Here is a 544,803-nt window from a genome sequence, read left to right on the forward strand (position 1 = left end):
GAAGGGACTTGCCTGAGAGTGAAGACCTAACGGAAAGCTCGACACAGGGCGTAAGGCTAGACGGAGGCGGGGCAGAGCCTGGAGGCCGGGGCGGGACTTCCGCCTTGGTCCAGCTGTGCGGTTGAGCTACCCTACTAAATCCCGAAAGCCAAATGGGTTTCTTTTTTTGAGTGGTTGCGGGAGGGCTGGAAGGTGTGGTCTTCTTCACGTACAGAGAGAGCTCACTTCGTCCTCCTTCAAGGAACAGTTCTGAGACACGATGTATTTGTAAGGGGAGTTTTCCACCTGCCCAGAGAAGGGTCATCTACCTGAGGGTGTGCATTTGTGATGGAGAGAGGTACATCTGTCCTGTTCCGAGCACCACCCAGGCTATGATGCAGTAGTTGCACAAACTGGTTATATAGTTCCTTCTCTCGACCTTTTCAGGACTCTCGGCCTTGGCTTTGTCACCTTTCTTTGGTGAAAGACATCAAGGGCGGGATTCCCCTTCCCTTCCCACATTGACTTCTGAGCAACCACAGCTTCTTCAGAAGTTTCATTCCCAGTTAGAAACTAGCTAAAGTACTTTCAGAAAACAGACCCCTGAGCATTTTACTAAATAGGAAAATGTTCAGTCCAGGAATTCATTGGCTGGGCCCTCTTTTTCTCAAATACCACCCCAGCCTCGTTCAAGCTTCTTGGACTTGAGATTAAACCATCATGAAAACCCCACAGCAGTGACCTTTAACACTCACTTCCTCCCTACATTCAGGAAATGTAAGTCATGACTGGTAGTCCCTCCAGTGTTTCCAGGACAGCAATCCTCTGGGTTCTGGTCAGCGTGCAGCTTCAGTTCACTGCATAGGTGGACGCATTGGCTGCCAGAGTGTCTTGAGTAGGAAGCCCTGTGACTCTGAGGCCAACGGCAGTGACATAGCCCTATTGCTGTGCATGTGGTACCACCTCACACCTCTTCTCTTGTCTTGGCCTCAGACTCTGCCTACTTTCTTGGCCCTGCTTCCTCCCCTCCTGTCTCTTCTCCTCCTTGACACCCATTGCTGATCCATTCTCCAGCCTGCAGCCAGCCCCGTCCTCCTGGGCGGGTCACTGCTCTTTCTGCTTTCACCCCTGCTATCCCATGAGCACTCTTTTCTTGCTTCCAGCCCTAGAGATGCTGACAGTCCTCTTGTTGCCTGTCACCCTGACCCTCTGCTCCCTGGTAGAACTTCAGCTATAAAAGACCTAATGTCAGTAAGCTGTCCCGGAGTACAGAAAGGGAGGTGGGGAGAAGGCAGGGAACCTGTGAGGGACAACCAGGCCAGAAGGAAGCAGGCCACAGGGGCCCTGCGTCCCAGAACTGTGGGAGGCACCAGGACGGGCAGAGAGCAGCCAGCAGAGGCTGTGGAAGGTGTCCACACAGTTCTTCTTTGCCTTTCATTTCCTCTGCACTGGGCTGCTTTCCATGTGCCTTATAGACTTGATGTAGGAACAGGGAAGAAAGCTCAGGGAACAGTCCCCAAGCCTGGATCCTCAGGCTGGTGGAAAAGCTATTCACAGTGTGAAATCTCCGTTCCTCCAGCCAAGATCCTTCGTGTGGCCATGGATGGGCAGACCACGCTCAGCCCATATTCCCACGCTTTACTGTTCCAGGTTGTCATTTTCCTGATTTCTTTTGCTCTTTGGTAGCATCTTTATAAGTGCATGCATGCCAAAACCAGCCAGAAACCAGTCACCTGTCTAAACCGTCAAGCAAGGAGTTAGGAGGTGGGTCCAGCCACATGAGGAGCCCATACTGGACAAGTTAAGTTTTGGAAGAAGGAAAAGTTCTAAAGATGGACAGGGAGATGGCTGCACAGTTTACACGTGTCTGATGCCAGTTAACTAACTGGTGATGACGGTGCTGATATGGGAACCACACGGAGGTTCCTCAAAACATTACAAGTTTAACCACGTCATCTAGCAGTCCTACTACTGGTGTGTATCCAGAGAAAGTGAGGTTTGTATAGCAGATACCTGCACCCCATGTTCACTGCAGCACTGTTCACAATGGCTGGGATATAGAACCCACTTATAAGCACGGGAATAAAGAAAATGTAGGATGCAGCAGCATTCTATGCAGCCTTGACACTGAAGAAAATCGTACTGCGTGTAATACACATGCATGCCTGCAGCTTTGGTCCGTCCTGCTGTGGCCTCCCATGAACTTAGCAATGTAGTAAAAGGATAGAGACTTGGATCATGTGTCCAGCTGCCCTCCCACCTGCCCCAGTCCCCCCTGCTGAGGATGCTGCGCCGCCTGTTGGCCATCTCCGCTCATCTGTCACTCATGTATAGGCTCAACTCTGGGGTTGTCCTCTGGAGCCAGCTCTCATTGTCCCCCTACCCATAACCCCCCAAGCACCCCCCAGACTATGCCTATCACTGAAGGTCACATAGGCAAGGCAGCTGTGCAATGCTGCCCCACAAAGCCACATCCATCCTCCGAACATAGAGATCTTATCTGTCAAAGTGCTTCAGAACACTCCCAGTACCTGCGACAGCTCGGCCATACAGGCAAGCGTAAGGCTCGCGAAGCTGTAACCAGCTGGTCAGCAGCTGTGATTGCCACTCGTGCTCCTGGAAGAGGCCAGATGGGGAGGAGGGACAAAAGCTGGGGCCTTAGCACTATAAAGTAGGGAGCAGGTTTGAAAGCAGGTACAGAGGCCACCCCATGAAAAGATAGCTAAAGGCTTACTGGGGACTCGGTGACTTTAAAAGTAGAGAGAAAACATGAGGAACTTAGAAAAGAGTAGCTAAGAACCCCAAGTCCAGCTGAGGTGCATCCCTTGCCAGATTCCCCCCCCCCTCTCTCTCTCACACACACACACACACCTTGCCAGATTTCCCCCATCTCACACACACACACACATACACACACACACACCTGCCATGTAGTTGATTGAACCCCCGGCCCTTTCCCAAAATGCTGGCTCAAGAGCTCGGGCCCCCTGCTCTTGAAAGCTCGCCATTGGATCACCCCTCTTCCATAGTCTGTAGACACCACCAGCTGCACCGTGTTACAAAATTCATGAGGAGTAAACAGATGAAATATATTAAATGAAGCATTATGTTTTTCACCAGAACACACGAAAGAAATTAAATGGGACATACTGTTACTAAATAGAGCCTGTGTTAATTAGGAAGACTGTTACCAAATAGAAGATGCATCAATTAATAGACCATATTGTTGCTGAGCAGAACACAGAATCATTAACTACAGCAGACTGCTCCTGCGTGAAGCTTCTTATTTCTTTGGGTCTCAGAAGCTGAAGAATGGGAGACGGGGCTCCTGCAGGTATAGGCCTGGGGCAATTTCACAAAGCAGAACAGGGCTTGGCTGCACAGGCGGATGTCCACACACGTGAGAACAGCAGCATCCTGTGCAGATCCCACTTTGAAATGCTCTTAAGGGACCCATCCATGCTATCAATACCACACTGGAAAGTGGCCAGGATGGCTGGCCATGGCAGCCTACAACTGTAAACATGGGACCTCCAGGCAGACGCCAGAGGATCAGCAGTTGAAGGCATTCTCTATAATGAGTCCAAGGCCAGCCTGGGCTATGTGAAAAAGCAAGGTGAAGTAAATCAGAAAGCACCTCAAAAAGACAGCCATACATGAGAGCTTTAGCTTCTGCTCTCTGGTCAATCCTAACCAGTCCTGATGATGGTGGTCCTGTGAGAGCTTTGAGGTAGAGTAGCTGCACCTCGCTGTGCTGGCAGCATGGGAGGGCTGCATGCATAAGTTCCCTGGAAATGAGGGAATTTACAGGAACAGTATCTTATTGCTGCTGTTGTGTTTGGGAATACCAAGTTAACTTCAAAGATAGGAACACTTTCCTGGAATATGCAGGATTCTGGGTCCATCCCTAACAACACAAAACAGCAGCAAAAGCCAGCAACAAAAATACTTGGTTTCCTAGTGACATCCTAATGTGAGCTACCGACCACAACCTGCTGTCCCATGAAATCTGAGGTGGCAGCTTTGTCTAGAAGCATGTCTAGCCTCCAGAAGTGCCTTCTCACCGAGCTTTGTGTCCAGTGGGGTAGGGGCAGGACTGGAATATGTATTTGGCTACAAGTTAGAAAGGATTCATTGTGTCCCCCAAAACGTATGTGTTGGACCCTTTATCACAAAGGAACAAGGTTGGCAAGTGTTGCCTAATGAGAAGTGAATGGGATCAAAGGCTAAGCCATGTAGAAGACACAAGCTGAGGCCTATGGTGGCCTCCAACTCAGATTCCAGAGATGTCTTTTGGAGCCCCAGCAGAGACTTGTCAATGGTAGTACTCCTGTAGACATAACCCACTCTACCCTCATGGAGTCTTAAGGGATGTAGGACTTTAAAGTCACCAGCTGCATCCTAGCCTGGAGAGTTGTAGTGGGGGAAGCAGTCATGGGTGGAGCTGCCCAGAGCCAACCTCATAGTGGGTGCTCAGGAGTTAGGACTTGGGAATGATTCTCTAGCGTCAAGATTACCATCCTCCCTCTTGCTTCTGGACTTGCTTAGATACCTGTGAATGAAGGGTGCTTGGAGAACCTGGAAGCTGGGTCAGCTTTGATATGTTAGTTACCTCAGCTGTTTGCCCCAGGTTTGGAACTTAACAGACTAGCACAGCAAGACACACACACACACACACACATCCAGGGATCTAATAGTGACACTTATATCTTGTAGTAATCAGTAGATGTCTAATTGGACTTAAGGCCCATCAATAAAAACAAATCTAGCCAACTATCTATGGATGGCAAGGCTGTGGACCCTATAAGAGAACTTACTACTGTCTCTTGCCTAAGCCAGTATAATTTCTAACTGTGTTCTAATACTTAAAGTATAGCTCTCACTCCTCATTACTGAAACTCCCTTTTGCAGATTAAAACTATTACAGAAATCCACAACTGGTGAAACACAGAGAACAATTGACCTTGGGTGCCTAACCCCAAACAATAAAGCACAATACAACCCCTACACGTAAGCCTCAGGCAATACTGCAGAAGGGGGCAGAAAGATTATAAGTCAAAGGACCGGGAAACCTGCTGTGAAATCATGTCTTTTATGTATGACAGAGAAGCTGCACCCATGAGATGTCAACAATACGGTCACCTGAACAAGACCTGTACAGTGGCAACAACAGTTGACATACCAGTGTGAATGTAGGAAATCACACAAGGCCCTCTTCCTCAATAAGGGAAGGTAGGAAGAGTTGGAAAGAGGGGGAGGGGATGAAATGGTGTAATAAAGTGCTTGTGACATTTTCAAAAGTTTAAAATTTTAAAAAAGATTCTTTATAGACTCTAGGCTGTCCTTCTCTGTCTGTTTTCTTCTCCTCTTTGTTTTTGTAGACAGTTGTAAACAATCTATTTGTTTCTGGTCTTGGAGGGGGGATAAACCTCTTTGGAAGAGACTAAAGACTCAGTAGAAGATAGGGACTGCAAACAGACCGAGATGAACTTTGTCCTTTTGTCTCTTTACGGCTTCAAACTGCTAAAGTGGAAGATAAAATGAGCCCCGAGTTTAAACAGGGATTTAGGCATGGCCAATGGTTGTCCCTCTTCAGATCAGCAGTTAGAAGAAAGTTAAAAGAGGCATGCAGTTCCTCAGGAAGGGATGAAAAGGTTGACTCCAATTAGCAATAACCTTCCTTAGGATGGAGGTCCCGAACCCCAAGACAGCACCCCAATATTCTCTGTAAGGAGAGCAGACTAATCCACTAGTCTAGACTTGAAGCTATAAACCAGATGGCTCACAGTGGTGCTCCCTGAACCCCTCCACCCTCTTATCAGAGATTCCTTAGGGTCAAAACGGCTCAGTGCAGTCAACCTTGAAGATGATTTCTGGGCTTGTATTTGGCAGAGGAGAGTAGGGATTTGTTTGCCTTTGAATGGGAAGATCCAGAGTCTGGAAGAAAATAACAGAATAGATAACCACACCCCTTGGGGTTTCACCAAAGTCTCTTACCACTCTCACACCACTGGGACTAAAGAGCAACTTATCAAAAACTGTATTGTGGGTCTCTCCTCCACATTTTTCCTCTTAGGATACAAGGTATTCATGCCTACATCCTGATCCCCCAAACCAAGAAAGGGCTTAAAACACTTGAGACTTGTGGGGTGCTGCAGACTCTGCATTGATGCCTACACTATCAAACCAAAGTCTCACCCACAGATCCTGGACTAGGAACCCCAGCCTCTGCTGGAGGAGGCAAAGGAAACTGAGCCCATAGAATTAAGCAGGACTTAGTGCCTGCCCCAGCACCAGCCTTGCCCCCTCTGGAAGAGCCTTTTCATCTTTTTGTAAGTGGAGACAAAGCTAGTGTGCTTGGAGCACTCTCTCGGGTCGTGGGAAAAGACAACCACAGCCGACTTGTCGGAGTTGTCAGACCCAGTGTCACACGGATGGCTGGAACGTATTCAATCAGCAGCCCCATGAAAGGAAGCTGAAAAGAAGCCTCTGCAGCTGTTTCATTGTGTGCATTGCTCTCTGAGTAAGATGCCCACCGCAGACGGCTGGGAGGTGGCTGGGAGACATTGATGATTCCATCCGAGTCACTAACAACCCTGCAGAATTCCTGAGCACAGGGACCCATAGAACATTCTTGTTTAAATTTGACTGATTTGTTGGTCCTAATGGGAGCAAGATCCCTTTCTTCAGGAAGCCAAACTATGGATAGATGGGGTTCTTCTGTGTAACTCGAGGGAAAGACATCATAGGTATTCTGAGATCAACAGAATTAAATTTAAAAAATACTGAATGACAAAGAACTGGCCTCCCCAGACAGTTGAGTTATATGCTTTAAACCAGGCCCTTATAAATGAGGAGGTGTGGTACTGACTCCAGCTATGCATTTTGGTATTTTTCCTGGTGTGTGCCCTGGAAACTAGAGTTACAGATGTTTGTCAGTTAAGACACCAGTGCTGGAAACCAAATCTGGGTCTTCAGTGGGAGCTCCTATCTACTGAGCCATTGCTCCAGTCCCCAAATAGATATGTGTAGTAGTTCATACTTGGGGGGAAATCTGAACATAAGTAGGGGTAACTAACAGAAAAGAAAAGAAATTGATACACAAGAAACTAATTGCTGAGGTACTGGAACACTTCCAGCTCCCTGACATCAAAGGGGACGCAGGTTAGAGACCTGGGGAGAGACACTAGCCGATAGAATGGCAAGAGAAGCTGGAATAGAATTCAAACTTTGTACACACCCCTTTATTCTCATCTTCCCCAAACCATAACCACTTAAAATGTTCAGGGGGTGGAGCTAGAGAAATGGCTCAGTGGTTAAGAGCACTGGCTGCTTGTCTAGAGGCCCAGGTTCAATTCCCATGCACCCACATGGCAGCTCACAACTATCTGTAACTCCAGTTCCAGGAGACCTGACACCATCACACAGATACACATGTGTGTGAAACACCAATGCACACAAAATAAAAATAAAATCATTTTCTAAACTAAAAAAATATTTCAGGAGTGGGAGGAGAATAACAACCGACATAAGGGTTATTAAAATAGTAGAAGGCAAGTGGGATCTACCTAATGGGAGAGAAATAGTATCCATATCAGTAATAAGGTCTCAGTTATATGAAAGAAGTCACAGAATCCCCAGACAGTGTGCGCAGCTATTCTAGGGACTTATGCATGTATGTATGCATGTATAAAATGTATATGTATGTGTAATATATACGTAATATATATTTGGATTTATGCTCTAGTGCTCTAGTGAAATAGTCATCATTAGTTGTGTGGCCTCTTGTAGAATTCATAATCAGAAGCTTCGCAAACAGCTTGCAGGGGAAAGAAATTCTGGGCTCGGGCCATTCTGAAGTATCCAGGTATACTTTACTGAGATGCCTAAGATAGGTGATTCCAATCCTCCCTCCACCTGCTGATTAATGGATACTGTGAATCACCTCACTAATTGGTAGACACGTGCCCCCTCCCCAGTGCTATAGCCAACTATGTAATAATAACAGTCAGCGTTTGGTCCTGAGCTAACACAAAACAGAAACTTAGGTACTGTCTTAGTTAAGGTTACTGTTGCTGTAATAAAATGCCATAACCAAAGAAACTTGGGAAGGACAAGGTTTATTTGGCTTACACTTTCATATCACTGTTCATTGTTGAAGGAAGTCAGGACATGAAGTCAAACAGGGTAAGATCCTGGAGGAAGGAGCTGATGCAGAGGCCATGGTGGGGTGCCACTTACTAACTTGCTCCCTCTGCTTTAATCTAGGGTTACCATATGCTTGGGTAGCCTCACTCCTCAGGTATGATTGGAAGAGTATGAATAAGATTCCTTAAACGACCAAGTACTGTGCCAACCCTAGAGACTAAACTTTCTTGGACCAAATGCTTGCTAAGAATTTACACAGCTACTCATGAAGTGAGCTACCAAACCAGGGAAGGGACAGTGGCATCCCCACCATGGACACTAAGGACCATGTTGTCAAAAGCTATGTGCTGGGTCTCCCCTCTGGGCTTTCTCTTAGGCTCCAAGGCTCCTTGTCTAGAGCTGCCCACTAGACTTCCCACTACATCCCTTCCAACGCAGGGACTGAATGAGCTAGAAAGCAAAGAAAGGCTGAGAGACGGCTCGCTGTCAGAGTACTTATTTTTCTTACAAAGGACCAGGATTTAGTTCCCAGCACCCACATCAGTTGGCTTACAACTGCTTTTGAATTCAGTTCCAAAGCATCTCTCTTCTGGGCTCCATAGGCTCCCACATACATGTGCTGTACACTAATTCACATGTGTACATAAATAAAAAAATAAACACATCCTCTTAATTTATTTGTTTTAAGTCTGGAAGGAAAACAAGTTGGAACCATATACTATTCACCACCAGAAGCACGGTTCAGATAGCTGGAAGAAGCTGGCACTTTACACCTAAATAAAGATGGCTGCTAACAACAGTGCCCAAGCAGAATGGACAGACTTACCTCAAAAAGACCTTTAAACTAGACTAAGAAAAGTCTGCTTTTTAACCTTTTCCTTATAGAGAAGGCAATGTAATCAGAACATCAAACTTCATTAACTGTTCAGTGAGATACATATCTATCCTTGCCCTACAAAAACTCAGAGAAACAGAAATTATGTTCTGGGAAGGACAAATGCATGGGTCCTAGTTCTCCTCCACATCCAAGTTTAAATGACATGTGGTAAAGACCTCCAAACCAGGAAGAAGTCATTCCCCCCAGGGACACATTCCCACCCCTCCTTCTGGTACTGTTCTTAGAGCCTTCCGAGACAAGATCCAAATAACAAGGGAAGATGCTCCGAGCAACAGTAAGGACCTGCAGTGCAGCCTCAAGCTCAGTCCAGGAGCTGCCCACCAATAGAATATCTGAGCTAAGCATGTGGATGCCATATCTGGGAAGGGGAGACCTCAAGGGCACTTTGTATTACCTTGGTTACTAGACCTAGAGATTCTTAGGGATGACATGAAGATACATGTAGCAGAAAGTAAAGATTTAAGACAGACTAGAGGTTAAAACTGGGTATGGGGAGATGACTGTAGGGCTGAAGTGGACCAAATATTCTGTCCACACATTGAGTAAGAGTTGTTCTGCCTGCACAGGAGGGAGGCTGAAAACCCAAGAGGTCCTAATCCTGCTTATATGGACTCAGATGCCCTATAAACAGACTGTGTGATGTTCCTCTTCCATGGGGAGATGGTCTGGAGGATAAGTCTATATCCTTTCTGTTCCTGGTCACCAAGGGACCCAGTTATCTGATCCCCCAGTAGGAACAAATTACACCTCCTGCCTGCAAAGGTGGAGGGAGGATTGGAATGCCAGGGAAATGTGTCAGGAGGTCAGGCCCACAGAACATGCAGCACCACTGTATCCTGAGCATGGCCAAGGCAGGCACCTGCTGATGTTGTGCTGACCATTACTTGACATTTTACCAGCCAACTGAAGTGGGACCAGTGCTTTGGTCCAGGTGTCTCTCCCCTTCCTAGTGTGTATCTCCCTCACCCTAGAGTCAACCTTAATCATCTCACCCAACTAGAGACCTTTTAACTCCGATGAGTCTACATACATTGACTTCACTGGAATGCTGAGAGCAGTCCCTGTTGGATATAAGGCTAGGAAGCAGATGGCAGCAGGACTTGAATCCGTGCTATCCTGAAGGTCTGAGCACCTGGTTTCCCAGGCCTAGTTTAGCCCTGACAACATTCCTGAGAACCCCCTCAGTCTGACAAACTAGATGATTGACTATGGGCTCATGAGTGACCAGGAGTCCATGCTGGACAGGGACAGCATCTTTTACGTCTGAGCACTCCATATTCACAGGTGTCTCCTTTTGATAGCAGACCTCATTAGCTCCTGAAATGAAGCTGGGACGGCGTGACTGTGACAATCAAAGCCCAACCATACTGGCCAGCTGTATTTTTAGGACTCCCTTTACTTTAAGCTGAGGGTTGACAGGAGATAGACAAATCCATGCCCTGTGTCCTCAGGGACAAGAAAACCCAGAAGCCTATTCCCTCCCATATCCCAGGAGGGGGCCCAGAGCCTTCCCAAAGAAACCAATGGTCCCTGCACAGGGACGCAGTCCTGGCCAGGCTGACTGTTTGAAAAAGGTTGTATAGAGAGGGTTTGGGATGAAAGAGAGATGAGCACCTGCCTGCCTTACCTTCAGGCAGAGGACCAGTCTTGTGGAAAATGGGAAATCATGGCTGGAGTCCCAGGCAGTGTCCCCCTCACCTGTGGCCCATCACCTGGCAAAGCATCTTCCACAGGAACTCCTATAGGTACCTGATAGCAAGTGAGAGCATATGTCCTTGGAGCCTAGAATCTTCCAGGTGTGAAAGAGGTACCAAAACGGGATCACTGAAGACTTAAAAGGAGTGAGGGCTGCCTCTCCCAAAGGGATCTGAGGGCTCAAGCCTTAACTTTGTCTCTTTCTGCCCCAGAACCCCATTCTTTCCTTGATCTGTGTTCTTGGCAAGGACAAGCAAGAGACCAGGTGGATTTAGTATCACCTAGGGCCTCAATCTCCTACACTTCAGACCCTTACACCCTCTTGCAGATGAGAGAGTTATTTAGCCCAGGGAGTGAACTTCAACCTCATGAGGAACCCCTCACAGCCCTCACCTTGTCTCTGCCCCACAGATGCTCTATGGTGGCCCCATGGCTATGATGGCTATTGGTTTACTGCATTGTTGCATTTATAGGTGACTGGGCTAAAAGGAGGTAAGGCCTGGTTAGAGGAAGTAGGTTCCTGGTGGTGTGTGCCTTAGAAGGACATGCCTCCTGCCCCTCCCTTCTCTCTTTTTGTTCTGTGGTTGCCATGAGGTAAGGTGAGAAACCTCCTCTATCACATCTGTCCTTTCGCCACAATGTTCCACCTCAAAAGCAATGGGGCCAGCCAGTCCCAAAATGGCGACCTCCGGACCCATGAACCAAATAAGTCTTTCCTTTAAAATGTCTAAGCAAAAACAAAAACAAACAAACAAAAACAATATTAAATCTATATTCATCTAATGAACCAATGGCAAAATACTGGAACTAATGCCTTACTGTGGGGTCAGCTGGCCAGATGAGTGGATGCAGGACCCACTGAAATCAGCAGCAATTGGACTTTGCTTCCCCAAGTAACTTCTTCTGAATTCATTTTGGCAAACCCAGTAATTATGCTGTTAGAGTCCCACATTTCCCTCATAATCTGTGCTTCATTTTCCATTTTGAGATGCTTTTCCTGGTTGAGGCAGATGCAACGACACCATCAATTAAATTGTTCAAGCAAATGTTTATAGCTGGGAAAGAGACTCATTTTGTATATTGTGGTCAGACCCCGTCATGAGGTTGCCGATGACATGGTTATCACAAAAATATCACTGCCTATGCACACTCTCATAGAAACCATTATGACATATAGCACAATACCTCACTACTGCATATAACATCCACACAGTGTGCCTAAAATAGTGTGCCTGAAATTGTCCTTCAGATGTGCCGGTGATGAGATTCTGTTTTATAGCCGAGAATGGCCTTGAACTGCTCCTCCTGCTCCGGTCTCCTGGTGTGACAGGTATGTCTGTACAACACCCTGCTTTGCCTTTGAGACATTAAAGGTAGATTTATTTATTTATGTTCTGCCTGCGTGGATATCTATGTGCCACGCGTATGCAGCATCAGTGGAGGCAGGAAGAGGAAAATGGAGGTGCAGATGAGGGTGAACCACTGTGTCAGCACTGGGAACTGAACTGGGGTCCTCTGCAAAGCAGACAGTGCTCTTAACCACTGAGCCATCTCTCCGGTCCCTGAAATACTCTTCTAAGAAAGGAGAACATTAATTTACTAGAGTCTCTCTCCAGCTGAACTTGCCATCATTAAAAACAGCAGAGAGAGGTCTGTGCATAAGCCTTGGCGACCATTTTGATGTGAGTCATCTCCCTCAAAAGAATGCAGGCATTTCCACTTCCTTACCTATGTCGCATGAAGGTTTTTCCCAAGACAGAGAAGCGATTCTCTGTCCAATTAAAAAGGCGCTTTACATTTGTCACCCTTGTTCTTTCTCCTTTGCCTTTTTGAGGAAGCCCTGGCTAGTGCTATCAACAGCAATCCGCACATCAAGTGATGGAAACTGAGGGGCTGAAATAGAACTCCATGCTCTTTGGAAGCCAAGACTTCTCTCTTGGAAGAAGCCGTGCGGCTGCATCCCCTCCCCCTGCTGTGCATCTCGACCCTGTCTAATCGCTCTCACAGCTCTGGGTTACCGTTCCTGCTGTGGGTCTGGGAATGGTGAGAAAGGCAGAGGGCGCGTGTTGACTAGAGATGTCCCACCTTTGTGGCACACGCAGAACACTTCAACTGCCATGCAGAGTCACTGTAATCCCAGGGCCACATATCCACACAACAAAGTCAAACTCTGCAGGGGAGCCGGCGTACCAAAGGCTCTCAGGTGCCATCTTAGTTTTGACCTGGGTACCTGAGGCCATGAAGTCAAGATCCCGCCCCCTGACGACCCTTCCGTTACTGTTTATCTTTACTTATGAGTATGGCAAGTTTATCTGCAGCACATGAGTGCAGGTGCCTGAGAAACCCAGTGGTGTCTGAGCCTTCGGAACTGGAGTTACAGGTGGTTTTGAGCTCCCCTGTAAGTGCTGGAAACTGAATCCAGGTTTCTCTGCAAGAGCAGTAAGTACTCTTAACCACTGAGCTATCTCTTCAGCCATGTTTATTTGGTTTTTAGAATGTAATTGAATCCTTTTGAATACAAAGACTTCACTGCTCACATGGTCCAGGTCACAGCAGGAAGGTGCTTAGTCAGCCAGAGGTCAAGCCTCTGAGACAATCACAGGTAAAAATGAGAGGACCTCATTTTCAGTGTACAGTGTGGAGCAGACAGGGGGGTGGAAGGAACCTCTTCCCCTGAAGGCCCAAAGAGCAGATTCACAGGACTTCCTACCTGAGAAGGAGCCTAAGGAGCAGGGCCAGGCCCTCTTCTGCCGCTTCAGCAGCCTGGGCTGATGACTCCAGGGCAGAGTGGAGGAGCAGAGCAGCGTGGCCTGGGGAACCTGTGCCATGCCGACTGGCTGAAGAGGAAGCTAGTCCACACAGCCAGTGTCCTCAGCTACCCAGGCCCATGTGCTGTCAGGAAGAGGCAAAGCCAGGCATGGAGAAGACATTTGGAGATCGCAAATCTCTACATCCTCTGGGGTCCCGGGGCAATGCATGTCAAGTCCAAAGTAAAGCAAACATTCCGAAAGCAGCAGCCACAGCACCATGACGAGCCCACCAGAAAAAGGACTGCTTCTGTGGAACACGAGGCGAAGCCAACAACAGAGCCACGTCGGCCTCTGGCTCACTCACTTCCAGCATCTGCCATAGAACAAAAAGTCAGAAAACACACAAAGAAGTGGCAACCCTGGCTTGCCCATCGAGGAACAGCATTCTGCAACCCAGAACATTCCATGGCCTTGCTTCCTCTTCTGAGGCATCGTGAATATCATCTGACTCAGATCTGATCGCATTACAGCACTCTGGAGATTCCGCTGGTGTCTCTGAGGCTGGTTAGAAGGTCCAATGTGACACTCATTGAATCAAGATGCTTCCAGCACAGAAACAAAACTTACCAACTATCATTGTGGGATGTGTTGGCCATGTGGAGTCCGCACAGTCCAGCAGTGGACGTCAGTGGGCATGTGACACACAGGAGGGCTATGTCAACAAATTTCCAGATGGAGATGAACACAACACATGAAAAGATGGTATGGGAGAAGATAAACAGAAACTCAACAGCAACAAAAATCCAAAGCCTGGAAACCACCAGTGTCTGAAATGCCAATGTGTGCAGGTGGCTGGATGTGATGTGCGCTCATGAGGCTGAGGCAGGCAGGTCTCAAGTTCAAGACCAGGTTGGGCTATAAAGGGAGGCCCTATTTTGAAAAAACCTTAATTCAAAATTAAAATGTATTGGCAAAGTTTCTATGTACTGCAAAAGAAAAGTTTCAGTAAATCTGAACTGTTTTAAGGGAAACTCCACAGTCTTCTGTGCATAGCCCGCCAGGAGAGAGAGATCTTCCAACCCTGCTTTCACTTTTGAACTCAGAGGAGTAAGGACATAGGCTTACAGGCCCACAGGATGAACAAACTCCAGCCAGAGACAACAATACCAACTAGCACTAGAGATAACCAGATGGCGAAAGGCAAGCACAAGAATCTTACCAACAGATACCAAGGCTGCATGGCAATGTCAGAACCCAGTTCCCCCACCACAGCAAGTCCTGGATACCTCAACACACTGGAAAAGCAAGAGTTGGATTTAAAATCGTATCTCATGATGCTGATAGAGGGCTTCAAGAAAGACTTAAGTAACTCCCTTAAAGAAATACAGAAGAAAATCGGTCAACAGGTAAAAGCCCTTAAAGAGGAAACACAAAAAAATCCCTTAAGTACAGGAGATCATGGGTCAACAGGCAGAAGCCCTTAAAGAAGAAACACAAAAATCCCTTAAAGAATTACAGGAAAACACAAATAACCAAGTGAAGGAACTGAACAAAACCATCCAGGATCTAAAAGTAGAAGTAGAAACAATAAAGAAATCACAAAGTGAGACATCTCTGGAGATAGAAAACCTTGGAAAGAATTCAGGAGTCATAGATGCAAGCATCAACAACAGAATACAAGAGATATAAGAAAGAACCTCAGGTGCTGAAAATACCATAGAAAACATTGACTGGGGCTGGAAAGATGGCTCAGTGGGTAAGAGCACCAACTGCTCTTCCGAAAGTCATGAGTTCAAATCCCAGCAACCACATGGTGGCTCACAACCATCCATAAAGAGATCTGACACCCTCTTCTGGTGTCTGAAGCCAGCTAGAGTGTACTTACATATAATAAATAAATAAATCTTAAATAAAAGAAAACATTGACTCAACAGTCAAAGAAAATGCAAAATTCATAAAGCTGGTAACCCAAAACATCCAGGAACTCCAGGACACAATGAGAAGACCAAACCTAAAGATTATAGGTATAGATGAGAGCAAGGATTTACATCTTAAAGGCCCAGTATATAACTTCAACAAAATTGTAGAAGAAAACTTTCCTAACCTAGAGAAAGAGATACCCATGAACATACAAGAAGCCTTCAGAACTCCAAACAGACTAGACCAGAACAGAAAGTCCTCCCAGCACATAATAATCAAAACACCAAATTCATTAAACAAAGAAAGAATATTAAAAGCAGTAAGGGAAATAAAGGCAGACCTATCAGAATTACACCAGACTTCTCACCAGAGACCATGAAAGCTAGAAGATCCTGGGCAGACCTCATACAGACCCTAAGAGAACACAAATGCCAGCCCAGGCTACTATACCCAGCAAAGCTCTCAATCACCATAAATGGAGAAACCAAGATATTCCATGATAAAACCAAATTTACACAATATCTATCCATAAATCCAGTCCTACAAAGGATAATTGATGGAAAATGCCAACACAAGGAGGGAAACTACACCCTAGAAAAAGCAAGAAAGTAATCTTCTTCCAACAAACCCAAAAGAAGATACCCACACAAATATAAAAATAGCATCAAAAATAACAGGAAGCAATAATTACTATTCCTTAATATCTCTTAACAACAATGGATTCAACTCCCCAATAAAAAGACATAAACTAATGAAGTATTTCTCATGTAAATCTTCAATTTTACCAGAAACTGTTTATAATTCCCCTTTTAATTAATTTAGTAATTTTTTATGTCTACCATTTTATCTGCATTATTTTTCATGATAATCTTCAATTTTATTATGTCTTTCTATATACTTCTATTTTATCAGAAATGTTTTCAATGTAAATCTTTGATTTTATCACAAATGTTTCTAATTCCACCTTTGATTAATTTAGAGTTTTTATATCTACCATTTTATATGTAAAATTTTCCATGAAATAGTCAATTTTAACATGTTTGTCTATTTATTTCTTGAATTTTAGCAGAAATATTTTCCATGTAAATATTCAGTGTTATCTGAAAATGTTTATAATTCCACCTTTAATCAACTTAGAATTGTCTTTATTCTTTATGCCTATCATTTTATCTGTATAATTTCCATGATAATCTTTAATTTTAACATTCAATTTCATCAGAAATATTTTCCATGTAAATCTTCAAGCTTATCAGAAAATGTTTATAATTCCACTTCCAATCAACTCAGGAATACTTTTATGCCTACCATTATTATATCTATATAAACTTTTCCATGACCTTCAATTCTAACATGTTTTTCTACATTTTTCTACAATTTTATCAGAAATATTTTCCACATAAATCTTCAATTCTATCATAAAATGTTTCTATTCCATATTTCAATTAATTTAGCAATGTTTTATATGTCTACCACTTTACTCTTTAATTTTCCATGAAAATTGTCAATTTTAACATGTTTATCTACAATATTTTCCATGTAAATCTTTAATTTTATCATAAAGTGTTTTTACTTCCCTTTTCAATAAAAAACAAAGAGTAAAAAATAAGCTAGGTATGGTGGTTACATATGCTTTTAAGCCCAGCACTTGGGAAGTAGAGGCAAGGAGATCTCTGTGAGTTTGAGGCCAGGCTGGTCTATAAAGTGAATCCAGGACAGCCAGGGCTCTGTTACATAGAGAAAAACCATGTCTTGAAAAACAAAACAAAACAAGAAAGTAAGGAGTAACTTGCAATGAGTACCTGGGACCTGAACGCAGGGACAAGTGGTCACACACGGCACCAGAATCCCAACAGGGAGGGAAAAAATGAATAATTATGATCAACTCTTTCCAAATTTGAACTCCCCCCGCCAAAGTCCCTAGATCCCAAAGCTTGATTAAACCCAAACAGTCTAAATACAAAGAAAATGCAAACAGGCAGAAATAACTAAAAAAAAAAAAAAAAAGAACCAAACTCTCAGATGCATCCAGAGAAAAGAAACACACTCAGAAACAAAAGACGCTGAGCAGAAAGAGAACGTTCTTGACTTAGTGAAAGCATCCTAGAAATGGGGAAGGCAGCGGGAAGACATGTTCTTCTCTTTTCCTTTCTGTGGTGTTAGACCTTGAACCCAGGGCCTCTGCCATGCCAGGTAAGTGCCTTCCAAGTGCTCGGGTTACCGTGTGCATCACTACACATGGCTAGAATGTGCATTATTTTCAAGTGCACATAAAACGTTTGCCGAGTGAGGACAGAGACTGGATCGTAACATCAGTCATACTCACTTTAAAAGGACAGAAGTCACGTGGCATGGGTTTTTTTTACATTAGAAATCAATAATCATATCCCCAAAACAGCATGAAAAAGAAAAGTAGCAAACATGTAACTATTCCAAAGGAGGAATCACAGAGAAATTAGAAATATATCTTAAGTAAATGATACAATATGTTAAAGTTCATCATATGTAACTAAAGTCCTTATGTAGGCAATGTTATAATGTAAACCTTTGCTTATATGGGCCTGGAGAGATGGCTCAGTGGTTAAGAGCGCTGGCAGAGGATCTGGGCTTGGTGTCCATCATCCATACTGTGGTTCACAACTGTCTCTAACTCCAGGCCGGGGGAATCCTAAGCCCTCTTCTGGTCTCTACAGGTACTGCATGCATGTGATAGCCATAGTTTCAGGTCAGATACTCATACACACAAAATTTTTTAAGAAATTTAATTTAATGGTTTATATGAGAAAAGATAGTTTGAAATGAATTGCATAAAATTTAAAAAATCAGTGTAGTAGTTAATATGCATAATCCCATCAATCAGATGCTGAGGCAGGAGGATCACTAAAAGTTCTTGGCCAGCCTAGGCTACTATGTAAAAAAACTGAAGAAGAGAAAGGGGGAAGGAGAGGTCACAAGGAAAGGAGCAAAGGATGAGAAGCAGAGGAGAAGGACGGGGGGTGGGGGTGGGGGGAGAAGGGGGAGTGGGGAGGACGAGTGGGGAGGACAAGTACAGTGACCAACACAGAGATCGACCAACACAGAGATCGACCAACACAGAGACCACAGAGTCTAGGGGTGAGAGACTGGAAGGCTGAAGTTTATGCAACCTGTTAAAACACAGCACTCGGAAGCTCAGGCAGAGGCTCTCACGCGAGTGGGGTTAGCCTGGACTACAGAACAAGGTTCCGGCAAAGAGTGGGGTTAGGGGAAGAGGGACAGAGAGAAGGGAAGAAGAGAGGCAGGGAGGAAGGGAGGGAGGGAGGGAGGGAGGGAGGAGAGAAAAGAGAGCGAGTTTTTTCACCAAGTGTCTCTGTGGAGTCAAAGACAACTCAAACTTTCTGAGGACAGAAATTGGCAAGGTGATTTAAAAGCTATCTAGACATACAAAAGATACAAAATAGCAAGCCCTGATTTTCAGGAAAGAAAGGTTGACTGCTTTTGCCATGCAACCTCAAGTCTCCATGAAGCTGTAGCGACAAGGTCCAGGGCACATGCCCTGGGGGAGAAAGGCCCTCACGGCAGCCAAAGCCAATAGAGGAAGGAAACGGTCTTCAACAAATAGTTCTAGGAGGACAGGACAGTACTACAGGAAAATAACTCATGTCCAGTTCATCACACACGGCAATGAATGCAAGGCGGATCCGAGACCTGGACGCAATTGCAGCTTCTGGGACCGGATGAGGGAACATAGTTCCACGGCCTCAGTGAAGGTTTTGAAGAACACAGGAAGCTTTCTCCATGAAAGAAAAGCAAATGAGGTCATTCTGATTGTATCAAAAGTAAACTCTTCTGCTCAGCCAGAGACTGGTTACTTCCGCTTCCGATCAGGATGGAGTCACGGATCCAAGCTTCAGCATCCTCTGCCTGCACTGTGAGTCCTGGGGCCCAGGACAGTCCAGGCACTAAGGCATGGCTGTGGCGAGAGTGTGGTCCAGAGAGCACTATCCGGGGCCAGCGACGTTGAGTTAAACATTGAAGCCTGGCTCCAAGCTGTATCTTTGGGTCATACACGTGGGTGTGAAGTCCCAAACACAGGTCCATTTCTGCAGGCTCCTTTCCCACCCTGCAGGGTAGCTGCTGAGGGTTTAACCAGGCTAGCCCCCCAGACCCCTGACAGGTGAGGGTTTAACCAGGCTAGCCCCCCACACCCTCGACAGCTGAGGGTTTAACCAGGCTAGCCCCCACCTCCCCACACACACACCAGGGTCTTCCCAGGTACTCAGCCCCTCCTTGCTTGCCTCCTGTCCAGGGCCCTGGCTCCAGCTGCTCTGCCCGGCTGAGCGTTACTATTTTTGGCTGAAACCTAAGCAGCTGCCCATTAAAATTCCATTAGTTTTGAAGGCTGGAGCTGCAGTTGATATTTCTAATTATTGTGAAATTAAAATTGTCTCTGTAATTTAATGATAATTGCCCGAGATGCCAGCTGGTGCCCCAGGGAGCTAGCTGCCCTGTTCCTAAGCAGAACTTGGAAAGTCTCTTCAAAGTTCTTTGAATAAGGAAACAGGAAGGGGAGGAGGGGAGCCGACACACAGTTGGAATTTAAATTTCTGGCATCAATAGGCTGTGGTGAACCCAGGTCTCTGAGGAGGCAGCTTGGCCCTGAGTAGGTGGGCTGTAGTGAGAGGTTGACACCAGCCTTCTCCCCGCACTGAGGACAGGATTGACTAAGGTGGCGGGGGCAGGGGGAGGGCTTGATATATTACAATAAATGTGACATTATAGGGAAGGTTCTAGAAGCTTATAGAAGCACTTTCTGGGGCAGGCCTTGCATTTAATGGACGGTTTTAATTTTGTTTGTTTTGTTGTGGTAATGGTGGGGATGTTGTTGTTGTTGTTGTTGTTTAGTGTAGTGAGTCTCCATGGAATGTAACCAGTTCTGCTTGATTTACTGGCCTCCCTTCCAGCCATGCCTGGATAACTTACAGGAGGATGGGCTAAGGGGGCCGTGCTCCGCCCTAAAGATTCCTAGGGTCTCCTTCATCCTGGCTTCCCTTATCCCACCTTGGAGCTCTCTGAAGGCTTGCCATGTGCAGACATATGTGGTCTTTGCTGGAGACCTTGCATGCCTCCTGCATGCCCCCTGCATGCTCCTGCATGCCTCTTGCATGCCCCCTGCATGCCTCCCTGTCCCCTGCATGCTCTGCATGCCTCCCTGTCCCCTGCATGCTCTGCATGCCTCCTGCATGCCCCCTGCATGCTCCTGCATGCCTCTTGCATGCCCCCTGCATGCCTCCCTGTCCCCTACATGCTCTGCATGCCTCCCTGTCACCTGCATGCTCTGCATGCCTCCTGCATGCCCCCTGCATGTCCCTGCATACCCCCTGCATGTCCCAGCATACCCCCTGCATGCCTCCCTGTCCTCTGCATGCCCCCTGCATGCCTCCCTGTCCCCTGCTGGCCATTGCCCTCACTCCTGCTCTGCAGTGTTGAGTCTGGGAAGCTAAGCTCCTCTCTTGAGAGGCTCCTCATGCCCTCCCTCTCTCTGCTGCCAGGCCATGGCTTCCTTCTGCTGTCCTCGCAGGGGCCATGATGCTGTCCTGATGAGTGAACATCCAGTCCTCACCTGTCAGGTCAGAGGCCATGTTCCACGGGTTCCCAGGGCCCCATGCCCTAGATGCTACCCAGCCAGTGATGCTCTCTGTTAACTGTCCCTCGCTCCAGGTTCTGACTAGGCCTGTTTTCCCTCACAGGCAGAGGCAGAGCACACCTATCCTGTGGAGAAGCCTTACCCATCAGTCTCACTTGCAGAATGACCCTTCAGCACAAGGCCATCTCCCCTAGTGAGCTTTACTGAGTGGCTGAAGGCTCTGTACAGGGCCATCTCTGCTCTTCCCTCATTCTGTGGGTAGGTATCAGGCACCTGAGACTGGTCACCACCCTTCTCCCAAGACAGCTCTGCAGTAGGTGGTGTAAGACCCCAAAAATTGAGGGTGCCCCAGCACCCCATGACCCGGAAGGCGATACCCAAATCACTCGCGAGAAACCGTCTCGATGCAATAACATGAGGATTTCTTTATTCCAGAATTCTGGGTTCCACAGCCGTATACCACACAGGGTTAGAGGACTGTGGATCACGAGTGCCAAATTGCGACAGCTTTTATAAGTTTATGACAAAGCCAGCGAATCACAAACCAATCATTTCTTAGCACGGAGAGTCCGAGAAATGCGAGCCAATCGATTTGTACCACTCCATAGTTTTTAGGCCAATCAGTTTAAATTATCGGAGCCCGGAGCCCGTGCTCAGTGGATCAATTAGTTTCCTATTTTCTTGAATGTCTATAGCTGCGTGAACTCCTGCATAGGGGTAATGGCGTAAGCAGTTTACAGAAGGATCACCTATTCAATGCCTTTCTGCTAGCTCTAAACAAAGGGTGGGCTCTGGAATGTGACCTTTTACCTAGTTTCTAACAAAGCGAGATAGCATTTTAAACTTCTGACTTCTTGGGGTCATTAGAGTTAGGCTGTATTATTTTCTATTCTTTCGGTGGGGCCTCCCCACGTGGCTCCCTATTCAATTGTTCTTGTCCCTTAAGCCAATTCTGTGCTTAGTTTAGTTGTAACTGCTATTTTTTTCAATTCCACTTCCTGTTAAAACTATGTTCGCAGATATGAGAACAATACTGATCTGGTTTGGATTCATTTCTCATTTGCATAAAAAAAGCTAAGCCCGGTCCAGTACCCTCGAGCTTTCCTCCTTAAAGCGCCTTTGGAATGCTCTAAAGCCAGGAGCTGGACACCCCACCTCACTCTTTTTGGTGAAGAAATGAGTGGACATTTGGAAAGATGGCTCAGCAGATTAAAGGCAGTTGCTGCCAAGCTGGACGACCTGCGTTCAATTCCTAGAACCCACATGGTAGAGGGAGATAATTGATTTTTGCAAGTTGTCCTCTGATCTCTCTGTGTTCTTGCCAAGGCCACCAACACACACACACACACACACACACACACACACACACACACTCCCCCCCTCTCTCTCAACAGTTTTTAAGAATACAGAAAAGTAACAGAAAAAAATACCTTTTGTCCCTTTTTAAAAAGGCTGTTTCATATATTTTGCAGCAACTTCCTCATATATCTTGCTTGTCACCAGAAACTTTGAGGGACATGTGACTGGATTTAGCTAGGAACATTGCTCCCCAAAATAAAGTAACAAAGAGTGAATACTGACAATGTCAGAAGGCGCTGTGGGCAGGGTCTTTGGATGATGAGAATAACTTGGGCAGACTAGACACAAATTGTATGGAGTTAGAGAAATAAACCACGAGCCATTCTGACCTCCATGAGGGCAGGGTACAGGCCCCACCCCTGAGCCTGGTGCCAGGCCAGGACCTAGCACATCCCAAGCCCTTCAGGAAGGGCCTCCTGGGTCAGTTCTAGTTCTGTATTCCTGTTACCACCAGGGGAAGTGAGCCCACTGCAGCGTCACAGGTAGGCAAGCACCCACTGGGGGAGCACATGTAGCAAATGGCGTTACGGGAACTGGACCTCGGGCCTCTGTGGGACAAGATTGGGAGGTGAAGTCCAAGGAGAACCAAGCCATCGCAGAATTGGAGCAGCCCTGGGTGGCAATCTCCAGGGACAGCTGGACACCAGGCATGTCCTGTTGTGTGGAGCTTCTGATGGGTCCAAAGTAGAGATTGTGGGAAACGTGGTTTCCAGTGTGTGGGGCATTCTTCAGCTACCGTAAAACAAGAACCCCCCAGGAACTCTCAGGGCCTGTGTCTGCTCAGAAGTGCACATGGAAGAAGCAGGGCCAGGATGGGGTCACTACAGCAGGGCTACCCAGGCTCCTCCCACCAAGTTCCCAGAAGCTTCAGTTCTTGCCTTATCTCAAAGAAGTCTATCTTACACAGAACCCTTTGTCCAACCCATGTCACCTGGCTGCTTAAAGTTCTGTCATACTTGATCTGTTTTTTACTTTATTACCAAATTACTTTCCAAGTCACCCTGCTCATAAATCTCTGAGACCCAAGGTTCTACCTCTTTCCAAAACACCTTCTAGAATGTTCCTATTCCTAACATTTAAGCCTTGTTCACCTGTAACTTTGTGTTAGGTTATGATTTCAGCACAGCCTCATATCTTGCCATTTATATCTGGGCCACTGCTTAGCACTATCAGGGTCACTTCTGCCAAGCCTGTGAGTGTCAACAGGGCTTAGAGCTGGGCCTCCTCCTCCATCTATTCCCTACAGACTATGGCAGAGCCTTGGCAACTACTCCCAGTGGGAGGCACCACCAAAGCTTCCATCTTGGTGAGATGGCTACCTCTGGTCTTGATTCCACCTTCTCCACAAGCTGGGCTCTATTGGAATTTGCATCTGGATTTCCTTCCTCATCCTCCCTTGACGACAGCCTGTGCCTGTGCTGGGCTTCTTTCCTGTGTTCCAGTGAGTCTTCATTGGCTCATTTATTCAAGGAACTTGAAAGACTTGAAAGTCCTTCTTCTTTTTCTTCTTCTTCCTCCTCCTCCTCCTCCTCCTCCTCCTCCTCCTCCTCCTCTTCTTCTTCTTCTTCTTCTTCTTCTTCTTCTTCTTCTTCTTCTTCTTCTTCTTCTTCTTCTTCTTCTTCTTCTTCTTCTTCTTCTTCTTCTTCTTCGTCCTCCTCCTCCTCCAGCTCCTCCTCCTCCCTCCTCCTCATCCTCCTCGTCCTCCTCCACCTCCTCCGCCTCCTCTGCTTCCTCTGCCTCCTCCTCGTCTTCGTCCTCCTCCTCCTCTCCTTCTTTTAGGAAGGGTGTCACTATGTAGCTATGGCTAGCTTGGAACTTACTATGTAGACCATGGTAGCCTCAAACTCAAGAGACTTGTTTGTGTCTGTTTTCCCAGTGTAGGGATAAAAGACCTGTGTCACCACGAACAGCACAACTTTGTAATTTGTTGATGCTATTATAAATGGGATGGATTTACCTACCCAGTACTGCTATGGTTATTACTAATATAAAAAGGGGGAATTTTATATATTCCCCCTTATTAATTCTCAGAGTTAAAAAAATTCTTTCAGGGGCTGGAAAGATGGCTCAGCGGTTAAAAGCACCAACTGCTCTTCTAGAGGTCCTCAGTTCAATTCCCAGCAACTACATGGTAGCTCACAGCCATCTGTAATGGGATCAAATGCCCTCTTCAGCTGTGTCTGAAGAGAGTGACAGTGTACTCATATATATATATGTAGATATATATGTATATATATACATATATATATATAAAATAAATAAATCTTAAAAAAATTCTTTCAGGCTTTCTGTTTTGCAGTCACGAGAGACTAGAGATGATCATAGAATTTCCTTTTCTGGTACTTCCGAGCATTGTTGCAGCAACCTTCTTAAGGAAGTCATGCTTGGTTATAGTGTCTGGCATTTATTAATATTTTATTCAGCACCTTTCTCTTCTTCCTTTCATGTGTTATATACATGTTCCCTTTCTTTCTCTTTCCTTTTTTTTTTAAACAAGTTCTTGCTCTGCTGTCTTAAATCCACAGAAAGCTTCCTGCTTAAGCCCCCTGAGTGCTAGGATTACAGGTGTGAGCCACCCATTCTGCTCCAGCATCCCTGACAAGGCACTAGGATGACTGACAGACTGTCTAAGACTTAACCTTGAGATGATGAAATGGAAAGCGTAATGCAGGGCTTTTGTCATACATGTTGTTGGGATGACCAAGGAAAGGCCTGTGTGCAGCTGTGTGTACTGTTTTAAAATACAACTTATAAAGATACCCTGAAAGAATACTGGCAGGCCAGGGCACTGGTAGGTATATTCCTGAGAAATATACCTACCAGTGCCATTTCCTTAAGAGAAACAGTGGCAACATTTGTTATTGGTAGTAAAATTCATACATTTCTGTAAGAGTCAGACTTTGGAAATACTTGATCCCACCTCGATGAGCTTTGAAACTCCCTACCTTAGGCCTTCCTGCTGAGACTGCCAGTGAGTGGGCAAAGGTGGCTAGCTATCTGGCATCCGATCGATGACATGTTGTAACACTAGGAACAGTTGTATCACTATGGGTACAATATTTTCCAAAAATGCTTCCAAATGCCTGCTTGGGACCCAAACACACAGAAGGATTAAGAGCCATTGAGGCATAAGATGAGTTGCGAGGGAAATTTGGGGCTGTGGTGGAAGTGGCCTAATGCATGAGCATTTACCTAGCATGCAGGAGACCCTGGACTCAGCTTCCACCCCAGAAAAACAAAAATTCCATCTCCCTCCTTTTCAAGTTTGAGATAGGACAGAGCTGGAACAGCCACATTGATTTGTTCTTTGAATGTCTTTTCTTTCCAGGTAACTATTTCTGTGAGACTGGACTTCTGGACAGAATCCTGCACTTAACCAGAAACTCCCAGCTGCAGAGCACACAGACGCCTGAGGGACCCTAGCTGGTTCCCTTGAGCCGGAGATTCATACAAATATAAACAATGCCACTTTTCTTGCCAAAACCTTGTTTGGAAAATACATTTTTCATACAATTGGTCTTGATAATAACATGTAATAGGTTTATTGTTTTGAAATAAGTAACATTTTCATGTCTAAAGTTTAACTTTTTAATAAGACATTCTATAGGTTCTGGTGCTGCTCTCTGGAACTCTTCAAAGTTCTCTAGGATCCTTGACCACTTTTCTGAGTCGTAGGGATCCCTGAAATGATGTTCTAGACTCTCCCATGCTCCAGCGACATGCTGAGTTCCCTGCTGTGGCGCTGTGTGAGCCTTGGAGCTCCTGCTTAGCAAGGAACATCTCCTCAGATGGATCCTTGAGGCTGTGACAATGCCCTTAGCTAGTGGTGAGGTCCTGTCCTTGAGGCTCTTGCCAGTTTCTGAGTCCCTCACACTTCCCTTTACTGTTATAAGCCTCCGTGAGCAAGGCAACTTATAGAAGGAACAGTTTACTTTGGCTTATGGTTCCAGAGGCATAAGAGACTGTCGCCACCATAGCATGAAAGTGTGGCAGTGGGCAGGCATGGTGGCAGGGACACCTGGGGGCTCTCATCTTAAACCACAAGCAAAAAGCAGACAGAGCTCACTAGGAAAAACACAAGTCTTATTCCCAAAACCTGCTTTCGGTGGCATTCCTTCTCCAACAAGTCATACCCCTAAGCCTTGAAAACAGCACCACCACCTGGAGACTGAGCATTCGGATTGTGTGAGACTGTGGGTGACATTTCTCATTAGCAGCATCACAGGCTCCCGCCGTGCGCCCCAACTCTGCCAGCAACTGAGCAAGCCTTCCCACCTTTGGCCTCATTCTTTGTTTCATATGACTTTAAATGTAATTTTTGTCATTTCGCAACAAAATCTACAGTTCTTTCAGAAACATACTGGCGTCACATGCATACAACGAGCAGGCTTTCTCTGGAGGCTCTCTGGTACACCCGGCCGCCCACACCTGCGTGCTGTCTTGCATCTTTCAATGACACAGCATATCTTCTCAATGGCCTCTGTCTTTCTGGGTGAATCCACTCCTGCGCAGTCTACTACTCTGGTCTCAGTTGAGTGGACTCATTTCTTATTCTCAGTTTTAATACTTTTAAGTTGAAACACTTGAGGTCTTGTGTGTTTGGCCTTCTAGATCATCAAAAGTGCTGTCGGAAAATAAAGGTAACTGTCATGTCTTCATTCTGTCCCTTCGTTTTCTTTGTTTGCTGACCAGTGTCTGGTTCTAGTTGTCAGAGGATCGGGTGGTAATGGTGAAAACACTTGAGGCATTTAGTTTTCTGTGTTCATGTTTGGCTGAACCTGATCAGATATTTTAGTGTTTACTAACAGAGTTCTTTTACTCCTCGAATGACCCAGTAGCTAAAGAAGAAACCAGGAAGTCCACAAGGACACACCAGGTGGTTAACAGCTTAGTCCCACTGAGCGTTGAGGGGTCAAAAAAGCAACCTCAGACCACTCAGACCTTGGCTGCTTCCAAATACAGAGAGCAAAGATGCTGGCACCTGAGCACTAAAACAGCAGTGTGCCTTGATTCTGGAAAGCTGAGGTCTAGACATGAAGACATTGGCTCTATCCTGAACTTCATTCTGTCCCCTCCTGGGGAACTTCAGGACACAGGTGGCCAGTGCTTACTTTCAGTGGCCTCTCAGACACCACTGCTGTTCCTTCTGGATGGCTGGAAATCCCTCTTGAGGCTCAAGAACCTCATGGCAGCCCAGCCTCAGTGGCCCACGATGAGGACAGGCAGGTGCATGCCAGCAGGTCACTGTCCACGGTGGGGTCCCCAAGCACCCGAGGCTGCAGATGAAGGCAGGAGCAGGCAGGAGGCCAGGCTCCTTGTCTTGGTTCTCAAGCACTACAAGTCCCTGAACTCCCCATCTTCCTGGAGCCATCCAACCGTTTTTCAGGAGAGGGCTGTAGTTATTTGTACTGTGCCCCAAAACCACCTATTTGATCTCTGCCAGGTTAAGGACACAGGGACAACACATGGACAGCTGGCTCTTTGCATAATGTACACCACAGATATGGACAGGTGCTCCATCAGCACCACTAAATGAATGTTTCCCACTGCCTGTGGCTGCCAGCAAGATGCAGAGTCCACAGGACATGGACTCAGGAGCCCTATGTGGGGGCAGAGGACCTGAGGGCTCAGAGGACCTGAGAGCTCAGAGGACCCGAGGGCTCAGAGGACCTGAGCAAGGCAGCTCATGCCTGCTACTCCGTCTCAGTCGTGCAAAACATGCAACCCTTCCCGTAGGCGGCCAGGGGTAGGCCTCCACACCATCTGATGACACAGACTCGCAGCCTCTCTCTCATGTCTGGCTGACCATTACCAAAGAGTCAACAGAGTTGGCACCCTCACATCTGGATGATCAGCAGCTGCTTGGTAAAGCCTCACTATCACCCTTGACGTTGGAAGTATATTCTAAGTCTCGGGGCAAACTGCCACATGAAAACATCTAATCAGACAGGCCTGCTTTCAGTCTCCTCTGTGGCCTCAGTTAAAGAGCCAAGGCCTAGCCAATGAGACTATGGATATTCAGTGAGGGGGTCCTGGGAAGAGCCTTTCATATAGTAGGACAACAGACAGTGTTCAGCTTTCTGCCTAGTCCCAACAAGCTGAGAGAAGACACAAACTTCTTCCAGAAGTGCATGGCTCTGGGTGATCTGGCTGCTGGCTGGCCGCTGGCATCGGGTGCTCTAAGTGTTGTTGGCAATGGCTGTTCCTGTATGGGGTTCTGCTCTTCCTATCTCCACCTGCATCTGGTTCCTTCTGTCGCAGGCCCAACGTTTCCCTTGAGTACTCACTCTCACTGGCTACCATTTCTCTGATGACTGAACTCAAGCTCCATAAAGCAGGACCTGTGCCTCACTTAGCACACCACTGCTATCACCAGGATTCAGATCAACAGGCCAGGAGCACAAGGAGCATGAGCCGGCTGGATCCTGTGCCAGTGTGAAGCTCTGAACAGTCACTAAGGGGTGACTGGGTGGAGTTAGTACTGTGATAACTGGGTACTTAGGGTAGCTGCTACAGACTCTGTGGAGGAAAGACCCCCCCCACACACACACACAATTTGCCTCTGACCTATAGCGTTTGCTTTCGTCTACCGAAGACGATCATCCAAGCCAACACTTCCCCTTCCCCTTCACACCAGAGAGAGGAAAGCTGGCTTCCAGGCAATAATGGAAAAAGTGTGTTTAATATCAAAAGCTGTTTCAAGTATCAGACAGGGACTATACTAGAGAGTGGCTTCTGGGACTTCCTCACTACCTGTCGTCCTGGAGTCCCTGGCATTAATGCAGGAGATGGGGGTCCCAAGGTCTCCCAGTGCTACTGGAGTCCTAGAAAGCCCTTCAGAGAAGCACAGAGGCCAGGCCGGAAGCCTGCCTGGGTGGGCGGGCCTCTGAGCCTGGGTGGGCGGGCCTCGAGCCAGGACTGCGTGACGCCTGGTAACCTCGCCATGGCCTAGACGTTGGACTTGGCGATGATCTTCTCCAGCAGGCTCATCATTCGCTCCTGGAGCTGCAGGCTCTGAACCTGCAGGATGTTCTGCTGGTCCAACACGCGGCGCACCTCCCGGCACGTCTCCTCCATGGCGCGGCTCAGCCTGCGCTGCTCCTCCAGCATGGCCTCCAGCAGCCGCAGCTTCTTTTTCTGTAGGTGACAGCTCCGCACCTTGCGTTTCTTCACAGGGCGTTCCTCTGACCTGTCAGGGAGAGACAAGTTGGTCGCAGGGACCGGAACATGGGAGCCCCCAGACCTTCCCAAACACCCCACTGGACAAACAGGTACACTGAGGCTCCTGGGGCCATATCCGGTCTTAGCTCATAGAGGTGAGGAGGGGTCAGAGCTCACAGCAGGGGATAGCTGGTGCTGGCAAGTGGGAGGAGCAGGCAGTGCCAAACCCATCCACATCCCAGAGTATGGCCTCTGTAGGTACATGATGGCAGCACCCCAAGCCCACTGAGCTGGTGAGGGTGCTCGCAGGTGAAGAGCTTACTTCAGGGAGCAGCAAAGAGAAAGATGCTGGCACAGTGTGGTACTTGGTACTCTTAAGGGAAGTGAACTCTGTAGCCCCCACTGGCCTGTAACAGATGAAGAAATGGGTTCAGAATGAAGGTCTACCCTGAGCCCTCTATGTCCAAGTATGTATGCCTTTGGCAATGGGGAGGAGGGCTCAGCCAGGCCACCTGGGCTCCTGCCCAGGAGATGCCCAGTGGGTGCTCTCTGCTCCTCTAAAAGCCCTTGCTGGACAACAGGAAGCTGCTAAAGCCTCCCAGACCCTAAGGCCTAGTCAGGCAACTGCCAGTGTCTGGCCTGGGCTCTGTTCTGAGCCAAGCAGAAGATCAGCTAGTCTTGGGGACAGAGCCCCAGGCAGCTATGCCTGGGAACTGGGCTTGGTAAGCCATGGGAACAATTGGCCATAAATCTCAGGCGTCTCTGCTAGTTTGGTCTGGCTTTAGTAGAGACAGATTTTTGTGTGGGCCCTTCAGTGAGAAATTCCCTCTAGAGAAGGGCTTTTGGGGTAAATTCAGTAGATGTCCCCAGCCCTAGGGACACTGAGTTCTGGGACCTCCATGGAGACACCTTTCCTACCTTAGCTGTTGTCAAATAGGCTTACAAGTCCATAACTCAAAGCCATATTTACTAGTTTCTTTGACTGCCTGACTCCTCTTTTACCTTGGAAACCCATCCTACATATCCCTTAGAAGTGCCTGCTCTGGACTCCATGGTGTAAAGCTATGGAGTGTCTCCTACTTGTCCCCCAACTCAGAGGCTCTGTGAGTACCTGGCAGGCACAGCCCTGGAGTGTGATGCCACAGAAGACAGATAATACAGAACCATTCACTGCTCAAGAGTGAACGACATCTCCACGTTGTGAGGACCTGTTGCTGAGGCGGGGACCCAAGAAAGGACCCATGTTGGGATTTGGCAAGCAGGGAAGGCCTGGGGCCTGGTCCTGTGTCTTTTCTCCTTGAGGAATACTGATTTATCCCCATTTTATGGTGGGATCAGGGGTCAGAGAGGTCAAAGAACTTTCCATGCAGGTAAGAGGTGATGGAGCCTTGGACAAGCCCCACCTAGCCATTGGCACCAGAGCTCTCGGCCCGTGCAGCTGGTCAGGGCAGAGGAGACCAGAGCGTGTTGCTGTGCCACTGCCAGCCCCTTGCTCTGAGCACTGGAGCTTTGGTCCCATTTGGGAATAGGGCAGGGGACAAAGACAGTGCTGGGTCAGGAGAGGGAGAGCGAATACACACTACCTGAACTTAAGGGACAGTAAGCTGGAGGAGCTGTCGGAGCGATCGTCCTCGAAGCGGCCTTCATAGGAGCACTGGGTATACGGTAAGTACAGAGGGGTGGACTTAGCAGACGGTGACAGGGAAGCCTCGGTCTGGGATGTGGAGGGCCCCGGTTGCTGGCCGTCCGGCAGTTTGCCCTCACAGGACTCAGGGACCTTGGCCAGAATCCTATCAATGGCTAGGTAATAGGGCCAGTCCGGCGGGACGGACTCGCTATCTGTCATGCATTTTAATTTCCTGAAACGAGAGACACAAGAGCCAAGGTAAGAAACAGCAGGTGAAGCCTGTCCTGCCTGACCCCTGGGCAGAGTGACACTCAAGGGGTCTCGGCCCTCAGAGAGAGCCATGCTAACACAGGCGGGAGCCACTCGCAGCCAGCAAGGTCTTGGCAAACTCAGCCAGGTGCTAGGGCCCCTGTGACACTAGACAGAAGGTAGAGGCTTTGAGACCTGTACAGCCTTTGGGTATCAGAAAGGAAACCCAAGCATGAACAAGGGTACCCATAGGTGCTGGGCGCTTGGGGCTGGTTCCTGTGGTCTCTGTTATTCTATGGGTTCTAAACTCACTGCAATGCTTTTTCTGTAAGTTAACCTTCAGTGATGAGACTGTGTGAGATACTAACACAGCAGCAGTTGTAGTCTACAAAGATGCTTCCAGGAGAGGGGACAGCAGTGCCACAGGAAAACAATATTCACAGTTCTGAGCCTATATCTTGCATACACTATGATCTTGGACAGGTTCATTAACCTCTCTGAGCCTTCCCGTTTTACATTAGTAAAATGGGGATGAAAAAGCAAATCCTTCTTCACAAAGCTAAAGGGAAGATTCAATAAAATAATGTCTGGTAAACAGGGGTCCGGGCTTCAACATTATTGTTAGCGGAACCTACCAGGAAGATGTTATCAATGTAATGCTGCTACCATCCAAGCCTTGAGCTAAACCTGATCCAGCTCTCAAACTCATGGCCTGCCCGGAGACCGTGGGGCTGATTGGCCAGTGCCATCTCACACTGCCCACACCCACCCTCTCCTAGTACCAAAGCTGACGGTCTGCTCAGTGTGGTCAGTGCCCTCAGGACCCTATGCCCTGTCTTTCCAACAGATAGGTCCTGTCTCACGGAGAGGACTATCACATCCCTGTCCTCCATCATCCCCTGAGAAGGGAGGCCTGGGGAGACTGGACACAGGCTTGTTGAACAGGTTTGGTCCGCAGAGAAAGAGACAACATAGGTGCATTTCGGCCCTCGGGGCCACCTTGGGCCCACATGGGTTATTTGCAAGGGTTGGCCCTGGTCTCACTGGTCTTGAAGATGGAGAGCTGGCTGAATGGTCCCCCAGCACAGGTACAGCCAGTAATAAGGGGCTTCTGCCCGGGACAGGCTGTGGTTAACCAAAGCAGAGGCAGGCCACACAGAACAGGGCAGAATGCTCTGCATCGATAGTAGGCACCATCAAGCCACCTGGGGACACACCGAAGATGAAGTTTATTACCATTAGTGCCACGTCAGCCTTCTACACAGGCTCCTCCTCTCTAGGGAGCCTGTTTTCTCTGCTCCACTTAAGCCAGCCTGCTCCTTGGAGATATGGGGAAAGTCTGTCTCCAGTGTGGGGGCCTCATGTGGTATTCCAACAAATAAGATTCTATGGAACCCAGCTACCTGCTCATATTTCCTTTAAGTCAGAACCTTAATATATAAACAACTCTTATAAAAAAGAAAAGACTGCTGTGAAGTCAGGGACAGATGGATAAAGAACTGGTCAGCTATGAGGAGCCATGACCTGCATGTGCTTTGTAAATTGTGAAGTGCTATGACTCCTACCCCTAGACTGCAGTGGCTGGCCTTCCCATGCACTCTCCTGGCTCACAACCACCTCTAGGAGTGGAGACAGAATCCCTCCCCTAGGACTCTGAGGGAGGCTTTCAAGATAAATAATGAATAATACAGCTAGACAAAGGGAAGTTAAGGAAAACAACCAGTGTTGCCTCATCCCCCCCCCCAGCAGCCCCTTCTTCACCAAGCACTGGAATAGGACTATGGGATGAGTAAGGCGGGCAGGCCGTTGGCAAGGCAGCTACCTTCGTGTGTTCGTGTCCCCGCAGGCAACAGACTTGGTCTCGACTCTCCTTATAGGACAGAGGCTTTCATTATGACTCTGATGCCAGCCTGTCTATGCAGCTGTGGAGCTGTGGGCTTCTGCTCACAGGCTCAGCTGTGGGCCAGCACTAGGGGTCAGAAATGAGCAATGGACAAGACAGGCTTGAGGTCCTCTCACTTCTTCCAGGGCCCTCATAAGCCAAACCAGCAGTTAGAGTTTCAGGGTCTCACAGTCTGTCCAAGGTCTTGTTAGGCCATATCACCTAGCGACATAGGATTCATAGGCCAAGTAGGGGTCCCCTCCCTTTCTTGGGGCATCTCTTTACTGGTGAGGGTATAAGAGCTCCTTTCTTCCATGGATTCTGGTTGGGGACCTCAGATATGCCTGCAAGGCAGGGTCTGAACCAGCCTCCCCAGCTGCCTAACTTACCTACCAGATGAAGCACTAGTAACCCGGGAGCCCCAGAGAGCACCTCCTATCATGGGATCTGACCAGGATCTTGGGCAGCCCCAGGCCCAGACTGTCTAGTCTGCCTTTTGGAGAAGTACTCTTTCCTGTCCTCCCTCTACACTCTCCAACTTCTACTGTAACACTCCTCTCATAAGAGCCGCATGCTCACAACCTTCACTTTATATTTTGACCTTCATCCCACCCTCTTCTTTCTCATGCCTCCCAAGTCCACAATCTCCAGCCCATCCATGATCCCTGCCCTGCACCTGACTCTCCAGAGAGGTCAAACCCAGCACAGCTGCTCTTTCCTGGATGCCAGAGATGCTCCAGGCTGTGAACTCAGTAGCAGTTCCCTCCCTGGACTCTCCTTTGGCTGCAAGCTAGGACGGTCAAACTGAGAAGTAGCAAAGTCAGAGACACAGATGGGGAGTCCCCAGCCTAGAGGTGTGTGCTGTCTGGGAGCCCCCTAAAATCCCATCTTACCACTCTGAGGCTGGGCTCACCTCGCTCCCATGGCCCAGAGTCCTGGGGTCAGCCAGGCCTGGGTGTCCTTTGCACTCTGGCTTCAGCCTCCATGCATGAAACAGGGAACCCCACACCCCGCCCAACCTGGGTTCTTGTGGTTGGTGGGGCAGGCAGAACTAGGCCCAATGGGTTCCCTGTGGTCCCAGCTGAGAATGCAGGGACCTAAGATCTGATCTACTTGTCTACTGCTGGGGAGTCATGACAGGTAGGAGGCGGGTCTAATGTCAGCCTTAGAACCATCCTCATGATGGTGCCCCTCCAGCCCGAGTCCCAGGAAGTTAAGCTGAGGACACTCCCAGCCTTGCTACTTGAGAGTTCATGATCAGTTATTTGCTTGTGGGCCTCAGTTTCCCCATCTTCCCAATGGGAGGCTGCACAAATGGTTTTGGAAGACGATCTTGCCAAGTGGAGCTCTGACCTACAGGTGTGACCATCTAGCCCAGAGGCCACACACCCTCCCAGCCTCAGAGCACACAGTGGGACAAGAGGGGGACAACCTGCCTGGCCCCTCCCACAACCATCCCACGTGCTCACCTGTACTGGAAGGTCATGTTGGTGATTTTGATTTTGATTTCCTCGCCTAGCCGGCGCTCCCCAGTCATCTCAAAGAGCTTGCTAGCCATCTTCTCATACACCTTGGCATTGCGCTTGGTCTGCTTGAGCTCATCAAAGAACTCCTCCCAGACCAGCATGAGGCCGCGCATCTCCGCATCTGTCCAGTTGCGGGCCCGCCGGTGCTTCTCGGTCTGAGGAGACACAAGGTAGCCAGGCCCTTCGGCTGCTGCCATGCTGGAGGCACCTGCAGGGTTAAGGATGGCACTCAGGCAGGGCCTCAGGCCTGGCCAGCGCACCATGGGCGAGAGGCAGTGCACTTGTTCACTCGCTAGCTCGAAGCAGCTCCACGCTCAAAATGGGGCCTACATCTGACAGGCAGGAATTTAGTTAAAAGCTTTTAAACGGGAAACGTCATTTTGATGTCATGTTTCCATAGCAACAGAGCAACTGCATAAGCTACAACAACAGAAACCTTTTAACTGAAAGCACAGGAATCAGGGCCGCACTGACGGGCCATCAATATTGCAGTGAGAGGCTGTACCCAAACCCACTGTGGCTCCCAGCCCTCCTCCCACCCTGCTGGCCCTCTAGGGCCCAGAAGAGACTTGCTTTCGCTGTGCCTGACACATGGGCCATCCAGGGAGTAGTCCTACCTCAGCCCCACCTGATTCACACAGGTTAGAGTCCAGGATGGGCAGTATGCAGAGACATAAGGTGCAGGGTCACAAGGACAGATAGAGGCCCCACTACTGCCTTGATGACTGTTAGTGTGGTGAGGTCCTTACTGAGAGGTCACCCTCTTCTCAGAGGCCCGGCAAGCTTTACTGAAGCTGGTTCTCATGGGGCCCTGCCTCCTCCTCACCAACTCTGTTTCTCTTGACACCCTGGGTGTCAGGTTGTGTGGGTGCTGGGAAGCCAGGCAAGTCAGAGCTAGACCTTGCCTAGCCGTGCAGGCCAGAAGGATACAGACGCTGACCTTCATCATGGGGAGAAGCAAGAGCATTGCCCTGATGGGAGAGGCAAACTGAGCTGAGTGGAGGAGGCCCACCAGGGAAACGTGGCCGCAGTCAGAGGGCAACGTCAGTGTCCTGAGCAGGGCACATTTCAGGGCTGGTCTTCAAGAGACACAGCAGTGTGGGGTGGGGACAGGCAAAACATCAGGAGGAGGGGTTAATATGCCCCCAGGGCTAGGCAGGGCCCTCAGGCTGAGGAGCCAGCTGAGCAGGAGTGTAGAATGTGGAATCTGCAGGGGGAAAAGTTACCACAGGGCATCAACAGTTAACATCTGGAAGGTAAGTCTAAATGAGACTACATGGACCTAAGACACTCATGCTAGACTGGCTATGGTGGACACACAGTCTAGACTGATCCTAGAATCTCTGGGCCCAGTATATTCTATTGGTAGTCATGCCTGGACCCCAATCAACTAGACTGGTCAGCAGAACAACAGTGATCATTGGTTTTCCTCCTCCCTGACCAAAGACAGGAAGAACTTAGCTTGGAGAAGCCTGGGCTTCTTCTGTCTGCTGTAAGGAGCACAGTCATCAACTTATTGGATGGGGGGAGTGACCTGAGTTCCAATCCAAAATCAGAAATGAAAAGGCAGCAGAGGGCAGCCCCTGGAGGTCTTGCTGTCGCTTCATAGGTTCAGGTCAATGCCAGGCTTCCTCTCTGAAACCTGGGAGTCACTTACGGACTTCTACTGCTGAGCTAGCAGATAGATACCCATGATTGCTCCATTTCTCCTAAAAGAGTACTCAGAAGGTTTGCAAAAACTCCTCTTACTGCCAAAGTCAGATACTGACATGCCAGGCCTACTACAGGCCTGCTGGTTCGTGGCTGCCCCCTAGTGCTGAGCATGGAACCTGGTCTGGTTTTCAGTTCAGTGCCTAGAAAGTCCCTCCTTCCTCCAGGAAGCCCCCTGTTCTTTAGGCTCAAAAGATTGATCCTTGAGGAGCAGGACAACTAGGAACCTGCCCTATTGCCTCCATAGACAGCATCTCCAGCTAACAGGGAAAGCCAAGCCACGCATAACCTGGGCCCTGAGAACTCAGCATGTACATACTAGGCTGGCCTGAGTACTGGGATTAAAAGTACACTGTCATTATGCTTAGCTTCAAGCTGCTAGCTTTTGAGTCCAGTTCTGTGTAACATTAGCAATGGATTCCAGTCTCAGTGTCTGCATCTCTGTATTAAAATAACAAGATCTAGCTAAATGACTATAAATGATTCAGCAAAATATTGGCCAACAAGCCATAACCTCCTCCTTAGGGATATGGGGAGGTCCTAGGTCCCCATCTGCCATCTCTTAGTCCTTTCCACAAATTTCCATAGAGCTTCTGGAGAGTTCAAAGCCAGGCCAGTGGCTAGCTGTTGGCTAATGGCTATCATTGTCATTATTCAAGGTCCTATAGTTAGATGGCTACAGAAGAGACATTTATAACAACTGCTTGCCCAAGTTCCTAGAGTTGAGAGCCATCAAAGCCAGTCTGGCAGGAGTTACTTGATAACCACACAACACTTTGGTTGACACCTAAATGGGAGTAAGATAGACTCCCACATCCTCTTCTCAGGGACGTGGGCATCTGAAGCCCCAGGTACAAAGTAGCCTCTGGGGGACACCTCCTAGAGCAGAGTCCTTGCCTGGCTTCCACAGATGTTTGTCCAAGCCTCAGCTGCCCGTACCTAGGGTAGGACATACTTCTCTATTCAGGGTAGAGTTCCATACCTTGACACAGCTGCATGGCCTGCTAGGACCCTCAGTTGTCACAGGATGAGGAGGCAGGAGGCTTAGGACTAGGCCCCCAGTAGAACCTGAAGGGAAAGGGGGCAGGTCAGCTTTAGAAAGTGTCTCTCAAAGGCCAGGCACACTGAATGGGGTCAAAACTGATCCTGTTGTGAGACCTTCTTAGGTTCCCTGGGTCTGGTTTTCCCTCTAAATAACAGGTCTGGGGCTAATCTGAAACTTGTATTTATGGAAACTGTTCAGGCTGCAAGAAACCAGGCCTGACCAGGGCGATTGCAGCCAAGCTCAACCTATGTGGACAGAGGCCAGAGTAGAAAATGGCCAGTTTTAGTGGGATGCCAGGTAACATTTGAGAGAAATGAGCCCGTACTGGTGGGAGGAATTTAGGGGTTGAAGACTTGACAAAGGTCTGGAAATATATGAAATGTGTGCACATGTGATAGTGGCCAAGTACAGCCTTGACTAAGAGGTAGTAGGACCTGGGTCTAGGAAGCCTTGGGGCACTAAGGTGTTTGAACTGCTCTGGGTGGTTAGTAAAGTATGGCCTACCTCTGTGGTGGGTAGTGAAAGGGGTTATGACCTACCTTAGAATTGGCTTGTCACAGCAATTCCTAGGGCCTTGAAGCCTAGCCTGGGATAGAGGCCTAGGCAGCTAGGTAGTTTAGCTTGCACGCTGGACATTGCTATCACATGTCAATAAGGAGTCCAGACTCTTAACCTTTGACTCTCTGCTTTTGTAGACCGCCCTTCCCACCCCAACTATGTCCCAAATGCCCAACCCAAACTTGAAGTGAAGCAGGCATCCCTTTCAGGACCACAACATGGAGGAAGAGGAGACTCAGGCTTTTAGGGCCAAAGATGTGTGTGGATTCCAGGAAGGTCTCAGTGATCCTCAAGTACCTGGGTCCACCTCTGCTCATGAGCCTTCCCTGGGCTACCCAAGTAGGTCTTCCTGATTTGGCTGAGCTCTGTCACCTTGTATGGAGTGAGACTCACACCATAGGAAGCCTGGGCACAGCTCCAGGGCACTTGGACCCTGTCCACTCAAAGTGGCCACGAATGTCACGCATACCATGACTACCCATTCCCTTATCCAGCACAATCAGGTTCCTTCAGAATGCTTTTTGGAAACACTGGAGACAAACACCACAATGAGGCTGAGAGGTACCTCAAGTCGTGTGCCCCTACATTCCTCAGGCAGGAAGGTAGGACTTGCTGTGGAGGGGTGTGCTCTGCTGTAGTGGCTAGGAGTAATGTGCTGACATCACCCCAGGGAGGCTTACCTTATCCTTTCTGGAATACCACCCATGCCTGTTATGTCAAAGGTCTGCTTATCCACCAGGAGGGCAGGGACACTTCATTTCCCTGAAGTGACCTAAGGTCAAGTGTCGATGAAGATCTCAAGGACAACATCACCATAGTCCTAGAGAGGACTGCTGAGGTAGACTTAGGGAGTTGAAGCATTGACACCCATGCCACGATCAAATGCTTGAGTTACTGAGCAAGGACCTAAACCTGGAGGGGCACAGACCAGGCCCTTCCTTCCATACAGAAAAAAAGGTCCTGTGCCATGCCCTAGAAGGGATAGTGGCATGCACTGGGCTCCATAAGGCTGGCTCCGAGAGTTATCTTGGCACTAATTTCAGCGTCTGGTGGGCTGAAGGACCAGGTAGACAACTCCTGCCTCACAAGTGAAACTTGACAGGCCTTCAGAAAGTGTTTCTCAGTCTTGTTCCTGTAGGTTGGTGGATAAAGTACCTGCACTTGAGGCTTAGTCCAGTGTCAGAGACAAAGTAAAAGGAGTTGTAACCTACAAAGGACAGGGTAGGTGTTGCAGACACAGCAGCCAGCCTAGGACGAAGGTGGAAAGATCAGTTATGTTGAAGGGTAGAGGGGGATCCATGTGGACCAGGAGCATGACCAGAAAGGCAGAAGGGCAGTGGAGAGCATGTGAAGACTCCAAGGACTAACTGTGTCCTGTGTGACGACAGAGCCTCACCACCCCTTTAGGACCCTGGAGTAATGTGTGGAAGCTGAAACAATACAGGCTTAAAATGCCAATAACCATGAGAACTTGGCACACTGTATCTCCCAGACAGGGAGACCACTTCAACAGGGTCTGTGAATACTCCTAGGCCTGGTCTCACTTCCAGGCACACAGGCTCATTCCATAGCTAGTATTGTCAGACCTGTGTCAAGATGGCTGCTGCTGGTACCCTTGCCCCATGGGAGATAAGCAGGATGCTCTTCTCAAATGCTAGAAAGGAGGTTTTCATAAGCAAGCCTCAAACCGCAACAACAGGTGGTTTAATTGCTTCTTTAATTCAAATGTACAATATCTGCAATTTAAAAATTTTAAATATACATTTCATGTCAGTCCTTCCTTTTGGAAATGGACAGCCAGGTCTAGGCTGGGCTCCGGGGCACACCCATCATAGCCCTCCTAGTTCCCAGTGGAGCCCATGGCATACAGCAGCAAGGCCTGGACAAGAGCCCCCTAGAATGCAGCAAAATCTCTGCAGATAGGGTCTCTGCCACCTGTTTATTATCTTATACCCAGCTTGTGCAGAGGGTGTTTCCAGAGACACTTGAGGGGAGCAGTTCCTTCGATGGCGCTAAGTATGACAAGCACACATGGAGAATGGCCTTGAACCCTGCCATCATCTTGAGTTGTCATACTGCTCAGCACTGGTCCTTCTTTCCTGGAGGCCCCAGACCCACTGAGGAGCCCCCACCCAGCTTCAGCAGCTCAGTGTCTTCTACTGCCACATACCAATCCCTGGAGGACAGCTTCATGCCCATCCTGGTAGCAGCCATGATCCTAGTGCTCAGTGTTGAGGGAGGGAGCGAGACTGTGTGGGGAAGGATGCTCACGGGTGGCAAGAGGAGGTTAATTCTGCAGCCCCACAACAGGAGGCAGGACTCCCTGCCAGGCGGCTGTGAGCCAAGCTATTGCTGTATAAGACCTGTCCCATGAGCTGGAAGCAGAGGCGCTTCACTCACAGGCAGGTACTTCCTGCCAGGGAAGGCGCCTGCTAGGGTTGCTCCCTTCCCTGGCACTGCATTCTACAGGGCAGGGGGTGGTCCCACTCCAGTTCTTCCCTCCTGAAGGGTACATGGTGCATGTGCAGACAAAAGGAGAGGATAACAAAGGGCACTTGGCAGTGGTAAAGTCACCTCCATGTCAAGGGGGATGGAGGGAGGGAGGGAGGGAGGGAGGGAGGGAGGCACATTTTGGAGAAGAAACATGCTGAAGTGCATTGCCAATAGTTCTACCCTGGTTTATTAAAATCTTTCCTGATAGTACCAGCAGAAAAACAAAAACAATATCCTACCTCCTATCCCCAAAACCTCACAGTCAAAATAATCTTTTTTTTTTTTTTTAAATAAAGTTTGGAAATCCTTAGATTTTTTTTTTTTTTTTGAGGAATTTGATAAAAAGTTTTGGTCCCTCCTGTAGTTAGACAGGTGGGGCAATGTTTCCAGTGGGACTTTAATGAGCTATAGACTTAAAAATTGAGACCCATTCTCAGATGCTAGACTCACAAAGCTGACTGTATGTGGCAGTTGCAAGAAAAGTCTGCTTTCAGAAAAAATGGACAGGAATTTTTAGAGGTCTTGCGTATGTCTTTGAGAAGTGTGTGTGTGTGTGTGTGTGTGTGTACGTACACGCAATGCATACCTGCCGGTGCCTAGGTGCATCTCTAGGTTGTGGCACCCATGAGCAGACAGCAGCCTGTGGCAGAGGCTGCTCTTGCCTCATACTAAGAATCGTTTTTGATCACACTGAACAAGAGGCCAACTAAACTTGAGGTTGAGCTCACTGATACAATCCCCAGGTGAACGGCTCTAGATTTTATATTCAGTTTCCTTATGACCATCTACCACGAGGATAAATTGGGCTCGTCTCGTCTCAGAGCTGCTGGAACTACCTCAGAGTGTGGTGGCAGCCCTGTGAGAACTTCCACGTGGTCCCCAAGCACTTTAGGAGGGAAATATAAGGTAACAAGTAGAAGCCCTAAGTCAGCAAAGGGGCACCGGTGTCTTTCTTTCATTAAAATTCTGTAGCTTCCCTCAAGGTTCTCTTGAAAGACTTAATCCATGCCCACTGTTCCTGTTACCATGACTCCAGTATGGACTGGGCTGGCTTGGGGTGGCCTTTGCCAGGGCAGAGAGGAGAAGAATCAGGCCGAGTGTGAGGCTCCCCACAACCTGTGCTTGGTAGGGAACTTTGCATCCCAGCGGCCTTTTACTCATCTTGATGGGAAGACAAAAGGACATTCAAGGGTCTCAAGAAAGCAAGACGTGGACTGAAGCAGTTAATTCATCATAGGCTGCAAGCTCTTCCCTCCTGTGTAGCCTAGACACAGCTCCAAATTACTCCTCTCCCCTACTCTACAGCGGAGAAATACAGACATGACTTAGCGGAGCAGCAGAGAACCTGCCATGTCATACAGTCAAACAGCATACAAAGTCCCCAAACCAAGCCAGGAAATGAAGGCAGCCCATGTCCAGGGCTCATTTTATTTTATTATTATTTTTTTCTTTTCTTTTTTTTTTTTCTTCTTTTTTTTTTTTTTTTTTTTGATTTTTGTTTTTTTAAGATAGGGTTTCTCTGTGTAGTCCTGGCTGTCCTGGAACTCACTCTGTAGACCAGGCTGGCCTCGAACTCAGAAATCCACCTGCCTCTGCCTCCCAAGTGTTAGGATTAAAGGCGTGCGCCACCACTGCCCGGCCTGGGCTCATTTTCATTAACATGACCTGGCTACTCTGGGCTTTGGCCTTGGGAAGAAGAGGTGGCTCTGACCAACATGAGAAGCTGTCTCAGGCTGCAGGCTGACCTGATTTTGAACCTTCCCTTTGGTGTCTCATCTTGCCCAGCTGAGTCCTCCCTGGGCTCTGATAGGCATAGGTCTATACTCTACCGGGCTGACAAAAGTCAAGATGGGAAGGGGCAAAAGAGGCTCTGGGTCCACTCTTAACTGTTGCCAGGACACTAAGCTTTCCCTTGACCAAGAGAAACTGAGACAAACCAACCAACCATAGCTCAGACACCTTTGGGGTAATCAGGTCAGCATTCCTTGGGTCCCAACCATGCAGAAGATACAAAGGGACAGATGGCATCCACAATTGCCAGCCGGTGTGTGGGCAGGCTACAGCATGGGTCAGTCACGACCAGGGACGAGCTTACTGGAACAGCCATGCTGTGTCCAACAGATGCTGTCTCTGCCTAGGCTGAGACACTAGGAGAGTGCATCACCACTGTGAGGACACAGCTTGGCAGTCATGCCTGGGGCGGGGGGAGTTGCCACAGGGCAAGCCTCTTATAACTATAATAGTGGAAGCCAGTCTCAGTTCCTCAGTTGGGCCACAGGCAGTCAACACCAACACTCTCTCTGTGTTGGTTTAATGGAATGCATAAGAAAAAGGAGCTGTGTAAGTGCAAGTGCCACAGGGTGTTGGGAGGGCTACAAGAGGGACCTGCCCGACTAGACTGAGGAGCTACAGGAGAGGGAGTGGAGGCCACAAGGCCCATCCACTTCCATAAACTTTGTCACATGCAGCACAGGCCTTGCCAAGTCACACACTTTACACGGGCATAGGGAGAGTTACATTAAAATTAATCTCTTTACTGATATAATTAAATTTTAACTCCTGAGAAGAAAACAGAGAAAGGGAAAATGATGCTGGACACCTGGCAGCCCCAGTTCCCAGCCCCAACACACCGTTCATTTTGTGTCCAGACACTGGTGTGGCAGGTCCGCCTGCTGGGTAAATGTAGTGGGGAGCTCTCCAGCCCGGTGGGACGGAGGGCTCAGAACCATCTGGCAAGAGCTAGGACTTCTGTTCCACAAACCAGGGCAGCTGCGACCTGGCGACCATGGCCAGGGGAACATTAAGAAAAAGACAAACACCTGGTCAACCTGGCACTGCCACCAACTGCAGCAAGGCCAGGACCCAGGACTCAGGCTCAACCCCAACATAGTGCATGTTCCCTGCATAGCCCTCATTGCAAAGCACTCTTGCCACTGCCTGGCTGTCCACTTGACACAAGTGGAAGCCTGCACAACCAAGGCAGCCCCAGCAGAAGCTTGGCGCAGGCTCCTGGAGGCTCAGGCCCCAGCAGCTGCCTTCTCTCAGACTCTGTCAGTTCCACAGGCCCTATTCAGCAGGTGGTGACCTTGTGAACATTTTGCAAACAAGCAAGCAGCCTGTGGTAAGGACTTCCTGGTGCCGCCACCACCTCAAACACAGACTGGAAAGCCCTGCGGTCGAATTCCTCCTCTATTTGGTGTCTGTAGAAGTCTGTGGCGACCAGGCAGAAAAGGTTCACATCCACCTGCTCCAGTCTGCCCATCCTGCTGATGACGTGTGGGAGGCTGGTAGAGGAGTTAAGGAGGACCGATGGCAAGGGCGGGAAGACAGCCTCCCCGAGCGGGTCCCTTCCAAGTCTACCAAGAGGCCCGGGAAGACTGAGGGCAACCAGAACAGAGGGCAGCCTAGGCCACATTAGCAGCAGCAGCAGCCGCCTGCAATCCTCTCCCAGCCGCAGCTTGCTATCTACCCAGGAGGACAGGGATGGGTAGGCAGAGAAGCCCAGGAAGTGGGAGCCCTGTGGTGCAGACAGGGTGCTGGTTACCTGGACCAGTGCACTTACCTGGGCTGTGCTCCCCACACAGTGTTAGTGGCTGGTATTCCTGCTCACACTGCTCCAGTGCAGGGAGGGCAGAGCTAGCTAGCACCCTGCCTGCAAGGCTTTCCCAGTACTTAGGGTGAGGCTGTACCGTCACCACGACAGCTCTGCTGCTCAGTAACTCTCGTGGTCTATTGTGGAGGAGGCTGCCAAAAGAGGAGCTCCTGGCATCACTGCTAGGGCGGGAACTGCAGCTTTACTTACGGCGTTCCCCAGGAGGGTGACCACAGCGTAAGGATGAGAGCTAATGAGAAGCAGCACTGAGAAAACCTCAGCGGCATAGAGCGTGCCAGATGATGGGGCAGCCGCAGGGCCAGCGGCTGGCTGGCCTGAGCTGCCCTGCCTCCCTTTGGGCTCCCCTCTTCTCCCTCAGCAGTAGAACTGCCTCAAACCCTGGCTGCAAAATGGCTAGACCTGTTTCCTGTCCCTGTCAACATTTCAGGGAAGGGTAAGCATCACCTTGATACCTGTGGGGTTCTTTAGAGTTTAGGTTTCATAACATTCCGTGAAACCTGAACTGGATGCTAAGAGAAGAAGGAAAGGCTGGTGGAGACTGAAACCTGGCCAGAGCCCCATGGAAGGATACATCGCCGAAACCCATGGGCTGGTAGATGCGCTGACAAGGAAGCAGGAGAGACTCCACATGGCCATGGCGACTGGAGTTCTTTGTGTGAAGTTGGACAGGGACAGCATGACCCAGTCCCGGACCATGGATGACTGCCCAGCACTATGCAGAGTCTGAAAAACCTGGGGAGGAGAGAGCCCTGAGCTCAGGGTCAGGCTGTGGGGTTGGGTGAAGGGACTGGAGCCACAGCTGCTACTCATCTTAAAGAGTGAGTCTAGCCCTGATGACAGGCATACTGGAAGTGTGAGATTGGCTCCCCTGTCATCTCCCACAAGGCAAGCACACCCTCACCTTGTATACTACGGTGGCCATGAACTGTGGGTATGGTTGCTGGTTGGACAGGAACTCTCCAATGACTTTGTTCATGACATCTTGAGGTGGAAAGAAGTCATCTAGGAACTGAGGCAGGATCCTTGCCACCACCCTGGCTTCACAGGGAAATCCCTTGCGGATCCTGGAATGAGAGGAGCTGATCTGAGCCTCACCCTGGCTCTTGGCCTCTCAACCCTACCCACAGAGCCAACGTGCACCAAGGCTCAGAGAGGCCCTTGACCCTCAGGGATGATCCAAGCAGGGCTCAGACCACAACTAGGGTATGAGTTTTAAAAGCCAAAGATGATACCCAGGCTGTCCTTTTGCTGCCCTGATTGATCTGATCACAGGGTGATCTTTCCTACTCTGGGGAAAATAATGCAGTCGTGGGAAAGCCCTGTAAAGGAATAGCAGCAATAGGGTGGGGTAGTGACATTATACAACAGACTTTCTACATCAAAATGTTCCAAAACTTTTCACTGTTGCATACCCTAGTATCCAGAGTACTACTGTCAATCAGGAGCTCTTCTTCCCTTGGAACATGGACCTCCCCATCTATGTTCCTATTGATTCTTCTCTCAACATCCAATACTTCACCCTTAGCAGCATCCTTAAAGACTGCTGACCTATGACTATTTCACTAATGTCACATAACTGTGGTATACAGCTAAAAAGTACACAAATGACTCTTAGCCATGTCTCCTTCCTGTGGATATGGCCCGAGCCCCACCACAGCACTTGGCTATACTCCAGGAGAGTCTATTTCCTCAGCAGTGGCTTGTGGGATCCACCAGGGCAGTGGTTTGGTTGTACACCTGCATAGGTCCAGTTGTCCCTGAGTCTGGCTTGCAGGTGGTGCTCTGTGAATATGCATGCATTGGGAAAATGGCTGCAAAGATGCACTTTAAAGTTCAAGAGAAAGAACAAATACACATAGAAGGAACTGTTCTGGCTGTGGCTCTAAGGTTAGAGGTGGGGTTTCACTGCATCTCTTACCTATCAAAGAGAACAGACACTCGCTCCATAGCTACGATCACAGACTCGCTGTCAGGTGTAGCAGGGCTGGGGTCAGAAGCTCTGCCTGGACTGGCTTTTTCCTTTCCTGAAACAGAAACACTAAGTAGGCTACAGGACGGAAGCCCAAGAGTCCTAAATCTGCACTCAGTGGCTCATACAGGACTTTACTAGATAGGCAGAGATCCTTCAAAAGCAGATGATTACAGTCCCTAGCAAGGCAGGACCCAGCCCAACTTTCTTCCAACTCTCAGGGACACAGTGGCCAGAGGCAGCCCTGAGGCCACACTAAGACTGCCCACCGGGAGGCTTGGCTTGAGGCTCTGGGTGAGTCTATGCCCTGTACAACTCACTTACCTGTGTACATGCAGGTGAGCATCAGGCCCAGGGCTGCCATGGCCCGGTGTGGGCTTTGTACATTCACTCTGTCCACACTTAGCTTGACCAAGGACTCTGTGTCTAGCCGAGAGAGCTGCTCAGACAGCAGGAGCCGCTCCAAACCCCGGAGGGCACAGTGGTAAATGATGGAGGGGGTGGATTCCTCACTTCCAGACAGCATTACTCCACACATCTGGACAAGAAGAAAGGCTTATTCTTATCTTCTCCAGAAGTACAATGACCCACTGGTGCAGTCTATAAGGTAACCCGCCTACGTTCAATAGAGCCCAGCTGGAGCCCTCTCACCTGTATTACAGATGCTGAAAATTCTGGTCCCACATCCAGAGGGTAGTTTTCCATCAGGTAGAATGCAGTGGCACACATCACCAGCACATGCTGCTGGCTGTGAATGTTCACGCAGCTAAGAATGGGAAACAGTAATCATACCCAGTCACATACAGCAGCCCCCGCCTGTCTGCAGGGGGACAGTTTTAAAGCATTATCCATCCACATCTATCGCGTACAGAGCCCCGGGTCAGGTCAGCTTCTCCAAGCCTTTTCACCTGGCTGGCCTAGTGATCACCCTGACTCCAGAGCTGCATGGCCTCAGCTGAGCATGCCATCTGTACCTGTCCCTAGGCCACTTCACTCTCACTGCACATTCTTCATGTTCTTCCTCAGGGTGTCTGTTTGCTCCATGGAATATACTAACTTGTAATACTCTACCTCATGGGATCTCCAGTTGGTGCCTGTTTGCCCAATAGCAACAGTAGGGCCCTGGCTGGAATACAAGTTAGACCAATGCCACTATAAACAAAGGAGCCACATTCTACCCTTTCAGATCTGTTCAAATGACACTGTCACTCCTAGGAACTGGCCGTGGTTTTGTATTGGACTCTCTGCACAAAACATTGAGCAAGGCCTATGTGATTATCTGACTTGGAATTGTAAGCTCCTCCTACCTGTCCCCAGTCCTCTGTGCCCTCTTTATTCCTTAGCACAGACTGTGCTTTCACAGAACCTGCCCAAATCTGCTCCAGGCCAGGATGTGTGATCACAGGAGCAGTGGGTGGCTGTTTGCCCACCCTGTACACAGTAGGTTACTGTTCAGCCAAGGACTACAAGGAAGGAAGGGCCACAAACCACTATTTGTTTCAGTTCAACTTGCCACTGCCTGTTGGGCCCCCAAAATGCACTTCTACTCATCTGTCAGATGCCACCTTCTCTCAGTAGCTATGTCTGCCAGCCTAAGACCTCACCATCTCTAACTTTACTCTCCACCTCTCAATCTACAATCCTGTCACAGAACACTTGGCTTTTCCTCCAAGTCCCTTCGCATCCCTAACCCATGCCCCTGAGTGCCTAGCTATGCTCCATCATGTCACAACACCTCCTTCTGCTTCTAAGATAGAGCTGTGATGGACTCAACTTATTTTCAAAAGAACCAGCAACAAATCCAGGTACAGCTGCATGGGAGCTGTCTTCAGGAGGAGGTGGGGGATCGGAGCAGGGAAAAGGGCCTCACAGGAAACAGGTGCTGATCAGAAACTAAAAAGGAGGCTGGCCTGGCAGCAGGGACAAGGTTGCTGTCCACAGCAGTATGCTAAGTGCCAGCGGAGAGAAATGCGAGGCAGGACTTTTCCTCTTGTTAGAGAAATCCAAGACAACATCTGATGTAGATTTGTGTCCTGTGTCTCATAGCTACTATTTCCTAAATGGGTACTCTCCTGGGTTTCCTGCCTGCCACTTACCAGGACCTGGCATAGACTTTGTTATGTTTTTTGGGACAGGATTTCATCTGTAGCCCTGGCTGGTTTGAAGCTTACGCCAATTTTCCTGCCTTAGTTTCTCAAAGGCTGTGTTATAAGCATTTGTTACCATGTCTGTTCTGGCATACACTTTGAAAGTTGAATAGGAGACTTTTATTTTGTTTTTTATTTTTTATGTTTTTGTTAAGCCTGTAGCCCACCCAGCCAGGCCCACTCACTGGGCTATTCCTTTGAGGTTGGAAAGCAGATAGTCACTAACAACTGGAATGAGCTGCTTTGCAGTGTCATCCAAGAGGTCACACTCCAACACATAGAGGATGCCATGCAGGGCTCCAATCTGGCTGGGCAGGTGGCTGCTCCTGAGTGTGGTCTCCAGCAGGCGGCTCACTGGCTCTGCCACTGTTTTGTCCTGGATACAAGCAGAGACATGAGCTGGTGGGGGCAGGCTGATGGCTGACCGCCAACGGCCTGCTTCCCTGAGGTTGAAAGAGCACATAGCAGAGTCCTGAAATTCACCCAGGAGAGGTTGGTACCCAGTGCCGACCCTATCTAAACCTGAGGATGAGAGAGGGTTTCCCTTATGAAGAAAATGTGATTTGTGCCCATCTTACTTTCCCTTTTGGAGTGTGGTATGTCCTGGGCAGGGGGTGTCCTGTAACCTGCTACCTCTGACATCCGTGGATTCTGAGTTCTGCTGGCCCCTGTAGGATCATCGTGGATATGTTGTCTGCTCCTTGTTAGGGACAGTACTCACACCTGGATTTCCAGGCTTTACCCAGGAACCTTCTCCCGCAACTGATTTTCGCCTCACATCTCTTCACTGTAATAAGCCTTGGTCTGGATCCTCCAATCAAAAGCTTGTTGGTAGTTGTGAAGCTGCTGACATTAATTTGTGCTAACCTGGACTGACATGGTATCTATCACTTCCACTAGGTATTCTACATGTGGGAGCACACACCTTGACACAGGACTCCTTAAGCACTGAAGACTGCTGTTGTGTTATACAGTCCATGGGCAGCAATTCATTGTCTGACTGTGCCCTACCCCCAGGAAAGGCTGGCTGAGGACTCACTTGGTCTCATGATGTAAGAGACCTTCCAGGCATCTAGCCTTCTAGGGGAGTCTGAATCTGACGGTGTCAGGCTAAAGAGGGTTAACAGTCTTTGCCAACTGTTTTCTTCTCATCCCCCTTCCCAGGCTATCCCCATAGAGCTGTGAGTCCTTCCTAAGGAAAGTATAACCATGGCTCTGACTATGCTTCTGCAGGCAAAACAGCAGGATATGTTGTTGAAGACTGCAGATCTAACAACGGGCAAAGAAAAGGTGACAGTCTGATTCATGCCGTGAACACTGTCCTCTGGACATGACATGGTCATGCCATCTTGAAATCAGAGGGGCTAGGATTACCTGTATTCTGCCAGACTCTCACAAGCACAGGCTTCTAATGTTCCCTCATCACAGGGTAGCCAAGGACTGACCCCCAAACCTCAACGTGCTGCACACCATCTTGCCCCTGCTGCACTTGGCCTTGGAAAAGGTTAAGTGAAGGAGGGGACTGTGATTCCATTTACGTGGCTTTGGGGTATCATTGCCCATGCCATGGTAGGATTTTTTAGTATGTAGTGTTGAGGTTCCTCAGCTCCAGTAAGGAAGCCTTCACTCCTGTCCTGTGAGGAAAGCCAATCCACACAGATTCACTGCTGGACTTGGATCATCAGTGAGCGCCTCTTGTTCGGGTTTCCCCAGGAGAAGCACTGCAGCCCTGGCTGTAGCGGCACAAGACAGGCTGAGAGCCTCTCAGAAGGAAAACGCCTTTAAGCACAGCTGCTGTGTACACAGAGCTGGGAACTGGAGCCTTTTGCTGTTCTGCCTTGGGGTCATTTCTTAAAAATGACCATTATTTGCCTGATGCATTTGATTTACATTTTGCCTGAGGAACTTGGGCTTGAGCACAAAACCACAGTTACAAGGAAAGTTAAGCCACTGAAGCCACCCCAAGAAGGAAAATAGACCTCCCACAAGGATACAGTCCTGACAGCACCCAGAGGATGCCTGCTTTGAAGAGTGTGCTCACACAGGGGGTCTAAGTGCTCATTGTTCCTGTTCTCTGGATGGTGCTTTGGCCACCCATGCTGTATACCTGTTCTAGCCTCTAGGTTCAGTGACAACAGATCTATAGCAGAGCAGTAAGAGCTTTGTGACACTACAGGCTTAGACAGGTATGTAAGAGGCACCATCAGACACTTGTGACTGCAGTGATAATAGCACTGTCTTACTAAGAAGAGAGGACATAGCACATGTGACCATGGTGAATGGGCCCTAGCAGGCTCTTCCACACCACTCCTGCCAGCAGTCCTAACTACTTCACGCATGGCAGCCACTCACGCAGCTAGGGAACAAGTAAGCTTCCTTATTAAGATTACTCTTATTTTTATATGTGGTATGCCTGTATGTATCCACATGATAAATATGCATGTGTATTATAGGAACCTGTAGAGGCCAAAAGAGGGTGTTGGCTATGAGCTGACAATGTGGGTGCTAAGAAAGAACTCAGATAGCCGGGTGGTGGTGATGCACGCCTTTAATCCCAGCACTTGGGAGGCAGAGGCAGGTGGATTTCTGAGTTCGAGGCCAGCCTGGTCTACAGAATGAGTTCCAGGACAGCCAGGGCTACACAAAGAAACCTGTCTCGGAAAAAAGAAAAAAAAAAAAAAGAGCTCAGATATTCTATAGGAGAACCAAGTGCTCTTAACCATTGAGCCATCTTTCCAGCACCTGAATAGTTTCTTCTGTTATCACAAAATTGGATCCCAGGAAAGAGGGAGTAATATGATAATTTTCAACATTTAATGATAACGTTTTAACATAATTTAAAAACATGATAATAATTTAATAGGAAGTAACAGGACAAAAGTGCCAATTGTCTAGAGTCCCTCCCCTTTCCTGAGTGTTGATGTCCTCCAATATTCTCCACCAAGAGGCAGAACCCATAGGTAATTATTTTCACCTGTATGTCTGACATATGTTCTGAGAAGCACCTAATAATATGTACATAGGAAAGACAACCAAGTAGTACTAGCTAAGTTCTGATAAATCAGCAGCAGAATAATGGGAAATGCTGATGAACTGGAGAAGCCATGAGGTGCACATCGGGCATTCCCAGAGCACCTTAATTTTGGGCTTCCCAGTCCTGAGACCCATAAGCAGTTCATATCTGTTGTTTATAAATTACCCTGTCTAAGGTGTTGTTTTGAAAGCAGCACAATTGGACCAAGACAATCATGATGTGAAAGATAAAAATCTATATTTCCCAAAGTGGAAGTGCAAGGCTACTGTGACAAAAAGGTCACCAGGGAAGACTATAGGCTGAGCAGTACAGTGGGATCTAGACCCTACCAGAGAAATGGAGTGGGGCTGCCAAGTGACAGACTGGTAGAAGAAGCAAGACCCAGTTGCACTTTCTGTGCTGTCCTAGTGTCACCACACCTTTTGTCGTGCAGAGGCACTCACTGTAACAACATACAATGTGCCAAGGGGGACAAGTGCTCCAGCCATGCTCACCACCACAGTCTCTGTGGGAACAGTACCAACAGTCTCTGAAGTCTTTCAGCTGACCAGAGCCGTGGTCCACATGTGCCGTGGCGCTTGGCTTGGGACAGGTCTCTGAACTATGCGGATGCAAGCAGCACATCTGACCAAAGCAACTTCAATGGGGGCGCTCTGCACTACTGTCACTCACCATTCCAAGGACAGCAGCTGCCTTACAGGTGGCAGGCACCAGGTACTGAATGAGGATCTCATCTTCTGAAGGGTGCACTCTCCGTAGTTCTGTCAGTGTCAGATACATCATTTCAAACTGGGTACGTTCGGTGAATAAATCTGACACCACAAGAAGCTGGAGACATGGAGAATCAGAACAAGAATTACACCTGGAGGAATGCAAGAAAGGCAGCCTAAAATGTGAGCCCCTGTGTAAGTTCTGGGAACAGATCCAGGTCCTTCAGAAAAGCAGCTGGTGCTTTCTTAACTACCACTCTCTGCAGCTCCCACTACCACTTTTCAGAAGACCAAGTCAGTATTTTAGAGCCTTTCAATCCAGCCCTGTTACTACTGAAAGACACCACTCACGACCCTTTGTTTGGGCTGTCGGGAACAGAAGAGGACAGAAGTACAATGAGACTACTTATCTGACACCGCTCTTCTGAACCAGTACTTCTTAGAGAAAGTATTGGTTCAGAAGAGTAAGTTCAGGGGTACACAGCTGTTTGTCTCTACTCTGGAAGAGACAGATAAGGTTGGTCTCTGGAAGGCATACCACACACTGGTGTTACATTTGAGAGCATTTACCTGCCCCGGATCTGAAAAAAAAAATGTTTTGTCACCAACTTTAAAAACTCTGTCCCTCCATACCTGGGAGGCCTGCAGGAATTCTTTTACAGGTTCTGAGACATTAGAGATGAGGTATGTATGTGTCTATGTGTATGTGTTTATTTGTATATATTTGTGTGTGTGTGTGTGTGTGTATGTGTGTGGCACATGTGTGTATTTATGTATATGGTATCTGGTGCATATATGTGCTGTGAAGTTTGTGTGATGTGTCTATGGCAGGTATTTAGTACATGTGTGTGTGCAAGCATATGTATATGTGTGTGTGTGTGTGTGTGTGTGTGTGTGTGGTGTGCAGATGCCTCTGGGTGAGGGGAAAGCAAACTTACAGAGCGAACCACTTCACTGATCAGGATGACGGGGGTCCTCCTGGCTGCACTGGATGGCAGGATCCAGCGGCTGTACAATTCAAGCAGAAACTGCGAACAGGAGTGAATGTCAACCCCAGCACGGTGTTTTCTGCAGAATGTGAAACATGGATATTTTCCCCATACACAGATGAGAGGTTAGCCTCAAGGAGGGCCCCAAATAAGTGATTGAGAAGAAATTTCAAATTTCTTATTAAAAAAATAAAGCCAGTAAACCTGGAATTGACTGGAGACACAGGTGGTGACGCTGGTGCAGGGACATCAGTTTCTTCCTCCTCCTCCTCGTCCCATTCCTCCTCTCTCAGGGGTGTGATGTTGTTCCCCAGCCACACAGAGTGTATGGATACCTGTCATCGAAGCAGACACCAGAGATAGGGACAGAGGTAAAGGCCTCAGGTTCTTCTTGGGTAGGTACGATCCGGTCCTCCTGGTCTGAGCACATATGGCTGCTGTAACGATCCATTCAGACCCCTATGTTACTGTGAGTGGAACCCCTGGGTAGTAAGTCAAAGGTTCTAAACTGTTGGCAGAAAAACTCTGACCTCAGGTTCAAAGCCTGAATGAGTGTCTGGAGAGGGTATGAAGTAAAAGCAACACCGAAGGGTGATACTATTGCTCCTAAGTGACAGTTGACCACACCCTGAAGAGAGGGGCCCATACATGGATTTTATAAACCTGGTCCCACTCATTTGTGTTTTCCAATTATAGAACCTGCTTCTCTGGGCTGCTTGGTTACAGAAATTTCTCCAAGGATGCAGGAGATGTGTTTGTTTTAGGAAGGTGTAAAGGGCAGCCAAGAGCCTCACGCTCCCAAATGGAATTGCAGATGAAGTGGTCTTTGCATTCTCAGGATGAATAGTGACCTTCCTTTTCACTGCTCCTCTACAAATCCTCCTGCATTTTCCCTTCTGATCTCACATATCTTCAGTGAGGGCAAGCTGTGAGCTGTGCGAGTAAATTCTAGGTGCCAGTGTTCTCCACACCCAGCCCCTTCTTCCATCTTTTTCCCTAACATGGAGTGGCAGCGCAGTTCAGTAGTTTTTAATAGCTGGCAGGTATCGCAGGCAGGGCAGGGCTAGATACTTTGGCCCCACACAGTCCTACTATATTCAGGTTGCAGACATTGCAGCTGGCCTCAAGTACTGAAGGAAACAGAAAGATGAGTGCAACACAGCCACAAGGGACAATGTGACCACAGGGACATGGAACCTAGAACAAGATCGTGTGCCCAGGAGCCAAGCATCTGACTCATCACCTCGTCTTCAGAAACACTGCATCAAAAGCACATCCCATTCTAACCATCACTGTGACTTATCTTAGGGTGGAACTTTCTCTGTAAAGGCAGGAAGGCACAGAAGAGTTTGTCTAGAAAGGTGGCAGGTACCATAGCTCCCTGAGCCCTGCAGTCCACAGCTGTCAGCTATCCCTGTTGTTCTGAGTAAAGTGGACAGTTCACTGCCAGCTGCCCGCTGAGCTGTTCACTCAGCTGCCCTCTCAGTAGGCAGCCAAGAGGCTTTCGGCAGTGCCTGACAGCTCCCAGCTGACGCCACTCTCTCCCCTCTCTGACCTTTCATGCTTCTTGGTTCACTCCTGTCTCACATGTTTTATAAACAGCTGTATGTTTATATGCAAAATCTATTAAAATCACATCATCCCACTGTTTTAAAAATATCTGTGTACTTATATGCAAAATATATTAAAATCTAGAATAAAGTACGTGAATACAAACTTTTCTCTGAATGGGTATGTGGCTCAAGCTTAGAGTGGTCACAGTCTCAGCCTATAGTCCTTACAGAGGGCGTGGATAGTAAAATGACCTGCCTGGCCCAGCTTGTAGCTCATGTTGCCTGGCTCCCGCTCTGAGTTGATCTGCAGCAGCAGCTTGTCATGGCTGATGAGAGCACCTGTAAAAGATCAGCACAGCACTGCATGAGACCCTGCGCCTGCCTGGACAGACGTTTGCCCAATCTAAGTGTCCTCACCATGGGCCGGATACTCCAGCTACACAGAGGCAGTAGGTCTTGGAGTCCTGTCCCTTTGAACCTGTTGAGCTGTCAGGCCTGGTGGGCAAACTAGACGATCTCTTCTTCGATGGCTGCCTCGAGCCCACTCCTCTGGATCTCAACACTGCCCCCGAGCTGTACTCTGAGCTGCTAGGCCATCTAACCACATCCCTCTCAAGATGCCCACAGCAAGCATGCCATTTCTCACCCATCCTACCGGCCCAGACAGGCTCTGCAAACCCCAGGACTATTTAAGTCTCAGTGCTCTGTCTAATTCAATGCTGCCAAAACCATTTTGAGATATATGACACACTGCTTTTACATACACAAACTTTCCCAAATAAAGTCTTCAATGTACTTAAATTTACAACAACAAACAATTCCTAAACCAATTTAGTAGTTATGAGACTGAAGCAGTTTGTTTGACAGTAACAAAGTGGGGACAGCAAAGGGAAGGGAAGGCAGGCAAAGGGAATGGTAAGGAGGTTTGGGGGAGGTGGCTCATTCAATATATATTATGTGCTTGTATGAAAATGTCCTTATGAAACACAAAACTTTGTATAATTAATGCATAATGGAAAGAAAATTTTCTTCATTTAAGTGAGGTGATATACCCTGGTGCTCATGGTGGTCTAGATGAAACATGAGACTTGTGAAGAGGGCAATATACTTAGCACGCAACCTCCTTGTTAAGCCACAACAAGAATGCCAGCCATACCTGTAGTAGCTGGTAACAGAGAAGGGACAGGATCCCACGCCTGGTGAGAATGGTGAGTGGCAGTATTCTCTCTTTGGGAAACCATCTCTTGGATTTCTTGTTCTACAATCCCTCTGATCATGCTCAACTTTCTTCCAAATCTAAAATTCAGAACAAGAAAAAAACACATTTGCTTCCTTCAAACATCACAGAAGTGGAAACCACCAGGTTTCACTTGCCTGAAGCAGCTGGTGTAACAAAAAAATGAACCCTTCAACAGGTGCTCGTTCTTGACCCACAAGCCTGGGCCAGAACACCCAGTGAAGCCCATAGCATTTCTGACTAAATTCTCAGTTGTCACTGTTGACAAATTCACTTTTGGATCTATATCTCAGGGAAAGGCCTCAGATACAAAACACAACAGTACTGAAAGAACCAGTAGGAATTGTTACATCAATTCTTATAACAAAGGAGAGGGCTGGGGAAGTGGGCTATGGGCTACCTCACCATCCTCCGTAGTGGCCCACACAGGAACTCAGGCAAACCTGGTATCGAGAGCCTTCAGTGGCTTGTTCCGGGGCTGTTGCTCCAAGCAGCTTACAGCTGGGTTGCCAGCCACAGGCACAGTCATTGCACTGAGCACTAGAGAGGTGATGGCCTGCACAGCCAGGACATGGATCTGGGTCCTTTCTGTGTCTTCCTAGAGGAATAGTCCACACATTGACAACATGATAAGAAGATACCAACTACTCATCCTGCCTCTATTTCACATAGTGCCTGTAGGCCACATGGCCTCATACAGGAAAATCACATCACCTAAGAGCTATGGCTTCCCACAGTTTGCTGGGCACTGGTTATACCTATATACCTGAGCCTTGGAGTAAACCTGAAGTATCTAAATGTTTGGCACAGAACTCTAAATAGAAATGTACCTTGAATATAGAAAATAAAAAAACAAAAACAAAACAAAAAACAAAAAAACAGAAAAAAGAAATGTACCTTGGAGAAGATTGCTCTTAAATTCTGTCATCATTTTAGAACCTGCCTATAGCAGCCTGGCAGTTACAGATTAGTTTGAAGATAATATTGCTGACTTGTGACCTATATAGATTGACCCTTTTATCTGTCATTTCCACAGTTTTCTACAATCTCTTAGAATCAAGGGCTTATATCCCAGTACTTTTAACACCCAGAACCTCCCTCATTTTACGAAGATATGGTGGTCATTCATGTCATATTAGCATGGTGAACATTAACACTAAGCTAACAAAGCAAAGCCTCTAAGATAGTTAAAATAATACAACAAAACCAAACAAATAAGTACATGTGCATGGCCTGGATTCATTGCCTTTTTTGCTTTAGCTCAATGACATTCCTTCAGCTCGTGATAAGTGAATAGAACGTAACAGTAGTGCAAGAGCCAGCTCACTGGTCATTGGAGTGGACTGGATCATAGTGAGAGACACACAACCCAGCTACTGGAAGCTCAGTCTGCAGGCCTCTCAGGGGGCTTGTCTTTACTCTGCACCATCAGTTGGCATATGATCAGTCTGTTTTCCCATTTCAAAACAGAGTCACCAGCTGTGCTACAGGATTCCAGTTAACCACCCCCTAGTTATGGAAGTCTCACCTCTGGTGGGCTTTCTTCCTGTTCCATCACCAGGGGCTGAGTCACCAGGACACCAAGGAGGGTGGCCCAAGTTTCTTCGAACTGGGTACGACTGGTCCACCCTGGGAATCAATCATCACATTAGTTTCCTAACTGCCCAAACTCAGGAGGAGACACTGATAATATAATTCCATCAGTACTGCTCCTAGGGCACCAACTTCATTGCAAGCCTACAGCATAAGGGATGCCATTCTCTCCTTTATCACAAAGGACACAAGGGGACATGGAAATCAGTTATGTTATCAAGGCCAAGAGGCACAGGCCAAGTTCAGCAGCTCAGATTGCCCTTCAGTCCTCTGCTGAAGTACAGGGACCAGGAGGTCTACAAAGGCATCACTTAAGCTGGTCAGGCTATTCCTGCTCATGAAACATATTAAAAGTCTCACCTTAAGTCTGACTATGAGACTTCAGAGCAGACCATAGAGCCATATAGATACTAATTCTGTCTCTATATAAAGCTGGTGAGATGCCTGACAATCTGAGTTCAATTCCCAGGGACGACATGGAAGGAAAGAACCAATTCCTGTCAGTTATCCTCCTCTGCCCTCCACGTGCATGCTGGACTATGGGATGTTCATGTGAGTCCTGCCTCCACAAAGTAAATAAATGTAAACACTGAAAGCTACCCAGAAGACAGATTTAAAAAAAAAAAGCATGGTATTGTGGTAGGAAACAGCAAAGGCAGTCTAGGAGGCCATTCAGAGTAAAGTCCAACAAACAGCTGCACAAATGTTCCCACCAAGACCCGAGGAGGTCTACAGCTCTCCTTGTAAGGCCGGGCCAAGTAAAGAGGACCAGAAAAGTAGAGCATCAAGCGCTAGGACCTCCTGGGACATGGGGTAAGACTCAGATTCAAGTGAATACTGACACTAGGAGACAACCCAACTGACAATTGCCCAAGGAAGGCACAAGTAGGCAGGAGCAAAGGCATGGGCTAAGCTAGTTACGTCAACTTGACACAAGCTAGAATCATCTAGGAAGAGGAACTCTCAGTTGAAAAATGCCTCTAAATATTGGCCTGTAAGTAAGTTTGAAGGGAGTTTTCTTAATTAGTGATTGATGTGGTAGGGCCCAGCCCATATTGGTGGAACCATCCCTGGGGTGATAGTCCTGAGTGCTTTGAGAAGCAGGCTGAGCAAGCCTTGGTGAGCAAACTGGTAAGCGGCACTCCTCCATGACCTCTGCTCCTGTTTCTGCCTCTAGGTTCCTGTCCTGTGTTCCTGCCCTGGCTTTCTTCAGTGATATACATATAAGCTACAAAGAGAAATAAACCTTTTTCTCCTCAAGTTGCTTTTGGTCATGGTGCTTATCACAGCAACATAAAAGTAACTAAGATAGGAAGTAAAAATGTTCATGGAAGGAGCCTGATTCCTACTCAGGAGTTACTGTGGATAGTGATAAACTGTTCAATTTATAGATTTAGGAAGTTGAGGCAGGTTGCTGAGATCTGAATAAGAAAATCTGAGAAGCCCTAGGGCCTAACTTAGACCAGGCAGAGGGTCTGTTGCCCAGGTTCTTTTAGGAAACACCCCAGAAGGAAAAGGCTATGAGGATTATAACCACAAAACTAAAGCACTTTGGCTTCCATCGGCTCACAGATATGCATACCTGGTAACTAGGTGATAAACTATTGGGAAGGGTTAGGAGGTATGGCCTTGCTAGAGGATGTATGTCACTGTGACTGGGCTTTGAGGTTTGAAAAGCCCACACCAGGCCCTATCTCTCCGTCTCTGTCTCCCTCTCTCTGCTGCTGCCTGTGGATCAGCTACTGCTCCAGCACCATGCCCGCCTGCTTGCTTTCTTTCTTTCTTTCTTTCTTTCTTTCTTTCTTTCTTTCTTTCTTTCTTTCTTTCTTTCTTTCTTTCTAACTTACTTTCTTTCTTTCTAACTTTCTTTCTAACTTTCTTTCTTTCTTTCTTTCTTTCTAACTTTCTTTCTTTCTAACTTTTTCTTTCTTTCTTCCTTCCTTCCTTCCTTCCTTCCTTCCTTCCTTCCTTCCTTCCTTCCTTTCTTTCTTTCTTTCTTTCTTTCTTTTTTGGTTTTTTTGATTTGTTTTTTTTCGAGACGGGGTTTCTCTGTGTAGTCCTGACTGTCCTGGAACTCACTCTGTAGACCAGGCTGGCCTCGAACTCAGAAATCCGCCTGCCTCTGCCTCCCAGAGTGCTTGGATTACAGGCGTGCGCCACCAGCGCCCGGCTCCAGCCTGCTTTCTGCCATGACAATAATGAACTAACTTGCTGAAACAAGTGAGTAAGCCACCAACTAAATGTTTTCTTTCATAAGAGTTGCCTTGGTCATAGTGTCTCTTCACAGAACAGAATAGTGATTAAGACATCGTCAACCAGAAAATGGGCAAAAAGAAAGAGGAGGAGGAATCATCATCATCATCATCATCATCATCATCAACAACAACAATTTAGACTATGCTTCAGGAAGCAGAAGAGTCCTGACAGGAGAACTACTCATGCTATTGCTTACTGAGAGACTAAGCGTATTTTTCATGTTCACGTCTGTAGCAAACACATAAAATAGACACAATCTCTATTCTATGGACCACAGCACTGAAGATTCTACCCTATAAGCAAAGAGATGAGCAGGGCTGTCTGACCAAATCTACCTTCCCTCATTCTATCACTCTGCCCCTGTGACACCTAGCTGGCCATGTTTTCCCAAGCTGCTCGTTCTACATATAAAAAAAATGATCCAAGTGAGAACACAAGGTCAAAGTGGCAAACAGGAAGACATGAGGACAGCACTTCTACTACTTAGTCTGTGGTTGTGGTCCTGGAGCCTGAAGCTTGGACTTCCTTGGTGCTGGGACAAGCACTACAATGAGCCACATTTCCAGCCCACCTGTATGGTTTAGTTTGAATGTATTATAATATGAAGACAGAACTGGCATCCTCTGACAGTGGTGTGCAACCCCCCCACATTACACTCGTCCCTTTGCACCTAGGACTACTTTTCACCATAATTCTATATGTACTGTAAAATGTGTGAAGAAGGGTTGCATCATCATCACCCCAGAACCTTTTCAGTTGGCCAGTGGGATGGCCGTACCCTGAAGCTTCAGGTCTGAGGTGGCATAAGGGACTGGAGGACTATGGGATACCTAAGGTGTTGATACGGTAGATGAACGCCTTGAGAATCTCCTTCTCCTGGAGGAACTCCACGGGAATCTCAGGAAACACTGTGCCAAACTCCCCTCCAGGCTTGGGCGACCACCCGAGTTTCCACACCTGAGAAGATGAAGAGAGTACCAGGTGGCTGGAGATGCCACAAAGAGAACAAGAGACCCCACCTCCCCTTTTCTCTTAGCTGGTCTCCCTGAGGAGCCAGCTGCCCACCCTTTACTACTCAGTCTTTTGCAGAGCCTCTGCCTTTCCACAGAGGTTCCCATCCTTTTGTCTAGAACCTTCAATGCCAAGCTTGACTCGCCCCACACTACCCTGCCTTCCCAAGGCCAGCCCACCACCTTCTGTTACACCCCTCAGGCTGTGTGTACACAAGCCGTATTCCCTGCAGGAAATGCTGGTGCCCACAAACATCAAGTGTATTACAAAAAAGGCAAACACTAATGAAATTTAACCTCATGTATAAATATGCACTAGCAAGCAGGCACAAGGACAACCCCACTGTTCATTTCTATCAATGCTGAGAGGCTGACTTCTGCCATTCAATATGTGGCTAAGCACCAGGTACAAAGGGAGCCCTGAGGTACATACACCCTACACTGTTCCAGTAGCAGGACCATCTAGCCAGCTCAGGTATGTGCCTCGGTAAAGCAATAAGGACCTAATGGAACCTCCCCAGATTGCTACGATGCAACCAACCTTCTGTAAATTTCTTTACCACCCACAGTCTCTGGGGCATGCCCAGGGGAGGCTCTGCAGTGTTTGCTACAACTGCATTCCTGACCAGGGCACTCAAGAGAGCAGATTAAGAGCTCTTGATGGAGATTTACCTACAGCACACAGCCTATGTAGGCAGGTTCCTCAAGAGCCTTCCATGACCCCTATATCACCTTCTTGTACAGTCTTAACAAGGAAGGCTCCTGCCCAGGGCTGAGCCTCATGCAGCAATGTTAGATGATCTCTTGGCTTTCTATTGCTCTCTTCTCAATGTCCACACCGCTCTGTTCTAAAAGCACTTCTAGCACAGCTGGGCCACAGCATTCAGAACGGGCCCCTGCAACTCTAAGGTCCAATGAATGTCATGTTCCAGATGTAAACTTTTCCAGGACCTTACATGTGAGCACACACATGTTGCAGCTATGGCCCAGCAGTAGGCACATGCCCTATCTATGCGGAAAAAGGTGCCTTTCTGTTGGGTCTGCTCTGGCTCTGTGCTATGGTTCAAACCGGCTGCGGGCCAGCTCTGCTTTCCTGATGAAGTCTTTGGTAGGAAAGGATTTGTCTGGTATACTATTTCAGCAGACTGAGGTCAGCTTTGCTGCTGTTAACCCTTTTTCCATGCTAAGCTATCACTGTGAACTGGAACAAAACCCAAGAACCAGCCTATTAAAGCTGATTTGTGAAGAAAATTTCAAGAGAAGACCCACAATAGTGGTTGTCCCTAAATATATGAAGCAACCTTTCTTTCTCTCTCTCTAAGACAGAGTCTCACAATGTGGCTCTGGCTGTCCTAGAACTGTGTAGACCATGCTGGCCTAGAACTCAGAGATCTGCCTCTGTATGTACCACTATGCCCAGCTATGTATAAATCTCTTCACAGGTGACACTTTTGAAAAACTAATTGAAGAGGTGTAATTTCTGGCTTACTATTAATTAGTTTAGATCACTTCAGAATCACATGCAACATGAATTATCAGTGGAAATGAAGTTTAGTACTTCAGCCAATTTTTTGAAATGCAGTATTTTTACTAATACCCACTACACAGAATGCCTGGGGGACAACACAGTGTTACAACCATGTGAAAGCCTGGAGCTGCCACAGGGAGTGTCACAACAATGAAGATGATGTGAAAAGCTGGACACGTAGGTCTAACTTTTGGGAGGTAGAGAGGAGGACCCCAAGTCTGAGGCCTGGTTACATATCAAATTGAGCAAGACCCAGCTTACCAGAGGAGGCACCCGAGTGTAGCTGTTAACTATGGGGAGGCGGGCCAGACTGATAACAATGTTCTTCAGCACAGCTGTGAGAAATGAAGGTAAGGTGCTGTTCCTTTTGTGGCCCAAGGCCAGAACTGACTGCAGGGATTCCACCATGTCTGCCACCATCTCGCAGGCCGAAGTGACGTGACTGAGGTCTACACAGGCAATGGTGATAAAGAGAGCAGCTCGTAAGAACACCCTGCCACCCTTCCTCTGCATACCCACAGAGAGCTCCAGCCTATGAGCACTGTCCAAAATCTGACTCAAATTTTGGATTGCTCACTTAAGGCCTGAGGTTTTACTTCCTTAGTATGCATCCAAACCCTGCAATTCTTTCCATTTTTACTGGGAATACAGCAATAGTTTTGAACTTGAGTTTCAGCCCTAAATGGGAATTCTAGCAGTGACGTGAGAAAGAAAACACAAGAACCACGTATCTGCCCTGTCAGAGTTTTGAGGGCAGGGACTGTTCATATTCACTGAGTCTTGATACAGCACAGGGATTTAAGAACCACTTGTTAGTTGGTGAAAGTTTAAATAAACAGATAGTTACCCTTGTCCATGAGATTCAACAATTTAGGCACTTCCTGGTTCAGAAAGCGGATCCTTATAGAACTTATGGAATCTAGCCCCAGGCTAAAAGAAATGGCGTGTGTCAGAGTAACTGCAAGTAGTATCAGCTTAGATGAGAGACATGGCTCAGTGGTTAAGATCACTGTCTGCTCTTTCAGAGGACCTGGGCTCAATTCCAAGCACCCACATGGTACCTCATAACAATCTATAACTCCATTCCCATAGCATCTAGCACTTTCTTCTGGACTCCTTGGGCACTGTATGCATGTGGTGCAGACATACAGACAGGCAAAACACTCTCACGTATAAAATTTTTTTAAAAAGTACTAACCTATGGACATGACGTAAAAATTTAAAAAACAAAATGTGAGCTGCTTCTTCTGACCAGAACTTCATTAACTGATCTCAAGTCACAGAGGATAAGCAAAATTCTGCTGAATTAAGTCATCCCCTGCCACTGGGCCCACTGGCCCGTTCACAAGACGGTGAACATTTATTCCACTGTTTTCCATGGCCTGATTTCCTTACCTGCGTCTTATCCTCATAACAGAAGCACAGAATAACCTGAGTTGCTGCTCAGTTAGGAAAAGATCAAACTGTGAGGTGAAGTGAACTCCTGGAACTGAAGGGGCTCCAGTCTGAAACCAAGTGAGAGCCCAGGCTATACTAAAATGGTACTGCTCATGGGCCTCTGTACAACTATATAATCTCAGGGCAGGAATTGAAAGACTACAGACAGGGAAGCCCTATCCTTTAAGATAGTTTCTCTCATTATATAGCTCAGGCAGACTCAAAGTCATGATCCTCCTGCTTTGGCCTCCTTAGTGCTGCAACTCCAGGCCTCCAGGCCTGTGTCATAATACTGGGCTGTGACTGGACGGCTTTATACTTGTGATTACAAAGGCATGCTTCTGGAGAAACAGAGCAGGGCCAAGGCTCCTGGAAATCCAAGTAAAGATAATGTTCAATGCTACCTGCCTTCTCCCCTGTGGAAGAAGTACTGTAGCTATAGTATTTGAGCCTCTGAGATCAAGGAACTCAAAAGACTCCTAATCCTGAAGGTTAGGAGTCAAGGACTCAGTAGGCCATAATGTCTTTTGCCTTGCCACAACTGTCACAGTAAGACAGCTATGGTGGTTTCAGTATGCTTAGCCCAGGAGTAGCACTATTAGGAGGTGTGGCCTTATTGGAGGAAGTATGTCACTGTGGGAGTGGGCTTTGAGACCCTCCTCCTAGTTGCCCATGATATAGTCTCTTCTGGTTGTAGTTGGCCCAAGACGAAGAACTCCCAGTTCCCCCAGCATCATGTCTGCTGGCACACCGCCATGCTTACTGCCATGATGATAATGGACTGAACCTCTGAATCTAAATGTTGTCCTTTATAAGATTTGCCTTGGTCATGATGTCTCTTCACAGTAATGAAAACCCTAAGACAACAGCTACACTACACTCATAAAGAAGATCAGAAAAAGACATTTTATGTTTCTGAATCTAGATGGTCTTTTTGAAGTAACGTCAACATCTATTACTTAGGAGGTTGAGGCATGAGAGTGCCTTCACTGCCAGCCTGGGCTTCAGAGTAAGACCGTGTGGCAAAGCAAACAAGTCAACAAACGTCACTAAAGAGATGTCTGAATTAGTCACTAAGGTTACAGTATATTATATAGCATCTGCACTAATATCAAATTCCTTAAAATTTTGAGTTACTCATTCAGAATTTAATAAATACTTGCCAGTCACTTACAACAGACTAAGTAGTAACCCTAAAACATATTCACCCTAAAGTAGCAGTCATGTGCTAAGTGCTGAGACTTAGATGGGGGTGGGGAAGTAGTGCTTTCCAGGGAAGGGGTGCAAATTCAGGTTGTGCAGAAGGATGTAGGATGAGTCAGACCAGCTGACTGAGGAAAGGGGATCTTTACTAGAAAAACACAACTCACAAAACCAGAAACATGTATGCAGCCATGGTCAAAAAATCCTCCTGACCCTTAAAGTCTAGATGAGCCCCATAGGACAGCAAGAGAAATATGTTTCCCAGAGTCCACTTCATGAGTTTCTTTTGTCAATGAGTTTGAAGGCCCTGAAGAAACAAAGAAGGGAAAAAAAATGGTCCTAAGACTTACTTTGCATATCTGAGTCTACTTCCTCCTTTCTGACAGCTCTTGGAGTATATGACCTGCTTTCAGGACCGAGAAGCTGGTCTCCAGGTTGTACTGCAACTGAAATTACAGCAGAACATACACGTTAACCCTTCTTAGTACTTAAGTCTTCATACCTGGAAAGCCTCGTAAAAACGTATGATGACAGCTATGTCAATTGAAGGCTAGATTTCTAGAAGCAATTTCCGTAAAACTGAAAAGCACTGGATAACAGCAGATGCAGGCACCAGTGCTTTGGCTGGTCATGAACACAAAGGCTTGTGCTTCCACATTCAGGCTTCTAAATGCACTGTCTGCCATCTCCACCCTGAGAGTTTTTATCAGACTATTCACAACTCAATACTGCTAAAAGCGTCACTTTGACTAAGAAGCTTAGCTTTTTAAAATTAATCCATGAATCTTTGTTTCCAAGTTGACTACAATGCACAGATGAAAACAATTTAAACAATGAAAGATCAAAACACCACTCTATAATGTTTAATTTGAAAACATAAAACTTCAAAACATCCTCTAACATGTAAACTATAATGTCCAATTTTTAAAAATTTTTAACTAATGACCCTTGTTGAGGACACTGTTCCTTGAAAAGAATGAATCCCTTTTATTTTACAACATATTAGCATTACAATGCAGTATGCAAGCACACACTTCAACTCTAACAGAAGTCATCAATTGAATGTAATCTTATTAATCTTATAATCATCTAGGACTAAGAACATCAAATAGTCAACTAAGACTAAAGATCAAAGGGATAAAACTTAAAAAGTATTTTTTAAGAGCTAGAACTCCAAACTCCTAACAAAATAACTAGAAAAGCAAATCCAAGTTAAGCTCTAGTGTAATGTCAAGGTCTGGGGGTGGACAAATGGGCCTTCTGAAGGCAGCGTCTACAATCTATCCATTCTACCCCAAGACCTATAAGACAGGAAGGGAAAAATATTCCTGACTGACATGTATTGCTGATTACCAGTTGAGCTGCAGACAAGAAAGTCATTACTAGACAAAGACTTACTGGCTTCCAGGATGAATCGTACACAGTGGATGAGGGAGCAGGCACGAGTCACGTACTCTGGGGAGGACAGCACCCCCCAAAGGCCAGGCACCTGCAGTGCCAGGCAGCAGCAGTCTAGGCCGGCCTGGAGGTCCAGACTCAGTGGGATCTGCTCATGTATCAAATGCCACGACAGGGCCTAAAGGGAAGCACCGTGTTAGAATGCTCCCCCAGGACTCTGCGTCTCAGGGACCTCTAGGGAAGCAGGACCAATCAAAGCTATGGAAGACCAAGGACAGATGGAGAGGGCAGGAGATCAGACAATCCTTGCAGAAGAATGGCCCCGACCCATATTTCTAGGTTGTCATTCCCAGCTTTCTTAATATTCAGTCCTGACCCACCTATACCCCAAAGTTCCAGCCTTCCCTCTGCCAGAATGACCAACCACCCAAGATGTCTTTTTCCTTTAGAACCATGGGTGCCCATGGAAACTTGATCTGAGCCACATACACAGCCTCCAGTCAGGGGCTTTTCTCAAGGGCTCCTGTAACATTGGGCTTTAAAAAAAAAAAAAAAAAAAAAAAAAAGAAAAGAAATAGGATCTGCTTGTTTTGTCAGCCACAAAACTGAGTTTGGGAGTATGATATATGACAAGTGACTTCTAGCAAGTCCCTGAACCTACCTCTCTGAGCTTCTTTCCCCATGTGTGAAATGGGAACAGTTCACCCTACACAGTCGTTATAGGAGAGAAGTGCCATGACACAGCCTGTGCAGCTCAGAGTATGACTAGGAGCTGCCACCCAGTACTTTACATATACATTTGCTTTCCTGTCTTCCCCACTGGGCTCAGACAAGCTCAAAGGCTACCTAACTTAGCCTGGTTTACCTGGTGCCTTTGCACCATACACCCCAGGATACTGACTTTCTTCTCTTGGTGTAAGTGCCAGCCCTTGTTCGGGACTGGCAGCACAGCTCTGGTGAGCACAGGTGAGGCTTTTCCCAGCATGCACACTGTAACAAAACTACAGAGCATGCAGAAACATATTCTGAGGGGCCAAGTGTTCCTGGGCGAAATGTCCATGCCCCATTTAAAGCCTAACACAGTCTAGATTTTATTTAGGCTTCACAGTAGGTTTATAGTATAGGGATAAAAGGATGTCTTAGAGACCTCCTTGTTTCCCAGTGGTGAGGGTGAGGCACCCAGTGCCCTCAGGTGAATCAGACTTTGCCAATAGGCATTCCCTTCCTACCTGCTTATTCAATAGGATCTAGCTATACACTCAGGCTATCTTTACAGACCAGGAACCCACAATTCTGCCTCCGCCTCCAAAGTAGCTGGGCTAATGCGTGCGCTATCATACTCCATACTGTTGGTTTTCAAGGACTTCCCTCTTAGTGCTACTCACATATCCTGCCCTCAAGGAGAAACTTCATTTCAGAGCTGCTCTTACCTCAAGTGTCATGACCACAAACTTCACCGTGTCTGCCTCCTTCCCAGGAGGGAGGTGCAAATGAGCAGGCACTTTGGAGAGCACCACCAGGTATTGTGCCAGGGCGCGGGCAAGTATGGTCAGAGACTGGTAAGACATGGGGTCACCTGCAACATGAGACTGGCATGAGTGACTTTGACTGTGAGCACAGGCCCTGCCCCTTCAGAAGCCTTCACACAACCATGTGAATTTGAGGTTTTCGAGACCAAGAGAGCACATCTGCACAAGCTCACTCATGTGTGCTACATAAAGTCTGGGCCTTGTTTGCCCTGCGTCTAACCCACTGTTCCTGAAGGGCTTAGAACCTGACTTTCTATGTCCAGGTCAAGCTACAAAAAGAAAGATGTTTAGAGCTAGGGACTTAGTGCAGTTTGTCAGATGTCTTTGTCAGCCTTTCCAGTGTTTTAGATCAACAGCCCTGACTGTGTATGCGTGAAGGAAAGCACTGTGCTGAATCGGTAATACTTTTAAAAACTATGACAACTTGGGGCTGGAGAGATGGCTCAGTAGTTGAGAGCATGGACTGTTCTTCCAGAGGACCTAAGTTAAATCTCCAGCTGCCACATAGTATGCTCACAGCCACCTGTAATTCCAGTCCCATGGGATTTGATGCCATTTTCTGGCTCCATGGGTACCGCATGCATGTGGTGAAGACATACATGCAGACAAAACTCCTATACACATAAAATTAAATAACTAAAACACTAAGATAACCTTGAGCTGAGAGGACAGGTTGGTGGATAAGTGCTTCCTGTGCAAGCATGAGAACATGAGTTTGGAATCCAAGCACTCCTGTAAAACCTAGCTGTGGGTGTACCCTTGTAACCTCAGCACTGGGGGCTGAGACAGGAGGATCCCAGAGGCTTGTTGGTCAGCTGATCTAGCAGAGCTGGCATCTCTAGGTTCAGTGTGTGACCCGGTGTCCCTCTGGCTTGTACATTCTGCTACTGTCATTTCTATCACCTCATAAAGAAAGACAGAGTGACAGAGACAGACAGACAGACAAACATCTAAGGGAACTGAATTTAATTACCAAACAGATCATTCAACTTGCTCCAGTAGGCCGTGGGCTCTGTAGGCAAGAAAGGCTGGAAGACTTGATGGACAGCAGGAAGCTGCTGAACAACACTGCTCACCCGGTCCAGAGTCACCCCACGGGCTGCTTCAAAAAGGGGACTCTTTTGGCCATTAGTGATCTCACTCGTGCCAAGACTTAAACAGGGAGCCAAAAGGCTTAGATTGAACTCCTGGGTCAGAAGATCACATGCAAGACAAACAGCAACAACGACAGTAAGCTTTTCTTCAGGCTAGAACACACACAGATAATGCAACAAGCATTTGTCTCTGAGATAGTACAGACCAAAGAACTGGAAAGAATGCTTCTGAGAATATTCTAGAGACAGACACTCAAGCCCCTTATTTTTTGCCATGGGAGATTTTCTGTGCAACACTGGGACTCTGACAGTAAAGTCATCACCAGATGAGCCCTTGGGCATTGTATGTGCAGAGCTATCAGTCAAAATAAATCTTTTCCTCTTATGATGTAACTTGTTCCAAGTAACTTACAATAATAAAAGTGGGAAAATACACTCTAGAAAAAATCTTAATTAGACTAAAATAAAGTTAAAAAGCAGATAAAAATAAGTTGAAATCTCTATTTTAAAAAGTATATCCTATGTTATACATATTACTAAATGTATCAACAACTCCATTTAACATGCTTAATAAATATTTCTGGTCTCTGTCATATTTGAATGTTAAAGTAATATTTTTAATTTTTATGATCTTATATTTCTTTGAAATAATTTTAGGATGACAAATCTTATTGATGTAAGCAGTGTACCAAGTTTAATATCTAAGAAACCAGTGAGATGCCAAGCAATGCTACAGCCTGAGAAGGCTCATAAAGCTTCTTATATTAGACATAAATCTGCTTGCAAAAATCAACATTTCACATGATAAAAACTTTTAATTTTATTTTTTCATTTTTTGATTTGGAGATAGAGCCTTACTATGTAGCCCTGGCTGGCCTACAACTTACTAAGTCAACTAGACAGGCCACAGAGATCCTCAAGTCTCTGACTCACAGAGGAATTAAGGGCATGAACCACCATGCCTGGCCTCAAATGACAATTTTTATTATGTTTTGTCAAATTTTTTAAGCCATTTAAGGATTTAGAAAGAGAGAATGACAATTTTTTTCAAGTAGAACATAAGCTTTAATATTAAACACTGTGTTTCATTATTACCCCCAAATCAAATATTTCTATAGTCATGGCTGGAACATGCAAGCTGTTAATAGCCCACTTAATGATTTGGAAAATTTACTTTAGATATCTTCCTGTGTGAGAATCCCCCTCTTCCCACAACACACACAGCTCCTACTAACCGGCAGTTCCTGCTTCTCCATAACCGTTTGGCATGTACCAAGGTGCAATGAGGAACCTGTCTTCACTGGGCAACAAAAAATTCCACCAAGGTAGTGAACTTAGGATGCTTGGCAAAGGAGACAAGGGCAGGGATGCTTTTAAGGCCTGGACCAGCTCTGAAGTATTCTTTCTGATATTTGAGGGGTAAGTGGAGGAGAATTCCTCTATATCTAGATGATACAGGGTATCTGACTACATGAGATAATTCCTCTATATCTAGAGAGGAAGGGGTACCTCACTACATGAGAAAATATCTCTTTAACTACAGGGACAAGGTGCCTTACAAAATGAAGGGTGTAATGGTTAATACTGATGTCAATTTAGCAAGATCTAGAATTACTTAGGAGACAGGCCTCTTAGCCTCTTGATAAGGTTGAGGTAGGAAGACCCACTTTAATTGTGGGCAGGGATCCTGCACTGAACACAAAGGACAAAGCAAGCTCAGCACCAGCAGTCATCTCTCTCTGCTGTCTGATTATGGGCACAATGTGACCCAACACCTCAAGCTTACGTGATGTTTTCCCTGCCATGAAGGACTGTACCCTTGACCTGTAAGCCAAAACAAACCCTTCCTCCTCTAAACTGCTTTTTGTCAGTGTTTTATCACAGCAATGAGAAAAGTAATTAATACAGGGGGCTATTAGAGATCAATTTTCAGAAGACAATAAACACACAATACTTCCTTGTAGTCAGGAAATGAATGATCTATAGCCTATAGACTATAGCCTATAGCTTTCTACAAATGCATGAAAGATCAAGTTAAAACAACTTTCTTCCTTTAGGGTTCTAGTTTGTTTGAAACAGCATCCTATTCACATCTCATGTGCTGGCTAGTCTGGGTTATAGCTTTCACATGCCATTCTTTTGTTAGAGCCTCCCATGTGCTTTGCCTAATGATGGCCCTTGCCTGGACTCAGGTTTCCCATATATTAATTACAAAAGGTGAGACAAATTGTGCTGGTTAGTTTTATCAACTTGGCACAAGCTAAAGTCATCTAAGAGGAGAAAACCTCAGATAAGAAAATGCCACCAAATGCCTGTGGGCATTTTTTAAATTAGTGATAGATGGCAGAGGATCTAGCCCATGGTGAGTGGTGCCATTCCTGGGCTGGTGGTTCTGGGTTCTATAAAAAAGTAGGCTGACCAACCATGGAGAACAACCCATAAGCAGTACCCCTCTATGGCCTCTGCATCAGCTCCTGCCTCCAGGGTCTGACCCTGTTAAGTTCCTCTCACTTCCCTCAATGATGGTGTTAAGCCACATAAGCCCTTTCTTCTCCAACTTGCTTTTTGGTCATGGTGTTTCATCGCAGCAACAGAAAACTTAACTAAGACACAAATCTAACTTTCTGACAAGCAGAGCTGAGGGTTCTCTGGTCTCAATGGATTGCTGCCTACCGAGCTCATCATGAAGTCATTCATATCTTCAGCAGGGATACGATTCACCAGCTCTGCCCCTTCCAGCAGTGCAGAATCTGATCTGGTCCAGCACTGGGATCTGACAAGCTGGAGGTACCAGTCCTAAGAAGAAAAGAAAGCTGAATGGGACTGGGTAGACACTGTGGATTCTCCTCTGGGCTGCGACAGTCGCACCGATGGCTGTCTGACGGACATCAGACACACCCTGGGCTTACATTTTCTAGATAGCTAATCCTCCCTCTGCTGTTCTGTGCCTGAACACCCTCTTCTTCTTTTCCACCTGTGGAGCTTCCAGCGGTCCTTGCAAACTCAGCCAAGTTCTCAGTGTACACAACTTTTGATCTACCTACACCCTAGATGATGTATCATCTATACTATACTGGCGTGTCTGCTTCCCTCATCTTCCCCAGCAGCCAAAACCAAAGAGGTGCCTCACACAGAGCTGAGCGTGAGCCTGGGCAGACGTGTGTTTTCTGTCTTGGGCTGCAGGCTTCTAAAATCTCATCTCCTCGCTAATAAGGCAAAGGCCCTAACAGTCTCTAACTCTCAAGTGTGAATGAGGAAGAGTACAGATGACAATGCATTACACCTGGTGGCAGTAGGTGCATCAATTTACAGGAGGTAGAAGGTTCAGGTGGGGAGGCAGGCCATGTTTGTCAGCATGTGCTGGGTGGACAATGTCTGTAGTCATAGGCCCTGGGCCACAGCCAACTTTTCCTGACTGGCCAACTAGTGCCTGACTCGCCCCCACACTCCTTTACAACAGTCTCACATCCCCACTCCTGTTCTCAGCCAGACCTCATGGCCTCCATCCTGCACTCTAGTCCCAGGCAGGGAATCTGATGACTTGAGCTGAGTGTCAGGGTCCATGTGTGCTAACAGCCACCACTATCCGCACTGTAGACAGAGACGGTCATCATCACCACAGGGTCTCCGGCCATCACACTTAGACATACAGGACACTTACTTTGTCTGGACTCACTGTTTCCAGAGATGTGTGCCCATCCCCATCCAGTGGGTGGGAAGTGACTGGGGGCAAGGGGCTAAGTGAGCCCTGCACGGTGGAGAGTCGGAATCTGTCCAGCAGTGAATAGAGCCTTTGGTGTCTGAAATACAATGCCAGAGAGTACTTTATTCTTTAGTTTGAAATCTCAATTTTTGCACAGATGAGTTCTAGAAACATATAATACCAATGAGCAGGAGCTTCTTAAAACAAGGCAACAGCTCATTGCTCTCTCTCATCGCACTCTCACCTCTCTGCACCTTGGGCTCTCCTCCCCTCCCCCCTCTCTCCACTTTGTCACAGCCGGCCTCCACTTCTCTCCTCTCCTCTCCTCTCTTCTCTCTCTCTCTCTCTCTCTCTGCCTCTCTAACTCCCATTCTCTGCCCTGAATAAACTCGATTCTATACCAATAAAATAAAATAAAATAAAATAAAGAATAAAAAAAACAAGGCAACATGTTTTGGACTTTTCCCTTCAACATTCTAAAGTCATGATGCACATTTAGGCCCTAGATACTTCAATTACCACAATTTATATCTCATTGATATTTTCTAGAAGTTGCATTTATGCTCAACATTTCATTAAGCAATGCACTATATAACAGCTAACAAAGCTATTCTATTCTACTCTTTTTCTTGGCAGCATTAGAGATTGAGTCCAGGGACTTGTGCATGCCAGACAAGCACTCTGCCACTGAAGTGCATATTCCTAGCCATCGTATGTATAATATATGCAAGCAGACAAATTCTTCTTAGATCCAAGTGCACAAATCCCATTTAATCCCCCATAATGACACCATTCATTCCATTAGGAATGGTCACTTTACAGAAAATCATTTCATCTGGCCAAAAGTATTTATGTCATAATCTTCCTCATCTTGGTCTATGACTACATCTACAATCAAACACAATGACAATTCACTCTGTTACTATACAAAGCTAATGTGATACTTCATATGTCAAATGACAACATCATGTGGCTCTGCAGTTTGAAAAAAAAAATCATCCAGATGATTCCCTGTTCCACCATCAAAAATTCCTCCAAAGATTAAAGTTATGAGAGAATCACCTTCTCTGATGTTCCCTACCACCATCAGCAATGGAAAAGAGGTGAAAGCTTTTCTTAATTTAACTTGTAGTCAAGGAACTACGCTTACACTATAGATGGAAATGTTTCTAATAAAGGCTTCTAAAAGACTTTCAAATAATTAGTCAAAAGAATAGCTATGAAGAGATGTCACTTAACAAGGCACAAATATAATGTGCACATGCTAAGAGCCAGGTAGTGCTCTCATGTTTACTGACTCTGAACCAGCAATTAGGTTCTAGCTTTATTCCCACTCATTATGGGTCCAGGAGCAGAGGCAGCAAATGCATTTCGTATCCCTTCAACAGTCGGAAAGTTCAGGAGTCCCTCATGTGTGCACTGCTGCAGTAAACTCACTGTACACTAATTCCTTTGTCTACCTATTTGTTCCTGTATCCACGTGTTAATACTCGGGTTGCCCAAATGCCAGTACCCATGTTACAGTCTTACCTTTGTGCAAGCCCACTGTTCTGAAGGTGTTCTTGGATTCTGTTTAGTTCCTCCTCTGGCAATTGGGCCATGCTGCTCTACACAGACAAGAACACATCAGGACTTTTGTGATATACAACCTCGCACCCACTTAAAAAGGATAAGCTACTATGCACAGTATACCTAACAAGAGCCGTTCATCAAACACACAAATAACAAACACTGCACACATGCTCTTTATCAGTGGCCAATCAAGACCAGGTCAACAGACCAAATGTTTTGACTGACTAAGTTTTGATATAAATCACCATTTTCAGTACCTGTAAATTTGCAGCCAAAAGCATTTCTACCCGGCGACAGGCCAGGGTGTCGACCATGCGAGCCAGCGCACGGAATGGGGTACCCAGGAGTCTGTCCACATATAGCGAGAGCACAGCACCAGACTGGCTGAGATGGATGCCTTCCAAGCACTGAAGTGTTTTCTTCAGAGTGGTTGGCTAATGTTAAAAAGGAACAAAATTTATTATTCCTCAGACTGGTAACTGGTACTGACAAAATCCCAGTACTCCATTTTTAAGTTGGAGAAAGCAAACTAGCAGGTTAAAGACTTACGGTTGAAAGATTTTCACAGCGAGACTGAATTGCCTGGATAAAAAGACCACTAGCTGCAGAATTACGATGAATGGCGCTGATAAAGTCTTGTACTGGAGGCTCATGGGACAAATTGATCAGATCTTGAATGTGGTTCACAATGAGCCATGTTAAGTGTTCTGAGTCATGGAGATTCTGACACTAGAAAAGATATAATAAAAGATATATTTCAAGTAGACAAGAAGGCTACAAAGTGTAAGAAAAAACACACTCTAAATACAAATTTTGCCTTGGTGAAGACAAGTGACTGAGTATGATTAAATGAGAGAAAGGAAGGGAACTTAGTTTTAGAGCCTCACACCTCTGATCATAGGTGGTAGAGGCCACAGAAAGCCAAGAACCAAGGGCAGCGTCCAGCTCCTAGAGACACTAGCAAATGCCTTAACGTCAGAGAACTGGCTCCTTGGACAAGTCAAGAGGAGCAAGGTGAGCAGTGTGGTGTAGCCCTTCCTAGCGGCCGGCGGGCCTGAAGTTTGCATGCACGGGAACAAAGGAAGGCTCCGAGTTGGAATGGAACTTGCCACCAGGTTGCAGGCCAGCTTAGCATGGGCTGCTCTACTTACTCTGTCTGTAATACTTAGGGGAGAAAATAGACACTAAGTGTCACAGATTTGATAGAGTTCCTGAATCAAAAAAACACAGCTGCCCAATATATAGGAAAATGTCACTTAATTTTTTTTTTAAAAGAAAATAAATAACAACTAAGTTAAAAATACATGTGACCTGCTAGGAGGTGGTGAGGCACACCTTTAATCATAGCACTTGAGAAGCAGAGATAGGCAGATCTCTTTAAGTTCCAGAATACGAGGGTAGCCTGGTCTACAGAGTTCCAAGACAGTCAAGGCTACAAAGAGAAACCCTATCTTGAAAAAACAAAAACTGACCGACCAACCAACCAACCAACCAACCAAAATATGTAGCCTTTCTATATGTAGGATTAGTTTATAATCCTAGAAGCCAGAACCTGATCATATCTTTGACATCTGGTTAATGATAATATTTTTCACTTGCAATCATTTGATAGGATTAAATTATAAAATTATTTTTTATTATTCTTTTGTGAAAAACACGACTATACCACATTTCTAAAAAATGGAACAAAACATAAAAATGATTTCCATATTGGGACTACCAAGCAGAGAACGACTGAGCACACAGCAGTCAGCCCCAGCTCTCAGGAGCCTGAGGTGGGAGGATTATGAACACGGAGCCTGCTCTGCACAGTGTACCCTGGCTCAGAAACAGATGGACAGTGAGCATTAGAAAAGCTATACCATAAAACTGCCTCTGCTCACAGCTGGCTCAAGTCTACTGTTTTCTTTGCATCAGATTTTTAAAAACCATAATGTTCCATGATAGCAATGTATGTGGGATACCAAGTTTGTTAGAAAGAAAAAAAAAAAGTAAAAAAGAAAAAAAAAAGTATCAAATCCAGATTAAAATGTAACAGTAACTTACTTTAGACCAATATGATTGTTTTCATAAATCAAACAGGCGATGCTAATTTTCTATTTAAAAATCCAATGATGAACACTTAAATGTCTTACCTCCAAAATAAACAGGAAAAAATTACTCCAAACTTATCTTTGTTAAAATCATGTACAGTTTATTGGGAATGGTAGCACACATCTTTAATCCCAGCAGTCAGGAGTCAGGAGGGGGAATCACTGTGAGTTTGAGACCAGTCAGGTCTCCACTGTGAGTTTCAAGTCAGCCTTGTCTACACAGTGTGACAAGAACTGCCCAGCTATGTGCCAGGCACCAAGTTCCTGGAAAGGTGATAAACCAGTGGTGTCTGAGTTAAAGCTTTTCAAGGTCAACTTAGAAATTTTGACAAGAATGAGCCCAGACTGCTCTAATTAAACTCCAGAGTAAACACTGCTACCTCTCCTCAGCTCCGATATATCTGTGGCATAGTGAACAATCTGGTTGCCTAGCAGGTGCATATAAGCAGCATCTATGCCACCATCTACCATGAGAGCCCTCATGGGCATTTATCACACTTACGACATAATCACAGAAGAGAATAAGGGCCCCTCTTCGCACTATTTCTCTATTGCACATTCCAAGCTGAACTGCAGAGCCAGAATCCTCCTCTTCACCAGACATCTGGGGGTTAAGTGACTTCGTGCAGGACAAACTGTGTCTCCTACAAGGCATGAAGATACAATGAGGGAATGTCTGGGATAGCAGCAAACTTAGACACACAATACTGAGCAAGGTTATGCTTGATTTTCCTTTTCAAACCCACGAGTCATTCCAGATATTGCTATATCAGACTGGTGGTGTGTGTTTATGCACCTCAGACTTCTGTTCCTAGAAAACATTAAAGGACACAAGAGAGTTTAGAAGCCAGATAATTACAGAGCTTGATTAAAGTGGAAAACCTACTATTTAAAGCTGCAATCCCAAATAGCATGTCCATTCCAGAATTCATACTGACCATGTTTGATAATGGAGCAGTTGTTTTAATATGTCTCATGTTCTACCACCACTGTCAAGGGAGAAGCCTCATTTCACACTTTCCTACTAGTTTTCAAAAATACTACCGAGCAAGTTGTGGTTGTGGAATTACTATACAAAGTGCTTCTTCTCTATTACAGTGGTTACTGCACTTCATAGTCCTTTCTCATTTTATCTTCTTTCTAAATATAACCCTGGAGACTCTTGATTATAGCCAAATATTTAAAAGACAATGTCTGACCTAGTTCCAATCTTTTGCTCAGTCTCAGTAAGGACAGAGGTCACAGAAGAGTAAGCACACTTGAAATCTGTTGACCAATCCTGTAAGTCCTCAGTACTAAAAGATAACCGGTAAAACATGTGCTACAGGCTAAAGTCCTGTTACAGCTGTGGATCATTTCTGCTTCCTAGCTAGTAGACAGATGAGTAGCCTAGTGCATCTATAGTGGGACCCGCTCAGTAAGTGCAGGAGCTGACCATAGATCACCACCACAGGAATAAACTTTAAACACATGGCGGTCATCAACAAACGGATAAAGAGTACATTTCCACTGACTTCTGCTCTGGGCACAGAGAATGCACGGAGGTTCTTATGTACAAGGGAAGGGATGGTGATTAAGGGACAAGAGGGAGCTTCCTGGAATAATGATACTGTTTGTATCTGACAACAGATAGTACAAAAGGCATTTTACCAGGCATCCTCTGTTAGGAAACTTACACAGAACACCTGCCCTTTTATAGCCGGAGCTTTGTAGCTTACACTCACAGCCACATGTACAGCAGAGAACTACTCAAGTACAATAGGTGAAATTTGCAATTAAATAACTAGCAGGAGACACTGTTAGGGGTTGAATGTGAAATGGTACTGACTGGAATATAACAGCAACCATAGAAAGAAGAGACAGATACTAATCAAACCATCGCACAAATGATGTTCAATTATGATCTTGCCACTGAGGAATAGACGCTACCTAAGAGCAGATCTTGACATCTAAGCAAATGAGGAAACGCATGGGAGGCTCCTCTGAAGGATACTGCACTAAAAATCAAAAGTGATAGATAGGCTTCTCATTTTACTACACTGTGGATGGTGAGAAGTGGTAATTTTGGAGCTGGAGAGGTGGCTCCAGAGTTAAGAGCACTGGACCCAGAGGACATGGGTCCAATTCTAAGCACCCACATGGTGGCTCACTACTATTTGTCACTCCAGTTCCAGGGGATCTCAGCCACATACAGACACATGCACAGGCAAAACACCAACCAATGCACATAATAAAGAAGGAAGGAAAGTAGAAAGGAAGGAAAAAAAAAAGAAACTGTAATTTCAACTTTGAAAGACTACCAATAAAACAATGTTTGTGTCCAAATCCCACATTCACCAACTCAAGGAAGCCTCTTCTGTATACTCAGATCTGTGGCCCTTTTGCATTAATGTTACTACTATTTCTATCACTAGAGATCCCATCTTGAATTGGCAGGACGGCTCGGCAGTAAAAGCACTTGTTGCACAAGCCTGGCAACCTGAATTCAATCCCTGGGTTCCACAGTGGAAGGAGAGGACCAACTCCTGAAAGTTACCCTCTGACCTCTACATGTGGCTAAGGCATTCACACAGACACAGACAGACAAGATAGACAGAGAGACAGACACGAATAAACATGAAAAGACACTATGATCCCATTTCTCACAGCTCTAACTCCCCTATAGTGAGGTTACTCCTAAGAGCTCCTCCAACTGTTGACTTCCACCATCTTTCCACCTTTTATTGAAGATGTCAAACAGAGAGCTGAAGAAACAATTCAATGAACAGTCCCTAACTTTTGCCTACATTCAACGATTAATATTGGTTATCTTTGAATTCATGAACACCCTTTGCACATGCAAACTAGATCCATACCACATATTCTACCTGGACACACATTACACACTCACATGAAACAGTCTGAGTACTTGCACATACACACATTTCTTTGGCAGCAACAAGGATGAGTCTAGAGCACAGTTCACTATAAGCTCTGCAGCAGATGTGTCTCCTAAACATGTTCACAGCTACAAAGCCATCACACCAAGCTCATCCTCATATTTATGACTACCTGATAATAATCATTCTATCAGTCTTATATTCCAGATCCAGAGCACAATCAAGGATTCTTTCGTCTTTAACCACAGATGCTTCGGTGTGTCCAGCGAGCATCTTGGTAGAAGACCCATCAGCTAAAATCAAAACCCATTTCCTCTTGAACAAACCATAGCATGTCCTTTAATCTTATCACTATGATGTGCCAACGGGGTGGGCAGACGTTGCTGAGAACCATGGCTTGGAGCAGGCGGGAGCCATTCTTACCTTCTCGTGCCTTCTTGGTTCATCCACAGTTAACTCAGGCTCCACACCCCGTATCTTACCCAATACAACTCAGCCTTGGGAACCTACTACAAGTTCTCAGGCCCCAATTATTTTTGTTTTTTAAGCCTTTAAACAAATTATTTGTGTGCTTGTGCACCAGTGTGCCTGCAGATGTCAGAGGACAACACATGGGAACTGATTCTATTTTAACCATGTGAGTCTTAGGGTTGGAACTCAAGCCTCAGGCTTAGCAGGAAGTACCTTTACACACTGAGCCTCCTTGCTAAGGTCAGAGCTGCCAGGTTTTTTGTTTGTTTATTTGTTTGTTTGAGACAAGTTCACACTGTGTAGCACTGGCAGGCCTGGAACTTGGTATGTAGATCAGGCTGGTCTTGAATTCACTGAGGTCTACCTGCTTCTGCCTCCTGAAGGCTGAGATTAAAGATATACTCCACCATACCCAGCTCTGAGCTTCAATTTATAGCGACCACCTTTATCAAAGAAACTTTATAGCAAATGGAGATAATCATAGAAACCCACAACTGGACAAAATTAGAGATCAATGGATTATAGGGGAGTCAAGCCCAATGGCTACATCTACATCACAGTTCCTGCATATGTGGCTGAGGGAACAATATGAAAGAGGAGGGAGAAAGATTGTAAGGGCCAGGATACCAGAAAGTTGGCTGTGAAGCAGCCTAGGAGAGAAATAGATAACAAACAAGACCACAATAAAGGCAGTAGCTATGGATATATTAATATGGATAGAGGAAAATTTTTTAGGTCTCATCCCTAGACAAAAAAAAAAAAAAAAAAGGTAATAATTTTGGAAAGGAGTATTAACCTCTCTCAGGGATGAGCCTGCTTATTGGTTGTCTAATATAGAGTAACCAACCATGAATCCATAGAATCACAAGTAACAAAATCAGACACAGCAAGCTGAATTTGTATATACTTATACATACACACATATATACATATATATATGTTTATGTAACAAATATAATAAAAGAAGAAAAAGCTTCAGTGTGAGAAGGGGGGTCTAGAGGAGGTTTTGGAGGGTAGTTAGAAGCGGGGAAGTGATGTAACTCTATTTCAATTAAAAACATTTTTATAAAATTTTTTTAAAAAACAGGAAAAATAGAAAAGAGAGAAACAGAAGAAAGGAAGAAACACTGGTGGTGCTGTGACGCCTCCGGTGCTCAGAGCATGCGTGGAACAACAGCACTGGCAGCATAGGGGCTTGGAATACATGCAAATTCCTAGCTCCTACGAAGCTTCCTGGACGGAAATGTTTTAAGCACCTTCAAGGCTGATTTACTTGTACATATAATAATCAGAGAGCTATGTAACTGACTTCCTGTCCACTAGCTCTTATAATGATCAGTTAATGTGTCAGGCCTAAGAGATCCTCTAAGCATTTCAAATGATGTTGTGGGTACCTCCCCAAGTGATCACGTGTGGGTGCAAGAAGTAACATTTCTATTTCCTTTGCAGATGCTATTATTAAAAAAAACACATACCAGATGGGCAATAAATGCCCCACACAGGGATGTAGAAGTTTGGTCTGGATGGGAGGCCCTGGTCTGCCTGCACCAAGCTAAGGAGCTAACTTCACCTATACTTTTCCTTAAGAAAACTTTCTCCAAAGGTTCATAAACTGTCCAGAAACCACACTGAGGACGGACTCAAAAGGGCTCACAGCTCTTACTTCCAAACATGCTCAGATATCTGACTGAGTAAGTTAGTGAATTAGTACCTGCGTGCTGAGGTTTAAGCCTAAAAACCCTTTGCAAAAAAGAGGGCCACCCACAACCAGAAACAGTCTATCTGAATAATAAAAATAAATTAATAAAATACTTCCAATCAGTTTCGAAATTTGCTAAATAATTACTTCATTATCTAAGAATACCCAGAACACTTTTAATCATAACAAAGTTAAGACATTGCAACATGTCTGGCTATAGAACCAATGAAAGCCGTAGGACGTGGCAGGAGGGATAGGGCCCGGCAAGCACAGCCCAAACGACGGGACAGTGTCAAAGAGCTTGTCAAAGAAAATCACAGTGAAAAAGTTTAGTCTGAATGCCTGTAGCCAGACCACATTTCCCTACAAAACAGTGCCCATGAAAAAAAGATTAATATGCAGGCGGAATTTTACAAAGCTTTATAAAGAATGGAAAATAAGAATGCTCTCATAGCAGCTATGCCTCGGGCCCAATACTGGGCTAGTGCCTGGCCCTGGGAAGCTGAGCACCTACTTGGGTGTCTGCTGCACCTCTGCCCACCATCGGTGGTCAGTGTGGTTGATGAGCAGTAGGATCTGGCACCAAAGCAGGACCAGGGCTGGGTGCGTGGGCACCATGGCTCGCACCCGTGCATTCAGGCTATCTAGAGTATAGAAGCTGCCTTCACAGCCGTCACTGGTGAGGATTCTAGTGGCAGCTGCCGTCATTCTCCGGAACATTCCTAGAACCAAACACAAATAAGAAAAACAGATTACGGGGAATGCTGCTACTGTTCAACCTGGCCCAGTACCAGGTGACCAGCACGATTCATTGTCCTTTTCCATACTTTTACAGCACTTCACACTTAGAAAATTGTGACCTTTGTGTGTGTGCATGTGTGCACCTGGGTACATACATGCTGAAGTTAAAGGTTGATATAGAGTCAATATTACTTCTCCATCTTATTTTTTGAGACAAAGTCTCTTGCACTGAACCTGGAGCTGGAGCTCACTGATTAGACTGACGGGCTGCCAAGGAGTGCTGTGGAGTTTGATATCTCGTCTGCTAGGAGCACAGAAGCTGTGCCTGGGTTTTTACACAGGGGCTGGTAATCTAAACTCAGGCCTCACACTTCGTACTGCAAGCAATTCTCTGATTAAGGCTTTTGCCCAGCCCCAAACTCTAACTTTACTAAGCAGAAACAGACACAACTTACTTAATAGGTCAGCTCACCTCTCTATACCTCTGCTGAATGCCACATTCTTTAGGAGCCCAAAACAGCTGCCGTGGAAACCAAGGCACAGGTGGCCAGAAAGAGCAGGCCAACAGGGGGAAAGGATTCAGGCCACCGTTGGGAGAACAAAGAATTGAGCCACAGGCAGCAGACAGAAACACAAGAGGCTACATGAGCAAACAGGATAACTGTCAAGAGACCTAAAATACATCTTTATAAATGTATAGCTGATTTACTTCAACCCAATCTTGAGACCAAGCAAATACCCAAATAGTAGTTCTGCCACCTAAACAAGACATAGACATTTATATATAACCTATCAATGCAAGGGTTATCAAAACCTGTATGTCTAACCATGGAAGGTTCTTCCAGAAGGATGTATGCATGCTGAATCAAAAGCGGTACCACTGACCACATGAAGCCATTTAAGTTGAAGTTAAATGAAATTACAAGGTACCCAAGATATGTTATCTACATTTTAGCTACCCAGTCACACGGCAGCCAAAGGCCACTGCTTTGGTGCAAACACTTTGCATGCCAATTTCACTGCAAGTTTTGCTGGACAACACTGATACAACACACAGTAAAAATAAGCCCTTGAGCCTTTTCCCCCTTGAAGTTTCTGCAAAAGGAAGCAAGAGAAGCTAGAGCAACTGGAGAGTAAGTGTGGAGACCACATGGCGGTGCTCCAGTGAGCAGGATACAACAGACATCTACCATCCAAAGAAGGCGAGAGAAAGCTCTTCTGCTATCAGATCCAAACCAATCAATGGAAAATATTAAAATGACCAACAAAATAAAAACGTGCTATTTACAAACAGGCATACTTTCTTGACTTTCAATTGGCTCAGTGGGTAAAAACACTCAGTGGACAAGCCTGATCCCCAAAACCCATGTAAAATGTCAGATGTGGGGGCGGGCATTTAATTTGTATGGCAAGATGGAAGGAAGAGACAGGATTGGTGAAAAGCCCTTGTTGGCAGTGCAATCACAGAAACAGAAGAACCTGCCTCAAAACAAGGTGGAAAGAAAAGAGATTCCTGAGGAGTTGCCCCCCTGGCATGTGCATGACTTTTCTGCCTCTCTTTCTCTCATATGCACACAACAAATAACTACATGAATCTTTAGATAAAAAACAATACCTTAAAAAGAATCAATATTAGGATGAACTATAGTTTGAAACTAACATCCATTATCAAAATTAAACTCTGGCACATTACTATGACAAGGGTGCCAGCATATACGGGAGGCAGTCCACATAATGCCTTTCTCTCTGGCTCACCTGGACAGCTTGCTTTCCTCTTTACTCTGTTTTCAACTCTATTTCTCTAATCTGTTCTTCAAACTCCAAAGGTTGGTTCTGCTGACTGCTTCAGACGAGCTTACCAGGCACCCTCAGAAATATTTATCAATGAACTTCCTGGGACAGTGGTTGTGTACTGCTGTACCACCCTCCCCACTGACTGTGAGGCTCTACAAAGGCCCAAAGCACATCTGCTTGTCTCAACCCAGTACGTACATCAGGGCCCACTATAGCGACAGGTCAGAATATAAGTCCTGTTGAATGAAGGCTAAGGACAGTAACTACCTTTTACTCCAAGATACGTACATGAAATGCATAGAAATCCAAATCTAGAGAACATCTTCTGCCTGGAGAAACTGCCACAGCTTCCACTTCCTGGCACTTCTGGTTCTAGAAGTTGCCTCTAGTGTTCTAACAGTTTCTCTGGCAGCAAACTATCGGCTTGTCACTTGTTTCTCTTCCTTTCTGCCCAGGAGGCAACACACCCCATCAGGGAAGAGAAGCTGGCATGTAGCTGTCTACATGGGTTAAGGGAGGCCAATCAGCATACTTCAGAGGCTCGGACCACGGTGGCTAGAAGCCCTTCTTCTGCCACATAACATGAGTCCACCAGAGAGCAAGGCCAAGATAGAAGCTACAGCTGGAATGTGGAAGTACCCTATGAAGACTATAGGATGAAGCCACCAGATCACACTCCAACCTATACCAATTAAACAAGCAGGTTAAAAAAAATTCTATAGCCAGAAGCTGGAAAGAACCCAGGTGTTCTTTCCAATGGAGGAATGGATACAGAATTCCATTGTATTCATGGTGTAAATATACCACACCAGAATACCATGGTGTGGTATATTTACACCATGGAATACTACTCAGCAATTAAAAACAATGAATTCATGAATTTTTTAGGCAAATGGTTGGAACTGGAAAATATCATTCTAAGTGAGGTAACCCAATCACAAAAAAATACACATGGAATGCAATCACTGATAAGTGGATATTAACTAGCCCAGAGCTCTGAATACTCAAGGCAATTAGCATATCAAATGATTCCCATGAAGAAGGAAGGAGAGAGTGCCCTGGTCCTGGAAAGGCTTGATCCAGCATTGTAGGGGAGTACCAGGACAAGGAAATGGGAGGAGTGTGATTGGGGAATGGGTGGAGAGAAGAGGGCTTATGGGACAAATGGGGAGGGGGGAACCGGGAAAGGGGAAAGCATTTGGAATGTAAACAAAGAATATAGAAAATAAAAAAAAATAATAAAAAAATTCTTTTTTAAAGACAGGTCTTCATGTAGGTCAGTCCTGCCTGAAACTCTCTATGTAGCTGAGGATAAGTCTGAACTTCTGATTCTCTGACCTCCACCAGGCAAGTTCTGAAATTACATGTATGTGCCATCACTCTTAGGTTAGGTAGAGATCAAAACCAGGGTTTTGTACATGCCTGGCAATCACTGTTTCTTATTTTACTTTTTTAGGCTCAAAAATATCCCTTTCATAGACACATTTGACTCTATACCCTATATATACGCCATATTTGGCTTATCAACCAACTGACCAACAGATGCCAGTTTCTTCTTCTTAGCAATGTAACGAATGCTATTATGAAGACTAGTGTACAGCTATCTTCCAAACACTCTGCTCCCCATTCTTTCAGGTATCTGCCTATCAATGTAACTGCTGGACCATATGGTGTCAGATTCATTCCTACACGGCCCATGGAGTATGGAGAACAGTTTCTATGGGGAGAGGGCACTGCTGGAGACAGGGAGCACAAAATGCTATCCAGTCTAACTGGATTCACGTACCGGATTTGAATATGTGGATCAGGCACATAAGCAGTGTGCCCAGTTCTTGGCAGTAGAACGTATGCTGCTGCTCACTCATGTCCACCTTGAGCTGTTTTGTAACGATGTCTTCTAGAAGAATACCGACCAGCTGTAAAAGAAACCTTCCCAGAAAGGGACACAGAACAGCATATTGGGTCATTATCTGTGAGCTTGTGTGAGCACAAGCGTGAAATAAAGACAATTAGTTTGTGTAAAGTAAGAAAACACAAGGACAGTACACTAAACCAAGTGAAAGTGAAATGTTTCAGAGTATCACTGTGGACTAAGTCTCTGTTCTCTCTCTATCACCTTCTTTAAGTGTGAAACGGTAATCATACCACTTTCAAAGGTCCATCAAGGCAAAATGACAAGTGGTATTTTTTTTTAAGCTTTATCAGGGGCAGGAGTGTTACATAAATATAAGATGGTAATCCACCATAGAAACTTAGGGCAACATTAGTTTCAGCCACTCCTTCAACCTAATGGAGGGAAGCAAGGGGCTGCCAGTTGAACCTGCGAACACAAAGGCAATGTGTTTGTTTACAAGATACTGCAGGTGTTACCCCTGAAAATGTGTGAGGCCCTAAGGAGCACATCTGCAGCACAGCCCTAACTCAGTGAAAACTCTAGGAGTGGAGGATACTTCTCCATGTAAAGCATTAACAAGTGTCTCAGCAGCCACCCCAGTCACTGCCCTCAGGCACTGCCACACCGTGTGGGAGGGAGCACAGCAGTGGACCCTGCAGGTATCTGGTCGGTGCTATTCACCTTGGTTCTTCAAGTAGCACCTGGTGAAAATAAGGGCAGGGCAGCTTCCCAGTGGCTCACCCTGGGCTTTGAACCACCCTACAGGTAATCCACCCCTTACTACAAGGCATGCTGGGCGGGCCACCCCTCCTGGATCATGGTGAGCTATTCTTGTCAAGTCTGTCACAAGGACAGAGGTAGAATGAGACAGACCTTAGGAAAGACATGAAAAAAGGCTATTGGTGAGGCAGATAAGAATAAAAATCAGGGTTCAAAAGAACTTGCCGCTCTGGCTGAGAATCTGGGTTCAGTTCCCAGAACCCACAGAATGGCTTCCACTGTCTGAAACTACAATTCCAGAGATTCAGTGCCTCCTTCTGGCCTCCATGGTCGTGAGACACGCCCTCAGTATACTTACTTACAGGTAGGCAAAACACTCATACTCATACACAATTAATAAAAAGAAACAAATCTTAAAACAACAACAACAACAACAAAAAAAAAAAACCCTAGGTGAGTTAGCTCAGATTTGCAAAAGACCAGCAACTATAGTTGGCTACTGCTGCGACAACAACATGAGACCAGCTAAAAGACACGGACAAAAAAAGACACGGACAGTTTACAGGTTCAGACAGAAAACATACCTTGAGAATGTATCTTCTGGCAAATTCTTTATTTGTTTCCCTTCACTGCGTTCTCCCAGTGTTGAATTACTGCCTCCATCCCTTAACCTGTTAATTACTGGACAGGAGATTAAATATGGAGAGAAGGAGAGCTCCTGAATACGAGAAAGAACTATATCTTCAGTTGACTGTGAAATGAGAACCCTCAGAATGGCTAGGATTCCAGATATCCACAGCTGCACAGTGCTTACAGATGCCTAAAAAGGAAAGAAAGAAAGAAATTGCATATGCTAAAGCTAAGGAAAGATGATTAAATTTTCCCTAGTTGTCAATTCTATGAAAGAAAATCACCCCAATTTATGTCTTCACCAGAAAGTCCCTACAGCATTGGTTCCAAGTGGTCCCAGAGAAGCAGGATCAGACTCAGTTGGAGATTTGGTAAAATGCAAATTCTTAAGTTCTACCTCACCAGCTGTGGTAGATCTGGGCTGGAACCTATCCTCCAGTGCATCTGAAGTGTATGGTGAGACTCACCATTGTGCTTGGAGTGACGAACATACTCCGCAGAAGCATGTCCACAGGACGTAGGGAGGAAGGAGCCAAAATCTCAAACAAGGTATTTAACACTCCAAGGGCTTCATGAGAGTCAATGTGCATCTGTGGAATCAAGCATCACAAACATGTCTATGCAATCCCATGGGAATGGCATGCCATTATTGTACCTCGGGGCACACAATTACCATCATGCCAATCATATCCTCTCAGTTACAAGTTAAAAGCATTTTGCTTTCAGCAGTGATCTTACTTCCAAAACAGTGCATCTGCTGCATTTTCTTCTCGGCAGTAACCTTAGCAAAGCTTCAGGACGTTGTGTCTCCATGCCTGCCTTCCTGTCCTTCCTTTTCCTGTGACGAGCTTCTGATATCCAATTGTCATGCTACAATTTCAGGGACTTGCTCCGCTCTCTGCTCTGCCTGAAGGACTCTCTTGCAGATCTGCTATAATCACCCCGTTCCTTAATGTCACCTCCTACAAAAGGCTTTCTCATTTTGTCACTGAAATGACAATGAATGCATTCTCCACCCTACACTACCCTCTTCCTCTGCCATCAAAACTACTACCCTGATATTGTATATGCTATAATAATGTATTTATTTCTTTGTTATCTGCTTTATTATCCACTGTCTGTCTCAATGAAAGCTTCATTCTAAGGTGGGAGAACATTGCTTCTCAATACATTTTGTTCAGGTAAATATTTCCTATCATTCACCGCAATACTGCCTAGCACATGAAGACAGTAACTACAGACAGGTTATGCCTACAAGTGTTTATGAAATGCTGAGAAACATGGCTCCCTTGTGCTTTCTACAGAACCTATTTCAAGGCACTGCCTTGTCATCTGTTAGGAGATTCATTCAAGGCATGGCCAGAGATCCATCTGGCAGCTGCTCAGGCTTTCTGGTAGGATTGTCTATAGCCAGGCTGTTTGAATTCCATCTTCTGTTGAAACAGTGCTTTGGTGAGAGCCACACAGGTTCCTGTGTTCAGAGGCCCACATGGTCCAGGAGCCAGGACTGTTTGTTTCCACAGATATGGTACAGCTGGACTACTGCATTTTCTTAATTAACTAGTAAGGTCATCAGATTACAGAAATTCTGACTAAGTGATTTATACTTGCTAGGTTACTTTGTAAGTGGTAAGAAAAACAAATAAACATAAAGAAAGCTAAGGATCAAATAAAATATCTGACTTGCCAGAATACAGGAGTCAGAATAATAAAATAAAGGTCAAGTCAGAACTGGACCAACCAACTACAGACCCATCAACCTCAAGCTCTGTGAGGATGGAAAACCTCAATAACCTCTCTGACCCTTTGTTCACTCATTTGTAAACTGAGAAGGTAATTTCAACCTCAAAGGGTAATGGGAATAAAAGAAGCCGCTTTCCCCACAACCAGCACCAAGACCAACTTTCAAAGCAAGAACCTGTCAGGATATAATGATCATGACCAACCTTCATAAGCATCTCAGCCATTCTGAAATAAGTCACACTACATGAGGGCAAGCTAGGGCCTTGACGACAAACCTGCTGCTTGGCTAACATGGGCAGGATGACGTCTGCGACCTGCCGAGACAGCCGCTTCCACTTGTCCTCATTCTCCTTGTGGCACTGCTGCAGGACAAGGATGAACATCTCCAGCACCTGCAAGAATGTTTGGGTAGGATCAGAATGCTTCCTGGCCCAGGGTGCCTCTCTTTCGCATGTCCCCCCAGACCCCGCTTAGCTGGTAACTGTAAGGTTCAAAGAGAGAGAATCCCCAGGGAAGACGAGGAAAGCACACAACCTTTACCCTGTGACAGGGAACGTGATGCGAACAAGCCACAGAAGAGACACACAGTAACCTCCAAGGGGATGAGTGAGCTGCGCCGGGCTCAGGAAGACTAGTGAGTATTATTTCTATGGTATTTTAACATTTCATAAAGAAGGGATTAAGTGAAAATCAAACTTACATTAATCTGTAGAACTCAAAGACACCCTTGACTAAACACTTGGTGGGATAATCTAATTGTCCCATGTACTTTAAATCCCTCTCAGGGCTCTTTGCAAAGGCATTTTATTTTTGAGTGGCCCTTGCTTTCAACAGTCATACAAAGCTGAATGTGAGTTTACTGGTGGTCATTTTGGTTCTGGCAAAGGCTTGTAACAGAGACATCTGGCCCGCTGCCCATTTTGTAGATAACATTATAGTGGCTCACAGCCATACCATAGCCTGTACCCACTTTTGTGCTACAACAAACCAGGAAGCCCACAAAAGCCAAACTGTTTTCATCTCAAAAATCCAAACCCAAAACAAACCAAAACAAAAAGATGCACACAGCTCAGGGACAATATACAATATAAGCTAACCCAATGACTATCCCTAAAGCGGCCTTGCTTCAAGTCCCATGTACAGTACCTATGCCACACAACACCCGTGTCTCCCTTTATTTCTTGGGCACTCGAGGATCTCCATGTGCATACCGAGACCCTGCTCAACATGCACAACATGCACAGAGACTATTCCCAAGGCACTACCAGCCCCATATGCTTAGCAAAATCTTGCCCTTACTCTCAAACTACTTTATGCCCTGGCTTAACTAAGCATTAAATATTTAACTATTACAAAGATTGAGCAAAACATAAATGAAACAGAGAAAGTACTGTTTCTTTGAAAAAGGCTTGTTTTATGAAGTTTCAGAAACAGGCAACTGAAAGGAACTAACAAAATAAGAGAGGAATAAATAAAAGTACAAGTTTTAAAAGGACTCTATTTCCACACATGGGCTGACTCAAAGCATTTAAAATTCACGCTTCTGTTTAAGGGACACAAAACTAAATGAGGACAAACAAAAAGAACACGACTGGCCAGGTGTGTTGGTGTACGCCTTCTCAGCACTCTGGAGGCAAAGGCAGGCAAATCTCTGTGAGTTAGAGGATAGCCAGGTCTACAAGGCAAGCCTAGGATAGCTAGGACTCTGTTACACAGAGAAATCCTGTCTCAAAACAACACTATCACCACAAACCAAAACAAAGAACAAGACTATGTCAAGGCAGAGGTAAGAAACCTATTTACTTATTTCAGATTTGACATTTTTACAATTTTTAAAATGTTACTGGTTTAGATTAATACTGTCAATTACTTGATCCTTGAGGCACGTTTGAGAATAAATAAGCTCTATCACATTTAGTATCTTGACTGAAATTGTAACAGCCAGCCACATGTCTGCTAGCCTTCTGGGGTTGTCCAGCTCCTACCCTAGTGCATGTTCTCCCCTCACTGCCATTTCCGCAGTCGCAGAGAATCCAGTGCTCCTGAGACTTCTCCACACAGGACCCCACGGCAAGGCAAGTCTCTCCCTGTCAGTGACATAATCATCACAATACCTTCCTCTTACCTGGTGGTACTGGATGAGTCGTAACAGCATGGAGACCACCACCTCCTTCTGGGTTTCCAGCTCTTTCCCTGCGTCAGCTTTATTTGTTCCTCTTAATACAAAGAGGTCATGGACAATGGGCTGCAGAGCAGGTATAGCTATGGGCATAGAGTGAGCAAATAAGACCACATGTGAAAATGACTCATGAGAGGCAGCTATCAGGACTCCAAAGAATTTGTAAAAAAAATGAAGGAAACCTCCACGGGTACTTGGCTTACAGAAAGGGCTGACCGGGATTGTTAACGTGTATTTGAAACCTCAATCATGCCATAGTCCTTTCCCTCCACATTGACAGCTTGTATAGGCTTCTAACAGCAATGTAAAACCATGGTTTCTATTTCTAAGGCAGTGCCATTTCTGACAAAAAGTGGATGAAATAAAAATCAATTTGAAAATAAGAAAACATTCCAAATAATTAAAATAGTAACCTCCCTAGTCTAAGCATAATCTACTTGATTTACTTTAAAAGACTATAAATATCATGGCTACCGAATACATTTAAGTCAGAGTCTTAAATTACTAAACGATTTTAAGTTAAAAATTGACTCATTAGATCAAGATTTTTCTTCAGGTTTTACTCATACTGGTCCAAAATAGGAGTCAAACTAAATTAATTGGTTTAACAGTATGACATAGGAAAGAACTGTAAAAGAAATGGCTTTAATTGGCACGAAGCACACTAATCCCTGCTGACATACATATATTCTGATGTTTGATAGCACAAACAAACACCCTAACCCTCAGTGACATATTCACAAATACTTAGTGATATGAATACACACATATGTGCAAACACACATTCTGAGCCTCAATGATACTCTCCCCCCCAAACTCTGACCCTCACATGTACACACACATACACACTCACTCACTCTCTGGTGCTCTGTGGTAAGGACACATACATATTCTGACCCTCGTGCTACACAATATACGTGTATTTCCTTGCTTGCTGAACTTCTTTCAGACGATCAAGTATCCCAGTATGAAGTAAACTGACTGACTGCCACTCTCAGCCCAATGACTCTATATGTCTAGGAAACTTAGGTCTATGCCACACACACATACACACACACACACACACACACAGATACACACTCACACACACACAGATACACACACTTATTTTTATTTTATTTTATGGGCATGGTGCTTTACCTGGTATATGTCTGTGTATTACATATATGCAGTGCACTCAGAAGCCAGAAAAAGGTGTCTGATATCCTGGAACTGAAGTTATAGTTGGTTATGAGCCACCATCTGGGTGTTTGGAACTAAACCCAAGAATAGCCAGTGTTCTTAACTGCTGAGCCATCTCTCTGGCCCCTATTTTTTAAAAAATATTTATTTATTTTATGTATATAAGTACACAGTATCTGTTTTCAGACACACCAGAAGAGGGCATCATATCCCATTACAGATGGTTGTGAGCCACCATGTAATTGCTGGGAATTGAACTCAGGACCTCTGGAAAAGCAGTCAGTAATCTTGACCACTAAGCCATCTCTCTACCAGCCCCAAATTTTTACTTTATTATTTATATGTGTATGGGTGTTTTGCCTGCATGCTTGTCTGTGCACTACATGTATGCAATATCCTCACAAGTCAGAGGGGATCTGATCCTCTAGAACTGGACAGTTGTAAGTCACCTTGTGTGTGCTTGAAACTGAACCCAGGTCCTCTGGAAGAGCCCAGTGCTCTTAACCAGTGAGCTATCACTCCTGCTTTAGGTCAGTGTATTTGACATTTGCATTTTTAACTAAATCATCCACCAACTGCTAAGCATTTCACAATCTGTGCTCTGATAAAGCATGAACAGAAGTGGAGCTGACAGTTTAACTTATAAAGATTGAGAGACAGCCCTCTCTCTATGTTCTGCTCAGTCTATGTTCTCCCGAGGATGTATGTAGCAGGCGGGATTTCTCTGCCATTCTCACTTGTGAGGTCTGCAAAGCTCCTGGCATGCATCCCTACCAAAGGTCACAGTCTCTAAAACAGTGGCTCTCAACTGGTGGGCCAAGACCTCCCTTGGGGAGGTTATCCAAGGGCCTTTTCACAGGAGTCCCATATCAGATACCCTGTATATTAGATATTTATATTACAATTCATAACAGCAAAATTACAGTTATGAAGTAACAACAAAAATAATTTTATGGTTGGGGGTGGTTATCACAACATGAAAAACTTTATTAAATGGCTACAGTAGCACTATGATGATTGAGAAACACTGTTCCAGACTCTTGGGAAAGAAGCAGGGAGAACCCAACAGGGAAAGGCTAGAAAGCCAGTGCTAAAAATTTAAAGAAAAAAAAAATCACAACATATTCTTTTTGGTCATTGCTGCTTCTGTACAAGCTGGGATCTGGCTCAACAGCCCAGGCTGGCTACGACTCATGGTCCTCATGTGTCCACATCATGAATGCCATTAACAGAGGCATACAATATCATGTTTAGCTACTGGACATTTCCTAAAATACACACTGCACCTCCTTTTACAGGCTAAAGGTGGATAGCTGAGTGACTGTTTGTTAAGGTCTTATTTAAGCTTTGCTAAAATAATCAGGCAGCCATGGCATGAACCTGAGGAAGTGCTGGGGTAAAGAACCAATGTGCAGTCAGGCCACAGTGGCATACTCAGGAGGCAGAAGCAGGCAGATCTCTGTGAGAGCAAGGCTGACTGGTCTACAGATCAAGTTCCAGGACAGAACTACAGAGAAACCTGTCTCAAAAAACCAAAACCAAAACCAAAACCAAAACCAAAACCAAAACCAAAACCAAAACCAAAACAAATGAAGAGCCAATGTGTAAAGAGAACTTTACTTCCCCTATAGTTCTAACTCATTAGTTTTTTACTTACATGTTGTATGCTTACAAACTACAGATAAAGAATTCAAACTATAGTTTATTAAACATTGAATAGCTTCTCTTCTAAAATATAATGTGGCAAAACAAAATCCCAAAGAAAATGTTCAACTATAATGCCAAAACTATTGGAAAAGAAGTCAGAATTCAGAGCTGGGTTTTGTGGCATACAGCTTTAATCCCAGGATTCAGATGCAGAGGCAGATGGATCTCTATGAGTTTGAGGCCAGCCTGGCCTACAAAGTGATTTACAAAGTGATTTCTGTTTCATAGAAAAACCCTGTCTCAAACAAACAAAAACAAAACAAAATAAAACAAAGCAAAGAGGAACGAAATCAGAATCTGGGCAGGAATTCAGGTCACTGCCGAGCCAATCGCTTTGGGCAGCATGCATGAGGCTCTGGGTTCAGTCCCTGCATTCTATAAACCAGGAGCGGTAATCACGCCTGTGATCCAGCACTCAGCAGGTAGGAGGAGCACCAGGAGTTCTAGGTTATCCCTGGTTTCACAGTGAATTTAAGTCAGCCTGGGCTAGATCAGAACTTGTCTCAAAAGAAAAAAAAAAAAAGCTAGGCAGGGGTAGAGCACATCTTTAATCCCAGAATTCAGGAGGCAGAAGCAGGAGGATCTCTGTGGGTTCTAGGATAGCCTGGTCTATAGAGCTAGTTCCAGGACAGCCAGAGATACACTTGAAAGTCTGCCTTGAAAAACAACAAACAAAAAACAAAACACAACATAAAAAATCAAAATTTGTTGTGACAAGATAGATTTAAAATGTTGTGAGTCTAGGGGTGTGTTCGGAGGTAAAGTGCTTGACACTCGTGAGGGCCCAGATCTGAGCCTATGCCCTCTCTAAAAAAAGACCAAGGCAAATATAAAGGGCAAAATTAAATTTTTCTTCATAAATAGAGACATTTTATCATAATCCATCTATAACTTAATGATGTCACTATTTGTTAGAGTTTCTACAAGTAGTTTACAAATTTTATGAGTAAGCAATGTGTTTTTTTCTTCTTAAACATCTCTACCCTATGTGCATGCATGCACGAGCCCCCATACACACACACAGCACTTGCAGAAAAGTGGATGGAGGGAGGACAGAGGACAACAAGCACAGATGTAGCCCATTACCATGTGTAACAGCCTTCCTTCCACTGGCCATGATGCCATCACACAGCTGGATGATTTTAGGAATTCCAATGATCTGCTTTGAATGGTAGCGCTCATAAGACAGTAACACCAGGAAAAAAAATATATTTGGAATAATTGCCTCTGATTCCCTAGAAACAAAGACACCCATTTAGACATTTCTTTTTTAAAAATAAGATATGTAATCTGCATACACAGCATAAACAAGCCAAGAGTCAAGCTCAGGAGAAAGTGCTAAGTTAAAGCAGCTCTGCAAGCTCGATGATCCCACCGCACCCTTGGTCTTCCTGCCTCTGCCACGTGGGCAGCCTGATGGTCAGGATGCTAAGGCCGCACCATAAGACAGGATGCCAGCAGGTCAGATCTTTCTAGCTCTTCATTTTCCTTTCCTCTCTTGAAAAAATTCATACACCGAGAAGAAAATGTTCCTTGGTCAAAACTACGGAGTCAAGGTGCCACATCAGAACAGGGGCTGGGTCTCTAGAGGCCAGGGACAGTCACAAAACTCTCCATTGCTGTACTTTACAAACTACTTGTTAAGAACTGTAATTTTCAAAAATTGTAAATTTGTTATATATATATACTACAAGATTATTAAAACTTTAATGTCTAACAAGAAAAACTACAGATAATGCAACTAAAAAATCACAATCACTCCCTTTACTAAACCATGATCTAAAATTGATCTAAAGTTAGGGTAAGATGGCACTTAGTGACGTATTACCATCATCACACACTCTGAATGTAAAATGAAAACACACCAATGATTAGATGTACAACTGTTTCTAAGCAAATCTTCAGAAAGGTTTTCTGCAGTGGTCAGAGGAGTGCAGGTGGCAACATGTAATCTGACTCCATCGCACACCAGCAGCACGTGAGGCACCATCACCGTAAGGACCTAGGATTGCATGTGTGCACATAACAAGAACAACAGCTCAAGGAACTAAACATCATACCTGAACTGGCCCACTTCAATGTACTCAAACTGCTTCAGCACAAACCCGATGAACACCTAGTGTGGAGAAAGAAAAGCTGCTGTCAGTCACAGGCTGGCAATGTAAAAGTCTGGTATCATTTCTTGAACAGGTCTGTGAACTATTCACAAGCACCTACACAGAAAATTAGCTTGTTTATAATCATGTTTTCAAAGCTACTTTGAAGTCAGGTAAGTGGAGAGTTCCTTCAGGCATGCCTTTAGGAACATACTGGTGAAGGCAGACAGGTAGACATAGGCCTGAAATCCCAGCACAAGAGAAACTAAGGCAGGCAGATTGAAGTCTGAGGCCAGCCTGGGCTACATTAGGACTCTGTCTCACAAAACAAAATGGCTAATACAGAGACGAGTCTCTTCTGGGAAAATAAGTAATAAGTTCCAGGAACCATCAGCTCTTATTTGTCATCCCATCTGGAAGACTGTGTCCAGAGAGTGGTGAACCAACAGCAGCAGTCCTAGTGCCTGGATACTGTCCGTGGCACACAGAGGAGCCAGGAGGAAGGCCAGCTCTAGGAACAAGGACAGTACCTGGAGTGATAAGCACGGCTACTTCATTCCCACTTGCTGTGAATTTCATCACCCTGACAGAAACTCCCACACAGGAACTACAGAGTTTATGCTGCTTTGGGGATCTGGAGCATGCAATCACTTAGCAGGTAGTAAGTAAAATAGTATCTAAACGGAGTTAATACCCATTTTCTGCATTTATACCTCTAAGGCATCACTAATGAAAGTCACTGAATTAAGCAGAAGGTTAGAGTGCTCATAGTAAGAAAAACAGACTATCCACCAGTGGTTGGGTCAGAAAGCTTGGCTGGTATGAGGTTCAGAGGTACATGTAGTCATGGGCTCAGCACACAAGAAAATGGAAGTTGTGAGTCTTTTCTATGTTAAGTAACAGGTAAAATATCTTATGACGAACAAAAAGATTAGCTTTCTGTTTTAAAGGAAACACTGGATAGAATAGAATGACTAGAGAAGCTATCTGGTAAGACAGCCAAGTCAAGTTTACCTAACATATGTACTGTCAAGTTTTTTGTTTGCTTTGTTTTTTTTATGTCTATGACAGATAGCCTAAATAGAAACTATAATTTCTGTGTTGGAGAGTAGGAAGTAGGAAACTAAGTAGAGAGGTAGGTCTTATAGGTGTCCTAAGATGCATCCATCAGTGTTCTGGCGGCCTTAATCCTACCCTCTTGGTATAGCCCCAGCCCTGCTTCCTCTACAGTCCACAACTGGATCAGGGTATGGAAATGAAGGAAGCACACTGTGGTGGTTTGAATAAGAAATCTCCTTCCTATGCTCTCGTCCTTAAATACATGGCCGCCAGCTGACAATGCTGTTTGGAAGGCTGTGGAACTTCAGGAGGTAAAGGCTGGCTTGAGGACTGTGTGTCCTGGGAACAGGGCGGGAATCCTGTATAGCCTCGCCCTCCTTCCAGCTCGCTCTCTTTGCTTCCTGTCTGTGGATGGGGAGCTTTCCACTTCCTGCTCCGGCTCTGCAGCTATGCCTCCCTGCCACAGTGGACTTTTTATTTTAAATTTTATATGTTAATGTCTTGCCTGCATGTATGCCCAAGTGATACATGCCTGTGGTGCCTGCAGAAGCCATAAGGTGCCAGGTTCCCCAGAAATCAAATTTGGGTTGAGAAAAGCAGCAAGTGCTCTTAGCTGCTGAATCATGTCTCTGGTCCCCATGAAGAACTAATTTCTCTAGAACCATAAGGCAAAATGAGTTTTCTTCCATATGTTTCTTTTGTATCTTATATCAAGGCAATAAAAAGTAATTCACAACTTGCTACAAGGACTGAGGTGTTGTAAAGAACCTTACTATATTGTTTTATTGGAGGAAAGTGAGAAACTTTGGAACTTTTTATAAAAGTTTTATATGCTTTAAGCAGCAGTTGAGGTAGAAGCCTAGGAGACGGTGCTGAGAATGCCTGGCTCCTGAGGCTTCAGAAAGAAACAAGATCTCTATTACCAAACAGGCTAGAGACCATTCCTGTGATATTTTAGCAAAGAATCTGGTTCCTTTTGACGAAGTCCTGAAAACTTGCCTGAGGCTATAAGTAAAAAATAGTAGCCGAATTTCTTTGGTGAAGGAAATTTCAGACAGCATAACACTGAGTCTGTAGATTGGTTATTACTAATAACTTAAACAGGTCTACAGTGAAAAAGAACAATTAGGGAAGAAAGAGATAAAAAAAATGTAGAGTTTCGAGAGAAAAGGAGCACTAGAAGTTTAATGGTCGGGCATGAGCTAAGAGAGAAGGGTAGTTGGCAGAGACAAGTGCTGTTAACCAGAGGCTTCCAGATCTGCACTGTAATGACAGGAAAGGTACCCTGAGGGAAACACTCCACCCAGCTAAGTTTCCAATTTGTGAAGCCAAAATGCCTAAGGGGATGCTTGGTCTAAGAAAGCAACTGCTTCAACCCAAGAAGGCTGTCACTAGTGCGGTCAAAGGTCCATACTAAAGCTGTTCGTTGGCCAGCACTTGAGTTTTTCACATAGAACTGGCTTTAGAAGAACAAAAAATGCAATAGTGAGAGCGTCATAGAGTCTTCTGTGGTTTCAGAGAGTTGCCAAGGCCAGGCAACAAGGGGCAGAGGAGTCTTTGCAAGAATGCCCCCAGGGGCCATAGCAGAAAGCTAAAGCCTGGGGTTGTGATGGAGACACCAAGTGCTGCAGATGTCAGAGCCAAGCTATCTGATAAGAGCTACATATAGGGAGTGAAAGCAGCCTCAGACGAAGAACGCTGTAGCAGCAAAGCTCAAGGGGCTGGGCCATCTGAGTGCTTAAAAACTAATGGAGGATGTGGGACTTCAGCTTGTGATCTTTGTGCTAATTCTGAGATTTGCCAGTGAAAAAGCAGTTCCAAAAATTTGAGCCAAATTTGAAGCAAGCTTTAAATACTGACCAAAATAGATTTTGGTCAGGGATTCCCAGCTGAGTGGTGATGAGACATGAGACACGTTTTGTAGGGGCTATTTAAGGGCAAACACAAAGGCCATCCATTCCCCATGACCCCCAATGTGGCTTTGTTATTTGTAATACTACAACTTCCAGTATTCCAGGAAGCTACCTAGTCCTTGGGTAGGTGGGGCTTACAGGTTAACTTCCGGTCTTACAGTTTACCCTGCTAGGTTTCAATCTTACTTAGATCCAGTATTTCCTCACTATAACCCATTCTTCCCTTTTGGAATGGAAATGTATATTCTATATCATAGCATATTAGAAGCATGCAATTTGCTTTTTGATTTTACAAATCCAAAGGCATTACAACTGAGAAATCTCAAATGGACTTTGTGCTTTCAGACTGTAAGACTAGGTATGCTTTTGAAGTTGAACTACATTTTGCATTATGATATGACCATGAGCCTAAGAGGCCAAGGAGTCTCCCCAACTGGCTGGTCCTTGTAACTCACACAGAAAGAGTAGCCCAGGATCAGAGCACAAAAATGATGGTCAGTTTTAAACAACCTAAAGACAATTTCTTCTGAGAGAAGGCATGGATATAAGATGTCCTCAGGAATAGAATTTGTATTACAAGCATGACTACTGGAATTTTATGACCACAGGAATTGCAAGAGGAAAGCAAGGTGAGTTTGAGGAAAGGGCTTCTGAATCAAGTTACACAGCCCCCAGAATGGTATAAAAGCGATTGGGCCTGCTGATTTCCTCAGTGCTTGAAAGTATAGTCTATGAATGATATCTTGACGTTTTATTGTTATTTTTCTTATAAACCACTGAGTCCAATTAGTGTTGCCTATGTGATACTACTCCCCTGCAAAGAGAAATGACAGCCCCTCCCCAACATCAGCCACAGTGGGATGCTGACTGGTTTGATCTCGTGCAGGTGACCATAACTGTTGTGATTTTGAAACTGTGACAGCTCTGTCATGCCCAGAAGACAGCATTTCTGCACTTCACAGTGCTCCTCCCTACCCTCTAGCTCTCACCTTTTCTGCCCCCTCTTCTGCAGTGCGGGGAGAAGAGGCCTGAAGGCCCATTTAGGGATGCGCACTCAATAACCACTTATTTGATCACTGTTCACTGAGAAAAGAAGCTTCTCTGATCAAAGTGATCACTTTGCTCTTTTTCTCTATTTTATTTATTTATTTTTGGTTTATTGAGACAAGATTTCACTGTGTAGCTCTGGGTATCCTGGAATTCATTCTGTAGACCAGGCTAGACTTGAACTCCAAGATCTGCCTGCCTCTGCCTCCAGAGTGCTGGGAATAAAGGTGTGCACTACCACTGCTTGGCTGATGATCACCTGTTTTGAAGATGTCTGAATTTTGCATAATGACCTGGCCCACCGGAATAAATCTTAAATTATATCCTACAAGTTAAAAACATTATTTTAAAGTTATGAGTAGGTATACAGATGTAGAAAATTTGTGGAAATTTCTGAAGCCTAACCCCACTGGAGCATGGTATAGTCTTGGGCACTGTCTTTTCAGGGTAATTTGTATTCAGTTAGGAACAGGTATAGTGACTACAAGGACAAGAGACAAACCTGATCTGAATCCAGTAGACAGTAATTGACCCGTAGCTGAACCAGCTGTGCCAGCAAATCCAAAACCTGCTTCTGCAATTGTACAGATGTTGTCGTGGTATACTGCTTCAATGCTTTTATAACAAGAGGCTCAAAGAGCCTAATGTGATTATGAATAGCATTCTATAGGAAAAAGTGAAAGAAATCACAGTTGCAATTAGAAGCTTCTGGCAACTACTCTAGAAAGCCTGAGCTCCATTTTCACCCTTGTGACATTATCCACATGTCATCTCTCACTGAGGTGCCATTCACCTTATCTGCTCGGTTCTTTGTGACGCTTGTAAGGTTCGTCTTCAGTTGGGCAGACACTTTCTGGAGTACATCAAACCACCTGCCAAGTGGCCCAAAGCAGAAACAACAACATTTTTGAAAAGACAGCAAAGCAGGTTCTATGACACACACATAAGAGCACACTACCGAGATAAATCCAAGAAAAGGAGTATTTTCTGTGATTCCAACACTGTCTGATCATCTAGAAAAGAAAAGTAAGAATGCTGCCAACATTACTACACTGAGTAGTATCCCAAATAGTTGATAATTATGGTAAAGTACATGCCTACCATATAAAGCCCTGAAAGGAAGGAGAAAGGGAGGGAGGGGCTTCCATATTCCAGGTATCAGAAAGATTAACATAAATTCATATAGAAATAAAAAATAATACACCCTTCACTATTTTATGCCCTTCAGTACTTCTAAACACTAGCACCACTGTGTGCCATTTTGAAGGTGGTCTCCTGGGTCACAGAACAAAGAAGCACCGCTGACACTATTCGCACTGCCACTCATAAACACTAGCAAGTACCAAATAGTTCCAACAGGTAAGGACACTTTTAAGGTAGGGCAAGACTTGGAACTTAGAACCTATGCTTCACAGGCAGCTTGGGTTCCTCCTCTCTAGCCTGTCACCTCTGGATAGACGACCACACCATAGCTCAGCCAGTGGCTTTCAAGGAAGGGCTACACATAACTCATCTCTGCATCATCAATGACAAATCTGTACCATAAATATTACCCTGAGGCATCATGCTCCTGCTCAGCCTGCACCATGTTCCTCAGGCTAGCATCAGCCAAAGCCTGTGTGAAGTGCGTGTATGGCGCCATGAAGCAGTAGTGATACAAGCCGGGCCTCACACTGGAAGAGCCAAGGCGCTGTGCTCGGCACTGAGACTTGCTGGGGTTGGAAGATAAGCCATCAAACTGTGAGGCTAAGTTTGTTCCAAAGAGAGTCTTCAATAGCTAAAATGAAAGAATCGAAACGTCAAGACTTCACTTAGAATAGATCTAATGTAGATGAGCAGCACAGGCCTTTCTATAACGCCAGCTGGTGGACAGGGGTTAGGATGGACAGGGGTTAGGATGGACAGGATGAAAGTAGGCAATCTGCAAATTCCAGGAGAGCCTGGGCAGCTCAGGTTACCATAGATGATAGAATAATTTATTTAAATTGACAAAATTGAATGGATGAACATTAATATATATCATACCTTATAGTTTATATAACTGTTACAATTATGTTCAATATATATCTGAGAGAAAAGACCTTTTTAATGAACAAAAAGGAGGCAATGTTGTGGGTTTGGTCTAATGCTGCTTGTATTATGCTAATCATGTTCCTCAAAAACCTGTTTGCAGTGTCCCCACGCATAGGATACTGAGAGACCCTGCCCACAGTTGGTTCTAAGGTCCAGGGCAGCAAAGATAGAATATAGATTTTAGTAAGTAATGACTTGGGGATATCAAAGGGTAGATTAGCCACGTGGAGGATAGGAAGTGGTCCAGTCCTTGAGCTGCTTAAAACATAAAAATATAAAGGCTGCATATATGTGAATTTCATCCAGGAACCCAGCACACTGGGCGGGTAGCGAAGAGTACTACCATGGCCACCACGATTGACTGAGTAGCATTAACTGGGAACTGCTACAGAGATCATATTTCAAAATTTAAAAAGACTCAGTGATAGAGTGTTTTCCTGGAATGCATAAGCCAGGTCCAACCCTCAGTACCACTAATGAAAGAAAAAAGGGAAAAAACAAATCAAAAGTAAACATCCTCCGGGACTATCCTTTCCCAGCAGCATACCCAGCAGAACATGTGATAGAAGGCTTTGTTGTGAATCCCTAAGAGTTAGCACCCCAGAAGATCCCACCATGTGGTGTGCCGCTGTGCCCGGGATCCTCTGTGGTTCTAAGTGAAACTAGCCCTTTAGACACAAGCCCCCAGGGATGGGGCAGCAAAGGCAAAGCAGTGAGGACCAGAGCTGCTTTCTGATGCCCTCTGCCCCCTCACAGTCCCAATCACAGAGCAAGCAGGAGTGATAGCTAGGAGCACCGAACTCTTCCTAGCACCACACTACAGCATCAGCTTCTAAAAAGGAACTAGGTTTTGTCACTTGGCCCAGAGGAGTTAACTCAAATCCCAAAAGACAGGAAGTGACACGCACCTGCTGAACACAGACAGTCGCCATCATTGGTTCTCGACTAAAGCAGGATTTCAGGTATCCAAGGACCTCTTCCACACACTGTGAGAGGAAGAGTGCAACATCAGTGACTCACAGGTGACCCACTATTGTCGCCACTCAGAAACAGACAGTGTCCATATAAACTGTATAATGTCAGAGAAATTCAGAGTAATATTTTCAATCAATCATCTTAATAATCACGAGAACGCCTGTATCTACAATTGTGTAAAAACTGCTTTCTGGTACAATTACACAATCAATCTGTCCCCCAATCATTCAGTAAATAATCAAGTATCTATATCTATACCTGTTTTCAGGGCAGGGATTATGGAGTGTGCAAAGGAGTCAAAAGCCTGCATTTGTGGATCCCTAAATGTGATCTGCTGAACAGAATGCTCAAGGCGCTGTGAGAGCCACTGCCCATGTGCCTCACCGCAGTCGGTACAGAATACTGAGTGTGCTGTAGAAATGATACTAGGAGCTGCAAATACAGAGAAAGAATGTAATTCCTGTCCTTCCAGGAACTCCAGGGTTACAGGGAACCAGGTCACTACCACAAGCATCACTACACAATGTAATATTGAGATTTCCATTTCTGTATTGACCCTCTCCTGCCTGAAATAATAAAAAATGTATTTTAAAGATTCCAGCTTTGATATCCTAGTTCTCAGATGCTGAACATCAGGCCACAGATATCAGCGATCCTGAAAAGTGAAATACAAACAAGGTCCCAGGATGGCTCTAGATGAGGACCTTAAGAGCATTCCCAGGCTGTGGCACAAGGGGACAGAAGCCAAGCTGTGCGGGCACCATGAGCCCAAAGATCCCAAGAAAATGAGTCATTCAGAGACCCCTGGAGATTGGAGGAGGGTGTTCCTTTAGTACTTCAAAGATAATTCTAAGGGAGCTAACAAAGTCAAGGCCTGAGAAGTAATCATCAGAAGAACTGAAGGAACAGTGGGCACTCGCACAAAGCTGGACCTGCTGGCTTCCAGAACAGCAGAAAAAATGGGAGTGTCTGATTTAGGGAAAGACTCAGCCTTAAAGAAATAGGTAGAGAGTAATAGAGGAACTAGAATAAAGGTGAAGCGTGATGGAGGGCTCCATTACTCTTCTGGCCTCCATGTGGAAAGGTGCCCATGTCCCAAACACATGCACATGTGCACGCGCGCGCGCACACACACACACACACACACACACACACGTACATGCACACACGAATAAATAATAAACAAATAACTTCTTAAGTTAAATAAATATAGAAGATTTAAAGAGAAATAAATCAAACTTCTAGTGATAAAGACTATAATGTTAATGATAAAAGATGTAACAGATGGGATTTTATAATATAGCACATGTGGGGATAGAAAAGCTTAGAGGACCTAAGGACTGCAACCAAAACTACAAAAGGAAAAGTAGATAGTAATTAAAAACAAACAGACCAAAAGGAGGGGCTGGAAGACAGTGAAACGCAGATGCTGTCGGCTGAGAACTTGAGCTGGGTTCCTAGCACCTACATTAATTGACTCACAACTACCTACAAGAGCTTCAGAAGCTCTGGTGCACCTCTTCTGAATTCTGCCAACACCTGAACTCACATGCACATACATACATACAGACACAGACACACACACACACACTTAAAAATGGTAAAAAAAATTAATCTAGAAAAATCACACCCAAATCCTTAAAAGAGCAACAGTAAAGTAACCAAGTATGGGTTTTAGAGGGTAATTAAGAGATAGGGTGAGGGAACAGGTGGGAAAGATCTAAGGAGACAGCCCCGACGTTTCTAATCTATGGGAAACTATAAAGGCCCAGAACCAAGAAACTCAACAAACCTGAATACAAGAAACACAACTGAAAGGAAAATCACATCAAGCTAAATCATAGTAAAATCACTCAAAATAGTATGAAGTCTTGGGAGAAGTCAGAGAAAAACACAATACAGAACAGTAAGGAGATGTGTAGGAAAATATGTATTATATATAATCTAAGCAAAACTTGCACATAATACATTCAATTATGTATAAAAATTGGTGTGGAATGAGAAGATGTACTGGACAGTGGGAAATGAAGGCATTTTGTCAATGTCACGTGGTGACACAGCCTAATCATACCTGGAGCAAAGCTCTAAGGTCTGTGAGACACTCATCAATTCTCCCCAGTCATCTGGTTTTGATATGGCTGTCTTTTAGCTCCTACCACAGCTTCCCCAGTTTCAGCCTCTGAGGGCCACGTACACTTATACCTAGCTTACCAGGTGTGAACACTATACCCAACTTTCAAACTGATTTTTGAAAAGAACATATGTTTATTGAACAACTGTGCTGAATGTTAATAGTTCAAGCACTGCTGCATGCAATGAAGGGACAAAAATGTAAAATAGTGTGTTGTCTGATACTATCGGTCAAACAAACAGATAAACAAGGAAGAAAAGCAGGATTCAGTCTGTATTGGATTTGTGCAGACTTCTTTCCTTACCATTAGTCCCTAAATAATACAGAATAACAACTACTGGAACTGTAACAAATGCATGATGCTGTAAATCATTTCAAGGTAACTGAGTCTTATAAGTGGATGTGGGTAGGCTTTCAAAATTTGATACCATTTCATACAAGGAACGTCAACATGAATGCATTTTGACATCTGTGGTTGGCAGGTCCTGGGACTGTATGTCACTTAAAGATACAAGTTGAAGATGGCTGTCTCACTCACTGTGGAGTAAACTAGAAACAAGATGTATGGTTGAAGAGTGAGCAAAGTCTTTAGCAATGGCAGCACTAAGTGTGAGCACATGGGCTGGGAGGAAGACTTATTCTACTCAGAACTACAAATATGAATGGGCTTAGATCTGCTTTCTGAGCTATGGAAGGAGCTGGTCAGTCACCCTTGTTAATTTGGTTTTGTCTCTTTCAATTTAATAAACTTGAGGGAGAGACAAAGGATCCTATAAGCACATTTTCAACATGTTCCAGACTGAATAAAAAACTGAGGTAGTAAGACCCGACACACTGGTAACAGACCTAACAGAAGTGCCCTGGCACCCGGCAGTACTAGGACACAAATGGGATGCAGTTTCTCCTGCTTGCAGCATGTGACTAGGAATCATCTGAGGTACTCTGACCCAGGTTCAAGGAAAAGGGAGCACACACAAACCTTTCCAATGTCCTGCAGTGTCGCCAGCTCTAGAATCTGAGAAAGGACGTCCAAGGCAGAGCGCAGGAACCCCCCAAACTTTTCAGTGCTGTTCTGAAGATCTAAGGTAACCTTGGCAAGGTGGAAGGAGAGAGCACACAGTTACTGGCACCACCAAAGTCTGGTTATCTACAACAAAGACACAAATGCCGTCTGCTGCGGGGAAATGCTTAAGCAGTACTGACCTAGACTCTCACCGCCCCAGGGGCATGTGGCCACTTGTCAATTTAAGATGTAGTCAAATTAGTTTTAGGATGATTAAGATTCTGAAAGCCACAGCTTAACTGAAGTCTGTAACAATTCTGCTGTTTCTACAGATTCAGATGAGGGACTAACAGTGCAAAGAACCAGTCCAGAACACATTACAACAGAAGACACTCTGCCCCTGACCTTGAACCTAACCACCCATGACAAAGAGAACACAGGACAAATGCAGGGAAAGGACACTGAACAGAAAACGAGTCTCGATAGTTTACTGATGAACCACTGCACTTTCTAGCTACCCCTGAGGACTATGGAAGTCATGTATGTCCTACTGTGGCAGTATCCCACCTTCTTCTCAAGGCATTTTGGCCATCCCCACGTGTGGGTGACAAAAATGTTCCACTTGCCATGATCACCTAAGGTTAAACCAAGCCTGCCTCCCTCCCTCCCTCCCTCCCTCCCTTCCATATCTCTAGAGTTGCCTTTAACAATCTAACATAGTGCCAATGCAAAATCTGAGCTCTAAATCTTTACTAAAGTATAGACCTTCTTTTATCTTAGGCTTTATAAGAGCACTGTGTAAACTTTTGTATCTCAGGATTTTTAATTTCAATAAGTTTGGCTTTAAAAGGTTGTAAAATTCCAAATAAGAGAAAAGTTAGCTTAAAATTTGTAACAAAAAGGGTTAATAATTAAGTCTATGTACAGATAATCTTAATGTGCTATAGTATACCATGTATGTAATTTGGATTCAACTCTTGCTTAGGGCAAGGCAAAGGGCATGTGCAGAAGGGCTCACCTTACCACTATCTTGGTTGGTGACTTCATCAGGGTGAAAGTATACCATGTGACCTTAGCTAAGATGATTAGTGGTATCCCTCTGCCTCTCACTGTATTCCACTCTTTTGGACTAAGGAGGCAACACCAGGCTTCCAAGATGGTTTGTCTTAAAACTGGGTCATCCAAAAACCTGTGATATTTTATTATCTTTGTTAAGCTTTAGCTATTTGGAGAAACTAAGTAATATAAAAAGCTGATATATTACAAAAGTACACTATAAGAGGCCAGTCTGTGTGGAATGTATTTATGGTTTAAAGTTTACTTGATACTTTAAAAAAAAATTATATATATATTTTTAAGCTTAAACATATCAGGGATAAAATTATAAAACCCTAATCTTATAGAGTTGGCTTATTGTATTGTAGAATTATTGTAGAATTAGCTTAATAGAATTAGATTAATGGTCAGTCATCTTATAAATAATCAAATTACTTAATGTGCCCAGAACTATGATTGTAGTCACATAAGTACAAATTCATTCATTCACAGGGATACAGAGTTGGAGGGAGAAACCAACTTTTGTTTTGTTACACGGACAGGGTTTCTCTATGAAGTCCTAGCTGTTTCGCAACTCACACTATAGACCAGGCTGTATGAACTAAGATCTTCCTATTTCTGCCTCCTAAGTGCTGGGATTAAAGATGTGTGCCATCACCACACAGCTTGAGCTACTTCTATCTCCTATCACGTAAATATTCTGTATATGTTGTCAAGATTAAGCCTGAAAAAAGGTAACTCAAAATAAGCTTAAAGTAAACTTAAAGTGTTTAAATTAATACAGAATAATATTCAAAATCAAGTATCTAAAATTAATAATGAAAACTGAATGCTTAAGTAAAATGGGTTAAATTTACAATGCACTGGCAGGACACACCTAGGTTCAAGAAATTCCTTATTAGTCTCTGTTCACCTGGAGCCAATCCTTCAGTCTCCTATGAAGCACAGCAACACAATATGGCCTGCAGCCTTTCTTGCCCCTATCCATGGCTCCTATGGCTCCTACGGACCATCTTCTCCTGGCTTCCCTCCCTCAATCCATCGCTGAATCCAAGCCCCTAACTTGGGCAACACTCCTGCTCATCTACGTCATGCTTGCCAGAAAGCCAGGCGGGGCGCCCAGACCTCGGTCTCCTCCCGAGCACTGCAACAGACCACCAGCGGCAGCCCTCCTTCCCACTGCCACCATCTCTCATGGGTCCCATGGCCCATTCCCTCCTGGCCTCCTGCTACTCCTCACTGCATCCCAGCCTCCAACAGCATCAGGCATACTCTGGGAACACACCAGCTAAACACGCCAGGGAAACAAGCAAACTGCGGCATTCATATTCTGAAAACCAAGAAAGGAAACAGAAATCAAGGAACAAACCACCCAACCAACAAAGACAAACCCAGAAATCAGCACCTAGACCTATAATCACACCAAGCCCAGACACCTGGATGCCAGTGTTAAAAACACAATCAATAACAGCCAGAACAATAAATCCCTGCTAGAGTTCACCTATCCTACCACCATAGGCCCTGAATATTCCAACACAGCTGAAGCTCAAGAAAGAGACCTTAAAACCAACTATATGATAGAGATCCTTAAAGAGAAAACAAGTCACTTAAAGAAAGCCAGAAAAACACAGAGGGAAAAAAATCCTTTAAAGAAAGCCAAGAAAGTAGAAAACAACAACCATAACAAAACCATTGAAGGAAATGAATAAAATGTTCAGGACCTAAAAATAGAAACAGAAGCGATAAAGAAAACAAAAACTGAGGGAATTCTAGAAATGAAAAATTTAGGAATTCAAACAGGAACTACAGGACAAGCTTCACCAACAGAATATGAGAAACGGAAGAAAGAAGCTCAGACATTGAAGATATGACAGAAGAAATGGATACATCGGTCAAAGAAAATGTTAAATCTAAAAATTTCCTGATGCAAAACATGCAGGAAATCTGGGATGCTATGAAAAGACCAAATCTAAGGATAATAAGAATAGAGAAAGGAGAAGAAACCCAGCTCCAAGGCTCAGAAAATATTTTCAATAAAATCATAGAAGAAAAAAATTCTAACATCAAGAAAGAGATGCCTTTTTTTATGTCTACCATTTTATCTATATAATTTTCCTTGAAATAGTCAATTTTAACATGTTTTTCTATATATTTCTTGAATTTTATCAGAAATATTTCCATGTAAATCTGTAATATTACCAGAAAATGTTTATAATTCCACTTTCAATCAACTTAGGAATACTTTTATGCCTACCATTATTATATCTACATAAAATTTTCTATGATAATCTTCAATTTTAACATGTTTCTCTACATTTTTCTACAATTTTATCAGAAATATTTTCCATGTAAATCTTCAATTCTATTATAAAATGTTTCTACTTCCATTTTCAAATAATTTAGCAATGTTTTTTATGTCTACCACTTTTACTCTCTTAATTTTCCATGAAAAGCGTCAATTCTAACATGTTTTTCTATATATCTCTATTTTATCAGAAATATTTCCATGTAAATCCTCAATTTTATTATAAAACGTTTTTACTTCCTTTTCAATAAAAGAACACACTTAAAAAAAAAAGAAGAAAAGAAAAAAGAAAGAAGCATACTCACTACCAAAAGATTGGCCCAGAAAAGAAAGAAAAGAAAGTCTTCTGGCCACATAAAAATCAAAACACTAGACATACAGAACAAAGAAAATATTAAAAGTTACAAGGGAAAAAGGCCAAGTAATCTACAAAGGCAGACCTATCAGAATTACATGTGACTTCTCGATGAAGACCCTAAAAGCCAGAAAAGCCTGAACAATAGTGTACAGACTAGTATACCCAGCCAAACTTTCAATTACCATAGATGGAGAAGATAAGATGTTCTGTGATAAAACCAAATTTAAGGAGTATGTATCTACAAATCCAGCACTGCAGAAGATGCTAGAAAAAAAACTTCAACATAAGGAGATTAACTACACCCATGAAAACACATGAAATAATCTCACACCAGCAAAAACAGAACAGATGCACACACTACCACCACCACCACCACCACCATGACCACCACCACCACCACCACCATAATAAAAAGAAATAACATGAATCAGTAATCAATGGTTATTGATATCTCTCAATTCCCCAATAATGGAAACAAATTTCCAAACAAATGCACCTATGAAATAATCTTGTGTAGCCATTTTAATATCTAACAAAATAGACTTCAAACCAAACCTAATCAAAAAAAGAGAGGGGAAGGACACTACATACTCATCAAAGAAAAAATTTACCAAGATGACATTTCAGTACTTTTTTTTTAAGAATTAATTATTTTATGTATATGAGTATACTGTCTTCAGACACACCAGAAGAGGGCATCCCATTACAGATGATTGTGAGCCACCATGTGATTGCGTAGAATTGAACTCAGTCAGGAGTCCCACCTATGCCCCAAAGACATGACCACTCAATTTTGTAAAAGAAACATTACTGAAACTTAAATCACACATTGACCCTCACATATTGATAGGGGAAAATTTCAATACCCCACTTTCACAAATGGACAGGACATCCAGACAAAAAGGAAACAGAGAAATGTTGGAGCTAACAGATATATGAAATCAAATGGACCTAACAGATACTTACAGAACATTTCATCCAAACACAAAAGAATGCACCTTCTTCTCAAGCCCTTTCTCTAAATGGACACATACTTGGATGCAAAGCAAGTCTTCCATATAAACAAGAAATAATTGAAATAACTTCTTTTATCCCATCAAAGCAACATGGATTAAAGCTGGATATCAATAACAAACACAACAGAAAGCTTACAAAGTCAAGGAACTAAGCAACAATAAATAATAGCCTGTATTATTAATATTTGCACATTATTCAACATAATTGTATAACATATTCGTCATACTTGGCAGCAATGACCATCACTTAGACACTTTCTGTTCAGATTCAATCCTGGGACGCTGACTCTGACTTCTTTTCCAAAGCTTCTGAGTGCTCAGTCCTCATGCAGGAGTCTGGTATAAGCCACTGGCTAACAAAAGGTACTTCATCCTACTACATAACTCTGGTACATGGTCCAGCCAGTTGTGCAATTGTATTTAACCTCATGTTAAATTTATAATTTAACCTTATATTGTTTCATGTTAGTCTTTATGTAAAAGTTTTCTTCATGTAACTTTAGTCTCTTAATTTCCTCACAAAGTTGTGCAGTTATTATCTCCTGACTTATGTCCTGGACCTTTGCCAACTATTACATTTTATTGTGGCCTCTTGGATGGACCCTCTTCCGAGACACTCTAACTGCTGCCCCTCACAGGTCAGCTTTGAGGTAGTTACAAAGATCTATACCCCTAAGCCCATAAAGGCAGTCTGGGTCACCTCTGAAAGGGAACCAACGAGCATGGGCCATCTACCTTATCTGTCTTCTTGCCACTCTAGACATTTGGTTGGGAAGACCTCAGACCTAAAACAGCTTCTTTGGATCTATTAACCTCTCTGTCTCATCAGCTCTGATGAGCTTAAATATCCTTTAGGACCTGCTTGACTCCGTGACTGCTGCAGAACTTCAAAATTAGAAAAGACTAGATCCAACACTGAAGTGAGACTTGTGTTCTCTTCCATGAACAAGCAGTTTCCAGGCCAATGAATCTTAACTTCTTTGAAAAATCTTCAGCTACAAGCCTATTCCTACGTGTGGGCTTCTGGCTCCCTCCCGCCTTGGCTCCTCCCCGGAATCACTCCATTTCCCTTATTACATTCATGTTTATGTTTTGACCTGACTTTTAAATGTTTGACTCACTGAACTTCACATTACACCTAAACTAAATATTTGAAGTAAGCTTTCTCAAGAGCTCTATCCTACAACAGCCACATCTATGTATGCTCCTGATCGATCTATAAAAAGATCTATTAGATTCTGAGGAAAGCTGGCTTTGTCTCTTTTACCGCATGCCAGGTTTAACTCTTTAGTGAGAGTCCTTTATTTCTTATTCCCTCCTTTGCTATTCTGCTCCCTCTACTTCTGCTAATGGACGCAGTCACCGCCACCCCGAATCAACTCTATCCTCACTGTCTGTCACCAGTCTACTGTGTCTTTTCCACCTCTGCTTCTCCCTACTCTTCAGCATTCCTGGAACTCTTTCAGTTCTACTCTGTAACCATGTCAATTGCTTACAGCCTGCTGAGAATTATTTTCCAAGTCTTTTCACTCAGGAATATAAGACCACAGTGCCTGATCCATCTCAGCTAATCAAGTTAAGACTCTCCCCTCTTCACTGGACCAAAAACTACTGCCTCTAACGAAGACCCTCTTCAGCAGAAAACAGCTGTAACTGCCCTGCTCTGAATTTTTTATATCCTTTTAAGAGTTAAGAATGATGGTTTGCCACTTAAAGACTACACTTCCCAGCTTCCCTTGCAGACTATTTCTGGCCCATAAGGGGCAGCACCCTATCTTCTATACACATTTTAGGCATCCACATGTAGGTGACAAAATACTCCCCTTCCATGAATGAACACGGTTCTGCCTATGGTCAGACAGAGCCTCTATTTCTTTCCATCCTCTGTCTCTCTGCAGCTGCTTTTATATAATCTAAGAGGTCTAAGCCTGGGGTGCCCTGGGATTAACCTCAGTATGTCAGGAACAGGAAGGGACACCAGCAGTGCGACCTGATATCCTAAAGCCCAGAATAATGCACTGATGCTATATGTGGGATCAAAGGTCTAGTGAGGAATGGCTTCACTTCATTCACACTTCTTTCCCCAGTGTGGTGGTTTGAATATGCTTGGCTCAGGGAGTGGCACTATTAGGAGGTGTGGCCTTATTGGAGAAAGTGGATTGTTGGGGGGGGGGGGTGGGGAGTTGAGACCTTGTCCTAGCTGACTGGAAGACAGTTTTCTCCTGTCTGCCTTTGAATGAAGGTGTAGAACTCTCAGCATTTCCAGCCCCACATCTGCCTGGATGCTGTAATGCCTATATGCCTTGATGATATGGACTGAACCTCTGAACCTGTAAGCCAACCCCAATTAAATGTTGTCCTTTATAAGAGTTGCCTTGGTCATGGTGACTGCAGTAAAACCCTAAGACACCCAGACAACAGGGAACAAAAAATAGAAAGGGAAATAGAAGGAAGCAGGAGAGGAGTGAAAGCGGCTCAGAGTTAAGAGTGAAGGAAAGATAAGGTGAAAAGACACAGTAGGGCAGAACAGCTACTCAAAACACACAAACTTAAGAGTTAAAGAAGTAGAACCAGAGAGCAAAGGAGCAGAAATCTGAGATATTGGAGAGGTCAAATTTAAAAGCAAATACTTGAGGTTTCAGAACAAAGAGGGCCAAGAGGGGGACATGTGCTAGAAGCATGGGAAAGCCCCAGGACAGAGGAAGAAAGCACAAACAGGCAGAGCACTGCATGCACCCTTCTCTACATGGGCTGACAGAACACATAAGCAGAAGCTCTCAACTTCATCACTAGCTCTCAGTAAAAGAGCTACACACCTGGGAAACATTAGGCAATGCCAGAGTTATGGGAGTAATCTATTAAGTTCCTTTAAAACTTCTTTTAACTCTCATAGATTTCTGAGGCAAGGAAAGGAGCGTTAACAAACAGAAAGGTCCTGTAATCAAAAAGGCCATCTCAGTCTAACATGCACTTAGATGAGATCTGCCTGTGGATGACACAGTGGATATGATCCTAAAGGGAAATAATCTCCATGGGTTTTAGAATTAGACAGGCAATTCAAATTTTCATATGTAAAAATAGATAATACCCAGAAAGTTCTAAAGAAAAATAGGAAATATATCAGGAAACCACAATAATTTTAAAATGTGCTTCTACAGGGCATGGTGGCTCATGCCTTTAGTCCCAGTGCTTGGAAAGCAGAGGTAGGTGGATCACTGTGAGTTTGAGGCACTGAGGTTTGAGGCCAGTTTTAGTCAAGCTAGGGCTTCGGTCTCAAAAATAATTAATTCATTAGTTAAATAAAAAAAATTAATATGTCTTATTAAATGAGTGAACAGTTTCAAAACTGTAACTGAACATAACAAAATGTAACAAAAACATAAATGAAACTATACAATCATGAGATCTTAACATCTGATAAAGATCTATATATTTGATAATTGATTATTCAAATCAATAAGGGTAAATCTACAAATCATTCTTTAATGCTGGGATAACTATAGGAAAAAATGAATGTAAACCCAGACACCATCACTCAAAGGCCAATACAAAGCTGAATTAAGGCCATCTGGCAAGAGTCCCTACATGGACAGAAAACCCTAGCTGACAAGGGCGCCAAGGTTCTAGGTCTATAGTGAACATCTGCTTTCCCCCTTGAACCTACAAGTTTGGTTTGTGTTAGGCAGTTGTGTAAGGCTGACAGAGGGAGAAGGCACAGGAGACCTGCTTGGCTCGGATGTGTGTCTTCAGGATGTGGCAATGAACCTTACCTATGAACAGAACTATGTACTGAGCCCCAGGAGTCCTTGAGACATGTCTGTCTAAATCCAAGGTATTCTTGGCGAGTCAATAAACAACACCCAGAGATAAATATTTGTAAAGCTATCATAAACCAAGCTAGAAGACAAGTGAGAAGCAAAATTTAAATCCTATGTTACAGGGCTTCTTTCTATGTAAGCATGAACATAGGTACATGGAAATTCATGTTCAGAAATAAGCAGGGAGCAGTACCTTATAGTTGGCGTGAGTGGCTTTCAGGACATCATGCAGTTTGAGGTAGGAAGGGAGATGGTAGAAACTCCCCAGTGAAGATGATTTACTTGCTGTGACAGGTCCTGAGGTGTCTGATTGTCGAGAGGCTTAGAAAAAAACAAGACAAAACAAAACCCCAAAATTAAACTTATAAATCTAAGGAAAAAACTTTCGAAGTTTAACAGCAATTACTACAATGGTGACTTTTCAGAATGGTCTAACAGAAACATTCAAGCCTTCCCCTGACTTTTGAAGGATGTGCTATCGGAGGTAGAAAGGCATTGAGTAAAATCCTAAGAGCCTGAAAGCGAAAGAATGGAAAGAAGTGGCGGGCAGAAGGGCATCAACTGATGGAGTCATCTGTGGTCTCAGACCTCTGCTGACCAAATGTCTGAAGGCAACATCAGGACCCTTTGGTCTAAGTAAGTCTCCTGGGGTACATGGGGCTGACCCTGAGACAAGTTCTGGGCCCTTTCAGGAACACAGGTACATGAAAATTAGTTTACTGTGGATATGTCTTGAAAACTGTAAATGGAGTATACTACACTAAAGTGAGTGCCGAGCAGAGCAGTCTCTGCTCTTCACCCTTATCTAAATTTCTAAGGATTTCTCACTTGGAGGGCTTGGTTTGAGAAGTCATCAGTTACATTTTCAAGACTATAGCTTTTAAACAGACAAACAAACCTTCCTGCACTACTCTAGCCAATCTTTAGAGCGTCTTTTAAGATTTCATAGTTAGTCCAAGAATACAGAACATTCATTCACAGAATACCTTTAAGAGACCTATTGTATATTTCTGCTACAAGGTTAATAACATTCCAAATACATGAAAATCACAAGGGAAGATTTAAAGCTTTCTCACCAAAAAAAAAAAAAAAAATAAAAAAAAAAATAAAAAAATTCAAGTACTAAGCTAAGGCATCCATGTGGCTTACAAACAAGTACTTTACAGCATGTGTCTGCAAAGCCTGCTGTGAGTGAACATGCACAGAAGAAAGGTAGTCACAGGACATGGGGTCACTCTGCCTCCCATCCCAAAGGGCATAGACAGGACTCTGTTACTTTGACTATGACTCCTGACATCTCCCCAAGAACAGAAGCCTCTCCAAACATCTGTGTGATGTTTAGACTCCTGCAAATCAGATGACTATCTCCACTGTGTCTTTTTGTCTCTGTCCTCTTTGTTTTATGTAAGTTCTCACTTCACAAACCAAACTGGCCTCAAACTCTCTATCCACTCACCTCCTGAGTGGTTAAAGATACATCTTCCCTGGCTTCCACTGTGTTGTTACCTCTCCCAAACAGATTCCCCATTTGCCTTATCAGAACTCTTCCCGTACCATCATCGTTTGTTGTGCTTGTTCTTGACTGCCACCACCCACATCTATTCCTAGCCATCTTTGCCTACAGGTTTCTTCCCTGCAAGATGAGGAGAAGGAAGTAAGCACAGAAACGCAGGCTCCTTGCTATAGCTTTACTCTGTAAAGTGATAGTTTATCACAGACACTTATGAAGCACCCAGAGAACTCTTCCCTGGTTGTACTGCAGTGAACCAGCTTGCCTACTTATGGTGTTTACACTTCTGCACCACAGGCAGCTCTCTGCTCTCTAGAGATCGCTTCCTACCTGCACTGGCCTCACCGCCTTTCTTGGGACTCATTGGCGTAGCTGCTTGTTCTGCTGGTTCTTTCTCCTTCCCTTTCCGTCGAATAGGACTTAGAGAAGGGGGGTTTGTCAGAGAAGGCAAAGCTGCCTAAAATAAAAAACAAAAATATAATGGGATAAAACTAATACAGGAACCAAAACCTAAAACTGCTAACATACAGTTCTACTATGTACTGCAAAGTACTAGCCCAGGCAACTCATGGCTTGTGACCTCCTATTACAGAGATAATTCTACTTTCACCCACATAACTGGACGTGGCAGGTATGGCTCTGATCTTCCTCACACCAGCACTGAGAATGGGTTGGAGAAGGTTGGGCCTCCTGGGAGTTAAACAGACCTAAAGCCACTGGCACCCCCACCTATGTCCACTCTAAGAGAAGACAATCGGGACATTTTATGTAAACCATCACATGAGTAAGCACAGTGAAACATGTAAATTTTCATTTTTAAGTAAGGAAGCGGTGTTCTGAATTAAGCCACTTGCTCAATGTCACAGCTAAAACCCAACAAGTCAATATCCCAGATGTGACCCCAAGAATACCTGGGACAATTAGGCTACTACACACAAAGAAGAAGGGTGGCACAGGAGAACAGGTACAACATGGTAAGAGGCAGGCACATTAGGTCTTTGCTGTGCAGATCACTCCCTTCAGCATAATGAGGTCATGGTGACAGGGCCCTCATAAATAGGACCACTGCTCCTATGAAAAGAGCCTCCAGGGTTCCCTTTCCCTATCCTCCGTGAGAAAGAAGGCCAGACATCACCAGGGCTCAAATCTGTCAGTGCCTTCATCTCAGAATTCTCAGCTTTTAGAACTGTGAGAATAAGTAGTCGCCGAGGCTCTGTAATGATGGTAACCCAACCCAGATGGGTCACTTCGCGCCTTAGACCCTCATCTATAAAGATGAGCAGCATATCAGGAGACGGGAAGGCTGCCTGGGGGGGGGGTATACAACAGGGGCATGGAAGGATTTTAGAGTCACAATTACAGGGTTGACTGTAGCCATGTCCACACAACTCTGTGGCATAATTTAAAAAAAAAAAAAAAAAAGAACAACAAAAACCATGTGGTGACTCACACTGTAATCCCAGTATTAGGGAGGCTGAGCTGAGACAATCTCCGTGAGTCAGAGCCAGTCTGGGGTACACAGCAAGGTTCAGGCCAGCTGGCCCAGACTCAAAATTAAATTGTATACTTCAATTTTGTGGAATGTGAATTACCTCGATAATATGATTCCCAAATATAGGCCAGTGCAGATACACCAGTTTATACCAGAATCCAGAAAAGAGAAGGTATGCATTAATGAAAATGTACACTAAGACCAAAGGGATGCTTGTACACATGGCTATGAAGGTATACTTAGGATTTTTTTTTTCTGAGACAGGGTTTCTCTGTGTAGCCCTGGATGTCCTGGAACTCACTCTGGCCTCAAACTCAGAAATCCGTCTGCCTCTGCCTCCCAAGTGCTGGAATTAAAGGCATGTACCACTACACCTCATGTAAATTTTTAAACAAAGTATTTAATAAGGAAAAATAAGGAATAGTGAGCTGAAATAAAACTATGGCATCTCCCGTTTCTATCATGACAAGTACAAAGTGTAAGAAGAGAAGCAGGCACAGAGGGAAGGAGAGAAGGTCAGGCTCCAGCTGAGGCATTTGACACATTTGAGTCAGCCTCACAGAGCATCACCAGGATAGCAGGCACACAGAACTAAGGCTCCACAGACTTGAAGCCCCCAACAGACATGGGCACATCAGCAGCCTGATTCCCCAGCTGCCTGTTCAATAACCCATTTAGTCTGTTTAGTTAAGTCACACAGACACATTTCAAAAACCCAAGTGCCTCATGTGGTCAGTGACTACTGTCGTGGCTGGTATGGACATGGAAAATTCCCACTACGGCAGAAAGTCCCAGAGAATAGAAAGAGAGTAGATAATCCACAGGACAGCACCTTTAACAGTGGACAGGAAAAACTGAACCAGACAGTGCAAGATGTTGGAAGAAACACAGGAAGCCAAATCACTCGGGGTAAAAAGTAGCCCAGAGGATAGGAAGGCTGTCAAAGTACCCAGAAAACTGAAATGGCTGCCACAGTAGAAGTACTCTGAAAGGTGCCATCAGAAACCAGACAGACTAGACTTGAAGAATGGATGGCTCAAGAAAGGGAACGGGGTCCTGCCAAAGAGGGCCAAAGACCTCAACACGCAAGTCCACGCCTGAGCAGATGGAGGCGCTTTGTGGGTAGGATGATTCTTCAAGGGCTTTAAAGGAACCTGGGAACCTGGTTGACACCAAAAAAGAAAACAAAATAACTACATCGTTATGTTAAATAAGTGTCTGAATAAGCTAATTTCTTTACTTATAGCAAGAAATAGAGAAGGAACAGACATCTAACGTGGGTGTTCACAAGTCCAGTCATTAGGCAGATGATAATGGCTGCCTCTAAGGAACAAGTTACCTTGATGGCTGGTCCAGGAGTCACATCATCCAAGACATGAGCACAGATATTGATCACCTTCAGCAGGTGGGAGAAAAGCTGCTCTACCATGGGCACCAGAGTCCGATCCCCCAGAGCAGGCCAGATTTCCTCCTGTCTGGTGGCTGCTGAGGTGGCTTCTTCTTCAGAGGTCCATGAACTTCTCAGAGACTTGGGGGCACTCGCTGCAACACAGGCACACACATTACTCTACCTCCAATATGTGAAGTGGGAAATGGTTGTGGCCCAAGTTTCTCACTGATCTGTGCTAACACATAGATGAACTGGACATCTGAACAGATGCCTCAAACTTGCATAAAAGTGGCCTCAATCTTCCACAAAGTCACCACCATCCTCCAGCTATGGGTGTGTTCCTCACAAGGGAGGTGCAGCTGGAGACCAGGCCTGGAGACGATTCCTCCATTATGCTTTTTACCTCCTTTCTCAACTCCTTAAAGTACACTCATGACTCAGTCTTGTCCCATAAACACCTAAGCCTCCCTACAAATTCCAGCTCAAACTCAAATCAGGCCTGGAGAGCTCCATAAACATATCAATGAGAAACAGAACAAGTCTGGCACCCTATCCCCAAGTAGATTCAATGATTTCTGACTTGGCTGGCTGTATTCTCCATTCTTACTCTTGTCCTCAGGTGATATCCATAGTAACATATTCAATATTACATGATTTTTCAGTTCTCCAAATCCTTACATATGCAATACCCCAGCTGGTGTATCCTTTTTTATTAACCTATAAATCTGGACAAATAAGAACGTATGCAGCTGCTCTGCTGCTCCAGTGCTTGTCTGTCTGTACCGCCTGCTACTCTACAACCCCTTGAAGAACACAACTCTGCCTGGCACATGGCACCCAGAAAACAAAACTCAAGTGAGTTTATCCACAGTAAAATGGAAGAAAAATAAGTCACATCCATACACTGCCAAAGGTTCACTAAATTAAACCTCTTGTAATTTACACACACACACACACACACACACAAACTAAAAATACTCAGCACATAACTACTCCCTTCATACACATTCACATAAAGAGACAATATCTTAAATCTGGATTAAGAAAACCAGCTGTCTCCCAAAATAACAATTGTGTTCTTAGAATCTGAGTGCCCCTCACCAGCAAAGCAGAACTCAGCCTCAGAGCCTATCGCTGCCAGTACCTGCTAGTAAGTTTCCAGCCAAAATCAAGGCATCCTGATGGGCTGAGAGATCCAGTGGGAACCAAGCTGATGAAAGCAAGGTGAGAATCATGGAGGCCATCCCAACAGTGCAGCTCTTCCTGGACTCATCAGAGGTGCTCAGTGGGGGCACTCTGAAAGCAGACATTTCCAAACTCAAACACGAAGTTCCAAGCATACGGTCTTGCTCTTCAATGCCCCCATGAGCCACCCATTTTACCTTTTACCCTGTTTGTTGATGTGGTTTGGATTACTTAAGTCTCACTTTCACTTATGTAGTCCCCATGGCCTGGAACACACGATGCAGCCTATGCTGTATTGTAAAATGTGGCAAACCTCCTACCTCTGCTTACCAAGTTCTGAGGTTACAGGTGTGAGCCACTATCATTTTAAAACTACTAACCAACTAACACTCTTCCTGTAAATCACGACTTCACAAAAGTCACTTGGGAAATGAAATCACACAGTAGAGTTCCATGAGAAGACTGATTATTCTGATGAAGTTCGAACTTGTTTCCCTTTCTGACTTAGCAGACTATACTCCAATGTCAAAGTTGCTCAAAAAGTGCAGGACCTGTGACTAGAACCTGTAACTGTTCAGTTACAGGTTCTCAAGGAAAGAACAGAACAATCACTCCAGATGACAAAGTATGTGACTATTAATTGGCGATAAATTCATACTCAGAAGAAATCTTTAGATTTCCTTCCAGATGTGAAGGGAACCCCCAAAGTTTCTCAGTCGTCAGCACAAGTGAAGGCTTGCTCATTAGTGCTGAGAAAAGTAAATTATATCCAGATGGCAGCAGGCCCTTTACCGGGGAAATTATTTTTGTAAGGGAACATAATAGAAGCACACTATTTCCTAGAGCACACTCACAGCTCATCAAAATTCTGGATGCTACTGGACTTTCATTAATAAATAATTTTAGAAAGAATTAAACTAATGAGAATGTTTGTACCTGCATATGAAAATTCCTTAATGAGCTCACAGATGATACCCTCAGACCCCTAAAGATGCTTACAAGCACCTGACATTCATAAGAGTCACAATTGTTTCAGTGTCCCCAACAGTTCCTTCACCAATTTCACACATTTCACATGGCAGAGACAAGGGATCCAAGGTATATTTTTCAAAAAAAAAAGGCAAAGAGACCCAACCTAAAAGGAAAAGGAGAAGACAGGAGGGGAGAGAAGGGGAGAAAGGGGAAAGGGGGTGGAGTGGAAGAGAGACCCTGCAGCTATGCTTGTCCTGGGTGGGTAGCTGACTGGCACACTGAGGAATGCACATACCCACAGTGCCATCCTAAACTCCAAGTGCAAACTGGAAATGCGGCTGAGAGAAGACACAAGGCTTCACAGCATCCAAACTGCAGAAGAAAGGAATGGAAAAATCAGACCCACACACCACCAAAGCTTACTGAATTATACACACAAAAAAACAAATTAAAGAAAAACTGAGAGCTGTAAGTAACAACAGGGTAGTCACCCTACCACTAGACCCTGCATGTTTCACACAGCAGAGCTGGACATGGTCAGTAAAATGAGAGCCCACAGACAGGTAATCAGCACCTCCTGCTAGGAACTCTAATTGTCCAGGGAGACTCAAAGTCTCCCTAGAAGTTTCTCTCTACCTCCCTCAAGACATAAGCTCAAAATGATTAAAATAACCCTCCAGATCAGACCATGCTTTGACATGTGCAGATCACAATTAAAATGAGTCTCATATCTTGAACAAATTTAAATTTGAAAGGCATTTAGTTACAAAGACAGCTGAAATCTCAACTGTGTGATTCTCAACAAAGTCCAAGTAATTCCATTGAACAAATAAGAAAGAAATTCCATTGAACAAATAAAAGTCTGTCGAGGACCCATTACATAATAATTCTGCATAATATTCCTCTTTCTGATTTTAAAAGTTACATGTGATTATTTTAGAAAATTTAAGAATACTTGAAAATTGTAAGAAAATCAAAGTCACAATCCTAAAAATCATTCTATTCTGCTTGTCCTTTTTCTGAGTTTGTAAAGACTGTACACATATGAATATTACTTTTCTAACCTAGAATCAAACTACATTTCCCAGATGATTTTATTCTATCTCTGTCATTCAACATTAAAACTTAGGTTACATGTCTCTATATCATTAAAATTCTCCAAAGCAACACATCAACATGTATCTAACATATTACTATATGTTATTTGGTATTTTATTGTAATTGAAATATAATCATTCTTAGATTCTTATATATTAGTTCTTTTCCAATTTTAATGTGATTAACAAAATGTAGTTGGCATTTCTGGTCTACTCCTTTAGTATACATTACAAAGTCAGAGTCAATTATTCTAGAGGCATTCTCAATTCAAATTATGAGGTTTTTAAATTTATAGTTAAATTATATTTATGCCACGTGCATAAATAAAGAGTTCAGAGGAATTGTGGGCTCTGTTCTCTCCCTTCAAATGTATGGGTGTCCTAGGGATCCAATTCAGGTCATTAGGCTAAAAACCAAATATCTTTACCTGCTGCCCCATCTGGATAGCCTGTTTTAGATAATTTTTATTTTGTTTTATGAGATAGGATTTCTCTGTGTAGCCCTGGCTGTCCTGGAAATCATTATGTAGACCAGGCTGGCCTCAAACTCTGAGATCTACCTGTCTCTGCCTTCCAAGTGCTCAGATTAAAGGCATGAGCCAACATCACCTAGCCCAATTTAGAACTTTTATTTGATGACTTTCTAGATTGGATCAATTATTTACAATGAGTGTGTGTTACTTTGGAGTCTGTTGAAAGAAGTACACTTCCTTATAAAACACCTCAAGAGAGAGACCTCAAACAGGCCCTTCCCATTGTAAAAGACATGCAAGGCAATCATATTAAGCCCAAGAGAGGAAACTTACGGTGAGTGCCCGTGTTGTTGATGTAATGAGTTCATGAGAAACTGCAGCAACAACTCTTGAGAGGTTGTTTTCCATGGTGACATCTGTTATACTTGGCAGTAAGCTATAGCCTCTATAGATTCTAGTAAGAAAAATACAGAGGCTCTGATAGCATATATTTTTCATGATCAAATGACATTTGAAAATTTATGACTAAGATCCAGAAGAAAGTAAAGCAGCCTTGACTTAAGAGTAAAGAGGCTGAGAGTGAGGCTGGGTCTGGCTCAGCAGGGGAAAGCTTGCTTAGCAAAAGGCCTTCCTGAAGGGACTAGAATACTCATCATTTAAAAAAAAAAAAAATGAAAGAAGAAGAAAAGAAACGCCTGACTTCTCCTTCACTAGATGCCCCCACACATTATTTATGGTGTGCTGCTGGTTGATTTTTTTTCCCTTAAGTTAAAGATGAGAGTCATTTAGGAGTAATAACTTTAAAGTTTGATGAGTTGAGTTCCCAATTCAGGAAAAAAAAAAATCAAATTACCATGTGAGCTTGGAAGTCATTTGGTTGAGTTGTGTGTTTGTTGTTTCAAATCATGAAAATAGACAGGTATCCTGCAAATCCAGTCTTAAGAATTTAAAAGATAGGTGTCCCAAGGGCAGGCTTCACTATTCTTACTGGAATCTTCCCATGGACCCTGTACATTCACTGGAACCTTCTTGCTCTGCCAATCTACTTGCTAGGTAGGAGAGTTATGTGGCGAATGGACCCTGCCCATGTGCTAGCAATATAGGCTTGAGAATCAAGACTACACACACAGCAGTCTGACCCTTGGCATCAGCCCACCTACTCATTAGCTAAATTCACTAAAGGAGTGAAACTTCTCCATGGAGAGGTTTTAAGATGGCATCTGAAATTCACAAACGAAAATGCAATTATCAGATGAGGAACTTAAAGAACCTACTGCAAGACTGAGGACATTACTGTTATATGACTGAGAAGAGACTTAACCACAGGGGGGTGTGGCAAACTATGATATCAGATAAATATCCTGTTAATGAACAAAGGCCTCTGCTTTTAGGGGCTGCATGTGGTTTTAGGAAAGAGACCAGGAGAGCGGGTACCACTCTCGAGAGCGAGGCACACTTTGCTCACAAAGCGTGGTGCTGTGGGCAGTGTATCTGGTTATGGTGCTGTGGGCAGTGTACCTGGTTATGGTGCTGTGGGCAGTGTATCTGGTTATGGTGCTGTGGGCAGTGTATCTGGTTATGGTGCTGTGGGCAGTGTATCTGGTTATGGTGCTGTGGGCAGTGTATCTGGTTATGGTGCTGTGGGCAGTGTACCTGGTTATGGTGCTGTGGGCAGTGTACCTGGTTATGGTGCTGTGGGCAGTGTACCTGGTTATGGTGCTGTGGGCAGTGTACCTGGTTATGGTGCTGTGGGCAGTGTATCTGGTTATGGTGCTGTGGGCAGTGTACCTGGTTATGGTGCTGTGGGCAGTGTACCTGGTTATGGTGCTGTGGGCAGTGTATCTGGTTATGGTGCTGTGGGCAGTGTATCTGGTTATGGTGCTGTGGGCAGTGTACCTGGTTATGGTGCTATGAGCAGTGTACCTGGTTATAGTTCTGTGGGCAGTGTATCTGGTTATAGTTCTGTGGGCAGTGTATCTGGTTATGGTGCTGTGGGCAGTGTACCTGGATATGGTGCTGTGGGCAGTGTACCTGGTTATGGTGCTGTGGGCAGTGTACCTGGTTATGGTGCTGTGGGCAGTGTACCTGGTTATGGTGCTGTGGGCAGTGTACCTGGTTATGGTGCTATGGGCAGTGTATCTGGTTATAGTTCTGTGGGCAGTGTACCTGGTTATGGTGCTGTGGGCAGTGTACCTGGTTATGGTGCTGTGGGCAGTGTACCTGGTTATGGTGCTGTGGGCAGTGTACCTGGTTATGGTGCTGTGCAGTGTACCTGGTTATGGTGCTGACGGAGAAGTGCGAGGGCGGCTGGGTCTCATGCATAAGAAGCTTCAGGTAAACACTGCTTTGATCTCTTGCTACAGCCACGACTGGATCAGCCTGTCCTTGGTCACACTTATAAAACAGCTTTGGGACAAGCCTGCGGTGAAAGAAAAACTGATCTACTCAGAAGGCACGTGAAATTCACCCATCACCACACTTTTCCCCAGAGAGAGAACCCAACCTATGCCCTTGACAGCCTTCAGAGCTGTGCACAGCAATTACATCCAGGAGGTAGAAAGAAGCAGAAGCCTCTTTCATTCTTAGTGCTCATCTCTCAACTACACAGTTGACAATGAAAGCACATTAGTTTTACAATAAAAGGCTAGTGATTTGTTTCTTCAAATTATCACTTGAGTAAGTTTTTTAAATAATTAAATGGGATTCCTTTTGCCTCTCCCATTGTCTTACTATATCTTTCAACCAAAGAGTAAAGAGATAAATACTGGGAAAGCACCTTGTTAATGATGTTGCTGCAACATGTCGAACCCTGGGGTCTTCATCTCCAAGCAAATAAATGACCACATTATTGAGTACTCGTTCTTGTAGTTTTAGAAACTTTAGAGACAGAAAATAAAAATAAGTTTAATTTCTATAATGTTGTTTTTGTTGTTTTATTTGGGGGAGTTTGGATTTTTTGAAATACAGTTTCATTATGTGGTTTTGGCTAGTCTGAAACTCACTATTTAAGGTTGGCATGTACTGAACTCACCAAGATCTGCCTGCCTCTGTCTCCCAAGTGCTGGAATTAAAGGCATGGCCACCATATCTAGTTAGTTAAGGAAGGCACTTTGGAAAGCTAGTCAGGATGAACTCAAGATGACTTATTTTAAATCCATTCCATATACTGACAAACTTCATGACATAAAGTGATAAATATATAGCACAACAGACATTCAGCAGGACTTTACACCACTGGGAAGACCCTGCTAAGACAGTGTCCAGAAGATAGGGCCCACAGTCTCACAACATGAACTGCTTACCCCTGTATAATGATGAGCCCCTCGGTGTAAACTTTCTGCTTTTGCCTCCAAAAAACTCACCAGCCTAACAAAAGAGCACAATCAACAGAGACGTCATTCATTTAGCAGACACAGTGCTGGCCTGTAGCCCTCAAACAGCTCAACATGAAAGCAGTCTCTCAGAGGCAGCGCAAATGTCTTCTATAAATTCTTGACTAAACAAGTAAGCACTGGATAAACTGTTTTTCATCAAAATACAAACCTACTATTTCAAGAGTAAGAGTTCCATGAACGAGATTAAACACAGAGAGGACAAGCATGATGAAACTCCCACCCAAATGACTGGCTGTGTGCCCCATTCCACAGTCCTGATTGCAAGGACAGAATAATCCTTCTTTCAGAGATAGTCTGAAGATGAGACACAATAATCCACAGGGCCTACAGTGGCTTTAAAAATCAAACGGGCTGGAGAGATGGCCCCATGGTTAAGAGCACTGGTTGCTCTTCCAGAGGAGCAGGGTTTGATTCCCAGAAACTACAGACTGCTTGCAACTGTCTATAACAAATTCCAAGGGTTGCAACTCCCTTTTTTGGCTTCCGTGGGCACTACATGCATATGATACACACACATACATGCAGGAAAAAACAAAAACAAAAACCAAACAAACAAGCAAAGAACAGGAACCACACACACACAAATATGAATAATAAAGGAACATTTCCTTTCTAAAAGAAACTTAAAAGAAACTGCTAACTAAAACTTACTCTGAGGAAATAAAAGATACAATATGCTAGGTTTTGAAATTTTTGGGTTTTGGGTGGGGGCATTTAGTGTTAAAAAATGTATTTAGAATTATCCAGCTGGACTCAGTTTAGATAATCTCAATTATATTTGCAGCATCCAAAGTGTCATAATCAGGAAGTAGTCAAACATGCTGTCTTCTCTCCATCAGGCTGAGGCGGGTGCTGACTTTGGCCACATAAGTGTCACAGAGTTATCTATAGCCTGCGAGGTCCTATTCTTGTCGGTCTTGACACTTTCAACCTTTATTTCTCCGAGGAGGGTCCTGGAGGGTATGTGGCCTGCCCAAGGGGACGTGGGTGATACTAGAACACCTTCCTTACTGCCTCCAGGACCTTCACCATCTTCACTTTGGCTTCAGTTTTGGGAGGGGCAAGTTTTCTACTTCACTTTCAGCACCATCCTGGCAAAAAGCCACCTTTGTCTGTGAGACAGGGACTCTCCCTACTAAGCTAGGCACAGTGGTGGCCCAGCAAGGCCCATGGACCCAGCCCCTCCATTTCTCCAGCACTGTGGTGACCACCACGCTGCTTACACATGGTGCTGCTATCAAACTGAAGGTTTTTTTTGGTTTTTTTTTTAATATTTATTTATTTATTATATATATGTAAGTACACTGTAGGTGTCAGATCTCTTTATGGATGGTTGTGAGCCACCATGTGGATGCTGGGATTCGAACTCATGACCTTTGGAAGAGCAGTCAGTGCTCTTACCCGCTGAGCTATCTCTCCAGCCCCAAACTGAAGTTTTATTTGTGTGGCCATCACCCATCTCCCCAGTCCTCAAGTTATTTTTTTAAACGGTAACAAAATACCATTCAACTATCTCCCTTAAATCAGAATAAAGTACATTAAAAACGAAAAAAAAAAAACAACAACAACAACAAAAAAAAAAAACAAGCAGAGTTGATAGCCTGTTTAAAAAGTTTGAAACAAGGTTTCTCAAAATAAGCAAACAAATAAACAAACAACTCAGTGGAGCTAGAGAGATAGCTCAGCACTTAGAAACCCTTTCCTGTCTTCCAGAGAACTGGAGTGTGGCCCTCAGCAGCTGTGTTGGGAGGCTTCCACCGTCTAACTCTGCTCTAGGGATATGACGCCTCTGGCCTTCTCAGGCACTTGCATGTGCACAAACCCACATGCCCAATATAGGCATATCTGACATAATTAAAAATAAGAAAACTAATTCTTTTTACTCCTGCCATCTAGAAAAACAGGACAACCAGAAAATTTTATCTTATTTAAAATATCAAAATCTCCAAGTTCAGAATTCAATAAAAACTATCCCCTGTTCTCTAATTAGACCACAGATGATCCGAACAGGTAGTACACACAACAGCCATGCCAACTGCAACAAGCTCAGGACTTTTAATTTTTAATTTGAACTTCTGAATCGGGACTTGGCTCCCTTACCTGAAGTCAATCTCTGCAAGAGTTTCCAGCAGTTCAGTCCTCACCAGCCAGTAGGAGCTGTTCTTCAGAGGCAGCAAATCAATAAGCAGTTGTAATCCCAAGTCACTGTAGCTGCTGCTGCAAAGACTCAGGACACAGTGCTGAAACCCCAGCCCACAGCAGAAGGCATCAGGTCAGACACCTCACCTTACAAAAGGACTCTTATGCATGCTCCTGTTTTGTGCTAGTCTATCTTTAAGAAGCAACAAGAAGCAATACAGATTCCCAGAAGTATTCAAGATACATCTTTATCTTACTATGCTGAGTTTAAAAGTAAATGTGACCATTACCCAGAACTTTTGTTTCTTTCTGCCTGTGATTACTCCCCTTGACTCTTGAGCCTCAATCTCAGGAACACTACCAATTGGTTTAGGGGAAGATGACACTACATAATCCTACCACATGTGAAAAGAAGTCTTAGGCCCAGCATAAGGAGAAGAGACCCATATCAAAGAGTATCTCAGATGTGAGTAGACTTTTTTGATGGACAAGGAAGGAACCAAAGTGGATCTTATATTGCTATAGCACCTACAGCCTCAGAGCTTGAAGGCATTAACTATCCTGTAGTTATCCTATACATGGATGACACATGTACACATCCCAACACAGCACCTGTGCTGTCAGCAGGCCTCCTTGGATCAAAAGATACAACTGACTGAAACTTAACTTAAAAAAAAAAAATGGTGCTTGGGCTGAAAAGATGGCTCACTGGTTAAAAGTGCCTACTTACTGCTCTTTTGAGGGACCTGAGGTAGGTTCCCAGCATTCACATCAGGTGGCTCACAGCCACCAGAATTCCAGTTACCGGGGATCCAGTGCCCTCTTCTGGCACCTGTTGCTATTGCCCTCACAAAAATAAACTAACTCTCTCTCTCTCTCTCTCTCTCTCTCTCTCTCTCTCTCTCTCTCTCTCTCTCTCTCTTCTCTCTTCTCTCTCTCTCTCATACACACACACACACACACACACCATTAAAAATATAAACTCGGTAAAAAAAATTAGAACTAGAAAAACATTACTTTGAGGTCATTAAATTTTTTAAAAAAGATGACAGTCCCTTCCTGAGACTTAATCACTGTTTTTGTTTTGATTTTCTCTAGTTAAGTTTTCTGCTACTGAATGAAGCTGAGTGGTAAATCCATAGAAAGAACTGTTTACAACTTATGGAATGTGAACATTGAGCTCCAAATTTCACAGTATCAATGGTAAGCTCAGAAGAGTTTATGTGAAACATTATACTCACCCTCACAGCTGTGCAAGCCAACTTGCAAGTAACAGAAGATTCATCCTTCAAAGTTTTCTGCAGTAAAGGGATGCAGTCCACCAGAGAAAATGTATTTCCTAACCATAAAAATGAGCAAGAAATATCTCATCTCTATAGGAACATGAACATGGGAACAGAGTTCAGAAAAGACACCAGGACCAACTGTCCTGTTACCTGTCAGAGTTCTGATGTTGCCCAGCCAGTCACCAACACGGAGGCGGGACCTGCTGAGGATGGAGTAGACAAGGGTCCCACAGAGAATGGCAGTAGCTCCTCGGACCTGTGGGTCTCCATGATCAATGTAGTTCAAGATGTCAGAGACATACTGTTCCTCTGTGGACATAAATGGCCCAGTCTGTACCTTCTCCACAATCAAATGTATACTACAAATGAAGCTTCATTCTCAGAAAAGGAGGAAGAGGGAACATTTTACATGTGCAAAGGACCTGACTATAATTTCCTAAGTAGTAAAAGATGTTTGGGGTTTAAAGTTTCTAGAATCCTCACATTGAAATTATCTCAATATGTCAGAATTTCTAAATTGTGATTCCAGGCTGTCAAATTAAAATCAAACTTCCAAGATTTCTTTTGAAAATAAAGATTAGAAACAACCAATCTAGTATATATTTGTTAACTTTAAACTCAATAACGCAGATTTGCCTTGTCACTCAAAGAAAGAAAGATACTTTCTACTCCACAACAACAGCAGGCAGGGTGTGGTGCTGTACTGACCAGGCCTACCCTGAATATGGATGTGGCCCAGAGCAATTTTACAATGCAACTTATGATTTAAGAAGAAATAAAGTATGTGTATAAATAACTTTTACATTTCCAGATTTCTGCTTTATGACTTATGTGGTCATGTATGTGTAAACTACACATAAGGGGAGGCATGAGACTAACATGACAATATGCATATCTGGAGAGCTCTAACAGCTGAAACATACAAGCTAACTAGAAACACTCACTACTCTAAGACAAAAGAAGGCAAGACTAGGAGATAGTTTAAGCACAAATTAACTGGTGAATTGTCAACATACCGGTACTTTCCATGGTATTAAGAGGTACTTTGTACAGTTTGCTGAAGAAGGATTCTGGATGAAGGGCCACAGCTGCACCAATACAGCTGAGGGCCAGGGCCTTCACACTGACTCTTACATCTCTGTCTGGAACCAGTGCTGCAAAGGAACCACCCAGGCCCCTTTAGCCTTTTCCAAGAACAAAACTCAGCCCTCTCAATCCCTCCTTCTGTCAGCAGAAATGGAAAGTAAACTTGACCCAGTAACCCAGCAAACTGACTTCTGAACCCATGAGCGTCCCCTCAACAATGCATCTACTCTGCTGTGCTTACCTTTCTTTTCACCAGTTAGCAAAAAGGAAGCAGATAAAAGACGGACACAATGTACCAGAGGAGCAGAATCACCATCAGTAGACTGTCCTATGTCACCTTTGATTCGGCATGGCTAGAACAGAGAAGTGAACATTTGATTCACTAGTTCAGTCACAAAAATAATCCACATCAGGGTGCTAGAGACAGAGATGCCTATACTTGGCCCCTCAGTGGCTGATCTCAAACAGAATACAACTGGAACTCTGAAGCACAGGGCCAAAGGGTGTGTGACAAGAGACAAGACTAGTATGGCCCGTTGGACGGGAAGATGCTAAAACACAGCCTTCAGGAAGTGCTGTTCATATCTGCAAGTCACAAGTGTCTGTGACTATGACACAAAAACTGCCAAGTCTACATAGTGAGACCCTGTCTGAAAAGATACTCCAACACACACACAAACCAAAAGACACTAGGCAAGTTCAAGGGTCGGAAGGAGACAGAAGAGCACTCTTCAAAGAAGTCATTTTGATGATACAATTAAATGACACATGTATGCCTGACTTTAAGGAATTTAAGTTAACTGTAAATTTACATGTAATGTGTGTGTAAAGCAAACAGAGAAAGAGAGATGTTTTAATCAGTTGAGTGAGCAAAAGTAAGAACTGCTGCAAAGCTTTGCACAAGCCTCAGAGAATACAGGATATCAGGCAGGGCAGAGCTCAGCACAGGGCGCATCTGTGGAGGGAGGAGTCTCTGGAGGCAGAACTAATGCTTCTATGGAAAGACTCAGTGAAACAGTATTCGGCAAAACCAGAACGGGGAAGTGGGAAGGGGTGGGAGGGAGGACAGGGGAAGAGAAGGGGGCTTACGGGACTATCGGGGAGTGGGGGGGGCTAGAAAAGGGGAAATCATTTGAAATGTAAATAAATTATATCGAATAAAAAAAAAAAAGAATTTGGGTATCCCTGGAGAGGCAAAAAGGACCGAGGTCTGGGAGTATCCAGTGTTTCTAGGGTAAAGAAGTAAGTCCAAAGCTAGGAACAAATGAAATAGCAAAAGCCAGGGAAATCCCAACCCTGCACACACAAGCTGCTCCTTCCATGAAGCTCACCTTGCTTTCTGGGTCACTGGCTTCAGCAACCTCATCTCTTGATACAAACTTATCTACACTGCTGTCCGAGGGCTGCCTGCTATGGCCCATTCTTTCCAACAAGTGTGCCTGTTGAAGAGCTTTAAAAATAGAAATCATAATTAAGTGACAAGTCCAATTAAAATATGCATATATTTACACAGAGATAATATATAAATACCAATTTAAATCAAGTCCGATTATACCTAAATTGCCATTATCAATTTGAATTGAAATTCAATTCAATTTGAATTGAAATGAAAATTAATACCATTTTCAATTAAAAAAAAATAATGATACCAAAAGGTTTCCTCTTGAAATAAAGATTAAAAAAATGTCTTGCTAGGTAGTGGTGCTTCATGCCTTTAATCCCAGCATCTGGATGGCAGAGGCATGCGGATCTCCCAAATTCAGGGCTAGCTTGGTCTATAGAATAAGTTCCAGGATAGCTAAAGCTACACAGAGAAACTGTCTGGAGAAACAAAAACAAACAAGAAAAGATGAAGATGTCTAGGCTGAAGACATTGCCATCATATAAAGTGAACTTACCCAGAGAAGAGTTTCTGAAAACATCTGAAACATCACCAGAAAGAACACCTGTGGCTTCCTCCTCAGTTTCCTCCTGGAGCTGTCCTATCTGCATGCCTAAATACTGGCTGTCGGCACCATCTAACACCTGTACAGACAAAGGGGGACTGTCAGGCAAAAGCCCTTCAACATGGAGGAAAAGCCACAAACAGAGCTGAGCACGGAGAATGCAAAGACCATGTTGCATCAGTGACACGCACAGAAGGCAAAGGGCAGCTACCTATTTGACGGTTCTAGGTAAACGCATGTAGAAAGGCAACAAGCAAGAGCGCTTCACTACCATGCTAAGAAAAGCTCTGCTGTGGAGTGTCACCTGGGCAGGGAGGTTATTTACGGCAGGCCTGCACAAGATAGACAGGTAACATTCTGGGGACAGGCTTGTGGAACCTGCTCCTTCCTTAGGATATGTAAGTGGTGAACGATCACTGGGATAAACATACCTTTCCATGGTATAGATGCTTATAAGCTGCCCATGCCCTGGTAGATAGCCCGTAGCTTGTACTCCTTTTCAGTAGTGCCAAATAAACTAACTGGTTTGTCAAACTAGACTCAGGTGGAATTATTACTTTGGTCTGTCACTGGTATCCTATCTGTGGTAATCAGACATTTGTTCGTCTCCCCCAGGAAAAGGTCATACCAAGCTTTTATAGCTCTAGAAAACCTAAAGAAATTTTTGTCTGTAAACATTTTTGATATTAAAAAAATATCTTTAAAAATAGACATAATGTTGGAAAGAGAGGTAGAAAGTAGATCTGGGAGTAGTTAGGCAGAAAGATGAGGGGTAAACCTTAAAATACATGCATGCAATTCTCAATGAGTTAATATTTTTAAAACAATCTTGTCTTCATTGTACAGTAAGTTAGAAACAAAGACAAGGTTTCCAGATAAGAATCTAACAATAGGTTATCTGTACTAAACTTATAAATACTCCACAGATCCAGACAGATTCTGTGGTAAAAGGTTGCTGGAAAGAACAGCAAGGTGAAACCAGAGAGCTCAAGGATGGGACTGCAGCCCAAACTTCGTAAGGCATCTAAGAGAGCCATTTATTAGCTTCTTCTCTATGTAATCTAACAACCTCTTTTGTTTGTTTGGTTGGTTGGTTATTTGTTAGTTTATTTGTTTGGCTGTTTTGGTTTGGTTTGAGACAGGGTTTATCTGTCTTGGCATTCAATTTGTAGACCAGGGCAGCCCAGATCTCAGAGACACAACTTGCTCTGCCTGAGTGTTCAGATTAAAAGTGTGTACCACCATGCCCGACTGACCTAAGATCATTTAACCCTTAAGAAATCCTGTAGAATGTACAAACAGAACCCTAGTTTCCATTAGTTGGGGTCTCTTGTTGTGATCTTCCTACTCTATTCTGACTGTCTTCCCCACCTATCTGAGACACCCACCAATGCATTTGAAAAGCATCTTGATTTATGCATTTCTTGCTTCTCTCCTCCTCCTCCTCCTCCTCCTCCTCCTCCTCCTCCTTCTTCTTCTTCTTCTTCTTTTTTTTTTTTTTTGTTATAAAAACTTCACCATGTTGTCACCACACTGGAACACATAAACTATAATAACCTGAACCTATGATCTTGGGCCACAGTTTTTTGGCTTCAGGAAAAATTTACTCTTATCCCCTATCAGGTGAGAGATGCATTTCTGTATCAACAATTCCATATTGAAAAATGTTTTGTATCCATCTGAAACCTCTTGTGTAATTTACCTGAAAAACTGAGCAATAGAGGCTAAGGATAGGGCTCAGTGGACAAAATGCTCACTGTATAAGCATGCCAGGCAGAACACTGTCCAACTGCCATCCAAGCTCTAGGGATTGAGAGGAAGTAGATAAAGTTTGTTGACCAGCCTAGCCAAAAAGGTAATCTCTAAGTTCAGTATGAGATGCTGTCTCAAAAAATAAGGTGCACTGGGTCTGGGGAGAAAGCCTGGTGGGTAATAGCGCTTGTTCTGCAAACATGAGGACCTAAACCCAAAACTCCAGAACTCAAGTAAAAGTCTAGGAATACCCGCACAATGAACCTCAGCGCTTGGGTCAGAATTGAGCAGATAGGTAGGTCCTATAACCTCACTGGCCAGCCAGCATAAAAAACTGTGAGCTTCTAGTTCACTGAGAGACCCTACCTCAAGGCAATAAGGGAAAAAGTGATAGAGAAAGATACCCAAAATGCTGTTCTGCCCCTACGTGCACATACACAGGGATCAGACGCACACTGCTTTGTATACAGTACATTCACACAACATACTTACACAATTGTTCTGCATCATGAAAAACATATTCCAAAATTTCCAATAAAAGACAATCTATACAATCAAAAGCAACTAAAATTAGATTTCCTATACTGTCTTTCCTTCAGTGGGTTTACCCAGCCTCTCCAAACACAGACTAGCGCTGAGCAAGTCAACTGATGCATTTCAATGTCATAAGGAACACCTGTTGGCTACTTGGAAAGGTAGAATCAGGTTAGAGATTTGCAGTCATATTTTGTGTGTAAATGTGTGAGAGTAAGACAGAAAGAGGGAAGGAGAAAGACAGAGACAGGATGAGGGAGGGAGGGAAGGAAGGAGGAAGAAAGGGTGAGAATATATGTGTGATGTTTTGAATAGGTATGGCCCCCATGGACCCATGTGTTTGAATGATAGGTTCATGGGGAGTGGCACTATAAGGAGGTGTGGTATTGCTGGAGGAAGTGTGTCACTCTGGGAAAAAGCTTTGAGGTCTCCTATATTTAAGCTTTGTCCCAAGTGGAAAGAGTCTCTTTCCGATGCCTATAAATCAATATGTAGAACTCTCAGATCCTCCAGCATCATGTCTGCCTGCATGCAGCCATGCTTCCCACCATGATGATAATGGACTGAACCTCTGAAAGGGTAAGCCAGTCACAATTATATGTTTCCTTCTCAAGAGTTGCCCTGGTCATGGTGTCTCTTCACAACAATAAAACCTGAACTATGGGGTGGGGTGGGGTGGGGTGGGGTGGGGAGGTAACACAAGCAAACAGTAGGTATACACATATTTATAAGCATGGGTGTGGAGGTGAGAAGTCAAGGTCAGGTGTTTGCCTCAGTTGTTCTCTCCGTTATGTTTGAACCAAGGTCTCCGGTGAACCTGGAGCTCACCCATTTGGGATAGACTAGCTAGGCAGCAAGGCCTTGTCTCTACCTTCCCAGAGCTAGGATTTCAAAAGTATGGGACCACAAAGACCAGCTTTTGACATGGTATTGTGGATCCAAATTCATGCTTGTGTAGAAGCAACTTATTGGAGCCATCTCCCCAGCCCCTGCAGACACAACAGATACTCATTTCTGACCTGAATTCAGTGTATGGCATCCATTCCAGTATCTCATTTATATTTCAGAAATACTGGGTGCAATATAAAATTTAGAAGCAAGCCAAAATATCCTACTAGATTCTTAATAAAATATATTCTAGGCTGGGCACAGTAGCTCACACCTTTAATTCCAGTACTTCGGAGGGAGATGCAGGGGGAATCTCATTGAGTTCAATCAGCCTGGTCTACAAAGCAGGTTGAGGACACCCAGGGCAATTATACAAAGAAATCCTGTCTCAAAAAAACCTATATATAGGTTCTATATAGAATATATGTGTGTGTGTGTGTATGTGTGTGTGTGTAATGTGTGTGTATGTATAAAATGTATTATGTAATATATATTCTATATAGAATATATTCTACAGTACGCATATATCAATATATATGCATTTTCTACAGTAGCTAAGCATTTAATTATATACACTTAAAGTTGGATATAAAACTATTCTAAGTTTATAACCAAAAGAACTGAAAGCAGAGTCTTAGAGATATTTTGTAGGCCCATGTTCACAGTGACATTATTCATAATTGCTAAAATGCAAGGGTAACCTACATGTTTACTAATAGATGGGAGGATAAGCAAAATGTAGTCTATCCATACAATGGCACATTATTCAGCCCTTAAAAAAAGGAAAAGTCTCACACAAGCTACCTGGAGGCATTATGTTAAATAAGCCAGCCATAGAAGAATAAGTACTTCAAGATAAACATACTACTGGAGGACCTACAATCATTACACTTGTACTACAGGAAACAGACCACTGGTTCCCAGAGGAGGGCATAGCCTTTACACAGATCAAGGTTTCAGAAAGTGAAGACATGATGGAGGTGTATGGTCGTGATGAATATACCACTGAACTATAGGTATGCTCTATGAGATAATTTTGTTGTTATTTTACTACACTAAGAAGAGAAAGAGGAAGAGGAGAAGAAAATGGCTATTCAGAATGCAGGCCAAGTGTGGTTCATGCCTACATTCCCAACAGTCCAAAGATAAAGAAGGCAGATCTCAAATTTAAGGTCATCCTGGGCTAAGATTCTGTTTCAGAAATATAAAACAAAAACAAAGTGATGAGCAAGTTAAAAAAAAAACAAAACAAAAAATACTCCACAATTCAGTACACACTTGCACCAAACATTCTGATTACACAGTCTTTGAAGTGATTCCTGTCCATGAACTCAGACATCACAGGGACAGAAATATGTGCTACTTTAAAATGGAATGTGGTATAAATACACCGAGAGGTCAAAAAGTGCTAAAAATAATACAGAGTACTAATATCACCACCCACATTAAGACCACAGATACTTTCAAAAGCAAATCCTTGAAAAATTGAAAGTAGTTATTCAAACAGGCCTAATCAGGTATTAAAAATATGTCATATGTACAAGGTGCATATAAGTAACCTCACATTAATCTCCATGGCTCAATACAAAAGATACTAGGCAATTTCTTCAGTGAAGGCATCCAAGAAGAAAGGCCAAGTTCTTTGTTAAGCATCTGAGCTGGGAGCCTCTTACAATTATGTGTAGTAATACAGAAAAATGAGTAAGAGAGTCCAAGTGTGAGCATCGAAGACTAAGATCAGAAGACAAAAGAACCAGGGCGCTCTCTGCCTACTCACAGTTTCAGAGCTGTCAGAAGGAGTCACAGCGGAATCAGGTCCTTCAGTGGTGGTCTGAGAGCTGTCACTGATGGGTGACGAGGCCTGGGTCCCATCGTTCAGGTCCATGGCAGGGTCAGATGGGACAGCACTGAACTGGCTGGAGCTGTGGCTCAACATGTCCTCCTCATCCCCATCAGTAGCTGTACTGGTCAGGTCACAGCCAGACAAATCCACAGAGTCTGCTTGAAGTGTGTGCTGGGACCTAGGCTGCTCAGTGATGATGTCGTGACCAACAGAACTAGGAGTGGAAACACCCGAAGAAGCAGCAAGCTCTCCACCAATCTCACTCTTCACAGAGGCTAAAAACACAGAGAAACTCAGTTGTCAAATGGCCAGAGGAAACAGTAGCTAAGGAATCAAATTGTGCAAAATAACAAAAAGTTCACTGTGCTGAAGGTTAACTATTAAACAGCTTGGAGCATAGTGAAGAAACAGTAAAGCAGCACAGTTCAGCTGAACAGGCAAATTCTTCATGGCTGGGAATATTTTCAAATGTGTTCCCACACAAGACCCAAGTTGAAGCTCTTAATGCATCCCTAAAGCCACACACAGAATGTGTGTAAGTCAGAAGCAGCTGGACAGGACATAAACAGATGCCCAGGAATTCTCAATAAGCAACAGAACACTAGTGAACACACGCCCTTTAGGATGAGCTTGCCTTCTTCCAAGTCCTGTTCATCTCCACTCCAATCCTAGCCTCCTCTAGGATAAACACACTCCATCTTTTCCTAGTTTAATTTTGAAATTCCCTCTTACAAACACTATGTGAGATCAAAATCACTTCAGTGCCATTCTTTATTAGTAAAATCCAATATGTAACATTTATTCATCCTTAAACGTTTGGAAGAACTTGCAAAAATAAAAAAGTGGTTCACTTACAGTGGAGAAAATGAAAGGTGATGAGGGTTGGGAACAGTGAGACTGTACTAATAAAAGTGAGCTTTCAGAATACTGACAGGATGGTTTGTTTTATAAAATGAAACATTAAATATAAAAACAAAATCACTTCAAAACCATGAACAAGGTATGAGCAGTGGCTCCTGATGAAGGCAACTGGGTCACAGGCACTTGAGTTTTACACAAGACTAGGCAGCCCAAAATTTTTGTCCTGTTGATTTGTTTATCTTGTAAACAGGGGGAAAGTCCACTGACATTATTCAGGTTTTCATTCCCAAGGATCTTTGTCTTATTTTTATTTACCTAACAGTAAACATAACCAAAGCTGTTGGCATTTTATCTATTTATTAGTGTCTTAAAATAATACCCGTGTTTTATAGAGAACAAATATAATCTTACCTAACCACTTGCAAGCAAAAAATATATTCAAGTTAAATTACCCAGACAGTTCTTCAACCCACTGTCCTGATCATAGACAATTTAATTCATGAGACAACTCAATCTATCATCTGCTACCAAAGATATGCTCAAAGATAATAAATCAATTTTTGAATAACCTAAAGCAAGAAAAGCACATAGCTAAATACATTTAGAGTGAACGTTATAAAAGCAGCGGAATTATGAAAGCCTTTTTGTGAGCAAGCCACGCTTGCGCCCCCCCCCCCCACACACACACACAATGCTGTGTGCAGGCTGAGGTGCTGAAAAGGGCACAGATGGCAGATAGTAACTAGAGGCCGACAATGGCAGCTCCTGGCTGCCAGCACCACCGCCTACCTGCAAAGGCTGAGCTGCTGACATCTGACCTGGACTCTGAATCATCTTCCAAGGCTTCTTCCTCTCCTAGGAGCACTTTGCCTAGTAAATAATACAGCAACATTCTTTTTTAATTTTGCTAAAAATAATAGGTTTTTTTTTTTTTTAGATCAAATAAATAGTCAGACATGATGGAGCGCACTTTTACTCCCAGCACTCAGGAGATAGAAAGCATGCCAATCTCTACAAGTTTGAGGTCAGCCACATCTACACAGTGAATTTTAGTCCAAACCAAAGCTACATAGTGACTATCTCAAAAAGCCAAAGTCAAATAAACATATATTCTGAATTGAAAATCACATGCGTATTTAATTTACCGTAATATGACTTATCTATCAGGTATTAAATATTACAATGCTACAGAATGGAAAAAAGAGTAACTTTTAGAATACTGTAAAACCAGTAAGAGGCAGAAGTAATTACTACGGAACTATACCACAAAATAACTTTTTATTGATTTAGATTACTATTGCAGTTAAATAATTTACTATCACTTAATAAATGAATGAGTAGCTTATGAATGAAAAGGTCCAATTCTATCAGTCAGGCCTTGGGATATCCATGTGCTATTGGAATATCCATGGCAAATACGAAGTTGCATATCAAACTCCTACATGTAAATAAGTCACTTTCATTTTATTATCTTTTTAGGTCTACACTATAGTTAAGAATCTTTCTGTTGCTTATGTTGCCTCTCACCATCTGGTTATCTGTGGTGTTAGCTGGTCTTGCTGTCTCTGACTGTGGCTTGTCCTTCCCAGGAGGGGCAAGCACTCCTGGGAGACTAGCCCTCTCTAGGAAGAATTTGGGTATGGAGAGCTATGGCACAGGGTCGGCTCTGGGGTACAGATGGAAACCAGAAGGATCCTGTCCCCAGCAGTTCCTTGGTTCCTGGAGGGTTCTGAGGATTCCAGGAGGGTCCCTCTGAACAGCAGTGGTGCTTTAACCTGCACTCACAGGCTTGTCGGCCCTCCTGGGAGGCTAGCTCTCTCACGGTACTATTTGGGTATGGGCCTCTATGGCAAAGGATCAGCTCTGGACCAAATAGAAACCGGAGGGTTCCTGTCCCACGCTGCTCCTTGGTTCTGGGTCCTGAAGGTTTCGGGTGGGTTCTTCTGAGCAGAAGTAGTGGTTTTACCTGCACTCACAGGCTTGTACACAGGCTAGCTCTCTTCTGGTGCTATTTGGGTAGAGAGCCCTGTGGCAGAGGATGCTGAATTTGAATCTTAATAAAGCAATTTCTACCTTCCAATTAGGTTCTGGAAAAAGTTCTCCCAGGGTAGATTCCATGAAGACAAAAGAGGGCTGTCAACAGAGAAGGAGGCTCTGGCCTCTCTGACTTTTGCTGAGGCTTATGTGCCCCACAACTCTGTTTTTATCTATTTTATGTCTGGCAGATTACACTTGTCTCAGTTAGGGCTTCTATGGCTGTGATAAAACTCCATGACCAAAAGTAACTTAGGGAAAAACTGAGTGGAAGGAACCGGGAGGCGTACACTGAAGCAGAGAACTTGGGGGAATGGTGCTTACTGGCCTGCTCAGTTAGTGCTTGCTCAGTTAGCTTTCTTATAGCACCTAGAACCACTAGCCCAGAGGTGACGGTGCCCAAAGGAAGTTGGGCCTTTCTATACCATCAATCAAGAAAACGTATCACAGGTTTGTCCACAGGCCTGTCTAATGAGGACATTTTTTCAACTAAGGTTCTCTTTTCCAAAACGACTCTACCTTATATCAAGATGACATAATAGCCAGCACAACACTAGGAAAAAAGAATCTTTGTTGTAACAAAAAAAGTTTTAAAATTACCAGTCTAAATAAAAAATCATAAGGAATTTCAGGAAATAATAGAGATAAGAACTCATCTCAATAATATCACCTTTGTTCCCCATCTCTGTACAAAGTGACTGTGGAATGTTATCAGAGTGATTTTACCAAGTGCCCACTGGGCTCTCCTAGATCAAGAATAAATATTTCTTAGAATTTTTCTCGCCTTTGAACATTTGCAGTGCTTTCTAAAACCAGCATTTCTCTTACTACAACGGATCAAAGGTTCGGCTTTCTGTTAAGAGGCAAGGTCTTCTCAATTGCCCAAGACATCTGTCTCAGCCTCAAGGTAACATCTAGCTCCCAAATTCTTCAAATAAATGTTCTTGTGATTCAATGGAGACTAGAATATTGTTCCTGGGGAGAACTTATTCAAAAGTGAGGTGTACTGTCATCCCAGCAAATGATACAGGCAGGGAGATTCAGCTCAAGGTCAGCTCACACAACACAGTGAGGCCCTGTCTCAAAACTTAAAAAAAGGAAAACCACACACACCCTCATTTAATATGGCAATAATTCTGTAAGTTTTAAATGCTCAAATTATGACACAGAAAACAAATTCGTCTTTTAAGATTTTAAAAATAAAGCTGACAGAACTTCTTTTCCAGGAAAATTCATAATGTAAAATAAACTGCAGCTGCTGCAAATGACCAGATGTGTGAAACTATCAGGTCACATCAGAAACGCTGGGATAAATATAGGTCAGAAAACACACATGCAAGAAGTTAAATATGACTGATAAACTACACATGAACGAAATGAAGAACCAAACAAAATGAACTATTTAATATTCCTAATAATAAAATTCATTAGGAAGGGAAGTTAGGGTTGGAGCGAGCACTGGCTGCTCTTCCAGAGGTCCTGAGTTGAATTCCCAGCAACCACATTGTAGCTCACAACCATCTGTAATGGGATCTGATGCCCTCTTCTGGTGTGTCTGAAGACAGCTACAGTGCACGCATATAAATAAAATAAATAAATGTTAAAAAAAAAGAAGAAGAAGAAAAAGAACAGAAGTCACTTTTCTAAAGTATAGTAGTGCACTCTCTAAAATGGTGCTGAGCCCGCTGCTGCTTTAAGATTTCAGTGGGTAACAGCGATTTTATATATCATTGTTCTTCAGCAGTCACAAGGCAGGGAAACAACTGCAAGAGTCTATAGCCTGCACATTTAAAATATTTGTTCTCTGGTCCCTTATAAAAAATTTGCTGACCTTAGACCTCAAACACTAGAAAATATGATAAACAACTGTGATATAAACAATTTTTAAAAAGCAGAAACGTCGGGTTCCAGCAGTATTTACACACTCTCTTGAGAGGAAATATAAGCAGGATCTAATTAATGCATTAATTACAAACACAGACACAGCAGTTCGATTCAACACAAGACTCAGATTTTGAGATAATCACCTTTTTGCTTTCTTGAGAGAACAGGGCTGCATGAGGAACCCCCTCCAGCTGTAAATCACAGAAAGCAACAAAAGAAAGTAAGGTAACAAGCTGCTAAAATCTGCAAGAAATCAAAAAATCCTCAAAAAGCTTCACTCAAATCCTGCAATGGGGATGTGGACTTCCATAGGACATGTTTAACACCTACAGTGTCACACTTTAAAGGTGAAAATTACACTCATGTTCAAATACAGTTTTACAGATATGACTAAAATGTCAAAAAAGCTCATATAAATTGCCCTTTAAAAGCCAAAATAAAACTCTAAGATCTCACATTGTATGGACAAGCAGAGGCCATACACAAGTTTTCATTAGAGACAGACAGTTCCTAGGGTGCATGGCATACTTGCCACAAAAATAAACATTCTTTAATGACAAGGACAGCAAAAACATTTTCTGCTCATAGTTCAGGCAATCTTTTAAGTGCACAAGGCCACAAGGACATTTTCCAGGCAGACTGGCTCTACTCTGCAGCCACAGTAAGTCTGGCTCCTTGGTGTATTTACTTGGTGAGCCACAATAAGTCAGGGTCAGCAGAATTTGTCCACGTCTTCTAAAGGCCAGGTCCCTTCTAAAGGCTGGCAGGTCTAGATTCCCACCTGCCCCACCACCCATGACTAGCTCATGTCAGACAGGGCAGGCTGCCACTGCCTAATCTATGGCTCAAACTCTTTGAGGATCAAGAAGAACAGAGACTAGGTTAAGGAGGTATCTTCGAGGGTCAGGAATGGAAAGGGTTCTGTAAAGTCAGGATCCAAGTTGAAGAAGAATACTAAATCCCCCCACAAAAGGCATAAAAACCTATTCATCCCTGACAATCAAACATGAGAGTCCTGAAAATTGCCTAATATTTCTATTTCATTGCATCCAAAATGGAGGTGACAAGCCAGAAAGTCAGGAGACCAGGCTTTAAAGGTGTGACTTCATTCTGTCATCTAGCTTTCTAAACTGTAGATTTATTTGCAAAAGCAGAAAGATACCTACATTGTGAGCTTGAGCAAGGAATTCAGGCACGGATAGCTCAGCACCGCACAGCCCCATAGAGCAACAGAAGGAAGCAACACTTAATGCACGGCCATTAGAAGACCTTGGAGAACGCACCTAAAAGTTCCACAATGCTCCCGCTGCGGCCTCGGCCCCGGGCTTCCTCTTGAACCAGGGTGAGCTGCCCAAGACCTCCTGGTGTGGTCAGCGCTTGCAGTAGCTCAGGTGGAGGGGTACGGAAGAGTTGCTGCAGGAGCTCCAGCGCCCCTGTCACCACATTGTGGTCTTGGTGCTGCGTGTGATGCAAGGTCAATTCGTAAACCTAGGAGTAGAAACAGAGGTCTTCAGTCATGTTTAAAATGCATCCCAGGGCTGGAGAGATGGCTCAGCGGTTAAGAGTGCTGGCTGCTCTTCCAGAGGTCCTGAGTTCAATTCCCAGCACCCACATGGTGGCTCACAACCATCTACAATAGGATCTGATGCCCTATTCTGGCACACAGGGGTACATGTAGACAGAGCACAATCAAATCTTAAAATGCTTAAAAACTAAAACAAAATTAATAAATACATAACCATGTCAGATTTCACTTTTGTTTTCACTGCCCTTTGTCAGCAAAATTGTGCCTTAATTTTTCCCTGTAAAGAACTGCTGCTTCTACAGGTAGGGTCTGTGCTATTTTCTGAATTCCCATAATTTCTTTCATTTATATTAACTCCTTGGAAATACATAAAGCACTTCCTCGAGAATACCAGTAAGCAAACTCAGGATCTTCATTTCCCAAAACTGATGAATAGAAAAGAAAAGAATCCCAAAAGACACTGCTGTGAAGTCAAGTGGGGACATCCAACCATCAGAAACAAGGCTCTGAGAAGCCACACATGTTAATGATGTCAGTCAAAATCTTTTGGTGTTTTTAATACTATTACATACTATAGAAACAATGAGTTTGTTAGTTTTTTCTTTAAAGTTACCAGGGGAAAAAAGCCCACAAGTTTAAATCATGATTTTAGATAACACATAATTTACAATATAAATATATCCTGAATAATTTCAACCATATTTATAAAATCACTATGTAAATTAATACTTCACAGGCACTCTATATTTTTACTTTACAAAGTTTGCCAACCGTAACATTGGTTTGCAAGATAAAAGCAAAAAACAAACAAATGCAGGCCTAGAGAGATGGCTCAGCTGTTAAGAGCATTGGCTGCTTTTACAAAGGACCCTGGATCAATTTCCAGCACCCACATGGCAGTTTACAACTGTCTGTAAATCAAGTTCCAGTCAATCCAACTCCCTCAAAGAGACACGTGTGCAGGCCAAACACCAATGCACAATTAAAAAAAAAAAAGCACACATTTTCTTTTCTCAAGGCTGGTGTAGAATAAAAAGATGAAGAGAGAAAGTCTCCACTAAGCGGCCTTAAGGCTGAGCGTTAGCTCTTCCCATGCCTGCATGCACATGCATACCCGTAATCCTGACAGGAACTGCCGGCACAGCCACACCTGGCTTTATACTTGCTCTCCACTCCCCATTTTGGTTTGTTGAGATCTAGTCTCATCATGTAGCTATGGATATCTTGGAGCTCCTACATAGGCCAGGAATTTGTTGAACTTGTACTTTTCTCTTGACATCCCAAGCACTGGGGTTACAGGCATACAATGCTATACCCGGGTTCTGTGCCTGCTTCTGTGGATGAAGTCCCATTGGAATATGGCCACATTTATGGGCTATTTGTGGCTTTCAAACTACAACACTTGGGGGGGGGGGGTGTTCAGTGAAGACAGCTGGACATGCAGAGCTAACACACAGACTCTCTGGCCCTCTGTGAAAAATATGTGTGGTCCCTGCTTTAGGCAAGCAAACAACTCATACATGTCTGTGGAGACACATCTCCTGACTCCTCAGGAGCAAGGCAAGTGTACCATCACCCAGCTCACTTCTTTCTGTCCCAACGCTTCCGGAAACATGCTGCTTCCAAGGAGGAAACATGCTGCTTCCAAGGAGGAAACATGCTGCTCCCAAGGAGGAAACATGCTGCTCCCAAGGAGGAAACTTGCTGCTCCCAAGGAGGAAACATGCTGCTCCCAAGGAGGAAACATGCTGCTCCCAAGGAGGAAACTTCCTGCTCCCAAGGAGGAAACTTCCTGCTCCCAAGGAGGAAACATGCTGCTCCCAAGGAGGAAACTTCCTGCTCCCAAGGAGCACACGTTCCACACTTACCACTATTCACCCTTACCTGAACAAGCTGCTCTGCAGAAGGACAGACTTCCATTTCTTTCCGTGTAACCCCAAAGCTGCCTTTTAGACTTGTGTCCTTGACCTGCTGCTGGAGCAAGGGCACTAGACACCTCAATGTGAGCAACACACCGAGGATCAGGAGAGTGGGGTGTTCTTCTTCCACGGGAACCAGCAGACCTGCACAGGCAACCAAAGGAGCTCAACAGCCAAACCACTGCTCAGAGACCAACAGTCCACGCTGGTGAAAAAGGGAGACCTACAGGAATGCCCTGTTGCAAGCCTAGCAGTAAAAGGGAAGGGTGACATAAGTGAGGCTATGAAACACAGGCTGTGTATACCCACATCAGGAGCAGCCTTGAGCATAAACTTGCCAGGACCTTATAGGGAGTGGAACTGTATTTGGAATTCAGATACTTGTAACAAATGTCCACATGCTCACTCCAGCAAGATTTGCTTATGTTGATATTTTAACAGCAGAGAGAGACAAAGAGAAACAGAGAGACAGAGACAGAGACAGAGAGACAGAGAGAAACAGAGAGAGAGAGAGAGAGAGAGAGAGAGAGAGAGAGAGAGAATGTCACTTTCCCTAGAGTACCCACGGGGTCCTGAAGCATAGCCTCAGGCCTCTGAAGAGAAGGACAGGAAGGAGGATGAGGTTATGTACCAGCTGGGTGTCCTAGGGACACAGCTGCAGCTGAAAGGTCTCTGAGACCACTTATGGGCTGGCAGCATCACCTACAGAATTCACATTTATTAGTCAGCAGTTGCAAATGATCTAGTCCTGATGCCAAGGGTTGGTATAGTTTAAAAGTTTGAGCAGATGCTAAGGCTGGGCCAGCGAGCCCTTTCTCTTACCTAGGAGCACATTCAGAAGCCAGTTGTAGAAGTACTGTGTCCTTCTAGAATGCTGGCAGATGCTCACTGCTGAGCCAGCTGCTGTCCGCCGCACAGTGGGAGAGCTTGACTTCAAATTTGCTATGAAAGCTTTCAATAAAGCCTGAAAACAAAGTCAAGAAGATGAAAACGGAAGCTCCTGTGGAGCTTAGAATACATTTCACAGAATGCCAAATCCTGTAAGACATAAACTGTGACAAGCTGACACGTTTTTCATACATGGAACAAAAAAAAAAATCAATAGTCAGCAAGTATTTATTGGCAGTATATTTACTTCCTTAATAATTGCATTAGGAAGACTGTGTGATAGGTCAAATGGTAAATGAATTTGTAGCCAAGGTTGATGGCCTAAGTACAATCCCCAGAACCCACATAAATAAGAAATGCATACACACACACACACACACACACGTACACGTGCACACACACACGCACGCATACGCACACATACACATACATGCACACGCACATCAGGAACTTGCTCACTGTGAATAACAGTCTCAGTGTCTATAAGCCACTCATGGTATTCAAGAACAGTGATAGTAATAACGCTTTATATAAAATAAAGTTAAAAAACATTTGACAATAATAAGCACTAGACAAATACAGTGATAATCTGGTCTAAAAATTTCCTGCAGAAGTGCTGCTGCTATACTAAAATATCCTCTTTGGACTAGTGCCTCTGTGAGTGGAAGGCTGCAGCTTGTAGGCATGACAGTGCACCACGAACCACCTTCTAAGAAATCACATATAAGATATTCCTAGTAACCTCCAGAAAAAGCCCATAATGTTCTTCTTGACTGCTCCACCTTCTGCTTCCATTTATTTAACCTTGTTTCTCTTGTTTCTTTCATTTGCCTATGTCCCTCCTTTATCTCACTCACTATTTCTACACATAGTCTACATAACTGTTAACTTCATCGCACATTCCATAGTAGAACTGCCATTGTCAGTTTCATGGCCACTGGTGATACATTCAATGGTGGCTGCAATTGATTTTAAGTATATCTCTATATCTTATATAGTATGCTGATGATGATACAGCATGCTCGCGCTCATACACACACACACACACACACACACACCACAAATTCAACCAGAAGTGATATCCAGACCAATAGATGTTCTAATAACAACACTCACTCATAGAAGAATTGCGAAAAGGGAGACTCAGCTTTACTCCTTCCCGTTTACCCTCTCAGCCCTCCCTCTAACCCATCCCATTCCTTCATGTCAGCCTGTTTACCTAGAAACACTTTATGTGAGACCCCCAGTGACCACACCAGGCTAAGACTTGGGTAGGCAATTTTCATCCTACTTCCTGTCTTCCATGACTCCAGTCTCACCCCCAGCCTTGTGGCAGCCTGCTTGCAAGAGTCCTCCTACTCTGACTCCATTCTATGGAGAATCTACTACTCCATAAGACCCAGGAACCCCAACCCTTTAATCCCCATCTCTCCAGACACAATCTTTGTCCACTGCAGCCACCTTACAGGAGTCCCTCTTTACACCACAGATCTACCTCCTAAAGGATCCTGCTTTTGGTGTGGACAGGATCCTCCAGCTCTGCACTACAAACAGAGATTGAATTCTCCTGAGGATAAAGTGATCTGTGTACTGAAGGCATTTTTAGGAATGCCAAATCCCAGCTGTTTCTTTCTCAAACCTTTGAGGAGCAAACCTAGACAGAAAGACAACAGCCAGAAAGAGATAGTCTCCAGGATGACAGAACTGACAAACTCAGGAATCACTGGCCATATTATACAGGATGGGGGATCATAACTGCCGGGGGAAATAAACCATCTATTAAGCAATCTAACTAGTAAGAAATGGCACTGCTATTTGAGACTTCAGAAAAAAACAATAATTATTAAGTTTAGAAAACAAAAAGGCGTTCAAAAATCATATATAAGCGGCCATCACTATTGACTTGTACATATTAAAGTACATGTTCAATACAGACAGGACTATTGCAAAAGATACAATGGTTAGAGATGAACTCATGTGTTCTACTGTTAAAAAACAAATGTAAAATTTAAAGATCCAAATCCAGGAAAGTACGCATTATTATGTTTGCTCTGGAACAGAATCAAGGTAAGTAGGATAGGGTGGCACTCTGTTTCTAGAGCCCAGCAATGACATGGGCAGAAGAATGACTAGATCTCTCTCTTTAAAAAAAAAAAAATTGTTTTATTTATTATGTATAAGTACACTGTAGCTGTCTTCAGATATGCCAGAAGAGGGCATCAGATTTCAATAGGGATGTGGTTGCTGGGATTTGAACTCAGGACCTTCAGAAGAGCAGTTAGTGCTCTTAACCGCTAATCCTGATTAGATTTCCTAAATGTCAAAAGTTCATGACGGAAGTAGTTAGTAACTATGAAGAAAGAAAGAAAGAAAGAAAGAAAGAAAGAAAGAAAGAAAGAAAGAAAGAAAGAAAGAAAGAAAGAAAGAAAGAAGAGAGAGAGAGAGAGAGAGAGAGAGAGAGAGAGAGAGAGAGAGAGAGAAAGAAAGAAAGGAAAGAAAGGAAAGAAAGGAAAGAAAGGAAAGAAAGAAAGAAAGAAAGAAAGAAAGAAAGAAAGAAAGAAAGAAAGAAAGAAAGAAAGAGGGAGGGAGGGAGGGAAAGAGAGAGGGAGGGAGGGAAAGAAGGAAAGAAAGGAGGGGGAGGAAGGAGGAAGGAAGGAAGGAAGGAAGGAAGGAAGGAAGGAAGGAAGGAAGGTAGGTAGGTATTACCTTACTCAAATGGCATCTATATGACGGAAAGATCCAAGCCCAACCACTATGTGTGTGTACCTGTCCTGTCTCTGGCTCTGACAGCAGTTTTCGCAGAGACTCCCAACAGTATTGCAGTGCTTGTTTCTGCAACCATCAGGAGCTTCCACCACTCCAAGGAGGGAGGAAGACCAAGGACAGCGGCGGCGGCAGCAGCAGCAGCAACAGCTCCCTCAACAATCAAGACAATTGAGTTACACTAAACTCCTAGACAAATCACTTCCCTTCTGAATTCCAAACTTTATGAAAGCATCTTTTTAAGCAACACCTTAATATTAACAGGAAACAACTATAGCTCAGAGGAAAACAACATGTGAAGTTAAAAAAAACACTTAAAAACCCAGCTGAGGGGGACAACCACAGGAGAATCACTTGGGCTTCATAACTTCTAGTCTAGACAAAAGAAAAAGTAAACACCTGAGAGCACAGGTGAGACCACCACTTCTACTCAAATACCTGGCCCAGAGGAACCTGCCCAGAGCCATCAGGACATCAGAACACAGGAACTGAGGAGCAACCTGGGACAGGATCCTTCCAGATATCATCTGCGCCTGAGCTGACCCTGTGTGTGCCACAGCTTCCCATACCCAAAACCTGCAGTGAGAGAGCTGGTCTTCCAGAAATGCTGAGGTGAGACCACCACTTCTGTTCAAATTCCTGGCACAAGAGGGAGCCACCCAGAGCTATGAGGACACATGAACTAAGAAAGGGACAGGATCCTTCTGGTTTCCATCTGTACCCCAGAGCTGACCCTGTGCCATAGCTTTCCATACCCAAATTCTTCCCAGAGAGGGCTGGTCTCCCAGGAGTGCTGACACACAGGCTTACAGGAGGGACAAGCCACAGTCAGAGACAGCAAGACCAGCTAACACCACAGATAACCAGATGGCAAGAGGCAACGGCAAGAACATAAGCAACAGAAACCAAGGCTATTTGACATCATTGGAACCCAATTCTCCTACCACACCAAGCCCTAGATACCCCAACACACCTGAAAAGCAAGACTCTGATTTACAATCACTTCTCATGATTTACAATCACTTCTCATGATAATGATAGAGGATGTTAAGAAGAATATAAATGGCCGAACATGGTGGCGCACGCCTGTAATCCCAGCATTTGGGAGGCAGAGGCAGGCGGATTTCTGAGTTTGAGGCCAGACTGGTCTACAGAGTGAGTTCCAGGACAGCCTGGACCACACAGAGAAACCCAGTCCTGAAAAACCAACTGGTCTACAGAGTGAGTTCCAGGACAGCCAGGACCACACAGTGAAACCCTGTCTTGAAAAACCAACTGGTCTACAGAGTGAGTTCCAGGACAGCCAGGACCACACAGAGAAACCCAGTCCTGAAAAACCAACTGGTCTACAGAGTGAGTTCTAGGACAGCCAGGACCACCCAGCGAAACCCTATCTTGAAAAACCTATATATGTGTATGTGTATGTGTGTGTGTGTGTGTGTGTGTGTGTGTGTGTGTGTGTGTATATATATATATCCTTTAAAGAAATACAAGAGAACTCAGGTAAACAGGGAGAAGCCCTTAAAGAGGAAACACAAAAATCCCTTAAAGAATTACAGGAAAACACAAATAAACAGGTGAAGGAATTGAACAAAACCATCCAGGATCTAAAAATGGAAACAGAAATAATAAAGAAATCACAAAGGGAGACAAGCCTGGAGATAGAAAACCTATGAAAGAGATCAGGAGTCATAGATGAAAGCATCACAGAATACAAGAGAGAATCTCAGGTGCAGAAGATACCATAGGAAAAATTGACACAAGTCAAAGAAACTGCAAAATGCGAAAAGCTCCTAGCCCAAAACACCCGGGAACTCCAGGATACAATGAGAAGATCAAACCTAAGGATAAGGAACATGGAAGAGAGTGAAAATTTCCAACTTAAAGAGCCAGTAAATTTCTTCAACAAAATTATAGAAGAAAACTTCCTTAACCTAAAGAAAGAGATGCCCATGAACATACAGGAAGCCTACAGAATGCCAAATAGAGTGGACCAGAACAGAAATTCCTCCCATCACATAATAGTTAAAACACCAAATGAACAAAACAAGGAAAGAATATTAAAAGCAGTAAGGGGAAAAAGGTCAAGCAACATATAAAGGCAGACCTATCAGAATTACACCAGACTTCTCAACAGAGACTATGAAAGCTAAAAGATACTGGGCAGATCTCATACAGATCCTAAAAGAACATAAATACCAACATAAATACCATAAGCTACTATACCCAGCAAAACTCAATTACCATAGATGGAGAAACCAAGATATTCCATGACAAAACCAAATTTACACAGTATCTTTCTACAAATACACCCTACAAAGGATAATAGATGAAAAACTCCAACACGAGGAGGGAAACTACACCCCAGAAAAAGCAAGAAAGTAATCTTTCAACAAACCCAAAAGAAGATAGACACATAAACATAATTCCACCTCTAAAAATAAAAACAGGAAGCAACAATCACTATTCCTTATTATCTCTTAAGATCAATAGCATCAATTCCCCAATAAAAAGACATAGGCTAACAGACTGAATAAGTAAACAGGACCCAGCATTTTGCTGCATACAGGAAACGCACCTCAGTGACAAAGGCAGATATTACCTCAGAGTAAAAAGTTGGAAAACAATTTTCCAAGCAAATGGTCCCACGAAATAAGCAGGAGTAGCCATTCTAATATCGAATAAAATCGACTTTCAATCTAAAGTTATCAAAAAAAAAAATAGGAAGGACACGTCATACTCATCAAAGGAAAAATCTACCAAAACTCTCAATTCTGAACACCTATGCTATTTCACAAGATTCGCAGGCAAATGGATCTAGAAAACACCATCCTGAGTGAGGTGACTCCGTCACACAAGAACACACAGGCTGTTTACTCACTGGCAAGTGGATATTAGGCAGAGAGCATGGAATACCCACGATACAACTCACAGGCCACATAAAGGTCAAGAGGAAGGAAGGCCAAAGAGTGGATGCTTCAGTCCGTCTTACAAAGGGAAACAATATAATCAAGGGAATTAGAGGGTGGAAGGGACCTGGGAGGAAGGGGTGTAGGGAGAGGGTCAGAATCAGGTATGGGAGGAGATGGAGGAGATAGAGGACAGGGAACTAGGGGGTAGCAACCAGAAAGTCTCAGATGCCAGGAAAGCAAGAGCCTCCCAGGACCCCACAGTGATGACATTAGCTAAAATGCCCCACAAAGGGGAGGGAGAACCTGTCGAGACCATATCCAGAGGTTAGGCATGGCCCCCCAGTTGAGGAATGGGGCCATCCACCCATCTCCAAAATTTTAACCCAGAATTGTTTCTGCCTAAAGGAAATACAGGGACAAAGAGTGGAGCAGAGACTGAAGGAAGGGCCATCCAGAGACTGCCCCACCTGGGGATCCATCTCACATACAGACACCAAACCTAGACACTATTGCTAATGCCAAGAAGTGCTTACTGACAGGAGCCGGATACAGCTGTCTGCTGAGAGGCTCTGCCAGATCCTGACCAATACAGAAGCAGAGGTTTGCAGCCAACCATCAGACTGAGCACAGGGATTCCAATTGAGGAGTTAGGGGAAGAACTGAAGGAACTCAAAGGGCCTTATCTGGTATCAATGGGAGGAGAGACCCTTAGTCCTGTGAAGACTCAATGCCCTAGTGTAGAGGAATACTAGAGTGGTGAGGCAGGAGTGAGTGGGTGGGGGAGCACCCTCATAGAAGCAAGGGGTCATGGGATGGGGGGTTATAGAGGGGAAACTGGGAAAGCAGATAACATTTGAAATGCAAACAAAATGTCTAATTTAAAAAAAAAAATGTCTGTCTCAGGTTCAGGGAAACTCAACCTCAAAAAGAACAGGCAGAGAGTGATAGAGGACACCTGGCCCCTTCTCCTAGCCTCCATGCACACATAGGCTCATGCACACACACACATGAACATACACTTAAAGAAACAATAAGAAAAGGGAGAAGCTGGAGAGTTGGCTCAGGGGTTGAGAGAACTAGCTGCTCTTCCAGAAGACCCAAATTCAATGTGCAGCACCCACATGGTGGCTCACAATCATCTATAACTTTAGTTCCAGGATATCCAACACTTTTCTTGCTTCTGAGAACACTAGGCATGTACACCGTATACTGACAAAACACCTATACACATAAAATAATATATTAAAAATAAAACTTTTTAAAAAAGATAAAAACAGCCAAGAATTTTGCAGTCTGCAAATTATGTACTAAGTCTTGCTTTCTGGGCACTATAAACCAAAGGGGAGTCCTGGTGGCTTTAGGGCACCCACACCCACAAGACCCATCAGATCTTCTTCACTCTTCCCTATGAAGTCTCTTCCCTCATCTGGCTCAAGTAGCTAATTGAGTATACCTAAACCCATCCACTCTGAGGAAATGCCTTTGAATTTGTATCTATAAACTATCTCCCTTGACTATTTACCCCATGAAAGGAAAGCAGATGTGAAAAGAAACTCTAAAGATGTCTCTAAGTGAAGCCAACAAGACTCCAGAAGCAATCTCAAATGGCGTTCTCCCCAGAGGTACTAAGCCCCACTAGACTCATGCCAAGTGGCAACAACCATACCTTAATTTCATTGTCATTTGCGAAATTGCCAAAAGAAGCCATAATTTTAGGAACAGCTGCAGCCAAGGTCTCCTGAACTGATTCCTCTGGTCTTTTGCTTGTTCGGGTCAGGCATGGAAGAAGATTCACCAGGTAAGGCCTGTATGTGTAAGAGGAATATTCATCATTCTTCAGGTCTCCTCTGTTAAGAAACATAAGCTCATGGTTCCCTGTCAGGGAAAACCCAGTTTAATAGGTGAATTGGTCCTCAATGGAAACCACAATGCTCAACTACAAGTACAGCAGACACAAATGCTGATGAAGTTCAACTGTCTTTCATCTCTCCCATGAATTACAAAGAATATTAAGAAGTTAGGTGTAGGGACAAGCAAGATGTCTTCGTGGGTAAAGAAGGCACCTGCTGATAAGCCTGAAGACCCAAGTTTGATTGATCTCTGGGACCCACATAGAGGAAGGAGAGAATTAACTATAAGTTATCCTCACCCATATGGTGTGGCACACACACATAAAGACACACAGACAAATAAAATATAACTTAAAAGGCTGGGTTTAAATATTATTTGCTGAGTGTTGGTATTAGCTCTTCTTTGAAGGTCTGGTAGAATTCTGCACTAAAGCCATCTGGCCCTGGATTTTTGTTTTGTTTTGTTTTAGTTTTTTTTTTTTTTTTTGGGGGGGGGTTGAGGTTTTTTTAATGACTTCTTTTATTTCCTTAGGGGATATGAGACTGTTGAGATAGTTTACATGCTCTTGATTTAACTTTAGTACATGGTACATGTCTACAAAATCATCCATTTCATCTAAATAGTTTTGTTGAGTATAGGCTTTTGGAGTAGGATCTGATGATTTCCTCAGTTTCCCTTTTCATTTCTGATTTTGTTAATTTGGATACTGTCTCTGTGCCCTTTAGTTAGTTTGGCTTGGGGTTTATCTATCTTGTTGATTTTCACGGAGATCCAGCTTTTGGTTTTGTTGATTCTTTTATCATTCTCTTTGTTTCTTTTTGGTTGATTTTGGCCCGGAGTTTGACTATTTTCTGCTGTCTACTCCTTTTGGATATGTTTGCTTCTTTCTGTTCTAGAACTTTCAGGTGTACTGTAAGTTGCTAAGGTAGGATCTCTCCAATTTCTTTACGAGGGCACTTGGTGCTATAAATATTCTTCTTAGCACTGCTTTCATTGTGCCCCATAAGTCTGGGTATACTGTGTCATCATTTTCACTGAATTCTAGGAAGTCTTTAACTTCTTTCTTTCCTAACCAAGTTATCATTGAGTAGAGAGCTGTTCAGTTGCCATGGGTATGTGGGGTTTCTGTTGTTTCTATTGTTATTGAAGTCTGGCCTCAGTCTGTGATGATCTGATAGGATGCATGGGATTATTCAATGTTCTTGTATCTATTGAGGCTTGTTTTGTGACAGATGATATAATCAATTTTGGAGAAGGTACCATGAGGTGCTAAGAAGAAGGCACATTCTTTTGTGCTAGGGTAAAATGTTCTATATATGTATCTGCTAAATCCATTTGATTCATAACCTCTATTAGTTTCACTATGTCTCTGTTTAGTTTCTGTTTCAATGACCTGCCCATTGGTGAGAATGGGGTGTTGAAGTCTCCCACTACTGTTGTGTGGGCTTCAATGTGTACTTTGAGCTTTAGTAACATTTCTTTGATGAATGTGGATGCCCTTGCATTTGGGCATGGATGTTCAGAATTGACACTTTCTCTTGGTGGATTTTTCCTTTGATGAATATGAAGTGTCTTTTCTCTTCTCAGTTGATAACTTTTAGTTAAAAGTCTATTTTAGCCGGGCGGTAGTGGCGCACACCTGTAATCCCAGCACTCTGGGAGGCAGAGGCATGTGGATTTCTGAGTTCGAGGCCAGCCTGGTCTACAGAGTGAGTTCCAGGACAGCCAGAGCTATACAGAGAAACCCTGTCTCGGGGAAAAAAAAAAAAAAAGTCTATTTTATTGGATATTAGGACAGCAACTCCAGCTTGTTTCTTGGGACCATTTTCTTGGAAGACTATGTTCCAGCTTTTTACTCTGAGGTAGTGTCTGTCTTTGTCACTGAGGTATATTTCCTATATGCAGCAAAATGCTGGATCCTGCTTGCATATCCAGTCTGTTAGCTTATGTCTTTTTATTGGGGATTTGAGTCTGTGAATATTGAGAGAAATTAAAGACAGATGATTGTTAGCTCCTGTTATATTTATTGTTGTAGGTGGCATTATGTACATGGCTTCTCTCCTTTTGGCTTTGTTGTGAGATGATTAATTTCTTCTTTTTTCTTTGGTGTAGGTACCTTCCTTCTGTTGGAGTTTCCCTCCTAGAATCCTCTGTAGGGCTGGATCGGTAGATAGATATTGTTTAAATTTTGTTTTGTTATAGAATATTTTAGTTTCTCCTTCTATGATTATTGAGAGTTTTGCAGAGTTTAGTAGTCTGTGTTGGAATTTGTGTTCTCCTAGGATCTACTTGACCTCTGCCCAGGCTCTTCTAGCATTTAGGGTCTCTGTTGAGAAGTCTGGTATAATTCTCTGCCTTTATATGTTACTTGGACTTTTTCCCTTACAGCTTTTAATATTCTTTCTTTGTTCTGTGCATTTAGCGTTTTGATTATTATATGCTGAGAGGATTTTCTTTTCTGGTCCAATCTAAGATCAAAACCTCAGGTGACAGCATATATTGGCAAGGATATGGAGAAAGAGAAACACTACTCCATTGCTGGTAGGATTGAAAACTCCTACAACCACTCTGGAAATCAATGTGGAGGTTCCTCAGAAAATTGGAAATAGATCTATCTAAAGACCCAGCTATACCACTCTTGGGAATATACCCAAAAGATGCCTCACCATGCCACAGGGGCACATGCTTCACTATGCTCACAGTAGCCTTATCTGTGATCTACAGAAGCTAGAACAACCCATATGTTCCACAAGAGAAGAATGGATACAGAAAATCTACCCAATGAAATACTATTTAGCTATTAAAAACAACAACATCATGAATTTTGCAGGCAAATGGAACAGGAAAATATCATCCTGAGTGAGGTAACTCAGATCCAAAAGGACATGCATGGTATATATTCACTAATAAGTGGATACTGGCCAAAAAAATTACAGAATACCTAGAATACAACCACAAAACTAAAGAAGGTTAACAAGCAGACGGGCCCAAGTGAGGATGCTTCAGTTCCACCTGGGAGAGAGAAGAAAAAAAAAAAAAAATCACAGGAGACGGAGGGAGGGACCTGAGGGGGGAAGGGGGAAGGGAAAAGGGGAACATGATCAGGTATGGGGGGGGGGGGGGCAGACGCCCTGAGGGCCAGCAGAATGAATGGAAATATGCAACCCTCTAGAAAGTACCACAGACCTGGGAGGTGAGAGACTCCAAAGCCTGACACTTACTGATATTATGGTGTACTTACAGACAGGAGCCTACCATGGTGGTCCTCTGAGAGGCCCAATAAACAGCTATCTAAGACAGATGCAGATACTTATACCCACCCACTAGACTAAAGTCGGAGACCCCTGCAGCTGAATTAGGGAAAGGCTGAAAAGAAGCTGAGGAGGAGAATGACCCCATAGGAAGACCAGCAGTCTCAACTAACCTGGACCCCTCATCTCTCTCAGACACTGAGCCACCACGCAGGCAGCATACTTGAGCTGGTCTGAGGCTCCCCAACACATATACAGAAGAGGACTGCCTGGTCTGCCTCACTAAGAGAAGTCACACCTATCCCTAAAGAGACTTGAGGCCCCAGGGAGTGGGGAGGCCTGAGGGGTTTGAGGCTGTAGGGGTGTGGGATGTGGGGGTATGGGTGGGAGACAGGAGAGGAGGAATGGGTTGAGAAACTGTGGGAGGACTGGACTGTAAAAAAAAAGATTAAAGATAAAGATTTTTAAAAAATGGGTCACATATTATAGCAATTAATAAAATATAATTTAAATAGAAAGCAATAGATTAAAAAATACTACTTTAAAACCAAAAACTGGAGGGAACAAAGAAGATAGCTTATACAGCAAGCACAGGATATGAATTCGATCCCTACCATCCACATAAGAACCCAGACATAGTGGTGCTCACTTGTAATCCCAGCACTAGCAAATCAGAAACAAGTGATCTCTGAGGTTAAGGGCCAGCCAGCCGAGTCAGATCAGCAGACTCCAGGACAGTGAAGACTGTATCTCAAAAAACAAGCTGGACAGCTCCTGAGGAACTAAGCCCAGTAATGACACCTCTGACCTCTCTACATACAGGTATTGACACATATCCTTATACAGTAACATTTGAAAAACAAAATAAAGTGTGGACATTGTTTTATTGAAAAAGCAGTGTTAAAGCTACTGTGGGCTAGCTGTTTCCTCCACACCTGGCAGGAAACAGGGTGGCTGTGGTGCCTTATACGGAGACCGTGGAGCCACAGGCAGGTGCAGAGGTCTATAGGATGGTTAGTCTGGGACCATTCCCTTTGGGAGAGAAGAAGAGAATGTCATGAGACCCCCCAAGATGCCAGTCATCACTCCTTTGTAGCACAGGGACACAACCTTAGAAGGACTGAGGTATAGAAAAGGCAAACTGACTGGAGGTAGAGCTTCAAAGCCATAGCTGCTTAGGACTTGTCCATGCCTTTGTATATAAGCCAAATAAATCTATTAATTTGGCAAGCCAGACATGATGGAACTTTGGTTTGGAAATCCAGCTTCTTTTAATTAGAAATCAGTACAAGTTTCTTTTGGGCTCCCCAAGAAAGCAGCACAATCTCTAGGGGTAAAAAAGTAGACAATTTAAATGGGGCCTTCAAACAGCAACCCATTCTTTACCTTAGAGAGAAAAACATGTGTAGAGTAAGACTGAGAAAAAGAGACAGCTGACACTGGGATGTCTGCTCTAGTGGGGCCAAGGCCCTCTTATATAGCAAGGAGGCCTACAGATACTACAATCATCTTTGTTAGGCAGACATCTGCTACAACTCAGAAGATAAGGCGGCTAGAATGTCTACATACAGAGGTGATTATTTTTCTGAGACATCAAGCTATCTTAAGGAAATAAAACCTATTTGTTTGAAGAACTAACATTGGACCAATGAGTCAATGTAGTATTTCTGAAGTGATGAGAGAGAGGGCCAGCACAGACTAAACTGTCTCTTGCCTTGAGTGAGAAATCTAGATTTTATCTAAACCACAACAGGGAATAATTAAGAGGGTTTAAGGAAGAGCCTGACAGGACAGTCACACTTTTGAACAGCTATTTTGTTTGATGTGTTGTTAACCTGGGATGTATTACCTCAATAATATGACAATTTTCAAAGTAAGGCCACTTTAGCTGGAAATGTGGAATTGTGGTAAAGTGCACACTTAAGCATGCCTAGTCTTAGCACCAAGGCCAACACAAAAACAAATACACCAGCATGGTGAAAGGAAAGGTTCTATAAAAAGAAACTTCCTTAGCGATTTCATCTCTGTGGCCACATAAAGCTCTTACTGAAACTCAATTTAAATCAAACACATCTTTGTTCTTTTAAGTGTGAAGATTTAGAGCACTCTACTACATTTCTTATAGGTAGAGTCAAGGGTCTTAGGACATAAGCAGTACATTTTACAAGCTGAGGAGAAAAGGAAAGAATTGATAGAACTCTAGTCCTGTTTCGTTACTCAAGCCACAAAGCCAGACGGGCGGGCTGACAATGGGACTCAGTGGTAAAGCATTGCCTAGCATGCAGGAGCCCTAGGATTCAATGCGTAGCACCACAGGAGTCAGGGACGATCAACAGGTTCAAATTTTATGCACAGTTCATTTACTTCTCCAACCCAAGTGCTACACAAATGCTTATTTTTCAATAATTGCTATACTAGCTGCTAATGGGATCTGGGACAACTGTCAGTCATCCGGTAAGTATTCCTTAATCGACACATTGAGTGCTCACTATATTTGTGTTGGAAATGAAGCACAGAATAGGATGGTGAGACCATGTTACTCTGGAAACATATCCCACAAGTCTCTTTGGGGAATGATGGGACAAGAAAGAAGCACATTAATAGAGGATATGAGAGTATTCCTAATAGCGATGGGTCTTTGGAAAGAAATATAAGAAAGAAATGGTGACAGTAACCAGATGGGGTACAGATAAGCAACTTAGAGTGGACAAGAATGATCTCTCAAGGGCAGACATATGCACTGGGACAAACAAGACAGGCAGGACTAGCTATTTACCAAACCAATCTTAAAAATAGTACAGAGATACAACTTACCTGCACTTCTGAGGTCGAACCAGGTGAGCCAGCTCAGCAAACCTCCAGAGGGCAGCGCGCAGACTTCGAGGAGCACCATTCTATGTGGGGTTAACAAGTGATGCGTTATATTTAAGACTCACATGCACTTTCTACAGCTAGCTCTATGGTATTGGGGCTGCTTGCATCCTCTCTTGGAGAGTTAAACAGCTCTGTTAATTTAATCAGAGAGAATCCAAATGGACAGTGTGAAATAGATGGTAACTACTTCAAAGATTTTTAAGGTCCAGAGGGCTTCAATTATAAAGATACAGTTTTGTTTTGTTTTTAAAGAGAGACAGACAGACAGACAGACAGAAAGAGAGAGAGAGAGAAGAAAGAAAGAAAGAGAGAGAGAGAGAGAGAGAGAGAGAGAGAGAGAGAGAGAGAGAGAAGGAAGGAAGGAAGGAAGGAAGGAAGGAAGGAAGGAAGGAAGGAAGGAAGGAAGGAAGGAGTTAGTTGCGGGGAGCCAGAGCTCGAGCTAAGAGCACTTGCTGCTCTTGCAAAGAACCTCAATAGGCACTGCACATACATGGGCAGAGATACATGTGCAGGCAAAACTCACACCCACATAATAAAACAAACAAATATTTTAAACAACTAAGTTGGTGTTTTAAATTTCTATTTCAATTAACAAAAAAGGAGTACATTTTTTAAAGAAAACTGAACTCCACTTCACCAAATGGCACTTCCTTCTAACAGTGTTACTTAATAACTTGCAAGATAAAAATCTCATAGGGTACGCAACAGTAAAACAATATCATAGTCTCAATAATTCAGAGAAAGACCCACCTTTTTAATTTCCTTATAGAGTTCTAACTGTAGTCGTGGAAGATTAGAATCCATCAAAGCCTGCAAAGAAATAGACTTGTTACAAAAGATATATCCTACCTAGAGTTCTAAATTCTACCCATAAAGCTGAAGGGTAACCAAAATTTCAAATTTTAAGGAAAAGTAACATAACAGTAACTAAATAAGAAGCCATATGTTAAGAAAAAAGTAAATAGATATAAAAATTACAGAATATTCTAAATATATGTCTTTACTAGGATAAAAACAGAAGATAACATTTATAACCGGGGGCTGGTGGTACATGCCTGTAATCCCAACACTTGGGAGGCAGAGGCAGGTGGATTTCTGACTTGGAGGCCAGCCTGGTCTACAGAGTGAGTTCCAGGACAGCCAGGGCTACACAGAGAAACCCTGTCTCAAAAAAAACAAAACAAACAAAAATACAAAAAAAGAAGATAACATTTGTTAATAATCAAATACTATATAATATCAAATTAAAATTGGTCCTAAGGCTTTCAAAGTAAACATTCATCTCCACTAACTCACCTGGCTAGCTCAGGTGACAGCCTCTAAGTAAGCAGGATATGGGGCTATACTTGTAGGATCTGAGCCCCTCTCTCTGACAGGGAACATGTAACAGAGAATCATCTTTTTTTAGTTCTAAACTTTCAAAATGGCGATACTCACAGCCCCCACTCCCTGACCCACCCAGGGCTCAGTCAGCTAGTCTTACAGTCCTCAGAGCTTATTTCTTGACCTTCCCTGAACACTTTGGGGCTAACTCAGAAATAAGGTATGATGGTTTGACTGAAAATGGCGTATAAGCCACAGGCCCATAGGGAATATCACTATTAGGAGGTGTGGACTTGTTAAAGGAAGTGTATCACTGGGATGGGCTTTGAGGTTTCAGATGTTCAAGACAGGGCCAATGTCAGCCTTTCTTCCTGTTGCCAGTGCAGATACAGAACTCAGTGCTCCTTCTCCAGCAGCATGTCGGCCTGCATGCTGCTATGCTTCCCACCATGATGACGGACTAAACCTCTGAACTGTGGCCCAGCCCCAACTATGTGTTTTCCTTTACAAGAGTTGCTGAAGTCATGGTTCCTATTTTATTGCCTATTAGCCATAAAATCCTAACTAAAACATAAGGTCCACGTATCTGACTTCAAGCCACTATCAAAGCTGATGACATAAAGCCCATGTTAGAGAAAAACACCCTATTCTTGTCCCTAAGAACTTTCTCTTCTAAAATGGCAAGTCAAAATATGAAAGAAAGTGACCCAGCTCTCCTTTTCAGTCACATGCAGCACCTGATATCTAGAGACCAAGGAGAGATGGTTAGTTCTGTCAACCTGACATAACCTAGATTAACTGGGAATAGTCTCCATAAGATACTGTCTAGATCAGGTTGCCCTGTGGGAATACTTGTGAGGGACTATTTCAATTGCCTTAATTGATGTGGAATGATCAAGGCTGAAAATGAGTAACACCAAGACCCAAGACAGATTAAAAGTAGAGAAAGTTAGCTGAGCAATAAACACACACACACATTTTTTCTCTGCCCTTGACTGTGGCTGTGACCAGCTGCTTTGAGTTCTAGTTGATCTGAAGTTCTAAGTCAAATTCTTTCTCCCTTCGGTTTTTGCCAGGATATTTTATCACAGCAACAGAGATGAAACTAGGACACAGGGATCACTGGACCATGAATGTCAAAGATAAAACAGAGGTGCACTTAGGAAAATTGATGCAGGAGTATAACATTCCACCAACTTTAAAAAATATCATTTTATGTGTGCCTGACTGTATGTATGTGTACAGTATGGATGTACAGTAACAAGAAGAGGTCCCCCCGAAATTTGGTTTACAAGTGGTTATATGCTTTCTTCCTGTTTCTTTGTCGTTTCTAGTCGACGGCACAGATTCCAGCTTTTACAGCCTAGCCCCGAGTCAGGCCAGTCTCATTCTTTCTCTACTGTGTATAGCTGCTTTCATGTTTCTGTCTTTTCAACTGCTGCAGTGTTGGGGGTAAGCCAGTAGGGTAGAGCAGGATCCAGTTAGGTGCATTCATGTGATAGAGGAAAAGCCAGGCAGGGTGGAGAATGGGATGGTTCAGGCCAAATGCAGAGATAGACAGCCAAAACCCAGAACATAAAGCTGCAAGCTACAACAGTGCTCTATGGCCTCAAACATGCACCAAGCCAACCTGACCGCAGCAGCTTCAGTAATAAGCCACCGCAGCAGAGAGGTGTGAAAAGAAACGCTGCTTGCATGTGAAGTAACAAGGATATGGGCAATTTAGAGTTACTTCTCTCTGCTCTTCCTAACACCCACCTGCCAAAGAGGGAACCTAGAATAGCTCTGCTTTTTGTGTGTTTTGCTTTTTAATCTCCAAAACCCCAAAAACCAAGAACTGAAATGTCAAAGACTGCCTCCTGATCCTGAATAATGACAGCAAGGGTGTCTGGACTTGGGAATAAAAAACTGAAATAAGGGCCGGGCGGTGGTGGCGCACGCCTGTAATCCCAGCACTCTGGGAGGCAGAGGTAGGCGGATTTCTGAGTTCGAGGTCAGCCTGGTCTACCAAGTGAATTCCAGGACAGCCAGGGCTACACAGAGAAATCCTGTCTCGAAAAAAACAAATCCAAAAAACCAGAAAAACAAAACAAAAACAAAACAAAAAAACAAAAACAAAAACAAAAAACAAAAAACAAACAAACAAACAAAAACTGAAATAGGAAATATGTGAGCCATGTGAGGGTCACTAACAAACCAAGTGTATAAATTCAGCGAAACCCATCCAGCCATTAGGCCAACATGAGTCACAAATACAACAACCCTATACTGGATGGTTTTTTTCTACTTGTCACAGCTGGAGTTCTTTGGAAGGAAGAACCTCAAATGAAGGGAAATGCAGTGCTACCCCTGGGTAGGTGGTGTTGGGTTGGAAAAGAAAGCAGGCTGAGCAAGCCAGTAAACACTGTTCCTCCATGGCTTCTGCTTGAGTTCCTGTGCTGGATTTCCTTTGGTCATGGTGTTTATCACATCAACAGAAAGCAAACTAAGATAGGCATCATGTGCAGGTGCTTAGGAAGCGACAGGAGCAATGTCCAGAAGACTGCCGCATCTCAACCATTCTTTAGCCTCAACAGAGATCGATGGAAACCTGAGCACCAGAGAAGCCAGCTTCTGACCACAGAGCAAGCTAACCAACAGGCCATGGACTGGTCATGGGGGAAGAATTCCTTAGGCAAGGCGATTCCACAGATCCATTAACAGAAAGTGGAAAGTAACAGTGAACTGACATACCAGGCTGTGCCATGAACCTGGGCAAAAGAAAGAATTCTATTAGCAACAGGAATGTCTCACCATACAAACACATCAACATGCTCACATATGAGCCAAAGAGACAGCTTCTATTTATAACTGTGAAAACTTAGGTTCACAAAAATTAGGTATATTCCCACCAAGTTGTTCAGTTACTAGGTGAAAGAAATCGTTCTGCCTGGGCCTGGAGAACCACAGAGAAAACTGCAGCAGGTCCTCTGAAACCATGTTCTGTAGCAGACAAGTCATCCTGAGAAAAGTGGACTTCCTTTGAAAGGAAAAGAGAGGATAACTGCATGGCCAGTTTATAAAACATGGCACTTTATAAAGAAGGACCCAGGAAGGAAGTGAAAGGGCTATTCTGCTTTAACACTGAGAGAGGGAAATGACCGTTGTTAGGCAAGAGTTTCTGGTTCATCCAAAAGGTAGGATTATGAGAAAAATACCCTTCAAGAAGAGCGAAGAGATAGTGTCGCAAACAGTGATCTAATCTTCAGGACTGAGACTCAAATCAAGAAGGAGAGGGGCAGAAGGAATATGAAGGCCCAAAGAAAAAGGATCTGTTCACGGGAACAGAAACGGGAGATATGCGTTCTCCTTACTTATCTTTTTTTTTTGGTTTTTTTTTTTTTTTTTTTTTTGGATTTGGTTTTTTCAGGAGCACACCCGAACCATGACTGTCATTGTGGGCACTTACTTTGATGACTTTGTTGAGGCACTCATCAGCCACCATTCTGACGTCTGACTCCGCATCATCACTGCACAGCAAAAACAGTTCCATAGCGATGCCCAAGAGTTTCTGAAATTCTGGAGAATTTCTATGTGAAAAAGAGAGAGAGAGAAAGGCTGCCGTCACCATGGGGGAGCTGAGAGAACTGATGACAAAATGCAAAGAGCAAGCTTTATGGAATTTTAGAATAAGAAAGAACATTTCATAAAAATTAAGGATATCTGCATAAAGGTGGACTGTGGCGAACAGCATATTGGTACTGATCCCCTCTTCTTTTTAAGACTTCATTTAAACACCTTTAAAAGATACTGTCTAGGATTCTGAAATCTCAGGTAATCACCTGCTTTGTAGAAAGGTTGCGTTTACTTTTAGATAGTATCCTTGAAGTCCTGAAAAACCAGCAAGCCGGCACACTTCATTTCTTTTTAATCTTACTTTCAATGTGCTTCAAGGCCCAAGTACACTTCTCTAGATTATTCCACAGGATCACAGGCTTTTCTGTTGCAAGAAACAGAATACTAGTACCACAAAAGCTGGATCTGGGTACTATTTGTGAAGTATTTTAGTGAGTTTAGTTGAGAGCACCTGTTTTCTATGTCATGCTACAACAAGCCCACCCATTAAAAGAAGAGGCTGGCGAGCTATGTGAGTGGAACTCTAAGCAGACTGTTGTACTAGAATCTTATTCTAAAGGACTCTGATCTATACGGTCACCTTCTCTTTCATCTCTAAAAAGAAAAAAAGTTCTAGCACGTGATTTTAATCCCAACACCAGATAGGCAGAGGCAGGGGGGATCTTTATGAGTTCTAGGCAAGGTAGACCTACATAATGAAACTCTGTCTCAAAAGGAGTTGAAAGACATCCATAATCCTAAGAGAAGGAAAAGCGATCAATAATGCTCAATGCATACAGAGCAAAAAGACATGGCATTCAGCAATGCCATAGACTTTATAGGTAAGGAATACAGTAATAAACTAGGATGTAAGGAGCAAAGTCTGATGCTAGAGACTTTCCCTCAGACATCAGTCTTAGCAGTGCCAAAACAGGTTAATGGCAGATCTAAGCATGAGCTCAGGATTCCTTCTAGTAGCATCAATATAGAAAGAGGTAAGGTTAATTATTCAACAAACCTATCCAAAATATAATTTCTACATGTAGTCAGTAAATAACTTAACAACAGGCCTGCCTGATAATCTGATTTCAATATTCAGAACATATATCATGAAAAGAGAGAAACAACACATGAAAGTTGGTCTCTGACTTACACACAAGTACTGTCAATACACACCCATTGACATAACACTCACAAAAATCAACCAATCAGCATAAAACAAAGAAGAAAGAAAGAAAGAGAAAAAGACAAAAGAAAGAGAGAAAAAAGAAAAAGAAAATGAAAGAGAAAAAGAAAAAGAAAGAGAAAGAGAAAAAGAAAAAGGAAAAGAACAGACTGTGCTGTATAGTAAGCTCTTTCAGAGTCAGGAAATCTGAGGAATGCTTGTTATGACTCAAGAAGTGGATGGGCATGGTAGCACATGCCTTTAATCTCAGTACTCAGGGGGAGAAAGTAGGAAATCTCTGTGAGTTCAAGGCCAAATTGATCTACATAGTAAATTTAAGGACTGACAGGGCTAAAGAAACTCCATTTCAGAAAACAAACAAACAAACAGAAAAACTCAGGAAGTAAACAACTCAGAAGTCTTAGGAACTCCCCGAAATTTATCAGGTTTATAATGACCCTCTGTGCCCAAGTGTGCTGGCTAGTTTTATGTCAGCTTGACACAAGCTAGAATCATTTTAGAAAAGGAAATTTCAACAGATAAAATGCCCTTGCCAGTTTGGTCTATAGTGGTTTTTTTAAATTAATGATTGATGTGGGAGGACCTAATTTGTTGTGGGTGATGCCAAGCCTGGGCTGGTGGTTCTGGGAGCTATAAGGAGGCAGAGCAAAACATGAGAGGGCTCCAGTAAGCAGCACTCCTCCATTATCTCTGTTATCAGTTCCTTCCCTGACTTCCTTCAGTGATGGACTGTGTGGTAGAAGTATAAGGAGAAATAAACCCTTCCCTCCCCAAGTTGCTTTTATTCACAACAATAGAAATCCTGATAAGACACCTGGGTAGTAAGTAGTAGTAAGTATAAGGAGTAAGGACTGTTGCGGGAGGGAGACTGCTGAAATGTTAAAGTCTAAGTTGTACAGAGAGTTCCAGGGTTCTAGCTTTAGTGAGCTGTCTCCCATGCCAGGGTGGGATTTTGGTGATACACTGCCTTTTAAGTCATCCATGATCGTATACATTAATAATAACCTATATGTAACCACTCACCCATACCACTATAAGTAACCCTTATGCATTCACTGATTCACCAAGCTGGATTTTAGAGGCATCAATACTTTGGTCTGTTATTGCTTCCCTATGGGTTGAGTAAACATTTGTTCATATCTCCCCAAAAACAGTACCATGGAACAGCTGTTGCATTCATGAGATATATATCTGTAACCTCAGCACTCAAGCAGCACGGGCAAGAGGATCACTAGTTCTGGATCAGTACATAATCTTGTCTTGGGGGGCGGGAGGGGGTTAGAGTTGACATACTCGAGTGTAGTCATAAGACAAAGAGACAGGGAGAGAGAGAAAGAGAGACAGAGACAGAGAGACAGAGAGAGACAGACAAACAGACAGGTCTCATGATTATCCATCTGCCAGCATAGATGCTATTTCCACTGCTCTTCAATCCTTTGGATAGATCCAGATTCTATCTGATATCATTTTCTATCTGCTTGAAACACTTCCTTTAAAATGTCTTAAACTCATTGCTTGTCAGACAGAAGGTACTCCTCAGTGGTATGTCTGAAAACCTCTTTAGTTCACCTTTTCATTTGACGTGCGGTTTTTACTGAGGAGAGAATGAATGCCTTGCAGCTGGCACTTCCCTGGATTTGGCAGGCATTTCCTATGAGAAGTAGGCTATTTCCTTATTTTAGTTCAAGCTCAGCCTTTTTCCTGTCTTATTTCTTCTTCCCATACCCTCAACCTTTTGCTTCTTAGACATAAAAAAATAGTTAAACTGTTGTAATGTTTCTTACACTTTTTTAGTGTTTCTGTAAGCTAACCTAGTTTAATTTCTGGGCCAATATTAACTAATTGTTCTTGTTACAATTGTAACTCCTACACTTTGTTGCATTTCTGATTGATTTTTACTGTGGTCAGATTTTGTTTTTAAGACAGTATTTCTCTCTGTCTCTATTGTGGCTCCAAGTGACAAAAATTCTGATGATTTTGGTTGCCAACATGAATGGTGACAATGTCCTATTTATTTCATCACTGCTATGGCTGCTATAGCAAAATACCACAGACTGGCTGGCTTGAAGCACAACATAATCTCTCTCCCAGCTCTGGTAACTGAAGTCCATGCTGGCACACAAGACAAGTGGAAGACTGGAAGAGAAGAGAACAGAGGTGCCATGTTTCCCTTCCCACACCTTATCCTCTGAGTCTTTACCATCTGGCTGTTCCTGAGCTATACTCTTTGTAGCAAGCCAGAAAATGTTAGTATTTTCCTGAGTTCCACAAGCCACCCTAACACACCACAAACTCCTCAACCTTAAAGATGAATGTCATACAAATCTCAGATTAGTCACTCAGTGGCCTCCCACAAGCCGATGACTGGTACATGAAGAACAATCCATGAGACAAAGCTGTATAACTTTGTGGGATGTGACATTAATTCCAAGAAAACACTGAATTAACCTACTAAAATGCAGTTTCAGAATGGGGACTAGCTCTTCAACATATAGACTGGGTTGGGGAGATTCACATTTAGTCCATAACAACTAATAAAGATGAACTTTTAATATAGGAAACATGAAATAAACATTGAGCCCAACCTGATTCCTCTTCTTTCCTTTTTGTTTGAGAAAAAGTCATGTTTTTATAAAGCTGGGGTTAGTCTCTAAGTCATGAGCCTCCTGCCTCTGCCTGAATAGTAGCCCAGTCAAATTTCTTTCTTGAAATACGTGTGTGTGTGTGTGTGTGTGTGTGTGTGTGTGTGTGTGTGTGTGTTACATATTTTCTTATTAGGATAATATTCCACTCTTTAACGATCCATCCTACAAACTATTAAGTCTTTCATTTATATAAATTGCCAATACCTTCCCCAAGCTGAATTTACTTTGTTTTGATTATGGGGGAATTTTGACATTTAAGCTATATTCTAAAGCTGAGTATCCTAGTTAGTTTTCTGTCCAAGGTGATATAAGCTAAACTCATCTTTGAGGAAACTTCAATTGGGAATGCCTCCATACAATGGACTTTAGGCAGACGAGCCAATAGGGCATTTTCCTAAATAATGACTGGTTGGGGAGGGCCAGGCCCATTGTGCATGGGAACACCCCTGGGCTGTGGTCCTGGCTTCAGTAAGAAAGCAGGCCAATCAAGCCATGAAGAAAAGCCGTGCACTTCTGTATGAGATCCTGCCCTGATTTCCATCAGTGATGGACTTTTACACGCATGTGTAAGTGAAAGTTGCTTCTGATCGTCGTATTTCATCTCAGCAATAGAAACTTAAGAGATCAGGTCTATAATCTAACTTTCAGGAGGTAGAAGCAAGAGGAGCAGGAATTCATGGTCAACTCTTGCTATACAGTGAGTTTGATACCAGGCTAAATGAGACCTTGTCTCAAACAAACAAACAAACAAACAGTAGGAGGCTCAGTAGATAAGCGCACTTGCTAGTCTTGCAGAGAGGACCTAGGTTTGTTTCCAAGCACCCACACAGCAACTTACAACCATCTTTAATTCCAGTTCCAGGGACTCCCTTATGTGCCTTCTTATGGTCTCTGTGGGTGCCAGGCACCCATATAGGGAGCAAATATATAAATGTGGACAAGACACTCATTTATTTCAAAATAAATCTAAAAAGAATACAAATTAAATTACCAGCATATCATTCAATTGTCACATGACTAAAATTCTCATATATAAGATGACAAAAAGAAAACATTATCCATACAAGAACCCAGATACCTTTATAACACAGCTACAAATGTGGTAAAATATCCTTATTTTAAATGGATTTTTCTTTATGCAAGGTTTTGCTGTGTGTCCCAGGCTAATCCCAAATTAAAAATCTTCCTGTCTCAGCCTGCCAGATACTAAGATTACAAGCATGTACCATACTACACTTAGCCTAAATGTACTTTTAAGAGATAGCTAGAGGTACAAAGAACATGCTAATACATTAAAAGTGAAAACAGAAAATATAGATATAAATATAGATATAGTTTAGATTTGGGGGGTGGGGGGATTCAAGGCAGAGTTTCTCTGTATAAACTCTAGACATCCTGGAACTCACTCTGTGTACCAGGATGGCCTTGAGAGTCACCTGCTTCTGCCTCCCAAGTGCTGGAATTAAGGGAATGCACTACCACAACCCAGCAACCAGTCTGTATTTCTTTTGTTGTTGTTTTTGGTTTTCTGTTGTTTTTTTGGGTTTTTTTTGTTTTTTTTTTTGTTTTTTTTTTTTTTTTTTGCGAGACAAGGTTTCTTTGTGTAGGTCCTGGAACTAGCTCTGTAGTCCAAGCTAGCCCTGAACTCACAAAGATCTGCCTGCCTCTGCCTCCTGAATGCCAGGTTACAGGTATATCCACCACCACCCCACTCAGTAATTACCAGAGAGATCTTTTAAACAAAGAAAGAAAAACAACAACAAAAATAACCAAAAACAAAAAGAAAAGAGGCTGGAGAGATGGCTCAGCACTGGATATCCAACCATCTATAATGGGATCTGATGCCCTCTTCTGTCATGGAGGAATGCATGCAAGTAGAGTATTCATATACATAAATATATCAAAAATTTTTTTAAAAAAGCCAATTACCTGAGAGACTGTGCCACAATGTTTTCACATATTGTTAGGCAATGATTCACACGGTCCTTCTTGGTGGCTGAGAGTTCCTTCTTTCTACAAAAAAAACAAAAGGAAAAGAAATGAGAATCCTCTGAGGAAACTACTTCATTAGTTTCTATATTTCATTCATTCCTAAGTATGCCTTGGCTGCTACTAGCGAATCATAAACTCCGTGCTGGGAAGAAGGCAGCATGAAGAAGGGATAATGATAGATGCGGTCAACCAAGAGCGTCCTCACAGGACACTCAGAAAAATCAGAGATGTGAAAAAGCAGCTTATTTCTTTCCTAAAAGGGACTTTTCCTGACAAGTCACATAGACTGCTGATCACCCACCAAAATTTGTCTATCAACAAGCACATAGCTTGCTCCCATAGATGGACCGGGAATGTAAGTGATATACAGAATTCCAATTGTATCTTCATGTCCTAGCTATCTTCCTCCAATCAGAACAAACATGTCCAACACTCAAGTGTCAATCATATAAATAGAGGCAATAAGAAGAGTGCGAAACAGCAAGGCAGCACCTTGACCCCTACATGGTCTTCAAAGCACAGGCTCCCCACACCACCCATCCTCAGAGGAAGCTCACTGCAGCAATGCGAGAATTGAAATCTAGCAAATGCTCTTCATTCACCTGCTGAAAGATTAACAAAATACAATGGCCAAACCATGGAAGCTTACCTAAGAAAAGGAAGTAACTACTAACAGGAAACAGGGACAAATCATAATGCACACACTTGAGGAAAGAACTTAGTAAGACTCGGATGACCAACACAGGACCATTCTATTTTTAGAACATTATGGAACAAGCAAAACTGTAAAAGTTAAAATATGACCAGTAATGCCAGGGGTGAGAAGATGACAGGAAAGAAACATAGGGAGCTTTGAGTAGCGACAGAACCAATCTAAATTCTGATTATGGGGAAGGCAAGACAGCTCAGATGGCATAAAAGCCTGAGAACTTAATATGATCCCTGGTGCCCACAATAGAAAAAACTCTAATGTTGTCCTCTGACCTCCACACACGTTCCTTTGCACATAGGACATGCAAACACACACTCATACACTTCTTGACATGTGCATGCATGCCTTATAATAATAATAAATTAAATTTATGAATCCTGATTATGGTAGTCATGGGGATGGCATTAGTCAAATCTCAGAATTATATACCAAAAAGAACATTTCCTCACAATGTAAAGAAAATACTATGAAAATAAAATGCTTTCTTCTCTAAATCACTTGTAATAAACCTCTGTTGCAGCAGCTTAGATTTTTCCCTACTTTAAAATAGCCATTAGGATGCTTGGACAACACTAAGCGCCTTAAACATTTTAGGAAGCAAACTAAATCACCAACCCATTATCCTTTGGTTTGCACAGGAAAAATCTCTCCCAGATTTTAAATGAACTAAACTTACACATGTCTTAAGGGGGTCATGTTACACCAGTGCTAAGTAGTGACAAAAAGAAGGCTGACTGATGCTGGTGAGATGACTCAGCAGTTAAGCACACCCGCTGCTCTTCCAGAGGTCCTGAGTTCAATTCCCTTCAATTCCCAGCAACCACAGGATGGCTCATGGCCATCAACAAGGACATCTGTTGTCCTCTTCTGGCATGCTTGTGTGCATGCCACAAAGCACTCATGCATTCATTAAATAATAAAGAAATAAATGGAAACAAAGTAAGAAGGCTGACAACACTGAACTCAGTGAACTATAGTTATTATAGAAACATTCATTATCTGAGATTTTCAGTGACCTCAGATCCAAACACTAAATATCCAAACAGACCAAGTCCCTTTGCTCTGGTCAACTTTCCTCAGTTGTAACTGATGGGAGGGACTCGGCTGACTCCGACGGCATGGTAAGGAGGTACTTCTGACAGGTCCACCATGACCAGTGATGTGTGGCTGCCCAGAGAAGCAGGCCTGGGCCTCACCCACTTTCAAGAAGAAAGACTACCATGCCTGTTGGGAGGGAGTGGGGGATTGTCGTAAAGTGATTCCCAACATCCATTCAGGCTTTGACAAGTTTATGAGGCATGTGTTGACAGAAGCAGCATGTCAACCTGTCAACTTTTCTGTAGTTAAAAATTACTTTATGGGGTTGTATCACCTAGGAGAATCATGGAGGAAGTGGTTACTAAAAAAGAGTTTAAGGGGAAAAAATCAGGCCCGAAAAGATAACGTAGTAGTTAAAACATTTGCTGTACAAACAAAAGAGCCAAATCCAGAACCCCAAACCCATTTAAATGCAAAGTGACAATGGCAGCAGCCACTTGTTATCCCAGCACTGAAAGGTGCAGATGGGACCTGAGTCCTTGAGCTAGCTGGCTATCAATCGGAAGCCTGAGTTTGACTAAAAAACCCTGCCTCAAAGAACAAAGTAGAAAAAGATAAGGAAGTTTCCTGATGTCGATCTTAGGCCCCTATACTCTAAAATACACCTGTACACACATGGATGCCTCCATACAAACACCACACACACACACACATTAAAAAAAAGATTTAATAAAACAACAGCTCCACACCAGATTCCATGTCTGACCAACTAGCTAGGCCTGTGGAGCATTTATCTTACTTCTTTGAAGTGATATGAATGAGTTGGAAAAAGTTCTTGGGTGTTCTTTCTCACTCTCCCTCCTTCATGAGATAGCCCCAAAGGATAAAGGGAGCAGCAAACAATATGATACCACCTCTCATGGCCTGCCACCTTGGACTGACTTAGTCAAGTTTACCAAACTATAACTTAAAGACAACACCGATCTTAACAATGAAATGAAAACTCATAATTCTGTTTGAGGCACTGGGCACCTTGGGGGAAGCTCTTATTTACCAATGGCCCGTCTCCAGGTCCTGCTGGCACTTCTCCAGACAGGGTTCCTTAGATTATATCCCCAGAAGTGAGGGTGAAGGAACTACATTACTAGCACTCAGCACCCACCACTGTATAGCATTCTACAAGAGCTCATCAAATAAAGTATATTCCCAATATGGAAGAATCTATTAATTATCAGCACTCGTTTCTTGGGTGAATCTTTGGAGACTTGGAAGATAAACAACAATGATCCTTAACTTTACACATGTATGTCTAAAATCAAGAGATCAAAGAAAGGTAGAAATAATAAAGCTTTATCTAAAACATCCTGAACTCAAATTCTTTGGTCCGGTAAGAAAATTGCTTGAATAGATGGGGGAGTGGAGAGGGACAAAGCAAGGAAGGAGAGGCAGAAAACAGGCAGAAAGGAAAGGACCAATGGGATGGCTAATCTTAACTGACATCATCTGGAATCAACTAAAACCCAAGCATTGGGCATCCCTGTGAGGGACTTTCTTGATTGGATTACTGGAGGTGGAAAGACCTGGGTCACACCTTCTGGTGGCAGCTCACATCAATGGACATGAAAGGAATATTTTGCCATTTGCCCTCATACCCTCACTCTCCATAGCTAATTCATCTATCACAGCAGTTATGGACCATCCCAATGCTGAGATCCTTTAATAAAGTTCCTCAAGTCATAATGAACCCCAACCACAAAATTATTTTCATTGTACAGTACTTCACAACTGCAATTTTTGCTACTGTTATGAATCACAATGTAAATATCTGTGTTTTCTTAGGCGACCCATGTGAAAGGGCCATTGGGCACCCAAAAGGGTCATGACCCACATGCTGAGAACTGATTTATGTTACTGAGTGATTCCTTCACTGGTGTTAGAACCTGCTTTTTCAGAACTCCAACACAGACTAAAGACCCCACAGCTCTCTAGGAATCTTCCAGGACTCGAGCACCAGACTGGAACTGCTGAGACATTCAATCTGAACAACTGCTGGATTCTTGGCCTTTCTGTCAGAGGAAACTCACTGTTGCACTACCCAGACCACAACTCGTAAACCAATATAAAAAAAAAAGCCCCTTTTAAAAATATATATGTGTGTGTATATATGTACATATACATATATACACATTTTATATACCGTGAGTGTATGTGTGTGAGAGAGAGAGAAAGAGAGAGAGAGAGAGAGAGAGAGAGAGAGAGAGAGAGAGTAGTTTGAATGAGAATGGCCCCATACACTCATGCTTGAATGTTTGGTTCTATTTAATGGATCTATTTGGAAAAAAAATAAGAAGTGTGGTCATCAGGCCTAGTCTGTGTCTGTCTGTCTCTCTCTGTGTGTCTCTATCTCTATGTCTGTGTCTCTGTCTCTCTCTCTGCCTGCCTGCCTGCCTGCCTGCCTACAAACTGCTACTCAGATGTGAGTTCTCAGCTACTTCTCAGCACCACAGCTGCTTGACTCTACAATCCTGCCATGATAATGGACTAAACCTCTGAAGCCCCAATTAAATGCTTCGGTTTATAAGTTGCCTTGGTCATCGTGTTTCATCACAAAAGAACAATTATACACGTACATATGCATCTTTTCAGTTCTGTTCCTTTAGAGAACCCTGACAAATACAAACAAAGCAACTCTCCAAAGTTGTCCCCTAGCTTCCACATGTCCACAGCAGGAACACTCACATACACTCACTCAAGCGAGCACACACACATACAAACATGGCATACAAAGGTCACTTGTTCACAGATGCACATCACCAAGATGTCACTGTCAAAAACAAAATAAACTATCACAGTCAACCAAAGAAAAGACAAATCTCAAGTTTTCTCTTTTACCTCATCCCAAACTATTTCCCAACAAACTAAACCCTTTTCAGGGAATGTCTGACTCTTTCTAACATCATACAGTTTGCTAGTATATAAAGTTCCCAATAGTTGCTAGTTTGACTTAAAATTCCAGTTATTAAGTGCCTGCTTCCTGTGAAAAGCAAGCTATCTACTTGCTATTACAATAGTGATATTGTTCCTCTTTTCTTATATCCATCCTGCATCTGTACTCGGGCCCTACAGTCTAAGAGCAGCACAACTCTTCTATCAGAATCCATCTCTCATGATGCCAGTTTTAAAATTCAGGCCAGAATATCCAAGACCTTATGTTGCAGGATATTTGATCACACCATGACCCCCGAAATTGTGTTATTTACAAACAGAGAAAGAAAAAGAAAAAAAAAAAAAACTTGTTTCTAGCTGTGGTATGGCTAAGCCCTCAGCATACACCTAAGCCACTCTGGCTGGAATACAAACACACCCCTAGTATGCACCTTTAATCTCAATCAATGAGGCTAAAAGTATTTTGTAGAAGAAGTCTAATTGAGTGGCAGACAAAGTGATGAATCAGAGAAAAATTTGCTAGAATAGGATCTGCACAACTCTCAGCAGAAGAAAAAGGAAAGGGAAGCTACTTGAGGGGGAGGGCAGAGGGAGGAAGGAGGCAGTTTTACCTGTACAATGATAGAGAGACAGATTATAGAGAGAGGACAAGCTAGACACCAGTGAAGACAGAAAAAAACACAGAGAATGAATGAGAAGATTAGAACAGATTGCCAAAGTTAGTTATGAGGCCAAGCAGAACAATTCAGGAGAGGCTAAGAGAGAGAAGCTGGATTCAATCAGTCAGCTTGGACAGGAGTTTGAGCCACAACAGCTGAGGTGAATCAGCAAGCCAAAGATCAGAAAGAACAAGAAAGGGTGAGCTTATGGGGCAGTAAGTCTCAGAAGTTGAAAATATTCTAGGCATAAATTAGATTGTACAGAGATTAGCACTTTTGAAGACTAAGTCTAGGTTAATGGACAGAGGCAGTAAGCCTCGGAAAAAATTACTCCAGGAGAATAAAAGATAGTTTTACAGCCTTATAACAAGTATTTCCTCTTAGCATACCAAATACTCTTATTTAAAGTATGAGAGTCAGAAGGCACCCTCAGAACAGAGATGACACTAACCAGGAATATCAGAATATAAAAATCCTTCTAGTATACTCTGCAGGTCAGAAGCCAGGACACTATCACAGAGTGCTTGCTGCTAATCCAAAGAACCCAAGTTCAGTTACCAGGTGAATCCTATATCAGGTGGCTCACAACCACCTGCAACTCCAGAAACCAGGGATTCAATAACTCTTCAGGGCACATGCACTCATGTGCATAGACTTCCACACAGATATATACATACATACATGCATGCATATATACATACATACATACACACACACCTAATTTAAAATAAAAATCTTTTTTAACAGTGTGATTCCACATTAAGAGAAGAGGGTAGACTGGACCACTCAAGGAATTTGAAAACATTCCTCCTCCCCCTCCTCTTCCTCAAACATGAAACACACACTCCATGTTGGGGGCAGACTGAGGTCTAGAAGCTGCCCTGCATAGGAAGCACAGCAGACTGGAGCAGAAATGCATAGCTGCTGATTCTCCAACAGAGCTGCTCTCTGAGTTCTGTCAAGTCCTATCCTTACATGAGAGTGTTAACTGCACACTTAGACCACTTTCAGAAAGGGTTGGTGTTTTTGTTTTGTTTGAAGACAGATAGGTAGTCCTGGCTGTCCAGGAACTCAGTAGACCAGGCTAGCCTCAGACTCACAGAGATCTACCTGCCTCTGCCTCCCAAGTGCTGGGATTAAAGACATGTGCCACCACCACCTGAGTAGAAAGATTTTTTTTTGTTATGTGTATGAGTACACTGTAGTTGTCTTCAGACATACCAGAAGAGGGCATCAGATCCCATTACAGATGGTTGTGAGCCTCAATGTGGTTCCTGGGATTCAAACTCAGGACCTCTGGAAAAGCAAGTCAGTGTTCTTAACCACTGAGCCATCTCTCCAACACCAGAAAGATTTTTTTTTAAAGGTTAAATCACCACCTTATTTGGAATTACAGGATATACTTTCTCAAGAAGTGATAATACTGAAAACCTACACTTAAATGCACACAACATACACAAAATTATGCAGCAACACTTAGACTATCAAAATTCATGGTCTTTGAAGCAACAAAACCCTTCAGTCTTCCAAGAGCAAAGGACTACAATGTGACAATACTGTCTACGTGGGAGACAGAAGAAGCCATCTAGGAAAGACACAAGAATCAGTATGAAGGACAAAGGTTCTTCAAATACAAAGACAGACTGGAGCATAATGTACTGTACAATGAAAAGTATTATTAGCAAAAGATGGTTCTTATTTTAAGATAACTAGAGTCAAACATGGTGAACATCTTCAATCCTAGAATGCAGAGAGTAGAGACAGGAGAATCACAGCATGCTCATGGCCAGCATGGGCTACAACACAAAACTCTGTTTTAAATAGATAAACAACCCCAGAACAAAATGAGAAATAATTATGCCAAAAGATCCTACCATGCTTGTGGTGGTGGCACACACCTTTAATCCCAGCACTTGGGAGGCAGAGGCAGGCAGATCTCTGTGAGTTCTAGGCCAGCTTGCTCTACAGAGGTTGTTCCAGGATGGCAAGGGCAACAAAGGAGACCCACCCACTGCAACCACAGACGGTACTGGCAGGGAAAAAAGTCCAGAGACCCTGCCTGCCACACTGCAGAGAGGGTTGTGGGAGGACATTGCTGCCATGTCACATGGGTAGCTGTAGACACCTAGAGGTCTACTTGCCACCATGCCAAACAGCACAAGCCGAGGAGGTCACCCAGAGCACACCAGCGTCATGGCCTGCCTGCAAAAGGAGTCTCTATAATGTACAAGTATGTGGTGGACAGAGGGAAGGGAAAGGGAAGCAGAACAGTCTGAGCATTATGAAGAGAGAAGGAACTGAGACATGAGGGTGAGAGGAATAGCCTGTGGTGAGTAGCCAGCCCTACCACTTGAAGCCACGGTGAAGTCCCAGCCTGTGCTGCCACTGAGGGCCATGTCTGGGTCCATGGCCATGCAGTGGCAGGGATGGAAACCACAGGGATGTCCCTGGTCTGTGCAGCCACCTGGGACCATTCATCTGTGCAGAGCTGGCTTTGGCACACCGCTCACCAGCAAAAGTACTCAGGAAAGTAGTACTGGATTTCACTCATCTGGGCAGTAGAGTAGAGCTGGCCCTGGGGGCGGGGGCACAGGTGACCTAGCCTTGAGGGTGAGATGGAGGGAGAGCTGGACTGGCCACTCATCTACCATGGGGTGGTGTGTGTGTCTTAAGGGGGGAAGGGTTTCTCCTCCTTCCTCACTAGTAGTAGGGAGAGCTGACCCTGCTTCCTGCCGATGGGTGGCCTAGCCAGAGCAGTGCTGGAGAGCAGCCCTGGTGATGCAGATGCAGGAGAGCAAGTAGGCTGAGCAGCACAATTACCACCCAGGCCTAGATCCAGGGCTTTAAGTTGGCCCACCCCAAAATCTACATCATCTGTGAACCATAGGACTACATAAGCGAACCGGTCCCGCTGATCCAGAGCTGCAGGAACTTGACACAGAGCAACAACTGAATAAACAGGAGGAAGCCTGGAGAAGATCCAATATTGATCGTGTGACAGAAGCCAGAGACTTCGAACCAGACCAGGGACTCACTGCAATCTTCATTTGTACATGAAAATGTGCAGACAGAGGGGTACACTGTGGAACACACTGTGACACACTACAGCTTCCACGACAAGATGTTTTCTATGCTTTATTTTGTGTGTGTGTGTGTGTTTTCTTTTCTTTGGAGGGGAAGGATGCAAGAGCAGGGGGGGAGACGGGACAGGGGTACATGACACGAAACTCACAAAGAATCAATAAAAAGTTTTTTTAAAAAACCTATGTAATGTGAATTCATTTAATAATATAAACTTAATAACAATAAAAGGGTGGAGATACACACAGAACATGGCGGACACTGCTTGAGAAAAGAAGTATCCACATTAGAAGAACAAAGTCTATTTTACACCACACACAAAAACAAGCCAACTTCAATGGGAAAGGCAAATCAATACACTATTTATGCAACAGGATCAGGAAATGTCTCATAATCTCAAGTTGATGAAAAATTTATCAAAAAAGAAATAAAAGCACTTACCATAATGGGAAAGTATGACAAATTGGACATCACCAAATGAGGAACTGCTCATTAAAAAGCACCATTTTGTGAGGAAAAAGATAGGCCAAGATAGGAGGTATGCTCACAGCAGCATTTGTCAAAGCTTAATAACCCAAACATGCACTAATTAGATGAGAAAAACAGGGCATATTCATTAAAAGAGACAAACTAACTAAATGGGTTTCTACCAACACTGACGAAAAGGAGCTTTGACAGTGTGAGCTATGACTAGGAGATGCTGAGCGATTCTAGTCATGCAATATTCAAAACTGAATAGGCACTGTGGTGAAGGTCACTGGTTAAATGTGTGTAAAATTTGCTCAAAGCCAAGTTTAATCTCTGTCATAATTCCTGTCTCCAAAAGTAAGAAACTCCAATAATATTGTTTAGAGGTGTACACTCCCACAGCACTGACGGAACAGGACCGTGAGGCCCCAGAGCTAGTTTCTGACTGTCAGTGGTAACTAAGCTTTACAGTTATACATGCACATTTTAATACACTGTGTGTGTGCTGTGGTACTCACATGGAGATCAAAAGACAACTTGTGGAAACTGGTCCTCTCTTTCTACATGAGTCTCAGAGATCAAACTCGGAATGTTAGCAAACACTTTCACTATCTTACTAGCTCACACAGTTTTGGTTTGGTTTGGTTTTGGCTTTTTGACTATAGGGTCTGATTGTGTAGCCTTAGCTGTCCTGTAACTCACCATGTAGTCCAGGCTGGCCTCAAACTTACAGAGATCCTGAGTGCTGGAATTAAATATGTGGGCCACCATGCCTGGCCTACCCACAATATTTTTTTAATTAAAAGAGAACAAAATTTTAAAACATGAAACTGGTAAGTAGAAAAAAAAATATTTAACTTGAAAAACAAAAGTAGGAAGTATGAAAAGTGCTATATGTTTAATCAAGTTCAGATTATAACTCTAACTATGCATTTAACAAGTACTTCCTGGGAACTTGCCATGAACCTGATAAGTCTGGATTTAGTGACTAAAAAACAAACAATTCCCATCCAGCTCCTACCAGTGTAGGAGTCACATGCAAAGAACTAACATATCAGTCATGCTAGCAAAATGAGAAAGGGACAGGCGCACACATCACCTCCTCAGCCATCACAATTATCCCCACTTTAAGTATGAAAGTGTACACCACAAAAGGTATAAACCTAGTCAAAAGCCCATGACTCAGGAAAAGGAGGTTACAGGTCCTAAAGGGGGATCTTACTACTGTTGTTTTGCTAAGTAGACATGTTGTTAGACAACCTTCTAAATATGTTTGGGAGCCAGATGTGGTGGTACATGTTTTTAATTCCAGCACTTGGGAGGCAGAAGCAGGTGAACCTGAGTTTAAGGCCAGCCTGGTCTACAGAGTAAGTTCCGGGATGGCCAGGCTACAGAAAAACCCAGTCACAAAAACCAACCAACCAAATAAACAAACAAGAGTAAATATTTACATTTATACCTATAGACTAGTGCTATTGTCAACCTTGGCCAAAGAAACCTCCTTCTGCAGTAGGCAGCATTCAAAGACCCATAGTATACTGAGAATAAGTGACTGATGAACTGTCAGACTAATGTGACATCTAAATTGACCCCCACACCCAAGGTTCAGGGAAGGGAAGGGGTAGAGAGAATCTGAGTCAGGTTTTAGAGAGTTCTATGAAATTCTGTCTTCCAGACATGACATGGCTGCTGTATTCAGGAACTCACTGCAGTTATGGTTACCACTCAAGAACTGGGTAGAAGATACACCTTTAATCCCTACACTGGGAGGCAGAAGCATTCATTTCTATGTGTTTGAGGCTAGCCTGGTCTACAGAGCTAGTAGTTCCAGGAGAGTCAAGGCTACACAGAGAAAGCCTGCCTCAGGAAAAAAAAAAAAAAATAGGCCTACACAAGAGCAGTCAACATTCCATTCCAGCGGGCAGCACTAACCGGATTCAGTGGGTCATTTAAAGAAAGAAAGAAAGAAAGAAAGAAAGAAAGAAAGAAAGAAAGAAAGAAAGAAAGAAAGAAAGAAAGAAAGAAAGAAAGAAAGAAAGAAAGAAAGAAAGAAAGAAAGAAAAAAAGAAAGAAAGAAAGAAAAAGACATGAAGGTGGGAGGAGGACATGTTGGGGTATATATGGGAGGGGGATAGTGGGGACCCTGCATGAGATCAAGATACACTGTATACATGCATGAAACTGTCAAGGAATAAATAAAACATTTTTTTTAAAAAACCAAAGAATGTTTCATGACTTGAAAATGTTAAGAAATTTCAATTTTATGCACCCATTCTCTTATATATTCTATGACTGCTTTCACGATACAGTGGCAGAGCTGTGATAGTATTATGGCCATGGAGCCTTAAACATTTACTATCTGGCCATGAAAGTTCACAATATTGATGGACTAGAATACAAGTGTCGAATAGACTCAGAAGGCTTCTTTGTAGAAACTGACAGAATGATCCTACAACTCATACAGAAATGCAAGGAACCCAGAATAACTAAAGCAATACTGAAAAAGACAAGGTTGGGGGCGTACTTCATGATTTGAGATCATGATTCAAACTAGTAGTTAAGACTGTACAGTGCTGGCAAAGAACAATGATCAATAATCATAGAACACAGATCAATGACAAAAATGGAAGTAGAAACATTTACATATGGATAAGTAATAATTTTCAACAAAGATGTCAATACAGTTCAAAGACAAAAGAACATTCTCTTTAACCAAAGTGCTAAATTCCACATGCAAAAGAAAAGAGTCAGACCTCTACCTTAAGCACGAACTTAAAATGAGTCAGACTTACATACAACGCCAGTTCTTAGAAAAAGAGGGAGTAAATAAATCTTTGTGATTTTGGATAAAACTGTGGTTTCTTAAGTATCTAACATACTGCAGCTAAAGACAAAATTGGACTTCATCAAAACTTAAATGTCTATGCTTTGAAGAACATAATTAAGAAAGTGAGTCAAGCCTAAATCCCGAGTTTAAATCTTCAGCATTCATTGTAAAAATGGTGTGGTTATTCATGTCTGCAACTTCACTACGGTGAAAAGGGACCGGGCAGATCCCAGTGTCTGCTGACCAGCCGGCTTACTAGAAATCCGTACCTTTAGGTTCAGTCAGAGAAGGGGAGAGCAACAGAGGAAGCCACTCAGTATTCTCTTTTGGCCTCTGCACACCCCTACACACATACATACACTCCACACCATCCAAGAATTTCCGATGCGTCCCCCACTCACTGTGATGGGCCATACCAATGGACCCAGTACTTGGGAATCTGCCATGAAGATAAAAGCAAGTTTGTTTGTTTTTTTTTAAAAAAAAAAAACCCAAATCTTTATTGTATAGAAATACCTACCTACCTACCTACCTACATACCTACCTACATATATATATATATATCCCTCGAGATGCTATTCTCTCATTTCCCCATCTTTCTCCTCCTCTTCAATGCCTCTGATATAGAGGACATCATTACACCTTATTAGAACTTCACCCAGATGTCCTTACAATGCCCCATCTATGTATTATTCTGTATTTGCAAGCTGCATGTTCATGTAGCCATCAACGGAGAACAGGTAGCCCTTGTACTCCATGTCCCACTTAAGTTTCACCATCACCGGCTTTCCTGTCAGTCCAGTGAGAAAAGGCTTGGGATTGAGGGGTAAACTCATCTCAAACACTCATGAGCGCTACACCCCAGGACCCGCTGACCCTGCCGCTGCCCACCCCTCGTGACTGGAGCAGCCAACACCAAACCGACCACCAGCGCTGAAAGAAATGGCCGCCCAAAAGCAAGTTTTGAAGCCAACTTAGACTACACAATATACCAGGCCAGTCGGAAGTACATAGCAAACTTCTATCTCAAAAGTAAACCAAAAAAGAAAATGAAAAGACAATCCAAGCCTGGCAGTGGTGGCACATACATTTAATACCAGCACTTGGGAGGCAGATCTCTTGAGTTCCAGGTCAGCCTGATCTACACAGTGATTTCCAGGACAGCCAGGGCTACATCGAGAGACCCATCTCAACAAAACAAAACAAAACAAACAACAAAGACAAGGCAGTCCACAGAAAGGCTTTTTAACTTGTATCTCATAAGGGAATAGTATGCAGAACACAAAACAAAATTTAAAAAATGTGCAAGAATGAAGACTTGGAGTCTGTGTTCTTGATCTAATTGTTGAACTTCCTACACTTATTTTGTCTGAGAATAAACCCTCACACCTTTGCCTGTTTTCTGTGGCTTCCGTTGCCAGGTTTTCCATTTGGAGTTCAAGGCATGATAACACCAATGAAGCCTCCCTCTATCTTTTGCTCCTCCCCCACTACAACTCTTACCCTCACACATTTCACCCAGCAAAAACATGACCACATCACTAATCCCCACACAGGAAAGCCTTTGACAACTTTCCCTTGCAGGAATACTCCCTTCCATACACCCTCCTGGTAGATTTCTGACTCTTCAGATGTTTATTCAGGAAAAAAAAAAAAAGCCTTCAACTAAGCAGATATTACTATGACATGGTAAGCCCTGGAATTTTCTAATCCACTTCCCTACTTTACTGTACCTCATCACTTAACTTAAAAAACAAACCATTTTGCTTACTTAGTCTATGTCCCTCCCAAGAATTTTAGCTTCATGAGGCATAACTTTGTTCCCTGCTAAAACCTGCAACTAATGCTAGGCACACAGGAGATGATCAGCAAATATTGACGGATGACTATGATCAGGAAGACTAATGAGGACTATCAAGCGTGAATGTCAACGGCCCAGGCCTATCGGACCCACCACAGCCAGCTGAGCAGAGAACAAGTTCTCAGTTACTTCAACAGAAGCCCACGCATGGCTGTGACACTGGTTCTATGGAACACAAGGAGAGTCACAAAAATAGAACAGATTCATTCTAAAACTGTTTTGGCTGGTCTCACTTTGAAAAAAGAACTTTTAACTGAAGCAAGTGGACAAAATGCCAAAATCGAAGCTTCCAAGCAGTGAGTTTGTTACTTATTATTAATGAACACTTGGTTTTTCAACAGCAAAGTACATAGAAATATGAGATAGACGCTAATGGAGCTGATTTTGGAAAACATTATAGTTAGTGATGTACAGTGTAGTAACAAGTTTTTTTTTTATTATTAAAAAAAAAGCTTTTAAAAGCTTTTGTTGCAAAATACTTTTGGTTGTAAATAATTTAAAAATCTATCCTAACATATGCCCAAATTTTATCTGGAAGGACAATTGAAGAGTAACAGAGCTTGCTCCTGGGTACAGAGTTAGGAAAATGAGGAGAGAGATGTTTTCATTATTTAACCTCTTTTATCTTTGGGACTGTATCATGTTAATAAATTACTTATACAAAAACAAACTAATTTGTGTTTGAACAGACACAGAACAATTTCCCCTCCGTAAAACACACACAGAGGTTTACAGAAGATATGGAGAATATGTAAACTTCCACAAGTCCTACCATGGTAATAATATAAATAACTACAAGTACTTGAAGCATGGTACTATATGCCTTTAATCCCAGCACAGAGGAGGCAGAGGCAGGAGGATGGATCTCTGTGAGTTCAGGTCATCAAGAGTTACACAGTGGAACTGTCTCAAAGAAAAAAAAATTACTTATCTAGAGATAATTTTTCTATTCACACTTTTCACCTTATAGAATAAAAATTTATCCCTATATTTTGTTCTATCAAATAAGCCAATATTTCTCCCCAAATCTTTACTTTTTAAAAATAAACTCTCAAAACAGGGAAAGGATGCTATCAGAAACACAAAAACAAGAATAATTACTAACAATGAGCTGGGAATATAGCTCAGTGATATCACCAGAACACTTATTTTCTAAATGAGTTTTAATGACGACATTCTTTAGTAGGTTGTTTCCTGAAAGTTCTCCTTATTTACTTATACAAATCCGGATTAGGAATGAAATGCCCAGAGTTGAAAGGGTGGAGCTTCTAGACAACACAGGGCTGAACACTCAGCATGGACTTCCAGGAAATGTTCTGAGCATCTCTTTTCTCTTAGAGCATTGTGACTCATGGTCTCTCTTCTGTTTCAATATTCTCTCCAGTCACAAGCAGCGAGCTTCTATAAGACGTTAGCTAAGAACTAAACAGGCACTTTTACTGGCACACGAAATATCTTCAGAATCTGAGTGGCCCATGTTCTAAAACAAGCCTGACTGCAACACTAGTAAAATTCATTTCCCGGTGTAAACTGCACACCACCAATGTATCCGTTTTACATAGAACAGAAAATAGATAGGCAATAAGTATCAGTCGACTCTTTCATATATATGCACACATGTTTTATTAATAACCACACCTAAGTAACTCACCATGTAGTTGACAAATACAACTCATCCAACTGCCTGCAGACACACAGACGCACACCTCTCTGGTGATGCTTAAGACCTTGTTAACTACACTGCACCACGAACTAAATGAAACGCCAGGAGAGTACGAAGTGCCTCAAGTCAGAGGCTGCTTCAAGTGCCGCTTGGAAAAAGAATATCCCATTGGATGCGTTCACACTCCCCCGCCCTCATCACTCCCGCCGAGACCTCCTAAAAGCATTATGTCATCCACTCTCCGCACATCTCTCACTCTGTCCTGCATCCCAGCTCCCAGAACAGATGAGGAGGTACCCCAAGAGACCTCTGCCTCTCCAAGTTCTCTTCATAACAGTCATGTGCGCCACCGCCCCAGTTTCTCCCGAAGAGAGAAACAAGTTCCCTAACTTTGCAAACTGGGAACGGCGAAGGCACTGGAGTCGGGACGGCCCTCAGCGAGTCCCTTGCTGGCCTGACCAGGCTCTGTCTCCTCTGAGGAAGGCCAAAGACCCTGAAAGGCAAAGACCGGGAAGGCCTGGCCTCAGGGAGGTACGGCGACCCTCTGGACAGGGGACCGCGTTGGCCATGCCCAGCACGCAGGCCAGGAGCGCGGGGCGCGGGCCCCGGGCGGGAGCTGCGGCGCCCGGACTCACGGTCGGTGCAGCGGTTCCTCGGCCGGACCTGGCAGCGGCGGTGGCGGCGGAGGCTGCCCCTGAGGCGGCGGCTGAGGGGGTTGAGGAGGCGGCGGCGGCGGTGGCGGCGGCGCCTGCGGTGGAGGCTGCTGCTGCTGCTGCTGCTGTTGCTGTTGCTGGAACGACTTGAGCGACTCGAAAGCCTTCATCAGCTTTTCTAGGGTTGCCATGACGGTCTCCTGCCCGACCGGACAGACCCTGAAGGCTTGGAGCCTTCTCGCACTTTGCGGCGCCACTTAGCAGCAAGGCAATGAATGGGGCTCTGCGCGGTAGGCAGAAGCGGAACCAAAGCACCCAGCCATCTTGGGCCCGTCCCGGCAACCCTCGCGGCGAGTCCGTCCCGTGACGTCATGCCGGCGGAGGCGAGGCCACGCCAGACCCGCCGAATTGACAGGCGGATGTGTCGTTGTCTTTCCCAGTGTCTGGACGAGGGCCTACCTGGCCCCCGTTAGTTTAAGACTCTCCGCCCTGCCGACGCGGCCCCGCCCCTTCCCAGCAAAAGCTGGCCCCTCTTAGTGGAGAGGGCGGAACAAGAAGATAAGGTGGGCGGGGCGGGCTGCTAGACGAGGGGCGGAGCCGAGCCGAGTGTAGGCTTTAGGGCCGCTGCCCTGCACCAGCGGTAGAAAAAGAGATGAAGAAGTGGGCAGAGTTGGAGACACCGGAAGGAAGAAAAGGTTATAAAGGGGAAGGACAGCAAAGAAATTTCCCTGCATAAAGCCACCCTACACCGGGAGTTACCGGGAAGGTGGTTGTGGAGCTGGGAACCCGAAACCCAAAGAGGCTCTCTCTTCCACAAGCCAGGCGGTTGCCTGAGTTTCAGTCCTGAGCTCAGCGCGCCAGGAGCTCCCTGCAATTAGAAGGAAACCAAAGTGACCCGTATTCAGGACCAAAGAACCCTCATGATCCGTTGACTCCGAGGCACCAGAAGGGTCTGCAGTAGAGAAGGCTAAGAAAGGGTTTTAGGTAGGCGGCGGCAGTTGCTGTACAAAGAAAAGCTGTGGTTCGATCAACTTTGGCCCGTCACTCTACAGTGAGACTGCTCTGGCCATTAGTCAGGACCTACAAGGGGTCTCATTGCCACCAGCGCTGAGTTCCTTGTATCTAGAGTCTCCATCTCCCAAAAGTGAGCAATTAAAGCAGGAAGCTGAAAATTGTGTGGATAAGCCCAGGCTGCACCTGCAGTCTGCCCAGCAAAAAGTGTTGGCTTTCAGCCGGGCATGGTGGTGCATGCCTTTAATCACAGCACTTGTAGAATGCTTTGAGTAGCATGCACAAAGCTCTGGGTTCAATCCCTGCACTTTATAAAACTAGGAATGGTACTCATGCAGCACTCGGCAGGTAGGAGATTTTCCTTGGTTTTCATTGTGAATTCAAGTCAGCATGGACTATATCAGAACTTGTCTCAAAAGGGAAAGGAAGAAAAGCCAAGTAGTGGTAGAGCATACCTTTACTCTCAGCAGTCAGAAGGCAGAGGCAGGTGATCTCTGAGTTCTAGGCTAACCTGTTCTACAAAGTGAGTTCCTGGACAGTGAGAGCTACACAGAAACCCTGTCTCAAAAAACAAAACCGTGCTGGCTTCAGGAAAATCTGTCTGGAGATGATCCATGCAGTGAGAAACCTGATGAAGCTTCAGGCTACCCATAAGACTCAAATGCCCTAGTCCATGACCATAAGGCACTCCATTTTCTCAAAATGGTCACGTGTACAGAAACCAAAACTGTTACTATAGGGTTATAAGCCACCCCTGTTACTTGGAAGGACAGCAGAGAAACAGCCTTTAGATTCTATGTCCCTCCTGTTACTAATGCCACTATTGGTGCACAGAGCCAGTGCTTGCTCTCACATGAGGCAGCCTCTAACAGCTGACCAGGGCTGGTAGTTGCTAGTAGGTAGCCTTGGAAGAAGGCCCAGTGAGCCCCACCTCTTAGCATTCTCTAAGTTATGACTTCCCTGCTCCCAAGTATGGGTAGCTAGTAACTGACTTCTAACTAATACAAGGCAAAGATGTCACACTGTTAGGTTACAAATATAACTTCAGTCTGGCCAACTACCAACTTCTCAGCTTATATACACTGATGAAGAACAATTGGTAAGACTTAACAAAGAACTACCCATGGCCAACTGTCAGGACTGATACTGGTGGTCCATCAGCCCACATATGAAGTAAACCTTGCCAATACCACTAAAGCTCTAAAGTGACTCTTTTGAAGCCAAGCTTTCAGAGAAGGCACTGGTACCTAATTGCTCACTGTGAGAAGTGGTAACAGAGGACCTATGTGAGCTGGGCCCAGATTCTGGAACCACAGAAACTGGATAGTTATAAATATATTTTGCTAGGTGACTATATGCTGGCAATTTGTTTGGCAACAACAGGTATATTAGCTGGCTTACACTGCTGTATCAGGGTACCACTGCCTGGGAGCTATCAATAGTTGTTTATATTCTCAAAGTCCTTCAAACTAAAAATACAAAATCAAGGTGTTGGTAGAGCATCTTCCACTTGAGGCCTCACATCATCCTCCCTCTGTGTCTGTGTCCTAAGTTTTGTGAAAACATAAGTAACTGAATTAAGATCTAGTAGCTTCATTTCTGATAAAGACGTCCAGGACTTAGTGGTGCATGCCTGTAATCACGGCAGTAGTGAGGCTGAGATGGGAGGATTTAAAGTTCAAGGGCAGCTTTAGCTACCTAGTGAGCTCCAAGCCAGCCTGGCTACCCAGACAGACCCATCAGAAAGAGAAAGAAACAAGGCTGCCATCTTCTCTCCAAACACAGACCAGTCTGATATCCTAAGGAGTTTGTGTTTCAGTATATAAATTAGTAGGTGAAAACAGATACAATACAATAAAACCAAATTGCATTCTAGCAGTTACTCTGACCTGACCTTATTCAGAAATACAACCTGGATTTGTTTGTTTTGTTTTAAAATCTGGGCAATTTGCCATTTAGCTAAGATACCTCAGGTAACTATAAACACCTGACTAAGTAAGTCCTGGCCAGTGAGATATAAGCAAAAGTAGTATTACAAAGGAAAGGGTGCATCTACTTTCTTCCTGGTGCTTATAATGAGAACATGTTGCTTGGCAGTACAGCAGCCATTTTAGGTCAGTGTAAAACTCACATCCTGGGATGATGGAGCTAGAAGGAGCTAGAGCTATTGTTCTAGCTGCCTGCTCATTTCTGGATTTCTTTCTCTTGTGACAGAGCAAAACATTCCCATTTTGTCTAAGTCCTAGTTGTACTATTAGATACATCTACACTAAATTTTAACAAATTCTGGGGAATCAATGTGTCACTGAAACCACCATATGGCAATATAAGTCTAGCCTTTCCAGGAAGAAAGACATCTGCCTAGAACGCCATACAAGCCTGACAGAGTGTCTGATGAGAAAGCCTTGTAAAAAGAGCTGTCAAGCTAGATGTAAGGTGAACGATATTAATCTTAACCCTTGAGAGAGAGAGGTAGGCAGATCTCTGTGACTTTGAGGCCAGCTGGACTGCATAGAGAGACTATGTCTCGAAATTTAACTGGGACTGGAGAGATGGTTCAGCCATTAAGAACACTGACTGCCCTAGCCAGAGCAATTAGACAACAAAAGGACGTTAAAGGAATACAAATTAGAAGGGAAGAAGCCAAAGTATCATTATTTGCAGATGATATGATCATATACTTAAGCGACCCCAAAAATTCCACCAGAGAACTCCTAAAGCTGATAAACAACTTCAGCAAAGTGGCAGGATATAAAATTAACTCACCCAAATCAGTAGCCTTCCTCTACTTAAGTGATAAACAGGCTGAGAAAGAAATTAGGGAAATGACACCCTTCACAATAGTCACAAATATATTACATACCTTGGTGTAACCAAGCAAGTGAAAGATTTGTATGACAAGAACTTCAAGACTCTGAAGAAAGAAATCGTAGAAGATCTAAGAAGATGGAAGGCTCTCCCATGCTCATGGATTGGAAGGATTAATATAGTAAAAATGGTCATCTTGCCCAAAGCAGTCTACAGATTCAATGCAATCCCCATCAAAATTCCAAATTAATTCTTCATAGAGCTAGAAAAAGCAATCTGCAAATTCATTTGGAATAACAAAAAACCCAGGAAAGCAAAAACTATTCTCCAAAACATAAGATCTACTGGAGGAATCACCATCCCTGACCTCAAGTTGTACTATAGAGCAATAGTAATAAAAAAAAATACATGGTATTGGTACAGTGACAGGCAGGTAGATCAGTGGAATAAAATTGAAGACCCAGAAATGAACCCACACACCTATAGTCACTTGATCTTTGACAAAGGAGCTAAAACCATCCAGTGGGAAAAGGCAGCATCTTCAACAAATGGTGCTGGTTCAACTGGAGGTCAGCATGCAGAAGAATGCAAATTGATCCATTCTTATCTCCCTGTACAAAACTCAAGTACAAGTGGATTAAAGACTTCCACATCAAACCAGATACACTGAATATAATAGAAGACAAAGTATAGGAAAGTCTCAAGACCTAGGCAGAGGGGAAGAGTTCCTGAACAGAACACCAATGGCTTATCCTCTAAGAATCGTCAAATAGGACCTCATAAAATTGCAAAGTTTCTGTAAGGCAAAGGACACTGTCAATAGGCAAAATGACAACAGACTGGGAAAAGATCTTTACCAATCTCACATCTGATAGAGGGCTAATATCCAATATAGACAAAGAACTCAAGAAGGGACACTCCAGAAAAATAAATAACCCTATTAAAAGTTGGGGAGCATTGCTAAACAGAGAATTCTCGACTGAGGAAACTCGAATGGCTGACAAGCACCTAAAGAAATATTCAACATCTTTAGTCATCAAGGAAATGCAAATCAAAACAACCCTGAGATTCTACCTCACACCAGTCAGAATGACTAAGATCAAAAACTTAGGTGACAGCTGATGCTGGCGAGGATGTGGAAGAAGAGGAACACTCTTCCATTGCTGGTGAGATTGTAAGCTGGTACAACCACTCTGTAAATCAGTTTGGTGGTTTCTCAGAAAACTGGACATAGTACTACAGAAGGACCTGGCTATACTACTCCTGGGCATATACCCAGAAGATTCTCCAACATGTAATAAGGACACATGCTCCACTATGTTCATAGCAGCCTTATTTTTTTTAAGAAAAGATTGATTTATTTATATAAGTACATTGTAACTGTCTTCAGACACTTTTTCTTCTCTCTCCAGCCCTGCTCCATCTGACCCAAAGATTTATTTATTTATTATATGTAAGTACACTGTAGCTGTCTTCAGACACTCCACAAGAGGGCATCAGATCTCATTAGGATGGTTGTGAGCCACCATGTTGTTGCTGGTATTTGAACTCAGGACCTTCAGAAGAGTAGTCAGTGTTCGTAACCGCTGAGCCACCTCTCCAGTCCAAACAGCCTTCTTTATAATAGTCAGAAGCTGGAAACAACCCAGATGTCCCTCAACAGAGGAATGGATACAAACAATGTGGTACATTTACACAATGGAATACTACTCAGCTATTAAAAACAATGACTTCATGAAATTCCCAGGCAAATGGATGGAACTGAAAATATCATCTGAGTGAGGTAACTCAAGTCACAAAAGAACACACACTGTATGTACTCATGAATAAGTGGATTATTAGCCCAAAAGTTCAGAATACCCAAGATTCAATTCACAGACCATATGAAGCCTAAGAAGGAAAACCAAAATGTGGATTCTTCATTGCTTCTTAAGAAGGGTGAACAAATTACTCGCAGGAGGAAATATGGAGACAAAGTGTGGAGCAGAGACTGAAGGAAAGGCCATCTAGAGACTCCCCCACATGGGAATCCATCCCATATACAGCCACCAAACCTGGACGCTATTGTGGGTTCCGGGAAGTGCTTGCTGGCTTGAGCCTGATATGGCTGTCTCCTGAGAGGCTCTGCCACAGCCTGACAAATTCAGAGGTGATGATCACAGCCAACCATTGGGCTGAGCATGGGGTCCCCGATGGAGGAGTTGGAGAAGGGACTAAAGGAGCTGTGGGGGTTTGCTGTCCCCCACAAAGGGACAACAGGGTCAACAGGCCAGAACCCCTGGAGCTCCCGGGGTCTGGCCTGTTGACCACCAACCAAACCCATGGCGCTGGCTGTATATGTGGCACAGGATGGCCTTGTTGGACATCAGTGGGTGGCAAGTCCTTTGGGCCCGAGGGTGTTCGATGCCCCAGTGTAGGGGAATGCCATGATGGGAAGACAGGAGTAGGTGGGTGGGGGAGCACCCTCATAGAAGTAGGGGGAGGGGGGATGGGATAGGGAGTTTCCAAAGGGGAGACCTGGAAAGGGGAAAACATTTGAAATGTAAATAAAGAAAAAATCCAATAAAAATAAAAGGAGCACTCATAATTCAGCAAAGAACATAAGTTGAAGGAAAACTGAACAGGGTTCTGAAAAGCATTGGGACAGATATATAGAAAAGACTTTGAAAACTGCTCAAATGTACATCTACGCTTGGGAGTTTCAGGGCACATAGTGGTATTCTCAAGGTTCTTCTTTAATCCAGCTTCAGTAAAAAGACAATACAAATATTAATGTAAAAAATACATGAAAACACATTATAAACAGTGTTACAGACTGTTTATTACAATTTATGGAAAGGACAAGACACTTAATATGTGAAAGATTCCTTCTTAACACCAGGGTCTTGCTTTGTGGTCTGCACAGTGAATGATCAGTGTTCTGGTGGCTCCCTCTCCTCACTGGGGACAAGGTTCAGGCAGCCCTGCAATAAACAGCACAATGGCCAGCCTCAGCTATGTCTCTATTGCCAAGATGGCATTGCTTGCTTGAGTAGCCATGAATTCTATAAGCATGGATTCAACCAACCCCCCCAAAAAAAGTCAAAAAAAATTTTAAGTCAAATGACAATAAATCGTATAAGTTCAAAAGCATGCTATGATAACTATTTGTATATGGTATTGTGTATTTATGCAATCTAGAGGTAATTTAAAGTAATCAGAAATTCTGTGGCTTGTTGGCTTGTATGTTAATACTGCCCATTTATAAAAGAGACTTGAGCACTCTTACATTTTGGCATCTTGAAACCAATCTCCAAAGATACCTAGGAACAAATGATATGTTTTCAAAACTAGGAGGATACTAATTATGAGGCCAACAAAAACTTTAAATATACTTTTTTTATTTACTTCAAGAAATGGAATTCTAAATGTATTCCCAGCTACTCAGGAAACAGAGCCAAGATCTTAAATGTTAAGACTAGCACTGTCAACTTAGTGAACCCATTTAAAAAACATTTTTAAAATAAAAGGTGGGGAGTGTGGGTGTGTAGCTCATTGTTACAGTACTTATCAGGTATACAAATGTCCTAACTTCTATCCCTGTACTGTTAAAAATAACATTTAAAGGCACACGCTTAATTTACATGCAGAGGTCCTGCCTCATGATGAGTTTTGCTGCTTCATTACTGTTGCATGCTAAATCAAATTCAATAGTTTAGTGAGTGCAGAATATAAATGAGACTCGTTGGCTCCTTCACCAACAGGGAGCATGGTAAGAAGGTGCTTCGTACAGTACAACTCTATTCTGTTAGTGGTAAGATCTTCATACAGTACAACTCTGTTCTGTTAGTGGTAAGATCTTCATACAGTACAACTCTGTTCTGTTAGTGCTAAGATCTTCGTACAGTACAACTCTATTCTGTTAGTGGTAAGATCTTCATACAGTACAACTCTATTCTGTTAGTGGTAAGATCTTCATACAGTACAACTCTATTCTGTTAGTGGTAAGATCTTCGTACAGTACAACTCTATTCTGTTAGTGGTAAGATCTTCATACAGTACAACTCTGTTCTGTTAGTGGTAAGATCTTCGTACAGTACAACTCTATTCTGTTAGTGGTAAGATCTTCATACAGTATAACTCTATTCTGTTAGTGGTAAGATCTTCATACAGTACAACTCTATTCTGTTAGTGGGAAGATCTTCGTACAGTACAACTCTATTCTGTTAGTGGTAAGATCTTCGTACAGTACAACTCTATTCTGTTAGTGATAAGATCTTCAGTGGGTGCCCTTATGGGCTCTGAGTAAGGAGGAACACCCAATAGGACTTAACTGTGTGCAGAAATAGACTCATTTGGTCATAACAATATCACTTTGGGATATTTTTAACTACTGAAGACTTGTTTCTCTGTATTGAAAAAAAATACAAATTAGGATGCTATTAAAAAATCTTAGTAAATTCGTCAAGAAATGATAGGTACAAGAAAAAAAGAAAAAGGAAAAAAGAAAGATTTGAAAGGTTAAAAAGGAAACCAAGGCACTCATAGGACCTTTTGCTTGGTGAAGTTATTTCCTAACCTTATCAAGTGTGTTGCCACTTACTTTTAATCCCAGCACTCAGGAGGCTGAGGTAGGAGGACAGGGACTTCCCTGGCTATAGAGCAAAAGTAATGTTACTATAGAAACTCTCTCTAAACAATTTCCACTTTTAGAAGGGAACCTACTTTTCCTGGGTACTTGGACATGAGAGAGCAGCAGTGGGAATCTGAACACGGAGAACTAAGCAAGCATTGTTTATGCTGACCTTTAAGCAAAGTCAAAATGCTTTGTCACTAATAATGGAAGCAGCTTCAGTGCTAAGAGTCACTGCTTTGTGGATCAGAACAACCTCTCCACCAACAGCAAGCAGCATGGCGAAGACTCTTCTGGGCAAGCTAGAAATAGAATTGTGTTGCTTTTAAACTATATAAAACCAGTGTGTGTGTGGTGTATTGTGTGTCCATTCTTCTGTCTTTGTGGGTCTGTCTCCTTCTCCTCTTCCTCCTCTTCTTCTCTTCTTCACTTCTGATAAGGACTCACTATGTAGTGAGCGGGCCTCAAACTTACAGTAATTCTTTTACCTTTAATCCTAGCATTCAGGAGGCAGAGGCAAGTGGATCTCTGAGCTAAAGGCCAGCCTGGTCTGTAAAATGAGTTCCAGGACAGCCAAGGCTACACAGAGAAACCCTGTCTTGGAGCCCCTGCCCCCCAGTGGTATTTTCCTTAGAAAATATGTTCCTTTTGATCCATATACATACATATTGGGAGGGGAATGTAAATATACATATGCGCACCCCTGCTTCTCAGAACCCAAGCCCTTGCTTCTACTATGCAAATGTTCTACCCTAAACAACAGCCCCAGCCACAACAGTTTACTTTTGCAAAAGATTTTTTTTACCGCTCTTCTGAAGAGTCTATGGAATAAGTTTCTCTTTGGTCTGAGAATGGAGGAACACATCTTGTATTTTTCAAGTGATGACAAATCTTCATCTTCATGTTCATTGAGGTCCTTGAAACATCCAGATTCAATCATCTGTATGCATAGAAGACAGGACAAAGCATCTCTGGAGACACTATAAGAGGTTCTATGATCTCCTAGTGTTATCAGGTCTCACCTGACCTCAATGTGGGGAACCTTATAACTCCCAGACCTTCTCTGGTTCCATGTTCCTAGACTCCTAGTTTCTGACCCCTCAGAATAAATAAAGTGGCCTCTTGTTCATCTTTCTTGAAGTGTACCTCCCAAAAAGCTAATTCTAGCTAGCCCTGCTTATAGAGCAGCACTCCAGGTGGCAAGCAGTTCCCAAGATCACCTTTTGCTCACCTCCTGTAACTAGGACCAGAGTGGCTGCCATGCCTCTGGCATGGTCTTGGCTTACCTGTGATCTTGTCCTCATAGTCAAGTCCTTTACATAAATTTACTTTGCACATACATGTACACACACACACACACACACACACACACACCATTGTTAAAACTAGCATAAACCTATTCTGCAAGAAAGAGTAATACCTCATTCTGCCAGGGGATGGTGACAGACCCCGTGGCAAATTGGGTGTAGAAGGTCTCATCATTGGTGTCCAGGTTGACTCCTTTCACCACAGAGAACTGCCCAATATCCAAGATATCCTTACAATAAATGGCCTGAGGCTGGGAACCAAGAACAGAGAGAGGCATCAGCCCAGGAGACACCTTGAATATTCTTTTCTTGTTTTGTTTGGTTATGTTTTTCTTCTGGAATTTTGAGACAGATAGGCAGAGATAGGCAGCCTAGGCTGTCCTTGAACTCACAATCTGGCTACCTTAACCATCCCCAGTATGGTATCTAGCTTATAAGGCTGTTTTGAATTTTCATATGCTGAGGATTAGACATAGGACCTGCATATGTTGAGCAAGCACCCTACCACTTAACTACATTCCCAATCCTAAAGCAACTCTGAGCTCCCCTAATTTAAAAGAAGAAGTCCACACATACTCCTCCCTACCTGTTCATTGCCAAAGCCCTCTTTTCAAAGTAATTTTCTAATTTACACCATGCATATTCCATGACACAGCAGTTCCTGTGTCACTTTTCTCTAGGAACTTTTTAAAAACTATTTATGTATGTGACTACACTGTCACTTTCTTCAGACACACCAGAAGAGAGCATCAGATGGTGGTGAGCCATCATGTAGTTGCTGGAAATTGAACTCAGGACCTCTGGAAAAGCAGTCACTGCTTTTAACTACTAAGCCATCTCTCCAACCCTCTTGGGGGAACTTTTAGTGTCACAGATCCTGTTGTGTCTTTGTTCCAGTCCTCCATACACATGTGTTCATATACACCTTATAAGGTTCTCTTTCCTTCTTTGCAGCAAAAAAATAGATTGCAAAGACTAAAGCTATAGAAGGGTGGTGTGGTTACTTCTATGGGAGACACAGAGAGCTGTGAACAGGCATAGAGACCACTGGCTATGGGTTCCCCTAGTTTTTACCCTGCTTCAGGTAATATAATACCAGCATCAATCTGGCTGGTTTTGTGTGTCAACTAGACACAAACTGGAGTTATCACAGAAAAAGGAGATTCAATTGAGGAAATGCCTCCATGAGATCCAGCTGTAGGGTATTTTCTCAATTAGTGATAAGGGGTTGGAAGGCCCATTGTGGTTGGTGCCATCCCTGGGCTGATAGTCTTGGGTTCTATAAGAAAGCAAGCTGAACAAGCCAGGGGAAGCAAGCCAGTAAACAACATCCCTCCATGGCCTCTGTATCAGCTCCAGCTTCCTGACCTGCTTGAGTTCCGGTCCTGACTTCCATTGGTGATGAACAGCAATGTGGACGTGTAAGCCGAATAAACCCTTTCCTCCCCAACTTGCTTCTTGGTCATGATGTTCATGCAGGAATAGAAACCCTAAGTCAGCATTCTACCTGCAAAGTACCTTCTTAGCATTTGGATGAAAAGTAGAAGCAACATTCTTGCTAGCAGTTTCTCCTCTAGGATGAGGGCCCAGGCTTGCAGCCTCCACCTTGGCACTGTTCTTATCAGCAAAGTGTCCAGAGTTGGCTAAAGTGCCTCCAAATGAGGTAATTTGTTTAAGACATGGACACAGAGTCTAGGATGGCAGTGTGTCCCCCCTCTCTCCTGAGAAACCAACTCAGCCTGTTTTCCCTGCATTTCACCCAAGCAGCCCCATCTCCACACCTGACAGCCACATAAAGTCCACAGTACGCATGCAACACTTTCCCAGATGGCCAGTCAGTTTGTCTTCCTGCATGCCTCTCCAAGCAGAGGCACTCTCTTACTTATTTACCTGTCTCCCGCTTTGCCTTCAGCCTGGAGCTATGCTGGAGAGAGGGCACATGCCCTCAATATGCCAACTAGAAATCAGTTCCACAAAAGTAGTTACCACTAGACAAATATTATGGACATTAAGAAAGCACATCAATTCTAAAGAAGTCTCAATAAAAATATATTAACATAGATCTATCTTAATTCCATCCTACAAGGAAAACTTCTCATCTTCCCATTTTTAGAATGTGTCTATAGCAGACTACTAAGGGTAGAGTCCAGTTATCTTCACTTAATCATCTTTTCATCAGTGGTTCACTTATTAGATGTTATATTTACTAATATATTTATTATATCCTATATTATGTACCAAGCACAGACAAGTGCCAGGCCATGTGCTTTTGGAGTCATGACATTTTTATGCCAATAGCTTAATCATGACAAAGCAGATATTGCCAGCTCAAGTCTCAACAGCGTGTGAGAAGTAGTGAGGGCTGCACATTCCAGACTTTAAAGCACAGTCCAGTATAAGGAATGAGCATGTGGATGGAGGTAAAATCAGCACTGAGGTCATAACAGGAACACTGGCACACAGAGGGCCTTAAAAGACATACCAAGGAGGTCTGAAATGGCACTGAGAATTGGGAGAAAGACAGGGAGTTCGGCTACTTTAGCGGTGATAGACTGCACACACCAGGCCTGGAAGCCAGAGAACTAAGGGTCTGCCTGAGGATAAAGGAGTGGTAGGATGGAGGAGAAGGAGGAGGGAGGGAGGGAGTGAGGGAGCACAGGAAAAGAAGAGAGGGAAAAGAAGGAAGAAGAAAAAGAGGAAGAAGAGGGAGAAGGGAAGAAATAGGAGGGAGGAAGAAGGGGGAAAGGAAGGAGGAAGAAAGGAGGAGGAAGGAAGAGGAAGAAGTAGGAGGAGGAGGAGAAGGAAAGAAAGAAAGAAAGAAAGAAAGAAAGAAAGAAAGAAAGAAAGAAAGAAAGAAAGAAAGAAAGAAAGAAAGAAAGAAAGAAAGGAAAGAAGCACAAATAACAGACTCAGATTTCATAGAGCAGAACCCATCTGTATCAAGTGTATTTTAACCAAAGACTGTTATGCTGGGTAAACACTGGGTAACATACTTACATCAGGAATGAAAGGTGGATCTAACATATTTGCTTCCAGCCTGCTGAAGTTAATATCCTTGAATATTGGGTGCTGCTTTACAGCAGAGGCTCCATCACCCTGGCAGCCCAGCCGTTTACTTGGATCCTTGATGAGTAACTACACAAGAGAGAGACAATCAACTGAAGCTATTAGGATAAAAATGTAATCAACACTGTCTTCTTTAACAACCCAGGTGGTGGTGGTGGCACCTGGTCTTCCAGGACAGTTAGGGATACACAGAGAAACTCTACCTTGAAAAGCCAAAAACAAAACAAAACAAAACAAATCACCAAAACAAAACAAAAATTCCCAACATCCAAAGTAGTATGGGTGGCAGAAAGGACATATATCCAAGTTAACCACTGTAGCTCCTAAGTATCAAGCACACTGTGCAAATTCAGACTTAACTAAGTAGATTATGGTTTCACAGAGTAAAACTCAAGTCTTGCCTTTACTAATCAAGAGATGGAAACTTGAAGAGCATGCCTCCTGGTGACCCCTTTAATCTCAGCACTTGGGCAAAGGCAGGTGGACCTCTTGAAGACCACCTGATTGATCCACATAGTGAGCTCCAGGCCAGTCAGAGCTATATAGCACCTGTCTCAAGGGAAATATGCCATGTGAGTAAGTCAACCCTCAAGTAAAAATGTTATAAAAATTATGAGATAATTACTTAGGAAATTGAGTTGTAAATTCAGAACCTTTCTTTCTTTCTTTCTTTCTTTCTTTCTTTCTTTTTTTTGGGGGGGTTTGTTTTTGTTTTTTTGTTTTGTTTTGTTTTTTGGTTTTGTTTTTTGTTTTTTCAAGACAGGGTTTCTCTATGTGGTCCTGGATGTCCTGGAACTCACTCTGTAGACCAGTCTGGCCTCAACTCAGAAATCCGCCTGCCTCTGCCCTCCCAAGTGCTGGGATTACAGGCATATACCACCATACCTGGATAGGACCATTATTTCAATGCTGTTGAATTTATAAAAAGAAATCAGAGTACTAAGGACCCCCAAGTCAAAAATTGAGCAAGCCTCCTTCTATAAACTGTCTATATTTAACTCTCTGTCTCTCTCCTGTCTCTAACATCATCTCTACTCCCCCCCAACTTTTGGTTTTATTTATGTATTTGTGTGAGTGTGGGTACATGCTACAGTGCGTGTGTGGAGATCAGGGATCAATTTTCTGAATCAGGAGTTCATTCTTGCATGCCATCTTTTTAAGGCAACAACTACTGCTGTGTTGTATGTTCCAGGCTAGCTGGCCTCATAAACTTCCAGATTCTAACCCTAGGAGTACAGGGATTACAGATCTGTGCCACCACATCTGGCTTTTGGTATACATTCTAGAGATAAAAGGTAGGTTATCGGACTTATGCGACAAGTATTTTAACCTACTGAATAATCTCCTGGGCCACTGAGTTTTTTCAAGACAGGGTCTAGTAGCCTAGGCTGATCTTGAAATCTTCATATGCATATCTGTACCTCCAGACTGCTGAGATTAGAGCCATGTGCTACTACACACCCAAAAATCTCTTTCAAACATTTTTTTGGGGTGGGGGGGAGGTAGGATAAGTCAGGATTTCACAATGTAGTTCTAGCTATCCTGGAACTTGCTCTGTAGATCTAGATGCCCATGAACTCACAGAGATCTGCCTGCCTCTTTCTCCCAAGGATTTGGATCAAAGGTGTGTGCCACCACTGCCTGACTAAAAGTATTCTTTACATATTTATAACTGTCACAAACTCAAATATGCCTTTCTTCATACTTACTATCAATCAAAAAAGATTGGCCCAAGTTCTTGTCCCCTCTCCACAAGTGGGCAAGTTACCCATGTATATACTAAGATGCTTTCCTACAATCCATTTGTGGGGAAACTTAACCCCTTGTTTAAGAGCCAGTTGGTTCTCTTCACAGTAGTTACTGAGCATGATGGTTGATTTCAGCTGTTAAATGGGCACAATCTAGAATCACTGGGAAAGGGAGGCTTTAAAAAAAACATTTTTTAAGATTTATTTATTTTATGTATATACAAGTATACTGTCACTGTCTTCGGACACACCAGAAAAGGGCATTAGATCCAATTACAGATGGTTGTGAGCCACCATGTGGTTGCTGGGAATTAACTGATGACCTTCAGAAGAGCGGCCAGTGCTCTTAACCACTAAGCCATCTCTTCAGCCCTTAAGATTTATTTATTTCATATATGTGAGTACACTGTTGCTGTCTTCAGACACACCAAAATAAGGCATTGGATCCCATTACAGATGGATGTGAGCCACCATGTGGTTACTGGGAATTGAACTCAGGACCTCTTAAAGAGCAGTCAGTGCTCTTAACCACTGAGCCATCTCTCCAGCTGGAAAGGGAGTCTTAAAGAGACTTGCCCAGATGAGGTTTACTTGTGGGCATTTATTAATTTTTAATTTTTAACTCTCATACATTATGACCCCACCCAAAAAAGAGAGCAGGCCTTCCAGGGTTATCAGACAAACATAGCATAACAAATTATATTATTATATTACTAGGCATAAACCCTCCTATCAAGGCTGGATGAGGCAAACCAGTAGGAGAAAAAGGGAATTCTTGTGAGGGGTTTCTTTTTTTTGTTTTGTTTTGTTTTTTTGTTTTTGTTTTTTGGAGACAGGGTTTCTCTGTATAGCTTTGGCTGTCCTGGAACTCACTCTGTAGACCAGGATGGCCTTGAACTCAGAAATCCGCCTGCCTCTGCCTCCCAGAGTGCTGGGATTACAGGCATGCGCCACCACCGCCTGGCATGAGGGGTTTCTTAACTGAGTTAACCAACTCAATAAACCCTTATTGAAAGAGAATTTGTAAAAATTCATCAAAGGACAGCAAAAGAAAAAAATGCCTATAGGCACCGTTTTAAGGTAAGCAAGTGACAAATTTTAGTGTACAGGCAGCCAGCAGGTGGTGAGAAAAGAACGCAGCCCTAAGGGCAGATGGCACCCAATTGCTACTGGCTTGTTCTATGATTGTATGTTAGGACCTGCTCTCTGGCATCACGTGTCTCATGGATGGTGAAGGTGCTAATACAATAATCTAATATGTAAGGTAGGTGTCAATCTGGCCCATGCTGCCCTTGGAGTTAAATTATCTGTAATGATTTAAAGAAAATTAATTTGGCAGAGGCAATCTTCCCATTTTAAAACATAATAGAATTAAATGTTTTATATTTAATTTCACATAAAATGAGTCAATGAACCAGACAGAGCAGCTGTTTTGTGAAAACAGAGTAATTTTGGCCATATTCTTCCTTTCAATAACAGCACTACAGAAGGGGAGTCATGAATTTTCCCCGGGCTTTGCATAGTCATGTCCCAAGTTTGGCCTGAGAACTTTGATGGACTCTGCTTGTCTGCCTAAGATGGAATTCTAGACAAGAGCACCAGGAAAGTGGTTGGTTACTGAGAGGCCTGGCTGAGTTCACCTCAGCCAGGTCTTGGTGTTGAATGAGGACTTTTAAGTTGGGAAGGGGTGGCTATCCTGCTTCTGAAGACTGCCTTCCTACTTGACTACTGCCTTCTGATCCAAAGAGATGAAGTGAATTAAACATTTCCCTGCCTCCGTGGAACCTGACCCACCATTCTGCAGATGGACTTGGCATCCTCTGAAAACCTCTCCGAGTACTCCTCAGTTTCATTCTTCACTCTTCTTTCCATTTCCTCCCGGTTGAGTTTTTCTTTATATTTTTTGAAAGGAGAATGTCCCGCAATCATTTCATATATCAGACAGCCAAGTCCCCACCAATCAGGACTAAATGTATACTTTTCATGATTGAGAATTTCTGGAGCTACATAACAAATATAGGAAATTTTAAATTAAATTTTGATTTTAAATATTTTCATAATTAATTCCAAGTAATACATTAATTTAATATTTGTTCCAATATGATCTAACAACCTTAAAAACATGCTAAGTTTAAAAAACATCACAGCCAGGCATGTGATGCATGCTTCTAATCCCAGTACTGGGGAGCCAGAGGCAGGTGGATGTCTGCTGAGTTTGAGGCCAGATCAATCAATAGAGTTAGTTCCAGGGCATGTGAGGCTACGCAAAGAAACTCTTATCTTGACCTACCCACCCACCAAAATAAAGAAAATAATAAAGAGCCAAAGATCATATGATTATACTTATATGGATCATATGATTATATAAAATATGCAGAATATACAAATTCAGAGAGACTGAAAATAAATTCATGGTTGAAAGTCCTGGGAATAGAAGTGATAAATAGGAAGTAGTTGCTAACAGGTCATTAAAACATGAAGTGAAGAACATTCTGAAATTAGATAGAGTAATGGGAATTGTGTTGATGGATTCACAGCTTTGTAAATGGACTAATATCCACTGAATGATATACTTCAGATAGTTGGGTCCTTTGATGTGGAAAGGATAATTGAAGCTGTGTCTGTATATCTATACTAAATAAACTTGTTTGATACAGGGTGGATAAAATGGTACTGGAGAGAAAGCTTGCCTCTTGGGGTGTTCCCATCACTCAAATGTTCCCATGGGTGCATCAAGTGCAGTGTCATCTGTTCCCAAGTCAGAAGAAACCCCAGAAACCTACAAGGGGAGAAATGTCAGGCTCTGAAAGACCCACCATACCCTTCATCTTTAGAATAATATGAATTTGATTAATTTCCCAGAGATCAGATGGGTAAAGCTTGTATGCCCACATGCATGAACACTAGCTACATGAGGAGACTTGTGGCCTTACCTGACTGCCACACAACCACATAAACTCAGGACTCTCTATAGACACCACTCCTCGTTTATAGAAAGAGCACGGCAGAAGTCTGGAGGTGTTGGCACATGCCTTTAATCCCCGCACTAGGAAGGCAGAGGCAGATCTCTGAGTTTGAGGCCAGTCTGATCCACATAGTGCATTCCAATACAGGCAGGGCTAGGCAGAAAAACCCTGGCTCAAAAAACAAGACAAGAAAGGAAGGAAGGAAGGAAGGAAGGAAGGAAGGAAGGAAGGAAGGAAGGAAGGAAGGAAGGAAGGAACGGGAAAGAAAGGGAAGGAGGAATGGAGGACAGGAGAAAAGGAGGGAGGAGGAAAGAAAGAAGAGGGCTACAGACTAAGAGATTCCTCAGTCCCTGTATCACTGGTTATCAACCTTTGGGTCTCAGCCCTAGTACAGTTGAAATACTCTTCCACATGGGTCACCTAAGACCATCAGAAAACATGTATATTTACTTTGTGATTCATCACAGTAGCAAAATTATAGTCGTGAAGTAGCAAAAAAAAAAAAAAAAAATTTATGGTTGAGGGTCACCACAACATGAGGAACTGTATTAAAGGGTAGCCAGCATTAGGAAGGTTGAGAACCACTACTCTAGATCCTCAACACCATTTACTAAGAGACTGGGTTAAATTTTAACATTAGGATGACATTTGAAAGTAACGGCATTCATGTTAGGACACAGAGTTGTCATTCTAACTCATAGGCTAAGCACTCATGGGCTCAAAGGTTGTTGCACAGGCAACTCAGATGTTGGGATATTTTTCTAGCCTCTGTTTCCCCAATTATTTTGTAAACAATTTGTAAATTAAAGTATCTTAATTTGGAGAACTAAAGGACTACACATTTTTTATAGTTCCAACTGTAGTTTTACCTATGGTTCAGATTTCTCTGTTAAAATGTAGCTATATTATAGCTGCTTTAAAAAGATGTCCCAACTCTCTGTCCCCCCAGGCCCAATACCCCAATCTTAATCCCAGCTCTGCAGCCTCCCTCCCATGTGGGTCCCATAGATCTTCCCCTTTAACCTCCCTACCCCTACTTATTTCTTTGTCCCAGCCCCAAACCCCAGAAGACACCCCCTGGCACCCGAAGGCCACTCCTGCCAGGGAAACAAGTAGGTTGACAGTGGATGCACACTTCTCCTGCTCCTCCTACTCCAATCCCTGCCCCACCCCAGGCTCAGCCCCAACTCTGTAGCAGAAAACCTACTGCAATCTCCCTTTCTTCTCTGGCTCTACACAAAACAGATTACAAACATCTCCTCCAGCCTTATTTCTCCCAACTTATCTCATTATCCTAGCCTCTAACCCCAGCAGGCATACACTGGGAACAAACCGGCTGAGTAGGCCAGGGAAACAGATGAAGAAAAAATTTCCTACCAGGCAGTACACAGTTACTATACTCTCCTAAAGTCCAGGGAAGAAGAAACCAAAGAAAAACACCCATCCAGAAGAGACCAAAACAGATATCATCATCAAGACCTATAGTCATCTTAATCTCAGACACCTAGGTTTCAGTATAAAAATGCACTCAATAACAGCCAGGCCAATATGTCTCAACTGAAGCCCAGGAACCCTACTACTGCAACATAGCTGATGCCTCCCCAAAAATGACCTTAAAATCAACGATGAAGATGATGCAATCCTTACAGAGTAAATGGATAAATCCCTTAAAGAAAGCCAAGAAAAAAGTTAAAGAAAATACATAAAACTGTTCAAGGCCTGAAAATGAGAATAAAGAAAACAAAACTGGGGGAATTCCAGAAATAAAAAGTTTAGGAATTCAAATAGGAACTACAGGGCAAGCTTCACCAAGAGAATATGAGAGATAGAAGAGAGAATTTCATGTGTTAAAGATATGATAGAAGAAATAGATACATCAATTAAAGAAATGTTAACTGGACACAAAACATCTATGAAATCTGGGAAGCTGTGAAAAGAGCAAATTTAAGGATACCAAGAATAGAAGGGGAAGAAACCCAATTCAAAGGCCCAGAAAATATTTTCAACAAAATCATAGAAGAAAAAAATTCTAACCTAAAGAAAGAGATGCCTATAAAGGTACAAAAACATACAGAACACCAAATAGATTGGGCATGAAAAGAAAGTTCTCTGACCATATAATAATCAAAATACTAAACATACAGAGAAAAAGGAAAAGGAAAAGGCCAAGTAACAAAGGCATATCTATTAAGATTACATTTGCTTTCTCAAAGGAGACCCTAAAAGCCAGAAAAAGAAGTACTGCAGTCTCTGAGACCACAGATGCCAGACCAGACTACTATACCCAGCAAAACTCTCAATCAACATGGATGGAGAAAATAAGATATTCCATCATAGCTGGGCAGCGATGGCACACACCTTTAAATCTTAGCCCTTGGGAGGCACAGGCAGGCGGATTTCTGAATTCAAGGCCAGCTTGGTCTACAGAGTAAATTTCAGGACAGCCAGGGCTATACAAAGAAACCCTGTCTCAAATAAACAAACAAACAAAAAAGATATTCCATGATAAACACAAATTTTAACAATATTTATCTACAAATGCAGTCCTACAGAGGGTGATAGAAGGAAAACTCAGCCACAACCATCAAAACAAAGGAACTAAATAATCCCAGACCACTAAAATTCAAGGAAGGGAAACACATGTGTACACATGTGTATACACATACACCAAAACCACCTTCATTACCACCTCATTTGATATCTCTCAATATCAAGGATCTTAAATCCCCCAGTAAAAAAGAATACAGACTAGGCTGGAGAGGTGTCTCAGTGGTTAAGAGCACCAACTGCTCTTCCAATGGTCCTGAGTTCAAATTCCAGCAACCACATGGTGGCTCACAACCATCCGTAATGAGATCTGATGCCTTCTACCGAAGTGTCTGAAGACAGTTATAGTGTACTTACATGTAATAAATAATCTTTTTTTAAAAAAGGCAAAAAAAAAAAAAAAGAACACAGACTAACAGAATGAATGGGAAAACAGGACCCATTCTTTTACTGCACCCACGAAAAACACCTCAACATCAAAGACAGGCATAAGAGTAAAGGACTAGAAAAATATATTCCAACCAAATGGACCTAAGAAACAGCTTGTGTAGCCATTTTAATATCTAACAAAACAGACTTTAAACCAAAACTAATCAAAAGAGATTGGGAAGGACACTTAGTATTCATCAAAGAAAAAAAATCCACCAAGATGACATTTCAATTCTTAATACAAAGGGTACCCACTTTTGTAATAGAAATACTACTTAAATCATATATTGGTCATCACATACTAACAGTGGGAAATTTTAGTACCACACTCTTAGCAATTGATAGGTCATCTACAAAAAAACTAAACAGAGAAATGCTGGAGCTAAAAGACATTATAGACCAAATAGGCCTAACAGATATTTACAGAACATTTTACCCAAACACAAAAGAATATATCTTCCTCTCTGGACCTCATGGAACTTTCTCCAAAATTGGCTACATACTTGGACACAAAAAAAGTCTCAACAAACACAAAAAAAAATGAAAATAACTTCCTGCATCCTATCAGGCCATTATAGATTAACGATGGACATCAATAACTGAAAAAATAGAAAGCTTACAAACTCACAGAAACTGAACAATTCTCTACTGAATGAAAAATGAATCAAGACAGAAATAAAGAAATGAAAGACTTTCTAGATTTGAATGAAAATGAATACATATCATACCCAAGCTTATAGGACACAATAAAAGTAGTTCTAAGAAGAAAGTTCATAGACCTAAGTACCTACAGTAAACAAACAAACAAAAAAACTGGAGAGGGCCAGGAGCATGCCTTTAGTCCCAGCACTTGGGAGGCAGAGGCAGGCAGATGTCTGAGTTCGAGGCTAGCCTGGTCTACAGAGTGAGTTCCAGGACAGCCAGGACTACACAGAGAAACCCTGTCTCGGGGGAAAAAAAAAAACTGGAGAGGTCTAATACTAGTAACTTAATAGCACATCTGAAAGCTCTAGAAGAGTGGTTTTCAATCTGTGTGTCTATATCCTGTATATCAGATATTTATCAGTCATAACAGCAAAACTGCAGTTTATAAAGTAGGAACAAAATAATTTTATGGTTAGGGGGGTCCCTACAACATGAACTGTATTAAAGGGTAGAAACATTAGATAGGTTAAGAACCACTGCTCTAGAACAAAAAGAAATTACAACCAAAAGGAATAGGTAGCTGAAATTGATAAAATAGAAACAAAAAATATATAAAGAATTAATAAAACAAACAATTTGTTCATTGAATCAATAAGACTGACAAACCTTTATCCAATTTAACTAAAAGGAGAGAGAATTCAAATTAACAAAATCAGAAAAGAGTGTCATAACAACAGACACCAAGGAAATCAAAAAAACTATACAAACATACTTTAAAGGCATATACTCTACAAAATTGGAAAAATCTAAAAGAAAGAGATAATTTTCTCGATAGGCACGACTTACCTAAGTTAAATCAAGATCAGATAAACCATTTAAAACAGACCTATAACACCATAGTGAAATAGAAGCAGTCGTTAAAAATTTCCCACTCCCAAAAAAGCCCAAGGCCTGATGGTTTTAGTACAGACTTCTACTAGACTTTCAAAAACATTTAACAATACTCCTGAAATTATTCCACAAAATAGAAACAGAAGGAACATTGTCCAATTCATTCTATGAACTTCAGTTACCCTGATACTCAAACTACACAAAGACCCAACAACAACAAAAAAATAACAGAACAATTTTCCTTATGAACATAAATGCAAAAATATAGACTCTAAGAAGACATAGAAAAACATAATACACCATAATCAAGTAGGTTCCATCCCAAAGATGCAGAGACGGTTCAATATATGAAAGTCAATAAATATAATCCACTATCTAAACAAACCAAAACTAAAAAAAAAACAAAAAACAAAAAAAAAAAAACACAAAAAAACATGGTTCTCTCATTACATGCAAAAAAGGGGGAAGACCTTTGATAAAATCCAAGGTTGGGTTGCTGTTTGCTTTTCTCTTTTGTTACCTTACAGAATACTTTCCGACGTCATAGACATTACAAAATGGGATCAAAGGTTCTCTCTTTTTCAATAAGTTGTGTGGGTATTGTCTTCAGCAATGAGCCCTTGTTGTCAGTTTGTGGAGAGCAACCGATTGTCTTGATAACAGTCTGGGTTGTTTGGGATTTTCCATGGGACCTTTTCAACTAACAACTCAATTGGATGATACCCAATCCCAGCACTGGAAGCTTCATTTAGTGATAAGACACGACCATTAAGAGTTCTGACTCCAGCCAGGCGGTGGTGGCACAGTCTGTAATCCCAGCAATCTGGGAGGCAGAGGCAGGCAGATTTCTGAGTTCGAGGCTAGCCTGGTCTACAGAGTGAGCTCCAGGACAGCCAGGGCTATACAGAGAAACCCTGTCTCGAAAAAACCAAATCCAAACTAACAAAAAAACAAAACAAAACAAAACAAAAAATAAAACAAGAGTTCTGACTCCCTCATTATTTGGAAACTTCATTTGGATTGCCTTCATATAGTTAGTAGTCACTGCAATAGATTCCCATATTGCTCCCCAAACAGAAAGAGACAAACAAAGTATATCTGGATGGGAGAGGAGTGGGGAGAAACTGGGAGTAGAGGGAGGGGAACTATATTCAACAGTATTCGATTATACTGTATGAGAAAAGAATCTGTTTAGTAAAAGTGGGGCGAGAAGCCAAAGGTGGTGGCACACACCTTTAAACCCACTCAGAAGGCAGAGACAGACTCTTGAGTTCGAGGCCAGCCTGGTCTACAGAGTGAGTTCCAGGACAGCCAGGGCTACACAGAGAAACCCTATTTCAAAACAACAACAACAACAAAGTCAGGGCAGAGGTGTCTATTAGATGAGTGTGGTAGTGCACACCTTTAATCCCATATATCACTATGCCCAGCTTCTCCAGACCCCCCAAAAAACTTGTTTTTTTTTTAATTAAATTTATAGTTAATCATTGTTTTCAGACAGGAAGAATGTTAATTGCTGTGTTAGTATGTAAAGTATCACAGTGATAATTAGCTTTATTAAGTGCTATTTTAGGGGCTGGCAAGATGGTTCAATGGATAAAAGTGCTTGCGCTAAAACCTGACTACTTTTGAGTTTTGTGAAAGCAGAGAACTGACTCACTTGAATTGTCATCTGACTTTCACATGTGCTCCCTGGCATGCTCATATGTAGACATATATGTACACAGTAATAAATAAATGTAATAGAAATATTTTTTTTAAAAAATTGTTGGTTTTTTTTGTTTGGTTTTTTGTTTTTGTTTTTTGTTTTTTGTTTTTTTTTTTGTTTTTTTTTTTTTTTTGGTTTTTCAAGACAGGGTTTCTCTGTGTAGCCCTGGCTGTCCTGGAACTCACTCTGAAGACCAGGCTAACCTTGAACTCAGAAATCCTCCTGCTTCTGCCTCCCAAGTGCTGGGATTAAAGGCGTGAGCCACCACTGCCCGGCTTAAAAATGTTTTAATGTAGCATTATTGTTACTGATTAATGAGATTCATACTATTAAAGGAAATGAAAAGCTAAGTTTTAGCCCAGCCTCGGTGCCACACACCTTTAATCCCAGAACTTGGGAGGCAGACGCAGGTGGATTTCTGAGGCCAGCCTGGTCTACAGAATGAGTTCCAGGACAGCCAGGGCTTGAGCTACACAGAGAAACCCAGTATTAAAAAAAAAAAAAAAGCTAAGCACCCAAGAGGAAAGGATAAAGTCCACCAAACTCATCTTTCACTTACCCATGTAGCCAACAGTACCAACTCTTCCTCGAACCATCTCCCCTTCTGGGACTTCCATAGCTAGACCAAGATCTGAAATTCGGATGTGTCCTGTGCATGTTCCCACACAATGTACAGATCATGGGGAAAATTAATATTTTAGTGACAATTTATAACTGCGAGGCAAAGTCCATCTAAAAATATTGATCAGAGCTGGGAATATATCTCAGTAACAGAACCATTGTATGTGATATATAAGCTATCCCCAGTGCTAAAACCACATAAAAGTATATATATAATTAATATCTAAAAATTACATTTAACATTTACATATGTAATATACTCTTATACAGCACACTGAGTTTCACTAACAGCAAGAAATCAAATTTATACCTAAAGACACCCTTTAACAGTAAATAACAACCAGATAAAAACAGAGGAACCATATTTATTATTTCCTTATAACTACCAGTTAAGATACTTCACTTAGAGAACTGTACTATACAAATGTTTTATGTATCGGAAGGCATAAATGTTGGCTATAGACCTATGAAAGTAACCAATTACAGAAAATGTTCTTCAAAGCACACCTGTCATAGGATTTAGACTTACCCTAACAACACACCTAGTAAACTACTCAATGCATTACAATATAATTTGCTCTCTTCCCTTCAATGCCAACTCTAGATACCAGTGCAGCATATCCCAGCACAAATCACAAACTTAAGAGTTGGAAACAGTCAAGTTACTTCTTAATTATTCCATAAATGAAGTTCTAAGCACCTTTCTTCTTCATGGGGTCAGTACATAAGTTAGGTAACAAACAGAAAACGGTGGCAGAAGTAAACCTAACAGCTAAATACCGATAATGTCCCACATGTGCCTTCAGTGATGAGCCACAGAAGATGAGCCTAGTCTTTCCAGGAATCGCTCTGGTTCATGCTCTCTACTTCACAGACAGATCCTTTTAGCCACTGAGAATCACTAATCATAAGCTCCTTCTCAAACCGCTAACCTACTCAGTGTAAATACAACCAGCATCCTAGCAATCGTGCTCATTCTCAGATCCAGAGATACCAATGTCAGAGGCACCCATGATGCGGACAAGGAGCTGTCGCATAATGGCTAGTCCCCATAACCACCACCGGGTCCCCATAACTGCATTCTACACCCCCACTCTGTGACAAGTCAAATATAAGGGAACAGCACAGACGGCAACATGCCAAATTTACAGGGCTAAGGAATAGAGAAAAAATAAATATGGATCAATATAAAAAAAACAGGAGGGCAAATACTGGGTTTATTTTCACCTACTTCAAAACATTAATATATGGCGTCCCTACTCTTATGTACGTACAGGTGGTGGCAATGTCAAGTGTTTTGTGTGTGTGTTTTTTAAAGAACACATCCCAAAGAGTTTCTTCTAGTTATTGTTTCCAGTCTGTGTTATTAACTGACTACCTCCACATTAGCTTTGAAGTACAAGTGTCCCTCTGACAAGTCTACACTTTGGCATGAAAGTTTCTCTTACCATGATCATCAAGGAGGATATTCTCTGGCTTTAGGTCTCTACAAGGAAAGAAACAACAAAAAGCTGTTATTCAGAAATCAGTTCCTGAGCACTGAAAACAAACAGCCAGAGATATCTTAATGGCAAAAAGAAGTAGCTAGAAGGGCAGAAAGTAAAACCACCCTCTGTGAGCAATCCAAGCTGTTACAGGCTTTAGCCATAACTACAGACAGGTCAATAATTCTACAAAAAATTCTACATTGCCTATAAAAAACAAAGGAATTCATCTCAGCAAGCAGCATTCATATGTTGAATGTAAAATGAACTGCTTTACATAGTCTTGCTTTGCATAGTCAAGCTGAAGACATTTCAGTGATTCTGTATATAAACCCAGAGTAATGAAAGCAATTAGACCTTAATGAACTTCACTCATTCTATCTTATTGTTAAGGTACTTTAAAATGTATTACATTTCAAAAAGACTTTCAAAGGATTTATATTTAATTATGATTTCACATTTGAGGATAATCTAGATTCCCTACGTACCTCTCCCAATATGTGGACACATCCCTAGAGCATATGAAAAGGACAGTCTAAGCCAGAGTGCAAGACAATACCCTAGAAATAATGCCACAGCAGCAAGATGTAGCAGTAGGTAGCTGGTCCCTGTCAAGGTACCATCTGCTCAGGAGGCTCGCAGATGTCACTGCTGTCGGGGCAGAAAGGCCAGGGTAAAGAGTGAGTAGGGAAATCATGTGGCCTGGCAGGAGCTCCTGGCAGGGGTTGGTTTCCAATGGGCATATAAGCATTCATTCTCTAGGTACAAGAATAATGAACCTTTTTGAATTTTCCCTCTGTCCATTTGGTAGTTAAAAACCTTATTAAACATTATTAAAACTAAACTATTCTTGATATGGAACCTTCACAGCCTCCTTGATTTTCTATCCTTTCTGCCACCCTTCCATCCCAAATGTCTAGGCCTCCACTCAAACCCCTCTGTTCAAATGTAGCCTGCCATCAGTATGACTCTGGTTATGATGAAAATCTTAAGCCTACCCTGAGTCCTATTGACTTGGATGTACATTTCTTCCTGGTCCTTGATGATCTGCTGGTTCATTAAAGTAAAAGAAACTAGCCCTCTGCCTATTGTTCTATATAATCAGTTATACAATCAACTGAAAATACTATCACTCTGACAGAAGAAACACTGTGGGTATTTCTCAAAATAAATGTGCTGGTTAGTTTTTGCCAACTAGACACAAACCAGTCACTCGGCGAGATGAAGCCTCAATTGAGAAGCTGCTTCCAGATTAGCCTATAAAGTATCTTCTTTTTCAAGAAAAAAATTTTGCTTTTTCATTTGCTTTTTCAAGACAGAATTTCTCTATGTAGCCCTGGCTATCTTGGAATTTACTCTGTTGGAGCAGGCTGGCCTCAAACTCACAGAGATTTGCCTGTCTCTACCTCCCAAATTCTGGAATTAAAGGTATATACTACCACTGCCTTCGTGTAAGGCGTCTTCCTAATTGCTAAATGATATAGGAGGATCCAGATCACTATGGATGGTGCCATCCCTGAAAAGTAGGCCTAGCTTATATAAGGTGTGATCTGAACAAGCTAGGAAAAGTGAGCCAATAAACATTTCTCTATAGTCTCTACTTTAGTTCCTGCTTCAGTTCCTGCCCTGATTTCAGTCAGCGATGGACTGTGACATGGAAGTGTAAGCCAAATCTTTTCCTTGGTCAAAATGTTTTATTACAGTGACAAAAACTAAACTAGAACAAACAATAATTGTTGTAATAACATATACTGGACACTAAAAACATCTGAAATCTAAAATGTTTGCAACTCTGACATACTATGGTGCATGCTTGAGATAAGGAATGCCCAATCCAAAGCAGTAGCAGTAGCCATCTATCACTGAATACCATGTATGCCATGACTGTGAACTGTATATGCTGTCTCTAGCCATTTACACGATTCTCCATTGTAAGTGCAGACTAGGTGTCCTAGGGTTTCCATCACTGTGAAGAGACACTATGACCAAGGAAACCCTTATAAAGAACAACACTGAATTGGGGCTGGTTTACAGGTTCTAAGGTTCAGTCCATTATCAACATGGCAGGAAGCATGGCAATCAATGTCCACATGGCACTGGAGGAGCCAAGAATTCTACATTTTGATCCAAAGGACAACAGAAGACTCTTCCAGGCAGATAGGAGGAGAGCCTCAAAGCCCACCCTCCACGGTGACACACTTACTCCAACAAGGCCACACCTAATAGTTCAAGTCTCTGGGCCAGGCATATTCAAACCATCACATTCCACTCCCTGACTCCCATAGGCTTGTTCAAATACAACAGTTTATGGAGGGTATAACTAGCCATAGCATAATGCAAGATGTATTTAGTCCAACTTCAAAAGTCCCACAGTGTAACAGCCTCAACAATGTTAAAAGTACAAGTTCAAAGTCTCTTTTGAGATTCATGCAATTTCTTAACTGCAATTCCCCTATAAAAATCAAAATCAAAAAACATGTCTCCAACATCAAAGGATATACATTACCATTTCAAAACAACATAGTAAGGAAACCCTAGACAAAAGCAAGCTGGACAAACTTCAAACTCTGCATCTCCTTGTCTGATTTGCAACTCCTGTCTGCTTTGTTGACTGCAACCCAATTCTTTCGCTTTAGATGGTTCCAATCCCTGTTAGCAGTTTTCCTCAACAAATATCCCATGCTCTTGATATCTCTAATATCTTGGGGTATCCAAGGTAACTTCAAATTCACACCTTCTTATTACAATGTCTGGGATCCATACATGGTCTACTGGGCTCCTCCACAAGGCTTGGGTCTCTTCTCTAGCACTCTAGGCTCTGGTTGAGCCCACTCTACTGCTGCTATTTTTTGTGATCATCACATGGTACTGACATCTCCAGATTCACTGGAGTTTTCTGCTGCAACTAGGCTTCACCAATTACTTCTCAAAGGCTCTCTTCATGGTGCCAAACCTCAAATTCTTTCCATGACCCCTTCAGTCCTGGGCTGTCAACTGCAAATGATGCTTCTATGGCCTCTCATAGTGCCAAGCCTCAGCTGCTCTCTATGACCCCTTCACACCTTCAAAACCAGTACCCCCTGGGTGACCCTTACATATTACCAAGTACAGCTGCTGCAGGAGGTACAACCTTGGGTATCTCTGGAACAAAGCTTCTTTGTGCTTTCAGAAAACATGTTCCAGAAGATTTCACCCCAGTGATGTTGGTCTCTTCTTAAATACCACTAACTTCTTAGCTCCAGCTAACCAGCATCAATTGTCCCAGTAATCCCTTCTATTCTTGACACTAAAACAAGAGCCACATGGCCAAAGATGCCAAGTTCTGCTGCTTGCTAGAGCTGGAACACGGCCCCCTTGTTCTATTACATTATCACCAGCTTTCTATTTTCCAACTCCTTCACTGCCTAAGCTTAGCTGTGCTGGAACTTACTCCATGGACTGCCTTGAACTCAGAGATCTGCATGGGTCTGTTTCCTGAAAGTTGGGATTAAGAGCATGTCTCACTGTCTTAGGATTTTACTGCTGTGAATAGACACCATGACCAATGCAAGTTTTATAAACGACAACATTTAACTGGGGCTGGCTTACAGGTTCAGAGGTTCAGTCCATTGTCATCAAGGCAAGAGCACAGCAGCATCCAGGCAGGCATGGTGCAGGAGATGCTGAAGGTTCTACATCTTTATCCAAAGGAAGCCAGGAACAGACTGGGCATGCTCAGGCATCTAGGAGGAAGACCTACAAGTCCATCCCCACAGTGGCATACTTCCTCCAACAAGGCCACACTTTCTAACAGTGCCACTCCCAGGGACAAGCATATACAAACCATCACACCATACCTGGACTTAAGCTTTTCTTCACTTAGAACTTATTCTGTCCTAGGCTGGCCTTGAACCCAGAGTTCTGCCTTGCCTTTGTCTCCTGGGATTAAAGAGGTGTACCACTGGTCTTTTGGCTGTCATTTGCACCAGGGAGCCAGGTGGCTCCACAGCCTTCTATGCACAGACCCTGCCAAAAGAGAGTTGGTCTCCCAAGAGTACAGACACAGGCTTACAGGCCCACAGGGAGGGACAAGCTCGAGTCAGAGACAGCAAGACCAACTAACACCAGAGATAACCAAATGACAAAAGGTAAGCACAAGAAACCTACCACCAGAAACCAAGGCTACATGGCAACATCAGAACCCAGTTCTCCCACCACAGCAAGTCCCAGATACCACAACACACCAAAAAAGCAAGAGTTCTATTTAAAATCGCATCTCATGATGCTGATAGAGGACTTCAAGAAGGACATAAATAACTCCCTTAAAGAAACACAGAAGAGCCAGGTGGTGGTGGCACATGCCTGTGATCTCAGCACTCTGGGAGGCAGAGGCAAGTGGATTTCTGAGTTCGAAGCCAGCCTGGTCTACAGAGTGAGTTCCAGAACAGCCAGGGATATACAGAGAAACCCTGTCTCGAAAAAAACAAATCCAAAAAACCAAAAAAACCAAAAAAACCAAAAAAACCCAAAAACCCAAAAACCCAAGAAAGAAAGAAAGAAAGAAAGAAAGAAAGAAAGAAAGAAAGAAAGAAAGAAAGAAAGAAAGAAAGAAAGAAAGAAAGAAAGAAAGAAAGAAAGAAAGACAGACAGGGGAGCATGCATCAACAGGTAAAGGCCCACAAAGAGGAAACACACACATACACACACACAAAAAAAAATCCCTTAAAGAAATACAAGAGAACATGGGTCAACAGATAGAAGCACTTAAAGAAGAAACACAAAAATCCCTTAAAGAATTACAGGAAAACACAAACAAATGAAGGAACTGAACAAAACCATGCAGGATCTAAAAGTGGAAGTAGAAACAATAAAGAAATCACAAAGTGAGACATCTCTGAAGATAGAAAACCTTGGAAAGAATTCCAGAGTCATATATACAAGCATCAACAACAGAATACAAGAGATAGAAGAAAGAACTCAGGTACTGAAGATATCATTGAAAACATTGACTCAGCAGTCAAAGAAAATGCAAAATGCAAAAAGCTTCTAACCCAAAACACCCAGGAAATCCAAGACACAATGAGAAAATAAAACCTAAGGATTATAGGTATAGAAGAGAGCAAAGATTTACAACTTAAAGGGCCAGTAAATATCTTCAACAAAATTATAGAAGAAAATTTCCCTAACCAAAAGAAAGAGATACTCATGAACATTCTAGAAGCCTACAGAACTCCAAACAGACTGGACCAGAAAAGAAACTCCTCCTTTCACATAATAATCAAAACACCAAATGCACTAAACAAAGAAAGATTATCAAAAGCAGTAAGGGGAAAAGGGCAAGTAACTTATAAAGGCAGACCTATCAGAATCACACCAGACTTCTCACCTGAGACGATGAAACCTAGAAGATCCTGAGCAGATCTCATACAGACCCTAAGAGAACACAAATGCCAGCCTTGACTACTATACCCAGGAAAACTCTCAATCACCATAGATTGAGAAACCAAGATATTCCATGATAAAGTCAAATTTACACAATACCTTCTCACAAATGCAGCCCTACAAAGGATAATAGATGGAAAATGCCAACACAAGGAGGGAAACTACACCCTAGAAAAAGCAAGAAAGTTATCTTCCAACAAACCCAAAAGAAGGTAACCACACAAACATAAAAATAACATCAAAAATAACAGGAAGCAGCAATCACTATTCCTTAATATCTCTTAACATCAATGGACTCAATTCCCCAATAAAAAGACATAGACTAACAGAAATATTTTTCATGTAAATCTTCAATTTTAGCAGAAAATGTTTGTAACTTCTCTTTCAACTAATTTAGTAATTTTTTATGTCTACCATTTTATCTGTATTATTTTTATGGTAATCTTCAATTTTAACATGTTTTTCTATATATTTTGCCTATTTTATCAGAAATAGGCAAAATATTTTTCATGTAAATCTCTAATTTTATCACAAAATTATTTAATTCCACCTTCAATTAATTTAGAAAGGTTTTTTATGTCTACCATTTTATCTGTATAATTTTCCATGAAACAGTCAATTTTAACATGTTTTTCTATATATTTCTTGAATTTTATCAGAAATATTTTCAATGTAAATCTTCAATTTTACCTGAAAATATTTATAATTCCATTTTCAATCAACTTAGAAATACTTTTATGCCCACCATTATATCTATATAAAATTTTCCATGATAATCTTCAATTTTAACATGTTTTTCTATATTTTTCTATGATTTTATCAGAAATATTTCCATATAAATCTTCAATTTTATCATAAAATGTTTCTATTTCCTTTTTCAATTAATTTAGCAATGTTTTGTTTGTTTGTTTGTTTTTGTTTTTTGGATTTGGTTTTTTCGAGACTGGATTTCTCTGTATAGCCCTGGCTGTCCTGGAACTCACTCTGTAGACCAGGCTGGCCTCAAACTCAGAAATCCGCCTGCCTCTGTCTCCCAGAGTGCTGGGATTACAGGCGTGCGCCGCCACTACCCGGTTAGCAATATTTCTGTTTTTTGTTTGTTTGTTTGTTTGTTTGTTTGTTTGATTTGGTTTGGTTTTTTCGAGACAAGGTTTCTCTGTATAGCCCTGGTTGTCCTGGAACTCACTCTGTAGACCAGGCTGGCCTCGAACTCAGAAATCCACCTGCCTCTGCCTCTGCCTCCCAGAGTGCTGGGATTACAGGCATGCGCCACCACTGCCCAGCTAGCAATGTTTTTATATCTACCATTTTACCCTTTAATTTCCCGTGAAAATGGTCAATTTTAACATGGTTTTCTATATATCTTCTAGTTTATCAGAAATATTTTCCATGTGAATCTTCAATTCTATCATAAACTGTTTTTACTTCCTTTTTCAATAAAAGAACATGTTTTTCAAAAAAAAAAAAAGGAGGTTAAAATACAATGGAAAAAAATCATTAAGTGTGAACCTGTTCGTAGATAATTAAAAGCAGAAATATGCATAAAAAAAGACGTGTACCACTATTCATGGGCCTACGCTTTTCATAGCCACTATGCCTCAAGATCTGGATCCAAAGCCTATCTATGTCTTCCAGCCTCAAAATCTGGATCACAGGTATGTCCTCCTTTTCTGTATTATAGTTCATTCTAGATTAAAAATTCAAATTATTTCTTGTTCAACAGCAAATACATAAACAGTAAGCTTAGGGGGCATAATCTTGCCACAAAGTCACCACTCCCTTAAATATTTTTATCTCCTTGAACACAGTATTCAGTTCTATTTGACTTCTTGGTGCCCCTTTATTACTTGAACCATATATTTTGTCTTTTAAAGCTTGCTATGCCTTATCAAAATGTTCTTCATGAGACTAAACAGAGTCTAAACTGGACTGTTTTGGAACTTCCTTGGTCAATGAATTAATTTGAGTCTCTTCAGTTTAGCCTCAGACAGACTCTTTAGACAAGGTCAAAAGCAGCCACATTCTTCTCCAAAATATTACAAAAAAAAAAAAAAAAAAAAAAAAAAAACCAAAAAAACAAAAAAAAAAACAAAACAAAACCAAAAAAACATTCTCTAGGCCACATACTAACATTCTGCTCCTCTGAAACATCTTGGGCCAAGTCTTCACATCACCAAAGAACCAATGTTCTTCATAGCCCTACTAGATGGTCCATTAAGCCCCACTTAAAGCATTCCATGGCTATCCAAATCCAAAGTCCCCAAGTCCTCAGGCCTATCAGAGGAATACCCCATTCCTGGTACCAACTTTTGTCTGGAGTCTCAGGAATGTTACAATTCATCATATACCACACCAGCTTACTTTTCTGGTTTCATACTCCTCTTCCTGCTAAAGATAGTACTTCTGCATCTGAACCCCATTTTTCAACCTGTTACAGAGTCTTGACTGATCATGAGATAGCAGAACTGCAGGTACTCTTCAGAGAGAATGCTTTGAACTAGCATGGACCACCTATTAATTCTCATATTAGGCCTGCCTGCCATCCCAGGATGGTTTGTTTGTACATGGTTTTCTCCTTTTTCATTGATGCCTCTGGAGAATAAGTCATCAGGCTTTTCTACTAAGCATCAGTAGACAAAGGCCACACGAAAGAGGAAAACTGATTTGCTGCACCCACAGTGTGAACAATTCTGGGAACACTTCAAAATGACACTAAGTGAAGAGCCAGAGGTTGGCACAACTCAGAACAACTCATTAGCCTCAATGTTTAGACCAGGATCTTAAACCAAACAAGTTAAGCTTATCAAGCCCTAGCTGTAATCTGTCTGAGGGAATAGAGACACTACTGCAGAAAAATGCATCTCAATGAGCAGGCTCAGATCACTAGAAGCTTGTCCCTAGTAGTCCAAGCAGCACTGCATAGGTAGCACCATCACAAGAAGAAACAACTCATTAACAGTAACAATTATTTCTTCAGCAAAATAACAAGATGTCTGCCGAACTATCCAAATATGAGCCCCACACAGGTGTCTTATCCAATGAATTCTAACAACATTTTTTAAAAATACTTTAAGAGAGCTCTTCTTCTCTCCTACTACATGATCTTCTTTCCAGGAGTCCATCTGCTTCCTCTTCTGCAGATGTCAGTAGATCTTTACTTTGTTAATGCTCATCACCAGAAAATTATTTTGCTGCCCGCATAACGAGCCTTCTAGACACCAGCATGAACAGGGAAGAACTGTTCTCCTGGTTGGAGTAAGAAGGGAAAGCAAAGACAAAGGCACTAATTGGCTAATTGCTACAAAGAGTTCTTTAAGATTTATTTTTTATTTCTATTTTTGATTTATGTATATACATGCTTCTGTGTGCTGAAGCCATAGGTCTTTGTGAACAGCCTGATGTAGGTGCTGGGATCTGAACTCTGGTCTTCTGTAAGAGCAGCAAACGCTCAACTGCTAAGTCATTTCTGCAGCCCCTACTGCCATAAGTGTTAAATGATCTTGACTAAGAAACTTGGTCCCAGTAACTTTAAAGAAAGTTGGTATTATTCTGAGTCCATTTTCGAAAATGTTGAGTTGCCTCTGAAACCAACTCAAAAATGGGTTTACTTCTTAGTACAGGTTAAGTATCCCTTATTTAAAATATTTGAGACTAAGAGTGCTCTTCGATTGCAAATTTTTGAAATACTTTAGATACACAGATGAGATACTCTGGGAACGGTGTAGATGTAAGCAGTCTTTTATGTTTCTTATACATGTTCTACACACAACCTGAAGGCAATCTGTACACCATTCTTAGTGTACTGCACTTGACTGTGGTACTGAAGACTAAGACTAGGGCCTCATACATGCTGGACAAGCACTGTTCCAGTGAGTCACATCTTCAACCTTGTGCCTGCACTGATTGGGGCTCAGCACATGAGGTCTAGTATGCAATTTTCCACTTATGATAGCAGTGCTCTAAAAGTTTTAAGAGCTAGAAAGATGACTCAGTAAATAAAATGCTTACCACATAAGCCTGAAGACTGAAATTCAGACATTCAGAAGTAACATCAAAGGTACAAAGAAATCACAGCAGCCTGTAATCCCAGAACTCAAGAGGCAGATACCAATGTCTTTCCCTAGGGCAAAACTCTTAGCTAGACTAGCTGGAACTGGTGAGTTCCAAATTCACCAAAACCCTGCTACAATAAAGTTGAGAGTGCTCAAAAGAGAAAGATAATGTCAAATTTTGGCCTCCAAATGCATGTGTACACACGTTCATGTACCCACACATACATGTGCATTCACACACACACAAACAAGCACCAGGCAGTAGTGGTGCACTCCTGTCATCCCAGCACTCGGGAGGCAGAGGTGAATTTCTGAATTCGAGGACAGCCTGGTCTACAAAGTGAGTTCCAGGACAACCAGGGCTACACAGAGAAACCCTGTCTTAAAAAATCAAAACCAACCAAACAAACAAAACATATAACAAAAAGTTATATGTAACTGTGAGAGAGAGAGAGAAAGACAGAGAGAAAGAGAGAGTTGGATTTAAGATCATTTCAAGGTTCAGATATTTGAATTAGAGATGTTCAAATCATATTGTATATAGAGAATTACATAGTAAGAGGCAGAAATTCTAACCTAAAAGAATATAGTTCAGAGCAATTCTTATAAACATTTTAAAAAAGTGCCATTGTTTCCTTAGCAAGTTTCAGGAAGCATTAAAAAGTCTATAGTTTATTGTTTAAACTACTCACTATGAATTCTAACATGTATCTTCATTCAATGTCACTGCCCTGCTCCTCTTGTTATAGTTTGTTCATAACTAGCATGGTTTTGTTATTTACAATGGGCTGCCTCCTAACTATAGTGACACTTAGAAACAAAAATAAAAGCACACAGATACCATTGGATCACCTCTATGAGGTCAAGTTTTGGCTAGAATTCAGACTGAATAATTCCTCTTTGGTCATCACCATTAACAGATGTAGTCTATACATCCATGTGGCCAGGCATCTTTGACTTACAGAAGCAAGCCACAGTGGGTGCACACAGTTCTCAAGAAGTCCAAAACTTCCACAGCTCCAGTAACATGCTAGAGACATGCAGAAAACAAGACTATAGACATTATAAAAAGCCATCCACTATCCCTAAAGCAATAAATTGACTCCTGTATCCCAGAACTAAGAAGCTTTGATTTCAAAAATGCTGCTTCTTAAAAAACCTAAAATCTTAGAAATCAGTCAAATCACTCTGAATAAAAAAAACCCAAACAAACAAACAAACAAACAAACCACACAATCAGTATGCTCACCAAGTCACCTTCCCAGCATGTACATGGATACAAAGAAACACTCAACAAGCAACTTGGTTCTTTCTTAGACACCAATAAGCTGATCCTAATTTTCTATGGCTCCGAGGAAGTTTGAAGCCCTGCAGGAGGAACAATAATATATACCAACCAGTACCCCCAGAGCTCCCAGGGACTAAACCACCAACCAAAGAATACACAGGGAGGGACCCATGGCTATATGTAACAGAAGATGGCTATTTCAGACATCAATGAAAGGAGAGGCCATTGGTCCTGTGAAGGCTCAATTCCTCAGAATAGGGGAATACAAGTCAGAAAATTGGGGTGGGGGAAACAGGGGAAGGGAGGAAGGGATGGGGGTTTTCGGAGGGATAAGGAGGAAAGGGAATACCATTTGAAATGTAAATAAAGCAAATATCTAATAAAATTTTCTATAAAAATACAGAAGACCTGTCGGGATGGCACAAAAGAAGATAAAAAAAGAACAGACTTAAAGGTTTATATTTCCAGATTTTAAAACTTTTTTAAAAAGCAATATAATTAATTCAGTGGGAATTTGACCCCGAGTCAGACAAGTAGCCCAATGGAATGAAGAGATTTGAAATTTGAGAAATAAACCCTCCCTCCATCTACTGATTCTAGACAAAAGTGCCACATTCTTTCAATTGGAAAATAAAAGTACTTTTTAAAACTGGTGTTGAGGTATATATTAGCAAATCCTTATCCCAACCTACACTATCTACAAATTAGCACACCTTAAAAATACAAAACTCTTGCAAGAAAATAGAAGTAATAATTTGTTAGGTATGGTACCAAATATGATAAATAAAAAGGAAAATTTGTTAACTCAATTGTTCAAATTTTTTGTACTTCAAAAGGCAACATTAAGAAAATAAAAATCTAAACCAAAAGAATTGGGAAATGGCTCAATTAGTAAAACACTTGCATCAGAACCTCAATTTGTAATCCCATCAATGTCAAGATAGGAGACAGACAGACAGATCCCTGGAGCTTGCTGGCCAGTCAGCCTAGCCTACTTGGTGAAGCTCCAGGCTAGTGACAGACCATCTCAAACAGAAAGAGGAGGCAGCTAAGAAACAATACCTGACACCATATTACCACTTCCAAATACATAAATAAGCACAAGAGTGGATGTATGTGTGTCTATGTGGATGGAGATAAACGAGAGAATAAAGGAAAGAAAAAGAAGGTGGACAACAATAGGAGCAATGTTTTTAATTATATAAAGAACATGATTCTAGAATATATAAAAATGCAAAACAATAAAACATATAGCTCTATTTTAAAATATGTAAACTATTTGTTTACAAAATTTGCCTAAGAATATATAAAATGGCCAGCAAAAGTCTAAGAATAGCCAGGCAGTAGTGGTACACGCCTTTAATCCCAGCACTTGGGAAGCAGAGGCAGGCGGATTTCTGAGTTCGAGGCCAGCCTGGTCTACAGAGTGGGTTCAGGACAGCCAGGGATACACAAAGAAACCCTGTCTCAGAAAAAAAAAAATCTAAGAACATAGCATGCACATATCTGTAAGTATAAATCCCCAGTACCACCAGCATCACTAAAAAACAAAAAACAAAAGCAAAATAAGCCAATTCTAGGCTTTTTGCCACTGTGACAAATACTAGAGAAACAGTTTAAAAGAAAAAGATGGTTCCCTGGGGTCTAACTTCTTGAGTTCTTTGTATATATTGGATATTAGCCCTCTATCAGATGTAGGGTTGGTGAATATCCTTTCCCAATTTGATGGTTGCCGTTTTGTCCTTTTAACAATGTCCTTTGCCTTATAGAAACTGTAATTTTATGAGGTCCCATTTGTCAATTCTTGATCTTAGAGCATAAGTTATTGGTGTTCTGTTCAGGAACTTTTCCCCTGTGCCCATGTCCACAAGGGTCTTCCCCAGTTTCTTTTCTATTAGTTTCAGTGTGTCTGGTTTTACATGGAGGTCCTTGATCCACTTGGAGTGTAGTTTAGTACATGGAGATAAGAATGGATCAATTCGCATTCTTCTGCATGCTGACCTCCAATTGAACCAGCACCATTTGTTGAAAAGGCTATCTTTTTTCCACTGGATGTTTTCAGCTCCTTTGTCGAAGATCAAGTGACCATAGGTGTGTGGATTCATTTCTGGATCTTCAATTCTATTCCATTGGTCCACTTGTCTGTCACTGTGCCAATACCATGCAGTTTTTAACACTATTGCTCTGTAGTATTGCTTGAAGTCTGGGATACTGATTTCCCCCAGAATTTCTTTTGTTGTTGAGAATAGTTTAAGCTATCCTGGGTTTTTTGTTATTCCAGATGAATTTGAGAATTGCTTTTTCTAACTCTGTGAAGAACTGAGTTGGGATTTTGATGGGGATTGCGTTGAATCTGTGGATTGCTTTTGGCAAGATGGCCATTTTTAACTATATTAATCCTGCCAATCCATGAGCATGGTAGATTTTTCCATTTTCTGAGGTCTTCTTCGATTTCCTTCTTCAGAGACCTGAAGTTCTTGTCGTATAGATCTTTCACTTGTTATGTTAGAGTCACACCAAGATACTTTATATTGTTTGTGGCTATTGTGAAGGGTGTCATTTCCCTAACTTCTTTCTCAGCCTGTTTATCCTTTGAGTATAGGAATGCAACTGATTTGCTTGAGTTAATTTTATAACCAGCCACTTTGCTGAAGTTGTTTATCAGCTGTAGGAGTTCTCTGGTGGAGGTTTTCGGGTCACTTAAGTAGACTATCATGTCATCTACAAATAGTGATAATTTGACTTCTTCCTTTCCAATTTGTATCCCCTTGACCTCCTTATGTTGTCTAATTGCTCTAGCTAGAACTTCAAGTACTATATTGAAAAGATATGGAGAGAGAGGGCAGCCTTGTGTAGTCCTTGATTTTAGTGGGATTGCTTCATTCTTCTCCATTTAGTTTGAAGTTGGCTACCGGTTTGCTGTATATTGCTTTTACTATGTTTAGGTACGGGCCTTGAATTCCTGTTCTTTCCAAGATTTTTAGCATGAAAGGATGCTGAATTTTGTCAAATGCTTTTTCTGCATCTAATGAGATGATCATGTGGTTTTTTTCTTTGAGTTTGTTTCTGTAGTGGATAGCATTGATGGATTTCCTTATACTGAACCATCCCTGCATCCCTGGGATGAAGCCTACTTGATCATGGTGGATGATCGTTTTGATGTGTTCTTGGATTCGGTTGGCAAGAATTTTATTAAGTATTTTTGCATCAATATTCATAAGGGTAATTGGCCTGAAGTTCTCTTTCTTTGTTGGATCTTTGTGTGGTTTTAGTATCAGCATAATTGTGGCTTCATAGAACGAGTTGGATAGAGTTCCTTCTATTAAAAAATGGGGTACAGATCTAAACAAAGAATTTTCACCTGAAGAAATTTGGATGGCCAAGAGGCATCTTAAGAAGTGCTCAACATCATTAGTCATTAGGGAAATGCAAATCATAACAACCCTGAGATTTCACCTTACACCAGTCAGAATGGCTAAGGTCAAAAACTCAGGAGACAGCAGGTGTTGGCGAGGATGTGGAGAAAGAGGAACACTCCTCCACTGCTGGTGGGGCTGTAAGATGGTACAACCACTTTGGAAATCAGTCTGGCGGTTCCTCAGAAAACTGGACATGACACTTCCGGAGGACCCTGCTATACCTCTCCTGGGCATATACCCAAAGGATTCCCCGGCATGCAATAAAGACACATGCTCCATTATGTTCATAGCAGCCTTATTTATAATAGCCAGAAGCTGGAAAGAACCCAGATGTCCCTCAAAGGAGGAATGGATACAGAAAATGTGGTATATTTATACAATGGAATACTACTCAGCAATTAGAAACAATGAATTCACAAAATTTTTAGGCAAATGGTTTGATCTGGAAAATATCATCCTAAGTGAGGTAACCCAATCACAAAAGAATACACATGGAATGCATTCTCTGATAAGTGGATATTAATTAGCCCAGAAGCTCTGAATACCCAAGGCACAAATAACATAACAAATGACTCCCATGAAGAAGTATGGAAAGGGTCCTGATCCTGGAAAGGATTGATCTAGCATTGGATAGAAATATAAGGACAGAGAAAAAGGAGGGAGGTGATTGGAGAATGGATGAAGAGAAGAAGGTTTATGGGACATATGGGGAGGGGGGAACTGGGAAAGGGGAAATCATTTGGAATGTAAACAAAGAATATAGAAAATAAAAATATTTAAAAAAAAGAAAAAGATGTCTTTTGTCTCAGAGTCATAGAAACTGGCTGGCTTCATTGCTGTTAGAACTTTGATGAGAAAGATCATCATGATGGGAGGACTGTATGACAACAGAGGCTGTTCACCTCATGGTAGATAGGAAGCAGAGAACTGGACAGGAAGAACCCAGAGACAAGACATATCCTTCAGTCCTTCAAGAGCATACCTGTAGAGACATACGACGTAACATTGGACAACAGAATGTGTAGTAAGAGTGTGGGAGTGAAGAATGGAACTAGACAAGTATACCTATTTGATTTGTAATTTTTTGTTTTATTTTAAATGAAAGTTGACTTTCTAAATCAAAAAAATGTTTTTGCCAGTTAATGGTGATGTATGCCTTTATTTCAGCACTTGGGAGGCAAAGGCAAGGATATCTCTGTGGGTTCAAGGTCAGTCTGTTCTACAGAGAGAGTTCCAGGGTAGCCAGGGCTACACAGAGAAACCCTGTCTTAAAAACTAGAAAGAGGGGGAGAGGGAGAGGGAGAGGGAGTGGGAGAGAGGGAGAGAGAGAAAGACAGAGAGAGACAGAGTCAGACAGAGAGAGACAGAGAGTTAGTTCTCTCAAGACTTTTCCAATACATACATTTGATTTTATTCACTTGCTTTTTGTTTTCCATCAAATATTTTAAACAGTGTGTTTGTTACAAAGCAGAGGTATAGAACCAACCATGACAGCCCATGGATCATACAAGCAAGCCTTTGTTGCCAGGATCCTGTTTTGCACTTGTGGGCCTGGGAAGCTCATTGTTTGTGCCTATCAAATATTACAACAGTCTCACTGGCTGACAGCAGTCCTGAACCATCCTGAGCCAGGCACCTTTGTTGACTTCTTGTTTGAACAAACACAAGAGGGCTCTGGAGAAAAGAAAAAGACAGAATACTCCAGTAAAATGTGAGATAAGAGGGCCTTGTGACACTATGGCTTCTTCTAATGTCTTCACCTTAAATAAGATATAAATCAAGAAACACAACATAGGATTTAGCAGGCCCTCGATGACTTCTGCCTGTCTCTCCCAAGCACATGGGCTCCAGTGGACTGTTATGCTGGCTTTCTCCAGGATGCTCACAGAAGCACATCCATCCAGGTGAAGCTTTCTCCTCCCATTTCCCAGACTCATTAAAAGTGGGACTCCTGAAAGACTCTCAAGAGGTGACCCTATGCAAATGTATGGGGAAAAAAACACCTTGGCCAACACTGTGCCAAAGTACCTGTTGGAAGCCAGGTCTCCTGGCACTACGCTCCCTCCCTTAGCCTCTCAATTTTAACTACAAAGAACTAATTGAAGCCCAGCCATGTTCCTCACACATTCTTCCATTTTTCTGAAGAATGCTTAAAATTCATACTTTTAAAACTACATTGTCTCTCTAGCTCATAGTTTTAATAAAGTTCATCTCTAGTGGCTCTACACACTTTTAATCCCAGCAGAAATAGAGGCAGGAAGATATCTATGATTTTGAACAAGGCAATCAAAGCTACATAGTGAGACCCTATCTCAAACAAAACAAATCTCTTCTAGCATATGGCTTAATATAAATTGACAGGTACCAAATTCTAAAAACAGGAAATGAGACACTAAAAATAAAACACATTTTCTTTGAGGCATACCAGTGTTTAAACAAAAGAGAGGGCCATTTTTAGAAGCTGAAAGTCATTCATTCATAAAACACTTAAAGCACTACTAAAGGTAAGCACTGTGAATACAGAGGGAGGGAGAAATGGACCAGCTTCTGGAAATAACCCAATCACACCTTCTCTATAGTGCTGCCTAAATGCCAGTACAAGATTAAGAAAATGAGGTTCTTCCAGACAACCTAGGAATTCACCTTGAAGTTGAAGGCAAGCAGGTCAGGACAGTAATTTTCCCCTTGCTCACTGGCTAAAGGTCAGGCTCTGTCAGCTCCTCTGCAGTGCTAGTTGTCTACTCTGTGGGAAACAATCTGTTATAAAATATGTAAGGTAGCGAAAAAATAAAGGTCTATCATTATAGAATAAGAGTAGGGACTCTTGAAAAGCTCACAGTCTAGTGTGACCAACTCTAGGTTGAGAGTTGCCTGTCAGAGCACTACAGGGATGCTGCAGGAACAGCACTCAGGCTGTCAGGAAGAGGATGTGGTGGTTTGAACAAGAATGGCTCCCATAGGCTCATATATTTGAATGCTTAGTCACCAGGAAGTAGAACTATTTGATAGAAGAATTGGGAGATATGGTTTTGTTGGAGAAAGTGTGTCAACTGCGGTGGGCTGTGAGATTTCAAAGGCCCATGCCAAGCCTAGACTCTCTCTGCCTCTCTGCCTACAGATCAGAATGTAGTTCTCAGCTACTGTTCCAGTGCCAACCTACATGATTGGCCTCTGAAATTGTCAGCAAGGCCCTAATTGAGTGCTTTCCTTTATTAGTTGCCTTGATCATTATGTTTCTTCACAGTCATAAAACAGTAACTAAGACAGAAGTAGCATTCCTGGAATAACTCATGAAAGACTAGCAGAGGTCCTCATATCAACAGGAAGAGGGGTTGCAGTGAAGAAAGCATCCATAGAGGAGTATACTGCCAAAACAGAGTTATAAAGACTTCTTAAATGTCTTGGAAATCACAAATGTATTTGTATAACAAGGGCTGAATCAATATGAATTATCAGGAAACAAGGCTGGAGAAGTTAGTAAGAAACTATTATCATAAAGGGTCTGACCTGGTGAATAAGAGTCCCATACCAGAGGAAGACACAGTGGGGTCATATCTGCATTCAAACATGCCTTGCCAGGATCTTCTGGAAAATGCACTGGGGCAGCACAGCAGCATGGAGACCAACTCAAGCTTCTCTCAGTTGGCTAACAAGAGAAAGACATGGACTAAGCTGTTCACCATGGACAACAGTCTGATGAAAATATTCCAGAGTGAAGTGATGAGCAACTGAGAAGGGAAGATAAGAGCAAGAGAGCCACAGGCCACTCTGCAATTTATTTTTAAAAAGCACAAGGAATTCTCTTTAGAAGGCTAGGGTGATGGCTCAGTGGGTAAACACATTTGCTGTACATGAGGTCCTGAGTTTGAACTTAACACCAAACCCAGGTGATATAGTGTGCATCTATAAACCCAGTGTTCCTATGGTGAGATGAAAGGCAGAGATAAGAGATGCCCAGAAGCCTACAGGCCAGCTATCCTGATATACATTGCAGCAAACAAGAGACCCGATCTCACACAAGCTGAAAGGAGGGAATGGACACCCAAAGCTGTCCTTTACCCTTCATGCATGTGCTTCTGACAATATGCACACATGTACAAATACATTCACACACACAAACAGATATTTGTTTTAAAGGAAAGAAATTCTCATTAAGGATTGGTTGGCAGGTAAATTTCTGAAAGAGAAAAGTGCCCAGGGAAACTGATCAAATGAGATTCATTGCATAAAATTTCCAATATCTGAGGAACCACCACACTGATTTGCAGAGTAGTTGTACCAGCTTGCAGTCTCACCAGCAATGGAGGAGTGTTCCTTTCTCCACATCCTCACCAGCATCTGCTGTTACCCGAGTTTTTGATCTTAGCCATTCTGAATGGTGTGTGGTGGAATCTCAGGGTTGTTTTGATTTGCATTTCCCTGATGACTAAGGATGTTGAACATTTCTTTAGGTGCCTCTCAGCCATTCAGTATTCCTCAGTTGAGAATTCTTTGTTTAATTCTGTACCCCATTTTTAATAGGGTTATTTGTTTCTTTGGAGTCTCCCTTCTTGAGTTCTTTGTATATATTGGATATTAGCTCTCTATCGGATGTGGTACTGAGGACCCAGCTCTACCACTCCTGGGTATATACCCAGAATATGCTCCAACATGTAATAAGGACACATGCTCCACTATGCTCATAGCAGCCTTATCTATAATAGCCAGAATCTGGAAAGAACCCAGATGTCCTTCAACAGAGGAATGGATACAAAAAACATAGTACATTTACACAATGGAGTACCACTCAGCTATTAAAAACAATGAATTCATGAAATTATTAGGCAAATGGTTGAAACTAGAAAATATCATCCTGAGTGAAGTAGCCCAATCATAAAAGAACACACATGGTATACACTCACTGATAAGTGGATATTGGCCCAGAAGCTCGGAATACTCAAGATACCTTTCACAGACCACGTGAAGCTCAAGAAGAAGGAAGACCAAAATGTGGATACTTTGGTCCTTCTTAGAAGGGGGAACAAAATACCCATGGAAGGAGATACAGAGACAAAGTGTGGAGCAGAGACTGAGGGAAAGGCCAGAGACTGTCCCACCTGGAGATCTATCCCATATACAGTCACCAAATCCAGACACTATTGTGGATGCCAACGAGCGCTTGCTGATAGGACCCTGATATAGCTGTCCCCTGAGAGGTTCTGCCAGTACCTGACAAATACAGAGGTAGATGTTCTCATTCAGCCATTGAACTGAGCACAGGGTCCCCCAATGGAGGAGCTAGAGAAAAGACCCAAGGAGCTAAAGGAGCTTGCAGCCCCATAATAGGAACAACAATATGAACCAACCAGTAGCCCCAGAACTCCCACGGACTAAGCCACCAACCAAAGAGTACACACAGAGGAACACATGGTTCTAGCTACATATGTAGCAGGAAGATGGCCTTGTTGGACATCAATGGGATGTGAGGCCCTTAATCCTGTGAAAGCTAGATGTCCCAGTGTAGGAGAATGCCAGGACAGGGAAGTGGGAGTGGGTGGGTTGGTGATGGGGGGGGAGGGGATAGGGGGTTTTTGGAGGGGAGACAAGGAAAGGAGATAACATTTGAAATGTAAATAAAGAAAATATCTAATAAAATTTTTTTAAAAAATCCCAAAATCTAAGAAAGATGAATTATTTTCAAAGTTTAATATACTAATTGTTTAAGCTAATTCTAATCACAAAACTTAATTTTATTCTATTATTTAGTTTTTTTGAGATAGGGTATCTCTGTGTGACTCTGACTGTCCTAGAACTCACTCTGTAGACCAGGCTGGCCTGGAACTCACAGAGATCTACCTGCCTCTGAATCTCAAGTGCTAAGATTAAAGGCATGTGCTATCACTGGCTTAATTTGATTTTTTCTTAACGAATTCCAGGTTGAAAAGAAAACATTTTTAGTACATTTGTTTCTCTCATTGTCTCAGAACATTATAAATGTTTTTATCAGACCTGTCAAGTCTCTCAGAATTCTGGATGCAGGCTTTCTCATGCTCACACTATTTGATTGGCTTTAGGGGAAAAGTTCTCCTTCAAAAAGACAATTTCTTAGAAGAGTAAAGATAAACTAAGAAGGAAGCCAGGGTATATTTCTAACTGGCTATGTCCTACAGTTAAAGGGACAATTCACCTCAGAGTGCCACCCAAGGCCTCCCTGTTGTCTCTTTCCCATCCTATGACAGCAAGTATGAGCTGGAGGAAACTCCCAGTGGAAGCCAGGACTTAGGTGAACAGGCTTTAATACAGGTTGCACCATTCTTACCTGTATACAATTCTTTCCCTCTGTAAATCTTCCAAGCCACAGCACAGCTCTGCAGCATAGAACACAGCTCTCCGCTCCTCAAAGCCAGGATTGCCCAGGTTGTAAATGTGGTACTTCAAATCCCCTCCATTCATAATGGTTAGCACCAAACACAAAGCATCCTTGGTTTCATAAGTGTAGGCTAAACTAACCTAAAAACAGCATCATAAAAAAAAAACTGCTTGTTCACTGCTGACTTATTCTATTTGCTAACAACAATCCAAATTATCCTTTAGGTTTATAATTAAAACACCAAAACACTATGTGCTTCAGAGAATTTCACACCACACACATCATATGCCTCTGGACCTTTACTTAGCAAAGATCTCATGTAGTTCTGCATGGAAATTGAATAGTTGGATATTGATTTCTCCACACTATGGTCTGACTGTATGACACTAAGAACTTCTAGAGTACCTGCATTCAGTAGTGCTGGCAAGATCCTGCTGTTGCAAGCTCCTCCAACATTTGGTGGTATTGATCCTTTTGGTTTGCACCAGGATGGTTAAGGTATAATAGTTTCAGATTGAGGAGTTTTGCTGTTGTTCTTTTACTTTTATGATGCTGAACCATATCTCCAAATCCTTGGTTTTATAAAACTGGGTCTCAATATGTAGCCTAAGTTGGTTTCCAACTTACTATACAGCTAAGGCTAGCTTTGAACTGTAATCCTTGTTTTAATTTGTAATAAATACTCTCATACTTTTTCATATATTTATTAGTCAGTTGTAGTCTTTTTGTGAAATATCTTTGTGCGTTTTGTCTTGTTTTGCTTTTGAAGAAATGAGTTTTTCCCAGGCTGGCTCTGAGCTCCTAGGATCAAGAGATCCTCCTACCTCAGTTTTCTGAGTAGTTGGTATTACAGGTGCAACTGGTGAAAAATAATATTACTTCTCCACTTCTTTCTCTTCCTATTAGCTGGACTTAGTATTTAATATCTGTCAGGCAGGTACTCTACCACAGAGCTACATTCCCAAAACCTGACAGGATTTGCTCACCTTTCTATTGTCTTGTTGGACAGTTCAAACACAGACGTACACATGCACACATGAACTCAACCTGCTGGGACTTGATCATGATTATTACTTAATTCATTTAATCTTATATCAACTGAGAAGAATTAGCATCTTCACAACAGTGAGCCCTCTGTTCCCCTCTGTTTAGGCACTCTTTAATTTCTTACAATAGCATCTTACTGTACAGAGACCCTGCACATTTTGTAAGAGTTTTGCCTAAACTGTGATGGCTCCTGGTGCTATTATAAATCTTATCAATATGCTTTCCAGGCTGGAGACATGGTTCACTAGATAACAGTGCTTGCTGCATTGGCATGAGGACCTAAGTTCTGATCCTAAGCTTAAAAAAAAAAACAAAAACAAAACAAAAACCAAGCTGGGCCTGGCCATGAATACCTGCAATCCCAGTCCTGGGGTAGAGGGGAGAAATGAAGATTGATCAGGCTTGGTAGCCAGGTAGCCCAGCTGGAAACAAACAAACCAGCAAATTGCAGGTTCAGTTAGAGACTGTTTCAAGAAAATAAAGTGAAGGGTAATAAAGTCGGATACAACTTCTTCCTCTGGCCTCTGGAAGCATGTGCATAGGCATGAACTTGGTGTGTACTCACAAATGCAGACAGACACACACATACCTCCTAATACTTGTGGCTGACTCACTCACTTCTGATCATTTACTTAAACCCTAGTTTAATTATCTAGAAAGTCTAGGACTGTTTCCACATGGAGTTATAGTGTTCAAAAATAAAGAGACTCTTTTAACTCCTTTACTTCTTGCTCTAGCTTTAATCCTAATCCTAATGTAACCCTAACTTCTTTCCTTGATTTTGTTGCACTGGTTAGAATTTAACCAGTTAAGTAAAGATAGTAAGAGTGTGTGTAATAGTCATGGGGGCAGAGTTCCAATAGTTCTACATGATGTATTAAATGTACTAGAAAGTGAAGCTAGCTTGCTTAGAACTTCTAATATTTTGGTTGTAAGCTTAGCCTTTAATATCTGAGCCATCTTTCCAGCCTTCTTAGAACTCCTAATCATGAATGGGGCCTGGATTTAATTAAAGTGTTTCTTTGTAGAGGGTTGAGAATGAGAAGGGTGGGATGAAGCATCCACAACATCCCTGCTGTCTAGTTTTCAACATCAGTTGACATAAGTTGGACCAGAGTTAGATTGCATGTCATTTCTCATTCATGCTTTAAGAAACAAAAACCTTTACTCTCTCCCCTCCTGTAAATGAGTATCAAGCCAATATACATTTAATGCATATTAAAATAACCTTGAGAACTATTCATCATGCCAGCCTTTATCTAGGTACCAGGACCCAGTAGGGAACAAGACACCAACAGGTTCTGATTTCCTATTCTGTAAATACTACTCTGATGCACAGAGTGACTAATGCAGAAAAAGAAGAGAGTGATATTCAAGGATGAGCAGAAGTGGTGGCCATATTCCAGATAGAGGGCACATCCAGCTCCCAGGCCTAATGGGACATCCTACGAAGCAGCGTGGTAGATGATGTAGGAGCCTAGTGGCTCAGTGCCTGAGAGGCTGGAACAAAATCTGATTTCATTCTCAGTGTAAAGATGATCAGAGAACAGCTTGAGTAGGAATGTCTAGACTAATTTAACTCCACAGATTATTGTTTCATGGAGAACAGACTGCAATGCTCAAGTGCAGACAGGGGTAGGAACTCTGCTGTTGAATAGATGAGGTGACAGTGGGAAGATCCAGGACTTAAGGGTAGGTCTGAACCTGCCAATGATTCATTATAAACAGGATAAAAACCAGAATGACAGATAAAATGAAATAAGTCCAGATTTTTTGAAAGAAGCAAAAAATACAAAACTACATTGTGTCATGAGCCATAACTACTTATATTCCTCTCATAAAGCTAAATTTGAGGTTTCTATGCTTCAAGATAATACGTGTTTGAACAGCTCTAAAATGAGGGTCACTTTACTCCATGTGAAACTGTCATAGCACACACACAGAGTCATGCTACTACATATAGACGCTGGCTGTGAAGATGCACTGTCTCCACAAAGCAGCTAACCCTGACACCAACAAAGAAATGACTTGAAGGAAATAAATTGTAACACACAAAAAAAATCATTGTATAATCATTATGCATCCTCTCTCTTAACCAGTCTTCATACTTCAACAGATGCTCCAATGAATACTTAAATAGGAGTGCGAAAGCTCCATTACATAGCACACAGTCTACAACCTGGGATCAATCCTCTGTCACACCAGTCCACTCCATCTTCAGTTCTTACCTGTAATTTGAAAGATCCAACAAGTGGAGAATGATAGTTGAGGGTCCAGTGGCAAACACTTGAGGAGCAGAAAAAGAAAGAAAGAGAGAAAGGGGGGGAGAGGGAGAGGGAGAGGGGGGGAGAGAGAGAGAGAGAGAGAGAGAGAGAGAGAGAGAGAGAGAGAGAGAGAGAGGGAGAGAGAGAGAGAAAGAAAGAAAGAAAGAAAGAAAGAAAGAAAGAAAGAAAGAAAGAAAGAAAGAAAGAAAGAAAGAAAGAAAGAAAAGAAAGAAAGAGAGAGGAAATTAAAGGACGGAAAAGTGACTGAGACCAGAAAGGAGGCCCACTTTAGAAGGACTAGAAAAAGAATCTTTAAATACAAAGTGATCATAATGATGGGCCAGAGCTGATCAACAAGAGGCAGCTGATCATGAGCTTGGCTATCACAAAGGGAAGAAAAAGCACTCAGCAGGAATCATCAAGGTGTGACAGCATGGTATGGTGGACAGCATAAAACTGTTAACAACTCACAAATCAACAGCAGGATCAGCACTGCCATATCCTACCAAGACTAAATAAGAAGGACATCATTACAAAGTGAAATAATTTTCAGCAGGGGACAACAAAACTCCACAAAAACTCAATGAAGAAAAATGACCCAACCCCTAAGTCCATAACTTGAATCGGAGTTTATAACAGAACTACTGGCCAAAATGCTATGACCCAAACGATATACACAGAAAGACTGTGATGGTTAAGCTGGGTCATCATGACAGGATTTAGAATCATCTAGGAGACAAACCTGTGCTTGGGAGGGTGTTTCCAGAAAGGTTTAACTGAGCAGGGAAAACCTACACAGAACAGTAGAGTCGCCACCCCATGGCTCGTGGTCTCATATTGAATAAAAGGAGAGGACAAGATGACATCAAAAGTCATACATCTGTTTCCTGTCTGCAGATGCAAAGTGACCCACCATGTTACACTGGTTATCATGTCTTGTCTGACATAATAGTCTGTTATCCTTTCTCAAACTTTGAGTTAATATAAACCCTTCCTACTTAAGTTGCTTTAGATATTCATTTTATCACAGCAATAAGAAAGATAACATATGATGACTAAAATAAGATACTTACTACAAATCTACTATGCAATTTTTCTAAGATTCTTTTTTCATTCAGAGCCATGGCTTCACCTTTCCTCTTCTTTATTCGTTTTTTTTCTAGTTTTTTGCAGGCATACATTTTTCCTGTAGCTCGTACTTGACAGGCACAAACCTAGTTTAAAGGTGGAAAAAGATTTATATATAACTGACATTTTTTCTCTATGATAAACTTCCTTGGTAAAGTCTAGATAGCACATGTGATAAGCCAAGGCCATCTAGGTATTGATAACGAGAAGTTTCTAGCTGGATCTTCCTTAGACTCCAAGTTTCTTGTCACTAGTAACTGCTGGGAATGAAGAGAATGAAACTGTTGTATCAAGATGCAAAAGGAACTTGTTTTTCTTTGTGATCATGCTGAGTCTATTTATGTCCTGATATGTCTTTATATTCTTATAAAAGCAAAATTTTAGAATATAAAATTTGAACTTCTCTGGGTTTTTTTGGTTTTGGTTTTGTTTTTTTTTTTTCCTAAAAAGTTCAAGGTTGGGTATGACAGCTCCATGTACTTACAGAAGCTAAAGCAGGTCCATCACTCTCCTGCCAAAGATGAGGGCAAGATGGCAACCCAAGATCACACAACTAGAAATGACAAGTGGGACTTGGGCTTGGGCTTGCTCAGCTGTTGAGTACATGTTCTTCTCACAACTCTGTGCAACTCTGGAACCAGTCATATACCCAAATGCTTTCCACCATGCTTCCCTTAGGAAGCTGTACATTGACTTAATAGCACTTAAAGCACAAGTAAGAGAATTACTGTTGGCAAAATAAGTAAATTACATCTACCTTCCAAGCTCACTGGGCAGGTAGGTGTTAGTGCTAGGAACTGAGGCTGACAGGGAACTATAACTAACCCTGCACTTACTCAGTAAGGCTCCTGTCATATAAATTATTTAACCCAAACCCGGGGTTTCTACTCCACTTGAGACCATTTAGTTCCCAGATAAAAGGCACATCCAACCTTTATATTTACAATAAACCTTAATCAGCACTAGAGCTGGGCCAATATCTACCTTCTAAGCTATTAGAATCAACTTTCCTATGAGTAATCCCAAATTATTTATTGTTACTTACCGTGTTTCATGTGGGCTGCTCTGAACTCCGATTGGCCAGCCCTCGGGTCCACGTTTCCATGGCTCCCCCCTAACCATGGCAGCTTCTCCTTCCTCTTTCACCTCCTTCTCCTCATGGTTCTCCTCTGATCCCAAGCCTGGGAATCTGAAACCCGACCTAGGTCTCTTCTACTCAGCTGTTAGCTGTCAGTATCTTTATTTACCAATCAGAAATAAATTGGAGGCAGGGTCACATGTCTACATTCAGACTCCAGGTCTTGGGTATCCACACTTAACATTACAGTAGACAGCAAGACCAAACCTCAACAGGCTCCCTCTGACAGACACTCAGAGTAGAAATACACCACACATAGTTCTCCAGCCTTGCCTTAGAGCCTAAAATAACCACAAAAAGTCTAGAAAGAGCTGCCACAGCTAATTTATCCATCTAATCTTTTGTTTGAAAACTCAAGTAAACAAATATAATATATATCATCTTTTACAATGATTAAAATGTTCATGTGATCCTACTGAATCAATCTTAAATCATATATGTGATTATAATTAGAATTTCTTTTCTTTTAAACATGAGTCCCAGTTCCCTAAAACTTTTCCTCTGTTTCTTGACAAAATCTAAAGCTTTGTACATGGAGATCAAGAACAACAGCATGGGGCCAGGCATGGTGGTGCACGCCTGTAATCCCAGCCCTTGGGAGGCAGAGGCAGGCAGATTTCTGAGTTCAAGGCCAGCCTGGTCTACAGAGTGAGTTCCAGGACAGCCAGGACCACACAGAGAAGCCCTGTCTCGAACCTCCCCCCCACCCCCCGCCCCCAAAAAAACAAAAACAGACAAACAAAAAAAAACAACAGCATGAGCTGAAGAGAGTAAAGACTCTGGTCTAGGACACATTCCACAGAGACTTCTTACAGACCATTCCCAGGAAGGGCTTAAAACAGTGTTGTGTGAAATAGCCAAATGCTAATCTATAAATTGTGCAAGTCTCCAGCTATGTAAGGGGTACACCTCCAATAGGAAGTGATCACAGTTCTGGCCCACTTTCTTTACCTCAATATGTAAATGGCTTCGAGAGCTCACTTGAGCACAGTAACTCTGACGCTGTTTTCCTAATTTTGAGGCAATGCTGGTAGATTCTGCTTTTATTTATTTTTTTTAATTTTTTTTATTCGATATAATTTATTTACATTTCAAATGATTTCCCCTTTTCTAGCCCCCCACTTCCCGGAAGTCCCGTAAGCCCCCTTCTCTTCCCCTGTCCTCCCACCCACCCCTTCCCACTTACCCGTTCTGGTTTTGCCGAATACTGCTTCACTGAGTCTTTCCAGAACAAGGGGCCACTCCTCCTTTCTTCTTGTACCTCATTTGATGTGTGGATTATGTTTTGGGTATTCCAGTTTTCTAGGTTAATATCCACTTATTAGTGAGTGCATACCATGATTCACCTTTTGAGTCTGGGTTACCTCACTTAGTATGATGTTCTCTAGCTCCATCCATTTGCCTAAGAATTTCATGAATTCATTGTTTCTAATGGCTGAATAGTACTCTATTGTGTAGATATACCACATTTTTTTGCACCCACTCTTCTGCTGAGGGATACCTGGGTTCTTTCCAGCATCTGGCAATTATAAATAGGGCTGCTATGAACATAGTAGAGCATGTATCCTTATTACATGGTGGGGAATCCTCTGGGTATATGCCCAGGAGTGGTATATAGCAGGATCTTCTGGAAGTGAGGTGCCCAGTTTTCAGAGGAACCGCCAGACTGATTTCCAGAGTGGTTGTACCAATTTGCAACCCCACCAGCAGTGGAGGAGTGTTCCTCTTTCTCCACACCCTCTCCAACACCTGCTGTCTCCTGAATTTTTAATCTTAGCCATTCTGACTGGTGTAAGATGAAATCTCAGGGTTGTTTTGATTTGCATTTCCCTAATGACTAATGAAGTTGAGCATTTTTTAAGATGCTTCTCCGCCATCCGAAGTTCTTCAGGTGAGAATTCTTTGTTTAACTCTGTACCCCATTTTTTAATAGGGTTGTTCGGTTTTCTGAAGTCTAACTTCTTGAGTTCTTTATATATATTGGATATTAGCCCTCTATCTGATATAGGATTGGTGAAGATCTTTTCCCAATTTGTTGGTTGCCGATTTGTCCTCTTGATGGTGTCCTTTGCCTTACAGAAACTTTGTAATTTTATGAGGTCCCATTTGTCAATTCTTGATCTTAGAGCATACGCTATTGGTGTTCTGTTCAGAAACTTTCTCCCTGTACCGATGTCCTCAAGGGTCTTCCCCAGTTTCTTTTCTATTAGCTTCAGAGTGTCTGGCTTTATGTGGAGGTCCTTGATCCATTTGGATTTGAGCTTAGTACAAGGAGACAAGGATGGATCAATTCGCATTCTTCTGCATGCTGACCTCCAGTTGAACCAGCACCATTTGTTGAAAAGTCTATCTTTTTTCCATTGGATGTTTTCAACCTCTTTGTCGAGGATCAAGTGGCCATAGGTGTGTGGGTTCATTTCTGGATCTTTAATCCTGTTCCATTGATCCTCCTGCCTGTCACTGTACCAATACCATGCAGTTTTTAACACTATTGCTCTGTAGTATTGCTTGAGGTCAGGGATACTGATTCCCCCAGACTTTCTTTTGTTGCTGAGAATAGTTTTAGCTATCCTGGGTTTTTTGTTGTTCCAGATGAATTTGATAATTGCTCTTTCTAACTCTGTGAAGAATTGAGTTGGGATTTTGATGGGTATTGCATTGAATCTGTATAGTGCTTTTGGCAAAATGGCCATTTTAACTATATTGATCCTACCGATCCATGAGCATGGGAGGTTTTCCCATTTTTTGAGGTCTTCTTCCATTTCCTTCTTCAGAGTCTTGAAGTTCTTGTCATACAGATCTTTCACATGTTTGGTAAGAGTCACCCCAAGATACTTTATACTGTTTATGGCTATTGTGAAGGGGGGTCATTTCCCTAATTTCTTTCTCAGCCTGTTTATCCTTTGAGTATAGGAAGGGCACTGATTTGCTTGAGTTGATTTTATAGCCTGCCACTTTGCTGAAGTTGTTTATCAGCTGTAGGAGCTCTCTAGTGGAGTTTTTTGGGTCACTTAGGTAGACTATCATGTTGTCTGCAAATAATGATAGTTTGACTTCTTCCTTTCCAATTTGTATCCCTTTGACCTCCTTATGTTGTCGAATTGCCCGAGCTAGTACCTCAAGTACAATATTGAAAAGATAAGGAGAAAGGGGGCAGCTTTGTCTGGTCCCTGATTTCAGTGGGATTGCTTCAAGTTTCTCTCCATTTATTTTGATGCTGGCTACCGGTTTGCTGTATATTGCTTTTACTATGTTTAGGTATGGGCCTTGAATTCCTGTTCTCTCCAAGACTTTAAGCATAAAAGGATGCTGAATTTTGTCAAATGCTTTTTCAGCATCCAATGAAATGAGCATGTGGTTTTTTTCTTTGAGTTTGTTTATGTAGTGGATTGCATTGATGGATTTCCGTATATTGAACCAACCCTGCATCCCTGGGATAAAGCCTACTTGATCATGGTGGATGATCGTTTTGATGTGTTCTTGGATTCGGTTGGCAAGAATTTTATTGAGTATTTTTGCATCGATGTTCATAAGGGAAATTGGTCTGAAGTTCTCTTTCTTTGTTGGATCTTTGTGTGGCTTTGGTATCAGCGTAATTGTGGCTTCGTAGAAGGAATTGGGTAGTGTTCCTTCTGTTTCTATTTTGTGGAATAGTTTGAAGAGTATTGCTCCTGCTACCCAGAGATTGGGTCCCAGTCCTGAGGCCTCTGGCGGGAGTCCTCAGATCAATTCTGCTTTTATTTTAAAGTAGAATTCAAGAGCATGTATGATTTAATACACATCTGGGCAGTGTAACCTGACTCTGTTTTTAAAGAGTGTTAGTTCCTAATGGCATGCCTGTCTCATGTAGACTTGGAAATCCATAGATTGAATATGATCACTCCAGATAATTAGTGGGACAATTGACATCTCTTTTAAAATGATCACAACAGAACTGTGTGATATTCTCTAGCTGCTACAAATGATCTCTACCCAGGACAACCATTGTATTTAAACCATATCCCTCAAATCTGTGTGATACTTCCGTAGGATTTTCTAAATTCATACATTTTAAAATACTCTTTAAAGGTGTTGGGGATACTCAAGGCCTTACATATGTGAGGCAAGGGCTGTACTATGTTCTGTATCCCTAGATCCCCTAGATCCAAACACTTTTTTTTCTCAGACAGGATCTCACTATGTAATCCAGGATAGTCTAGAACTTGCTATCTTCATAACTCAGCTTCCCAATTACAGGCATACACCATCATAAGAGGACCTGAACACCTTTTAATGCGGGTATAAGGTATATCTATAGCTATACTGATTAGTTTTTAGTCATCAATTTGACACAACCTAGAGCTTAGAATAGGAAATTTCAATTGAGGAAGAGCCTCCATCAGATTGCTCTGGAGCATATCTGTGGGCTATTTTCTTGGTTTTTAATTACAGAGGAGGGTCCAGCCACCCTGGGCAGGTGGGCCTGGGTTGTATAAGAAAACTGGTTTAGCATGACCCAGAGGAAGGAAGCCAGTAAGCAACAATCATCCATGACGCTGCTTCAATTTCTTGCTTGAATTCATGCTGTGGCCTTCCTTGATGACAGTTGGAAACATCAAAGTATAAGACAAACAAATCCTTTCCTCCATGAGGCCCTTTTGGTCAGAGTGTTTTATCACAGCATTAGAAAGTAAACTAAGACAATGTCAAAACACAGTAAAGTTAAATAAGCATATTGGACAATGTCACCTGGTTAGATACAATGGCATGTATTTATTGTGGTCCCAGCTTGATGAGGCACTAGGCGTTCTAGAGCCCAGAACCTAACATAGATAAGCTAGTGAGACTTCATCTCTTTAAAAATAAGTAGTACTCTATGCAACATAAACTTTGGAGAATAACAGAAATTTCACAAATGTTTCAATCTAGATAAACTGCCTAACTTGAATATCAACCATGAAAACATAGCTTCTGTCAGACTGGAAAGTATAAGGTGAAGTCACAAAGTAAGAAGTTTGTTATGTTGTTGTTTTAAAGCTTAAAGCAAACTACAATTTGTTCAAAAATCCACCTTCATTTGCCTTTAAACTATTCTCAAAATGCGTAATAAGGAGATAAGAGCCTGGCGGTGGTGGCGCACGCCTGTAATCCCAGCACTCTGGGAGGCAGAGGCAGGCAGATTTCTGAGTTCAAGGCTAGCCTCCTCTATAGAGTGAGTTCCAGGACAGCCAGGGCTATACAGAGAAACCCTGTCTCAAAAACACCAAATCCTAAAAAATAAAAAAATAAAAAATAAAAATATAAAAAAAGGAGATAAGAGTATTGGCAAAGTTGATACATTACCTGAACTCACTGTGTGGATGGCCAGCTACCTCTCTAACAGAATTACAGACGTAACTAGCACAGGTTACTCACCTCTCCAAATCCGCCTTTTCCTAGAACTCTATATTGTCTGAATGTGCTCTTGGTTACTGGACGCCTAACCAATTAAAAAAAAAAGTTTCAGGTGTCATATTGCACTGTTATTATAAAATTAGAAAAGCCGACCTACAGCTGGGGTTAACCCTTTGGTGTTGGCCCATATTGTCTAAAACAGAGTGCCTATGCTCAGGACTCACAGCTTTCATCTTTTCATTCAAAGAAATAAGCACATTTAAAATTCATTAAAGACACTGACACAAATACAGAACAGCTCAATTATCCTATATAATTTAAAATAAGTATGCAAGCAGCCCATTCTAGGAAATATAAATGTTTACAGTTCATGGAACAATCTTCTTTTTCAAGAAAAATCTTTGGCATACTTTACAACCCATCAAAAAGCTGCTGAAGAAAACTATATAAACATAGCACACTTTTCTTTATGCAAAGTACCTCAAAATGTAACCTCTCAAAAAGAAGTGTGGGGGAAAAGCAGCGGGAAGAGAGTGGCACACACCTTTAATCCCAGTACTCAGGATGCAAAGGCAAAGAGATCTATTTAAGGTTAGCCTGGTCTACACAGCAAGTTTGAGACCAACCAGACTATATAATGAAACCTCATCTCAAAATAGGAGTGAGAAGTCAGATGTCAATTATTAGTGGTAATTTATAATAATACTCATTTTAGAAATAGTAATCACAATTGTACTGATAGCAACTGACACTTTTATGGCACCCCTTTTGTGCACCAAACCCTGGACTAAGCACTGTACATGCATCTCTCAGCAAGAGTCAAGCAGTGTAGGGTCTTGTAGGTGTCTGAATAAAAATGGCCCTCACAGGCTCATAGGAGTGGCATTATTGAGCAGTGTGGTTTTGCTGGAGTAGGTGTGTTCCTACTGGAGAAAATGTCTCACTGGGGGTGGGCTTTGGGTTTTCAGAAGCCCAAGGCAGACTTAGTGTCATTCTGTCTTCCTGTTGCCTGCTGATATGTATGTAGAACTGTCAGCTACCTCTCTGATACTAAGTCTGCTTGTGTGTCACTATGACAATAATGGGCTAAATCTCTGAAATGTAAGCCAACCCCAATTAAATGTTTTCATTTATAAGAGATACCATGGTGATGGTGTCTCTTGGAATCAATAGAAAACCGAACTAAGACAGAGGTGTAAGTACCTCTGCACAGAAAAAGAATCTATAGCTCACAGTGGTTAAGTCACTTCCCTAATGCCACACAGCTAGCAAGAATTTGAACAGAGGCTTAGACTGTGAAGTTTCAATTACTGCATTGTATTACTATAAAGTCAAAATGTTTTATTTTCTAACCATGGACCAGGAACATTAACTATTATTTCAAAAAGAAAGAATGGAGTCTACTGAATCAGAAGAAATCATATAATATTCTGCCTATTAAAGATTTCTATGTAAAATAATATGTACAATTAAGATTTCCAGTAGTATTGTAATAGGTAGAAAAGTTAACATCAAATAGTATGCATTGTGAAAAGTTACTACTTTTAGTTACTATTAAATTAAAACCTACCTTTCTAGCCATTTCCATTGTAAAAATCGATTATAGTAGGTACTCTCTTGGTATTCTTCAAATGGTGTTTCACTCAAATACTTATAAACAGTTCTAGAAAAGATTTTACACAATTATATATTTATCATGTAGCAATATGACAGCTATGTCATAGTTAAGAAACATTCAGTGAGAAAGTTGACTCTTACACACAATTCAATATGCAGAATTTGCTATTATAGAAGCCCATAAATTCCAATGTTATCAGTGAACATATAAAAATTTTTAAAAGAAATGGAATCCCTTTACTTTCTAAAAGTCAGAAGTTTTTATGTATATGGACATAAAATGAATAACAACTCACTAATGGGGCTAGAAAAATTGTTCAGTCAACAGAGTGCCTTTGTTTTAGACACGAGGACCTAAGTTTGGGTCCTCAGAACCCACATAAAATGCCAGCCTTGATTGTGTATACCTGAAATCCCAACCCTTGGGAGGTAGAGACAAGAGGATCATGAATTCATGGATATCTTTGACATAGTTAGATCAAGGTTAGTGTAGGCTACCTGAGAACCTCTCTCAAAAGCTAAATGTTGCCGCCTTAGCTTAGGAGTATATTTAGGGGAGTGAAGACCAAAAGATACTGAGGGATTTGTTGACCAGTCAGTCTAGACAAAAAATCCAGGTCCATATTCAAGGAGAGACTCTGTATCAAAAAAACTTAGATGGAGTACAACTGAAGCAAACAATTTTAACCTTTGGCATCCATGGGTACACATACATACAAGTACCTACATCTACTCACACATACACACACACACAAGAATATAGGAACAGAAAGATAATAGTTTAAACAGCACGTGAGGTGTGTGCACATGTACATTTCATGAAAAAGTCAAACTTTACCAACAAAACACTATAGTTTTTAAATGGATAGTAATAGTTCTATGGTAGGCAATAATGTATGTTACACCATCTTTTTAAATGTACACCTAATAAATGATTTGATGCTACTGATGCTATATATCTGTGTATCTGTATCATATGTGTGTACAATGTGTGCATGTGTATGTAGTACATTGATGCAAACCCCTGGAATACACTTGTCTTCACCCCCATTACACCCCCACCCCACCCTTGATGCTGGGGTTATAGCACAAGTAGTCATATTGGGCTTTTATATGAATATAGGAAAGTTGAATTCAGGTCCTCTTGCTTTAACAGCAAACTGTCTTACCAACTGAGCAATCTCCCGATACTACATATGTCTTGGAGAAACTGCATGAAATTAAACCTGTCCCTTGGATCTTATTTATAACTCTATTACAAGAGTAATACAATTCTTACTTGGGGAACTGGGGATATGGTTCAGTGCTTACAAAATGTGTGACACTCTGGGTTCAATTCCTAATACCACAAAAACATAACAAGGGCAGCTACACTACTTGTAAGAGAACAGGGTAGACAGAGGGCAAGTCACAAGCTATACAGACATCCTTTGCGGGTAGACAGATCTGAAGCCTTCTGAAGGGGAGGTATGGATTGAAGCATTATAAAAGTTACCCAGATAGTGCAAACTAGGAAGTACTCAAGCAAAGACAAAGTCCAAATGGAAAAATACTGTGGTATCTTTGTGGAATTGGTAGTAGGAACTGAAATGAGTTTGGAAATTCTCCCACTATTTCCACTGAGTTTTAGAATCTCAGCTAGTCTCAGATTTTCTGTTTTATTTTATTCTATTTTTTTTAAATAATGTAATTCATATGTCCTTACTTTTTTAAAAAAATCTTTTATGTATGTGTGTGTGTATGTATTTAAACTCTAGATTTTATTCCCCTCATATGTGTATGTATGAAATACGCGCGCGCGCGCACGCACACACACACACACACACACACACACACACACACACACACGCACATATATTGTATGGGGGAAGGAGTAGAAAAGAAAGTAGCCCCTATACTGGGCCCTAATCAGTGGCAGCTTCTTGCTCCATAGGGTTAAGGAAGACTTTGAGGAAATAAAAGTTGTTTGGAGAAATCCAGGTGTACTTACTTTGTATGCTGTGACTGGAAGAAGAGAGGAAGGGAAGTGAGAAGGACCCTCACACCCTCCATCTTGCCTCAGACTATGTCCTGGAACTCTGGGGTAGAAAAAGCACCACTTTCATTCCTGCTTCCTGGAATCATTTACTGTCATGTAGTGATACAGGACCACAAGCAAGACAAGCGACACGCCCAGCATGTTGGCAAAGATGGCAAGCTGCACATCTGTGATCATCCTGAACAGCTCCACCCAACTCCAACACTACTGCCGCACAAACTCCAGGTAGGCGACCTGAGCCGGAACTTCTTAGTGCTAGCTGGGGAACAATGTGGCCGTACTGATTTATTTTAAACTCAGATTTTATTCCCCTCCCAGTCCATCCTCTGACTGTTTCACATCCCATACCTCCTCCCTGCCTCCCTGTCTCCATGAGGATGTCTCCACCCCCTACCTCTCACCCCCACCACAGACCTGTAAACTTCCTGGGACCTCCAGTCTCTTGAAGGTTAGGTGCATCTTCTCTGACTACCCCAGACCTGACAGTCCTCTGCTGTATATGTATTGGGGGCCTCATATCAGCTGATGTATGCCGCCTAGTTGGTGGTCCAGTGTCTGAGAGACCTCAGGGGGTCCAGGTTAATTGAGACTGCTGGTCCTCTACAGGGTCACCCTCCTCCTCAGTTTCTTCCAGCTTTCCCCTAATTCAACCACAGGGGTCAGCAGCTTCTGTGTCCATTGGTTGGGTGCAAATATCTGCATCTGACTCTTTCAGCTGCTTGTTGGGTCTTTCAGAGGGAAGTCATGATAGGTTCCTTTTTGTGAGTGCTCCCTAGCCACAGTAATAGTGTCAGGTCTTGGGGCCTCCCTTTGAGCTGGATCCCACTTTGGGTCTGTTGCAGGACCTTCTTTTCCTCAGGCTCCTCTCCGTTTCTATAACTGCAGCTCTTTCAGACAGTTATGGGTTCTGACAGTAGGATGGCAACTCCATCCCTCACTTGATGCCCTGCCTTTCTGCTGGAGGTAGAATCTACAAGTTCCCTCTCCCCCATGTAGGGCATTTCATCTAAGGTCCCTCCCTTTGAGTCCTGAGAGTCTCTCACCTCCCAAGTCTCTGGTAGATTCTGGAGGGTCTCCCTAACCTCCTACCTCCCAAGGTTGCCTGTTTCCATTCTTTCTGCTGGCCCTCACCCAATACCAGATCATGTTTTCCTCTCTCCCCCATCCCTTTTCCTTCCCAGGTCCCTCCCTCTCTCCCCTCTTGTGGCTGCTTTCTTCCCCCTCCTAAGAGGGACTGAGGCATCCTCACTTGGGCACTTCAGCTTGTTGACATTTTTTAATTCTGTAGACTGTATCTTGGGTATTCTGTACTGTTTTGTTTGTTTGATTATTTGTTTTTGATTAATATCCACTTATTAGTGAGTACATACAATGAATGTCCTTTTGGACATTCCGAGTTACCTCACTCAGAATATTTTCTAGTTCCATCCATTTGCCTGCAAACTCAAGATGTTCTCATTCTTAATAGCTGAGTAGTATTCCATTGTGTATATGAACCACATTTTCTGTATCCGTTCTTCTGTAATGGAACATCTGGGTGGTTTTCAGCTTCTGACTGTCACAAACAAGGCTGCTATGAACATAGTGGAACATGTGCTCCTATGCCATGGTGGGGCATCTTTTGGGTATATTCCCAAGAATGGTATTGCTGGCTCTTTGGTTAGATCTATTTCCCATTTTCTGAGGAACCTCCAGATTGATTTCCAGAGTGGTTGTACCAGTTTTCAATCCCACCAGCAATGGAGGACAGTTACTCTTTCTCCACTTCCTCGCCAACATGTGTAGTCACCTGAGGTTTTGATTTTAGCCATTCTGATTGGTGTAAGGTGGAATCTTAGGGTGATTTTGATTTGTATTTCTCTGATCATTAAGGATTTTGAACATTTCTTTAGATGTTTCTCAGCCATTCAAGATTCCTCGGTTTATGAATTCTTGGTTTAGTTCTATATCCCATTTTTTTGATTGGGTTGTTTGGGGTTTTTTTTGTTTTTTTGTTTGTTTGTTTGTTCTGTTTGTTTGTTTGCTTGGTTTTTTTTGGGTTTTTTTTTTTTTTTTTTTTTGGTGGTCAGCTTGAGTTCTTTATATATTTTGGATATTGGTCCTCTATTGGATGTGGGGTTAATGAAGATTTTTTTTCCAATCTGTAGGTTGCCAATTTGTCTTATTGGCTATGTCTTTTGCCTAACAGAAGCTTTCCAGTTTCATGAGGTCACTTTTTTTTTTTTTTTTTTTTGTTTGTTTGTTTTTTGAGACAGGGCTTCTCTGTGTAGCCCTGGCTGTCCTGGAACTCACTCTGTAGACCAGGCTGGCCTCGGACTCAGAAATCCACCTGCCTCTGCCTCCCAAGTGCTGGGATTAAAGGCGTGTGCCACCACTACCTGGCTCATTTATCAGTTCTTGATCATAAATCATGCTCCACTGGAGTTCTGTTTAGAAAATGTCCCCCTGTGCCAATGAGTTCAAGGCTCTTTCCCACTCTCTCTTCTATTAGATTCAGTGTATCTGGTTTTATGTTGAGGTCCTTGGTCCACTTGAACATGAGCTTTGTGCAAAGTGAAACTACGGGTCTACTTTCATTTTTCTACATACAGACAGTTAGACAAGCACCATTTGTTGAAGATGCTTTCTTTTTTCCATTGTGTATGCTTGGCTTCTTTGTCAAAGATAAAGTAAAATGGTTTTATTTCTGGGTCTTCAATTATATTCCATTGATCAACATTATCTATCTCTGTACCAATACCATGCAGTTTTTATCACTATTGCCCCATAGTAAAAAATGTATTTATTTCATGTGAGTACACACCAGAGGATGGCATCGGATCCCCATTACAGATGGTTGTCTTGCTGGGAATTGAACTCAGGACCTCTGGAAGAGCAGTCATTGCTCTTAACTGCTGAGCCATCTCTCCAGCCCTCATTGGCCTTGATAATGAAAACCCCTATGGTTACTGTAGCCTACACAAGAATGTATACTTGTCAGTATGTATTTAGCACTCAAACATGGTATACTTTTCTGAAACTTCCTTTATTAGAAAAGAGGAGGATCCCCCAGACATAGGAGATATAATACTATTATTTTTCTCAAAGGTAGTATGGAGCCTGGTGGTGGTGGCGCATGCCTGTAATCCCAGCACTCTGGGAGGCAGAGGTAGGTGGATTTCTGAGTTCGAGGCCAGCCTGGTCTACAGAGTGAGTTCCAGGACAGCCAGAGCTATACAGCCTGTTTCGGGGGGCAGGGGGGGGGGGAATCCAAATCAAAGGTAGTATGGAATGACTGGACAGTAGTGGTATACACCTTAATTTCAGCACTCAGAAGGCAGAAGATGGATCTCTTATGGACTCTTTGAGTCCAGCCTGGTCTACAAAGTGAGTTCCAGGTCAGCCAGAGTTATACACAGAAACCCTGTACAAAAAAAAGTAGTAGAATATCTGTGTCTTATTTACTAAAAAATATAATCCACAAAACAAAAGCCTGTCATTTTCAGAATGAGGAAGGGATATAAATGGTGTCCTCACATTTTCAGTCTGAATACTCCTCAGAACGTTCTCTAGATCAGCCCTTGCTTTCCAATAGGGCAGGAAGAACTGTTGCATCTCTAGGGAGCTATCCCCAGATATCACCCATCTCATGCCTGGAATCTTTGCAAAAATGCACAAACCACCTGATGTGTGTCCTTGGGGAATATGTCCATGTGAGAAGATTGGCTGATCTGTCCTCAACATGACTCCTATAAGTAAGAAGCATCAGGAAAGAGTCACAGGATAGTAGAGAGGTCAAGATTGCCAGAATATCTACTTGGGCAAGTCCTGCCTTAGCCATCCAGAAATATAGGGCCTGAGGTAAGTTAGCCAACTTCTACGGCCTCTGTTTCTCATTTGGTAAATCATACCTAGAAGGGACAAATGAAATATCTGCAAAGTATCTAATTTGCAGTTGTCACTACTACTGCATGTCTCTTTATACATGTATGACATGAAGAGTTCATGATTCATCCTGAGTAGAGGAATTCAAAAGACAATAAAGTCCAGGCACCTCCTTATGTCTCTAAAATAACGCAAAAGGAAAAGTTTTTTATGCTTAACCACAATGTCCTAGGACAATAGTAAACAGAGATACAAGACCATGTCTGTCTGTCTTCCATACTAGAGAAGAAACCAAGCAGAACCAATAACTTTTTTGAACAAGAAGTTCAAGAAGGGGTTGGGGACTTATTCCGTGGTAGAATAATTGCCTAGCAAGTGAAAGGCCCTTGGTTTGGTCCTCAGCTATAGGTGGAGAGGAGACAAACCAAAAGAAGAAAAAAGAAAGGAGTAAGGAGAAAGGGAAACAAGACGAAATTAGGAGGAAGAGGAGAAGGATGCTACTCCAGACATGTGCAAACACACACACACACACACACACACACACACACACACAAATATTTTTATTATTTCTTTTATTTTTGAGATTATAATTACATTATTTTTTACATTATTTCTCTCTTTCCTTTCTTCCCCCATCCTAAACAAACCTTCTCATCTTTGATGTTTTTCAAAAAAATATTTATGCTTATATATATTTATATATTAAACACATAAGTACAATCTGCTCAGTCTATGTACCATTACTTATATGTATATTTTCACAGCTGACCACTTCGTATTGGTAATCTCTTCCACATGAAAGACTGTTTTTCCCATTCTAAGCATTCCTTAATTGGCTATAGTTCTTGGTATAGGGTTGAAGCCTGTGGCTTTCCTCTGTCCACATTAGCATGTCTATTGTTGTTGCCTTTGTTCATAAATATTTTTAAAGGAAGTTCAATTCACTAGAATACCAGGAATATGAATATTGAGTGAGAACAAGCAAAAGATGATAAAAATTAAAAATCTTGCTGGGAATAGTGGCACACACTTTTGATCTAAGCACTCAGTAGGCAGAACCAGATGAATCTCTATGATCATCTAGACCAAGGCTAGCAGTGAGTTCCATGCCCGCCGGAATTACACTTTAAGACTTTGTCTCAAAAAAAATTGTTGTACACAGAAAAATCTGTTCTAATATCATGCCTGGTTAGAAAAGCAGCAGCAGAAACCATTCATTCATCTGTGGACATAGGATTGTTGACTGAGTTTCTCACTGAAGGGAATAGCATCCAAGCCATTTATTTCCTTAGCATGCACAGTGCCTATACCTCAAGAGACAACCTGAGTAGATGGGGAACCTTGACTTTTTTTTTTTACTTTTATTCTTCTCTCATACATTCAGACAGCAGTTTCCCCTCGCTCCACTCCTCTCAATCCCTTCCAAAATTTACCTTTTCCCCATATCAACTCTTCCTCTGACCCCCACCCTACCCAAAAAAGAGAAAAAAGAACAAGTCTCTTGGGGATATGTATTAAACATGGCCTAACAAGATTAAAAACTGGGCACAAGCTCTTACATCATGGCTGGACATGGGAACCCAGTCTCAATTGCAAGCAAGAGTCAGAGACTGTCCCCATTCCCATATTGGGAGACTCACAAGAACACTAAGCTGCACAACTATAAGGTTTATGTAGAGAACTAGCTCAGACCATACAGGGTCTTGTTACTTTGGTTCCTGTGAGTCCTGTGAGTTCTGCTTAGTTGATTATGTAGCCCATGTTGTTCTCGTGGTGTCCTCAAACCATCTGGCTCCTACAATCCTTTCTCCCCCTATTCTGCAGTGTTGACTGTGGGTCTCTGCATCTGCTCCCATAAGTTACTGTATGATGCCTCTCTGATGACAATTGGGCTACCACCAATCTGTAAGTATAGGAGCATATCATTTTCACTGCCCCCTCCCACCAGTCATGTTGGTTCTATCCTGGATCTCTTAAACTTGTTTCCACAGCTACTGAAAATAGTCCATCCTTCTGAACTGACTACCCTTTTCTCATTTCTGCCCCCAACTTATGGCCTGTCTCTAGCACTAGGGTATAACTTCTTGAGATTAACAGTACTTTCCAACACATGCAGTTTAGTGTATCTTCCCTCTGCCAACCCAGTTCTAATGAAGGTGATTTAAAGCATAAATCACCTTCTGGGTAAACCTACCCAAGGACTCCAGGCTGCTGCTTTCTAATTGACTCTGAAACTGTGTCTTCAAAAGACCATTCCATCTTTCTGTCAGGCCAGCTGCTTCAGGATGGTGGGGAACATGGTAAGACCAATGGATTCCACGATTGTGGGCTCACTGTCTCACTTCTCTGGCAAGTGAAGTGAGTTCCTTGATCAGAAGCAATACTGTATACATAGTGGTGGATAAGGCAGTCTGTAAAACCACAGACTGTAGTTTTCACAGAACCAATACATGGTGGAAAAGCAAATCCATAACCAGAATAAATATCTATCCAAGTAAGGACAAATTGTCATTTTCACAGGGGAAGTGTCCAATGTAGTCAACCTGTAACCAGATCCCTCACCAATAAATCACCCTGGGGGATTGTGTCACATCTCTGGTAGATTTGTCACTGAGCAGCAGCTGTACCCAGGTCAGATTTGGTGAATGGAAGCCCATTTTGTTAAGTCCATGCATAGTCTCCATCTCTGCCACTGTGGCCACTTTGTTTTTGAGCAATGACAGGTATGGCTGGGGAAAAGAGTCTGGCTGTCCACAGAATATGCCATCTTATCTATTTGATTACTGAACCCTTCCTCAGCTTAAGCAACCTTTAGATGAGCATTTACATGGGACAAGCATATCTTTACATCCTTTGCCCATTTGGAGGAAGCGACATACTTCTTTCCCAAATGTCTTTCACAGCAATTTTCAAGTCATGTCAAAAATTTCCAAGTCCCTGACCATCTAGTCAATCCACTGGCTACAGCCCATCAGTTAGTGAACATCACTTATATGGCCATTTCTCCTTTCAAACAAAATGTATGAGCATATATATTACCCAAAGTTCTGCCCACTGGGAAGATTTCCCTTTGCCAATACCTTTCAGGGTTGTCCCACAAAGGGGTTTAATCCTGTAGCTGTCTAGGTAGTGCCTGCATAATATGGAGAACCATCAGTAAACCAGGTCTTAGTCTTCCCTCTCAGTCAACTTGCCATAGGGCACACCACATGAGGCTAAAGGTGCATGTTTGGGAGCAGACAACATTATAATGGGACTACAAACCACAAGCATTTGGGCAACTTCATCATGTAATGTGCTTGTGCCTTCAGGACCTGCCTGGGTCCAACATATACTACTTCCAATTGATAATCAATTCTAACCTAGTGGTGGTATCACATGCCTTTACTCCCAGTACTCAGGAGGCAAAGGCAGGAAGATCTCTGAATCTAAGTCAGCATGGTCTACAGAATGAGTTCTAATATAGCCAGGGCTACACAGAGAAACCCTGGGAGTTGGAGTAGTGGTGAGGATAATAGAACACTATTGTGTACATCCAACTTTATAGACTAGGGATCAGATAAACTCAACTCACATTGGAAGACTCTTCCACATACTTTCCTTCCCTCCAAGCTCCTGCTAAACTGCAGCCAGAGCCAGTTTTTTTATTGTTTTCTGTTTTTATTTTTTTATTTTTGTTCTGTATTGTTGTGTTTTATTGTTATTTGCTCTTTTGGAGACAGGGTCTTTTTAAAGATTTATTCATTTTTATGTGTATTTTGCCAGGTCCCCTGGAATTGGAATTACAAACAGTTGTGAGCTACCATGTAGGTGCTGGGAATTAAACCCTAGTCCTCTGAAAGAACAGTCAGTGCTCTTAACCAGTGAGCCACCTCTCCAGCCCCCAGAAACAGGGACTTGATATGTAGTCAAAGTCTGCCTCAAACCATGAACCTTCTGCCACTGCTGCCTGTATGCAGGAGGCACAGGCATGTCACACCACATCTGACCAGAGAAATCTTTGAAAACCACAATGAAAATGTCATTTCAGTATTCTCTGAGCTCAAGACAAAGCTTTTCCACATTTCTCTGGCCTTAGTTTCCTTTCTGTGAGATAAGTGACTGTCCACACAACTACACAAAATACCACCTCCTTATTACCAGATTACCTTGGAAACAACTTCCTTCCTATTTTCATAAGGAAGCTGAACTTAGTCAAAATGTTCTACTTAAGAACTTCCCTATCCATATCCAGAGGAAAATACTTTGAAATGCTTAGGTCTAGAAAATATTTTTAGACTCTTCTCAAGCTAGACACAAACATCTAAAAAGCAGAGGAAAGACGGCCCAGAGTTAGGATAGGAATGCTATGATACTCAGCTTGGCACCATGACCCTGTTCAGTACAGCCTTTACGTACATGTGATGATTAATCTTCACTTAACACTTTTTACAAAACATTAGTGAAGGGGATCATTATAATTGGAAAACTATGCAGATAAGAGCTCAACTTGTATAAAATGAACAAAACAAAACACAACAAACTTCCTGTCATCCTTTGTCTTGGGATTACCAACAGATAATATATATACAAGCCATATGTAGAAAAAGATACATGCTTTTACCATTCTAGAACTTCAGAAGTAGGGGTAGGAGGTTCAGAAATTTAAGGTCAACTTTAGCTTACTGAATTAATCTGAAGCCTGCCTAGGTTATATCACACCTGTCTCAACAAACTCAAACACCCATAATACATGCGAGGCTGAGCACCAAACACTTACCTAGCACATTCTTCGAAAACATTTTGAGAGGGAGAATTCTGCTTCAGATTCCATTTACACTCTTGGATAATACCTGAAGGTATCTGTGGTAAGGGGACTTCTGATTTCTGAATAATGCACAAACCAAATATATATCAATTAGTATTTTCAAAGTTTACCAATCATACAAAGAACCTAATGCCTACTATATATTTTTAAAGTATATGAAATAATAAGTCAAAGTATCACCTAGTACCAAACTCAAAACATGTATAGAACAGAAAACAGTATCTCCTTGATCTCTTTGAGATCCTGTTTTAGCCAAAAATAAGAATAGCAAGGCTGGGGATATGGCTGATAAGTAGAGTATTTGTCTAGAATATAAACAGGCTTAGTTCTCAGCACTGAACAAGCCTAGCATGAAAAACATCCCATGTCTATGAATGGATGGCTAGATAGATATAAAAAAGGAAAAATACTATTATTGTTGTTATTATTCTGTTGTTATTATATGGGTGTTTTGCTTGCATGTATGGGTACCACGTGTGTGTAATGCAAACAGAAGAAGGCATCAGACCCCCTCAATGGAGTTATAGACAGTTGAGCCATCATGTGGGTGCTAAGAGTTGAACCCAGGTCCTCTAGAAGAGAACTAGTGCTCTTAAGCACTGAGCCACTAATCAAGCCAAAGAAAAGGCTTATAAAAAGATATTCCTAGGCCAAGGACATAGTTCAATGGTGTAATATTTGCCTTGAGTTCAATCCCTAGCATTGCAAAATTAATTAATTTTTTAAAATTACAAAATTGACTCATTCTAATTCTACAACATGGATAATCATTTAAAAAAAAATATACTGAATAAAATAAACCAGTCCCAAAAGAATTAGCTTCACCTATGGATATATATGTGGGCAGTAAATCTGAAAATGTTAGAAAGTAGAAGAGTAATTGGTATGTATGGGAGAGAAAGGAGATTAGACTGCTGTCAATGCATTCTTGTTGCAAGATAAAAACATTCTAGAGATTGTTTACATAACAGTATAAACATATTTAACTACTAAACTATACAATTAGAAACAGATACCACACTCTGGTCACAGCACATGGAGAACTCAAGTTGGTGCTGACCAGGAAGCTTTCACCTGACTGATTCACTTTCACAGTACCCGAAGGTGCTATGTAAGTTTCTAGGGAAGAATAGTCATCAACAGCATCGTGAGGTATGTTCATTGGTGGCACAAATGTTTGGAGATAACAAACCACTTCTGATTGGATTTAAGGCCAACTCCATGGGAGGAAACTCATACCTACTACTGTAAATCTCACCCAAAATACATGATCAGGGAGTTCATAGGCCCCAGGGGTAAATATACTATTATTTTGTTAAATGGACATAGTATCAGACTGCACCTCAAATTTGTATCTCTATACCGATAGCCCAGTAAAGCTCTTAGTCAACCCCAGAGAATTTTCTTTGTGCAGCAGTTGGTGGTTAATGCAGAAAAATCACAATTGTTCAAAATATAAAGAATAAATGTCTATAGAATCCTCAGCGACAATGAGACATCATGTTCCTTACCCCTAAGATTCAGCTATTCTCTTTGGAAGAGGGGAACAGAAAGATTATAAGAGCTACAGGTTAAAAAGGACTGGATCAAAATGCTTTCTTCTAGACAATGACAACTACTTTCGTGAACTCATAGAAGCTGTGGTTATCTGCACAAACCTTCACAGGATCAAGTCAGTAAACAATCCAGCATGGAGGGGAAGAGGCTCACAAGTTCCCACCCCTAAATAAGGAGCTATTGACAGTTGATAGCTTCTGAGGGAAAAAGACCCAGTTTTCATTAATGGTGTGGCCTCTGATAAGTCAATCACGCTTGATATGGTACATGTAGTGGATTATTTTTTTTAGAAGAAGACATGAAGTTAGGAAGAGGTAGAATGTAAGAGCTGGACATGGGAGGAATTAGAGGGAAGAACAGGAAGTAAATCAAAATACACTGTATGCATGAATGAAATTCTCAAATAATTAATGAAAATTTTCTGGGCATGGTGCCACACATCTTTATTCGCAAAAAGCGGAGGTTGGAGGATCTCTGTTAGTTCAAGGGCAGCCTAGATTACAGAGTGAGTTCTAGGGCTGTCAGGGATATTTATGTACAGACCCCTGTCTCACAAAGCAAAACAAAGAAATGATTAATGTAAATTTCATCTTATATATTTGAAATAACAGCTAAAACCTTTAAAACACACAGCTATCTGTTCAGAAACACAGTACTTTATCCTCATACAAACAGGAGAGAGAGAGAGAGAGAGAGAGAGAGAGAGAGAGAGAGTATGTGTGTATTTGTATGTGTATAGCTTTGGTGAGCAGGTACTGACTAAACATTCTATTTGTTAATTTTCCCACTGCAAGCACCATTACCACTAACACCTCTAGCTATCTTGTTCCCATAGAATGGGTTCTTAAAGACAAATTTACTATGTGGGGCAGTGATGGTATATCCTAGCACTTGAGAAGCAGAGACAGATGGATCTCTATGTTTGAGGCCAGCCTGGACCACAAACCGAATTCCAGGACAGCAAGGACTACTCAGAGAAAGCCTGTCTCAAAAAAAAAAAAAACAACAACAACAACAACAAAATAGAATATTAGATCAATGGGCACGTGCATTTAAAAAGTTAAACAATTTTTTTTAATTTACTGTGTTTGGATGTTTGGCCAGCACATATCTGTGCACCAGAGATAAGGAGAGGAAGAGGAGGAAGAGGAGGGGGAGGAGGAGGAAGAGGGGGAGGAGGAAGAGGAAGAGGAGGAAGAAGAGGAGGAAGAGGAGGAGGAGGAGGAGGAGGAGGAGGAGGAGGAGGAGGAGGAGAGAGAAGAAGAAGAAGAAGAAGAAGAAGAAGAAGAAGAAGAAGAAGAAGAAGAAGAAGAAGAAGAAGAAGAAGAAGAAGAACAAGAACAAGAACAAGAACAAGAAGAACAAGAAGAAAAACCATACCTCTTTGAAGAATCTACTGAAGACAGATAGTCCAAATTCTCTTTGTTCCTCTTCAATGGTAACTTCGTACTCTGCCTGATAGGAGAGAATAAGAAAAAGGCAAACGTTTGTGATGCTACTCACAGCAGTATTTCATAATGCTTTAAATTATCTGACATATGAACTCATATGGCACCCTCAGAACCAGAAAGCAGTTCTATGGATTAAATTTAAATAGTTCTCTGAAAAAGTAAGAACAATACTGGGATTAAAATGCCAATGAGGGCAGGTGAGTTAAACTCCAATGTCAATTTGACTAGATTTAGACCCACCACTGAAATATATCTTCAGATGTTCTATGAAAATGTTTTTAGAAAGGAAAAACCAAGCAGGAAAGACCTACCCTAAATGTGGATGGTATCATCCCACAAACTGGAATCCCAGGCTGCATAACAAAGAGAAAGCAGGGCTAAAGAGATGGTTCAGCAGCTAAGCACATTTACTGCTCTTTCTGAGGACCCAGGTTCAGTTCCCAGAACCCACATAGTAGCTAACAATAACTTATAACTCCAGTTCCAAAGGAACCATCTTCTGGCCACCAAGGGCATCAGACATACATATGGCGTACATCCACGCAAGCATGCAGGTACTCATATTTAAAATAAATGTTTTTAAAGTTTTTAAAGGTGAAAGCAAGGTGAAGAGCAGTACTCATCTCTTGCTGCTTTTCGTTTTTTGTTTTTGTTTTTTTGTTTGTTTGTTTGTTTTGTTTTTTTGGATTTGGTTTTTTCGAGACAGGGTTTCTCTGTGTAGTCCTGGCTGTCCTGGAACTCATTCTGTAGATCAGGCTGGCTGTGAACTCAGAAATCCACCTGCCTCTGCCTCCCAGAGTGCTGGGATTACAGGCGTGCGCCACCACTGCCTGGCTTTCTTGCTGCTTTTCATATACAAAAATTACTCACCAAGAACCAGGAAGGTTGTGCATGCCTGTAACCCCAGCAATCAGGAGCTGGTGGCAGGACTGCTACAAGTTCAAGGCCAGACCAGGCTACATTGTGAGAGCCCTGACCTATAAAGTCAGGTCCAGGCTAGTATGAACTACAATGTGAGACCCTATCTCAAAAATAGAAGGAAGGAGAGAAGGAGGGAAATATAACATCAAGCCAACTACCGACTCTGTCAGGCTCAGTTTTTAATATTCAAAAGTGTAAAGTTGCATGGCACAGTCCTGAGATGGATCACTCACCACTGCATCCAAGAATTCAATGCACCTCTTTAGATCTGGTTTTGTATCACAGAACTGTCTAAAAAGAAGTCTTCCAATTGGCTGTTTGTCGCAAAGACTGTTAAAATCCTTTTCTGAGTAAAAGGGAGAAACACGCATAGCAGTTACTACCCACTAAGTGCTGTTCTAAATCTATAGTGTTCTCACTCAATAAAATGAAAGTGAGACATTGTATTATTTCTAAACAATTGTTCTGTTTACTAATTTATATTGAGTTATCACACATTTAAAAGACACAAGCAGGGGCTGTGAGTTGGCAAAGGGCTTACTACACAAGCATGAGGATCTAGTTTTATATACCCAGCACCCATATAAAAACCTTGGCATGATGGGACTGACTGTTCCTGTAGTCCCAGGGCTGAAGAGGTTAAAAACAGACAGATTCCAGGGGTTCACTAGCCAGATAGTCTAGCTGAATTGTCAAGCTCTAAACTCAGTGAGAGACTCTGTCTAAAAAATCTAAAGTGGAGATTGATCAAGGAAGATACTGAATATTGCTGTTTAACTCCCACATGCACATATACAAACATGTACAGACACATACACACACAAATATACATACATACATGCATACATACATACATACACACATGCATACATACATGCACACATGCATACACACATACATACATACACACATGCATACATACATACAGGAATGCATACATACATATATACACACATGCATACATACATACACACATGCATACCTACAGGAATGCATACATACATATATACACACATGCATACATACATACACACATGCATACATACAGGAATGCATACATACATGCATACATACATTCACACATGCATGTATACATACATACATATATACATACATACATACATACATACATACATACATACATACATACATAAAACAAAATAGGCAGAACTGATTGTGGTGGCACATACTTATAATCTCACCATCCTGGAGGCTGAGGCAGGAGGACTATACATTCAAGGCCCGCTTGGGTTACATGATAAGATCCTCTCCCAAAATAAAAAACCAACCAAACAACCAATCAACTAACTAACAGGCAGAGCCAAAGACACCGAGAACTTGTAAATAGAGTATTCTTCTCCAAAATGATATAATTATGATTATTGGTATTTGTTCTTTTTATATTTTATGATTTTTAACTTCCCCTTTTATAGTTATTTGCTTGTTTTTTCTTTTCCATAGAAAATGTCTTATCCCTACCTCTCCTTACCTTAGTGATACTATTCTGAGAATAAGGCTCTAATATTCCAGCATTGTGTCAAGAAAAATATAAAAAACAAAAGCATTATGTCTAGAACAAGTCAACCTTCAGCAAGAAAGCCATGTTCAGCAGCAGAGAAAGGCAAATAAGAATAAAGTCTAATAAAATGTAACAATGAAATTCATTACTATGTTTTAATTTTGTTTGTTTGTTCTGAGACAAGGTCTCACTATGTAGTCCTGGCTGACCTGCAACTTCCTAGTAGCCTAGGCTGGTTTCAAACTGACTTTGCCTCTACCTCCTGAATGTTAGAAATAAAGACAGGGTCTTCTGTATTGGCCATTACTTTGTACACTAATTAAAAACAAAAGAATGGGGGGAGGAACGGAATGCAGGGAAGGGAAGAGGGATGGGCAGGGACAGGAGGAAAGCCAGCTGCTCTCCTAGCAGTAGCTATGCTGGTTGTTTTTTGTCAACTGGATACAAATCTTCCTAGACATATCTAGAAACAGGAAACTTTTTCGTTCAGGTTTATTTTATGTTTATGAATGTTTGGAATTTTGAAGAGAGCATGGAATCCCCTGAAACTGGACTTACAGATGAACGTTTGTGAGCCGGGCTGGAGAGGTGGCTTAGAGATTAAGAGCTCTCGCTAGCTGCCTGCTCTTCCAGAGGTCCTGACTTCAATTCCCAGCAACCACATGGTGACTCACAACCATCTGTAATGGGATCTGATGCCCTCTTCTGGTGTCTGAAGACAGCTTCAGTGTACTTATATAAATGCAATACAAAAAAGTTTATGAGCTACTGTGTGGGTGCTGGGAATTTAATCAGGCTCTTAATTACTGAACCATCATCTCTCCAGTCCCAAAAAGATAGAATCTTAATTGAAAAATGTCTCATAAAATTGGTCCATGGATAAATCTGTAGGCCATATTCTTTTCTGTTTGTTTGTTTGTTGTTTTTCAAGACAGGGTTTCTCTGTATAGCACTGGCCGTCCTGGAACTCATTCTGTAAACAAGGCTGGCCTCGAATTCAGAAATCCACCTGCCTTTAAAGCAAATACAGAACTGAAGCAGTAGTAACATCTAAGTAATGATGCAATGTCAGACACCCTCCAGACATAAGGAAACACTACTTACTCACCGATGGAGGATCTTAATTCAGTGCACATGCTGACTGAGGGCAACTTCAGGAGCGCTTTCCATTTTTTACTACGACCAGTCTTTTTGCTAAATCCTGAAAATTTTGAAAAAAATAAGGATTTAGATTTCAAATTGTGTTTTGGTTTTGCTTTTAAGACAAGATCTCACTATGTAATCCAGATAGACCTTGAATTCTGGATCCTTCTGCATTAACTTCATGTTAGGGTCAGTGACACAGCTATGTCATTACACCTAGCCAAAAAAAGGCAGGTGGGGAAATTCTTTCTTTACTAAAATATTATTGATATGATATTTACATTTCATAATAAATATTATCCTACTGTTAATACTACTTTGAGTACATAAAATACATATGTTTATAATAATTTGTCTCAAATAGATATCAGCTTAGTGAAATATAAAATTCCAGTCTCCATTTACAAATTTGTAAACTAGATCCAACATGACACACTATACACTGCTACTTATAAACATTGGTTCAGCATTATTAAAATTATTAAAATATATTTATATACCTACCGTATGTCAAACACCTTCAAAGCACTGGGAATGCAATGGCCAACTAAAAAGCAAAACAAAACAAAAAGGGTTGGGTAGGAGAGAGCTCAGCAGTTAAAAATGCATACTTCCATGAAACTGGGTGCTAAGAACCAAATCTAGGTTCTCTTGCAAGAGAAACAAAGGTTCTTAACTGCTGAACCATCTTTCCAGCGCACACACCCCCATATGCTAAGGTAGAGAATATTATAAGCCTCACAATATAAGTAATTAGATACTAGTATGGTTAACAGCATGAAACAAAATTGAAGGGAAAAGGTGGAAGATGCTATTGTAACTAGGTAGCATTTAAGGAGACCTCCCTATAAGGAGGATCACATGCAGAACATGGGGTAAGAACCTCTAGAAGACTGAGGAAGCGGCTATGCTGGTTAGTTTTTTGACACAAACTAAAGTTATGTGAGAGGAAGGAACTTCAATTTTAAAAAATGCCTCCATAAGGTCAACCTGTAGGCAAGCCTGTAGGGCATTTTCTTAATTAGTAATTGATGGAGGAGGGTCCAGCCCATTGTGGGTGGGGCCACCCCTGGTCATGGTATTTCATCATAGCAATACTAAATGTAACTTGAAAAGAAGTTGATACTAGGATAGTGAGGTACTGCTGTGACAGACCTGACCATGCTGTTTTGGTGAGAATTGTGGAAGGAACTTGGGACTTTGGGCTAGAAAAGCCATTGAGTGTTAAGAGCTCCATGAGCTGTTGTTCTATAGGAGCTTGGAAGATAAGAATGTTGACTAAGATCATTAAGACTTAGATCATAAGGACTAAGATCAAGAATTGACAAATGGGATCTCATAAAATTACAAAGTTTCTGTAAGGCAAAGGACACTGTCAATAGGACAAAACAGCAACCAACAAATTGGGAAAAGATCTTTACCAATCCTACATCCGACAGAGGGCTAATATCCAATATATACAAAGAACTCAAGAAGTTAGACTCCAGAAAGCCAAATAACTCTATTAAAAATGGGGTACAGAGCTAAACAAAGAATTTTCACCTCAGGAATATCGAATGGCTGAGAAGCACCTAAAGAAATGTTAAACATCCTTAGTCGGCAGGGAAATGCAAATCAAAACAACCCTGAGATTTCACCTCATACCAGTCAGAATGGCTAAGATCCAAAACTCAGGAGACAGCAGGTGCTGTCAAGGATGTGGAGAAAGGAACACTCCTCCACTGCAGGTGGGATTGCAAGCTGGTAAAACCACTCTGGAAAACAGTCTGGTGGTTCCTGAAAACTGGGTATGATACTACCAGAGGAACCTGTTATACCACTCCTGGGCATATACCCAGAGGATTCCCCAGCATGTAATAAGGACACATGCTCCACCATGTTCATAGCAGCCCTATTTATAATAGCCAGAAGCTGGAAAGAACCCAGATGTCCCTCAGTGGAGGAATAGATTCAGAAAATGTGGTATATTTACAGTATAGAATACTACTCAGCTATTAAAAACAATGAATTCATGAAATTCTTAGGCAAGTGGGTGGAGCTGGAAAATATCATCCTAAGTGAGGTAACTCAATCACAAAAGAACACACATGGTATGCACTCACTGATAAGTGGATATTAGCCCAGAAACTTAGAATACCTAAGACACAATTCACATTATCAAATGATGCCCAAGAAGGAGGAAGGAGAGGTCCCTGGTCATGGAAAGGCTCCATGCAGCAGTACAGGAGAATACCAGGACAGGGAATTGGGCGGGGATTGATTGGGGAACAGGGGGAGGGAAGAGGGCTTACTGGACTTTTGGGGAGGGGGGAACCAGGAAAGGGGAAATCATTTGAAATGTAAATAAAGAATATATCTAAAAAAAAAAAGAGAGGAGTAAAGGCTTGAAGGCACAGCTTATGAAGTTTTGGAGGAAAATTTCTAAAGTGAAGACTCTAGCAGACCATTTGTCTGAAGCATCTGCGGTGGCTGGTCAGCTGAAGCTGAAGAATTACTGTAATTAACAAGAGACCCGAATCACTAAAGTAAAACCTTTGCTTTGCTAGGACAGTGGATGTTGGTCAGCTGGGGCTAAAGAGTCAGCTATAATTAAGAGAACAGCATCTCTGAAGTAAAGTCTTATGAGAAATGTTTCTTCAGGGTCAGCACAGACAAGCTGAGTTCCAGAAGTAGCAGCCGACCTTGGTAGTGTAAGGCTCACCCAGGTGGTTCTGGTTTTGAAGGTGTGGAATGGTCAGAGAGTACATGAGGCTTAGTGTGGTAGGGCTGGAGTCCTTGAAGGCGGCCCTGGGGAGGCTGTGGTGAAAGTGCAGCTCAGCTGCAGCAAGAGCCCCAAGCAGTTTTGGAGATGCCATGGGATGGCCAGCAAGAACACCAGCAGCAGTAGAGTAGAGCCAGCCAGAGCCTCAAAGACAGGGGCAGAGGGCAAGGCCAGAGACTTACCCAAGCCCTTTGGAGGAGCCCAGGATGAGTGGATCCCACACGTTAGACATTGAATTGCTTACACAGTTAAAATTTGGTTTTTGCTTTGATTTATTCTGACATGCCCTGGTTCTTCCCTTTTGAAGAAAGTAGTTAACTTATCTTTTGGGGAGCCAACAACTGAGAGACATTACATTTTAAAAGTCTTTAGAACTTTAAGAGACTAAGTATTTTTTAAATGTTTGAACTTTTTAAGGTTGTAGGACATTTTAAGTTTGTAAAGTGTTTCATGTTGTGATATCTTTATTAATGTGTGGTCTTGGGGATGAACAAAAAAAAAGAAGAAGAAAAATGGCTGCTTATGAGCGATATGTGCTGGGCAGTGGTCTGGAAAGCCTTTAATCCCAGTACTCAGGAGGCAGAGGCAGGTGAAGATCTGAGTTTGAGGCCAGCCTGGTCTACAAAGCAAACTCCAGAATATCCAGGACTACATAAAGAAACCCTGCCTCAACCCCCCTCTTACCTCCCCCCATAAAAGAAAAGCAGATTGAGCAAGCCACAAGGAACCAGTAACAGCAGTCCTCCACGGCTCTTCGTCAGATCCTATGTCCAGATTCCTGCCCTGTCTGACTTCCTGCACTAACTTCTCTCAGTGATGGACTGCCGGGAAGTGTACGCTGAAATCCTTTCCTCCCCAAGTTGCTTTGTTCAGGATGGTTCATCACAGCAATAGTAACTCTAAGTAGGACAAAGGCCCTCATGATGAAACCAGGATGGGAAAAAGAGCTAACCTGCAATGTTTTCAAAGGATCTGTTAAAACTTTTCTTAAATCAGAGAAATTAAATCTTTAATCTCAAACATTGCAAGACAAAACTCAACTGTTGTCCAATAGTGTAAAATAGCTTTAAGTGTCAATTAAGACTCAGAAAAGTGGGAGGAAGATGTCTACATTTCCTTGAGCTCTAGTGCGCTCTGTCTGCAATACAGTGATTTGAAACACTATGAGATATATTAAAGGTAGCTCTGCTCCAGAAGACGGGGCAGGTATAGGCCCAAGGGCTTTTTCAGTCATCTTGTGCTCCTCACATTTATATTATAAATCCTGAGACTAGAAGCTCTGAATTCAGCAGCCCACTGCCCACAGCACCTTATGTTAACATGTTAAAAACACTCATTACTTTCGCTCACAAATTCAGCCTTAAAAAATAAATTTAACATTTAATAAGCACTTGCCAATGCCAGAAACTATGCATGGTACTGCTTCAGCAGCAGCCACAACCCTAATGTCAAAAAGCCCCTTGCTGGGTGGTGGTGGCACACACCTGTAATCCCAGCACTCTGAGAGGCAGAGGCAGGTGAATTTCTGAGTTTGAGGCCAGCCTGGTCTACAGAGTGAGTTCCAGGACAGCCAGGGCTACACAGAGAAACCCTGTCTCAAAAAAAAAAAAAAAAAAAAGCCCCACCACACAGACTAGACCCACTGTCCAGCATAGATAGCATTGGTCTGACCTTCACAGTATGCCCAAGGCGGACAAAGTTGCCGCTGGGTGTAAGTCCACTGCCTGTTTTGGTGTTCACGGACAAGTAACCTCTGAGATCTCAGGCCTCTGGCTTCCAGAAAGATGGCTACTGTGGAATTTAAATAGGCTTACTCATCTAACTAGATGCCAGGCCTATGGATAGGGCTCAGTATTCCTTGCCTCCTTTTTTAAGGCATGTTTTTACCACATCTCTGGAAAATTCTCCATCTATTTCCTAAAGAAGTGAGGGAACAAGTTTAGGTGGCAGGCTTTGCTTGTCTCTCTCCCATCTCCATTTCTCTATGATGCTGGGGATTTAATCAGAGCCTTGCACAGGTTAGTCAAATGTTCTCCCTCTGATACACCCAGCTTCTAGTTTGTTGTTTTTAATTTCTATTCCTGTTAGCCAAGCTAGGTTCAGTCAGCGAAGAGTTAAGAACCAAGCCCTGGAATTTGTGTTCTTTGACTTCCAGTGTGTGAGTGTGTGGTGTGTGTGTGTGTGTGTGTGTATGTGTGTGCGTGTGACCCATCTGTCTTGCTTTCCACAGCTGGTATTATAAGCATCATGCCCCGGCTTTTTACATGAATGCTGGTGATTGAACCCATGTTCTTGTGGGTTTTAAAAATATCTAAATATTTAATTTAGTATTTAATATCTACAGCATTATAATAAAACCTGATGTAATATTCCATATTCTCAGACACTGTAACCAGATGTGAAGGTAGAAAGGGAAGAAAAACGTAAAATTGATCAAATTTTATTTCCATTAAGAATCCCCTTCAGGGTCCAACTGGAATTGGGAGTGAGAGACAAGATGAACAGTCAAACGTCCTACTGAAAGAGAAACAAGTGCATTCTTCTGAGTCTTTCCTTAAGAGAAAATCAAGACCTGGTTCTCTTCCCACTCATTCTTATTTTTTTCTATTCAAAATAGTATTATTTTGAATAATAGTATTAATTCAAAAATATTGGCAGAGTGATGCCTTTCTTCGTTTGTGTCTTTGATTATAACTCGAGTGTCCACGACTCCATAGTTCGCAGTCTAGGCAGCCTAGACGGCATCGTCCTTAGGAGCCTCCTGCTTCGAGCCTCCTCTTACTGCCCTTTGCTCACTGGGGTTTCAAGGACCTTGGTTTGGTATCTAATTCCGGACACTACTCACTACAATTTAAGAAATTCCTTACCATGTTTCTTGTTAGGGTTTCCAGTATTGAAAATGGTTATGTTTTCCAATTAAGAGTCTTTTTCCTGATTTACTTGGGATACAAGTGATTTACTCGGGACATAAATGGACTTGTAATGGAGCTAACAACAAAGTTTAAAAGGAACAAACAAAAATAAAGGTTAAAAACATTTCTCTGTTACTCATTAGTTTTTCTTAAAGAATAAACTTCACATTCTGTGAGGTGAACACATTGAAGCTGCTTAATAGCATCTACTTCCCAGGCACCTTAGCCTGGGTAATCAGGAAACCCTAACAAGTGTGCAATGCATACCTTTCCATACTTCCAGATTAGCGGCGCTGAGAATGGGATGGAACTCGGTCACCCCTCAGTGCATGTTAGGCTAGCGCTACTGTTTCAAAACACAAGCAAAGTTAGCCCAGGATCACTTGCTGCCACCCGCTAAGCGGCAGCTCCAACTCAGAATTGGTTCCAGTAGAATGAAAACTCCCTTATTAGACAACGTAAAGGTCCCACGGAGATCAGGATTCTCTCAAAGGTTGGCGCTCCTAGGAGGCGCTACCTTCACGGACACGGGGAGCCGGGGCGCACCCACCTTGACGAGCCTTCAGCAACAAAGTGTTGGCCATGAAGTTCTCGAGTTCCATAATCCCCTGCCTGCGCCGTCGGTGCCGCGATTTCGGGCGTCGAACTTTTCGGAAACCAGGCGATGGAGACAGGGAAGGCTGCAGGGGAGGAGATGAGAAAGCCACAGCAGCAGCCTCCGGGCATCCCTTGTCCTTTGCGGGACGCGGCTTTCGGATGCTGCCTCTCCGCTTCAGCGACCGCTTCTGTCGCTTCTTGCTCCGCCTCCTCGGGCGTCGCCACCACTGCCACCAAGGGTGCCGCCGTCGTCGCTGTCGCCGTCGCCGTCGCCGCGAAAGTAGGTCAGGGGAAGGTTCGCTACGGGCTCCAGCTCTGTTGCTGTCCCGGCGAGGGGTTTCCGCTATCGGCGCCGGCGCGCGGCTGCTCGAGCTCCTCCTGGTATCATCTTCCAGGCCCAGGGCGCGTAACTCTCTCCTCAGCGCCGGGTTCTGGGCGGCACTCAACCTTGGCCGCGCCCTACCCCACTGAAGAGCTTGCTAACTCGAGAGCCGTCTCCGGCGGCGACGGCTACAGCAGCCGCCGCCGCCGCAGCCGCCAGTTAACTCGCAAGGCAGCTGGGCCCCGGCTAACGGTTTTCCTCCAGAGGGAGCCCGAGAGCTCCCCTCGGGGCTGCGTCTGAGGAGACTGTGCAGCTCTCGGGACACTACAGATCCCATAAGGCCCAGCGCCAGGAAGTATGGAAGTGTGGCCTCCTGGGAGTTGTAGTCTTTAACCCAGTAAACTAAAGCGCCTGTTTAGTGTCATCCAGGATTTGTGTACTTCTCGCGAAGTACAGGAAGCTGACGCACTCATCGCGAGACGATGCTGGGCGTGGTTTCCATCTGCATTCGACGCACGAGTTTCTGGAGCTGCTTGGCAGCAGACACTGTCGTCTAAAGTGTAGCCGAGTGAATGTCATGGGGAAAGCGAAGCGGGCTGGGGCGCGGAGGCAGGTCCACAAAGCGCCCGCAGGGGCGTTCGGAGGCCCGGCGAAGACTAACCCAAACCCATTTGAAGTTAAAGTCAACCGGCAGAAGTTCCAGATCCTTGGCAGGAAGACACGCCACGATGTGGGCCTGCCCGGAGTGTCCCGCGCCCGGGCCATCAGGAAGGTAAGCGGGTAGGCACTACCAGGATCCGCGTACTGTGCCCAATGGCCAGGCAAAGCAATCTGGGGAGAAAAAGATTTATTTGGCTTACACTTCTCTATTCCCGTCATTGAGGAAATTAAAAGCAGGAGCTCAAACGAGGCAGGAACCTAGAGGCAGGAGCTGTTGCAGAAGTCATGGAGGAATGCTGCTTACTGGCTCTCTTCCCATGGCTTGCTCAGCTTGCTTTCTTAAAGAACCTAGGACCGCCATCCACAAAGTCTGTCTGGGCCCCCCGCGGTCAGTCACTAATTAGGAATCTGCTCTTTAGGCTTGCTTGCGGCCCGATGGAAGTATTTTTTTCCTATTGAAATTCTCTTCTTTCTGATGACTATATTTTATGTCAAGTTTGCCTTAAACTAGCCAGCAAAAATGTCAGGACTGAGGCATAACACTGCCTCCCTTTTTCTTGATATTGAATACTCTTCCTCTGGAAACTCTTTCTCCTTTGGATCTTCCAAGTATACATTCTTCTTGACTCCTCTTGGAGCCTTTAGGACCTAAGACTTATGCAGACTTACTCACTTCTGAGTTCTGAGCTGCCCTGTACCCACTGCTCTCTGTATGCTTTTACCATGACAGTATTTGACCCATGGATAAGGTTCACAGAGCATGCTCTTTGGATGTTTGGAAAATGTCCTTCCTCTGAATTTCAAGAGCTTGTCCCTTGGGAAGTCACTGGGATAGTACGTTTGGGGATAACCTCCTAGCTTCTACCCTTGTTCTTATGGCCCCATCTCATGAGTATACTGGACCTTCCTTTCAAATTAAGTTCAACAAATGGCATTTTGTATGTAACTGCGGATCTTCATTTGGAATTTTGTTTTGTTTTTCGAGATGGTTTCTCTGTGTAGCCCTGGCTGTCCTGGAACTCACTCTGTAGACCAGGCTGGCCTTGAACTCAGAAATCCCCCTGCCTCTGCCTCCCAAGTGCTGGGATTACAGGCGTGCGCCACCACCGTCCGGCTACTGGTGATATTTGTAAAGGAAGTTGTTTCAAGAAATACTAAAAAAGAACACTAGCACATTCCCGGGCTAGTGCTGACAAGGCAATGGTTATCTGCAGAGCTCATGCTGGGCCACAGGGCTCTTGCTAGCCCGCCAATGGACCTGCGAACTCTCCGGGAGTTAGGCCCATGCTCTGGTGATCTGCCAGCCTGCCCACTTTCCAGCCCCTGCTCAGCCAACTCTCTGGTAGGGGTCCCTCGAGCTTCCACACAACGCCTACACATCCCCACCATCTGCCAGCTCACCTCATTTACCTGGTAGAAGCATGACTCTTAATGTTTAGTTAACCTACTAGATTTATGTATATTTAAAATCAATTGATAATGATTAAAAGATTTATTCCAATATTTCTAACCAGCCGGGTGGTGGTGGCACACGCCTGTAATCCCAGCACTCTGGGAGGCAGAGGTAGGCGGATTTCTGAGTTCCAGGACAGCCTGGTCTACAGAGTGAGTTCCAGGACAGCCAGGGCTATACAGAGAAACCCTGTCTCGAAAAAAACCAAATCCAAAAAAAACCCCCAAAAAACCAATATTTCTAACCTTATAAAAACTTAGGTAATAAGACTTAGCCTTTGCCATTCACAGCTACTAATCCGTACTATATTACAAAGGATCCAGTTTACATGAGATCTTTAAATTGAAGGAAATTTCTTTTAAATTGGGTAAAATATCCAACCTACAAGGAGCTAACACTGTCGTGTATGTGGTCCAATGTATGCATTATAAAAAATACAAATGACTAATAATTCACCAGTATACACTATAGGCCAAGGATGGCAGAGGGGATATTAGAAAATAGAATAATGTGGCATCTAATAGAGCCACATCTGCTATTTCTAGTTAAGCCTTGAGTTTCATGCGGTATACCTTGCCACTTGTACTGGTTATGAGCATTAAATAAGTGGCAAACTGTGTTCTCAACTTCACAGCCCCTTCTGTGGCCTCTTGAGTGAAGATTATTGCACTTTTGTGTAAGAATCATTGATGTGTGATGTGTTTTCCAGCGAACCCAGACTTTACTAAAGGAATACAAAGAAAGGAACAAGTCCAACGTGTTCACAGACAGACGCTTTGGGGAGTATAATAGCAACATCAGTCCAGAGGAAAAGATGATGAAGAGGTTTGCTCTGGAGCAACAGGTATGGAAAAACCAGCAGGGAAGTCTTTGCTATAAACTTTACACAAGGCGAGCCAAGGAAAAGGGTGTTCCTCCTTGTTCATGTTCACCTCCAAGCTGGTTGCCTGCCATGGACGGGGGTCATGTCTCAAGTGGTGTGCCTCATCTGGGTAGACAAAGAGAAGGTATTTTCAAGACATACTAGGAATAGTGGATAAATGCCTTAACGAGAACAGATAGCATGCAGCGCTGGTACTGGGCTGCTTGCCCTTCAGCTTTATCGGGAGGAGAACAAGGGAGTGGGGAACCATTGCTAGGGGGAGGACTGAGTAGGAGCTTAGTTTAGCATAGTTGACTTATGTAAGAATTTTCTCTACAAGTTCTGCGTATTTTTCAACCATCTTTCAAATGATCCAGAATAATTTCCAGACTGATTATATTGTACTGTTATATTTCACATACAGTGGAAAATAACTAATTTTCTAGGAAATAAACATAATAATTTTAAGTAACTGACTGTAGCCCTTTTGTCAAGCGATATCATGAGAAAAAGAACATCTACAACCTCAATGAAGATGAAGAGTTGACTCATTATGGACAGTCCTTGGCTGACATTGAAAAGCACAATGACATTGTGGATAGTGACAGTGATACCGAAGACCGGGGGGCATTGTCCGGTAAGTTGGGGTGCTGCCACAGTAGCATAGCCTCGAGCAGGAGATGGTGTGTTTCTTGTTAGACTTTCTCCTGAAAATGGTATTTTAACCTTTTGATGAACTGCATAGGTCAGGGTTTTTGCTTCATTCTTTTTCTGTGTGTCTGTCTTGGAGCTATAGGTTGGTATGTGTGACCAGTGCCTTTAGGGACTGAGACAGCTCTGTTAATACCATTCTCTAAATTAACTATCACAGGAGCCAACTTTACCTCTAAACACAGAGAAAGATAGAACTGCACAGGAACCCACCTCACTGACTTAGCAAGAGCTCTTCATAGCCTAGCTTCCTAAACGTTCATAAATTCTGACCTAATAGATGTAGCCATGGCATTCGAGTTGGACTGTTACGTCAGCTTTGTACAAAAACTGATATTTAGCCCTTGCCTGTGGGTAACATGAAGCAGATTGAATGTTGACCTTACTTAACATTAATATATGACTACATCAAATAGACCAAATTTACAAGGAGATTCAGGAATCATCCATTCATTCATTAATAGTTTATGAGACAGGCAACGTTCTTAGTTCTGGGAAAATGTGAGAGAACAAAATACCAAGAGCGTAAATTGACTGGTGATATCAGATGGCAGACTCAGATGGTAAACAGCCATACCATTAAATTGTTTTATCTGTGATTGGTGAAAGGGCTATGCATTGGGAACTGTGTCCCAGGAGAAGGTTGGGAACGCCATTAGGTAGGCATTGCCAGGCTCACTGAAAAGGCATTTGTACAAAGACTTACCACCTTAGGAGCCAGGAGGCTCGCCATGGGAGGAACAGTGCATGTGGGGGGTCTGGAGTGGGAGCTGCTGGAAGGCTGGGGGCTTGGCAGTGGGAAGCCGTAGCGGACGGTCAACAGCAACACATGGGCAAGGGCAACCACTGAGCTGTTTATGTCGAGACATTCCATTGTCTGATGGGATATCCTGACAGGATTTACTAGTAATGTGGATATGAGTCAGGGAGAACAGGGAATGGAATGACTGTATAGGTGTTGGCCTAATCCACTGAGAAGATTGGATTGCAATCACTGAAGTGAGGAGAACTTTCATATAGATTTAGAGGAGTCTGTGGAGAGACGTCCATGGTCAGCTGGAGAGATAGGAACCAGAGGCCGCCAAATGAGCAAGAACACGCAGCAAAGGTGGCCTGGGTTGGGAGGTGCTCGGTGAGTGAGTGCAGCATGAGCGTCCCGAAGGCCAGCGGCGGGGCCAGTGGGACGGCTCTGTGGGATTGATGGCCGTGCTCCTCAAGCCTGGTAATGTGAGATCAGACAACTGCACAGAGTTCTCCTCTGACCTCCACCTGTGTGCTGTAACATGTAATCCCGCTCCCCACCCCAGTCATACACTAATAATTACAATTTTTTAAAAACATCAACACAGAAGAGTCTCAGGATGGCACTGTGGGGACAAGAGCAGGAGGGTCCCTGGATCTGGTAGGCGGTTGGCTTGAGTTCAGGTTCAGTGAGAGGGCCTGTGCAAAGGCAATAGGAGCACAGTGGAACAGGACGCCCGGTGGCTGCGGGTCTCCATTCAGACGCGTAACCAAAACAGAAAGAGCGAGAGAATCTGTTGAGGATGCCCTGGGCGTGTTGACTGGAAGCCAGGTAGAGACCTTTCTGCAGAGTGGGGGATGAAGAAAACGAGGCGCTGGTTTGTAAGTTGTGAAACGCTACAGGGGAGCCAGGGCGGTGCTGGACAGGGCAGAGCCAGCAGAGACTGAAGATGAAGGAGACACTGGAAGCTTTTCTGTGAGACCAAAAGAAGAAAGGGTGGGGTGAAACTGAGCTTTGTCTTAGCAGGGAGGCAACAGAGACATGATGTAATAAAGTCAGAGAAGCTGATGGGCAGGTGAGGGGGGGATGCTTATGCCATCGCCTGAGAACCTGAGTTTGATCCCCAAAACCTACATAAAGGCAGAGTAAGAGAACTGGCACTCCACAGTTGTCCCCTGACAGCTACTTGAAGAAACGTCGACAGAGTTCTACGGACCCATGGCTGCAGAGCTGGAGCCTGGGCTTCACGAAACCTTCTGTTCTGTTTCCAGCTGAACTGACTGCCTCCCACTTTGGTGGTGGGGTCCACAAGAATACCTCTCAGAAGGACAGTGAGGATGGAGACAAGCCAAAGACGCGGAAAGAGCTGATTGAAGAGCTCATTGCAAGATCAAAGCAAGAGAAGGTGGGCCGCTTCCCATTCTTAATGCGGACAGCACCAAAACGGGGCAGACTCCCTTCCCTGACATTCCTGTCTGCACTTGATATAGAACTATTCATTTTGAAAAGGATAGTCTAGTTCTCCATTAAGCTTACACCTCTAATGTTTTGTTGGCTTTAATATTTAAACAATATGGCTAATTAAACTTGAAGTGTACTGCTCAGAGTTTAGATATGTAGTAGCAGGAAGTTATTTCTGTTTGACTTATTCTTGCTTCTGGTCCTTTATTTCATGTCGACGAGTTTGTATGAGGTGGGTCATTGTGTGTGTTCTTAGCCTTGATTCCAGGCCACCGTGAAAGTTTAATAATGGTGTGTGGTTTGTATTTGCTGGATTTTTTCCCCAGAGGGAAAGACAGGCTCAGAGAGAAGATGCCCTTGAGCTCACGGAGAAGCTAGACAAAGACTGGAAAGAAATCCAGATTCTCCTGTCACGCAAACCTAAGAAGTCAGAAAACAAAGAGAAAAAGGAAAAACCCCAGGTGGGTAACCCTCCCTTCACAAGAAGCTGCAGTGAGCTCTCTTGACTTTGACATTTTAACATATTTGGTTCTCAACTGTTCGAGCAGGTTTTAGTATGTGTGCAGACTTGGGTCCACTGAGCCATTTTGCTGGCCTTACAAATGCTCCTCTTGTTTTGTTTTGATTGGATTTTAGACAGAGTCTCCCCATGTAGCCTTGGCTGGCCTAGAACTCTGTAGACCAGACCTGCCTCAATTTCACAGAAGTCTGCCTATTTCTTCCTCCTGCTGGGATAAAGGACTGTGGTGCTGTGCCCAACTTTCAGTTAGTTTATCTCATGTTTGTTACAGGGTAGAAGTGACCAAAAGTTACCTTTTTCTCTACCTTAAGTGTACTACAGTGTTTCTTAGGTGAGAAGTTCTTTAGGGTAGAAACATGGGAAAGCTGAACTTCTATACTCGTGTGTAGTGTGTTACAGTCCTTATATTCATGTGTAGTGTGTTTAATGCTTGGTTTCCTTTCCTCTTGACAGTGATGCTTTTTAAATTTCTCCTAAACTGTTGAATATGGTGCATTTGTGTAGTAGCAAGAATCTACTAAGGAAATAGGATTTTACTAGATTGTGTTGCAGCATGGCCTCGTATGTGTCTCTCTAAGCCGGCCATATCATTGCTGGGACTCATGTAGTTTCCTATGTTGCAGGCTTAATACTCAGATGAGTGGTGTGCCTCTTTTCTTTTGAGATAGGTTTCATCAAGAGTGACCTTGGCCTCCTGCCACCACCTCCCAGATGCTGGGATCCCAGGTGTGCTGTTATGCCCAGCAGTTGATAAGTTTTAAGAATTTTTGCCTCCCAAGTGCTAGGATTAAAGATGTACGCCACCACAATTTGAGGCCAGTCTGCTCTACAGATTGAGTTCCAGGACAACACAGAGAAACCCTGGCTCAAATATAATACATAATAACATAAATATATGTTGTATGTAGTATATAAATTATATAATGTGAGCATATAAAATAATAATTTTTATGAACAGAAATGCCCATTTGCCCACAGGTCTTACCTACTTTTCAGTTTTTAAACCAATTAAACCAGCTTGCTTTGATTTATTTCTTAGGGTGGGGGGATAATATGCGCACGCATGTGGCTACTTGTGAGGCCAGGGGTGGGCAGCACCTCTGGACCTGGAGCTGTGGAACATAGGATGAAGGCAGGGACTCTGGTGCTCTGCTGGGGCAGCAAGTTCTCGTAATTGTTGAGCCATCTCACTAGCCCCAGGAACAGTTGTCTGTGTAGAAACAAAAAAACTTGGGTGTGGGTTGTCCCCTTCCTTATGTACAATGTCTGGTCACTAATGGAATGTTCTTTACCTTTTGTAAACAATTCTGAAAAACCTTTTTTTCCCCTTAGCCCGATGCGTATGACCTGATGGTTCGTGAGCTTGGCTTTGAAATGAAGGCACAGCCCTCTAACAGGATGAAAACAGAAGAGGAACTAGCAAAGGAGGAGCAAGAGAGGCTCAGGAAGCTGGAGGTGCGGGGACTGGGAACTGAGTGGCCAACACAGCTGGACACGCGAGAGGCTGAGCTCGCCCACGGAGGGCTGAGTGCGCAGACTGTCTTTTATAAGCTTTTCTGCTCTATCTTAGAAGATGGGCCGGATTGTGCTGTGTTTAAATTTTATGTTGGTACAGACATAAATGTCTTTTTCATTTGTAAGAATGATCATATGAAGTAAAATACAAACAGTATATGAGGCCTTACTTTGTAACAGTCTCCCACAAACAACTGCTGGCACCAGAGTGGGTATGTCACCTTGTAAACCGTTGCCTGTGCATTCAGGGTCTTAGTTTATTGTGTTTAAGCAGATACTGTGTGGCTGGCTGCTTTAGTATGCTGCCATGGGAGTCTTTGGTGCCTCTGCGTTGGTAGAGATTTGATGAACACAGCTTGTGACTTCTCTTTCCTTGATGCCTTAGGCGGAAAGACTTCAAAGAATGCTTGGAAAAGATGAACGTGAAAATAAAAAGAAACCAAAACATACATCAGCAGATGATTTAAATGATGGCTTCATACTGGATAAAGATGACAGGCGTTTGCTTTCTTACAAGGTAAGGCGTCCCCTGCCCCCTTTAAAAACCACATTTTCTAGTATTCATTCACTATAGCTGGAATACTGAAACCTATAAGCAATTTCTGTCACATCTCATATATTTAGAGCATGGCAGCTGTCAGGTTTTAAAGAGAAGATGGCAGTGATGCTGTCCTTCTTCTAGAGAAGGAACTGGAGCATAACCACACAGACGAGGCGTCTCTCGCTGGTCCTCAGTTGTTGGCATCTACCATTCCCAGTGTAGTCTTTAAACTGGTGATCTATTTGGATTGGTATACAATTGACAGAGCTAATTCATGGTTAATAATTGTTACCAATAACAATTATTTGATTTGGGGGCGTGGAGGATAGGCTCCTGCTGTGTAGCCCAAGAGAGGCTGGAACTCACTGTGCTACCTTCTAAGTTCTAGGACTAGAGAGATTGCCACCATGAATATTTATGAATGAAGTGATTAGTTCCTGGTGCCATTTGTTTATTATGTGGTGCTGGGGACTGAAGCCGGGCCTCATTTGTTCGGGATGCATTCTGTGCTACTAAATTATATCCTTGGTACTAGTGTACTTTTTAGTCAAGAACTTTTATAAAATACCAGTGATTTTTAGACTGTATTAGCTAGAGCTCAGGGAAGGAAAATAGGCCTACTGTTTTGTGAAGGGTCTGATATAAAACTGGGTGTTAAAAATGCCAAAAAAAACCCTGGTGGTGGTGATAAAAACGCCTTTAATTGTAGCACCTTTTTTGGGGGGGGGGATTTGGTTTTTTCAAGACAGGATTTCTCTGTATAGCCCTGGCTGTCCTGGAACTCATTCTGTAGACCAGGCTGGCCTTGAACTCAGAAATCTGAGTTCCGACTGAACTCAGAACTGCCTCTGCCTCCCAGAGTGCTAGGATTACAGGCATGCGCTACCACCACCCAGCTTAATTGTAGCACTTGGAAGGCAGAGGTTGCTGGATCTCTGAGTCTGAGGCCTAGTTCCAGGGCAGCCAGAAATCCTGGCTATACACAGAAATCCTGTCTCAAAACAAAAATACCAAAAAAGCCACTACCCTGTACAGGTCCAGCCCCGAGGTCCTATTGTCTCCTCTGTTTCCTAGCCCCACCCCACCCCCAGGCCCTCACTGGATACCATCAGCATTTCACTTTTATAAGCTCTGGCAAAACCCAAACTTTTTCCAATATCCCAGCTCAAGGTTCTCTGAGCTGTAACTCCACTAGATATTTAAGGGGTTGGTGCCACCTTTTGCTGAGCCTTGGTAAAGGCCTTATTGATGCAAGAGAAGGTGACCGTGTGGGTAGGCCAGGAAGTCCAGGGGCGAGAGGAGACCCAAGCATGTATGTTCCTTAATAATCCCCATGAGAGGGACTGAACCCTGCTAACCCCTCCTGAGAGCAGGCTTTCCTGACTTCAAGACCTTCCTCTAGGCCTCTCTCAGTGCCCCGGCCCCTCTCACAGCTCCACAGAGGACCAAGCTTCAAATGCTCAGGGAACTAACCAAAGCACCACAGGAAAGCTTCAGTTCCTGTGGTGTTCCCATATCAGGGGAGTGGACAAGGCAGCCCAAGGAGATGAGAAAGAAAAATACCACATTGCCTTGGTATGCTGGTGCTGCTGCAGAATGTTCTAACCGTGGTCACCATGGTCTTCTAGGATGGGAAGATGAACATTGAAGATGTCCAGGAAGAGCAAAGCAAGGAAGCAGATGGCCAAGAGAGTGAGCAGGAAGAGGGGGAAGATGAAGAGAGCCACGAGGACCCAGAAGAGAGTGAGGATGCAGACAGCCACTCAGACCTGGAATCTAATGCAGAGAGTGAGGAGGAAAACGAGACACCGCAGACAGAGCCGCGCCAGACTCCTGCGGGGAGGTTGCCGGGGGATGACCGGAAAGCTCCAGAGGCTGCTGGAGCCGAGCTGCCCTATGTCTTTGCAGGTGACATAGTCTTTCCTGTTTTCAGGCTGGGATTCAGTCCCAGCCTTGGCGGGGTTTGTTGTTTTCTAAATAAGGGCCACAGTGTATACTTGTGAGTCTCCCTCCCTGGAGATGCAATTGTGAGTGCATGGTCACATTCCCACTTGTGAAATCTCTGCTGTGTGCCTGTTGTCATCCTTGGTATCTGTGGGTCTTCCTATTAGCATGACTTCCATTGATTCCATGGCCACAGAGTTCTGTGGCTACACAGATGAAGCAGGCACCTTTCTGCAGCAGGATGTAGATTGGATTCCTGGCCATCTGTACAAAGGCTTTACTCCCGGACACTCCAGCCACAACAAATACCTTTTATCAAATGTAGTGTTCTTTGATCTGAAACATAGAGAAAAGCTCTCCAGTGATAGCAGGCAGCCCTGACTTGTTCTGTGACTGAAGGTTAGGTCCAGAAAAGGTAAGTAATGAGCAAAGCTGACTTCCATGCAGAAGACTTGATCTGCGGGTCTCAGGAAATGGATTTGTTTCATGCATGTGCGTCAATCCTGGCTGACATCTGTACTGAAACCAGCATTGCCACAGAGATGCCTCATGGTTTGTGGATCTTCAGGCAAATTACTATTTGATGAAATTCATAGGTCATCTTTCCTTTGGTGCTGTCCTCAGGTATATGATTCTTAAGTATAGTCATTTAAGAAATGTCAGACTCCCTGGATAAGAGTAGATATGTATGAGGATAAACAAACACCTTATATATCATTTAAGTTAAATAATTTTTCATAAAGTGGAGGAGCCTACACTACAGTGCCTACACTGTAAGTGGCCATGTGGATTGTTGTCCTGTTGAAGGTTAACTGTGAATATGTTTTGTGTTTTTGATAGCTCCTGAATCCTTTGAGGAACTGAGGGTTTTATTATCAGGAAGATCAACGGAAGAACAGCTTTTGGTGGTGGAGAGAATTCAGAAGTGCAACCATCCAAGTCTTGCAGTAGGAAACAAAGCAAAACTGGAAGTACGCTGGGATGGAGGTGTTGGTATTGGAGTATCAGCATAGTCCCGGCTCTGTGGATGCTAGACTTGTCGGGAGGTGCACAGTGCCAAGTGTCTTGGGGTTGGCTCAGGGCCTGTCTTCCCATTCGTTACCGCTGTGGTGACACCGGAACGTGCTTAATGAGGAGCAGAGAGCCCCACGTGGCATCAAGCTTCTCTCTGCCTCAGAGAAGCCCTGTTCCCCTCGTGTCACATGTCAAGAAACTGAGACTCACAGCCCATCAGGTGGCTCCATTCCTTACAGGGATTATCCTATCCTTGTCTAGACCATGCAAGACTGCAGCTTTCTTCTTTGTTGTTGGTGGTGGTGGTGGTGATGTATCTTCCATTTTGTTTGTGATAAAGGATTTCACTGTATCTTTGGATGCCCTGGAACTCTATAGGCCAGACTGGCCTCAAACTCTCAGTGATCTCCCTGCCTCTGCTTTCTGAGTGCTGGGATTATAGGTGTGCACCACCACACCCAGCTTTGTTTTGTTTTTGAGATGGTCTCATACTTTGTGACCCAGAGGGCTTCAAACTTTTGTCTGTCTTGGCTTCTGAGTACTGAGGTAATTGGCATGAGCTACCTCCCATGCCTCAATCATTGCTTGGTTTTTATAAATTATACACAGCTGCCATTCCATAAAGACCATGTCTGTTTCTCCTGAAGTCCTTGGTCCCGCTGAGCTCTGACCAGCATGCAGGTGTTCTGGGAGTTGTAGGTTGTGGTTTCACATTTGGTATTGGCACTAAGTGATTTCCCAATCTGTGTCCCTGCAGAAATTGTTTGGCTTCCTTTTGCAATACATAGGAGATTTGGCCACAGACAGCACACCAGACCTCAAGACCATCGATAAGTTGGTTGTGTAAGTAAAAATGTTTGTAGAGGAATAGATGGCTGAATTGGATAGTTTTATAATATCTAATGTTATAATCCACATGTGGTATCATTGTGGCAGTCAGTGGCAGTATGGCCTTAGAGGGCAGGTGACTGCCCTCAGGGAAATGGAGACCACACAGCCATGGCCATAACTTGCTCACAACATTCCCCTCTGACATATGCTACCCGTGCAGGAATGAGATAATCTTAGATTACCAATAAGTTGACTCCAAAACAAAGCTAGTAAGCCTTTCAGTTTATAGCATTAGTACATTACTTTGTATTTGTTTCATTTAGGACACCCCTCTGGGTGGGTTTAGAGGCATTTGGGCCTTGTCTCCCTGGAACTACACAGGAGGTGCTTTGCTTGTCCACTTGTCTTGCCCAAGGGTGGCTATAGAAGCTTTGGCCTTTAGCACAGTTATAACCTGTGACCCCTGTGGTGGTTTCGTGCTCCCTGTATGGTAGCTGGAAGATCAAAAGAAACAGATCTCTGTCAGGAGCTTTGTAGTGGCATGTGGGATAAGGGAAAGTCTGCACCTGGAGGGGGCACTCCCCAGCCACTTTGTACTGCGTAACTAGCCTATGTGCCACCTGCATGTACACAAAGATGCACAAGCACAGTGTTGGTGAGGAGGAGTAAGCTCATGTGAAGTGCTACGGATGAAGTGCTGAAGAGGCACTTTTCTTACTGATGGCTACCCTTTCTGGTGGTCCAGGTGACATTTTGTTTTTTGGTTTTGTTTGTTTTTTGTTTCAAGACAGGGTTTCTCTGTGTAGCCCTGGCTGCCCTGGAACTCACTCTGTAGACCAGGCTTGTATGTGGTAAGCAGAGACAGGTTGACACTTAGAATATGTTCCCAACAGTATTTTTACCTCACATATCCTGCCACCACTCAAACACTATGACCAGAATTTTAGAAAGTGGCAAAAACAGTATAATTATAAAATGCTCCTTGAAATGTCACCTGGGCTAGGCGGTGGTGGAGCACGCCTTTAATCCCAGCACTTGGGAGGCCGAGGCAGGCAGATCTTTGAGTTCAAGGACAGCCTGATCTACAGACTGAGTTCCAGGGCAGCCAGGGCTACACAGAGAAACCTTGTCTTGAAACAAAAAACAAACAAACAAACAAAAACAAAAAACAAAATGTCACCTGGACCACCAAAAAGGGTAGCCATCAGTAAGAAAAGTGCCTCTTCAGACTGGCCTCATTTCAGCAACAGAGTGCTGCCTTCTGTGCAGGAAACAGGGTTCAGTACCCAGCAACCAGAAAGCAAAAACATATGTCCATTTGCAGGCTACCTGCTCTTCCTTGCTGAGTCAGCGACTGCGCGGGATCATAGTTCTGAGATTTGTTGTTTTGGTTATTTGCTTTTGTTACCTAAAGTAATCTCTTATGCTTTTGTTTAACAGGCACTTATACAATCTTTGCCAGATGTTCCCTGAATCTGCAAGTGACTCCATAAGATTTGTTCTCCGAGATGCCATGCACGAGATGGAGGAAATGATTGAGACCAAAGGCCGGGCAGTGTTTCCAGGCTTGGATGTGGTAAGCAGAGACAGGGCTCATCAGATCATTTCTTTGCATCCACTGGGAACCAAGTGCATTTTATCAGCTGTACAGAATGGTTGGCATTGTGTACTATGCTCGTGGCTTAGAGAAGTTCGCTGTCCCTTAGGTGTCCAGCCTGTGAGCCCATGTGTCCCACATTTCCCATGAATGTGGCTGGATACATTTGTAGATGACGTGTCATGTTGAAAGGTGACAGCGTGAACACCCCTCCTAGATCTTCCAGAATGATCTGAGAGAACTGCAACAGGATATGAGGGGAGCATAGAGTCTTTGTTCTTTTCTTTTGTTTAATTTGATGTTCTAGGGTTTTTTGGGGTTTTTTTTTTTGGTTTTTTTTACTTACACACTTTATATCTTGCTCACTGCCTCCCATAATCCCCCCCTCCCCTTCCCCGAGTGCAGGGGGGCTCCCCTGGGTATCTCCCCCACACCCTGGCACTTCATGTCTCTGGGATCCCAGATGCTTCCTCTCCCACTGAGGCCAGACGAGATGGTCCAGCTAGAACATCTCCCATGTACAGGTAGCAGCTTTTAGGATAGCCAGCACTCCATTTGTTTGGGCTCACACGAAGGCCAAGATGCACATCTGCTACGTATGTGTGGGAGGCCTGGGTCCAGCCCGTGAGGGTACGTTCTTAATGATTGATATATAGGAGAATTCTGGCTTGATAGGGCTGTATCAAATCTTAATGGTAGAGATGGAGTTTAAGACAAACAAAACCACTTTCTGCAGAATGATTCCAGCCCTGGGAATGAATTTCTCAACATTCTCTCAAATGTTGAGAAATATTTAAGTCTCCGAGATTTTAACAGTTGTGTCCTACTCTCATGCTTCATCTTTGACTGAATTAGCACCTTTGAAGAACACTGAGAAGTGCTCGCTACTTCATTTTCTTGTTTGTGTTGAAATGAGTCAGCAGTGACTCACAGGTGCTGATTTTTTTTTTTTTTTTTTTTTTTGGTTTTTTGGATTTGTTTTTTTGAGATAGGGAGTCTCTGTATAGCCCTGGCTGTCCTGGAACTCTGTAGACCAGGCTGGCCTCGAACTCAGAAATCTGCCTTCCTCTGCCTCCCAGAGTGCTGGGATTACAGGCGTGCGCCACCACCGCCGGCTCACTGAAGCTTTTGTTACTGTTTTTTATATGCATGCTGAAAGCTGGCTGGCCTGAGGCAGCTAATGAGTAAGGTGTGTCTTCTTGACCCTCCCAGCTCACACTTGTCTACTTGAGCCAGGGCTGTTGAGTGCTACTGTAGACATTAATTTGGGGTGGGAGGGTCTTAATTAAGTCCCAAGTCCTTTCCAGCCACATGGCCATGTGTGGGCTCCTCATCCTTTCTCAGCAGCTCCTTTGTTGGGGGTGGAGGCGCTAATTATACTTAGACCTGCTCAGATACCTCAGGTAAGCTGAGTGTCCATGGTGCACTAAACTGCACATGCCCCTGCGGCGCTGGGACACGGCTGCCAGTACAGTAGTAACTACATAGCTCATACTGTGGTTCTGTTGCTGCTACACTAAGGAGCTGTGCTGTCTAGAAGCTTGCCAGGCCATGGAGCTAGCAAGGCTCCCTTCTCCTCACCTTAAATTGGGGTGGGGAATCTCATCATTCTACAGCGATAAAGAGTCCCTGCCTGACCAGAAGGAAGTGAGTTCTATTAGTATCTGCCTGCTAGTTCCTAAGTATGCTTGATCAAATCTGTAAAGCTCTGGGTGCACTGGAGGGTTTCCTGGGGCCTTTGGCTATTCCTGCTTTCACATAAGCTTGGAGGACTACAGGTACTGGCTGCTGAGACATGGCTATACCCTACTTAGCAGACACAGGATATCACTTGGTGTCCAGTGAGGCAAGCACATCCCTAGCTTTGTTACCATGAAGCCCCAGTTCTTCAGGCTAGAGGTGAGGTTGAAGACCATTCCAAGCTCAGGGTAAAACAAATGCATACTTCTGGACATTCCAAATGAGCCAGCTATGTGTAGGAAGGCATGGGAGTGCTGCTGTGTCCTGGGAGGTGTTGAGGGAGGCCCTGACCTAGAGTGAGTCGTGGTGGCTTGTCAATGCCTGCCATATCTCACCAGAACTTTTAAGACCAGTTGTGCTATGGGATCTCTTAAACATCACGTTCCCTTTAATTTGTATTGTAATACTTCCTTTCTAGCTCATTTATTTGAAAATCACTGGGCTGTTATTTCCAACCTCTGATTTCTGGCATCCAGTTGTGACCCCTGCCCTGATCTGTATGAGCCAGATGCTTACTAAGGTGGGTTCCATCTTCAAAGGTGGGTGGAGTCATCACATCTCAGGACTATATTAAACAAGAGTGTACTTTCACATCCCAACAGCCTGGTGACACAAGGGTCACATGAATCCAGCGGTTCAAACTTGAACAGTATAGAAAGCCTGTCTCAAAATAACAAAATAAGTACATAGTTATTGACCATTAAGATTTGGCATAAAATTGGTCATCTTAAAGGGCTTATGAGAACCTGTGAGGATCAGAAGTTCCAAGGTCAGACTGCAGCCTTGGCCCAGTCCCAGAGCTCCCTGTATGAGCCGCTCCAGATAGAGTCGGAGTGGAGAGAGCTGGGGTGGGAGGTTTGACTCAGCAGTATGAAATTATACAGAGTGTGACTCGAAAGCATGCCCCATGCTTGCGTAGCCTTCCTAATCAGTAAGCCTCTTTTTTAGCGTGTAGGGCTTCCCGTGATACTCAGTGGGGTGCAAGTTGTCTGCCCAGTGTAGTGTTCTAGAACATGGTTCCAGAGCAGTAACTGTTTCTGTGGTTCCTTCCTAGTGTCCAGTCATGTCCCTACAAGATGTGATCAAGGGTCTCTTTGTGTGCTGCTTGTTCCTGGAGTATGTGTCTCTGTCTCGGAGGTTCATCCCTGAGCTTTTAAATTTTCTACTTGGGATTCTTTATATAGCAACTCCAAACACGAAGAGCCAAGGTGAGTTGATTATGGAGACTTGTAAATATGCATTAGTTTGCCAGGCAGTGATGGCACACGCCTTTCATCCCAGCACTTGGGAGGCAGAGGCAGGAGGATTTCTGAGTTCGAGGCTAGCCTTGTCTACAGAGTGAGTTTCAGGACAGCCAGGGCTACACAGAAAAAACGTGTCTCAAAAAAACCCAAAAAATAATAATTATTATATATATTATATATATATATATATAATATTATATACATATATTATTATATATATATATATACACACACACACATATATATATTAGTTTTTGTTTTTTACATATGCATTCTGAAAAGTTGAGAGAACATTGAAAAACCTCTGAAGTCTGTAATCCTGGAAAGAACAGTCTGTCTCGGAATCAGTGTGTGCATGCCTACACAGTGCATACTCACCTCACACATAGATCTTCATCTCTCCATGTAAAGTATTGCAGCACATGTTAGGTGTTGGGATTTTCAGTATTTGGGACTAAATACATTATGAAAATGAATCTTACCTTCCTCTTTCACACTTTAGGGAGGAAGGGTAATCAGGATTGAGGCCGATCCTTATTATCCTTTTTATTATTAAGATACAGCCTCAACCAGATGTGGAGGTGCATGCCTTTAGTCCCAATCCCAGAACTTGGGAGACAGAAGCAGGTGGATCACTGGGTCCAAGGCTAACCTTGTCTACAGAGCAAGTTCTCGGGCAGCCAGAGAAATCCTATGTAATAATAGCAACAATAATAATACAGTGCCTTTTTCCTAGTTTGGTCTCAAATCCCTAAACTCAAATGATTTCCTGCCTCTGCCTCCCGCGTAGCTGAAACTACAGGTGTGCACCACCACTCCTGCTCTTCACTGCATATGGGCAGCACTGCTCAGGGCAGTGTCTGTAAGCTGAGCCTCGAGGGAGGAGAGCTAGAGGGAGACAGAGTACGGGAGATTCCAAGTCTTAACTGGTTTCTTTCCCTGGTCACTGCTGTCTGTTCCTGTGGCTGCCATTTCCATTCATAAGACTGAAACAGCGCAGCTCGAGTTGCATGTAATGTCGCTAAGCGCCCTGCAGTCAGGCGCCCTCAACTGAAGCTAGGCAGTGGCTCAGTTCAGTCCTCCATGCCCCATCCCTTGGGCTTCTCGTCACATGATGTCCCTGCACAGAGCCCCCTTTGTGGTACTGCTCGAGGAACACTGGCTGACCCTGGGAATCAGGCCTGGCCTAAGAACAAGCCATCTAGCTTGACCTGTCACAGATGGTGCAGGTCCCTGGAGAGGATCCTGCAGCAGAAAGAGCATGGACTAGAGTGCAGTCAAGACGGGCCTGTGGCCTAGTAAGAGACTGAAACAAGCGGGCCATCCACTGCCCCCACGGCGTACCCAGCAACGTCCCCTTCACTACGCCTGAACTCTGCCCCAGCCCGCTCCTCTCCCCATCAGTAACCAACGCCTCCAGACCTTTGCTAATGTCCTTTCTGTTCTTACTCATCCTCGGCCTGCTCAGACCCCTGAGGACCTCTGCTACCCCTCTCCAGCGTTCTGGCAGCTCTTCATTCTGTTTTACTTCTGGAATCTGTTTTTGCTTTCTTTATATCTAGTTGATTTATCTGTAAGGGTGCTGGCATGACAGCCCTACAAGAGGATACGGCTGCCTTGCCCATGCCCTAAGTGCTTAAACCATGTGTGTAACACGAAGAAGGCCATGGGGACGTGTTGCTAGCAGGCTTCTAAGTTAAGTTAGGCGCCCTGCCTGCCTTCCCCATCCCCTCTGGAGCTTTCCTCACAGGAATCTACTTATTTATTTACTTGTTTGTTTGTTTTGGTTTTGGTTTTTCAAGACAGTTTCTCTCTGTGAACCCTAGCTGTCCTGAAACTCAGTCTAAGCCAGGTTAGCCTTGAACTCAGAGACCTACCTGCCTTCCCCTCCTGAATGCTGGCATTAAAGGTCTGAGCCACCACCACTCAGCACAGGTGTCCTTTCTGTGCTTACTTGGATAGTTGGAATGAGTTCACTGGTATCTAACAAGACCCGGCAGCATGGCGCACAGACAACTTTTAAAGGCTGAGCTACTGCAGAGCAGGCCCTCGGAGCCCATACTACCCGGGTCCTTTCTGACCTGTCATGCTTGGGATTCAGGTTCCAATCTGGTGCACCCTTTTAGAGCACTTGGGAAGAACTCGGAATTGCTCGTGGTCTCTGACAAAGCAGATGTGGCCTCCTGGCAGAGGGGGACCCTCCCCTTGCACTGGGCAAGTAGACGGAGCAGCCTGACAGCATCTGAAGCGAATCACACCAGGTATGTGTGACAGCCAGGGACATCTAGAATAAATATCCTAACATGTGCAGCATTGTTTTCAAAGTATACTTATTTGATTGGAAACTGAAACTGAGTCCCCATTTTAAAGTATTGTTGTTTTCTTGTGCCTCCTACTGCTCTGTATAGATAGTATTTCCTAGACTACTGTAATGAACCATTTAGCCTTTCTGCTGATGTGATTCCACTTAGATTTTTCTGAGCTGTGGGTGAGATGTCTTGTTGGCTTATGAGTAACTACTGAAATAGGGTGAGCTGAGTCCCTTCCATCGTCCTTTGCCCTTGCAGGCTGTCCTGTGTAGCCTCGTGTCTGAGCCTGCTGAAGCACTGCGTGCTCACGTACAGCGCACTGCCGTCCTTCCAAGCCATCGTCAGGCCCCATCAAGCCCTCCTGGCAGAGCATCTTGCAGACTGTAGCCTCCCCCAAGAACTTCAGGTGAGGCTTACCGGTAATCAGGCGCCTTGCCTGTCCCAGACTGTTCAGGACCCAGCACCAGCTTAGTGGTTGAAGTTACAGCTTAAAAGATATTACTGGGAACCATCTATAGTGTCATAAGCACAAAGGGAAAGTAAAATGACACTAAGAGCTTCCTAGCCCCACTCCTGTTCCAGGCCATCCAAAGCACCTTACCCTACAGTTTCTGAGGGCGACCTCTCCATCCTGTAAAGTCACAGGAAGCCCTGAGGGACCCCCCTCACTTGGTCCTTGGAGCCCCCATGAGTCTGAACAGGGCTTTGATGCTATTGCATGTGTAGTGGTCAGCAGCTCTTCCATGCCTGCACCTGCTCCCCATCCCGACTGCATGTCCTACCCTGTCCCTCCTCACTCCCTCGTGCCCCTGTTCCTCACTGGTCTCCTGTCCTCGGCCTTCAGCCGCTCCCACCCCCATCATCAGTTACACACACACCAGCCCAGCTTCCTTGGAGAAAAAGGCATGTTGTTTCCTCTGTACCCCATCTCCATTCACAATAAAGCCAGAGGCTCCAGCGACCGTACAGGCCAGGGTGACCTTCCCTTGGCCTCACCGCCTGCACTCTGCGCTGCTCGCCGGCTTTTCCTCAGTTTTGGTGAGCTTCTCACAGTTGCTCTTCCCCGGCCCTGCCGGGGTTCTGTGTGCTGTTTGCCCGTGGGACTGACCTTTCCTGTACACATTAGAACCCGCCTCTGTGCCACTTGAAGGCAGCCCCTGGCTTTCCAGACTGCTGAGTCCCCCAGGCCTGGAGCAAGCCATCCCTTGACTAGTTGAGGAGTTTCTAGCCCTCCTCAAACTGCGTCTCTATGGACATGACTGGTTTGTCCCTTCTTTTTAAAGGGATCTCTGGTCCTACAGATTTAGGCTGGTCAGTTAGGGTTATGGCGTTTGTAGTTTCTGAGTTCTCACATATTTAGATGGACCAAGACTACACAGTGGGTGCAGGGAGGCAAGCAAATTGCGATCCCCACATCTGTGTGAAGGCAAGGGACGGACGAGACCAACAGCAGTGAGCTGGCTTCTACAAACTTCCTGTCAGGGATATCTGGAAGCCAAGGCCTTAGAGAGTGGTAGCAGACATCCTGTTCTGCCCGCCAGCCTTGTGTTGCTGACAGCTGCCTCCACACACTGCAGGTCCCCTCGGCAGGGAAGGTAGTCCTGTGAACTTCAGTCAGAATTGGGCTGACAGTGTCATGCCAGTGCGTCCGAGCAGAAAGGCCGTATGCTGCTCTCTGGAGACCAGTTCTCACTTACAGCTCTCTCACTAGGTGTGTGTGTGTGTGTGTGTGTGTGTGTGTGTGTGTTGGGGGGGGGGATTATGCATTAGCACGTGTCTGGAGGTCAGAGGAAATGCCTTCGAAATTTAGTTTCCAGAGACTGAACTCAGGCTTGGTGGCAGGAGGCCTAGGGGTCCTGATTGCATGCTATTCCCTATTTAGAGGATGGCAGTGCAGCCAGGCAGTTATACCAGTGGGACAGTGACAGCCAGTGGGTATAGCATAGGCAGCGGGCCTCTTGGAGGCCTCTTCACCGTGTCTTTACATGTTCCTCAGGAGCTGTCTCGAAGCATACTGTCAGAAATGGAAAGCCAGAAGCAGCGCTGCCAGCCGCTGATCTGTGAGAAGAGCAAGCCTGTCCCACTGAAGCAGTTCACCCCCCGGCTAGTCAAAGTGTGAGTGTGGGGGCCCTGAGGTGGTCCGTGGGCTGGAGCGGACGCTGCACCTGGGACTCAGCAGTCAGCTCACCTCTGTAGCCTTTCTGATTCTATTAGGCTTGAGTTTGGACGGAAACAAGGCAGCAGTAAGGAAGAACAGGAAAGGAAAAGACTAATTCACAAACACAAGCGGGAATTTAAAGGCGCCGTCCGGGAGATCCGAAAAGACAATCAGTTCCTGGCCAGGATGCAGCTCTCAGAAATCATGGAACGGTGAGGAGGAGCTGTGTGTGGGACTAGGGCACCACTATGGTGTGACACCACACTCACAGGCTGCTGGTTTCTCTCAGCACCAGGGAGCACGGTGACTGATATTTGGCAGCCTTTGCAGGCTTTTGGTAGAGCCAAAAAAAAAAAACCATGTGTGGTTCTGAATTGTTAGTGTTCAAACAGAGAGGTAAAATACCCTGAAAACTGATACAAAATTAACACTTGTTTTTGTTTTTGTTTTTAGGGATGCAGAAAGAAAGCGCAAAGTAAAACAGCTATTTAATAGCCTGGCCACACAGGAAGGTGAATGGAAGGCTCTTAAGAGGAAAAAGTTCAAAAAATAAATTGTTTTATAAATATAGCAAGGGTGTGTTGTGTGTTGTGATAAAGGGTTCTTGAGGGGCATTGTGGAGTGTGGGGTCCCATCTCCACTGCTGTGCTCAGCATCTGTTTTGTTTTTTTTTAAATAAATGGCCTCCAATGATAGAGTGAGCTCAGAAACATGCTGTGCTTGTACTGTGAGAGTTCTGCACTGTTAGATGATAGCCACTCCTCAGAACTACATTTTAGGCAGTTGTCCATAAACCCGACAAGCTATCCTAGTTTGAGTAAGTACACTATGTAATGTTTCTACAGTGAAGTCACCTTCCCAAACCCTTCTCAGATCACTTATCACACAGAAAAGAACGTGACTGAATCCTTATGTCCAGTGGGTCCATGTCACCTGCTATGGCTTGTGAGGTATGAAAGCTGTGAGGTGTGGCTTGTCTAAGGGTTGGTGGTGCTGATTAGGAGTTTGGTTTTGGATGTAGTGAAGCCATTGGTGGAGCATAAGATGTAGGGCACTGGGGCTCAGAATGAGCTGGTCAAGAACAACCCTGGAGGGGCATAAGGCCCCCCAGCTTGGCTTACAGGGCTACAGCTGCCAAAAGTACTCACCACTTCTCCCTAGGAGTCTTCAGGGACAGAGGCTGCATGTCCCCACACCTAGAGTGGCCCAGGGCCTGACACATGCACCAGCTAGGCTGGTTGGCGCCTGGCTCGGCTCCTCCAGGTGTAAGTTAGCCACAGGGCTCTGCCCTCTACATACCCCACTGCAGCAAGAAGCAGGGTGGCCAGATCTGATACTGTTCAATCTATGAGGAGGGACATGCCAAGAAAAAGCATTTAGAGCCTCCAGATTTTGTCATCAGATATGTGACATCAGAAGGGAAACAATGCAGCTAGAAGAAATCACCTAAGAGTGCATCCGGGTGTGTCCTCTGGGAAAGAGCCAATGTGGACTATGGCTTGAAGAGGTACAAAACAGCACGACTGTTTGTTTTGGGTTTTCAAGACAGGGTCTCACATGCACTGCTCTGACTGTTCTCAAACTTTTGAGGATGACTTTGAGTCCTGTTCTTTCTGTCTCCACTGCCGAGTGCTGGTACTGGAGGTATGCATCGCCATGCCCAACTCCAGCATGATTTAAGTAAGCTAAAGTCGGAGGATGAGGAATTCAAGGTCAACCGTGGCTACATGAGACCCCGATTTAAAAGAAAGATACATAAGTACCAACGATACTGAACCGGCAGGCAGGCTGCCTAACAGATACACTTAGCTCTTCAGAACTTCACTGCTGGTTTCTAATGTGTCTGGAAGGCTGCAAGCCTCCAAGCTCAGTTCCCGCCACCGCCGCCCTCCCGGAAGAGGAGGTGCCTGTTCCGAAGCCTCCGGGGTGTGGCTCCTATCCAGGGAGCTTCCCTGTCCATCCAGCCGTTTGTCCCTGCCGAGAGCCGCGGCACACGTGCACAGGCCCCAGGTGTGTGGGTAAGAAGCAAAGGTTTGGATATCTTGTGGAGGCCAGAGTGGCGCACGGACAGGTGTTCTGGGCGCCTGCGACAACCCCGCCAGGGTTTCCTGTCTTCTCCCCGTTACCCGCCTCACAACAGGGGGCGCCCTGACCACTGCGGCCCTGAGCTTACTGCTGCCCTAGGTTGGTAAGGGAGTCGGGCCTTGAAGGGTGTGCCAGGACCGCATTGGGAGCACTTTCGTTATGTCTGGCAAGAACTGCAAATTCAATTTTCAACTGGAAGGTAAACGGGGGGCGGAGGCGGCGTCACCACACCCTCCTTCCCCCTGCAGGGTCGGAGCTTCCACCATGGGATGGGCAGGGGATGCAGGCTGTACGCCTCGTCCGCCTATACGGCCTCGGCCCGCCTCCGAGCGCCGCGTGATCGTCGTGCTCTTCCTCGGCCTGCTACTCGACCTCCTGGCGTTCACGCTCTTGCTGCCCTTGCTGCCTGGGCTTCTGGAGAGTTACAGCCGCGAACAAGTGAGCCCCTCCCCCAAGGCGGGGGGCGCCCCTCTGCCCAGCCCATCACAGATTTATCCAGCTGGAGCTGCTTTCCTTGTTACCCAGGACCCCCTCTATGGCTCCTGGCAGCGTGGGGTAGACTGGTTTGCCACAGCCATCGGGATGCCAGCGGAAAAGAGGTACAACAGCGTCCTGTTCGGAGGTATGTCGCCGTGTGTCATGCTGGGGCCCACAGCCTGTTCTTGGAGAGCTAGTTCCGCCACGGCTCTTGGTCAACCATCCTCCCTGGGTTCCTGCCTCCTTTAACTGAAAAGTCTGGGTTTTGGAGTGGGGGGAAGGGGGTTGTTGTTTTGACTTTTTATTTTTTAACTGAGGCCACCTGAGCTTCAGTCGAAGGCCTGTGAGTACAGGGCTGAGTGTGGTCTACACTCTAGGACTGATCCTCTGTCTCAGGTCTCATCGGCTCAGCCTTCTCCCTCCTGCAGTTCTTCTCTGCACCACTCACAGGAGCTGCCTCTGATTACCTGGGGAGGCGCCCCGTGATGATGTTGACCCTGGTAAGGCTCTGGACCCAGCTGTCATCAGGTAGAGGGGAGAATGTAGCTGTGGGGTTCCCCTGCCAACAGTGGGCTCCCGTCCCTTCTAGAGGGACCGCCTGGCCCCTGGTGTTACACCGAGCTAAATGCACCTAAGGAAGAAGGCACAGGGACACAGTGGCCTGGGTCTGACGGTTGCTGTGTTTGCCTGCCTTACTCTGGGTGCTTCCTGGCCTCTAGTGACCGATCCTGCCACTTGGCCCCCACCCATTGGCAGACAGGTTTGGCCATCTCCTATGCGGTGTGGGCTACCTCTCGAAGCTTTACAGCCTTCTTGGCCTCCAGAGTGATAGGAGGCATCAGCAAAGGGAACGTTAACCTCTCCACAGCCATTGTCGCTGACCTGGGCTCACCTTCAACCCGCAGTCACGGCATGGTGAGTGAACGGGCCCAGGGACCGGAGACTGACGTCTGCCTTCAGACCCCATGCCTAGCTCAGGTTATCTTTTCCCTAGGCAGTCATCGGGGTAGCCTTCTCCCTGGCCTTTACTCTGGGTCCCATGCTCGGGGCATTCCTGTCTGTGGAAATGGTGCCCTGGATCAGCCTACTCTTTGCAGTCTCCGACATGTTGTTCATCTTCTGCTTCTTGCCAGAGACACTGCCCCAGGAAAAGCGGGTAGGCCCAGGCCCCGGCAGGGGTGAAGGGGTTCCCTTTCTTATTTGTACCAGTGTCGGGGAGGCTGGCCTGCCCTCAGGCTGCTGCATCACAGCACCTCTTGGGTTTCCTGCATCTTGGCCTCTGCTGCCTCCCAGGCCCTGGTCCTCAAGCGGCCAGGCAGGCTGTGCCCTCCCAGCTCCTGGCCAGCCCTCACTTCCTCCCACAGGCGTCGTCTGTCACCCTGGGCTTCCACACGGCTGCCAACCTGCTCAGCCCCCTGGCCCTGCTTCGGTTTGCAGCTGTAGCTCACAGTCAGGATCCGCCTGCTGAGGACCGTAAGGAGGCTACGCCCTGACGGAGCTCTCAAGCCTTGACTCCCCAGTGTGAACAGGGGTCAACCTGTGGGCTGTGTTGTCTTGCAGAACTCAGAAACTTACACCGCCTGGGTCTTGTCTACTTCCTCTACCTGTTCCTGTTCTCGGGCCTGGAGTACACACTCAGCTTCCTTGCACACCAGCGCTTCCAGTTCAGCAGGTAGGTCTCCATCTTAGACTCTGAGACCCAGGTCCAGGAAGCCCTTGTGGTCCCCCTCCCAGCACTCTGGCTGGCCTTGCCCATCCCCCAGGCAGTTGGTGGCCTAGGGGCTGGGTGCTCACCCTCCACCTCCTAGCCTGCAGCAGGGCAAGATGTTTTTCTTCATCGGCCTCACCATGGCCACCATACAGGGCACCTACGCCCGGCGGCTCAGCCCTGGCAAGGAAGCTGCAGCTGTGAAACGGGTAAGGGACTTAACCCTGCAAGGGGACAGGTGGTGCTCGAGACTCCTGGCACGCTGTAAACCCAGTCCTGAGATCTCTGTTTTCCTAGGCAATGCTGCTGCTGCTGCCAGCCTTCCTCTTAATTGGCTGGGGGCACTCGCTGCCTGTGTTGGGCGTGGGACTGATGCTCTATTCCTTCGGTGAGTGGCCTCCGCCAGGGCCCGTGTAGATATCCTCGCGCCTCTCCTGGGCTAACTAACAGGTGCCTCCCAATACTCTCTCACCAGCTGCTGCTGTTGTGGTGCCTGGTCTGTCCACCATGGTCTCCAGTTATGGTGAGAGCCCAATCCCAAAGTCTACCCGGCAGAGGAGAAAGCCCACAGGCGTCTGACAAGTCTCCCCCTTCAGGTTCTCCGGGACAAAAAGGCACAATCATGGGCATACTTCGGAGCCTAGGTGCCCTAGGTAGGGCTGTGGGGCCCGTGGTGGCTGCCTCGGGTAAGTGCTGCAGGCTAGCCCTGCCGATTTGCCGGGTCCTTCCTACAGCCTCCCCCAGTTGCCCGCTCTGTGCAGGCCTGGCGGCTGAGGGGAGTGGGGCGTGGGGGGCAAGAACGGGGCTGTGAAAGCCTGGGTGGGCACCTCTTTCTCCACAGTGTACTGGCTGACTGGAGCCCGGGTCTGCTTCACCGTGTGCTCCGCCCTCTTTCTGCTCCCCTTCTTACTCCTGCGGAAGCTGAGGCATCAGGCAGAGCCTTGCAAGGAGGAGTAGCTGAGCTGCCCCACCCAAACCCAGCTGTCAAGTGGGCTGCCAAGGGGACCCTGGGCCGACCACTCACTCCACTCCTAGGCCACCCCTTCCTCAGGCCCAGGGAGGCTCGCCATGCTCCCCCTCCTCTTCTCTCAGGATGGCAACCCAGCAGGAAGCCTGGGCAACCACACCCTTTTCTTACTCCAAAGCCTTATAGGCTTCTGATTTCTCTTTTTAATTTCTCATTCTTCTGAATGACCAAATAAAGCAGCTATTTTGTACCAAGTGCCTTTCTGTCTTATTATTCTTTGACAATTTCATACTAAATGTTACATGATAATGGCTAACTTTTTTTTTAATGTGAGTACACTGTCAGTCCCTCAGACACAGTGGAATCGGACATGGGATCCCATTACAGATGATTGTGAACCATGGCGTGGTTGCTGGGATTTGAACTCAGGACGTCTCAGAGTAGTCAGTGCTCTCAATCTCTAGCCCTAGCCCTAACTTCTAGTGGGAGGAGTGAGGTGAGCAAGCCCCTCCCCATCGGTGATGGACCGCTGCCAGAGCCAAGCTTCCTGACAGGCAGGTCTGCACCAGAAAGGGCAGCAGCTGTAGTATGAGGTCCAAGTGCCCAGGAGGTCGTAGCTATTGGCGACATCTGACCAAGGATTAAAAGCTTGGGTTGGAGAGATGGCTCAGGGTTAAGAGCACTGGCTGCTGCTGTTCCAGAGAACCTGAGTTCGATTCCCAGAATCTACATGGCAGCTCACAAAGTCTGTAACTCGAGGTCCAGAGGATCAGGTACCTTCACATAGACATATGTGCAGGAAAAATATAAGTACAAATGAAAAATAAGCCTTAAAAAGGCAGGTGGTTGTGGCATACATGTTTGACCACAGCATTCAGGAGGCAGGAGGAGTTCTGTGAGTTCAAGGCCAGCCTGGTCTATAGAGTTCCAGGACTGCCAGGGCTACACAGTGAAACCCTGTTTCAAAAAACAAAACTTAAATAAGGGACTGGAGAGATGGCTCAGAGGTTAAGAGCACTGACTGCTCTTCTGAAAGTCCTGAGTTCAAATCCCAGCTACCACATGGTGGCTCACAACCATCCTTAATGAGATCTGATGCCCTCTTCTGGTGTGTCTGAAAACAGCTACAGTGTACTTACATAAAATAAATAAATCTTAAAAAAAAAAAAAAAAAAAAAAAAAAAAGAAAGAAAGAAAAAATGGCTGGGCAGTGGTGGCGCATACCTGTAATCCCAGCACTTGGGAGGCACAGGCAGGTGGATTTCTGAGTTGAAGGCCAGCGTGGTCTACAGAGTGAGTTCCTGGACAGCCAGGGCTACACAGAGAAACCCTACCTCGGGGGGGGGGGGGGGGGGGGGGGCTCTCAGGTATGGGGGGGGAGGGGAGGCTCTCAGGTGTCCTAGCAGACAAGGAGGGCACTGCCACCAAGCCTAATGACCCGAAGTTGATCCCCAGAACCCATACCGTAAAGAACACACTGCTCATGTTTTCCTGACATCCATGCACACAACATAGAACAGACATACACACAGCTAAATAAATTAAGGGCACAAAGGCACAAAAACCCTAAACTGCTTCCCAACCATAGACGACAAGGAAACTGCTTAAAGACTTTTATTTGTGAGTAAAACCTGTTACAATGAGGAGAGGACACACAGGCCCTGTCCTCCAAGTCTGTCCATATATGCAACGATATTTCATGTGTAATACAAAGAATTAGACTACAAAAGTGAGAAGAGTCATTGCATATGTGGGATAAAGGAAGGGCCAGAAGGAAGGACGAGGAAGAGTCCGGATGTGGGAACTCGGGACCAGGTGAGAGCTCAGGCCACCGTGGTGACCAGTGAGACCAGCAGTGCAGCAGGCCGTGGGGTCCTGCTTGGTGGCACCTGCTCTACAGAGGCTCGACCCCAGCAGGGGTATGAGGGCTCCCGCAGACTTCCTCACTCCTAGCCAGGCTGGCAGTGGCAGCTCCTGAGCAAGGCCCCTTAGGATTCCACCTGACACTCAGCGCTTCCCACTAAGCAGATTCAAGCCCTTTTCCAGGGATGAAAGTTAAGTAAAAATTCATAAAGAATGGATCAAGGAGTTCATGGGCTCTATGGATGATGCAAGACATTAGATGGCACGTCCGAGACTGGCTTCTACCATGGTTACCCCTTATCAAAACCAGGGCAACGTCAGACTCAGTTAAGGTCCTGTTCCTTCCAAACCTCCCCACACAAGTCAAGAGTGTACTGCCGCAGTCTATCTCAGGCTCTACAACAAAAACTAATGCAAAGAGTGGCCGGTTCAAATTCACAGTTAAAATGTAGGTTAAATCACAAACCTGCTGAAAGAAAGTTCTAGAAAGGACTCTTCCCCCTCCTGGTATCTCTTCCCTAGGATGGGAATCCAAGACCCCATAAGATCAACTATGAGCGCCTGAATGTGGTTTTGGTCATGGGGTCACCAGTTAGACCATGCATAGCGTTGTGCTGGGTAGACACAGGGTTGCTCACTGCTAGGGCAGTAGGCATAACCCGTTTCTTTAAGGCAGCCACAGTGCCCTGGACCACTAATGAACATGAGAGTGTTTTCTCATGTGTTACCTCATGGCTGGGGTATGTGGATACCTGTGTATGAGGATAACTAACATCACCAAGCAGAGGATGCCAGCAAAAGCCGAGTCCAAATCAGCCCCCCGAGACTCCACAGGGTGCAGGGAAACAGCAGACGATTCGAACTCACGACAGAAAGGCGAGTGAGAGGCAAGGCTGGGGGGGGGGGGGGAACGCTGTAACCAGAGCTGGCAGAAGCCCCAATGCCTTCCAGCCAGGACCAGGAGTCAGTGCCCCTCCTGCAGGGGGCACAACTCACGGGTGCAGACGAAGCCCAGGTCCCCACAGAACCAAGGCCTGTAGGGAGGCTAAGCACACACTGGGCTAGCACTGGTGCAGGGGCTGACCATACATGGGAGGGGCTGTAGAACATGGAGGTCTTGGCTTTTTGCATTCCATGACAGGAGAGGACAGAACACAGGACAGGAGGGAACCCTGGCAGAGCCAGGCCTATAGACATGACAGTACGCAGGGTGGGCCTTCAGGAGTCACTCTTCTTCTTGCTCTTCTTCAGGAAGGACGGGGTGCGGAACTTCTTCTTCTTTTTGGATGGGGACTTGCCTGGAGACCCATCGCTGCCAGGGTCCATGGGAGACCCCTCCTCAGCGGCCGGGGAGGCTACCTCTTCAGCTCCTGGAGCTGAGGCTGAGGCTGGCTCAGGGTCAGCCTCAGCAAGGGGCTGAGTGGGGTCTGGGGCAGCATGGGCCTCCTCCTCCACTGGCGGGAAGGCAAGTGCTTCTGAAGGCTCATCAGGGGAGAGGTCAGGGAGCGTCGGCTTGAAAGTGGCGGCATCACTGTCATCCCTGGATGTCGGCTCCTGGGGAAGGTCTGATGGGTGACCATGAGAGAACTGAGTTAAAATTTGGACAGAGCAGCTGGAAATAAGAACACAGGCCAGAGCTGCCAACACTGGGATTCTAGGTATTTTCTAGGTATTCCCTACAGCAAACACTTGACACATGGGCTACACTACTTTACAGCTAGATGTAGCGCATTATGAAATGTAGACTCAATCTCAGAGGGGTTCTGGTACCTTCTCATGAAGGACAGACAGACAGGAGCCAGAGCTATAGCCTGCCACTTCTGCAAAAAGACCACATCAGGACATATTACTCTTACTGGACAATGAAGAGAGGTTTGCTGGTGTATTAGTGTCCTGGAATTAAGTCTAAATTCAGTTCTACAACATTGGGTCTCCCCCACGGCAGCCAGTAGAAAACCAAGAGTCAACTATGAGATTCCTTAATGCAATAATGTCAAACTATGGCTGCTATGAAATGAACTGTAGGATAGGCTGCCTTCACAATTCAGATAGCTAAACATAAAGAACAAATGTAACAGAGTGAAGGCAGGTTTCCATCTAGGGCACAACACATTTCTAACTGACCAGGGGACACCAGTATTGTAGATATTTAGTCTATAACATTATAAGCAATTGGCATGTTAGGCAACACCAAACCATTTAGTACTTAAAAATCAAGCCAAAGATGAGGCTGGAGAGCAGCTGCGCTAAGCAGGGGTTAGGAGTAGCCTGGGCACTGAAGGCGCCGAGCCTCGCACCTGAGTGCTCAAGTTCAGGAGGCTGAGATGCCCCTAGAGAGCACCCTGAGGGCTATCCTCTGACCCAGGGTAACTGGTAGAGAAGACTGCAGACGCACAGGCTCCACACGCCTTAGCACCAGGGCTCTCTGCCAAGCTCACTGCAGACCAGCTATCACTCCAGCCCATTAAATTGTCAATCCCAACTTAAGCACAGGTTCAAACAACCCTCCATAAATACCAGTTAGCAGAACCCAGTTTGCACCAACTCCTGACCCTTTATGGCAAAAGCACCCCACTAAGCAATCAAGAAATATGCTTAGAAGTTAAAGAGTTTTCTGAGGCCCAGAGTATGTTGGGCAGCACTGTGAAAGGGGCCAGGAGCATCCTGGGACGCTGACACCACCCTTCAGCATTCTAGTGACTAAGTAGGTCACTGAGACTGGTCATATTAATGAGGTCTTCTGTTTTTATTTGGATATACAGAAAACATAAGCAACAGAGAAGCGGGAAAGCAAGGCACAGCGCAAGCACCTGGTCAGAGCAGAGGCAGGCGCGGGTACTTACTAGGGTAACAGGTACTCTTTAGCACATCCGGCTCCTGCTGTAAGGCGGCCACAAGAAAGAAAGCACAAGTAGAGAATCTATGCATTCAATCACAGCCATTGGGTTACATAAGAAGAAAGGCCAAGCCACTCTTATAGACCGCAGACTGAGGTGGGAGGAGCCAGGAGACACAGACGTACATGGGAGACTAAGGGACAAACATGTCACGTGTTGGACCACACAGCACATACATGCGGTGGCCTGAGAGGCAGAGGGGGCACAGACAGCACTCTCACAGGACTGATTAGTGCAGCAGACCCAGAGTCCTGCAGCCCCGCACAGCTTAGGGTACCGAGGTGTCAGTGGACTCTGGTCAATGCTGAGTGTGCAGGCAAAGGGTAAAACTGACAGGACAAGATAGTGGGCAACATTCCTAAGTGTGCCCTCCCCCACTCACAACAGCTCAAACTATGTTGACTCAGGTTGCCCCAGACAGAGCAGGTACTGGACAAACAGCTGGTTTCCAGACCTTTGTGGAAATGCACACTTCTCCATCCATGTTCATGGAATGATGCCATTCCACTGCCAGTGCACAGCCCATGCAACCCTTCGCACCAGGGCAGCCACAGGACTCAGCACAGGACTCACCTTCTTCAAGCTTGACGGGAGTACTGGGAGGAGTGTTGGGGACGGCTGACTGGTCTGGAGGACTCTTCTCTTTCTGCTCTCTTGTCTCATCCAGGTTCTCTACAGATGTAAATACAGTGAGTCTATGGTGTGGAGACAGAACACGGAGCTATTCCCTTCCTTAGCAGCACAGCAGCTCGCCTGCCCGCCTGCCAGCCCCTGTCAGGCTGCAGAGATACTCAGGATGCATTTCAGAAAGCAAGGCAGCCTGCAGCCTGGTGTCTGCTCTCTTAACCACACAACTGAAGTACTGACTGAATTTCAAAGAACTACCAGCTGTGGCCTCAACCAGAAACTACCCTACTTCATCCTCCTATAGGCATGAGTCACAGCAACCACACTGGCTAATTTCTACCCTTAGTACAAAGACAGCCTTCAGGGCAGAAAGACGGCTTAGCAGGTAAAAGCAACTGACACAAAGCCCGACAGCCTGAACTACAACCTGGGAACATACATATCCCACACAGTCCTCTGACCACCCACCATGGCACGTGTATACCTACATTCATACAACACAAGTAAAATGATTCTAATTATTCATAAAGATTCTTCCAGTCAGGGCTGTCATGTGACTGACTGCTGACCGTGTCCTCTATGAGTGAGAAGCCCGTCTAGATACAAACAACACCTGCACTGGCCAACCCGGAAGTCACACTAGCATTTCTTAGGGTTTTATTTTCTTATATAAAATGTTTCCCACAAATAATCGGTTCTGTGTGCTCACACATGTAAATGCAGAGCACCTGCAGAGGTGAGAGGACAGCCCAGCTGCAGGCCTCACCTTCCAGTCTCGGAGACAGGCTCGCATCTTTGTTGTGTGCTGCTGCCTACCCCAAGCAAGCCAGCCCCTAGCTTCAGGAGAGTCTGTTTCTCTTGGGACTACGGACGCATGTGCTACTGTGTCAGGAGATCCAAACTCACCAGGTTTGTGCAGCAGGCCTGAGCGCTGGGACACCCCTAACACTGCGGTAATTCAGACTTACAACTCCAGCGTTGCTTTAATTTTCTAAAGTGAACTAGACTGACAAAGACCAAAGGAAAATATAGGAAACTGGAACCCCAGATCCAGAAAACCGCATGTTTACTTCTCATTTAATGAAAATATATATCAATTATTATCAATTTTTCTCAATCTCCACCTTTCATATAAAAATCCTCCCTCAGTAGAAGGTTCCCTAAGATGACCATGTCTGTGAGTGAGAACCCCCCCTGGCTACACGCTGTCAACCAGGAAGTCACACTAGAATTATTTAGGATTTTAGTTTATTATATAAAACATTTCCCACCAATAATCTCTTATGTGTGCTTATTTGAACACTAACCACTCTCCCAAGCTTGTCAGGGTCTCTGACACAAATTCAACTCTGATAGTGAGCAGCTTCCTGGCCGTCCAGGACAAAAGCTACTGCTGCCCTCCTGAGAAACAATGGGGACAGCTCCTCACCACAGACCTAGCTTTACCTCCTCCAGCAGGCTCCACCTCTCTGCTGAGAGCTGTGCCAACAGCAAGCAAGAGGAAGGTGTGTGTGTGTGTGTGTGTGTGTGTGTGTGGTGTGGTGTGTGTGTGTGTGTGTGTGTGTGTGTGTGTGTGTGTGTGTGTGTGTGTGTGTGTGTGTGTGTGGTGTGGTGTGTGTGTGTGTGTGTGTGGTGTGGTGTGGGGTATGTGTGTGTGTGTGTGTGTGTGTTGTGTGTGTGGTGTGGTGTGTGTGGTGTGTGTGTGTGTGTGTGTGTGTGTGGTGTGGTGTGTGTGTGTGTGTGGTGTGGTGTGGGGTATGTGTGTGTGTGTGTGTGTGTGTGTGTGGTGTGTGGTATGTGGTATGTGTGTGTGTGTATGTGGTATGTGTGTGTGTGGTGTGTGCGGTGTGTGTGTGTGTGTGTGTGTCCCCTATGGCACTCCCACTGCTGCCTGCATACACTAAATAACTGAGGAACTACTTTTCACATAACTCACATTTCTTCAGCAACTACGCAATGCAGTACTTAATCTAAAACAAGACCAAATAAGGTTAAGCTGGATCAAGAGAGACTGTCATCAATGGGTGGTCCACCCTCTGCACTAAGTTAGAACTGCCTGCAAAGCTGTGCCTGGGAGGACAGCTAAGGAGCACCCTTGGTAGATGTAGCTCAGCTCATGGCTCTAAGGACATTGTCCTGAATGTTCATGAGCATGGCATCTCTGCCCAGGCTCCTAGTACCAGGAAATGGTTCCCGGTGTATGATGAGTAGAAAACTCAGGGAGAGGGTAACTTGGCCCCACATTAAAGCTGTCCCACAGCCTAGAGGCCTGCTTCTGTTAGTTCTCAAATGCTGGGTCTGTTTTTCCAAGTTTGGAGGTACTTGTTCTATCAAGTTCTGACACTTAGCTCTATCTGTTTTCATTTGTTGTACAACTGTTCTGTAACTTTTGACAAAATCATGACCAAAGTTGTCCAAAGAGTTGGAAAAAGGGCCATGGCAGCAGGCAGCACTATTCTTGACATGGTGTGGAACATGTCAGAACAGCCAGTACACTAACAAACACATGCCCTGTGACCACCCCTGGGTAGGGGCATTCCCAACCTTCTAATCCACAGCCAAAGGCCAAAGGACATGGGTATGGAGGGAAAGACTGCCTGCGAGGCCCAAGCTATGAGAACCATAATGAGGACTTCCATCTGCACGTACACCGTAGATAGTCCAACCAAAAGCCTCAACTCTGGGACAAGAAGCCTCAGCCCCTGGCCCAATCCCAGACTGCATGTACACCCTGCTCCTGGAGTGCTCACTCCTCCCAGCTACAGGCTCTCTTCTTGAGCAACAGGGAACCAGCCCATTACCCAGGAACCTAAGGATGAGCTCAGATGTCTGTATGCACAGCATCTGAATGGTGTCTGCCCTGCACCTTGAATCAATGAATCTGGAGGCCTCTTCTCAGGGAAACGTTGGTAGAAATACTGCCTAAATAAAAGTAAGTACTGTGTAAACATAATATTTAAGAGGTCTTTCTCAGTAGCTAATCCAAATTGATAGCGTCAAATGGACAGAAACGACCAGCCCCGCACATAACTCAAGTGGAGCAATAGTCTTAGAGGCAAGTCTTCAGACTCGCTCTTCATTGCAGCTCCTGGAAGGGCAGAGGCCAATCTCTAGCAGAACCCCTCTGCCCTGTTTTCTGATGGTACACACTCGTCTGGGACACACCACTGCAGAGTGTGCCTGGCACAAGTTCATCTTGACAAGCATCATTCCCAGCGTGTTGAACCTTGTAATTCTTTCCTTGCAGCGCAAAGATTAGAGTAGATCTGTGAGGGTGGGTGCATTGCTCAGACCTCAACCAAACAAGACTTGGGCTTCATGCACAAGACTTTTCTCACACAGAGAAGATTCTAGACACTTTCTCCTGCTTTCTGGGACGGTCCTAAATCCAGATCTCAGGAGCACTCACCTTCAGAGCCCTTCTGCTTCCGTTCCACCTCTCGTCGGTATTCCTCTAGTTCACGGTCTGTCAGCGTGTTGAAAGGGTTGGGACCCGTGGTGCTCACAATTACGTGGGGCTGGTATTCCTTCTCAATGATGGCTTTGGAGGCCGTCACCAGCTCCCCCTGCAGACCAAAGAGATTTGGTATGCCAGAGCCTGGCCTGGTGGAACCGCCCTCCTCCCGGGAACACATCAGGCAGGGGGGAGGGAGGGGCTTTTCGGGAGCACACAGACATAAGACTGTACCACTTGGCCCAGTGGGGCCTCCTTCTTCCTGAGCAGACAGCAACAGAGGGTGGAAAGGTCTTTTTCAGGAGTGCATAGACATTTCAGGACTACACTGCTGGGGCCCATGGCCAAGGCAGATTTCAAAAGCAGAGGCACCAACTGAGGTGCAGGCAGAGTCAGGAGCTCATATACCCTGGAGGAGCAGCCGCCTCTGCCCGCTGCAGACAGGAATGGCGAAGGACTGCCTTGGCACTACACTAAGTAATCCATTCCATGTGACCTCAGAAAATGTCACTCTACAACAATCAGGGCAGAGCATATGGAGATTTCCTTACGCTCTTTTGCTGTGTTTTGGTTTTGGGAGACTGGGTCTCACTATGTAGATCTGGCTGTCCTGGAGCTTACTTTATAGACCAGGCTAGCCTCAAGCTCACAGAGATCTGCCTACCTCTGCCTCCTGCGTGCTGGAATTAAAGGCTTGCACCACCATGCCTGGCCTAAGATTGAAGCTCATCAAGTGTTCTGCCCTCTGACTGACTAGTTTACAACCTGTTCCTGGACTTCAGCATTCAGAAGTAACAAAAGATCCCCAAACAGCAGGTTTGCCTGATACACCTGGAAACTGAGAATGTACGACACCGGAAGCGAGCAAAGCACTGAGGCAGCTCCCGACCGCCAGCATGACCACTGGAAAGGCCGCAGAGGAGCCAGAGGCAGCCTGCCCATCCCACAGCAGGGCAACAAAGTGGCCCTCAAGTACTTGAGAACACAACCCAGAAAACACAAACATGCACACAATTAAATGACAGCTTATGCAACAGGGAACCCCCAAATCATTCGATGGTAGGCCTGGAGCCTCAGATCGCACTCTGGCAAGAGGTGAACACCAGAAGTAATCAGGGTCAGCAGACTGGTTCCTAGGGACAGTCAACCCACACCAGCAACTACTCTTCAGGCACTGGCTGGAGAAGCTGATGTGTCTGGGTTGACCAAGAGACAAAAGTATTTAGAGTACTCCACGTGTAAATGGTGACAAAGACCCGCCCAGCCCCAAGGCCCTGGGAACGAAGGGCAAGCACGCTGAACAGACAGCTTTGTTGAAGAGCCTGGAGACTTGGAAGAAGGGGCCCTCCCTCTGGTCTGGCCTAAAAATGAGTGACTTTTCTTTTATGAGTGGTTCAGCCACTGCAAGGCAGAAAAGAATCTGAATTGTCACTTGCTAATGCTGGTTGGAACGAGTCCCTTCCTGTTCAAAAACCATACTCAGGCTTAATAGCCACAAAAAGATCCAATTAGCAAGAGCCTCCAGGCAACCGCATTCTGTAAACAAACACAGCAGTGTGCAGGTCACCATCACACACAACAAAATGACAGGGGTATCAGCAGTGAGAAGCATGTCCAAGTTCATGTGATCAAAGGACAGCAGGCAGTCCCTGTCACTGAGTCCACAAAGCCTCTACTCCACATCCTAGAGGAAACAAAGTCCCCAGGCTGCATCAGCTGGTCCTCAAAAGCACATAGCAGACTGTCCACCAGCCAAGGTGTTGAGAAGACCAAATGTAAACACATGTCAGGCAAGCAGCCTCACCCGAGTCAGAGCTCAGAGAGTAGAGCGCTCAGGACCAGGAGGGCAAGACAAGAAAGCCTGCTATCATCGCACTCCTGGCTGCCCACAGGAACTCTAAGCAATACAGAGACCCAGTAGCTATTTCTATACCTGAAACAAAAACTGTGTGCAGACTTGGGTTAGGGACCAGCCCTTTCAGAACAGCAGGTGTTCGTCTGTAAAGAGTTGAGGATTTTAGGCTCTTCACTCGCCCACTTCCACTCCTAGATGTGCTTTCTTTTTCTAATAAGCTATTTCTGTTCCATCTTAACTTAAAAAGCATAACTTTCTCCGTCTCCCCTCCTTGCAGCTGCCAAGATTTTCACCTAATGTGTATTTAAAAAAAAAGAAGAAACTCTTAATTAAATTGCCCATGAGAGAGAGAGAGAGAGAGAAAGAGAGAGAGAAGAGAGAGAGAGGAGCGAGAGAGAGGGGGAGAGAGAGAGAGGAGAGAGAAAGAGGAGAGAGAGAGAGGAGAGAGAGAGGGAGAGAGAGGGAGAGAGAGGGAGAGAGAGAGAGAGAGAGAGAGAGAGAGAGAGGGAGAGAGAGAGAGAGAGAGAGAGAGAGAGAGAGAGAGAGAGAGAGAGAGAGAGAGAGAGAATGACACAAACACTCAGATCTGACTTTCACAGTGCTGGGCCACGAACACACTGGTACTCAGCAGGTCAGGGCTCCAGGAGCTAGGCCTATTCCCCTTGGCATTTCTGCCACACAGCATGAAGAGCAAGCCAGAGTTAAGTACCTGAAGACACAGAAAAGCTCACAATACACAGACTGAACTGCAGATTCCTTCCCAGGGAAGATGTCAACATACCCTTAATACCCTTGTCTCCACTACTTAATGCACTTGCAGTAAAATCCAGAAGGTGGCCCAGATTTTAGAGCTTCCACATTGGGATGTGCAAAGCTCCAGTGGAAAGGCTCCAGGGTCTCCTCCACCACAGGAATGCAATCCCAGCACTGAGCGAGCAGCCACCAGCAAAGAGGGAGAGTCCAAGGCTAAGCAATTTCTTCTCAAAACCCACAAATTCCCAAGTCTCAAAACTCTGTTTCTAAGGTCCTCAAGAGATGCAAGTGTCCCTGTGCCTGCCTCACTGGGAGGGAGTGCTTCAGACACAGGCCATTCTGCACTGAACCAAGCAAACCTTTCCTTTCAAAAGTTGCTTTTCTCAGATATTTTGTTGTAGCAAAAAGAGAAGTAACTAATGAGGAGACATATTTGTAAGACGCTGGAGCAATAACTTTCATATAAGCTAGCTGTGTAGTTGCGTCCGCCTCTCTGTCGTAAGAGCCCTGTGTTACATCCACATCTCAAGATGCTTCCCAACACTGAGATAGCTAGGACTGGCCTACTGGGTACACACGTGAACCTGTGCACACTGTGCAGACATGCCCTAAGTACCCAGGCAGCCTGCCCACATCTGAATAAGGCTAGCAACAGGAAATGGAGCTGCCACTGGATGAAGAACCAGCCCAAAATGTACCCTCTAATGGAGCTGACTACCCTGATGCTTTCTAAATCACCAGCAAGTCAAAACCTATGAAATGCACAAGACCCCAAAACAGTGCAGCAACTTTGACTGTGACTCTGCTGCAGCCCACGAAGCAGGACGATCAGGCCACAGACTAGCATATGGGGCATGCAGAGCATAGACAACTCCACAGACAGCAGATAAAGACTCTTAAGTTAGAGAATCACATGACAGATGGCCAAAAGTAGGAACAGGAAAGGCAATCCAGAGGGTAAAGAGCATCCCTTCCCCAGTTCTCTGACAAATTCCTTCAAGAGGTAGGTAGAAGTGAATATAAAAGTGGAAAGACAAGATGCAGTTAATACATAAATATGTAAAACAATGTTACAAGGAGTGACTTCCGACAGGAAATGAGGAACTCAATATATATCTAATTCTATCTGGTGATCAGAACAGCTTTAAACCAATACCTGAATTCCACAGCAAGTGTGTAGAGTGAAGTGAGCCTAGAAACACCCAGCTCAAGCTCTGAACCCTGCATTAGCCACTTTGTTTTATGGGTTTTATTTACTTATCTTGTTTTTTGAGAAAGGGCCTCTCTGCGAGCCCTGGATTGCTGGCTGTGCCGCTGCGCCTTACTCTTTGTTGAGTCAAATCTCCCTCTATAAGCCAGAGTGGCCTTGAACCCTCTGCTCAGACCTCAGCCAGATTTTATTATTTAGTTCTCATACTTCTGAACGGTGATCTTTTAACTGGCTTCCAACTACTACAACCAAAGCTGAACAAGTGAGGCAGGGTCACAATAAAAGCGGCCGCTGCCAACAAAGCCCAGACTTGCCCACTTGCAACTGGCAGCCTACAACAGTTAACTCTGAAAGCCAAAGGCAAGCACTAAGTTCACACTGGAAACTTCAGAAAGTGAGCCATTTCAAGTAACAACTTAGAATGCTGAAAATTGTTTTAAAAAACGACAACGGTGAAAGCACACCTCTCTACAATCTCAGAGAACTAAGACAGAGCAGTAGAGGGGAGCTACTGGGAGAGGGAGGGGGAAGAGCACTGCGAACCAAAAGGAAGGTGAGGACAGGGCAGTGAGTACCTTTCTAAAAGAGACAGACTTAGCGGGACTAAAGGTCTGCTCGAGCCCTTCGATAGTTTCCGTACAGTCAGAGAGGGGTGCGTCCTGCAACAGTAAACTGAGTCATCAGAGCACACCAGGCCCAACCTTAAAAATATCAACCAAGAAGACAGAATAAAGCCAGCTAAGAGCATGCAGCAGGGGCAGTTGTCAATGGAACGGTTGATGACAGTGGTACGTGCAGTCATTGGATATGAAACCAGGACCAAAGCTGGCCAATTTAAAAAAATAAAAAATTTTTAAAAAAAATTTAAAAAAAGCAGCAACAATCATCTACTCCTGCAGTGAGACTGAAAGCATCTTGATTTCAGAGATAACCACTTACACGATTAGTGTCAGTGTGCCACTCTATGTAAGTCGTTTTACAGAAATTCGTGTAAATGTGGACGGACCACATTTACAAGCTCACACCCACCCACTCTGCATCCCAAGCAGCACTCTGTTGCAGACACGAGTACGCCAAACAAAGGTCCAGAGCCCTCCCGCCTCCTGGCATTTCCTCAGTGCCCAGAGGACCCCAGGGGACCCCGATTCAAAGCAGTGGCCTATGAGCCCTAAAGTATGCATGCACTGTAAGGAGCAGGGCTAGATGGGTGGATACACCCTCAGCATGCTTATACCTGGTCTGCAACTCATGTAAAGTGTCTGCATTATCAGGACTTTAAACAAAGACACCCACTGGCCTAGAATACTCACCTCACAACATCATTCTGGTCTTAGTCACCGCCCACTAACGTCAGAGACACTGTGTTCTCTTACCTGAACGAGGCTTCTGTCCATCATCACACCACACAGAACCTGGGACTGAGGACCCGCCGTCTTAATGTCCTGTAAGTTCTGCTCTCGAATCTGAAGATAGGAAGAAAAATGGCACATGAACATCCCAGAGGACGGAAGCTGGAAACTTCCAGTCCTGCTGTTTACACACTTAAGACCGTGGCCATGTGCAAGCTGTCTAGGCCCATGATGCCCAGATGGCCAGGACCCACCCACTTTAGGGTACCGACCTAACTGCACAGAGGGTGATAAGCTACAGGCATAATGGACGGACTACCCTTGACCACTCATGGCTCTTTCGAGGGAAATCTGCCACGCACTCCACTTTCAGTAACATTGTGAATACATGTGGATCTCACGGTCTAACACATCAAACACAGCTCACAGATCTCTGAATGAACCCTGAAAGGCAAAGGCTGCTGTCTGTTCCTATCAAGATCAGGCTCTGCAGTTTCCACATTTTAGAACTGCTATTTGAGAAGCTTAAGAAACAGTGGAACCCCAAACTATGAGCAGAAGCACCAATATGAAAAGATAACTGTGCTAGAGTGTGCACACACCCAACCCTATAGCATATAGCACCCCCCCCAAAGCTATACCCACACCCCACCAAGTACAGACAGCAATACACACCTTGTTCCGCATCTCCTGGACCTCTTTGGGGTTAGTGTTCAATGGAACAAACAGGTTAGGGACAGCAGAGGTGGAAGTTCTATGTCCATCCTCTTTAGTCCACTGGAATATCAAGAATATGTGAAAAGTCAGGATAATGACAACAGTAAATGACACCACAGCATCCAATCTGTCCAAATGACCTCACGTCTGATCATGCACTGAACATCACAGGACGGAACCAATGACCACATTTCCTGGGTCACCCAGTAGAGTGTGATGTGGCCACTTAAAAAAAAGTGACGGGACTCAAAGCCATGACTGACAGAAAAGGGCCATTCAGAGAGCTCACTCAAAGTCTGGAGCGAATAGGCTGGCTACCCAGTGGCCCATGGTCAACTCATGGGCCTGCCAGAGCAGCCCCCAGAGACCATTGGTTCACCGCCCTGAGAGTCACCCAACACCAAAGCCAACTGGAAGCGTGGGATGACAGTCATGAGAAGCAATGTGATGCTCCTACCCCAGGGTAGGCAAAGTCTGCACTGTGAGGCAAGAGTGGGCATCACCAAAGTTCTACATTAAAATAAATGAGAGCATCAGAATGTACCAAGTATAGACTATTCCAACCCAAGACAAGTACTGTATTAGCACCAATACAGTAACTACCTAGTACAAGATTTTGGTGATGTCAAGTATTTTATATAACTTAATACTTTCAAGTGTTACAAAATATCCCGAACAAACTTAAAGCACTTCATGAGTCTTCAGAGGCTGCTTTAGATATCAGTGCGCACTGTCCACATGCTGCATTTTTCATTATTATTATGTTTGGCACTCCAATAAGATATGAGCTTTCTAGCCAATTCTAATACTTAAGCATGAGCAGGCACTGAACAGTAAAACAAGCCATCTGGCAGGGGTTATGCCTTCAGGATAGATTTGAGAGGCAATAAAAAAAGCCATAAACCATAAGAATTTAAAGGAAGCAACAAAACCATCAAATGCTTAGCTGCTGCAAGGAAGTGTGGGATGGGCATGGAGCCGTGGGTACTCACTGATGCTTCTTCTGAGACAAAAATAACTCCAGCATTTTAGTAAAAATAATTTTAGTAAAAACATTAAAACAGCCACTCAGAAGCTTGAACACATTTGAAAATAGCAATTATTGTAAATGACAATATACCAACCTGGGCACACTGCACAGAACTTGTGTTACTCCAGAACACTAAGAAGTATACTCATATGCTGACCAGGCCTTCGAGGCACACACTGACTGAATGCCTCAGGTAACCTGACTTTTCAAGCTGAGCTCCAGTGCTTGAAGCTGCTGCAGGTGCACGGTGCAAAGACTCCAGACCATGCAGCGTGCTCACAGCACCAGCAAACAGGGGCTTTGTTTGTAAGGTATACTCCATTTTACAAGTAAATCAAGTAAAGAAAGGGAGGGCAGGATGAGAGAAGAGGAAAATCCCACACCCGAGCCCTGAGGCCAGCTACAGCCATGCAGGCTCCTGACCGACCTCATGATGCAGCTGCTCAGAAGCATGGAGGCTTCTCGCCACACCAGAACCACCTGGAGAAGACAAACCTTTTTTCTCTTTTAAATATTTAAGGGGAAGCACATTTACAAGGAGACCACTCTCCTGCCTGCTTGCCCATCATGCACAGTCCCTTCACGAGGGACCATGGCAATGGGCTTTTGCTCCAGCTCAGCTCAGTATCTGGGCAGACTGTCCTAGCTAGCCTGTCCAAAATCATGGCCCGTCCATCCTCAGAGGAATGTCGCAGCACCGGGCATCAAGCACTTCTCAGAGCACACGAGAACCCTGAGCAGCAATCGTATGTAGCCCAGCACCCCTGGCTGAGTCTTGTCGCTGGTGCCTGTAGATGGCCTGCGCTGCACTTGGGTCATGCCACACCCAGCAGGAGTCCGAGACTCACCACCATGGCCGTCTACTCATGCAACAGTCCATGCAGAGGGCAGCTGGCATAAGCATTCGGAGGCTGTGGGATAGAGGACAGGCAATAATGCTGAGCAAGGACAGAGGTCAGTGAAGAGCTGGCCAGAAAACCGCAAGAAGAAAACTGCGTAAGAAGATACCAGAGATAAAGCAGTTTTGGTAACACAGCAAATGCACTCGGTCAAGTTTGCAACACTAAAGAATAAGGTTTATGCCGTGAGTGTTTTTTCAGAAATGAACTGTAAGTTTTCTCAGACAGACACTGAGTTAAAGGCAAGCTCCTGCTGTTAGGTTAATAATGTAAGTTCTTTAGTACTTTTACTATGTGTAGAGTTGGGTTAGCTGAAATTACTAAAGAGGTACTTTATATCTTAAGCAGTTTCAAGCAGACAGTATTAACTGGGATTTTAGCTAAGACATAAAGTAGATTTTGGCTCAGGAAGAAGCAAGTCACACAGGCGGTGCTCATTAATGAGGTCAGAAAGTTCCCAAAGCCTCCGAAGCCCCAGCTGCCCAACTTGCTCTACGTCATCTAACTATGAACAGTAAGGTAGGCACAGACCAAGCAGTTGGTAATACAGCTTGGCACGCAGACACCGGACGAGAGAGACTGCAGCAAGGGTTTCACGTGATCGTGTGTAATGTTCGTCCACACCTTAGTCTTCGACTTGGGACTGCTTCCGTTCTGCCCCTCCTCAGAAGCGTCATCACCCCGGCCAGAGTTCAGCCATCTTGTCTTCTCTCGCTGCTGCTTCTGAAAACTGTGTCTGAGAGGCGAGCAAGTGCCCGAATCGCCATCACTGGCAAAGGAGTGGCCCGTGACACTGGCAGGGACTTCCACATCGCTGTGCTTTTTAGATCTCTCTCTCAGAGCAGGGTATCGATAGGGGTAGCCAGTTCTGTAGCCCTGTGATTTAAAGAGGGAAAAGCAGTCCGTACTCCAGATCTCAAAACAAAATTTCACTTTGGGTATACGGTACGAGACCATCTCAAAAATAAACAAACAAATAGAGTGGCACCCAAAGGTGTTGGCTTCCACAAGCACACACAAGCACACACAGCCCAAAAAATTTCAAGAACTGGTTCTCAGGTATTTGAGCACATTTGAATTCAGTCTTCAACTTGAGCTTGTGATGATCATCTGCTACACTTCAAAAGCTGTGCCCTACACAACTCACACTTCTGCTGCACCAACTTCCTTGCTAACATCCTCAGAGATAGTCGGGGACATCCTCATTTCACCCATCCAACACTAAGCAGCCAATAGTGGACGCAAACAGATTGACAGAAGACTCTGGGTCCCCATCTCTTGTAACTCTCTCACCTTGTGGCATGGGTGGAACTTACAAACTTGCTTCTAGGCCTTGGCATTCGTTACAGAGGACAAGCATGGATTACACAAAAACAGTAGTGCCTATTTTTTTTTTTTTTTTGTATTTTTCGAGACAGGGTTTCTCTATGTAGCCCTGGCTGTCCTGGAACTCACTCTATAGACCAGGCTGGCTTCGAACTCAGAAATCCGCCTGCCTCTGCCTCCCAGAGTGCTGGGATTACAGGCGTGCGCCACCACCGCCCAGCCAGTAGTGCCTATTTTATGGGTCTCTGTCACACTGCTAGCTCTGTACTGCTAGCTACCATGAATACTGCAGCTACAAAGGAACATTCTCTGGAAGTGGATCATCCCCAGCTGAACTTCCTGACTGCAGCCATCAGACTTCATTGGTGTCTGGGGTGCTGACCCAAGGAAATAATGAAGTGCTGTTTCAAATCATTAAACTTAATCTATTTTGCTACATAACATAGGGGGCCCCAAGATGGCTCAGCAGATGAAGACACTTGCTAATAAACATGACATCTGAGTTCAATCCCTGGAGCCCATGTGGTAGAAGGAGAAAACTGTCTCCTGCAGGCTGCCCTTTGACTTTCACATATATGCCACAGCATATACGATGCCCCACTCAAAATCCAGTTATTTTAAAAAGCACATCATGGGTCAGACAAATGTTTCCTAACTTATCCAATGGTGGGACTATGCCGGCCATATCCACCCATCCTGAGGCTGCACCCTGTGACAGAGGTACTCTAGAAATATTCCCACAAGCAGCAGAGTAGAGGGCTGCTTTGGAAGGCTGAGGTGGTGTCATGAGCATCAGCTGTCAACTTGGAGACATCTCCTAATTGTTAGCTGATATTAGGAGGGCCCAGCTGGCTGTGGGAGGTGCCGTGTCGAGGCAGTTGTAGAAGAAGGGTCGCTGATGGATTCTGCTCTAGCTATTGCTTGGAGTTGCTGGATGTCCTGTGCTGACTTCCCACAATGATAAGTTGTCCAAGCTGCATTCTTAGCTCCCACTAGGTCCAAAGACAAAATTCTATTTAAAGATACATCAAGGGGCTAGAGACATTGCTCAGTAGTTAAGAACACTTACACCTTTTACAGGACCCAAGTTTAGTAACCAGCACCCAAGGTGGGAGGGTCACCACAGCCTGTAACTCCAGCTCCAGCGGATCTATCATCCTCTTGTGGACTCTGTGGGCACTACACTCACACACAAACTCCCAAACAAACACACACATAATTTAAAATAAATTCTTAGAAAGGAAAAAAAGAATAAACTTAGAATGTGTCTCAGTTCGAATGATTGGCTAGCATGTACAGAGCCCTGAGTTTCAGCCCTAGCACCGCATAAAACCAGACATGGTGCCATACACCCTTTAATGCCAGTGCTTGAAAACTACAGACAGTAGGTTCAGGAGTTCAGTCATCCACAGCCACACGGCAAATTTGGAGACATCCTCCTGGCTTCATGAGACTTCATCTAAATCAATCAATCAATCAATCAATAAATAAATAAGTTTATTTTTAAAAAAAATTGTTATGTCATATTTTATTATGATTTAGCCTACAAACATAAACTGGTAATTCTTCAAGACTTTTTAGTATGACACAGCATTCAGATACACATGAAGACAACCATTTTGACTGCTATGAAAAACATTTGAGCTTTAGAACAATAAGCAACATTCTCACCAGATTATCGAGCATCCGCATAAGAGCTTCGAATTCTTGTTCCCCAATCTGCCACTTGGGAGGTGACCCAGAGCCTTCCCCCGCTGGAGTCCCTGGAGAACGGGATTTGGCTTTGTACTTCCCAGGATCCAGCAGAACTACATTGTCTGGTCCCCCAGCACTCGCCAGAGTTCGAACCTTTTCAAAACCAGCAAACAATATGACTTGGATCCACAAAGATCAAGACAGCCAGATGACACAGAGAATACGTAACAATACAGCTCTCCACAGGAAGCAGTAAAACATGTGGTGCACTTCCAGGGATTATAAAGTCATTTTCAGAGATTTTCTTAACAATGACAACATATGGACAGCAGTAAGGAATGGGAACGTTTGCTTATTACCTGACAGATGTCAGGGCTGGATGGCGGGGCAGCAGGAGCGGGAGGCCAAGCAGAGCAGTATGAGGCATACTGACTGACACTGACAAGCAAAACACTTGTAGGTTTCTACTCTAGACTTTCAAAAGGATACTGAAGGGCGAGTGCAGTAATATTTAGAGAATATGCATAAAGCTATAGCACACACCAATACTCCAAAAGTGATACGTGCATGTGTGTATGAAAAATTAGAAATGAAAACTCCAGAAATCTTTCTAAGTTCCAAATAATGAGCTTGCCATGGCTAAAGGATTGCTCAAAGCTTCACTCATGGAAAACAAGTATTAGAAAATCCACACGAACCCCAGAGACATCCAAATAAACCATTAGCTAAATGGAATGGCCTACCTGGATCTCACACGCAACCACAAGGTTATGGATGTAATAGAAGGCCTCCTCCACACTCTCTCCGACTGACACAAGCCCGTGATTCCGGAGAATGAGAACCTGAGGGAAGCAAGGGAGCTCTGTGGAACAAGGCGCCAAGGCTCACCCTTCTAGGCTCTACAACTGAAAATACTACAAGATGCTACTGACCTTGCTTTTAGGGCCCAGATTTTTCTGAATCAAAATTTTTTCCTCTTCATCAACCAGAATGCCGTGATAGTCATGATAAGCAACATCTCCAAGGGAAAGTGCCTCCGGGGAAATAGGCAAGAGTCCACACTTCATTGCAGAGACCTGGACAGCAAGTGGTCACCATAACAAAGAAAAGCCACAGTTAAGCAGCAACTCAAGACCCACGAATGCGTTCCTCACAGAGATAAAATGACACTGATGCATGTTTAGCTTCATTTTCTTGTTGGGAATAAATGAACCCATAAACTTAGATTTCATCTTCACTTCCAGGGCCCCTGACAGCAGCTGGGAGAACTTGGGAGAGAAAGCATGACTGGGGTTTTCCAGAGGTTACAGATGCTGTGCCAGTCAGCGGTCATCATGGCTTAGGGAGAGGACCACAACAGGCCCTCTGAGGACCGTGTCTCAAGGGGAAAAGTTTCAAGTGCTAAGGTTTTGTTCATGTTTTATTTTAGGCTGTAGGTAAGAGAAAAATATCTGAAAGTTTCATAAAAAGTAATTTATAACAAATGGACAATTACATACTTATAATTCCTCTATATTTATTTAAGTAAATTAAGTGTTGTTGGAATCGTTTGGTTTTGGTCTGGAGTTCACTATGTAGACCAGGCTGGTCTTGAGCTCACAAAGATCTGCCTGCCTCCTCCTTGAGTACTGGGATTAAAGGTGTGTGCCACTATGCCCAGAAATATAGTAAAGTTTTTAAGTAAAAAAATTTTTTAAAAGTTTTAAAGTAAAGTTGAGTCTCAAATAAAACATTCTGAGTAGCCAGACATGGTGGGTTAGGCCTGTCTGTCAGCCCAGCTCCTCACAGACTAGGACAGAATGATCACAAGTTCAAAAAGCAGCCTGGGCTACAGAGTAAAACTGACTCAAAAAATAAAGTACAAAGGACAAGCTCAGCATACAGCACGGGGCTCATTTGCATAAGGCCCGAGCTTCAATCCTCAGCACTACAAACAAACAAACATTTACCCAGCTTTTGTGTGCCTAAAACTCCCTCACATCTATTGCAGAATGTGCTGACTTTTAGCATTCACTTAAGCCAAGATGGTAGTTGAAGCCTTTAGTCCTAGCACTCTGGTGGCCAGAGCAGGTGACTCTGTGAGCTCAGGGCTATCCTGGTTATGCCTTACCTATAACTCATTCTGAGTTATAGAGTTCAAGGGTATCCAAGGCTACACAGTGGGACCCTGTCTCAAAAAACAAGATAAGGAAAAAAATAAAAATAAAAGAAACATATTCAGGGCTTGAGAGATGGCTCAGGAGGTTAAGAGCACTGACTGCTCTTCCAGAGGTCCTGAGTTCAAATCCCAGCAACCACATGGTGGCTCACAATCATCTGTAATGAGATGCCCTCTTTTGGTGTGTCTGAAAACAGCTACAGTGTACTCACGTAACAAAAAATAAATATTAAAAAAAGAAACATATTCAGTTGCATAAGTACAGATTTGTACTTCTCACCCTGAGAGGCTGAGGCAGGACAATCATCACATGTTCAAAGACAACTTAGACTACATTAGGAGACCTTGTCCTAGAAGGTTGAGGCAAAAGAATTGCTACAAGTAGCTATACAGTTCCAGGTCAGCCAGGACTGCATAGTAATGGTCTATCTTTGGAATGGGAGGGAGGGAGGGAGAGAGGGAGGGAGGCAGGCAGGCAGGCAAGGAAGAGGGGAAAGCAAGTCAAACTAGAGGCTGAGGGTATAGCTCAGGGTTAGAATTATGTAGGCTTCGTTCTATCCCAGAAAGAGGATTTTAAAATAGAAAAGCCAAACAGTTGAGAAGCCTTTTGAGAAGTCCCGTATGTAAGTGTGTCTGCTGTCTATGAGAGTAGAGGTGGGTGAACCAGAAGACAACACCAAGAGTCCTGGTCCACTGCTCTTCACCGCATTCCCTTGAGACCATGCCTTTCACTAAACCTAGAGCTGAGCTGGTAGCCATGAAGCCCAGTGGTCTTCCTGGTCCGCCTGTCAGAGATGAGGTTACAAGCACGCATGCAACCACATACAGTTTGTCTGTGGATCCTAGGTATCTGAATTAAAGTTCTTTTGCTTGAGAAGTAAACCCTCTGCTGAGCCATCTCACCAGGTTCAAACATACGTGTGTGTGCGTGTATATATAAAATTATGACTTATTAACTTCCTACAACAAGCAAAGGCAAGTCAGAGCTTTCAAACCTGTGAAGAAAGCTGGGCATACATGGCACATGCCTTTAGTCCCAGCTTCTGTGAGGCAGAGGCAGATGGATCTCTGTGAATATAAAGCCAACCTGGTCTACACAGTGAGTTCCAGGACAGCCAAAGATACATAGTTGAGACCCTGTTTTGAAAAAATAAAAACAAAACCAAAGAAACAAACAAAATGAGACGTACAAAGCTCCCCGCGTGGCACACTCACCGCAGCCCCTGCCGGGGTGTGAATGTGCACAATACACTTGGCGTCTGGTCGTGCAGCATAAATTGCAGAATGCAAAGTGAAGCCAGCCTGATTTACTCCTAGGTTAGTACTTCCACGATCTACTATATCTCCTTGTAGATTGACCTTAACCTGCAAATAAAGAAGCAAACCTTTAAATATCAAGAAGAATTCAAAGTACCCTTACTAGAAAACACTGAAGGCTAAGAAAAACTGTCTATAACTTCTTTTAAAGGTTCCTCCTCAACTAACCACACTTGCATATGTTCAGTTAGGCTCTGCAACTGGACGTGAGGGCACTTAAAGATCTACTAGAAGTGTTATAAACCCAATGGATGCCAAAGAGAAGGGTATTCTCACCAAGCTGGATGCGGTCACTTCACTGTAGAGAAGTCCAAAAGGTACGATGAGGAAGTGTTCCTGCTCAGAGTTCACTCTGGTCTACGGGAAAACGCCTGAGTCAGCACGGAAGTAATTTTACAGAGGTAAAATTACCTGTGTCACTTACAGGACACAAACTCACAGGTGAATGACTAGGTAGGAACTAAAGCTTACAGTCTACCACAAAGCTAGGATGATCCGTACAGCAATTTAACTTATCATATACATACTGGTCACAATGAAAACAAGCCAAACAACCCAGTTCTATATTCAACCTCTGCCAGGTCATTGTAAGGTCATTCTGATGCAACCAGTCTAATGGGAAAATGGTGCCAAACCTCAGAAGAAGAATAATGAAACAAACATCTTTTAAAAAAAAAAGTTTTTCAAGGAGCTAGAAAAATGGCTCAAACATTAAAAGCACTTGGTGCTCTTGCAGAGGACCTGGTTCTGCTTGCCAGAGTTCTTATCAGGTAGTTCCCAACAACCTCTAACTCCAGTTCCAGGAGATCCAACCCCAGTTTGGACTCTGTGAATACCTGCATATATATGGTAAACACACAGACAAGAAAGCACATACACATAAACATAAAATAGATAAAAGTTTCCAATTAGATTTTGTTAATACACAAACCTGGAGGACAATGGGAAGATGGTAATATTCACAAATGAGCACAATCTTTCCTCAATGTTTGATATAGTTTAGATATAGTTTAGAAAGTCCCGATACCAAAATATCATCACCCTCTGGCTACTCTGCATCGTCCACAGTGTTTATCTCTCTCTCTCTACAATTCCTTCAGCACAGAAAGGCACAATATACCCAGCGTATATCAAAACAGCAGGAATATAGCAGTAAAAAAGAAGAGACCTTCCCCCAGTAAAATAAATAAATAAATAAATAATAAAGAAATACATACATACATACATACATACATAAGATCTCATTTTGATAAGAAACTGTTTTGGGGGCCTAGAGAGATAGTTCAGTGGTTAAGAGCACTGATTGCTCTTCCAAAGATCCTGAGTTCAAATCCCAGCAACCACATGGTAGCTCAAAACCATCTCTAAAGAGATCTAATGCCCTCTTCTAGTGCATCTGAAGAGAGCTACAGTGTACTTAGATATAGTAATAAATAAATCTTTAGGGCCAGAGCGAGCATGGCCGACCGGAGTGAACAGAGGCACAGAATTCAAATTCCCAGCAACCACATGATGGCTCACAACCATCAGTACAGCTACAGGGTACTCACATGGCTTTTTTTTTTTTTTTTTTTTTTTTTTTTGGATAGACTTAAGTGCTTTTCTACAGGGCTGAAGCATGCCTGTGATCTCAGCACTTGGGAAGCTAAAATAGAATGATCCTGAGTCCTCACGGATTAGACATAAGCATGGTGCACACATGCTGTGTTAGCAAACCCCACAGCACTAGCTAAGCTTAGGTACAGTATTTATAGAGGGAGTAAAAGGGAAAGGAAGAAGGGCGAGAAAAGACAGTGAGAAGACTTAATTTCCTGCTTACTAAGATGTGGACAATTTTTCATATAATAGTTCTTATTTCTGTAAAGATAAAGTATTTTCTTGTATTTTGTTCATTTTATATTGATTTATCCATTTTTTTTCTTTTTTTCCCTGAGGCCAGCCTGGCCTATATAGCAAATTCCAAGTCAGCCAGAGCTATAGACAACCTTTTCTCAAAAAATAACAATATACAATTCTAATTGTAAGCTTAACATAGTAAATGTTTTAATAGAAAACACCTAGCCAGGCGGTGGTGATGCACGCCCGTAATCCCAGCACTCTGGGAGGCAGAGGCAGGCGGATTTCTAAGTTTGAGGCCAGCCAGGTCTACAGAGTGAGTTCCAGGACAGCCAGGGCTATACAGAGAAACCCTGTCTCGAAAAAACCAAATCCAGAAAACACTTAAAATATCCAATTCTTAGTCTAAAGCAAAAGGTGTTACAGAATTCAGACATCAAATGAAAGGAGGGCATTTCTGAGCAGATGTCTTCAGCGGTGGTCTTGTCTACCTCCCCTGCTCCTCTGTAATGAGGATGGGCAGCCCCAAGCACACCCCAGCACGCAGGAGGAAGGGTGGACTTGCTACAGAGATGGATACTACATCCCTGATATCCAATGCACTGGCCAGACCTTCACCTCAGAGCTCAGCATTCCATGGACTCTAGACTGGAGCTGAGACGATCGCCAGTGACGACGTTGACTAAGACATGTGCAAAGACTTGACACAGGACAGAAAGGTCTGCGCACCAGCTAAGAATCACCAAGAGAGGCTCCTCAGCCCAGTATCCAGCTGGGCCGCTGGCTTGCCCTTTCCCTTCCCCAAGGCTTCTCTAAATCTGATACCACGTTAAAGACCTAAGTCCCTCTGTCCTCTTCAAGCCTCTGACACCTGCCAGTACTAGAAAATCCCCTGAGCAGAAAATCCCTGACCCTCTTCCAGAGTAAGGACAAAATGACTCTTAGCAATTGTTTTTGCACTAATACTGCTAATATCTCTCCCCTGTTAAGTATCTACATAATATCTGGATGGTATGATGGTATCCAACGATAAAACAAATAGATATCATAAACCTTAATAACAAAACCAAAAATACTCTAAAATTTAAAAAGTCAAAAGAGTAGGATGGTTTCTTCTTTTATTAAAGATTCCCTGATTTCAGTTTATAAAGTAAAATAAAATATTTTTGGTAACTTGAATTTTTTAACTCTGTATTAATAACCAAATATCACTTATAGCCAGAACAGTAAACATTTAACTAGCATTTTAATTTTGTCAATGCCAAGCAAAAAAATTTTTTTCGAGACACGGTTTCTCTGTATAACCCTGGCTATCCTGGAACTCATTCTGTAAACCAGGCTGGCCTCGAACTCAGAAATCCTCCCACTTCTGCCTCCCTAGTGCTGGTGCGCCACCACTGCCCAACAGTGCCAAACAAATTACAGGGAAGAGGGGAAAGACTCATTAATTTAAGTCAAAGTCACTAAAATAGCATTCACAAGAGGGTGAGTTATACATGGCACCTTTAAAACATACAAATAAGCTGCCGTCAGAGCCCGGCCCCACACTTCCTATTCCTATTACAGCTGTAACATCTTCCTAGAACCTATTAGCATTAAACCTGAGCTTTCTGGCCAGTCCAGTCAGCTGGAAAGGCCAGCAGATGGTCAGTGGCAAATAAACTAAACTAACTGGTCCTACTGCTCAGCTACCAAGGTTTCTACTGAGGTCTTTTTCACAATTTCCTAAAGTAATTTCAGTTCGTCCTGGTGGCATACCTACACAGTGCCAGACACTGCTCCTGGTCCCAGGCCCACAAGAGGGGGCACAGAGCAGCTCTGCTTACACAGCTGGTACTCCTGTGACAACTATGCCATAAGACTGCACAGTTGGGTGTCAGTCACTGCTACATGGAACACAAGACTGCATTCTAACAGTAACGGCGTGAGTGGACAGAAGGAGGCAACCTGGCATCTGCAGTAAGGATTACACCACACTGCTAACGAGGGAAGCACTAGAGTGTAACTTCAGGTTTCACATCCCCAGAGCCCAGGACGGAGCTGGACTAGGCACTCCTCACAAGCTCACTCGTGGAAACCTCCACTCGTACATGAAGAAAGGCTTAAGCAGGCTAAGCAGTTGCTGACATCTGTTGCCGCAAAGCAAACAGCAGCACCAGTGTGATTGTGATGCCATGATTCCAAATCTCTCTTTAGGCCTCTGTAACACCTACAGAAGGTATGCTTGTTGCAATAGGCAGGTATAATGGTAATTTTAAAAAATTCAGGATTGTCAAGTTGGAGTCAATCTGGGTCACAAACTGAGTTAAAACCAGCCTCAAAAAATAGTGAAAGTGCAGGCTGAGAGGCACCCAGCACTGAGTGCTGTTTTCTCTTCCAAAGAGATCCAAGTTCAGTACCAGCACCCACAGTGGCTTACAACGCCCTAACACTCGAGTTTCAAGGGACCCAACACAATCCTCCAGCCTCATTGAGCATCTGCACACACACAGGAAGACAGACAGACACACACACACACAAAACTTTTGAAAACAGTGAAGCTTTAGCTCTTCTGTTTATACATGTTTATATTATGTTTATATTTACATGGTGGCACACGCCTGTAATCCCAACACTCTGAGAGGCAGAGGCAAGCAGATTTCTGAGTTCGAGGCCAGCCTGGTCTACAGAGTGAGTTCCAGGACAGCCAGGGCTATACAGAGAAACCCTGTCTCGAAAAAACCAAATCCAAAAAAAAAAAAAAAAAAAAAAAAGGAGACAGGGTCACATGTAGCTCACATTAGCATTCATAGCATTCAAACAATCAAGAATGATCATGAATTTCATTTTTTTACATTCATTCATTCATTCATTGGTGCAATGTAGGCATTTGCCACAGCACCTGTGTGAGGGCTAGAGAACACTTGGAGGGATCCTTCCTTCCTTCCTTCCTTCCTTTTCACCATGTGGGTTCCAGGGACTGAATTCAGGCAACATAAACCCAGCAAAGCACATTACTGAAATGATGTGTCATGAAAGCAAGCTAGACAAAGGAGAAAGTGAAGAAAGGACTGATCAGTTAGGAAAAGGGGGGCACCGTGCACAAGGCAGAGTTCATGCAGGTCCCTCACACAACCTGAGCCGGAACAATTGAGTCAGTCCAGAGAAAGCAGACAGCCAGTAACATTGGTACAAAAACGAAGGGAGGACAGAGGCCCTGATAATGCTGGGAAGGGAACAAAACTGGAGAAACTGAAAAACCACACACAGGCAGAGAAGGCTTTGACCAGAGTCAGGAAGACAGCATTATTATTCTTAGATTTGTAAGTCATGAGTGAATTTTAGGAATGGCTTCTAATTTGGTAAACACATTAATTAGGTTAGAAAGATGTTTTAAAAAACTACTCTCATAACTTTTAACCCACGCATGCCAATTCTTGTGTTCTGCAGCAAGGAATGCAAATTGAGGGTGTTCTAAGATCTATTAACTATGTAAGATAAGCCAGTGCTACACACTTAAGCCACAGAGTCCTCACCCAGCCAGCCGCCTCTCTGGACTAAGCCGCAGCACTCAGTCATGAGTCTGGAGTACTCACTGTTATATGATTGTAGATAAGCTGAGACCACCCAAAGAGATCTGCTAGTCTGTAAAACGCTGCCAGTTTACACCGCAGTAACTTCTCCCCCTTGTCATATGCAATAGAATCAGATCCTCTAAGGTCATTCACAGGAGTAACCATACCAAGACCTAAAATAAAGAAAAACAAAAGTCAAACATTTTTATACATTTTATTGGTAATTTTTTTGTCCATATTAGACCATAAAATTTCAGAAATTTCAATGACAGAAAGACAATGTTCTCTCTGGCATTAATATATAGTTCAAAAATAGATTTAAAATGTAGTGAAATTTGTGAGATGCAGTAAAGAATAGATTAGAAGAAAATGTAGAGCCTCTGGCTGGGGGCTGTCTCGGGTGCTGCGTGTCAGGAGAAGCCTAAAGACTAGACTGTAGGAAAAACCAAAGCCATATTTTGAAAAGCTGTCTTACAGGTATTTCATCAGTGTGTAAGACATGAATCTGAAAGAGCCAGCAGTTTGGTTCTTGAAAGATCTCTGAATAGTGTTCAGTTACTTCAGTGAGTAGGTCAGGAACAAGTCATGAGGCAGGGACAAAGACAAACCCAGTAATGGTATTTCCTCTAACAATAAATGAGTTGTGGTGATGAGGGACAGTGAAGTCTACCACATGGGTAACATCTATCACAAGACAACATAGCAGAGAGTATGAGTGTTCTGATCAGGCTTCGGATATGTGGTATATCAATCAGTAGGTACATGGAAAGTGGGGCTCGAGGATCTGTGTAAGGAAAGGTGGACTGTGGTGAATACATGGATAAAAATGAGGCAGCAACAGCAATCATAGCTGGTGACATAGTTCGGAGTAATCGGGTAAAAGAAAATGCATAGAGCAGATGATTCTTCCTTGATCACTGTTTGGTACTTCCCAAATCATGCACAGTCTGTAGTCTTATTTCCCAGGTGATGATGGCATATGCTTTTAAGTCCAGCACTTGAGAAGCAGAAGCAGGCGGATCTCTGCTCTACAAATGAAGTCCCAGGACAGCAGAACTACACAGAGAAACTCTGTCTCACCCCTACCCGCCCTCCCAAAAACCAAACCCCTCATTCTGTATATTGTCCAGTGCGTACTCACATACTCATGTGGCTCACATGAGAAAGCTCAGAGCCTTGTCTGGAAGGTTACAGAGCACGGACAGAGCCAAGAACTACTCACTCATGTTCAGGGCAGCCATTCCTCCTTGTGGAGCTGCTGGGTAGACGTTTGGTACACTTGCTGTCATGAAATCTGCAATCTGCTGCAATGCCAACAGGCCTGTGGGGTTCTTCCCCTTCTTAAACTGCTCTTGTATCATGGACTCCAGCTCTTCACAAAAGGCCTACAACGCATATTAAAATGTCACACACTTTCTATTGGGAGTGCTATTATTTTATTAGAGTGAGTGTAGAACTATCAAATAAATGTTTTCACCCAGTGCTAGAGCAACAAACAGTGGTCTGAACATTTCACTTCTGAGAATATGAACTGATATATTCCTTTTTATAAGTAATTTAACAAAATAAAAGCTTAAAACTTAGAACAGGATTCAACTAATGGAAATCTATTTTAAGGAAATATAAGGAATACATGTAAATACTTAGTCATAGGTAATTAATCTCAGCATCACATTTTAAAAAGTAGGCCACATTTTAGAAATTAAAAAACAGATTCAACATGCTGAGAATTCTACAGATGCATTTAACAGGAAAATCTTAAAATCAATTGAGGCATAAAACTGTTGATATATTTTTGAGTAAAAAGTTAATATAGTCAGTTTTTATAAGAATTAAAATCTCAACTATAAAAAGATTAAAAGTATATCAAATGATAATTACAATTCTCGGGAGCAAGATTATTGATAACTTTTATATTCTACTATGGGCTTTTTTGTATTTTCTTTAAAATAGGAAATTGTTTTGTTAAAGTAGAAAGAACTGCAGGGCGATGCACAACTGTCATCCTCTGAAGGGAGCGGCTCAAGGTCAGCCTAAGCTACACAGCAACACAACACTGACAGTCAGAAGCAGCCTCACTACAGGAAACCCTACATAAAGCAACTTTCTTCATGTAGAAGAAGAAAAATAGGCATAAGATAGAAGTCCTAACATCTGGGAGGCTGAAGCAGGAGGATTGCAAGTTCAAGGCCACCTTGAGCTACATAGTGAGACTCTGTCAATTAAAGCATTAAAAAAAGAAAAGAAAAAAACCTTCTTTTATTAAATAATCCTAAATATTATTTAGGCAAAAATATATGGTAGATTGATAATGATTTTCACATTAAGTCATTAGTATAATAGGACAGATGTTTCTATGTTGTTGTGGTTTTGGTATTTTGGAATAGAGTCTAACAGCTACCTAGACATAGGTAGCTGGAATTCTCTATGTAGACCAGACCTTGAATCCTCCTGCTTTAGTTTTCGAATACTGAGATTATAGGTATATACTACCACACCTAGTTGAGGTATTTTTAACTTTCCTGATCACATAGCTTAAAAGAAATAAATCTTTTTTTCCAAATAATTATAAATGATATCTCAGATGAAAACATGAATTCACTGGATGATCCATCTAACTCTAAGTACTCAGTGATTCCAAATTAAACTTACTTGTAGCTTTTGTTGCTTAACATGAAAACCTAATGAAAGAATTTGCCAAAGAGCAGTCTAGTACACCTGTCACCCAGACAAGTGTGACAGCAAATGTGTGACTGCCAGTCGGTTGGAGTGTTGTTGGTCAAGAGCCTCTGCAAAGCCAAGGCCTACCACCTCACGACAGTCAGTGTCCGTAGCTCTGTCATCAGTCAGTGAAGGAGGGAAAGCAAGGATGAGAGCAGTGACTCAGCAAAGCAGAGCTACGATCTTGTCTGTTCTCAATCGTAACGCATGGGGATACATGTAAAAACACACAAATGCATGGGGATACATGTAAAAACACGCAAATGCATGGGGATACATGTAAAAACACACACAAAGACTAAACAAACTGCCTCCCACTGCACATCACGGGGCACTGGCCATCACGCCACAACCTCAAACCCAGCCTGGGCTACATAAAGGAACTACTTTAAAACAAAAGCTGAACACAGTAGCATGCTTATGCTTCAGTTTAAAGGGAGTCCTGTCCTCATGAAGCCTCAGTCTGAAAAGGCAAACAATCCATTGCCATGCTTTCCAAATATACATACATATTTATGGGAATCCAATTTAAATGCACTACCATTAGACCTGTTAGGCACTGAAGACTCTGACAGGTCAGACAATCCATACCTTCAAGGAACAAAGATGCAGGAAGGAAAGAGCAGGTTACAAGGGTCTCCCACACTGTCAGCGCTTCAGGTAGCATTTATGTACAATATGGATGGGTCGGCTTGGAGCTGGCTTAGCGATGAGTGAGGGCCTCGAGATACCTACATGGTTGCCTGGGTTTTCCCTCCAGCCGGCACTCACTGCCCAAGGCTCCTGTGTAGGAGCTGCTGTGTAACAAGCCCTGAGGGCTCAACATCGACACTCTAACCTTCCTCAGGAGACCTTTCTCCGGTGCTCTCCATTCCCCTCTGCCTCTCACTTCTGCAGCCACGCTCTAGACCTATTGAAATCCACAAACAGACTCTCCCACCAGCCCCATCCCGTATCCACATCACCCTTTCCTCCACCCCACTGGGATTCTAACATTCCCCACCACTCCTCCTCACCTTCTTGACAGCCCTGTGTCCTTCATTAAGCTCAGATCCACAGTAATCATTTTTCTAATTCTACCATTTCAAGTGGCAAACCCTAATGAGCTCAAATACTACTTTTCTTCCCTTCTACTAATGTTTCACAAAGGTAAAAGAAGGCATGAAGGCCAGCCCACACCAACACGATACCCTGTCTGCAAGTTCATGGCCTCTGACTTCAAGTTCCCCTTCACATTAACCTGACTAACTTGATTTTTCCTTCCCCTTTTTTATTTGGTGAGGGCTAATAGCAAACATCATCCAAAAGAGACCAGATGGGCAAGGTACTAAGATAAGAAGTCGTGCTGGGCAGGGGTGATGCACGCCTTTAATCCCAGCACACAGAAGGCAGAGGCAGATGGATTGCTCTGAGTTTCAGCCAGCCTGGTTTATAGAACAAGTTCCAGGACAGTGAGGGCTACACAGAGGAAGCAGGCCTGTCTCAGTCTGTGGGATGTCCCTGCACATCAACACGTCCCGCATCAGCTCTCTGTACTGGGTACAACTACTGCTGTCCAACTGCCCGCCACCAGCATCTTCACTTCTTCCTCAGCCACCTGCTCGTCCAGTATGCCAGCATTCCACACCTGACAAACCGTTCCCTTCCTTGTCAGATCCAAAGGCCTTCTACGGAATCCTCACAGGACCCTGGACCTTGCTCTTGTCTGCAGGAAATGTTGAAATGGGCAGGAAATGTTCATCACCACTGGGGTTCCCCAGGCCGTGAGCACCTCAGCATTAGCAGGATTCTGGCCCAGGATGCTCATCACAGACCCACATTGGCTGTAAGGAATCATCTACTCAGTCAAACAGCTCAAAGGACACCTGCAGGCTCGAAGGATACCTACAGGACCTTCTCCTACAGTAATGTCTCTCAGCTTTCTTTAAGACAAGGCCTCCCTGTGCATCCCTGGGTAGCTCGAACTCACAGAGATCTGTCGGACTTTGAATACTAAAATTAAAGGGATTAGTAACCATGTTGGGTGGGGGAGGAGGAGAACTGTTCTCTTCTCCTCTCCCTCTGTCCCCTCTTCCCTCTCCTTACTTTTTCTAAGCTTTTTGTATTCATTGAGAAGTGCAGACCTGCCTTTATCACATTCATGATATTCTGTCTCAGGATATCAGAGCCAAGTAAACCAGGAATAAATTCCCTTTCTCTTGTAAGACCTTTTGCCAGGTACTTAGTCATGGTAACTGGAAAGGTAATACAGTAACATTCCTACACTGCCTCGGCTCCTGGACATGCCCAGCTCCTCACCAGTGCTGTGGGACTACTCTAGCCACTAATACTCCAGAGGAACAGACCTACACGATCTCAGTACAGACTTTTCTCACAACACAAGCCTATGTTTAAAACAAAACCAAAAAAACTTTAGAGACTATGGTAGTTCCAGATGTAAAAGAAAAAAAAGTTAAAAAGCCAGAACAGAAAGCCCTCAGTTTCACTCACTGTTAACCCTAATATTATTAGTTACTGAACTAGTGACTTTTCTGTTACTGTGATAAAACACCATGACCAAAGGGAATTATAGAAGAGTTTATTTTGCTTATAGTTCCAGAAATTCATCATGGTAGGGAGGCACGCAGCCAGCAGGCATGGGAGCAGGAAGCTGAAATCCAACATCTTCAGCCGCGAGCAGGAAGCAGAGAACTGACTGGAAGTGGTACAATTATAGTACTGTACGCCCACTCCTGCTCACAGTGGTGTTCCTCCTCCAGAAAGGCTCTACCTCCTAAAGGTCCTACACCTCCCCAATCAAAGCCACAGCTGGAGGTCAAGTATCTGAATACCTGAGTTGTGGGGAACGTTCTCATTCAAACCACCAGTTACCAAAGCACTGTGGTCGAATGAAGGCGGCACCAGGCTGTAGTGCTTTGCTGTCCTCTCTACTGTCCCTCCTTGTTCTGTTCTAGAGCTCACTGCATTTGGACCAGCAAGACTCCAGTGCTCTCAACACCGTGTGAGGAAGCATCTTCCTCCCTGCCCCTTACCCCCTCAGAGCCTGGCACGGCCCTGCGCACACGAGGTGTGCAGAGCTCAGTCCCCCTCTACCTCCCGCACACTTAGCTCCCTGTGTTTCCTTCCAGCTCCTCCTTCTCACTTCCTCTATCCCACCATCATTCCACTTTCTAAGTCAATCTCCAACAAGTCTCTCTCTCTCCACGCTTAACCTAATTACGGTTCTTACTCTCTTCCGTTTGGAAGATGGCTACCATGTACTGAAGTCAGAATCCCTTCCTTAAATTTCAATTCTGTCTGTTTCCTGTCAGCAATCTCCAGTACCTCCATACTTAGAGAACAATTCAAGTTCCTATTTCAATCTATACAGCCCTCCAGAATCCATTCTAACTGTCCTCCCTCCGCCACCTTGGAGACACCAGCTATACTAACTTCTGCCTCCTCAAGCCTCCTCAAGCACACCCCTACCTCAAGAAATCACCTAAGCCCACTTCTCAAGCTGGAATGTTCCTGTTCTTGATACCTACATGGCCAGGTCCTTCAGGCTCCAGAGTGAAGTTAACAAGCCCTCCCCAGAGAGGCCTTCTGACAGAGCCACACTCAGTTCAGCACTCCGCTGCTTTTAGCCCTGCACATGACTGTGTTTAATCATTTACTGCCTTCAACTGGAATGTCTACATGTGACCTTTATATTCATCAAGTTCTGCACAGATCTGAGCACTTTCTCATTATACCTTAATAACAATGCAGTCGAATCCAAACTACTAAAGTCCTGCCTCAAAGTCTTGCTTACTGCTAAGTCCTCAGTTCAAATCCATATGCCCTCACAGCATATAAGACAGCATGATTGTTTAAAAGTCAACGACACCTTCCAAAAATATTAACAGGACAAAGTAAAACTAGATTAGAAGGACGGAAGGGGAAAGACTACAGCATCATAATCAAGTGTCACCTAGGAGACACTCGGTAGGTACGACTGTGGCCCACAGTGCTGACTGTAACAAATCAGGTGCTATTTATTAGCTTAGCTATGACCAAGAACAAGTGAAGGCCATAATGAGTGTCCCTTATTCAAAACATTTAGGGTTGGAATAAGAATTATTTCAGATTTTGGAGTATTTGCACATGCTTTATCAGTTGATCATACAAACATCTCAAATGTTCTCAAATCCAAATGTTTTAACCAATATGGTAATGCTTAAAATATTTGTCTTGGATTTTTTAAATAGGGATGCTTGACCTGTATTTTGAAGAAAATTGAATTTTACATTGTTACAGTGTACAATTACAATTTACAAGTGTTTATAAAAAACCACTTTGGACCAACAGTAAAGATAGTTCAAGGTAGAAATTAATATCTATCCTTTATAATTCTACAATCTTCTAATTACGTCTGCTAACACAAACCAAACAGATTTTTTCAACAAGTTTCTATAAGCCTAAACACTAGGCCGGGCAGTGGTGGCACACGCCTGTAATCCCAGCACTCTGGGAGGCAGAGGCAGGTGGATTTCTGAGTTCGAGGCCAGCCTGGTCTACAAAGTGAGTTCCAGGATAGCCAGGGCTATACAGAGAAACCCTGTCTAGAGAAAAACAAAAAACAAAAAACAAAACAAAAAAAAAATCCCAAAAAAAACAAACAAAACAAAAAAGCATGAACACTGATGTGCTGTGTAATGAGAACTGACTATGCCATCCAAACAACAGGCCCGGGAGTGCCGGAATCACAAGGAAGCTGGCCAAATATATTGTGAATAAACTTTTTCTTACAGGACTCTGTAGAATCATAGACACCCTCTTCTTCTGCTCCATCATATTGAAGTCCTGACGAAGGTCTGGTGCCATGTTCCTCTCCCGCAAATATTCTGGATTGTTCTCATCGACTCTGTCAAAGTACCTCTCCTTGTGAGGGGCTGTGGTTGGAGGTGGTGAGGTCACCACTGCGGCCCGCGTGTCACCATTCATTGCACAGATTCCCTAGGGTCCTACAGAATGAAAATAAAAGACATGTTTGTGTTCAAATCAATGCCCATCAGGATTTCATTATGAGGACATCAACCTCTGAAATACATGCTTCTGTGTATTTCAGACATGCTGGCTCCTTTATGGTTCAGAAGCACTTGACTGTCAATCATTCCTTCCCTCCACTAATCAATGCTGTATTTTGTTCTAGCCATTGTTTATTAGAGCATAGAAGAACAATCTAACAATGCTATTATGCATGTCCTCTGACAAACCCAAAAGGAGTAAGAAATTTAAACTTGACTATAATTAATACTTAGATTTATCCTACATTGACAGGCAAACTTTGGAAATGTTAAAGCAAAACCTTTTTTGTTTGTTTGTTTGCTTTGTTTTGTTTTATTTTGTTTGTGTGTGTCTGTAGACCAGGTTTGCTCTGGAGTACTGGGATTCAAAGTATATCACCACATCACTCCAGCACCAATCATTTTTAAAGCTAAGAAAACATCTGACCATAGTAGTTTATGTGTATAATCCCAGCACTATTTTCCCCGAGACAAGGTTCCTCCATGTAGCCCTGGCTGCCCTAGAATTCACACTGTAGACCAGGTTAGTCTCAAACTCACACAGATCCACCTGCCTCTGGCCCCCAAGTGTGCTTGAGATATACAAGAGGAGGATCAGGAATTCAAAGATATCACAGGCTATCTAGTGAGTTCCAAGCCAGTCTAGACTACATGAGACCCCGTCTCCAAATATACAAAAAAATTAATTCATCTGGAAAAACATGAGGGCTGAGATTCAAACCAAAGCAATGTAGCTCAGGCTTTCTTTGGTTCCTAACCTCTCAGAACTGCACCATACATGACAAAGATGACAAGTGCAGCCGTGGCAAACCAGGAGATACAGGTAACAATGCCCTTTGAGAGAGAGAGACAGGAAGCTGAGGCTTGAGGCAGCTCAGCAGGTAGAGAGAACTTGTGGTTCTTCCCATGTTCCCAAGATTTGTTCCTAAGACCCACACTGGGCAGCTAAAAACCAGTTACTAGTGTCAGCACCCTCTTCTGCTTCTCAGGGATGCAAGCACATTCACACAACCACAAACAAGTTTTAAAAGAGAAAGATGGGAGGTCATGGCTGTGCAGACTGGCCTTTAACCCCCACAGACTTAAAGCTCTTGTACTGACCTTCGTAATGCCCGTCATACGAGTGAGTGTGCACACATGCAGAGCCACACATGAAGCACACATGGAAGAAAACTTATTTTTTTTAAATAGCTCTTTTTTTTTATGTATATGAGTACACTGTAGCTGTCTTCGGACACACCAGAAAAGGATAGCAGATCCCATTACAGATAGTTTTTTGAGCCACCATGTGATTGCTAGGAATTGAACTCAGGACCTCTGAAAGAGAAGTCAGCGCTCTTAACCGCTGAGCCATCTCTCCAGCCCCAAGAAGAAAACTTCTAAAGACAACTTTCTCTATCAAAGGCTCCAGATCACCAATATTTCAGATCTTTTACAGCAATCACCTTTACCTGCTGAGCCATTTTGTGGACCCTACCTTTTTGTTTTTTAAAGACTAGGTCTCACTCTATAATTCAGAGTGATTTCAAACTCACAGCAATCCTGCTACCTCTGCCTCCTGAGTGCTGGAATTAAAGGTATGCACCAATACCACCCCCCAGCAAAAGTAGGTGTAATTTTAAAGTCAAACAAAAAAAATTTTTTTTGTTCTGAAAAAAAAAATATTATGTTCTGTGGCTTTTTCAAAACACTAAGAATCTCTCTTCCTCCTGTTAGATGCTTTCGGGGATTTAAAAAAAAAAAATCCCTGGGCCTCCAAGGCCTCACCTGCACTGGGTCAGAGCACTCTGCTCTCCCCTCCTCCAGCGTCTCAGTCAACATCTTCCTTAGAGACAAGTCCTAGTGGGTGTCATTACTTAGATGAGGTCATACTGAGCAGGTGGCCCTAATTCAGCATGATTAGTGTCTCTATGTAAAGAGGAAACTTGTACACAGACACACCACATGTAGCATGCCATGGAAAGAAAACGGCAGAAGCCGGGGTGATGCGAAGGAACACTAGCAACTTCTAGCAATCAAGAGCTGCAGGAGGCCTGGTGAATTCCTTCCCAGTCTGAGAATCATCAGTCCCACGCACCTTGATCCTCCAGCCCCCAGCACTGTGAGGCGGTTCATTGCCGTGGGCCAGGCCCCTGGTTACAGTACTTTGCTATACACCCCATAAGTTGTAGAGAGGGATTACCAGCAGTGGAAGTTTTTGTCACCTGGTGAGGGGCTCTAAAGAAAAGAGATGACATAGTAAGGGAGTGGGCTGTCAAGCATCCAGTAGGTGCTCAATGCAATTTGGGTTTTTTTTTTTTGGGGGGGGGGGTATTTGGTTTTTTTCTAAACAGGGTTTCTCTGTGTAGCCCTGGCTGTCCTGGAACTCACTCTGTAGACCAGGCTGGCCTCGAACTCAGAAATCCGCCGGCCTCTGCCTCCCAGAGTGCTGGGATTACAGGCGTGCGCCACCACCGCCTGGCTGTTTTGGTTTTTTGAAGCAGGGTCTTGCTATGTACCTCAGGCTGGCCTCAAACTCACCATCTTTCCATCACCACATCCCAAGTACCAAGATTACAGTACTGTGCTACTACACATAACCCTCCATGAGATATTCATGAATTAAATGGACTCTTCTCTCCCTTCTAAACATATCAGGCCTCAATCAATCCCAAGCGTCAATTCAAATATTCCCTGCACTGTGTAGCCTGGCTCAAGGCTTCCTGAAGCCAAAGCACATTATTCTTCCTTCCCTTGCAGCAACTTCTAAGCAGGGCCAGAGCCTCTGTAAAAAATGCTTGCTGCCTAACAGTCTATGGCCTAGGAAAGAGCAGAGGAAATGCATTTCTAGCTCATTTTTTAAATGAACACTAGGAAAGCATTTCATATACACCAAGGCCTCCATTCCCCCCCTTTATACCTCCACCCCCCCCCCCAGACAAGGCATACTGCATACGCCACCACCGCCCAGCTCACCAAGGCCTCAATTAAGACTTTGTTCTTGGCCAGGCAGTGGTGGCTCACACTTTTAATCCCAGCAAAGGCAAGTGGATCTCTGGATTCAAGTCAGCCTGGTCTACTGAGTAAGAGCCAGGACAGCCAGGGCCACACAGAAAAACCCTGTCTCAAGAAAAGAAAAGCAAAACAAGACTTTGTTCTTTAGTGAATGATGCAAGCAACTACGTTTTTTATTTATTTTTTTTTTTTGAGATTTATTTATTTTGGCCAGAAGGTGGTGGCACACATCTTTAATCCCAGCACTTGGAAGGCAGAGGTAGTCAAATCTCTAAAATTCAAGGCCAGCCTGGTCTACAAAGAAAGTTCCAGGACAACCAAGGCTACACAGAGAAACCCTACCTCAAAAAAACAAATTTCCTTTATGTGTCTGTGTTTGTCTGCATGTATATGCGTGCACCTGGTGTGTGCCTGATGCCCATGGAGGTCAGCAGAGGCTCCAGAGCCACTGGGACTGGAGTTGCAAAGCACGACGTGGGTGCTGGGGACCAAAGCTGGGCCCTGTGCTCTTACCCAGTAAGCCATTTTTCTGGCCCACAACAAACTTTTCTTGAAAAGGGGCTCTATGAGGGCTCCTCTGTATTCAAAATACAGCTGCATCTCAGGACATATCAACTGGAAGGTGGGGCCTCTGATGGGTTGGATGGCAAGATTCTAAACAAAATTGGATGAGCTAGGACTGACACTACCCAGGCAAAGGGCTGGAACAGTGTAACGTGGTGAGAACCCACAGAACCTTAGGTGGCACAGCTCAGGAGACCTGGGCAAATTAATGCTCTGAAACACAAAACATGGAAAGGTTTGCTGAAAGGGATGCTGCCAATGAATAAAAGGGAATCTCTCTTATCTACTGAAGTGAGCAAGCCCAAATTGATATTTATATTCCTTGTCTAACAATGTAAATCTCCGTTTCCAGAGGGGGGGGGAGAGGGAGGGAGGGGAGAGGAGGGGAGGGAGAGGGAAGAAACGCTCACTACAGGTTCTCAAAAGCCTCAGGCTGCTAGGGACCAGAGTTCAATAAAGCCACTTATTAAAATCTCTAGATATTCCCTTTCTGATGAAAACTGCTCAGTTAACACTAACTAAATTAACACGGCTGCCTATGCACCACACCCTGATAAATTCTCCATGTAAGAACTCCTGCCCTGTACAAGGCTGGCAGATAGGTGTGTCTACACTCAGGTGGTCTGGCTGAGCTCTGTCCTCCCAACAATGTGCACTGCTCGTGGGACTATTTCAAGAAAGCTCAAGTGAGAAAAAGATCTCAAAAACACAAATTAAAAATAAAAGTACTACATTCAGGAACTGATTACATGTGCAGGCCCGCGTGCTTCCTTATGATAAATGAATTCACGCTTCCCAGCTTAAATTTTCTACATTTCATTTTTTTGTATATAATTATATTGCTCTGTTGTTTTAACTATAGCATCAACCAATTCTTCAATGTGTTACTGAGATACAGTTACTCCCTTGCAATTGAAAATGTAGTTAGTGGGAAAAACAAAAACTGTGACACCAGACTCGGTGTGGAAGTGAGCACTCCCCGCCCCTCACCATCAGCCCTCTGGGCTGACAGACTCAGCCCTCAGGTCAGAATGATGCTAAAATCCCGTACATGGGGTAAGAGTAAGACATCAACCCCCAAACTCCAAACCCAATTTTCCTTAAACCCAGCAAAGAATAAAAGGAGAAACGCATGGGATCCCAAAGAGTGACCTGCGCACAAATTCTACAGGTCCAGCACCAGAAACTGCATGTTAAACCCAGCAGCCCTGTAAGGCAGCTCTATTTACAGATGGAAAAAAACACCCGGAGGTTTTTTATGTGTATGAATGTTTGTCTGCATGTGTGTCTATGCACCATGTATGTACCTAGTGCTCTTGGAGTCCAGAAGAGACCACTGGCTGCCCTGGCGTTAGATGACTGTGAGCCACCATGTGGATATTGGGAATCAAAGGTCCTGCTGAATCATCTTCCCAGGCCTGTCACACACTGAGCTCTGTCAGAGGACTCAGTAACAAATCACTGAACCCAGAGCCTGACTCAAAACCACTAATTCCAAATGCCATGCTTGTCTTCTGTACTGAAGCCCAGGCGTCAGCTTCAAACTCAGGAAGTGCAAGCACACGCTACAGAGCTCTCTGCCAGGTCAGGATCATCTCTCCACTTCCTGGTACACGACAGACCAAAGAAATAACTATTCTTCTTCTTCTTCTTTTTTTCTTTTTTGGTTTTTCGAAAGAGGGTTTCTTTGTGTAACCTTGACTATCCTGCAACACACTTTATAGACCAGGCTGGCCTCAAACTCAATACCTGCCTCTGCCTCTGCCTCTCGGATGCTAAAATTAGAGGCATAAGCCACTACTGACTGCTAGAAGGTAGCTATTCAATGAGAGTTAAGAAAGTACAAGAATTATTTCACATCACTAATTTTTACCAAATTTTCTTCAAAAAAAAAAAAAAAAGCCAGGTAGAGGTGGTGCACTTTGGAGACAGAGGCAGCCAGACCTCTCTGAGTTTGAGGCAAGCCTTGTCAACAGAGCAAGTTCCAGGATAGCCAAAGATACACACAGAAACCCTGTCTCAAAAAAACCAAAATATACAGTTAATTAATTAATTCAGGCAGGAACAGGTAGTACTGCGTTTCTTTAATCCCAGCAATCAGCAGACAGAGGCAGGCAGATCTTTGTGTTCAAGGCCAGTCTGGTCTACATACAGTAGTGTTCCAGGACAGCCAGAAGTACATAAAGGGTCTGTTCATGTATAAAAACGAAAATTCCCACTGACGTTGATAGCCATTATCTTCATATTCCCATGAGCACATATCAACTCAAATGTTTTAAAGCAAAAGTTTTTAAGAAATTCCACTCACTCCAGTGACTGAGACAAAAGGATCAAGAGTTCAAGGCCAACCTGAATCACATAGTTAAAAAAAAAAATAAGTAAAATAACAACAACAACAACAATAATAAGGAAGGAGGGAGGGAAAGAAACAGAAAAGGTAATTCCACAAAGAAGACAGCTGTCCATATTCTAGAAGAATATGGAGTTTAATGAGCCTCTTCACCGTCACTGTCTATGGTTCATAGTCTGAGCCGAGCACCATGACGGGTCCCAGGCAGGCAAAGGCTGAGACACCAGGCATGGTGAGGCACTCCCGTAACCTCAGCACTCGGGGAGTAGAAGCAAGATGACGGGGAGCTCAAGGCCAGACACCATTCAAGGAGTTCCCCACAGAGCTGAGCACTGGAGAGGAGTCCTGCAGGAAGGAGCACTGAATGTCCTTGCTTCCCAGCACGCTGGGAGGCCCACTGCTGCCAGCTGCAGATCCAGGGAACCACATGCCTGCCTCTGGCACCGCACGGAACCATATACAGAGACACATACACATAATTTTTTTTAAAATATTAGAAGAAAAATAAAAAACCTGAACTCAACATTATATTGCAACAGTGCCAACAGCCTTTGCTATTTTTGCTTCTTCAGTAGATTTACGGTTCAACTACTGTAATTAGGGGTGGGGGTAAGATAGGGCTTCTCAGTGTAGCCCTGGCTGTCCTGGAACTCTCTCTATAGACCAAACTGGCCTTCAACTCACAGAGATCCACCTGTGTGCTAGAGCTGGGATTAAAGACCTGTGCCACCACCACCTGGGTTTTTTGGGGGGGGAAGGGTCGTTTTTGTTTTTTTTATAAGTACAGTTTGTGAGGCTACATCCCGTTTGCCAGGGAGAACTGAGATCACAGGTAGCCCTGGAGCTGAGGAACAGCTTTAATCTTCGGCAAAATCTGTGAGTCCACAGTTTCCTGATCAGCCTTTTACTGCTCTGCAACCTCATATTTCTCCTGGGATCTCACCCTCCTGATACCTGGGTTTGCTCAGCTGCTGCTTCTTGAAGTCAGTCAGGTATTTGGCGATTTTAACCTCGCTGATAACAACTTTTGTAGAAGTGGAGATGACAAACTTCTGGTGTGTTCTGCTCAGAGGAACTCTGTTGACGGAAAGTGGTCCAGTCACAGGCGGCAAGTCACTGCCCAGCTGCTTCAGGAACACCACTCTGTTGCCCCGGTGGCCCCCAGTGAGGATGATCAGAACAGTCCTGGAGTGCCGCTGGGGCGCAGCCTTCTCACTTCTGGCTGAAGGGCTTTCCGCCATGGCTCAGCAACTTCCGAGGCACATACTGGGTAGGACAATACCTAGGCATTTTTCAAAGCTTCACCACCCGGGTCCCTATCAACTGTTTTTGTGACAGTAACAAGTACCTTCTTTCTCTTATTCTTTTCAACCTGGGTCTTTCTGGAATACATAGCAGATCGGGATTACCTGCCAATTCCTCTACCAGGACAGGGTTTTGGCTGCAATGGGGCTCCCCTTCCTGGGTTTTTTAACCTTAGGGTTACACTTTTTGTCTGCACCGGCGGCCTGGGGACCAGAGGCAGCAGCATCACCGCCAGCCTTATTGGCGGCAGATTTCTTCTCCTTTGTCTCAGGCTTCTTTGCCTTTTCACCCGCCATCTTGCAAGATGGGAAAGCTATTTTTTTTTTAATTCGGTATATTTTTTATTTACATTTCAAATGATTTCCCCTTTCCTAGCCCCCCCACTCCCAAAAAGTCCCGTAAGCCCCCTTCTCTCCCCCTGTCCTCCCACCCACCCCTTCCCACTTCCCCGTTCTGGTTTTGCTGAATACTGCTTCATTGAGTCTTTCCAGAACAAAGGGCCACTCTTCCTTTCTTCTTGTACCTCATTTGATGTGTAGATTATGTTTTGGGTAATCCAGGTTTCTAGGTTAATATCCACTTATTAGTGAGTGCATACCATGATTCATCTTTTGAGTCTGTGTTACCTCACTTAGTATGATGTTCTCTAGGTCCATCCATTTACCTAAGAATTTCATGATTCACTGTTTCTAATGGCTGAATAGTACTCCATTGTGTAGATATACCACATTTTTTGCATCCACTCTTCTGTTGAGGGATACCTGGGTTCTTTCCAGCATCTGGCAATTATAAATAGGGCTGGAAAGCTATTTTTTTAAAGACAGGTTTTCATCATCCAGCTCTGGTTGGCCTGCAACTCACTGTGTAAATCAAGCTGGCCTCAAACTCAGAGATCTGTTTGCCACTCTCTCCAAAGTGCCCATCCTACCACACCAGGCTTTTTCAACTACTGTAATAGTTTTACATTTGCTGAAATTATAAAATCTTTCAAAATTTACTGTTTCTTGAAACAAAATTTGCCCTGCCTTGTTCCCTCCCCTTTTGGTGCTGGGAATCCAGCACCACAGGTCTTCAAGGGCAATAAGACAATTCGCGCTGCTGAACTGTACCCCAGACCCAAGTTCTTTCTGAAGGGCATCCCATGAGGAAAGGCTGCTAAGTAATAATTTGATCTGTCCTTTTAATTATTTTTTCTGAGGGGAGGGCTAAGTGGGGAAGTCTGGCAAGAATACAGGTAAGGAAGAGCTCCCCCTCCCCACAGAATCAATGGTCTGAGTGTTCCTAGCAGTGAAGTAATTAGTTGTGAAGATTAAGACAAAAGAAAGCTCTGAAGTAAAAGCTAGGACTTGAAGGACTGAGATCAGCATAAAACTGAATGTTGGGATAATGGGTCACTATTCTGCACACCAAAGGCTGAGTGTGCTGCCGGGTAGGCTCTGAAGCCAGAGGGCAGAGCCAGGGTTCCTCTTTTGATCTTGGCAGGAAGCATTTAAATTACAAACAGAAGCTTAAGTGAAACTGTGTAAGTATGCTCTTTGAAAAGACATAGGCTATTAGAGGTTTAAGTCTTTGTACTACCAAGTAACTATAAATGTACAGGTGTCCTCACAAAATAAGGATGTATACTGTTAAACGAAAAAAGTAAGATACAGAAAATGGTAAGCAGACAGTTTATGTGAGGGGTAAGCAGAAACTCATTTATATTTGCATAAATAAATGAGAAAATTCACAAGAAATAGAAAATGGTGGAGGAGTAATGAGCTGGCACATGGGGACAGTTATATCCGGATTATATATACATCTTAAAGCTAAGTCATAAAAGTAATTTAAAATAAAATACCACTTAGACAATAAACTGAGCATCACTGTGGGTGTGCAAGGAACAGAGACTCTGCTGTGTTGACAGCAGCAGCAGCAGAATGTGGGGAGAGCCACAGGACTTTACAGAGTTATCTCTTCTACCTTTACGTGAGGTCCAGGGATCCAAGCCGTCACCATCCACACACTGCACGCACTTTCCCTGCTAAGCCACCGTGCCATTCCCACTTGGGTCAGGCTTTTGCATTCTACACAGGCACTAAAAATATATTCTGTGACTGAGGTGTTTTAGCAGGACGGCCTTAGCCTGATTTCACAGAAATAAAATACAGCTTGTAAGAGACTGCGGGCAGTGGTATGCGCCTTTAATTCCAGTGCTCGGGAGGCAGAAGCAGGCTATCATCAAGTTTGAGGCCAGGCTGGTCTATAGAGCAAATTCCAGGATAGTCAGGGCCACATAATGAAACCCTGTCTCAAAAAACAAAAAGCAAAATAAACAAACAAAAACTGTGTCTTATCCTAAACTAAATATACTACATTAGGCAAATTTTCAAATTAAGTTGAGAATATACCAAACAAAATATGGCCCTTCCTGGTGGTGTCTGTTCAAAATGTCCCCATTTGTATTAATGAGTTCTCTCTCTAAATCTACACCGCTTGATTAAAACTATTTGAGTTTGTTTTGGTTTTCTGACATTGTTTGTTTGTTTAGAGATAGCCTCACACTGTAGCCATGGCTGTCCTGGGTCTTGCTATGTAGAGATGAACTGCATCCACTACCTGAGTGCTGAGGTGAAAGGAGTGTGCCACAAAAGTCCTGCCTAAAACTTGAGCATTTTCTGAATCTATATTAGCCTTGCCAAAAGCATGGAGTTCAGGCCAACAAGACTGTTTCGTGAAAGAATAGCACACAGGATACACCTCCATTCGGATTATGGTGATCTGAGTGGAAATGACCTCCACAGGTTCTTATTTGAATACCTGGTCCCTGGTTGTTGGAACTGCCTGGGAAAGATTAGGACTTGGACCTTGTTGAAGGAAGGCATGTTTCTGGGGAGAGCTAGACCTGAATGTCTACTGCCGTGCTCCCTACCATGAAGGCCGAAGGCCATGTTTTCTCTCTCTCTCTCTCTCTCTCCCTCTCTCTCTCTCTCTCTCTCTCTCTCTCTCTCTCTCTCTGTTTTTTTTTTTTTTTTTTTTTGGATTTGGTTTTTTCAAGACAGGGTTTCTCTGTGTAGCCCTGGCTGTCCTGGAACTCACTCTGTAGACCAGGCTGGCCTCGAACTCAGAAATCTGCCTGCCTCTGCCTTCCAAGTGCTGGGATTACAGGCGTGCGCCACCACCACCTGGCTCTCTCTCTTTTTTAAAAAAAAAATTATTTATTATAAGTACACTGTAGCTGTCTTCAGAAGAGGTCATCAGATCCCATTACAGATGGTTATGAGCCACCATGTGGTTGCTGGGATTTGAACTCAGGACCTTCAGAAGAACAGTCAGTGCTCTTAACTGCTGAGCCATCTCTCCAGCCCCAAGGCCATGATTTCTAACCCTCTGAAATCCCAAACTCCCAAATTAAATGTTTTATAAATTGTCTTAGTAATGGTGTTTTGTGACAGCAATAAAAAAGTAATGAAGACTCTGGTGTCAGGAGTACAAGGCAGGGTTTCAGCCAAGGTGAGGGCATTTACCACAGCGGGCGTTGAAGGTCACAGGTATGAGCACAGTCCATCTTCCTGATCAGGACAGGTGGGCTACATTCACACACTCCTAAGCCTAACAGTGAGCTTGCATCGCCTAGTCCATAGGAGGTGCTAGATAAAAATCATACAATAAGGCTAAACTGAAGCATTAGCAAACAGCAGGCCAGGAGGCATGAGTGCCCCGTGGCTCAGTGCTGTAAGGATCTCAGAAGACTGCTATGCTGGGTATTTCCCAAAATTATCTATTGGAGACAATCTTCAACAGTGCTGGGAGGTGCAGCTTAAGGTAGGTTCTTAGGCTGCAAGGACTCCTCATTTGTGAATTGCAGGAGTGTGTTCAGGCATGAAAAACAAATGTTTCTCTTTTCTCTATGCCCACTCTTCAACAGCCTTTCAACAAGGGATGATGAAAGATAGCCCTCACCAGATGCCAACGCCTTCTTCCCAGACCAGCAGCCAGTAAATTTTGGTTCACTGTAAACGTAACCCAGGGGTGTGATGGAAGTGCTTACCCAGCATGCAAAATGTCCTAGGGTTGATCCTCAGCATGGGGAGCAGAAAAAAGGTTTTCAGTTACACAAGATACTAATTAAATCTGTCTCTTCACTTTAAAAGTAAAAAACTGAACTGACATGGTAGCACATACCTGTAACTCCACCACTTGGGAGACAGAGTGCCCAAGTTTGAGACCAATCTGATCTATATAGTGACTTCCAGGCCAGAAAGCCAGGGTTTCACAGTAAGACTCAGTCTAAAATAAACAAACAATAGGGTCAAGAGGTGGTGGTGCATGCCTTTAATCCCAGCTGAGTTTGAGGACAGCCTGGTCTACAAAGAGAGTTCCAGGACAATCAGGGCTACACACACAGAGAAACCCTGTCTCAAAAAAACAAAGCAAGTAAACAAAAAACTCACCAAAATGGTGCCACTACACAGACATAATCCACCTCTGGAAGGTTCTACAATCAGGTCACAGAAGAAACAAATCCTGTGCCACTTCTTACATGTGACTTAAGTAGAACCAAAAGCAAAGCCAGTTTTCTCACAGACATATCTACTCAGTTATCAAACATTTGCTAAGGAACTGTATGGCACCACTATGAACCAGGCTCTGCCCAGCTGTGCAGGTGTTTGGGCAACAGGACTGAGCAAGACAAAACACTTCTGCGTTCACTGAATATACCTGAAGGACTGGGAGTGGGGGATGGAGGAACAGCAACTACGTGCACAAGGCTTAGGATTCAGTCTCCAAAACAGGGAGTGCATCTCTCAGAAAGGAAGCCAGGCAGATAGATGATCAGGGAGTAACTCACAGAAATTCAGAAACTGAATGCAGGGGGATGGCAAGGTCCAAGAACGGGTGATCATTCAGAAAAGTCTCACAGACTTGGGTGACTGGGGCCATGGCCAGGTGGCCTGTGTTCAGAACAGCCCCTAGGCAGACAAACCATAGAACCATGAGGACTAATTTGTTCCAGAGAATGAGAATGTACTAGTCAAGTACATCATCACTTTTGAGATGTACATCTCCTTTACACTGTGGTAAAAGAGCAAATGAGCTAAGAAAGAGTTAAGCATCTTGTTTCCTTCTGCACAGAGAATCAGTGCCAGAGAGTAGGAGTGCTAGGGTTAAAACAGCAAGGTGCCCCCAGTGCTGGAGACAGATAAGAGAACTTGCAGCTACAGGATGAGGCAAGCAAACTTACCAGGGGAGAGGAAGAAAGCAGCTCTCAAAAACCAACCAAGCTGTCTTTCCCATAAGCCCCTCTTTAAAGGGGCAGGCAAAGCACTGCTGCCTTCTGCCCTAGGAAACCTCAACGTGGTGAACAGCCACCTTGGCACATGCTCTTGCATTTAAGACTGTACTATGAATGAGGATGGCTTCTAAGAAAGCCTTTGCTTATTCCAGAAAGAGACCACCTTGGGCTACAAACTCTTACTGCAGGCTCTGCCTTGGGTATATAAGCACCTAGAACACTATCACAGCGGGGATCAGGGAATTGTGGAGGAGACAGCTCCCCGACACGATTAGAATTCACATCTCCTTCAGGGATGTGAATCCCAGCACCACAAAAGATGGAGGTAGCAGTTCCTAAAGCTCTGAACCTCTGAGACCTACTTATAATTCCTCCTCTACCCACTCACTTGTTAACTCCTCCCCTTCATCCTCCAAGATCACCTCATACAACCTCCTATCAGAGCCTGACCCTCCCCCACCCCACCCCTACCTCACAGCCTCCTTCCTGCCTTCCAGCGACCTCTCCCCCCACCCCATTCCTTCCAGCGACCTCTCCCCCCACCCCATTCCAACCTTGGCCTCCTTTCTGTCTTCCCTCCAACCTTTTCCCCTACCCACCCCTACCTCACAGCCTCCTTTCTGCCTTCCCTCCAACCTCTCCCCCACCCCACCCCTATCTCACAGCCTCCTTTCTGCCTTCCCTCCAACCTCTCCCCCACCCCACCACTACCTCACAGCCTCCTTTCTGCCTTCCCTCCGACCTCTCCCCCACCCCACCACTACCTCACAGCCTCCTTTCTGCCTTCCCTCTGACCTCTCCCCTCACCCACCCCTACCTCACAGCCTCCTTTCTGCCTTCCCTCTGACCTCTCCCCCACCCCACCACTACCTCACAGCCTCCTTTCTGCCTTCCCTCTGACCTCTCCCCTCACCCACCCCTACCTCACAGCCTCCTTTCTGCCTTCCCTCTGACCTCTCCCCCCACCCACCCCTACCTCACAGCCTCCTTTCTGCCTTCCCTCCGACCTCTCCCCCTACCCACCCCTACCTCACAGCCTCCTTTCTGCCTTCCCTCTGACCTCTCCCCCACCCCACCCCTACCTCACAGCCTCCTTTCTGCCTTCCCTCCGACCTCTCCCCCACCCCACCACTACCTCACAGCCTCCTTTCTGCCTTCCCTCTGACCTCTCCCCTCACCCACCCCTACCTCACATCCTCCTTTCTGCCTTCCCTCCGACCTCTCCCCCACCCCACCCCTACCTCACAGCCTCCTTTCTGCCTTCCCACCGCCCTCTCCAGCCACTCTAAGTGCTGCTTGCCTTGCTGTCTCCCCCCGACCCCCAGCCCCGGAGCTCTCCTTGCTCTTCCGTAACAACACTGTCAGCCCCATCTCTATTTGTACTTCTCTGGTTCTCTATTCTGGCCATCTATCAAATTCACCCAGAGAAGCCAGGCATGGTTATGCATATCTGTATCCCAGTACTCTGAAGGCTCAGGCAGGAGGATCACTGAGTTCAAGGACAGCCTGAGATTGGGATATATAGTAATCCCAAGAACTATACTGCATGAGACTATTTCAAAAAATTAAAATATCATGTTTTTAAAGAACCAGAGAGGGAGCTGGAGACATTGCTTAGTGGTTAAGAGCACTGGCTGCTCTTCCAGAAGTTCTGAGTTCAATTCCCAGTAAACATCTGTAAGGGTAATCATCTGATGCCCAAAAGAAAAGATCTGGTGTGTCTGAAGACAGCAATAGTGTTCTCACATATGTAAAATAAATAAATAAAAAACCAGAAAGATGGGCTGTGTGCTGGGCAGTCTTATGTCAACTTGACCCAAGCAAGTTATCTGAGAGAAGAAAACCTCAGTTAAGAAAAAGCAGCATCCACAAGACTGGATTCCAGACCAGCCTGTGGGGCATGTTCTTAGTTATGGATGACTAAGCCCATTGAGTGGTGCAAGCCTTGAGATGGTGTTAGCATTCTGTCCAAACTCCACCCCACAATTAACTGGCAACAGCCAGGTAGTAGGCCTGGCCCAGTAAAAAAGGGGCTGCTTGCCCCTCCTCTCTCTCTCTTACTCTTGCTTCTGCTTGTTTCTGTCTCACCCTCTTGGGCTCTCCTCCCCTCCCCCCTCTCTCCATGTGGTCATGGCAGCCTCTTCTTCTCTACTCTCTCCCTCTCTGCCTTTCTCGGCCTCTACTACCCTCTAAACTCCCCTCCCCATGCCCTGAATCAACTCTCTTCTATTCTATGCCCTCACGTGGGTGGTCCCTCAGGGGAAGAGAGGCCTTGGCAAGGGCCCGCTGGAACACCCTCTCCCCCACACCTCACCACACCCCCAGAGAACATATCTTTTACCTCTCTATCTTTTGATAAACACATCACCTGGTGCCAAGACTCGATCTAGAAACTCTGCAGGTTTATATCCAGATCCACGCCCACTAGCCCCAAACCAGTAAGCCCCCACCCATTCCCACTGGTCAGAGTGACCATCTGCATGGTCGCAGGGGGAGTTTGAGTGAGGATGGGAGACATTCAGTCTTTCACTGGCAGAACTTCCACAGGGGGCCACTGCGCAATACTGCCTGAGGAGCTGACTGGCCCAGCCCCTCAGCCACCAGAGTGCCTGGCTCATAGGAGATTGCCAGTGGGAGGGAGCAGGGAAGACGTGCTAGCTGCCCCAGACCCACTTCAGATCTAGACATCCAGGGATGGACACCTCGTATCCGAACCTTAGCAGCCGCTGAACTCCTTATTTGAAAAACTAACCTGAGGGTGGCCCATAACCCTGCTCTCTTCTCATAACCTGTCACAGCTCCTAACTTACAAAGGCTTACAGACTACCTCCCTCCAGGGTTGGTTCTTTCTCTTCAGGTAGCACAGAAGACCCCACTAGCCGCTGTGAGACTCAGACCTCTACCACAGGAGCTACTGCCACCCAGCCTCTGTCATGTGGGTTATGCAGTCAGATGGGCCCACACCACCACTCAGTTCCACTTTTTCTGCTACCAGACTGCGGAAGCTCACAAACACACACCAGCATATTAATTGGTAGTTTCTCCGGTCAGTGGGAGGGACCCTAAATGCCCACATAGGACCTGGCCAGCTTCTTTTGGGCTAACAGGTTGGCCTTTCACCTCCTGGCTGACCTACGGATTAAGACTTAGACCCTTGGGTGACTCCCCTTCTCACATGACGACCTGTCTTTCTAGCTTGGCTGTACACTGACCCATGGCTGAGCTCTTCTCGGGACGCCGGTAGGAGTAGTTGAGTAAGATCCCCACCACCCAATGGGCACTAAATTGTCTTCGAACGTATGGAATCTTCACACATACTGCCAGCAGTCTGGTAAATGAGAAAAGGCCCAAATACTTACCTATCCATGCTCCCACACCCCTGGCCTCTTCTCACCGCCTGTGTGCTCGGTTTATGTCACAGACCTGAACTTGCCTGGACAAACGCGTTTTCTGTCACCATGATCTTATGCCACTGCTGCCAGCTTTCTTATTCTAGCCCTAGCCAAATGTTTCTTTTCTCTACTTACATACTTTTACATACTTACAAACTTACATACATACTTACAAAAACAAACTTTTCTCTACTTACACAACCTGTCAAAGTTACCTAAGGTTCTCTTCCTATCCTGTCTTATAGATTTTTACTTTCACTATTAAATTCTATTCAGTTATAACCAATCTATATTGCCCTCAGTCCTGTCAGAAGTTTGTTAATTATTAAGTCTACGACAGACAGAATTCCCAAATCCTTTAACAGTTTAAAAAAAAAAACACAAGATCTCAAAAGATGTGGACACAGCTACAGGATACTGCCTGGATTGTGAGATGATAGAGGAATGCAGTGCACAAAACTGGATACTCTTGAGTCAAATGATTTATATTGTCTAAACCAAGGTAAGTCATTTCTCATGGCACGTGTATACTCCACAGAGAAAAGGCCTTGTGTCTTCTGTGCTTGAAAGCCAGACTGACTGCCCAAGTTGCCATGGAGACCATGGAGACCACAGGAACTGTTGACTAATGGACTGTCATTTTTTTAAATAACTGGTAGATTATTGTTTACTCTTTCTCAGACTTCTGACTACATTGACAGCTAGAAAAAACACTTTCACAGATGTAAACTGTTATCTCCTTACCTAAACTCGGTTTCCATTAATCAAATGCTTCATATTTCCTCTTCTTGCTATGCCACTGTCATAACATATCTGAGTTCCTATAAATCTGCCTAATTTAAAAAAAGAAAAAAACTTCCACTATATAATCCAACTTTTTAATCTTGTTCCTTCTGCTCCACAAAAGACTCATCTTAAAGACTGTTCATGTTGCTAACTCATGTTATCTTTTTTATAAATGTATAAGCTACAGAAAATCCACTCAGATCTACTTCTCATGAACCAAATAGACTCCATCCAAATAAGTACATCTGCCTAAAGTCGCCACTTACTACCTGTTCTCAAGGGTGGGATTCCTATAGGTTTCAAATGTACGTTTTAGAACATCTTTACTTTCGTCGAAACGTACTCAGTCTTATCCTCTACCTATAACAATGTGTTCCAACATCTTGTCAAGTCCTGGCGCTTAACACATCCAGAACAGCTCCAGAGAAGCAATCTTCAGATGCTCCAACCTCCTCTCAGACACAGACACTTCTACTGGGCATGTTCCTTCTGACCCATCCTCAGATGGCTCCGCAGACCCTGGAGAGCAAGAAACAGCCAGCTCTCCTGAGACTGACAAACATGCCCCCATGACAAACCTATCCTTCCAGGTTCCCTAGAGACACATTGCCCCAGTGCCAGCAGGAAGCAGTCAGATATTATGACAACCCTATTCCTGCTTCGCCATCACCTCTTTCTAAATTTTTCTTTTTTAATTAAACCAAAATGGGGGAATCAGATTGGGTTCTATAAGAAAGCAAGCTGAGGGGCTGGAGAGATGGCTCAGCAGTTAAGAGCACTGACTGCTCTTCTAAAGGTCCTGAGTTCAAATCCCAGCAACCACATAGTGGCTCACAACCATCTGTTTTGTTTTTGGTTTTTTGGTTTTTCGGATTTGGTTTTTTTTTTGAGACAGGGTTTCTCTGTGTAGCCCTGGCTGTCCTGGAACTCACTCTGTAGACCAGGCTGGCCTCGAACTCAGAAATCCACCTGCCTCTGCCTCCCAAGTGCTGGGATTGCAGGCGTGCGCCACCACACCCAGCTTACAATAGCTGTCTTAAACTGGGTTGTAATGGTTGAGGACTGTAATCCCATCATTTGGAAGACACAGAAGGATAAAGACTTTAAGACCATCTCTAGAAACAACACAAGACATTGACTCAAAAAAAAAAAATTCTTTAGGCAGGGATGGGGGGGGGTGAGGATGTCAAAAGCTTAGTGGTAAAGCAAAACCCTAAATTCAACCTCTAGCAGCCACCGTGTAAGGGGTGAGTTAACTATTAATAACAAGTCAAAAATGCGCTATCTCCCTAACTGGAATGCAAGTCCCTACACTTGTATGTCTGACCTTCTGCCTTACTCATAGGACAATCACTAACAGGGCCTTAGTAAGTACACAGTAAAGGACATGTACACTTCCTGGTCTAGCGGTCTGGACTGGCAATGGCAAGCACATTCTGGATTCTAGGAGCGTCTGACTGAGGAAAGTCACTGTTTCGATTCTTTCAATCACAACCTGACCCATAATTCAAAAGGCACTGGGGCAAGATGGTCATAAACTAACAAACAGGTTCCAAATTTCAGTTTACCATCTAAACAGGAATTCCAGACAAGTAGACAAATCTGTATATGAAACTAGGCTTCGTGTATCTTTGTAACGGGGTTTTATGTTTCAAAGAGTTACGTCAATCCCCAAAGCAAGTATGTACAACAAAAGCAGCTTTATCTGTCTCTAGCTGACTAGATTTGTAGACAAGAGCATGTGTAACTCCCAGAGGGAAAGAAATAAGAAAAGGACACTTCTAGACCTAACAGGTACAACTAAGTACACAGAGTACTACAGTGAATCCACAAAACTTCAGGAGACCAGCTAAGTCAGAAAGCTAGGGCTGACCACACACATTACCATAAAGAAGTCTAAACAGAGCCACATACAATATAAACACAGGATATACCTGCATATTCCCATTATATAATGTGCAATTAATAGTCAATATAGTTGAATATATATATAGGGATGATTTGATAATTACTGGAGTATGAAAATATTACATAATAAGTGACCTTAAACCCAAATGAGGTGGAATCTGGGAGGCTAAGGTAGGAAGATTCAAACAGTTCTAGGCCTGCTTTGGTTACAGACAAAGATCCTACCTCAAAAATAAAATAAATCTTTAAATGACCTTATTTAGGGCATAGCCAGTAACTTGTTGTTAAGATAGCATATAGAAAACTGGACTACAGGGGGTAGTTAAGACAGCTCAGTCAGTAAAGTGCTTGTCATACAAGCATGAGGTCCTGAGTTTGGGTGCCCGGCACCCATTTAAAAGCCAGGAGCAGGGCACATCTGTAACAGCAGCTGTGAGTGAAAAAGGGGGATCCCTGGGACTCGATGTCTGAATTGGTGAGCTCTAGGTTGAGAGAACCTTTCTCAAAAAATAAGGCAGAAAGCAACTGAGGAAGACATTTGTCTTCGATCCCTTGGACTTTTGACTCCACTTCTGTGTGTAAATGAAACACCAGCAGCCCATCAAGAAGGGCAAACCTTCAGATACTGGAAACATCTGTTACAGAAGAATGTTCCAAAAAAGAAAGCTGGTGGGGTTAAGTATAAAGCCACTTTCTTTCTGGATCACACATGCTGAGAGGGAGCAGGGAGTATAACCCAAGTTTTCCTGCTTGGGAGACTGGCAGGATTAGCTCTCATTAGTAATGTTGAGGTTGATCTTCCTTATCGACCTAACTGGGTTTAGAATCACCTATTACACTCTGTGTATCGATGAGGGCATCAGAGGTGGCTAACTAAGGAGGGATGGCCAAATGTAAATGTATCTTTATAATTTTGTAAAAAAGTTACAAGGCCCTAAACTCAATCTTTCATTTTTTTCTACTTTTTTTAATCTCTTGAGATCTTGATGTATTTATGCCTATAAATTTAAAAATAATTAGCTGAAGACCCTGGGTTCAATCCCCAGTCCCCCCCCCAAAAAAAAGAAAAGAAAGAAAGAAAAGGAAAAAAGAAAGAAAGAAAATGAAGCCAGGTGTGGTGACATACATTTTTAATCCCAGGATTAAGGGGACAAAAGCAGGCATATCTCTTTAAAATCAAGAACAGCTTGATTTACAAATCAAGTCCCAGACTAGGCACGGACACACAGTGAGACCCTGTCAAAGAAGACAGAAATAGAGAGAAAAAGAACTAGGTACAGAATGTCTCCTTAAAAGTTCTTGGTCATGGAGGCCCCAGAGACCCTGTAAAAAACAGCCTACTGTCCACACTCTTGGTTGCCCACGGGAATCACATGGTAAGATGGTATTGCTGAAGATACACTTTGGTTACAAGATATAAAAGAAATCAAGCTGGAAAAGGCCTGAAACCTTCCCCCCACCTCCACAACCTTTCACAGTGCCAAGATAATATGCTGGCTGTTGGAAAAGTCAAGACATCAATGGTATGCCTTCAATCAACCCTGCCAGCTACAATACCAACCTGCCAGTAAAATGTACCCACTGGTACAACACTGTGGCATGAATGCTATGCCCCCATAACCAATGGCTTTTGGATTGGATATGAGGCCTGAGCCACAGAAAGAAACTTACGAACTGTAAGACCATTCACAAGCCCAGGGATTGAGAGGTACAGGTCCAAGGGAGGAACCTATTACTGTTTTTTGTTAAACATGTTGTCAGACTGCCTCCAAATATTTATACTTATACATTTAAAGCTGCCCTCTGTGTTGGCCAGAAGAGCTTTCAGCAGTGAATACAAAGGCTTGCTGCGGTCCAAGAGCTAAAAGTAAGTGTGCTGAGTGAGTGCTCAGTCCTACGCAGGACATCCGGTATCAACTCCACTTATGGGAACACTGCAGAGGCAGAAAGAATGTAACAGCCAGTGGGCTGAGGCAAGGTGCTGGGAAATGCTGTCACTGGGAGGAGGCACAGTGAACTCACTGCAGCTGTGGTAATCTCCGAGAGATCAAGCCAACAAGATCAGTCAGCATTCTCACCAGCAGGACTCCATATGTTATTTCCAAAAACTGAGAGAAATGAAGAGAAGGGAAGTTTTGGAGGTGCCTGGAGAGAGTGGGAGGAAGGGATCTGTGGTTTCTTAAAGGAGTGGGAGAAGAAACTGGGGGTGCATATGATCAAGATGTACTATTTACTTGTATGAAATTGTCAAAGAAAAAAGTTTTAAAATCAAAAGGACCAGGTTGGTGGCACATGCCTTTAACCTCAGCATGCATGAGGCCAGGGCAGGTCTCTATGAGCTCAAAGCCAGCCTGAATGTTCCATGCTACACAGTAAAACTCTCATAAAGAAAATTTGAAAACAAAGCAAACTGGGTGTAGGGGTGCATGCATTTAATCCTGGCAATCTTTTGGCAGGCAGGTGCAGCACTGAGTTTGAGGCCAGCCTGGTCTACAGAGCAAGTTCCAGGATAGCCAGGGCTACAAGAGAAACTGGGTTTTGTTTGTTTAGTTTGTTTTTTGGTTGTTTTTTTTTCTTTTTTGGGGGGGGAGGGGTCAACAACCACTAGCCCAGAGTATCACCTATAATTTCACTTTTCCATTAACTAGTTCACTATTTTGTTTATTCACATTGGTAACTATTCTTTTTGTTGTCACAGTGGAGAAGAGCCTACAGCCTCACATATGTGGAACTGCACCCACTCTCTCAGTCTTACCTTTCTGTACTGTTTTCTGAAACAGGTTCTCCTAGACTCACCCAGTCCACCCTAGCTTTAAATCCCCCCTCTGCAGACCAGGCAGCTTTTAAAGTTTGATCCTCCTGCTTTTGCCTATGGCTCTAGAGTAGCTGAGATCACAGCCTACACCACCACGCCCAACTTTTGTACACCTTTTTCACTGGGATATCTTCTACTTTTAAAAAGAAAGTTGCTGGGTCAGCAAGATGACTCAACAGATGGCTCAAGCACTTGCCACAAAAGCCAAGTGACCAGAGTTTGATCCCCCAAATCCAAATCCACGTAAAGACAGAAGAGAACCAACTCCATAAAGATAGCCTCTGACCGCCGGGGCGGTGGTGGCGCACGCCTGTAATCCCAGCACTTGGGAGGCAGAGGCAGCTGGATTTCTGAGTTCAAGGCCAGTCTGGCCTACAGAGTGAGTTCCAAGACACCCAGGACTATACAGAGAAACCTTGTCTCGAAAAACCAAAAAAAAAAAAAAAAAGATAGCTTCTGACCCCTACAAGTATACATACCCACCTCCACATAATAATAATAGTAAGTATGTTTTTAAAAGAAAAATATTGCCAGGCAGGGTTTCTGCACATGTGTGTAATCCCATTGTTAGGAGACTGAAGCAGAATGGTCAGACTGAGATTAGCCTGGGCAACCTAGTAAGTTTTGAAAACAAAACAAACTGGGTGTGGTGGTGCATGCATTTAATCCTGGCAATCTTTTGGCAGGCAAGTGCAGCACTGAGTTTGAGGCCAGCCTGGTCTACAGAGCAAGTTCCCAGGATAGCCAGGGCTACAAGAGAAACTGGGTTTTGAAACTGGTTTCAAGCTAATGTTAACAACACAGTAAAACAACAAAAACAAAAAAGAAAACTACCACTCCATTATAGGCACACATTAAATAAAATGTTCTGCCAAAGTTTTAAGGCATTATTTCTGATACACATTTTATCTGCCTTTTCTCTATTGCCTCCAATTCTAAACCTTCCCCTTTAAGCCACAAACTTATTTTGATGAATATGTACACCAATTACATAACTGCCAATGCTCCCTCCTTCCCACAGGGGTGACTTGATTTCTTCTCACCCCTCCAGCAGGGTGCCCTTAACTGCTTCACTTCTACAACTGTCCAACCGTGGAAAGCTTATCATCTTTTGAAACAGTTTCTTCATTTGCAATAAACATAGCCTGTGCTACAACTGCTGGGGTTATTAGAACTAGCACTGTAGCTGGACATGGTGGCTCATGTCTATAATGCCAGCACAAGAAGGACAGCCTTGGCTCCAAACTAAAATGGTGTTTCAAAACAGACAGAAAGACAGACAAAAGCACACAAAGGCTTCCTCCTCTTTCCCTGGGTGATGTCGACTCTTATCTTGGACTGCATGATAGAAGGGTTATCATCAGGCAGATGTGACTGATGAGTCATCGATTGGCCTTCTCTCCTTCAACACAACTGCACCCCCAGGCATTTGTCAAAAAGACAGTCCTTTAGCACAGTCATGGAGGATTCCCTGGCAACTTAGCTGCTCTGGAGAGGCGGTTGGCTTCCTGCTGAGAAGTCCAACACAGTCACCGTCTGCTCTGCTCAAGACACACTTCTAGGGTGTCTCCCACTTCAAACTGCCTCCACCCTGCCCTGCCTTGGGGCTCTCTGCCAGTAGAAAGACCATTACCAGATGTGATTTCTCAAGCCTGAACCAGAACTGTAAGCTGAATCTCTTCTTTAAAATGAAATAGTAGTATTAACAAGAAGAGCAACAACAACAGTAAGTATAAAATATCTAGCAGTGTCTGGAGCAAATACTGCATAACCTAGGACTGGTAAGTGTTTCACTATTCTACCACTGTTAAGAAAGAATGTACTAGTAGCACGCTAAAAATTTCACCCGTGGGTTAAGGATTTATTCAGTGTTCTTGTGTTCAACTCCCAGCGCCAAATGCCAGTCTTAAAATGCCAGGTGTGAAGGAGAAGGCAGGAAGACCAAGAAGTCAAGGTCATCCTTGCGTATATTGCAAATTTGAGGCCAAACTAAGCGATCTGAAACTGTCTTAAAAATATTTCAAGTTCCAGGACAGCCAGGGCTATACAGAGAAACCCTGTCTCGAGAAAAAAGAAATCCAAAAAATATTTTAAGTTGTTGCTGCTATTGTTTGTGGAGAGACAGTGCCAGGGACTGAACCCAAGACTTTTCACACACTGGGTAAGCACTGTGGCTGCCTGAGCTGTAGGCCCAGCCCTCACCCTCAGAAACAGCATTTTACTACCCACCTGTGCCATTTCTGCTTTCTGTATTTTAAGGTAAACCGATTCTGTCTGAATCAACACATGTAGCACCAAGATTCCATAAGAGTCTCACTTCAGTTCTAAGCCAGCCTGGTCTGCAGAGTGAGTTCCAGGACAGCCAGGGGCTATACAGAGAAATCCTGTCTCAGGAGAAAAAAAAAGTCTCACTTGAACTCAACCCCTCAATGAACAACATTCAAAGGTGTGGCTCTAAAAACAACAATGAGTGAGTCAACTAGAAATAAGACATTTGGGGGCTGGAAAGATGGCTCAGGGGTTTAGAGCACTGACTGCTCTTCTGAAGGTCCTGAGTTCAAATCCCAGCAACCACATGGTGGCTCACAACCATCTGATGGAATCTGATGTCTTCTTCTGGGGTGTCTGAAGAGAGTGACAGTGTATGCACATGCATAAAATAAATCAATAAATCTTTAAAAAAAAGAAATAAGACATTTATCTATAAATGAGCAAATTTGTGTGAACTCTAATGCATCCTAGCTTGTTTATATTTCCAAAATCTGTCATCACTGATACAGAAAAGAATTCTACTGCTGTTGAGGGAAGGAAAAGAATATGATCAAAATATAGTGTATAAAAATTAAATAAAATGTTTTTAAGAGTCAATTTAATTTTTTTTAAAGGTTTATTTATTTATGAGTATACTATAGCTGTCTTCAGATACACCAGAAGAGGGCATCGGATCCCATCACAGATGGTCGTGAGCCACCATGTCATTGCTGGGAATTGAACTCAGGACCTCTGGAAGAGCAGTTAGTGTTCTTAACTATTGAGCCATCCCTCCAGTCTCAATTTAAACCTTTTTAAAAATTCCATTACCACCGGGTAATGGTGGTGGACACCTTTAATCCCAGCACTTGGGAGGCAGAGGCAGGTGGATTTCTGAGTTTGAGGCCAGCCTGGTCTACAGAGTGAGTTCCAGGATAGCCAGGGATACACAGAGAAACCCTGTCTCAGAAAAAAACAAAACAACAACAACAACAAAAATTCCATTGCCACACCAATTGGGATTTTCAAATGTGTTAGATACATATCTAGCATTTAGGCCATGGAGTTAGACCACCTGAGTTCAGATCTCAGTTCACTTAGTTACTTTTCTATAGCTCTGATAAAACAGCAGACCAAGGCAATTTATACAAGAAAGCATCTTATGATTTTAGAGGGTTAGAGTCCATTATAGTAGTGCAAAGGCATGGCAGCAAAAACAGCTGAGGGCTTACAGCTCCAGCAAGCAGAAGGGGGAGGCTTTTGAAACCTCAAGCCTGCCCCAGGGGCACACCTTCTCCAACAGGACCACATCTCCTACTTCTTCCCTGACAACACCAACTGAGAACCACGTGTTCAAATATGAAGCCTACAAAGGCCGTTCTCATTGAAACCACAAACTACTAGTTATATAACCTTAGGCCCATCTCTGCAGGCCTGCATTTCTTCATCTGCAAAATGAGCACAGTGTTACTGTGTGAACTGAATAAGTAACATTAGTGTCAAGGAGGGTGATACAAGGGAACTAAAGTACTTGCATGGCACATATGAGTTTGAGTCTCTGGAGATCATGTGAAAGCCAGGCTCAGTGGTACTGACCTGTAACTACAGCACTGAGAGGAGACAAAGACAGCAAGCACTATGGGACCACTGGCGGGCTAGGCTAGGCAAAACCAGCTAACTAGCCAAAAACCAGTTAAGTTCTAGGTGCAGTGAGAAACATCTCAGGGAAAAAAAAAAAAGAGGGTGCAGGGGGAACAATAAAGGAACACTACTATCACTGAAAGTATACACACAAATACAGGTACACACACCCACATAAAGTAAGTAGTTAAGCGTAATGATAACATGTCTCTTTCCTTTTACTGTATCTAGAAAAATGTTTATGCTTAGTAGCATTTCCCCTTCTAGTTAACAACCTCAAGCATTCACCTTCCAGATATACTCATCACTGCCATACTTATGGTTGTTTCCAGGATTTACTGTTTACATAGTGCTCCAGCTGAGCGTGCCTCTAATCCCAGCACTCAGTGGGCAGAAGCAGGACAATCTCTAATTTAGAGGCCAACCAGGGCTGCACAGTGAGACTGAGCCTAGACACAAAACACAACCCAGCACTCCCATTAACATTTTAGTCCTTGTGTTTTGTTTTTGGGAGTTTTTGGGGGGAAGGTGTTTTTTGAGAATGAGTTTCTGTGTATGTATCCCTGGGGTTGTAGAACTCTCTCTATAGAACAGGGTGGCCTTGAATTCAAAGATCTGCCTCTGCCTCCCAAGTCCTGCACTTAGCTTCTTGTCCTCCTCCTCCTCCACAGCTAAGCCATCCCTCCAGTCCCCTAATGATAATTTTTTTCTATTTTTTTAAATTTATTGATATATCTATTTACATTTCAAATGATTTCCCCTTTTCTGGACCCCCACTCCCCAAAAGTCCCATCAGTCCCCTTCCCTCCCCCTGTTTTCCCACCCAACCCTTCCCACTTCCCTGTTCTGATTTTGCTCTATACTGCTTCACTGAGTCTTTTCAGAACAAGGGGCCACTCCTCCGTTCTTCTTGTACCATGATAATTTTTTTTAAAGATGACTTTTGTTTTTGAGATAATCTGACTACGTAGCATTAGCTGGCCTTGAATTTACTGTGTAGATAGACAAGGCTGGCTCCAAGAGAGATCTGTTTGCCTCTGTGTCCCAAGTGCTAAGATGAAACACATGAGCCACCACCCCTGGCCTAAGATTGTGTGTGTGTGTGTGTGTGTGTGTGTGTGTGTGTGTGTGTGTAAAATGTGTACAAGTGCCTAAGGACAGTGTGGTAACTCCTGGTACTGGATTTAATGTGATTCACCCATTGTCCAGACTAATTTTATGTCAACTTGACATAGGCTGGAGTCATTTGGGAAAAAGAAAGCACAATTGAGACAATGCCCGGCCTCCAGACGAGCCTGTGGGCAGGCCAAGTGCATTTTTTCCTGGTAGAAGACTAGTATGGAGCACTTTGTACCAGTGCTTACCTCTAGGTTCCTACCTTGCTGGAGCTCCTGCCCTGACTTCTGATAGACTGTGAAGTGGAGGTGTAAGCAAAATAAGCCTTTCCCTCTCCAAGCTGCTCATGGTCATGGTGTTTTATCATGGCATTATAAACTCTGATGAAGGTGCTGGAAACCCAACCCAGGCCCTCTAGAAGAGCAAACACTCTAGCTGGGCGGTAGTGGCACACATCTCAGAGTTTGAGGCAGCCTGGTCTACAGACAAGTTTCAGGACAGCCAGGGCTACATGGAGAAACTCTGTCTAGAAACCAACCAACCAATCAATCAAACAAACAAACAAAAAGCAAGTGTTCTTCATCGCTGAGTCACCAGCTCTCCAGCCCCAGGAACCCATCTTAGTTTTGTCCCACAGATTTGCTTTATGTCAACGTTTTGCCTCCGTGTATGTATACTACATGGATGCCTGGTTCGTGGGAAGGTTCAGAAGAGGGTTCTGCATCCTCTGGGACAGGAGTTAGATGATTGTGAGCCACCATGTGGGTGATAGGACCTGATGCTAGATCTTCTGCAAGAACATAAAGTGCTTTCCTTAACTACTTAGCCACCTCTACAGCCCCAGAATCTTTTTTAAAAACACAAGATGGCTGGCCTATAGACTCCAGTCCTATATTCAAGATACAGTTTTTCCATGATAAGCAGTACAGAGTCCCATGAAGCCAGATCTGAACATGCCCAACACTTCTAAGCTCCAAGTATCAATAACAATGGGTTTTCTTTTCCTTTACCCATGAGGGGAACAAGTTATCAGTACATTCCAGGTTACTCATATCAACTGGTTTAAAATGTACTTCTGAAAAAATAAAGATCAAACTGAACTAAATCCGTTTCCTTTTATTCTCCACATGATTCCTAACTGCGGAAAGTCAGAACAAACATTAACTATTAAACAGTTCTGTTAAAAGTTTAAAGTCATGCTAAGTTCCTATTTTAAGAAACATGATTCTGACCAAAGTCAAAAGGCATTGGGATATTTAATCTGTTAAGTAGCCGCATCTTATGTAAGATTCAATTACTATTGTGGTTGTTGGTTTGTTTCATTTTTGCTGGGAAAAGAATATCAAACAGTCCAGGCTGGCCTCAAATTCGGTTTATCGTGAAGGATGGCCTGGCCCTCTTTCGTTCCTCCCAGATGCTGGGATTACAAATGTGTGTTGCCGGACTTCGCTTATCTGGTGCTGCATGTTAGGTAAGCACTCTATTAACTAAGGCACCACTCAGCCCTGTTGGCTTGGTTTTAGTTCTAACAATGATTAAAGCAGTTTCAGGTATAATCACTTTTGTGTATGTAGTTTATTCAACATTAATATGCATATACAGGACAAACTTAAATTCCTTTTTTTGGAATTTCCAATCTTTCTAGATGTTTAGAAGTACATGTACATTAAAAGTAGAATTAACACATTTTATAGATATCCAGCTAGCAATTGTTGGAACTGAATGCATAAATAATGACATGTTTAATGCTACTCTCTCAAATGCGAATGTGTTTATATGGAAGAGTTTATTCAACATGGGGGAGAGGAAGGAAAAAAGTGAAATCAGTACAAACAGCCTCATGCGGTAAAATCCCTAGGTACTTCTCTTAGGGTTTCTATTGCTGTAAGAAAACACAAACTCAACTTGGGGAGGAAGGGGTTTATTTTGCCTTACAGCTTATAGTCCATTATCCAGAGGAAGTTAGGGCAGGAACTCAAGGCAGGAACTCTGGAGGAAACTGGAGGAGCTGACTGATGCAGAGGCCATGGAGGAGCGCTGCTTACAGGCCTGCTCTAATGGCTGCTCAGCCTGTTCTCCTGTAGCACCCAGGCCACCTGCCCAGCAAGGGCACCACCTCCACGGTGAGCCCCCACCAATCATCCATCAAAAGTGCACCACAGGCTTGCCCCCTAGACAATCTGGTAGAAAGTTTTTCTCAATTTGAGGTTCCTTCTCAAATTACTCTCGCCTATGTCAAATTAACATTAAAACCTAGCCAGCACAGTACGTTTGAAGCATTTCAGTATTTAATTTCCTGATTCAACATGATTATATGAAATGAATGGTTGGGGGGGGGCCCAAAAAGCAACAAAACGAAACAATAGTATCAGATAATACCAAGAGTTAATTGAAAATATGAATAGTTTGTATAAAACAGGTCTTAGAACACTATCCCAGCTTGCCAAGTGATTTTAGATTTACTTCATTTGCTGATTCTCACTAACCTACACACACATTAGTAAACTAACCACACCACCTGCACCTCTGCAAACCACATCTAAACCCTGAAAAGCTGTTTTGAATGTCAACACCATTCACACTTCCTCAAAAAACAACCTTACTATTAGGGTGTGGTGTCAATCCTCAAGGTAATTCTAGAACCAAGGGCAGAAAATTTCAGTTCCAGACCATTCTGGGCTACAGAGTAAGATACTGTCTTGCAGGGGGACCATGCACAACATATACACAACTTTACCCATCCTCAGAATTAAAGAAACACATCGATTTTTTAGAATTAAAATGTGATTTACACATCACTGACTTTAATTAAAGACTGCAATTTTTAGAATCCCACCCTCATAAAATTCACAGCCCCCACCCCCCGACCTGAAACATCCTTTCCTCTCTGGAGCCTGTTGAATCTACCCATGACTCCCAGCTTGTTTGCAAAGGAGATACAGTGGATCCGTATCTAGTTCCTATCTCGATTGAGATTTCAATCCATTTTTGACAAACACAAGACCTCTCTGAAATTACTGAGCAGTGATGCTTACAGCTTTTAGCTCTGTTCTTGGTCTTTGGGGTTTAACAATGTTGGGCCTAAAATCGTGGTCAAAGCAACAGCAGTTTCAGGTGAGCCAAAATATTTATTTTTAAGATGGGTGTTCATAAAATAAACACAACTCAACTAGCAAATACCTTGAACCAGGAACTGAATTACAAAAACGGAGTGTTTTAGGGAGAGGTCTGAACGAAAAAAACAAGAGAGCAAAGGCAAGTCCCATCTCCAGGAAGTTCCACGACCACCTCATTACTACTGTCCGTGGACAGAGCTGGCTTTCTTCTCTTGGGACAGAAGGTGTCAGTTTTTAAAAGAGCCAACAAACGGAACCCAGATGCACCTTTCCACAATCTCTGCAGTGACCTGCGCATGGGGCCACCACTAACACAATGCTGACCCAGGAGGACCCCCGAGGCCCACCGGCCAGCTCAAAACGGAGCAGCCACTTCCACAGAGAGCCCCACGTCAGTCCGGGCCATCCTGGGAAGCGACGATGCAGTGTCCTCGCCCCCGCACTCGGAGGCAAGCACCTAGACCCCGGGCGCCCTGCTCCGCGGCGACCTCGCCGCGCCCTCCTCAGCACAGCAGAGGAGCCCCAGAGGCCCCGGGCCCTGCCCAGCCCTGCCCAGCCCTGCCCTGCCCGCCCAGCACCGACGCCCCGGCCCTACGCCAGCTGCGGGCCCGGAGACCTCGCCGCGCTCCCGGGCCTCACCTCCGAGGAGAATCGGGAATAGCGCACGGCTTCTCGGGTCCGAGTGCGGCCGCTGCCTCGCCTGCGGCTCGCGCTGGGCTCCGCCCCCTGGCTGCCGCGCACCCCTGCCGCCTGCTGCAGCCCTCGTCCTCTCCCGCCCTCAACCCTCACCCTTCCACTCGCCCCCGCCGCCCAGCTGGGTGCGGCCTGCGGCGCTGCGACCCAACAATGAGCAGCCCCATTGGTCTGAACGCCTACCCCGTCCAGCATTCCTCTTTATTATTGGTCAATCTTAAGCAAGGGGCAGGCCCGGAGAAGGGCGGGTCCTGAGAGGTGGAGAGAAGGGTGGACTCCGGCCTCTCCGGCTGAGAGCCGCATCACCGCGGAATTAGCTTTGGCCGCTGCAGCCTACGGGACGGCGGGTTGGTGCACCAGCTTGCAGGGACGCTAGTTCCCCCTCTGAGACTGCAAACGGACCTGGTCTAGGAGCACTGCAGGCGAGAAAATCATTAGGCAGTTTGGAGCCTGAGCTGTCAATCAGGGTGGAGTCGGGACTGCGACTTCTGTGTGTGCTCAGATAAAGCTCCACGGACAGGAAAGGCCCGCCGGATGAGGATGGATTAACAAACACCAAAGCCTCTTCAGTCAGGGACTGAGGCTAGGTGAGGCCTTGGCAGAACCAGTCCACCTAGCAGCGGCCTGGTAAACTAATCCAGGGAACCAAATCAGTACTGTCTCCCCCGTCATCTGACTCCTAAAAGATCCAAAGGAAACAAAAGGGTCCAGCTCCTTGGTTCCTTCAAACCATTGAAGGTTGAAGCCAAGAGCCTGGCAAGTGACAGAGGTGTGGCATCCAAGCCTCTCCTCACAGCAGGAGCTCTGACTTTGACGCCATAAGGGTCAGAGAGGTTGTAGATTCCAGTCCCTATCCACTGTCCTAAGATCATTTGCCCTACACGTTGATTGTTCACAGGTTACTTTTCTGACAAAGGTTCATGTCTCTTTCATCACTTCAGTTTCCTTAGCACCCAGCAACAAGTCTGACCGGTAAGAGATGCCAGTGAAGGCTTGCTGAAGGGAAAGGGAAGGAGAGAGGGGTGATATTGAAACCTGCCCATACATACAGATATAAAAATGAAATATAAATCAGACATGTATAGATGAAAACTCCACAGTGTCTGAGATGGCAAAACGCTCCATGGGATTAGGAGACAATGAGCCAAAGAGGCTATTTCTTAACTTGAAGACACAGGGCAAATGCACAGCTTGAAGAAACCGGGAAAGACTGAACAGCACACCAGGGAGCTGTAGGAATTCATAGGTTTAATGTATGTGCCACTGGAGTCCCAGAAAATGGAGGTGGGGTTGGAAGGGCAGGAATAATTTGAAGATTCAAAGTCAGAAATTCAAGGAGCTCAGGTAGAAGAGGCTGGCTCAGTGGGCAAGGGTGCTTGTTGCTCAAGCAGGAGGGCCTGAGTTCCAACCCCAGCACTTGTGAAAAGCAGGGCATGACTGTGCACCCCAGTAATAGTCTCCACCGCTATTGAGGGTGGAGACGGGCATTACTGGGGCCTGCTGGCTGCCACACTACCTCTAGGTTCAGTGAGACACCCTGCCTCAAGGGAAAAAAAGGCAGAGACTGATACAGAAAAACACCTGAGGTCCTGACCTGGCTTCTGCACATTTGTACACATACATGCCCATACTCCACATACATATATTGCATTCACACACATACACAAAAGGAAAAAGGAAACCATTAAGTCACTTCTAAATGCTACTGAGCCCTGAAGTGGGTTCAACCAGAACCAGAGATACTGACCCAGACCCCATGTCCCTCACTACTATAATCTGTGGCTCCCAGTCCATATGATATGTACTACATATGAGGAGTCGGCATGTCACAACCTTGTGGGTATTCATCAGAGAAGACTGCTTGCACATGGGTTTAAGCCAATACAAAGCCTTTAATGGCTGGCTGGAGACTCTACTGGGTGCTCTGTATCTCATGTAGCACTGAGCCTTTTTTAAGGTGCTTTTAAGCTGTGTTGACATACTTCAGTTAACAAGAACAGTTAGCCAGAAGCAGAACTACAGAAGCCAAAAGGCAAGGTTAGTTAGTACATTGAGAGACTTTCCCAGACCTACAGACGCTGATGGATTGGGTCTTTGTTTTCGTTTTATCAGGTGGTGTCATCTGCTCACTGAGTTTTAAAGCCTGAATAGAATTTCCATCATGGAGTCAGTTGTGTTAAGGTCTTAGGGTCTACTAAGGTCTGAGACGCTGTTACAGCAATGACAGCTGAAGAAAAAGACGTTTGTCTTAGTTTGTTAGTGTGACCTGAAAGGAGCCAGCACTGCTGTGCACCCACTGGGCAGCTACACTGGAACATAATAGTGAGATATTATCCCAGAGGCAAAGTTTCAAGCCGTGAACTTGGCCATTCCCACTGTGTGGAAAGGAATGTGGGTTGGACTCAGGGGCAGCAGTAAATGGCCCAGCCTGAAAGTGGCTGTCTAGAAGCTAGAAGACAGATTGGTCTGAGAAGAGGCATGTGGTTGGGCTTATGGGAATTGACAAAAAGGATGAAGATCTTCCAGTTTATGTGTTTCTTTGTAGACAGGGTTTCACTATGTAGCTCTGGCTGTCCTGGAACTCACTATGTATACCACACTGGCCTTTGAACTCACAGAGATCTGCCTGCCTTTGCCTCCCAAATCCTGGGATTAAAGGCATGTGCCACCATACCCAACCAGACCAGATGAAGATCTGTGCATTACACATCGACCACCATGTATATGGCTGGAGCCCTTGGAGGTCAGAAGGCAGCACTGGACCCCTAGAATCAGAGTTACACGTTGTTGTGAGCCACCATGTGGGTTTTGGGAACTGGACCTGGGTCCTCTGCGAGTGCAAAAATTGCTTGTCACCTCTGAGCCAAGATTTACTTTTTATTATTTTTACTTATGTGTATGTATTTGTATCCATTTGTGTACATACTGGTGCCAGTGGAAGCCAGAAGAGACCGTCGGATCATCTGGAGCTGGAGTTAAGGTAGTGGGTGCTGGAAAAAGAACTTAGATCCTATAGAAGCGCAGCAAGAGTTCTTAACTGCTGAGCCATCTCTCAGGCCCTGGAGGCACTCCTTTTAACGGAAGCTGACCCATGTATTAATGCTACCAGAATTCCAACCTGTAAGCATCAAAAACTATAACTGAACTCCTTGGCAAACCAACCAACCCTTGGGGACAAAATGATTACACTGGAGTCCTTCTTCCTAGAAGGCAAAGCTAACAAGGATTACTACACATTTGGGTATGTGTCTGCTTTTTTCTTCCTTCAGTACTTTAGCAAGTACTATAATTCAAAATTTACAAAATGGGGGCAGTTAAGTGAATATAGTGCCCTTGCAGAGGACCAAATTTGATTCCTAGAACCCATATCAGACAGTTTAGAACTGCCTATAAGTCCATCAACAGGAGATCCAACATACTCTGGTGTACTCCATGGACACCTGCACTCCAACGTGCACAGAGCCACATGCAGATACACATACTTTAAAAATAAAAGAATTCTTCCTGGGTGTGGTGGCACATGCCTTCAATCCCAGAGCTCTGGGGGCAAAGGTAGGCAAGATCTCTCTAAGTTTGAAGCTGGCCTTGTCTACATAGAGGCCAGGCAAATCTACACAGTGAGACTCCATCTAAAAAAAAAAAAGAAAAAAGAAAGAAAGAGGGAAAGAAAGGAAGGAAGGAAGAAAAGAAAGAAAGAAAGAAAGAAAGAGAAAGAAAGAAAGAAAGAAAGAAAGAAAGAAAGAAAGAAAGAAAGAAAAAAGAAAGAAAAAAGAAAGAAAAAAAGAAAGAAAAAACTAAAAATTAAAATCTTTGGGCTGGAGAGATGGCTCAGCAGTTAAAAAAATTAAAATCTTTGAAATAACTTGCAAAATGTCTGATTTGCTGATATGGAACCATGATACACCTGCCTGGTAACAAGTCTTTATGCAAAGGTATTGTGGCGATAGGCACACGACACTCACTGTTCGTGCCACATACTGCACCATCTAGAAGTCATTTCACTGGTGTGATAGAATAACTGCATCAAGATTCAGATGCAGCACAGACCTGAAGACAAAATGTGTTTGTCCAGTAAGTCATGCACTTTGGACCAAAAACTGTTTCCCACTTGGGAAATTCTGCTCCATTAAGTTTCTTAGGTCTAGAGGTCCTGATTACCAAAGAGGTCATGTCTACTAGGGGACCTAGTAAAGTTGAATGCCACCTAATCACTTAGAACCCATGTAATCACTGAAAAGAGTAACCAAATTGGCTGGAACAACTGTGTAGCCTGGCGATCCTAGAACCTGCTCTGTAGACCAGACTGGCCTCAAACTCAGAGATCCACCTACCTCTACCGCCTGAGTGTTGGGATTAAAGGCTTGCACCATACACCTGGCTGGCACTTTTTGTTTCCTTAATGTACATTTAATTACTGTATATGCATACACACACATGGTCTGGCCTGGGTGTGGAGGTCATAGAGCAACTTGTAAAAGTCAGTTTCCCTTCCCATGTGGGTTCCAGGGATCAAATTCTGTTCATCAGGCTTGGCAGCAATTGCCTTTACCTGAGACAGTGCATCAGCCCCTCATTCTTGTAAATAGGGCTAACAGCTATGTAATATATACAATGTATACTAGCAAGATTGTCTGCCACATGAACATTCCCCACCCCCAGCACCATGCATTAAACACAGGCTTCACCCGTGCTAAGCAAGTACTCCTCTACCACTACGCAGCTGGGGGAGGCAGCCAGCTGTTGCTACGCTATGGGAATTAACTATAAACAGGCAAATTGAGCAACACGCTCAAGGAGAGCAGAGGAATGAACTGATGAGAAGAAACAAAGTGCCACTCCAAAAAAGGAACACAGGATGGGGGAGAAGGAAGAGATATTGGATATTACTTATGGCTGCAGGAGGACTTGAGTTCAAATCTCCAGAGCCCATGGAAAGGAAGGCACAGCAGCATGCAACTGTAATCCCAGTGTTCCTGCAGCAAAGCTGGAAGCAGAGAGAGGAAAATCTCCTGAAGGTCTTGATCCAGTACCTGTGGCAGCAAACAAGAGACCTTTCCTCAGGCTAGAGAGATGGGTTAGCAGTTAAGAGCATTGTTGCTATTGCAGGCGAATCTGGGTCAATAACGAGGCACACAGATCCTCTGGGATCTCAAAACCTCTTTTGGTCAGACCAAAAAGGCTATACACATAAAATAAATCAAGAGAGACCAAGACAGAGTCAGAGACCTTGAAAGGAAGCAAGGACCAACACCCAAGATTGACCTTTGACTTCACACATAAACGCACACAGATCACACACACACACACACACACACACACACACACACACACACGGAATAATATGTCATAAAGGATATGAATTAAGGTCAAGTGAGGACTTTGTATCTCTGGGAAGAAGAAGAGTATTATCTCTACAATTAGATAAGAGATATTCTAACTAGGAAAAGGGGGAAATAGAATGACTTTTTAAAAATTGTTCAGGCTGGGGGCTGGAGAGATGGCTCAGCGGTTAAGAGCACTGACTGCCTCTAGAGATCCTGAGTTCAATTCCTAGCAACCACATGGTGACTCACATCTGTACTGGGATCCAATGCCCTCTTCTGGTGTGTCTGAAGACAGCTACAGTGTACTCCCATAAATAAGACTTTCTCAAAAACGTGTTCAGTCTAAAGAATAGAAAAAGAAGAGCCAGGTTTGGTGGTGCATTCCTGTAATCCCAGTACTTGTAAGGCACAGGGAAGAGAAACACCAACAAGTTGAAGGCCAGGTTTGTCTGCATAGTAAGTCAGAGACCAGCCTGGAGTTATATAGCAACACCCTGTCTCTAAAACTAAAAACATTGGCTAGAGAGGCATCTCAATGGTAAGAGTATGACTGCTCTTCCAGAGGACCCACATTTGATTTCAGCAACTACATGGTGGCTCACAGCCATTTAAAATCTAGTTCCAGGGGATCCAGTGCAGTTTGTGCTCTGTGAGCACCAAGCATACATACATTGGACACACATGCATGCAGGCAAAACATTCACACATGATAAAATAAAAGAAGCCCCCAGACTGGCAAAAACAAAATTTCTGACAGCCCCAAGCACTGGCAAGGGTACAGAGCCAAGGGGTTCTCTCAACTGCATTCTTAAGCAGCATTCTTGAAAAGCAGGAAAGACCCTAGAGAACTGATGCATCATGGGTAAGATGGCTGCTGGCAGCACTATCTGTAATTGTCCCCAAATGGAAACTATCAGTCATCCATCTACAGTGAACTGGCTCTGTCAGCAGCGATACAGTCATACAATGGAACTGTTTCAACAACGGACTCGAACAAAGTTAACTATGTGTGGCAATACAAGCAAATCTGATACTGAGCCAAAGGACTGAGATGCCAAAGATTGCATCTGTGTGATTCTGTTGCTACAAAACACAAAAACAGGAAAGCGCTGGGATGGGTGAAGAACTGGGATTCACCAAAGCCAGGGCTGAGGAGGGAAGGGCAGGGAGAGGAGGCTGTGACAAGGCGTGTCTGAGGGTGAGGTACTGCTCCTCGGCCGTCATAGACACCCTTTGCAGTTTGCCACACTGCACATTTATATTTACATTTCTGTGTGTTTTATTTCACAGGAAATGAAGAAGGGAAGGAGTTGCCTGAGCTCAGAGCAGCTCAGGACATGTGAAGGATACAGCGTCAGGCAATGCAAGGACAACTCCCAGTTGAGGAAGCTGAGAGCCTGTGTAGAAGGGTAGATGAGTCAGAGGTTTGCCCTGCCTCTCCAGTCTCCCTGCCGCTGCCCCTTCTCCAAGAAAAGGAGGCTTCCTTAAGGACTCCATAGTCAGGCAGTCTTAACTAGATGGAGGGAACAGAAGATGCAGGTAGAGGCTTGTGGGATGCGTCCAAGGGATTCAGTGAGGATCCGATCTATGTTGTTCTCTTTCCCTGTTCCCAGACACATGGATTTGGGCCTAGATCTACTCAGTAGGCCCTGGCATTGTCTACGAATTCTCCCCAGGCTTTGCGTCAAAGCCTCTTCTCCATTACGTTGGCCTGTATTAGGGATGAAGCTGTATCTGGGGGGTCCAGTTGATAAGGTACACACTCAGAAACATGACCCAGAGTGGAAGCAACTGGCACTTGTGTAAGTCCCTAGCTACTGGACTGGGGCTATATAGCTCAGTGGTAGAGCCCTTACCTCTAACATTAGCAAGACTCTAAGGTTCCATCTCTAGTTGTGTAAACAATAAATGAAAAACTCTTTTACCAACAAAAATCTAAAAAGGAAGGGAAACTATCTTAGAGAACAAAGGCTCTCCACACTTTCAGATCAGGAAATATAAAATTGTGTTTCTCCCTGCTACCCCCTTTCCTCAGACTCCAAACTGAAGCCTTTTATGACTCATCATGGCAGACAAGTTGGGGAGCCCTCTCTGGGCTTCAGTTTCTCTCACTGTAGAAAGAAGGGTTTTAGTTTACCTCTAGGTCAGGACCTGGAGCTTCTGTTGTGCATCCCCAAACCCTGCCTCACACACTGGGATCCAGAAGGCAAATTTGCTGTCCCAGAGTGAAGGCTCTTGGGGTGGATGAGGGTACCTGGGAGCGATGAGGTAAGCGGACCTGACCAGATACCCACAGTGATTAGTGGTGGCTAGAGAAGTGTCAGGAAGCCAGGCAGGAGTTTCCATTCAGAGCAGTGGGCAGTGATGGGTTCATATGACAGTAGGTAGCAAAGCTGAGGCGCAGACTCAGGCTTCTTGGGTCTCTCACTGAGAAATAGGTCTACTTCTCCAGCTCAGCAACAAATGCCCAGGTGTTCAATACATAGTAACCAGCACACTGTGGATTCCTCTTTCATGCTGCAGGACCAAGGACAGGACTCTACCATCACCCCTGTACACAGTCTTACAAATAAGACCCTGGACTTGGGTCAGTTCAAACAGGTGCCAGCTGGTCCAAAGCATAAGAGATAAGAACAAGGCTGTATGAATCCCCTAGGTCAACCTTGGACACCCACATTTAGTCAGCTTGAAGGATCCATCACATGGCTCTGACCCAAAGAATCCGCAAATCTTCTAGTCCTGGGCCTGAAACACATTAGCCACGGAGCTGGTCTCCAGAGCAGGCGCTCTGCAGCACAGTGCCCACTCAGCAGGACTCCTAGGCATGGGATCATCCACTTCTGTTCTATATTCTACAGAAACGGATGCTGGGGCCATTTCCATGACCCCAGCCCCTGGTTTAGTCTAGAAAGGAAGGAAAACAATGGTTGCCCCTTGAGGGATTGTTCAAAATATCAAAAGTTCCATAGACCCTAAACTTGACCCTGATCCCTCCTCCTGGTAGGCTGCAAAGAAACATCCGCAGAGATGGACTCTGGTTCCTGGAAGCAGATGGCCATGGGAATCCAATGTCTGTCATTCACTGCACCCCATGATGCCTGGGGACATAGCCTCCCACATCCACAAATTTGAACCTTCCAAAATACAGGTGTTGGGGGTGGAGCATCCCAAACAAAAGCTCCTCCTACTAGACAGCAGTCCCTGGCTACTGAGCATAAGTCCAGTTCTTGCTCCAGGTTCTATGTAAACACCTCTCCTTGAGGGCTGGAAAGATGGCTCTGCAGTTAAAGACCCTGATTTAATTCCCAGCATCCACATGGCAGCTCACAACCATTCATAACTCCAGTCCCAGGAAATCTGACACCCTCTTCTGTATGCCCTGGGCACTGGGTGCATACATATGATACACAGACATACATGCAGTCAAGACACTCATACACATAAAAATAATAAAATTAAAAAACGACCTTCTTCTCCAACATAAAGTGCAATGAAGCCAGATGGTGCCAAGGTCTCTGGCTGCCCTGACCTCCAAATGCATTTATTTTCACAGAAAAAGTCCAGTCTAGACGGCTGTGCCAGGGGTGTGGCCCAGACCTATTAGGATCACCCCAACTACATGGGGGTACGTGGCTGCCACTATCCCCACCCAGCCTTGGCCCGTCCCACTTCACTCTGGCCAGGATTTCTGTAAGAAGTCTTACTGGAAACTCCCCGTGAACCCCCGCCCCCACTGGATCCCAAGGTCCTGGCTCCTTCATGCGGCTTCCCAGAACACAGCATTTCCAGCAGCTCCTCATACTCACGGACCTGCTCTAGACTAAGCTTGGCCAAGCTGGACGAGGGGCTGCTCACAGCCAGCAAACAACTCCAGTACCAGGCCAGTCACACAGCTGCTCAATTATTGCTAACTGGGACTTTCAAGTTCAGGCTCCAGCCAAGATTGACAGATCCTGGTGGATCCTGATCTATTATTTAGCCATCTCTCCCAGTTAGTTCACTCAGCACTGGAACACTAAAGACCACCCATTAGGGCTGCTCTCAGTAGCTCTCTACCTGGACATTGGTGGTGCTCAGTAGAGCCCCCTGTGTGCCAATCAAACCCTAGTCATTGAGACAAAGGTCATCTTGATTTATTAAGAGGCAATGGTCCCTCCTTGAGCATTCCTGTGTTTTAGCATTCCTATGGGTCCCAGGACAAGGCTTAGGCTCCATTCAACTAACCCAGCCTTGCGCAGTCCCAGCCCACTGCAGAATGAGTATGCTATAGGGACCTGATCTTGTGCCATCAAAGCCCAGGCAGCACTCAGTCACCAGACCTGGGTCCTTGAGAGGTGGGTCATGGAGCGGCTGGATAGGCCAAGTCATCCAGCCAGTCCTTGAGCAGTTGTGGCCTGCTCCAGCCTGGAACCCAGCCTGCTCACTGAGGCCAGGTGCCACGTCGATGAGGTCTGCCGTCAAGGCCGCTCCTGTTCATCTTCCCATGTAACCAGTCTCCATCTGTGAGGCAGGGCTGTGGCTGCTTCCACCCAACAGCTGTGTGAAATGGATGTCACCTGGGCCCAGTGTAGCCATATGGGTGCCGCAGCAACAGGCTCTGATGACTGGGAAGCACGTGGGTGTGGTAGTGCTCCACCATGCTGCCTACACTTGCAAACAGAACCTCACCTTCCAGGTAGAACTTAGAGTCCTGTGGGAAGAAAGAAAGCAGGCTCAGCAGGGACTGAGTAGCCCACTGTCTCAAGGCTATATCCCCCTCACCTCTTCCCTCAGCTTCTCAAAGGGGAAGGCCAGTGGTAACGATGACACTAATAGTCAGGTTTGCCCCCAGCTGCCCATGTTCCCTCCCTGTCCGTTCACACACATCAGGTCTGTGTTCTCGAGGTCTCCTGTCAGTACCCTCTCATTAGCCTCAATGTGAGAACTGCTCTCAGGGCGAGGTCTGGGAAGGGTCAAGGGTGGCTACCCAGGACTTCTAGAGTAAGCTAATGACAAAGCAAGGTTAAGAGAGGAAGAAGGCTGAGACCATGAAGAAGAGACGGAGGGCAAAGGACAGGGGAGGGCTGATGTTATGAAGGGCCCAGTCCAGTTTCCCGCTGCCAGATCCTGTCACAGGGGGACTCACCTGGCTCTTGGTAAGCCTTGAAGCCAGTGCCCCTACCCCACCCTCAGAGCAGGGCCCAGTTTCCCACCTTCTCAAAGATGCGATAATTCCTCACTTTGTTAGAAGATTCATCCCACACGACCAAGACCTACAAGGAGGGAAATAATGGGGCAGGGGGCTTAGAGGAGGCGGGAGGTCTGGCCAGCAAAGCCTGAAGAGTAAGAAGCAATTATGGGCTAGATGTTGTAGTCCTCAGGGGTAACGTAAGCTATGGTCCAGCTGTATCACCTGTACAGAGATAGCTCTTCACCCTGGGGGTCACCCCTCTGCCCTTAGCAAGTCCCTGGTGCTAAGTAGTGGGAACCATCTCTCACATGAGTATGGCAGGTGCGGTGTTGCTTAATGGATACTCATCCTCTTGCTACTTCCTCTGCCCCCACATGTCCTCCCTTTCCCTCCGCACAAACCCCATCCTAATTCACCCTATGACTCCATGGAAGGCAGCCATATTCACTCCCAATTTACAGAAATCACTGAGTTCCAACAACAGAGAGAGAATGTGCAGCCGGGCAAGGACCCCAAAGTAAGAATTCAGTTAAGGTGCCAAATAAGAGGACAGAAGGCTCTGGTGGCACAGGTATCCTTTAGCAACTGTCTTACCTTCCCTGACTTGGTTGAGGAGTTCCGAATGCAATATAGCCCATCCTGGGGCTCTCCACGGGGGTCCGTAGCTTTGAACAACCTAAAATAAAACAGGGAAGTCAGCGGGCTCGTACCTGCTAGCCCCACTCTACTCCCGGGCTCTCTGACCGCTGCTCTTGGCTTTCAGTTGTAATAGAGGATAATAGAGGATATAAAGCTGGAGGGGCTTATGAGAATAAAAAACCAATTCAGACCACTGCTGTCATGTCCTCCTGTGCTAAGGCCCCAGCGCTTGCCCAGCACCAGTGAACAAGGAGACAAGGGACCTCACACTGTCCCAGCAAGTACAAGCAGCACTTGGCACTAACCTTTCCACCTCGCAGGACTCTGTGGTGTTGACAAACACTGAGTTAGGCAGCGGCACCTGAAAGAGGCCAATGGTGTCACTGTCAAAGTACGAGTGACCCTCCACATGTCACATGTCACTGCTCCCCTAACTGGCTGCCACCTGCATCAGGATACAGGGCTTCGCAGTGTCCCGCCCCGCCCCCCAGCCCAGATCTGGAGCCCTTTGTGCAGGAGAGCCAGTGAGTGCCCCCCCCTACAGCTCCCCCATGTCTGTGCACTTGCTGGCTGTGTGGCCAGGACCCCCCACTCAGTCTTGCCTTCTCATAGTCCTCATCTGAGTCCTCCTCACCAGTGTCAGCCTGTGAGGGCTGACGGGCCTTTTCAAAGGAGAAGCCTCTGAAACTCTGTCCATCAGGGGGCGATCGCCTGGGGCAATAAAGAGAGAGACAAGAATCTTAGCACTCTCAGACGTGGACAGGTCACCCCTCCCTCCCCTCCACACACGACCCATGGGAATCTTGGTGTCAGCTTTCTCTGCCCCTTGTGGCAGTAACTGCTCAGGACAGCAAAGCTCTGAGACTCTTGCTCAATGGAGGCAAGAGAGTTATCTTAGCCCTGACAGCAGAACTACAAAATCAGGGCTGCCATTAATACTGATAAGCAGGGGCCACCTGAACTCAGGTATTATCATATAGTGGACAAATGCACTGGGCACTGCCTGGGCCCAAGATCTACTATTGGGTGTCTGTGAGACTCTGGCAAAATCACAGGTCTCTTAAAGCTACAGGACGTGGACAGACTGGGGGAGGCTGAATAATGCAATCTGACTACAAAGGACACCAATATAAGAACCCAGCCCACTGCACAAGTAGCAGGCAGTCCCCTTGAGACTAGTCTCCAAGCCTTTGGGGAGAATTGAAGGAACCCACACATGCTCTGAGATACAAATCTGTATCAGGGTGAATAAGGCTAGATATCACCCGCACCACTGAATCAGCCAGGGGCAGGGGAGACTGGAGGGGTAAAGACATCCTTCCAACCTTGTACCTAATGCTTCTCAGAATGTAAGGGACACTGGTAGAGAGCAGACTGGGTTGAAGGAACCTATTGGCTGGCAGGCAGAGGCACCACCCAAGCCAGACTCACTGGAGGTGGGGAAGAGGTGTGTTCTCTGGTCTAGGCAGCACTGCAGGCCGAACGGTGGCCTCAGGCATGGGCATCTTCTGCACAGGAGGCCTGGGGGCCACAGGCGGCACAGGTGCAGACTTGGCTGCCTCCCTTGGGGAAGCCTCTTCAGCTATCTTCAGGAACTTGGGTTTATTAGCAGGCACAGGTGGGGGCACAGGTGGGGGCTCAGACGTGGGTGGCCCTCGGGAAGACAGGTGGAATGACTTGAGTTTGTCACAGTTCCTGGAGTTGGCAATGGCCATGGTGGTAGAGTTGGAGACAGAGCTGGTCCCATGGCCAGGGGTCCAGGGTTCTGGGCCGGGGTTCACACTGTCTCGGAAGCAAGGATGTTTCCGGAGGTTGGGCACAGTGGGTACACTGCTCATCGGGGGATCGCTCATCCTTCGAGGGGTAGCAGGCACCCTGAGGCCAGGCTCTCCTCTCCTCAGGCCCAATGGGTCCTTCTTAGCGTCCTCAGGGGCAGGGGCAGTGTCTGGAAGGCCTCGCTTGGGAGGTGGGGGAGGCAGTAAAGGGCTTGGGCTTTTGGAGTTGAAAGAGTGTGCGCGGGGCAAGTCAGAGGAGGCTGGCTTCCGAGGAACAGGCACAGGGGGTGGTGGGTAGGCTGGTGGATACGTCAGGGCATCTGCAGAACAAAAAACAACAGCCAGTTGGCATCCCATAGACAGAAGCTAGACCACCACCATCCTAAACTAGCAACAGGCAGCAGGAGCCAACCAGGTATGGGCTTCTCGTGGCCACACCTTCAGCGGCCAGCAGCAGCTCATTCAGCACAGGCATCCGTCACACCTCACCCCTGCCCTACCTAACACCCAATATCTAGCCCACCACCCAGCTTCCCCTGGGCCCGAGCCACCCGGGCTCTCAGGCCCTTCCCATCCATACCCCTGAAGACAGTCCAGGAAAGGTTTCTACAGCCTAGATGCTACATGAAGCACTTTCAAGCTTCCCACAGGTAGGAGGAAACAGAGTTAGGATGCCCAGGCCTTCTCCTGAGCAAGAGGAAGGGCGAATTCTGCACAACACAGGTGAACAGGATCGGCCAGAACCCCTGGGATGAAGATGGAGGCTGTGCTGACAACGAGCAAAGGGCATGGGGTGGCGTCCAGCCCAGATGTCACGTGGAGCACCAGGACGATAGTCTGGGACAAGTGGGAATGGCACGAAAGGAATGAGACCTGAGGCCTGGGTGACCCTCAGTCACAGGGAGGGTGGGGATGTCCCTCAGGAGGTAAACGCAGCAGACAGAAGAGCAAGAAGGGCCAGAACGCCAGGCACCCGAAGGAGTGAGGCCAGGGAGGAGTCGGGGAGGTCTAGAGGGCAGGAGGAAGAGTGGCGGAGACTGTCCAGCGAAGGCTGAAGGTGCCCTGAATGTGCCTACACACAGCTCAAGGACAGAGACTTCTTCCCTTTCCTACTCCTTGGAGCTGGGTAATCAAGGTGAGGACTGAGGTAGGAAGTGTGAGAGTAGGAAATAAAAGCCAACAGTCTGGTGGCTGAAGGAGCATTAGCAGAGCTGGCCTGAAGGCAGGGAACAAGGATGCCAACACCTACAGCTAGTCAGACGGAAGGAGGAAGGCTAGGTCAGTGGACAACGTAAAATAGAAATGGGCGATAGGCCCAAGGCATCATGACAGAGGAGACACAGCTGGAGTGTTCTGAGTGGAGGAAGCAGAGAAAGCACAAGGCCTAAGGAGGGGAAGGACGGAGACATGGCCCGCCTTCCCTGTCACTCACACAACCTGGCCTACAGCTATGATCCACAGAGAACTTGTTGCCCTGGGCAATGGGCCTGCCTCAGGCCAGCTCACCTCCCAGTGTCCTTTGTTCCCTGTCAGCCCCCAGGACCACCCCCCTATCCTGACCCTCCATCCACACAAGGTTAACTGGGAGGCTGCAGGAGCAAGTAAGTCAAGTCAACCAGCCCCGAATCTCTGAATACTCAGATCACAGCAAGGAAACCCTGTCCACCAGAGCAAGGCCCACAGCCTGCTAGGTGTGGTGCTACATGTTTTTAATTCTGTACTAAGGAGGCAGAGACAGGCAGATCTGAGTCTGAAGACAGCCTAGTCAGGAAAGATTCAGGACAGCCACTGCTACAGAGAGAACCAACCAAACAATAAAGACCCACCAGCCTAGGAGAAGCTCTATTCTTGGTCCTGGGCTCTGGTCTCTACTCACCAAGGAGACCCCAGGACCAGCTAGCCACACTACATACCTTCAAGCTTCATAGGCCCCGGAGAATCAGGCTCCAAGTACGAGTCATCTTCATCTTCATGTTCGTAATCTACATGTAGTGAGTGGGCAGGGGTGAGACACAACACAGCCCAGGCCCCCGTGTGCAGACCGGGTGGCATGGCCCGCTGCACTTGGCTCCATTCATGAGAACAGGGTACCCAGGAGGTAGGGTTGAGGACGACTGAGACCTGAACTCACACTGCTAGAGGTCAGGGGCAGAGAAACTGCAACGCTCTGCCAGAGGACAGGGCAGAGAGCAAAGCCAAACATGCCATTTCTCTCCTTCTGGGCAGCCCAAGCGGGTTCCCTGTCAGCAGTCAGGAGGACATATGGCAGGCACAGGTGGAGAGATGGCCTTACCTTCATTGTCTGTGGGGTATGAAGACAGGCTGATATCTATAGGTCGCTCGACTGCACCGTAGAAACTGTCTGTGTCTGAGCTAGAGTCGCTGCAACCAAGAACAAGGAATAAGCAATGAAAACTAGACTAGATGTCCCCTCATAACCACGCAAGAACACGCCCAGCACCACCGCCACACAGATATGAACATACACAGACACGAGGATTATCCCTCACATATGTATAGGCAAAAGGACACGAAGGTCATAAAGACATTTCGACACGTATATACATGGACAAACATAGGGACTGGAGGCTTGGGACCAGCTACGGTGCCACCTCCTTGCCCCCACTGCAGTTTTAGGCACCCTGACTGGCTTGATGCGTCAGAACTGTCCACATGTCCATGTACTGTCCAACCCGATGGCCAGGAGCTCTGGAGTCTGTTCAGAATCTCAGGGCAGGTCCTTGAGAGTGCCCAGCCCTCTCTGGCTTGCAGTTTCACTGACTCCAACAGGATTGACTTATGTTCCCTAGAGAGCCACTGCTGTTTGCTGGGCCATCTCATGGGTGAGGATGCTGAGACCAGTCCTCCCCCAGGGTCAAAGTAGACACCAGGGAGCTAAGAATCCACCGCCCTGAGCTGTAAATGCTGGGTCTCCACAGCAGGGGAAGGAAAAGGCATATAGGAGTTCCACACAGGAGTTACAAATAAGCACAACGGACTGAGACAGAGACAGAGCTGGAAGACAGACAAGACCAGAGATGTTGCATGCACACTTGTACATGGTTGCACATGGTTACGGTAAGCACGTGTGCTTCCGCACACATGAAGCTTGCCTGGCATCTCCAGAAAAACCTTTATGGACGTGACTATAAGTCTAGTCTCCAGGGACTAGAAGGGAGCCCTAAGAGCCGAGAAGCCCTTGGGACCACCACCCACGCGTCATGTCCCTTGGCATACCTGGTGTCTAGAGGTAGTTCTTTCTTCTCATGGAAGTGGCCAATTTCCCTCCGTAACAAGGCCATCCAGCTCTGTGGGTCAGGAACAGCTATAGTAAGTATGATGTTGCCCGGAACAGTCCCACTCCACCCTCTTCCCACCACTGTCTAGCCCTATGTAGTAGCCACCAAGGTCCAAGGAGAGGAACCTAGCTAGGTCCAGCATAGATCGTGTGGCTCAGACATGAAATCGCCCTCCTGGGGCTGCAGCTGCCCCTCAGCCATTTCAATTTCTGGCATATTCCCATGGAGTGTGCAGGCACCGGGCTGTGGGCCTAATCCGCCTGGCTGCCCATACATCTCGACCAAGTCTTTCTCTTCAGAATCCTAGCCTCCTGTCTAGAGCTCATGGAAGGTCAGAGCCTGGTGGTCAGTGTGGCACTTCAGGCAAGTCCTGCCCGGCTCCTGGGGCCCTGCTACCTGCCAATCACCTTGCGCTCATCCTCAGAGGAGGCTGAGAAGAACCATGTGCGGTGCTTCTTGCTGATGTGAATGATCTTGAACGGGAAGACATTGTTGGATGTGGTCTCCTCAGCTGCCCGCATCACTCTGAGAGCACATTGACAAAAGTCACCAGCTTGTCCACTCAAGAGATGGGCTTATCAACCCCTATGGCTGGACTTTTGCTACTTAATGGGTTCTTCTTTTCCCACCCTTTATCCCCCCCAGTTTCACCCACTATCACTAGATAGGAGAGAAAGGACTGTAGAAGGAAGGGGTGGGGAATAGGTCTGAATCTAATTTCTTTCTCCTTGAGCACGACTACTAACAAACTACAACCAACCTCCCTACCCCCAACCCTGAACAACCAACAACCATGAACTGCACCTCTCAGGGACTTAGCATTGATACACCCTCCGAAAAATTCCCAGAATTCCAAACATTACGCATTGCAGAAATTATCTGCCACTGGCAAAACCATGCCTCTGCCAGAGCACGAGGCAAATCATAATCAGCTGCTACAAAGCATCCCCAGATCCCCATGCCTGGGATTAAGAAAAAAACATAGTCTTACAACATATCTGTGCTGTTTGTTTGTTTTGTTTTGTTTTGTTTTTTGGTTTGGTTTTTTTGTTTTGTTTTGTTTTTTTGTTTTTCAAGACAGGGTTTCTCTGTGTAGCCCTTGCTGTCCTGGAACTCACTCTGTAGACCAGGCTGGCCTTGAACTCAGAAATCTGCCTGCCTCTGCCTCCCAAGTGTTGGGATTAAAGGTGTGCGCCATCACTGCCCGGCTATTTTTTTTTTTTTAAAGAAACCAAAATTCCAGGATTCTCACTACACAGCCCACCCCTGAATTGATTCCAGCCCTCAGCATCATGCCTTGCCTGGGGAATACGGGCAGATCTGGAGAGTCTCTGCCTGCTTATGCTCTCAGTAGAATACCTAGATGCTTTAGGGAGTTAGCAGAGTATGAGCTCAGGAAGGTGCTGGGTCTGCAAGGACTTCCCAGGAGAACACAGTACAGGGCTACAACGCTGCAAGGCAGTGAGCCTGGATACCCTACAGCCCTCAAGGCCACAAGAAGGACTCAAGATGACCAATAGGCCAACATGCAGGTCCCATTACTCCCTTGAGGGGAAGTTCATGGATTCTGGCTGGCTGGAGCCCAGCCCATAATGTCGTAGGGAACTGAACTAGAGCCTGGGAAGACTCTAGAGCCAGGAAGTCCAGGAAGAGCCTGAGTTTGGGACAGCCTGCGATGGATGGACCCTGGGCTCCCTGGAAAGGAGGTGTGCTAAGTGAAGAGCTTGATCAGAGGCTGAACAAAGAGTTTACAAGATGGTAACTGAATGGGAACCCTGCAAAATAAGCCACCCAGGCCCTTGGTACCTGGACTCCCAAGAAGCTCCTAATAAAGGCCTCACTCCACACATACTGTCCCACCCACCCCCTGCCCTCAGCAAAAGACGGGGTAGGTAGAATAACATCCAGCAGGCAGATGAAGGCCATCTCAGACAGCCAGGGATTGGCTGTGTGGTGTAGGGTTGAGAGGGAAAGCAATCGGCACGGCCGGGAGATTGGTGAACAGCCAGGATGGACACTCACCTGTTGTAGCCACTCAGTGAGAAGGCGCCCTGTGGGGAGGCAGACGTGCTGCTCTTGAAGTAGTAGATGCAGCGCTTGTGGATGATCACAAAGCGGAGGGGCCCTGGGGACAATTCAGCAGCAGAGGTGAGCCACAGAGCCACCAGACAGCTCTACTCTGTGGCGCTCTCCCGAGGCCCTGGGCCACTTGGAAGCAGACCCCGGAGACTGCAGAAGGTAGAGCACGGAGCCGAGCTGGTACGCTGCCCCTTCCTTGGACTTTTTTGGGGTCAAATATAAACAAGTTCACTGGCGCACTGGCAAGTTTTGGGGCCCAGGGAAGACCTGGCCACCTAAAGAAAAGGCCTCAAAGGGACAGTAAGAAAGAGCGGAGCCTGGACCAGAGGCCTAAGGAGTCCGTGGCAGCCTTGCTTGGAGCGATAGGGCTATTGGGGAGGTGAAGAACTGACAGGGCAAAGAGAGCAGAGCTTAGGCACCCAGAGCCGTCTGTGAGAGCCAGCGAGGTGGAGCTGTTCGCAGGCTCTACTGTTTCTGCCCAGAACAGCCCCTCCTAACCCTGGGAAAGGTAATTTGTGGTTCTTCCTTGCAGGCTGCCTATACACTGATATGCACACAGGGTCCAACAGTCCACTAGAGATCTCAGCTAAGCAACACAGGGGCAGGAAGTCCCCAGCAGAGGGCATTGCAGAGGTAAAAGCATGTCTGTGGCTGATCAGAGATCTGGACGTGGCTCTAGTGCTCTGTCTCCAGCATCCTGACACTCAGCTGGCTCCTGGCCTGGCACAAGGGATTGTCCTGGGCCACACGACTCACCAACTCGCCCACAACTCACATACAAGGCAAGAACAGCACTGAGGGTCACCCTGAGGTCCTCCAGCCTTGGCTGCAAACTGAAGCACTCATGACTAGCTGGTCAGTACCATACACAGCAAGTGTCCATCCTCACTTTGCCTAGCTATACTGTGTTGGATCCTGTGACAAGGTCCAGCATAAGGAACTTGTCAGGTTTACCAGGTGTGCCAGCTGCCAGAAAAGGAAATCTCAGGAGAGCCATTAGAGCAGTGGAGAAGCAGATTAATGTCCTCCCTTTGGAATTCCGTGACCCAGTGACTCACATTTGAGCAGCTGCAGCTGGGTGCCGCCCTTCTTATGCAGGTAACCAGCCTTGGCCACACCACCAGGCATGGTCAGCAAATTCTGGGCACCGATGGCCTTCATGGGGACAGGCCAATGCATTTCCTCAGCCGCCATGAAGCTGCAATTGAAACAAAAGAAACAGGACTCAGCTGTGGTGGGCAGCAGGGAATAGCTTGGCAGGGGCTCCTGGGAAGGCATCATGGAGGGTCAGGTCGGTGGAGGAGGACTCTAAGTCCCCAGGCTTCTGAGTGGGACACTGGGGGTGACAGTGCTACACAGTCAGTCCCCAACTCTCTTGGCCACACAGGTGACTCCAGAATGCTGAGCACAGTCCTTTTACCATCGTGAGTTCACTGAGTTCATGGCCCCAGAAAGGCTGGGGTGGTAACGACTGAACTCAGAAAACCCTAACCTGGGTACATCAGGCCTTATGCCATAGCTACCCAAGGTTCCAATGCCAGGGCAGCTCAAAGGTGCTTGTCTTAGGTGGGAAGTCAGGGGTGGCTTCCTGGAGCGAGGCGGCTCGCCCCGCTGGAAATGGCTGTTCAGTATCACTGAGGAGGCAATGGACACCTTCTCTACCAGGTCTGACCTTCTGTGGCAAGAAAGTAAGGTCCTGAGATGTCCACCCTTCCTCAGAAGCAGCAGCTTCTTCTTCTTCTTCTTCTTCTTCTTCTTCTTCTTCTTCTTCTTCTTCTTCTTCTTCTTCTTCTTCCCTCTACCCAACACACTCCCACCTCCCTCCCCCCCTTTGTTGGGGGCCTCTATTGAGCCTTTACCTGACCAAAGACCACTCCTCCCACTGATGCCCAACAAGGCCTTCCTCTGCCACATTTTTGGCTGGAGCCATGTGTATGTATCCCTTAGTTGATGATTCAGTCCCTGGGAGTCTTGGGGTGTCTGAGTGTCCGAAGTCATTGTTCTTCCCATGGGGTTGTAAACCCCTTCAGCTCCTCCGGACCACACTCCATCCATTGGGGACCCTAAGCCCAGTCCAATAGTTGGTTGCTAGTTTCTGCCTCGGTATTTGCAGGGCTCTGGCAGAGCCCCTCTGGAGACAGCCATGGCATGCTCCTTTTGATACATGCTTCTTGTCATAGTGTCGGGGTTTGCTGACTGTTTATAGGATGAATCCCCAGGTAGGGCTGTCTCTGGGTGGCCTCAATAACTTCTATCCCTCCCCTTGAAACCCTGAAATCAGATAGTAGGCAAAGAGCAAACCAAGAGCCCCCGCTTCCCAGGTTTAATGATTTGGGTTCCTACCTAGTTTAGCTTTTGGAGGAGCTCCCGCCTCAGTTGTTAGAGCTATAAATTAGGAGGACAGGGCGGACTCACACACCCTTGTCATCAGTGCCACAGGACTATTTGACAAGTTTGCTAGTATCCACATTATCAGCCCAGGGAGACTCAGAGGCCCCTTCCTGTGACGGACCCCGAGTGCCAGTCACAACTGCCCCCTAACCTGGCTTTATTCTGTTGGTGCCCCCACTCACCCCATCAGGTCCCTCTTCGGACCCCTGAGGAGCTGCAAGAGGGTACAAGGTCAGTGGCCTGCTCCCAACAAGGTGGGACCGTGCAGCCAGATCCAGAAAGGCAGGCTGCTGGGATTCCTATTACTACAGTGCCAACCCCGCAAAACACATACAGAAAACCCTCCAGGCCCGGGGTGGCCCAAGCCTGAAAGCTCAGCATGAGGCGGGGGAAATCTACTGCATCAGAAAATGAAAGGAAAAAGGATGGAAATCAATCAAGCTCTTGTCAACGGCCAGGCTCACTCCACCAAATATGTGTTAGAGAATTCAGTTCCGTTGGCTACCCCAACACACACACACACCCTAGACACACCACACACACACACACACACACACACACACACACACACACACGCCACGGGGTGGGAGAGAGAGAGAGAGAGAGAGAGAGAGAGAGAGAGAGAGAGAGAGAGAGAGAGAGAGAGAGAGAGATCCATTAATACTAAAATGCACTTGATTCATGGTCTCGGCCAGCAGGAGCAAAGTCAGGACCATTGGTCCTCGAACCACAAGCGGAGGTTTGGAACAATGGCGCGACCACACCCCCTGCGCAGGGCTAAGAGGGAACACGGGTCGGAGCACAGCAGTGGAGTGCGAGGAGGCTGCCCACTCTCAAGACCATGGGGGACGGGGTGGGGAGGAGTGCTAGTCGATGGACAGACTGAGCGCCAGGCTCGGAGCCCCTGGCCAGCCAACTCTGGCTGGCCCACGCTCGCCTTTGTTCTGGGTAGACGCCGGATAGCGCCTGGGGCTCCAGGGACGTGCGGTCCCCGGTCGTGGTGCAGAGGCCGGGGGCCCAGGTCTGAGAAATGGGAGTCTGAAGTGAGTGTGGATGCTCAAACCCAGGGCTGGGGCCCCAGATCCCAAGCCCCAGGATCAGTACTCACGGTGTCCACGCGGCAGGCGCAGCTGGCTTCCGGGGGGCGGCCAGCGCCCGCCTCCCCTGTGCGCAGCGACATAGTCCCGAGCTGGGCCCACCGGCCGCAGCCTCGTCCCTGGACCCGGAATCTCGCCATCCCCAGCTCCGCGGCCGCGACCCAGAGCCCGCCATAGCTCGCTAGCCCCAGGCCGGAGCGGCCCCTGGCTCCTCCCCTCGCTGGCGGCGGAGTAGGGCTAGGGGCCAGGTGAGGAAGCGGACCCGCCCCTCCGCACGTCAGCTTCTCCACCCACTGCACTGAGGATGGAGGGCTACAAGAAGTGGAAACTTAAAAACTTGTGCCTAAGAGCCATCTAGACAAACAAGGAAGCCACCGATGCGAATGAGGAAGTCACGCTCATATTCCCAACACCTGAGAATCCCGAAGTGCACGCCTGTGGCTCTCCATCCAGTTTGCACCTTGGATATGAACTCCTATGACACCCCGTTTCCCCTGCTAATACCCCATCATGTCACTTGCCAATGCCCACTCCATGGGTCTCCCTCGGGACAGAATTCCTCCAAGGAGTCAGGGGCCCAGCCTTTGGCAGCTCTCTTGGGCCCCTTTGGGTACCAGTCCCAGAAGAGTGTTCCTGGTTGACTAAGGCTGGTAAAGCCCCGCTGACCTCCTAGGCATCCTCCTCCATCTCCCATCATCCCGCAGGCTGCCCCAGGATGAACTACCTGTGACCGAAGGCAGCACACTCGGCCCTCAGAGGCAGCTCTGGTATATTCCTCAAGCTTCATTCCCACCTAGCTGGCCATTCTAGGCTCTTCTCCCTGGTGTTCGAACCTCTATGTTAGGCAAGCTCTCGGGCCCCTTCGCGCTATGTGTAGCCTTGAAGTTCCTGCAGTTTTCTCACTCCAAGAGTCCGGCTGCCTGCTGCATTGGTTTCTGGAGGAGCGTCTTACCCAGAACACTAAGCAACCTCCTTCTTCTAGCCACCCTGAACGACAGACACCACCCCACCCCCACCCCATCCCACCGCCCTGCCCTCCACGGCCTCTGAGCAGGCCACACCTCTCCCTGTCCCCACCAATTTCCCTTCCTCACCTTCCAGCCAACACACCATCCCATCACATCTTTATTCTAAATGCCATGGACACAATCCTGCCTGGGGGGAGGGGCGTTAAGAGGGTCTCACTCTGTAGCCGCAGCTTTCCTCTACCTTGGGATCCTCCTGCCTCAGCCTCCCAAGTACTGGCTGCTGTATAGTCTCACACCTGGCAACGCTCTAGCACTTCCTAATGCAGCCCCATGCCTACTTTTGACCTTTTTTATGTGCTTTGCTCTGCCCCCACCTTCTGGGTTGCTGTGCACAGACTCTACTAACCCAAGCCCATAAGAATTCACCCTAGTCCAGGTTGTTTCCACTGCCTGCTGTTGCAACTAAAGTAATTTAGCCATTAAATATTAGATTCCAAAAACACTAACCATATACAGACTTGCCAAGAAAATATAAGAGCAAAGTCACAAGGCCAGTATCATCCCAATGCCCAAACCCAGATAAAGCTATCACAGGCATGAGAGCTACAGAACAATAAGTCTCTGAGGTTTTTGTTTGTTTGTTTGTGTTTCTCTTTTATGACAGAATCTTACACAGCTTGGGCTGGCCTTGAACTAGCTAGATAGCCGAGGATGGCCTTGAACTTCTGATTTCCCTGCCTCTATAACCTAAGTGCTAGGATGATCATGTCTAGCTTAAGCAGCGTTGAGGATTGAAACTAGACAGGAGTCTACCAACTGAGCTAATCCCCAGCCCCAAATCCCCTTCTGGCACATTCTCCACAAGATGCTAGCAAACTGAATCCAACACCACATTAAAATATTCTACAACATGAACAAGGGAGATTTATCCCAATAACCCAAGGTTGCTTTAATAGTTGAATACAATTAATATAACACACCATATTGATAAAGAACAAAACCACATGATCATCTTTAAACATATAGAAAAAGAACTTGCTGTTATCTAAATCTTCATAATTAAAAAAAACTAGAAACGGGGGTGGAGAGATGGCTCAGCAGTTAAGAGCACTGGCTGCTCTTCCAGAGGTCTTGAGTTAAATTCCCAGCAACCACATTGTGCCTCACAACCATCTGTAATGAGATCTGATGCCTACTACTGGTGTGTCGGAGGACAGCTACAGTGTACTCACATACCTAAAATAACTAACTAAATCTGAAAGAAAGAGAGAGAGAGAGGAAGAGATGAAGGGAAGGAAGGAAGGAAGGGAGGGAGGGAGGGAGGGAGAGAGGGAGGAAGGAAGGAAGGAGGAAGGAAGGAAGGAAGGAAGGAAGGAAGGAAGGAAGGAAGGAAGGAAGGAAGGAAAAGATGGCCTGGCCATGAATGCCAGAACTTTCCATGAAACCCAGACACCACACATCATCTGGGGATCCTCTATGTAATCCCAGGCCCTGCCAAGTCTCTGGTTTAAAGGGGAAAGTGCTGTGTAAATATACAACACATCAGGCTATTGGGAGTTTCAGGGTAGGGCGCAAATCACTTGCAGCCACGTGAAGAGCCCTGGGTTGGCATATCCCTCCCCAGCAGCTTCTGGACTTGGAGAAGCTGAGGGCTGCTGCCACTGCATTCTCCAGTCTGTGAAAAGGGTCACAGCTCATGGCTCCTGTGGGGACAGTGACTTGACAGGTGGAATCCAGGGTCTAGGGTCCAGAGTGCACTGAGGCAGGGGAGTGGGATGGGCAGAGGGAGAGGGAAGGAGATGGATAGAAGAGGAAGGGAAGGGAAGGAGGGAGGGAGGGAAGGAGGGAGGGAGAGAGGGAGAGAGGGAGGGAGGGAGTGAAGAAGGAAGGAAGGAAGGAAGGAAGGAAGGAAGGAAGGAAGGAAGGAAGGAAGGAAGGAAGGAAGAAAAGAAACAGAAGGGAACTCTAAACCTAACAAAGAACATCTAAGAAAAACCTACAGTTATTACAGTCAATTAAAACACTGAACATTTTCAGTTTCCTGAAATGCAGGAACAAGGCAAGGAGGTCTGATCCCATTGCTTCTTTTCAACATTGTACTGAAAATGTGGTCAAGGCAACTATATAATGAAAAGAAATTGAATGTCAGACTAGACAGGCAGATCAGTGGTTCGGAGCCAGACTGTTTTTTCAGAGGATTCAGCACCCACAAGGAAGCTCACATCTGTCTGCAGCTCCAGCTGTAGGGGATTCAATGCCCTCTTCTGGCCTCCACAAGCACTACATACATTTGGTGCACAGACACAAGTAAATCAAGTGTCCCGATAAGGAAAAAAAAAAAAAAAAGATAAGAAACAAACAAACAAACAAAAGAACAAAAACCTAAGCAACGATTAGATGGCTTTAGATGGCTTTATGTGACATAAATTCCAGAGAAGTTAGAAATTATCAGGACTAATAAGTGGGTTTTTTAAGGTAGAAGGATGTGTGGAACAAATGAGACTCAGCATTTCCCCTTCCCAGTAGTTACCCATGACTGGTAGAAGGTCCTATGTCCCCAGCCTGGGGCTAGTGACACAGCCTTCCGTCCACCTGACACTGGCCATCATAGGTTACCATTATCCCCCAAACTTAGCTTTTAGGCCCAGCACAGAGTGGGAATCTAGGGTGCCCCAAGTAAAACAGACCATTGCTCCTGGTGGGTAGCTGGACTGAGGATTGGCGAAGGGAGCTGACACAGAGCCTTGCTCAGATATGTCTGGAGCTGCTGCAAGGGAAGATGTCGCCTACCTCCTCCTGGCTCCACGCTTGGGTGGGGATGAGTACAGGAGTAACACAGTTTCAGACCCCATCTTGTTTCAACTCAGTGGCCAGCAGAAGGCCTTGCTACCACCCTACCGTGGGCAGAATGAAAACTCGAAGCAGCCAGTGAACAACCTTGTTGGAGAGGGTGTCGTGAGAGCCAAGTGACGCTCTACTTCATCTCTCCCAGGAATGCTCACACTTCAGAACTGGAATCACAACCCCTCTCCAGATCAGCCCGGCCTGACACCAGGTGACCTGATCAGGAACCCAGAGCCAATCCAGGCTGTGAGCAGAAATGTGCCACCTGAGAATGACTACCATGCTGTGATAGATAGAGCTCCTGGAGAGTTTTAGCCCAGCCTACAGACTCCAGCGCCACCTGTGCCTGGGATCGCTGGAGAGAAACTAAAGAACTCCTGGCTTGCCTGTGGACAGAATGAAGACTCTAGCCACTCACTGACCGGGCTAGCCACCCCAGTACCCACAGCAGCAGCCCAGCCACAGGGACCTAACAGCACAATTAGCTCATCCATACCAGGGAACTGACACTCCATGGGGATGCTCCGCCCCCTTCTCTGCAGGAACAGCGGCCTCGGTGGGCCAAGCCTGTGTGAGGCACACTTATTCTTAACTGTGATCAAGCCGGACTGTTCTTTGTGAATATGCGGGGCAAGGCAGGGGTGGGGGTCCCAACCCAAGGAAAAGGAAACCAGGTGCCACTGGAGCACTTGCGCACACACATGTCCTCATGTATGCACATGTACACATGGTCTCATACTTAACCCTCATATTACACATACACATGCACATATACTCATTGTGGTGGTTTGAATGAGAATGGCCCCCAAATGCTCATATATTTGAATGCTTGGTCCCCAGTTGGTGGAACTGTTTGAGAAGGATCAAGGGGTGTGGCTTTGTTCTAGGAGGTGTGCCACCTGGTGTGGGCTTTGAAATTTCAAAAGCCCCATGCATTCCCAATTAGCCTTCTCTGCCTTGTGCTTTTAGATCAGATGTGAGCTCTCCGCTACCGCTTCAGTGCCATGCCTGTCTACCGGCTACTGTGCTTCCTGTGTGATGGTCACAGATGCTAACCCTCTGGAACTGTGGGCCCCAGATTAAGCACTTTCTTTCATGAGTCGGCCGGATCGTGGTTTCTGTCCCGGCAACTGGTTAGTAACTAAGACATTTTTGTTCTCATAGGAACTGAACCACACATCAGGACACAATCACACATGCATACATATTTATGTGCTCAGGCACATACATGCTTTTGAAGCTGTAGAGATGGTTCTGCAATTAAAAGTGAGTGCTGCCCTTCAGAGGACCCAGCACTCACATCAGTAGCACACAAATGCCTATAACTCAAGACCCAAGGGATCTGATACGGTTTTCCTCTACATTCTGTGGGTAGATTCACTCATGAGCATGTATCATCACATACATACACATAATTAAAAATAATATTCTTTAAAAAGCATAAATTCTGTGTTCATACTCACACATACTTACACATGTGCATGCTCACACATGTGTGCTAATAGACACATTCATACCACACATATATGCAAATCACCTAGATATTCACACTCATATATACACAAAGACACACTTACAGTCTAACACCCTTCATGAGTGGTCTCGAAGCTGGTCTAGCCCGGCCCACTACCTGACTGCTCATCAACCTTGAGAGGGTGCATAACTCAGTGCTTTACTTTGCAATTTACAGGCCAGGACACTGAGGCTCAGAAGGGCTTGGGATGTGTACTGGGCCAGACTCTTCAGGGACCAACCCACATCATCACAACACCCTGACATGCCAACCAGGACCATCCCCACATCACCAATGAAGATATCCAGGGTCAAAGGAGCCAAAGACTCATCCAAAGCCGCATGCCCAGTATTCACCCAGTAAGTCAGAGCGCTCTGCCCCTCCTCACCCAGTCCCCTGCCTCACCCCTGGGGCTGCCCAGCTCACACTGCCTCACAAGCTCTTCCTTCTTAGTTTCTTTCTTCCTTCCTCTTCCCAGAACCTTTGTCTGTTACAGAATCAAAACCAAAACTCTAGAAAGGCCCAATGACCAGCCATTCCAGATAACTCGGCAGTCTGGGGAGGGGGGCAGCCACAGGGTCTGCAGCGCTGTCAGCTTCACAAGGACAGCCTCCTACCATCAGGTTTCGGAGACCTTGGGATTATTCACTTTATGTCAGGATCCTGAGCACAGCACTCTCATACAGGCAGTCAGGACATCTCAAATCCTCTCAAGTGCACATGCATACACACACACACACACACACACACACACACAGAACCTGACACCAAGACCACCCCAGACAGGGCTTACAGTAGGAAGGATTCACAGGCCTGGCCTTCTACTCTGGCAAGCTGTCGTCCACCTCCCCACAGCAGCTGTTGGGTGACATATAGTGGAGCCTTAAGAGTGTTTTAACGGCCGGTTTCCTCTCTGGGCTCCATTTGGACCATTCAGATATGGAGCTAAGTTGACAGAAGCCAATCTCCTTGGAGTTTATTACTTCTCACAGGACTGAGTCCCAATCAGTCCCTACCCCTACCCTGGTAAGGGCTATGGTCTTCCCTTCCCCCTCCCCCACCCCAAGTCCTATAGTGGCTAGGCCAGTGCCACCTCCAGAACCCCAAATCCAGCTGTTCGACTTACCTCATGGCACTGACCCAACACATGGTACAACTTCCTGTGACCTGCTGGGGACAGGTGTCCTTGAATCCAGACAGGCTATTCAGCCCAGGGGCTATGGGGAGGGACTGCAACCTGAACCTGCATCCCCCAAGCATGAGATCCTCAAGACCCCTGGCTGCTCCCAGCCCTGCCTAGCCTGCAGAGCAACTCAGTAGGCCTCACTGGGAGGGGAAGCTGGGGCCAACAGGGTTTCCTCCCTGTTTGGGACTTCCTGTTATTGGGCAGTCCCAAGGAGAAAGCATTTTCTGACTTCCCCACAGCAAGGTCCTAAAAGCCACCTGGGGCCGGCCAGCTGCTGGGTTTGGGCCCCTGAGTTTACTCAATTGTGGGGTTTGTGTCACCTCTCTACCTCAGCTCAGCTAACATCTGGCTTTCTTGAAAGCAGCCTTTCTGTCCACACAGCCTCAGTGGACAAGCACACCGCTGTTGTTCCAGGGTCCCTGCCCAGTGGCTCACTCAGAGTAAGGCCCTCCCAGGCCTTTCTGCTCCTACAAGTCCAGCTTCTCACCTGCTCTATCCTGGAAACCACTAAGTGGGGAAGCAGGAGTGCCGACCCCAGCCACTGAGTACCCCTGCTTCTCCTTGTCTGAGCCCCAGTCCCAGGACAGGAAGAGGTGGATGGAGAGGGGGATGGTTTCTGAGATTGACAAGCAACTTCATGGCAGGACTGAGTTCAGAGACTACAGAGTTCCCAAGAGTTGTAGAGTCTTCACTTTGCCTAAGAGGCTTTATGAGAGCACCCTCCTCCCCAGTTCCATGGATTCACCTCTCTGTGGCTCTGATGCCAGTGGCCCGGAATACCAACCCCACGACTGGTTGTGCAAGTACCTAACCATTCACAGACACAGGCCTGTGTATCAACCACTCAGAAGGGCAGCTTGCTGATGCAGGAACTCCTGTCTTCTCGGCTCTGTAGCCAAGATCTCCAGGCCATCAAGGCGGCCAGTGGGCTAAAGAGAGTGGGCTATGTACTAGAGAATAGGGAGCGTCAGCTTTGCCATCCAGGCCTCCTTAGGGTGGGCACAGATTCCCCAGCCTCCCTAAGCCACCAGGCTCTACCTGGCAAGTCCCTGCCTGCTGAGGAACGCTGGGGGCAAGGCGTGAATGGGATGTGGGACCTTTCCGGCAGGGGCAGGGCCGAGCTAAGGGAGCAGGTAAGCAGCCCTGAAGCATGCAGCAGTGAGTACTTCCCAGAGGGCACAGGGTATCCAGGAGCTGTGAGCTACGGAGGATACGTGAGGCTCAGGGAGGTTTCCTGGAAGAGAGCCCTAGGTCTGATTTCTAGAACAGAAACAGGCTGAAGGAGTCACACTGGGAAGGGCTCAGGGTGAACAGCATGGGGGAGCTCAGAGGACTCCTCAAGCCATGAGAAGCCAGGATATGGGGAGACTGGGGACAGAGATTATTGAATCCCAACAGTAGATGAACCAGGAGCCAGCCTACTCTCTAAAGTTATGTTACCCTTTACCAGACAAATGGAAGGCTAGATACAGCCTACGGCAGAGGCATGCACCAAACCTATACCCAGTTCTCGTTCCCACACTCCTAAATGCAAAAGAAGTCAAATAAAGCCATGCCCACCCTGACCACCCCAGCCAGGTCTCCATCCCAGGCTCTGACCTGTAAGTCTATAGGGGAGTCAGCACCCCAACTAAGTGCGCTCTGCAAGAGGCAGGCCAGTGTTGGACCCTCCCCCAGTCCCAGCCTCTAAGGTGTCCTGAGCTATGGGGCCTCTGCAGGCCTCAATTTCTCCAAGTGCTTTCTCCCAGGTCATAAACAACACTACCAGTCATGTTCTTGAAAACAGAAGACATTTAAGGCCCCTCCGTGAGGGTCACTCCACCACCTTCACCTTGTGCTATAATGTGAGGTAACACCAGAATCCAAGCAGGAGGACACACATGTGTGGCTGGGGGGAACCTGTACTTACCAGAATTGGGAAGCCTTGGACAATCCTCCTCCCCTGGACTGCTGCCTTAAGTTTCCAAACTTGGGGACCCCCAATCAGACCAGACTCAAAGCACTTACCAGAGAAGGTAAGAGATAGCCAGCAAAACTAAGCAGGGGCCCAGGGTTAGTCAGAATTAAAACAACAAAGAACTTGCCTTCACTCAGGTCCTGGCTGGCGTGCCTCAGTCTGCCCAGACAAGCACCTCACACTATCCAAAGGGCACATGTGCTAGCCCTGCCCTGGCACCTCAAGCCTGAGCAGAGGCTGGCAGTGCTGACATGACCCACAGCTTGGGATCAGTGATATTGGATTGGAACCCTCTTCCAGCACCCAGGATCCTGTATCCGCTCTGGTATCTGTTGACCACCTGTCTGCACAGCTCAGGCACTGAGTGTACCAAGGGCAAGAAGAAGAACATGCCAGGCTTGGGATGGGTGCTAAGCCCTGGGAAGGGTGGGAGTGCCACCAATGGGTAACCTCAACCTCTCAAAATAAGGTGTTTTATATCAGCCACTCCTACAGGACCTACGTTCATTTCCCTGCCAGTCTAAGGTCCACCCATCCGATTCCCCCCCACCCCCATCACCCCCCAACCTGGAGCCCTCTCCACTTTCTGAGCCCCATTCTGCCACTGCACAATGAGGAAGTGCTTTGAGGGTCATGTCAGCACTTTTGTTGTTTTCAGCTAAGATACAGGACTCCATTAGTGTTGCCCCAGGAAGTGGACCTGAATGGAGCCTCACCCAAGTTCACCAAGATGGGATCCCCCAGCTGCCTTCTATTTTGATTTGACCTACTCCCTGACACGCCCTATCAATGAAAGGCTAGCTCTGCAATGCCATATCTCAAAGGAGTGACCCTAAGCTGGCTTCCCTGGATGCCACGTCCCCGTGGGAGCCTCTCGTGGCTCTCATGCATGGGGTACCATACCTGATTCAAATCCACCAAAACTGTTGGTGTTGATCTCGCCCTCAAACCTGTTCTTCTTTGGCTCAATTAAGCAAAAGGTTAAACCAGCTCTTTGGCTGAGGGGATGTGGCGACACCACTGCTTCCTGCTCCAGGGCCTGGCCATTCCCAACACCTACATTTTGAAACTGAAAGCCACTTCCTTTGAGGATAGAACTACCTAGAACCTTGCCCTTTCTCTAGAATCACTTCAGCAGCTCAGCCCTCCCCACAAATGTCACCAAATGTGACACCAGCACTCTTTATTGACCTGCATTCCACCAAATCCCCAGGAGCCCAAGGGATGGATGATGAACAGCTAGAAGGTGGGTTTGGGCCATGCACAGGTCAGTCTCTAGTATGGCTATAACCAGGACATTCCTGAGTCTAGAACTAAACTAGTGAACGCGAGAAGAGTCTGTCATAGATTTGATGTCCACATTGGCTGTAGCCAAGGCTCCCTGATGCTCTAGGATATTGACTGGGTGAGACTAAGCCAGGGTGTAGGTTGCTACCACAAAGCACAGCACCAAGGAAGTTCATGATATCTTCCTGGGATGTCTGACCAGGGCCTTCCTTTCCCAGATCCAGTATCATCATTGTTCCTAATAAGTGTGCCTGGGCTGGGTGGTGGCATGTCTCCTGTGCTGAGGGCAAGCTGGGGACCATGAGCTCCAGGGCTCCAGGAGACCCCCACACTTGGTGCAGAGTCTGCACTAGCCAGGAGGGGGCAGCACACGGACTTCAAGGAGGATGCCCGGAAGACACCAGTCCCAATATGGTAAAGGGTGGGTGGGGCTGGAGAGAATGAGGCAGGCAAAATCTCCGGGAAATGCATGCTGGCTTGGAGTGAAGGCTGCTGCGGGCTGCTCTCCTGCCCCAAACCACAAGCCAGCAGAGGCGGTTCAGGATTCACACTTCAGTTCATCACAAACACTGACAAATTTCCATCTTTTAATTGCTTGAGAGAGAAAAAAAAAACTTTCTAGAGTGCTGACGTATTAGACCAGGTCCACCCCCAAGTTCCTGGCACCTCACCCACAGCTGCAGTCTTTCACGGTCCTGCCCGGCTTGACTCAGAGGAATCCACTACTTCCCCACCCAGGGCAGGTAGCCTGGGGATTCCAATGATCCAGGCCTCAGTACTAAACGTTTGGAGCTGCCCCCTAAGACTGGCACTCCATCCTAAGTTCCTCATCTAATGAGCATCTCTCCACACCCGAGTGACCTCTGAACAGTCTGGTTCACGGTTAGACAACAGATTCACTGGGCTCATGCCTGGCTTCCCCATGCCCAGACTTGTTGTAACTCACGCTCAGCCTCGGTTTCTTCATCTGAGGAATAGATCCCACAGCCCCCGTGTGGGCCATCCAGTGAGGTGATTGGCTTACTCCAGGACACTAGGCCTCCACGGGCAAAACCTTTCTCAGTCACACTGAAAATGGAGGAAGTGTCAGAGAATGCTTTGGAAATTGTCTTGACATCAGGCAACGCGTCCTCGTTAAACTCCCATAGGTCTGGGAAGGTTCTCCACCATTCCCACAACCTTTGGCTGAACTGCATTCCCACAGTCTCTGAATTTCATCCAAACTCAGCAGAATGCATTCTAGTTCCACACAGTGGAATTAATTCTACCTTCCCCGCTTTCCAAGGCCCCATGTGCAGAGCACTGTCCCTGCTGAAGGACACTTTCCAGCCCCTCACAGAGTCTGGCTCCCTTTGTATTCCTCCCTTCATACATCATCTGTTACCTGGATTCTCCCCCAGCATCAGCTCCTGGGTACAGGGACCTCTCTAAGTCCATCCCCTGCATGTCCTGATATGTGTCTGCAGTGTCCAGTATGACACAAGCAACAGATTCTTCTTATAGGCTTTGTCTATATCCCAATAGCTGGTCCCCCAATATCCCAAGGCACACAGTTCATGGTGCTCTCTTGCCAAAAGAAACCATCTTGACAGTGGTTCTCAACTGTGAGCTGCAACTCTGTTTGGGGAATCTAATGACCCTTTTACAGTGGTCACCCGTCAGCTATCCTGCATATAAGATAATTATATTATGATTCATAACAATAACAAAATTATAGTTATGAAGTTGCAATAAAAATTATTTATGGTTGGAGGTCACCAGAACACGAGGAACTGTATTTAAGGGTCTCTGCATTAGGAAGGTTGAGAACCACTAGACACATGTACCCACCTTCTTCATCCTGAGGGGGAAAGGGGGTTCTGTTTACATGAAGGATGTCCTTGAAGCTATGCTCTCTGGAGCAGGCACTGAGCCTTCCCAGGGTGAGCTTTTCCTCACAGTATCTGCATTGATGAAGCAAGGACAGCAAGCTTCCGGGCAGCATACACTCACCCTTGGCCCCTGAGCATCTCCTGACCCTCTGAAGTCCATAGGAATATAGTCAGGGGCAAAATCTACTAATAACTGTGGAACACTGTCTTCTCTGAGGTCAGAGGTGAGCCCTGGTTGGATAAAGAGCGCAGCCAAGGGCAGGGCCTTCCCAGGTCCAGCCTGCTTTACCTCTCCAGCGCCCAGCAGTTGAGAAGACAGAGCTCCCATCCACTAGTCCCTCCTGGAGACACCTCCATTATAGATACATGATGCAGCTAAGACATGGAGACCAGGAATCTGAGAGGATCCTGCCTACAGCTGGACCAGGGAAACCAAGGAATCTTTCTGTGTGCCAAGGCTACTAACTTAGTAGCTCACAGTCACCTGTGCCAAAGTTAATATTCTGTCCTTTCCATGGAGTCACTGAGATAGCCTCACAGCCCCAGGGTCCTGGAAAGCATTTCCTATGAAGCTTGATTCAGAGCAGCGTAGGGGTCCATCCCTGGAGAGACAGTTGTATTCCCCCAAAGGCAGAAGGCCCACCCTCCATGAGGACAGCAGTGCTGGGTCCCAGTCTCTGTAGACAAGGGCTCCAGGTAGGAGGCTAGGTGCCAGATGCACATATCAAAAAACTCTGGCAAAGAAGCAGAACCCTAGGCCTCAGTTTGCTCCTCAAAAACTGGGAAGTCCAAGGAGCCATTGGGGCTCAGGACAGAGGGACGGGCACCTGCTTCATCACAGTCCTCAGTGACATGGACAAGTGATAGTGAAGAGCTAAAGGAGCCATCGCTACCACTCAGCGGTACTCTGGCGCCCAAGAACTAGGGGCAAAGGGAGACAGTCAGAGATTTGCTCTCTATGGGCAGATTCCACAGCTTGGACCCCAGGATCCAAGCTGCCATCAGCTTCTATCTGGGGCTGCCTATTAATAATCTGTGGAAGTGGCCACCTCTGACTCACATCCTTGTGACATTCATCCCACCAGACATAGTAACACACCAGCCAGCGTTGGGAAGCAATGTTTCATGTGAGCTGGCCAAACCAGAGGATTACACAGACAGCGCCTCAGATAGAGGAAAGCTTTTGCGAAGGCCTTGGCGTCAGGACAGGAGAAGGTGCACACACCTTTAGATGTGCCAGACAGAAGTGCTTCGGGGCACGGTACTCAGCTGAAGCGCCAGGGTCTAAGCACCTGGGCCTGGGCACCAAGCAGGCCTATGCTCCAGTCCCAACTTTGTCCCCTCACCCTGAGGCAGGCCACTTTTCTTCCAGAGAATGGTATTCTAAAGACCAAACCAAATGACTCACAAAGACTTTGTCACAGGCACTGGGCCTACTATTGGTGCCAGAGTCCTTGGGGTGAGGGCACCCTGCTGAGCTTGGATTCCCAGCACAAGGACACGGAGACACGGAGGGAACACACTGGGCATATTGTGTGTGGACATGAAGTTCGTGCTGGTGGGGGTAGGGCGGAGATGAAGTGAGGAAGGCAGTCAGAGATCCAGTCGCATTACTCTGCGCCAGAGCCATGGGCAGAGGTCAGGGGTCAGCCTTGGCACACTGAATAAGCACCTGAAGTGTCCTAGTGCTGGCCCAGGGCCACGGTGCCAGGCCTTCGTCTGCTGTCTGCTGGGGTCCCAGGGTACTCTAGAGACACCAGCCCTGATCCCTGCGGTTGTTGGTGGTCTTGGCTGTTCCAGTCTCTATGACTCAACACTTAGGGATTTTTCACATCACGTTGGCTTCCTCGAACCACACAAACTGAGCTTCCTGGATCTGCCCAGCCTGGGCCCTTTCTGGTACTTTACCCCAGTGAGCCCCAGGGTCCAGAGTCACCCAGTCTGGTCTTCATTCTTAGCCCCTCTGGTTTCCTATGGATATTCTGACCGCTGCCCACCCTGCCACAGGTAAGGCCCATTCAGGCTGAGTCAGCTGACCTGCCCCCTCTGCCCACCCTCCATGTTACCCTCAGGTCTGGTTTTAATCCATTGGCTCTCTCCCCTTTCCTACCCCCCAAATATTTACTATTTTTAAGCTGGTTCAAATTGTTGTTTAATTTTTATTCTCTGGGTTGATTTTATCCCTTAGACTTTTGGATTTTGCCACCTTTTATTCCTTAAGGTTTTGTTATTTGTTCTCAGCAGTAGCGTGGTTACATGCACACGTGCACACACTGAGCGAGTGTTCTACCACTCAGGTACAGGCTATGTTACCCAGACGGTCCTGAACTTGAGACAATAGTCTAAATCTCTGCAGCATACTTAATAATTTTTTAGGTCTCCTTTTAGGCAACACTTTGCCCTTTCATTGGGTTCCTCTTGGGGTCAATCACAGGCCATCAAAGGTAGGACAGGTGGGGGTCTGGCCTTCTGCTAGGGCTTCAGTAGTTAAGAGGCCATGGAGAGCTGCTGTAGCCAGGTCTAGGACTCAGGTTGGACAGCAAGGGAGAGAAAAAGACAGAGCAGGGGGACGGAACTAGAGGACACACAGGAAGAACCGTGGAGAGTGGCCAAAGGCAGGAAGGAGATGCAGGCCAGACCCCTGGCTTGCGGAACTGAGAACTGGTTGTTCCTCCTCAGCTGGGAACCCAGGGCCTCAAAGGCCTGGTGGCGGACACCATGACTCACGGCCTATTGCTGGCTCCTGTCCTCATCCTTTAGCATGGTCGCACAGAGTGCCCGGCTGGCCTGAGCATTCCCGGGCATCCTAACACTACCCCATTGTCTGGAGGCCCAGTGAGGACAAGGGTCTGGCCATGGCCCTGTGGACATACAAGAGGTCCAGGCCCCGCCTTCTTTCAGAAGTTTGGTCTTCGACAGCCGGAAGAGGCCAGTCAGGGGGAAGGGGAGAATCTTCTCTCTAGCCATCCAATGGCCCAACCCTGTTTCCTTTCCAGGGCCAGGCCTCCTTATACCTTGCCTCCTGGTTTGAGACAGCTGGCCTCAGCCACAGTGCAAGGCAGCTTTTAAAGGTAACTGGACTCAGGTTCAAGGTCTTTATCCAATACTATGACATCCTGGACCCCTCCCACACTGTTCCCTGATCACCTTATGCCATTAGTACCACAAACTTACTCCTGGCCTTCCAGTCAGGTGCCCCATGGTCAGGTCCTAGGACAATATCTCGAAGGCCCTCAGGCAGCAGGGGCAGGGAGGCTTCTGAAGATGGCAGGCCTCTAGTGGCAGTATATGTCCCATTGTTACCTGAGTCTAGTTCTCCAAGTCCAGCCCTTCTTCAGAGGCCTTGACCACCACAGCCTCAAATCTATGTTAGCCCCAAATCCAGTGCTCTTCTATCGGCACAGACTCCCTGTTCCTACACCTAGTGTGGCAGTGACTGGCCCTGTTACCCACACCTTGCCTGGCCTTGTTACCCATGCCTTGGGAACTCCCACAGGTAATGTGGCTTCTGGTGGTCAGCAGAGCCCAGGTCTACTCTTCTATGAGTCAGCCTCTCTTCCTGGCTACAGATTGCCCAACAGAGGCTGTAGCACAGTTCCGTCAGCACTGCAGACACAGCCTTAGGATAACAAGACTGGCTCCTCTCTCTGGAAATACAGCTGTCATCATCAGGAAAGAGAACCCCAGTAGAGAGACATGGGTTGTATGGAGAGAGGGCTATGCTGAGCCGGAACCACTAGACCCCTAGAAAGTTTCCAGCTTTCTTCCCTATCTGTGAGTTCCTTTGTAGAGTGTTACCTCTTCCTAGTTACTTGACCCTGACCTCTCTCTAGGCCTCCATAAGTCTGTCTTTTTAGACCTACTCCTCATCGATTTCTTCAGGGGATACTGCTGCAGGGTGGAGGTACTGAGATGGTCTCCAGACCTCAAAGAGAGCTTTTATTTTTATTTTATTTAATCTTCTGAGACAGAATCTTACTGGGTAATCTCAGCTAACCTTCAACTTGCTATGTAAATCAGATTGGTCTCAGGCTTGTGGTCATCTGCCGACTTCTCCCTTGCAAGTGCTAGAACTAGAGGTATGTGCCATCATGCCCAGCTCAGAGTGATCCTTAAAAACAAACCAAAGGACAGTAAGGCACTTACCACACAAGCAGGAAGACGTGACTTCCAATCCCCAGTCAACCACATAAACCAGGTAAGGCAGCGTACATCCGCAATTCCAGTACTGGAGGGTGGACAGAGACAGGAGGATTAGTGAGCCCTGTTAACCAGCCAATTTACACAAATTGGCAAGTTCCAGGATCGGTGGGAGACCCTACCTCAAAAATACAGTGGAAAACAATTGAGAAAGATACACAACATCAACCTTGGTCTTCTACGTGTATGCATAGTGTGTGGACATGAAAGAGATGTTCCGGTCGGTCGGTCAGTTGGTTGGTTGGTTTTTTGAAACCAGGTTTTTCTGAGAAGCCCTGGTTGTTCTGAAACTCACTCGGTAGACCAAGCTAACCTCAAACTCATAGATCTGCCTGCCTTTGCCTCCCAAGTGCTGGGATTAATGGCATGCACCACCACTGCCTGACATATGTGCACATGAATTCCCCCATACAAAAACATATGCACATATAATCAAACACACATACACACACACAAACCACAGGACACAACCTCTGTGCTCACAGGACCCACGATGGCCATGACCATTCTTTTCTCCTTGCCTCTGACCAGCACAGCAGTCTTTTCCTGACCCCACTCCACAGGGTACCTTGTATACCATTCTTGGATATCTTGAGTAGGCTGAGGCCTATGAATCTCTTCCTGTCTCTCCAGCCTCCAGCCCCCAAACAGCTGCTCCCTTGATACCCAGTGAGAAGAACCCTGATTGTGGAAGGGGTGTCTGCGGCAGAGCCCAGAGGTGGGGGTAGGGGAATGTCCTTTCTCAACCCTCTTCCTTCCTGGGCAACTTCCTGTCTCCAGAGTGGGCACAGCCACCATTAACCACAGCACTTCACCCTCCTGGTCACATTTTTGAGAAAATAGGAAGGCTGATATCAGAGACTGAACTTTCCTGAAACGGAGCAGTGAGCTGGGGAAGTCAGTGTTGACCTCTGTACCTACTTTACGTTCAGTGGACCCAACAGCAGACTCCATAGCCCACAAAACCAGGGCCAGGCCCCACCTTCCTGAGCAACTATAGCCTTGGGTCTGAAAGGGACGGGGCTCAGTCCTAGAGAAGCCCGGAAGGCAGGTTGTTCTAGAGGGCTCCTGCCCTACGGTTCCATCCTGGAGCAGAAGTCCCAACCCTGGCATGTGCTAGGCTCAAAAGCTGGACTGGGGTTCCCTGGAGCAGTTTACTCAGGCTCCTGACAGAACTGGACAGACACACAATAGGAAGTCTGGGCAGGGATTCACAGGGAAGGGAGGCCAACACAAAGACCTGAGACAAGTGGGTGCAGGTCAGAGACAGTGGCGACTCCAACTCCGGGCTGGGGCCTAACTCGGAGTGCCATTAGCTCTGGTCAGTAGGGAACTCTAGAGAGCCTGAGTCAACTATGGAGGTCCTCAGGCCCTGCATAGGTCCAGTTTCCACTGAGTTACCACTATATATCCCAATGCTAGCAGTCAGCTAAGTTCCCCTTCATCACATACCTTCTATGTGTATGTGTTGAGGCTAGACCTTCCATGTCTGTCCTATACAGAGGTGGTGGAAAATGTCCAGCTCACACACCTACAGGAGCCAGCTGCACCCAGCCCCAGGCCACCATTTCTGTGCACCTAGAGGCCTCTGACAACAGAACATATCGGCATCACGGGGCTTGGCCCTTTCTTGCTCTGCCACGGTCAGACCCATGTAGCGGCCACTGGTCTGCCTGCCAGGACCAGGCCTCCACACCATTTGCCTAGTTGTCAGGAGGAAAAGGTCAGTGCCAACCACTTAACTCTTCCAGAAAGGAGCTCCCCTCCCTGGATTCAAACAGAAGAAGCCCTCGAGGCCAGTGCTGTTTCTGCTGTGCGTTCCCCTGCTCAGGGCCTCACTGTATGTCCCTGGGGCGTCCTTACCTCTGCCAACTCAGGACGCCAGGCTAGCTTTTCCAGATGCCAACCTATCCCACTCCCCTAATGCTTGTAAATCTCTACTTCTGCTGGGACCTCTTACAGGTGCCAGCTCTTGGGGCTCAACACCTAAGAACCTTCTGGAAGGCAGCTTAGGGGAGACCAAGTGGACCCCAATGTTGGCCTCAGTGTGGATCTTTTCCTCTTTCTTTCTTTCTCTCTCTTTCTCTCTTTCTTTCTTTCTTTCTTTCTTCCTTCCTTCCTTTCTTTCTTTCTCTTTCCTTCCTTCCTTCCTTCTTTCTTTCTAAGGGAAGAACATGAACACAGTACCCTACTACCATAAATGATGCAGTCAAGTTCCCCCTCCCATTTGAGGAAGCTGCAAGTATCAGCTCATCAGAAAGATAAACCTTGCCCTGGGAAAACCACCTTTATGACCAGGGTATCTCCCCACTAGGTAAGTGTCAGTGTCCATCTCTCAGCAGGAGCAGTACAGAGAAAAGCACTATTTCAGTTGAGGGCAGGGCCACATATGGCAACTATTTTCCCTACCAGAAAAGAATTCCCTGTCTTCCTACCTGTCCTGCTTGCTGAAGCCAGTGAGACCAGGCTCAGGAGAGGCTGGGTCCCTGCTGCTGAGTGGCAGATGGGAGGGGCTGTGACAGAAACCTAGAGAGCTTCATGAGAGGCCCCAGCACAGCAACCCACTACTGTCTGAATGGAAACTGCCAACCCAGGCAGCACAGTTCCAGGGTAACGGGGCGTGTTTGTCTCCTGTGCTCAGCGGAGAGGAAAGTGGCAAACCAACTTCAAAGCCTGGCAGAGTCTTCCACTCCCACTGCCAGTAGCACTAACCCACCCAGCCTGCAGGAAACTCCCTGCCTGGGGAAGCGCTGTAGCTCTCACTGCATGAGTTCCTGATCAGGGGGTGGACAGATAGGTCGCTGTGTGTACTGAGCTATGAAGAGGCCCACAGCTCAGGAGTAGGGCAGAGTACAGGCAGCCAAGGACGGACCCCTGATCACTAACCAGGATCATTAAGTCTTTAACAAAAATTCCTTCTCAGAGAGTGTTGTGGGATGGGCCAGACACTGAGTGACAGCGGCTGCCAGTAATCCCTGTCCTCAAGCCTGTGGGCCTGACCACGTCTATGGTCCAGGCTTAGCTTTGGGCCTGGTACATACAGCATACAGCATGCGTGGAATGGGTACTAGTGCAGAAATGGAGTCTGCCAATGTCATAGATGCAGGGAATGACGTGGAGTAGAATCCTCGGCTCCCCATCCAGCTCCCAAATGAACTGTGAGTGTTGTTCTAGGCTTTCAAAGCTATGAAGTAAAGCTAAAACCCACCCCAGCATTCTAGGCCCCCAGACCAGCCTGGCCTCTTCCTGTCCTGGTTAGGAGTAGGCAGATGTAAGTGCTTGGCCATCTCCTTACCTGTCTCAGCAGGGTCGGTAGGGCCATAGGGGGAAGCCCAGGGTATGGGGACAGGTGTTCTTCCAAAACCACAGAACAGATTATAATACCCTGTGGTCCAGGTCATAGAAACCCCCAAATTAGACATGTTGTCTGTTCAGGAACAAGAGCTGAGCTCAGGCCTGAGGATACTGCCTTCGGAGGCAGCTCAAGTGAGTGCCTCTCACCTGCTGGTGCTTGAAGTCTGAGGGAGTTGTCATTTCAATGTCATTTAAATCCCATTAGCTAATCCTGATCTGATCCCATTTCACAGGGAAGGTGCTGAAGTCCTGAAACCTCAAGTTGGACAAGGCCCAGACCTTGGCTTTGCCTTGGTTCTTGTGACAGGCTCTGTGCCTTTCCTGGTCAGCCTCTGCTCTCAGAACCCCAGGAAACCAACCTGAGCTGGCTTAGCCCTGGGCCACGAGAGAGCTCGGTTCTGGTCATGGCATGCATATTACCAGCCCGGCAGATCCCAGGCCAAGAACCACACCTTCTTCTGCAGGCTCAAGCAGGCAGGCACACTGCACCCTACCCAGCAGCCTACAGCAAGGGTGGTTGGCTGTAGGCCATTCTGCCAGGGCAGTGAGCGTGCAGTAAACATGATTCAGAGGGAAGCAGACCGAAATTCTCGGAATCAGAATGGCTGTAGGGCATGAGAGTGGTTGGTGCCTGTTGGCCTGTGAGGCCTACTGACCTCCCTGGCTGCTGCCCCAAGTAATCAAGCCCATGGCGTTTCTGGAAGCCAGCTAGCAAGAGTCACTCAGGTATATCTGGAACCTCTATGGCCAGCTCACATGGACCAAGGAGTTGTCCCTAAATCCTGGGGGGCAGTGATTACTTCATGGAGACACAGGGAGCCCAATCACTCGGTGTCTGAACCTCATAAATCAGCGCTGGGGAAGAAGAAGAAAGCAGAGGGAAGAGCATCTGGGTACCCCTGATGCCCCCATCCCGAAGGCCACCTGCTTTTTGTTTCATTCCTCCGGTCCCCGGAGTTCACGGGTGGGGGTGGGGCACTGACTTGACTGAGCCCAAGTCCAGCCTTGTGGCCTCGCATCTGCACTTTGCTTTACAGAGCAGAAAAGTGAGAGCCAAGAAGAACAACTAGGGGCTGGCGAGACTGCTCAGCAGTTAAGAGCAGGGGCTGCTCTCCCAGAGGACGCATGCACGCTCTCTTCCACAGGAGCTCACAGCTGTCTGTAACGCCAGTTCCGGGGGAGGTGACACCGTCCCTCAGACATCCAGGCAAAATGCCAGTGTACATAAAATGAATAAATCATTAAAAAAAAAAAAGAAGTCTAATTCACCTGGGAGGCCCAGGACCCTGAGTTATGGCAGGAGACAGCAGCCTTTTTTCTGGGCTGAGGGGCAGTGAGCGGGGTGGAAGCGGGCAGGGAGGATTACCTCAACTCCTAGTCACTGTGCACCCGGGACCATCTCCCACCCTTGAATGCCCAAAGAGCACTACTGGAGGACTCCAGAGGCACACTGGGGTACTCTACTCTGGGAGGAGGACTCTGACGCGTGAAGAACCCCCTCCCCTACTCTCCAGACCCCTCCCACCTCTGGCATGTAAAGGACACTTTGATCAATGATTTGCCGTCCTCCCTGGTCTGTCTGTCTGTCTGTCGATCCCTCCCTAACTGTCTCGCCCAGCTCAGAGTATCCCTTTCCCACATCTTGCCTTTCCTAGGCTCTAGGTTACCCACTTCCTCTGCCAAGCAGGGCCATAAAAGAGCTATACATGCCTGTGCCCAGGGAATCTGGAGGGACATGAACCGGCCAGATGTTGGCAGGGTAAGGTCTGCCAGAATCTCTGACCCTTGGTCCCCACAATGGCACTTTGAGGACGGAACTCACACTGATCAGTCTTTGTGGACACAGGTGTTTGCCCACAGGACCAATGCAGGCAGGAACCTGGAAGCCTGCCCTATGCCCCAGGCCTCTCCAGGCTTGGCCTTGCCCCACCTCAGCCACAAGACAAAATGGCCTGTTGTCCCTGTCTGACCAGGACATCCCCAGAGGAAGTACCCCCAGCATCTGAGTACCAACTACTCACCACTAGCAGACTGTGGGCACTCATAACCACCCTTGGTAGAAAGTGTTCGCCAGTCGTCATGTTACAGATGCAATGGAGGCTCAGCAGGAGGAAATGTCTGATGAATATCATGTAGTTGAATTTGAACCCGAGCCCCCAGCCTGAGTTTATGCCCTTCTGTCTGCCCTTCTGTGACTAAAGCAGGCCATTTGACTCTTTGGATCTCCTGGATTTCTGTAGGCCTACATATGCACATGCGTCCATATGGGGACAAAAAAACACTGGGGGCTGACTGAGTACCCCACTTCCTCTATCCCAAAAAGGAAGGGCCAAGGTGGTCTTGGAGTCAGTCCACCCTCTGTCAGTCTGTCTCTCCTGGCCCAGCCTCCTGAGTAGGCTTCTGACTAACGCTGCAGGGCGACTCCCCCGAAAGGCTAGGCTCCCTTTCTGCTCCTGTCTGCCAGATGAATTTGCCCATCAGTTTCTGTCTACCCTTTAGTTTGTCCCCTCTGCCAGTGTGTCTCCACCCAGAACCAGGTCCCAGAGAGGCAGAGGGGACTTGGAAAGGTGGTGGACAGACCTGTGGTTCACTTCTCCTTGAAACCCTCCCAGGCCCCAGGAGTGGACGGCTAGGTCTGGGGCCCTGGGGTGGGCTTCCCTGTCCAGAAAAGAACACAGTGGTCTAGAGGGACATAGGCCAGTGAGCACCACAGTCTCCTGGGTCACAGAGTTGGCCTGAGTCTATGTTCTTGTTCCTAGCCCAGCGCCTGGCTCCTGGACCCATTCTGTTGTGAAACAATTCTGTGTATTTCACTGTTGGTCCAGTAGGTGATATTCAGAGCCCCTTCACGGTGGGATTTAGCATCCTTAATAGTCACATGTAATAGCTCCTAAGGTCCCACACTGTGCCTAGCAGGAGGGGGGTAGAGGGGGGCATGACTTCTTGGGAGCTCTTTTTGGAGTCACCTGACAAGCGGCACAGAACTACCAGTGTCAGTGTCAACGAATGAACAAACAGAAAGGCAGAGAGAGAGAGAGAGAGAGAGAGAGAGAGAGAGAGCAGGAGTTGCGCAGAGTCATGGAAGGTGGCAGAGGGGGTTGGCTCCAACAAGACTCTCACTCTATTAACAGCCAAGGCCCAGAGCCACAGGAGGGTGGAGGTGGAAACCTACAACTCTCTGAACACTCTTCTGTCTTCTCAGAGACTCACTCCTCCTCAAAAATCTCCAAATTCCCCACACCCACTCAGTCATTCACGCATCAGTGTGAATCAGCACCAACAGGCAGGTGACTTTTCTCTTAAACTTCGTGGAGCCTCTGAAGGAAGAAAAGTTTGGAGGGAATGGAAGCAAATTCACCTCCCAAGTCTTTGGAAGCCCCGCTAGATGAGCCCTGTAACCTGTAACAACCGGTGCCAGAGGAGCCGGAGGGACCGGAGGGACACGGGACACACGCAAAGCACACAGCCCTATCTCCTAGACCGAACGCCCAGCCCTGAGCCCAGACTGCCGCCCGCCGCCGTCTGCCCTGAGAACCCCACTCCCATCTCACAGCGGGGCTCAGGTTCAAGGGACGCGCGCGGGTCTCTAAGACACGACTCTGCCTCGTACGTCCACGACACGTCCCGAAACCCATGCAGTGCCTTACCCGCTGGTTCCCAGCCCACAGACCCTGCGTCCGGGAGGCGGATCCCTGCTCTCTCGCCCCGCTTTGCAGTCAGCTGGGCCAGCAGCCAGGCACTCGGGAGCAGGCCCCGCCTCCAATCTGGCCCCGCCTCCCAGGTTCAGGCACAACCCTCTCACTGCTGCTCTGCCCCACCCCTGGCCTGGCTTCTCCACCGGTTCCCTCTCCTGCTCTAGCAGCTTAACACACCTTTCCTAGTTGGTCAGAGATTGGTTGGTGGGCTAAGGTGTAGGTTTGTAACCAGCAAGTGGTAGGTGCTCACTAGATGTAGGCAGGTAGCTGAGTGAGCAGAGTCTCTCTCCCTCCCTCTCTCTGTCTCTGTCTCTCTCCGTCACTGTCTCTGTCTCTGTCTCTGTCTCTGTCTCTCTCTCTCTCTCTTGTGTACGCACGCGCGCGCGCGCGCGCGCGCACGCGTACACACACACACACACACATCTTTGATCCGGTGGCCTCCATGAAGAAAATGTCTGTTTTTTCTCTGGGGTAGCAGTTTGTGTCTGCTGTGCTGGGTGGGGCTGACTCAAATCCAGGCACCAGGTAAGGGCACCTGGTCACCTGGTCACTAACTTCTCACAGTCAAGAAGGGTTTGCTGGGAACCTCTGGGGCCTTACTAGAGTTTTCAGCTACATCTAAAGGAAATACTGCCTATAGGACAAGGGCTGGAAATTCATGGCTAGCACTGGGTTGCCAAGGACACAAGGTCTCCTGTGCACAGCCAGTTAAGCCTTTGGTTAAGCCCATCTGTAGGCCTGGGGGACCACATGCAAGGGGCAGGGATTTCCTAGGAGGAGATGACTTCCTAAGAGAGCCCTGGGGCCAGGCAGGGGTGTGAGCCTGGCGTGGAGCCAAGCTAATAGAACTTCACAGGAGTGGAATTTTCAGAGAGGGAATTATCCTCATGGGAACTTCCAGGTTCTAGACCTAGGAAACTCTGGGCTAAGGAAGGACAGGTTCTGGAGAGAGCTGTCCAGGGGGGAGGAGGCCAGCTGCTACAGAGATAGGGGCTCCCATGAATGCTCTAGACCAGGCTGAGGCTGGAGGGGCTGAGGAGGAGTCGCTCATGCTGAGCTACTGGAGGGACTCCAGACATCCAGACTGTAGCTGCCCAAGTGTGGGTCACGCCTCTGCCCGCCTGTCCCAGGGCTACCCAGGTCCAAGGGTCTATGCTTAGCATTTCGATTTAGCTCTTTGACATGAGGCAGCCCTGCCGGCAGAGAGGTTAACTGGGCGTAGGCCAGGAAATTAAGATGGCCAAATGTTGAGCCCACATTTAGAGAGGCTGGTGTCCGCTAGGAAAAGGCCAGGAAACCCTGGGGCGTGGGAATGGAGGCAGTAAATGACGTGGGTGGAGCTTCATCCAACAGGATACTGGGGTCTCCATTGGTGAAGGCAGCAAAGAGAGAAGCAGGGGAGCCCAGAGTCCTAGCCAGTCAGACCTCAGGGTTGACACACTCATTATTCCTGAGTCTGGCCCCAGGGCAACACCACTTGCCAAGAGATTAGCTCTCATGGTTCCCAGAGGCCAAGGAGACAGGTGCTGACTGGCTGAGATGCCTGCCTTCTGGGGTACCCGTCATGTCTCCATCTCTGGCTACCCAGGAATCACCTCTGTGTACCCAAGTTGTCTATGGCCCTCTGCCTGCCCAGGCTGCTCCATCTTCTCCTGTAGAGAGTGCCTGGTGCAGAGCACTAGGCTGTCTGGCCCAGAATCCTACACTTTCAGCCCCTCCTCTGTCCACTGTTGGCCCCATCAGCACCTCACACAGCTGCCTTACTCCTGGTACTTGGCTCAGGGCTGGACAGGGACACATCTATCCCTGGTGTCAAGTTCAGTTCATCAAATACATGGCCCCATAAAGGGTCCCAGGGACCCTGAAATGATTCAAGGCACATTCTGATCCTTACGGCGAGTGGGAAATGGACATAGATGCGATTGTGTCACTTTGCATCTCTTGTCCCCAAGGCTGAGGGAGGGACAGAGATGGGAGGGAAGCAGAGCAAAGCCAGATGTTGGTGCCACCTGCAGGAAGCTGACTGAAGGCAGAGGCGGGGCTGGCTTCCACATACCACGTTCAGAAAAGATGGAAGGGCAAATCAAAACAACCCTGAGATTTCACCTCACACCTGTCAGAATGGCTAAGGTTAAAAACTCAGGAGACAGCAGGTGTTGGCGAGGATGTGGAGAAAGAGGAACAACCCTTCACTGCTGGTGGGATTGCAAGGTGGTACAACCACTCTGGAAATAAGTCCGGAGGTTCCTCAGAAAACTGGGCATGATACTTCTGGAGGACCAGGCTATACCATTCCCGGGCATATACCCAGAGGATTCCCCAGCATGTAATAAGGACACATGCTCCTCTATGTTCATAGCAGCCTTATTTATAATAGCCAGAAGCTGGAAAGAACCCAGGTATCCCTCAACAGAGGAAAGGATACAGAAAATGTGGTATATTTACACTATGGAATACTACCCAGCTCTTAAAAACAACAAATTCATGACATTTTTAGGCAAGTGGGTGGAACTGGAGAATGTCATCCTAAGTGAGGTGACACAATCACAGAAAGAACATACATGTTATACACTCACTGAGAAGTGGATATTAATTAGCCCTGAAGCTCTGAATTCTGAAGATACAATTAGCATATCAAATGATCCCCATGAAGAAGGAAGAAGAGGGCCCTAATCCTGGAAAGGCTTGATCCAACATTGTAGGGGAGCACCAGGACAGAGAAAAGGGAGGGGGAAAGATAGGAGAATGGATGGAGAGAAGAGAACTTATGGGACATATGGGGGGGGGACTGGGAAAGGAGAAAGCTTTTAGAATGTAAACAAAGAATATAGAAAATGAATAAAATAAAAAAAAGAAAAGATGGAAGGAACTGGAGACTATCATCCATCCCCTGCGATGTAGCTGTGGTGAGGCCAAGGACCTGGGCATCCAGAGCTCCCAACTGGAGCTGACAAGATGGAGAGGGTGTACAGGACAGAGCTCGTGCTTCAGGCGAGCAGAAGGGATGCAAAGCCTCCTACACAGGCGCTAAGAGGGGAAAGCGGATCTCTACAAAGCACCTGTGTAGCGAGACAGTCCTCCTGGGCAAGCAACGCTGCCCAGCCATCTTCTTCCTGGCCACCTGAGCCCCCTTAGCAGCTCTTTCTCCCTTTGTAAAGCTCAAGGGTCACGTTGGTTCTCCATTCTCCCACCCCACGTTCTGTCTGTACTTCTGTCTATCTGGAGGTCCCACCAGCTCATGCCCAGTGCATGACCTTTGCCAACCATCAGCCTGCTCCTCACTAGGGAATCTGCTATGATCTCTCCTCAGAATTTCCCATAGCCTGTCATCTCCCCAGAGCAAAGGCCTTATCCATAAGTGAGCCCATGCTTACCCAACCCCACTGACCCTCCTGGGGCCTCTGTTCACTGCTCCCACTCTGCTCTGAGTGGTCACACTCTTTCAAGGTTCCAGGCACACCCCTGTCTCAGAGCCTTCCATCCTGCTATGTCCTCCCTGCTCACTCTTCCCCCAGATTCTTGCACAGACCTATCCCTTCACTCCCGTCAGTCTGTCCTCAGCTTCACCATTTCTTTCCTTGGGCTATAGCAGTGATTCTCAGCCTTTCTAATACTGTCACCCTTTAACACAGTCCCTCATGCTGTGATGACCCTAACCATCAAATTATTTTTCTTGCTATTTTCTAACTGTAATTTTGCAAGCCAGGCAGTGGTGGCACACGCCTGTAATCCCAGCACTCTGGGAGGCAGAGGCAGGCAGATTTCTGAGTTCGAAGCCAGCCTGGTCTACAGAGTGAGTTCCAGGACAGTCAAGGCTATACAGAGAAACCCTGCCTCGAAAAAAACAAAAATCCAAAAACCAAAACAAACAAAAAAACCCAAAACAAACAAAAAGAAAAACAAAAAACTGAAATTTTGCTTCTGTCAAGAATTATAATTTACATATGTGTGTTTTCCAATAGTCTTAAGCTATCCCTATGAAAGGGTCATTTGGGAACTGAAGGGGTGGCAACCCACAGGTTGAGAGATGTCTTGGTGAGTAAAGGTACTTACCATGCAAGCTCGACAACTTTAGTTTGATCTCTAGAACCCATGTAAAAGTGGAAGGAGAGAACCAATTCCACAAAGTTTTGTGTGTGTGTGTGTGTGTGCGCGTGCATCTGCATGTGTGTCCATCCTCCTTATATTCCTTCTTCCTCTGACTTTTGAACCCCAACATCTGACACATCCAGACTCCCTTTAGAATGTCTTACTAGAGCAAGACCTTGCTTGCCTCAGGGCCCATCTACTTCCTGGAACAAAGTAGATGCTTAATAAATGGTTGGTGAAGGAAAATACAAAGCCAACAGGTAGAGTTCTCAGGGAAAGGCACTGCCTTCCCAATTAGGTCCCTCTTCCTAGGATTGTCCTAGGAAACATTGAACTGCCTTCTTTTTTCTATTCCCAAGAATGGCTTCATGGTAAGGCCGCTTCCCCTTGGCAGGCCTGTTTCTGGGTAGGACCAAAGCTGAAGGCTACTCACTCATACGGGAGACAGCAGGGAAATCCATAGACCAAAGCACCTAGGGTGGGCAGGGAAGGGATGGTTAAGGCCTGGAAACCTTGCTGATGATTAAGCTCATGCTGGAATCAAACTGCAAAGAGATATGTGTGGGGGAAGAGTTGGCCTCAAACGTCTGGCAGGCTGTGAGAAGAGGCTGGGAGACCGGCCTAATGGCTTGCCTTCTTGGGTTCTAGGTCTTCCCCTATCCAGGGGCAGATTCTGTGACTCTCACTGGACTTGCTCAGGGGAGACAGACGGTTTTCTCCTTTGCTGGTATGAATCAGAATCAAGGCAGAGGGAGAAGCAGAGGGTAGTGACTGGAGAGTAGCTGAAGGGACCTCTAAAGCCAGGCTATAGCCGGGGTACGCAGGGGGCCCCGATACAGATCTGGGCCACACTCCAAGCCACAGTTCTTACAGCCTTGATTTCCTCCACTGTGCCAGTCCTACATGCACATGAAAAGAAAGCTGACCATCTCTGCCCAGGAGGCCTTTCCAGGCTCCTGTGCCACACACCACCCAGTTGTCCCTTTCAGCTTCCGCCACACCCTGCAGGGTAGGTCTCTACCAGTCCTGCTCAGCTGGCCCAGCCTGTGAACATCTGGCCCACGTTTCTCTGCTTCCTCTCCTGCCCAGCCAGACCAGGCTTCCTGGCCAGCCAGAGACAGGTGTGAGCTGATGAAGGTGGGAGAGGCTTCCCGAGGATGGCGGGACCAAGCGCGACCAGAGCTGGAAGGAGCTTTCTTGGAGAAGATGCTGTATTGAAGCACAGAGGGAGGATGGAGCCAGAGCTCCAGCCAGGTGGAGGACCCCCCCCCCCCACCAGGACCCTTACACGGACCTGTGCATGGCTGCCTTGTTTTAATGATAAAGCCCAGCTTGGCTCTGGCTACGCCACCTGAAAAGTTTATTTGGAAGTTTTCAATCTAGAACATTGTCAAACCAACCTTAGTAGAAAATTCTATTTAAAAACATGAGCCCCGTGGGTGGCGGACCCTGGCCTCACACGGGCTTCTATTTTTACACCCAAACACGTTCTCAGCCCCCGGAGCCCGATTTGGAACTTGAAAGCAGCCTGTTCTATTCTGGGACCCACTTCCGGCCTTGGTGGTGCGATGGAGGCGGTGTTTGTACACACAGGCTGCTCTGCCCTCTGCCCTCCCCACCTCCCTGCCTTGTGTCTTTTCCTGCCCTCTCTTGTCCACATAACCTCCAGGACAATGATGGGGTCTGGGAGGAGAAGACCACAGGCTTGGCCAGGGAAGCTGTGGACTTCAACAGAAATGTGGTTCCCCATTATCTCCCGAAAGGCCCACCACTCACCCAAGCCTGTGCCAGGACGGGTGGACAGCCTTTCCCCAGGCAGCACCGGACACTGAGACATGGGGTGAAAAGTGGCCCATGTGACAATGAAAAAGTTTTCCAAAACCAGTGGTGGGAGGAAAAGAGGAAATATATAAGCCAGGCCCAGGAGCCTCGAGGCCTGGCTCCTGTCCTTGCCCTAGACCTGCCCCAGGCCCTGCCAAGGTAGGTCTGCCTAACAGAAATGAACGTGGGCTCACCCACAAAGCTCCAGAACCACGTGCCCCTCCAGGCCTGGCACTGGGTCCAGATGGGCACCACCCAAGTTTCAGCACAGCCTGGCCGCTTCCTCTCCCTTCTATTCTTCTGTCTTAGACTTTGCTCTCCATTCCCACCCATGAGAACCCCAAACCATGCTGGCCAGACCCAAGACTCCCAGATGCTACGTTGTGCACCCCAAATGCTGTATAGCCTTGGGACATAGTGTTGACCCCTCAATACCTTGGTCCTTACTGTGCCCGTTCCTTGAAAGCTACACTGGAGCCTTCCTATGCCACAGACGGACCCCAGCCATGGAGGAGGCCAGACAGGCTTTACCCAGAAAGTCCCTGTTGACTCTGCATCTCCCGCCACAGAGGTAGGACTGGAAAAGTGACAGCTGTGACAAGTGGCCAGACTCAGGCTCTACCCAGATGTTTTCCTGCAAAGGACCCCCCTCCCCAGGCTGTGGCTTTCCCATCACAAAAGAAAGCTTCCACACAAGCAGAAGGCCAGCAGGAGAGAGAGAAGGGGCTCACTGCATGTGAGGCTGAACCTGTCCTGCCCCGTCCTGTCCTGTGGTCGTGAGTACCCAGGTGAGAGGCAGTCAGCAAGATGTCCTCCTTCGGTCGTGCATTGACTGAGATTAGTAAAGTCTATTTTCCTTATTTACCATCTTAAGAAGTGGGCACTCTAACTCCAGGCACTCCCTCTGCAGACCTAGGTGAACTGAGCCTGAGGCACAGATTCAGATCAAGTTCCCTCATTTCAGCCAGGTCAATGCTTGGGATGCTGGGGCAGGAGGATTGCCTGAAGTCTGAGGCCAGTCTGGGCTACGTAGTGACTTTTAGGGTGGTCTGAGCCACAGTTTGAGAAGTCCCAGAGCTGGCAAGTTTCACAGAACACAGAAGTTGCCCTCCTCCCCCTTCTCCAGAGGCCCCAGTTCAACTCTGCCCACTTTTTTCTGTTTGTTTCACTTCCTCATTCCTAAAGGACGCTGTTATTGCTACTTCCTGATCCCCAGCATTGGCACTTGCCTCAGACAGTGATGCCACACGCTGAGCCTTCACGCACAGCTCCTGACTTCTAGTCTCCTCTCCTCAGCGTGAGCCTCCTGGAGTTCCTGAATGCTTCCATTTAGCATTCGTTCACCTTTCTGAAATAAGTCATTTAAATCCCACCAACGCCCACACCTCCCCGAAGGCCCTCCACTATACCAGACACACCGTCTGACTACACCAGACTTCTATGTGCGGCCCCCACAGCCCCCCTTCACCAGTGTCTCGCCACTCTCTTTGCTTCCCTGGAATCCCCTACAGTGACGTTCCCACTTCCTCTTTCTCGGTTTCCCCTTCTTTTTGGAGAAGCACACCCTCAAGTGGATCCTAAGAAGGGAACATGTTTTCTGAGGACTCCTCCTGTACTATGGAGGAATCCTGTGTCTCTGAGCTTTGTATCTTAGGACTGGTAGCCACAGTTCTAATCCTGGTCCTTTCTCTATATATATTTCTAAGGTCCCTGAATCAAGACTCTGAGATTCCTGTAGACAAGCCTGTATCCATTTGCCTTCCTGTATCTGAATATGCTGTCCATCCTTTTTTCCCCTTTTCTTTCCTTTTGTTTTTCCAAGATAGGATTTCTCTGTCCTGGAACTCATGCTGTAGACCAGGCTGGCCTTGAACTCATGGAGATTCACCTGCCTCTGCCTCCCTAGTTCTGGGATCAAAGACATGCACCACCGCCACTGGCTTCAGTCCATCCTTTTAACCTGTATCTTAGTGTAGTTTGATAAACACCATTACCAAAAGCAACTTGGAGAGGAAAGGGATTTTTAGGGAATTTAAAAAAAAAAAATCAAAAAACTTCCAGTTTCTAGTCTATCATGAAAGGAAGCCAGGGCAGGAACCTAAGACGGGCGCCTCAGGCAGGAGCCTGGTGGCAAGAACTGCAGCGGCCATGGAGGAGGCTGCTGACTGGCTTGCTCCCTTGACTTGTTCATCCTGCTTTCTTGTAGAAACCAGGACCACCAGCCTAGAGTGCCACAGCCCACAGAGGGCCCTTCGGCATTAGTCAAGAAAATTCTCGCACAGGCTAATTTGAGGGAGACATTTCCTCAATTGAGGTTCATTCCTTCTTCCCAGATAACTCAAGCTTGTGTCAAGTTGACAAGAATCAAACAATACAACAACCCAATGAGTATAACCTGGAAGTCCAATTTTCTTCCCTCATTCCTGCTTTCTAGATCTTTTATGATGCAATGTTAGGCTCCTATATTTTTCCTTTAATATCTCTTTCTCATACATCTTTTTTTTTTTTTTTTAAATCAATGCTTAGCTCTACTTTAAGATTTCCTCTATCCCGGGCTGGAATCAGAAGATAAAGGTTCTGGCTGCCAAACCTTCAGGATCCACGTGGAAGACGGGAGAATCAGCCCCTTTAGGTTGCCCTCTGATCTCCACAAGTTTGTCCTTGCCCTCTCTCTCAAGAATTAATTAATTTAATAAAGATTTCCTCAATCTTATCTTCCAGTTTGATTGAGCTAAGAAACTCCCAGTTCTTCTATGCTCATGTACATATATACATATGTACTTTTCTAGGATATTTATTTTTTTAAAGGATTTTTTAAATGTTTATTTATTATATGTAAGTATACTGTAGCTGTCATCAGACACACCAGAAGAGGGTGTCAGATCTCATTATGGATGGTTGTAAGCCACCATGTGGTTGGCTGGGATTTGAACTCAGGACTTTTGGAAGAGCAGTCAGTGCTCTTAACCGCTGATCCATCTCTCCAGCCCCTATACATTTCAAGATATATGTATATACATACACATATTGAACTTCTATGATCATGTGTGTATGCTTGTCTATGTATATATGTGTATATATGCATATATAATATGCATATTATATACATATTATGGAGAGAGAGAGAGAGAGAGAGAGAGAGAGAGATGAGATAAAGAGAGAGAGAAGCCGGGCAGTGGTGGCACACGCCTGCAATCCCAGCACTCTGGGAGGCAGAGGCAGGCAGATTTCTGAGTTCAAGGCCAGCCTGGTCTACAGAGTGAGTTCCAGGACAGCCAGGGCTATACAGAGAAACCCTGTCTCGAAAAAAAACAAATCCAAAAAACCAAGAGAGAGGGGGTGGATCTCATGTAGCCCAGACTGACTTTGAACTCCTGATGGTCCCACTTTCCATTCCTGAGTGATGGGACCACAGGCGTGCGCCAGCACCCCAGTACACTCGGCCTCCATGCATGATGGGCAACCATTCTGCCAACCGAGCTAAACCTGAAACTTCCACAGTCATATTTTTAATTTTCAAGAGTTCTTTATATTTCCTAAATATTCTTTCTTCTCAACACTCAGTTCTATTTTTTCATGAATATGTACAAATCTCTATCTTTGCTTCTTGAGGGTATGGATCGCATGTTCTGAGCCAGCTGTGGTGGCACATTGTAGTCTGAGCTAATCAGAAGGCTGGGGTGAAAGCGTGGCTTAGGCCCATTTCCTGGGCCCCAGGCACAGCTTTTAGGATGTGTTCATGGCAGACCTTAGCATACGTGTAACCCACTTAGCTACTGTTTCCACCAATATAATTGTTAAAGATCTTTGCCGGTGACTTTCTCTGTTCTATAGCAGAATCTCATGTAGCATGCAGCTGCCTCTGTAGAGGAATGTGTTTTCTGGAGTTCCTATCTCTGGGCCATTGTTTTTCATTCTTGACTCTGGAATGAGCTTTCTCTTTTCCCCTTTGAAGTGAGGGCTGTGCTTTGCCTGGACAGACACATTTTATCCCTCTGAAAGAAGAGGGTTGTAACATAGTATTGTGTCTGAATTTGCCATAGTCCCTGTTTCCATGGAAAACCACAAATTACACATGGTATTTTGACCCTTGCAGCACCCAGGAAGGCCCAATCTGGACTACCGTTTTAAACTTCCCTGAGTTCTTTGCCTGGAGAACATGACTGGGTCTCAGGTCTGGTCTCTAATCCCGGCCTGAGGTCCTGAACACAGGAACCTACTCCAGCTCACAGCTGGGTGCTGTAAGCTCCACACCATGGCTGCACACGTAGCACTGTTGCCCTTTGTGAGACACAGCTGCGGAGCTCACTCCTAAAGAGCTGTCTAGAAGTGGAGCCCAGGCTCTAGGCTCATACACCTCCACTGTCAGGACTCGTGTGTGTGTGTGTGTGTGTGTGTGTGTGTGTGTGTACATACTCTTCCCCTGAGGAAGCAGAGGGCAGAGCTACCAAGTATGATGCTGCATCTAGGGAGCCATGAGTAGTGCCTTGTCCTGTTCCCGTGTATAATGGGAGTGGGAGGAAATGGCTGTGTATATGAAAGTGAAACTGGAAAATAGTCCATGCTGCCTGTCACACTAGGAGAAAAAAGAATACCCCAAAACAGAAATGAAATCTTTGAACTGTGCTTGATTCAAGGCAACCTGGGAAAAGAGAAATAAACCTACTGTCTTCAAGCCTTCTCTTAGCATATTTTATGGATAAACGGAACAAAGGCATCTCTAGTTCAGTGTTGCTTCTCTGGACAGGTGGTGGGCTGTGTCTCTCTGTCTGCTTTTTCTTTGTTACTGTCTTTCTGTATAGAGGAAAAGGAGAGTTCCTGTCACCAAGGCCACTGAGTCTTACATTGAGTCCTCCCATTTGGGTGACCTCTAGAACTCAGAACAAACTATCGGTATCGTGTGTATGGGTTGAGTTGCACAGGAGGCATGCACCTGCGCATGGAGTACAGCTCTCTCTCACAGTTCCTCACACTTACCTCCTGCAAGACTTTCCCTTAATGTTCAGAGCCCGCTCCAAAGGAGAGCCTGGGTCCACTTCTGAGAGCAGTGAGATTGTTGAGTTAGATGAGGCACTTTGGGACAATAGTAGACCCAGAAATAAGCAGGCATTAGGATGCACAGGCGTCTTTCACTGGGTAACTAAGTCTAGGTGCCCAAGTTCTAGGGATGAGATGCCCCTAGCCAGCCACCCAGGCTCAGTCAGATGTTGTACAAGCCTACTAGAGTAGGTGGGGTTGGTGCCTGAAGTTCTAGTCCCCAAGCCTTTTTGGCCACACTGCCCCCTTGTGGACACTTCCCTGGAAGGACCCTCGTACCTGTGAGGGCCTCATGTTTGTGTGAATGTTACAGTAGCATATGCGCAGAGCTTTGAGATGTGTTGACATCAGGTCAGTCACCAACCTCACTGGCCACAGACTCCCATGTGAGCCTTTTCCCCTCAGAGGGAAGCCTCTGCTTTTTACACAGCTTCCTTTGGGCTCAACAGGCCCTTGAGGTCACAGGACAGGGCTCAAGTCCCAGAATTCAAAATAAAGCAGGAAAGAATTAGGAAAAGTTGCAGATTCCAAAGGAACCTGTGTGAGAGTCAGAGGAAGAGGCCTTCGAGGAATCAGACTGACAACTGTCCATCAGCAAATTAAGCCAGAGTTAGGTCAGTGGCCTGTCCACTTGCTCCACAGGATCACTGGAAACTCACGGCCCAGTGGGGCTCAGAACGAGAGTCCTTCTCTGAGACTCTGGGATCTCCAGTCTTCTCCCATTCCACACTTGGGCATCCCTAAGTATAATCCCAGAACTCAGAAGACTGGGGCAGAAAGGTTACCTTGAGTTTGAGGCTAGCCTGGTTTACAAAATGAGTTCCAGTTTGGTCTACAGAGTGATACCCAATGTCAAAAAGTAAAGAACAAGATCCAAGCACGGTAGCACACACCTTTAATCGTAGCACTTGGGAGACAGAGGCAGGCGGATCTCCATAAGTTCCAGGCCAGCCTGATCTATATAGAGAATTCCAGGCTAACCTGGGCTATAAAGTGAGATGCTGTCTCAAAACCAAAACAGAAGAGAACAACAACAAAAACAAAATAAAATAAAGAACAAACCAAAAAGATCTTCAAGGGGCTTGCAGAGATAGCCCACTGACTTGCCAGCAGATAGCCTGAGGGCTGAGAGATAGCCCAGTGTAAGCAGATAGTCTGAGAATCTGATTTTGGACTCATAGCACACATGTGAAACCAAGCATGATTACACATTACACACATCTATGACCCTAGCACGGGACCTGGGGTTTGGAATGGGGACAGGCGGATCCCTGGAACTTGCTGGCCAATCAATGTAGCCAATTCATGAGCTCTGTCTCCAAAAAAAAAAAAAAAAGGTGAAGAGAGACAGTGGAAGACACTCAACATCAACTTTACAAACATCAACTCTACACACATACCCCCACACGTGCATGTTATATGTACATACATCACACACTCACACATACATGAATAGTATATGTACTCATATACATATCGTGCACACATGCATGTTACATACATTTTTAAAAGATTCCTGTGGGCTGGAGAGATGGCTCAGCGGTTAAGAACACTGACTGCTCTTCCAAAAGTCCTGAGTTCAAACCACATGGTGGCTCACAACTATCAGTAATGAGATCTGACCCCCTCTTCTGGGGTGTCTGAAGACAGCTACAATGTACTTACATATAATTAAATCTTTAATTAAAAAAAAAAAGTCGGGCAGTGGTGGCCCACGCCTTTAATCCCAGCACTTGGGAGGCAGAGACAAGCAGATTTCTGAGTTTGATGAGGCCAGCCTGGTGAGTTCCAGGACAGCCAGGGCTATATAGTGAAACCCTGTCTCGAAGAAACAGACAAACAAACAAACAAACAAAAACAAACAAAGAATGGCCTGGTTGGAAGAGCTGTGTCATTATGGGCAGAGAGATTTTGAGGTTTCAGCATGTTCTCTGCTTCCTGCTTGGGGATAAGACATGAACTCTCAGCTAGAAACATCTGACCCTAATCCCACTTAAATGCTTCTATAAGCTGCCTTGATCCTGGCATTTTGTCACAATAATAGAAAAGAAATACACACACATTCTCTGGTGCTACAACACCCCTACCAGGTAGGGAAGGCAGCAGCTGTGACCAGCTCTTCTGAACAGGGCTCCAAGGGCTAAGAAGGAACTGAAACCAAGCGAGCCAGGTCTGTGACTCCAGTATCCAATCCCGTTAATTCTTGGCGAGGTCTGGCTTTGGTGAGGTTGGCTGCGAGCAGACAGGACATTGAGAACAGGAGACTGAGCAGAGAAGGAGAAACACATCCTCACATAAGGAGGGGACCCCCATGAGGTCTTAGCAAGGAGCCTTTGAAAGAGCTTCACGGAGGAGAGACTTCCCAGGGGAAAAACAGTGTTTGTATGGAAGCCGTGGAAGGAAAGGGCCAGCACCCTCCCGTCTTCTGCTTGAAGAACAGCTTCTAGCGCTAAGCCCATTCTAACTCGAATTTAGGGACATGCTGGGGTTTGGTGGCTGGCTCTGGGCTCCATCATGTACTCTGGATGGGAAGACCTCTCCCTGTATGAAGAAACCCATGCCAAGTCCCTGAAGAGGAAGGAGCCCAGCCAACAAAACCTGGCCATACTCCATGTCCAATGTTTGAAGTCCTTTTATTTATTTATTCTTCAGCTGCCGTACCAGAGGATACCTAACCCCAAACCCTGGTCGCAGGTGGGGTATGACTCCAGGAAAATTCCTCAGACGCAGAGAATAGGGCCGCGATGACAAGCCTAGGACTGTGGGTAGACAGTATCTAGAATGGAGCTGGCCTGTCAAGAGAAAGTGAGATCATAGAGTAGGAGGTGGCCGCACCAGCTGTGGACGGAGGCAGAGTCAGACTCCCGGCAGTGGGCGAGGCGGAGCCAGATGTGGGCAGGGCGGAGTCAGACTCCCGGCAGTGGGCGTAGCGGAGCCCCCCCTGTGGGCGGGGCGGAGTAGGGCTGTGGGCATGGGCAGGGAGGAGCCAGATGTGGGCGGGGCGGAGTAGGCTCTGGGAGTGGGCGGGGCAGGAAAAGTTCCGGGAAGGCCGGTTATTGCTCCCCGGGAGTGGAGAAGTTGGAGACGCCCAAGTCCCCACGGAAGGCCCACAGCCATGTCGTCTGGGGACTCAAGGTCTGGTCGACAGGACGGGAATCCGCGCGCGGCCGCAGCGCTCTGTGGCCTGTACCATGAGGCAGGCCAGCAGCTACAGCACCTGAAGGATCAGCTAGCCGCGCGTGACGCTCTTATCGCGAGCCTCCGCACCCGCCTCGCAGCTCTGGAAGGGCACACGGCGCCGTCACTCGTGGACGCACTTCTGGATCAGGTGGAGCGCTTCCGTGAGCAGCTGCGGCGACAGGAGGAAGGCGCTTCGGAGACCCAACTGCGGCAGGTGCGGGGCGAGCGGGAGCTGCTGCCCAAGGCGGCCTGGGGAGCTTGTTGGATGGAGAGTGTGACGTGGAGACCAGAGGTGCGCGAGGTCTTGAGGGTCTCGAGGATGTGAGGCTCGAGGTGCGGGTCTGAAGAGCTCGAGGTCTGGAGCATGGTGGCTTAAGGGGTGCGCTGGGGTTTGAAAGGAACTGGGTTACGAGGGACACTGGATCCTGAGAGAAGTGGGTCCTAAGGAGCGTTAGGGTCTGAAGGGCGTGGGGATCCTTCGCGCAGGGAATCCTGTGGGATTGGGGTCTGAAGGCGAGAGTCTGGGTAGTTCAGGGTACTGAGCAGTTCGAGATTCATTTGTAGGCCCAGAGGATATGCACAGAGGTGAGCAGGAGTCTCTGGGACACGGGGTTCTGGTGAGCACCAGGGTGGTAGGGGTGTGACATTTGAGGAGTACCGAGTCCTGACGTCCTGTTGAGGTTATGAGCATTTCTGAGGGACACGTAATGGAGGTTAATTTAGGACGGACCCCCTGGGTCTCTCGACTGTGACAGGTGCTGCTGTGGGAAACTTGCTCTTGAAGTTTTGTGGGGGCGGGAGTTCTGAGGACTGTGAGGGATCCTGGAGTGCAGGGATCTGTGGGGCATAATGTTCTGAGGTGGCCTTGAACACATGGTTCTATTGGCAGTGAGCTTCTCCAATATGTGCTCCGGGTCCCAAGGGGGTGTGTAGCTGTTTTAATCACTGCTTTATTGCTTTGAAGAGATACCATGACCAGGCAACTCTTATAAAAAAGAAAGTATTTAATTGGGGGCTGGCTTACGGTTTCAGAGGGTTAGTCCATTATCATCATGGAGTATGGCAGCTTGTGGGTAGGCCTGGTACTGGAGAAGGAGCTGAGAGAGACGCCAGGCTTGATGTGGGCTTTTGAAACCTCAAAGCCCATCCCCGGTGACACAGTTCCTCCATCAAGGACACATGTCCTATTCCTTCTCAAATAGTGCTACTCCCTGATGATGATAAAATGCAATATATGAACCTGTGGGGGATTCTTATTCAAGCAACAACAGTGGGGCACCAGGCGTGACGAAGATAGAGTTCTGAGGAGGGCTGGTGTTCAGGGTTCTGTGGGTACAGGGTTCTGGGGAGGACAAACACTATAGGCTCTAAAGAACATGAGTGAAGCAGGGGGCCAAGAGGGTCTAAAGGAGTCCTAATAGGCATTTCTCTTTGAGGAATGTGTGCAGGTTCCAGTGTGTTTGTGTTGGTTCTGAGGGGGGCAGTGCAGTCTTAGTTCTTGTGTTCTGTGCTAGAGAGGTCTTCTGTGGAATGTGGGTTTCAGAATCTTGTGTAGGGTGCCAGGGACCTGAGAGAAGTTAGGGTTCCGAAGGATGGAGCTCTGGGAAAGAGGACCCATGGTTTTGGTTGGTGGCATTTTAGTATTATACTGGAAGAAGTGACAGGTCCCAGTTTGATAATATGTAAATTCTTATTTGGTCCTTCTTGTCATTTGGTATTATTTGGTTCCTTGAGATACCATAAGCAAACAAAACTGAAATGACCAATAATACTTTATTGTAGCAGGTATTTCTAAACCTGACAATCTGTCCCACATTTGGAGGAATGCTGGCACTCCATTTGGTCCATGGCAGTCTTGATTTTCCTAGGAAAGATAATAAGGAGAGTAACTGGCAAAAGATAATGTTTATTTCCAAGATAAACTGCAGGTTTCTTTTTCTTTTCTTTTTTTCTTCCCGTGTCCACACACTTTGTACTAGGAATTGAAGCTAGAGTCTGGGCAGGCGCTCTACCCTGAGCTGCACACATCTCCACTGTTTACCTTGAGACCTAACTCACTAAGTTACCCAAATTGATCCTGAACTCACAGTGGATCTCAAGCAGGCATTGAACATGGGTCCTCCCTGCCTGTCTGCCGGGTAGATGTTACCACAGGCTTTTCTACCAGGCCTGGCCACAACAAAATTCTTGAGGGGAAAAAAATGCTTTTTTTTTTTTTATTTGCAATTTTATTTAGGGAATTTTGTTAACAGTGTGGTGATCAAATATTACAAAACTATTGTGTGGCTCCTCAGTTTGCCAAAACAAATCGACTAACTATATTAGCAGTATAGTGTCAAAAATTACCCTGTTTATTTTAATTTCAGTGTTGCTTTTTTTTTTTTCTATGATGTAGCTTCCTTGGTTTTGTGGTTTGTAGAGGTATGCACGGGATAAGGCTAATGTAACTAGTATAATTTATTAGTTATTAATGTAATACATTCTATGCCTACATACTAATAACTGTCTTAGCTACTTTTCTATGGCTATGAAGAGATACTATGACCCAAGCAAGTTACAAATGAAGTCTTCAATTGGGGGCTTGTTTGCAGTTTCAGAGGATGAGTCCTTGACTATTATGGGGGCAGAAGGGCAGCATGCAGGTGCTGTGCTGAGCAGTAGCTGAGTCCTTACATCTGATCCACAGGTGGCAGAGGAAGAGATGGGGCGTGGTGAAGGGAATAAACCCCCAGTAATTGGCACACCTTCTCCACAAGGCCACGCTTCCCATTCCTTTACAGTCACACCAACTGGGAACTAAACATTCAAATACATGAACCCATGGAGGCCATTCTCATTCAAGCCACCGAGGTAACTGATGGAATACATTCCATGGTGACATGTATGTGTAAGGACAATTCTAGCAGATGTCAATGCAATACAAATACAGAATAACTTTTTAAACATTTATTATCTTTTTCTTATCTTATAGCCATTACTACCAGTGAATGCAACATTAGTATGTTTTAAATCCTTTGCTTTTTATCTGTAACAAAAGGAAAAGAACTGCAACTGGCTTTAATTTTAAAAGAAAACACTGTGAGGCTAGAAAGATGGCTCTCTTGGTGTGGTGGTGCACACTTCTAATCCCAACATTGAGGAGACAGAGGCCGGCAGATCTCTGAGTCTGAAGACAGCCAGGGCTGCCCAGAGAACACCTGTCTCTTAAAAAAACCCCAAAACCAACCAACTAACCAAACCATGCATACTGCCCTTGTAGAGGACCCAAGATTGGTTTACAGCATCCAGGGGCTCACAAGTGCCTGTGACTCCAGCCCCAAGAGATCCGGCATCCCCCTCTGGCCTCTGTAATAACCTGCGCGAACAAGTGCATACTAACACCTAAAATGAGAAATTGGCACCAGGCACAGTGCAGCACAGCCGTGCATAGTGGCACATGCCTTTAATCCCACCATTAGTAGGCCGAGGCAGGCAGATCTCTGAGTTTAAGGCCAGTCTGGTCAGTTCTAGTCAGAGCTACATAGTAAGACCCTGTTTCAAAAGGCCAAAATAAATGAAATCTAAAAGAATAAAAGAAATAGACTTGGCAAGATGGTCCGGCACGTGAAGGCGGCTGCCATCAAGCCTGAGGATGTGAACTTGAGAACTTGATCCCAGAACTCATGAGGTAGACGGAGAGAGTCAAGTTCTGCAAGCTGACCTCTACATGGCTTTTGTATTCTCTCTCTCTCTCTCTCTCTCTCTCTCTCTCTCTCTCTCATTCATAAACTAATTAATAAATAAACACAGTCTTCTAAGAAAATAGCAGGTAGATGTAGTGGCATATGCAGGCAGGACACAGAGGTAGTCAGATCTCTGTGAGTTCAAGGCCACCCTAACCCTAAGTGAATTTAGTTAAAATAAATACAAAGAAAGTCCAGGACAGCCAAAACTGTTACACAGAGACACCCTGTCTCCAAAACCAACCAAACAAACAAACAAACAAAAGGTAAAGAAAAGAAGAAATAGCAATGTGAAACAAATGATTAGTTACCCTTATCTTTCATAAAAAAAATAGTTAACTTAATTATTTCCATATGTAATGAAACATACTATATAGGCAACTGATTAAACAAGAAGATTGTCTACAAATTTAGATTTCTCAGGGTGAGGGGGCATGCTTTATACTTTCCAGAAACAATGACAGTGGGGGAAAAATCTCACAAGCGAATGACAAGGCGTAAGAGACTACAGGTGCTCAAAGCTACACAGAATTAGACACATCACACAGCATACAGTTCCTATAATAGTTGCCTTGGGTTTTGTTCCAGAAGAAACCTAGTAGAAAAGTGGGGCAATGCACAGTGTGCCTATAGTCCCAGTTATTCAGAGGCTGAGGCAGGAGGATCACAATTTTGAGGTTAGCTTAGACTTCATAGTCAGACTTTGTCTTTAAAAAAAAATTCAAAATAAATACAAACTTAGGGGCTGGAGAGATGGCTCAATAGTTAAGAACACTACACTGACTTCTCTTCCAGAGGTCCTGAGTTCAATCCCTAGCAACCACATGGTGGCTCACAACCATCTGTAATGGAATCCGATGCACTCTTCTGGTATGTCTGAAAACAGCTACAGTGTACTACTCATAAATACAAACTTAAAAAAATCCAATGGAGTCAAAGCCAGAATAAACTCTTCAAAGCAGAGTTACTGCAAAGGTCTCTTCATAAAGTGCTAGCATCAAAGAAAAGCGTACAGCTGTGTAAACTGTGTAGCAATTCCGACACAACGGAAAAGGAATTTCAAGACTTATTTCAAGACTTATTTTTTTCTGGACCCCCTTTCTATTATATGATGACAGAAAACCCTTTTAAGACTCTAGATGTGTCCTTGAACATAAATCCATATGTAAAATCTTCATCTTGAATGGTTCAAATGTGCCAGTGGGACATATTTGATCATAAGCAACTATGAAGTTGTTTCAAATTCTATAACAGCTAAGAATATTGTTGGTTCTGAGCTAGCATGGTGGCACACACATTTAACCCCAACACTTGGTATGCTGAGGCAGAGAGAACTGAACCTGAGACCAGCCTGAGCTACATACCAAGACAATCTCAAACACACTCACAGACTCACATACAGGGGAGCAAGATATTAATGACTATTTTGTGGATACAAAGTGGATAGAGGACATTAAGCTACAAAGGAACAGCATGTGTTGAAGAGGGTCAGGAGGAGCAGAGGCTGTTTCTGGTGGTACAAGACAGGCCCATACCTGGTAATGGCATTCTGAGGACCCCAAGTTGGCCGGGTGAGTGTACATTGCAAGGAATGTGTAATTAAATATTATAACTTTTTCTTTAAAAGATTTACTTTATTTTGTTTGTGTGTTGAGTATCTGCTTGCATGTATGTATACTATATGCTTGCTTGGTACCCATGGAGTCCAGCAGAGGGCATTAGATTCCCTAGAACTGGAGTTACAGGTGGCTGTGAGCTGTCTGATATGAGGGCTGGGAACTGATATCCTGGGCAAAAGCAGCCAAGTGCTCTTATACACAGAGCCATCTCTCCAGCCTGATATATTACTACTTTTAAGATATGTATGTATATGTTTTCCTGTGTGTGATGTGACTGTCAGTGCTGGTAAAGTCCAGAATAGTGTTCACCATTGGAACTCATTGGAGCTGGAGTTACGTGTGGGTGGTTGTGAGGCAGAGGGTGTGGATGCTGGGAATTGAACTCCATTCTTCTGTAAGAGCAGTATACACTCTTAACAGAGGCACCATCTCTCTAGCCCCTGTGATTTTTAATTCTTAAGGATCATTTTAATGATTTAGTAGCTCATGAAAGCGAATGTCTTTTTGCTTATGGATTGGTCAGCTTTATGCAGGGTGTATTTCAATCACGGATTGGGGAACAGATAAATCTACCTCAGTCACCACCCACAGGCCCCTTTGTTTACTGAAATAACAAGGCAGGTTTAAAACAACGGAAGTAGCTGAACACTAAAGTGCAAACCCTTTATCCCAGCACTAGAAAGGCAGAGGCAGGGGGATTGCTGTGAGTTCTAGATCAGCCTGGTCTACAGAGTAAGAGCCTGTCAAAGAAACAAAACCCAACTACAGTAGAAGGCGAATGGCTGGTTAGCTTGCTTTTCACTGATGATCTGCATCTCTAGAAACAGGGATCCTAGACCAGAAGAGACTGGTGGCTCCCACAGAGAATACTGAATACTGGGTATGCCGAGGAATTGAGAAGTAAGTTCATCTTTGACAGGCAATAGCCAGTATGCCAGAATGAAGCCATAAACTTGTCCTCATGGTATCCTGGAGTGGGACTTGAGACCCTACTTCATCTGTATTTGAGGCCTGGATGAATGATTTTGTAAAGTTCTTCCAGCTAAGATTTTCTGGGTTAATGTTGCTATTCACCATGTTGCCTGTGACTATTCAACTGCACCCTGTTACCCTGGAGACTGGCCTCATAGGTCTTGCCTAATCCTGGCATCTGCAGTCTTTTCCTTCCAATTTTTCTCTTCTTGGTTTGCCATGTACATCATGGCCCCTTTGGCAAACCTCTGTCTCCAAAAATACTTACATTTCAATTCATGACAATAGCAAAACTACAATTATGACGTAGCAACAAAAAATAATTTTGTGGTTGGGGTCACCACAACATGAGGACCGTGGTAAAGGGCCACAGTATAAGGAAGGCTGAGAAACACTGGCTTAGAACAAAAGACTGTCTCAAAATAATCAACAAATAAAAAATACCAAACAGTATATGGTTTTATGACCTACCAGGGACTGGTGAGATGGTTCAGTAGGGCAGAGAGTACTTTCTGTTACGAGCCTGTTGATGTCTGGAACCCAGGGTGAAAGGAAAAAATCAACTCCTGAAAGCTGTCTTCTGATTTCTATATGTGCACCACACCATGAATACACACACTCACATCATACACACATACATGTACAATAATAAAATTATAAAGAGAGAAATAATTAACGTTTGTCTTTACAGTGGTGGGTGTTTCATTTATCACAGTGACAATGTCTAGGGATACAAAATAGAGGCCGTCTATCCCTGGCTTTTTGTGAATCTGTTTCTTTATTTGCAGAATGGATTGGTTGAGACTATTTCATCTCATCATGTACTTTTTATGCTTGGGGATTCTTTGAAAATAGGAATTAAGGCTAGGCCAATCGTATGTGCAATACTTCCAGCACTCAGAAGGTTAAGCTGGGGCTCAGTGATTCAAGGGAGACTGGGCAACCTAGAGAAAGTTTAATTTATTTATTCATTTTTTAAAAATGTAATTTATATGTATTAGTGTTTTGTCTGCATGAATGTCTGGGCACCACATGCATATCTGGTTTTTATAGAGGCAAGAGGAGGATATCAGATGCCCTGGAACTGGAGTTACAGACCATGTCAAGTGGTCATGTGGGTGCTGGGAATTGAACTAGGGTCTTCTGGAAGATCATTCAGTGCGCTTGACTACTGAGCCATCTCTCCAGATCTAGAAAAAGTCTTCCTTCCCTCCTTGCCCCACCCCACCACCTCCCGTCCCTCTCCAGACAGGGTTTCTCTATGTAGCCTTAGCTGTCCTGGAACTCCATCTTTAAACCAGGCTGTCCTCAAACTCAGAGATCCACCTGCCTCTGCCTCCTAAGTGCAGGATCAACGGTGTGGGCCACCACCACCATCTGATTCTTCAGAAAAAGTCTTAAACAAAACAAAGTAAAACAGAAAGTAGTCCCAGCACAGTGGGAGCCTGAGACAGGAAGACTGCCATGAGTCTGAGCTGTAGAGAGATATCTTGTAACAAAGAAAAATCAAAATAATATAATTATTTTAGGCTGGCCTAGAACTCCTTAGGTAGAGAAGGCTGACTGAAAGTCTTGGCGGTCCTCCTGCCTCAGCTTCCCATGTGCTTGCATTACAGGCATGGGGTACTACAGCAAGCCTTTTTTAAAAGTAGCAATTAGGATTTCAGGCTATATTAGTTTTCTAAACAAAGTACCACAAATGGTGAACTTAAAGCAACAGAGATTTAATTTTTCACCGTCCTAGAGGTTAGAAGCACCAGATCAAGGTGTCAGCTGTCCTTTTTTTACTTCTTGCAGCTTTTGGTAGTGGCTGCAGTTTTAGGTAGCACCTGCGCGCAGTCTGCACATAGCCTTCTCTTCTAAGCCCATCTATCTGAAATTCCTTCTTAGATGGATATCAGGGAGTAGATTAGGGATAGTTATAATTCAGTATGACCTTATTTCAACTAATGATATCTGCAAATACTCTATTTTTATTAACTATTTTTTCTGGTTTTTTGAGACAGGGTTTCTCATTGTAGCCCTGGCTGTCCTGGAAGTCACTCTATAGATCAGGTGGGCCTGGCCTTGAACTCGGAGATCTGTCTGTTTTTGCCTCCCACTAATTAAATTTTTTTTTGAGACAGGATCTCCCTATGTAGCCCTAGTTGGTTGGAACTTGTTTTGTGTAAACCAGGCTGGCCTCTGACTCAAAGAGAACTACCTGATTCTACCTCCCAAGAGTTGAGATTAAAGGTATGCACCATTACACCTGAGACTAAATTTTGAATGATGTTTAAAAATGTAATAAAGATGAAAAACTCCAATGTTACCTATATTATCTCTAAAGCCTTCCCTCAGAGTGCATATATCTAATGATATGTTATCCTTGTCAGAGTTTCTTATGTTTTTTCAAGTTTATTTATTTTTATTTTTTAAACAGATTTATTTATTTATTTATTTATTTATTTATTTATTTATTTATTTATTTTGGGTTTTTTGATTTTGTTTTTTTCGAGACAGAGTTTCTCTGTATAGCCCTGGCTGTCCTGGAACTCACTCTGTAGACCAGGCTGGCCTCGAACTCAGAAATCTGCCTGCCTCTGCCTCCCAGAGTGCTGGGATTACAGGCATGCGCCACCACCGCCCTGGCTTCAAAATCTTGACCCTCCTGTCTCAGCCTTCCCACTGCTGGGACTATAGGCGAGCATCACCACAGTCATTGAAACTATGCTTTTAAATTCTTTTCTATGTAGGAAGTTGAAAGACTTACTGAGCGTCTAGAAGAAAAAGAGAGGGAGATGCAGCAGCTGATGAGCCAGCCTCAGCATGAACAAGAGAAGGAGGTCGTCTTGCTTCGGAGAAGTGTGGCAGAGAAGGAGAAAGCCAGGGCTGCCAGTGATGTTCTGTGCCGGTCCTTGACTGATGAGACCCACCAACTGCGCAGGACATTGGCTGCCACTGCCCACATGTGCCAACATCTGGCCAAATGTCTGGATGAACGACAACGTGCCCAGGAAGATGCTGGGGAGAAAAGCCCTGCTGAGGTGGGCCGTGTAACTAGATCAAGTGAAGACTGGTGTGGCAGGAGTCTTTGCTGTTCCCTAGGACTCCTGAGCAGTCGCTGAGGTCTGGGGGTGCCACAGAACCCACTCCTTTCTCAGGGAAGAAAATAAGCTTGCTTGGCAAGAGAGATCTGGTAGAACATGTGACTGGTAGCCTGCCTCCCCCACTCCTAGTATTGCCTGTAGCTGAGCCTGCATGATGGTCAGGAGAAGGCACTTGGGTTTTCTCTGCACCAAGGAGAGGAAGGAAGAGTTTGGGATAGAGGAGCTGCCCCTGGGAGGTGTTGTCACTGAGGCAGATCTAGGTAACACGATCTAGGTGAGGCAGAGGAGGACAGATGCCCCCACATGCCACATATGCAGACTCCAGATCTAAAGCTGCTAGAGGCACCTGAGTGGTAAGCGCTGACCTAGCACAGGTCTCATGGAGAGCCAGAGCTTCTGTTGCCAGCCACATGGCTTGTCGTAAGTTCGGCTGCTAGAGAAACACCCTCAGGGCTTCTTCATCCTCACCCAATAACGCAGAACATCTTCATGCTCAAAACTGTGAACCCCATGTAGCCACTGTGTGAGGTAGACAGCAGATGGTGACAGAAGGGCCAGGAGACAGAAGGGACAGGTTGCAGTAGGGACCCAGGAAGAGCCCTCTGTAGCTCCAGGCCAGGAGAGATTGGGTTATGGCTCTGTGTAAGTTTGATGGAGAAAAACATGATCCAGGCTTCAGAACTGAGCATCCATAAGGCAGTTATGGTGAGAGATGTACCTCACAAACCAGAGGGCTCCTGGGTAGGAAGAGCACATGACTGGTGGGATCAGGACTCAGTATAGGCCAGGCACTGGGCATGGTGCCTTATTTCCTGCTGGCAGGTGGTGCTGATCTGTGTGGAGCTGACAGGGAAATAGGCACATATGGCACGCCTTGCCTCACTTACCAGTGGGTGTATTTGTAGCTTTTGTGTCACTATGACTACCAACAAAACAACTTCAGGAAGGGTTCCAGACGATCATGGTGGGGATGGCATTGCCAAAGTCATGACAATGGGAATCTGTGACAGAGAGTCCTCACATTGTGGCAGACAGGAAGGAGGCCGGGGAGACAGGAACAGACAGAGAGACATAAAGACAATGAGGCAGTGGGACTAGGGACCAGGTATCATCTTCAAAGGCCTGCCCTTAGTGACTTACTTCTGATGGCTATGCTACACCTCTACAAATAGCACCATCAGCTGGGGTCAAGCTTTCAAACCATGAGCCTGTGTGGGACATTTCTGATTCAAATCATAACAGTACCAGGCTGAGTCTGCATCCTATGTCCACCTCCCCTGAGCCCACCTCAGGGCCTCTAGATCACGTCCTTTCTAGGCAGTTCTCCAAGAGTGTAGCAGTGTTCATCAGACTATGTGTGTTCCGAGGAAAGAGATACACAACTACCAGCAGCTTCTCCAAAGTGTAGAGAAACTCGAACAACAACCATCCATCTCCGTTAGATTTAATTAAAAAGATCACCCTAGCCACGCAGTGGTGGTACACGCCTTTAATCCCAGCACTTGGGAGGCAGAGGCAGGTGGATTTCTGAGTTCCAGGCCAGCCTGGTCTACAAAGTGAGTTCCAGGACAGCCAGGGCTACACAGAGAAACCCTGTCTCGAAAAAAACAAAAACAAAAACAAACAAAAGATCACCCTAGAGGTAACACAGTTGTATTTCTTTCTGTACAGGAGGTGTCCCAGTTTGTATCACTGTAATATTCCTCCTGAAGATCTCATTTCTCAGCCTTGGACTTCGCTGAGTCATCCGGGGCTTCTCAGCACTCTGGATTAGGACATATACTTCCTGTCATTCGAGGGGATTTCTTTCTTTCTTTCTTTCTTTCTTTCTTTCTTTCTTTCTTTCTTTCTTTCTTTCTTTCTTTCTTTTTTTGTTTTGGACTTGGTTTTATTTGAGACAGGGTTTCTCTGTGTAGCCCTGGCTGTCCTGGAACTCACTCCGTAGACCAGGCTGGCCTCGAGCTCAGAAATCCACCTGCCTCTGCCTCCCAGAGTACTGGGATTACAGGTGTGTGCCACCACTGCCCGGTTCAAGGGGATTTCTTAAAACTAATGTCTCTGTAGTGCTGAATGCCTGGGATTTCTGGGATATAAAGTATACTCCAGAAAATCTTACGATGCTTTACAGTTGGGCCAGCCAACTGCTATTAATGTTAGTTTGGAGTGTGGCTTCTGGGACTGAATTTCCTGGTTCTGACCCTGTGTGAAGCACAAGTTAGGTTGCCTTGTCCAGATAAGTTCTCTTGTCTATAGGCAGGATTCTGTCTTGGTGACTTTGCAGGAGTTAAGATGGATCTGTGTCCAGGTCTACACTAAGGACTTGGAACACCTCCTGGATGTCTCTGTCACAGACTGAAACTATGTTCCTGTCTTCCCTACTGCCAGTGATGATAAATAAGTTCTGGTGCTGTGGAGGTTTCATTACAGCTGGTGTACTTATCCCTCTAGACTTGATGATGATTAAATGTTTGGTCCAGATTTTAGTCCAGATTTAAAATCCAGATGACTCATGTCAGTAGGTAAGAAGGAACAAGGGCAGTGCCAAGAGTGACACACTTAGAGACCCTCTGCTAAGGCTGTGTCCTGGCCTCAGGTGGGAGTGGGTTGGGGAGGGGCTGGATTTGCAAAGTTTGTTTGCTTTTTGGTATCTGTTTTGCTTCTTCACCAAGTGAACAGTCACCACCTCCTACAGTGCAGCTGCAGTGACGGTCTGTGGCCTCAGCTTCTGGCTCGAACTTCCTCTCCATCTCTGTATGTTATACTCACACAGTGGCATGGCTTCTCTTTGTCTCTTCCTTATGTAGCTAGAGCATACAAGCAGGGATGCTTCTGGCCAGAGTGTTATTAAGAAGTTACAGGAAGAAAATCGACTGTTAAAACAGAAGGTGACTCATGTGAGTATCTAACATCTCACTGAAGAGGAACATTAACTCTGACAAATGGCAAATGAAGGCTTCTTTAAAAAAAAAAAAAAAAAAAAAAAAAAAAAAAAAGCTAGTGCCTAGAGGTGACTTCTGCTGTTGTCTGCTTAACTTGATTCACAGTCTCCAGAGACCTGACCATTCTGCTACAAAGGATATAGTAAAACTCTCTGTCCTCCTAGAATTAACTAGTCTATAAAAGAAGTACAAGAATTACCATCACGAAGTACTTTTGAGAGTGTGTGTGTTGTATCTGTATATGTTTGTACTTGCATGTGGAGGCTAAACAGTGACACCAGGCAATTGTACTTCACCTTATTTTGCAACAAGGTCTCTTGCTGGAGCATTTGGCTAGGCTGGCTGGCCAGTGAACTCCAGGAATCTGACTGCCTCCCCATGGCCAGGACTGGTATCGCTGACATGTGTACTGACATGTGTGTCATACTCAGCTTTTACACGGGTGCTGGCAATCTAAAATCAGGTCTTCATGCTTGCTCAGTAAGTACTTGACCAGCTGAGCTACTTCTTCCAGAAGTGGTTTTGGGTTTTTCTCCCACCTCTGGGAAGCAGTTTTTAAGGCAGGAAAGTTACACTTAAGTTTACATCTGCTTAGATTATTATTATGGCTGAGTGGTGGTGGCACACACCTTTAATCCCAGCACTTGGGAGGCAGAGGCAGGTGGATCTCTGTGAATATGAGGCTAGCCTGGTCTACAGAGAGTTCCAAGACAGCCAAGGCTACATGGAGAAACCTTATCTGGAAAAACCCAAGCAAACCAAACCAAACAACAACAACAAAAGACCATTCATATGGAAGTTCCTATGATGTATCAGGTTCCCTGGTAGGCTTAGAAAGAACTTTATACAAAAGAAAGGGAAAGGAAGGCAGGTTTTCCTTAGGAAAAAACTTACTTGGTAAATTATTACTGATAACCACAGATCCATGTTGACTTGAGCAAAAGTCTCTTTGGGTTCTGTCTTTTCAGGTAGAAGACCTCAATGCTAAGTGGCAGCGTTATGATGCAAGTAGGGATGAGTATGTGAAGGGGTTACATGCCCAGCTAAAGAGGCGGCAGGTCCCTCTTGAGCCTGAGCTGATGAAGAAGGAGATCTGCCGGCTTAACAGACAGTTGGAGGAGAAAATGAGTGACTGTGCAGAAGCAGAACAGGAGCTGGCAGCCGTGAAGATGGCCCGGGACACTGCGCTGCAGCGAGTGGAGATACTAGAACAGCAGGTGCCCTCAGGCTCTGAGCAGCACTGACAGGGATGTTTGCCTGTCTACACACCACAGGCAATGGCTGTAGTCTTGGGACAGCCTAGGCTAAATGTTTGGTGGAACTGGGTGTAATAGAGTTATATAGCGGGAGAAGGCAGGTAAAGATTTTCTCCTTCCTTCAATAGAAATGAATATTCTGTCTTCTCAGATTCTTGCTTACAAGGATGACTTCAAATCAGAAAGGGCAGATCGGGAACGAGCTCATAGTAGGATTCAAGAACTGGAGGAAAAGGTCATGTCCTTGATGTACCAAGTGTCCCAGAGACAGGTAAGAGTACATGAGAATTTCTCTCTTTAGATATATTTTCTTTTTTTTTTGTGATTTTTGAACAAAGATTTATTGACTGACAATACTGTTGGTGATGTGCCATTCCCAGCTCTGGGCAGAGAAACTTCTCCTGGGCCTAGGTGTGGCCATAGAAAACCTCTCCGAGGTATTGTAATTGTGGAGGTCAGCATTGCGGCCTGTGTTGGTAAAAGCTAGCTGTCCCCAGGGCCTTTCCTGACTCCCTGCTCATAGTTTCCATGCAACAGTAGCATATCCCAGGCCTCAAGTGCTTTACTGACAGTTTGTAAGTATCTATCCTTCTGAGGTAGACACCCTAGTTACTATTTTGCAGAGGTAGGACACAGGCCCTGAACACTAAATAAGGTCCTCTGGGATAGCCAGTGGGCCTGTTGCCTCCTATTTTTAGTGCTGGTGTATGTTGTCAGTGGAAGTCTCTCAGGCATGGAAAGCTGGACATACATGCCTTTTACCTCTCCTCTTACCTGAGCAGACTCCTGCTCTGCAAATTCCTAGGGAAGATTTATTATTTTAGCCACTTAGTATCTATACATCTTCTTTCCTGTGATAAACCCCTTGCCTCTCTCAGAAAACTTATTGTCCTAACAGTTTGGATTCTAGAGGGACCTCTGAAAATCAATTAGGCTGAGAAGGCAGGACTGGTTTTGAAATGATCTTTCCCAACTAAGATGTGAGAAGAACCAGAGATATGTGAAGGCCGCCCATACTGTTCTCTTCTGGGTAGCTGCTGGACCTCATCAGCTTCTGCCTCCCTTCATCTGCACCAGGGGTGCAGGGGTGTCCTGGTTACCTTTGTTCATCAGCCTTAAGGGGCTGGACACAAGCATCAGTTCTAATGAATGGAGGATTTTGATGGAAACCAATGGCCCTCCCTAAGTCCACAGGATAAGAGGATGGTGACAGAGGGCTTTAGCAGTAACAGAGGACCCTTCCCAGAGCCTTTGCTTAGCTCCAGCAATCCCTCTGACATCATATAATGGAGTGTGGATGTTTCCCCATCTTGTTTTAGATCAGGCTTGTTCAGGTGGTATGGCCATAGAGGAGGCCCAGGACTATAGGCATAGGACAGAATTTTCTAGGATGCAACATGGGCAGGAATGGGGATATCCTAACATGACTGTGTGGATTTCTTGAGCTCCTGGCCTTGCCTGTAGGGTTTTTTTTCTGGCTTCTGTGCTTTAGATTGCAAGGTCATTGTTAGGTAACTAAGGTTAGGGTTAGGGTTAGGGTTAGGGTTAGGGTTAGGTCAAATATGACCTCTCAGGCAGTCTTTGAATGAGGTGCTAGGAGTGTTCTAGGCTTGCCAAGCTAGGTCCTCTGAGGGATTCCTGATCAGACCTAAAGGGTAGATTTCTGGTGGGGACCAGGACCTTTGCATTAGTAGTGGCCTCTCAAGCACCTAACTTTGCTCTACCCAAGGAGGACAACCATATGACAGTGGTAAAGTAGGAGTGATAAGACATTGTCCCTCTGAGAAAAATTCAAATTCAGTTGTGAAGTAATAGCCCCAAGAGCAGGTACTGGAGTAAGGCTCCCATACTCTTATACATGTAGCAATGGGCACCACTGCCCAAGGTGCTTGTGGCATTTGTTTAGTGCACATGTACCAGACTGTGCCAAGAGTGCACCCATGGCTGCCACTGTAGGTCTCAGAGGCTGTCTAGTACCTCAGATCACATTGAGGTCCAGTGGGTCTTAGTTTGCCAGCTGCCCACACCACCCCTACCTTGGTTTCTACCACTCTGGTGTTAGTGGGGTGTGGCACCAGGGACACTTCCTTGACTGAATATCCTAAGGCTGAGGGCTCCAATCAGGCCTCCCACTTCTGTTCTTTCATGATATGACCAAGTCAGACTGTAGGACTTCTTCAGTTCACTCAGCACTTTCATCTAGACAGCAAGAAGCATTAGGATTTGAGGAATGAGGTCTTCCAGTTTAAGCCTTTAGAAGTGCCAGAGAGCCAAATAAAATACCTTGATTCCCGAGGTTAGTTCCACACTCCCTGCAGAAACTCTTGTGCTATGTGGACTGAGAGCTGAGGTCTCATGGAAGTAAGGCATGTTGGTACAGAAAGAAGCAAGGCAGTGGGATTTAAGGTCCATTCTGAGACATGTCTCCAGTTGTTAGAACCTAGGCCCAGGCTTTGTTGACCTCTAGCACAGCCCATGTAAACTAACCTTTGCCTTCTCTGCAGGATTCCTGGGAGCCAGGACCCTGTCGGATTCATATGGGGAACAAAACTGCCAAGTACTTAGAGATGGATGCACTGGAGCATGTGTCATCTGGTGACTGGAGGCCCGAGTCTAGGTCCCAGCAGATGGAACCTTCTGCAGAGGGTGGGCATGTCTGCCCAGCCCAGAGAGGTCAGGGTGACCTTCAGTGCCCTCACTGCCTGCGGTGCTTCAGTGATGAGCAAGGCGAGGCATTCCTCAGGCACCTGTCTGAGTGCTGCCAATGAGCCAGAGATACCACGCCCATGTGACCTGTGCCACAATAGCTGCTCTAAGGGGTTGGGAGGGTGTCCTCAGACTCAAGTCTTCAACTTGGTGTGTTGCATTCTCCTGGGATCTAGGGCCCAAATGGGCAGGGTCACTGGTAGGTCATTTTGTTTTCATTTAGCCATGGAGCAGACTGGGTCAGAGGGAACTATTGGCAGAGCAAGAGGAAGAGATGGGGACAGGGGCATCGAGTGGGCATTAGTTTTGTCTCTCATGTGGAGTTTGGATTGAGCTGTCAAGTCAAAGCTGCAATCTATCTGTTGTGGGAGTACTCTGAAGCCTGCTTGCACCTAGAGTTGTGCTACTTGCTGGAAGGGGAAGTTGCTGTGGGAGCAGTGTGTCCTCCCTGCAGGTGGTAGCTCCATCCTGTTGAGTAGTGAGGTGTCACTCCCTGACCTCTGCTGCATTACAGATACAGTTACATGATACACTAGAACCTTCCAAACACAGCAAAGCCACACAGCTGCATCCAGTACCATCACCTTGCAAAAACACTTATATTTACCAAAGCACCCCCCGCCCCCAGACAGGGTTTCTGTTTCTCTGTGTATTCCTGGCTGTCCTGGAACTTACTCTGTAGACCAGGCTGGCCTCGAACTCAGAAATCTGCCTGCCTCTGCCTCCCAAGTGCTGGGATTAAAGGCATGCGCCACCACTGCCCAGCTAGCACCTTTATTTCTAATCATTTATTTTTATAATAAATGGATTTACTCCTGTGCTGCTCTGAGAGTTGGGCAGGGATGTGTGCAGGAACAATGGGTGTTCTGGTTACTAAGGAGAGACCAGCTGGTAAGGAGAAATATTCCTGCTGTCTTGCCTCAATTCAGAGGTGTCAAGGAGAGCAGAGGAGTTAATTCTCTTTACCAAGATCACAGGATTGACTGGCAGGGCTCAGATTAGTGTCCAGGTATGGAGTAGAGCTGATCCAAGAACGTGTTTACATATGCTGGAGGTAGCAGAAGAGTAGGGATAGCCAAGGAGCCTCACTGATGCTGTCTAGATTTCCAGATGCGAGACAGCCACAGAATTGGTTTTTCCTTTAGAATGGTATTTCCTTGCCATCTTCCCATTTCTTTATGAAATGGGAATTTTTAGTTACTATATATTGGAAGTATATAACCTATCCTTTGATTTATAGGGGTTCATAGATTACCTTGGACCTTAGAAGAGACCTGGGACTTTGAAACATTGTTGGGACTGTTAAAGATGGAGAGAAAACTAGTCATGAGCCAGGGTAAAACTTATTGGTGCTTTGAGACTTTCAGCAATTTCAGCAGAAGCTTCAAACTCAGGGTGAGAGGCCAGATTTGACTCCGGTTTAGGTTCACAGATTCTCAGGAAGTTCCATACATTCTACCAGTTTCAGAGAAAGGTGCGGACCCAATGAAGCGAGCAGACTGGAACTGGAGTAAGGCTCACTGGCCTGGGGAGTGCCAGAACTCACAGCAAAAGCTGAAGACCCATGGAAGAGACCCCAGCTGACACAGGACAATACCTGATTCAAATACACAGGGCCTCTAGCCCTAAATACCAGTCCCACAAAGGGAAATGACACCAACTTTATTATAACTTATACCTTTCCTGAGCATTGTAAATGTCACCATTGAAAGAATAAAGGAAATCTGAATGTAAAAAAAAAAAAACAACAACAACAAATACAAAAGAAAAATTTAACCAACGTATTAATTCCAAATGGGCAACTCCCAGCACAGAAACAAAACCAACAGGAAAAACCTTAATATGTCTTCCTTAAAGATTCCTAATTTCACAGTACTGACTCCTAATGGTAATGATTTGTTGAGTTTCCAGACAACGAATTTAAAGGAATATTTATAAGTATGTTCAAACAGTTTAAAGAACATATGAATGTACTCCAAGAGAACAACAGCAAAGAGCTAATGAAATAATGAAATCATTCTAAGAAATGAATATTGACTTCAATAAAAAGAACTGAAGAAAAACCAAACTGAAATGATGCTAGGAATGAAAAATTCAACAAGCCCGGTTGGTGAAAATCTTCACCAACAGAATAGATTATGTAGGAAATGACAGTTAAGGTCAGCGAGGAATTTTTTAAAAAAGTAAACAGGACATGCAAGAGCTTTGGGACATAAAACCACTCGACTTTTGAACTATGAGCATAAAAGAATACTATACTAAAAGCACAAATTTTCCTTAAAAAAACATTTATGTATATGGGTGTTTTGCCTGTATATCTGTGTTTCATATGTGTGCTCGGTGCTTAAGAGGCCAGATAGGGGATTGGACCCCTTGCAACTTGAATTACAGATAGCTGTGAGCTACAATGTGCATGTTTGAGATCAAACCCTGGTCATCTGGGGAAAATGCCAGTGCTCTAAAGGTCTAAGCCATCTCTCTGGTTCCATCTAGAAAAATTCTTTTTCTTTCTTTCTTTCTTTCTTTCTTTCTTTCTTTCTTTCTTTCTTTCTTTCTTTCTTTCTTTCTTTCTTTCTTTCTTTCTCTTTCTTCTTTTTTCTCTTTCTTTCTTTTTCTTTCTTTCCTTCCTTCCTTTCTTTTTATTTATTTATTTTTTTTCGAGACAGGGTTTCTCTGTATAGCCCTGACTGTCCTGGAGCTCACTCTGTAGACCAGACTGGCCTTGAACTCAGAAATCCACCTGCCTCTGCCTCCCAGAGAGCTGGGATTACAGGCGTGCGCCACCACTGCTGGCTAGAAAATATTTTCAATAAAATAGAAGAGAATTTTGTGAGTCTAAAGAATGAGATACCACCTGTAATCCCAACACTTGGGAGACAGAGTCAGGCAGATTTCTGAGTTCAACGCCAGCCTGGTTTTAAAAAATAAAAATAAAAAAAAGAATGAGATACCAAGATACAAGAAGTCTACAGAATACCAAATAGGTAGGATGAGAAAATAAACTCCCACCAACATGTTTTAGTTAAAATACAAAAATACAGCCAGGCGGTGGTGGCACACGCCTGTAATCCCAGCACTCTGGGAGGCAGAGGCAGGCAGATTTCTGAGTTCGAGGCCAGTCTGGTCTACAGAGTGAGTTCCAGGACAGCCAGGGCTATACAGAGAAACTCTGTCTCGGGGGTGGGGGGGTGGGGTGGGGGAATCCCCAAAACAAAACAAAACAAAACAAAAATACAGACAAAAAGAAAGATATTGAAAACTGCACAAGAGAAGGGTCAAGTTACCTATAAAGGAAAGCTCATCAGAATAACATGAATATTTCACAGAGACATTTCAAAGCCAGAAGGGCCTAAAAAATATATTCTGAAATACAGCTCTGAAAGAACACAACTGTAAAACAAGATTATTATCCAGCAAAGCTGTCTAATAAAATTGAAGGAGCTATAAAACACTTTCCATGTTTAAAATAGTCTAAAGAGGGCTAGATGGTTTAAAAGCACTGAGTACTCTTTCAGAGGTCCTGAGTTCGATTCCCAGCAACCACATGGTGTCTCACAACCATCTGTAATAAGATCTGGTGGCCTCTTCTGGTGTGTCTGAAGACAGCTACAGTGTACTCATATACATTAAATAAGTAAACAAATCTTTTAACCGGAAGAGAAGATCCAAACTAATCAAATCAAAAGGTTAAAGAGGAAGCTATTACAATAGATTGAAATACAATTCATAAATCTATGGAGACATACCCTAAGAACTTTATTATTTTTTCTTTTTTTGGAGACAAGGTTTTTTCTATGTAGTTCTGGCTATCCTAGAACTATGTAGACCAGGCTTGCCTTCAACTCACAGAGATTTGCCTGCTCTCCACCTTCAGAGTGCTGGAATTGTGCCATCATGACTGGCATCTCCAAACTTTTAATGAAGCTAGTTATTCTGATACCAAAATCAGGTAAATACTGTACACACATGTGCAAAAATTAGGCTAATCTCCCTAAAGATTGTAAATACAAAAATCTTCAATAAAATATAAACATCACATTGAAAAGCATTTATCATGACCATTTTGACTATTCCAATGATCTAGAGATGACTCAACATACATAAATAAATGTAATTCATAATATAAATGGGTCAAAACCCAGAAATCACATGAAAGTTGTAGAAAAGGCTTTTGACATACCCAATTATCACTTCAAGATCAGAATCATGGAAAGACTAGACATGGAGGGAACATATCTCGATATAACAAAGACAACATACAACACACTTATAGTCAACATCATACCAGAAAAAACTCAAAGCATTTTCACTAAGATCAGGAATGAGACAAAGGTTTCCATTCTTCCCACTTCTATTCCACACAATGCTTGAAGATAGACTAATACAAAAAGAAAAGGGATACCAATAGGAAAAGCAGTATCTCTTTTTTTCAGATGCTACCAATGCTATACATAAGAGGTCCTAAAGAATCCACCAAAAATTTCAAGCTGATAATCATGTTCAGTAGATGACACACATAACCCAAGAATAAACTTGACCAAGGATATTAAAGACCTCTATAATCAAAGTTTTAAGACAGTAAAGAAAGAAATTAAGGAATACACTAAAAGGTATAGAGACCTCCATACTCATGGATCAGAAGAATATTATGAAAAATGACTACCCTACTTAAAGGTCCAGAAATATACAAGGAGGCACAATTAATCAGATAGTCAAAACAATCCTGAGTAAAAATAACACTGCAGAAGGTAACATCATACATGGTTGCAAATTATATTAGAGCAATATTAACTTTTACAAAGATGGCAGAAGTATTCAACAGAAAAAAGAAAACATCTTTAAAAATGATGCCAAGAAAACTGACAAATTAGATCCTTCTCTCCCACAATGCACAAAACAACTCAAAATGGATCAAAAACCTCAATATAAGACCTGATATCCTGAAAGTGCTGGAGGAAAAGTTAAGAGTACATATTTCAACTAATAGGCACATAGAAGGACTTTCTAAATAAGACTGATCACACAGGAAATAGAGCAACAGGTAACAAATGTAATCTCATCAGACTAAAGAAATTGAAGTAAATAGATGGCCTACACAATTGGAGAAAACCCTTGCCAGCTATTCATCTAACAGGACTAGTATGTAGAATATATGAAGAACTAAAAAAGCTGAACATGTCAGGCAGTGGTGGCACACACTTAAAAAGACAATGTCTGAAAAACAAATGAATGAATAAGTAATTTGAAAAAAACGGTCGGTCGGTGGTGGCGCACGCCTTTAGTCCCAGCACTTGGGAGGCAGAGAGGCAGGCGGATTTCTGAGTCTGAGGCCAGCCTGGTCTACAGAGTGAGTTCCAGGACAGCCGGAGCTACACAGAGAAACCCTGTCTCGAAAAAACCAAAATCCAAACCAAAATAAACAAACAAACAAATAAATAAAAGGAAAAGAAAACCAATGAAGAAATGTTATGTGGGACATCAACTTTGGATTATTTTTAGGTGATGCTGCTCTAATTCAGTTCTTACCTTGTATTCATGAAATCTTGGCTTCTATTCCCAGTGCACACAGATTGCACACATATGTGAACCTTTTTGACTACCATTTTCTCTCAGGCATTCATCCCTGTCCCTGCCTACCTCCCCCCCCCCCCCCCCCGCCCCCAACAGGGTTGATTTTATGTTTGTTTAATAGCCCTGGAATCACTTTGTCAACCAGGCTGGCTTCAAACCCCCAGACTGTCTCTACCTCTTGAGTGCAGGGAGTTAAAGTGTGCACCACCACTGGCTCACATTCCATAAATTCACCGATTTCTTTTGTGGGTAGCTTTATATTGGTTTCTGCCTCATATGTGTTTTTCTTTTGAAGTATCATTTGACATTTAATTTTTAATCTTTTTCTTCTTTCACAATGTTTTAGTTGTATGCCTTTGGTTATTATGTATGTGTTTAGATTTTATACCTCACTCTCCCACCCCCTTTGAGAGGATATTTGTATGAAGCCATAGCTATCTTGGAACTTTAGGCTGGTTGTGAACTCACAGAAACCCGTTTCTGTCTCCGAGCACTGGGATTAAAGGTGTGTGCCACTCTGCCTGATGTCTTAAGCTTCCTGCTTGTAAACCTTTCTTGGGTTTCTTTAGATGGAAATTTCTTCTAAAGCTATGCATTTCTTACTTTTGGTATAGGCTGAGAAAACCTGTCTGGGTACCAACACTGAATTTTCCTTGATTAAGAGAGACATGTTTGGGGGAAGAAGTAAGGTTAGTTTAATCCTTCTAAAGTTGCCAATGTTATTCTTTTGCGGATGGATGCTTTTTTGAGGACTTACTGGTATCCTGAAAACAGGGGCAAAATGCAAAAACAAAAATCTTATACTTTAACGACCAGGCCACACTTGAAACTTTCATCTGTAATAACCATGGTGCCTTGGCCAGTCTTTTAAAAGCAGAGCATGCTTTTAATTCTAACAGAGGCAGCAGAACTCTGTGAGGTTGAGGCCAGCCTAGTCTACAAGGCTAGTTCCAGGACAGCCGGGGCTACATAAGAGAAATTCTGTCTTGAAAAACTAAAACAACAAATGGTCAGGCCCAGAAAGCAACTTGTATTTACTACTTAAATATTCAAAGTAAAAGGATGATTGCCTGTGCACCCAAAAGTGGGCACCACACAAACAGCCCTTGACGGAAGACCAACTTCCCTGTTTGAGTGCACTGACTTCCTCCGTGGCTTGACTGGAAACTTGTTTGCTGCTTCCTAATTATATATATTTTTGTTTGTCCATACCTTTGAAAAAATACTTGTCACCAGTCTTCTATACACCAATACCCATGGGACTTCTCATTATAGTGTCTTCCCACTCAGCCTGTGAAAAATGGTGAAAAAGCCTTGCAGTTTTCTGGTGACCCACTGCCTGGGCTCATGAAACATTTGCTTATGACAGCTGAAGGCTATGGTGGCCTTTAGCTTGTACTCAGCCACGGAAGTCCTCCCCAAGTTCCCAGTCATGGATTCCAAGTTGGCTTCGTAAGATCTGGAAACTGCCTTCTGGCAGAAACTATGCCCTCCAAGAGCTCACCAGGTTTCCTTGTCTTCTAACATGTGCTGCCTATATGAAAACACTGTATGGCAGGATTCTCTGCAAGCTGGTCCCTTCTTGGGCCCCTGTTCAGTGTATATATGAGCATGTATCAAGCGGCCAAAATTCTCATTCATCTCTGAACTAATACATTTACCATGGAGGTAGATCTAGAATAATGCTAGTCTGGGACTGCAATGAAACTAAGGCATTTTCAGTTAATATCCGGGGACAACTTACAAAGCTTCATGTTTAAAACAGACAAATTTTAAGCATGACTACTCCTGCTTCTCATTGCCACAAATATACTGCCAGGCATGTTGTCAAAACATGGTGCCAACCCAAGATCTATTCAACCCAGGCGATGGGAATGTATTCCATCTTAAAACAAGCAAAAGAACAATAAAAAAATCCTTGTAGGCTGATAGAGTAGTAGATGTTGCTACTAACTTTACTGCCTTCTTCCCTAATCCCTTTGTCTTTAGAAAACAAAATTTGCTGTCATGCTTGGTGGAGGAACCAGAGGAGCTCGTTGCTACTTGGATTTGGGGTCAGGTCTGTCATGTTCTCATCAGAGAGAATCTCTGTCTTAGAGAACAGGAACCTTCCAAAACTACTACCACCAAAAGACCTCAAGTCAGTAGTAAATACTGCTCGCCAAGAGATGCATTCAGAATATAGTACACCTCAAGCCATGAAGTACAGATAATGACACTTGCTATCCAAATACAAACCTTACTTACACCTGCTCATCAGATACAAAAAGGAAGATGGATTTAATAGTATCAGAAGTGATCCCTGCTGCTCACTTGTTTTGGTGTTTGATTCTTTTTAGTGGTTTGATTGAGAATGGTTCCTCAACAGGTTCATGTTTACTTACTTGGTCCCCAGATGGTGGAACTCTCCTCGGAGGATGAGAAGGTTGGCCTTTTAGATAGGGTGGGGGGGGGGGGCTTTGAGGTTTTAAGACTAGCACCATTCCTAGTGTCTTTTCAACTCTAGTGCCACCCCCTAACTGCCTACTACTATGCTCCCTGCCATGACAGGCATAGACTGTAACCCTCTGAAACGGTGAGCCCCAATTTAAACACGTTTTTTTCTGTAAGTTTGCCTTGGTCATGGTGTCCTATAATAGAAAAAGTAACTAAGACAGTATATAAAATTCGACAAAAAAAAAATCCAGTTAATGCTTCTTTCCAGATGTTCCCTTATTTAATTTCAGGCTTATATTGAGTAAAGGAAATAGTCAAACATGAAGCTCTCCTGGAACCTGCCCACAGGCTCTGGCAGGAAGTCTTTGGCCTCCCTCTTCCAATGGCTACTTTGGGCTTTGGTTCCCCACTTACAAGCAGAAGGACCACTCTGATAAACTAGAAAAATCCTGGCATGTTCTACAGCCATGGAAAGGGTTGCCCTCAGAACTCCCTCACCTACTCTCCCCTCTCCATCAACGGGGCCAGAGGCTTCTACTGTCTTCTATTTTTGTTTCTTAAACTGGCAAGTTATGCACCCCTGATGACAGAGTCAAAGAAACTTGAAGTTTCTAGGGAAACAGAAAGCTCATTACTGGCAGTAAACAGCATATGATGAGAAAGTGTGAGGAATTGGCCTGAACACGCCGCAAGTACTGAAGAGCTGGGAGTAGAGTTCTGAGTGGCTCTGGGTCCCAATATGATACTTGCTGTTGGGCACCCAGACTTTCCCCTCACCATTATAGTGCCAACATATCGTGCTGATGCCACAGCCGAAGATCCTGGGTTCCCTCTTGGCAGGTGGCTTGGCTCCAGAAGTAGAGGTCCAGAAAGGCAGTGTCTGTGAGGCAAGCCCAATACTGAGCCTCTCTAGCCATTTCTGCAACGAGGGGATAGTGACAGTATCTCTGGGAACAGAACAAGAATCTGCCCTTTCAGGGGCACTGCTTATGCAAGGTTACATCCCTGCCTGCTTTTCTTGGCTCAACTATCCCAGGAACACAGGGACAGGCTGCCTTCGTCACCTGGGAAAGAAAAGAAGGCCACTTATACTGTACGTCCTCTGGGTACTGATTCATACTGCCTGTTCTCCAGTACAGTATCTTCAGAAGGCTAGGACCAACTGTCCCCTGCCTTCCACAACTGCTCTACTAGCTTGTCATTTGTCAGCCTGGCCTGATGATCTTCCCACCTCAGATCTCAGTCATCTTCTCCTAAGTGATAGATGCCTCAATGCTGGAAAAATGAGTCATGTAGTGTGCTGAGGTGAGCTGAAACTAGATGAATCCAGAAGCAACTGTGTAAGCTTTTTGTTAACTCCTGAAGGAGCAAAGATGGGACTAACCAAGGCAGAATTTACTCTTTCACTTTTCAATACCATTTACTTTGTTCCTAATTTAAACCCAATTAAGCATTCTACTACAGATCACAACCCCTCTCCTCCCCCAAATGTGGATAGGCACCTGTATACAAGGCTGTAAATAGCCCTCTGCTCTGTGTTACAAAGGTTTAGTCTCTATTCTATGTCCTAGTGACCTGGGTATAACCCACAACCCCATCTTTCAACTTCCTGGTACTTCTTGGCATGAACACACGAAGCCTAATCATTTGTTTGGCTGTTGTGTCTTGCTCATTCTCTGTTCTGGTACCTGTACCAGCCTGGTGTCCAAAAGACAACTGAGGGCACCAGGAACCCTGAGACCTAGGAACACCAGAAAGTGACTTTGGGGTTGGTGGCTGTGGCTCCCCAGGAACAAATATCACCCATTTGATACCTCCCACCACACCCATCATCCCCAGCAGAAAGCAACCAGACTGGGTCTCCTGCTGTACTAATGTATTCCATCTTTCAAAAAGAAAGACATGATTTTAATATTACTTAACAATATGTTAAAAAAGTAGCCAGGCAGGCCTCCGTGTTAATACGGTTGTACGCTCTAGAACAGACTTGATGGTGTGAGTACTGGGTGGGTTTCTTGTTTTTAACGTTCTCATTCTGCAAGGGGTCTTACACAAGCTGGCTACAAGTCAGGGGGTCAAACACAAACAGCGCAACGTGTACACTCAGAAACAGTAGATTGTGAAAGAGGACAAAGAAGGCCTGCCCGCCCAGCCCGCCTTGGGTGGGACACAGGGCACATGGGAGCTGAGGGATGACTGATACCCTGGCGGGGACAGATGACAGAACAGGGCGAGATGCAGAGGCAACAGAGCCACGTGGATGATGCAAACTCGTCTCTGGCCACGGCCCAGGCCTCTGAGGCCGTGGTGGTGGAGGAATTGGCGGGAACTACTGTTCCATTCCGACAGCACAGAGCTACAATCAAAGAAGTCTCACTCACAGACTACACGCACACAAGCTAACAACGCAGGTCGAGCAGCAAGTTCTCGGTCTCGGGGTATCAGGCCACAGCATCCCGCCCTACACACCCTGGGTGGGTACTGAAGCTCAGGGGAGCCAGTGAGGGGCTTGGCTCTTGAGTGGCGCAGCCCAGCTGCCTCCCACACATCCCTCTCCAGGCAATCCTCATTCAGTGGGCAGCAAAGGTGGCTTTCTTCAAGCTAAAGTTGGACCAGTTGATGGATAGTCTTTGTCGGTTCTGTCTAGCAGAGTCCAAGCAGAACCTGTCAAAACAAAAAGGCAAATTGTCACTGGACAGAGTTTTTACCCAGACTGGCAACCACCAAGCCAATCTATGATTCTTGCTAGCAATTCACTACAGAGGCTCAGTGAGGTTTGAGCTCAAAAGTCTCCCTGCTTGAAAGGGTGGTCCCACCTTCAGGACACTGGCCAAGTTACGTGGCTTGTGTGTCTTCTGGTGTTGTCATTTGATACTGTGTTTAGGAGACTGTAGGATCGTAAAGGGCAGCCTGGGTCCTGGTTGAGCTAAGGTTAGAAACCCTAGTGACACTGAGGGACAGCAGGTGTTCTGCCTGGTTCCCAGACACTAGGCTCCTGACAAGAGACTGCAGCCCTCCATAGATTTGTGGCCATCAGTCACGTAAGGGCAATGTCCAAGCCCTTAGGTAGAGATTGTGACCCACGGTCACACAGCCTCAAGACAGAACTCCATTTTAATGAGGTACCTAAAGGCCTGGAAGCTTAGTCAATAAACTCTCCTTCTCAGATACGCCTCCCTGCAAAAGGCATTTAACCTCAGGCTGGGCCCCTGAGAAGTGGGGTATGGTTTTATTCATCTACTTCCCGCCATGACAATAAATGTCTTAAAATTATGGTCTGCCTCTTTTCATCTGGATCCACCTTGGAGAACAATGGAACAGGCCTTCATTTAAACAGCCAGCCGTTTAATCTCCCGCAGAAGGCCTCTCAGTGCTCCCAGCCATGGCCTCTACCAAGTGAAGCCAGAAGCTGACCAAGCCAAGGATTCTGTCAACCCCATGGGATCCAGCCAGAGCTCCCCCCTTTTCCCTTCAGCCCTGGGCTAGATCCAACCTATAGGGCCCCACTCCATTCTCAGCTCTTGCGTGACTCCTAGCAGCACCCGGATTTCCAAGAGCCTGAGACCCACATGGCCTGGCCTCCCTGTACCCTGCAGGTCTGGGGAGCCCTGAGCCAGCTTCAGCTGTTCCCAGGACCTCAGACTGCACTCCCCTCACTTCTGTGTCCTGCCTCCCAAAGTGGCCCAAGCCCTGTGGCTGAGCAAATGCGGGACACCACTAATCCTACAGGAGACAGCCAGGAAAGTGTAAGAAAAGCAGCATTTACTGTAATAGAGTACAGGGAGAGCAAAGGGAGAGAGTTTATCAAATATCACTGAAGGGCTTAAGAAAACCTCATGTGTCCACCTGAGAACAGCTGACATCAGCCACTATTATGCCTGAAAAAGGGGTTTGGGTCTTGCTATTTCCCTCTCCCACAGGCTCCTTGAGACTGATATAGATTCTGATGTGCTCTCTAAGCCACTACCTAAGTCATAACCTGCTGCCCAGCCGGAGGAATTGTTGGGCAGCATCAGGCCAGAGATGACTGCACAAGAGGCAGGACTCCAGGATAGTCCTGCAGCAGGTCTTCCTGTGATACATACCTCACAATCTTGGTCAACTGCATGAGCTCACTCAAAATAACAAGTGTGTTCAGGGTAAGAAGCTCTCAGCTGGCTCAGCCTCCACAGCAGCCTTGAGTCTCAGGAGGAATGTGGTCAATGTGGCTGGGTATGCAGGAGAGCCACACAAGGGGCACAGGTTGATAACCACTTGACCAGGACCTTGTGCCATAGGAGCTGCTAAGAAGATACGGTTGCTAAGAGCCAGCCAAAACTTCTGTAATTGACCAGAAAGTGCTTCAAGCTTTGTAGATCCTATAGTCTGTGGCAATCTCATACCCTGCCTCAATGACACACAAACAACCACGGCCACACAGACACAGCTGATGTCTCTGATGTTCATGTGAAACAACATTTAGAGAGTGAAATCCAAAGCTTGTATAATTTTTGTGTGTCTGAGCAAGGGCAGGCTGGGTCTGCCACTGAGTCATCTCTCCAGCCTCCTGACAAATTTTTTACCCATGAAGCATTGGCTTTTCAGAATAGTATGAAACTGGTAGCCAATTTCAGTTTTTCTTTTTTTGGATAAATAACTCCCATAGCCCCACCTATAAAGAACTTCATTTCTAAAGCAATCTGCTGATTTGTCTGCTGTAACAGACCAGGCCCAGTATTTGCACAATCTGTTTCAGGGCTTTTTCGTCTGCATGGCCATCATAATGTCTCAAGGGAAGGCTTCTACAGCTTTACAATGGGTAGGGATGGCAGCCTCCCTTTGCACTTACTCTTCTGGGAAGGTGCCGCAGTGGCTCCAGTAGATTCTGTGGGACAAAGATTTACAGACTGAGGCGAGAAATGTCTCCTGGAGCCCCTTGGAACACCTCTATTCAGAAGCTGAAAATCTCACTTGACAACTTGCTTTGCTCCTAAACTCTCCCCCTTTCTTAGTAGTCACTAAGAAAAACCAAGCAAATTAAGATGTAAAAGAATCCATCTTAAACTAAGTCACTAGCCAGAAAATTCTGCAATGCTTTGCTCCAGTCGTTTACATAATTACAATTACCTCCCAAAAGTATGTAAATGAAGTATGGCTCTGACATTATGGTATGAAAAGCATTAATTAGCACAGTGGTATAAATATATTTCACGCGTCTTGACTGTATATTGGCTTATAGGTCATTGGACATAATTTAAAAGATATATTATTAAGAAGAGGTTAGTTTAACCAGCAACACATGAAAAGTACAAGTTTCTTTTGTTTTTTGACCCTCATAGTTACCCTTGCAAGACAGGTGGATTTGAAACAATAGGCTCAGACTAGAAGATATTTACATCTGAAGAACCTGATACAATGTCCAGGCCACAGGTGGGTGTTGGGCAAATTAGAAAGAATTTACATTTGAGTTGGTAATGGAAGCCTCAATGGAAGCTTGTGAGGAACTGCTTTTGTTTTGCAGACCCCACATAGGGGTTCTTTGGCCAAAACAGCATTCTTAACTTATCCAGGTGTGATTCAGGATGCAGTTCATACTTATTACTCACAGAGACTCATTTAGATTCAGTGACTTTGACAAAACGTCCTTTAAAGTCTCTTTAAAAGTTTATATCAAGAAGATTGATGTTGTCTGTGTTCGAGCTTCTAAATTTGTTATGCGGGAAAGCATATTACCTGGTTGATTTTATACTTCCTTGTGCCAAATGGTTATGCTAATTGTTCCTTGTGCCTGCTTTACTAGATATTTCTTTTGATATGTAAATGTCAATCCCTCAAGCTTAAAGGCTCATGCCTCAAAACAGAAAAATACACTCAGATCCAAAAACTACCTCTGCATCTGGTGTCTGTGTGTCATTTTGCCAAATCTGGGCCTTCCTGGACCAAAAGAATCCTGGTTATCCCACGGCTGAGTTTGGTCTGCGGCAGAAGGTGTAACCAAACCATACTTAACCATTCTTGTAAAAGGTAGCATGCATGAATGACTGAGGTGCACAATATGGCACGAGGATGTGGAAGCCCTACTGACAGCCCCAGTGCAGTCCCTGCTGTCCTGACAACTCAGGCAGGTACACACCTCATCAGCTACCAAGCCACACTACTTTGGCTTCAGTTCTTCCTTCTCTCAGAAGTATCTTGGTTTTTCACCACAGTAATTTTGTGTTCTCTATAGCTTTAACACATACATTTGCATCTGTGAACATTTTTTTTTCCCAAGACAGGGTTTCTCTGTATAGCCCTGGTTGTCCTGGAACTCACTCTGTAGACCAGGCTGGCCTTGAATTCAGAAATCCACCTGCCTTTGCCTTCCAAGTGCTGGGATTAAAGGCGTGTGTCACCACACACACACACACACACACACACACACACACACACACACACACACACACACACACACGCATGAGTGAAGGTCTTGAGTGAAGGTCTCATGCTGGTCTTCAAGTCACCATGTGCCTTATAATGACCTTGAATTATGATCCTCCTGTCTCTACATCTCCAGTGCTGTATTATAGGTATGAATCTTGTCCATGTTTGGTTTTATGAAGTGCTGGGGACTGAATCCAGAGCAATGTACCAACTAGCTCTATTCCCTGCACCAGAACTGAAAAATGGACTTCATTGAGCTTTAATTAATGAAAAAAGCATTGCTAGCTGGTATAGACACATGGCTCTATCCTTGTGGGTCACCTCAGTAAAGACATACTATCTGTCATACACTTTCCTGCCTTGCCCTGTATTGCTAAGCCCTATCTTGATTTGGCATCAAGAAATAGTGATGAAAGGTCTGTGAGTGGATAAATTCACATGTAATCTGGCAACACGTGTCTTGTGCTGGCCTGGTCACTGTGTATGCTGCTGTGGGAAAACTTCGTGCTATATTACAGACAGTTGTTTTTAATGTAGAGTGGAATTCTATTGGAGGGACATAAAACTTTTGGTGATTACCAACAAAATGGACAGGAAGGCATGTGGGAGCTGCTGGATTCTGCTCCTTGGTGTTACTGCACAGCCTCCTCCTCCCTGTGACTCAATCACAATTTATTCTAAAATACTTTAGAAAGACAAGTTCCGTGATTGTAATGTCTAATCTTGATTGACTAGATCTGGAATCAACTAAAACCCAAGCTGCTGGGTATTCCTGTGATAGATGTTCTTGATGGGCTCATTTGAGATAGGAAGACACATGCTAAGTCTGGGCCATATATTTTAGTGGACATAGAGGAAGGAAAACAGCCTGCTTGCTCTCTCTCTCTCGCTGGCAAGTCCATGTATTCTGTTGAAGCATTCTTTTGCTGGTATTAAGACCCAATTCTTTAGGATTCCTAAATAGACTAAAGACTAGCAGCTCTCTATGAATGCTCTAAGACTTTGGTACCATAAAGGGATAGCTGATAAATACAGTTTTGCGGCCTTTCCGCTGGGAGACAGCCATTGCTGGACTAGCAGCACCCTGGCCTGTAAGCCACTCTACTAAATCCCCTTAATATATATCCATATTCATTCTATCAGTCTTATTTTTTTCTAAAGAATCCTACAATGAGCATTCTTGGAATTTAAGCCTACAGGTAAAATCTGGGAAATTCAATAGCTGTTAATTCTTCTCTTTGACCAGGATCTGTGGATAAAGTCTTCATTAGTGCTTTGTTGTTATCTTTTAAATTTTATGTATATGTATGTTTTCATAGCATGTTTGTATGTGCACCACATGCATGCCTGGTGCCCAAGTTAAAGAAAAAGGGGCATTTGGATCCTAGAACTGGAGCTTTAGTTGTGAACCACTAGAGGGTTTGGAAATGAACTCAGGTCCTCTCCAAGAACAAGAAATTCTTTTAACTGCTGACACCATCTCTCCAACCTCAGTGATCCCTCCCCTTCTTTTCTTTGGAAACTCTCCCTTCTTCATATATATATGGGCACATGTATGTCTGTGGGAAGCCGTCCTGAGCTATTCAGATTTAATGCTTACTCATGGCCCTAAGGTGGTGGCTGCTAAAATATAAGAACAATTAACTAGAGACTTCCCCATGAACTGTTGGTGTGAGAAGATTCCCGAGAATACCACAAGATGTTCCTGCCCTATCCGAGGAATGTTCCTGCCTAGGAATGTGCAGCGTTAACTCCGGGTGCCCCCACCTGGATGACCTCCTTGCTTCCTGCTTCCATTGCTAGGGGTGTCTCTGCCCTTTCCTCCTTTGTCTGGTGTGAAGGTTAATTCCTTCTCTGTAAGCCTTAAAACCCACTTACCTCCCTGCCATTAAATGAAGCCTTGACACAACCCAGACTGACTCTGATTTTGTTAGCATGCTTGGCTTCCCTTTTCTCTCCCCCCCATTTTTGATCCTCAGGTAGTGCCTCTTCGAGACCCTGGAATAACTGGACCTGCTGGACGGGTCATATGTCAAGGTACAAGTATGGAAGTCAGAGGACAACTTGCTGGAATTGGTTCTCTACCTTTCACGTGGGTTCTGGGGATCAAATTCAGGTTGTCAGGCTCAGCAGCAAGTTCCTCTCTACCTTTAGCCACCTAGTTGGCCCCCTTTATAATGATTTTCCTTTAAAAGTTCCCTAGATTTCTGAGTATAAGACTTGTATAACCTCAGCTAGCTTCAATTATGGGTAGTGAGTGATTTGGGTACTACGGTAAATGCTATCTGCCTCACTCTTTACTATCTGTCTACTTCTCTTTTTTTTTTTGGAGAGAACCTAGGACCTCAAACAGCTAAGTAGGTTCCCTACCAATGAGACTAATCCCCAGCCCATAAATGCTAAATCTATTTAAACTACAATTTTGGATTATTGGTGGTGTAGAGAAAAACAAGTTAACTTTAACTTTTATACTGATCCCACACAACTAGTCCTTGTGATGTTCTTTCACATTTACTCTGTAGACAGAAGACTTTATAAGATAGTTTTATTCCCTCCTGTCAACTTATTTAAGCTTTTAGTTTCTTTTTTCTGTATTGGCTAAGAATTATAGCTGGAGGCTGAGCAATTTGGAAAGACCTCTATTTTATACATTCTTCTTCCTTTCCCAGGTAGGGAACTGATACCTCAAAATTTCATTTTTGTCTTATCTCTTTGTATTAGTCCAGGTTCTCTAGAGGAACAGAAATGATTGTGTGTGTGTACGCGCTCATGTGTGTTATTTATTAGAGTGACTTACAGACTGTGGTCCAGCTGGTTCTGACAATGGCTGTCTATCGGTGTCAAGTCTAAGAATCCCAAGGCTGGCCATCTCAGCAGGTTTTCTATATATATCGGAATCCCAAAGACGTGGGCTATAATGCTAGTGAAGGAATGGCCTTGACAGTGGGAGTGAGGGCAAATAGGCCAAGAGAGTGCTTCCTTCTTCCATGACCTTTACATAGGCTGCCACCAGAAGCTGTGGGCCAGATGAAAGGAGGATCTTTCCACTTTTAAATAATTTAATTAATAAAACAACCCCTTAGAGCTATATCCATAAACCTGCATTTTAGTTAATGCTATATTAACTATAACTGGTAGTCAAGCTTAAAACCAAGAACAGCCATCCTATTCTTACAGTATACCAGTTTACCAGTTGGTTGGCTCTTCATTGGTCAATACTCGAGTTCTATCTGGTTTTTGTTTTGTTTTTGTGACAAATGTCTTATAAGCACTTGTCTTGGCTGGTCTCAAAATCACTTGAGATCTGCTTGCCTCTGCCTCCTGAATGATGGGATTAAAAAGTCACATGCCTCAACTCTTGGAATACTGTAGTCCTTTTTGCTTGTCTGTCATTTCTGTTTTTCTTTTGGAGCTTTTTAAAGACAATTTTGCTTTGTACATCAGGTTGGTCTTGAATTCACATCCCAGGTATACAACACCATGTCTGGCTATTTCAAGTACAGCATTACAAATAATTTGCATAAATAAATGTACATTCAAACTTTTAAATATCATCTGATACAGTGGTTCTCAACCTCTAGGTTGAGACCCATTTTAAGGGATCAAATGACCCTTCACAGGGGTCATATATTAGATATCCTACATATCTATTTATAACAATGGCAAAATTATAAAGTATCCACAAAAATAATTTTATGGTTAGGGGTCACCACAACATGAGGAATTGTACTAAAGAATCATAGCATTAGGGAAGTTGAGAAGCACTGTTCTAACAGATACTTTTATTTCAATCTATATAATGTGTTCTAACTTATTTTGATTAGATTTTTGTTTTAAGGCAAGGTCTCAAGCTAGCCTAGGCTGACCTGCAAGTCACTATGTGTAGCCCAGATTGGTTTTGAACTCATAGTGATCCTTACCTCAGCCTCCTGAGTGCTGGGAATACAAATTTAAGACATTGCATCTGGGCACAATTTTTTTTTATTTATGGTTATTGACATATGATTGTTTACCATCTTCTTTCTTTTATAAAAGATTTATTTTTATTATTTGCAAGTATGTGTGTGTCTGTGGAGGCCACAGGAGTTACATCTCCTGGAGTTGTAGTTACAGGAGGTTTGATCAACACCTTGTGGATGTGGAGCATTGGAACTGCAGTCCTGGAGAAGGATCACTTGATCCTTTTCTGATTGTTGAGCCATCTCTCCAGACCCATTTGTCTTTTTCTCAAAAATCTACTTCTTTTTACTTATCTGTAGGTCTGTGTATCTGTGTCTGGATATATACATGTGAGTACAGGTAGGTGCCCAAAGAGCTGAGAAGAGGATAGTAGATTCTGGGTCTGTAGTTACAGCCAGTTATGAGATACTAACATGACTACTCAGAGTTGTACTGTGTCTTTGTGCTGAACATAGGTAGTTAGAATCACAAGCAGCAAATTTGGAGAGGACCCAGGTTCTGAAGTGAGGCTACAGATCAGGCCCACCAGGAGAACCACCACTACCAACTGCTCTTCAAACACATGCACACTGAAAGAAGTTAGTGAAGATGAACTATGTACACAAGGGGGTTAGGGGTATGGGTGTCATGAGGTAGGATAGGGTTGGACTGTTTGATATTTGGTTTGTTACTGACAATTATCCAGGGAGGGTCACAAGAACAGGCAAACTAGATAAGCTTGGCAAACCGGAACCCACCAATATCCTGATATGCAGGCCTTATATTACCTTTTGAAATACTCCACCTCCCGCTCAGTCTCATCCATATCCACACTGTCCAGGTCAATGTCTTTAGGCAGAAAAACATCATCTGTAAAGTGAAGGAAAGGAGATACCTCACATTATTAGAGTGGCCATCTCACCAGAATAAACACAAAGAGCAAGACAAGATACTGAAAATGGCCAGGAGGGCAGACTACTCTTGTGACTACCTATAGCTGCTCACTCATGGGCTCAACAAAGCCATCACTACTTCAAGGACTCATCAACCAGACCTGCTGGGGAGAACCCTAACACAGAACTCAAGCCGTTCACATCAGAAGTGCAGTCCTGCCTTATTTTCCAGGGCACCAGACGGTCACTAGTTGAGGAACACTTTACTTCCCAGAATCTCAGCCAGTCTAAGAATTTCAACTTTTCTTCCTTGTTGTGCCAGGTCTGAATGGAACACTGAGCCCCTCCCCTAAGCCTGGCTCCATGTATACAGTATCAATGAAAATGTAAAGGTAGAGGGAGCTCACACTTCTTTACTAAAAAAAAAAAATGAACCTTAGTCTCTCAAATAACCATCACCCTAGTTCTATCATGGGACAGTTCCACGGTGGCATAATTAGGGCACATCTCACTTGCCTAACAGCAGCTGCCATTGTGGCAACTCGAATGACAAGAGTGCAAGGACTGGGGGTGTCCATTCTGAAAAACAACAAAGCCAGGAGAGGGCCTCTGGGTATCTAAACTCAGAAGGAAGGAAAGACAAGATTCAAAGGAAAGATAGCCAACGATTCACAGAAGGCTCTATATATCTGCATAGGGCTGCACTCCTGACCAGATCCTACATTTGAAAATTCAAGTAGTAGAAATAAAAAGTAAAGAAAGAAGATGGCATGGCAGTGAGCTCCTGTTATTCTAGTCATTGCAGCCTGGGTTACATAAAACCTATCTTGAGGGAGAGGGGAGAGGAAAAAGACAAAACAGGACAAAACATTGTCACTGCCAAGATCTGACTACCTCAGCTAAATCCCCACAACATATGCTGCAGGAGAGAACCAAATCCTGTGAATTACCTACTGATCTCCATCCATGCACTATAGCATACATACACACCCATACAACAGATAAGTGAATGTAAAAGGAATAATAAAGAAGCAAAAGTAAAGACAAACATACACACACATAAACACAAACCGAGAAGTCTATAGACCTGGCCCTGTCAGGGGAAGGCAAAATTGTGATTGCAGGTATGTGACGAGAAAAGCTTAGGAGCTTTTTCAGTCTCACAGATGGGGCAGTCATAACTGCACACACACACTGATCACACCAGCGCAGGCAGTAACACTACAGTGTCCATCTTAGACTTTGCTAATCAGAATTAGCAATCTCAGGCTCAGAGTCTAGCTTAGATTAGCATAGTATTTGTTTGCCCAGCATTCATGAAACTCTGGGTTCAATCTCCAGCACTACACAGAAATTGCACATGGTGGTACATCCCTGTAATCCAGACTCAGGGAGTATAGGCAGAAGAAGGGTGGAAGTTCAAAGTCATTGTGAGATACACAGAAGGTTGGAGGTCTGCTTGGGTTACATGAAATGCTATCTCAAAAATATAAATTAATATTTATAAAACTTTATAAGAAGCCATATTTAATACTGAGAACACAATTATTCCACAGCAGAGTATTTATAAAACTTTAGTATAAGAAGCCATATTTAATCCTGAGAACACAGTTATTCCACAGCATATTAAAATGCAAATGTGACTTAAGAACTTTAAATCTAATGAAGCCAATACATTTACTGCCAATGAGCAAGAATGTAGCAGATGGAGAGGGGACATGTTGAGGCTATGTTCCACTTATCAGAGGACCAGGCACTTAGAAGCATTCCACAGATGCAGTATTCTGAAAAAGTAGAAGCAACAGAAAATGAGCAAGATGAAGAGAAGGAACAGGGATATCGAAGTAGAAAGAGTGGAATTGGCTCAATGGCAGCTAGAGGAAGGAAGAGATATGGTGAACGCCTTGAAGCAAAATAAGGCAGGATGTGAATGGGGATGAGAGGAACTAGGCACTGGGGCACTGAAGTAGTAAGTCTAAACAATCTACCACAGTTAGGATATAGTTTGACCCCATAAAACCACACTGAGGATTAACTCTTTACCTAAGTGCTAGAAGCTGGGGCCTAGAGGACAGACCCTCACGAGCGACTCACAGGAGTCAGCTCTTTCTTTAAAGGCGCCAGATTATTTATACAGGGTGCATGTTCTGGGGGCTGGAGAGATGGCTCTTGCTGCCTTTCCAGGAGATGCCAGTTCAAATCAAAGTTAGCTGACACACAATGGTGAGGACTGCAGGGGACCCACAAAGGCCAAGGGGCTCTCAGGGGGTAACAAAAACTATAGAAGTGGAGACTCTAGGAAAGAAGCCAAGTCATGGCGGGGAACTCTCCGCAACAGTGGCTCTTTACTCCTACCCCATCTCTCCTGCCTCACAGTCATTTTAAGTTGAACTGATTTCTTCTGTCATTATGTGTTGCTTCACCAAAAGCCCCCAAGCAATGGGCCTGACTAGGGGCTAAAATCTTAAGAACCGAGAGCAAAGTAAGCCTTCCGTTTTTAGAAGCTGACTGTCTCAAGTATTCTGTTCTAAGAGTAGAAAGTTGTATGTTAGGTTATAAGTGGAGAGATATGAACATTTCCAGAGAAAGAAATGTCCAAACACTCTAACCAGGATGTGGGTGAGGGAGAAAACCTAGAAATGAGCAACAATCGGCCTACTCACTTAGAAACTCAAGCTGCAAATATGCTACCTGGTGAAAGGAAGAGACAATCATACACAGGGCCAACACATGGAAACCACACATTTCTAAACAACTTAGTTGAAAAATCACCCGTCAGACCTCAGTGCCAAATGTGGGGACGCTAGCACGTGCTCCAGAGCACACGGGAAGAGGTGGCAGCAGAGCTGACAGCCAGCTGGATACACACCAAGTGTGCAGCTTGACCTCTGGTAAGACTGGTCTCAAAAGATTCTTTGGGATACAATTAAAGTAATGATAGCAATTAGTGGAAAACTCCAAGTGTCAAATACTTTTATCAATAAAGATGAAAGAGGGATGGAAACAAATGAAATTTCTTCTTCTCTTCTTCCTTTTATTTTTGAGACAGTCCTTCCACATAACTGTCCATGAACTCACAAATTTATGCCTCCAGAGTGGTGGGATTAAAAGCAAGTGCCAGCCAGGTGGTGGCAGCGCACACCTTTAACACCGGCACTCTGGGAGGCAGAGGCAGGTGGATTTCTGAGTTCGAGGCCAGCCTGGTCTACAGAGTGAGTTCCAGGACAGCCAGGGCTATACAGAGAAACCCTGTCTCGAAAAACCAAAACCAAACCAAACCAAAACAAAACAAAAACAAAACAAAACAAAAAAATAAAACAAAACAACAAAAAAAACCAACCAAACAAACAAAAAAAACAAAAACAAAAAACAACAACAACAAAAAAAAACAATGGACAGCAAGGTAGCAAGCAACACAACAGAAAAATCATTTAAAAAAAAAAAGGTAAGAGCAGAAAACTAAAAAGGAAAAAAGGGAAAATCTGAGTTTAACAACAAAACCTATCAAAGGGCAAAGATGATTAACTTAAACAAAATCAAAACACAGAGTGAAAAATTGCAAGGAGAAAAAAACCGTGTGACAGGTCACAAGCCAAGGCCATAGGAGTGCAATTTCAGCCTTGGCAATACAGTATGGGCCTCAAAGAAGCCTGTCCCCAGCAGGCACTTATATGTTTATGTGCTTTGCAGACAATGTATGCAAAATTTGGACCTTCAGCTGAAAAGGAAAACTTACTAAAGAGAAGTAGTCTTCTAAAATTAACCTCATTACCTGAAAAAATATGAGAAGATTTCCATGGAAACAGAATGCTATCACCTTCTAAAGCCTTGACAGTTCCAAGACAGCCTGACAGTGCTCCAGGACTGACTATGGACACTGAAAACACTCTCTGATTTCTTTTATGAAGATTATTGATTGATACCCCCATCCTGCCCTGTGCAAATACAGCAAAGTAATTAACAACAGCAACAAAAAGAAAAGTTACAAACTTATGACTATCAAGACAATAAAGTAACAAATAGAACCTCAACCAAAGAATATAATTACTACAAGGCAAATGGTAATTATTACAGGAATTTAAGGTTGGTTTAATGTTAGGAAACTAAAACAATAACACTATGATAAATAGTCCTGAGGAGAAAAGGCATAAAATCCCTCTGCAGGTGCAAAAACAAACACCCCCAAAACCACAAAACCCCCATCTTGATAAAATTCAACACCTATTCCTCATAAAGACATTTAAGAATGTCAAGAGTCATGTATGCCTGTAATCCCAGCACTTGGGAAGCAGAGGCAGGCGCATTTCTGAGTTCGAGAACAGCCTGGTCTACAGAGTGAGTTCCAGGACAGCCAGGCCTACACAGAGAAACCCTGTCTCGGAAAAAAAAAAAATGTCAAGAGTCACTGGCTCCCACCCTAACATTAGGTAGGATAGTGAAACCTTAGCCCTAGAGCCAGCATTTCAGGTAACAGGGAAACACTACAACCATTTCTAGCAGAGTATGATTCAGTAAGAGAAAACAACTAGAGGTACAAGCCTTGGGAAAGTCTGTGTGTTGTGGTACACACCTTTAATCCCAGTGCTGGGGAGGCAGAGGTAGGCAGATCCCTGTGAGTTTGAGGCCAATCTGGTGTACACAGTGAATTCCAGGGTAGCCAGAACTACATGAAACCTTGTCTCAATAACAGACAACAATCCCACCCACCCAACAAAACAAACAAAAACCCCAAAGGCTGGAGAGACAGCTTAGTGCTTGGAAGCACTGGCTGCTCTTCCAGAGGAACCAGGTTGGATTCCCAGCACCCACGCAGTAGCTCATCTGCAATTCTAGTTCCAAGGGAACCTAACATTCTTCTGGCCTCCACAGGTACCAAGTACAAATATAGACATACATATAGGCAAAATACACATAAACACAAAAAATTAAAATCAAGCTGGACATGGTCACATATGACCCAGCACTCAGGAGGGGAGGCAGAGGCAGGCAAATCTGAGGACAGCTAGAGAAAAAGACTCAAATTAGTAAAATGTAGATATAAAAATGAAGATGAGACTATAACAGAAATGAATGAAATTCAGAAAATCTTTTCCCCCTGAGGCAGGGTTTCTCTGTGTAGTCCTAGCTGTTCCAGAACTCATTTTGTAGACCAAGCTACCTCTGCCTCCTGAGTGCTGGGATTGAAGACATTAACCCACACTACCACCACTCAGCTGAAATTCAGAAAACCTTAGGGATATATTCCATTAAATTGGAAAATGCAAAAGAAATTAACGGATTCCTAGATATATACAACATGCCAAGACTAAAGAAATAATTCAAACAGATCTAAAACCAACCATAAGATTCAAACAGTAATAAAGTTCCCCACATTAGAAAGATCCCAGAAATAAGATGGATTCATACAGAATTCTATCCAGATTTCAAAGAACTAATGCCAATACTATTTTAAATATTCCATAAAATAGAAAAAGAAGGCTTTTAAACACTTCTGAGTCTAGTTTCACCTTGACACCAAGACCAGATAAAGACAAAACAACAATAACGAAAGAAACTATATGACAGGTAGGGTGACATACACTTTTATTCCCAGCACTTGGGAGGCAGAGGCAGGTGATCTCTGAGTTTATGGTCAGCTTGGTCTACAGAGTGAGTTCTAAGACAGCCAGGGCTACCCTGTCTTGAAAATAAACAAACAAAAACCCAGAAACAAAATCAAACAAATCAAAAGAAACAATTGGAGGAGTATGGTTGGAAGAGGACTTGCCTCTCAGGTTCAACCCTACTACTGCATACAATGGGAACGGTAGCACACACCTATAATCTTAGGACTTAGGAGGGGGAAGCAGGAGGGTCAGAAGTGCAAGGTCACTCTAAGCTTCACAAAGGAAGTTGGAGGCCAGTCACCAAACAAACAAACAAACAAAAACACCAAAAACAGTAGCAACAAGAGAGAGACAGAGACAGAGAAAGACAGGGGGAAGGGAAAGAAAAAGGGGAGGAGGGAGGGAGGGGGAGGGAGAGGGAGGGAGGGAGAGAGAGAGAGAGAGAGAGAGAGAGAGAGAGAGAGAGAGAGAGAGAGAGAGAATGTGTCTCTGTGTGTGTATGTGTATATATAAGAGAAAAACATATCAGTCACCTCTGTCTACAGACACGTGACATAACTTCTCCAGTAAACTCCACTGATTGACAACACTTGAACAGTGAAGCAATTTAGTAAAATAGAAGGTGTAAAGTTAGCACACAAAGAAATTTCATATACACAACCAGTGAGGCTTTGTTGTGTAACAGGAATGAATGTTATTTTTTTTAAAGAGTTAATAATTGTATGTATATAAGTACACTGTAGCTACCTTCAGACACACCAGAAGAGGGCATCAGATCCCATTACAGATGGTTGTGAGCCACCATGTGGTTGCTAGGACTTGAACTCAGGACTTCTAGAAGAGCAGTCAGTACTCTTAACCACTGAGCCATCTCTCCAGCCCAATAAATATGATTTGAGTAACATATTTTTAAGAGTCAGATTTTAAAACTTTGAAAAAGAACATTACATTTAGTAATAATTCAATAAAATATATCCAACAGTATTTCAATATGTAATTAAAATAAATATATTGTGGTACAGGATGAAGCTCAGGGGCTCAGTGCCTTTCTAATGTGCATAGGCCTTGGGGTTCAACTCCAGGACTGGAAACTAAATACACTGAGATACTTCATCCATTTTATAGTGTCCACTTCATAGTTACCCTACCTTAGCCTACATCTCAACTGCTCATACAGAAGAGCAGCAAATACTAAGAATAACAACTACGAGTTAAGAGAAGCACCTATGAAACCCGTAAAATACGAGAATTCAAAATAACAGTTCAGAGCAGGGAACACAGATAAGGACACAGACCCAGGGCATAGGAAAATCTGCTGCAGAAGGACAGGTCTATAGATCACAGGGGCAGAAGAGCAGCACTATAGACCACAGGGACAGGAAAAGCTTCTTCATAAATTTTTCAAGACAACTGTGTAACCATTTGGGAAAAGAGAAAAATAAACCCACACTTTGCCTTATACCCAAGAATAAACCCCAAACACGTTTAAGATCTACATGAAGGGAGGAAGAAACCACATAAACATTGTGTATTCATCCCTAACCCTGGTGTCAGAATAAGGCTAATTATCAAACTCCAAAGGCAGTTTACAATGTAAGACTTACAATGAAAGATTGGTAAAATGACTACATAAAAGCAAACAAGAAAACTTCCAAATGGCTGAACAACCTAGTAAACCAAGTTCATAGGAAACTTAGGAACCAGGAAAAAATTTTGGCAGCACTAAACAGGTGAAAAACTCATATCCTTAATTTATAAAAATTTCTTAAAAAACAAGTAACAAAATTCTAGTTGAAAACAAAAACAAACAAAGGAAACAAATGAAACAGAAAGGTCTGTGTTGGATAGTTTTTTCTATCAGCTTGATACAGGCTAGAGTCATTTTTGGAAGAGGGAATCTCACTGAGAAAATAATCCCATCAGAATGGCCTGTGGGTAAGCCTGTAGTGCATTTTCTTGATTGTTAATTGTTGTGGGAGGGTCACGTTCACTGCATGGATGGTGCTACCTTTGGGATGGTGGCACCTGGAAACTATAAGAAAGCAAGTTCAGTAAGCCATGAGGAATAAACTGGTAAGCAGCATGCCATGTTTATGTACAAAATAGGAAGTTCATACTTCTCCAGAGTGTAAGAACAAAAACCTCTGCAACTACTTCAAGAATGTTCTAGACCTGTGTAAGTCACTATAGGAACAAGTTCTTACTAATCAAGGATGTCTGAGAACACATGTCATGCACTAGGTATCATGGGAACTCACTGTGACATAGACATCAAAAGTTACTAACTATAAAATAGGAACAATCAACACACAAGGTATTAGAGACAGGTGAACATAACCTCACCCAAAGATGACCTAGGATAGGAGGGATGTTATAGCAGCCACCTTCCTTACCCTTACCACCTTCTATACCCAAGGTTTCAACTAACGACAAACAAAGAAGAAAAAAAGAAAAATATATTGTGCACTTTATATGTCTAAAATTATTTCAAAATAATAACATAGCAGCTACAATAATTATTATTGTTGGAAAAGTCACAGATGAGCAACATCCCACCTGCAGGGGCCTGTAGAGAGCTCACACACACAGACCACCACCAGCCAAGGCTGGGAACAGTTCCCTTGTGATCTTTATTTACCAATTGAACTGCTGGTTCTGTCTCCTTTCTTCTTTTTATTTTTCTTATTCTTGCCCTTGGGCTGAGGGGAACTGGCCAGACTCAGCCTGCCATTCTGCAGAAGCTGGCTGGGGCTGGGCGGCTCAGGAGTGACAGGGGTCAGCTTCTCCTCTTTGATGTGGCTCAGCTGCTTCTTGTTGTTGTTGTTGCTGTTGGTTTTCCTCTCCTCCCTCTTCTGCTCTGTGAGGAGAGCAAGGTCAACTACTTTAGGCTTCAATTCTGGCTGGGCCCGGGGTTTGAGCTGTACCTCTGTGGTTTTGGGCGGCTCTGTGGGCTTCCTGGCTGGCTCATTGCTGGTCTTGCTGGTTTGCTTTAACTTTTGCTTGCTATTTCCCTCCTTGTGATGATGCATCATGTCCAAGAGAAACGCAAGAGGCTCATGCTGCTTCCCATTGACTTCCTTGGGCAGCAGAAGCTTGGAGTCTCTGGGGTCCACAGGGTCTGTAGCATCCCCATTGGCTCCGGGCCCTGGCCTGGGCTCTGAGTGGTTCATGTGTCTGGAGGGGGAGTGAGATGAGGTTTCTGGTTCTTCGGTTTGTTCTAATGAGCCATTGTGGATGTTTTCAGAGTTAGAGATAGACTCTGTTGCTGCCTGGAAATTTCTAGCAAGCATGTCCAACTTGGAACAGTCTTTACTTGGCCGATCCTTTTTCTTCTTTTTTGCAGCTCTTAACTTCTGAAGCTCCTGAAGTCGCTGAAATTCCTCCTTGAAACGCTGTTCCTCGTCCTCCTCCTCTTCTTCTTCCTCTTCTTCCCGCTGCTTTTGCTCCTCCTGATGATGCAGATGCTCCCGTGCCCTGGCCTCAGCTTCTAGGCGTGCCTTCTCTTCCAGCTGTCAATAACAAAAGAGAAGATGGCTTCAGACCATGGTAAGAACTCTAAAACTTAACAGGGCTGCTGAGACTGCTCAGCATGTAGAGGCATCTGCTACCAAGTGAGTTGAATTTGATCCCCAAGACCCACATGTCGAAGAACCATCCCATAAACATTGACCTCTGACTTACACACAAATTATGATGGCCTCCCCTCCCTACACATATTATTGTAATATAAAAAATTAACTCTAAAACCTTGAGATATCAACAATATATTGAAAAATAAACTTTGAAAGAAGCAGTAACAACTAAAAACTTAAACATACCTACCTGTAATTATTTCACCCAAAAGAACTGTTAGATCTCATCTATCTACCAAAGCACACAATTACTTTAATGGGAACCCTTAAGGAGCTAGCCTCTTACCAAGAAGCAGGTACCAGGAGTTGTCAGACCAGCAGCTGTGCTGTGTGTGCAGCACCCATAGACCTGTCCATCTCTCTTGTATAGATGGCATGGAATCAGCTTACTGAGTATATGATCTCCTGACAAACTTAGCTGTCTAGTTGGGGGCTGAACTTGAAACATGGACCTGCATAAATAAGACGCACACAAAATGCGTCCAAAAATTTAAAAGTCCCTTTTCACAATAGCAGACAAAAGTCTGAATACATGCTGAACTACACAAGAACAAAGAGCTTTCAGAAATATACAGTATCACATGGCAAAGTGGCCCAATATATTTCTGCTTTCTAACCTGATGGAAAGAAGTTTCATCACGTGAAAATTTCATTTTGTTAATGATTCTACACTACAGACCAAATCCTTTCACAGCCCCAAACCCAAGCAAATAGATGTCTACTTTTCATGACATGCTGTGGTCTCTGGGGAGTGAAAATTGCTCAGAAGTTTACAACAAGGACAACTGCCTAATCCTACCCTTTAAAATGTTGATGCTAGGACCTGTATTTCAAGTAGATGGGCCTGTGGGTCAGAACAAGGATGTGGGAAATCTGTTTTAGGAAGAGGCTTGCAGGCACCATGGGCCAGAGATCAATCTCCTATCAAAGGCCATCTATAAAAGGTCAGCTTCTAAACCTCAGAGTCCCATCTACTCTGCATCACAAAATCTCTTCCTTCTGTTTCTTTGGAAGAAAGGTTCCTAGAAAAGTGTATGTAGGCTCTGCTGTCCCACTGGCCAGGCGGAGCACACTGAATGAGAGCCTATTACCCATTCAATACTGGAAGAAGACAATGTGGTACAGCTGCTAGTTCAGGCCTTCTGAGTCCGGCAGTCTCTCAGAGTGCCGGGGCAGGCATGTCAAGCAGCCCTAGCCTCATCTGTGTGCCCCGGCAGGGAGGGCTGTCACTTACCTTCCTCTGCTTGTGCCTTGCTCGCTTGGCTGCCCGACTACTACTAACTGGCTTGGCCTCTGAGCTGTTTATAAACTGTAACAAATCCTCCACTCTCCGATGGTCGACTACACCCTCCCGTTCTGAGATCTGTTCCATTTTCTTGGGTTGTTCTTCCTTCCTCTTAGTCAGCCGTAAACGAAGTTTTTCCCTCATTTCTGCATAATTTCTACTTGTTGGTGCAGCTGGAGGCTAAGGTAAAAATATAAATAAATTAGTCCTCAAGTTTAACAACTTTGAATGTAACAAATTTCAGAACATATCTCTAAAAATAACCCGTTTTTCAAAAAAGTTACTTAAATATTTAATATATGCTTTAAACTTAATATATGCCTTCAGACTGATTATAATACTTAATATGTACTTATATATAATCATTGTAAAAGAAAAATTGAGAAAATGAATGGCAGGATAAAAAGCAAAACCTAATTATTACCATATAACCTAAAAGATGAGATTTATTAACTACCTTTCAATTGGTATACATTTGTGAAAATCTAGCAAAATATATACGAATGGATTTTTTAAAGCTGAAAAACAATATACATATGTATATCTTTATTTGGTAAAATGGGACTATCTTCCCTACCACCAGAGCTGGGGATCAAACCAAGGGTTTTACATTGGCTCAGTGAACATTCTATAATTGAGTTCTCTAACTCTGATTATTTTTTGATGTTGATAAATCTCTGTTCCGTATTCTCTTCAGCAATCTTTACTTTCCTTTTTAGTGTTAAAGGGGAATAAAAGGAAAAACACCTGGCTCTCAGCCCTACTCCCACATTTTTTACTATTAAAAATCACACATATGGGGCTGGAGAGATGGCTCAGCGGTTAAGAGCACTGATTGCTCTTCTGAAGGTCCTGAGTTCAAATCCCAGCAACTACATGGTGGCTCACAACCATCTGTAACAAAATCTGACGCCCTCTTCAGGAGTGTCTGAAGACAGCTACAGTGTACTTACATGTAATAAACAAATCTTAAAAAAAAAAAAAAAGGTCAGGCAGTGGTGGCGCACACCTTTAATCCCAGCACTTGGGAGGCAGAGGCAGGTGGATTTCTGAGTTCAGAGCCAGCCTGGTCTACAGAGTGAGTTCCAGGACAGCCAGAGCTATGCAGAGAAACCCTGTCTCAGAAAACTAAAACAAAAACAAACAAATACACACACACACACACACACACACTTCAGGAAATGGAGACAGAACAAAGCAAAGGAAACACAACACCTATACCCCTTCACTTCTTATTTACCCTTCCTAGGGACCATGAAGAACCTTGGGTTGCATAAATACAGTTCCTGCTCTGGAGAGTTCCAACAATAGGGTTCATACTATCCACACAAACTGCATGAGACAAACTACGGTGAGATTTAGGTAATAACCTACTTCACTGACTATTTACAATCTCATAAATAAATACAAAACTCAGTTCTGGGAGGAGTGGCCCCTGGTTCTGGAAAGACTCAGTGTAGCAGTATAAGGCAAAACCAGAAAAGGAAAGTGGGAAGGAGTGGGTGGGAGAACCGGGGAATGGAAGGGGGCTTATGTGACTTTCGGGGAGTGGGGGGCCAGAAAACGGGAAATCATTTGAAATGTAAATAAAAAATATATCGAATAAAATACAAACAAACAAACAAACAAAAAACTCAGTTCTGTAATTTCAGTATTGCAGAGGACAAAGCATAAGACCAGCCTGGCCACATAACTAGTTCCAGATCAGCCTAAAATATGAAGAAAATATCTCAAAAATCAGAAATAAACCACCACCAACCACAAAAATACAATGATAAGAGAAAAGCTATGGTGATGAAATCCTGAATCTTTAGGTAAGTATATCTGGAAGTGCCTATAAATCTCATACATTTAAACAGTTTGATCATATTCATCCCGTTATCCTCTTGCCCTCTTTAGAACTCCTTCTGCAGCCTTTATTCCTATGAAGTACCGGTCCAATCCTAACAACCCACTCGGGACCTGAAGAGATGGCTCAGCTGTTAAGAGCACTGACTGTTCTTGAGAGGACCTGGGCTCAATTCCCAGCACCTCTACGGTAGCTCACAACTGTCTGTAACTCCAAGATCTGACACTGTCATACAAATATACATTGAAGGTGAAACACCAATGCACATAAAATAAAAATAAATTATTAAAAACAAAACAACAGCAACAAAACAACCCATTAAGGGGATAGCTCAGTGGTTAAGATCACATTCTATTCTTCCAGAGGGTCGAAGTTCAATTCCTAGCACCTAGCTCACAATCATCTGTAACTCTAGTTCTAGGACATCAGCCATCTTTAGTGACCACAGGCACTTACACAAGCCCACATATAGATAGATACTCACACCTATACATAATTCAAAATAAAAAAAAATATATCTAAAACACAATTCTTGACAAAGACTCAGCAAGTCACACAACTGTCAGGTCATAATACACTGATATCATGCACTTACCCCGCCATGTCCAAAGAACTCACAGTAGCAGCAGTCACAGTACTTGCCCTCCTTCTGGTTGGTGGAAGTTGAGGTGCTGGAGCTGTGTTCGGAGCAGCTGTCCTCATCTGCACTCTCATCCCCATCATCCTGCTGCGGGTCATAGACACCATTCTCGCAGCGGTGCCCTTCACAGTCAGGGTCACTGCAAAACCACATACAGCTCATTAGCAAGAAGCCACTCTGGAGGCATTAATTATTCCTCATACCCACCCACTGTTCTGCTCATTTTTCAGACCAAGGCAGCAAAGAGAGCTCATGGTTCTGGAGTCAGAGAATCACGTGCCACCAGCCAAGAATACAGTGACTGGGTTCTGGCAGACATGTGCTCAGTAGTCATAGCACACCTGCAGTGCCAATGGATGGACACAAGACTCTTCTGACTTCCTTGAGACCACTGGTTCCATAATGGGGATTACAAAGGACGTGTTTCTAACAGGCAAGTTCAAAGGTAACAGAAATGATCTTTTATAAAAATCCCTGTGTGTGGTATTAGTTTTAGTATATACATCTTGGAAATTTCCTGCAGATTCTACCCAATGAATAGCAGATACAGCTTAAAAAAACAAAACAAAACAAAAAAACAAGCAAGGCACACCACACCCTTAATGCCACCAGTGGAGATAGTCAGCATCCCTGACCCTGGTCTTGGCAGCCGGGCCATTGTTCTTTCCTCTGAAGAACTAGAGGCTGAGAGTGAGACTGGAGCCTCTCCAACTCCACGGCCTTGGCCTCTGTGGGTGAGGTCTCTTTCTTCTGCACTGGACTTGTTACCTGCCTGGACCCAGAGCACAGTCTGTAGCTATGTTAGTGTAGCATGGCTCCCAGCCCTCCACTCAGGAACCTGAGTTCCGTGGCTCACCTGCAGACACTGGGAGGGGCACTTATGGAGCCATCTGTTGTGGAAGGTGGGGGTGCCACAGGGGTAGGGCAGAAGCTCTTGCGTGTATCCGCGAACCCAGGGGCTGTGGTTGCAGTTTTGGGGAATGATGGGGCAGCAAGGTTTGGAAGGTGAGGTGTAGAGGCTGGAGAGAGCGCAGAAGGAGACAAGGCTGGGAGCGGGGCAAGGCCTGTGGGGCTGTTCCTGGGAGCAGCAGGTGCTGAATGTCTGTGATCCTCTTTGTTGAGGCCGTGAAAAACATCACCTACAGGTAGAGATACAAGAGAGAGAGAGAGAGAGAGAGAGAGAGAGAGAGAGAGAGAGAGAGAGAGAGAGAGAGAGACTGTCATTGACTGAAGAAAACAAACATTCTTTGTTGCCTTTAATTACATTTTTTTCCACTTTTTTTTGATGGGGTGGAGTGTGTTCAGACCTAGAAAAACACTGAAGGAATAATACACAGAAGACCACCCATATGGCTGGTCACATTTACTTCGTTTTCTACACACACCAGATCTGGTCCTGACATCTATAGTAAGCAATGCTCTAACTTGAGCTCTTGAGCCTGGTTTGTAGATAACCTGTGCTCTCTCCACTGTGGGTACCAGCATTCACAGACCTGGAGCTCACATTCCAAATGTAATCTGAATCCAAGATCCTAACTGTTCCAAGTTCATCACAGCTGCTCCCACTAATCCAGCTGCTGCTCTGCTTTTCCTTCCACAAGGCGGACAATTCTAAAGAGGCCAGCCTTATACCAGTGTGCTTTATCTTACCACAACTGGGAGAATGGATAACCTCTTCTTTCTTAGGTTGCTTTTTCGTGATATTTTGTCACAACAAGAGGAAAAGTAACACAGTCCCTGATTAGCCTGACTTCTATCTATTAGCCAATGGACTGCTGATTGAAGCACAGTAACCAACCCTTTTCTACTCTAGCTATGCTTCTGTAAAGAGGAGTTTGTCAGAGGTGGAGCCTAGGAACATCCCTAGGGATTTCTGACAATAAGGAGAACAATCACGATTCGTTCTGATGCTCAAATTACCTCAACTTCGGTTGATGAGGTACCTACTGGCTGTCATGTTCCGAGGCATCTGTCCCAAGTCTCTTATAAACATTTCCTTGCTTTGAGGTCCCTTCTAATTGTCAGTAAATGATTAATGTAAGTGTTAGCAGGCTAGTCTTATTGGCTTGCACAAATTCTCTTTTGCTTAGCAATAGCTGTGCCCAGAAAGCAATGATCTATGCCTATCACAGAAGACAGGCTAGAGACAAGACAACCCAAGGTATTTATTTTGATGAAACTAAAATTCCACCCAGAATCCACAGGGTATGTTCTTGTGCATAAGCACCTTCAGGGGTTTGTTTCATTTCCATCTCTTGAAAGGCTGAATAGTAACAACATGGGTGGTGTTAGAAGTGAGAGGCTGTAAGGCTCTCAGGTTTCTTACCTATGGAAGGCGGCCTTCTGGACGACACCTTGAACTGACTGCTGCTAGACTGCACTGTGGTGGCTGTGCATGACACAGAGGATGTAGCTGAGGAGGTGGCCATGGCAACTGTGCTTGCCATGGCAACTTCATTTGCTTCCATAAAAGCATCTTGGAAATTATACAAACACTTCTTTTTTGCAGCATTTTTCTTTTCTTTGATATCTGAAATTGCAGGAGCCTCGTTGCTGGGAGGAGGTGGAAGGGCTTCAGGTCTTGTTTCTGAGAGCACTGGCCCTAATATATCATTTCCTTTGGAGAAGAATGGGAAAATTAAAGCTTCTAAGAGAAACAGCACTTAGCAAAATCACCTACAGAACATGCTAACACTGGGACTGCTACTGAAACCAGAACTCCTCTGGGATGATGCTTTTATTCTATAGAAGGTTTATTGAGCACCTATTATGTGCCAATACCTGTGCTAGGTGCTTTTCAGTATCACTGAATGCCTTGAAACACATTCTTGACGTTGGAAATATAATTCCCATCCTAAAGATGAAGAAACTGAGGCTCAGAAAGGCTAAGCAACTTGTCTAAGGTCACACAGCTATAAATCCCTTCAAGAATATCAGGACCAGGTCTGTTCTGAGCATATTCAAGGATGGGTGGAGTGACTGACCAGGGGCTCTAGCCATCTAAAGACAGAGAGGTGTGGGTATCAGCCCTTTCCAGATGCCTCTGGACCTAAGATTGAAGTAACAGCTGAGCCTCAGCAATTGAGGCAGCTCGGGAGAAGGTGCTTGTTAGAGGGGAGAGAGCCCTTTAGGGTCAATATAGAAATCAGTAAATAGGAGCTTAAGTCACAGCATTCAGGTGGATGTGGCAATATCTCCCTGGCTCCAAGCACTGAGCTGAGGTCTGGCAGTCACCATTATTTCACAACTACAGGCCAGACACAGACCCTGGAGACTAGATCCTCTGTGGCTGGGCAGCATCATGTAGCTCACAGTGCTGGCGGGTAGCATGGAGCCAGTGTTAGCTCTGTTAATCAATGCGGCGAACCCATCAGAACAGATGTGGAAGGGAGGGTAGGATGCCAGGCCCCAGGGCCTCCCACTGGGGAACGCAACGAAGACCATCTTACTTGGCTCAGCATAGTTAAAACCTTTAGAAAGTTTTAATGAATTCCTTACCAGAAATTGTATCTGGCAAGAAAGTGCCAGGGTTCCAGTTCTTATCATTCATCATTTCTGATTCCCAAAGACTTATAAATTTAGAACTATTCCAGTCTGGAGTGTTCCCAAAACAGCTCGGGTAAATATGGTCTTGAAGAGATGCATTGAATGCCTGAGGCTTATTTGTGTGACTCTGAACAGGTGCTGGCGGTAAAGCCTACAAAAAAAAAGTTCTAATCACATATCAAAATTAATATTCTGTATACCTGTGTAATTCAACTACAGACAAATTGTGACTGAAACCTTGAGGAGTAAGCTTCCCACAAGTTGATGTCCATGGGGAGCACGTCTCATAAATGCTGGAGTGGAGGTTTACTTAGGAAGGCTACACATGCAGGTCAACCTTTAACCAAAAGTCCCTGATGGTTTCTGACAACTCAGCCACTTCTACCATTCCTGTCTAGTCACACTTTAAATATGGTTCACACATGTAAGAGCTGTTCTGTGGCTTGGCCTCCTTAGACACTGTACTGATCAACACTGTCAAATCAGTTAGAAGTACTGATAACAATGGTAAGGCCTTTACCCTCAACTCTTAGAGCTGTGCAAAGAACAACACAGATCTGAAGAGCTAGAAAGATTTTGGTTGTGCTCTGAAACTGGGATGCTGATTTACTCCTGTTTCCAGGGAGTAAGTCATTCCAATCTCATCAGCAAACTGGCCTAGACCCTGAGACAGGCCTGGTGAGGCCAGGGAGAGTAAGTGAAATACAGTCGGTGGGCCGGTCAGCAATGCGTATTTATTGAGTGCCAATTTGCTGGCAGCTCCCTGCACTCACCTGGTTCCCTAGAGCCCCTCCGTGCTTGATACCTAATGAAGTACTGGAAGGGCTGTGTCATCCACATAGCGGCACAGCCATGCTGGCCTCTCAACTGGGATCTGGCCCTCATACCAACCAGTCCTTTCCTCATAGCAGCCCAAGTGATTGATCTGTATTTACAATACTGAGGAAGCTTTCTGCTACTTTTCAGATAAAAATTGAAGTCCTTCCATGCCCCATGACATCTTAGGGAAAATAAAGACCACCTCTTCCTGGAGAGCAAGCCTGAGCACACAGATCTTCCTTTCTGGTTTCCACCTCTCCAACCTCTTTTCCTTTCTCACTTGCTCACCTGGCTCTAAACTCTGGAGCCTCTTGACGTACACTTGTTCCCAAGCCTCAGCCAAGATGCCACTGTCCCAGAAAAGCTGACACTGTTTTGCTCTGGATCCAACTCAGGACCAAGGTAAGACCCCACTTAACACCTTGGGATTTAGCCTCTTCCTCCACCTGCCATGGTGTAGTCTGGTATTTTGATGCCTGACTTCTAAATCAAAGTCACTCTATAAGAAAATAAGGCATTAAGACCACGGCCCTGGCTGGTTATGATAACATGCTTTTAATCTCAGAAGTTGAGTTTGAGGCCAGTCTAGTCTATAGAGTGAGTTCCTGAATAGCTAAAACTATATACAGAAAACCTGTCTTGAAAAAAACAGGGGGTGTGGTGGGGGTGGGGTGTGGATCTTTGCCTAGTACCCCAGCTCTGGATAATGCTGTGTAGAGTCAAGTATTGCTGAATGAGTGGACTATGCCCTAGGTGAGCTACAGACCTGGCATTAGAAGAATGCCTGGTGATCCCACTCTTTGTGATGCATAAATTATCTGTGGATTCTGTAGATTCAAGTGTGAGGACATCAGGGGAATTCTCAATTACACCAAGGGGTGGTCAGATGGAGTTTAGAGAAAAGATGGGGGATGGCCCATTAGATGTGAACAATAGAGGCTACACCAGAGGCAACTGTGTGGTTACTATTCTGAAGAGGCAAGGGAGCCATTCAGGGTGTCAAGCCAGGAGAAGACAATTTGGTCAGCTTATTAGAAAGGTGAGCTGTGACAACACAGTGGTGATCAGTGAGGCAAGGATGTACTGAAGCTGCTGGTGAGGTGATGAGAACTGATGATATAATGGTGTGAAAATGGTGAGGAAAGGAGGGAGCTGTGTGTGAGCCTGGAAGTCATCCCTGGCTCCATTGTGAGAACATAGTCCATGAGAGCTAAACAGAAACTAGAAATAAACTTCAACCTCCCTTTTGGTAGCTGTGTGACCTCAGGCATATCACTCAATCTTTTGTGCTTTAGTTTTCTCATCTGAAATCTGCCTGGCCTGCAAGAAGCATTTGGCAAGGGCAAAGATGGATACCTAGTCCTAAAACTATGCCAAATTCCACCAGCTAGGCCCGTTCTAACATTTGAAGAGCTGTTCGGTGACTCCACCCAGTCCATTGGCATAACACACAACTTCCTCTAACCCTGGAAGGCTCTGGGAGACAGGAAAAGGGGAGACAGACAAGCAGAACAAATGCTTGGGGTCCAAAAGTATTCTAGACAGAGGTAACAGGTTTGGATGGTCTAAAACAGCTTTGTTTAGGCATGGGAGTCCGAGGGAGCAAAACGCAAGGAAAATAATGAAACTACATTTTAATAGAGACACTTGGTTCCACAAAGTAATAAAAAGCTCAGTGGGGCCTTGTCGAGATGAACTGATAAGAACAGGTAATTTAGGAACCTTTGGCTAAGGGACAGAAACACCCGCCAGTGTACCTCAGCCTGCTTGCTAGTACAGGATGTGAGGTGAGAGCTGAGACTCTCCTTGGACACAGCTGAGCACTTGTCTGGCTTTGGTTCCTCACCTTTACCACACTCATGTACAACCCTTGCTCATTCTTCCAGTGCCCTCTGCTTTGTGATGACCTTTGTGCCCCATTCAGATCTGTTCTCCTATGTTACTTTCCTACCCTGTGTCTACCCACAAGTTACCTGAGGCATGACAAGGTATCCTTTCTGTTGTGGCTCAGGGGATGGAACCAAGCGCCTTGTGCATACCAGGCAAGTGTTTTACCACTGAGCCACATCATCAGGCTTGCCATAACATTTGGTATTTTATTCTGATGATGTTTTTGCCTTCCCTTTTAAAAACACCGACCAGGATTAACTGACGTGGGTGTTCCTAGAATATAGCACAGGGCCTGGCACATACTGGGTGCTCAATAAATGATTGCTGAAAATAGCTAATTTCTGAAGACTAAGGAGTCCAACAGCCACACTCTTACATATTTTACTTACATGCTTCTTCAGAAGCCCACCTACACAAACAAAAGGCCCAGTTGCAGAGACAGAAGGCAAAATTGAGGGACAGATAACAAGAAAAGTTGTTTCTCAATGATCTTGTGCATGGTACCTGATGCCCTCAGCAACATAAGTGTTCCTTCTGAAAACAGCTCAGCTGTCTGCTCAGTGGACCACTGTGGGTATGTTTGTAAGTGCAGCAGTTATTAACCAACAGACTCTTCGAACAAATTCACAAAGCTTCAATTAACAGTAATTTTGAATTATTTTCCACTTTATGGCAAACTTGTAAGAAAGAAAATTCTTTGCTTTAAGTAAAAACTCTGATGAGAATCCAAACAGAATCACTTTCATAAAGCTGCATTGCTTTTGGAGTGGATGATCAAGTCTTCTCTACCCATACCAGCTCAGACACCACAACTGAGAGAAGGTGGCAAGCCAAGACAAATACATATGGGACCATTAACTGAAAAAAACTTCCACTGTACAGTCAGACCAATAGAATTCCAGTCAATGACAAAGTTAACACAAATATTTCTTAGTTTTGTTTTTCTGAGTTTTTTTTTTAACCTCCTAGCAATGGTAAAGAGGCAATAAAACCGAAGTATTGGCATCACTATTCTGAGACTAGAGAAAATAAGCACTACCTCTAACATGAAACAGAGATTAACAAACCCCCTAACATGAGCTAGTCTCCACAATGAATCTCCCCACAATACCTAATCTGAATTGGAGTGAAAACAGGTCCCTCAGAAACTATGCATACATGGAAACAACAAAGTTAAGTAGATTTAGGATACTGCAAGAAAATCCCACATATACAGAACTGTGCAATCAGTAAATTAATCCTTCAGTAATGAAGGAGAGTTGGGCAGGAGGTGGTGCACACCTTTAATCCCAGCACTCCTGCAGACAGAGGCAGGTGGATCTCTGAGATCAAGGCTAGCCAAGTCTACAAAGTGAGTTCCAGGATAGTCAGGGCTAAGTCTTGAAAAACCAAAAAAAGTAAAGGAGAAATAAAAAAAATTCAAAAGCCTAAGGAACTCACCTGTAATATACTGGCCCTATCTAAAATTAAATGATTATCTTGAGGCAGAAAGAAAAGTATACAGGTCAGATGGTTGGGTCCACAGACAGAAAGATCATAAATAAATGCAACATAAAATATTTTCTCTCTACAGAGTGAGTTCCAGGACAGCCAGGGCTACAATGAGAAACCTATCTCAGAAAACAAATTTTTTTTCTCATATTCCTAACTCATGTGAAAGCAACTGTCTGGGAGATCAACTCATGTACCAAATGCTATGTGAAAAAGTGAAGAAAGGAGGTGGCATTTTCTAGAAGCCACTTGGGCTATGTGTAGAGGGCCTGACAGTTCAATCTCAAAGGGAATAGTTAATGTACACTGTGAATCCAGAGCAACCCCAAGAGGGTTAAAATGTTAAGTATTACTGATAAATCATAAGGCATTGAAAAATATAAAATAATAGTTAAACAGAAGCCTTTGAAGATGAATATAAAACTACAAATTGATAATGATCTAAATATATCCAAAAATCATTCCTACCAATATTATGTTTCATAAAAATAGAAAAAAGTTGAATGACATGAAAATATCAATAAAAATTGAAGCACACTGGGCGGTGGTGGCGCACGCCTGTAACCCCAACACTCAGGGAGGCAGAGGCAGGTGGATTTCTGAGTTTGAGGCCAGCCTGGTCTACAGAGTGAGTTCCAGGACAGCCAGGGATACACAGAGAAACCCTGTCTCAAAAAAACCAAATCCAAAAAACCAAAAAGAAAAAAGAAAAAAAAAATTGAAGCACAAGGTTTAAGAAACTCAACTACACTTATCTAAAATATCCATTCCAAAAGCTTTACTTTTACTTCTTTTAGTTATGTGTTAGGGACAAGGGTGAGGTTGCAGGTCATAAGCTACACCACGTTGCAGTGCAGTGAACTGAACTTGGGCCCTTTGGAAAAGCAGCACATGCTCTTATCCCTGAGCCATTGGTCCACCCACAATACTCTGTAAGTTAGAAGTGAAGAGACAGGTCTGTCAAATGGCTCAGCAGATAAAGGTAGTTGCTCATTAACCTTGTGAGAAAAATTTTGATTGCTGGGACCCGTATGGCAAAAGCAGAGGACAGGTTCCATTAATTTCTTCTGACTTCTACACATGTGCATGCTGCTCCCTTACCCACCAAGTAAATAAACGTTTAAGAAAAATGCTTGCAAGAGTAAGAACCCAATGGGTTAAAGATTAAAAAAAGTATAAGATGCATAGAAAGCAAGAGTAAAGGAGGAAATTTACATTAAAGCAGCAACACATGCTTTTTTGTGGGGGGGGGGGTTGTTTGTTTGTTTTTTCAAGACAAAGTTTCTCTGTGTAGCCCTGGCTGTCCTCAAACTCAGAAATACACCTGCTTCCGCCTCCCAAGTGCTGGGATTACAGGCGTGCGCCACCACCGCCCCGGCAACTCATGCTTTTATTAATAAAAAAAAAAAATTAGGGATACTTGAAAGGCATAATGAAGATTTTGAGTCCAGGCAATAAAGACTTCATCCAAATAAAAATCATCATAATAATTAGGGTTGTAATAAATAATACAGAAAATAAATTGAATCACAATAGCTCAATGGGTAGGAGCACTTGCTTTTTTCATTTCTTGACTTTCTTTTTTCTTTTTTCTTTCTTTCTTTTTTTTTTTTTTTGGCAAAAGGGATATGTTTGATTTCTACCACCAGGATTGGGCATCCCACAAGTTGTGAGGTGGTGGCAGGTGATACCATTTTCTTTAAGTTTGTGCACATGTGCACCTGCCATCAAAATCCAGAAAAGTGCACTGCTTTTTCCAGTGTAGAGTTTCGAGTAGTTGTGAGCTACATAACATGGGCATTGTGAACCAGACTTGGGTCCTCTGGAAAAGCAACCAGCATGCTCTCACAAAGAGAAACAGAGTAAGAGATTGTTCTTTGTAAAGACCGACTAAAATGAGAAACCTTTGCTAAGACAGACTCAAACAAACAAACAAATAAAAAACCAAACCAATTAAAAAAAACCCAAGACTCAAATTACCCAACTCAAAAATGTTAATAGCAACAGTTACTGGCAGAAGTTTAGGTGGAGTAGGCCCAGGACTGGACACAGAGCTTAACTTAGCATGCAGGCATTAGGCCCTAGGAAGTTGAGAGGTACATGTCTACCAATTCTATTCAATATAGTATTAGTAACGAGTGTCAGGGTACTTAGGTGGGGGGATGGAAGAAAGGAATTGTTTAGATTATAAAATTTTATAGGACAACCTTAAACATTTTAGAGTAAGCAAAACCAAAAATGGTTAGAGCTAATAAATGAATTCACCACACCAAGATAGGTTCACATTAAAAAAACAAAATGAATTACAATTTTATGTACTAAAAACAATCAGAAAATAACACAAAAAGAATAGAATATTTGAGTTAACCCAAGAAGTGGGAGGATAAATGAGAACAGACATACAAACTGTGACCATCAAAGACTACTGCCAACAAGTTACATTTCCATATGATTTCTGTCACAATATTAATGACTTTTTTCAAAGTAGAAAAAAAATCATCATACAACTCACACAGAATATTAAAGAGTCCATAATTGTGACAGTTTGAATAAGAATGGCCCCCAGCCCAGATCCCCTCCCCTGGGGAGCACAGGAGAGCTGACCCTGGTTTGGGGGGGGCGGTGTTTCGGGTGAATAAGCCCCTAGAGAACTGGTCCCTGCATCTCACCTGGGCAGCGTAGTAGATGACCTGATGGCATGGGCACTGGTAAGTCCACCCCATGGGTTGAGAGCGGGAGATCTGGCACCGTCCCTTGCCAGCTGCAGCACTGGATATACTAACCAGGACAGCACAGGTGAGCTTGGAAGGCTGACCAGCTCAGCTGCCACCCAGACCAGCTCCAGGGCTTTGACCTGGCCCTCCCCAACATCTATTCCATCTGCCAACTGCTGAGTGAGTAAAGGAGCCAGTCCTACAGACCCAACACTACAGGATGTCCATGACACAGGGCAACAACAGGATATCTGAGAGGAGTCCCTGAGAGGATCCAGTATTGATATCGCAGCAGAAGCCAGAGGCTTGGAACCAGACCAACAACTCATTGCCATGAACACTGCAAGTAAAAAAGTGTGGAAAAGGGGGTACTGTGGGACACACTGTGATACACTACAGCTTCCACAATGATACCCAAAGCCTGTTGTAACCCCAGGCTTTTCCACCCACTTCCCAGTTCCCAATAACAACTTGGGAGGCCTATTTATGTACAGTGTCTTATGGCCTTAAACAAGGGTTTGTTCCCTGACTAGCTGGTAACTTATATAACCTGTTTATTCTGTGTGTGCCACAGGGCTTGTTACCTCTCCTCAGTTTTATACAACCAACTTCTTCAGAGTTCGAGGGGAATCTCCCACATCTGACTATCTCCCAGAGTTCTAGTCCCTTTATCAGAATGCCCACCTGCTATTTCCTGCCTTTTGCTAATACAGTGGGACTCACTGTGACAGAGTAGAGCTTCCACAATGAGATTTTTTTTTCCCCTTCGTGGGGGCTCAGGGTGTTTGCAAGGGTAGAAGATGAGGAGGTTAGTCTGATTGGAGTGTGTGAAGTGAAATTTACAAAGAATCAATACAAGGATGCAATACAAGAATCAATACAAGTGACAATTTTGGAATTTTGGTTTAAAAAACACAGAAATAAAGTACTGTCTCTGTCTCTGTCTTGGGGGGCGGGGGGTGAGACAGGATTTCTCTGTGTAGCCCTGGCTGCTGTCCCGGAACTCACTCTGTAGACCAGATTTTCCGAGAACTCAGAAATACGCCTGTCTCTCCTCCCAAGTGCTGGGATTAAAAGGGTGTGCCTCCACTGCCCAGCCAGCTGTGGATATATGGGGAGTCTTCAGACTCTCTGCAGCAGCTGACTATGATTTGACTCACGCTTTAGCAAAGGTATGGTTTTGCCAGCTGTAGATAGTTTATATAATTGTGTGATCTTTGGAATTCTGGGAACTTTTCAGAGGATAAACTCTAGAGCTCTGATAGGCTGGGTAGGTGGTTGTTGGTCATTCAGGGTGTTTGCTTGTAGTTTGTTAATAGGCATGCTCAAAGAAAAAAACAAAAAGAAATTAGATTCAGGGATCCCCTCACCCCATATTTTTCCTTCTTTCTCTATCTAGTGATGGGCATGAAATGGGGTGGGGGAGTGGAGAAGAGAGATAAAGGATAGGAAAGAAGAACCTACAACATAGCAAAGACCAGCTACAGGCCTCCATAGCCTCATATGTGCTTAGTCACCAAGGGGTAGTAGTGTTTGAAAAGAACAGGTGTGGTCTTGTTGAAGGAAGTGTGTCACTAGGGGTGGACTTCGAGGCTTTAAAAGCCCATGCCAAAGCAAGTGTCTCTCTGATGCTGACTTTGGATTAGGATTTAGCTCTTAGCAATTACTCTAGTGCTATGTGTGTTGCCATATTACCTGCCTGATAATAGACTACTCCATAAATTGAAAGCAAGTCCCGACTTAAATGCTTGCCTTGGTCATGGTGTTCTTCACAGAAATAGAATAAGTAACTAAGACAATAATCAAAACAAAACTGTACACTTGTATAAAATGTATTGTAAAGTTCCAGTCATAAGCCTGTGGCACTGGCAGTCAAAACAGACAAACACAACAGAAGCACAGAGAGAAGGAAGGGCAAAAGCATGTAACCCCACACAGCCTACTCAGCAGGAGACCCTAAGTCAGTGTTTTATCACCTCACAGCTGTCAGAGAGCCACTATCAAAGTAAATAAAATAACAGGCTGTACGGATAATCCCTTGTGTAATATGAAGAAGCATCACCTGTCAATAAAAAGCTGATGGCCTACTACCAAAAGGCAGGAAACAGCAGGTGGGCGTTCTCATAAAGAGACTGGAACTCTAGTAGATAGTCAGATGTGGGAGATTCCCCTTGAACTGGGGAAGCTGGATGTATAAAACTGAGGAGAGGTAACAAGCCCTGTGGCACACACAGAATAAACAGGTTATATAAGTTAACAGGTAGTATAGGAATAAGCCCTTGTCTTCTCTAGCTCATAGGGAATAGTCACCTCTTAGTTTTTTGACATGGGGTCTCTCTTGTAGTCCTGCCTCTCCTACAGCTCACTATGTAGTACAGGCTGGCCTCAAACTCACAGAGGTCCTCCTGCATCTGCTGGGATTAGAGATGTGAGCCACCACACCCTGCAAATACTCACTTCTGGAACATAAACACTTATAAATTCAAGAGTAGCAAACAGGCCTGGAAAGTGTAATTCAGTTATTAGCACTCTATAGTACAATGCTATTTTATTTGTTTTTGTGGTGCTGACAATTGAACTGGGACCTTGTGCAGCTAGGCAAGAGCCCTATATTTTATTTTCCTTTGATATTTCACTACAGTACTTTTCTTGTCATTTCTTTAAACTTTTATATAACTCATATCTATCTTAACAAATACATATATCATTGGTACAGAATCTTAATTTCCTTAAGGTCAAGGAAATTAAATCTTTATAGTATTTATACTAAACATTTAATGCATGACATATTTAGCCACAATAACTGAGTGTAAATTAAAACAAAAATTACAACCATGCTGGGCAGTGGTGGCACAAGCCTTTAATGCCAGAACTTGCCTAAGTTTAACAGGACCAATGGAATTGGTATCACATACAAAAATTATATTAAAAAGTTTTTCTCAGTTAGATAAAAGTTCTATCTAGAAAAAAACAGGAAGTTAATGGAAGTTTATACATTCACCCAGAGGAAAGGTATAAGTTTTGTTTTTTGTTTTTTTTAACATAAAATGAAGTTTATTTGGGGGCATGAGAACAGGGGTTGAGAAGGGAGTAAAGGTAGAGAAAAAGAGGGGACAGAGAGGGGAGAGAGAAAGAAGAGAAGAGGCTGTCTGGGAACACATGGAGATATGGAAGGAGGAAGACAGGGAAGGAGGGAGAGAGAGGCCAGAGAGAGAGAAGGGGTATAAGTTATAAAACCCACAAACACAGCCTGGCTTTGACTAAAACATTTTGCTAATAAAGATATTGTTACATATTCATAAGGGGTAATACCAAGTCTAACAAAACTCAAGCATACGTTTGGGTAGCTTCTGTGTAAAATTGTACTTAAACAGTATTCATTTCTAAGTGTGGTATTAATCTACTACCTGTGCCCCTCCCCAGAAAACACACAGGGAACCCATTTACTAGCCATGTGTCATACCATACCATAGAATAAACCCAGAAAACCAAGCCCTTTCCATGTCATGGTCTCCCTTCTGTCCTACTTGAAAACCACTCTTAGATAAATGAATACCGTTAGGAAAACTAGGATTAATTAGTGCCAACTAATAACAGAACAAAATCTCAGCACCACGGTGAGCCAACAATGCACGAGTAAAGCAGTTCAAGAGGCAAAACAGACGAAGGGAAGAGGAGAGAATCAGCTGGAATGAACGCTGCACACCGTAATCCTACAACAGGGGCATAGGGTCAAGAGGATCACTGCATGTTAGCCTGTCTATAGAGGATTTCAGGCCCATTTTTCTAAATTTATCTTCAAATGTCTAAAATGTTAAGTATATACATGGAGTTTTTTGAAGAGAAACTCAAAAACTGACCATTTTCTAGACTTTCACTGCTCTTCCTAAGTGGGCTGGCTCTTCACAGGCTTGACTGTAAGGCCCCTCTTCCCTCCCCTCCAGCTATACTGCCATAGCCTCAGATAATAGGATTTCTTTGAAATGTATACTGCAATTTTCTTCATGTTTGCATATTTTGACAAGACCCTTGTTTTTAAACTAAGGATGCCCCAGAAAACATCCAGGATTCATGCTATTTACAACACGTTTTATCTATTATGTTAAGGCATAAATCAGGCCATGTGCAGAAAAATGGACTTTTATTAAGTAGCCTTGAGTTCAACCTGTTATCACCTGAAAACTCTCCAAATCTAGTGAGTAAATCATGATTGTGTGTGTGTGTATGTGTGTGTGTGTGTGTGTTTGTTTACCTACACACTGTAAAGGTTCACCATAACAAGAATTTGGGAGACTACAGCCAAAGCACATGGTTGCAGCCCATCCAATCAAGGAGCAGATGCTGCTCTGCACATGGGTCAACATAACCACCCTGTCTGCTAAAGTAACTGCTCGTCAGAACTCAGTCATAAGTGACTTCCAGGCCCTTCTGGCCCTGGCTTACCTTACTGTGTGTGAAGGGGGGTGCTGGATACAAGGTGGGGTGGATGAGCGGTCGAGGCAGGTGTGGAACAGTATGCAAGGGCACATGACCGTGGATGTGGGGGTACAGGTGAAGCGCAGGGTGTGTTGGTTTCTCTGGGCTCAGGAACTGATGGCCAGGAGGCAAGGCTCCAGCAGTCATTGCTGATGCTGGTAGCCCAGAAGCTTCTTGTTTACAAACGTGGCACTCACAAGTGTTCGGTGTTTGTTCTGCCTAAAAGGACAGAAAAAGAAGTACTTGTAGAATGTAGAACAAATAATGGCATAAATTAAGCTGCTATCAGTCAGGTAATACAGAACAAACACAAAAGATACAGGCCTAAGATAACCAGGGCCCTCACAGGAGAAGGTACAGATGCCAGAGCTTATAATGAGGAAGGCTGCAGAGGGGAGAGCTGAGCCTCACTTTCCATTTGCAGAGGCAGCAGCCACTGATCAGGGACCCAAGTGAACAGGAATAAAGGACCCCATAAAGATAATAGAAGGACAAAGCTACAGGAAAAATGGGACTAAGAAACCAGGATTACTGAGTGGCTGGTGTCTGCTGGGGTCCTACTGTTCAATCAACAGCTATAATGAAACCTACACCATGAATCAGACAGGATGCTAGCTGGTCAGAATGGAAAGACCAGTGATACCTCTTTACCTATATATTCCAGCCATTTTGGCTATCCAGCCAGTTCAGCTACCTTTTACATTCCTGACTCTGCTACCTTCCCTCTCTACACAAGGCCCAGCTCAGAGCCATGTCCACTCTGGATTTTCTCAGATGTCCCTGTCTCTAGTTATGCCCTCCCTCATATCTACAATAAACTTTCTCCTCGGCCATACCTAGAACAGCCATGTCCTTCCTTTCATTTCTTTTTTTCATTAAGTAGACTCAGTGGGAATGGACAGTGAAGTGAATGAAACAGAACCACATTAAGAAGACTCTGGAAATGAGAAAACTGCAATGCTCTTTAAGCTATCCACAGCTCAGTGGCTGACTAGGAGGGCAAGGTGTACACAGTGGCAGGACTTCATAGCACAAAGGAAGAAACCAAAGGTCACTGTGAGTATAAGCTGAGCAAAAAATGTCCTCCAATCTACAAAGAGATGTGTTGGGTCACAGGAACCTTCAGAGTAATAAGGCAGCAAGGATTGAACCAATAATACAAGTAGTCAGGATAAAAATAAAAGAAAGCAAACAACACAAAAACTGAAAAAAAAATGAACAGAGAGAGCACTGTGAATGATATAGATGCAGCATTTAATTGCAATAAAGTAATGATCAGAGAAAACAAAAACCAGACCTCTACCCCACTCCTAAGCACAAAGTCAGAATTTGAAGTTCTATTATTTCAACCATTCAATTAAGGGAGGAGACCCAAAAAAGTAGAGTGAGTAGAAAGTGGTTCTTGGCCCACATATCAGATTAGTATACAAAGGTGTCTAAGCAGTTATCACAGCTTGTTCGGAGAATTACAGAAAATGTTAAAAATAAATACTTACTATAAAGAGAAAAGAAAAAAAATACATAAATTCTAACATAGATGACAGAAAGAATCTGAGAACCCTGGTAAGCTATAGTCTGTGCAAAATGTATTATCAAAACCAGCAGAAGTGGAAGGACAAAAAAAAAAAATCCAATATCAAAATGCATCTCTCCATAATTAATAATCTGTATGGTACAATTCTAACCTCCATGAAAGTGACATTAGGACATGGGACCCTTTGGTGGCTCTACCGTCATGACTATCCTCATTCTTTCCCCACGTAAGGCTACTGTGAAAAGATACCTACTTATAAAGAACCACACTGAGAACAGTCCCCATAGGTGCATGTGTCTTAACGTTTGGTTGGTGGAACTATTTGGGGCCCTGAATTTTCAACATGGAAAAATATGACCTTTCCAGAACAAAAATGGTTTTGAGTCTAACTCTACACCATAAAAAATACTGAGCCAAATGGATCACAGCATCAGTCAGAGGTAAAGCTATAAAAATAGAAGAAAATAGTTTTGTTTAATATATCAATAAATAAATGCATTAAAACAAGATATTGGCTGTGGCAAATATTAGCAAGTATAAGGACTGGGGCTCATACTCAGTTACTCAGTGCTGGCAGACAACTCAATACAGTAAGATACTCCACAGACCTGAGAAAATAGGGTAAATTAGGACTTGCACTCAGTATGTAAAGAACTCCTGAAACAGTAAAAAGACAGAAAGCAAATAGCCCTTAAGTACATAAAAGACAACCAAAAGGGTTTCCTATTATTAATATCAGCAAAACTTCAAAACTATGTTGTAACTCTTTGAGGGCCACTGGATGACCATTCTGACACAGTACTCATTGCAGATTACTTCTATGGATACATCTGCTTATGAATGTCAGACATGCAAGGCAACTCAGAGTAGTTTGTAATGGTCAAAAGAAAGAATGCCAAGTGTTGGCTAGCGGTTAAAAACAAAACAAAACAAACAACAACAACAACAACAACAACAACAACAACAACAACCCTCCACAGGAGGGGAATAGAACATCAGAAGGACCAAAGGACCAATGTGCTTAACTAGAAATCTGAGACTTTAGGAGAATAGGAAGGACAGGGCTAAATGCAGATACAGCTCAGTGGCAGGGAACTTACCAATTAGGAGTGAGACCCAAAATTCAAACCCTTATACTTCAATGAATAAAGTTAAAGAATTTCTCAGACTTAGTTTGAAATTCTTAGTCAAGATTCTAAATTATTTTGGAGCCAGAACTGCTACTACACACCCATAATTCCAGCATTTGGGTGGTAAAGTCAATATGACCAGGAGTTTAAGGCCAGTCTTAGCTACATATACCTTGTCTTAAACAAACAAAACCTAAAACAAACTAAAAAACAACAATAATCATACAAACAAAGAAAAGGAAACATTAAAAAACAAAAACAAAAAACAAAAACAAAACCCTAAAGAGGTAACTCATCAGTTAAAAGCATATACTGTTTTCACAGAGGAACTGATTTCAGTGCTTAACAGCCATATCCAGTGACTCACAAGTGCTTCTAATCCAGCTCAGTGGGATCAGACATTGCTGCCCTCCCTGTTCGCCTATACTCGTGTGCAGATGCCTACACAAAAAGTGCTATTAAAAATAACTTTTAAAAATTAAAGTTACAAAGATGAAGAGAATACAGAATCACACTCCCCAGAGACATACTGTTAAATGAAAAGCAAGGTAGCCATTCTTATAAGACAAGGGAAAGTAAATGTTTGCATGTGCATATAATAAAACTGGACCTAGGGGCTGAAAGTAGACAGATGATGAGACACAGGCAGGCAAGTAGATGATGGTAGGATTTCCCAACTTATTCCTTTTGATATCACCTTTATTACTGTAATCACATACTTACATTACCTATTATAATAATTAATGAGCCAAGCAGCTGACTTTCATTTGTTCTCACTTTCATTTAAATATTGTTTATTGAACAAATAAAACTCTGAAGCTGGATATGTGGAATATAAACCTATGATCCTATCACTTGAGAAGTTTAGGTCATGAGTTCAAGGCCAACCAAGAGTAAGAACTGTCTACAACACAAATGATGAAACCTGTCTTATACTTTTACAGAAAAAAAATTCAGAAAAAGAAAAGAGGGAGAAAGGGAGAGAGGGAGGGAAGGAGGGAGGGAGGGAGGGAGAGGGAAAAAAGGAAGGAAAGTAAAAACATATATCTCAGTAAGCACAGGTTGCTATAAAAATAATGACAATTACATATCTTAGGAAAAAGAAGAAAAGATTAAAATGAGTTTTGTAAGTATGCTTGTTTCTCTATAGTACTAATCTTCAGAAATTGCTGAAATTAACATAATTTGCTTCTACTTATTGAAAATATACATCAAGGAAGAGAGCTTTGGGCAAATGGAGAACCATGAACCAGAAGTTCCTACCTGCTGAGCTGGGTAGGACGGAGGTGGAGTGTTCCCGTTACTCTCCTCTGTCCTGGGGTTACCATTTCCTATGGCCTCCTCTTGTTTGGGAGCTCCTGGGGGCTCACCACTACTCTCACCATCAGCATCTTCATCATCAGCCTCTGAAGAACTACGGCTGGTGCTGCTTACCTGAGGGGACTTAAAAGGCAGCATTCTGTAGCTTTTGTTTTCAAAACAATAATGTGAATGAAGTGTAAAGATCACCAACCACTTCCTACATTTACTGACACCCACACCTCCTCATAAAAAAGCCACACTCATACCTCATCTTTCAGGGCCATGTTTTCCCCACCACCATTCAGTTCGCTGTGGATTCCATTCATGTTGGCCACCACATTGGTATCATCGTAGTTGGTCAACGGATAAATGTCAGCAAATTTAGCTGACAATGGTGCGACGTCTTCATCATCACTACAACTGAGGCAAGCAGAGACGGTCACCATGAGGCCCTTCCATTGGGGAGGACAGTGAGGAGCACCCCCCACTGAACACGACATCTCCTCTAAGGTCATGGGTCTGCTCACGAAGAGTGTTCAGTGTCACTCACACTACTTAACACCTCTTAGTCACCTGAACACAAAAAAAAGCCTGGATGAGTAACATCTGTGACATGGAGGATGGGAAAGAATGTCCCACAGTAGAAATTCTGAGGAAACCACAAAAAACTTAAGACGAATTGGTATTACACTTTCATTTGGCCTGAAAAGTCCTGAATTAAAAATGCCATTCCCAAGAAAATATAATTTTTATTAAAATGTTAAGGTACAAGGAGCAACTTCAGGTCTTCAGTGTTTGATTTTACAGATACCAAATTGTCAGAAACTATCCAGCTGACCAAACTCCAAGTGTTAAAGCAACTACACATTAATTATGCTTGCTCCACTCAAATCAGTTATTAACAATCAACTTCATCAATGTGAGGAGAAAATTGTTCACTAAAAAATGAAAACTAAAACTTAAAGCCAAACTTCTGGATTTAGCCCATGGAGGCCACTTTAAAATGTGACTTCCTAATATGTAAGAAGAACTGACATGTTCAATCAAGAACTATCTAAAACTTCCCCAATCTATCCTCTATCCCGGCATACAATGATCTCCAGAACATAAAAAAACCTCTTAGGTCTGACTCCTAAGAAAAGGCCCAGGATTACCAAGCTCATTGTACTCATTTGGTTTTGTTTTGTTGAGGGGTCTTTCAACATAGCCTTGGCTATCACGGAACTCACTATATACACCAGGCATTGAACTTACAGAAATCCACCTGTCCTGCCTCCTGGGTCTTGATGTACTATACCAAAACCTAGAGCTGACCAATAGGAGAAAAAAGCACCCACCAGCAAGGAGTGTGTGTTGGCCAACACAGCATTCCTGTAGTGTTATCACTGCCATAATATTACCAATGGGGAAACTAATTCTGAAATGAAGTGACCAATTCATACCTGGCACACATGACAGCTGGAGGCTTCTCCACCCCAGGAAGACCCAGACTGCACTGCACTGCACTGACTAAAATGATGCTGCCATTTCATCTGTTTAGAAAACAGCACCATGAACAACAGTGCACACTAAGGGTCACATGGTTTTTCAAGTCACAGAGGTTGATTACGTAGAAGACACTAATCACAAGTTGTTGGGGCCTGGAGTGGGCATGAGCTGCCCAGACCAACAGTGGGCAGTTGGTTGCACCTAGGCAGAAGGCTCCTATGGCCCAAGCTCCACTACTGATCAGACATTAGAGCCCACAATGATCAGACTGATCGGACATTAGAGCCCACAATTGATACTGGCAGTTATGAGAGTCAGTGGGATAGTTTGATACATTTGCATTTACCTAACTTCAATTTTCAATGGATTCATCTGCTTAGTAAACGTCCACATGCCTCAGTTAGAAGCTGTCCAATGCCTAGGGGGAGAAATTCTCAAAATGCCCAAGGACTGACAGCACAAGCAGTAGAGCTTTGACCAATGCAGAGTCAACCATGGACTTCAACCCAGGCCTTTAGAATTATTTTGAATTTGGAGTTGGGGAAAAGATTCAGTGGCAAAGTAATTGTTCAGCATGTATGAATCCCTGAATTCTATCCCCAGTACCATAAAAATGAGATCTGAAAGACAATGAAAAACTTTGAAAGAGAAAAACCTAGGCAGCACCATGACAAATCCAAATGAAATGTGTGGTGAGCAACTCAATTAGTTGGAAGAATTTGAGGATCAAGTGCAGCCAGATACAGCCAGCAATCCCTCAACATGAGCACCTCTGCAGGGCTAGTGATGGCTGCATATTCAACTAACTTCACTTAAGAATCCACATACTGGAAGGGACGGGGGCAACATTTGGGGAGGAAGGGAGGGAGGAAAAAAAGAAACTGCACATAGCCCAGCGTACAGTACTGTGGTAAAATTTGTACTCTGAAGGCAAAAGGCAGGTGGATCTCTAGTTTGAGGTTAGTCTGATCTACAGAGTGAGTTCCAGGACAGCCAGGATACCTTAGAAAAACCTTGTCTCAAAAAAACAAACAAACAAAAAGGGAAAGAAAGGAAGAAGGAAAGAAGAAAGGAAGAAGGAAAGAAGGAAGGAAGGAGGTGGGAGGGAGGGAGGGAGGAGAGAGAGAGAGAGAAGCTAAATACATGTGCAAAATGTGCAAATTAGTGTATGAAGCCTCTGCAAGCGACAGGGTCACAACTGAGTTTTCAGCCCCTTTGCTAATATGAAATGCGCTTCTTTACAATGTGGGAATACAGAAAACACAAACTTTCAATTGCTTGCTAAAGTGATTTGAGTTCTTAGCAAGACATGGAACAAGCGTGAACACTGGGCTGACAATGAAGAGGATGAACACTGGCCAACTCACACAGAATGACAAGATGGGACCAGAACTGAAGAGACATTTCCCTGCATACCAACTGGCAATTATAATAAAACAGCATCAATTTGGATTAAAAATTTCATGTTTTAACAGGTGCTTAACACACTGAAAAGTCTTTTTTTTTTCTTTTTTATAAAAAGCACTGTAATGGTGATCATATTTCTGTAGACTGATGTCTATATTTCTCATTATTGGATAAATTTCTGAAACTATTATAAAGTTACAACTTACAAAGTTGGTGCAGAGCCATTGTCTGTGAGGATGAGTCTGGGATGTTGCTGAATTGTGATGGGAGAGCTGGAACCTGACCCTGAGCTTGCTGATGACACACTAGGTGGGCGCATCTCAGACAGATAGTCGGGAGCAGAATCCACTTGGAGTGGTAGCTGGTGAATGTGGATGTCATCAGTGACGGGGGTGTCCATGATACCACAAGTGAGGATGTGTGAGAGGCTGCAGTCATCACAAGCACATCTGATCAAGAATTAAGGACAGTTACCAAGAAAGCCAACTCTGAAGGTTGGGTTCAAACCTCTGCTTGTATTAGTGCAGGGTGAAGGCCAGCAGCACCCAGACAGCCCAGCTCACCTTCGCCTGTAGTTGCAGTTGGGGCAGTCCGGCATGCTCAGCCGAGATGACAACATGTGCCTCCTGGTATCTGTGAAGTTGTTCTCACCAGTAACCACTTTCTTATTAGTTAACTAGAGGAAATTTATCAAACAATGGCTTAAATTTGCAAGATATTTTCCCCATTTTTAACAACAGAAATCATTTACAAATCAAGAGGCCCACTTTTTACAGATGGACAAAACAAAAACAAGGGAGTCGCCCTGGAATCTACAGACAGGGTTAGCCAAATGAGCAAAGCATCAGGAACCCTCTTGATGGTCTGGTCTCCACAGACACATACCATGTGCAGTTTTGCAGATAACCAGAAGGTAGGTCTGCTCTGGGTGCTCAGTTCATGTTAGACACTTCTCCACTGGAGAAGATTGGACCTGAGAGCTATATAGGAAGTAATAACTAAACTCAACTGAAAAGTAGGTATCCAGATACCAAAGTGGGAAGGGTGTACCAAAACCCAACTGAGCTGCGCTACTGGCACACTCAGGCAAAGGGGACTCTATCTCATCCCATTGGTGGGATGGAGTTCAACTTCAATCTGACGCAATTGGCTAACTGGCACCAGCAAGAAGTTCAGGGAATATGGGTCTTAGTTCTCTCAATTCCTACCAAGATTATTCTTTCCAAATACATATATGGAAGACTAAGAAACAGGTATATGTAATCAGTTTAACTGAAAGTTAAAATCACTATGTTTAATGACTTTTATATTGGCAGGAGATACCAATGGTCTTCATTGGTATTCTGTAACAGAGAGCATGCCTAGATACTAAGGTGACACTTGTTCTGTACAGTCATTTACATGTCTCTCCTGTAAATCTTACCTGTTCTTCAATTAATCTCCTTTGCTTAAAAATCTCCCAGTCTTCTGTTAACATGCGCTGTTTGGTTTTCATTGTCATCTAGAAAGAAGATATAAAAACACACATAGAAACAAAAAACAAAAAAACCTTAGTAACAACTACACAGAACACTCTCAGGCTGGAGTTGGCTCAGAGGATAAGAGCACTGATTGTTCTTCCAGAGGTCCTGAGTTCAATTCCCAGCAACCATCTGGAATGGGATCTAATGCCCTCTTCTGATGTGTCTGAAGACAGCTACAGTATACTCATATACATAAAATAAATATTTAAAAAAAAAGAATATTCTCAAGAAAAAAATCTTATTTATTTATTTATTTATTTATTTATTTATTTATTTATTTATTTGTTTTGTTTTGTTTTTTGGATTAGGTTTTTTTGAGACAGGGTTTCTCTGTATAACCCTGACTGTACTGGAACTCACTCTGTAGACCAGGCTGGCCTCGAACTCAGAAATCCGCCTGCCTCAGCCTCCCGAGTGCTGGGATTACAGGTGTGTGCCACCACCGCCTGGCTCAAGGAAAATTCTTTTAAATGATAAAATCAAAACAGGAGTGCAATACAAAATAATGAGTTATCACATTTCAGCCTCCTGACACGAGACAATTATCATAAGTACTTTCCTCACGTGGACAACCTTAGGAGCTCCTAACTTCGGAGATCAGGGTACATTCTGTGCAGAAGGAAGTAAATGCTTGCTCTCCTGTATTTGACAGGCCACAAGCCTGGCTGGGAACTCCTGGAGCTGTTCCATCCATGTGCAAGACCTTCCTAGTCCTGAGAACACTGACCCTATTACCCTTCATCGATATGTAATGTCAACAATAACAACATAAAATAAATTAAAAGTAAAACAATGAAGTATAAAACATGCAATTTGAGAAGAAAACCTGAAACAGACTAATGAAGGACCTCAAATGTTTGCCAACCCTTTTTGGCACATTCCCTATCCCAAGAACATGTACAGGCCAACACATACCCCTTTCAAATTCCCGAGAGCAGAGATCTGTAGCAGCTTCTCAGTCACAACTAAGATGGCTAACTGGAATGTGGGGCTCAAAGCAGACACTAGATATTATTATGGGCACTGTTGCAAATAACTTTACCATACCCTCTCAGAAAGTTCTCAGTGTTTCACATGCTTGTCTAAAGTATGGAGGGCCTGCATCACAATGGATCCTTTCTACCACCATCCAGTAGTAGACAAACCCAGACTGGTATAGGTGTAACCCTTTACAGGCAACAGGAGTCATCCTATGTGGGCGTTGCTTCAGCACACATAGCTACAGCATGCCTTCCTTTAACATACTGTATGCTCAAAGATCTCCTGAGTTTAAAGCCCCTTTGTAGTTTGAAACCTTAGCTGACTTGAATGGGCACAGAAGCAAGCTCTCCTATTTTTGCTATCAATTCAATTGTACTTTTGTATACCTCTAGCTCCTCATCTTCTTCTATGTATTATTCACTATGATGACAAGAGTTAGCCAGGTACAGCCTGGTGTTTAGTGCTATAGTTTAGTTCTCTCTTTTTTTTTTAAAAAAAAAAAAATAATGTATTATTTTATGTATATGAGTGTTTTGCTAGCATGTATGTCTGTGTACCACATATATGCTTGGTGCTCACAGATGCCAGAAGAGTGTGTTGGATTGCCTTATAATTGGTGTTATAAATGGCTATAAGTTTTCACGTGAATAATGGGAACTGAAGCTGGGTGCTCTGAAAAAGCAGCCAATGCTGTCAACTGCTGAGACATCTCTCCAGCCACTACAGTCATTACAGGGAGAGTTTTCACAAGTTCTTGACTATCCGCACAAGGTCTGTGTGCTGAAGACTTGTTCCTCAACAAAGTAACACTGGTAGGTGAGGAACCTTACAAGAGGTGGCTCCCAGGAGATGTCAAGTCAATGGGGCATACCCAGGAAATACAGCATTATTAGAACCCTAAACTCCTTCTCTCTGCTTTCTGGAGCAATAAGGACTTTCTCTTTTATGACCTCCAGCCATGTGCAGCCTCTTCCTTTTAAGCTGGTTATTAATAATACCACAAGGCTATTAACACTAGCACTCAGGAGGCAGTGGAAGAGGATCACAAGGTTACAGCTAGCATGTATTGTGGAGTGAGACCTGTTACAAATGACAAACTCATAGTGATGGGAAACTAAGTAATATCTTTTTGTTTCATTGTTTCATACTGCTAAAGACCCAGACCCTCACTGCTTCTCCCTGACTTTGGTGCTCTCAATAAAAAGTCATGTTCAGATGCCATGAATGTACTCTGCAGAGTTCACATTGTTCACAGACCACTTTTTCAATACTACATATAAAAAATGAAAATCTTTATTTATGAGTCTGTAAAAAGTAGAAAAGCTCATGTAAAATTAAGTATCATTTATGTGATTCTCTCATTGTCACAATAAAAAGCTGACCCTGTAGTCAACTGCCAGGGACCTCCATAGGATCCTGGGAGACAGATCCCCAGAGAGAAAGTAACTTCTACTCTGGCCCTCTCACTCCAGGACCCAGATCTCTGTTGCCAGAACAGCAGGATTCAGAAAGCAGACTATTAAACACACAGGCCTCAGAGGAAGGCTAGCTACTGGCTCCTTTCTCTGTACAAATGGGCTGCTAGCTACCTGTAGGATCAGACACTGATTCATGAGGCTGTAGGGGGATAGTTGTAACTGAGGTCCCACTATGAGGCCACCATAGTGTCAGCTGGGCCATTCTCACACTCTTCCTACCCCCAATCCACAGGTAGACATTGCAGCTAACTAACCAGTTATAGTGTCAGTCTCCCAGACTGCAATCTATTGTTCAGCTCAAGAAGAGCCAAGCACAGGTAAAGACTATGTAGAGGCCAAGGTCACATTACAACAGAATCAATCACAAGGGTCTAGGGGCCACTGGCCCTATGACAAGCTTATAGATAAACAGCACTGAACTCCATATGCTGACAAAAGTAGGACTAGTCCAGTGATACCATGAGGACCAAAATAATTAACAAGGAGAGTTTTCACAAGTTCTAAACAAGAAACTCTCTTCCCAACAACTAAGCACAGCAAAGAGAGAATAAATAGAGGACTCAATCAGGACCTAAATGGCATAATGATCCTGAGATTTATGTGGGACTAGCTTATATCTCAACCCCAAACAGTTGTTCTTATCTGCTTAAAAACTGTCTTGTGCTGGGCGGTGGTGGTGCATGCCTGCAATCCCAGCACTCTGGGAGGCAGAGGCAGGCGGATTTCTGAGTTCAAGGCCAGCCTGGTCTACAGAGTGAGTTCCAGGACAGCCAGGGCTACACAGAGAAACCCTGTCTCGAAAAAACAAAAACCAAAAACTGTCTTGCACATACAACGTTGGGCTGCCATTTTCCCTTTATTACTCTTCATATCAGTATCTTCAGAACAGAACCTTTAAAACCTAAAGCCCTTCTTGCTTGGCCCCATCAGAACCTCTAGAAAGGAAAAAGGGCTGGATGAGTGGCAGAAAGACCGTCTTAACAACACGGCTGGTGCCCCCTGAGACAGAGTGGCCAATTAGTATACCCATTTCAGGTCCATCTTCAGAAGGTGTATCCCACTTGTCCTGCTATCCTTTGCCCTTATGAGCTGTCTGTCTGTCTGTCTGTTCTCTACTGGACAGTTCTGGATGAAGAGAGAATGGGCACTGAATAAGACCATGATTGATAACTGGCTGCTGGATCTGAAAGGCCTGGTAACTTCCCAAGGTCCTCTATCAGAACACAGAGACAGTGCGTAAGACCTTGTTGAGGACCCAAGTGTTGCTGCCACACAATATTAGTCAGATTAGAAGTCTGTGATTTTGCTTAATTTTCACCAGAGCATACGCAAAGCCTCTGCTGGGAGCTAGCAACTTAGCACAGAAGCCCCAGAGTACTGGCTGTGCCTCAAGGGCAGCATTTACCTGCTCGTCCACATAGGCATCGATCCTCTTCTGACACTCCAGCCACTCCTCAGCAACTTTGCGCAACTCTTCCTCAGAACGCTGGTACCTCTGCAGCAAGGTGCTGTACATGTCTTCATTGCAGGTGTCATGTGTGGTGGTTCCTAGCCTAGGAGGGAGAAGGCCTATCACAAAGGAAGAGCCCAGAAGTTCCTGGCCAGACAGAAGAATCTTGGCTGCCTATTGCTATTGTCTAACTTTATCACCTCCTGTCACAAAACACACTACAGCAAGTCTTAAAGATTATATATACACTCTCAACAGAACCACATATAAAGGAGATGTTCAAATAAACAGTAGCACCTGCTGAAAGAAACTAGCAGGAATCCTAAAAATACTAAGGCTACTACATATGGAGCTGTATACACATTTCTTATTAAGATACCCTGACCCAGCGAAAACAAGTTGCTGAATGACAAATACAAAACATACAAATCTTACAATTATACACATATATTTTGAAGTGGAAATACATTTATGCTTAAAAAAGGTATGACCAGGGGGCTGGAGAGATAGCTCTGCAGTTAAGAGTGCTGACTGCTCCAGAGATCCTGAGTTCAATTCCCAGCAACCACATGATGGCTCACAACCATCTGTAATGAGATCCAATGCTCTTTTCTGGTGTGTCTGAAGACAGCTACAGTGCACTCATACACATAAAATTAATTTTATGGCCAAAGAATGTTTAAAAATATTGTGCATTAACTGGGCAGTCGTGGCGCACGCTTTTAATCCCAGCACTTGGGAGGCAGAGGCAGGTGGATTTCTGAGTTCGAGGCTAGCCTGTTCTACAGAAGTGAGTTCCAGGACAGCCAAGTCAACACAGAGAAACCCTGTCTTGAAAAAACAAAACCCCAAACCCTACCCCCCCCCCAAAAAAATTATGCATTAACACAGGACAAATTTGTGTATGAAACATAAAGTTGCCTACAGTGTCTTCCACTTCATGATTCTATCTATAACAACCTAATGATTTAATAATGAAAAAGAAATAAAATGATCTTTAATTAAAAAAATTTCACAGGTAAGAATGGAGAGAAATAGTTGCCAAAGTCTTTTTCTTTCACTTTGTCAGAGTAGGTCATTTGTGAACACTGTACAAACAGGGAATTCCTAGACGATCTACTGGTTGCAAGGCTACCTGGCATAGGTGTCCATCTAAGCTCTATACCAATGCCTGATATCACCCTAGGTCCCACGCTGTATATTGCAACCATGAAAGAACGTTTGCTGATGATTCCTACTGCTGTCAGCCTTGTCCTTTATTCAACTGATTCTATACTTCAATATAAACCCCAATTCCCATGTGTGATGGTCTGAATGAGAACTGTTTAGGAAGCACAGCGTAACTGTTCTCTGCTTTGTGATCATGGCTGAGACACGAGCTCCTAGCTTCCTGTTTCTACTGCCATGCTTTCCCACCAAGATGGACTCCTGTCTCTGGACCAGTAAGCCCAAATAAATACTTCCCTCTATAAGTTGCCTTAGTTATAGTGTTTTTTTTCACAGCAACATGAAAGTAACTAAGACACCATGAACTCCCATCCTGCCTTACTTCCCAAGTGTTCTTCCACCAAGTTCTACCTGTTTCAAGTTACAAGTACAGATCATGTGAAGAAAGGAGAGTGGAGCTGACAGGAACCCTGAAGACTGCCTGGGTGGTGGAATGAGGTGGCTAAAACACTCTCACAGCTCTTCTACAGGAATCCTAAAAATACTAAGGCTACAACAAATGTAACTGTATACACATTTCTTATATTAAGAACGAATGGCCTGATTCTTTAATTGGTAGCTTGCCAGGAAAAATGGGTCAAGGCAGCAGCTGAGCTCAAAGAAAAGACTCTCAAAGGACAAGGGGAAAAAAGAACTTCTGTTTGAAAACATGAATATATTTTGTAATTATTAATTGTAAATACAGTGAATATAATTAATGTTACTGAATCATAACTTAAAATGGTAAATTGTATGTATCAAAAGGGGAAAGCTCTGACCTCAGAGCTTTCTGGGCTCTGTATCAGGAACTGGTAGAAACTTGATGCACTTGATTCCTGAATCCTTTCTCTGCTTGGCAGTTACTACAAGGTGAACATCTTTCCTCTGCCAAGTACTTCTGTGATGGACTTAAATTTTCTGAAATGGGGAGCCTCCTTTTAAGTTCCTATCTGCAGTGTTTAGTTGGTTTTAGAAAGTTAACAATAAGAAACTAAGTTTCTATGAATAAGGATGACCTTTAAGAAGACTGTTTGTATGTGTGTGCAAAGCTATTCACTGCATGAGGCGGACAGAGGGGGAGACCTACTGTCTTGTTCTATCACTTTGATTTCTTTGGCTTGAGATGAGACCTCTCACTGAACCTGGACTTCAACAATTCAGTCACACCAACTGGCTGGCAGACATAAGGTTTACTTGAATCCTTCCCAATAATGGAGGTTCTAAGTACATACAGTCATGGCTTACTTTTATGTAGGTGCAAAGGTCTCAAACTCAGGTCCTTACGCTTGTACAGCAAGAACTCTTACCCAGTGAGAGTTACTGTATGTGTTTTTAATGGGTCTTACCATGAAAATCCTGACTGTCCTGAAACTCCCTAGCTATCTGTGCAGATCAGATTGGCCTCCAAAATAATTTATGTTAACAAGGACAATAAAAAAAGAAATATTAAATAAATCTGTGCAGGCCATAGGCTGTTTGTCATCTCATAATCTATGAAGCTGCATGTATGTGCTGCACAGTTCACATCTCTATTTCACCTTACTTTTTCCCCACCTCTTTTTGAGACAGGGTCTCTCTACATAGCCCTGGCTGTCCCTGAATTCAGAGATCCAGCCACCTGTACTTTCCAAATACTGAGATTAAAGTTATAAGCCATCATGCCCAGCTGACTTCATAATTTTTTGTAAGTTAAATGAGTCTAATACAACTATGTATTTCATTAGTAATTTGTGGCAAACCTTTTTATGAGTTGCTAAATGTAGATCTGTACACTAAAATTCAAGTATAAACTATTCTTGGGTTTGACAAGTAAGTCTGTGGTGAAACACAAAGGACCAGCATTTTCTAGAATGAATAGGACTCCTTAGAAGACATACTGCTTTCCCTCTTTCCTATACCTCATTTCCTACTTTTGAGAGTAATAGAGAGTGAACACTCTAAACTAGGATACTGTTACTCTTTGGAATCTGTCTGTGATTCCTAATGAGAAGAATATTCTGAACATGGGAGCAGAAATCATTCCTGTCAACCACTGGAGATCAATGGATGACTGATACATCAAACCCAATGCTTGCCAAGAAAAACAAAGGGCAGGAACTGAGACTTATTCTAGCCCCACAGGACGCTGGGGTGAATGTGATCCTTAGAACGTGGACAAAAATACTTTCTTCATGTTAACTCTGGTTTCCTTTCCTGTCACAAGGGTCAGTCAGAGTCAGAAATTCCCATTGTAATGTTGTAATGTACCTCCAAGAGTGTACTGGGTGCTTTTGACTTTTGAAAGTGTGTGTATGTGTGTGTGTGCACGTCCACAAATGTGCCCTAGCTCAAATGCAGAAATCAAGAGAACAACATTCAGGAAGAAGTCTTCTCTCCTTCCATCATGTAGGACCAGAAGATCAAATTCAAACTCAGGTCATCAGGCTTGATAGTAAGTGCCTTTACTGCTAAAATGTCTTGACCACCCTGTAGCAGATGCTTTTAAATAGTGGGTATGAAAAGAATGGCTGTGAAGCAAACCAAGGCTGAGCAAAACTGGTAAAAACCTGCAAAATGCATACCAATTCCACACAGTACCTTGTCCTGACTTCCTTGTGTTGCTCCCTCTGACCAACTATTTCTGAATTGGTTTTTTCTCTATGAGTGAGTGAAGTTCAGAAAGGCCAAATAAAAGTAGTTGCTGTTTGTGTGCACCTACATCACGAAGATGTGCTATGTGGTTAACAGACAAGAAACAAAATCAATAGAGATGATACTGAGGTAGCTAACTGCCATTCAACTCTACTGAGTACTTCATCTACTGATGAAGGAGAGGCTGGCTATAGGACAAATATATGCTCATATTTCATACCTACATTTAGGATAGTTTACCCCAAAAGATGCCCACTAGAGAGTTCTATACTTGTGTACTTGTCTTGGTAACAGTATAGACTCTCTCACCAGCACTCCTGTTGAGAAGTGACATAGGCAGTCTATACTAGGACAAACCTAGATGAAAAGGCATATCTAATTCCAAGGAAGTCTAACGTACTCTAAGACCCATGTTCTTCCTCTTCCTCTACCTCCCTTTACCACAATGTAACAATCCTACCAGGATCCATGACTGAACCAAGCAAGGCCTGTCAAGGTAAAGCAATGTGTGCCAAAGCCTTTATTCATTTATGAGGTATTATGGTGTTATGTTTTATATGGTATTAGGATTTTTAATTTAAAATTTCAATTGGGAGTTGAAAAAATGGCTCAGCAATAAACAGCATTGGCTAATTACGGTTCCATCACCAACATGGTAACTTAGACCACCTGAAACTCCAGTTACAGGGGATCCAATGCCCTCTTCTGGCCTGCCAAGGCTTTGTAGCATGTGAAACACAGACATGCATGCAAGCAAACCATTCATATACATATAAGTTATAAATAATCAAAAGTTGAGTTGTATGATATCTTAGGGTTTGAACTTTCTGTCCACTGTCTTTTTTCCTATGCCCTGTTATTTTTCCTATAAGGACTTCCATGTGTGGTGATCTATAGCCACATGCACGTACACTAGTTTACAGCAACAGAGAATTCAAGTCAAGACAAAATACCTGATCTGAGACACCAGTGCTGGCAAGTTGCTCTGGAGAAGTGGCTCTGAAAAGACCAGATTTTCAAATAGATGTTTGTTATGCAGTTCCCATGTCACCTGGAACTTTTTCAAATGTTCATTTTCCTGGTTTAAAAACAACAACAACAACAAAGACAGAAGATGTAGTAAGTGAATAAAACTATGAAAGTTTCCAGAACAATCCCTCCTCCCCAATGTCCTGCCACCTAGAACACAGTCTGATTCCGAAGAGTCACTGCTCCCCGCCTGTGTCAGAACACACCAAAGCAGTCACTAACATGAGCAATATGGGTTACTACTTCACTGCCTTCTAAGTAACCCCTACCCACCCAACCCTAGACATGGGTGGCAGGTGGGTGCAGAGATTTAAAAATAACAGAAGGAAAAAACAAAACACAGGACTGGAGATATGGCACATCTGGTCAAGGTGCTTCATGGTAACCTGATGAACTAAGTACAATTTCTAGAACCCACGTGACAAGAATTGGCTTGTACAACTTGTCCTCTTGACTTCTAGAAGTATGCACACACAAATATATAAAACATTTTTTTTAAATGTATTTGAGTGAGGACAATACTTTTCTTGCCAGTCTTTGTGAAAGCTCATTCTGATTGCTGCAGATATATTTATTCTCCACTGGGGACACTCAGACAATGAACGCAGGGGCTTTTATTTTCCTAAGAAACATGAGCAAGCTCCTCAGATGCTATAGACAGCAGACTGTAAGCCCATAACAGTGCCACACCGGTGCATCAGTGCTCTCTGACTCTTCTGTTTGCCCCACTTCTTCATCCTTTTGGGGCCCATGCAGAGCTCAGCATTCCATTACTTTTTTTTTCTAATTTATCAAGTTTCTTTTCAGTCTTTTATTTGTCTATTAAACTTTTTGTCACCTTTCTTTACTTTTAGACTGACAAAGATTTAACACTAGGCTTTGAACATTCTGTGCAAGCCCATTACACTGAGCTACATACGCAGACCCTTTTTTGTTTGTTTCTCTATGTACCCACTAACTCAAGATCCTCTGGCCTCTGCATACTAAGTGCTGAAATTAAGGGAGGGGGTTGGAGAAAGGAGAGTGAGAGAGATTATGTGTTTCTGAGTTGAGTTTTCCACAAACTGAGAGGACCCTTTGCCATTATCTTAACCTTGATTATGAATTTAAACACATTTCATTTCATTAGACATAGAAACTACAGACTTTCAGACTACTTTAGAGTCTGAAAACTCACTGTCTTCAGTATTCAGCTGCTGTCTCTGCTTGCTCTCAGCTGTGTTTTCTTCGACCTTTATTTTGTGATTTTAAAACAAACAAACAAACAAACAAACTAGAGAGATGGCTCAGTACTAATGAGCATTGGCTGCTTATTCAGAGGACCAGAGTTTGAATTTTAGCACCCATATGGCATCTCACAACAATTTGAAACTCTACTTACAGGAGCCTAGTACCTCTCTCCTGGTCTGGTTTGTGTGGAACCAGACATACACGTAGCAAAACAATCATACACATAAAAACAAACAAACAAGCAAACAAACTTTAAAAAAAAACACAAAGAAACTGGTAAGCTTCCATTGAAGGGGGTATGTTACCTATGCACAGCTTGGACCACTGCAAAGTAACATCCAGGTTCTTTAATGTATCACAAAAATCGAGGGTCATGATAACTTCTATTCTCCTTCCTGAGCTTGGGTTACAGTCACTTATGGGCCCTGTATCTCAAGCTGACTCCACCCTGGACTAGACAGAGACTTTATTCCATACCAGGACCAGAAGGAATCCTTGGCACCAATGTTGATTTGAGCACACATGTTCTCAGAATTCTAATTTTCAACCAGTTTTAACCACTAGGTCTTTTTCCCTGTTATGCCTTCTCAACAAAGACTTTTATCTTCTTTTACATGACTTCCTAAACTAACCTGTTACCTTGAAGAACAAACACAACAGACTATGTAACCTATGCCATGCATAATCAAAAGTAATATTCTTATATCTGCATTTTTCCAGTTTTAACTGAGTTCAAACCACAAGAAAATATATTTTTTAAAGATTTACTTTATTATTACATGTAAGTACACTGTAGCTGTCTTCAGACACACCATAAGAAGGTGTCAGATCTCATTACAGATGGTTGTAAGCCACCATGCTGGGATTTGAACTCAGAACCTTTGAAAGAGTAGTCAGTACTCTTAACCACTTAGCCATCTCTCCAGCCCAAGAAAATATTTCTATAAGTTAATAATTATTTAACTCCTAAACATATACCAAGAGAACTACATATCCTACCATAAAGATATCTGCACTCAGGGGCTGAAGAGATGGTTCAGCAGCCCTAAAACCAAGTCTCAAGTTGAGGTGGAGGAGGAGGGCTAAACTGGACAAGCGTTAATAGGAGGTATATGGGTCAGGTGTAGCTGCCAGGGCCCTCATGCTAGGCTCTCCTTAGTCACCTCAACCAATTTCCCCTAACCACGTGCCCCACACTCCTCCTATTGGAAGTAATTACCTGGCATGGTGGCAGAATGAAGAAGGGAAACTGGACAGTGTAGGGATGTTGCAATGTCATGCCAAATGGTATTATGTGAACTTTTCTGGAGTTAACATTAGACAATTAACATCAGAACCAGATAAAATAAGCAATGGTTTCTGCATTATTCCCAAACATAGCTACCACTAAGAAAGCAACAAAACCCACTCACACAAGTATCATTAAGTATCAAGTATCACTTAATAATCAGATAACAAAATGTTAAAGACTTGCAGACTATGAGGATGGGGTTGGGGACCACACTTGATAGGAGAGGTAACATAAGGAGTTTATATTGTTGTTCCTGGGGATCCTGGTCTGCTTCCAACTGCAATGACTGTATTTCCATACAATGCCTCTGTCCACCCAGGAATGGAGTAGTCAGAAATTTAGTTGTGTCCCCAGTAGGACTGTGATACAAGTAAGACAGTGTAAAGACAGGGAAAGACAGCTACCCTTTCCTGAACTGTGCTGCTAGGTGCACATGTGAAGAAATCTATGCAAGAGGCCTTTGGCTATGTCTTTCATCAACTGTAGCATCAGTCACTGGCAGTACACCAACAGCAATCCAGGACACCAAAAACTTCTTAGACTTCCCTCAATGTACCACTGTTCTCACCTCCATATCCTAGTGTCTAACTTCCTAGCGCTCAGGTCTTCCCAACCAGATTTTCATCCTATGGCTCCTGGTCATTAATTCTCCAAAAGCTTCTACCTGCCAGAAAAATCCACTAAACTAACATTAATCCCACCCCCACCTTGTGTGGAAAGGAGTCTGTGATTGTACAAGGAGGACTTAACCATATGATCACTCCCCAGCTGCCTATTATTTCTCCTATCACATGCTTTTGTTCTCATGTTCACCTCAGCAGCCAAGAAAGAAGTGGATATGGTTTCTCACCAGAGTGCCAAGAAAGGTACTGATGGATCGTGCAGCCTGGCAAAGGGCACCATACTCCTCCAGGAGTAGGGAGACAAAGTGGTGTGCCTGTGGTGGGCCCTGCAAGCCGGATGGTGCCTTGGCCTTTGCTGCAGCAGACAGTTGCCGGAGTAGACGGACCTTCATTTCTAGCACATATTCCCGGGCTTGTTGCTCCAACCGCTGGTAGAGCTGATAGGGGTCCCGCTCACAGAGCCTACAGAGACAAAGAAAGAGTCACCACTCAGCATGATCTGTCCATACATGTCAGTTCACACGCAGTTTTCATGTCAGTATTACTGACAGTACCCTGTCTTCCTTGTGACAACCTATAGGAGTCACAGATAAGGCACTTGTGCACCTAGACCATTTGATGCCAGGTAACTCAGAGACACTGACATGACCCAAATAATTCCTAGGACTGCACTGTTCATGCAACCTGTGCTCCATGCCTACAGTCCAAGAGAAAAGATCTCATCCCATCTCTGAGGATGGTATTATAACTCACAAACAAGAGGGAAAAGGTCTCCCTTTCACTGTGCCTGAGAATTGACCCCAGGTGCTAACCCAATGAGTGAATTAGAAAATGACAAGCCCAATCTCAGTAGAGGTGATACCTGAAGGACTTTCCTTCTTTCTAGAAACTCATTTTCATCATACAAATGAGCCTGTGCCATTTTCATAATTAGAAAAAGTGTTAGATACAGGTTATCCCGTTTTAAAATTATCAACGAAGTGATGAGATGCATAAAATACAATGAAATGCTTTAAAGCATGGGAAATATATCCCTGCAACCATCCATGATGTTAATTAACATCCAGATTTTGAGAAACTATAAAAGTTACCATCCTGAAAAAGGAAACTTTCTTCCTCAGCCTCCTGATGCTGCAATATAGGTTCATGCCTGGAGATGAGCCATTTTTTTGTTGTATTTTTTTTTAAATGTTAAGTTCTTTTTGTTTGTTTGTTTGTTTGTTTGTTTGTTTTTTTGTTTTTTTGAGACAGGGTTTCTCTGTATAGCCCTGGCTGTCCTGGAACTCACTCTGTAGACCAGGCTGGCCTTGAACTCAGAAATCCGCCTGCCTCTGCCTCCCAAGTGCTGGGATTAAAGGCGTGTGCCACCACCGCACGGCTGATGATCCAGCTTTTAACTTGCTCTATAGTATGGTATTATTATAATTAAAGTTGCTACTTCTTTAAAAGGTACATTTCTGAGATGCCTCTAGATCAGAAGTTCTCAACCTATGAGTAGAAACCCTTTTGTGAGAGGAAGAATTAAGTGATCCTTTTGCATGGGGTCACCTAAGACCATCACAGAACACAGATATTTACATTATGATTCATGTAGCAAAATTATAGTTATGAAGTAGTAATAGTTTATGGTTAGGGATCACTACGACATGAGGAATTATATTAAAGGGCCACAGCATTAGAAAGGTTGAAAACCACTGTTCTAGTTGGAAGCATAAAACCACTGAAGCAATGACCAAAACATGTACTGGCATGTGTCACCATGAAAAACCAGCTGAGCTCAGTGACTGTTACAAACCGGGTGTAGAATGCATTAAGCTATTAAGCTGTAAGTTTTATAAGTTTTATATTAACAGATTCTTTCATCTTTTGGCTACTACATTAAATTTTAAGAAAAGAAGATAGTTGTCTTCCGAGAGAGAGAGAGAGAGAGAGAGAGAGAGAGAGAGAGAGAGAGAGAGAGAGAGAGAGAGAAGGGGGAGGGGGAAGGGAAGGGAAGGGAAATTAGCACAGTGTTATGGATCACTTTTATTCCCAGTATTCAAGGGAAGAAAAAATCACTATGAGGTGGATGCAAGCCTGGTTTACATAGCAAGTTCCATTCTAGCCAGACTTATATGGTGAAATCTTGTCTCAAAAACAAATAAACAAATGAAATAAATAAAAATATGTATTTATAATTTTTAGTATGCACATGTATGTGTACCTGAATTTATGTGTATGCATGCCTGAGCCCATGGAGACCAAAAAAGGACATTGTATCCCCCTGGAAATGTGAGTTTCAGGCATTTATGAGCTGCCATCAGCACAGGCAGTTTCTACTGGTAAGCTGTATCTCCATCCCCTCCTATTCCCTTTCTAAAGTTATACAACACTTAAGTTGTAAAAGGTGAGAGTCAAAGTAAAATGTGCAAAGTCGTATAGAAAGTATGTATCTATATAAAAATAGTATGCAAGCCTTGAGTACAATGTGCAAGGTAATAAATATGTAAAGCCAAGTTTACAATGTGCTTAGAGAAAATAAATGGAAAGATGTATTAATGTTTGTAACATTAAAATTCAGTGGGTTTCCCCCCATTATTAGAGATCAAATCCAAGGCTTTTTACATAATACCACTGAGTTATCCCTAGCCTTTGGTTTCAGGAGACAGGGTCTTATTATGTGGTTTATTATAGCCTTGAATTTGCTATAAAGCACAGACTAACCTCCTGCCTTAGTTTCTCTGTGCTGGGATTACAGGTATATATCACTAAGTTTAGCAACAATTTTAAGTAGAATGTGTTCTATATAAAATTCAAATGCGCATGGGACAATTGAACTCAGAAGAACACTAGAGAGCTGAGAAGACTCAATAAAATCACTTTTTCTGCAAGCACAAGGACCTGAATTCAAACTCCTAATCCTCTTGTAAAGGGCCTGACAGCCCTGAGCATGTCTATCATCCAGCGCTGGAAGGGAAACAGGTGTTTTCTGAAAACTCCCTGGAACCCAGCCCAACTAAAAAGGATTGGACATCCAAAGTTTGATGGCCAACCAGTATACGTTGTACAAATATTTAATCTTGACCTGGGCTTTCTGCCCTGCCTTAAGACCATTTGGTTTTCAGATAAAAACCATATATAACCTTTATACTTAAGTCTTAAACAGTATAAAGGTTCGGCAGTTGCCTATTCTCTATGCTGTTAGAATCTGTTGTCAAAATTATTTAATTTTGACTCCAGGTTTTTAATCCCATCTTAAACCATTTAGTTTTGGGATAAAAAAAAAAACCCATAAGTTTTAAATTTATAATAAGTCAATAACTGCTAAATATTATTGCTTCTGTTTTATCTGGGCTGTTCTGGACTTTAATTGACCAGCCCTCTGGAGATACATTTTCTTGCCAACTAACCCATGGTGGCTTTTTTTTTGAGGGGGGGGTAATTTTTTTTCTTGTGGTCCTCCTCTGACCCTCAAGCCCACTTGTGTCTTTTCTGCCCAGTTATTGGCTATTGACATCTTTATTTGCCAACCATAAATAACTTGGGACCAAGGTGTATGTAGAGACTTTATGCCTCTGGGAAAACCAGGTCTTGGGGGCCCACACTTAATATTACAATAGATAACAAAACACCAAACCTCAACAAGTACATCCAAAATAATGGGCTTTTTCAAGTCAATGAAAAGCCCTATCTCAAGGCAATCAGGAGGCAAGCAAAAGAGAACGATCCCCTGGCCTTTCCGAACACATATACACCTGAATACTCATGAGCATTTAACAAACACAAACTCTTAGACAAAGGAAGACCCATGGACATCTCCTTATAGCTTTTTTCAGTACTGTGAAATTAGAAACATTTTGATTCTTTGTCCATTTCCACATTTTATAAATTTAAGGAAGAAACTATATGATACTTTTGAGAACAGATCTTTTAATTTATAATTTTTGATGAGTATGTGAATTTTGTTTGCATATATATGTGTACCACATGAATGTCTGGTGCCCCCAAAAAAGGGTGCTGGTCCCTGAACCTGCAGATATAAACAGATATGAGCAAGTCCTTTGCAAGAGCAGCCAGTGCTTCTAATCACTGAGCAAGCTCTCTCCAGCCCATGCAAACAGACTTATGTGAAAAAAACAATGCAAGCAGTTCATCACTCAATCATTCAAAGTGTTGGCAGGTGCTACTCTACCTGGACAAAACTTGTGCTGACAGGATTCTAAAGCATCACAGATGTAGCACGAAGGATCTGAGATGTTATGGGTTTCATATGTCACTAACTAGGAAATTTCTCCTTAAAAAGGCATTTACAACCTGGAACTAAGTAGGTAACAGGTGAAATCTGGAACACAATGCTTTGGAAATCAATGCCCCTGCTTCTTTGGCATAACTGATGCCAAATGTAACTTCATAAGATGCTGAAGTGTATAATTAAAACATGAGAAAAAAATGAGAATTGATCCATGAAATATCCAGCTCAGATGTTTTTACTTTTATTTGGAACATTTCAAAAATCAGGAAAAGATGGCACACTTAAGCAGAAGTGATGCCCACCTCACTTTCTGTCAGTCACTGGGCACAGGGAACCTGCCAAAGAACAGATGCTGGGTAGAAAACACTCCTATGAGAACTGCTGCTGTGCACCTCACAAGCTGTTCAATCTCAAGAGTGCTTCAGTGGACAGGAGTACTCTGCCTCCCCCCCAGCCCCCCACCCCCGAGTTACAAATGCAAAAGTGCTTATAAAAATATCCAATATTGGCCGGGCAGTGGTGGCACATGCATTTAATCCCAGCACTTGGGAGGGAGAGGCAAGCGGATTTCTGAGGTCAAGGCCAGCTTGGTCTACAGAGTGAGTTCCAGGACATCCAGGGCTACACAGAGAAACCCTGTCTTGAAAAACAAAAACAGAGCCGGGTGGTGATGGTGCACGCCTTTAATCCCAGCACTTGGGAGGCAGAGACAGGTAGATTTCTGAGTTGGAGGCCAGCCTGGTCTACAGAGTGAGTTCCAGGACAGCCAGAGCTACACAGAGAAAGCCTGTCTCAAAAAAAACGAAAACAAAAACAATCCAATATCAACTGGCATAGCAAGAACTCTGGCATGTTGGTTGTGCTAATATAACACATACCACATGTCTTAATACATGACATTCCATTTAGAAACAGGAGAGCTCAGTCAGGTGCAGTGGCATACCCCTGAATTGCAGCACTCAGAGGGACTATATAATAACTAATTCCCAGACAGACAGGGCTATACAGAAAACCGTTTCAAAATCAAACAAACAGGGAGGGAGGGAGGGAGGGAGGGAGGGAGGGAGGGGAGGGGAGAGGAGGGGAGAGGAGGGGAAAGGAAGGGAAGGGAGGGAGGGAGGGATGAAGGGGGAGAGAAGGAGGGAAGAAAGAGGAGAACCTACAACTTTTTACCCAGAAGTCTCCTATTTGCCAGTTATCTGCTGAAGACCTGAGCTGCAGCAAGAACTCAACAGTCTAGCTGAACTTCACTTAGGACAGGGCAGGGATTAGATGGGGCTGTAACATGAAGGGGCAACCTGTACCTATCCACAAGCTCCTTCACTCCCTCTTTGTCGGGAACCAGAGACTGGTCCTGATCTTCTGCCAGCGGTGTCCCTGCCTGGCGGTATATGCATCGGACCATGTAGCGGACTTCTGACCAGTAGTTCTGCAGTTGCTGTGGTTCCCGGTCTGTCTCTGCTGAGATGTCTCTGTGACAACATAGGAATCAACAGAGTTAAGGGAGGTAGTCTACCGAAATTCCCACTAGGTACTCAACTCCACACTCTGACCCCATATGACAACCAGAGCCCGTGCTTTCTACTCTTTGGTGCCTTGCTCCAGGCCAGGGGTACAGCCTTTTGCTATCACCTCCTAACCTCTTCCTTCAACTCCATCACAAGCTCCTCTTCCATACCCATTTTTTAGGCTCGCCTTAGACTCATTTTTCTTTTCAAATTAATATCCTTTTTCTTTCTATATATCCATGACTGCACTGGAACTTATATGTAGATTGCTCTGCCTGTCAAGTGCTACAATTATAACATGAGACAAGAGTTGACATTTCTTTAAATTTTAAGAGTTCTTCCATTTTGCGCTTTATATGGCCCAGCTTACTAGTGTTTAGTCTCTGAAGGGCAATAATTTTGTCTTTTTGTATAGTTTTTTCCCCTCATAATAGGAAAGTCATGTCCTATTCTTAAGGATATATCGAACAGATATTAATTATTTGTCAAAAGAACCCCACGTCCCAGACAAGCACAACATATTCTTACATACCCTATAATCCTAGCATAAGCAGCACAACACAATACATACCTGCGTTCACTGCAGGCCTCACATGAACAGGCATCTGAGGGCGTGGTGCCTAGCCCTGATGAGGTCATGGTCTGTGTGCCTAGGGCCAGCCTCCCAGCACCACTGGTCTCAGGCTGGGAGCCCCCAAGTGATGAGTGAAGGAGAAAATCTTGGCCCTGCTTTAAAAATAGAATACAACAGACCAGTTATGTTTACGACATCAATTGTCTACTGACTTCTAGAGGCAGATATGACTTTTAACCCAGCACTTAGGAGGCAGAGGCAGATAGATCTCTCAGAGTTGGAGACCAGCCTGATCTACATACAGAGTTCTAGGATAGCCCAAACTACATAGACCCTGACTTAAAACAAAAATGCCTACTAGAAAAATGTTATAACTGAAATCTATATAGCAAACTTTTGGGGGAGCTGAAAAGGGGCTATCAGGTGCCAGAGTCTAGTGCATAGCAGCACAGGCTGGCCTGGAACTCGTTATGCAGCCTGCATTTTCTTGCTTCAGTGTATAGCACACTGGATAGGCAGGCAATAAACTCCAGGTTTTATCTGATAATCAATAATGTTCTCATTTCCAATGGTTTTTACCATCACATGACAACATCCAATAGATTTTATTTGAAGGGAGGGAGGGAGGGAGGAAAACACTGAGGATAGGCTTCCTGAATGGAAAGAGCCAGATGTGAGAAATGTTTCCTATACTTCTGTTCCCTATAGGATACACACACACACCACCTAAAGGCTACTGCTGGACAAGAAACAGATAACTCAAGGTTAATGTGCTTCAAAGGTTTGGCATATGGACACTAGTATCAGACTCTGAAATGGAAGAACACAAGAACCCAAGAGCTTCCTGCCTAAGAAATACAGTAGAGAATTGTACTGTCACTACCACATGGGAGAAGGAGCAGTTATCAGCAAAGAACCCACACAAATAGGTGTTGAACAATGAGAAGGTCCAGTTAAGCATCCTAGAAGTTCAGAGAAAATAAGTACCTAGTATTGGTCAGACAATAAGCCTACAAGTATTCCTGCTACTGTGACCCAGCTATACACGTAATGTAGAGCAAGCACCTTTTAACCAAAAAAGCCATAGACAGCCTGACAAGAACCTACACCCTAAATGTTTCCTTGGGCCTCCTCCCCTGCTCTGGAATAGAGAAGTAGGAGGACATGAAACACAGCCTCTACCACAGTTATTCCTCTCCTCTCTTTTACAGATGACTGCCCATCATCCTTGCCCAGAGATGAGTGGGCAGACAATGCTTTTTCTGGTGATAACAATCACCAGATATTCTCAACAGCAGCAGACTTAATGTACAAGGCTGACTATTCTCTGCCAGCTCATGCCCACATCAAACTAGCACATCCCCAACCTGCCACTCAGTGTAAGTCTGTCACCTCTCACCTGGTGACTGCCAGGCTCTCTACTGGCCTCCACTTGCTCTTACCCACTCTCAAACAGCAGCCAAAGAGAGTCCATGAGCTCCCCTGCCTAAAATCTGTTCATTTCTGTATTACTTTGGAATACATTCCTTGCTTTTTATCAAAGCCTTCCAACTTGTCTGGGACAAAGTTCTGTTTCTGTGTCACTGTACTTATTCTTCTGTCTATAGTGCTCACCCAATAACCTTGGCATGCCTTCTGATGGCCTGATGAAGTTCTATAACACAGGTCGCAGACAAAAAGATCCCCTACCCAGACACAACAAGCAAGCCATTTTTGGTGGTTTTGTTAATTTATTCATATTTTTACCTCAGTTCAATATCCAACTTTGCCACACTCTATGATGAATAGACATATGTCAACTGTGTAAGTAACAGGTCAAATGTTCAAAGTGTGGGCAGAGGATGGTAGAAGAACACTGAAGGGACCTCAAAGTTCCCTGCATATTTCCTCCCTTACTCATAATACCAAGCATCTTTGTCATTAAAGAAATAGAGACTGGAAGATATGCTCTCTCCAGGGAAGTAAATTTTGCTAACACCCAACTGGGCCTGTAGCACTGAGGAACCTCTATTCTTCAATGGGTCATAACAACATCCTCTCCAAATTGATTTCTTCAGTTCCACAGCTTTGATCACTCTTGTCAGTTACCATTATGTTGTTCAGGGATCACCTCAAAGATCTGAGTATCTGATGATCTCCTGACACTGTTTAGTTTCTCCCTATGTTAAGATTTACTATTTATTGATGGCGTGCCTGACTGCTGGCCAAGTTCTGCTTGGTACACCAACCATGGTTAATTAATCTCTTTTCTTACTAAGTGCTATCTGAAATCTTGATTCTTACTTTCTGGAGTTTTTATCTTTAACGCTGCAACAGAAAGTGGGTACGCCTGCTCATATCATGCACAAATACCTACAGTGACAGCTGGCACATCAACCACAACTAAAGTGACATTTTCCAGTGATAAACGATAAATAAGATAACAGTAACTACATGTTAAATCCCTGAATGTGGTAGTTTATAGTACTTATTTAGGCTGAAACTCAGGTCATTATATTCTGTTCAAACTGGACACAATTTTTCAAAATATGATGATTATTTTCTATTCAGTAGGCAATGTGAAATTTGCAACAACCGGCTTCCTAGTCCCTTCAAAGATGCATGGTAAGCTTCCATCACCATAGATTACTGCTTCTGCCACCCTATCTTCTCCACGACAATAAACTGTACGTTCAAGCTGCAGACCCAAATAAACCTCTGACCTCAAGCTGTTTCCATCAGGCACTTTATTAACACGATGAACAAGAAAAGCAGGATCATTTCTATGATAAACCTGACTCTGATTCATAGGCTTCAGAGCTGGTTTATGTAAGGAATGTACAAGAGTTTGGAGGTTTGGGCTAGATAAGCCTTCCAATGCATTCTGATGCGGTTTAGGCAATCAAACTGCCAACAAAATGAGGATAGCAAGGGCCAAGAGGAACAAGTGAGATAAGCAGAACCTACCTCTCCTTGGGGTGATGGCAGGTTTAAGTGATGCTAAAAAAGAAAAACAAAAAAACCACAATTAGTCTCTCTGACTCAATCTTGAAGGTAAGAATGTAAGCTCTCAGCTATTATTCCAGCACCCTGCTTTCCCATCTGCCGCGACACAGATCATGGACTATCACTGAAACGGCTATGTCAAGAGGAAAACATAAATTCAATAAAGCAAATTCTGAAACAGCAAAACTTCATCTTGGCAAAAAAAAGACCAAAACCAAGCCAACAGCTGGCCTAATGCTGCATGAGTGAAGGTCAAGATTATCATTTTCTCCCAGTTGAAAAAGTTCTTTCCCTTTCAGAATCTGATTTTTTGACGTCAACTTGCCCTAAGTAACTTTGGGGCAAATTTAAAAATGAAAATAGCCGGGCACTGGTGGCACACGCCTGTAACCCAGCACTTGGGAGGCAGAGGCAGGTGGATTTCTGAGTTCGAGGCCAACCCAGTCTACAGAGTGAGTTCCAGGACAGCCAGAGCTACACAGAGAAATCCTGTCTTGGAAAAGAAAAGAAAAGAAAACAGGGAGGGGGAGGGGGGAGGGGGGAGGGGAGGGGAGAGGGGAGGGGAGGGGGAGAGGGAGAGGGAGAGGGAGAGGAGAGAAGGGAAAAGAAAAGAAAAGAAAAGAAAAGAAAAGAAAAGAGATTTATGTGTTCCTCTTCTACTTTATAAACAACATATAGCATCCTCAAGGAGATGATAGATAGATAGATAGATAGATAGATAGATAGATAGAAAGAACTTTAGTGCTCATACTAAAGATTATGAATTCTGACAAAAGGGAAAAGGCTTAGTCAGTAAACTGCTTGTTATAATAAGCATCAGATCCTGAGTTCTATCCCATACAATGCCCCCACAACATAAAAAGCCAAGAGCAGTGGTACATGCTGTAATCCTATTACTGGAGCTGCAGTGATAGGAAAGAGTACATTGGGATGGACTGACCAAATCTAGGCAAATGAGTGAGCTTCAGGTTCTATGAGAGACCCTGAGGTTTTGAGTAAATTATTATGTGAAATACACAGATCATACATTATTTTTAAAAAGGTCTCAAAAAGTAAACTATCAAAAAGTAAAGGGAAGAGCAACTAGAAAAGACAAAGTCAATCTATGACCTCTATATGCATGAACGTATGTATACACACAAAAGTCTAAGGAAAAGAAACTCACATTAATCATAATCTTAATTTGTGCCTACCTCTTTAGTCTCTGTCCCTTTTATTTCACCATGTTTATATTTTTACTACAGTATGAGTTATAAAATTCTAAAATATTTTTAAGCTTCTTCCAAGAGTGTTTCATTACTGTATTTCAGTTCTTTCCTACTAACTTACCCTTTTTTGTTTCTTTCCTATATATATAGTGCCAAAAAGCTAATGTACGTCCACTCTCTGGTATAGGTACTTCAAATATTTTAGTAAAGGTATTCAGTCATTACAAACAACATACAAGCAGAGAACACAATGGTTAAGGGCATGGGCTGTGAAACAAAAATACTGTGGTTTGGAACCTGACAATGCCTCATCTTAACTGTTTGATCCTAGAAAACTAACTTTCCTAGCCTAATTTTTTTACACAGCACTGGCTGAAGCTGTGCCTTCAGACTGTACAGACAGCCAGTAAGCTACAATATATTATTAGTTTTTTTCAAGACATCTTTGGAGTGTTCAAAACAGCTACTGCTGGTGTAAGGCCAGTCCAGCTATCTGACAATCCTTTTGTTCAAGGTAGGTAGGGTAGTATGGAAGAGCCCAGCAGCTGAGTGTAGGAAGTCAAACATCAACCAAGTTTGCTTACAGTCTGAGAGTGATGGCATATGCCTTTAATTCTAGCACTCAGGAGACAGAGGCAGGTGGATCTCAGAGTTAAAAGGCCAGTCTGTTCTACATAATGAGTTCCAAGATAGCCAGACTTAGAACTACATAGAAAGACCCTGTCTCAAACAGACAGACACAGACACACACAGACACACACACACAAAGGTTGCTTACTACAATTCTATTTATTTTAATATTCATGTATTTATATTATTATTTTGAGAATGGATTTTACTATGTAACTGTGGTTGGCTTAGAACTATTATTTAGACCAGGATGGCCTTAAACTCAGAGAGCTGCCTGCTTCTTCCTCTCAAGCACTGGGTTTAAAGACATGTGCCATCATACCCAGCTACAAATACAATTCTAAAGAATTTATTATTAGTAATAACAGTGATTTAAAAGAATTTTTAGAAAGAATAAATGTTTAAGGATTTTTATTGGAGGGGGTGAGTAGAAGAGAACTCTTAATCACTAAATCATCTTGTAGTCTGATGAAGCCTAGGGTACTTAAAACCCATGAAAAGGTCACTAGCATATTTTTTTCATGCACTTCAATCAAAAGAGGAACCAGCATACAGAAGACAACTTAGAGAGAAAGAGAGCTCCAAAACATGCAAATTTTGCCATTCTGATCACTCAAATATTTTTGCTTATGAAAACATAATATTCAATTTTACAGGCAATCAAGCTGGTTTTTTTTTTTTTTTTGGTTTTTTTGTTTGTTTGTTTGATTTGGTTTGGTTTTTTGGATTTGGTTTTTTTCCGAGACAGGGTTTCTCTGTGTGGTCCTGGCTGTCCTGGAACTCACTCTGTAGACCAGGCTGGCCTCAAACTCAGAAATCTACCTGCCTCTGCCTCTGCCTCCCAGAGTGCTGGGATTATAGGCATGCGCCACCACCGCCCGGCTCAAGCTGTTTTTATAAATACTTTATACCTCAGGAACTCCTTCCATCCATCTACAGAGAAAAGTATTTATTACTGTGATCCAAAAGAAAAATCTTTAACAGCAAAATTTGGAAGCTCAAATGTATTATATTCATATAGGTGACTGGTACACAGCAACAAAGCTCAATTACAATGAATGAATAAATACTATATGGTTATGGTTATAAATTTTAAACATTTGGAAAAAAAATCAAACTACAGTGTCTAGATTTAGATGTTTCAGTGCTATTACTAACAGAGGCCAGAAGGTGATCAACAGCTTGGCAGGAAGGCAATCCTAAGCGTTAGAGCCACAACAGGACCTAAGCTGAGGGGCAGCTCTTAATTTCTCTGTGCTAAGAGTCAATACCAAACACATCCACAACCACAGGAAGCAACTATGCCTAACTCACCAGTAAGAACAAACCTAGAAAATCCAAATAAGCCTGCCCACCCAACTACCTCCCTCCCTCCCTTCTTTCCTTTTATGAGACAAAGCCTTACTAGGGTCTAGCTAGACTGGACTTCATTATATAGACCAGGTTGGTCTCCAACTCGGCTACTAGGCTGTCTCAAGACAGATGGTATTAAAGGTGTATACTACCACACCCCAAAAATCTACCTTTCTATTGAGTGCATAACGAGAAAACATAAAACACTACCTAGAGATAGAACAAAGGATATAGGAAGGAGGGGAGAAGCCAAGAAGAGGGAAGAAAAGTTATAAATCAGCATGAAAAGTCACCCTTAAGGAAGGTGCCTCCATGAGGCTTCCGCACAATAATGAAAAAAAAATGTATAAGTAACTTCAACAGGCTCAGTCAGTATACATTATGAAATCATATTTATTTAAAAAACAAAAAAAAAACCCAACAATACACAGAGAATAAGAGATTTTAAGTGCTCTCACCCAGATATTATAGATTAAGCACACATACAAAAATCAAGACTGGAGAATGGTTTGGTACACAGCTCAGAAACAGCTGTAGTAATGGATACACACAGAGCCTTCTACCCAGGTCAGACACATATGCAACATTTATAAAACTCAACCATGGGTCAGAATTAGCAAGTGCTGCTAACTGAATGCAGAATAACTAATATATACCATAATTTCTAGCCATACACATCACAATAAAATCAACACAGCAAGAGAAGAGCAGAAAGCTCAGCTGGCCCAATGCCCAGGCTGGAGACAGTAATAGACAGCACACTTTAAAATGTGCAAGAGGGCTGCACCTGTGAGATGGCTCAGTGAGTAAAAGAACTTGCTGCCAAGCCTGACAACCTGAGTTCAATTGTTAGAATCCACATGGCAAACCAACTCCTATAAGCTGTTCTCAGACCACGGCATGAGTCCAACACATACACACATACATACAATAAATTTAAAAAATGTAGTAAAAAAAAAATGTTAAAGTTGCCTTTTGAGCACATGCCTTTAATCCCAGCACTTGGGAGACAAAGACAAGAAGATCTCTAAATTCAAGGCTAATCTGGTCTACAGAGTAAGTTCCAAGACAGCCAGGACTACAAAGAGAAGTAAGTAACAAATAAATAAGTAAGTAAGTAAATAAATAAATCTTTTAGCTTTCTGGGCACAATATACACAAAACATGAATGGGCTAGAAATGAGTGGCTACAGAAGAAATGCTATCTGGAATGTGCTGCCTATTCATGACTGTCATCTTGACTGCATTTCAAACCAACTAAAACACAAACTGTTGGGCACTCCTATGAGGAACTTTCTTAATCAGATCATTTGAAGTAGGAAGACCAACCTTAAATATCTTGCCCCTACTCTCAATGGCTCATTCATTATACATCCTGACACCATGTAGAACAAAACTGGGAACTTTAAAAAAAAAAAAGAAGGAGGAGGAAGAGGAAGAGGAAGAGGAAGAGGAAGAGGAAGAGGAAGAAGAAGAAGAAGAAGAAGAAGAAGAAGAAGAAGAAGAAGAAGAAGAAGAAGAAGAAGAAGAAGAAAAATACATAGAGAATAAGAGATTTTAAGTGATGTGTTCCTTTAGCAGTAATAGAACCAATTTATTCAGGATTCCAGCACTAACTGAAGATCAGTAGCTCTCCAGGAATTCTCTAGGACTATAGCAACAAACTTAGACTGGAGACATTCACCCTGTGGGTAGAACAACTAGTGGGCTTCTCAACCTCTCCAGTGTGAGGCAAGGTATTGTTTGGTACCCCCAGAATGAGTAAATATAAGGATTCAGCCTCCCAAAGTCACTGACGGGTAACAGCATCGGACATGTGCTCTCTAGTCACTGCCTGGTATTTAACCAAACAGAGTGGGGGGAACATAAGCAAGAATGATAGTAAAGGAAGAAATGAAAATGCCAGTTCCACATAAATTCTCCGCAAAACAAAGACACAACTCATTTTATGAACTCTAAAGGACACTACATGTCAGGAGGGCTGGAAAAAGATAACCTCCCCTGTTGTGGATTGCTATTTGTATGTTCTGCTCCCTCACCCTCTTGTGGGAGCCACCGATGCCAGAGTAGTGCAGCAACTTGGAGAAAGGACATCCAGGTAGACTTGGTACAAAAACATGGTAGTTTTCCCAAAGCAATACAAATATGGAAACCCAAAAGCCTACGAATGCACATGCATGTGTATATAAGTGCATGCACGCGTGCACACAAACACACACACACAATTTTAAAAGGAGAAAAATATATATAATGGGGAAGGGAGAATATGAAAAGGGATACCTGCACAGGTGGATTGGGAAGGGCTCATGAGGCTTTTATCTATCCCTGAAGAGCTATCTATTATTAATGTTTCTGGGATGGGGTATCATTTTCTTCAGTGGTAAAGCCACTGTTAAGTAACCTATGCTCCGATAAATAAGCCCCACTTCCAACACTCATGCCAATAACCCTAATCAAAACCCTGGTTCACAGAAAGGAAAAAAACAAAACAAAACATGAAGAAAAAAAAAAAAACATGAAAGTGGGAGGGCACTTGTGAAGGTTTTTGGAGCAAGAGGGAAAGAATAAGGGAAGGTAACTGGAGGAAGGTGAAATGATCAAAATTTAATATATACTTCTATGAAACTGAAAGAAAAAAATCTGAAAAGAAACTTTCAGACTAATTATGCTCTAATTATTATCTTTGGTGAAGCGATTACAGGAGCTTTTCTTATTCCTTTGCTTGTTCATTCATGCAAATGAGTACCAGATACATCAGGTCAACTGCTCTTGGTTAAAACATACACAAAAATAACTGTGTTAATGGAGTTTACTCTCCAGTAAAGAAGACACATCGTGTAAGTGAAGTATTAAGTCAGAGATAGAGCTAGGGAAGAAAGACAAAACAGGAAACAGGGCTTGTGGGAAGGGGCTGAGAGAAACACTAAATTCTAGTCTGATCAGCACTGAAACCCCAGACTTAGTTACTAAAACTTTGCCACCTACAATGGCATTGAAGGGGGGGGGGGGGTGTCTTCGGCCAGCTGAATGGCCAAAGATGAAGAGGCCTAGGCCTTGGAGGTGGAAAGCCATTCATACTACAGACAAATCCTTCTCAAAACTCCACTGGGACTAATCTAAAAACAGAAGGCAGGAATGGTTGCCTGTTACTGGCCACAAGAACAAGAGATCAGAAGAGAAGTCACTCAGAAAACAACTTCTTGCATTCAGCGGTCAAAAGAAAAGAAGAAAAATAAAATAATAAAAAAGACGAGAAGAGCCTTGAATATGGGTATGGTTGAAAAAGCCATCTCCTAGAACACAAATAGAGATAAGAAAGCCTAATGGGAACAGCGGTCGCTAAGACTAAACTATGCCAAAGCGTAGATCAAGCCTAATAGTCTCCGGTAAGGGAAGGTCTGGAATCAAGGAGTGAAGGTCAGGCTTCCAAAGTGCCTTACAGAAATTATTTTCAGATATTTACCAGTACTCGGGACTATCTAGAACTAAACACATGAATGTCTAACTGGCTTTTCAGGAAACTTTATGACTAAAGAAACCCTGAGGTCAGAAGAAAAAGCCAAAATGCACCAAACTAGTGACCAGCTTGCTGATTGTGCAAATAAGGAAGTAGATGTTCTCCACCTAGTGCTGGTGTGGCCAGCAAAGGCCAGGAGAGACATCCCTGCTGGCACCAGTCAAAAGATAATGTGGAAGGAAGTGTTCTGATGACAGATGGAAATCCCTTCCTTCCATTGTCAGTTAGCCCACCACCCACAAGAGAGAAGCAAGAAGCCCACTGAAGCTGCAGCCACTCACCGGCTGGTCAAGACCGCTGTGCCTCTCTTCCTTCTCCACAGTCCTCCGGCAGTCTGGGCATACCCACAGCGGCAGGTGCAGCACGCTGTTGCCCTTGGGAGCCATGGAAAGGGCCAATTTGCTCGCAGTCTTAACTCCACTCTCTAAGAATGAAGAGTCTTTCCGTTCACTTCTGCATAGAAGACAATAATCCCCAGCGGGGTAGGGTGGTGTCCTATGATTCATGCCAAAACTAAAAGGAGTCTGGAACAGAAAAAAAATTCTATGTTCAAAACCTGAGCCAGGAAGCCAAGATTATTAAATACACATATATATTATACATATGTATATTTATATAGAAAAATATTAACTAGAAAACATATGAAGCTGAACCTCATACTCTAGAAACTGATGATATTTCAAATAAAATAAGAACATCATTAAGAAGCACTTCGCCTTTCACCTAGACTTTTGCATTACTTTGGCTAGGAAAACCCACCAGGATCTTCAGATCTCAACTAGGCATGAAACATCATACCAGATGCATTTACATACAAGGTCTTGTACCAAGGAAGCAGCTCTGGCTTAAAAGTATCTCTGAAGAAGGCCATCCCAGGTTGAAACTCAAGAAAACAATCTCATGGCAGCTGCATACCCAGGACCCAAATTCCCAAACATATTGCTGAATTCACAGCCTAATTTCAACAGGTGCTTTTTCTAAACTATGGGGTAAATGTAGGAAGAGAGGCCTAAAGCAAAAGATCCTCTGGAAAAAGCTAAGGGTCATAGGTTTGGAAACAGATAAAGTACCAAGACCACCAAGTAGGGATAAGACTAACTCAAAGCAGATAACTAAAATGGGTTCTCCTATAGCATTACTGTCCACTCACTGAGGGATGCCTGCAGTATTGGGGCAACCCCAGAAAGCAGGTGTGACCTTGCAGGAGCTGGCTGCACCCAGCCTTTGCTGATTCAGCACCCAGCAAAGGAAGACAGGAGACCCCTCTTCAGCATCTCCTATCACAGCCATCAGACGAGAAGGAAGAACATCTCATTCCTCTCTAGTGTTCAGCTATCTTTGCCAAACCAGCTCTTCAGATCTTCCCTTACTCTCATGTCTCTCCTTAGACTATCATTGACATTCAACCAGACTATGAATGTGCACTAACACACACAACTGATCAGCAACAACCAGAGCTACCAAGTGGGCCCCAGGCTACACAGAGGTACTAGGGATAAAATCTGGGACTGAATAAATAACTAATGAGTGAGGGAAAGTCTTTCACATTTATATATTCTGATAATGGCTGAAACAGTATGAGCCCATTATACCCATAAAGTCATCTCAGTGTGTGACAGGGTGAGGAGCGTCCCCAGTATAGCCTATAAACTCTTCTGCCCAGATCCCCACCAAAGAACAAACAAATGAGCAAAACAGCACAAGAGTATTCATCTTTTTCCATACAAAGAATCCTGGGATGTCAACATCATGAGAATTTCAAAACTCACCTCACTTAAGACTGTCTTTTTCTTGTCACAGACAGAATAACCACAACCATCAGAACAGTCAGTGGTCATAGGTTATACATGCATATGCTGGGCACAAGTGTACCTACCAAAAGCCAGGCCAGAAATGTAATCAAATATGACATCCAAAACTGACAAAAGACACCCACTCATTCACCACCAAATACATGGGTCCAAAAGTACTTTAAGATTTCAGCTTTATTCAGATTCTAGGATATTTGAATATATATTAAAATAATTTTGGGATGGGCCCAAAATTTATGACTATGAAAATTTTCAGTTTCAGATGAACCTTACACAGAAGCCAGTGTCACTTCATAAATATTTTAAGTGCATCAGCACTGTGTCTGTAACCACTACATGGGATCTAGTGATGGATCTTTCTCTATTAGTCTCATGTTGATACCTGACATGGTTTGAACTTGGTAGTATTTCAAATCTTGGACTTTTTGGATCAGAGATGCTCAACCTGTACTCACTAGGCACCAAGGCACAGTAGTAAGTTTTTACTTATTCACTGTCTAGAAGAGTTTACCAAAGCAAAAACAGCTCATCAGAGCTTAGACTACTAGCTGCAATCCTAACACTCTGAGACTAAGGCAGAAATGTTCTAGGCCAGCCTGGGCTAGATCCTTTCTTAAAAACAAACAAATGGACAAATAAAAAAATTGTTAGTAAAAAATATATCTTAGGAGCAATTGATAGAGTGCTGGTGCTGGAAGAATGTTCCTTCATTCAGATTACAATGAAGGCCTCCGTCAGGAAAATACTTGCAGAGATGTTACCTGTACTTAACTGTAGGAGAACAAGCACAAAGAGAACAGGAGCTGAAGAAAGAAGAGCTAGGGAGAGCACCAGCCCCAGGCTGCAGAAAAGCTGATGATGATGATGATGATGATGATGATGGTGGTGATGATGGTGATGATGGTGATGATGGTGATGATGAGCCAGAAGTGAGGCCTGAGACAAGATGGGTCAGGAACAGCTCTAAAAAAGACACATCTCTACACATTTGAAATTTCTACTCTGAGCCATCTTTTAGGAGAGACTAGAATAAAATGCAAAGAACAGAGGCCCTGTTCTTCTAAAGGGCATTGAACAGGTAGGCTCAGAGCCACAGGCTGTGGGTTCTTAGCCTTTGTTTTTGTTTTTGAGATGGTATCTTTCTGTATTACTCAGACTGGCCTCAAAATCCTGGGCTCTGTCAATCCCCCTACCTTAGTCTCCCAAGTAGCTGAGATTACAGGTTTGAACTACTAAATAATGTAGAAATAAAACAAAGCAGAGACCTAAAGAAAACTACTTGTAGACCTGAAAGAGAAACAAAGCATGCTGAAAGAGCACACACATCTGAATATGCTTATGCTAGCACAAACATAGGCAAGGATCTAAAGCTTCTCTAGCGGGTGGGCATAGTCAGAAAGGACATGTCACTCAACTTCTGGTTCTCACACAAGAGAAAGCATGACCCCATATCCATCTTAAATTTTTTTTTTTACTGTATGAAAATAAACTCGTGGTGCATGCCTTTAATCCCAGCACTTGGGAGGCAGAGGCAGGCGAATTTCTGAGTTTGAGACTAGCCTGGTCTACAGAGTGAGTTCCAGGACAGCCAGGGCTATACAGAGAAACCCTGTCTCGAAAAATAACCAAAAAAGAAAATAAACTCTATAGACAATGACATAGAAATGTTGCTACAGGCAGTTCTGCGTAAAGAAGAGGTAGCTTATACTTGTAATAACAATAGAGAACAAGGTAGGATCCATAGGAGTCTAAAGAGTCAATGACTAAATACAATAGGAGAATCCCAAGTGACAGGATAGGTTAGGCCAGTATAAAGAGCCAAAGGTCAGCGACAGCTAATGTAAAGTTTGTATTCCAGAGTAAGACACTCTGGAAGATGGAATTCAGTTGCATATATAATTGGGCACCATGAGTATAAATGATTGGAAAGCCACAGATCTAAGGACTAAGGAGATGGCTCAATGTATAAGCACTTGTTATTCAAGTACATAGACCGGAATATGGATCCCCAGAAATCCATGCAAATATTGGGTGGATGTGGTGGCACACCTGTAATTCCATGAAGACAGAAACAGGGGATCTGGATTTGACTGAAAGACCCTGCACCAACAACAAATAAGGTAGAGCAGCTACTGAGAATGATTCCTGACATCCAGTTTGACTTCCACATGCACATGTGTATCCACACACAAGTATCCACAAACATAAATATGTATATCTCTCCTTGTGCTTGAGTATATACATTAATCTTCTGTGGTCCAGTATCCAAATCTTGGACCCAGCTTGAAGTTTGTAAGTCTGATTCTTAAAAAGAATTAGCTTTTGATTCTATGAGTTTCTGTAGCAAGTTTCTGTTTTATTACTGTTATATATATATGCTATTTTCATTTTCTAGTAATTTCAAATATAAATGACTACATTTTCTACTTTGCTAAGGTGGAAACTTAGATCATTAAAGTTCTTCCTCTTAAATAATCCAAGTTGTTAGTCATATATATTTCCATCTGTGCTCTAATTTTGCTATTCTTAACCAATTTTGATGTTTTTAACTCTCATTTAATTTATAATAATTTTAAATTTCACCTTTTGTGTTCGCTTTCATTTTTCCTGGATTGGATCTTTCTATGTAGACCAGGTTGGCCTCAAACACACAAAGATCCACTCACCTACCTTTGCCTCCTGAGTGCTGAGATTAAAAACATATACCACCACACCTGGCCAAATTTCACTTTTGATTTCCTCTTTAACACATACTTTGTTAATGTTCTTTTGTTAAGTTTCTTAATTTTGGGGCACTCTATATATCTACTACTGAGTTCTAATATAATTCAGCTATCAAAAAAGAGCCTGAAGTGTACATTTCTGGTTGTGTCATGTGACTCAGACTTATGTGATGTCTTGCTGAAGTAGACTCGTGATCTTTTGCTGAATCAAGACTCTTCAGGGCACGTAATGTTTGGAAAGAGTGTAAGTAGGTCTCAACAGACAGTGATAGCACACCTGCATTGCTTGTTGCTGATCTTCACTTCCTTGAAAGAAGCATGGCAGAGAACTTCTCCTCGTGTTCCTACTGGTTCTGGTCATTCCCAACGACTTGTACCAATTCTGTGGAGGCCTGGCTGTTTCTGCTGGATCATGTCAGTGGTGCTGATTAGTGTTTGGTGACACTTTGACCTGGACTGTTGGTATCCTGACAATGGAGATTGGAATATCCCCAAAGAACTACTTCTAAACAGGTCCACATTCCCTTGTCCTATTTACCATCTTTCCTCCCCTACCTTTGGACAGTAGGGCTCGAAGGGGGAATCAAAGGCTTTGAGAATCCTTATTAAAGTAGGTTGGAATAGTCTAAGCCTATAAGAGCCTTAATATAATTTTAAATCTTATACACTTAACTAATGAGTTTTCCAGTGATACAGAACATAGTTCATATTGGTGGATGTTCACTATATAAATATCTTCCCAAATGAGCGTGGCAAACTATGAAAGCTTAGGAAAGGCTACATCAACATATGTACCCCATCCACACTAATCCTTAGATCTCTTTCCCCCACTTCACCTCCAAATGCACAGGGCCAGCTCACACTGCATATAATCATAACAGCTACTACTTCAAATCCCTCCTGGGACTCGGTTTTCTAAAATAGATGAATCCTCAGCAAGGCAATACAAGACATATGAGACCCTCAGATAGTTGGAATACCCCTTTAACAGTTAATTACCTGGTTAAAATTGACAGTTCCACATTTCTATTCCATAGTTTCTATTGACTATGGCTTTCACTTTGCTTAAAAATAAAATTTTAACATTTATTTATATGTGCATGGGTGTACCACATGTATGTCATAGTATGTGTGTAAGCCACCATGTGGTTGCTGGGAATTGAACTTAGGACCTCTGTTCGCTCCACCCCAGTTTGCTTCAGCCATTGTTCGCTTCAGCCCTGCTCCAGCACCGATTGCTCTGGCCCAAAGATTTATTTATTATTATATGTAAGTACACTGGTAGCTGTCTTCAGACACACCAGAAGAGGGCGTCAGATCTCATTACCGATAGCTGTGAGCCACCATGTGGTTGCTGGGATTTAAAATCAGGACCTTCATAAGAGCAGTCAGTGCTCTTAACTGCTGAACCATCTCTCCAGCTCACTCCTCACTTTAATACATGCTTCCAGTAGCTAATTACTACAACTTTATATAGACACATTTATCATAATACAAAGTATGCTTTGCCTGTCTATCTTCTCACTGGACATTCAGTGTTTTTAGAACTGTAAAGAACCCTAGCCCCACTGAAGGGACTAACATGTACAGTAATATCAGAATGTATAGTCTTGCCTTACAGTTTACCTCATGTTATGCATACCTGCCTGCACCTTACTCACTTTTGTCCCCAGAACTCAAGCACAAGTCGTTTCTTCGAGCAAGAGGTACTGCTTAGGAAATAATTACTAAAATGAAACTGAATCATCCCATACTTTAAAAAAAAAAAAAAAAAAAAAAAAAAAAAAACCAACCAGGTAACAGAATCAAGAATTTAGCTACAAAATTAGTTTAAAAACTTAAAAAGTTTTATAACAGACCATTTCTGCTATAAATGCAATTTTATAAAATACACAGCAATTTATAGATTTCAAGGTTGCTCTGGAAACTCAATATAATTTACTTAATACTGATTATTGATTTAAAATGTATTATTTTAGCACCCATTTTTCTTTTTGTGTGTTGTTTTATTTTTAAGACAATGTCTCACAGAGCTAAGATTGGCTTTGAACACCTCATCCTCCTCTGCTTCCTGAATATCAGGATAATAGACACATGCCATCATCCCTGGTTTCCCTCTCTCCCTCTCTTTTGAAGTACCAGTAATCAAACCCAGAACCTGACACATTAACTAGGCAAATGCTCAACCCTCTTTCTTTCCTTATCTTCCTTCCTTCCTTCTTTCCTTCTTCCTCCCATCCCTTCGTCTAGGTATCCTTCGCTGTCCTGGAACTATGTAGTTCACAAAAATCAACCTAGCTCCCAATTCTGGGTTTAAATGCACCAACCCCTTTTAAAATAAGGTCTCACTAAGTTGTCCTGGCTGGCTCACCCTTCCAAGCAGCTAGGATTTATATAGCTTTTATAGCTAGAATGAGTACTTAAAAAAAGTTTCTATGTATGTAATTGTTACTAACATTTGGTTCCCTCTATACATGTAACTACTTCATTTGAAGTCTCTTACTGTTTGACCTGATTGAATTTATCCAGAAGAAAATCATCTCAGTATCCTTGGGACAGGTACAGTACCATTTATTTATTTATTTGTTTGTTTGGTTGGTTGGTTGGTTTTTCGAGACAGGGCTTCCCTGTATAGCCCTGGCTGTCCTGGAACTCACTCTGTAGACCTGGCCTCGAACTCAGAAATTTGCCTGTCTCTGCCTCCCAAGTGCGTGCACCACCACTGCCCGGCCAATACCTCTACTCTTATTATCTGATAGCACAGCAAACATCTGAAAATATTTCGGGTTTCTGCTGCCTGGAAAACCTGCAAGTTGCAAGTCACCCACGGGCACTACTTTCACCACCATCACTGTGATCTCCTGGTCAGGACATCCACATCAGAGGCTAATCCATGTTCTCTGAAAACGGTGACCACAGACAGAACTTGGTGGGTGAAAAACTTTATGGTCCATAGATTCAAAATGCAAGAAGATCCAGGAACTTTCATCACAGGGAACAAGTAACTACTAAGGCTCTAAGCATGCAGGAGTACCTGGGAAGGAAGGCAGTAGAGCAAGTAGCCTGGGAGTTCCCACATCAAGACACTTGAAGGAGAACAGAAACATGAGTGCACTGCAGACTCCTAAATAAAGGGCATGTAAAGGGCTAACATGCTGTTTAGGAAACTATTTGGGACTGTGTTTCCCAAAGTCCCAGCCCACTCATCTTCTTTTACCTGCTCTTCTCTGGCCACTACCAACCAACTACCTCCTCACCAGGTATGTGTCAGTCACATCCCCATCATGACCCAAAGACTCTTCTCCCCCCAACTTTTAAAAGGCATAAGCTTTCCCTTCTTTCCTTTAGAACACAAACATGCTGTTCCTATCTCATCTTCCTTTAAAAAAAAAAAAGATTTGTATAACTTTAAATGTGTATTGTGTGTGGGCATGTGCATGTAGCTACAGATGCCCAAAGAGGCCAGAGGCATCTGATAACTCTAGAGCTTGTTCCAGGTTAGCTATGATTGATCTGACATGGGTATCGACTTGGGTCCTCTTAACTACTGAGCCATCTCTTCAGGCCCCTCATCCTCATCTTGACTGCATTTTCATATTACTACATGTAAACAATGTCCAACAGTCCAGAGATGTTTACCCCACCTCCAAAAGAAGCCACTTAATCTCTTCTATAAAAACGCACAAGTATCACTAAAAAATCCAGAATACTACCAAATACTAGTAAACATGCAAAATGGCACAGCCATTTGAAAAGACAGTTTTGAAGTCTTACAAAATAAACCCAACTGTAACCACTAGATCCAACAACTATGTTCTTTAGTACTTATAAAATAAACTGAAAGCTGGTCGGTGGTGGCGCATGCCTGTAATCCCAGCACTCTGGGAGGCAGAGGCAGGTGGATTTCTGAGTTGGAGGCCAGCCTGGTCTACAGAGTGAGTCCCAGGACAGCCAGGGCTACACAGAGAAACCCTGTATCGAAAAAAAAAAAAAAACAACCCAAATCCAAAATAACCCCCCCCAAAAAAACAACAAAACAAAACAAAACCAAAAACAAAAAAACAAAACAAAAACAAAAACACCAACCTCCCCCAAAAACACACACACACACAAAAAAAAAACCCTAAAGTTTACATATACATGAAAACCCATGCAGATTGTGTGTGTGTGTGTGTGTGTGTATGGGGTATGGATAGTACTTTGCCTGCCCCATGTATATTGCCTCCATTCACATATATTCACAACAGCTTTCATAACTGCTAAAATCTGAAACAATCAAAATGTAATTCCTCAAGTAAATGAACACAAAAATTGGCTCCACATGAAGAAATAAGCTATCAAGTCATGAAAAAGACAGAATTGTAAATATATATTACTAAGCTAAAACAAAAAATTCATCTGAAAGGCTGCATACCACATAATCCCAACTACAGGACAGGTGAGTGTGTGCCAGGGACTCTGGGGAGGGAAGAGACTGGCTTCCTACTTTCTACTCACTCTGCAAGAGCCTAAAAACAGTATATTTAAAAAAACGCTTCTCATACAGCCGGGCCGTGATGGCTCATGCCTTTAATCCCAGCACTTGGGAGGCAGAGGCAGGCGGATTTCTGAATTCAAGGGCCAGCCTGGTCTACAGAGTGAGTTCCAGGACAGCCAGGGCTACACAGAGAAACACTGTCTCGAAAAAAACAAAACAAAACAAAAAGCAAATAAAAAACAATGCTTCTCTGTTCCGAACTGCTTGGACAACTGTATTCATTGCACATATATATATGTATTGCACATATGTATATATATATACATAATGAAAAACTAAAATCAGGACTGCAAAGATGGTTTAGCTATTAAAGAGCTTTTATAGAGAACCTAGATTCAACTCTTGGTACCCACCACATGACGTCTCACAATCATAAATAACTCCAGTCTCAGGGAATCAAGAGCCTTCTGGCTTCTGTGGGCAACAGGCAATGCATGTGGTACACAGACAAACATGCTGACAAATATTCATATATGTAAACAATTTTTAAATTAAAATTGCATCTTACTAATTTTTAAAGTAGACTTTGCTAGAAAGAAGAAACATCCATACAAATTCACCTATAATAAGTAATGTTTGACTGGGAGGTGGTGGCGCACGCCTGTAATCCCAGTACTCTGGGAGGCAGAGGCAGGCGGATTTCTGAGTTCGAGGCCAGGCTGGTCTACAGAGTGAGTTCCAGGACAGCCAGGACTACACAGAGAAACCCTGTCTCGAAAAAAACAAAAAAACAAAAAAACAAAAAAAAGTAATGTTTGGCTCAATGGAATTAACCAGTGACAAAGAGATCTAGAAACGGGCTGGGATGGCCATGGATGGCATCAATAATGTCCTATGTGAGTGTTTAAATGGCATTCTCTACAGAAGCTTCCTACAGTCAGATAACCCAAGAACTTCTTGATCTTCTCCCCCAATACTTACTCAGTGATTGTATGAATAAACAGAAACTGAAGCAAGAATGAAAAACAGCTGAAAAGATGGCTCAGAGGTTAAGACTGCTCTCCCAGAGGTCCTGAGTTCAGTTCCCAGAAACTATATGGTGGCTCACAATCATCTGTAAAGGGATCTGATGCCCTCTTCTGGTGTGTCTGAAGACAGCTACAGTATACTCATATACATAAAATAATTTTTTAAAATCTTAAAAAAAAAAAAAAAAGAAAGAAAAGAAAAGAAAAACAGAATGGCTCAACAACATAACATGCATACCAATCGAGGAGCTGACCCTGTTACTGCTGATAGCTCATCTGTACAGTATCTAGGGAAGGCAAACAGGATGACTGTACTGAACCCTTTCATCATGGTAGGAATGGCAATTTGTTCTCTCTAGGAGAGAAATGTTTTTGTTTAGTTTGGTTTGGTTTTGGTTTTTCAAGACAGGGTAGCTAGCTTTGTAGACCAGGCTGGCCTAGGATGCAGAAAAAAAAACGGTGTGTGCCACCACACCCAGCTGAGAAATAATTGTCAACAGGGACTTTAGCACCATTGAGTGTTCAGTCAAAAGACAGGCCAAATCAAGAACCTAGGTATGGTGGCATACACCTTTAATCCTAGTACTCAGGAGGCAAAGACAGATGGATCTCTGTGAGTTTACAAGCCAGCCTAGTTAGTCTACATAACTTTCCAGGGCATCCAAGGCTACACAAAGAAATCTGTCTCAAATAAAACAAATCTGAATAGGAGCCACATACCTAATTGAAGAGAGTTAGCAGATTCTTAGTCAAGAACAGGATCAATAAAAACAGGAGTAAATACAGAAGCAACAGAGCCAGGCAGTGGTGGCGCATGCCTTTAATCCCAGCACCTAGGGGGCAGAGACAGGCAGTTTTCTGAGTTCCAGGCCAGCCAGGGCTACACAGAGAAACCCTGTCTCAAAAAACTGAGAGACAGAGAGAGACAGAGACAGAGAGAGAGAGAGAGAGAGAGAGAGAGAGAGAGAGAGTCATAGACCTGAGGTACAATGTTCTAGGATAAATTTGATGCATATTATTCCTAGTATTTTCTGTGTGTGATGTATGTATATGTATACCTATGGATGCAAGTATTCGTGAGCATGCATTCATCCTTGTCTACACATACAAAGGTCAGAAGTTGGGTGTTTTCCTCTATCAGTACCATTCCTATTGTTTTTAGCTTTTTAAAATATTTGTTTGTTTGTTGTTTATATTTTGTTCTCTGTGTTAAGTGTGAAATGGCAAAAGTGTAGAGGTCAGAGAAAAACATACAAGACTTGGTTCAATCATTCTACCATGTGTTTCCTTACAATTCAAGTTGTTAAGTCTTGGCAGCAAGTACCTTTAGCCACTGCACCACCCTGCTAGCCCTGAGACAGGATTTATTACTGAGCCTAGAGTTCATCATTTCAGCTAGATTATCTTGCCAGAAAACCCTCAAGACCTGCCTGTTTTGGCTCTCCCGGTACTGGAGTTACTACTGGTGCATGCTAGAGATCTGAACCCAGGTCCTCATACTTATACAGCAAGCATTTTGCCCACTGAGCCATCTCCCTAGCTCCTCATGAACAAAAGTAATTCCTTCCAGCCTAGCCAAAATAGGACTCAAACATCACTGGAGACAAGCAGCTATATCCCCAGAATGGATATCTGCTTGAATACCATCGAGCTGGTAAATAGAAAACTATCCTTTGGGGGTGCAGATCAAACTTATCAGGCTATCCTTGAACCTGCCTCAGCCTTCCTGCCCTGAGATTACAGACAGGCCTGTGTCACCAATCCTTGCAAAATTTATCAGAAAGCTACCTTCTATTTACATGCTTATAACCCCAGCTACATAGAAGGATCAATTAAGCCCAGAAGTTTGAAGCCAGAATCAACTAAAAAAGCCCTGCCGGGAGGGGAGGAGAAGGAAGAAGGAAGGAAGGAAGAAGGGAAGAAGTCATCTTCTGTGTGCTAGCAGCACCCAGGGCCTGTGGAAAGTAACACTGGACTCTTAAGGGAAGCCAAAGAATTTGTCAGGAAGTTGCCCATAGTAATTCTATTGAAATCTAGAGAAGGCACAGAGAATTGGGATCAGAAGCCTTTTCCACTTGCAAGGCCTACAAACCCACTACTGACAAAAAGAGAAACTTGATAGAGGGCACCTCAAATGTCACATACGACAGTGGGTGTGTGGGGAGCCAAGAGGCAATGAACTGCTAATTGGCACACCTTCCTGCTCACATTTTTCCATGCTGGCTGCAGACACAATGACTCTTGGCTTCAGCACCTCTTTCTGCTTACTCAGTGAAAAGAGCCAGGTCTCACAAATACTGGAACTGCCGCACTTACATCCCAATAAACTTCATGAATTGTCGGGGGCTGGAGAGATGGCTCAGTGGGTTAAAAGCACTGACTGCTTTTCCAAAGGTACTGAGTTCAAATCCAAGTGGTGGCTCACAACCATCCGTAATGAGATCTGACACCCTCTTCTGGGGTGTCTGAAAACAGCTACAGTGTACTTACATATAATAATAAACCTTAAAAAAAAAAAAAAAAAAAAAAGAACTAATTGTCGCCAGGCGGTGGGGGCACATGCCTGTAATCCCAGCACGTGGGAGGCAGAGGCAGGCATATTTCTGAGTTCCGAGGCCAGCCTGATCTACAGAGGAAGTTCCAGGACAGCCAGGGCTATATATACAGAGAAACACTCTGTCTCAAAAAAAAAAAAAAAGCAAAAAAACTAATTGTCTAGGAATAAAACTCTTAATGTACCAACAAAGTGAAACAACAAGAAAAAAATTACCAACGATGACAATAGTGAAGGGGGGAAGACCATGAAACATGTAGAATCCTAAAAAGTGAATTTTGTTTGAAAATGTCTTTCCTAAACTAAGCTCCTTTCCATAATGTTGATGTGACTTTTCAGATTGGTAATACTGGCACTAATAAATGTTCCAAAAATGTGAATCATCTGAATTTGTTATAAAACAGACTGAAGAAGAAAATAACAAAACATTACCCCAGAACCATATGTCCCTCACCCAACAAAATTTAGTCAGCATGAGTTCTGTATTTGTACCTACCTGTTTCTAAATATAATGCCTACAAAATCAAGTCTGTATTGGAATAAACAAACACAGACTAGCAGAACACTTCTCATATCTCAGTGTAAGTCATCATCGAGGGGAAACTAACAGTCTGTATGTTACACGTAGTGAGAAAGGAAACTGCACTGGAACTCTGCAGTCAGAAAAACTGAATTTCAATTCCAACTCCATCTCCCAATAGGCTGTGTGTAACTTTGAGAAGCCTCCCCCCAATCCTTTTTGCAGTGTTTTGAGAAACAGACATTCCATGTAAGCTCTGAAAAACAGGGTTTTTTTTTTGTTTTTTTTTTTTTTGTTTGTTTTTGTTTTTGTGAGACAGGGTTTCTCTGTGTAGCCCTGGCTGTCCTGGAACTCACTCTGTAGAGATCAGGCTGGTCTCGAACTCAGAAATCCACCTGCCTCTGCTCCCCAGAGTGCTGGGATTACAGACGTACACTACCACCGCCTGGCTGAAAAACAGTTTTTAAATCAATACTGAAAACTATAGTTACTCAGAGAACAGGCACCTGGAATAAAAGAGTACAACACTGGTTGACACTCACTGCCCACTCTTCTTTTCTAGCAAAGGATTAGCACTTTTTGGCCTGTGTCTTCATTCATTTACTAATGTACTTTTAAAAAATCTACTCAGGCTTACCAGAGAACCAAATAAGATGCTGAATTATTATATATAGGTCATGAGCTTAAATGCAAAGTCTGAAGTCTAGACCCTTGAGCATAGTGATTACCAGTTAAAATGGCCACTACTTGCCATCCTTTTTTCATTCTTAAGTATGATTATTAGGTGTTTACACCAGTTTATGACACATGCCTACCCTCATTAGGACATTAATACATTATCCATCTGACATAGGGTGCTATTACCATTAAAATGAGGAAATGCAAAGGCTTAGAGAGATGGCTCAGTTGTTAGCAGCACTGGCAGCTCTTGTAGAGGACCTGGGTTCTGTTCTAACCACTCACATGATGGTTTACAACCACCTGTAACTACAAGTTCTCAGGGATACAAAGCATTCCTCTACCCTCTGTGTGTAACGCACACATGTGGAACTGACATACACACAGGCATACACCCCTACACGTAAAATTTTAACTGAAAAATGTAGCTCTGTTGGTAAAGTACTTGCCACACAAACATGAGAACCTGAGTTCAGATCCCCAGCAGACACAGAGCAAAAATGAAGTGAATGAAAGTGTTTGTTTCAGATTATCCCTTACCCTGAAGCCAAGGCTTGAGCCTGTCAAACTTGCAGCAACTATCCTGCCTCAGTCTCCTGTGCACTAGGCTTACAGGTATGTACCACCATACCCATTATTGTTTTTAATGTTTTTCCTGTGCTGTGGACCCAACCCAGGACTGCTCCCATTTGCAAGTACTCTAAACCAACTACAAGCCTGTCTTTTTTTTTTTTTTAAAGATTTATTTATTATTTATACATAAGTACACTGTAGCTGTCTTCAGACACCAGAAGAGGGCGTCAGATCTTGTTATGGATGGTTGTGAGCCACCATGTGGTTGCTGGGATTTGAACTCAGGGTCTTTGGAAGAGCAGTCAGTGCTCTTAACCACTGAGCCATCTCTCCAGCCCAGGCCTGTCTTAATTAGGGTTTTACTGCTCTGAACAGACACCATGACCAAGGCAAATCTTATAAAAGACATATTTTGGGCCTGGTTTATAGATTCAGAGTTTCAGTACATTATCATCAAGGTGGGAGCACAGCAGCACATAGGCAGGCATGGTAGAGGCAGAGCTAAGAGTTCTACATCTTCATCTGAAGGCTGATAGCACAATACTGACTTCCAGGCAGCAAGGATGAGGGTCTTAAGCCCACACCCACAGTGACACATGTACTCCAAGAGGGCCACATCTTCTAATAGTGCCAACTCCCTGGGCCAAGCATATACAAACCATCATAATACCCAATCCTTAAAAACATTGTATACATTTACTGTGTACCATGTAATGGTTTTGTTTAGTTTGGTTGGGATTTTTGTTTGGTTTGGTTTTTTTTGGGGGGGGGGGTGTTGCTTGTTTTGTTTTTTGAGATGGGATTTTTCTGTGTAGCTTGACAGTTCTGGAACTCACTCTGTAGACCAGGCTATCCTGGAACATGATTAGAATATGCTAACTCCGGAGCTAGAGAGATGGCTCAGCAGTTAAGAGCACCCACTGCTCTTCCAGAGGTCCTGAGTTCAATTCCCAGCAACCACATGGTGGCTCACAACTATCTGCAATGAGATCCGATGTCTGCTGACTCTGCCCACCACTGCTCGATTGCTGTAGTATTTTTTAATAGAAGGTGAACAATGTGATATCAGTAGATGACATGCACTGTGATGTTCAGGAGTATGTGTAACTGCCCCAGTTACATCAAACAGGTTACCTGGAAGGGAAGCTGAGGATGTATGGGAAGGCGGCAAAAAGAGATGGAGACCGAGACAACACCTGCTATTGAAGGTCTCAAAGTTTAATGGAGAACTCCAAATATATAGGCAGAGGAAAACCCTTCCCCCAAGGGCTGGAAACTTCTCTGCAGAACCAGTTCAGTTGCTCCCCAGATGGCTAGTGTTTCTCAGGAAACTGCAGGTCCTTGAAGAACAATGGGCTTCACCTTGGTCTCAGCACTCCATCCTAGGTGGAGGGGATTATGGCTAACACAGGAGTTCCCGCTCAAAGGTTGGGAGAGGAACTTCGCATTGGTTGATGTCAAGTTCCTACCAGGTGGCATGGCACCCCAATAAGGCTCTCTACAAGTATGGGATATATACTGTGTTTAGTCGTAGACAACATACACTGAGATGTTTCAGGAGATGGTATTCAAAAAAAAAACAAAAAACAAAACAAAAACCCTAAGGAAAAGACAGAGATCGGAAGGGAAGGAAGAAGTGAAAAAAGGAAAGGGATAGGGGAAGTTTGTATGTTAGAGTTACATGTTTGATAGTTCCAGCTCTTGTCAAGAGGTCAAAGGAAACAGGACCGAGATCAGCCTCAACTATGGAGGACAGTGGTCCTCAACCTTCCTGATGACTGACAGTTGGCAGGTAGGGCTGGTGGGACTGCAGAGGGAATGTTCTGATTCTTTATTTTTTTTAAAGATTGATTGATTGATTGATTGATTGATTGATTTAATGTAAGTGCACTGTAGCTGTTTTCAGACAGTCCAGAAGTGGGCATTTGATGTCATCACAGATGGTTGTGAGCCACTGTGTGGTTGCTAGGATTTGAACTCAGGACCTCTGGAAGAGCAGTCAGTGCTCTTAACCTCTAAGCCATCTCTCCAGCTCTCGCTCGGGCGCTGTACTCTCTGTAGCTGTCTTCAGACACCCCAGAAGAGGGCATCAGACCTCATTATTGATGGTTATAAGCCACCTGTGGTTGCTAGGATCTGAACTCAGGACCTTCAAAAGAGCAGTCAGTGCTCTTAACCACTGAGCCATCTCTCCAGCCCCGCCAGTTTGTTTTTGATAATTAACAAGTCAGATTTATATACCAATAAATTCTCAATTCACAAGATACCAATATAATGATTTCAGAACCAATTGATGATAAAACCTGCCCACCTAGATTAGACAAATTATTCCAAATATTCTATCCTTTATGATATCATAACTACCTGTGGCTATTAAAACCACACTGGAACTGACTCTTCTTCCTGTCCCTCTGTCCCCATCTTAGCTCTTCCCTTTTCTCCCAAGTCATTCTCAGTCTCTGTAACTCTTAGCTCCGCCTCCCTTTTCCCTGTCCAACCACAGGACCCCTGCTGCACTAATATTTTAATGCACTTGGACAGGGAAAATCCTGTCACACTATATACGTGTTCTCTCTGTGCACACATATGTGAGTTCAGGTAGAGCCTAGAGTTTAATGTCAGGTGTTTTCTACTAATCTCTACCTTATGCTTTTGAGATTTAATTTTTTTGAGTCTCACACTGAACTTTAACTGATTCAGCTATACTGGCTTCCAGCAAACATCAAGGATCTGCTCTATCTCTGAATACATTACACACACATAGTGGAAGGAGAAGAAATGCACCAGTGCACACACATGCATACAACAGAGCAGCACATACACATAATGCAGTGAAAAGAGCAAGGAGAGTGTGATATGTTCCTTCTATTTTCAGATGAAAATAAGATAGAACCCTATAGCCTTTCCCCTTACTTACTTCATCTTGGGCAAAGGCCACCACAGGAGAAAATGAAATAATTCAGGATCAGCTTCTTTTATTCCTTTCTCTTGTTCTCTACCTTTAGTCCTACTATTGCCTGGGAGAATGGGGCCAGGACATATATAGGATATTGCATGTTAGTCAGGCCTAAAACTGGAGCCTAGTTCAGAAGGTCCAATACCTCCTCTCCAAGGAGATGTAAAGACACAGAAATTATGATTAATCAATGCCAGTGCTGTTCAGCCCTCAGTATGACTTCACTATTTATAAAATAAGCAGTGACTATACATTTCTTTAAAGTCTCAGATATATGAATGGCATGTGATAATATGTACTCAGTCCTATTATGTGGATTATCTACCTTACCTACTCTATGTCTATGTGTTTTATACACATATCACAAAGCATTTTATCCCACTATCCCACTAAATATGAATGTTCTGTAATTAACTTATTTTTTACAATATACCACTGATATTCTCAATGGTCATATCAGAACTTTTTAAAATTAACTATGAAAATGGCCATGTACACATCTGTAATCCCTGCACTGAGAAGGCTGAGACAGGACAAGACTTTTAAAGCCAGCCTGGAGTATAAAACCAGACCTTGTCTTAGAAAAGGGGGGAGGGAGGGAAGGGCAGGTGAGGGTAGAACAGAGCAGAGCAAGGTAACTTGTGTCTTTATATTTTAGTACTCAAGACTCTGAGGCAGGCAGATCTCTGTGAATTTATTGAGAGCATGGTCTATACAGTAAGAGAAAAGAAAAAAAAAGAAAAGGAAAGGAAAGGAAAGAAAAGGAAAAGGAAAAGGAAAGGAAAAGAAAGGAAAGGAAAGGAAGAAAGAAATATATCATTAGCAGCTCTTTAAGAAATACATAATTGGGGCTAGAGAAATGGCTCAGTAGTTTTGGAACATGTATTGTTCTTGTAGAGTCTAAAAATAATCCAAAAAGGCCTCAGCCTTCTGGAATATGCAGATGCAGCAAAGACCAACTGTAGGCTTTAATTTTTTAACTCTATTTTTAATAAAGGTTTTTAAACATTTTAACCTCCCTTCTAGCCACTAGAGGCAGTGGGAAAGAAATGTTATTGAGATGTGTGCGAAGTGGACCTGTTTAGAAATTGTTCTTGGGCTGTAGAGATGGCTCAGTGGTTAAGAGCACTGACTGCTCTTCCAGCAGTCAGTCTTGAGTTCAATTCCCAGTAACCACATGGTAGCTCACAACCATCTGCAATGGGGTCTGATGCCCTCTTCTGGTGTGTCTGAAGAGAGCAATGGTGTACTCATATATATAAAATAAATAAACTATTAGAAATTGTTCTTTGGAGCAAATCTCATCTGTGTTGTTTGGGAATCAGCAGTTCAGTTCACAGGTCAGCAGCAGCAGCTCAATCCACTTTACAAATATACCAGCAGTCCAGTTAAGTAGTGACACGATAGCAAACATGAATCAGCAGTGGTGGCACAACCTAGCAGACAGTCAAGCCTCAACTGAATCAGCACAAGTCAGCAAAGGGGATCATGACCATCAAGACATGGTAAATTCTTTGGTGTGCCTCTCTCAACGAGGTAAAGGTTAGCCAAGATGCAAGACCAAGAAGTATTGCAAAGCTAGCAATATAAGCATACCCTCCTTTTTTTTCTTTTTCTTCTTCTTCTTTTTTTTTTTTCAAAGACAGGGTTTCTCTTTGTAGCCCTGGCTGTCCTGGAACTCACTCTGTAGACCAGACTGGCCTCAAACTCAGAAATAAATCCATCTGCCTCTGCCTCCCAAGTGCTGGGATTAAAGGAGAGCACCACCACTGTCCAGAAAATGTCCATCTTACAGTCTGTTGAGTCCTATTTATACTCCCTCCAAAAAAATCATGTGTCCACTCGGGCCAATTGGCAGAGTGATGTCAGCTGATACAGACTCATGTAGAAGGGGAGCTTGCGAATCAAAAGTTCAGTAGACTTCTGATTTCACGGAGTACCATAGTGAACGATGAGGTTTCTTGATCCCCTCCAGTAGAGGGCGCACTCTTGCGAGCACCTTTTGTAGCCAGTTGCTTCCTGGGTGCTTTGCGAGCCATCTGCTTTGTAAGAGCCATGGTGTGGGCACCTTCTTACTTACCCCCTTCTTTCTTCAGCTGGAGCTCAGCAAGAGAGAGGCAGTGCTGGTGTAGTTTCTGTATCTTTTATGGAAATACCAAAAATACATTTTTTTGGTCTTTCCTGAGTTTTTCTGTCTTATCTGTTGAGCTACTCTAGCTTTGATATCTGGGTTATTAAGGTTATATCTGGTGCAGTGTTGTTTAATTGTTCTATGGATGAGTTTCTCTACTGTTAATTTGAGATGGCTGACTTGAATTTGATATTGGGTATTTGATATTTAATATGTACATTTATTAGTCTAGTGTTGGCTGAAGTGTAAACTTGTGGTTTCTTTGGAAAGTCAGTTATGTCAAAGAATGTTTCTTGGAAGCAGACACAGGTGGAAGGATCTCCCCTAAAGCAGAGATATGTGAAGGAATGTTTTACTGGAGTGGATGGACACAGGTAAAAGGATGGTTTGCTAAAGCAAGCATGTGAAAGGATGAATGGATGGTGAAGGATTCTTCAACAATGACATGTATGGGTTGGTTCACCTTACATGCATTGTTGAGCTCTATTTGTCATGACTCCATAGAGAGAAACGCACCAAAAATCTTCTCGAGGTTCCTGTGGCTTCTTGCAGCTTCCAGAGACTTCTGATTAGCAAGCTCCCCTTTCAGCAACTGGTGCAAGAAATTGCTCAGGACTTCGAAATAAACCTGCACTTCCAGAGTGTAGCTATTCATACCTTGCAGGAGGCAAGTGAGGCCTATCTGGTTGGCCTTTTTGAAGATACCAACCTATGTTCTATCCATGCCAAACGTGTAACAACTATGCCAAAAGATAGCACACCACATATGCGGAGAACATGCTTAAGAGTCCACTATGAGGAGAAACAATTCATTCTCGAAAAAAACTTTTCCCTTCTTCCTGTTATCAGTAGTTCTGAATGTTAGATATTTTTTCCATGGGGTCAAAGGTACCTAAGTATATGATTGTGAGTGGAAGCATAGAGGACAGAATCAGGTACTGGCAGTCTCTCCACGTTCATGTGTGTGTGAATTTTTAATATAAGTGTAAGATACAAAGCATTAATGCAAGCAAAATGTTTCAGTGAACACATTTCAACAGTTCAACTTTATATAAAAAGTATAAATAAACCTGTTAAAATTTTCTGGACAATGCCGGCATTTGTATTTTTTTTAAAAATAAGTAAATTTCTTATTGACAGCAACTAAATGGTATTTGTAGCATTTTTATCACACAGTAGATTCCATCCATTCACTATACTTTTCTGAGTTGTCCTACATGCAAGTACATGTTTTTAATGTTGTCTGTCTTCTGTGGTGTTCCTGCAAGTTTAGTATTAAAATACATTGAAAGATTAAAAAAAAAAAGGATAAAGAAACTAAGGTTAAGATTACAATTAAATAAGAATGAAATTTAAAGGATTAATGAATACAGACACAAATGAGATTCCTGGACTCCAATTTGGTCACTTCAAAAGCTACCTACATAGCACCTAGGAAATGGGACACTGACTCAGGTAAAACAAAGTCTAAACTGAAATAAATACATAGGATCAAATGGTCAAATAGAAAACTTAAATCCAGGACTGGAGAGATGGCTCAGCAGTTAAGAACACTGACTGCGGGGGCTGGAGAGATGGCTCAGCGGTTAAGAGCACTGACTGTTCTTCCTAGAGGTCCTGAGTTCAATTCCCAGCAAACACATGGTCTCACAACCATCTGTAATGGGATCCTTTTCTGGCATGTCTGAAGAGAGTGATAGTGTACTCACATAGATAAAATAAATAAATCTTAAAAAAAAAAAAAAAGAACACTGACTGCTCTTCCAGCAGTCCTGAGTTCAATTCCCTAGCTAGCTATAGTATACCCACATACATGAAATAAATCAATCTGGAAGGAAGGAAGGAAGGAAGGAAGGAAGGAAGGAAGGAAGGGAGGGAGGGAGGGAGGGAGGGAGGGAGGGAGGGAGGGAGGGAGGGAGGGAGGGAGGGAGGGAGGGAGGGGAGGGAGGGGAGGGAGGGAAGGAAGGAAGGAAGGAAGGAGGGAGGGAAAGAAAGAGGGAAAGAGGGAAAGAGGGAAAGAGGGAAAGAAGGAAAGAAAGAAAGACAGCCGGGCGGGTGGTGGCACATGCCTGTAATCCCAGCACTCTGGGAGGCAGAGGCAGGCAGATTTCTGAGTTCGAGGCCAGCCTGGTCTACAGAGTGAGTTCCAGGACAGCCAGAGCTACACAGAGAAACCCTGTCACAGAAAAACCAGATCAAAAAAAAAAAACAAAAAACAAAAAACAAAAAAACAAAAAAAACAAAAAAAAAAAAAACGAAAGAGAAAGGAAGGTAGGAAGGAAGGAAGGAAGGAAGGAAGGAAGGAAGGAAGGAAGGAAGGAAGGAAGGAAAGGAAGGAAGGAAGGAAGGAAAATTAAAGCCTGAATATAAACAGTCATAGAAAAAATATTAAGTTTAAATCAAAACTTGTAACATGATTTGCTGATCCCTCAAGGGAACAGCTCTAAGACTAGCCGAGACAGGAAAATATCTCAAGTCAGAACTTCAGCTATGCATAGCCGATAAATACTGGCTAGAGAATCCTCAAGACTTACCATGCCATTCATTCAAATAGCATCATATATGAAAATTTTAATTACGCTTTGGTTTTATAATCCAAACTAACTTATAAAGACAAATGCCTTACCTGCTTGAACAGAGAGCAATTATCACCTTTAACTAAATTGTGCACAGTGTACAGTACATATATGTTATTGCAGAAATGTATATTATCTGTGAGAGTTTACAGGTTTACAGACACAAAGAAAGTCAAAGCAACCCTGACAAGATTTCACCCTCAGGGATGCTCAAATGCTGAGACATATTTATTCCACATCCTGCTTGATCATACCCTTACAATGCCTTGATGTTTTTTCCTCAAAAAATCTGCATCTAGCACAATTTCAAAATGGCTAGATTATCTAGCATCATAAGACTGTTCCAGTCAGAACTTCAATTAAGCCCTGAACTTCTTCAGTATACAGAGTCTGGACAACAATGCTACAGCTATCTTTCTTCAAACTGACCAATATCCAAAAGTGGGGTGGGGGAGGGTGTACAGGACAAAAGGAGAATGGTACCCCAAATCACCAGAAAGCAATTTTAAGAAGAGCAATGCCCTCATTCACAAAAGATGGGGTAGATGGTTTTTTAATCATTCAATATTCATGGATGGATGTTTGTCATCAATTAAAAGGGTAGGTTACAAGTTAATGGTCTTGGCCAAGGAGGAAATATAATAAGGGATTCAGGGATTTCTTTTTCTTTCCTCTATCCTTCTTTCTCTCCTATCTAGTGTTAGAGAGAAAAGTGTGGAGAAAGAACAACCAAAAAGGGGGAGAATAGGAATAATAGGAATAAAGGGAAGTTTATTGAATATACTCTTAAATTACATTGCATTTCTATTAGCCAAAAAGGTATAGATTAGATTGTATACTGATATAAAATTAAGGTTATATTTGGTTACAACATACTATGTAGCAACCTTTTTAAAGGTATTATAGCTATGTAATTCTTAACAATCCAAGGTTAAGTTCTAGTACAAACTGCTTAGGATAATTTAAAAATGCAAGTCAGTAGTCAGATAGTCAGACCTATGGTCATGTAAGATACTAGTTTAGGTAATTACAGAAATATGTTTCCAAAGTTAAACAGATAGTAAATAGCTAGAAACAATTCAGATATACTATACATAAATAGATGGTCTTCAAAAACCTCAGTTATCTGCAGAAAAT

The 544,803-nt window shown here is 44.1% G+C and overlaps 11 protein-coding genes, 1 non-coding gene and 1 pseudogene across 39 annotated transcripts in view; 4 read left to right on the forward strand and 9 right to left on the reverse strand.

The window, feature by feature from the left end:
- Positions 1–29,049: 29,049 nt before the first annotated feature.
- Msantd1 (Myb/SANT DNA binding domain containing 1) lies at positions 29,050–39,142 on the reverse strand. Of its 2 annotated transcripts, XM_052199214.1 has the most exons (4): positions 37,510–39,142; positions 34,761–35,025; positions 31,117–31,392; positions 29,050–29,561 (listed from the first exon to the last, which is right to left on the reverse strand). In XM_052199214.1, exons 1-4 carry the CDS (start codon positions 37,523–37,525, stop codon positions 29,321–29,323), a joined length of 798 nt encoding a protein of 265 aa, XP_052055174.1. In that variant the 5' UTR covers positions 37,526–39,142; the 3' UTR covers positions 29,050–29,320. The 2 variants fall into 2 exon arrangements, with proteins under 2 accessions (XP_052055174.1, XP_052055173.1); XM_052199213.1 differs by lacking the exon at positions 37,510–39,142 and having other exon boundaries at positions 34,761–35,144.
- A 3,994-nt stretch (positions 39,143–43,136) lies between these two features.
- On the reverse strand, positions 43,137–187,543 carry Htt (huntingtin). 2 transcript variants are annotated; one of them, XM_052199620.1, is made up of 67 exons: positions 187,161–187,543; positions 171,208–171,291; positions 165,302–165,422; positions 161,281–161,340; positions 160,471–160,550; positions 154,221–154,359; positions 146,814–146,955; positions 145,957–146,135; positions 143,831–144,035; positions 142,691–142,738; positions 139,419–139,499; positions 137,703–138,043; positions 132,704–132,830; positions 132,137–132,255; positions 131,047–131,158; positions 130,736–130,873; positions 129,870–130,028; positions 129,675–129,772; positions 128,395–128,534; positions 126,202–126,265; positions 125,676–125,776; positions 125,172–125,318; positions 123,233–123,353; positions 121,625–121,701; positions 120,317–120,468; positions 119,122–119,324; positions 116,621–116,747; positions 114,974–115,101; positions 106,204–106,314; positions 103,027–103,104; positions 101,599–101,822; positions 100,839–100,917; positions 100,548–100,709; positions 95,991–96,046; positions 95,017–95,165; positions 90,988–91,124; positions 89,138–89,254; positions 87,587–87,709; positions 87,074–87,309; positions 85,662–85,804; positions 81,855–82,062; positions 76,794–76,935; positions 74,748–74,927; positions 74,456–74,632; positions 74,157–74,233; positions 72,585–72,723; positions 71,597–71,719; positions 68,803–69,016; positions 67,731–67,876; positions 66,301–66,478; positions 65,253–65,348; positions 62,524–62,711; positions 60,555–60,681; positions 57,404–57,504; positions 56,319–56,473; positions 55,795–55,934; positions 54,895–54,977; positions 53,290–53,420; positions 53,035–53,164; positions 52,059–52,214; positions 48,538–48,728; positions 46,857–46,971; positions 46,530–46,743; positions 46,155–46,260; positions 45,138–45,300; positions 44,808–44,968; positions 43,137–43,907 (listed from the first exon to the last, which is right to left on the reverse strand). In XM_052199620.1, exons 1-67 carry the CDS (start codon positions 187,367–187,369, stop codon positions 43,694–43,696), a joined length of 9,372 nt encoding a protein of 3,123 aa, XP_052055580.1. In that variant the 5' UTR covers positions 187,370–187,543; the 3' UTR covers positions 43,137–43,693. The 2 variants fall into 2 exon arrangements, with proteins under 2 accessions (XP_052055580.1, XP_052055581.1); XM_052199621.1 differs by lacking the exon at positions 142,691–142,738.
- On the reverse strand, positions 183,573–183,837 carry LOC127696690 (small nuclear ribonucleoprotein F-like). The gene has a single exon (XM_052199622.1). The coding sequence runs from the start codon at positions 183,835–183,837 to the stop codon at positions 183,691–183,693; it is 147 nt and encodes a 48-aa protein (XP_052055582.1). The 3' UTR covers positions 183,573–183,690.
- A 4,822-nt stretch (positions 187,544–192,365) lies between the features above and the next one.
- Grk4 (G protein-coupled receptor kinase 4) lies at positions 192,366–269,729 on the reverse strand. 4 transcript variants are annotated; one of them, XM_052198107.1, is made up of 16 exons: positions 269,641–269,729; positions 263,383–263,475; positions 260,989–261,101; positions 259,764–259,838; positions 256,779–256,885; positions 246,071–246,163; positions 244,522–244,585; positions 237,935–238,075; positions 233,500–233,690; positions 212,986–213,023; positions 211,476–211,565; positions 203,525–203,733; positions 199,914–200,051; positions 197,030–197,167; positions 196,415–196,549; positions 192,366–193,960 (listed from the first exon to the last, which is right to left on the reverse strand). In XM_052198107.1, exons 1-16 carry the CDS (start codon positions 269,690–269,692, stop codon positions 193,910–193,912), a joined length of 1,728 nt encoding a protein of 575 aa, XP_052054067.1. In that variant the 5' UTR covers positions 269,693–269,729; the 3' UTR covers positions 192,366–193,909. The 4 variants fall into 4 exon arrangements, with proteins under 4 accessions (XP_052054067.1, XP_052054066.1, XP_052054065.1 ...); XM_052198106.1 differs by lacking the exons at positions 244,522–244,585; positions 246,071–246,163; positions 256,779–256,885; ... (2 more) ...; positions 263,383–263,475; positions 269,641–269,729 and adding an exon at positions 240,314–240,425; XM_052198105.1 differs by lacking the exons at positions 244,522–244,585; positions 246,071–246,163; positions 256,779–256,885; ... (2 more) ...; positions 263,383–263,475; positions 269,641–269,729 and adding an exon at positions 240,314–240,401 and having other exon boundaries at positions 237,935–239,226.
- LOC127695893 (dolichyl-diphosphooligosaccharide--protein glycosyltransferase subunit 4-like) lies at positions 248,219–248,332 on the reverse strand. Its single transcript, XM_052198108.1, has one exon. It carries the CDS (start codon positions 248,330–248,332, stop codon positions 248,219–248,221), a length of 114 nt encoding a protein of 37 aa, XP_052054068.1.
- Positions 269,730–270,504: 775 nt separating the features above from the next.
- Nop14 (NOP14 nucleolar protein) lies at positions 270,505–291,881 on the forward strand. Its single transcript, XM_052198103.1, has 18 exons — positions 270,505–270,781; positions 272,832–272,966; positions 273,480–273,621; positions 275,709–275,842; positions 276,225–276,359; positions 277,751–277,873; positions 278,319–278,450; positions 280,103–280,382; positions 281,259–281,389; positions 282,190–282,275; positions 283,704–283,839; positions 286,019–286,120; positions 286,655–286,808; positions 288,946–289,105; positions 289,412–289,559; positions 291,150–291,268; positions 291,368–291,523; positions 291,765–291,881. The coding sequence occupies exons 1-18, from the start codon at positions 270,587–270,589 to the stop codon at positions 291,862–291,864; spliced, it is 2,568 nt and encodes an 855-aa protein (XP_052054063.1). The 5' UTR covers positions 270,505–270,586; the 3' UTR covers positions 291,865–291,881.
- Positions 291,882–293,216: 1,335 nt separating this feature from the next.
- Positions 293,217–296,803, forward strand: Mfsd10 (major facilitator superfamily domain containing 10). 3 transcript variants are annotated; one of them, XM_052199115.1, is made up of 13 exons: positions 293,217–293,495; positions 293,645–293,834; positions 293,922–294,018; positions 294,270–294,373; positions 294,630–294,788; positions 294,868–295,029; positions 295,238–295,346; positions 295,434–295,545; positions 295,682–295,790; positions 295,879–295,969; positions 296,057–296,104; positions 296,178–296,267; positions 296,423–296,803. In XM_052199115.1, the coding sequence occupies exons 2-13, from the start codon at positions 293,661–293,663 to the stop codon at positions 296,536–296,538; spliced, it is 1,371 nt and encodes a 456-aa protein (XP_052055075.1). In that variant the 5' UTR covers positions 293,217–293,495; positions 293,645–293,660; the 3' UTR covers positions 296,539–296,803. The 3 variants fall into 3 exon arrangements, with proteins under 3 accessions (XP_052055075.1, XP_052055077.1, XP_052055076.1); XM_052199117.1 differs by having other exon boundaries at positions 293,217–293,329; XM_052199116.1 differs by having other exon boundaries at positions 293,217–293,321.
- A 1,343-nt stretch (positions 296,804–298,146) lies between these two features.
- On the reverse strand, positions 298,147–363,161 carry Add1 (adducin 1). Of its 8 annotated transcripts, none has more exons than XM_052199548.1 (17): positions 363,009–363,161; positions 332,580–332,794; positions 326,311–326,473; positions 325,110–325,261; positions 319,975–320,055; positions 319,597–319,746; positions 317,156–317,299; positions 316,967–317,065; positions 316,200–316,376; positions 313,827–314,078; positions 311,232–311,333; positions 310,581–310,670; positions 309,783–309,866; positions 305,345–305,501; positions 301,882–301,980; positions 301,255–301,288; positions 299,881–299,976 (listed from the first exon to the last, which is right to left on the reverse strand). In XM_052199548.1, coding segments are annotated over exons 2-17 (1,980 nt in total). In that variant the 5' UTR covers positions 332,775–332,794; positions 363,009–363,161; the 3' UTR covers positions 299,881–299,975. The 8 variants fall into 8 exon arrangements, with proteins under 8 accessions (XP_052055504.1, XP_052055505.1, XP_052055508.1 ...); XM_052199546.1 differs by having other exon boundaries at positions 301,255–301,291; XM_052199544.1 differs by lacking the exon at positions 301,255–301,288 and having other exon boundaries at positions 298,147–299,976.
- An 8,706-nt stretch (positions 363,162–371,867) lies between these two features.
- On the reverse strand, positions 371,868–407,759 carry Sh3bp2 (SH3 domain binding protein 2). Of its 7 annotated transcripts, none has more exons than XM_052198088.1 (14): positions 407,664–407,759; positions 400,609–400,690; positions 382,407–382,546; positions 381,292–381,394; positions 379,677–379,794; positions 379,208–379,278; positions 378,264–378,352; positions 377,884–377,952; positions 375,627–376,290; positions 374,798–374,906; positions 374,501–374,556; positions 374,151–374,232; positions 373,579–373,638; positions 371,868–373,076 (listed from the first exon to the last, which is right to left on the reverse strand). In XM_052198088.1, the coding sequence occupies exons 3-14, from the start codon at positions 382,540–382,542 to the stop codon at positions 372,939–372,941; spliced, it is 1,695 nt and encodes a 564-aa protein (XP_052054048.1). In that variant the 5' UTR covers positions 382,543–382,546; positions 400,609–400,690; positions 407,664–407,759; the 3' UTR covers positions 371,868–372,938. The 7 variants fall into 7 exon arrangements, with proteins under 7 accessions (XP_052054048.1, XP_052054050.1, XP_052054049.1 ...); XM_052198090.1 differs by lacking the exon at positions 407,664–407,759 and adding an exon at positions 406,038–407,020; XM_052198089.1 differs by lacking the exon at positions 407,664–407,759 and adding an exon at positions 401,231–401,342.
- Positions 402,826–402,984, reverse strand: LOC127696941 (U1 spliceosomal RNA). The gene has a single exon (XR_007980375.1). It is a non-coding gene; the product is annotated as a U1 spliceosomal RNA (small nuclear RNA).
- Positions 407,760–421,677: 13,918 nt separating the features above from the next.
- Positions 421,678–444,232, forward strand: Tnip2 (TNFAIP3 interacting protein 2). 3 transcript variants are annotated; one of them, XM_052198965.1, is made up of 7 exons: positions 421,982–422,052; positions 424,525–424,688; positions 430,887–431,177; positions 434,045–434,134; positions 435,148–435,396; positions 435,587–435,706; positions 437,940–444,232. In XM_052198965.1, exons 2-7 carry the CDS (start codon positions 424,659–424,661, stop codon positions 438,201–438,203), a joined length of 1,044 nt encoding a protein of 347 aa, XP_052054925.1. In that variant the 5' UTR covers positions 421,982–422,052; positions 424,525–424,658; the 3' UTR covers positions 438,204–444,232. The 3 variants fall into 3 exon arrangements, with proteins under 3 accessions (XP_052054923.1, XP_052054924.1, XP_052054925.1); XM_052198963.1 differs by lacking the exon at positions 424,525–424,688 and having other exon boundaries at positions 421,678–422,052; XM_052198964.1 differs by lacking the exons at positions 424,525–424,688; positions 435,148–435,396 and having other exon boundaries at positions 421,678–422,052.
- A 3,777-nt stretch (positions 444,233–448,009) lies between these two features.
- Positions 448,010–544,803, reverse strand: part of Fam193a (family with sequence similarity 193 member A) — a 120,595-nt gene continuing 23,801 nt past the window's right edge. The window contains exons 2-23 of one of the 6 annotated variants that reach the window (XR_007980216.1): positions 521,921–522,163; positions 514,893–514,925; positions 511,944–512,098; positions 511,169–511,336; positions 505,861–506,095; positions 502,414–502,538; positions 497,579–497,726; positions 493,615–493,692; positions 492,755–492,867; positions 492,398–492,640; positions 489,563–489,716; positions 489,258–489,437; positions 485,298–485,549; positions 473,893–474,091; positions 472,721–473,011; positions 471,251–471,533; positions 470,350–470,533; positions 467,855–468,085; positions 465,627–466,497; positions 457,278–457,359; positions 450,234–450,431; positions 448,725–448,812 (exon numbers count right to left, since the gene is read on the reverse strand). Coding sequence is in view for 1 of the 6 variants with exons in the window: in XM_052198961.1 (XP_052054921.1) it covers positions 448,719–448,812; positions 457,278–457,359; positions 465,627–466,497; positions 467,855–468,085; positions 470,350–470,533; positions 471,251–471,533; positions 472,721–473,011; positions 473,893–474,091; positions 485,298–485,549; positions 489,258–489,437; positions 489,563–489,716; positions 492,398–492,640; positions 492,755–492,867; positions 493,615–493,692; positions 497,579–497,726; positions 502,414–502,538; positions 505,861–506,095; positions 511,169–511,336; positions 511,944–512,101; positions 514,893–514,925; positions 521,921–522,163 (4,365 nt within the window). In the remaining 5 variants the exon portion in view is untranslated. Of the gene's footprint in view, positions 448,813–450,233; positions 450,432–457,277; positions 457,360–465,626; positions 466,498–467,854; positions 468,086–470,349; positions 470,534–471,250; positions 471,534–472,720; positions 473,012–473,892; positions 474,092–485,297; positions 485,550–489,257; positions 489,438–489,562; positions 489,717–492,397; positions 492,641–492,754; positions 492,868–493,614; positions 493,693–497,578; positions 497,727–502,413; positions 502,539–505,860; positions 506,096–511,168; positions 511,337–511,943; positions 512,102–514,892; positions 514,926–521,920; positions 522,164–544,803 lie in introns of all 6 variants that reach the window. The other 5 variants (XR_007980217.1, XR_007980215.1, XR_007980214.1 and 2 more) reach the window with 5 other exon arrangements.
- Positions 535,505–535,602, forward strand: LOC127696937 (uncharacterized; annotated as a pseudogene).

This window comes from Apodemus sylvaticus, chromosome 11, assembly GCF_947179515.1.
Source record: "Apodemus sylvaticus chromosome 11, mApoSyl1.1, whole genome shotgun sequence".
Classification (NCBI taxonomy): Eukaryota; Metazoa; Chordata; class Mammalia; order Rodentia; family Muridae; genus Apodemus; species Apodemus sylvaticus.

Bases quoted from the DNA above. Each gene is read 5' to 3' on its own strand.
- Htt (XM_052199620.1), bottom strand. From the start codon at position 187,369: ATGGCAACCCTAGAAAAGCTGATGAAGGCTTTCGAGTCGCTCAAGTCG. The intron at 132,256-132,703 runs GTAAGTTCACTT...CTATTTTTAAAG, and splicing joins TTTCAGAAACTCTTCTCTGG to CTCTTCAACAGGCACACTTG. The intron at 45,301-46,154 runs GTAAGAGATGCA...CTCTCATTCCAG, and splicing joins GTGTCTGTTCTCTTTGATAG to GATCCGCAAGGGATTTCCCT.
- Sh3bp2 (XM_052198085.1), bottom strand. From the start codon at position 385,011: ATGGCGGGCTCTGGGTCGCGGCCGCGGAGCTGGGGATGGCGAGATTCC. The intron at 378,353-379,207 runs GTATGCCAAGGG...TCTTGGTTGCAG, and splicing joins GAACTACCTCTAGACACCAG to CGACTCTAGCTCAGACACAG. The intron at 376,291-377,883 runs GTATGTAGTGTG...TTTGTTCTGCAG, and splicing joins GGGGCCTATGAAGCTTGAAG to ATGCCCTGACGTATCCACCA.
- LOC127696690 (XM_052199622.1), bottom strand. From the start codon at position 183,837: ATGAGTTTACCCCTCAATCCCAAGCCTTTTCTCACTGGACTGACAGGA.
- Mfsd10 (XM_052199115.1), top strand. From the start codon at position 293,661: ATGGGATGGGCAGGGGATGCAGGCTGTACGCCTCGTCCGCCTATACGG. The intron at 294,019-294,269 runs GTATGTCGCCGT...CCTCTGTCTCAG, and splicing joins CAACAGCGTCCTGTTCGGAG to GTCTCATCGGCTCAGCCTTC. The intron at 295,030-295,237 runs GTAGGCCCAGGC...TTCCTCCCACAG, and splicing joins CACTGCCCCAGGAAAAGCGG to GCGTCGTCTGTCACCCTGGG.
- Msantd1 (XM_052199213.1), bottom strand. From the start codon at position 35,080: ATGGTGCGCTGGCCAGGCCTGAGGCCCTGCCTGAGTGCCATCCTTAAC. The intron at 31,393-34,760 runs GTGAGCACGTGG...CTCTCGTTTCAG, and splicing joins AACATGACCTTCCAGTACAG to GAAATTAAAATGCATGACAG. The intron at 29,562-31,116 runs GTAGTGTGTATT...TCTCCCTGACAG, and splicing joins TTACTGTCCCTTAAGTTCAG to GTCAGAGGAACGCCCTGTGA.
- Tnip2 (XM_052198963.1), top strand. From the start codon at position 421,774: ATGTCGTCTGGGGACTCAAGGTCTGGTCGACAGGACGGGAATCCGCGC. The intron at 431,178-434,044 runs GTGGGCCGTGTA...TTCCTTATGTAG, and splicing joins GGGAGAAAAGCCCTGCTGAG to CTAGAGCATACAAGCAGGGA. The intron at 435,397-435,586 runs GTGCCCTCAGGC...CTGTCTTCTCAG, and splicing joins TGGAGATACTAGAACAGCAG to ATTCTTGCTTACAAGGATGA.
- Grk4 (XM_052198107.1), bottom strand. From the start codon at position 269,692: ATGGAACTCGAGAACTTCATGGCCAACACTTTGTTGCTGAAGGCTCGT. The intron at 246,164-256,778 runs GTAAGTGTTTGG...AATCTTTTCTAG, and splicing joins GTTTTCGAAGAATGTGCTAG to AACTGTTTATAAGTATTTGA. The intron at 238,076-244,521 runs GTGAGTAACCTG...CCTTTAAACTAG, and splicing joins GAAAAGGCGGATTTGGAGAG to GTTTGTGCCTGTCAAGTACG.
- Add1 (XM_052199544.1), bottom strand. From the start codon at position 332,774: ATGAATGGTGACACGCGGGCCGCAGTGGTGACCTCACCACCTCCAACC. The intron at 320,056-325,109 runs GTGAGTACTCCA...GTTTTCCCGTAG, and splicing joins TTATCTACAATCATATAACA to ACCAGAGTGAACTCTGAGCA. The intron at 317,300-319,596 runs GTGAGTGTGCCA...CTTGCTGTCCAG, and splicing joins ACACCCCGGCAGGGGCTGCG to GTCTCTGCAATGAAGTGTGG.
- Nop14 (XM_052198103.1), top strand. From the start codon at position 270,587: ATGGGGAAAGCGAAGCGGGCTGGGGCGCGGAGGCAGGTCCACAAAGCG. The intron at 273,622-275,708 runs GTAAGTTGGGGT...TTCTGTTTCCAG, and splicing joins AGACCGGGGGGCATTGTCCG to CTGAACTGACTGCCTCCCAC. The intron at 282,276-283,703 runs GTAAGTAAAAAT...TTTGTTTAACAG, and splicing joins ACCATCGATAAGTTGGTTGT to GCACTTATACAATCTTTGCC.
- LOC127695893 (XM_052198108.1), bottom strand. From the start codon at position 248,332: ATGATCACAGATGTGCAGCTTGCCATCTTTGCCAACATGCTGGGCGTG.